This window comes from Camelus dromedarius, chromosome X (genome assembly GCF_036321535.1).
Source record: "Camelus dromedarius isolate mCamDro1 chromosome X, mCamDro1.pat, whole genome shotgun sequence".
In the NCBI taxonomy this organism is placed as follows: Eukaryota; Metazoa; Chordata; class Mammalia; order Artiodactyla; family Camelidae; genus Camelus; species Camelus dromedarius.
In genome coordinates this window covers 95069326-95646041 of record NC_087472.1, presented here as the reverse complement: position 1 = coordinate 95646041, position 576716 = coordinate 95069326, and the positions used below count along the sequence as shown (strand labels likewise).

At 37.5% G+C, this 576716-nt stretch overlaps 1 long non-coding RNA gene, 3 other non-coding genes and 1 pseudogene across 4 annotated transcripts; 1 reads left to right on the top strand and 4 right to left on the bottom strand.

Annotated features, from left to right (window-relative positions):
• Positions 1-3216: 3216 nt before the first annotated feature.
• Positions 3217-3289, bottom strand: TRNAA-GGC (transfer RNA alanine (anticodon GGC)). Its single transcript has one exon. It is a non-coding gene; the product is annotated as a tRNA-Ala (tRNA).
• Positions 3290-189355: 186066 nt separating this feature from the next.
• LOC116151025 (large ribosomal subunit protein eL31-like) lies at positions 189356-192212 on the bottom strand (annotated as a pseudogene).
• Positions 192213-215143: 22931 nt separating this feature from the next.
• Positions 215144-477202, top strand: LOC135320284 (uncharacterized). The gene is made up of 4 exons (XR_010379536.1): positions 215144-215594; positions 225105-225187; positions 425783-425893; positions 472314-477202. It is a non-coding gene; the product is annotated as an uncharacterized LOC135320284 (long non-coding RNA).
• Positions 289030-289108, bottom strand: TRNAT-GGU (transfer RNA threonine (anticodon GGU)). Its single transcript has one exon. It is a non-coding gene; the product is annotated as a tRNA-Thr (tRNA).
• Positions 367352-367427, bottom strand: TRNAD-AUC (transfer RNA aspartic acid (anticodon AUC)). Its single transcript has one exon. It is a non-coding gene; the product is annotated as a tRNA-Asp (tRNA).
• Positions 477203-576716: the final 99514 nt, after the last annotated feature.

The following is a 576716-nucleotide window of genomic DNA, read 5'->3' as shown; positions in this document are numbered from 1 at the left end:
CAAGGAGAGAAAAAATATAGATAGGAATTTTCCATACTCTACCATTTGCAAGCACCCCCTTTTCTTGTCCTCTGGTCAGGAACATGGGGTTTCTCCCAGAGCTTCTGCTGCCTGGATACACCACACAGTTTTGTAATTTGTGTCAAAGATGGAGGAGGTAAGGGGACAATATGTAGAAACTCAACTACCATATTAATTGCTTTTTAAAATTTTGACTTCTTTCCCCAACTTCCTTGCCATTGTTTACTTTACAGAGTCCTCAGGGAGTTGCCTCTTGCATCCAGAGTATTTCGTTGTAATCACTGTATTATAAGTATTTAGTTATAATCTTTGGGAGAGAGACTACAGAGAGCTTACTTCAGCTTGGCCTGCACTGGAAGTCTTGATTTGTGTTTTGAAAAGATCAGTCTGTAGAGCAAGGTACAAGGAGATGCCATCAGGTTAATGGGTAGATGACTGAAGTAGTCTAGCTAACAGGTGGTGATGGCATGGATTAGGAAGGTAGTAGCTGTAAGTAAAACAAAATGACAGCCTACGGAATGGGAGAAAATTTTTGCAAATGAAACCAACAAAGGCTTGATCTCCAGAATATATAAGCAGCTCATACGACTCAATAAGAAAAAAATAAACAACCCAATCCAAAAATGGGCAGAAGACCTAAACAAGCAATTCTCCAAGGAAGACATACAAATGATCAAAAGGCACATGAAAAAATGCTCAGTATCACTAATTATCAGAGAAATGCAAATCAAAACTACAATGAGGTATCCCCTCACACCAGTCAGAATGGCTGTCATTCAAAAATCCACAAATGACAAATGCCGGAGAGGCTGTGGAGAAAGGGGAACCCTCCTACACTGCTGGTGGGAATGCAGTTTGGTGCAGCCACTATGGAAAACAGTGTGGAGATTCCTCAAAAGACTAGGAATAGACTTACCATATGACCCAGGAATCCCACTCCTGGGCTTATATCCAGAAGGAACCCTACTTCAGGATGACACCTGCACCCCAATGTTCATAGCAGCACTATTTACAATAGCCAAAACATGGAAACAGCCTAAATGTCCATCAACAGGTGACTGGATAAAGAAGAGGTGGTATATTTATACAATGGAATACTACTCAGCCATAAAAACCGACAACATAATGCCATTTGTAGCAACATGGATGCTCCTGGAAAATGTCATTCTAAGTGAAGTAAGCCAGAGAGAGAAAGAAAAACACCATATGAGATCACTCATATGTGGAATCTAAAAAACAAAAACAAAAACAACAACAACAGCAAAATACAAAGCGTAAATACAAAACAGAAATAGACTCATAGACATAGAATACAAACTTGTGGTTGCCAAGGGGGCGGAGGGTGGGAAGGGATAGACGGGATTTCAAAATTGTAGAATAAATAAACAAGATGATACTGTATAGCACAGGGAAATATACACAAAATCTTATGGTAGCTCACAGAGAAAAAAATGTGACAATGAATATATATATGTTCATGTATAACTGAAAAATTGTGCTGAACACTGGAATTTGACACGACATTGTAAAATGATTATAAATCAATAAAAAGTGTTTAAAAAAAACCTCTCAAAAAAAAAAAGGAAGGTAGTAGCTGAAATGAGGAGAAAGAAAGGGTTTCAAGAGACATGGAGGCAAAATTAATTGCATTCAGGAATAATTTGGAAGCAGAGAATGAAGGGGAAATGTGAAGGATGATTCCTGTAATTCTGGTTTGAGAAAATCAGTGGATGGTGGTCCCATTTGCTGAGGTAGGAAGTGCTTGAATAGGAACATGCTTCAGTGTGTGTTTGTGTGCCAAGGGAAGGGCACAGGAGGTTGTGAGTTCGATTTTGGACAGGTAGAGTTTGGGGTACGTTTGAGGCAACTAAGTGGAATGCCAAGTAAGCAGATGGGCATATGTATAGCTTTGGAACCTGCTGGAGATAGAAATTTATGAATTATCTGCATAAAGATGGTGATCAAAGTCATGGTTAGGATTTTACATAGAAAGAACTGGGAAGAAAAGAGGGCCTCAAACTATTTAGTGGCTTAGGAGAGGATAGTCTGAAAATAAGGCTAAGAAGGAATGAACAGAAATGTGAGAGGAAAACGGGAGAAGGGAATGTGTTGTGGAAGCCGAGGACAGAGAGTATTTGAAAGGGTGATTGGTTCATAGTGACAGATGTTCTTGAGATGTCAAAGAAGGCAAAGACTGAAAAGTGTTCCCTTTGAGTTTAGAAGCATGGATGTCATTGGTGGCTTTAAGATGAGCCACATAGTAGAGTGGAGATGTGGTAACCAGGTTAGAGTTAACTGGAGAATAACTAGGAGGTGAAGAGAGGTGGATCATAAGTATAGACACCTCTTGGGAGAAGTTTTGCTAAGAGGCAGAAGATGGAGATAGGTCACTCTTGTAGAATGTGGGATGGAAGAGGATGGTCTATTTGAGGAAGGAGGTTGAATATATAAGAGAAAAGAAGTAATGAAAAAGTAAGTTTCTAGAGAGGGCCAGAGGAAAATGGGATCCAAAGCATCAAGGAATTGGCCTTGGCTGAGAAGCAGGCCTCAGCTCTACCATAAAGGGTCAGGTTGGGGAAAGCGCTCAGGGTGAACACAGATGTGTGTAGGTTTCTGTGTTTGGAAGCAGAAAGATGAGGGAGTTCCTGTCTAGTGGCCTCTCTTTTGTCTATAAAATAGTAGGTGGTATCTAGAAATTGACACAACATTGTAAACTGACTATACTTCAGTAGAAAAAAATAGTAGGTGGTATCATGTTCTGAGAGTTAAGGGAAGGTGATGAATGTTGGATTAGAGGACACTCTGAAGTTGGAGGAAACAGATCCTCTACAGAGTAGGAGAGTGAGCTGTCCAGGGAAGCAGAGTGGGCCATGACTTCTTGAACTCCATGCCAGATATATTAAACTTTTTTTTTTATCAGCACCTATAGGAGTCATTTATTATTTTTTCCCCTTCATTGTATTTATTTATTTATTTATTTTATTGAAGTATAGTTGATTTACAATGTTTTGTTAGTTTCTGGTGTACAGCATAGTGATTCAGTTTTATATATATATAAATATATATGCTACACAGTAAGACTGTTGTTTATCTATTCTGTATATAATAATTTGTATCTGCTAACCCCAAACTCTCACTGAACTTCTTTTGTTTTTTTGTGTTTTTTTGAGGGGAGTGATTAGGTTTATTTTTTAATGGAGGTGCTGGGGTTTGAACCCAGGACCTCATGCATGCCAAGCATGCGCTCTACCACTGAGCTATACCCTCCCCTTGAACTTCTTTTAATGACTGCAACCTACTTGTGCTCCTTCCCCTTTGAACTTTCACCTGTGTTTTTACCCGTGCCTGGAACACTCCTCCTGCCACCTTCATCTGATGATTCCTACTCATCCTTCAGGTCTCAATTTAGATGCACTTTTTCTAAGAAGCGTCTTCTACAGTTAGAAGTGAGGTAGAAAAGTTAGCTGCCCCGGGGGTGTGCTTCCATGGCCACCCTGATTTTGTTTACCATCCAGTCCACTTTATTGTAGTTGCTTATCTGACTGGCCATCTCTCCTTCTCAAAGGTCAGCTCTCTGAGGATGGGGACCTTATGGTTAGGGATGATGAAAACATGCTTAGCCCTAACCTGTAGCACAGGGCCTGCCACATAACTAGCACTTAAGAGACAGCTGCTAAATGCTGGTAGTGAACTCACCGTGACAAGAGAACTGGTCACATGGCTAGAAGGAGTGTGGGACTCTGAACAGTGATCTGTCTAGATGAAAAGTGCAGTCTGTCAGAAGTGCTGTTTCATTAACTCAGACACTGGCCATTTTGCCGCTGAGACATGAAGGAAACATCAGAGAGATGTTAAGACAGACTAATTTTTGTGTCCTGGTGGTAGTGCTAGGGGAACGCTGACCCATGGTTTGCCCAGTTGCCCTAATAACCTGATAGTGCTTAAAGGGGGTACTGTAGGTGCTAAGGGTGGGGGTACTGGCGGAAAGGAACATCACCATTCCCACTGAGGCTCTAAATTTGCATGGGACCAAACGTGGTCGTGAGTCTTGGTGGCTGATTTCAACTCTGTTTTTTGATGTTGCTCATTATTTCAGCAACCTGAGAATAACAGCTGGACTGTGTGGGATGAAAGCAGCTTTTCAGTGCAGGCAGATGGATCATGGCAGTTCTCTTGGAGAAATATCACTTGTTAGTTGGCAAAAATAAATACCCTTTTTTGTCCTTGTTCTTAAAAAATGCCAGATTGCAAGATGTGCATGCATGTGTCTAAGATGAGGCAAGGACAGATTTAAACCAGAGGAAATGCTTTACAGCTCGGCTGCCTCCTTCTCCTCCAATGACTGATAAAATCCAAATGCCATTCAGGCACTGGATTTACAGTTACTTTCATGTATGCCCTGAAAACTCACTTATCTTTGGGGGATACTAGTTCACGGGGAAAACAAGTTAGTACTGAGAAGTTCAATTACTCTCCTAAAACATCAATAGTTGAGTGGTAAGGAAGCCAAAACAACAGGCCTTTTTCTATATTGGATGTATTCTCAAGACATCTATAGATGCTTGCTCCATACAGCAAGAATGTAATAGCTATGAATGTTACTCAGTGGGAAGGGCTGGGAAGGGCGGTCCCTCCTCCCAGTCTCCAGTTTGAAACTGTGACTGGTGCTCCATCGCTTCACAGCGTGAGTTTCTCCGCCAGTATTTTCCTTTCTCTTTGTTTTATTATTATTTTTAATTTTTAAAAATTAAAAAAATGAAATATAGTCAGTTTACAGTGTTGTATCAATTTCTGGTGTACAGCATAATGTTTCGGTCATATGTATAATCATTTTCATATTCTTTTTCATTTTAAGTTACTACAAGATATTGAATATAGTTCCCTGTGCTATACAGTATAAACTTGCTGTATTTTTTAAAAACATTTATTTATTTTGGGGAGAAGGTAATTAGGTTTATTTATTTATTTAAATGGAGGTTCTGGGGATTGAACCCAGGACCTTGTGCATGCTAAGCAGGTACACTACCCCTGAGCTATACTCTCCCTTTCATTTCCCTTTAATTATGACTTATTTTTCATGGTGGCAGGACCATTTTCCAGGCCTTTGGTATAGAATTTCTGTTTTGTCTGGTTTTGAGAGTGGCTGTCTTCATTTTGAAGACCCGGCGTTGTGTTTCCTGAAGGGCATTTGCTAAGCTAGGGATTTTAGTGTATTCCTGGTCTGCTTGAGCCCTCCTTAGTAGCACAGTAATGCAATGAACTGAAGAATCCCCTAGGTGAGCAGCGTTTTTAGGGTTTTTATTTCAGTCTAAGCTGTTTAATAAATGTGTTTTGGGTGGCATGGAGTTGATTATTGAAATCTGTACTTTGAAGGTATCTACCTTCATCCGTAGCTCCTCGGTGAGTTTAGAGTGTGGCAAGGACTTGTGTCTGGGATCAGTTTGTCATAGGAGGGCAAAGTGTCTGAAAAAGAGCTTGGCTTTGGAGAAGCCCTGACTTTGACTTTGAGAGTGCATGGGTCCTTGGGTCGTTCTCCATGGCTAAAAGAAATTGATTTGTAATATAAGAAAGGGTACTGAGTATTTCCATTAATCCCTTCTGAAGGCATTTGAAAACAGGAAACAGGGAGAGCTATATATATATCTGATATGCAGTACAGTCATACATACATCTGATACGCAGTTACACAGTACTCTTAGGTTTGAAAGAAACTCTTGATCCTAAAGAGTGTTCTGCATAACAAGTTCTCACTTATAACCTGTACATAAAGAGGAAGTGGTATGTCAGAGTGGTTGAGAGGGAAGACTTTGGGGTTAGAGGGTCTAGGTTCTAGGTATTTGGACTTGGGTCAGCCATCTGACCCTCTTAAGCCTCTATTTTCTCATCTGTAAAATGGAGAAAATAATAGTCCTCAATGCATAGGGTCGTTATAAGGATTAAATGAGATCATGAGGCTGAAGTTTGGCATACTGCCTGACAATAAGTGCTCAATAATTGTTGATGCCATTTAACAGAACTTTCTGCTATTCCCCCCCCCCCCCCGCCATTACCTTCCAAGAAAAGTAGATCCAGTTATATAAAGAGCTCTTTGTTCTGCTGCACCTTAATAGTTTTTGGATAAGCAGGTTTGGGATTAGAGATGGGGAGAAGTGAATTCTTTTGCCCACTCCTTCCTCTCACTGTCCTCCTTCTTTATTTGATTGGTTTTTAGAGCACTTATCACTACCTATTGTGGGTTGAATTGTGTCCCCCAAAAGGATATGTTGAAATCTGTGTTAGTCTGCTGGGGCTGCCATAACCAATACCACAGACTTGGTGGCTTAAACAGTAGAAATTTATTCTTCACACTTCCGGAGGCTGGAAGTCAAAGATCAAGGTGTAGGCAGGGTTGGTTTCTTCTGAGTACTCTCCCCTTGGCATATAGACGACTGTCTTCTTCCTGTGTCCTCACATGGTCGTCTCTTTGCATGTGGGTGTGTCCTAACCTCCTCTTCTTATAAGGACACCAGTCAGATTGAATCAGGGTCCACTCCAGTGACCTCATTTAACCTTAATTACCTCTTTAAAGGCCCTATCTCCAAATACAGTTACATACTGAGGTAATAGCAGTTAGGACTTCAACATATGAATGGGGGGGCACAGTTCATCCCATAATAAAATCCTAACCTCTGGGACCTATGATTGTGACCTTATTTGGAAATGGGACCTTTGCAGACATAATCAAATTAAGGTGAGGTTAGCGTAGGCCCTAAATCCAATGACTGGTGTCCTCATTAAAAGAGAGTGTTACAGTGGATGGGTATAACTCAGTGGTAGAGCACGTGCTTAGCATGCACAAGGTCCTGGGTTCAATCCCCAGTACCTCCACTAAAAAAAAAAGAGTGATACAGATTCACAGAGGAGACATTCAGGGAAAGAGGGCCATGTGAAGATGGAGAGACACTGTAGTTGTGCTGTCACAGACAAGGAATGCCAAGGATTACTGGCCACTACCAAAAGACAGGAGAAGCAGGGAAGGACTCTTCTGTAGAGCCTTTAGAGGGAACATGGCCTTGCTGACTGACGTCTTGATTTCAGACTTCTAGCCTCCAGAACCATGAGAGAATACATTTCTGTTGCTTAAAGCTACCCAGTTTGTGGCGATTTGTTATGGCAGCCCTGGACAACTAACACATCTTCTAGCTTTATCTACTTGTTGATTGTCACCTGTATCCTTCCACTAGGATGTAAGTTCCATGAGGGCAGAGACTTGCTGTTTTTTTGTTTTTGTTTTTGTTTTTGTTTTTGTTTTTGTTTTTGTTTGGTGGAGGGAACGTAATTAGGTATTTATTTGTAATGAAGTTACTGGGGATTAAACCCACGACCTCATGCATGCTAAGCACGCACTCTACCACTGAGCTATGTCCTTCCCCCACCCCAGACTTGCCAGTCTTGGTCACTGTTATTTTGCCAGCATAATGGATATTTACTGAATGAATGAAGGGATAAGGGCAATTTGGAAGGGTAGGGGTGAGGAACAGAGATGGGAGAAGGAAAAAGAGGAGGAAGGCATTGAAAAGGGAAATGATAATGAGTCTCAAATATATTCATATACTACTGCATGGACTTCCGGTGGAGCTGTTAAAGGGGTTGAATCCTGTCCAGTTTGATGGAAATTTGGCCAGAAGAGCACTGGGAACTTAAACTTCTAGTGAGCAGGAGGTGAGGGGATTACATTGGCCTTTCACGGGTCATGGAAATAGCAGGATCCAAGCTAATTATACCTAGTCCCTCAAGGAGCAAGGGGGCCAAATGACATCTCGTTTACAGTTCAGATAGGTAGTTTCCTAGATTCATCCTCCATGTCCTCTACATTTTCCCATGGCGTTTATCTTTTTATCAGTTTTTTCTGATATTGGGAAATATTTCTCAAACTCATTTTAATTCTCTAGTTTAGTTTTCTGCAGCAGGACCCCTATCTCCAGTATATTTTTTCATCCAGAAGCAATCATTCCTGTCCTTAGGATGCTTCTGTTTTTAGAAATAAAATGTCATTTCAAATTTTATTATAATTCCAAATGACAGATTTTGACATTGTCCGCCTTTACTTTTTATATTATTTATTTATTTAAAAAAATTGGGGGTGGATAATTAGGTTTATTTATTTATTATTAATTTTTTAAAAAATGGAGGTACTGGGGACTGAACCCAGGACCTCGTTCATGCTAACTACATACTCTGCCACTACACTATACCCTCTTCTCCTCCTTTAGTTTTTAAAAGAAGTCTCTTAAAACTTTTTTGTCCTGAATCCTTACAGGGTCTTTATAAATTGAGCTTTCACTCTCCCTCTCTCTCTCCATTCTGTAAGTTTTTTCTGTTTGTCTTTCTTGATATTTACGCTTAACCATTACTGGGACTGACAAGTCAGAGACTATATGGGTCCCAGTTTAAATATTTTAATCCGAGGCACAAGGAAAAGTTTATATTTTGTATTGTTTTACTTTGATAAATAGGGATTTCACTTGACTGGAAGGAACAGAAAAAGTGTTTTAGAAAGAAGGTAGACATGGGGCAGGGAAGTGAACTGCTTGGCTGAGTATTTTCTCTTTCATGTTTGTTGTAGCAAATGATGAGTCCTGCCCCACTTCTTCCCAAATCATGATGGTCCTTGTTAACAGTCTTCTAGGGCAATGCTGTTGCTTTTCTTAGCCCCTTTGTCTCACCAAGCTGAGCCTAGCAGTAATGTCCACTAGTCTCTCTCTGCCCCATGTGCAAGTACTTGTATGCCTCTACAGATGTTTGAGTTTTTTCTTTCCCATGTGGCCCACAGCTTACCTGTTCCTATTTAGAACTGCTCTAACCTCGGGAGTATCTATGAAATTTTATCCGTTATTCCCCATGTGTTAACCCACTGGTATATCCTTTCCTTAATCCAGTTCCATCTGCACAACATGCCACCCTTCCATGTTTCCTAGGGTTGCTATAGGTTTTCACATGTAATCTGTTTCTTTGCTTATGATCATGAGAATTTGGGAGAGAAAGAAGTTAATTGCATGGGATCGAGTTGCCATCTTGAAACAAACAAAATTGGAAAAATGATATGTCAGCTGGAGATTTTACAGAGAAGATGGGTCTTAGAGGGCAGAAGGGGCACACATCATCTTGGGTTAGAAAGTTCTGGGCTTTAACCCAATTTGGCCTCTTTCTGGCTATCTAACCCTGGCTATTTGACCTCTCAGTGTCACTTTCTTACATTTCCATGGTCTTTGGGAATGGAAAGCATTTGCATGGTGAAAGGGAGGAAGGAGGACACAAGATGTTGAAAGCAAGAATGAAGGCACAAACATTGAGGTGAGGGTGTCTGTAGGGACAAAAACAAGCTGAGATATTGTAAATGTTGTGGTTGCCTATCCTACAGTCATTCCCTCTTCTTCCTGGCTGGAAGAGTCTAATTTTTTTCCGACCCTCCCTTATACAGTCATGGTGGTCCCTCTCCTCTTGCCAAGTTTTTGCATGGGCACATTATACAGAGCCAAGGAGTCATGAGGGGACATTGTGGGGACTTCCAGGAAAGCCTTCTAATTGTTGAAAAGAGAACAAGAGGTAGAAATGCTTTCTCTTCTTGCACTGGACATTGTTGCGTGTGGAGACTTGAGCACAGGAATGTGATCCTGAGGATAGGTTCCCTGCTGAGGATGGGCTGATGGGCTTGGGACATTAGGGAGGAGAAAAAGAGACCAGAGTCCTTGATGATGTTGTTAAGATGTTGAATTAATCAATATTGTAATTTCTGTCACTTCATTAATTAATAAAGCCAATGGAGCTGTGTGAATTTTCTTTCTTTGTTTTTTTAATTTGCAACCCAAAGCATACAAAATGATACAAGAAAGACAAGTGTATATTTGACTGGTTAGGTTAGAAGGAGGAATGCCATTAAAAGCTTTGAAAACCAAATAAAAGAACTGAAGTTTGGTGTGGTAGATCACAGGGAGCTACGGAAAACTTTTGGACAAACAGATCTTGATGAATGTAGCATTTTAGTTAAGATTCATTTGAAAATACGAGGGCTAAAAGAATGAATGGAAGAGTCTGAATTTAAGAAGACCAACTAAAGAATTTGGCAGTGGTCCAAGTATGAAACACTAGGCACTGGACCAGAGTCTTGTATTGGGGGAAATCACTGTGTATTTTTGGTTTAATTTTTCCTTGTTTTCTCTAGTCTCCTGTAAGGCTTGGTGGAGAAGAACTTCTTGTTAGTGGGACAGGATGTCTATCATTTGGGTTAAGTCTTCCATAGAAAAGATGTTACCAAGGAGCAAGTTGCTGGCTTATTAAGAAGAGAGACGAGGTGAGAGGGGATAGCTCAGAGGTAGAGCGCATGCTTAGCCTGCACAAGGTCCTGGATTCAATCCCCAGTACCTCCATTAACAGCAATACCAACAACAACAGCAAAAAGAAAAAAAAAAAGGAGAGAAATGAATGCTTAGAAAGTGGGAGATGGAGGATCAAAGAATGACACCCACAGCACCATTCCTATCTGCAGTCTCCCTACCTCTTCTGTGGGCTGCACTCACTGTGATGGCAAAACCAAAGGGAAGGAGAAATTGTTGCTCCCCAAAGACAATTGGGGGCATCTAGCAGCATATGACACCTGCTTTTTAGCTTGAGAAGCCCCTCAGGTGGGAAAATCTATCCTGCTCTAGACTTTGGACACCTCCACATACACTTACTGGTCTGATATTCTTTTATGAAGAAAACATATTTCTATTAAATTCTTAGCTCAGTATGAAAACCTATAAAGTAGAGCCATCTATTCAGGTCCCATGTAAAGCTAATCTGATATTTGAACATTTGGATTTAAGATAAATTTAAATAGCGTTTATATTATGAGACTATTCACCCACAGTTTATTTTAAATAAAAAATTTTTCTGCTGTACATTAAAATATAATTAAATTTTCAGTTGACTTTACTAGTAATGTGTCTATTTTGTAAAGTAAACTCCAACTGCAAAGAAAGTTATTTTCATGCTTGGTAAAGATGCATTGTTCTAAATAATGATTACAGGGGGGAAATTAGAAGACACACACGGCTTTTACCCAGCAGGGGATGTATTTTGAGACTCAATAAATTTAAGCTAATCTGATTTTTAAAAAATAGCAGTTTCTTCTTTACACCTAATTGTGTCAGTGAGGGATTGCATTCGGCAGAAAATCCCAGAAAAACTGACAGTGTTTTTAAAAAATTAATGGGATTATTTGTCTAAGGCTTCAGAAGTCTGGGAGAAAGCAGCTCGAGGATACCATCAAGGAATAAAATTCTTCTTCTCTTCCTGCTGTACTATCATAATCCATGGCTATTTCACTTTGAGCACAGTGGAAGATCCAGACCAGAGGAAGAGGGAAGAGGGGAAGGTGCGCCAGTTGACTTTTACTTGTATTTGTTTGGACAGAACTGAGTCACATGGTCACCTCGAGATGTGAGGGAGTTGGAGAAGGTGAGCTTTCAGCGGTCCTGACTTTATAGTAAAAGAAGACAAGAAAGGATCAGAATAATATGGAGCTGGACAGTTTATAGTATATGCTTGAATAATGCTAGTTACTTTGAGAGAAGAAGGAATGTCATATAAAGGCAACTCACATCTCAGATGGAAGACTATTTGGCTAGGTTTTGACACAGCGTACTTCAAATACACTTATATGATGTGTTAATCTGGAGTTGGTCAATAAAACAGAGCCATTCTAGATAATTTGGGAATAAAGTGGTTTAATATAGGAATAAGAGCTTTAGATGAATATTGAGAAATTGAGAACAACTTGAAGACCTTAACTGGAAGCACCAAAATGAATTATTCCACAAACCTTTTTGGGTAGTGGATGTGAGGAGCTCCCACCTGTGGTGCCCAGCACAATGGCAGGCACGCACATAGCTGGGGCCCAAAAACAGCTTGTTGCTTCCTCTCGAATTAGTAAGAGTAGTTTGGCTGTTGAAACCCACATACCAGTGTTGAAATCCACATCTGGGTCTAGATGTGACCAGTATGTGGATGAGGGTTCAATGAGAAAAACAGAAACCACTTCAGGGATTTCAAATAGAGGAAAACCAATACAGGGAATTGGTTACACAGGTGGTGGAAAAATGGAGAGGCCAAACAGGGGATTGTGAGGCAACACAGAAATGAACCCCATTAGGAAGCTGCTCCTACGCCTTGGCTGAAAGGCGGCAGGAATCGGGAGTGTTATCAGAGCACAGAAGTGGAGGATCCCCTGGCAGGAGCTAGGATGGTAGGGGTTGTCCAGTGGAGCTGGAGCCATAGAGATATAGTTGCTACCTTGCCGCAAAGAGACAGTTGAGTAGAGGATCCCTGGTTTCTCCCATTCTCCTACCCTCCAGTCTTCTGACTGTGCCTCCCATTGACTGAAACAAGCCAGAAACCCGTTGACTGCAGAGATCGGTCGGTAGGAGTCAGCCTCTCTGTGATATGGAGAGCAGTGGGGCAAGAACAGGAAATGGATCTGAGGGTAAATTAATAAATGTCCGGCACTGTGTGTGTGTGTGTGATGCTTGAGGATGCAGAAAGATCTCAAAGGGATCCGTGTGAACTGGCATTCTCCCTGGTGCTTCAGCATCCCTTTGTATTTTGCAGAGTCCTGGGGACCTAAACTTTGACATGCCAGAGCCGTGTCCTGACAGCTTTGTGCTCCAGCCCTGCTGAGTCCACTCTATTTTCATTTTGCCCTTGTGGCAACTTGAAACAGGCTCTGATATGATTAATGCTTGGCAGGATTACAATTGTGCCAGGTTCTGTGGTCCAGTTTGAGTTCCTTATAAACTAGAGGAAAAGTGGGATAAATGTATTTATTATTTAGAGATGATCACTGTTTCAGTTTTTCTTTAAAAATGGCAAGGTTGATTTAGAAGTTTTAATATTGGTTAGGGAACAGATCCTTAGTTTGTTATTTGATTTATTGAAGGATTTATTATCAACCTTTATAATACTATCCTAAATTTATGCACTTTGGAGGCTAGAACACTGTACCTGAGAAAGTCGATATCTGTGGCCATGCAAAAGCTTTATACAGTTTTTCATCATTTATTTTAACATCTGTAACTGGTGCAGTGGTTTTACTGATTGTCTTCATGCTAGATTATCTAAGGGCAGAAATACCTAATTTTCGTAGTGAGCCTTCTTAATGTTTACCTTGTCTTTGGGACATGTGTAGTATGTGAAATTGGAATGCTGAGCCTTGTTGGTAAGTTAATTTCATTTACAACATGTTGCAAGCCTGTACACTCAAATTCTGCTTTAAACATGTATCTGTACATTTGACGAAGTCAGAAATGGCCAAGAGTCCATTGTGATAAGTGAGATAAGTCAGACAGAGAAAGACAAATACTGTATGATCTCACTTGAATGTAGAGTCTAAAAAAGCCAAGATTGTAAACACGGAGAATAGAATGGTGGTTACCAGGGGCTGAGGGGGCAAGGGGTAGAGGAATTGGGCACAGGATGTTGAAGGGTAAAAACTTGCGACTAGTAGATAAATAATTCCTGGAGATCTGATGCACAGTGTAGTGATTATAGACAACAATACTGTATTACAAACTTCAGAGTTGCTAAGACACTAGATTTTAGTCATTCTCACCACAGAAAAGAAGTGCTGATTATGTGATGTGAGAGGTGTGAGCTAATGCTTTGGTGGTAATCATTGTGATGTATAAATGTGTCAGATTAACATGATGTACACCTTAAACTTACACGTGTTATATGTCAACTGTATTTCAAAAAATAGCGTATAGTGGATTATGTCAGTGCTGTATCCAGATCCAAAAAAAGCTTTTAAAAATTTAACAACCAAAACAACACCTATGGCTCATTCTCTGTGGACTGCCCGCATGTTTGCCCCTCACATGCAGAGTGATAGAGGTGCCTGGGAATTCATGTTTCCCAGGATGGCTCTTACCTGATGGGAGTTAGAGTTTGAAAGCTCCAGTTCCCTTATGTCTCCAATCAGGGCAACTATGAGGAGGAACTTGAACTCCAGAGCACCCCTGAGGTGCCAGAGACCACCTCACTGGTTGGCTTTGGACTTCTGATTACTGTGTGACAAGATACCACAGAGCTTGGCATCTCAAAACACACACAAAAAATGTTTTAATACACAGTTTCTGAGGGGCAGGAATATGGGAGTGGCTCAGCTGGGTGGTTCTGGCTCAGGGTCTCTTGTGAAGTTGGAGTTGAGCTGTTAACTGGGGTGCAGTCATCTGAAGCTGGAGAATCTCCTTCCAAGATCACTCATGTGGCTGTTGGCTGGAGACCTCAATTTCTGGCCATGTGGGCCTTTACACAGGGCTGCGTGAATGTCTTCAAGACCTGGCAGCTGCATTTTTCCAGAGCTGGTGAGAGAGCAAGAGTGAGATAGAGAGAGAGGCCAAGACAAAATAGCAGTCTTTCATAACTTAATTTTGGAAGGGACATACCATCATCTCTGTCATGTTCTATTGCAGAGAGCAACCCTGGTGCATTGTGGGAGAGGACTACACAAGGATGTGAATATCAGGAGGTGGGAACCATTGGGGACCATCTTGATTGCTGACTCTCACATTGTCTCTTCTTTTCCTGTTCTCTGCTTCCTCCTCTCCTTGATGAGTTTCCCATGGCAGAACTTCCTTAATAACTTACTTGTACACTGATTCTTGTCTTCTAATCTGGCTCTGGGGGGCCTGGACTAAATTCATGCTATTTCTTCATCTAAAACAGGAGTTGATCTGTGGGCCATATCCATCTCATGGCTTGCTTTTGTACAGCTTGCAAGCTAAGAATAGTTTTTATATTTTCAAAGTATTGAAAAAAATCAAAAGAATATTTGTTCATAATATTTGAAAAATTTCATACTATTTGGAAATTATATGAAATTCAAAATTCAACATCCATAAATAAGTCTTATTTTAATATCTAATGAATATAGATTTTACCTTTAGTAAGGTGGGTAAAATTTCACATTATTTTATCTTTTAAAATTTTTAAAAATTGAAATATGGTTGATTTACAGTGTTGTGCTAGTTTCTGGTGCATAGCATAATGACTCAGTTATACATTTTTTTTCATACTTTTTTCATTATAGCTTATTATAAGATATTGAATATAGTTCCTTGTGCTATACAGTGGGGCCTTGTTGTTTATCTACTTTAAATATAGTAGTTAATATCTACAAATACCAAACTCCCAATTTATCCCTCCTCCCACTCTTCCCTCTTCATTAGCCATAAGTTTGTTTTCTATGTTTGTGAGTCTGTTTCTGTTTTGTAAATAAGTTCATTTGTGTCATTCTTTTTAGATTCCACATATAAGTGATATCATATGATATTTGTCTTTATCTGCTTGACTTATTTCACTTAGTATGATAATTGCTAGGTCCATCCATGTTGCTGCAAATGGCATTATTTCATTCTTTTTAATGACTGAATAGTATTCCATTGTATCTGTATACCATATCTTCTTTATCCAATCATCTGTCAGTGGACGTTTAGGTTGCTTCCATGTCTTGGCTATTGTAAATAGTGCTGCTATGAACATTGAGGTGCATGTATCTTTTCAACTTAGAGTTTTCTCTGAGTATATGCCCAGGAGTGGGATTGCTGGATCATATGGTAACTCTATTTTTAGTTTTTAGAAGAATCTCCATATTGTCTTCCATAGTGGCCACAAATTTACATTCCCACCAACAATGTAGTAGGGTTCCCTTTTCTCCACACCCTCTCCAGGAGACAGGATACCATAAATCTTCTAGAAGAGAACACAGGGAAAACATTCTCTGACATAAATCATAGCAGTGTTTTCCTAGGTCAGTCTCCCAAGCCAATAGAAATAAAAGCAAAAATAAATAAATGGGACCTAATTAAACTTATAAGTTTTTATACAACAAAGGAAACCATAAAAGAAATATGAAAAGACAACCCATGGACTGGGAGAAAATATTTGCAAATGATGAGACTGACAAGGGCTTAATTTCCAAAATATACAAATAGCTCATACAACTCAATAACAACAAAACAAAAAACAAACAACCCAACCAAAAAACAGGCAGAAGACCTAAACAGACATTTCTCCAGTGAAGACATACAGATGGCCAATAAGTACATGAAAAGATGCTCAGTATTGCTAATTGTCAGAGAAATGCAAATCAAAGCTACCACGAGGTATCACTTCACACCTGTCAGAATGGCTATCATTAAAAAGTCTATAAATAATAAATGCTGGAGAGGGTGTGGAGAAAAGGGAACCCTCCTACACTGTTGGTGGAAATGTATTTTAAATTTTTATAATTAATTCTTTGTATTGAAGTATGGTTTACTTACAGTGTTATAGGTATACAGCATAAATAAGTTTTATTGGAACATATTTTTATGTATTGCCTATGACTGCTTTCACATGGCCAAAGCAGGGTAAAGTGGTTGTGACAGTTGCTGCCTGGCCTGCAAGGCCTTCAGTATTTTCTCTCTGGCCCTTTAGAAAAAGTTTGCTGATTGCTGGTGTAAAGTGAACCAACTTTGTGTGGTTTGTTATGTTCTGATCATTTTCAAAGCTTTGACACCATTGGCCTACTTGACCATCAGCGTGTAGGTCATTTCAGTGTCCTTGTGTTTTCCTCTTAACTTTTCCCAGTGTCCTTTTGTCACTCCAGGTTGAAATAGAAATGAATTATTTTGGATTTTCCAGCACCCCTCTTCTGTAAGATGACGGAGCAGCTGTAACTTTCTGCAGTGAGGGTCTGGCAGGAGAAACAAAGTTCTTGCTTAGTCCCATGAGGTGTGCCAGTTGTCAAAATCCTAAATGACTGTGGCTTGAGTCTCAGAAGAGGGAATTTTCAAAATTATATTGAGAATTTCAAATAACTTGGAGAGTAGCCCTTCAGATATCTTTGATGCTTTGACATCCAACCATTTCATGTCCCAAAATGTACTTAGAGAAGCAGGTAGAATTTGATTATTGTTGATCTTGGGGATTTTAGTGATGATAAGATACAATTGTATAATACAGTTTTTCTTTGCATATCAAGATTATATAAAGGAGTAAATTAGTCAACTGGAAAATGCTTTATAATTTAAATAAAATGTTCATTCTCATTCATTCTGTCATCTTCACCCAGGCCTCTGCAGCAGGCAAGGTAGATTCAGTTCCTGTTTTACTGATGAGGAAATGGATGAAACGATAGATTCAAAGTTAGCTAATTACATAGTGGTGACACTGGAGGGAGAATCCAGGCCTCTTGACTTCTGTTCCACTGTTCTTTCCACTAAACCACTCGACTATTTACTGTGTGCTGAGCATTGTATGAAGCACAGTGGGAACTTACAGTGAAATAGTACTTACAATAGTACTTACATTTAAATGCCACTTTAAACTCTCCCCTCCCACAAACATTTATTTTCTCCGCTGAAATTAGTATATATTAGATTACTCTTGCTCATGCTGTCTTGTTTAGTAGCTGTCAAGTGAATTTCTATACACTTGAATTTTACATTATAATCGATGTAACACAATTGGTATCTAGAGGAAAAATCTTTTATCTATTAACTCCTCCTTTATTGGGTCCATGTTCCCTAAGACATAGAGCTAAAGCAAGAAACCCTTTGTAATTTGAGGCTTTGACTAATAACTCTATATGCAAAGGATGGTTTAGACATTTTTTTAAAGTTAAAATATGAAACAACTTCTTGGTTTGACAGGTTATGGATTTAAAAGGATGAGAAACAGCTGTTTTAGTGATACTGGGAAATGTTTCATGTGAGAGCCTCATGGTAGAATCTGGCCCAATTTCCCTAACTGGCAAATTGGGAAAACAGTTTAAAGAATTTATTTATCTTCATAATTCATCTTAACATTTTGAAAGCATGCAGTGTTTTCTTCTGAGTGTAAAGTTAGTATATGCTCATTGTAAACAATATGGAAACTGCAGAAAATTGTTGAAGATGAATCCATGACCTTCTGGAGGGTTTTCACTGTAAAGTAACATTTTTGTATATTTCCTTCTAAGTAATTTTTCCTCTTGGACTGCACTATACATACGTGGGTGAGTCTTTCAGCTTTTTTGGCCTAGATTCTGGCACACAGAGTCAACATGGATACTGGGAAGAAAGGTTGTAATGCTTTTCCCATTCTACACGTAGCTCAATTCTGGTCTAACTAGAAGTACGTTTTCACTGAAGACAGGCTCACATCATGCGTCAGTATTTTATGCTTATGAATCATCATGTTTCTTCTCATTAGGGTTATGAGTTCTGTGGGATGACTTAGGTTTTTACCCCAGTACCATAAGAATCCTTTTGACTGACAGCCCTGAAGAGAGAATAAGTCCAGTCTTTTTAATTTGCCTTTAATCCTGCTCACATATTCTGTTGATGCATTTTGAACATCTTTCATTTTCCTCCTTTATTGGGTCCATGAAATAAAGTGAGTCATTGAAAAGAGAGATGAACATTGACTTTTCCAGAGTGAATGGCAAGTCCTTTCCTTTGTAGTGGCTTCCTTTTTTAACTGCTAATTTTCTTTTATGGTCTCCTATAAATATTTAGTGTGTTGAAATTTTTATTTTTTGAGTAGAAAATCTAAGTGGATCTTGTGAAACACACATATACACACACATATTTCAGTATTGTCTTTGTATGATTTGGTGACCAACACTAATATTCCTAAATAATAAACTGTTTGAGGGCTGTGTTTTTTAATAAGATTATCTTACATTTTACATATGAGATTGCAAGAGATTTTTCTCTTTTCAATCCCCACCCCTCTGTGAACTCATAGAGGGCGAAAGTCTGTTTTTGCTGCTTGGGAGAATGTATAACTTTGAAGATCAGCTCACCAATAGCATGGCAAGAATTCTACTGCAATGCACGGAGAGTGTGGTGGCAAAGTTTGAAAAACTTGGGGCAATAATTATGGATAATTACACATGAGAGAAGAACTCAAATATGTCCTTAGGCCTTTGAGGTATAGATGGAAGGTCTCCAATAGATTCTATTATACCCCCATAAGGCTTAGTGTCAGCATGACTTACAAGTGCCATTTTCTTTGGCTAGCATTTCCTCCTCTCTTGCTAGTGGTCCTTCCTCACACAATTCCCATCACCGGGAAAGAAATATCAAAAGACAAATGTTTGAATTCACATACTAATTTAGTGAAGCTAGATGAAGGCTCAAATGAATGTTTGATATTAGTCTTTTAGGGTTGCCAAGCCATCTGCCTCATTCAGCAATGGTCTCATTATTTTTCAAGCTTATTCTGCATTTTGTTGATAGATTTATTTAATGGATTTTTCAGTTGCTGTTTGCCAGTCTTGCTTCTTCTTTCAAAAAGCACCCAACACAACAAGAATGATCTACGATGGTCTTCTTGCATTTTAGTCTGTCAGTAGGAGTGGGGTGGAGTCAGTTGGGAAGCCGAGATATCATTTTAGATAGAGACATCTTTCAAGGAAGAGAGTTGACAGTTTGTTCTGAGAAAGAAGCTTTCCAAAGGTCATTTTTTAAATGTGTATGAGTTGTATTAGCTGGTGAGTCCAATTCTACATAGTAAGTTGCTAGTATCTAAGTGATACATTAGCTTTTTCAGCCCTGGGTCCTCTTACAGCTTAGAGGTTAATATCTCACTCCCATATGAACATTTAACTCAGTACTGGTTGCAAGAATCAGAACAACTGTATTTGTTATCTATGGAGGTCTTTTAAATATATTTTTTGACATTTACTTACAGCACATTTATTTCCAAAAAAGTATTAAGATAGATAACATGGAGTAAAACTGAAAGCTAGGATTCATTACAAGAAAAAGATAAGATCCCCAAAGTTAGAAGTTAATTAAAAAAGAGTAATTTCAAATTATGCGATTAGTGGCATACATTTGGAGGTTAGGAGTCTTTGACAAAAATTTCATAAACTTATTTCCAAAAAGGATATTTTAATAGAAATTGTTAAAATAGATTTAATGACCTCGTTAAAACCTTGCTTTATAAGGTAGATAGGATATCATAAAGTGAATGATGGCTTCGAGAAGGAGGAGGAAGAGGTGTTCCTTCATTCCCTCCTACTGGAGGGGGTCAGACTGGAAGTTATTTCTGTCTTTGTGAAAGGAAGTTTGAAATGATAAGAGAGTTCCCTGCCCTTCCCGCTGTCTTTACTCTGGACAGTTGAGGGAGGCAAAGTTCCTTGAAAATGGAAAAGCACTTTCCCTAGTTATTTTTTTGAGTGCTCTATTATTTTGGTTTAACAATTTTCACCTCAAAATTAAGATACGTCTAGAGGATATTAAGCTTCTCCATTATCCACCTCTTATGAGGTGTTAGGGAGGGAGAAATGATTTTGGATTGAGGGACTCTTTGGGGGAAAGATAGCCACTGATGGGTGTCGTGCAGATTGGGGCTTTCATGAGTCATAGGTCATTTTGACGACAGAAGGGGAAGCAGAGGAAAAAGGATGGCTTTTTATGAGGACATGTTGGGGACCAGAGGTAGAAGGAAAGGTGATTCAGAAGGAAGGAAAGGCTTCTGAGAAGAATCTACTTTGCACTTTGCCTCAGGCCTTGGAGATGTGTCAGAGCTGCAGGTACTCTTGTGTGATACTGAGAATCTGCTCAGTGCAGCGTTTTGAATGCTACCTGAGGGCCTGTACCTTCACCCTGTGAGGCCGATTAGCCATGTGGTTGGTACATGGAACAGCTCAGAAAATCAGTGCGGCTCAAACCCAGCCATTTGTTGTCCAACTGTACTTCCTGGGAGTAGATCCTGGCAGGCTTTACATTGGAAGAAGACCCTAACTTGTAAGAGCATTAGCAATCCACATGCTGCTTAGCCCCTTCCTTTCAGTTTGGGAGCCCCAGATGACCTGCTTAATGCATTGATACACTTAAGCATCATTCTAACAATTCAATGCCTGATAGATGAAGAACATTGGGGCTTTGACAGAGAAAGAATAGCCTCAATACTACTTACATCCTCTCATGAAGCACCCTGGACACGACCACCACTGAGAGTTCAGTGGCGGTGGGCCGGAGAGGGGCGGCAGGACTTATGTTTTGTTGGGTGGCAACACCAGTGCCATGCTGAATATAGTTTGTGGACTTAAAAGCACAACAGAGTTACACTGCTTAAGGCCGTGCTTAGCTTGCTCCCCTTTGTAGTTCTTTTTCTCATGTTACAGAGTTGGTTTTATTCCCATTGCAGCTGGAAACATACACAGAGATTAAAAAGTTTTCTGAGTTTAAGGGAAGAATAAAGAGTGTCACTTGGGGGATTGTGAAAAAAAAAATCAAAGTAAAGCAGGTGTCATAACTCCTAAGTCCTAAGCAGTGCTCTAAGGACTGAAAATAGACTGTGTTTATCTTCAAGTGACCCAGTTTTCCATGCAGTTTGTGTTTCAGTTCTGGAACTTTATATAAATACAAATACATACAAACATACATACTTATAACCCTTTATATAGTTATGGAATCAGAACAGAAGTACGTTATATACAGAGTAAGAAATAAATTTAAAAAATTGGATGATTTCAGACTATTTCTGCTTCATATCTATATTGTATGCAGATATATATTCATAATTCTATATCCTGAGATGGTAGAGTGAGGCAGGAAGCCCTACCAGAAGGCAATACTCTTTACCAGAACAAATCTCTGTGATCTTTAACTGAAGAAGTCAGGATTTGGTCATACAGTTATCCTTTGAAGCATCTTGGTCAAAGTTGATAGGCAACTGAGAATTTTTCTAAAGAAGCTGTGCATGACTAAGGATATTGACCATCTACCACTGGGTAAAATTCAATGTAGCTGGATGAAAAATATGTTTTTGTTCAATGACGGAAGGTAATTACATTCTTGAGGAAATCAGAATTATTCTATGTGAAAGTGTGGTTCCTAGGGAACGTGGCGGGAGGCTTCAAAAGTTGACTGTCAGATTCATAGACTTTACGTATCAAGGACTGTAGAAGTTGTCAGTCTTCATGCCTTTAGTAAATAATGTGGTCTTCGTTATTCTTAATTTGCTCTTTTCATTCTGCTAGGATCCATTATCTGACCTAGGATCCATTATCTGACCCTCTCTGCCCTGACCTGAGTCCTGGAGGTGGACCACAACCATTTAAGCTCCCTTTCCAGCTTGTCTGTTGGGTTTAGCCAATGGGAAACACCAATAGGAAATTGGGATGGTGAGGAGAGAAATGGTGTTTTCAAGTTTTGGGAGGTAATTTTGGCTTTGGGTCATTCTTTCATAACCATAACTCCTGCCAGGAAAGTCCCTCTTTCACAGCTTCATATCTCACTGGGTCCCTGTAACACCATCACCTCCTCCTTTTGCATCTTCAGGACTGAGGGTGGAAACAGCTTCTCATTATTGCTAACGTCTGGGTGTTTCAGCACTCCTATTGATTCTCTTCACCCTACCAATGCTTTGGAAGTCTCTTGAGCTACTTGACTTGGTTTTTTTTCCTGCTGAGACCTTGACAGATTATAAATGTGAAGTAACTTGTTTAAGGTCACGTTGTGAATTAGTGGCAGATTTGGTTATTCTCTACTGAGGACTCCTGATTTTTTTTTGTCTAGTGCTCTATGTGACATCCCTGCCTGTTGGATCGAACTCTTTCAGGAAGCTTTCGGAGGAAACGTTTTGAGACTTGAGCAGACGTGAATGCATTTTTATCTGGACTGGCCAGGCCAGTGCTTCTGTCCATGGTAGTAGAGCCTTGCAAGGAAGGGTATACGCTCAGGAGTCCTGTCTGCTTCAGCTCCAAATTGCATTTTAACTCTAGCCCAAATGTAGCAGGAGAGAATGTGACGTAAGCAAGGATGGTGAAACAGGAAAATGTATCAGGATGAGAGACAAAGTGGTTTACCACTGGAAAGGAATTCCTTGAATTCTATTTTCTACCTGGATTTTGTTCAGTATTAAAAATTTAGGATATGATTTATATCCAATAAAATTCACTCCTGTTGTGTGAGTTTTGACTCAGCCCTGTGAGTTCTGACAAGCACAGGCAGTCATATAATGTCCATCACAATCAAGATACAAAACAGCTCCATCACTCCAAATAATTCCACCCAGCTGCCCATTTGTAGTCAGCCCCTCCCCACACCTGCAACTCCTGTCAACCACTGATCTGTTTTTCCATCCTTATAGTTTGACCATATCTAAAATGTAATTAAAATGGAATAATACCATATATAGCTTTTGAGTCTTGCTTCTTTCATTTAGCAAAATGCTTATGAAATTCACATGTTCTTGCATATCTTGGTAGTTTGTTCCATTTTATTATTGACCAGTATTCCATTCTGTTTATGTACCACAGTGTGTTTACCCACCCCATATCTCCCAGCAGAGGGAAATTTTGATTGTTTCTAGTTTTTGGATATTGTGACTACAGCTGCTATAAAATAGTCATGCACAGGTTTTTATGAGAACATAAATTTTCATCTCATCTAGGAGGGAAATTGCTAGATCCTATGGTTAGTGTATACCTAACTTTATAAGAAACTGTTAAACTCTCTCCCCAAATGTCTGTACTATCTTGCATTTCCACAATTCTGTTAACTTTATTTACAAAAAGCTGCAGACATTAGAACCGCACAAGTCTTTTCTCAAAATGCAGTTTAAACATAAATGATTTACTAAAACAAGCTCTATATTTTCTTAATTTATAGATTGGCAAGGGCTGAAATGAGTTTTCTGAACTTCTTACCCTGACTTACTAAGTTCTGCCCTTTGGAAGGACAATTCCATGTACTGAAAGAGGACTTTTTGGGCCACTAGGACATAAAGCAAGTGGTGAGTAGGCTGGAAAAGAGCTGAGGAGCCTTTGAAAATGAACACTTACTTTCCCACTTTTAACAGAAGTGACCTAATCATTAGGAATACACAAAACTTTGGGCTCTCCTTATTACTGTGAGAAGTAGGAAAGACCGAGAATATGAAAAGTGATGACGTAGGACGAGGAATCTTCCCCCTTGTCGTTTGTCTGTGGCTGAGTTTGAGGATGCTTCTGGGGGCTGGGAATGGAGTTGGTGCCCAACTTCTCCGTTTCTTAGTTTCGAGCAGCCTATTGATTTTGTTACTCTTGAGCTGCAAGGCCAGATAAATGGATCGTGCACATTAACAACAAACTACAACAGTGTCCCCTTCCCGCGACCTGCCGCTGCTGGCTGTGTGGGGGCAGTAGCTCAGTAGATGTGAAGAACTGATTTTTCAGCTGGCACCCCAGCGTCAGTCATTTTCATCAGTCAGCAGGTGAGGACGTTCTGCAGCTCCTGACTGTCCCTGGCTCTGAGCATGACACCTTTGCTTAAGAAATCCCACGATTCAGCGACTGGTAATTGCGTGTGCTTCTGAAATGAGTTTTTCTCGGCTCTCACCCTCCCTTCTCAAACCCATATGAAAGTATCTGTTATTGAGTTGATTTTTTACTTTTATTGGGTTGGCTGATAAGCTTTGGGGAACTGTGATTTGTCATCTCTATCATTATTTTCAGCTCTCAGATGAGTGCTGATTCAGAAGCTGGACAAGTAGGTGATATGGTGTTGGAGGCCATGAGGCATAACCCTCGGGCAGTTCTGAGTATCGAAGAGTCCTTATTGTGTTACATATATGTTCTCCTTATATTTCTAGCAAAATCAGTCACATACATGTTCTCTGAGATGGGGAACAGTAAAGTCTTCTTGTTGGTAGGTTTTTCAGAAGGGAATCATTTTAGGGCCTGGAAAGTGTTTCAGAGCTCTAAACTTCTAGAAACAAGGTGATTGGCTTTTTTATGATTATAAAAGTAATGTATGAAATACATGAAGAGTTATATGAAACTAAAGCTAACATTATAGAGATATTAAAAAACCTCCATGACCCAGGGAGAATCTGTAATCTATCTATACACAGATTTTTAAAAAATGAGATTATACTTGAAACAGTTTTGTAAACCTACTGTTTTCATTAACAGTATCTCATAACCCTCTTTCTCATATCAGGAGATGGAAATATGCATCATTGTTTTTATTTAATTACATTAAAGTAGAAGTAGAGTTGATTTACAATGTTGTGTTAGTTTCTGGTGTACAGTGTAGTGATTCAGTTATATATTCTTTTTCATAATAAGTTATTACAAGTTAGTTCCCTGTGCTATACAGTAGGACCTTGTTGTTTATCTATTCTGTATATAGTAGTTTGTATCTGCTAATCCCGAATTCCCAGTTTATCCCTCCCCCCTTCCCCTTTGGTAACCATACATTTGTTTTCTATATGTGTGATGATTGTCTTTCTGTTTTGTAAATAATTTCATTTTTTTCATTTTTTACAAAGATTCCACATAAGTGATACCATATGGTATTTGTCTTTCTCTGTCTATTTAACTTAGTATGGTAATCTCTACATCCATCCATGTTGCTGCAAATGGCATTATTTCATTCTTTTTTGTGGCTGAGTAGTGTTCCATTACATATATACACACCTTCTTTGTCCAGTTATCTGTCAATGGACATTTAGATTGCTTCCATATTTTGGCTGTTACAAATAGTGCTGCTGTGAATATTGGGGTGCATTATCTTTTCAAATTGGAGTTTTCTTAGTATATATGTCCAGAAGTAGGATTGTTGGATCATATAGTAATTCTATGTTTAGTTTTTTAAGGAATCTCCACACTGTTTTCCATAATGGCTGCACCAAACTATATTCCCACCAACAGTGTAGGAGGGTTCCCTTTTCTCCACACCCTCTCCAGCATTTATTGTTTGTGGGCTTTTTAATGATGGCCGTTCTCACTGGTGTGAGATGATATCTCATTGTAGTTTTGATTTGCATTTCTTTGATAATTAGTGATATTGAGCATCTTTTCATGCACCTGTTGGCTATTGGTATGTCTTCATTGGAGGAATGTCTGTTTAGGTCTTCTGCCCAGTTTTTCATTGGAGGTTTTGTTGTTGTTGTTGTTGTTGTTGAGTTGAGTTGTATGAACTGTTTGTATATTCTGAAAGTTAAACCCTTGTCAGTTGTATCATTTGCAAATATTTTCTCACAGCCCGTGGGTTGTCTTTTTGTTTTGTTTATGGTTTCCTTTGTTGTGCAAAAGCTTGTAAGTTTAATTAGGTCCCATTCATTTATTTTTGCTTTTCTTTCTAGTGCCTTTGTAGATTGACCTAGGAAGATATTGCTACAATTTATGTCAGAGAATGTTTTTGCCTATGTTCTCTTTTAGGAGATTTATGGTGTCCTGTCTTATGTTTAAATCTTTAAGCTGTTTTGAGTTTATTTTTGTGTATGGTGTGAATCATTGTTTTTAAAAGCTAAACAGTATTCCATTTGTGGAGGGATCATAGCATATTTAATCAATCTTCTGTTTTTCCTGTATTTAAGTGTTATAAACAGTGCTACAGTAACTTTCCTTAACCTACATCTTCATGTGCTTCTTTGTTTTACAAAAGTTAGTAGAAGTAAAATTGCTGGATCAAACCATATGTATGTTTGAATAGTTAAATGGTGTATATATATCCAAATTATCCTCCAGGAATGTTTTATCACTTTACCTTCCTGCCAGCAAGGAGATAATATCCATGGGCATTATCATTCTTTTTGTTTTTGCTAAACTGGTCAGGAGAGAAATGGTATCTGGTTAGAGTTCTTATGATTCCAAGTAAGGATGAACATTTTTCATATTTTATGGGCCATTTACATTTCCCTTTTGTTAACTATTTGTTCATAGCCCTTGTCCATAGAAAATGGTGTATTTTTCTGTTTCTTTTTTATTTGCTAGAGCTTTAAACATATCAGTGATAATGAGCCTTTATCATTTATTTTGCTCATGTTTCCCAGATTTTCTGTAGAGCAGATTGATTCAGAACCTTGGAGTCAACACTTGGTTTCAAATCCTGGCTCTGCTACATACTACCTGATCTTGGTTATCTTATGTAACCATTCTGGGACTTAGTTTGCCTACCTAAAAATGGGGGACATAATAGGATTGACCTCATAGGACTGTTGTAAGGATCAAATGAATTAAAATACACAAAGTGCTTTGAATAGTACTTGGTTCTTAGTAAACACTGTAAGTACTTGTTATTTTTACATGTTTAATGTCATGTATGTATTTGTCACACAAGGGCCCTAAATTTGTATATATTCAAAAGTATCAGTCTTTTCTTGTATGATTTCTACCTATGGGTCATGCTTAAAAGATCTTTACCTGAAGATTATTTTTAAAAGTTTCCCCCTATTTCTTTTTTTTTTAATGAAGTATAGTCAGTTTACGATGTTGTGTAAGTTTCTGGTGTACAGCATAATGCTTCAGTCATACATGAACATACATATATTCCGTTTCATATTTTTTTCATTATAAGTTACTACAAGATATCGAATATAGTTTCCTGTACAGAAGAATTTTTTAAAAATCTATTTTATATATAGTTGTTAGTATTTGCAAATCTTGAACTCCCAATTTATCCCTTCCCACCCCCTTCCCCCTGGTAACCATTGTAAGTTTGTTTACTATGTCTGTGAATCTGTTTCTGTTTTGTAGATAAGTTCATTAATGAATTTTTTTTTAGATTCCATATATGAGTGATATCATATAGTATTTTTCTTTCTCTTTCTGGTTTACTTCTTATTTCTTATTTGCACACGTCTTAGCATTTAAATCTTAAATAAAAAAAAACTCTAGCACTCCCTTTTGTGGCATTGTATGTTGGCAATGTTGAGTTTATAACCATCTTGGAAATGACTGATGGTGATAACTATTCTGTATAATTCCTAATGCAGCATCTCATTCTGGAAGGCTATTCATGGATTTGACAATTATCAAAAGGCAAATACTGCAGTGTCTCTCTGTGGAAAAATTTCATTTTGGTGCAGCTTAGATATTTAGGAATGCAATTTGTGGGGATTTCCAATCCAGTAATGTCATTTTTAATTTGGTGTACAATGGCAAAAAAGTAGATTTCCTAGCCTGGATCAGAATGTTTGTGGTAGGTTGAAAAGCATAGCTACAACCTTCTGTAGTTCATCTTATCAAAAAGTGGAGTCTGCACAGACATAGAAACAAACTGTGGTAACCAAAGGGGAAAGGACAGGGGAGGGATAAATTGGGAATTTGGGGTTAACAGATAGACACTACTATATATAAAATAGATAAACAACAAGGACCTACCATATAGCACAGGGAAATACATTCAATTTCTTATAATGACATATAATGGAAAAGAATCTGAAAAAAAAATGTGTATGTATATGTATAAGTGAATCACTTTGCTGTACACCTGAAACTAACGTTTAAAATAAACTAAACTTTAGTAAATTTTTTTTAAAAAAAATAAGTGGAGTCTGTTGCCCTACCCCTTGGGTCTGAGTTGGCCATGTGACTTGCTTTGCTGGATAGAATGTGGTGTATGAGTTCCAGAGTCCTTGTCCTCTTTGAGCACTTCCCCAGGATCACCATTCCATGAAGTCCTGGATGAAGGGCCACGTGGAGAGAGAGGCTGGGCTATGCCATCTGTCCCAGATGAGCCCAGCCCCCAGTTAATCTGCCAGCCAAATACAGCTGCATGAATAAGTCCAGGAGAGAGCAGAAGAACCACCTGGTCAACCTGCAAAATTGTGAGAAATAATAAATTGTTTTAAGCCTCTGAGTTTCCAGGAGGTTGGCTTGCAGCAGTAAACTGAGTGTGTAGTACTAGAGGATTTTCATTTCAGCTGTGCATATTTGTCTTGGTTCACACTGCCATAATAAGAATACCATAGGCTAGGTGACTTAAACAACACACATTTATTTCTCACAGTTCTAGAGGCTGGGGAGTCCAAGATCAAGGCACCAGCAGAGTCATTGTCTAGTAAGAGCCTGCTTCTCAGTTCATAGATGGCCGTCTTGCTGTGTCCTCACACGGTAGAAGGGGCAAGGGAGCTCTCTGAGGCCTCATTTATAAAGGCACTAATCTCATTCAGGCACCAGCAGAGTCATTGTCTAGTAAGAGCCTGCTTCTCAGTTCATAGATGGCCATCTTGCTGTGTCCTCACGCGGTAGAAGGGGCAAGGGAGCTCTCTGAGGCCTCGTTTATAAGGGCACTAATCTCATTCATGAGGGCTCCACCCTCATGACCTAATCACCTCTCAAAGGCTCTACCTTTAAATACCATCATGTTGGGGATTAAATTTCAATGTAGGAACTTTAGGGGGACAAACACGTTGTCTCTAGCAAAGTTTTCATCAAGAGTATGTAGCAGAAAAGAAATACAAGGCTTTAACAAAGTTGTTTTGGTGTCTAATTGCCAATAAGAATATATCTGTCCTCTACTTTCAAAATTTAGTCTACTTTACATTTTGAGGAGCTATATTTTGGAGGATAAGCACAGGAGGGCTATTATGGAACAGAGCCAATGTTTATGGAGAGCTCCTTGGACTAGCTGTGACTTTGTTACATCCGTGAACTGCTTGTTGTGGTTTTCATATGTTGAGCTCTTCAAAAAGGTGTCAGGCACTGTTCTGATTCAGAATTCCTAAAACTCATTTTCTCTAAGGTTCTGAGATTGCCCTATGATTTGAGATTAGGATAAAGAGGCCTTCACAGTGCAGTGAAGCATTTTTTGGGGGTTGGTATAAGTTGTGTAAAACAGAGGAAACCAGTTCACCTTTTTAAGTCTCAGTTTCCTCAGCTGTTAAGTGCATGACTCTTATGAACTATAAATTCATTCCAGTTCAAACCATCAACAATTTTCTTGCCCATTATCTTTCTACTGAGAATTTTGTGAGTGAAAAATATTACATAATGCTACTTGAACCTTGTAACTTTATAAAAATACCATATTCATTATTTCTTTTATATATTGCTTTTACTTTCTAATTTCCTGCTTTAGTCATTTCTGTCTTGTGCTTTAGACCAAATAAACTCAAATAATGATATGTATTCACTAGTAAATTCATCATTTTTATCAGTAAAATCTGTACAACATATACTTTACCCTTCAAAATGATTAAACTAGAGAACATCCTGTGTTTAACAGGGTAGATAGGAATCAACCACAAAACTTGTGACTTTAAACAAATGTGATTATTTCTCACAGTTCTGTAGATCAACTGGGTGGCTCTTCTTGTCTGGGCCAGCACGGCTAAGGCTATATGGTCCAGTATGTCCTCATTGACATGTCTGGTGGTTGGCTTGATGTCAACTGGGATGACAGGGATAACTTGGGCACCTATTAGCATGCTAGCCTAGGCTTGTTTACATATGGTCGTTTCAGGGTTCCTAAGAGTAGCAAGAAAGTTCCAGGTCCAATGTGCAAGTACTTTCACGTCTAGGTTTCTGCCATATTTGTTAATGCCTTGTTGATCAAAGCAAGTCACATGGCCAAACTCAGATTTCAAGGGATAGAGGAGTATATTCCATTTCTCGATGGAAGGAGCTGCAAAGTGACATTGCAAAGGGGCATAGAAATAGAAATGGAAGGAATTCATGGCTATTTTTGTAACCTACCACAGTATCTGAGATGATTTATTTGGCTTTTGACCATTGCTACATACATCATCTCATCATCTCTCAATGTATATTAATATTATGAACAGAATTTCCTCAGAAAAGCCATTTCCTTACTTTTTATAAGATTGGTAATAACTTCTATTTTACTTGAAACATAAGTTAATTTTAGAAAATTTATAAAATGAAGACAAGCACGAAGGAGAGAGTAAAAATAATGTCTAATTCCACCACTCAGAGATAGCTATTGTTTTCCTTTTATTTGTGTAAGGATCTAATGCTATAAAGGTTAAGAAATATGCTCTCATTATATATCCTATATTATAGTTACATAAAATGCTACATTTATGTAATAAAATGTACTCACAAACCCTTATGGGTCCATTATTTTAAAATACTTTTTTTTTTTGCCATTTTTCTCTAGAACTTGGCCATGGTGAATCTTTTAATATATTAATTAGGGTATAGGTTAAACAGAAGACCCCAAAATATAGTGGCTTAATTAAGACATAAAATATAGATGGATAAGGTACTTATTTTTGTTTCAGGTAAAGGTCTAAAGGTTAGATGGGTAGTCTAGGTTGGGTGGACTTTTCTGCTCTACTGGGTCATCCAGTGACCTAAGCTAATGGATCAACTTTCCCATCTTTAATATGTGACTTCTAGATCTTGGTCCAAGTCAGCAGCTGTAGTTCTGATTATTTCTCAGAGAGCAAGAAGGGAGACAGAACAAGTTCCTAGAAACATTTTCATCTCTGAGATGACCTGAAAGTTGCACATGACTTTCTCTCACATCCATCAGCCTAAACTAAGTCAAATGGCTACACCTAGCTGTAAGGGTGGTGTTGTACCAGGTACCATCCTGGGGAATCTATTACCAAAGGAAAGGAAGAGAAAATGGATATTGGAGAACAATTAGAAATTTCTGTTATATTATCCCGATTGTGCATATCTAGATTACGTTTTGTCCTTAAACATGTAATGCTAATGTGGTGAATATCTTTTGCTTTGTTCTGCCCTGTGTCCCTTCCTCTTTGTTTGGGTAACAGCACTTCGGTTTTCCTTTGGAAAACTCTCAGTCCATGAAGTTCGGATGGGGCCAATATGCCTCTCCTCACTACACTTCTCTGCACTACAGGAATGGGTATGTGATTTTGTCCTGATCAGTGGAACTCAAACCTGGGTGTTTTTACTGGAAATACTGAGAAGGCGAAACTTTCTTTTTCTTCTGCTGGGATAATTAAGCTGTTGGAATAAGAGACAGGAAAGAACCTTCTGAGAGAAATAGAGCTGAAGAATGGAGTGGGAGAGAAAACATTGCTCGACCCTCTGGTTCAAACCATTCCTGAACCTAGAATCTCCCTCGACTCTTTAATTATATAATTCAGAAATACCATTTTTTTAATCATTTTATGTTAGATTTCTGTCCATCAGAATGGAAAGACTTATGATTAATCCACTCACCAAAATCCTTGCTAAACTCCATTTCCTTTGGCTCTCATTGCTTTTCCACCTAGGAGTATTTGAATTCAAAGTCTGTCTTCTGAGGTTAAGACTGTTCCCCATTGTAGCCTCACTGACAAATTTATTTTGAGTCTTTTCCAATCTTCATGTCTTTGGGGGAATGATATCACAGGTTCTGGTACTGGGCTTTAGGGGCAATGAATTGTTACTGGATTTCTTTCCTCCCAATTCTGACATTTCTCTTGAACCTTTCTTCCACCTAATACACAAATATAGAAAAGAGGTTAGAAATAAAGTTGGGGTGGGGAGCAGTCATGGTGGTAGAGGAAGATGAAGAACTTAAATATAAATTTAAACTATTTTGAGCCAGTAACTTACCTTTGTTCCAACTCTTCAGTTGCAGTGGTTGGGTGGTAGATTGGTCCAAAGAGTCACAGCACATTGAAAATTGTTAGTAAAAGTGATGCTACTGGTATTGTGAGTGCCATCAATAGGATGTTTAGAGGCAGCAGTGGCATCCTGCAGAGACCAAGCTATTTGAGTGTCATTAAATTCATTATATGCCTTTTTGTGTTGCTTTCACTTTTATTCCATTTCCTAACAATTTGGGGGTTAAGGCCAGCCATTTCCCTATGCCTAGATTTCTTTTTGTAATGTACTTACCAGCACCATGGCATGGAGAAATGCTGTTGATTCATTATTAAGATAGAGAAATAAACTATCATAGTATCTACTGTGCCTTCCATTATGGTAACTGATTTTGAGAATCTAATGTAAAATTATTTCCAGAAATACAGAAAATTACAACTAATTAAGGGAATCCCAGATGAAGTTATTCCCTTCCCTTTTCCTCAAGTTTATGGATTGTAATCTCTGATAAATGCTTATACAAAATTAATGTTCCCAGGATGGGAAGGGCAGTTAGATGCATGATATTGATTTTAGTCTTCTGATGGGGAATTTCATAAATTGATCAGAAATTGTTATTGTTTTCGTAAAAATAGGAGGCATAGTGGTGGAGCTCAAGGTCATAAAATTACTCTATTCATGTTATGCTCTCCACATCCGTTATGGACTGTGCCCATTTCTGGCCACATGACTTACTATTGGCTGCCTCCAACAATACCCTGTAGTTGGGTGGTGGGTAAGAAGGGTCGGAAGAAGGGGTGGCCTAGGTAATGAGCCTCTTCTTTAGGCTGGCTGGTGCCCTTGGACTCTATTATTTGACATGCACCAGTAAAGCTCCCTGTGGCAGTATTTTGAATAGACTTGAAACTTCAACTTCATGAATTATTTTGACCAGGGTGGGTGAATTTCAACACTATATGAGCATATTATAGTCTTATTTTAAAAAGATGGTCCTCTCCATCCCCATAACAGATCTTTTAGGTGACTTTTTGTTATTTTCCCTTGTTATTGTGTCTCAGCAGGAACCATATTGGAGAAAATCAGCAAATGGAGAGAATGCTGCTGGTGTGCTGGAGCTTTTGTTTATGCCCGTGCGCCAGTGTAAACATGAGCAGCATTTCACTCTCCCCACCAGGGCTCATTATTTGAAGCCATTTCCACAGCATGGTATCCCACCATACTAAGGAAAAGTTGAGTCCACTATTACTTGAATGAAACTGAGAATAAAAGAACCCATTCTTAGTGGAGAGAAAATGTGTTCATGCTCAAACTGAAGGAAATCATCACAAATAGGTTACGTGTGTGTATGTGTGTGTATTATTGTTGTGAAACCCAAGCAGACTGATTCATTGGGCTAAAATATGTACTCAGTCTTTGATTTTTTTCCTGCATTTATCTTGATTTTTTGTGGATTTCCTTTTAATATATATTTTTTTATTTCCATGAGGTCTTCTTTAAAGTCAAAAAAATTTCATTAGCATTCTTCCAGCCCTTAAATGTACCATGGGGATCCCTTTTTCATTTTACTTGTAAATCTTATATCTAGTGGCCCTAAAGCTGAAAATGAATAATGGGATTTAAAAAAACAACTCTCTCCTCCTATTTGGAGATGGTGTTTTTCTCTTTCTTTCTTTCGGAGATGATATTCTTTTTCTTAAATGCCCATTTGGTTGTTGTTGGAAAATGAGTTTTGTAGGTCAGCCCAGATGTAGCCATTTTATTGTTTCTACTCAGCCAATCGGAATCACAGCAGGTGGGAAATTCTTTGAGTTATCCAATCAAAGCCTTCAATGTTTGATACCATTATAACCCTTTTTAAAGAGAAGACTGATGTGGATTAAACCTGCTTGTGGTTGGGCGTGAGTGCTAAGAACAAAGTGAGATCTGTATTTGAAAGCTGTTAGCACTAAGAACAGTCCCACTAGGCGTTAACTACATCCTAATAATAGCTATTATCTTTGCAATGATGATGTTCTCTTTTGGAGATAATGTCTGAGATTGACATTCTTAATATATATGCAGCTCAACAAACTTTTATTGTGAGTATACTATGCTCCAGCACAGTAATGGGCCATATAAATATTTATGAAATTTCCTGTTCTCCTAACAGTCTTGCATATTATTGTCCCCATTTTATAGAAGGGAAGAAACCCTGAGGCTTGGAGAGATTAAATAATTTAGCACTATGAGCTGGTAAGTGACACAACTAGAATTTGGACCCATGTCTACTAGATATTAAAACTCATGTATTTTTCAGCCTCAAATTGCCTCTCTAACCATACAAAATACGTATCATTCCCAAAGAGACGCTCTTCATTTTGGCAGTGGCTCAAACATCCATTTTAGTGGAAAACATTCTGTGGGAGTCAAAAGAAGGTAAGAGAAACATAAGCCACTCTGCCATTGGTATTCTGAAGAGTTTCTCTGTTGATTTCACTCCCATTTTAGAATATTGCATTTAATTACCTGTCAAACATATATCTTAACTTTCTGGAGGCAGGAGGGTCAGCCCAATTAGTGTTGTTATTTTTCCATTTAGTTTTCTGAATATACCTAATGCATTTTAAATCTGTCCTCAACAATAACAATTTCAAGTAGAGAGCTTCTTAACGGTATAACTTTTAACCCTGAAAGTCTTGAAGTAAATTAATTTAATTTTGCAACCAAATTGGAGAGTCAATAAGAACATTCAAAATCCCTGAGACCATGTTTTGTGCTTCCTTAGTAGAATCTGGAGATATCTTTTTTTTCTCTGTAGGAATTGAACAAGCCCAAGAGTTTTGCAGTTTTCTCTTTCAAGGTTGAAATTGTGATTCTGTAGGCTGTTTCCTTCTGTATCCTTGCATCCCTATGTCATGCTTTCAAAAAAGAAGAGCCTCTTGCTTGTATTCTTGAAGGTCATTGAAGAAGGAGGGAGTTTAGTTGGCTAGAACATAATGTTGATGAGGCCAAGGCAATACAATTATGTTAGGAACCAGTTAAGATTTTTGGCTCAGTTAGCAGAAATTGTTTCCAACTGGAACATTCAGACTTCTAATGAACATGACCTTTACCATGGTGTCTAGATTCTACCAAGGAGAGAGATGTCGTTAGACATAGCTGTTTATACTAGGGACACTATGCAGTTTATAAGCTTGTCTACAACTTATTTGATGACTTCATTATTTCACACTTTTTTTTAAATGGGCTTTTTTTTTAACTTCATCTCTAGAAAATTATGTACCTCTTATCTGCTGAATACATCAAATGCTCTCTTCAAATACTCCCAAACAAAATGTTGGTTACTTCAGGGAATTTTTTGAATAGGCCCTGGGAATTGGTCCAGACACGTGGTCCCACTTACCATCCTATTAATTATTACCCTGGAATCTAACATCTTTTCTGAAATATGAGTTCAATTTTCTAAGGATTAAACATCATGTTGGACTTTTTAATGCAAAAGTTTTGCTGACAGTTCAGCTCCTTGTCTGTGGTTGGGATAAGTTCAGTTTTACTCCTGAAATTCACAATGTCAACATGATACCATATAGTACTTTATAGGTTTCAAAGGTGTGTTCAGGGTTACTGTATCATCTAACTCCCAGAACAACCTTGTGAGGTCTGTGTAGCAGATATTTTTATATCCTTTTTATGCACGTGGAAACTGAGAAGTAAGGAGGTAGAGACTCGCTTAGTGCTTAAACAAAATTACCCGGTGTTTCTCCACTTGTCAATACAGTTAGATAAACCCTTCTTTTATATTCACAGTGGTTGTATTAGGGGATACTGTTACCAGATTTAAGATGAAATATAATAAACTTATTTCATTGATGTATCATTATAGCCTTCATCTGGTGTCAGGTTCACAGAAGAGTGAGGAATTATTACTTGAATATTTAAAAGATCAATGTTTTCAAGGATGTTGTAGGTATTATTTTCCAGGTTCAAAGTTTTTGTTAAGTTCTTTTGGTAGACATCCTTCTTTCGAGTATTTGAGATATAAATTCTTTATTGCTCTGCAAACTAACTGCTGTGATAGCAACAAGCAGGTTAAAAGGGGCTTGGGATTTTGTGTATGATAAGGACTTCATGAAACTAGTTTAATATAAGGTCTTGAAACCTGTTCAGATAGTAAAACCTGATCAGGAATAGCCATTCAGAAGTCATAGTGAGTCACTGGTAAAAATGTTCAATATCTAGAAAGCTCCTAACATAAGCTAATTTGTATTGACTAAAAAGAAATATATGGCCAAAGGTGCTAACTATTTGAATAAATAATTTTCAACATCTACTATGTGTATTACACTGAAGAGGATACAAAGAAGCATGACCTTGTAACAAAAAAGGAGCTTATGATCTGGTCATACATGCCTACATGCTAATCATTAAAAAACAATGCAGTAGCCCTGAATTGATGTTTATCCCTACTGACAAATGGCTGAATGGCTTTGGAAAAATCATTGCAGCTAGTGGAAGGGTTCCTTGGGGAATCTCTTTACATTTTTTTTTTTAATTGTAAAACATACTTTGTCTGGCTTGTTTCATTTAGCAAAATGTTTTCAAGTTTCATCCATGTTGTCAGAATTTCATTCCCTTTTAAGGCTGAGTAAAATTCCATTGTATGTATATACTACATTTTGTTTATCCATTCCTCAGTTGATGAGACATGTATGTTTTGGGACATCCCTTCTCTTCTGCCCCTCTTTCTTGATTAGTGACTGCCTGAGACCACCCTCTCACTATTTCTTATGGTGGGTTCAGTCCTGGGCAGGAGTGAAGGGGAGAGATTTTTGTCCACATTTAACAAATAAAAATACAGGATGCTGAATTAAATTTGAATTTCAGATAAGCAACGAAGACTATTTTAGTAGAAGAATGTTGCATATAGCATTTGAGATGTACTGACATTTAAGTAGTTTATCTGAAATTTAAATTTAACTGAATGTCCTATATTTTACCTGGTAAAACTGAAAGGGAGGTCAAGTCCTTCAAACATTCCTCTCAGACAGAGAGCCCTCCCATTTTCTTCTTTCCCACCCCTTTTCTCCCTGGTAAGCATAAGTTTGTTTACTATGTCTGTGAGTCTGTTTCTGTTTTGTAGTAAAGTTCATTAGTGTCTTCTTTTTTTCTTTTTTCTTTTTTTACTTTTTTTTTGAAGTATAGTCAGTTTACAATGTGTCAATTTCTGGTGTACAGCACAATGCTTCAGTCATAAATGAATATACATATATTCATTTTCATATTCTTTTTCACCATAAGATACTACAAGATATTGAATATAGTTCCCTTTGCTATACAGTATACACTTGTTTATCTATTTTATATATACCAGTCAGTATCTGCAAATATCAAACTCTTAATTTATCCCTTCCCACCCCCTTCCTCCCTGGTAACCTTAAGTTTGTTTTCTATGTCTGTGAGTCTGTTTCTATTTTATAAATAAATTCATTTGTCTTTTTTTTTTAGATTCCACATATGAGTGATATATGGTATTTTTCTTTCTCTTTCTGGCTTACTTCACTTAGAATGATATTCTCCAGGTCCATCCATGTTGCTGCAAATGGCATTATTTTATTCTTTTTTATGGCTGAGTAGTATTCCATTGTATAAATATACCACAGCTTTCTTTTTTTTTTTTAACATTTTTTATTGATTTATAATCATTTTACAATGTTGTGTCAAGTTCCAGTGTAGAGCACAACTTTTCAATTATACATGAGCGTATATATATTCATTGTCACAGTCCTTTCTCTGTGAGCTACCATAAGATCTTGTATATATTTCCCTGTGCTATACAGTATAATCTTGTTTATCTATTCTACAATTTTGAAATCCCAGTCTATCTCTTCCCACCCCCCACCCCCTTGGCAACCACAAGTCTGTATTCTATGTCTATGAGTCTATTTCTGTTCTGTATTTTTTTTTTCTTTTTAGTTTCCACATATGAGTGATCTCATATGGTATTTTTCTTTCTCTTTCTGGCTTACTTCACTTAGAATGACATTCTCCTGGAGCATCCATGTTGCTGCAAATGGCGTTATGTTGTTGGTTTTTATGGCTGAGTAGTATTCCATTGTATAAATATACCACATCTTCTTTATCCAGTCACCTGTTGATGGACATTTAGGCTGTTTCCATGTCTTGGCTATTGTAAATAGTGCTGCTATGAACATTGGGGTGCATGTATCTTTTCGAATTAGAGTTCCCTTTGGATATATGCCCAGGAGTGGGACTGCTGGATCATATGGTAAGTCTATTTTTAGTTTTTTGAGGAATCTCAAAACTGTTTTCTATATTGTGGGAATCTTTCTGAATGAGTACATAGAGAGCTTCCTGATGCAACATTTATTGTGTGAATGTATTATAGTTTATTTAATCAGTATCCTCTTACTGGACACTTGGGTTGTTTCCAATCTTTTGGTATTACAAATAGTACTATGAGAAGATAACCTTGTACAGACGTTACTTCTTCTATATGCAGGTATACTTAGAGAATGAATTCTTGGAAGTGGGATTTCTAGACTAGACGGCAAATCTATTTGTAATTTGATAGATATTACCAAATTGTTCTTTAGAGGAATTTTACTGCTTTGCCCTCTAACCGATCATGTATAGTTTACCTCTACAACAGCTTTGCCAACAGACTGTGTCTCTTGTCAAATTTTGGTATCTTATGAGTAAGATTGGGTTTATTATCATATGTTTAAGGGTCATGTGTTTTCATATGTAACTAGATAGATCCTTTGTCCATTTTTCTATTGGGATATTAATCTCCTTTATCTCAATTTCTAGAAGTTTTTAAAAATGTAAAATGGAGATTAGCAGTTAGTGGCATGTTTCAAATAAATGCCCTAATATAATTTGTCTTTTGTTTTTGTTTATATACTTTTTTCCATGAAAAAAATTTGTTAATTTTTATTTTGCTGTTTTCTTTTAGGCTTTTGAGCTTTAAGTCAGAGTTAGAAAGGCCTTTATCATGCCAAGTTATAAAGCAATTCTCTTACATGTTCTTCTAGCACATTCAGGGTTTCCAAGCTTATGATTAAATATTTGATACACTTGGAGTTGATTGTGCTGTGCAGTGTGAAATGTAAATCTAATAGTTTTTCAGATAGTTACCACGATCTCTTATAGTGCCAGTGCCTCTTCATTTTTTTTTTTTTTTAGAATTTTTCTGGTTATTCTGGCTTCATTTTTCCATGTAGACTTTAGAATCACCTTGTCTATTTCAAAAAAAAAGATCTATTGGTATTTTTATGAGGATTATAATAAATTTATGGATTAATTTAGGGTAAGTAATGTATTTAAAATGCCATTTTCCTTTCCTTACTATATGATATCAGTTATATGTGGAATCTAAAAAAAGACAAATGAATTTATTTACAAAACAGAAAAAGACTCACAGACATAGAAAACAAACTTATGGTCACCAGTTGGGGAAAGAGGGAGGAAGGAATAAATCAGGAGTTTGAGATTTGCAGATGGTAACTACTATATATAAAATAAACAACAGATTTCTTCTTATAGCACAGGGAACTATATTCAGTATCTTGTAGTAATCTATAATGAAAAAGAATATGAAAAGGAATATATGTATGTATATGTATGACTGAACTGTTATGCTGTAGACCAGAAATTGACACAACACTGGAAACTGACTATACTTCAATTATAAAAAATGATAAAATACTGTTTTCCTTTCCAAGAAAATGGCATATCTTTCCATTTTTCAAGTCTACTTTTGTTTCCTTTGAGATTATTTCAAAGTCTTTCTCATATATAGGTTTTGTACATTTTCTGGTAAGTTTATTCCCAAGCATTTTGTTCTGTCTGCTGTTCTTATCTACAGGGACTTCTCTTTTGTTATGTTGGCTTCTGACTGTTTTTTGTGTGTAGGACAATTGTTGGTTTCTCTGTATAAATTTTATACTCTACTTTCTTTCTGTTTGTTTTCTAGTTGATTCTCTTAGGTTATCCAGGTGTATAATCATATCAGCTACAAATAGGGATAATTTTGCTTTCCCTTTTCAATAGTTATGTATCAAATTTCTTTCTACTATCTAATTTCATTGTTAAAAATCTCAAGTGAAATCAGTTGGATTTTAATCTTTATAAATATGATCATGCTTAGAATTAAATTTTGATTTAAAAGCTACCAACTTCATATTTTTTCTTATTCATGTTGTAGTGAAGTTTCAAGAAATTTTAAGTGCCATGCTGCTATGCCTTTAAACTCAGATGTTAGACTTGAATGTCAACTATTTAGATAAGTGGGGGCACCGGGCAGATAGGTGGAGGAGATGGAAGATGATCCAGAAGATGGCATTATGCCTACCTTCAGCTTAAAGGGGCTTTACTTCCCTTAAATGAGTGCCAGCAAGAAACTGGTTAGCACCTGATGGCCACAACTGCACAGTAGGGACAAGGACCTAACCAGACATGACCCGATGCTCATTGTAATATAATGAGCATTATGGTTTAGGCCCCTCTGCGGGTTTTTCAGTGTGCATCATGGGTAAGGACATGTGCAGAAGAGGACAAGCATGACTAAGCACTCCAGGGGCAAGAGCCATCAATCAAGAGACCACCTCTAAGCGAGGGTATAAGAGAAGGGACAAAGACCACTGCTATCCTTCCTTGGATCAGCCTGCCTTCCATTTTTGGAGGTGTACTTTTGCTCTGCTAATAAAATCTTTCACTACACAGTGCTTTCATCTTCCTTCTGAATTCTTCTCTTTCAGGCAAGATGAGAACCAAAGTTTTTCCTTTCCCCTTTTGGAGTAACAGGAGGATAGAGGGACCCTCAAGGCAGGGTAGCTGTCGGAGGCACTGACCTGATGCAGAGGTGACTTTGGAACTATTCCTGGGCTAGCAAGGCACAGGCAGAGCTACAGTGCTGTTACAGTCACACTTCACTCTTTGACTTACTCCTGAGGTTTGCATTTCTCTGTTAAGTATAATTTCTTCCTCTTCTTCATGCTTCTTTTTGCCCTCCTGCTTGCCCTCTTCCTCCTCATCCTTCTTCTCATCTTCCTTATTTTGTAATTAACAAAGTGTAAGAAGATTTTTCTGACATTTGGAATGAATTTCAATCTTCTGCCATCTTGAAGACCATTTAAAGTAGTAGCCCCTGGGGGCGAACAAGAAGGGAAACCCAGAAGGTAGTGAGGGAAAATGTTTAAAAACCACAGATCTGGCAGCTATGTTACATAGGAAGTGTCGTGGCCTGTGAAATCTGACCCAGTGAGGAATGGGCTTTCATGTTGGACCTCTGTCAGGAAGGTTACTCTCCCCTTGAGAAAACCAGAACCATAGACACCCCTCCCACGGCTGGATGCCAACAGAATGCTAAAGAAGACATGGAGGTTAGAGGACTCAGAGGGAAACCAGCGTGGGTGAGGTGGTAGGGATTAACTAATTAGTGGCAGGCATTTTTTTGCAGAGCACCGTGAAGATGTGTCCTTGATCAAGATTCAGTACTTCAAGTGATCTTTGTGGGACTCCAGACAGAGATGGAGCACATCTGCAGTTATTACTGTAGGTCCACATAAAATAAACTCTCACCCCTGTGAAAACTGGGCTGGGACCAGAAATGTGGAAGGAGATTCCCAGAACCTGGGTAACATGGGAAGAGAATGATGGACAGGATCAAAGCAGAGACAAGTTTCTCATCTACATTTGCTAATGTTTTGAGAGGACTGGAAATTAAAATAAGAACTATAATGTTCCATTTGTGGTCTGTTACATAATTTTGCTTGATCAACTGGAGTGTTGCTCAACTGTTTCATTCCAGGGTGGAGATCCAGTCTTTGTTGTTGTTTTCAACAAAATCCTGCTTTATCAAGTCCTCTGGAATTTGTTATAAATAGTCATTTAGATTGGGAGGAACTGACAGACTATACAAACTGAGATTCCTGGGCACAGGATGGATAAACATAGGCAGCCAAGAAAACCCCCTTTACAGAATGTTGCTTTTTAAAGTATTCCTATTTGGATGTTTCCCTGCCAGGTTAGCCTTCAAAGGTGTGAGCCAGAAAAACAGAACCTGAGAGGTAGAATTGTGTGTCGTAGGTAGATGTGCAGTCTTTGGTTACTTAATTATTGTGATTCTGTGCTTTTTCATTTGTAAAACAGAAATAATATCTGCCTCCTAGGAATTTTATGGGGAAATAAATAAAGGGTGTATGGAAGGGGTTTAGCTCCCTACCTGGAGCAAACCAAGTGCTGTGTAAATGGTAATTAGTACTAGTATTATTACATCTGCATTTATAATAAAAGCTGGCCTGACCCCTTACACAACTTCTGCTTTGCTTTTCTCACCTGTTTAAGTCATGGAGCAAAGTTCACAACAACCCAAGGTTTCTAAAATTCCTAGAGGACGACAGAATAAAATTGCCAAATCAAACTTCTGGTATGAATTGAATAACTTGAGTTATGTTGCATCCCCTTGGCCTGCTCCTGTTTGAGTGTCTAACATTGCAGGACAGTTGTTCTGTCTGGGCCTCAAGTGAAGGAAGGAAGAATAATTGCTTTTCTTTTTTCTTGTAGCTCTGAAACCCCTTGATTATAGTCCAGCCTTTGAGGGGCATTTTAGAGTACAGCAATTTTGGGAACAAAGAAGTCACTTATAAACTCCCATTATGACAAAAAACCAACCCATCCTCTGAAATGTTCTCTTTCTCTGTGTGTTACGTTTTACTGATTTTGTACTCCTTCACCCTCCCACCCCAAGCAGTATGCAGCTCCCAATCTAAACTCTTCCCTGAACTGGCAAGGATGGTTTCTCCTTCAGAGAGCTGAGAGTTGAGACTTTTAACCCTAAGGCAGAGTTATCTAATCTATAAATTATTTTTCTTCTCACTTATTTTATGTGTCCTTCTGTTTTCTTGATTGGTTCCCTTATCAGAAGTCTGTGACTCCTAGTCTCCTTCTTGTCACAGTAACATTAGAAACCACAAAGAACACTGTCTAGGGGTGATTAATTTAGCGAGATCCCACAGATTTATTTAATCATCCCTGGCCAGGAAGAAGCAAAACTTTCCTAATTTTTCTACTTGTATTACATAAATTAAATTGGAAATAGACAACCATGTAAATGCATTCTCTTATCTTACTGGCTTTTAGCAGAATTTACAACATACAACATTGTTCTCTTTGCCTGAGTAAATCAAATTTACCCTCTTTTATCTTCAAGTTTATCAATAGAAGGTGGAGGGAAAGTAACAAGCAATTAAGATACTTCAAGCTCCTTGCCTCAAGGCTAATGAAACATACTCTATACTTTGGTAATAATATCTTATAATTTGGTGAATACAAAGCTTTTATTATATGCCTTTAGTCATTTGTGATATGACTACATTGAGTTTCATTTATCAAAAAGGTTAAAGAGCTAATTGGTTTCATGTAATTTCAGAACCAAAAAAAGAACTTCCCCTGCTTTTGAATGTTTTCATTATCTGCTCACACAGTTTAGACATGGTTTCATGAATTTTAGACCACCTTGATGATAATGGAACCAACAGTGATGGTGGAATCTATCTCAGTAAATTATGATTTTTGACAGAAGTAATGGATTTTTAAAAATAACAATAGCAAACATTTTGTTTCTGCTGTGTGTCAGATGTTGTTCTAAGTGCTTTATATACCTTAACACTTAACTGTGTCCTCATAACAATACATTTATGTTCCCAGTTTTTACAGAAAAAGAAATGGAGTCTCAGATTTAATGACTTGTCTGGGTCTCAGGGGCATTAAGTGCCTGAGCTAGGATGTGAATTCATGCTTAGCTTTCCACTCTGCCCTCTTTCAGGTACTCAGGTTCCTCCCCTCCTTCCCTCCTTCAAGTACCCAAATCACTCTGCAAAATATAGCAAGTTAAAGTGATTTTGATATTGAAACAAACATGTTGCTATTCTTACAGGTAACTCTGCATGGCCTCCTCATAAATCGAGCCCAGAGAAGGCCTTTTGTGAAGTTGCCGTTAAACATTGTTGTCTGTGGAGACTGAGGACTGAGGTCCAAATGGTTTCAGGTGAGTGGATCTGAATGAAGTAAAGACTTTCAAGGCATTGAGCTGCGTGAGGGCAGAGGTTGTGTTTATTTTGTTGGCTGATCTATTTCCAGGGTCTAACGTTAGACTTGGCATAGAAAGCGCTCATAAAAATGTTCATGGAATTACGTTGAAAACCACTTTGGTCTTTGTGCAACTTGGCTTATATATTTTAAAATGTTACTTCTTTTGTCTTGGTAAAACTAATACTTGCTGATTATAAAGAATTTAAGCAATAAAGAGAGGAAAAGAAATCACTCTAAATCCCACTACTTAAAAATAATCAGTATTAACATTAGTGACCATCATTCCAAATATTCTTCTGTGTACCTATATAGAAAGAAGGATGAGTAAATACAATACTTGAAAATAGGATTATACTACACAAGCCATTTGTTTTAAATGTAATTAATTCTCATTTCACTTTAGTTAACAAAAATAAAATAAAATAAACCTAAAGGAATTGTTACCATTTAAACCAATGGTTTTTTTTTTTTTTACCACAGAAGTTACTATTTCCTAAATGATTCCATGATCCCTCTTAGGTTATAAAAAATTAAGAGTTATTTTGCTGAGTGTGTGTATGTGTGTGTGTGTGGGTGTATGTATACGTATACATATATATTCTTTAGTTTTATATGGTATTAATTTGAATTCCTGTTATGAAGTATGAAGATATTATTATCATTTTTATTCTTCCATTTACCCACCTCCTCTTTATCTTATTATATTATTACTTTTGAACTACTAAGATTTATATTTGTTATATTCTATTTTCTTAAAAATTTATATTTAAATGAGAGCTTTACCACCAATTCTTTACCATGTATTCTTCATTCCCAAGTTCTTAATTCTGATACATCTCTTAATTGGATAGCTTGCATACTCATGTATTCTTTTTTTCTAAGAATGGCTTACACATGTTCTATTCACTGAATTTTCCATGGTTGAAAATGTATGCTTATTGCCTTTTTATTTGAATATCATCAGGACTGGGTATACTATTCTCGGGTATATGTTTCTTTACAATGTTGTGGACACACTTCCACTGTCCTGTCTTTGAATGTTATTGTGAGGACTGGTCACAGCCTGACTCTCCCTACTCCCTCTACTATCCCATGCACCAATTTGCTTTTTTCCCCATGGAATTCCTGAAGAATTGTTTCCTTTTTGAAGTAAATAGCTTACCCAGAATATGAGGAGTATTCTGCATCAATTTTTCTTGGACTTGTATGCTTTTTCATTCTGCATATTCACATCTTTCTTAACTTGAGGGAATTTTTCTTTTATTACATCTTTGGATACTTTTCTGTTCTCTTTGATGAGTTCTCTGCTATTGGGGCACATTTTGTCTTTGTTTTGGGTTGTTTTTTTACTCTTTCCTTCACTATTGTTAGCTTATCTCTGAAAGGTTGACTTTTAAAATTTGTGATCATTGTGATATCTCAAATTTTTTTCTTTTCCAGTTGAGTTAATCTCAGCCTTATCAGTTCTGTGCCTTTTCTATCCCTTTTACTTCTTACTTCTGTATTGCATGGTTTTGACCCTCAATTTGTTTCTTATATCTGCAGTCTTCCTTTTCATCTCCATTTATCATCTTGCTTTTGAGCTTTGTTCTTTTTTGTTAACCAGAATTTATTTCTTGTTTATCTAAAAAAATAGATAATATATTTACATAGTTCAAAAATCAAAGAAAATCTCTATGTGAAAATACCCACTCTTATCTCCCACTCATCCAATTAACTTCCCCCATGTATAACCAATGTTATTAGTGACTTCTCTGCCCTTTTGGAAGTTATGAATGTTCAAGCAAAGATAAAAATATAGTCTTTTAAAAAAGCTCTTGTTCTATGGAGCCCATAATATGTTCTATAGTTTAATTATTTGTAAAGTAATTTCTTTCTGTTTCTTGGATAACATACTTGTTTGGACTAATTTCTTTGTCTTTCTTTCTTTCTGCTTTTTTTTGCTGTGGTGTGCTTGCATTTTTACCCTGCTATTTTTAATTTTTTCATACTTCATCTGGACAGCTCTATCTATAATTTTTGACTCCTTTTATACAGTATAGATAACTTCCTTGTTATTTCCCACTTCATCTGAGATCAGTGTTATTTGTGCTGTAAGCCACAGTTGCAAATTGGACATTTAGTGCCTAATCTCTTTTTAGAATCTGGAGACATGGCAGAGGATGAGGGGCTCAGTAAGGGAGTGTATGTTTTAGTTTATATCCCCGGGCTTTTGATACTTTGTTAAATGCCCTGATCCAGGTTACTCCACTGACATAAAAGGTAGATCTCATTCACATGGTGGGAGGGAGGTGGATGCTATAGACTTTGGATTTGTTCCCTAAATCAACCTGCATCTCTGGAGCCCTCACTTCATTCAATGGTGAGCCTCTTTTTTTTTTTAAAGCCTCCTTTCACCTGTTTCTCTCCAGCAGCCATTTCCATTGTGCCCATGTTAAAAGAGGGAAAAAATAGCAATACTAGCTTAGTTAGAGTTCCTCCAAATCTGGGGATATGAATGAGAATTTCCATGATTTTGATGATATATAATTTAGTGTCAGAGGTGGGGAAACATTAAGTGGAAAGCCTTCATACAACATGTTTGGTTTAGAATTCTGTTTCTTTCCTTTGCTATCAGTTTATAAAGTTTATGGCATTGGAATGTTTCTTTGTTTGTTTTAGACTGATCATTTTTTTTTTTTTTTTGCTGTTTCTTCCCTTCTTTTTGTTAGGTTTTAGAGAAGCAATTTCACAGAAATCTTTGTTTTTCCAAAAGGTATTTGGCTGATATTTTTCTCCTATTCCCTACCTATAACCAAACTTCAACATTGTATGAGAACTATTATTACAGTATATACAAACATATAATTCTTTTATGAGACCAGGAAATATGGGGAAGAAGTATTACTTTGTTTAAAGCTAATATGCTTATTTTTATTGAATTTAGGATTTTTGGCAGGTTGGGATGATATTTTGAAATTTCCTTCAGTCTGTGGCTGTCTTAGAACAGTGAAGTCTTTCAAATTGTTTTATACATCAATAGAGCTTGTTTTTCACTGTGTTGTTTGTGAACCATCACTCCAAATGGCCAGAGTCTAGAAGAAACTAGAGTCTGCTAAAGATCCTAGTTGGAAGATTGAGGGAGGCCTTTAAAAATGAGATCACACAGTGTCATGTCATTTCAAAGAGCCCTGTGCAGCCTCACTGCAGAAAGAAGACTGACTGAATTCACAGCTTTCATCTCGCCCCATCACAGCCACAGCTGCCTTATACCCAGCATTGATAAAGGAACAGGCTGCTGCTGCTGCTGGGTGGGAGCCAAGGTGGTTGATAGAGGAAGATGGTTGCAAAACCAACAGCCAGAGGAGTGAGAATTGGAAGCGCTCGAGAAAGGGAGTGGAAGGATGCCGGACTGCTCTTGGAGGCCCACCAAGCCCTCTGGCGCTGCACACCCTCTGCAGGCTGCTGTTCCATGCCAAGTGTGACCAACCGTGAAGTTCATATTTCTACATCCTAATATGACTTTTTTTCCCCAACAGAGGATTCAGACCACAAATATGAGCAGAAAAAACCTCTCCAAACAAATCCATCTAAGCTGGGAACTGAATCCTGTGATTCAGAAACAAATTGTGGCTCTGGGGGCAGGATTGCAACCTTTTTGGTTTCTTGCTCCGGGTGCACAATGTTAAAGGAGCCATAGACTGGGATTCCCTCTTCCTTTTTTCTCAGTTTTTGAATTTTGCTGGCAGAAGTTTGAATGTTATTTTTCAACATATGAGGCTCTTCACCCCAAAACCAAATGTCCTTTCTTGTCTGATGAACTGGAAACTGCTGCCACCTTCCTAGTCACAGATACAGTGTAGATGAGCAGATGTAGGTATTGCTCCCCTGTGACTGAGTCAGCAGGATGTGTAGCTAACAGGGTTTCGGTAGGTAGAACTTGGGGGTAGCAGTATCCACTTCTGGCCACTTCTTTTTCCCTAGGAAATTAGCATGATCTGAAGGGTTAAATTGTAAAAGAAAAAGAAACCTAATAGATCCTAGCACAGTTATGCAGAAACACCGTAAAGTCTCTTGCCTTTTCATTGAGGCTAGACATTGGGCCATCTAATGCATTATCGGATCATTGGGCCTAGGCTAGAGAGTGGAGAGGGCTAATCGGGTATACAACAGAGAAAACAGAGTGAGAGAGGGACGTGCTGACTCTAGCATGCTAGTCTCTCTAGCATGATCCTGAGGAGAGGATGCCCTGGCTCAGTTACTGCTCTGATAAGTGTATGCCATGCCATCCTTCATCATCCAAACCGGGACATTATGATATAATGAGAAAGGGGATGCTATTAATAATTAATTCAGGGCATCTGTGCCAATAGGTCTGTCCTGGGCAAATACTAATTCAATTCCCCTAACTCTGATGCTGTTTACTAAGCAAGCTTTTGATTCCATTTGGCCCTCCTATAAAGCTTTGTCTACAGAGAGAATGTAATGACCATTCGTTCGTTCAACGAATATTTATTGAGCATAACACTGAAGTTTTGCCTTCATGGAGCTTATAGTCTAGTAGAGAGATGGTGTGATCAGTGCTGTGCTGGGGGAAGTATGAGGTAGCATAGGTGGGTCACTACTAAGACTTAGAAAGTTTTCCTGGAGGAAACTGCTAGTGTCTGAGCTGAGACCTCATGTGTGATGAAAACTTACTGGGCAAAGGAGGTGGGGGAGAGTTTTTCAAGCCCAGGGAAGCATCATTTATTCTAGGTAATGAAAGATGTGTGTGAGGCTGAAACTTAGAGTGAGTGAAGGGGAGGGGCAAGGCTTGCAGATGGAGGTGGGAGAGGGCCGCTCTCAGAGAGCACACTCTGCTTAGCTGATTCCACTGCAAGGGGTGCCTGCCCATCACCAGAGTGAACACGCACCCCTCTCCATTTCCAAGCCAGATTCAGGCTTGAGCTGGGGGAAAGGAGAAGCTTTTTCTTTTTTAAAATTGTAGTATAGTCGGTTTATGATGTTGTGTTAATTTCTGGGGTATAGCATAGTGATTCAGTTATATATATCCTTTTCATATTCTTTTCCATTATGGGCTATTACAAGGTATTGAATATATTCCCTGTGCTACACAGTAAGACCTTGCTATTTATTTATTTTATATAGATTAGTCAGTATCTGCAAATCCTGAACTCCTAGTTTATCCCTCCAGACCCTTCTTTCCCCTCTGGTAACCATAAGTTTGTTTTCTATGCATGTGAGTCTGTTTCTGTTTTGTAAATAAGTTCATTTGTGTTTGTGTGTGTTTTAGGTTTCACATATGAGTGATATCATATGGTATTTTTCTTTCTCTTTCTGGCTTACTTCACTTAGAATGATGAACTCCAGGTTCATCCATGTGGCTGCAAATGGCATTTTATTCTTTTTTATGGCTGAGTAGTAGTCCATCATATAAATACACCACAACTTCTTTATACAGTCATCTGTTGATGGACATTTAGGTTGTTTCCATGTCTTGACTATTGTAAATAGTGCTACTATGAACAGTTGGATGCATGTATCTTTTCAGATTAGAGTGAGAAGCTTTAAACTAAGTGGGAGTTGGACTTTTTTGATTTAGATAGATTGGACTTTTAAAAATCATTTATTTTTATGAAAGTAATGTACTTTAATGACAATGAATTAAACAGTGCTGTCATACTTATAAGCAAAACATACGTCCCCAGCCCCACTCTGTTCTGCCCTTTGATTTCTACTCTCTAGAGGCAGTCATTTTCACCTAGTGATTTTAACTGCTGCTTCTGATATTTACTTCCAAATCCCTTTATATCCTGAGTTTTCAATTTGACCATTCTCTGTTAACTTTGTTCTACACTAAATGAGGATTTAGCTATCTTTCCTTTTTACCCTTGCCTGCCCTCTTCCCCTCATTGTACACATGTACTCATCTCTCTTCCATCTTCTCAATATAATTATATTTTAATTTATTTTTATTAAATCAGTATGCCATGTTTACATCATTGTGTCTAGGTAACAGGCACATTTACAGCTGAGCAAGTTATATTCCCTTGTATTACTTCTTACTCTTCCTGGTGTTAATAATTGTTTAGTATTCTATGTACCTTTCGCTATTTCTGCCCCAAACTTTTAGACACAATGGTTGGTTTAATCAATGAGAAAATCTATCCATTGCTTTTTTGTCTTTTGTCCTATTCTTTCTGAAAGCTCATCTTCCAGTTCCAGGCTGGATGGGCGGCTCTCCAGGTCTACTGTATAATCTACATCTTCGAACTGCTCTTTACAGACATCCTGGGAATTCCTTTTGCCTCTGTCCCTTGTCAAGATACCTAATCCATGCTTCTTTCTTGATTTAGACTGGGATTTTTCTGCTCTCCACAAAAGCTGAGATATCATCTAGGGATGAAACAGGCGATTAATGCAACAAAGCTGTTTTGAAAATAATGGTGGGAGAAAAAGTCACTTCCTGTTTCACCCTACCAAGTCCAGTTTATTCAATAAACTCATTACATAAGTGAGGTGATATGTGATCAGATTGTGTTTTAGGAGTATTAATTCAACTTCCTATGTTTATTGATATATGTTAGGCAATGGGGATGCAATGGAGACAAGACAGACATGGAGCCTTCCTTCCTCTGTCTCAGCTCTGTCAAGGTATACAGACAAGTGGGTGATTAGAATGCAGCATGAAAGGCAAGTACACCATTCAAGTGGTGCTTGAGAGGTGCGCTTAACTCTGGAGTAGAGTGAAGGATGGTGGACTAAAGGAGCAAACATAAAAGGTCACGTATTGTGTGGTCCCATGTAGATGACATATCTGAATAGGCAGATCCATAGAGACAGAGAGCAGAATTGGGAGTGACAGCTAATGCGTACAGGGTTTCCCTTTAGGGTGATGAAAATGTTCTGGAACTAGATAGTCCTGATGGTTGCAGAGCATTGTGAAAGGACTAAGAGCCATTGAATTGTACACTTTAAAATGGTTAATTTTATGTTATATAAATTCTATCTCAATAGAAAAAAGAGAGTGGGAGAGAGAGCAGTTAGGAGACTGCTACCACAGTGGTCCTGATGTTAAGTATTTTCTTTATTTTAAAAGCATTACATTTACATAGTTTGTGAATAGGCATGTACATGGCCAAGCTTCAAAGAAGGACAAAGGGGTAAAGTAAAATGTAAGTCTCCTTCCTTCCCCGTCTACCAGTCACCCAGTTCCCTTCCCTTGGAGGAAAACATTGTTATCAGATCCTTATGTATTTGGAGTCTATGCATAAGTGTGTGTATTTGTGTATACAGATGGTCGCCAGTTCACCATGGTTCATCTTACAATTTTTTCAACTTTATGATGGTGCAAAAGTGATACACATTCTGTGGAAACTGTATGCTGATTCGAATTTGGGATTTTGCCCTTTTCCCAGGCAGCCACAGCTCCCATTCAGCCACTTGATCACGAGAGAAAACAACCGATGCTCTCACAACCCATTCAGCCATTCTGGTTTTCACTTTCAGTACTGTGTTCAATCAATTACATTCAACTCAAGTGGCATAGTTAACAGTTTGTTTCAAAAGTAGGCTTTGTGTTCGATGATTTTACCCAGTTGTAGGCTGAGGTAAGTGTTCTGAGCACATTTAAGGTTGGCTAGGTAAGTTGTGATGTTTGGTAAATTAGGTGTATTCAATGCATTTTCAACTTACGGTATTTTCAACTGACAATGGGGTTATATCCCAATAAACCCCATTGTAAGTGGAAGATCTATGTGTATGTATATGTTAATATATGTAGTATGTGTGTATATACATACATGTTTATGTGTGTGTTCTAAAATACATTATATACATTGTCAAAAATCCAGAAATGATAACAGTTAAAACCAGATCAGTAAAATAGTAAAATAGTAAAATAGTATTTAGTAAGAATTTTTAGTGCACAAAAGAACAGTTTGTGAACTGGGAGTCTTCAAATCCAAAACAGAGATGAAGCTCAGAGGCCTGTCATTACAGGATGGCTTGCTTATTAGTGAAAATGATGAAATTACATAACCTTAACAGTAATTGGTTGTTACAATGGGGCATTTCTAGATAGCAGGGTATTTGTTAAAAGTGATTATCTTATGCCATTTTAGGAAGATATCTTAAGTTTCTTTTATGACTGTCGGAGGCATTTACAAGGAATAACCTAAGTTAAGTTTTGCTTCTGTTTGTGAAATAAGCTCGTTTTAGTTTTGCTTATGTGGCTTTCAATGGTTTTGTCTGCTTGGGGGATTTTCAATCCTGGGTCTACCTTTTATTTTAGCAATATTATCTTAAAATGAAATTGCAGCATACTATAAACAAGTTTTGCATCTCGCTTTCTTCACTTAATATATCTTAGAAATCATTTCATATCAATACATAGAATGTTGACTCATTGTTTTAAATTGCTTCATAGAATTTGATTATTGGACTTTAATTTATCTAACCAGTTCTTTGTTGATGGATATGTAGATATTTAGGCTTTTTCAGTTTTTTGCTACTACCGACAATACTATAGTGAATTTACGTATATATAGCCCAGATGGGAGTGTGTCATAAGGTTTTGAAGTAGCAGCCTGAAAGGACAGGAGGAGATGAGAGAATGTGAGAGAGAACAGAAGTTGTGCAATGTGATGACTGACTGCATACACTAGGTGAAGGAGAGGAAGTTGGTACTGCTGTGTCCTTCCAATCCCTAGCAGAGGGCAGGCGCTTAACAAATAGTTTCTGAAAGCCACCACTGGAATAGCTTAAAACTGTCTAGTATAAATTATGGGTTCTAGGAAACAAACCATTCTCACACCCACACTTGTTTTGATTTTCATGACCTCTCCCCTTCTGTTTTCCTGGAGGGCTTTGGTTTGACAGTTTACTGACAACCAGTCACCGACTTTTATTGAACAGTGCATTTGTGAAGGTTAGGGGTTTTTTTTGTTTTTGTTTTTGTTTTTTTTTTTGGTATTGTAGATTATGAGCAGGGCAGTGGTTAATTAATAATTGCAAATCTGATTGTCACATGCTAGTGTTCTTAAGTAGAGTGAGTGTTTTATGACTCACAACAAACATAATAATTCAGCTTCCAGTTAATATCAAGGTTAATGATATTTAACAAAATTGAAATTTATAGTAGGTAGTGCTTTTAATCAGTGTTCAGAAATAGATTTACTGTTTTCTCCTTCTCTTCATACCAAGGAGTTCTGTCTCTTGTCTCCCTTTAGAAACTTAAATTTGTTTCTTCTCTGAGTTCCCTTAAAATCTTTCCTCCCTAATTAAAGTGTGATTTAAAGGCACAGTAAGATTATAATTAAGCTAGTTTCTGACCCTACATAATATATTCCTAATTTATGATGTGATTTCTCAACATTAGTGATTGATGTAGTCACATTACCATAATAACTATGAGGTTTGTGTTTAGGGAAATTTTTAGCTGCCAACCTAAAAATTGTTGAGAGCCTTATTTTATTGTGGCATATGATTCTTTACTTTCAGAAAAAACCTGACTGGTGGTTTAGTGTAAACTTCTTGCCTGTATATACCTAAGTCTCTCTCTGTCTGTTTCTTGCTCTCTCTTTTTATACACACACTTTCTTTCTTTCTTTCTTTCTTTCTTTCTTTCTTTCTTTCTTTCTTTCTTTCTTTCTTTCTTTCTCTTTCTTTTCCTTTCTTTCTTTTCTTTTCCTTTCTTTCTTTTCTCTCTTTCTCTCTCTCTTTCTTTCTTTCATCTGCTTTTGGCAACAAAGTGTAAAATTTCTACTTGTGTGGTTTTTCTTAAGCTCACCTAGTTCTTTTGAGATGATTTGATTTAAATGTGGTGGGCCAGACTAATGTAATTAAAAGTTGTCCTCCAGCAACCTAACAACTCTTTGGCTGCTGTGTAAGTAGAAGTGTAAGTGTGAGGGCTTTTATAGGCAAACTTTGTGGTTAAGGACATTTAGTGTTACAAGAAAACGGAAGTAAAGCTTGGAAAGAGAATGAATAAAGAAATAAGATTGCCTTGCCTCTGGCCATATTGGTTAACAAGCTAAGCATTTGGTGTGTTCAGAAGTCTTTATTAACAGCTCAAACAGCTCCTCGGGAGGCATTAACAAAAACCCTAGTAAACTGACTTGGGCCTCTTCCCTTATTTTTCCCAGTCCTCCTTTCCTTCCTTCTTTCCTTTAATAGACATTGTCAGGTTGTTTTCATGTAGGTTACACAAATTCCAGCAGTGTATGGGAAGCTCTTTTCCCACAGTGCCCCTCAACACAGTGCACAATTTCAGTTGCTTTTTGTGAACCTTCCTTAGCTTGATTATATCTTTCCTAAAGTTTGGTGACCAGAACTTCATTATTATTCTGCTCGTAGACCATTAGCTATGGAACCAGCTTTAATGAAATTAATGAGGTTAGAAAAGGAAAATAAGAAAGCTTTTAAACATGATATTATATATAACACATAAAAAGATTTTATTTAAAAATATTTCAAGCATGCAAAAGAGTATAAAGAATATTAGAATGAACATTCTTGTACACCATCACCTCACTGTGCCATACTTTATTCTTTTTTCAACATTTGCTTTAAATCCTTTTTTAGACGTGAAACATTACAAATAGATTTGAAACTGCCCATACATCCCTCCCTGATATCATTGACCTCCCTGTTTCCCCAGAAATATCATTCTCAAGTGCATTTTTACTTGTACAATACATATTTTTGTTTTGCATATTTCAGTGATGCTGTGTATATTCTTCTATGACTTATTTTTTCATCAACATCATGTGTTTGAGATTTGTTCATATTGTTTTGTCACTTATTTAATTGCCTTATAGTTTTATCTGAATTTATCATCGCTCATTATCCATTCTCCTGTGGATGAGCATTTGGGTTGTTGCCAACTTTCTACTACTGCACACAATGCTGCAATGAATGTCTCATAATAATATGTCTCTGCCTCTCTTTCAGCATGGGTAAGGATGTATGTAGTTCCAAGAGCTACTACATCCATCTAGGAGGAAGGAAGACATTGCTGCATCATAGGGAAAGCAGCTCTGGGAAGGTAGTGTGTTGTAAGGGAACAGTTCAGTGTTCCTGAAACAGAAACATCCTTGGTATTTCTGTATGTGAATTATGCAGTCTTGAAGACCATGAAATGAGTTTGGAGAGGTAAATGGGGTAAAGGACCCAGTATGCTGGGCTAAGGCCTTAGGCTTTAGGGAAGCTTTCAGTGATTTTAAGTGGGGGATTATTTGATCAAGTTTTCATTTTAAAGACATCGTTCTGGTAGGTTATGCAGAGGATAAACAGGTTGGAATGAAGAGCGTTTCCATTAGTACCCTTTGTATTGTAAGTAATAGACAGTCAAACACAAATTGGGTTGTATAACAAAGAAAATTATTGACACACATAAGTGGAATGTCTAGAGGTAGGAAGGTAGGTTTGACTCTTCAGATGAATGGTGTCACCAAACATTCAGTTTTTTTCCAACTCTGCCTTCCTTGGTGCTCTGCCACTTCCAGGCTTCAAGATGGCTGCTAACAGGTCCTGGAACTATAAATGTCACTGTCTGTGTCCAAAGTGAGAAAATAGAGACCTACAGAGCATCTCAATCAAACCAAAATTCATGCCCAATGGATCAATCACTGGGCCATGGGGATAAAACTGTTCTGATTGGCTAATTCCACCTAAGACCCTTTCCTGAGGCCAAGGGATGATATTACTCCAACCTGGATAGCATAGCTACTACATCACTAGGGAGAAGTGATTCCCCAGAAGACAGCCTCCCCTTGGGCTGTTAGAAAGGTGGAATGGAGAAATGTAGGCTTGTTAGAAACCCAAAAGCTATCTTCTGCAGCAGAGAAGTGGGCAAGCCTGGAGTGAGAGACGTATGTAAAGAGGTGGTGAAACAGTGAAGAGATAAGGGGCTTTGGTCACAGAAGTAGGGAGAGACAGGAGGAGGTAGATTTGAGAAATATGCAGGAAGCAGGACTTGGTGATTTATGATTATGGGGAGGTAAGAGTCATGTATTAATTAGACTAGGCTAAACTACCATAACAAAGAGACCCCAAGATGTAATAGCTTGAACGGTCAAAGTTTATTTCTCTTTTAGGTTTGAAGTTTGTTCTAGGTTGCTGATGGTGGTGGTGAATGGATCTGATTCATCTCTCAGGGATCTCAGTTCATCACACCTGGACCACCTTCAATATGTATCTTCTAAGACTGCTTTGATTATTGTCATTCTAATCCTCAGGAAGGGGGAAAGTGCATGAAGGTATGAAGACAGGGGTTTTATGGGCCAGACCCAAAAGTGGCCTCCATCACTTCTGTTCTCATTTCATTGGCGAGAAACTTGTCATAAGACCACTTATAAAGTACGAGGGGTATGTGGTGTAGGAGAGCATGGATTGTGGTGGCCAGCAGGCTGTCTCTGCTACAGGTGGAAAATGGTGACTTCCATGTTTCTGTCTTGAGCAATCAATGATTGATAGTACTAGCAAATGAGTAGGAGACTACAGGAGGGGGACTTGAAGTGGGGACGAAGGGGAGATGAAGGGTTCGCATTGTGATATCTTGAGTTTGATGTGGTTGTGGGACATACAGGTGGAAATATATAATTGACAAATGGCTATATAAGCCTGGTTTTCATGAAGGGTGGTCAGGATTAGAGATACAGATTGGAGAGTTGTCTATTAAGTGGCTGATTCTTTTTTGAATTTATTTTTATTGAAGTATAGTTTATTTACAATATGTTAGTTTCAGGTGTACAGCAAAGTGATTCAGTTATACACACACGTATATATTCTTTTTCATATTCTTTTCCATTATATGTTATTACAAGATATTGAATGTAGTTCCCTGTGCTATACAGTAGGACCTTGTTGTCTATTTATTCTATATATAGTAGTGTGTATCTGTTAATCCCAGACTCCCTCTCTCCTTTCCCCTTTGGTACTAACCATAAGGTTGTTTTCTGTCTGTGGGTTAAGTGGCTGATTCTCGGGTAATTTTATTTAAAAGCTTTACTTGGTACTCACCTCAAAGCTCATCTGCCTCTTTTCTGCTGCCCACTCCTTCAATCATGTGATATTTTAAGGCAGTTTATTCCTAACCAGTTTGACAGCTTAGTTCTTGAAAAAGCTAAATGTATTCTTTAAATCTGGAGATGTCTCCCTGTAACAGATTGTTTATAAAAATGTCAAAATAATATCAGTGCTAGCGTGATGACTAGGGGATCCCATTGTTAGCATGACTCCAACTAGATAAGTGCTTTATAATCACTGCCTTTGATTGCCTGTCTTTAATTCAGCTCTCTATGCTTGACAGAACAATTAAGATTTTAAACAAATTATCTACGGGTTGCCCCTTATTCAAATGCTTGTTTATGTAGTTGTGTATGATTTTTCTTTAGAGAAACTATGTTCTCATTCTTCTAATAAATTATGAGTGATAGTAATTCCCATGTTCCTAGATTTGTCATTGAGTTGAAGAATTTTCCATGTTGGGGCTGGGACTCACAGTTGTCAAGGTTATCTCTACTGCACCCCTTAGGGTATGGACTGTGTTACTAGAAAACTCTTTCAAAAAGAGGAAATATTGTTGCAGTTTATTTTCTTGGCTTTGGCAAATATTTGTTTTGGAATTAAAGAACTGTAGTGTGTTTTCCAGGCATTTTCACACCTATTCTGTTGCATGAATTTTCAGTCTTAAAAGGGGTCTTGCCCTTTCTCACTGTGGTGACCCCTACTATAACCATTCAAATAATCCTGTAGGTTCTGCTTGGACACTTTCAGTATCAGACAGCTCAATACTTTTCTAAGAAGATTGTTTCTGTGATGGAGAAACCTTAAGGGTTTTTTTTGTTTTTTTTTTTTCGGTTGAGCTCAAATCTGCCTGCTTCTAATTCTGCTCATTAGCTCTAGAGTAGCAGATGTCAGCTCTTTTGTACTATGGTATTTGAGCCTTAGGGAAGTTACTGTCTGATTTACTGGAGACTTACGAGGTATGGGAACATGGATAATGTAAGTGAGTATACATATAACTACACTTCTGGACCATTTGAGAAAACACTGAAGTGTAAATGAGGGAGAATGAGTATCTTGGTGCTATTGGCCCCTTACTAGTTAACATAAAAATAAATCACTTTCAAAATCCACACTTTCAGCATTATAAATAATAAACCATTTGCTACCCATCTCCAGAGTAAAATAGTAGAGTCCATCAAACATTTGAAGACAACTCTAATATCCATCCTTAGTCTTCCTGCTGTGGATCATCCATGCCTTTTTATCCCTTCCATTTCTCGTAACTTCTTTTTTCTAGGCTTTCACTGTCCTATTCACTCCCTTCGGACAAATGCTATCAGTGTCTTTCTTCAAGTGCAACATCTCCGGAATTCAACATGATATTCCAAATATGGTTTGGTGGTAGTGCAGTGTCTAGCGGCGTGTCTAGAGGCCTTTGTGGCTCAGGAGGTCTGCTGACAGGTGGGGCTGTGCTCCCACCCTCTATGTTGTTTGGCCTGAGGCTTCCCTACAGGCTGTTGGGTGGGGCTGGGTCTTAGTGCTAGTGATCCAATCAAGATGTCAACCTCCAGGAAAGCTCATTTGGAGGAACACTCCAGGAATGTCTTCCACCAGCTTTTATGTCCCCTGGGTGAGCTGCATCCATCCCCTGTGTCCCCAGGAAACCTTCCAAAACCAGCAGGTAGGTCTGACCCAGGTTCCTATGCAATCACTGCCTCTGCCCTTGGAGCTGGCGCACACGAGATTCTGTGTGTGCTTCCCAAGAGAGTGAAGTCTCTGTTTCCCCCAGTCCTGTGGGGTCCTGGAGTTAAGCCCCACTGACCTTCAAAACCAGATGTCCTGGGGTCTCCTCCTCCTCCCAGTGCTGGAACCCCGACGTGGGGCTCAGAACTCTCAGTCCTCTGTGAGAGCCTCTGTGGCTTAATTATTTTTCAGCTTATGGGTCACCCATGGTGGGGCTGGGGAGTGGGAAGGGAATGGGGGCTGATTATATCACAAGCATGCCTCTCCTACTGTCCTGCTGTGGTTCCCTTTTTATGTTTTCAGTTGAAAAATATCTTTTTTGTTAGGTTCCAGTCTTTTTTCCAATGGTTGTTTAGCAGTCAGTTGTGGTTTTGTTGTAGTCACGAGGAGAGGTGAGCTTGTGGTCCTACTGCTCCACCATCTTGACCCGAAAGCCCCAAATATGGTCTGTATAACGCATGGCTCATTGCTTGGTGGGAAGAGTATGTTCTAGAGCACTGGAAGATTGGGGAATAAGATTGTGGAAATAAGAATATTTTTCTCAGCTATTAAATGTTAGATGCAAAGAAATCAAGGGGTGTGTGTGTGTGTGTACTCTGATCCAAAAAGTGTTATTAACTAGGACATGTTATTAATCTTTGTGATTTGGATATTGACTAATTACTGTTAATGGCTTTGAATGATCAAATCCATAATAGGGAATAATAGAATTCATAATTATTGTTCTGTTTACATTCTATTGAAAAAAATAATTTGTTAGTTTCCATTAGATCCTATATATAGGCCACAGGTATTGACAATTCAATATATTCAAATTTGAACAGTTGAATATATTATCTGAAATTGTGTCCTAGTTGTGAAATGCCCTCTCATCTTTCAATATCTCTCTGAGAATGGAAGGCCACTTCAAATGCTATTGCTCCTTTTTCCTGCTCTTTCTCCTAGAATTGATTTCTTCCTTATTTGAATTCTCTCAGTTCTTCCTCAACACTTGTCCCACCCTATGTTATATTATGGATATTTGTGTATGTGTTTAATCTACTGTAAGAGAATATAGATTTTTAAGAAGATCTAATATGTTTTATTCATCTTTGAATGCCTCAGACAGCCTAACCCCAGTGCCTTGAATCTAGTTGTTCTCAGTAGTCATGGAATGAATGCGTTAATGCAAAAAGGTGAAATATTTAAAGATAAATTAAATGTATTTCTGGCCAGGAGTAGGTTTAATTAGAAATAAAAATATGTAATATAAAACAGATAAGAATATATTTGATAATAAGGTGCAAAAACACTCAGGAATTAACTAATTATAATTTTCTGGTGTGGACTGATTTGTTGGGATTGTTAGTATTTATGGATTAGACTCAATGTATGTTTTGTGATAGAAGAAAAGCAAAATTACGCAGGAAGAATATATTACCAGCATCATCTAGTATAATGTGTATGGAATCCAGCTATTTCAGATTTGCTGATGCCTATTTGGACATTTTAAATAGTGAATTTAAAAACTGACTTTTGCAAACCCATTTGTGCCTGTGGAGTGAGGTATTACTCTGGTGACAGTCACTCTTATTTTATAAATTAATAGCATCTTCTCATCTTGAAGGAGCTAGTACAATTGTTAGGCAAGAAGAAATATCTTTCTTGATCCCACTGATGATAATTTTAAAATATGTTTCATTTTTCGATGTTTACTATGTGCTAAGTCACTGTGAAATAATAGAGAATATACATGTATTGCTCTCTGCCTCCAATCCTTGGAGCAGAACTCCCTGGAACAGAGCTCCTAAGACCCTTGTAATTTCCTAAGTGATAAGAACACTTGGAGCATATTTTGTCCTAATGTTTGGTCCTTGACCCCAGTTCCTGACACAGAGCTCCTAAATCTTTTGGAGTTTCTTGGGTGATAGAAAGTCTTTTGTTCTAATGAGGCAACTGTTGGTGGGCTCCTAGGTAGCTTTAGAATGGGGGCTGGTGGGTTGGTGAACACATCTATGGGCTGGGAAGGTGGTGCACCCCAACGCCACAGGGACAAAAGCTCCTGAGCTCAGGACCCTTTCAGATCTCACCCTATGTATCTCTTCATCTGACTGTTCATCTACATCCTTTATCATATCCTTTATTACATAGTTAACCAGCAAGTGTAAGTGAGCATTTCCCTGATTTCTGTGTGCTGTTCTAGCAAATTTTCAGGAACCCTGAGTTACAGCAGGTCAGTCAAAGGTACAGATAACAACCTGGAACTTGCATTTGGCATCTAAAGCGGGGGCAGTCTTATGGGACTGAGCCCTTAGCTTGTGGGATCTGATGCTAATTACTGGTAGGTGGTGTAAGAACTGAACTGAACTGTAGGATCCCCAGCTGATATTGCAGAATTGCTTTGATGTTTGTGGAAAACCCACATATCTGGTCTCAGAAGTATTGTGAGTGTGAGAGTAAAGGAGAAACACAGGGAGTTTTCCTTATAGCTACCTTGCATTCTCCTGTTTAATCTTTACAAATCTTTATTAATAGTCCAATGAGGTTGTTTTGATAATTATCCTTATTTTGTTTGTGAATGAGAAAATGGAATCAGAGAAGTTAAGTAAATTGTCCATAGTAAGCAGTACGACTAGTATTTGACCCAGAACCCAAACTCTTTTTTTTTTTTTAACACTTTTTATTAAAGTGTAGTTGATTTACAATGTTAGTTTCAGGTGTACAGCAAAGTGATTCAGTTATAAATATACATACATATATATTTTTTCAGATTCTTTTCCATTATATGATATTACAAGAAATTGAATATAGTTCCCTGTGCTGTACAGTAGGTCCCAGAACCCAAACTCTTGAACATGATGTTGTCCTCTGCGTTCTCATTAGCAAAGTGATCTACAAATACTCATCCAGCTCTTCATAAGTGCACAGTGATTTTTTAGGCATTGTCATCAAAATAAAGATATATAAAGCAAGAGATATTGAACAAGATTTCTATTATAGAACTTAAAATTTTTCTGGAAGGACTATGGTTCCACATAATGGAATTCTAGTATTATCCACACCAAGTGCCAACTGAGTAACACTGGCAGAGTGTTTTAGGAATGGGTTTATAGGAAGGCTTTGGGACAGGCCAGGAAGACTTTAATGGAAGAAGCCATATTTAAGCTAACTCTTGAAGGAAAAGTAGAATTTATATAAGCAGAGATATGGAGGAGGATATTTCAACAGGAGCAGAAGGCGAAAGAGGGACACGACATGAGCCAAACACAGGCTGGGAGATGAAGACATAGCCCAGGAATCTCATTGCACATTGTCAAAATGATTTTTTTCTGACTTTCATCTTACAAAATAATAATTTAATCATGAATATAAGTTATGTGCATTGGAAAAATTATACAAAAAACAACTTTTGTAATTGCAGATGTCAGAAGCAAGGTTTCTTATAGAAACAGTTTATTTGAGGAAAAGAACACTCACTTGAGTTTTCAAGATGAAAAATGCTACAAATTAGCAAAGAAGATTTGTCATTATCACCCATACTATCTATTGTTGTTTTGTAGCAGCTGTATACATTTTTAATCAGCTTTGAGTATAAGAGATGAGAAAAAACTTGAAAGCCCTTTTCTAAAAGGCATGTGAAAACAATACATCTTTCCCAACAGGAATAAATGTAATCCTGTTCTCTGAACATAGATCAAATATCACTGAAGGTATACGCAAGGTTGGATAATTGAAAGGACTCACAAGATGCTACTTGCCTAAGGCTTTAAGAAGTGTAAAGGATGCAGCAGGAGAAAGGAAGTGCAAACAATCATAGAGTGCCGAGCCTTTCAGGTGCAGCTCCCAAGGGCCCTTTCTCAGTTGCACAGGATGCGCTTCATCTTTTGATTATAAACCACTAAGATATGCATGAGGTACCTTGGCCTCAGAGATGCTGAAGCATAAATTTACTCAAGGATCTTTTATACCCTGCTGGTCATATAGTTAAAACCAGGCTATGTAACTGGTTAATGAAAGGTATAATAAAGGGTATTGGGATGATAATTTGGGAAAGGGCTGACTTTTGGAGGGATGGGAATGTGATAGATGGATAGCACCAAAATTGTATGTATAAGATTTTATTCCACTGCTCTGGTGGCTAGGACCTGCTTGTTACATGATTCTCTTTCCTGTTTTGTAAGTCTGAAACATTTTCTAATAAAAAGGTTTGGGTGTGAAGCTTTTCTTCACGTTGTATAAAAATAAGCTTACAAGTTAAGAATTCCCTTCACTTTGTCAATTGCAGGAACCTAAGTAACCTCTTCCTGGGTACAGACTTCATGTGACTCAATGTATTTATCTCAATGAGTCAACAGATCCACCTTTCAGAAGGTCTAGAACGTTGAGTAATCAGACAGTTGTGAAAAAGGGAAAACAAGTAATTATGTTGCATGTACCACTGCACTCTGAAAATGACAATATTTATTCTCATAAACACTTTTTATTACTGTATGGTTTGGACAAAATAGAGCTTTTCGTGGTGGCCTAAATATTAGAAAGACAAGGACAATACTCTGTCTTTTCTCCCCTCACAAACGTGTGCGGGAGGTCAGATCTTTCTTCTAAGTCAGTGATTCTCAACTGGGGACAACTGTGTTCCCCAGGTGACATTTGGCAATATCTAGAGATACTTTTGGTTGTTGGTTGTCACAGGTGGGGAGGTGCTACTAGTATCTCGTGGGCCAGGGATGCCGCTTAACCTCCGGCAGCGCACAGGGCAGCCCCACAACAAAGAATTACCTGATTACAAGTGTCATGGGTCTCGAGGTTGAGAAACTCTGATCTAAGCTAGAAATTTGTTTTACTTATTTTAACATTTTCCTGATTAGTAATGCCTATGTATTGTGGGAAGTCTGGAAAATACAAAAAGCCCAAAAAGAAATAAATTGCCCATAATCTCATCCCTCCGAAATAACCACTACGTAACATTTTCTTGCAGTGACTCTCACACTTGGCCGTGTCTATGGAGCTTTGAAAAAGCTTGGGGTCCAATCACAGATTTTCTGATTCTAGTCTTTTCTCTGTGTTTATATCCTTTTATGTAATCTACTTTAATCCCTTAACAATATTTTCTGAGCATTTTCTGATGCCAGGGGTTGATAAACTACAGCTTCAGGCCAAATCCAACCTGCCACCTGTTTCTGTGCAGCCTGCCAGGTAGGAATGGGTTTTAAATGTTGAAATGGTTGGGGAAAAAATCAAAAGAAGAAGAATGTTTTCTGACACATGGAAATTATATGGAATTCAAATTCTGGTGTCCTACGGAAGCTTTGATTGTGATACAGCCATGCCCTTTCATTTATGTAATGTCGGTGGTAGCTTTCATGTTACCATGGCAGAGTTAAGTGGTTGTGACAGCGACCTTAGAGTCCTGAAAAGCCTGTAATATGGACTCTAGAACTATACAGAAAAAGTCTGCCGCCCTCTGTCCTGTGCCACTAGGGGCTTCCATTGTTCTTTCCTGGACTTACAGCATTCTATCCCCTCTTGCTGACCACTTAAGCTATTTAATTTTGGGTTATTATAAATGATTCTTTGAAAAATATCCTAGTTGGCTCGCCCATGCATAAGAATGTGATTATTTCTTTAAGAACATTTCCTAGAGGAAATCACTTTGTAAAAGTGTTCATATAGCCAAATTTGTATCCTAATATTTAATCCCAACTTCCTCTCCAGATCAGGAATGTCTGAATGTCTGTTTCCCACCCCCTTGCTATCTATGGGTGCTTTACATTTTTGTCTCTGCCAACCTGACCAGTAGTTTTAAGTTGCATCCCTTTGTTTCCTAAAGATGTTGAACATTTTTTCTCCACATGCTTATTGGCCATTTGTGTTTCTTTTGTGCATTGTCCATTTTTAGCTTTTGCCCATTCTCTGTTCTGGCTTTTATTATTTTCTTGTTGCCTCATAAGATTGTTTTCCTTTTTAAATTAAGGATAATAACAATTTTTCTGACATGTAAGCTGTTTTCCCCTGGTATTATGTTTAAAGACGTTTTTAATATACAGACATTTTAAAATGTAACTCTTTAAAAAATATTTCCTACCTTTGGTGTCCTTCTTACTTTATTCGTTGTATGTTCATTGTGGGTGGATATAAACTGACAGAATGTGTGATGAGAGGTGAAAGGGCATTGAAGGCTGAGAGGATGGCATATGGATGGAAAGATGTGCATCCTGTTTGGAAAAGGGAAGGATTAAGGGAGATTGTGACAGATGTAGGAACCCAGTTACAGCCAGCCGTGTGCTCTGTTGACAAGGAGGTTGAACTTTATCCTCTAAATGTGATTCTTGGGTTATGTGCCTCTGGGATTGTGATGGTGTGAATGCTAAAATGCAGATTTCTAGGCTCTAGCTCAGCTCTACCACTGGAGGGTCAGATGAAGACTTCTCAGGACCATTAGCTTCACAAAGGCAATTATCCAAACATGTAAACAAGTTCTGCAAATACCAGCTGTGTTTTACTTATAAGGAAGAAGAATGCAGAGCAGTGGTCCTCAATTTGGTCTGCACATTGAGATTGGCCCATTTGGGGAGATTTACAAACAGTAATGCTTTGGTTGGCCTGGGATGTCACTTGGAAATTGGGATTTTAAAAATCTCATGTTCAGCAATGTTGGAAATTACCGATAAAGGCCAGTAGTGGTTCTCTAAGTGTGGTCCCTTGACCAGTAGTGTCAGCATCACCTGGGAACTTGTTAGGGATGCAAATTCTAACACCACAGACCTGCTGAGTCAGAAGCCCTGAGGCTGGACTCAGCAATCTGTGTTTAACAAGCCGTCCAGGGAGTTCTGATGTATGGTAAAGATTGAGATGTATGCTTAAGAGTGATTGAGGAAGTCACTTCGTGATCCCTTACTTTTTTAGAACCTACCTGCTATTGATAACTGGACCCTTTGGCAATATGGCTCCGTTAGTTGGAGGGCACTTGGGAACTAGAGGAAATGAAGACTCTTCATTAAGTTCCTTGGTTTGATCTATTGATGTTTGCTTAAGTCTGGTCACTGATGGAGTGCTGACTTGTATATGGTATAGTTATATGTAATTAAGTCATGTAAAGGTTTCAGTTTTAAAATTGTGGTTTGGCCTTTTACTCGGAGGTTTAAAAGTTTTTAGAGTGACATTAAATTAAATTTAAAGAAAAGCACTTTCCATTGGTACCAGAAGGGTTGCTGGAGACAAGGACGCCCTTCCCCATTCCTTCTCCACCAGATCATTCCTTTCAGCCTGTAAACGTGCCATATAATACCTTCTTCAAGTCTTTCCCGTCTTTCTCCTTCCTTTCTTAGTTACACTTATTCACAGCATAGTCTACACTCACCTGCTCTGATGTAGAGGCACACTCAGAAACTCATGATAGAGGCTGGCTTGGGCAGAGCTGCCATTGCTTATATCAAGGGCTTTGGTAAAATGAAGCCAAGTTGGTGTGGGGGGAGTTTGTCAGGTGGCATTTAGGGGTGAATTGTTAAGAGAATAGCCAAGTAGAACACATTAAATTCTGAATAGGCAGAAAAATGTGAGAGCAGTCTGAATTATTGTCTGTAAATAAACCAAGGAGCAGAAAAAGGAGTAATCCATAACAATATCCTGGCACGGCTACTCCTTTTGAAGTGTTCAGGCTTCCCTGTCAGAGATGTTCACTGAACTTTAAAGCATGGTGCGCCGCCTTCAGTTTTGAACAATCTGACTTGCCCCCACCATACTACTGAACGTTAAGATCTGCTTTCTAACCACCAGATCCATGAGACGTTTTTCAGTCCTTATGTTATCTTGGACTCTCCAATTACATTGAACAATCTTGGCCACTCGTTTATTCTGAAATTAACACATTTATCTCCTCTGCCTCTTTCACTGTAGGCTTAACTTCTACTTATCTTTTAAAACGTCATACGACCTTTCTTACTTTTCATAGACTTTGGAGTTGGAAGGGACCTTTGAAATCATCCAGATTTAGTTCAACTTCATTCAAGAGTCCTCTCTGTAGCTGTTGTGATAAGTGATCTTCCAGACTTGATTGAACTTCATTCTTTCCAAGGCAGCCTGCTCAATGTTTGAGCAATTCTAAATGTGAGGTTTGATTCACTGTAACTTCCATGGAATCTTGCCTTTGTCCTCTAAAGAAATATAGAATAAATTTATTCTTTTCTCTAGGTGACAACTTATCCAGTATTTGAAGATAGCTGTTATATTCTTCAAATTTACTTTTTTCCAAGTTAAACATCTCAGTTCCCTCAAATTCCATAACAGGCCAGAGTTTTCAGACTTGCAGCTATTCTGGATTCTTTCCAGTAGGCCATGTCCTGATAAACTGGCCCTAATGCTCCTTCAGTCATTGTCTGATCATACCAGACTGCACTGTGGCTGTTCCTTTCCTTGGTTTCAAATTCTATTAGCTTTATGAGCAATTACACCACCCTGTTGGCCTCTGCCGGTTATCAGTTTATTGCCTCTCAGCTCCAAATCCATCCTTCCTTGCCCTGTTTTTAAGAAATAAATAATATACTTTATCTTGTAGAGCAGTTTTAGGTTTACAGAATAACTGAACAGAAAGTACAGAGTTCCCATATATCCACTGTCCCCCTCCGCCCAGTTTCCCCTGTTACTGTGATCTCACATTAGTGTGATTTGTTACAGTTGATGAACCAAGACACTAGTAACCATGGTCCATAGTTTACATTAGGGTTCACTTTTTCTATTGCACATTTCTGTGGGTTTTGACAAATGTGTAATGTCCCATAATCACCATTAAAATATCATACAAAATATTTCACTGCCCTCAAAATCCCCTGTGTGCCACTCATTCATCCCCTACCCTCTTCCTGCTTGGACCCTGAGAATTCACTGATCTTTTTATTGTCTCTATAGTTTTGCCTTTTCCAGAAAGTCATATAGTTGAAATTCTATAGTACCTAGCCTTTTCAGACTGGCTTGTTTCACTTAGTGGCGTGCATTCAAGTTCCTCCATGTCTTTCTGTGGCTTGATACCTCATTTCTTTTTATTGCTAAGTAACATTCCATTGTATAGATGTACCACAGTTTATCCATTTACTTACTGAAGGACACCTTGGTTGCTTCCAAACTTTGGCAATTATGAATAAAGCTTCTATAAACATCTCTGTGAGGCTTTTTGTGTGGACACAACTTTTCAACTCATTTGGGTAAATATCAGTGAATACATTCACCAGATCATATAAAAATATTATGTTTGGTATTAATGTAAATGATGTTGTGTTTTACATTTCAATTTTTAATTATTTATTGCTGATGTATAGGAAAGCAATGGACTTTTCAATATTAACCTTGTATCCTCTATTTTGTTGTAATTGCTTATTAGTTCCAGGAAGTTTTTTTTTCCCCAGTTCTTTGGAGTTTTCTACATAGACAATCCTAGTATCTGAGTTCAAAGACAGTTTGCTGTCTTCCTTACCAATATATATACCTTTTCTTTCCTTTTCTTTCCTTATTGCATTAGCTAGGACTTCCTATAATGATGTTGAATAGTGGTGAGAGGATGGCTGCTTTTTGATACTGGAGCTTGATCCTGTTGCAGGGGAACAGAATTTGCCACCCTCAAATGTCTTTTTGGCATGTGGATTGTTTTTAGCTTAAACAATCAAGACTCAGGAAGAAACTTTCACCTTCCCCTAACTGCCTGAAGGATGTAGATGAAGACCTGTTCCAGGAAGGGAACTATCACCATAGGTAACTATAGTCTAATATTAACTAGCTGTGGTAGACAGGGAGGAACCTAGCAAAGTCTGTAAAAATTCCTCTGTGTCCCATTGTCTCTGTATGGCCCAGCAAACATGTGTTTACCAAACATTTGCTTTTCCATCTCCGTATCAATTGCCCTCCTCCCTTGGAGGTCCCAAACCACTACCCCCAACATCCTCTTTTGTCTTTAGCTGAAGGTGGTATTTAAGGTGAGGGCTTCAGCAATTTTGGCGAGTTACTCAGTTCTCCTGGGTCTCTCCCATGCATCCATGTTAATAAACTTTTGTTTCATTTTCTCCTGTTAATCTGTCTCATGTCAATTTAATTCTTAGACCAGCCAGAAGAACCTGGAAGGGTAGAGGGAAATTTTTTCCTCCTCAACACTAACTGTTTTGTCAATGATAAACCTTGCCAGTAGAGGGTACTGGAGGAATAGTACAAGGCATAGAAGAGGAAGTGCTTCTCTTGCTGTTTGCAAGGTGCTTTATCTTTTGCTCTCATGATATGGCTGCTAGTGGTGTATGAGGAACCCAGTGGTGCTCACCATCCATGGAGTTTCCCCAGTAGCAAGGCAGATGGCTTCTTGCTCATCGTAGTGGACTACTTACTGGCTGTGAACCAGCTCTGCCTATGGCATCCCAGTGATCTTCCCTACCATCCAGTGGGCCACAGTCAGACCCTCTCCAATGGGATCAAAATCTCAGTCTTAGATGAGAATGGGGGCTCTTTCAAGTTTGTTCCTTTCTTGGATAATCTCCCTCAGTCTTAGGGGCAGTAGCTGCTCCCGGCATTTGCTATCCCTGTTTTCTTTAGTGTTCTCTTTTACCCCATTAGTAGTTCACCAAATTTTACTAGTTAACAGTTCTTTATAATGAATTTTCCCTGTTCAAATTCCTGACTTGGTTTCTGTCTCCTGAGTAGAATGATGGATTCTTTTACATTTATGGCTAACTTAGACCCTCAAGTAGTCTCCCAAGTGAACGGCTGTGATTGGCTTTGTTGGGGTGAGGGGGTGGATAGAGTGGGGGGAAGGACACCTGGCCAGCGGCAGGCACAGAGGTTTCTGACTCTGTGAGGGGCTCAGGTGTTTTGGCTGGCTACATGGGTGTGATATGAGCAAGACTAACTGGCATGGGGAGCAAATGGGACCCAGCATTCTTGAGAACTCTTCCCTCAGGATTCTATTCTGGAGATGTGGCTGGAAGAGGAGATTACTTGCACTACTTGAGATGTCGTGGACTTAAAATAATAAGGAGGAAGAGCCTTCTTGATTACTCTCTAAAAGAAAATGGACCGTATTAGCGAGTCCAGATGGGGTCAAGGCCTCTGGTTAAATCCTGAGAAGCACCCAGAGCAGCTACGGTATTCCATCTGCTCTTGCTCATAAGCAACTGGTTGCCTTGTTGATGGCCACAAAAAGAGATGCTCAACGGCCCTGAAGGATTTTATCCTTCTAATGAGCAGACAAGCAACAGATACTTATATAATACTATTTAAACATTATAAGATGCAACATTTTAGGAAATGGTTTGTAGAAACGGTACATATTGATTGTGAATATAAGTAATTTGTATTATGGGTTTGTTTTCCTTGGTGTAGGCACTCTCGTCCCTGGGGATGTGGATGAGCAAAGTATTATGTTACACTGCCTTGCCCCTGCTGGCAATGACACAGGTGCAGAACTGTGGGCATGATGAATCAAACGCCAATTGCATCACTGCCACCTGTGCTCAGCTCCAATTGCCGTCAGTGGAGGAAATAGAATTCATTAGTCTTCTTTCAGGGCACATGCAAACACACATGTTTGAAAGAATGTATAATGGTAGTGAGGAGAAATGGGCGAAGCCCAACCTTTTAATTTCCCTGAGCAGCTCTGGCAATAGATGAACTGATAAGCCTTTGGATGCACTGTTTTTGTCAGTAGATGTTTGAGAAGATGGCATACCTGTGGCAAAATGCTCGGTGGATAACTGATCACAATTTTTTACTCACTTTCAGAGCTACTGAGAAAATAATACTGATTTGTTAGAGACTCCAAAATGCTATAAGTGCTCACAGAAAATAGAATCAGATACTCAAATGACTATTTTAAGGATTCAGATAAAAATGAAATACGTGAAAGTGACTTTTCCTGACTTACGTGATGAGTTATCTAGTATGATGAGTTCAGAGCCTTTATTTCATATCTATTTTCATTTTGGCATTGGCTGAGCTAATGCCATTTGACAGTAAGTGTGGGGCTCTGGTGTGATGACAGAGCACTGCATCTGGAGGAAAATGAAATCTCTCTTGAAAAAATTAATCCTCTCAGGGTTTCTGAGATGGATGGGGACTGGGAGCAAGCTTAACCCAAGTTCGAACTTCATGTTTCCCAAACTAGATTGATCGTGGGGATTTTGACTGGAATTCTGTGATGGGACCCAGGAATTTGTGTTTGCAACAAGCACCCAAGTTGTAAATCTGATTCTGCCAGTTTGAAAAACATCATTCTTGTGTGTATATTCAAAAGTGAAGTTTATTTTTAATGCACTTTAATGCACTTGTCCAGCCAGATTTAGGTTGGCATGATTCACCTACGTAAATATATTTTTTAAGGTTTGGGAACACTGGTCTCAGAACTTGGGAGAAAACATTAAAAACAGCAACAACAAAAACCAACTCCCTGTATTGAATTGAGCAGCTGAAAGGCAAACACCTGGTCTTTTCTTCCCAATTATGCTGCTTGGGCTGGTAGATTGTTTCAGATGAAATGTATTCACATAAAAAAAAATCATCCTTCTTGCTCCTTCATGATCTATATACTTCTTATTTTCCCTTTAAAACACAACATTTATTGCCTATCTCTAATTACAAAAATAATTCATGCTCAATGTCAAAAGTCCCAAAGAAAACACAAAACAAAAATCTCTTGATTTCACCATCCAGACATAACCTTGCTATATGTTTTCTAAAGACGCAGTGATATGTGCTTCTTGAGGCTTATAATTACGTTACATCATGACCACTTTGTGAGAAAAAGTAATTGTAATTTAAAACAGGAATGTTAAAGGTAACCTATAGAAAGTAGAATTTCACTCCTACTGTATTTACATATCTTAAGAAATGCTGATATATCCAACTGCCAACTGTCCTTAGAATTCTAAGAGAATCCATATTTTTAGAATTTATAATTACTCTCTTCTGTTCTAAAGTTGTCATACCTTAGATAGGTTTTTTATTCTCTAAAGAGTTTTTTAACCTTTATGTATCTGCCATTCATTCATTTATCCATTTATTGTATAATTGTTGAGTGTTTATTATGGGGATGCAGCGTTTAACAAGACTGATAAGGTCCCTGCCTTCAGTGAGCTTATTTTCTGGAGTAAGGGAAAGAAATAATAAATAAGTAAACAAATTAAGACATTTTCAGAGTCTTTGGATTGAGGATCAAGGAAAGTAACTCTGAAGAGTTGACATCAGTGGTGACACCTAAATGATTAAAAGAGTCCCAGCTTTGAGAAAATGAGAGGTTCTCTTTCTCCACAACTTCAGCAGAATGTGTTATGGAGTGGTTTTTGTTAATTTGGTTTGGTTAATTTGCTAGATGATAGTGTATATTTAATTTACTTTTTTCTTGGTTTGAGTAAAGTTAAATATCTTGAGATAGATTCAAGGTCTATTTTTATATATTTTTCAGTGAACTGTCTCTTACCTTTTGCTCATTTTTTTTCCCCATTGAGTTTTTGGTCTCTTTTTACCTCTTTTTAAAAAACTTTAAATAATAAGGGCTTATTTCTCATTCACACTATTTGTCTCTCAAGGGTTGGAGTTCTACTGCACATTGTCCTCACTTCTGAAGTATACAATCTGGTATTGTTAATATGGGCACCGTGTTGCATAGCAGATCTCTAGAGCTTATTCATCTTGTAGAACTGAAACTTTATACCCATCGAACAGAAACTCTCCAAATATTTCCCCTTCTCCACAGCCCCTGGAAAACACCATTCTACTCTCTATTTTTATGAGTTTGACTTTTTTAGATTTCACATGTAAGTGAGATCATATAGTATGTGTCTTTCTGTGTCTGGCTGTTTCACTTATCATGATGTCCCCTAGGGTCATCCATGTTGCTGCAGATGGTGGAATTTCCTTCCTTTTTTTCTCTCTGTTTTCTTTCTTTTTTTTTCTTAAGTTGAAGTATAGTCAGTTTACAATGTTGCATCAATTTCTAGTGTACAGCATAATGTTTCAGTCATACATATGCATATGTGTATTCCTTTTCATATTCTTTTTCATTATAGGTTACTACAAGATATTGAATATAGTTCCCTGTGCTATACAGTAGAAACTTGTTGTTTTTCTATTGTATATATAGTAGTTAGTATCTGCAAATCCTGAACTCCCAATATATCCCTTTCCACCCTCATTCCCCGCTGGTAACCATAAGTTTCTTTTTGCTGTGAATCTGTTTGTGTTTTGTAAATAAGTTCATTTGTGTCTTTTTTTTTTTAAGATTCCACATGTAAGTGATATCTATGGTATTTTTCTTTCTCTTTTTTGCTTATTTCACTTAGAATGATGATCTCCAGGTCCATCCATGATGCTGCAAATGGCATTATTTTATTCTTTTTAATGGCTGAATAGTATTCCATTGTATGGATATACTACAGCTTTTTTTATCCAGTCATCTGTCGATGGACATTTAGGTTGTTTCCATGTCTTGGCTATTGTATATAGTGCTGCTGTGAACATTGGGGTCCATGTATCTTTTCGACAGAATTTCCTTCTTTTTAAAGGCTGAATAATCTTCCATTATATTATTATTTTTTTAACATTTTTTATTGATTTATAATCATTTTACAATGTTGGGTCAAATTCCAGTGTTCAGCACAATTTTTCAGTTATTCATGGACATATACACACTCATTGTCACATTTTTTTCTCTGTGAGTTATCATAACATTTTGTGTATATTTCCCTGTGCTATACAGTGTAGTCTATTCTACAATTTTGAAATCCCAGTCTATCCCTTCCCACCCTCCACCCCACTGGTAACCACAAGTCTGTATTCTCTGTCTGTGAATCTATTTCTGTCCTTTATTTACGCTTTGTTTTTGTTTGTTTGTTTGTTTGTTTTTGTTTTTGTTTTTTAGATTCCACATATGAGTGATCTCATATGGTATTTTTCTTTCTCTTTCTGGCTTACTTCACTTAGAATGACATTCTCCAGGAGCATCCATGTTGCTGCAAATGGCATTATGTTGTTGGTTTTTATGGCTGAGTAGTATTCCATTGTATAAATATACCACCTCTTCTTTATCCAGTCACCTGTTGATGGACATTTAGGCTGTTTCCATGTTTTGGCTATTGTAAATAGTGCTGCTATGAACATTGGGGTGCAGGTGTCATCCTGAAGTAGATTTCCTTCTGGATACAAGCCCAGGAGTGGGATTCCTGGGTCATATGGTAAGTCTATTCCTAGTCTTTTGAGGAATCTCCACACTGTTTTCCGTAGTGGCTGCACCAAACTGCATTCCCACCAGCAGTGTAGGAGGGTTCCCCTTTCTCCACAGCCTCTCCAGCATTTGTCATTTGTGGATTTTTGAATGACGGCCATTCTGACTGGTGTGAGGTGATACCTCATTCATTATATTATTGATATATATATCACATTTGCTTTATCTATTCATCTGTTGACACTCAAGTTGTTTCCATATCTTGGCTACAATGAATAATGCTGCAATGAACATAAGAGTACAGACATCTCTTCAATATATTGATTTAATTTCCTTTGGATATATACCCAGAAGTGGGATTGCTAGATAATATGGTAGTTATAATTTTAATTTTTTGAAGAGCCCCCATACTGTTTTACATAGTGGCTGTATCAATTTAGATTCTGACCAACAGTGCACAAGGGTTCTTTCTTCCCCAAATCCTTGCCAACACTTGTTATCTTTTGTCTTTTTTGATAATTGCCATTTTAACTGGTGTGAGGTGACATACCATTGTGGTTGCATTTTCCCAATGATTAGTGATGGTAAGCATCTTTTCACACACATCTTGGACATTTGTATGTCTTCTTTGGAGAAATATCTATTCAAGTATTTTGCCCATTTAAAAAATTAGATTATTTGATTTTTTGCTATTGACTTGTAGGAGCTCCTTATGTATTTGGATATCCCCCTCTTATCAGATATGTAGTTTGTAAATATTTTCTCCAGTTCCTTAGGTTGCCTTTTCACTCTGGTATTTGTGCTTTAAAGAAACCACCACCTCTCCCAGTCTTCATGGAATTGCCTTGTACAGGAGGAGACCATCACCAGTCATTCCAACCAGAGATTCTGGGGGCCTCTCAAACCTTTATGCTGGTCCATACTGCCATCTTTGTTCTTAGTGACCCCCATGTGTTTAGAATATGTTGGGTCCCATCAGCGTTCTAAGACAGGGAGACAGAAGCCAGTCTATTGGGTAGCCCCTGAAAAGTTATAACTTTGAATGTGCCGTCCAGCTTTTTCCTTTTTAGGGACAAGCTGAGGTGTGTTGTTTTGTTTTGTTTTTGTTTGTCCGTGTCCTCTGTGCTGAGCTCAGAGGAGGGGCTATGGTGACTGGTAGTGTACTAGTTCAAACCACAGTCTTTGGTCTCACTGGACTCCAGGCATCTAGCATATGCCGGGTACTGTCAGTGCTCTGAGACTGGTCAGACAGAAACCAGTCTCTTAGGGAGCCATGGAAAAGCTGACTTGTTGGATGTGTGGTCCAACTCTTTCTTTCAGCAGAGAGCGAAACTAGGAGCTGGAAGTTTCCTTCAATCATATGGACCTGGCCAAGGGTAGGGATCATGGTGAAAGAGTCTCTCCTATTTTCCTGCTGGTTTCAGTATGGCTGGTTTTGCACTTGTCTGGAGTGCAGGAGCCTTTTAACTAGTTTCTGTATTTTTCACAAAGGGTTTTTATTCAGGTACTATTGTTGAATCAGTCTGTTTGTTGGTAGAGGGATGGCCCAGGGCTTCCTAGTCCACCATCTTGCTAATGTTACTCCTGAACATTCTCCCTTGACTTTTAAGAGCTCTTTATATATTAGTGATACCAGTTCCATTCTATGATTTGCATTACAAGTCTGTTCTCCCAGTTTATCGCTTGTTTTACTTGGCTTATGTTTTATGCCAGGAAAATTTTAGAAGAATTTTACATAATATTTATCAACTTTACTTCTTTTATTGCATCTAGATTTTGAGTAATAGTTTGAAAACCTTTCTTGACCCTCAGGTTTTAGAGGAATTCATGCATATTTTTCCTAATATTTGGTTTTTGTCTAATATTTTATTTTTAACTTTCAAATATCTGATTAATTTGGGGTTTATTTTTGTGTAAGGTATGAGGTATGGATCTTTTATCTTTTTCCAAATGACTACCCAGTTATTCCAGCATCATTTATTAATAAGTTTGTCTTTGACCCAGTGAAATGAGATACCATCTTCATCATAATTTATGTTTTCATATATACTCAGATCTATTTCTGTACTTTCCATTCTACAAACTGGTCTGTCTGTTTAAGCACTAGTATCAAAATTACAGAGGCTTTACAATCTGTTTTAATATCTGGTAAGCCTCGTCCTCCCTTACAGCTTTACCATTTCAGGGTAAACACTACTCTAATCCACATGGAGTCTCTTTCAGTGTTTTTTTTTTAATTTATTATTTTTTAAATTGAAGTATAATTGATTTATAATGTGTTAGTTTCTGATGTACAGCAAAGTGATTCAGTTTTATATATATACACACACATACACACACACACTTTTTCAGATTCTTTTCCATTATATGTTACTACGAGATATTGAATATAGTTCCCCCTGTGCTATACAGTAGGTCCATGTTTTTTTATCTATTTCATATATAGTAGTGTCTATCTGTTAATCCCAAACTCATAATTTAACCTCCCCACCTTTCCCCTTTAGTAACCATAGTTTGTTTTCGATGTCTGTGAGTCTGTTTCTGGTTTGTAGATAAGTTCATTTGTATCATTTTTTTAAAAAAATATTCCATATATAAGTGATATCATACGATATTTGTCTTTCTTTTTCTGACTTACTTTGCTTAATATGATAATCTCTAGGTTCATCCATGTTGCCGCAAATGACATTATTTTATTCTTTTTTGTGACTGGGTAATATTCCATGGTATATCTATATCTGTATACATATAGACATACACACACACACACACCACATCTTCTTTATGCATTGATCTTTTGATGGACACTTAGGTTGCTTCCATGTCTTGTCTGTTGTAAATAGTGCTACTTTGAGCATTGAGGTGCATGTATCTTTTTGATTTAGAATTTTCTCCAGGTATATGCCCAGGAGTGAGTTTGCTGGATCATATGGTAACTAAGTTTTTAGTTTTTTTAAGGAACCTCCATACTATTCTTCATAGTGGCTGCACAAATGTACATTCCTATGAACAGTATAGGAAGGTTCCTTTTTCTCCACATCCTCTCCAGTATTTATTCTTTGTAGACTTTTTAATGATGGCCATTCTGACTGGTGTGAGGTGAATTCCCCATTGTAGTTTTGATTTCCATTTCTCTAATAATTAGCAATATTGAGCATCTTTTCATGTGTCTGTTGGCCACCTGTATGTCTTCTTCGGAGGAATGTCTATTTACATCTTCTGCCCATTTTTTGACTGGGTTGTTTGTTTTTTGATATTAAGCTGTATGAGCTATTTGGATATTTTGGAAATTAATCTTGTCAGTTGCATTGTTTGCAAATGTTTTCTCCCATTCTGTAGGTTGTCTTTTCCTTTTGTTTATGGTTTCCTTTGCTGTGCAGTAGCCATTAAGTTTAATTAGGTCCAATTTGTTTATTTTTGCTTTTATTTCCATTACTCTAGGAGCTGGTTCAAAAAAATATTGCTACAGTTTATGTCAATGAGTGTTCTGCCTATATTTTCCTCTAGGAGTTTTAGAGTATCCAGTCTTACATTTAGGTCTTTAATCCATTTTGATTTTATTTTTGTATATGGTGTTAGAGAATATTCTGAGAAAATTAGACGGCTATATCTCCCAGGTTTTTTTTTTTTATATAGTTAGTGTGCACTTGGTCATTTTGAGAATGATTTCAACTCAGTATTAGGTCCTTTGTTGTCTTCTCCTGCACAGGTTTTCTGGGTCACTCTAGGTTCTGCTAATGCTTGAAGAGAGAGCTTGGAAGATAGCTCTACTGGAAATTGCAATTTATTTTTCTATTTACAGATAATTTGATTAAAAATTTTTTTGTCTTCTAGTTATGATAAGAGTATGGAACTTTTGTGATTTTTAATTTTTTTCTTGTTGATCTGTGCAGTGTTTTGGAGAATATGCAAAAAAAAAATCTTGTTTAGGTAGTTGCCATTCCTTCACTGTATTGCCGTTCTTTTGAAACAGAAAGTTCAGCTTACATTAGAAAGACTATTGTTCTCATAGAAAAGGCTCCTTTCAATATTCTAAAATGCTTTAACTTTTTCCTACCCTGGTCAGAACAGTACCTGGTAGGAAGACAGAGTAGAAAATTGGGATCTAAGACCAATACAAAAGTTATAGTTTCCCAGAAATGCATTAATTTGTCAAAAATTGAGTAATAGTAGTAAGTTTTTCCTATGATAGGATTAGCATTTTCTAGCAGGCCTTTTAATAATACCAATTTTTATATACTTTCAAAGAGCTTTAGTATCAATTGAATTATTTATTTGTGATTTAGGTATTAGTCTTACAGGCCTCCTGGCTATTACTTAGTATGAAAACAACGTGTGTAACTCAGGCACTGTCACTCTGTTCTTAGAGGCTTGTTTGCAGCCCCTGTAAACATTAGCTAGAAATTATTTACCCTGCTTTATTACCACTGTGCCTTTAACATGTATTTTTAGATGAGAAAAATAATTGCTTGAACTATACATTGTCTGGGGGAAAGTGACTTAATATCTAGTTGTCTTTGGGAGTTTGAAAATAATGGAAGCTATTGGCATCCTAGTCCTTTAAAATTGTACTTTACTGTCATTAAAAACAGTATTTTTTGTGACATTACTCTGATATTTTTTCTTATTAGAATATCATTAGAAAGACTAATTGCTTTCCTAAAGGATTAGTTTGATGAGATTATATCCTTGATGTGATGAACTTGCAGCTTTTTAAAAAATCAAATTAACCTTTTTTTTCCCAGTAAAAGGTAAAATATTTATTCAGTCCATATATAACATATATTCAAAATATATAAAGCAAAATTGACAGAATAACAGAACTAGATAAATCCACAATAACAGTGGGAGAATTTGTTTTAATTTTTTAATCAAGACTTTACTTTTTTAGAGCAGTTTTAGGTTCATAGCAAAATTGAGGGGAAGGTACAGAGATTTCTCTTATTCCCCTTGTCCCCACACATGTATAATCTCCCGTTATCAACATCTGTTGCTTCACAACCTTCTCAGGAACTTCCCAGGAATAATCTGAAACTGCCCTCATGCATGGAGGGCAAGGAGAGACTGAAGAAAGAGGCAAACCACTTTGGGTTGGTAGGTGACAGCTTTAATAAACAAAGGAAATTTATGAGGCTTCTCCTGGGCAACCACAAGATAAATAGATTTCCTCACCCACCCGCCGGAATCTTAAAACTATAGAGGCCTTACCTGGGTTCAGTCCTGTATCCAGATAGCCTCAACACCACGTTTCTGTTTTAAGGCTGTATCCTTGGAGCAGCTTCTGCGAGTGGGAATGGCAAGCAGAATGCACATTCCAAGGAAAAGGGAGAGGATGGGGAGCCTCCAATTGCCTGGATCTAGCTCTTGGGTCAACTGGTGGTCACATCTTCTTGATTATGTCCTCCAACAATATCCTCCATCCGAACGGTGCATTTGTTACAGTTGATGAACCCACGTTGACACATTATAATCACCCAAAGTTCATAGTTTACATGACTGTTCACTCTCGGTATTGTACATTCAGTGGATTTGGGGAAATGTATAATGACATGTATCCATCATTATGGTATTACATAGAGTATTTTCATTGCCTTAAAAATCCTCTGTGCTCTGTCTATTCATTACTCTCCTCCACTCCTCCCCACCAACCCCTGGCAACCACTGGTCTTTTTGCTATCTTCATAGTTCTACCTTTTTGAGGATATCATACGACATGTAGTCTTTTCAGAGTGGCTTGTTTCACTTAGTAATATGCATTCAAGTTTCCTCCATGTTTTTTATGGCCTGATATCTATTTAACACTGAATAAGATATTCCATTGTTTGGTTGTACTATGGTTTATTTATCCATTCACCTACTGAAGGACATCTTGGCTGCTTCTAAGTTTTGGCAATTATGAATAAAGCTGCTATAAATATCCATGTACAGGTTTTGTATAGACATAATTTTTCAACTCCTTTGGGTGAATACCAAGGAGTGTAATTGCTGAATTATATGATAAGTGTGTGTTTAGTTTTGTAAGAAACCGTCAAACTGCTTTCCAAAGTGGCTGTACCATCTTACATTCCCATCAACAGTGAATAAGAGCTCCTGTTGCTCCACATCCTCAATATTATTTGGTGTTTTCAGTGTTGAGATTTTGGACATTCTAATAGGCATGTGGTGGTGTCTTATTGTTTTAATTTGAATTTCCCTGATGACATGATATGGACCATCTTTACATATGCTTAGTTGCCATCTATATATCTTCTTTGGTGAGAATTCTGTTAAGGTTTTTGGCCCATATTTTAGTTTTTTTTTTAATTGTTGAGTCTTAAGAGTTCTTTGTATATTTTAGATAACAGTCCTTTATCAGATGTGTCTTTTACAAATATTTTCTCCCAGTCTGTGGCTTGTCTTCTCAGTATCTTGACATTATCTTTTGCAGAGCAAAAGTTTTAAATTTAAATGAAGTCTTCCTTATCAATTATTTCTTTCATGGATTGTCTTTAGTGTTGTATTTAAAAGACATCACCAAACCCAAGGTCATCTAAATTTTTTCCTATGTTATCTTCTAGGAGTTCTACAGTTTAGCGTTTGACATTTAGGTTAATGATCCATATTGAGTGAATTTTTGTGAAGGGTAAAAGGGCTGTGCTTAGATTCCTTTTTTTTTTTTAACAAGTGAATGTCCAGTTACTCCAGCACCATTTGTTGAAGAGACTGTCTTTTCTTTAATTGTATTGCCTTGGCTCTTTTGTCAAAGATCAGCTGACTGTATTTATGGCGATCCTTTTCTGTGCTCTCTATTCTGTTCCATTGATCTATGTCTCTTCTTTTACCAGCACCACATTGTCTTGACTACTGTAGCTGTATTATAAGTCTTGAAGTTGGGTAATGTTTGTCCTTCACGTTTGTTCTTCTTTTTAAATACTGTGTTGGCTATTCTGAGTCTTTTTCCTCTCCATGTAAACTTTAGAATCAGTTTGTCAATATCCATAAAATCACTTGCTTGAACTTTGATTGGCATTGCATCGAATTTATTAATCAAGTTAGAAAGGAAGAAATGACATCTTGACAGTATTGATTTTTCCTATTTGTGAACATGAAATAACTCTCCATTTATTTAGTTCTTTGATTTCACTTATCAGAATTTTGTAGTTTTACTCATATAGATCTTGTATATAGTTTGTTAGATTTATACCTAAGTGTTTATTTTTTTTGAAGGGTCCTAATGTAAATAGTGTTGTGTTTTTTAATTTCAAATTTCACTGGTTCATTGTTGGTATATAGGAAAGCAATTGACTTTTTTTTTTTATTAAAGTATAGTCAGTTTACGGTGTTGTGTCAATTTCTGGTGTACAGCACAGTTTCAGTCATACGTTTACATACATATATTTCTCTTCGTATCCTTTTTCATTATAGGTTATCCTACAACCTTGCTATGATTACTTGTTAGTTCCAGGAGTTTTTTGTTGTTGTTGTTCTTTCAAATTTTCTGCATAGGCAATCATCATTTGTGAAGAATGACAATTTTATGTCCTCTTTCTAATAGCTTTTCTTTTCTTTTCTTCCCTTATTTCATTAGCAAGGACTTCCAGTACAATGTTGAAAAGGAATGGTAAGAGGGGACATCCTTGCTTTATCCCTGATTTTAGTGGGAAAGCTTGAAGTTTCTCACCATTAAGTATGATGTTAGCTGTAGTTTTGTAGATAGTTTTTATTAAATTGAAAAAGTTTCCCTCTATTCTTAGTTTACGGAAAGTTCTTTTTTTTAAGTGATGAGTTGGTATTGGATTTTGTTAAATGCTTTTTGGCATCTATTGATATGATCATATGATTTTTCTTTTTTTTGTCTGTTGATGTGGTAAATTACTTTAATTGATTTTCAAAAAATAATTTCTCAAATCAAACAAATATATATCTTAGTATGCCATAGGTTGGCTTAAAGAGGAAAAATGAACTTCTCCCTTTCCATTATTTCTCAGGAGAAACCCAAAACAATGAAATATATCCTAAAACTCCTGGGAGACTTAAGCTCCTTTCCCCTGGGCATATTCCACTTACACCCGTTAAAGAACTGATTGGTATTACACGGTTAGGACAATTGTAGCACTTTATCAAATTGCCAGATGCTCAGTAATCATTTTTGTCCCCATTAGGCAACAATGGATACAAAATAAAAGGATGTCTGTTGGTATCCTTATAGCTGTGTCTGAATTGGAAGGCACCAGCACTCATCATTTCAGGCACTGGGTGAACCAGAGGATCTCTGACATTTGTCATGATGCTAGCTGGATATAAGTACTTGGATCATCCTGGAGACTCTGCTGCCCAGCCCAGAGTTTCTGTTTAGGCAGTTTCTTCTCCTGTTATATTTGTAAGCTCCAGATTATTTATAAAGCTGTGATATAAGAATTAAAACCCAAGAATCAAAAGGTCCTCCAGTATTATTTCTGAAGTTGTAAGACAAGGTACAAGAAGGAAGTGTTTGTAAACTTAGCAGTATATTATTTCAGCTTTAGTACATGTAAATGCACAATATGCTAGGTGGCTTTTTCAGGCCAATAATTAATTATCCAGTGACCCAGTTATAAAAAAATCATTCATGACAAAACGGTAAGGCCCCTTACCATTGTGAAGTTTGGTTTGTTTTTCAAATTCAAATAGAGTTGTAGACCCACATCCTGGAGGTGATAAAAAAGGAATTATTCCATTCCATTTTTATTAGATTTTACTGTATGGAATGTAACTGTAAAGAAATAAGATGTTTAAAAATATTCTAGGTCTCAGACATCCAAATAACTTTATTGTTATTTGGGAAATAACTGGGAAAAGATACTTATTACATGGATGTTACCATTGCTCAAATGTTTTTGAAAATCCTTTTCTGGAATTTCCTTGAAGTTGGTTTATGTGTCATGCAAGAAACTAGTGAAAGGATATACTGATACATCAGACTAAAGCACAATTTTCCCATCTTTAGAAGCAAAAACATAGTCACCTGAAAGAATTTTTTATTTTAAGCATAAGTTGAAAGTAGTAAAATCAGATTAGCTAGAAGTCTCTGTTTTGAACTAATTTCTAGAGGTGTCAGTATAAATTAATGAAAGGTATAACTTGTTGCCATTTAAAAAAACATGAAAATTGAGGATACTGATGTATTCTGGACATAGGACAAAATCAGCAATCTATGTTTTAATTTAAAGAAGAATCAGTTTTTGTCTTGGCTCATACATAATTGCCTTGTGTGTTAGTGTATACTCAAAGGTTTCTCGAATCAATTAATCTTAAGAAGTTAAGAATTCACTTGTAGTCTTGTTGATATTATAAATTTGCTTAGTAAGACTCTCTTTTTGTAATCAGTACTAAGTGATACTTCAGCTCAGCTCCTGCCCAAATGATTAAAAATATAGAATGTGGGCTAGATGATACAAATTTTTCTGGTTATATATTCTTATTTCGGTTTGAAGATTCTTCCATATATTTACTTTCTACTGTGTATCTACCTATATATCTCTATCTATGTATAAATAACCATATAACTATATAGCATATGTAATGAAACCTATATAATATATATAATGTAATATACAGGTATATGTAATATACAATCTATTATCTCTCTCTCTCTCTTTCTCTAGTTCTGGGAATGTGCAGAAGTCACCAAATGGTGGTTGTTAGTCCAGATTTGCTTTCGTTTGTTCTGTAGAATGTTGGCTTACATTGTATTTTAAGTTTGAATTATTTACAAATCAGATTTTAAAATTCAGCTTTCTGGCTTCCCTTGACCAGTCAGAAAGTCTGGCAGTACTGTCCTCCTAACAACAACAAATCAAGTAGGACTGAGGGCAGCTGCGCCTGTGGTGTGGGCCTTGTGCCTTGTCATTCACCGCAGTCCCCACCGCTTCCTGTACCTTCCTGACACACAGGCCTAGGGGCGGTTGTCATTTCTCATCTAATACTGGGCCTGAGTTTGAAATCCTTGATCTAAGTCCTACTGAGGATTTCGATTTTAACCTTCAGGTCAGTGGGGAGGGTTTTAAGCAGGAGGGTGACAAGGGCATGAGATCGTGGAGATTTGACTGGCTTATTTTGGGGACATTATTCGGCTCCTGTAAGGATACGTGTTTGTTTGCACACAGTTGCTCTTTTCACGCTAGAGGTAATGGGTATTTGCTGTCTGGCAGGTTGGTGATTTTCCCCCTTCATTTTTTGCTCAGAGAGGAGTCACAGTGTCTCTGATTGCTCTTAACAAACCTGTTTTGGGTATTTGTCTACTGAGTGCGCTTTTCTGGTCTCCTGGGGCTGTGCCACCTTGTGCAAAACTGTGGTGTTGGACCCCTATGGCCGTATAAACACCAGAGCTGGGTTCAGGGAACCCCTCAGATTGCCAACAAGTATGAATTGAATGACGATACAGTTCATAATGCCTTCCTTGCTGTTCTCCTGCATGGCTAAGCATCCCAGCTTTTTAGACCCAGCCATTAAACAGTAAAGTGACAAAAATAAAATTAATATGACAGAATGCCAGTCTTGCTTTTGCTAGAACTAAATGATGCAAATGTCCTTAATTAGATTCAATTCCATATGCTTAGAGAGTAAATTCTTCTTCTAAAAAGACAAAATACTAATGTCTTGCACTGATGAAGGACCTTTCATCCGGGCGTTTCCCACATGGTTTACAAGCCAATATGGCAGAGTATAAGCAAAGCAAAGACAACTTCAAGCACAATGGAATGTAACAGCTGCTTAATGGTCTATGACAAAACAGTAGGGCAGGAACTATAAAAAGCTACTGAAAACATCATTAATGTTTATCCTGAATAGAAAGTATTATTTAAAGCGTAAAGTTACATTTTAAGAAAAGTAAGTGGAGAGTGAGAGTTACCTGTTTGAAGTTCCGGGGACAGAACAAGAAGTCGTCTTCCAATGTGCGAAGATGTTGTTACACTTGATTTCTGAAGGTGTTAGAGACTTTATCTTGATGTCTTTAAAGAATGGTGTGCAGCAGGGGTGGAAGAGTGAGAGAAGGGGAGGACTAAGACATCTCATGCCTCGACATGCCAGTCCTTACGATGACAATGCTAGATACATGCTGTAGAGATGAGAAAACTGAAGCTCAGAGAAAGTGAGGAATTTACCCAAGTTGCTCAAGTGTTTGGGAATGTGGCTCTTTGTCTTAGGAGTGTGACTTACTGTTCCAAAGTTGTTCTTGTCATTCTTGCAGAGGCTCCAGGGTCCCAGTGCAGATAGTTTCTGGCCTCCATTTGCAGAGGGATGGAGGTTCTAGACTACTACCTGTGCGTTCTCGCCCACGAGCAGTATTAGCTTAGCTAGTACCCTCTTCTTGCCTCCTCACCCTGTCCCAGAATGTCTGTTATAAAAGCATCTCCTTTTACCCTTATAAGGCAACCAGCAAGTTTATTCTGCTTTCCTTACAGTCTCTCCTTCTTCTTCCAGTTTTGATAGCTGTGTTATATCTGCATTGCCAGAGCATATAGCAATTACACGTCACCCTTATCCTCATGACAAGAAGAAAATTTAATAGACTCATGGACATAGAAAACAAACTGTGGTTACCAAAGGGGAAAGGTGGGGAGGGATAAATTAGGAGTTTGGGATTAACAGATACACACTACTGTATATACAATAGAAAAACAAGGACCTACTGTATAGCACAGGGAACTATATTCAGTTTCTTGTAATGAGCTGTAATGGAAAAGAAACTGAAAAAAAATGTATGTGTATAACTGAATCACTTTGTCGTACACCTGAAACTAACGTTGTAAATCAACTGACTACACTTCAGTAAAAAAAAAGAATTAAAAAAAAAATCTTAATATTGCTGTGCCCCCATTCTTCCTGCCTGAGGCTGCCTTATTTCCTTTTTTCTTAAGAACTGGATGTCTGTACATAGAAGGCTATTTATCATAATAATGTGATGAATCATGATCCTCAGACACATAAATACTTTAATGGATCAACCTGAAGATTCATTTAAAGATGTGGATTTTGTAAAATGTTTTTGATAGTTTCTTCTGTTTTTCATTTCCTGCTTTATCATCCTGAAGTACCATGTCATGATGCATCAGTGAATTGATTCTGCATTGTATTTGTGTGTTGTTTCATAAAGTGAAGTTTATCTTGTGTGATTATGTTTGCTTGTCATTATTTTTTATTGAGGAGAGATGTCATCTCTCACATATGTTTATCTTGGGTTTGCCTAGTTCTCTGCCACGTGGTGTGAAGGGATATAATACATCGTCTTGGGAGGATTACAGTCTAGTTGTGGAGAAAGAATCGATGCTTGGAGCTGCAGATTTAGTACCATAGGGCTTAGACGTTAATTACACACTGTCGTATCATCTCTAATCATCTTGTGGGTGTTGGAGGTAGTTTATGAACTGGAGAATCACTGAAGTATTTGTGGAAGTCTTGTTGTGGAACTGTGATTTAGATAACTTAGGAAAAGAGATGAAAATTCTAGGATAAAAGAATGAAAAAGAAAACACACAGCGATAAATATGTGTTTGTGGAGGGAGCAAGTGAGGAAGTCATGGCAGAGGGGTAGAGACAGGATTTGAGAACCTGGATTTCATAAAGAGTTTAAATGCAAGTTCAATGGAAAAGAGGTGAGGAGAGGAGAGAGGAGGTTGGATTGGAAGGAAGCATTTTGTCGTTTAGGATTGTAGGGAAACAGTGATTTGTATTGAAGTAGTCCAATTACAAGCTCACATATCCTTTGTGGCTAACTCACAGATTTACCTCCTTTACAATATAAGAGATTAAGCTCTGCATTTTCCCTCTTTCTGAATGGTGTTTATGTTTGAGTGTACATTGATATATGTTCATTTTACCTCCCCAGATAAATTTAAGGATTGTATTTTCCATATTAACTGTAATAGGCTATTGTTGAAATTTGATTCAGAAAACTGATTGAGAGGTCACCTGGCCCAATACCTGTTGTAATGGCCCCCGACCTCCACCCAGAATGCCATCCCTCCCACAGCTTCTGCGTTCTTTTGATTATTAAGGCCTCCACCTGTGACTTTCTTCAAAGGAATAGCCTTGGGCTCCTGGAACTACTTTGCCCAGACACAGAGAGCTGGAAGTGCCTGGGAGTTCAGCGTTACCATGCCTCGCCCTAGCCCTATCCCTTGATCAAGGAACCTTGGCCACTGACTGACAGGTGTGAAGATGAAAGTCCCCCTCCTTTGACTCAAGTAGGGGCAGTGTTGAGGCTTTATTGGTGTGGTCCAGAGCTCTCCTGACCTAGAGCTTGATAATTTGTTTTTTTTTTTTTTCATTTTCTGCTTTATCATCCTGAAGTAACACATCAAAATGTATCGGTAAACTGATTCTGCGTTATATTTATGTGTTTGGGTTTTTAAAGTGAAGTTTACCTTGTGTGATTATGTTTGGTCGTCATTGTTTTTATCAAGGAGAGATGTCATCTCTCACATAGGTTTGTCTTGGGTTTGCCAAGATCTCTGTCAAGTGGTGTGAAGGGATACAATACATTGTCCTGGGAGGATTACAGTCTAGTTGAGAAGAAAGAATAGATGCCTGTAGCAGCCAGAACCCAGACCACATGGTAGGCTCCACATCATTATTACCTAGAAATTCTTATCAGATTTTTCTCCTTTATCTTTTTTCTGTCTAATCACAATATTCAAATTTTGCTTTTTCTCTGCCTTACTAAACCCAGGAGCACGTTGGTTTCTGGGGGAAAAGAAGGCTGAGAATCTCAACATCAGCACGGTTGACTGTAACTCCCCTGCTTTCACTCCAGTGCCTGTCTTCAGTTGGCCTGCTGTCACTTGGTCCCAAGGCCTGCAGGTTTACCCTCACTAGAGAACAAGTCTCTGAGCTTTTGAAGAAATAAGGAGAGGACCAGTGGCCTGACTGTGCTGAGTAGGGGAGGGTATCTGGGAGTGTAACTGACTACTTCTTTTTTTAAACATGGTTTTATTGAGATATAATTCACCTACTTAAAGTATTACATTCAGGTTTTTTTTTTTTTTTTCTGAATTCACAGAGTTGTGCAACCACCAGCACAACACATTTCAAACACTTTTAGGAAATAAAATCCCCATTAGCAGCCACTCCTTATTCTCCCTCACCTTCCCAGCCTCAGGTAACCACTAATTCATTTTCTGTCTCCATGGATTTGCCTATTCTGAACATTTCTTATAAATGGAGTCATACAATATGTGATCTTTTGTGACCAATTTCATTCACTTGGGATAGTGTTTTCAAGGTTCATCCATGTTGGAGCATGTATCGGGACTTCATTCCTTTTTATGACCAAATAACACTCCACTGTATGGATGTATCACATCTTGTTTTTTCTTTCATCAGTTGATGGACATTTGGGTTGTTCCCACTTTGGGGGCTATTATGCATAATGATGCTGTCAGTATTCATGTACATTTTGTGTGGACGTGTTTTCATTTCTCTTTAGAGTACAACTGCCGAGTCATATGATAACCCTGTGTTTAGCCATTTGAGGGTCTATCAACATTGTCTTCCAAAGCGTCTGTATTATTTTCCATTGGCAGTGGATGAGGTTTTCAATTTTTAACTACTTTTTAAAAAATATTTTTTTATTGATTTATAATCATTTTACAATGTTGTGTCAAATTCCAGTGTTCAGCACAATTTTTCAGTTATACGTGAACATATATATATTCATTGTCACATTTTTTTCTCTGTGAGCTACCATAAGATTTTGTGTATATTTTCCTGTGCTATACAGTATCATCTTGTTTATCTATTCTACAATTTTGAAATCCCATCTATCCCTTCCTACCCTCCGCCCCCTTGGCAACCACAAGTTTGTATTCTATGTCTATGAGTCTATTTCTGTTTTGTATTTACGCTTTGTATTTTGTTGTTGTTGTTTTTATTTTTGTTTTTTAGATTCCACATATGAGCGATCTCATATGGTATTTTTCTTTCTCTTTCTGGCTTACTTCACTTAGAATGACATTCTCCAGGAGCATCCATGTTGCTGCAAATGGCATTATGTTGTCGGTTTTTGTGGCTGAGTAGTATTCCATTGTATAAATATACCACCTCTTCTTTATCCAGTCACCTGTTGATGGACATTTAGGCTGTTTCCATGTTTTGGCTATTGTAAATAGTGCTGCTATGAACATTGGGGTGCAGGTGTCATCCTGAAGTAGGGTTCCTTCTGGTTATAAGCCCAGGAGTGGGATTCCTGGGTCATATGGTAAGTCTATTCCTAGTCTTTTGAGGAATCTCCACACTGTTTTCCGTAGTGGCTGCACCAAACTGCATTCCCACCAGCAGTGTAGGAGGGTTCCCCTTTCTCCACAGCCTCTCCAGCATTTGTCATTTGTGGATTTTTGAATGACAGCCATTCTGACTGGTGTGAGTTGATACCTCATTGTAGTTTTGATTTGCATTTCTCTGATAATTAGTGATACTGAGCATTTTTTCATGTGCCTATTGATCATTTGTATGTCTTCCTTGGAGAATTGCTTGTTTAGGTCTTCTGCCCATTTTTGGATTGGGTTGTTTATTTTTTTCTTATTGAGTCGTATGAGCTGCTTATATATTCTGGAGATCAAGCCTTTGTTGGTTTCATTTGCAAAAATTTTCTCCCATTCCGTAGGTTGTCTTTTTGTTTTACTTCTGGTTTCCTTTGCTGTGCAGAAGCTTGTAAGTTTCATTAGGTCCCATTTGTTTATTCTTGCTTTTATTTCTTCTAGGAGAAAATTTTTGAGATGTATGTCAGATAATGTTTTGCCTGTGTTTTCCTCTAGGAGGTTTATTGTATCTTGTCTTATGTTTAAGTCTTTGATCCATTTTGAGTTGATTTTTGTATATGGTGTAAGGGAGTGTTCTAGCTTCATTGTTTTACATGCTGCTGTCCAGTTTTCCCAACACCATTTGCTGAAGAGACTGTCTTTATTCCATCGTATATTCTTCTTAATAGACTTTCAAGCCATGTTTTAAGCCCTCCCCTCCCCGCCACCTTTCCTGTCACTGCCTGAGGCATCTGGGGATCTGTGGTGTATCAGCGTTTCTCACTGCAGGCTTGGCATGCGGATATATCAGTTTCTGCTCATCTGTTGGCTTTCCCTTCCCCCAAATTTTGTGCTCTTGTCTTTTTCCCATTCTCTTTTTTCCTTGTATATGTGCGTGTTTTTCTTCTTTATCTATTTGCTCTCATTTCAGTGAGGTTTCAGGATATATTAGAGGTAAGTGCATATGTTCAACCTATCAGTTTAAACTGGACATCCCTTCAGTTTCTTCTCTTTCTTTTAAATTCATATAAATTTTAATAGATCTGATTAAAAGCAACATTTAGAATATAATCCCATTTTAAGGCAGTGTCTATCAGTCTCTCTTTTCCTGTGTGTTGCCCTATCCCTTTCTCTAAACTATGTATATATCTACCCATCTCTTCATCCCATTTCTACAGGTATAGAGAGAAGTTTGACATATTGTTCACCTAATATTAGCACTGTTTATTTCTATTTGATGTGATTTGGGGTAATTCTTTACTTCCTAATACTTTTCTGTATTGCTTTTTTAGAAAAAATAAGCATGGATACATTTTATTAAAATGATAAAATGATTTTGCACAAAAACCTCCAGAATTTGATGTCATGGAAATTAAAGGAGTACGATGCCTCAAAGAGGGCATAAATAACAACATCAAATAGAGTAGAGGAGTTGGAGAGGATAAACACTGAAAAAGGATCGTAATTCCTTCAATTGCAAGCTCTGCATCTATGTTTTCAATTGGCAACTTTAATTTTGATCTCAGAGGGAATCAGATATATACTACACATATACCATTGATGCTTAAAAATAATAAATAACAAGATACTTATTGGTGTCTTTAGAGACTCATGTGCAATTGTCTCTGAGGTTAATGAAAACTGTATTTATAAAAATGAAGCCATAATTTGGCCTTTTTTTATCAGAATAGCATAAAAAATAACAGAAGAGAAAATTATTTTACATAAAAATTGTTTATTAATTATTGAACCGTCTGTATGACAGATGCCAATATGAACATGTGCATCTTGGACATACCATGTCAATAGGTGTTTCTTGGGAGGAAAAATCCAACATCACCTACTCAGGAAACTTTCTGTCTTGAGGGCAGGGTGAAATGAAGCACAATAGAAGAAGGAAACAAGGAGGAGGGTGTAGCTCAGTGGTAGAGTGCATGCTTAGAAGGCACAAGGTCCTGGTTCAATCTCCAATGTCTCCATTTTTTTAAAAAAGGGAAACAAATGAGAACAGATTGGGCTTGTGTAGGATCACACCTCCCAGTTCTTAATCCTGGGCTTAGGCAAGCAAAATAACTGTTACCTCCAAGATGAAAGTCAAAGGTAGGAATTCATTTCCATGTACATAGGTTTGAAATCCAAATCCCAATATTGCTTAGCCTGAGTGTGAGCAGACCTACTCCTCTCCTCTCTATTGCCTTCTACTTTTCTTTATTTGCTTCTAATTGTGGGCTTTGTTACCACCTTTTCCTCCAATTCTAATTCTAATTCTAATTATTTTCTACGTATCAGTGAAGTAAGTTGTCATCTATAATAGTACAGAAAGGGTGGTCCAGGAACCACCAGCATCAACTTCACTTGGGATCTTTCAGAAAAGCTTATCGTTGGGCCCCACCCCAGACCTACTGAATCAGAATCTCTGGGGTGAGGTCCAGGAATATGAATGTTCATTAGTTCTCAGGTGAGAACCAACAGTCTACAAGGTATCATTGAGATAGCTGGTGAAAATCTCTTTCTGAATAGTGTTGGGAGACAATTCTCCATGGATCTGTTATTTTTGCACATCTTGTGAGCAGAGGCATGACTGGCCTTTGTTCTGGACTCTTTTTGTCTAGGAAGTTTGTATGGCAGATAGAGATCACAACACCCTGGAGTAGAAGGCAGATTTACTTACTGTCTAGTATGAGAAAAAGAGTTTCTCCCAATGGGGCAAAGGACAGGCATGCTGACTGCCCATTATAAAAGATTCAGGTTCCCTAAGCTTGGAGTTCCTCAGCTGTAATACATATCCACTGCAGGTGAACATCCACCAGGCCTCCTCTGTGTCACCCTATGGGATGTGTGGAGAAAGAAGAATTGACACAAACATGCTACTCATGCTGCTGGCTGTGATATAAGTAGTAAAGTCTTTTGTCTCTGATCCAGAAATCTCTTGTCCTCTGCCAGCATCTATGAAACTGTGGCAGGTTACTTTGTCAACTTGCAAGTAGGGTAAAAATCTCACATCTTTTCCAGTTCTTGATAAATAGTTTTGTTTGTTTGTTTGTTTGTTTGTTTGTTTTACTAATATAATGTGGTACAAGGCATATTTTTTTTTTTGGTTTGTTTTAGGAAGCCTTTACTTTAGGCTATGATGTTGAATCTCTAGACATTCCCTATTGAAATATAAGATTATCTGGGAAGTATAACATTAACTATCAGTGTCAATCCATTTTATCAGATGAACTAGCAGGTCTTGAGAAAATCAAATGTGGTTTTGAAGAGTCGAGAAATAGACATATCTTGAAAAGAGGTACATTGGAGATAGTCAGCCTCAAAGCAATGCCCTATAGTGGAAAAGGCCCAGAAGATAGACTTCTGTGCTCTGAAATTTTGCCTGGAGTCTGTTCTGCCAGCATCCATCTCAGCTGGACACAATGCACACTGATTTCCTATAATTCCCTTCCTCATTCACAGTGAACCAAGGGCATCTGCTGGCAATGCTGTGGATTCTGGTGTTTGCAAACAGCAAGTAAACATCATCCATTGTCTGGGCTTTTTGGAATGGAAGTTGTTATAACATGGGCAGTAAGAAGGTTTACCATGCAATGAGAGAAGTAGAAGGGAAAAGAGTTAATAAAACAGAGAAAAGGACAACAGGGGAATTTCTGGGGTTACCAGTTTGTGCTGAAGCGAATTTGACCCACACTTAATCTTGGGAATTCCCTCACTTTGTTTGATAAATCCACATATGAAGAAACACACAGGTGATACACAAAGACTTCTTTTAAAGCATAAATCAGATACTTATATTTGGAAGCACAATCCCAGTGACTTAGAGTGGAATTTCTGGGTCAATACACATTCCAGTTAACCGAAGACTTACAATTAAATATGGAGATGAGAATTTTTGCATCCCAAATTGGGATATATGGTCTGACCATGTGAAATACGTGTTTAAATATAAAAAAAATGCATGTTTACTTATACAGCAATAGAAAATGTGAAGCTGAGATAGTCCCAGAAAATCCAGAATAATCACCATATGGTTAAATCATACACATTCCAACAATGGTAAAATTATTAGATGATAAAATACATTTAGTCCTAAAATATAGAACACATTTTATCTGTTGATTCAGTGACCTCAGGGTCACATAAACACCAATTAAAAATTTTGACTATTAAAGCTATTTTAGTTTATATCTATTTGGGGTAAATGGTGCTTCAGTGGATATAGTTTTTGTTTTGTTTTGTTGGTTCTTTGGTTCTAACTATAGTTGTACTTCTGTCTGAATGTTTCTCTGAGAAATGGTGAAGATTTTCTTTTTTTTTAGGATTCTCTTTATTTTTATTTTGTATTTTTTTTATTGAAGTGTATTCAGTTTACAATGTTGTATCAATTTCTGGATGAAGATTTTCATTGGAAAGTTTTGTACCTTGTCAAAATGCTTGAATGTAAATGAATTTATGAGTTGGAATCTGTTTCAAATGGGTTTTCAAAATAACTTATTAATAATAATAATAGTAAAAATAATGCAGGACTATCAGTGAAAACAGAGGTGGAACTCTCCCATCAACACACTCTCCATTTTGTCCACCTGCTGTCCTGCCCGACAGTAGTTACTCTCACCGAACTTGGGCTTTTGGGAGATGGTGTTCTCAAGTAACAAAGTCCCTTATTTAATTGCCCTGATGGTAGTAAATATGGAAAACTTTAATGGAATCCTTCTGACTGAATTCATTGGGTCCACAAAGGACACTGATGAAACCAAGCCCAGGAAAAAACTCCAGAAATTTCTAAAGTTTAAAACCAACACCGTATGTTATATTTAAAGTTCACAGATTTCTAAGATTGGTATTCTCAACTTCAGAGGACTCTGGTATTTCAGAATAATTCTTGGATTGTTTATGTCTTTATATAGCATGTCAGTATATTTAGTCATTCATTTGTTTAGTCAGCAAATATTCATTGGATTCCTACTATGTTTGGCACTTGACCAACATTAGGGACAAAAAGATTAATAAGTTAAAAATTCCTGCTCTTGAGTAGCTCAAATATTTGACAGGAAAACCATGCTATAAACAGATTATTACTGTACACTGTGCTAAATGCTACAGTACAAATAGGGACAAAGATGTGTGAAACCAAAGAGAGGGTGAATAATTCAGTCTGGGAAGTGACATTTGATATCTGAAAAGGGAGCAGTGTTCAGGATCATCCTAGGAAGTATAAATTATTCCTTTTTGTAGCAGCAGGAGTAGAAGTAGGTAAGAGTATTAAGAGTAGCTCTTAGTTACAGGGTATTTACTAAGTACCAGGCAAAGCACTAAACATTTGGCATGAGCTGTCTTCATATAATATACCACCAACCAGAATGATGGATACTGTGATTACCATTTTACAGAGGAACAGAGTGAAACTAGGAAGTGAAGTAAGATCACACAGGTAGGAAAGAGTAAGTTTTTGATGAATGAATGAACAAAATCGGTTATACAACATTCACAAGTCTGGAATTGAAGTATGTCACTATTGAATTATAATATCCTAAGAGAGATCATGTGAGTGGTATAACATGGGCTAAACAATTTTCGTGGCATACGCAATTTCAACTTTTCTTCAGAAGGAATCGCAAACTCTTCATCCTCCCTCAGGACAGTTAGCACTTACCATTACAAAGCATTCACTGCCAACATGTCTTCACAGAGCCCTAATCTCCCGAGTGATGTGGAGATACCTTCATTCACCTACATCAGTTCAAATCAAAAATGGGGTTTTTTTGGTTCTTATGTGCCAGAATACCATTTTTCTAAATTTTTATAAACAGTCTTGAATGTAAATAACTCCTCTTGCTTGTACCTAGGTTAGTCATATGTACATTATAAAATGGTCACTTCCTGTTTCCTTACTTCATACGTTTCTTTCCTGGTGGCCTTACATTTTTCCAACCAATATTTCACCAAATGTTTGGTTCCCTCCCATCTACCTCATTCAATAAACATCTGTTGGACTCTTAGACTCAGTCACATCTATTACATCTTCTAATTGTCAAAATTCAGTTTCTGAGCTAGGTATTATCAATCTCATTTACAGCTGGAAAGACCTGGGCTTGGACAATTCGCTGTGTGGCTCAAGGTCACACTTATTCAAGGTCAAAGAGTTAACAGAACCAAGTTAAGAATTCAAATATTTTGACACCATGTCCTCTGTTTCTTCCACAAGACCAGAGGGTCTCCTTATAAATAGAATTGGATGATCCACCATGACTTGGCCAGAATAAAACAGGAATGCGTTAAAACAATTTAAGGTAGTCAGTATCTGATGGTATCAAAAAGATTGGCCTAGCAAGTTAAGTGTTACTTACAGGGGCGAACCAATGTAGGCTATGGTACTCAGAGACCAGGTTTGGCTGGGTGAGTGGAACCAGAGCAAAGGGAGGCTTGCTTGACTGGAGGAAGAGCATCAGCAAGTATGTTGAGTAGTGGCTAAGTGTGTGATCTGCGGACAAATAAAAAGTATTCCTGGTGTCAGTAATTTGAATTATTTAATGGATACGTTTTTCAGTGCTTGTACCATTGCCTTCAATACTTCATGGACTAAGATGATATGAAAATAAACCAACAACCAAAGTCTAGAAGGAGAACCTGGAGATATGTTTTAAGCCATGTTAACGTGCAGAAAACCAGAATGATGGTACTTAACTTGATAGACAGTTGACCATGTATATATAAACACACAGGGTTATAGACTTAAGGCAGGTTAAACAAGGTGTATTTGATGGCAGGTATGCACCATAAAAAGATGATCTTACTTCATTTTTAATTTTATCTCAGTGAATACAAGCATATTACATATTCCACTTGCAGTCATTTTTCTCAGCAGTGTATCTATTGACATGCACACACACGCATGTGAGCAGATGTTTTCTAGTACCTTTGGCAGAAGAATTTAGTGCCTTGTACACATCACACCTGCCATGTCATGCTTATTGATTGAACGATTCAGCTTGCTGAAAGGTACTGGGTGAGATATTAATTTTAAAATGAAAGCCTTCACATCTGCTAATGCCTGTCAGTCTCTGGAGTGAATGTGCCATTCGAGCCAACGGAAGTGGGCAGAAGCAGCCTTCGTGGGTAGGGCTGACAAGTTATTTTGAGTCTGCTGAATTACCTTTATTGTTGCCCGGTACTTACAGGCAGACCTCTCCTTCCATTAAACTCCAGCGCTCATAGTACTTCTGAAAATAGCTCTCGTGGTTTGGAATTTGTCTTCCTGGGTTTTCACATAAATGGAATATTTGTGGTAGTTGAACGATAAATGGTGAGATAATGGTGTTTTACAGGCAGGGAAATGACAAGGTCAGTTTTAATTAAGCTGAGCTCAACCTCAGTCTGTATTGCACACTTCTGATTAGGTTATTTCAAATTAACATAAGTTTTTGGAGACTTCGCTGAAGTCAGTGGTGTTAAACACCAGCTGTGCTGGCAGAGAAGCGTGGGATATGAGAAGGAGATAGCATTCACATTGAAATTAGCACTTGGCACAATATAATTCTCTGATTGCAAACTATGTGGAGTTGCCTGTGCTAATTGGTTGATTTTATTTGAAGCAGATGTTGTTAGCTTTCCCACTAATGATCTGGAGAGAAATTCTTTTGAAAGACATGCCATGTTAGGATCTCTGCAGTATAATAAGCTAATTACAACTTTAAGTACTTGCAGTAATTAGCACAATGTGTATAAAGTGTTCCTGATCTTTTCACCCTGCTGCATTATTGTCAGGGCAGCTTGAAAAACAAAAAGGAACGCTAGCTGGATTGAGTCTCCCTGGTCTAGCCTCTTCGTTTCCCAGACTTCTGCACTAAAGAGATAATGAACTCGACTTAAATCCTTCTCTTTCAGGCATGTCAAAAAGGTTTCATGCCAACCCCCACTCCATAACACCCAAAAAAATGGAGAGTGAAATTTGCCAAACTGAAACGTTACCTCACACACGTATGCCTTTAGGGCTGATGAAGTCGTCATCAAGTTAGCAGACCAAGGTATTTGAGGACACCGTTAGCATATTTATCTCATGTTCATTTATTTTATTGTTTACCAATTCGGTCCAGGGATCAAACTTATGTTTTTTTTGAGTACGCTGTCCCATCGCACTTCCAAGCCAAAACTCTAATTTTCCTGTATCGAACACTTTACGTGCTTGATATTTCTGTAAGCCTAAAATCTAGTCTTTCTGAATTTTGAACAACCAAGTTATTACAGGTATATGTTTTGCTTATCATTAATGTAAGAGGGAAGACACATAGGACTAGATGTGGAGAGTGTGACAAAAATGGGAAAAAAAGAACTGGGGAAAAAAATGGATAGAGACAAATTCTCAATAACATAGCAAGCAAAGTCCAGAATTAGCTGCTATTCATGTGAGTGAACCTGACATTTGAGACTGGCAACTAAAATTCTGGTATCTTTAAGAAGATGCTAAGTTGATCAGTAGAAAATAATTCATAGTAAAATGTCACTATTTCAGTAGTTCTTTGTGGCCTTTTAAAGAAAGTTGTGGAGTTTGGATTTTTTAGATCTTTTATTTGCGATAGATGGTTGAGAGTAAAGGTGCAGACATTCACAATGGAGCCATCTGCCAGAACAGGTGAACCTATCTTAGCTTTTATATTTTCTTATGGCTCCTTCTTTGGTTTTAAGATGCTTCTGAAGGGAGGCAGAGACTGAATGCACTCTCCTTTTATAGTACTTTTGAAGAAGTTGGTTGGCTCTCTTGGTTCTAATTTCTGGAAAGTAGGCAACCTGATCTCATATTCTGAACTTGGCTGCAGAAATAAGATAGAAAATTCCCTTATTCTTACCTTTACTGCTGTTGTCTCCTCGGTTGGTTCTGAAATTGAAAGCTGGGATTTCTGTGGTTGCTGGATTTGTATCTACCTCCAGCGATATAAAATTTCACAAGGTAAATAGCCAGGCTCCTGATAACTTCAACAGATTAAAAGAGAGGAGGAGCCCAACAAAAACACCACAGCTCTTTGAGGAAAGCAAAGATCAGGGGCCTGATAGAGATTTACCCTCTCACATTACTAAAAGAAATGAAGATGGTAGGTTTAAAGGGATTCCAGTACTTTAAACATTCTTTCTAAATATAAATAAACATTTATGGTTATGAAAATTTATTGATAGAAGTAATGAAAACCAGACAAGACTTTGTACTTTGGCTTTTCCTAAGTTTATAGAGCCTCAAGTCCTCAGTGGAACCCAGTAAGAGAAGTAATCATTCATGCTCAAGCAAAACATACAAGGAAAGAATTTAGACCTAGTGCTTACGTTAACAACTCATTCTCTGTCACTGCCATGAGGTGTGGTGAGTTTCCACACTCCTGGAAAATTGTCATGGATTGGGACTACTTGAAATATATAAGTATTTGTCTAGTTGGACTTGATCCACTTAACGAGTGCTTTAGTGCAAAAAGCTAAAGGCACATACTGGGTGTTGGGGGTTTTGACATGTAGCATCCTTATTGATAAAATTTCAGAGTCTCATTTGGCTCTGGAAGGGATCAGCCAGCTTAAAAATGGAGCATCTGCTAGAGGAACAAAAACTAGTTTGACAAGAAACCAATGTATTTCCATTGTTTTGTCAGTAAGGATATTTTGTTCGTATCTTGTTTTTATTTACTTAGACCCAAAGCTTCTATTACTTAATATAATATCATTGTCATGGCAATATAAACTAGATTCCTAACAATATATATGTATTTTTGCTCTCCTTATAAATAATCTTCACTTTCATAAGTTTGAGAAAACTGAAAATTTTTGAACTATTGCTAGATACTTGGAATATAATAATATATGTACATATGAATGTTATACATTTATTTATTGTATATTATTAGATATAGATGTCTGTATAACATATTTCATATATAGTATTACATATTATACCATAAATGATCTACTATGTTGGTTTTGAAATTTATCAATCGATGGAGCAATCAATCAGTCAACTTTCAAGAGAGGCCACCACTGGAAAGACCATAACCAGGCCAAATGATTAACTTTATAATTTTATTATATTCTGATAACATTTATTTGGAAAGAGTTAATTGCAAAGCCGTAACTTTTTAAATATACTTTTTTTTTCTGGAAAAAAAAGTCTGACATACAGAAGGACAAACTGACTTTTTTAAACCTTTCAGCTTTCTAGGACTGAGGAGTTTTCCTCAAAAGAAGGTCCCCAACTTTCAGGGAATTAGCAGATGGAGGCATGACCTTTTCTAATGCATCTGCTCTTTGCCAGCCCTCTGTGTTTCACCATGGCTCTCCACTGTCCTGTCAGGGGCTAATGAAGCATGTGACTCTGTAAAACTTATTCCTGAGATGCCAGCAGAAATGGTCATTTCTTTTACCTCCAAATGTGCAAAGTGGGGACAAGAAACTCTTACTTGTGGTTGGGAAAGAATGAAAAACTAACTCCAGATTTTAACATCAAAGAATTGAGGTTGTTTGTTCTTTAGAGGATGCAGCAATTACATATGAAATCTCTTTCATGTCAGATTTTTTTTAAAAATGTCAATTACATGCCTTCATCTTCATGTGTCGTAGATTGCAGTAGTAGGACTAAATAATATCATTTTGAATAAAGATTTTTTTTCCCCATTTCCCAATACATTTTTCTTTTTTTTTTTTCCATAAAAAGCTTGAAAAACAAATTCCCTGAGGCACCAGAAGCAGGAGTAAGCGGGGTGATTTGGCTGCAGACCAGAGCAGCACAATGGGTTTCTGCTTCCTTTCTTTCCTCACTCCCCCCTTCCCTCCAAAACACACACAAAGCTCTGCATGACTTTCTGGTTTCAAGCTCCAGTTTTGCAATTTTTTCTACTGTGTGTTGGTAAGAAATTGAAATGTAAAATTATATCCCCTGAAACAATCATATTGTTTGGGGGCCATAGGAAGAAGGAGAGGTACAGAGATGAGTTTTTTTTCCCTTAAAAAAAAAAAAAAAGCTGCCATGAGCCACAATACCCGTCTCTTGCTGCTCTATGAAACTCTCAGGTTTTTTTTTTTTTTTATAACTCTTATTTAATTTTGCAAAAAGTAGCTTAACCACTGAGAAAATTGTGCAGAGGAAAGAAAATTTCTTCCTGATGAGGGATTATGCTCAGCAGAGATGCAATAATATACTGTGTCACTTGTTTCTATCTGCGATTTTCTTTCCTCTGGGCATGCCCCATTTCACACATAGATCCTGTAAGTCACTGGGCTGAGAGTTTGCCAGGCCCAGAAGCGGAGAACGGTGATTTCAGCTCTAGTCATAGCAGGTAATGGAGTTGGCAAAGAAGGTTTCAATATTGCTTCAAGGAAGTTGAAAATGACTAATGCGATGACTAACAGTAACATCTAAAACAAAAGGATAATTCTGTACCACAGTAAGAATGAGTGACCTTCTTGGCTTGGAAGAGGGAGGCAAGAGGGCGGAGGAATCTTTGCGAGGAAGATTTCAGAACAAACAGACCTATAATGTTGGTATTTAAATGCAATTTACTCATTCGCTTCAGCAGATAAAGTCTTAATATGCATGTCATCTGTGGGCAGAGCCTGAAGAATTATAAGCATTAATTTGTTTTAAATAATTTGAAAAAGAACAATTTTATTAAACACTACAGTCATCTAAGTAAAAATTTAAAATGAATCTCTTTATCTTTTGGAAAATAATCTCTGCCTACAGGTCTTTTTTTAATGGTTGGGTTTTAAAATTATAAATAATGTGTGCTTAAAAAAATAATGCTGCAACGGTTGCCTTAGCATCAACTATACTTCCTCAAATGCTGAAGCCAAGAAAACTGGGGTCTTTAAGTCTAGATATGCTTGCTACTTGCCCAGCTCCACCCAAGTGCCTGCCCACAACATGGGTTTGCAAATCAGACATTGGAGGAGATGGGTCAGTATGTGACATAGACCCCTGATGACCACATCTTTCTGTGGTTCTCTGTATTGTCAGGCCTTCAGTGAGATAAAATAGGCTTCTTATGTTTTGAATTAATCCCTGTTTTGCTTTGTTTCCCTGGAAACTTACAGTGAAATAGTGTCATCTCTAGTATGATCGGACTTTACATTTAAGGATGACTAGTTTAGTGCAGGGATTCTTGTTGGAGATTCAGGAGTGAGAATCCCTAAAAATGGATGGAATTTTGTGTATATAACGTATATTTTATGGGAAGAAGGTCTGTAGCTTTTATCTCAAGATATATGAATTAAGAAGCATAGTACTTGAGTCTGATAATAACCAAGACAAACGTCCGTTACCTGCTTTAGACCTGACTTCACTGAGGCCCATGGAAGTTTAGTCATGAGTTTGCAGTCCAGATACTTAATCCAGTCATCTTTCCCTGCAGCCTTTCAAGGATGTTACTTTCATTGGCCTTAAAACAAGTTGGTTATAATATGTGCACATACTCCCCCCTCCAGGAAGTGGAGCTTAATTTCCTACTCCACCCAAGTTTGGGCTAGACTTAGTGACTTAATCTTAAAGAATAGACTAGAGAAAGGGAAAAACAGTAACTTTACAGTGCAGAAACCTGGCTAATACTACCTTAACCAAGTGAGGAAAGCTAACATCAGCAGTGATGTCAAGGCCCTTCCTAATATCGTGCAACTTGAGAAGTGCACTTCACTTCTGCAATGCTCTTCCCCCAAACCTCTAAACCCAGTCCAATCATGAGAGAAACATCAGAAAAATCCAGATGAGGGGACTCGTTACAGGATACCAGGTCAGTACTCAGTAAGACTGTCAAGGTCATAAAAAAAATAAAGACTGACAAACTATCACAGACCACAAGAAACTGGGGAGACATGACAACTAAAGGCAGTGTGGTGGCCTGGATTGGGTCCTGGAACAGAGAGAGAGCATTCATAGAAAACTGGTAAAATTAAAGTGTAGCATTCAGTTAATAGCCATGTACCAGTGCAACATTGGTTTCTTGGTTTTGACAAATATAGAGATGTAAGATGTTAGTAGTGAGTTAAATTGGGTGAGGGATGTAAGAGAACTCTAGTTATTATCTGTATTATCTAAAATTATTCCAAAATAAAAACTCAATTAAAGTTAGGTTGAATCTAAAAAGATGACCACAAACTCAACTCATATTTTCTTCTTGGGTTAATCAGAATAGTCACCTTTCCTGGAAACCCTTCCAAATGACCTTATACACTAATTCACTGACAAAATTAATGATACCCTCCTGGGGGTTATGAGAGGCGTTATTGCCTAGTGGTTATGAGTTTGGACTCCTAGGGCCAGACTGCCGTGGTCTGAAGCCAGGCTCTACCATGTACCAGTTGTGTGACTTTCAGCACATGACTTGATCTTTCCATGGATTAACCCACCTCATAGGGCTGTTGTGAGCATGTAATTCAAAGTTACACATTTAAAGTCCTTAGAGTAGAGCCTGGTACATAGCAAGGACTCAGTAAGGGGTAGTGGTGATGGTGATGATGGTGCTGATAGTGATGAGAATGATAACTCCAAAGCATTGCTTTTATACCACTGCCTTATAGTATCTAACTGCTTAGCCCCACTTTTTCTTCTAGATCGTGAGATCTTGAGGACAGAAACTGCGTTTTATTCTTCTTTGCATCTTTATACCTGATAAGTAGTCAGTACTCAATAATTGTTGATTGAATGTATGCTTGGTTTCTTGGATCCTGACTTGCCTTATCTGGGATTTGGATGTATTCTTGTGAGACTTCTGCCAAATTCCAGGCTTATGTGGGAGATAACTATCAATTAACCAGCACTCTTTAGTGCTCTCTTAGGTTCAGTGAGGGATGCAAAGATATATATCTGAGGTTTCTACACCCCAAAAACTCACCAGCATTTATACTCATATATATATATATATTTTAATTTATCTGAAAATGATAAAATTCTAGATTAAACAGTACTGAGGACAAGTGCTTAAATTCTAAGAATGCAGTGATTATAGCAAAATGTGACAATGTAAGAGAATACGGGATAATCTACTTTTTGGAGCATTCAATACACCTAGGTCCCCTGTAGAGCAGGAGAGAAAATGAGTTAAAATTTTAAAGGCACAAACCAAAGTTTGTTAGACATTCTGGAAGTATGGAGTTCTTTTCGGTTTATTATGGTGTTATTCTGTCATTGAGAGGAATTTAAATAATTTAAAACATTTACTAACATGTGCACAGACTTATTTTTTTTAAGATAAACTGTTGAGAAGTGAGTTTTAGTGGTATTGATGTTAATGAGTGACCTGAGCTTGGTTCTAAAATGAATTTGTTACTGTGAAATGTACTAGAAAAGTAACAACCAAAAATTGGGGGGAGGACGAATTTCTTTGGGACTTTAGCTCTCTTTTACTAATGCCAAGTTGCATCCTTTGAGTTGCCCTTTAACTGGTATCCATAGGGAAACTTTTAAATGAGTCTATATTCATCAACTTTACAAATATTTTCCCAAATTCTTCTTTCAGTAGCCGGAGGGTGTATTGGGAGTAGGGAGGATATTCAAAATGAGTGAAGCTACTTGGCCAGAGGACCCTGCCATATGTTTGATAACTTAACCTTGCCCTGTTTTTTGATTCCAGGACAGCCAAAAGCCAAGCTCACATTCTGGCCAGATATTTGGAAGTCTGGATCCTACCTGCATAATTTAGGAACCTGAATTGTAGTGTTCCATCTTCCTGTCTTTGGATAAAAGGGATGTCAAGGTAACTCTTGTAAGCACTTCCAATCCATCCAAGGCTGTGAATTACCACATGGTCTAAAAGAGATCATCTTAATTTGTGGGACCAAGCTACTTGGCAGTAGTTGATATGGTTAATTCTTGAACCCTGCTTTTCAAATTGAATTGCCCAGGGTTGGAACTGACTAGATTTGGCTCATGGAATTCCAGATGCTCTGGTAATTATAGTGCAGGACTACATTTTCTGTTCTCATTTGTCTTTTTTAAGTACTTTCGTTCCTCATTTGGTCTCTTTCACCCAGTATTTAGGGGTTATAACTTCTATGAGTAAAATTTAATTTTAAATGGAAGAAAATTTAGCTCTTGCTACTATAGTACTAGTTAATCATAAGTTCATAAAAAAGCTAACATACTGGGTCAGAGAGGCAGCATTAAAATTTGATGCATTTGGGGAAAATAAATTTAAAAGGTCTGGTGGAAAGCTTGCACTCTAGAGCTTTTTCTCTGCCATCTGTCATCTGAGGCATAAACCTGTGCCCTTGTGTGTTTCCAATTGCAATGTATCTCTTCTATCTAAAGCCAGATAATTACAAGGTTCCGTAGTCCCTTGGCAGATTGAATAAAGGGTTACTTTAATTTCTTTTCTTAGGCTCTAGATGTATATTGTGTTCTGTAGAGAGACTGTACACAGTTCCATAGTAAGGCTGATTATAAGCATTATATAAATTAATATCCCTGTTAGCTAAATGGCAACTCAAGATTGACTCACAAGTACATAGCATATGGTTATCTTTAAGATGTGGGATGACTATGTTAATTCTGTTTATCACCATCTTCATTAAGAAGTATCATGTACAAACTGAGTAGTGGAAAATCGTCAGATGCTCCTGGCCCAACATAAGGGACATATATTCATCTAAACAACTAGTCACTAAGAAGACCAATAACTCATTGCTGTGATTTATGAGCAAAAGAGAAATATGTTGTAGAGCAGTAATAAATGGAGTGGCAAATAGAGAAAATTGCTTCTTTAGCTAAGGGACATTTTGTATCACTGTTCTGATTAATCAGGGAGTACCTTAGGAAAAATGTTGAGTTTCCAAAGCGAAGAAGAAGGCTTTATGAGCAAGGTTTTAGTTAGAGATAGGAAGGAAGGTATTGTTTAGCAAGTTTCTGTGATGGAGGTTTGGCAGATGAGAGCCAGGTTATTTCAGAATAACTGTGAGGTTGAACTTGGAGGTAAAACAATACATTTTTAAGATATGGCAAAGAACAATATCTCTGCTGCCTTTTGGCTTTTTTATATGTAATTCAAGATGAAGTTTTTAAAGTGAAGAAATTGTGATAATTTCTTCATTTAATTATTTAAAATAATATTCTGGTGAGCACTTCATAGACTCAAATGACAGGAGAAAAAGAGGAGGTGCAAGACACGCTCGGGGTGTTCAGTAAATACTAATTTATTATGGTAAATGCAATCAAAATAATTTAAGGGCTAGTAAATGCAAAGGATGACAGAGATTAATGTAATTCCCATTGTTTTTCTTTTTAGAAGAGAAGGATGTGGGTTGATAGGGTTCCTGGCTTCAAGTCTGGACATCAGTCAGGTGAGCATTGGTGAAGGGTACATTTTTAGCTCTGCTCAAGAAGGAGCAGGATGAAATATGCTTACTATGTAGACTAGAAAAATATTAGTTTTATATTGGGTGTATTTTAAAATACACCTATTTTAAGTGTTTGTTTTTGATGAGTTTTCACAAATATATACACCCATATTTCCACCACCTCAATCAAGATATAAAACATTTCCATGACCCCAAAATGTTTCCTTGTGCTTTTTTTCTAGTTATTTCCCTATCTATGCTTGCTAGCAACCACTTAACTGCTTTCTGTCACCATAGATTAGATTTGCCTTTAAAAAAAGAGTTTCAGGTAAATGAAACCAAATAGTATCTACTCCTTAGTATCTAGATTCCTTTGCACAGCATAAATTTTTTGAGATTGATCTGTGTTGTTGCATATATCAGTAGTTTATTCCTTTTAATTGCTGAGTAGTATTCCTCTGTATAGATATTCCACAATTTATTTACCCATTCACCAGCTGAAGAACACTTGGGTTCTGTATTAGTATAATTAAATGTCCGTCATTTTGTAGGCCTGTGTTTCTGGGCTGTGACCATCATAAGTTTTTCTCCAGTGGAATGCTATGTAAATGGCTGGAGTGGAAGAAATGCCCTTCCTCAGTTGTGATAAAGCTCTGGAAAAGTCTTTTCCTCTGGATAGTAGGCCTTCATGAAGGAGAAGGCATGTTTCCTAATGATTACTCTTCCCTTTCCCAGAGCCATGAGTGTATCTGTCTTGGATTTCACTGTGAGAACCTGGTCAGTTTCCTGGAGGTAAAGCCCATGAGAGGGTGGAGTGCCCCAAGATGTGGCCCTCAGAAGTATGCCACTCTCACACGATCCTATGCTCAGTCTTCAGCAATTTGTCAACCCTACCATCAAGTGTTCCTCCCAGTTTATGGCTCTCATGGCTTCTGCTCCAGGTAAGTGGATCTTGGCTTTGCCTCTTTGAATGCATCTGTTGCTCCAGATTTCAAGGTGGTGGTTTGTCCTGTGACCTCATTTCTCAGATGGGTCCAAGGAAAGTTTTGATTTTCCATTTGTCCAGCTTATTCTTGTTGCAAGGACAGGTGTGACATGTAAGTTTTTTACATGTTGGAACTGAAACCAAAAGTCACCTTCACCTTCATTTTTGAAAGAGAAAGATACTCTGAAAGTTCTAAGTTGATTTTTTTTCAGTGATTTAAAGATGTCATTCCATTGTCTTTAGGCTTTATGGTGTGCATTGATTTGTATTCTGGTTCCTCTATATGTAATGCACCTTTTCCCCACTCGCCTCTGGCTGCATTTATTATTCTCCCTTTTTAACAATTTGATTATGATATACCTTCCTGTGGTTTTCTTTTTGTTTATCCTCTGTGGGATTTGTTGATATTCTTGCTTCTGTGCATTTGTAGTTTACATAATTTGGAAAGTTTTCAGCCATTATTTCTTCAAATAACTTTTCTATTCTTTCCTCTAGTTCTTCTCTTTCTGTGACTCAAATTAGCATATTAGACCACAAAATACTGTTCCATAGGTCATTGAGTTTCTGTTCATTTTTTCCAGATTTTTTTCTGTTTGTGTGGCAGTTTGGTTAATTTTTATTGCTGTGTCTTCAAGTTTACTAATCTTTTCTTCTGCAATATCTAACCTGCTGTTAATCTAATTCAGTGAATTTCATATTTCACATATTGTGTTTTTCATTTCTAAAAATTTTGTTTAACTTTATATTTTCTGTTCTCTCATTTTATTCATGTTTTTCTTTAAAAATGTGACAATATTGATCATATTTTCCATTGTGATTTTAATATAATTGTTAATTCCACCATCTCTGTCATTACTTTGTCTCTTTCTATTAACTGATATTTTTTCATTGTTATCTGTCAAATTTTCCTGCTTCTTCACAGATCTAGTCATTTTTTTATTGGATGCTGGACAGTGTAAAGTTTACATTGTTGAGTGTTGGATTTAGTTATATTTCTTTACAGAATATTGGGCTTTGTTCCACAGTTAGCTCACTGGATCAGTTTTATCATTCCAAAGCTTGTTTTTTAAGCTTTTTAAAGGGCAGCTCTAGATGCTGATTTAGACTTACTTTTAAGAAATAACCCTTCTAATGTCTCCACTGAATGATCCTTCTAGTTAATGAACTCTGTTTACTTTGGCTGGTGGAAACACTAATGATTCCTAGCTCCATGCGAGTTCTAGAAATTTCTGTTTCACCACTGTCTGATAATTTTTTCTAACCAGAAAGGTGAATTCAGTGAAGAGGAAAGAGAGAGAGAGAGGGAGGGAGGGAGGGAGGGAGACTGACTACTAAATAGAGTAGGAACTAGGATATGAAGGTAATTTGTATTTACCTGACTTGGCAACTCTTTTGTCTTCCTTTTGATTCTTTTAAAAAAAAAATATATATATATATATTATAATCCCCATTTTATTTTATTTATTTATTTTTTTAACATTTTTTAATTGAGTTATAGTCATTTTACAATGTTGTGCCAGTTTTCAGTGTAGAGCACAATTTTTCAGTTATACATGAACATACATATATTCATTGTCACATTCTTTTTCACTGTGAGCTACCACAAGATCTTGTATATATTTCCCTGTGCTATACAGTATAATCTTGTTTATCTATTCTGCATATGCCTGTCAGTATCTACAAATTTCGAACTCCCAGCCTGTCCCTTCCCACCCCCCTCCCCCTTGGCAACCACAAGTTTGTATTCTATGTCTATGAGTCTATTTCTGTTTTGTATTTATGTTCTTTTTTTTTTTTTCTTAGATTCCGCATATGAGCGATTTCATACAGTATTTTTCTTTCTCTTTCTGGCTTACTTCACTTAGAATGACGTTCTCCAGGGACATCCATGTTGCTGCAAATTGCGTTATGTTGTCAATTTTTATGGCTGAATAGTATTCCATTTTATAAATATACCACTTCTTCTTTATCCAGTCATCTGTCGATGGACATTTAGGCTGTTTCCATGTCTCGGCTATTGTAAATAGTGCTGCTATGGACATTGGGGTGCAGGTGTCATCCTGAAGTAGGGTTCCTTCTGGATATATGCACAGGAGCGGGATGGCTGGGTCATATGGTAAGTCTATTCCTAGTCTTTTGAGGAATCTCCATACTGTTTTCCACAGTGGTTGCACCAAACTGCATTCCCACCAGCAGTGTAGGAGGGTTCCCCTTTCTCCACAGCCTCTCCAGCATTTGTCATTTGTGGACTTTTGAATGATGGCCATTCTGACTGGTGTGAGGTGATACCTCATTGTAGTTTCGATCTGAATTTCTCTGATAATTTGTGATATTGAGCATTTTTTCATATGTCTATTGGCCATTTGTATGTCTTCATTGGAGAAATGATTGTTTAGGTCTTCTGCCCATTTGTGGATTGGGTTGTTTGTTTTTTTGTTATTAAGCTGTAGGATCTGTTTATATATTCGGGAAATGAAGCCCTTGTGAATCTCATCTTTTGCAAATTGGCTTCTTCGTGCTATAAACTGTAGTGTAGTCTCCCATGGGTGCCATATATGCATCCTGAATTGCTCCTTGGGGTTTATCCATTAATTCTAATTTATATTTCACCTATTACTGTGATTCTCTCTTTCTCAATTTTTTTGTCTTATTTTGTTGTATGGATTATTATATATTACATCAAAATCTTTGTAGAGTATGGTGCTGGTGGTGAGAAATTTTAAAATCCTTAAATGAAGAAAGAAATAAATAATGAAAGCAGGTGCAGAAATATCACAATGAATACCTAAGACTTATTCAGATATTTATGCATTTAATATGCAATTTTTAACAAGTTTCTTTATGTGTTTTTCTCTGAAGATAGCAAATGAAAAGTCTAAATTAGAAGGTGAATGGAAGGCCGATAGAGACAGGAAAAAATGGCAGCAGTCAGAGGCAACCGTTTATTTTTCATATCAGAGGAGAAAAGAGATCCCAAAGAGGATAGAAAACTGCCTTGTGTTTTATAGCACCTCACATAAGTTGATACTCAGAGTGAAGACATCTCATCATCAAGACTAGATTAAATTGTTTTAACTAATATTTTACTTGCCAAGACAGGGGAAAATCTCCTTTTTTGTTTGAGATTGAAATAGCCCAAAAGCTTTCATTTCTTTTACTATGGTGTGAGTTCACTTCTCACCAAAAACGTGGAAAATATGTTCTCTCCATTTGTTTGGTTGATGCATTTCTAATGCAAACAGAATGTTATGGTAACAGAAGAGCCTTCAATGATCCACTGCCTTCAGGGTTCCACAAAGAATGTATTCTGATGTCAGGTCGTGGAGGAAGGATTTTTCACAGCAACCTTCCTGATGTTGGAGGTCTGATCTTTTTATCTGTCCTCTTGATGTGGCATGCATGGGGTTTCTGCCCTTCAGCACAACTCAGATATTTGATTGTGGCTCTTCTGTCTTCTTGGATTTGACAGACTTTTATCAGGCTGAGGCTAAGTTACCTTCCTGTGTGATGATTCTGCTCTCCCCAGTTTCCTTAGTTCTGTGCTGTCATGGGCCAGAGTAGAGACCCTCGTTGTTGAGCACAGATTATCATCATCTACATACCTACTGACTCCATCAAGTGCTGGTCTTTGGGTCACCTCTCAAAAGTGACACCTCTACTCTGAAAGCTTACTTGAGATGAGAGAGTCCTTTTGTTCCGAGAACGTCCTTGTTTTGTTCTTGATTCAAAGACATTGGCCAACACTTTACACAACTAAGATGATCTATGCCTTATTTCAGCCATAAAATTCTCTCAGCCTTGCTTCAGAGAAGGAGGAATACTCTCAGGATGGGAACTCCATCCTGCCCAAATCTTTATGAACATTCAACTCGTTTTATTTTTAAAATTTAACTCTTAAACTTTATTTGCATTATTCTAATCTGAGTGCCTCATCTCTGGGCCCTTGGCTGAGACAAAACTCAATAACAGTGGATTAGAGTTTTCTTTGGATTTAACTTAATGAGTGTTTAAATTCTGAAATTTGTTTTAGGTTCATTCTTCTGTATCTCAAACCTGAGTCCTTGTATGAGTTTTCCTCTTTGAATTTATTAATCCTTAATACCTGCCAGGAATAGTGAAATTATATTTGTTTTGTTACAAGAAAAGAATTGATAAGACAATAAGTATTATGTTATATGTTCTCCCTAGGTAATGGTATCTTTGGGCTAATCAAATTCTGATTTATATATAATATTTAGCCTATAGGTAATCATTTTATTTGAAAATTCAGAATATATATTTCATAGCATAATATAAATATTTCAAAATAAAGCTAAATCAATTTAATGTTTCCCCTATAACTTAGAAGTTACTTTAGGCTTTTTTTCCATTAGCTAAGGATATTTTAAACATTATTTATCATGGTATTCTTGAAGTGGTTATATGTTCTGGTTAAGAGATTTGGAGGAACACTGTAATGTTTTTTAAAAAATGAAATGTGTTCTGACGTTGTTTTGGTTGGAATACCTTCCTGGGTAGATACATGAGAAATAGGGAGAAAAGAATGCGCTCAGCTGGTGTTTGGGGAAGAAATCGTTTTCCTTTTCCTTTCTCTGTGGGCAAGAGACATGAGATAAAAATAATCAGAATAAGGTCCTTAGGTATCGAGAATTTATTAGAATCAGAGCACTTACTAATTCAGAGAAAATGAGATCTATAGATCGTTAATTGCAGCTTGGTGTCTTTTATAAGAATGCCTCATGTAGTGAGCACATTGTCCCTTCACTAAATGAGTAGTGATTATCCGGGAGATTACTGTGATTTATAAGCTCATTTTCTTCATTTTACTTTACATGTGCCAGACAGTGACTCATACAATAGAAAAACAAAACAAGGCTGATTTTTAGAAATTAAATGCTTTATTTGATTATTTTTGTTCACACCAGAAAGTTATAATGTATGGGACTGTTGAGTATATAATATATAAATTTTTAAAAAAAGACGTTACTGCAGGCTTGCGATGATAAACTCGGATTTTGGTGTACTCCATCTCTGCCAGACTCTAAAGAGTGCTACCCACATGGAGTAAAATAGTATTATTTATTGTTATGGAAGGAGAAATTATTTTCTTGGAGAAAGATTCTACTTTATCCTGGAATGTGCCCTTTTCAGTTAAGTGTGACTTCTACAGTCACATGCAGAATTTTCTCTCTTCAATCTTTATGGAGAAAAAGAGGCAGATATCAAAGTGTGATGAGTAATCAGGGAGTATGGTCCACAAGCAACACGCTGCTCCTTGTTTTTCAATAAATGGTTTTTGGTAGCTTCAGATATCAAAGGAATTGATTAGATCCCTAAGTTATTTATACATGCAAAGTTAAGTAGAGGATTTACACAATTATTCTGATTGTTGAGAGGCAGTAAAACATGATGATTAGAGCTTGGGCTCTGCAGCTAGACTGCCTGTATTCTGATCATGGCTCTGCCAGTATGGTCTTGGGCAATTGACTTAACCTCCTTGTTCTTGGTTTCTTCAACTATAAAGGAGGGAGGTTAATATTACTTACCTCACAGGATTAAATGAGTTAATACATATAAATTGAGCAGTGCCAAACACACAATTATCAGTGAATAAGTGCTAGCTATTACTATCATTCAGACAAAAGAAATATGTGTACAGTTTCATGGGCTGATTTTCGTTGATCAAGAAGTAAATTACTCTGGGAATTTCAAAATGTTAAAAAATGTTTTGAAGCAGTCCATTAATTTATGTGAAATGGTGTAGTGAGGGGAAATGTGATATAGTGAAAAAGGAATCCACTATTTTTGAAGAAACCTTATAGACTTCTAAGTAAAACAAACAGAGGTTCACATTTCAGCTCTGTTTCTTGCTGGCTTATGAACTTGGGAACATTATTTAACCTTATAGAGCCTCAGTTTCTCCATTTGTTAAATGGCGGCAGTGCTACCTTGCAGTGTTGTATTTGCAATAATGAATATAGAGTTCTTTGCATAATGCTGGTACGTAATAAGAATCAGACAGTAATTTAGCAGCTCTCTTCTGCCAGCTTGATAGTGGAATCCCATCTCTTCCAGATCGCTCTCTCAAGGTCAAAGTCAGGGAAGGGAACTAGGGGAAAGTCAATCCACTGGTTTTTAGATTTTCTTTTTGTTCTACTTTGAAAGTGAGGAACACTTGTGATATATGAGTTTCAGAAGGCTTTCCATGGGTAGACTCAGCGAAACCTCAGCAAGATTTTAGAGGCATTTTCCAGCATTTCTCTCTCCAATGAGTTGGGGCAGGCACTGTACAAATCCAAGTTCACATAATATAGAGCTGTTGAGCCAGGAGGGAGCATAGCGTTCTGTGAGAACATCAGGAGAGCAGAAAATTTCAGTCATGTGTCTCTCAAGAAGCAAGAGTCCAGAGAGATCAATGTTGGGCAAAGTCAGAAATTTGAGTAGGCAGGAGGTGTTGCTGACTTTATCAGTAGGAGCAGAAGCTTAGCCTCAGGGCTGGCATATAGACTCAGAAGAGCAACAAGACAAGTTTCCGGTTTCAGAGGTTCTGATAAACTGTTCAGTTTTCAAAGAAAAATCAGCAATAAAGATGCAAGTGGTGGGGATTAACATTTACCCAGCCTCTACCATGTGCCATGCACTGTGGTATTGTATGTACTGTTACTCTGCAGTCTTAAGATGATAAAACTGGGGTTTGGAGAAACTAAGAAACTTGCCCAAAGTAAGAGAGCTAGCAAGTAATGGGGCTCAGATCCTCTAGATTCTCAGGGATTCTGGACCTAGAGAATAAGTCATGGACCTAGTTACTAGATTAAGGATACTGGAAGAAACTTTATCTTGTGAAAATGGAAGAAACCCCCCAGATTAGAATTAGGCACACTGTCAGACAAAGCCAGAGGTGTAGAGTGACTTGGTCCTGAGTCATGGTGGTAGACTAAAGCACCTTAAATTTCTGAAGACTAAGGTCAGGATTTACCTCAAAGCTTGGGGCTGGATGAGCCTTAAGGAGAGGACAGGTGATCTCAGTGACAGGAGATGGGCTGCAGGAATTTAACCTCACAATTCATTCTCTCCTGCCCCACCTTCCCTCAGTACTTTAAATGGTCCCCTGGAGTCTGCAAAGTGCGAAGCATTACTGTAAAGCTCTAAGTGCTTTTGCTTTCTAATTTGTCATCATGGAGTAGCTAAGTAATATTTATGGTGAGCAACAGGGATCCTTAAGTTAGTGATGTAGAGGTGTGTTGACAATGTTTTATGTGGAAATTCTGTTCTCTGAATTTCATTAAAATAAATTATGACCTATACATCCTGCTTCTAAGAGAACTAGGAAAATGAAGGGAAATAATATCACTAAGTTGAAAATAGGGTGAAATCAGAGATGTCTCTATTCCTAAATTATGCCAAAAGGTTTCATATTTAACCACATGTTTTAGGACCACAGGACAGAAGTGATATCTTAGGTACTTAAATTATTATATGTAGGTTGGATTTTTGAAGCAAATAAAGTCAGGATTTGATTCCATCAAACTGATTACTCTTCAAGGCTGCCTCAAAGGCAACACATTTTACCTCACACTCGATTATTTGATTTCTAAGTTTTTTGTGTGTGTCAGAGGATTTGTTTACCACCAGGAGAAATGGGAAACAATTTGCGAGTAGTTGCATATTCTTTTTAATCATGCAGTAAATTGCTTGTTTGGTTAACAAAAAGAATCCCTCTTACCTACTCCGGGAAGGCTTGCTTGGACCCAGAAATATTCTTATATCAGGCAAGTGTCCATTGGATTGTCAAAATTTGTGAGTGAGGATGTAGTCAAATTGAAATTTTAAATACTCCAAGGACATATTTGTCTTTTTCCTAGATTGGGACACAGTGACACATTTTGGAATGAAAGATTTGCTTGTTTGTCACCCTCTTCAAATTTTTGTTTCCAAAATCTTTTTGCGATGTTTGGTAATATTTAAAGTATGTCATTGGGTTGGAGCAGCTGTACAAACCCAGCTCCATATAAACCTTAGAATATTTTTCGAAATGCTGAGGATCACACCACCTTAAATCAAACAAAAACAAACATACACTTGTTTCTATTTAAAAATTTTTCTTCCTTCTTTTCAGAATCTGTCCACATGCATATGTGATCTTTACATTTTAATTGTTTAATTTTAATTACATGAATGCATTTTCATTGCAGAAATTCAAACATAGAAATAGAGTAAAAAATGAAAGTCGCCTTCCACTTATTCCTCTCCCCTCAAACCTCATGATCCTTATTAGTTCATCCTTAACCATTATTAAAGGCTTAATATACATCCATTTAACCTTTCAATGTAATTTAATATACATATGTACACATACAAACACAAGTATATATTTAATCTGTACCAATTGGGCAACAAATTTTCTTCACTTAGTATGTTTTTGACATATCTTTCTATTGAAATCCATCTCATTTTTAAAACTGCTACATAGTATTTCAAAATATAGATGGATCATAATATTGTTAGCCTGTCTGCTATTAGTGGACATTTAGATTGTTTCTCATTTTTTACTCTTTTAAATAATGTCGAAATGAGTATCCTTGAACATACATATTTGTGCTTTTCTAGGATAGATATATAGAAGTGTATTTGCTGGGATGAAAGATATCTTCAGTTTAGTTAAATTTAGATTGAAATTGTCAATTTCTCACCACTGTCAACATCGAATGTAACAAATTTTTTTAATGTTTTTCTAATTTTATAAGTCAAAAGGATAAAATTATTTCATTTTAATTACTTGATCATAATATATAATATTAATCACAGACTCAAGTTTGCTAATATTTTCTTGGAATGTTTCATCTATATTTATAAGGCATAGTGTCATGTGGTTTTAGTTTTTTTTTTTTTTTTGGTCTGCTTCAGTAATGGGGTTAAATCAAGCTCATAGTATAATGTGTGAAGATTTTCTTATTTTTCCTATGATCTGGGACCATTTATACACAATACTGGACTATTTTCTCTGTAAAACCTCTGCCTGGTGACTTTTGTCATGGTAGATTTTAAAATTTCTTTCATGATTATCCATCTCCATTTTTTTTTTTTGCATCTTAGGTCTATTTTGGTGACTAACTTACATAGTTTAGAAAATCATTCAGGTCATCTGGCTTTCAAATTCATTAAGTATAAAGTGATACTTTTTTTTATAATTATATTTAGTATTGTCTCTATCTCTAGTTGTATCTCAGTTCAGAATCCAAGTGTGTGTATGATCTATTTTTCTTAGCTATGTTTTTGTTACTTAATTAGCTTTGTATAAAACTGGATTTGGGTTTTTCTTTTTGTGCTTATTTTCTACATTATTACTTTAGCTTTTATTTATTTTTAAAAATGGGTTTTCATTTTTGTGAAAGTCACCCATGCACATAGTTTAAAGAGTCATGCAGTTCTACAAAGCCTGTTACAGGAAACATGGAGTCCCCTCTCTCCTATTTCGCACTCTCAAGTGTTTTAGATGATTCATTTGATATTTATCTCCATCTCTCTATATAACATGCATCTATGGCTGCTTCCTGATGCTTCCATTTCAAGCATTATCAACTGACTTCCTATCATATAAGATGGAGAATTAACTTTCTGTCCATCTGCTCCCCATCCTTATCATATCCCCCCTTTTCTAACCATGTTCTCCAAGCTCACAATTTGTTTTAGTTTTGCTTACATCAATATTCAGGATTTAAATTATTATGAATAAGTCAGTGGTTTTCATATTGGCTGCCATTTAAATCACTTGAGGAGCTTAAAAAAATATGGATGCCTATTTCTGATGTAATGATCCAAGTGTGGTTTGGGTAGCTGAAGTTTTAAAAGCTCCCTAGATGATTCTAATGTTCAGCCAAGGTTGAGAACTAAGGAAATGATATTCACAGCTGATTATTCTGTTTAATTTTCCTTTCTACAAAGCCTCTCAGTTTTTGTTGGAGCTAACAATTATCTTGTTTTTATATTTGCTTCAATTTCTATGTTCTTATTTCTGATTCAACCCCAAATCCCTCTCAGTATATTCATGCTCGTCAAGTGCTCATTCAGTCAGTGTCATCTCCTGGAAGAAATCATTCATGGAGCCTTCAGAACAGTTCTTGCCTAACCTGGTTGCTCTGTAAGCTGTTCCAAGTAGTCATCTCAGAATCTTTACTCCACTATCCTCCTGGAACTTCCTTTCTCTTTTCTTGTGTTGACTTCTGGTTTCCTGGGTTCTATGTCTTCCTCTCTCTTGGTTTACTACCTCATTATGGTAGAGCACCTCTCTTAAGTTCATAGAAGGTGACTTTTTAGAAATTATCTTCACAGTAATAGTTTAGCTGGCTATAGAAATGTTGGTTGGAGGTCATTTTTCTTCAGAATCTTCTATATTCTAGTGATGCCATGGAGAAGTCTGATGTCATTCTGATGTTTTGTGAGACCTATTTCTCTCTTTCTGAAAGCTTTGAGAATCTCCCCTTTATTCAGTGTTCTGAGATTTCCTGGTGATGTGATGTGGACAGCATCTATTTTTATCTATTGGTGGATCCTTTCAGTCTGGAAACTTATGTCTTTCAGTTGTGGGAAATATTTTTGCATAATGTTTTTGATGCTTTCTTCCTCTGCAGTTTTTCTTCTCTCTTTCTGGGATTTTTTTTATTAGGATGTTGGATCTAATGAAGAGTCCTAGGATTTTATCTTATCTCTTCTTTGCCCTTTTGCTGTTAATTCTGGGAAATAGCCTCAACAATATTTTCCCTTCTATTAAGATTTTAAAAACAGCTATCATTTGATTTTTATTTTAAAGAGCTCTTTTTAATTCTCAGAATATTCCTTTGTTTTATTACATCCTTCTCTTCTTTCCTAGAAGCAACATCTCATTGCTTTACAAGGAAAATAGTGATAGTTTTTCTTAAAGTTTTCTTTCCCTTTTATAATCTGTTTCTTCCAATGTTTGCTTTTGCTTTTTTATTTATGTGTGTGTGTGTGTGTGTGTGTGTGTGTGTGTGTGTGTGTGTGTGTGTCTGTGAGAGAGAGAGAGAGAGAGAGAGAGAGAGAGAGAGAGAGAGAGATTAGAAGTCTTCTAATGTCTAGGGATTTTTGAGTGTTCACTTGTGTATAACAATTGAGCACTAAAATGCTCATCCAGGGCTTCTTTGCAGATAGCTGAGACTTGTTGACTCTAGCTTCTGGCTAGACCTTTTTGTAAAGAAACTCCACAGTGTCAATGTTTTTAGTATATTTCTTCCTGATGGGTCAGAGCTCCTAGAAAAATATTCTTCTAATTCCCTGCCCGGGTGGAGAGGCTGTATTTTGAGGGCCAAGTAGAGGAAGAAAGAAGTCTTAACATTCAGCATGCAAACTTTCACTTACTACTATGCTTTCAGCATGGCATCCTTCTCTCACCTGTGCCTGGTATCCCATAGTCTACAGAAGCTGTATTTTCTCCCCTTCAGGGAATAAACTCCAGTCTTCTGGGTGGGAAAGGAAGCTTACCTGGCTGCATGGAGTGCGAGGCAAGATCTTTTCCCTTTACCAGATGTTGATTTTATCTTCTTGTTTTAGCTCCTTCATCATTCCACTTCAGAGGGCACTGGGACAACAAATTCAGAAGCATTTTGGGGAATCTGTGCTATAAATCAAGTTGTTCCTTGGCTTTCTCCATTGCTGGCATAGGATTCAGCTTTCTCAATGCTGGTACACAAGCAATCATTTGGTTGCTTTTCAGGTTCCAAAATTGTGTTTCTGTTTGTTCTTCTGTTTTCTGTGGCCTTGGAAATCTGTGACTATTTAAAAAAATAATTCCTTTACTGTCATTTAATGGTTTTTTTTTTTTGAAGAAATGAGTAGGAGACATATGTGCTCTATCTTCTATAAATGATTTAATTCTATTATCTTCAGAGAATATATTTTATAGTATTTCAGTCCTTTGAAATTTGTTAAGATTTGTTTTAGACCCAGGAAGATAGCCTATCTTGGTGAATATTTCATGTACATTTGAAAAAAGTGTGTTCTGCTGTTGTTGGGTGGAGTATTCTACAGATGTCAGCAAGATCAAGTTCATTGACAGTGTTGTTCAGGTCATCTACATCTTTATGATTTTCTTTTGATTTTCTGTAAATGGAAGTTTAACTTTTGTTGTTATAAGGATCTCATTTAGTTTTTTGGTGTTATTTTTAGCATTTTGAGGGTAATGTTATTTTCAAAATTTTTGGTTTTATAATAAATGCTTTTAAGGCAGTAATTCTTCCTTTGGGTGTCGCTTGGCCTGTAATGCAATATTTTGATATCTAGTACTCTGATTATCAGTCATTTCTAGAGGATTTTAAAATATAGTGTTTCGTTTCACCTTCACACAAGAAGAGTATTTTTAAATTTTACCTTTTAATAAAGTAGCATGAAGTAAAATTGCCTTTTTTGTTGTAAAGAAACTATACGTGTGCTGGAATTCATGCAAGGATATTTTTGAATTTTTAAGAATTAAAAATGTTTTTCCACTGTTGTCAGAGAATTTGGTCCAAATATTCTTTTTAAAATGTTTTGAAAATTTTCATATTGCTTAACCATAGTCATTTGTAAATATTTCGTATGGACATTTAAAGTGATGGTGTATTTTCTGCTTGTTAGGCACAACAGTATTCTAAGATTATCTAGTATATGCAGTTTCATTGTTAATTATCTCACTCTTCTGACTTAGTTTATAAACTGAATTTCTGCAGAAAGTGGTTAGAGTGTTCCACTGCAATTCAGGACTTTCTTGTTTTTTGTTTGTTCACTTTATAAGTAGTTATCATTTAAATATTTTGAAGGTATTTTATTACATGCACAAAAAGTTTGTGATTATTAGATCTTCTCATTTTATTGTATTATTCATCAATATCAAATGAAATAGAAATTTTTATCCATTTTAATGTTCACCTTGAACTCTATTGCACTTTTCATTTAGTTAATAACAGCTTGGGTATCATTTTACATCCCTGTATTTTAAAGCATTATTTTTCATTTTAAGACTGTCTTTTGTAAACAACACATCTAGGATTTATGTTATTTGTGTTTTTGCCCTATCTGAGACTCTCTGTCTTTGAACATGGTTATTTAACCACTTTTATATTTATTGTTATTCCTCATAGGTTAGATACATTCTTGTCATCTGATTTATTTCATGTTTTCTCTTAACTACAATTACTTTTTTCTTTTCCAGCCTTTTATTTAACTTATTGAATTTTCTGTGTTTTAATTTTTGTATCTAGTAGTTTGATAATTGCATATGCTATTTATGCTCTTCTGTTAGTTAACTTTAAAATTTACCACATGTTTAAGAATATTTTCTACCACTTCTAGAATCAATTAGTATCACTATTCTCTTCTTATAATATTTTCATAGCTATAATAAAATCAGAGAAACATTTTCATGATAGATTTTTATTAATATTGCATATACCTGCTCATTGTTAAATCACCATTATAATTATTATTTTAATAGCTACTTAATATTCTATTGAATTGTTATAAAATTATATATATGTATCTCATATTGGATTAAGGACGCATCCTACTCTAGTATGACATCATCTTAGCTAATTATATCTGCAGTGACTATATATATAATATATAACCAAATTTACCCAAAATAGGGGAAGAGATATCTATTCCTCTATTTTGGATGATTTTGGTTACTTAAATGATTGATTAAAAATTATTGATGATTATAACCAATGCTGTGGTTAATATATTTGTGCCTGTAGGGTTTCTATTTCAGTACATAATTTTAAGACTAATTCTTTGGATTGAGTTTATGTGGCTGCACAGTCTTCTCCTTATGAATGTTGAAAGTGTTATCTCCACTGGATAGCCTTCTTTTCAGTACATGGTATGAAGGGATTGTAGAGACAATGTAGTGAGTTGGGGAAGGTGCCAAAAGAGAGTAGGAGAGATGAATGATACCTATACAGCAGAGAAGAGGGCCTCGGAGTGAAATTCTGGCAGATAAATAGTGGAAAGTTCAGTTAGAATGTGCTTGGAAACATCAAGGGATTAAATAGAAAGAGAAGTGAATAGGAAAGGTTAGAGGTAGAATGAGGTAGTCTTTTCTCCATTTATTTGCTGAGGTCAGGTAATAACAGTCACAGGGGAGTAAAACTCATGAATTCAGAAAAGGGGTTGCAACAACTGCTAGGTAGCAAATGAGTGTCTGGAGCCTGGACAAACTCAAAGACTGGGTTGAATTCCTCACTGTGTAAGTTACAGGAGGACATTGTAACTGATTGTATGTCTAAGGCTCTGGACTGAAATAAGTTAGTAATAGTTCAGAAGGCTACTGAATAATGCCTGCATGTTTGCTTACTTTAAATGCTTACTTCAAATTATGTAATTTTTAAAGTTCACTTATTTGCAGGTAAGTTGTATAAAAGTAGACTTTTCTTCATTTCAGATAAAGTACAGCTTTCAAGAATGAAAGTGTTATAGACACCCCCTCCCAAAAAAAGATATGTTGAATCCTTAACTCTCAGTACCTCAGAATGTGATCTTATTTGGAAATGGGGTCACTGCCGATATAATTAGTTAAGATGAGGTCATACAAAGTAGGATGGGTCCTTAATCTGATATGACTGGTGTCTTTGGAAGAAGAGGAGAGACACAGGCACAGACACGTGCATGGAGGTGCCATGCGACAGTGGGGGCCGAGACTGCAGTGCGCATCTGAAAGTCAAGGATTGCAGGCATTGACAGCCACTACCGGATGCTATGAAGAGGCAAGAAAGAATTCTATTTAGAGTCTGAGAAGAAGCATGGCTCTGCTGACACCTTGATTTTGGATTTTTAGCCTCTAGAACGGTGGGGAAATAAATTTCTATTGTATATAGCAGCCCTAGGAAATCAACACAGAACCTATTAATTTTACCGGAGACTGGAGCATCGTAGCTTCACGGTCCAGCCTATCCTAAGTGAAGCAAGAAATAGTCTTTTCAGAGTGGAAATACTAATGTGACTACTGAGTCAAGATTATGATGAGTCCTGAAGGAATATGAAGCTGGAGAGAAACGGCTACCGCTCCACTAATAAATTATTATCTGCCTACTTTCCCCAGCTTACCAATGAGGGTGGGAAAGAAAATTGAATCAAATAGAGTTGAATATCCGTTATGTTCAGCATATTTTAGGAACTCGAGAGCATAAAGACATAACACTTACTCTAGTGAACCATATGAAATTGTTGTGTTTTTCTGGCAAAAGATTAAATAGTGACAATTTCACATGGTTCAACCTAATAGGCTACCCTGGAACTTAGAAGATAATATTACACAGATTTCCAACAATAAAAGGGAGCACATTATAAACTTCAAATGAGAATGATTGCATCTTAAAGGATGGGGAAGTTTCAGGAAGACCCTGGAAAGTTATGGGTATTTGGGGCTGGATTGTGATGGGATCAATTTCGGTGGAGATGTCAGTCCATGTGCAGGAGTCAGGAGGGGAAATTCTGTAAACTCTTGGGTAAATGTTAAGAAATCTTCAATGCTAGACTAAGGAGTTCCAGTTTATTTTTATGAAATTAGCAAATGAGTTGTCTAAGATTGTCTGAAGATGTGACGTGATGATTTAGGAAAATTAATTAGGCACATATTTATTTAGCAAATAATTGTTGAGGCCAATTTTGCATGTTGGCAGTTTGGAGAGTTACAGGACTGAAAACCAATTTACAGATTATTCATTGGTAATTGTGTTGTTACGATAGTGTAACTATGATGGAGGTTATAATTGAGCTCATGAAAATGGACCAGATCTCTGAGAGAGATATTATATTTGAGAAAAGCAGAAGATTGGATCTTGTAAGATGACCATGATTAAACTTAAATTATGCATATTATTCTCAATTTTACAGTTTTTAATTATAACCCCTCTCTGACATTGTCCTTTCAGACTGAAATATCTTACTCATTTCCATTCCTGATAAAATAGTACCTCTACTTCACACCATTCTTGAAGATCAGGAACTGGTGTCATCATCACTTATTTTTCTGTTACTACCAGATGATTTTGTGAAAAGGCAGACTGTCTTACTTCACTCTGTATCTCCAGCACCTAGCACAGAATTCACTACAGAGTAGGTAGCTAATCCATGTTTCTCACACAAATTAATTTTGGAGACATTGTTAAAAAAAAGATGTAAAATGAATTAGAATGGTTAATAGAACAGTACAGTTGGTAGCTCATTCAAACTCCTGAAATACTTGTTTTACATCTTGTCAAACTGGCTTTTATCAAGTGAACTTCAGAGGGTTAAAAGCCCAAGTCTGGTTTAAAAAAAGCATCTCTATTTTTAGAAACTAGCCATTGTGCAATATCAGCCTTCATATCTATTAGACTATAACTGCTAAAATCACTTATCACAATTTCACCTCCATCTCCAAAATCCAGTTTATTAGGTTTGCTATGAAGTTTTCCTTCAGCTTATGTATTTTTTCATTCTTTGAACAGAGTTAAAGAGATCATTTTCCCTCCGGCACTTAAACTATGAGAGTGACAAGAACAAATTGGGTCCTCTTACAACCTTGCAGACTGCCCTGCTCTGGGCAGCAGCAAGAGACATCAGGTAGCCTGATTGAATTCATTTCTTCCATGCACCAGCTGGTGTCACATTCCAGATCTTGAAATTCTCAGGGTTCATTTATCTTCACAGTTTCTTACTTGACAATGAAAAGAGGGCTACCAAGCTGATTGTGCATTTAACATATCATAATGCCAATCTTGGTGCACTGTTTTATGAATTATAGCTAAAAGAGCTTATACAGTATTTGACAGAAAGACAATTCCCCACTTGTTTGTGAAGCTATAACTGCAAGAGTTAGGAAGGCAATACTATTTTCTTTTCCAATTTTTTTTTTAAGTGGAGATAGTGGAGATTGAAACCAGAACCTCGTGCATGCTGAGCACCACACTCTATCACTGAGCTATTCCTCACCCCCTCTTTTCTAATTTAAATATGATTTTTTGATCATGTCCCATAGAAATGTATTCAGAACTCAGGACTAAGTATTAGCTGTTAATTAAAAATTGATGGGAGAAAGTGAAATCAATTTGCCTTTTTTTCACGATCACATGTAAGGAATGGTGGCAAAATGGCATTATTAAATAAGCTTACTTTGAGTATGTTCTTTATTATAAATCCATATTTTAGATTCAAATTATTTTTGGTGTGTGTAATTAAATTTGGGGGGTATAATTAATTATGGCAGTGTTTTTCTTCTCTGAATCGAATACATACTGTTACAAAAAGCAAATCATGGCTGATGGAGCTGAACTATTTTGATGAATCGTTATCTTAATTATGTCTTATTTTAACTTACTGTCATTTGCCCTTTTCTGTATTTCTGTGTGCTGACCACCCTTAGCTGGGAATGGAGAGATGAGCATTTGGGCTGTCATTGCATCAGCAACTAGCTGACTGATGTTAGGAAGGACATTGGAGGGCTCTGGCCAAGGTGCTGTCTAAGGTCTCTTTCTGCTCTACGGTCTTATACCTGGTGGTGGAAGTGTCTGTATTGGCCCCTTATGGAGAATGAAGAGAGAAAAGAAGAGAAGCAAAGGGACAAAGAGAGAGAGAGGTCCCTTTCTGGGGTTGCCTTGTCATCCCATTCACTTTTATTCAGGTTGTGATGAATTAATGTTGGGTGAGTTCCATAGACTTTAAAACTGTCATGATTTTCATATTTCTTACATTTTGTCTTGTGTGAGTTCAGGAAAGCAGTTGTATCCATATATACGAGGGAAGCCCTTGAAGACTGCAGGAACAATCATTCAGAAGTTAGTCTTGCCGATCCTAGGCTGTTGAAATTAAGTTTTTACGTTCAAATTTACATTTGCTCTTCATTCTTGGGTAGGACAGTTGATGTTAAGATGAATAAGGAAGAATGTTTTTTCTCTCTCCCTTCTTCACATCACTGTACCTAAGGTATGTGCTCCTGGGGTGCCACGCCCACAGCAAATATTAAGGATGCACCCTGATGATAATGTTTAACTCATCAGTATGGATCCCAAAGTGCATACTGTTTTTGGCAGCTAAAAGAGAAATTAGTCCTTGGGTGGTAAGGTTTCCGAGAGCAGTAGCCATGATGGAGGTCAGCAGTCTGGGGGTGATTGGTATGATGGGGTGGTAATGAATGTGAAGTGAGCAGAGGTCAATTAGTGCGGCACATCGTGGGTCGATTGCACTTTAATTCATTTCAGTAAGTAACTCTGGGAACTGACATTTCATACTTATTCACCTTGAACCCCAAAATACAGAACTCGGTAGGTGCAACCTGTATGGTGAGCCCTCCATTTTAGTGGCTGAGTCCTGCAAGTGCTAAGACCTAGGAAATGTTCAGGCTTCTCTCTAATGGTAGCTCCCCAAGTTTCTCTTTATAGCCCCAACATAGGTGGTGAGCCCTTCATTTCAGTGGGCCCCTTCCTTCTCCTCATCTATAACCCTGATATTCATTAATAACTCCTCTATCACATAGTTCTCCTCAATAGACTCTGAATATGGCAACAAGTGAAAAAATGACAAACCCAAGTCCGGGGAGAATACTGGGCAGTAGACCAGGTGCTCACTCACTAAGTGACTCACTTCTGCATACCAGCCTCACGGTACGTGAAGTCCAAATCTGTGCTTCAGGGCAATTGTGAATTATTACATGTCATAGGTCTTCGGTGTCTCTTAGGAAGAGTTGAAGCTGTGGATTTGAAATCTGAGCATGTCAGTGGTTTACTAGAGTTTGTACATCTTAGAGTATATGAAAGAGAAGAAAGGACATCTTTTCACACTCATATTGTCACTGCAGATGCCAGGGTGTCATTTAACTCAAACAGAAAACTAAAGATTTCTCATCTTCTGTTTGGGCAGTTTATTTTTTTTTTCTATTTCACTGTATACGCCCTTGAGACTCATACATGTTTATATCCTTTAATCTCCTGGAGTGTCAGTGGATCTGATTTCAGAACAAGATGAATCTTAGTTTGGTCTGTTGGCCCTGCCACTTCTTAGCTCTTTGTCTTAGAGCAAAGTACTAGACCTTTCTAAGTTTTCTCATCTCACAATGCCTTCTTGACAAGGATTGTATAAAGATTTAATGAAATAAAGGAAGAAACGTGTACCATTAGAGCATGGTACCTATTGGGTGCTCCATAAATACTGGTTTCTTTCCCCTATTCTTCAATTTCTTAAGTAGGATGATAACTCACAAATATCATAGATGTCTTGGGAGGAATTCTAAAGATTGCTAAATATGAACCCTCTTTCCCAAAGTTCTACTAAACAGGGGACTGTGTGTTCGTGTGAGTCCACAGTGAAGGTATGAGTTTGTATGCTTGTGATAGTGTGTGTATGTGTGTGAACTGGAAATTCAGATGAAATGGTAAATTGGTGCCGGTCCTAGTGATGCATGAGTTGCCTCTAACTCCATAACTCCTGTTATCCTAATCCTCAAACTTTACTCAAGTGAAGAATTTGGACCAGTATTTGATATTTGGATGATCCAGGCAAGAAACAATCCAGGCAAGAAATAATTGTATTTTCCTTTGAAGCCAGACTGTCAGGTAGCATCATATTTATAAAGCATTCCTTCACACCAGCTATAAAGTGTAACGCAGAAGCAAAGAAGGTCTATTTCGTTTAAACTTACTGTAAATAGAAAGCAGTTATTGCAGCTCCACTGTTCCATCTATTGTGAAAATGGAGCCCAGAGAAGAAAACACATTTATGTCAATCATCAGGAAGTGCGTTTTGAGGCGGAATTATCCAGATAATTGCCCTAATTTTTCATCCTGGCCTATGATTGTTTCCTTTTCTACTGCCTTACACAGTTTTGCCTTTTTCTTTGTCCTCATCATTTTGCACTTCCTGACATCCTCCGTGTCAGCTGGCCACATTATTGACTTTTATTTTTGTGGAGGTCACTTCTGTAGGAGCATCTCTTCAGCTTCTGATTGCCCTTAGTGGAGAGGAATTAAAGTAAAACTCTCTGACAGATGCTATTGAGATGGGGGAAGGGCTCGCTGGTGGAGAGGTGAATCATAATGTGAAAGCTGTGTAACTCAGTCCCCCAAACACCCACTCCAATTTTGGCTCTTTGACAGTGCTGTCTCTTTGAGAAAGAAGAACAGTTTGATCTGAATTCTTATTAGGTTCTGAGCCACCAAATTAGAATCTAATAAGCTCATTTGGAATGGTTTTGAATTAGCTTAAAACAGACCCACGCTGAGCTCGTAGAGGAGACCCTCCTACTCTTTCCAGGCAACCTGTAGTTTGTAGACTTAATTTTCAAAGTCTCTTTTTTGTCTCTTTCTCATCTTGTGCTCTTTTCTCCTTTAGAATTGACTACTTCTAGCTCTATCTTCTGCTTCTAGGGAGAACTGGATCATATCTTATTGGTAAGATTCTTTAAGAAAATAATAAATTCAGAGAGGAAAAAAAGCTACCTTTCTTCAATCTGAGAAAAACTTAGCTTCCTTTATCTTCCCATTTGGCATATTCCAGTAGCGCTAATTACCTTTAAGTGAGGCATATTTGGCATCCATAAAAATACTTCCCCAATACTGAAATATATCAGTATGTCGCTTGTAGATGTACATAAATGTAAAAATGTTTAGGAAAATAAGAGTCTGGGAGTCTTAGATGAGTAGGAGAGGGAAGAAATAGTGTAGTTAGTCTGTTGGATTGCTGAGGAAATAAAGGATGTTCAAGAGGGTTTGCTGAGGTTTACGTGGCCTACTCTGGTTAGCCCCAGTCAGTGTGCTTCTATGTAGACCATTCTATACGTGTGCAAATTTACCTGTAGGATAAATTCCTAGGAATGCAGCTGCATGGTCAAAGAGTCTGTGCGTTGTTAATTTTCATAGTTACTGCCAAGTTGCTCCTTGTAAACATTGGATCATTTTACATTTCCATGAGCAATGTATTCATAACATTTAAGGACTTATTTTTTTTTTTCATTGCCTTTCAGCATCCCTGGTTACGGATGAGAACTGTGATGCCAGGCCAATTCTCACAGCTTGGTAAATGACTTGGTTTACCTCTCAGAAAGCTGTTACCATCCTTCAGAAATCCTCCCAGTACTCCAATTATTACCGCAGGATGCTTGATGGATTTGACAAACTCAAGAGTCATCTTTCCTCAGCTCTGTGAACATTTTCTCTTATTTATTAGATTATTCTTGCAAGTCCATTCTCTCTGTTTGCTCCTTCTGAACCCCCTGGGAACAGTATATTGGAGCCACTGAATTGACCCTCTAAGGCTTTTAGTTTTTCTAATACTCTTTAGCTTTATGTTTCTGCCTTGTACTCCAGGAGAGTCCTTGCATTTGATTTTCCTGCTTTTTAGTCTGACCTCAGCCCATCCAGTGAGTTTTTTCAAAGTGATCATGATATTTAAAATTTTCCAGTTCTCTGTTGCTTCTTGTTGGAGGAGGTTGTGGAGAGGATGTGATCACTGGTTGACCCAGGCTCTCCAAAGTTCCTCCTCTCTTCCCTGTCCTTGGAATATACCTTCTACTCTCTGCTCCTATAGCCCGAGCCATTTCAGGGACACAGCCTTGTGGGAGAGTCAGATGTGTTGAGACCATCTGGACTGACTATGTGACTGATCCCCATTAAGCCCTCCCTGTCAACTTTCAAGATTCTGGCAGGCAGATGTGGAGATCCACTCATCTTGAGGTGCCCAGACAAGCCTTGTGGGTAAGTTCCTTGTTGCTGAAAGCTGCCACCTACCAATCTGAAGGGACTACCTCTTTCTTCCAGCTCTCCTCAACCTCGCTGTACTGGGGCTGGTTTCAGGTTTCACCCAGGGAACTCCATTTTTTAGAGAAGCCTGTCATTTCTGAATGGATATAAATCTGGCTGAAAAACTTAAATTTTTTTTTTCTTCTATTTTCTGTACTGAGTGACACTGTTTCTTGTGAAGTTAATTTTTCTGGTTGTTGAGTCTGGTGGTTTTCTTTCGTTCTGTTGATTTCCCTCCAATATGTGAGGGTTCTTGGTTTTCTGTCCATATCTGTCAGTGTTAGTCTTGATTGATCAGTATTAGTTGAAGCATATTTCCATTCTCCTGGGTGAGAAGCCCTGTATCCTTGGCAATGATGAAATGTTTTGATGATAAGGATTCTGAATCCAGCACTTAGTTGGGGGTGTTGAGGGGAGAAGCTGTGTGGCTGTGCGCCCTTTCATTTAGGGGGTGTGGATAGCTTGTGTCTTGGGTGTGGAGGCTTCCCTTCCCTCATAGTGGCCACGTACGACTGAAGGCACTGTCCTGCTTCTCCCAGCAGGAGGGACATTCTGAGAGTACTTGTCGAAACTCCATTGTTACGTGCAGAGTTGTTCTGAACGCTTTAGAGTCTGCAGCAAATACCGCAGCCATGGTTCAGTGGTGAGAGGAGCAGTCCAGTTGATTCCAGTTTGCATTCCTTTAATCACTTGACTCTTTACTTACTGTCTATTCCTTTTCTCAGCCTCCATGACTCTTGTTTTGGGATTATTTCAGGCTTCTGGGAAAATTCACATTTTCCTGCATTTTGCCCCCTTTTGTCTTGACAGGTTGACAGATTCAACAGTGTTGAAATTTTCTGTCAATTTGACTTGCTTTATGTCTTTCAGGATTTCCTCACTGCTCTGGTTCTCTGATGAGTCCCTTTCTCAGCTTTCTAGCACAACTATAGATTTATTTGTATTGTTTTATTTCTCCTGTGTTTTTAATAGGATTCGAAAACAAAGGTGGTTGTGTGTATGTGTGTGCATGTATCTTCTCTAGGACTAGTGAAATAATTTTGGTTTTTCAAATTTGTGGTTATTATAAGAGAAATCTAATATTTTCTCTAGCTTTAATGAGGTCTAGTTAACAAATAAAATTGTATATATTTAAGGTGATGTTTAAAGTTATGTTTTGATATATGTATATGTTGTGAAATGATCATCACAGTCAAGCTGATTAACATATTGATCAACTCATATAGTTACCAGTTTTCTTGTATGTGATAAGAACACTTAAGATCTATTCTCTTTGGCAAATTTCACATATACATTACAATACTATTAACTCTAGTCACTACACTGCACATCAGATCTCTGGGGTTTATTCATCCTGCATAATCGAAACTTTGTACCCTTTGACCAGCATCTCCCCATTTCATCCATCCCACCCCTAGCCCCTGGCAACCACCATTCTACATTCTGCTTTCATGAGTTCAACTTTTTAGATTCCACATGTAAGTAAGATCATGTAGTATTTGTCTTCCTCTGTCTGGCTTACTTCACTTGGCATAATGTCCTCCAGGTTCCTCTGTGTTGCTGCAAATGGCTGAATTTCCTTCTTTTTAAAGAATGCATAATATTCCATGGTATATATACACCAAATTTTCTCTATCCATTCATCTGTTGATAGACATTTAGACTGTTTCCATAACTGGACTGTTGTGAATGATGCTGCAGTGAATATGAGAGATATCTCTTCCAGATACTGAGATAAATCTAGTATTTTAAAGGCCAGCCTCTCTCTCATTGTAATTTCTGAGGTAATATTTAAAATTCTTTTTTAGATTACCCCTAAACATAAACTGAAATCACTAAAGGTAAAACTGATAATTATACAGAGACGTGGCAGTGTCAGAATTTTACCAAGATCTCTTGCTTTCACTTTTCATAAACTAATTTTCATCACTTAGGTTCTCATTTCACAGTTGAAATGCCAAAATCGGGGCACTATTGTCTACTGTAGTTTTTAATCATGATTTACGGAAAAAACACATGCTTATTTGCTCTTCATTACTTTAACCTTCTGTAAGAACTTGCTATTTATTACCTACCACATTTTAGACTAAGGAACAAAACAAACTCATGGATGTTGTGACTCATGCTATTTTGTGATAATATATTGGTCCAAGATTAGATTACAGCTTTATTAAGAATCTCTATGCTCCTTTGAAGAATTGCCCCACTTTTTTTTTAAAGCAGGCAAAGCCTTTTAAATCTATAAAAGATGCTAAAATTATGATTGATTCTTATGCTTTTAAAATCCCCAATCTATTTTCTCATTTTGAACTAGAAAAACATACTGACTTTTTTTTTGCTAGAGATGTGGGAACATTCATATTTATTTAGCTGGAGAGGGCAGATTATGAATTTGAAATTTCAAAGCCATTTTTTAGTCAAAGGGTAATGGAATTTTAAAGCCGAAAGGCATCTCCAGATAGCTTTTTGGTGATGTGTGAACAGCAGAGAACTGAAGTCAGAAAACCTGAGGTTGAGTTCCTGTGTTCCAGTTCCTCACTGTGAGACCCAACTCAACTGCCATAAATTCTTTTTTAAATTTTGTTTTTTATTGAAGTGTAGTTGATTTACAGTGTTAGTTTCAGGTCTACAGCAAAGTGATTCAGTTATACATATACATACATATATATTTTTTCAGATTCTTTTCCATTATATGTTATTACAAGAAATTGAATATAGCTCCCTGTGCTGTATTGTAGGTCCTTGTTTATTTTTATATATAGTAATATGTATAAGTTAACCCCAAACTCCTAATTTATCCCTCCCCCACCCATAAATTCTTTAACCTGTATTTCCTCATCTGTGAAAGCAAGATAATTCCTGCCCTGTTAATTGTTTTGCTTTATTGTCAGGATCAAATGATACTGTATACAAAAAGTATGTTAGGAACTGTGAGCTCCTGTTCAAGTGTCCCATGATTTTTTTTTTTTAATGAAGGAGAAAGCAAACTCTTTTTCATTAGGGATTTGCCTACATTCACAAGTAGATTAGAGGTAGAGCCGCATCTCCTAAATCAGTCTGATAGCCTTTCCACTGGAGTAAAACTTTTAAAACTTCCTCAGCTGCTTGGCTAGATACTCAGAGAACTAACCAGAAGTCTAAAGTTATGCCGCTCTCCATAAAGAAATGAACTTCTGAATCTTACTAATGTCTTTTCCTGGATGAGAGGAAGCAGTTGGTTTATTTTGACATTATCTCGTTCTGTCTCTAGTGGTGGAATAAACACCTAAAGCTGGTTCTATTTTATTACTAGGTGTGCTGTGATAAAAATCTCTGGTTTTTACTTAGAGTAGAATTTCCCCGCCTTGAGTCAGCCTGTCATTCCTTTTTGCTTCTTCTTTGCACCATTTTTTGGTTGTTGTTAATTTGGAGCCAAGCACTGCAGAAATGGCTTTTATTTTTGTTTCTTATTTAATAAACTGTGTCCAATTCCCCACTCACATTTGACTTTGCCAAATGACTGTGAAATTCTTGATTGTTTTGTTTCCTTTTATAGCTGCTTCTACAAAATATCAAAAACAGCTGGAGGATGACTTGCCACCTCAGTCTAAGGTCAGCTGAAACAAAGTGGTCCCAGTTCTCTTCTAGAGTTCTCAAGATAATTAAAGGAAAGCTGAATGCTTCATGTTTCATAGAATCATTTCAGTTCATTAAATAAAAGGATCCAGGATAAGGAAATTGACTATGGAGATTTAAGATGCAGTTAACTGACGCTTACAGCATTGTTCACTTAAGCAGATGTGGAAAAACAGGCAGCAAGTCATTCACATAGAAAAAGGTGAAGATTCATGTCCAGCTAAAGAGAAAAAAGGGAGAAACAGTATGAAAACCTTGCAGTCTTGTTATATAATATTTTTAGGGACAAGAAGGATGCAAATTAGGAAGTATGGAAGCTGTTAAAACAGTAAGAATGCTTCTGAGTTTGTAGAAAGAGCAACCAGTGTTTTTGGTTGAAATATGGATTTTTCCATGGATCTATTTTTATGATTAAGGAGAAGACTTGGCATGCAAATGGTTTGGATATCTGCTCGTTATGAGGAGGAAAGACTGAATTTTTAAAAGAAACTTTGGATTTCTTTTTACAGAAATGTTGTAATGATGGTACAAAGATATCCTCCACACCAGTTTCCCCTTTCTGTCACATCTTACATTGTTGTGGTGCACTGTGCACAATGGATAAACAAGTATTCGTATGTTAGTATTAACTACAGTCCACTTTTTATTCAGATTTCCTTAGTTTTTTTTTTTTTTTCATTTTCTCCCCCCTAATATCCTTTTTATGTTCCAAGATCCCATCCAGGACACTACACTCCATTTGGTTGTCATGTCTCCTCTACACTGTGATAGTTTCTCAGAATTTTCTTGGTTTTGCTGACCTTGAAGTTTTGAGAAATACTGGTCAGATATTTTGTAGAATGTCCCTCACTTGGGTTGTGTCTGATGTTTTTCTCTTGGACAGACTAAGCTTATGGAATCTTGGGAAGAAGACCACAGAGGTAAAGGGCTATTTTCATTTCTTCACTGTAAAGTTACTCATTCTACTCTCTTCTGTACTGTGTTCTCTGGAAGGAAGTCACTATGTGTAGTCCACAGTTACAGAGTAGGGAGGAAAGATTTAATTTTAACTATAATAAAAAATCATTATGGTCGGCAAACATTCTAATCTTAAAGTGATCAATATCTTAAGTGCATTTGACAGATTCCTTTAACCAGTAAACTTAGAGATGAGTGTTTTGCAGGTAACATCCTGGTAGGCGAAATGAGTAGCTATATTTCTTAGAGCAGGACCCTCCTTTAGGGCAGTGTTCTTGGTCTTTGGGAGCTGGCTAGAACTATAGGCTCTGAAAATTTCATCTACCACTGCTATCACTTCTCTGAGGTGTTTCAGGTCCTACCGGCTCTTGACTCAGGTTAGAAAAATGATTCTGACACCTGAGCCAGCATCCAGATCACCTGGAGGGCTTGTGAAAGCACAGATTCCAGGGCTCTTTCCTGAAAATTTCGACTCAGTAAGTTTGGGGTGGGGCCCGGGAATTTACATTTTAATAAGTCCTCAGGTGATATTAATGCTGGGGATAGCCCTTTGAGAACCACTGGGGTAGAGCCCGTAGAGAGTCTAAACACCGGAGTCACACCATCTTAACCCTGTGCTGAGCCTCCACCCCAGAATTCCAGTTCACTAATAGGACTTTATCTTTCACTGAGGACTGCCACAAGGAACAACTCTTTTTTTTTTTTTTAACAATGTTGTATCAATTTCTGGTGTACAGCATAATGTTTTAGTTATATATATATATATATATATTCCTTTTCATATTCTTTCCCATTATACGTTACTACAAGATAATGAATATAGTCCCCTGTGCTATATAGTAGAAAGTTGTTGTTTATCTATTATATATATAGTATTTAGTATCTGCAACTCTCCAACTCCCATTTTATCCTTTCCCACCTTCTTTAGCCCCTAGTAGCCATGAGTTTGTTTTCTATGTCTGTGAGTCTGTTTCTGTTTCATAAATAAGTTCATTTGGGTCTTTTTTTTCTCTCTAAGATTCCACATATAAGTGATAACATATGATTTTTTTCTTTCTCTTTCTGGCTTACATCACTTAGAATGATGATCTCTAGGTCCATCCATGTTGCTGCAAATGGCATTATTTTATTCTTTTTATGGCTGAGTAGTATTCCATTATATAAATGTAGCACAGCATCTTTATCCAATCATCTGTTTATGGATATTTAAGCTATTTCCATGTCTTGGCTGTTGTAAATAGTGCTGCTGTGAACGTTGGGGTGCGTGTATCTTTTCAAATTAGAGTTCCCTCCTGGGATATATGCCCAGGAGTAGGATTGCTGGATCATAAGGTAAGTCTCTTTTTAGTCTTTTGAGGAATCTCCATACTGTTTTTCATAATGGCTGCACCAAACTGCATTCCCACCAGCAGTGTAGGAGGGTTCCCTTTTCTCCACAGCATCTCCAGCATTCGTCATTTGTGGACTTTTGAATGATGGCCATTCTGACTGGTGTGAGGTGATACCTCACTGTAGTTTTGATTTGCATTTCTCTGATAATTAGCAATATTGAACACTTTTCATGGGCCTATTGGCCATTTGTATGTCTTCATTGGAGAATTGCTTGTTTAGGTCTTCTGCCCATTTTTGTATTTTGTTATTGTTGTTGTTGTTGTTGTTATTAAATTGTAAGAGCTGTTTATATATTTTGGAAATGAAGCCCTTGTCGCATCATTTGCAAAACTTTTCTCCCATTCCGTAGGTTGTCTTTTTGTTTTGCTTACGGTTTCCTTTGCTGTGCAAAAGCTTATAAGTTGAATTTGGTCCCATTTGTTTAGTTTTGCTTTTATTTCTAGTACCTGGGTAGAGTGCACAGGAACAACTCTTGTTATCTGCCCGCTTCAGGCTTTTCTGTGAAGCTGGTTTTATAGAGCCTGTGATTTGACACCATTTCCTCTATATAGTGCCCTGTTTGACTTCCTCCATCCTGAAAACCCTTTGTGTTCACTAAGAAACTGATGTAGCATCTGTTCTTGGAGAAAGAGAGTCGTAGGATATGTTGCTTTAGCCACTGGAAGGCTTATAATCTCAATTAACACAACTGTATTGACTCCTCTTGTTCCCGTGTTTCTTTATTTCTCCATATGATGGTTCCTGCTTCATTTTACTGAATTTTTTTTTGTATTTAATTGGTGACATATACTTTTTGTATTTAATAAGTGACAATTCTTTTTCAAAATTAATAATATAACATTAACTGGCATATCCTAAGCACTTACTCATTTAACTTATGCATCCACCCTAAGATTTAGATTCATTATTTTTCCCATTTTACAGATAAGAAAATGAAGTCAGGTGAATTGTCTTCCTAAAGGTCAGCGCACTATGAAGTGATGGACTAGGGGCTGAAACCCACGTCTCTCACTCTCTACTGATGCTTCTCAGTTCTCCTGAACTTATGGAGAAGAGGCTGTGTGGTTCAGAAAGAGCCCAGGTGGTCATTTGCTGGTTCTATCACTGGAACATGGTACTTCTTCCAGACTCGGCTTCCCCATCCCTACAGTGGCAGATATCCATGCTGTCCTCACAGAGCTGTGTTCAGTACTGAAGCAAATCATGGATATAAAGTCCTTTTAGACTGCCACGTTCATGGTAAGTCCTCAACAAATATGTTCTTTCTTTCAAAGCCGTTTGCTCACTAGAAATTACTATTTAATTGTGTCAGTAATAGCAGCTGAGTTGATAAACGCATTCTATTTATAAAGGAATAAATTAGGCATGAATGAAGAAAATATGGCTGACTTGACCCATATTGGCACTGAAGTTTGTATCTATACTTAAAGTTCTCTTTGTTTTAGTTTTCTATTATTATATACAGATTTAAAAGCAAAAAGTTTAAGAGGCTGAGATGGCAGCCTAGAAAAACCAGGCAATTTAAATATAGGATTGTTCTTTTATCTTTGGTTAAAATAATTCCAGTGCCTGAGGAACATAAATTGCATCTGTGTTCCTAAGAAGCATGGATCAGAGAACTGAGTCTAGGACACCAGACTCTGAAATCTTTGACTTGCTACCAGTTTTTGTAGTTGTATAGTCAAACCCTCAATTATCTGCTTTGTGGTTTTGTGGAAAATTTTCCCTTTGGAATTCTTTGTCTTCACCTTTAATATTTTGGTGTTTTATTATTTTTTAAACACAAACCGAATAGGGAATATATTAAATTTTATTACCAAGTAAGTAGTTCTTGTTCAGTATCTCCTCTGAGCCCCGCAACAGCCCCTCCATTTCCTTGTATTGATTCCCATTTTGTCCTTTCTTTATCTGGTTGTTACTTTGCTTATGTTCTTGCTTGATTGTTCTTTGGAGCAGTATTCTCTTTCTGAAATCTGATGAGTTTTGAGATGTGAGGATTTTGCTGTCACTGGTTTTTGACGTCAGCCTGAGCATATGAACTCATTTTCAGGAGAAACCCAGCAGAGGCTGGAGTGGGAAATGCAGAGCCAGTGCCTCTGAGTCAGGTCTGCCCAGTGCGGGATAAATTCCCCTTTAACAAATATTTTGGAAGCTTAAGTCTAGGAATAAGATCTGATAATAATAAGGCAGTGATAATTTACTATTTATAAAAATTCAAATGAGAAAAAAATGCAGTCCAAAGTCAAATATAATTTATCAAAGGTCTGTGTTCCCAGATTGTCTCCACGTCCACTCTCTTCCGTTAGTGTAAGCAATCTGGCATCGACGAATGATGCTCAGTGTGCCTCTGCCTGTTTGGAAATCGGACATTTGCATTCATCATTCCTTATCATTCATGCTTGATTGGGAGAGCTGGCTCATTTCAATGCTAAAAATTCCCAGAGATTAACACGCGGTCTCTTTTTTGCTTAGGCTCTTATCTGAAAACAAAGTTTTGACAGCTGCAGACAAAGTGCAGTACAGTAGGAAGAACAGAAACTTTAGAGGCAGAGAATGAGCTTTGAATCCCTGAGTGAGGTACTCAAATTCTGTGTCCACTTCCATATATGTTATGTGTATATATATATAGATATATATGTATTGTATGTACATGATAGTACATGTACATACAATACATATATGCAGTAGTACTATACACACACACACACACACACACACACACACACAAATACGATAGTACATATTCGGCAGGGCTATGGTAAGAATTCAATGAAATAACACAAATACAGAGCCTGGCGTGGTGCCAGGGACATATGAGGTGCTCAAAAATGTCATTTCCATCCCTTGCTTGTAGTATGTGTGAAATCCCATTGGTTCTATATGAAATGCCTCAGAGAAGACTGCCTGGCAGCATTTTCTACCTGAAGGAAATAGGAGAACACAAATAAGTGCTCTTATAGGAGTCAAAACATCTCACCCCTTCCCATCATTCAGAAATGACAAATGTCACTAAATGATAAACTGGTAGGTACCTTTCCCTTCACAGAAATTATACTATCTAGAGGATTTCTAATAGCCTGAAGTCCAGTTGACATGCTATGACTAACATTTAAAATAAATAATAGACAACAAAATTAATAGCTGGCATTTTAAGTGCTGCAACTTGTCACCAAATACCGTAGCTCCCTAAACCATTAGCTGCCACCTCGTGTAATTGGTAGAGCAGTACTGTACTGTGCCCAGTATTGCTGAAATGTTCTGTAATACCCACAGACAATTCTCTGGCCTATTTTTGGTGCTCCATTTAACTTTTTGCCAATTCTGAATTACTGGGGTTTGAACTATTCAAATGCTACCTCATGCTAGCTTTCAGATTGATCCTAATTGCATTAATTGATAGTAATTTCCCCATCTAAAAATTTGGGGGAGTAATTTTGTCTTGGTAAGACTTCTGAAGCCACTAAGGTGCCACCACCTGAAGACTTAGTGCACTACCATGACATAAAAAAAAATGCATGCTCGAACTCTGAGATTTTAAAAGAGTTTTATTTATAAACTGTATCTTTTGTGAGAACATTTCTCTGAAACTCTTGGCAAATAATACTCCTATGGATAGATACGAGATGTGAGGAGACAATAAGAAAGCTGGTGTTGAGTATGGAATTTTCCTAGATAGCTGATAGAATCCACTCTCCTCTCTCATTTCCCCAGTGTTACCACGCATTAAATCAGCACATTCTGGAAGGCTCCTATGGGTTAAACTGTCTCTCAGGCATTGTGTGTGTCTAAGGGAAAAGAATAGACAAGACAGGAAAGATAGTGTCCTCGCTCTTGTGTGACTTTGCATTTTAATTTGAGACATAGCTTGTGTCTCCCAAATAATAGAAGAATAAGAAAGTGTTAGCAATGTGAACATGTAGTTATTCTCATAAGTGGTTGGAGAGTACAAAGGGCCTGTTTGTAGGCCCATTGGGCAATATATAGAAAACATTTAAAAAGTACATGACTTTTGACCTAGCATTGCCATTGCTAGGAATTTGTTCTGTGGATGTATTTGCACACGTACACAAAGATTGATTTGAAGGGTTGTTCTTTGCAGTATTATTTGTGATACAAACAGAAACAACCTGAAGGTTCATTAATGAGGGACTGGTTAAACAAATCATGGCCCAGATTGGGAATGGAATACCGTATTAGGACTAAGACAGCACCATAAGTACTGACATGAAAAATGCCAGAGAAAAGTTTTTAAGTGAAAGGAAAAGGTGAAGATAAGATACACACACACACACACACACACGTGCCATATGCACTAATACAGACAGAGAATTTATGGAAAAGCAGGGTGTAAAATTTTACTGCTATAGCACTATTTACAATAACCAAAACATGGAAACAACCTAAATGCCCATTGACAGATGACTGGATAAAGAAATTGTGGTATATCTATACAATGGAATACTACTCAGCTATAAAAAAGAATGAAATAATGCCACTTTCGGCAACATGGATGAACCCGAAGATCATCATTTTAAGTAAAACGTGAAATCTTAAAAGAAAGACACAAATGAACCTATTTAAAAAACAGAAACAGACTCACAGACATAGAAAACAAACTCATGGTTACCAGAGGGGAAAAGAGGCAGAAGGGATAAATTGGGAGTTCGGGATTTGCCGATACTGACTATATATAAAAAAGGTAAAAAACAAGGTTCTGCTATATAGCACAGGGAACTATATTCAATATCTTGTAGTAAACTATAATGAAAAAGAACATGAAAACGAATATATGTATATATATGTATGACTGAAACATTATGCTATACAACAGAAATTGACACAACATTGTAAAACAACTATATTTCAATTAAAAAAAATTTTACTGCTGTATTTTAGCAACAATATCTCAATAAAGTAGGACTATAGGGACAGAGAGGGGTAGGACCTTTTATTCTTATTTTAGACCCTTTATTGTTAAGTTGTTGACATAATTGTATATTGTTTTGTTCCCCTTGGAGGTACTGGGGATTGAACCCAGGATCTTGTGCATGCTAAGCATGAACTCTACCATTGAGCTATATACCCTCCCACCTGTATGACCTGTGATTCTAAAAATATCTAACCAAATCAGTATGTTTGAAGAATTAGAAAGTGATAAGGAGAAGCAGATGACATTAACAAAGAAATATTGTTATTAATGGTGATTTAACTGAAATGTCAGAGTATTTCCTGTGCCAAAAGCTGAACACTTAACCTACATTATCTCCTTGAACTTCGCATGCCTGTGTGCTGATTTCAAACCATGGAACCAGGGCAGTGCAAGGATGGGTAACTTAGACAAGATTGCACATCTAACACACAGTTCAGTGTCAGAACCAGTCAGACTCCAAAATCCCTGCTGTTAACCACTAAGCTGTGCTCCCGTTCTTTTTCCTACAGTTTTCTCCATTCTTGTGGTGTCTGTCCAGCAGCTAGGGCTCCTGGAGCATGAGGACCACAGTCATGTTACAGGGCTGGGAGGGTAGAAGGAAGGGCTATCTTATTTTCAGCATTAGTTTGGAACAGAAATGAAGGTTTAATTTCTGTAGTGTTTTCCCTCTGAAACCATCCATTTTTAAATAAGGAATGTGCATGCCAGGGCAGAGTTGATATTTTCAGCAATTTGTGGTAATTTCTCAGCGTTCACAGGCTTGATCGCCTTGCTTCCCGTACATGCTTATAAGGGATCAAGAGGGCAGCTTGGGTTGTTGGGTAACGGCGGGGTGGAGGCTAAGCATCAGACTAGCCATGAATAAGCTTGTATTGACCCCCATCTGACGGCTATAGCACGGCCCTTAGACCTTGACACAGATAGGACGAGCTAAGGTGGGAAAGCAGTTCTTTTGTTTCTATCTGACATTGTAACTGTAATCTTGTATACTACAGTGGAAAGATTGCTTTCCTGGGCTTCCAGCCACTTTTCATTGCAGAGCGCCCTCTGCTGAAGAAGCCGGCAGGCTTACTGAGAATTTTGCACTTGGATAGTTCTGTACGTTTTCTCTCATTGTTTCTGTTGTAGGGGAGGAAAAATAATTTTCCTTCTACCCTTCTATGTTCTTGGCTGGAATAAAAAGACAGATTAAGAGGAGAAAAACAAATAGATGTTTAATAACATGGATGTTTCCTGTACACACAAGAGAGACCCAGGAAAACTGAGTCACTCCCCAAAATGGCCCAAGTCATCACCTTCAACACCATCTCCAGCTGAAGACAAAAGATGATGTTAGGGGAGGAGGAGCCAGTTATGGGAGGTTCCTGGGCAAAGCACAGTAAACAAGGATAAGATTGTAATGCAGATTTAAATCTTTCCCTTCTCCTTTGAGTTTCTAGAGACTGATTTAGCCTTCTCTTCCTGGCACAGAGAGGGAGACACCCTTACAAATGGAGATTTCCCATGTAAACATCTCTTACAAAAGGGTAACTTCTACTAGGTTTTCAGAGCTTTTCCTGTGTCTGCTCTTTCTTAAAAATTATCAGCTCAAGATAATCCTTATGCCAGAGAGGCAGATTTGGGGATGGCAAATTCTGCTCTCCTTCACTATGTTCTCTTATGTATATATAAACATATATATCTACATATATATAGAAATATAAAGGAGTAATTAAACTCATTTACCTGTTATTAGCACAAACTTATATTTGACTTTAAAGCACATCATACATGGCAATCTCCAAACACAAAACCCAAACCAAGCCAAACACAACAGCTATTCATGAAATCACCTTGCTTCTTACATAGTTTTATCCTTGAAACAGCGTTTACAATTTTGTTTGTCAAGAATTAAAAGCCCATCAAAATTTTCACTTCCTGTGATGTTCCATGAGGTGCATGGATGCTTCTAGTTTCTTTTTTACACACTTTCCCAAATTCTTTGCAAACCCTTTGATCTTCCTTTTTTTCTCACCCTGGCTCTGAGACCTATTTCACTTTCCCTGACAAGTTTTACAAGTAAACCTACTTTACTTTGCAGATTTACAAAATCCTTTATGGATGGAATGCTGTGTTGCGGTTTAGTTTATTCCTTGTCCAGGTTTCAGCCAAAACTACTGCATGTTTCCTATAGTCTTTTGCATAACCTTTGTGAATTATGCATGTAGATGATGGATCTAAACCTGTCTTAAAACCAAGCTATATTTTTAGCAAAATTTACCCAAATGCTTACAAACTTTACTATTAGCAATTTTTAATTTTTTTATTAGCAAACTTTACTAAATAGCAGTTAAACAGACATGGTACATTCTCCTTAGCTCTTGAACCTGGCTTAATGGGATGAAAAGGAAGCATCTGAAGTAGATTTTTATTAACATAATTGCATTTCTTTGGGCAAGCATCTTCTATAAAGCCGGTTAACGCTATACACTGCACCAAATTAAAAAAAAAATTGATTTCAGAAAAAAGAACTATAAGACCATGAATCAGAAGTTTTTCATATTTTATTTTGTACTTTCTTTGTATTTTCATTAGTGTAACACCTCATATTGTTAAAATGCTACAAAACACTCTCTGTAAATCTCGTAGCAAGTCATGTATTCTAAGTAAAAGTTAGACCCCATTATCTGTTAACTTGTTTGATCATAGGGAATTTTAATTTCGGAATATCCTGGAGCATTTGGAAAGTGGGGTTGCATAACTACAGGTATACTTATCTCAAGGTTTCTTTTCCTGGGACATAGGTTAATTGCATTAATTATCTTTAACTTCCATTACATTCCCAGTGAGTTAGAGGCTTAAAACATCATTTATGGCTGTTTTTCTTCCTTGTAAGGGCCTTTTTGAGTTATTGAATATTTATAGCTGTTATAATAAGGGCAAACCCCATTATGTTCATGTTGCTTTTTATTTCATTTTGTTTTGTTTTTAATTATATTTAGGTATTGGTGCTGATTTTGGAAATAGCCTGCTTGGTATGATTTTAAAACAATTGATTTATTCTCAAAAATGTTTCTGTTGTTTTCTCTCCTCATCTCACAAATATATTTGCTCTAGTTTACAAATTTACTAAAAGTCTATTGTTTGGGAGAACATGTCAAAATATCTTCAAATGTCTTCCATTATATTCTTTGTTGCTTAGTCGTCTTTGTTTCCGTTTTGTTATTAAGAGATTTTCTTTTACTTTAAGAATTTGAAGTCTGTCAAAACAGTGCATTAAATGATTCTGAATCATCATGATCCAATGTTTAGTTTTCTTCTCCCAGAGATGGGCAGCCTGAAATGCATGATTGTTGTACAACTGGGACTTGCCTCTCACCTCCTCCTTCCATCCTAAGAAAGATCTCAAGCCTCTCTTGATTTGGAGTTAGGAAGTGAAGAAGTTGGTTGGCTAGTAAAGATGAGTAAGAGTTTCCTGGAAAGCTTGGTACTTTGAATGTTTATTTGGAAGTGTTGGGAAGGAAAAATTTCCCCCTCCCCTTCTAGATTCTTCTGGCTGGCCTAAGAATTAATTTGACATGAGACAGAATAACAGGAGAAAATGAAACAAAAGTTTAATAACTCGTAGACATGGGAGAGACCCAGGAGGACTGAGTCACTCCTTCAAGTGACCAAAGCCCTCACTTAAACACCATTTTCAGCCAAAGGCAAAAGAGGATGTTGGGAGAAGTGGGACTTCAAAGGGGAGGAAGGCCGTTCATATGGACATGGAAAAGCAAATGTTTGGTAAACAAATGTTTGCTGGGCCAGGCAGAGACAATGGGACACAGAATGGACTCTGATTTTTACGTGCTGCCCAGTTCCCCCACCACACCTTGCCCATGTTCTTTGTAGATATCTCTAGAGATAGTTCTATTCCAGGAACAGGACCTTTATCTAAATTCAGTTAAGGGTGAGATAACAAGAAAAACTGCCTGAGTCTACTGTTCTGAATCAGCCTTAATGAATCCTCATGCCAAAGAGACACATTGTGGGTGGCATATTTGCTCTCTAACAGTAGTATGACATTTGATTTTCCTGTATCTTTTTAGCTATCCATATACAGAATATTAAATTCTTCTTTCCATACTGAGTACTTTGAACATCCCCTGTTCTTGTTAGTTTACAACTTTAGTGACAGAAAAAGAGCAAATGAAAAATGTATTCATAGAACCTGTATTGCTTTTTAATTCAAGTTGAAAATGTATTTTAAAGATCCAGAAATCATAACAGGGTTACTTCACATGAGGGTCTGTGCATTGTACCACTTTGTTTTGGGGAAAATATTTTGGAAGAAGTGTCAGTTGGGTTTTGGCAAGTATGACTGGGTCAGCTACTGGGCCACCCAAGCTCTTTCCCTCTTCCCATTGGAAGAGTGTTAATCCTCGAATCAGCTTTTACTAATAGCCCATGGTGGCAAGCTCCTTTCCTTTGAAATGTACTTATGCAGCAGATGGTGTTGAATATATGCATATATTTTTGTGTTCAATGTCAAGTTGAAGTCTGAATTAGTACAGTGGAGAAGTGTGTAATGGCAACATAGCTGTAAAGTGTTAGAGTTGGGTGTTAGATTAATTCATAACCATCTGTCTTTATTTTGCAAATCTACTACTGTGGACACCACACAAGCACTGCAAGTACCTTTTCTACACTGTGTGTGTATGTGTCTGTGTGTCTGTGTTCTAGCACACAAAATTCCAGCAACAGCTGCAATACCCTTCCCTGTCCTGAAGGTGAAAAAAACAAACAAAATGGTTCTTCACATACTTCTGTTGGCATTTCTAATCTTTTCCTAGGTTTGATTTTGTCCACAGTTTTCTCTAGATAGATAGTGAGAGGGTAAATCACTCTTCTGGAAAAGTTATGGGGATTTCACTCTAGAACCCTAAAAACCAAATCTGATGATTTTTATATTGCTGTTTTTCTTATTTGAGGTCTCGGTATTCAACTCCAAAATTTTAATAATATAAGTGGGAAGTTTTTGTAAATAATGTTAGCTCTTGGAAAGAAAAATGTTTCTGAAGAAATTTGATTAATACCTGAAATAGTGGCCCTCAAAACACATTCTTATATGAGATCCGATGATCAAATCTCTATCATTAGCCAAAGTGGTGGAATCTGCATATTATTCTCTAAAGGTAAAGAGCCATTTGCTTTTAAACAATATAAGAGAATTATTTCTAAAAGAGTTTATGTATTTACTCTAATTCATGATGAATTGAGGTTTTACTGGTTTTGAAAAAGGAGAATTATGAGTGGGAATTTACTCATTTAGATGTGAAGGGGAGCAGAATTGGCCATCCCAAAATGTGTCCTTGGCATAAGGATTATTTTAGGCTGATTATTTTTCAAGAAATTTCAGACACAGGAAAAGTGCTGAAAACCCAACAGAAGTTACTCTTTTATAAGAGACATTTACATGTATAAGGAAAATCTCCATTTGTAAGGGTATCTCCCTCTCTGTAACCAGGAAGAGAAGGATGACTCTAAATCTCTAGAAACTCTTATAATTGGTGAAGGCAATGACTTGAATCTGCATAACAATCTTATCCTTGTTTACTGTGCTTTTCCGAGTGACCTCCCATAACTGGCTCCCCCTCCTTTTGTCTTTAGCTGGAGATGGTATTTAAGAGGTAACTTGGGTCTCTTCAGAGAATTACTCTGTTTTCTTGGGTATCTCTCATGTATACAGGAATTATCCATGTAGTTAAACTTTTATTTGTTTTTCTCCTGTTAATCTGTTATTGTAATGGCGTCTCAGCCAAGAACCTAGAAAGGTAGAAGGGAAGGTATTTTTCCACTCCCAAAGTTGTTAAAATATATTTTAAAGTTAGAATAGTAAAACTAGAATGGGAAATAGCATAATTAGATGCATTTAAGCCTTTTGAAAAATCAATTATCAGGAGTTCATTATCATTTATCATAGAGCTTACCGAAGAACTCTAAATACTACAATAATTAAAGCTAGTATTTTTATAGTAGGCAATAAGGTTATTTCATTACTTTTGCGAGGACACTTGCTTGTGTATTTTTATTTCTACATTTTTGCCTTGATGTTTAATTTTTTTCTAGACCTTATAATCTTGAATGTTTAAATATTTTATTCTAAAAGTGACACTGAGGTGACTGTGTGTGTGTGTCGTGTGTGCATGTGTGTGTGTTGGGAGCTTTCTAACAGAAATAGTACCAAAAATGAAGTCCTCTTTTACCTTGGCTTTCAATAGCTACAAATATCAAACCAACACCATTGGGAAAATATTATGTTATATGTGATTTCTTCATGAATTCAAACCATAGCTGTTGGGAAATCAGCCCATTGCTAGTTGATGTGATCTCACCCATTTTTGTTTGCCATACTCTGACATCGTAGAACCACTTGAATTTATCAGTTTAACATAATTCTTGTATAGATGGTTAGATGTAGTTCTACAGACCCTAGTTGACAATATTTCTATTTGACAAGATAACCCAGCTTTCTTGTTTTCTCCTTTGCAAGTCTGACCCCCCAAGACTTGCTTCTTGACACATGTAAATGTTGTTACAAGTGGGTCCTTCATGCCTGGAAAGTCCCTTGAATTCTTAGAATCAAAGATGCCCTCTAAATACCAAGTTTTACATTATCGATGGCTTGCTAGAGTGTGCTTTGTGTGTATCCTGTCCAACCTAATTTTCTCACTGAAAAACTTTGCCATCTTGCCTGCTGAGACTTCCTTTTCACTACTTTGTGTTGGCTTCTCTCCTCTCTCTGCCCATGCTGTGATAAAATCACTATGGTTAAAGCTAAAGTCAAGCCTTTTAAAAACCTAATTAACTATTGTTTTTTCCCCCTATCTCTGATAAAATATTGCTGACCAGAAATCTAAAGAGCATCAGGGAAAAGAACAACAAAAGTAACTCCCTTGTAAAATGTAAGGATACACATCAGTAAGGAGAAAAACAACTCCTTGAATCACACCGCCATGCTGAGGCGCTTTCATGAGGCTTATGTATAAAGTAGTACTTTTATAGCCACTGGTCAGAACTGTAATTGGAGTAGCCATTGCTGCTAGTATGGCTGCTACTGCTGGCATCTCAAAAATGAGAATCACTTTTTGTCTCTTTACCATAAATAGATACCATAGCAAAAATGGATTTATTCATAAATTCCACAGATTGAGAAAGGCCTCAAGCTGAAAGCAGGTCACCTTTAGCTTCACAGGCTATCAGTCCTGAGCATTTCACAAAAAAGAGCTTTTCTAGAAGTTTAGACAATTTTGGTGAATTATGAAGTCCTTGAACTATTGTTGGGTCTATAGTTTTTCAGGAGGCTGGAAAATCACCAAGAAAATGACTAAGAAGACTTTTAATGCATTGCCATATAGTTGCTAAAGTTCAAGTGGTAAACAAATAAAGGATGGAAATGTCATTCTGGTTTCTAAATATACCATAATTTCTTTACGAGATTCCTCTTATCAGGAAACTTCCGCCCTTAGGATTCTTTGACATCTAATTTGTTGAATGTTTATAAAACATAGAAATGTGAAGATGCATTAGATGTTGTTTACAAAATATTCACAGAGCAAATGAGAAAAAACTCCACTTTGAACTCCTAACTGTTGAATATAGTCTGATTTTGCTACATTATTAGGGGGCTGGCTTTGATGTTTCTTTTCCTAGGAAAAATTGAACATGAGACTACTCTTGACTTTGTGTAGTAGGTTAGATTATTATTCAGCAAATAATCATCCTCTCCATCTCCATCTTCGTGGAAAGATTGCATACCACTGAATCCCATTGATAATGGGCTTGGCCCATGTGACTTGCTTTGGCCATTGGGATGTTGGTGAATGTAATGTGAGTAGAAGCTTGAAGCGTACCAGTGCAGTTGGGCTTGCCCTATTGTGTCTATGCTTCTGCTGTAAGATATACATGCTCCAGCTAGCTCTCTGATCCAGGGAAGATCCTACTCACGTGAAACAGACTTGCACCCAACCTACAGCTTAGAAGTAAGCCTGAGTCTATTCTAGATCATCTGAATTCACAGCTGACCACACAGATGTATGAGCAAGAGATGAATGCCAATTATTATATTTCATGAGTTGGGAGTGATTTGTTATACAGGAAAAGCTAACAGAGACACTTGGCATTAGCGATTTTAACACTGACAATTTCAACTCACCTCACTCGTGTCCATGAAATTGAGAAACTTAAATTTTGCTACAGCATGAAATTGAGTTTTGAGCACTCATCTAGAAAGTGGGGCCAGCACTTCCTTTTCAGTGTAATCTTGTTTCCTATTCATTGCATGCATATTTTATGGGGGGAAATAGTGTTTCAAGGTGGTATTTGAGAATTAAGCATTTGGACTTAACTTTTATGACTATTTAAGGCTTACCATACATTTAATTTTAGGGTAGAGAATCTGCAATTTACATTACTTAGGTGTATACATTCCTTTTGGCATGGCAGATTAGGAGGGCTCACTGACAAGTTTGTCTTCATTCATATGAATGATGAAGTGTGCATGTATAGAACAAGGGGTCATGTGGAAAGATTCAGAGATTGGGTCATGCGATAGAGGAACCTGAAGTCGCTGAAGTAGCTGGATCTGAAGGTTATGAGACTAGAGCATCTTGGAGATTTTTTTTTTTTTTTTTTAGTTAATTTCTCCTCAAAAGCTAAACAGCTTTTCTTGCTTCTCTTTGAGAAGGTGTGGAGGTAACAGAGCAGACGTTATTGCTGCAGCTACCCATAGCAGAAAGCACTCAGTACCACACCGTTTTTTAGCTTTCCTCCTTTTGCTGTCTTTTTTCTACTCTCTCACCATGATTTCTGGGATCACTTCCTAAACTACTTGCATTCAAATCCTTGTCCTAGGTCTGTTTTTGGGGAACCCAAAATTCTAAATTGTATCCTAATCTGACTTTTTTTTTTTTCTGATTGATGTAGGAATCCTATTGGATAGAGAAGAAAGTAGTCTTTGTTTTTTTTGTTGTTGTTGTTGTTGGGATTTACTGTTAAAAAAAAGACTGAATAGAAGAATCTCTTAGTAAATTGTAAGAAAGTCATATTTTAATATAAAATATTACAGACATATCAGAAATAAGCAAGCATCCATCAACTATTTAACCAATGTTTGTTGTTTACTACTTTGTTGAGTTTATATTCCCAGTAGTCATTATATAATTAGGAAAAGGTTCTAGAATTAGTGAATGAAGTGTTGAGGAGTAAATTTTTTTTTCCTCTACCCTATTGCTTCTCTGGCTGGTCTCATAATCAAATTGACATTACACAGATTAGTAGGAGAAAAAACAAATTTAATTACATGAGATCCAAGGGCAGGTTAGGTAGTTGAAGCCTATATACCATTCTGAGCTAAGGAATGGGATGGGGACCTGGGGCTTCAAAGGAGAGGAGGGTCATTCATAGGACAATAAGAAGAGCAGATGTTTGGGAATTAGATGTTTGCCCTGCCACACAGATGGATCATTTAGATAAAAATTATCTCTGATCATAGCTCTCTCTTTCTGAGCCAGGGCCCTTACCTAAATTTTTTTAGGCAGTTGAGGGAGGGGTAAAAAGCTCTTCCTAGGTCTTTTGGGTCTTGATTGTCTTCAGCTCAAAAAAATCCACTTGCCAAAGTGACACATTTTAGCAAGGCTTGTTCTGAACCCCTTCAGAAATAATGACTAGAACACAGTCCATTCCTTTTAGGAGCTTATGGTGTAGTTAGAAAGGTGTATCACGGAAATGTGAAAGATGCAGTAATAGAGAAATTGATTAGGTGCTGTAGGAGCCCAGGGAGAGTGTAACTAACTCAGTCTTCCCAAAGAGGATGATGGGTAAACTGAGTCTGAGAGGAGTTAGCTTAACAGACTAGTGGATGGCGAAAGAAGTTGCAGACAGGGAGAAGGGAATGGTCAAAGGCACAGAGTTGTAATACAAGTGGCATATTTGGAAATAGCAAAACTTTTGGTATGGTTGAAGTATAGGGTTTATATGGTGCAGTTTAAAGAAGTAAGGAGAACCCAGGAAACTGGAAACCTTGCCTTGGGCCCTGTGCTTAGAGTGCCCTTTTCTGGTCTTCTTAGGGCTGTACCCTTGTTGGAGAAGGAAAAAATTTTCTTCTCCCCTTCCAGGTTCTTCTGGTTAGTCTAAGCATTAAATTGACATGAGACAGGTTAACAGGAGAAAATAAAATTTAATTATATACATGTAGGGGCCCCTTAAGAAAAATGAGACTCAAGGATAGGTTGGCTATTGAGGCTTATATGCTATCTGAGAGAAGGCTGGGGATTTGGGACTTCAAAGGGGGAAGAAAACAATTTATAGGGAGATGGGAAAAACAAATGTTTGCTAAACAAATGTTTTCAATGGTATGCATAGACAATGGGACCCAGAGAGGACTTTGTTCAAACAGGCCTTGCTGAGTTGGTCCCAGGCCACCACACTTACCTCATAGTCTTTGTAGTTAGTTCTGGTGATAGTTCTCTTTCTGGGATAGGTCCACCATCTAAATTCTTTTAGACAGTTAAAGGAAAGGAGGTAAAAGCTCTTCCTGAGCCTTTTGTTTCTTAAAAACAACCAGCCTGAAATATTCCTCATGCCAGAGAGCCACATTTAGGGGTGGCAAATTTTGCTCCCCTACACCCTTTTTACAAGGTGAGAAGGCCAGGGAGCTAATGGGATATGCCCACCCAGAGTTTGAGATTACCTTTGTAAACTGTGCTCTAGGTGCCCAACACTTGGGAATTTTCTTCCCAAATACCTCATCCCGCTTTCAGGGCCTGCACAGTTTTCTTCCCAAAGTCTATCTTCCTGAGGGAGGACTGTGACACTGGTATTTGTACCTTTGGGTCTGAGGGGTGGCCAACAGGCACCTGTTTGGGGGGTGTGAATGGGGTGTAGCTATACAGGTTGGGGTGTCCATAGGTTTGTTGTTCCTTGTGGCATAAGAAGGAGTCAGGTAGGGGAAAAAAAGGTGGGGGGAGGTATCAGCTGTACCTGAGGGGCCTCCACTTGTACTCTCGCTCTGGGCTCTATAAATGTTAGAGGTGGGCTTACATAAGAACCTTACTTTTTGCTATGATTCAGGAGAAAAGCTGAAAATGGATAGGAATAGGGTAGGGGTTTCTAGGAAAGTGGTAAATGTTCAGAAAAACTGTTGTAAAAATCAAAGCAAGACACAAATAGTTGAAATGATAAATATTATATATACTTTACCACAATAAAAAATTTTAACAACACAAGAGCAGATTAAGTAATTATAGAAGGATTGCTGAGAGCCACTTGGAGGCTGCCTGCAGTTGGAGACCATGACTCTGTTATGAAACCTATCCGTGCAGTTGTCTTTTTTCTCTTTCTCTTGGAAGGCTCAGCAGATTGGTAGAGGAGGAGAGAAGGTGGCTGCTAGTCCTCATGGGAGGTTGAGTGAAGTTAGGGTCAATACCAATGAGGGATAACAGATGAAAATGACTTGAAAGTGCTGGCAAGAAAGTGATTGAAATGGTTCTTTGTGGAATTTAAGTTTTATAGGGAAATTTGTTGAACTGGAAGGGTTTGATAACTTGAGAGAAAAAGGAAGAATAGAGGAAACCTTATAGGTAGTCTGGCTAAGTTAAACATAAGTGTAGTAGAAGAATAGATGTTGTTTCAGCCAGTGTGAACTTGGAATTTGACATTGAAAGGGAGCAGGACTTGCCACTGCAAAATAGGTCTCATTGATGTAAAGATTATTTTGAGCTGATTATTTTTAAGAAACTGCAGACACAGGAAAAGCTCTGAAAACCAAGCAGAAGTTACCTTTTGCAAGAGACATTACATGTTTAAGGGAAATCTCCATTTGTAAGGGTGTCTCCCTCTTTGTACCCAGAGAGAAGGGTGACTAAGTCTCTAGACAGTCTTATCGATGGAGAAGGCAACGACTTAAATCTGCATAACAATCATACCCTTGTTTACTGTGCTTTTCCTGATAGCCTCCCATAACTGCCTCCCCCAACATCCAGCATCTTCTTTTGTCTTTAGCTGGAGTTGGTACTTAGGTGATGGCTTGGGCCATTTCAGGGAGTTACTGTTTTTCCTGGGTCTCTCCCATGTATACAGGAGGTATACATGATATTAAACTTCTGTTTTTCTCTTGTTAATCTGTCTTTTATTCCAGAGGGATCTCAGCCAAGAACCTGAAATAGTAGAGGGGAAATTATTCTTGCTCTCCCATAGTATGTTTTAAGTGGAAAATTTGCTGGAGAAATGAAGGTCCAGGACATGGTCTTAGGAGATATTAGCTGAAGTAGAATGGGGTTGAAAAGCTAGTGCATCTTTGTGGCTGTACGTTACAGGAGATATCCTCAAAGATGCTGAAGTTGCCTAGCATGAAAGCAGGGCTTAGGTTTAAAAGGAGGACTGTAAGTTCTCATTGAATGTGAGGGAGCTGCTCAAGATGTACATGTGACTACAAGGAGGAGATGCGGAGGAAAGTAGAATCAGGTGATACAATCTTCAAAACTGAAATGTTTCTGTAGGAGGTTGAACAGAGTAATGGTTTTTTAACAGCAATAGGAAGCAAGAAGAATCTCCTGGGTGTACAAAGGTTAGTATTACATGGCTCCTGCCCTCAGGAAGCTTTCAGGAAAGTGAGGAAGCAGATGTATAGCAAAATTTAATGTGATGAGGCAAATAATTATAGAATTACACATTGGATGCTATAATGGCATAAAGAAAAAGTATTCCTTCAATATAATGCTTTAAATGGCTTCCCCAAAGAAATCTGTAACAAGAATATGGCAAATGACCTACTTCAGCTTGAGAGGGTTTCAAGGTGAATGATGGTATCTTGGGAGAACTGGATTTTAGCTGACTGATTTAAAAAATATTAATGAAAAGAAAGAACTAATTTTGTGAGAGAGTGGGAGAATTTATTACTTTCTGAAAATATAGCAGTAATGTGTTGTTAAGTGTTTAAAAATTATCTCTTCATTAGAAAAAGCCTTGATTTGTAGTGTTTGCTGATTTTCATAGTATAAATACTGCCATTATGGCTGATTTCAGGCTACCAACATAACATTACTGAATGTAGAGTTGGGAGGGGATGCGCCCAGCTTGCCCGGCAGGCCCATGTGAACCAGCTCTAGTACACTATTGAATCAAAACTCCAGAAATAAAAGTTTTGGAAGAAGCTTTTCAGGTGGAGAGAGTTGGTTGGGGGTTAGGAGACGGTGAGGGGTGAAACTAAATAACATTAGGTGATGTAGAGGGTCTCCTTTTGTGGCAGCCATCAAGGATGTCAGGGATAAGAGGTTTGGTTGGATCAACTGTTCTTGAGGTACCAGGCACGTGCAGCCTAAAACCTGTTTTTTCTCAGGATTGTTAATATGCTATTGGTAAAGTTTCATTTGGGGGTCTCTCAAGAAGGTTTTGCCTAGGGTAGTTGAGAGATTACTTTTCAAAAGCATCAAAAGCAGTATAGAAGCTCCCAAGGAAATAAGTGCTGGGTTTATTGACTATCAGCAGGTAACCTAGTATTATTATACATGAATGCTACAGGCTGGCAGGACTGTTGAGGGCTAAAATTGAACCCAGAGCCACAGCCTTGCTTCAGTGCAGCAGCATTTGACCAATAGGGAGCCTTTTTCTAATTCATAAAAGGTATCCTGTATGGATGTTGCAACCCTGAGTACACTCCCCTCCCCAAGAATATTTGCTTTTTTAAGGAGACATCTGGAGATAGTGATAAGAAATGATTGAATGTTGATGGAAATTCAGGCATTAAGGCAAGATGGCAAATAAGATGTTTTTAGTCTGAGTGTATTTCCATATCCTCTTAAATGATATATGATATTTATTCAGGTGGTTGACTCTGCTGATTGTCTTCCTTACGCCCAGTGAAGCTAACCAACTCCAAACCCAAAGGGAGTCATCCTTTTTGTTTACTCGTACAAGTGAGTAGTTATTAATATTTCCAAATATAAAGTAAAATATAAAAGGTTTTCCCCAAATTTTTGTAAGGTAGAAATCTAAAAATCTGGATGATGCCATCAGTATATCCAAGATCCAACCATTGCAAAGCGGAAACCCAGATCTCACAGAATTCTGTTTGTTGACAGTTTAGAATTGGATGGTTCTCTCTTGTGATGACTCTGCTGACATCTCTTCGATTGATCTTTGCTGAAAGAGTTTAATCAATGTTGCCCGGCTGGATGCTTGACCCTTCAGGTGTGCCAAATTAAATTTGATGTTGTCTTGGATGGATTACTGAATGTTGTTTTCCTGTTTGCTTTGAGATGTTTTGTTTCTGTAGCAATAAAGTGAAACTCAGTTATCAACCTTGTGGCATCAGTGTTCCAAGACTTTAAAGTATAGTTCAGTCTTTGAATAAAAGGTGTGTCTTGTTCACTAAATGAGGTTTTAGGTTAAGTTCCAAGTAAGCCCTCTATCTCCACACCAAACACACAGAAATGTTTGATTTTTCTAAACAGCAGCTGTTGACCAGTGGTCTACTCAGTGAGGGAAACCTGGAATGTGTGTGGTCCAGGCGAACTGAAAAATAAGATACTCTTAAGGTGGAACAATTAAGCTGACAGTTCACTTTGAAGAGAACAAATTGCTTATTTATTTAATAAAGTTAATAGCTTGGGCTCTAAGAGCCAGGAAACACATTTTCTGCTCATGCAAATAGAAGAAATATTAGTATTAAATTTTTAATATCTAAAATTCGACATTATGGAACAGTGCCTGTGTAAACCAGAGGCTTCAAAGATGAATTTGGCAGGATTTATTTATAATGTTGATTAGAAATAGTCTGCATTTGCAATGTGGATGGACCTAGAGATTATCATATTAAGTAAAGTCAGTCAGACAGAGAAAGACAAATACCATATGATGTCACTTATATATGGGATCTAAAAATAAAATACAAATTTTATTTACAAACCAGAAACAGACTCATGGAAATAGAAAATGAACTGTGGTTACCAGAGAAGAAGGGGAGGTGGGAGGGATAGATTAGGAGTTTGGGATTAACAGATATATATATTGCTATATATAAAATAGATGAACAACAAAGACCTACTGTCTAGCACAGGGAACTATATTCAGTTTCTTGTAGTGAGCTGTAATGGAAAAGAAACTGAATATATATATACATGTATATATATATGTGTATGTGTATATGTATAACTGAATCGCTTTACTATACACCTGAAACTAACATTGTAAATTGACTACACTTCAATAAAAAATAAGAATTAAAAATAAATAAATAAAGAAAGAAATAGTCTTCATTTACAATGACAAATTCCATTATTATGCAAATGTCTGAAGTAGGTGGTCACTTACATATATACGTAGTCCTGCCTATGGTGGTTGTAGTTTTAAAAGTAGTGTGAATAGCATGTTATATAATTATAAAAATAATTAACTCAAAGTAGTTGCAGGTATAAATCACTGTAATTCACTTAATTAACAGTGCCAAGAAAATGATGATAAATTTCCTGGTGATGGGTTTTGAAAGGTGAAATATTGGTGGATTGCAAGGTGGGTTGGAAGGCACAGTGAAAATGTCTGTCCCTGAAGCTTGGTTACTTGTGTATTTTGAGTGAAGAATGTGTCTCTCCTCTCAAGGACAGTTATACATTTTGGTCAATTACAGAGCTTCTAGGGAAACACACATAGGAGAAGAATGAAATACCTGCAAAGCAGCAGATTCACCAGATCAACCCTCATGATCTATGCAATGGCTTCTGTAGCAGCAAAATTACTCTGAAATCCAGCTGGATGCCTTAGGGACCCAGTCATGTTGGTTATGTGGACAAGAACTGACATGATTTTGTGCTATAAATGCTTTGTGGCTAAATGAAAGACATATCCAACTACTCTGCCCTCTCCTCAACTGCTTCTTTCTTTGGGTTTTGCAGAATTTCCAATGTAATATGCATTCTCTTTCCTTAAAAGTCTGCTTTTCTAGTGAGCCTCTTTTTGTGTATCTCTTACTTGGTGGTAGCAGCCTTGTTTATGAAACAACATTATTTAAATCTAGAGAAAACACTTTCCTTGATGTTCACCCCAAATCCAATCCTCACCGTAAGGAAAATCTGGTCAACTCTAAGATGCTCTGAGAAAAAAAAAAGTTGTTTATTCTTAAAGAAATTGGAAAACCAAGCCAAATGGGTTGGTTCCATAGGTAACTCTGATTTGTTACATAGCTGTGACTTGAACATAAGTGCATGAAGCTTTTTATTATGCAAATACTTTAACAGAACTTTGTTTTGTTTTGCTTTGTTTTAGATTGTTGCTTTTATAATTTTTTAAAATTGAAGTATAGTCAATTTACAATGTGTCAGTTTCTGGTGTACAGCACAGTGCTTCAGTCATACATGAATATACATATATTCATTTTCATATTCTTTTTCACCGTGATCTACTACAAGATATTGAATATATTTCCCTGTGATATATAGTATAAACTTATCTATCTACTTTATATATACCATTCAGTGTCTGCAAATCTCGAACTCTCAGTTTATCCCTTCCCACCCCTCTCCCCACTGGCAACCACAAGTCTGTATTCTATGTCTGTGAGTCCAGAACTTTCTTAATTCTAGAACTCCACTACTGTTTAGACAGGGTGATGTGACCCCATGAAACATTGGCTGGGGGTAAAATAGGGATTTTTATGTATATAATAAAACGTGTAGATTGATGGATGTTGTTTTTCATTTCTAAGCAAGGCAATTTCCTATTGGATGAGGAAAAGGGACCTTCAAGGAGCAGCAAATAATTGATTGGAATAAAACCCCATCAGTTTACGATAGTTCATCTGATCGTTGATCACTTTTTAACCTGACAAGGAGGATATCTTCAACTCAAGCCTTGTTTTCCTGCTTAACTGAAAAGGGATAAATATAGTAGCTTCTCAGAAAACATGGCAAAGTAGGCATTTTTATTTCTATTTTAGTTTTCTGGATATATGCACTGTAGTCTTTTTATTTCTTTCTTTTCCTAACCACATCTGTCCTAACAGCATTACATTTTAAAGTATAATGTCCCCTTTCAATCACTGTGACTGCTAACTTTATCATTTGAAGACTTTCCCAGAGGTTGATCTCTTCAGAAGCAGAGATTTTTCTTAACTGGTCTATCAAGATTATTTCTTTTTTTTTGAATCAGGGGATTTGTCTAAAAAGAGAGGTTTTGTTTTTTTACATTTTTTTTCCTGAGACACTGTCTAAACAGTGTGGATTTTGCCTTGGCACATTTCTCACTTACCCCTGGGTATTATTAAAGTTTAGCCAGTAGAAGTATGGCAGCCCCAGGAGGATTCCATGGTCTCAGAGTCAGTATAAGCCACTTCTGCTATTTACATTATAAAATGATGTGATTAAAAGCCAGCTCGAGAAAAAAATGCTTCCCTGATTGTGTTGCAGTTCTGCCATTACCTTGCAGAAAAAGAGCACAGCTAGGGTGAGCGTTGATGCCCTAAGGCCCTGATTTTTTGATAGATTAGAAGGAATCTGTCTAGGAGGTTTTATTGATAAATTTACTTTCCTCCATGTCTAAGTAGCACAATGGAGGTCTGGTTTTGTCAAGGAGAGCAGCACATGACTCAAAGAGCATGTTGTAGAGAGAGTGGGGTAATCATAAGTCAAAGTCAAGTCTATTGATGTTACCATGGTACCCCTCTGGAAATACTTAATGCCTGCAATGTTCAACGGTGGACAATAGAAGAGTAAGATTTAAGAGCTATCATTTCCAGGCTTCTAGGCTTGGGAGCACTCTCTACAGCTACTATAGAGCAATAAAATGAAATTGTAAAGTATGCCACATGCATTATGTATGTAACTTTCGTATTTTAATGTGTAACCTTGAAGTTGGTTACTTCTTAGACCTACCCCATCCTCATTCTTCCCCAAGTTGTCATTCAGTCTCACAACTCTGTTCACTTTCCTTGCCCTTCCCCAATAAGTTAGAAACTCTTTGTAGCACAGGAATCAAGTCCTTTCCTGTTTTTCTCTACCATCTGACACATGCTTTGTACCTGTTAGGCATTCAATAGAGATTTTTAATAGTATGTATAAAGTGAGAATGTATTTACAATGTTAGGAAATGATATAAGCTTTTCTATTTAGCAATACCTGTGTTTGGTGAATGACTGAAAGTCTCACCTTTGCTCATTAAATGTAGATCTTTGTTGTCCTCACAGTCCTGCCCATTGGCTCTTCTCTTTCCTCTTTTTCTTTTTTTCTCTTTTTATTGAAGTATGGTCAGTTTACAATGCTGTATCAATTTCTGGTGTACAGCATAATGTTTCAGGCATACATATACATATATATATTTGTTTTCATATTCTTTTTCATTATAGGTTACTACAAGATACTGACTATAGTTTCCTGTGCTATACAGTAGGACTTTATTGTTTATCTATTTTGTATGTAGTAGTTAGTATCTACAAATCTCAAACTTCCAGTTTATCCCTTCCTACCTCCTCCCCACCCCACATAACTGTAAGTTTGTTTTCTATGTCTGTGACTCTGTTTCTATTTTGTAAATAAGTTAATTTGGGTCTTTCTTTTAGATTCCACATACAAGTGATATCATATGGTATTTTTCTTTCTCCTTTTGGCTTACTTCACTTACTATGACAATCTCCAGGTACATCTATGCTGCTGCAAATGGCATTATTTTTTCTTTTTTATGGCTGAGTAGTATTTCATTGTGTGTATATACCACATCTTCTTTATCCAGTCATCTCCTGATGGACATTTGGGTTGTTTCCATGTTTTGGCTGTTGTAAATAGTGCTGCTATGAATGTTGGGGTCCATGTGTCTTTTTGAATTATATTTTTCTTTGGGTATATGGCCAGGAGTGGGATTGCTGGATCATATGGTAAGTCTATTTTTAGTTTTTTAAGGACTCTCCATACTGTTTTCCATGCTGGCTGCACCAAACTACATTCCCACCAACATGTAGGAGGGTTCCCTTTTCTCCACACCCTCTCCAGCATTTGGGTCTTCTCTTTATATTGTTTCTCCTGCACAGCTCATCATCCCCCCCAGCTTTCAGCCATGATGTCCACATTGATGGCTAGGGACCTAGAGTTTAAAGCTTCCCACTCGTCTGATTTCTACTTGCATTTCTTATTACCACCTCAAACTCAGTCATATCCAGAGCTCTTAACAGAATGATCTTTCTCTTCCTAAATTCCCTGTTGGCCAATAATTTTCCCATTCATCTGTTTGGAAATGGCTTTATTTTTGTGCCTCGTGACTGCCTCCCTGGCTTAATTTAACTACATTTTGTGCCCTTGTTATCTCTTGGATTAATTTCTTCTTTATTCTTGTTGTCAACTACCCACTCTAGACATGACCTCAAACCCTGCTTACTTTGTGGCATCCTGATTAGTCTTTTTGACTGAATTCACTTTCCTCTCTAGATTAGGGGTTGACAAATCTTTTCTGCCAAGGGCTAGATACCGCAGACAGATTAAATATGTTGCAAATATGTCCTTCTGTTCTCCTTCTTGCCTGAGGGAGGGAAGCAGGAATTGGGCCATTTCCTCCTGACTATACTGCACTGGGGAGGGAGGGGATGAAGGCAAGTAAAAACATCACAAAATTTCAACCATGTTCAGTGTGCCTTTTTCGTGATTAGGTGTTTGTTTGATTGCTGTAGATCTTTGACTAGTTTCCAGAACTCTTATAAAGTTATTTTAGTCAGTATATAGTTACTGTTAAAAATGTTTCCATGGAAGGATGAGGGCATGGAGCATCCTTGTCTGCCTGCTCACTGATGTTTTAAAACAGGGGAAAACAAATACAAGTAAAGAAACAGTTTCATTTGGAATGTTTACCCCACTTTGGCTCAAAGGCCCAATGAGCTTGTTTTGTGAGATGTACTAGTAATGGTTGTAGATGCCTTGGCCTGGAATAGCCGCTAGGCCCAGAGACCCACTTGAATATATCTGGCAGCTAGATGGGATGCATCTGAAGCAGACCATTTACAAGAGGGGATGAGATGATCTTTGGGAAATAATTCATCCAGGGCTCCAGATCATAAAAGCCACAAGGTATTGGAAGTGGTATATATCCCATGGGAAGAGGTGTGACCACGATGACAGAGGAGGAGGCCAGGTACCTTCACATAGCTTTATCACAGGTGGGGGCCTTGGCAGTCACCACTGAAGGGGGCAGGTTTAAGAGGTTCAAGAAATAGTGTCATGTGTGAACTGATGGAACTTGTTCATGAGTCCACATGAGACACTCCTTGGTGATGGCTAGAAATAAATGGTTAAGTGGCATGTGAGTGAGATACCTGGGTGGGGCTAGAAATCTCAGAGGAATGGTGAGATCCAGAGAAATTGGATTTTCCAGTATTAATGGGATTTTCCATACTGAGATGAAGCTTGATGATACTGTGTGATAATAAAATTAATTTAAAAATAAAGATCCTATGAAAATATTTTTTTCAAACCATTTTCCATTGCAGGGTATGGGTATAATCCCGGAGTCAATATATACATTCTGTGACACGTTGGATCATTTAGAGTTTCCTCAATAACGTGGAGTTTCTGTGAGGCTTGTGCTTTGTTACCGTCTGCCATGAGCCGTTATTGGGCAGTACTAACGCTTAGCAGTAGGAGCACTGATGTTATTTTTAATGCTTGGTGCGGAAGCGTCTGTAGCTGGCATTCCATTCATTTACAGAGTGGAGATGACTGGGTCATCTGAGTAGATGTTTATGGAGATTATTGATCTCAGTTCAGTGCTGCCAGGGGAATCAAGTAGGGGCAGACTTGAAATGGCTAAAGCCAATCACTTGTAGGTGATCATATTGTAAGCTAATTACATCCTGAAAGATGGCTCTGAAAAAATGGCGGGTCGTGGAATACTGCTTTGTAGAAAATGAATGTTTTGCATCTTGAATGGCAAACTTAGAGTGTATAAAATCTCCCATTTCTTCTAATATAGGCAGAGATCTGAAATTAAATTAAATTCTATCACCAGGTGATAGAATCTTGACAAGTTTGCCAAGGAATACTCTATAAAGTTTAAAAGAGGAAGGAAAATATTTCTTCGTTTGCAAATACACGTTTACTTTCTTGAACAGAGAAAAGATCAGGAAGATAGCAGTGAGTGCTGGAGAAATGCAATGTCTAATGTTTATTCCCTTAAAAACAAACTTATTTTTTGTCCATTGGAAGAAATGTGCTTATTCCTTGGAGCTTGGAAGGATACATTAGGAGTTTGGGACTAGCAGATACAAACTACTGTATATAAAATAGATAAACAACAGGGTCCTACTGTATAGCACAGGGAACCACATTCAATATCTTGTAATAACCTATAGTGAAAAAGAATATGAAGAGAAATATATATATATATATATAAAACTGAATCACTAGACTGTACACCAGAAACTAATTCAACATTGTCAATCAACTATACTTCAGTGAGAAATAAAATAAAATAAAATAAAATTGTACTTGTGATTCATTCCCTTTGTGCCCCTCACCGTCCTACTTTCTTTTTCTGAAGTCTTCTTTTTCATATAATGGAAATTTGTATTCTCATTTTTTCATATAACTTAGACATGTACCTAGATGCCTGGAAGTGACTTTGATCTCCTCTCTTTCCCTCTTTTGTCCCTGTATCCAAGAGGCCACCAAGTCCTGTCATTTATGTCTTAAATTTTCTTGATTCTGTTCTCCCCTTGGCAGCCTTATAGAGGCTATCAGGATCTCAAACCCTTATAGTTTCTCACGTGGACTTGTTTCTTCTCCTTTTTTAAATTGAAGTATAGTCAGTTACAATGCATCAATTTCTGGTGTACAGCATAATGTGGACTCATTTCTTCTTAATTGAGCATCTACATTCCCTTCTCCACCTCCACTATCTAGTCCATCTTTACTCTACCATCAGAGTCATTGTTCTCAAATATACCTCTGTTTTATCCATCTCCTGTTTAAAAGTATGTGTTGGCTTTTCATTTAATGCCTTCAGTTCAAACTGTTGTCCTGTGTGGCAGATTAAAAATGGCCACATATTCTTTGATGCTCTTCCCCTTGCAAAATGGAGTCTTTGTTAACTGTCATTGAGTATAGATGGGCTCTGAGACTTTTGACTAAAAAAAAATGTGACTGAAGTAATGCTATTGCAGTTTTTGGGTCCAGGAGTTGAGGCTGCCATCCCATGACAAGTCCAAGTCATGTGGAGAGGCCAAGTGTGGTGCTCTAGTTGACAATTCTAGCTATGTTCTCAGCAGTCATTGCCATCCATGAGAGTGAGCTATCTCGAACCTCTAGCCCAACTGATTGAGCTTTCAGATAGACTGCACGCCCAGCCAACATCTGACAACAAAAGCATAGACCTCAAAAAAAGAACCACCGAGTAAGTGCAGTCAAGCTAAAGCAACCATTGTTTTGAATCACTGAGTTCTGAAGTGGCTTATATTAGGCAGCAATAGATGCCTGGGAAAGCTTGACTTAAGATGTGCTCTTTTGATGCTGTTTTGACCTGCTCTTCTGAACTCATATCCCACAATTGTCCTACAAGCATACAATTTTTCAGCAAGTCTCTAAATACTTGGCGAGCTTTTGTGACTTGATTGCTTGTATGTGCTGTGCCTTTCCCTGGAATTCATATCTATTCCATGTCCACCTAGAAAATTCTTACTCCCTCATGTGCCTTAGTTTGTGTCACCTTTTCTTTGGTGGCATCTTCACCTTCCTCTGGGTAGAATCAGTTTCTCCTTCCACTGAGCTCCCACCATCACCTGGATCACAAATCTTATGACACTCCACCATCATTTTTTGTGTGATCTTCCCCCTTCTTCCTCTTGGAGGGTAGTGATCCTGTTTTATTTAGCTCTCTATTCTTGGTGCTTAGCAGAGCTCTAGCATACAATGGACTGTGCCTCTGTTTCTTTGACCCTGTGTGCCTGTGTGTGATGTGTTTGTGAAGAGGTAAGGTATATTTGTGGGCCTGGGGCAGGAAAAATATAATATATTAGATTGTCTTTGGTTTTTCTTTTTTTTTTTCATTTTTAGGTAAAATAGGATTCAACAATTCAATGATTTATGTCTGATGCCAAAAATTAGGGTAACTCTAACTAGTAGATCCTCAAATTAAATTTCAGACAAGGTAAATATTACATAGATTTGATCATAAATTTAGAAAGTTTTTTTGGACTAGGGATATAAAAATACAGTTTTATATATCTGTGTGTTAATATTAGATGTGCTATCACATCAACTCAGTGATCTCTTGGTCTGATGGTTACATTTATGAAATCACCATTAATATTAATATATTAAATATCTTCACTTTGAGAATCTGCCTTCCTAGTTATGGTAGGATAGGTGATGCTATGGTAACCACCCCCACCAATAGCTTATTTCTTCCTCACGTAAAGTCTGTTGGCATTCTAGAGATTCTCCAGGGAAGCTTCCTTCCAAGCAGTAAGTGACTCAGAAATCCAGGCAGGTACCATCTTGTGATTCCACCTTCACGACACATGGCTCCACATTTGCTGAAGACAGGCAGGAGCCAAGAAGGATGATGTAGGCCTCCCTCACTGCCTCTGTGCCAGAGGGAAACATGTCTCGTCTACTCTCTTCCACTTAGTTCATTTGCCAGAATTCATCACACAGTCATGCCTAACTGCAAGAGGGCCAGGTAGACAGGGAGAAAAAAGGAACCAGATTTGTGGACAACTAGTCATCTTTCTTCCTTGCCCCTGCAGTGTACTGGGAGGTTTACAGTGTAATTGGTCTTTGATCTGTTAGTTTTGTAAGACCTTTGATGAGCTGCGATAAAATCTGATTGCAATTCTAGATGGACCAGAGTTCTTTTAAGATTTCCCAACCAAAATTCTATGGTAGGTAGGAAATTAATTGAGAGTGATGAAAGTGATAGATTAAATTCCTAAACTGTGAAAGAGATGACTGACCAGTAAAATTAGCCTAAAAACGGATGAGATATGTATATAGTGTGTACTTTGCAGAGCCCTCAGTATGGAATATTTTCTATGACTGATTTTGTGATACATGAACTTGATATACAGCAGAATATATCTTTTTCATCAAAATTTGGCTTTGATATAAAACAATTACACATGTTCAATGTGTTTTCAACTTTTCTCTATTCCCACTTTCAGGTATACAGCATGCCTTTTTTTTTCCTTCCCCTTTTAGAATCTCTGTTATGGTATTATGTAACTTAGGAAATCTGAATATAGGCAAAGTGTTATTTGGAGTTTAGACCCAGACCATCTCAGTAGTCTGGGCTTGTGTCAGGTTTCATAAATGCCATATTTGCGTTTTTTTCTCTAATAATTGCAGGAAAGAGGGTCAAGGAGAGGAAGCAATAAGTATGGGAACATCTGGGTCCTATTGTGTAGCTACAATCAGTGCCATCATTAATCTTTGAGATCCTTACCCCCATTTAGTAATAAACGGCGAGTTCATCCAGAGTAACACAGCAATCAAAGTTAAGTGGCGAAGTTAATTGGAATCCAGCAGCCTCCCATATCCCCAGTCTGCAGCCATTCCTCTGCGCTAAGCACAGAAGGGCTCAATGAGCCTGGCTGTCTCTGTGACTAAGAAGGGGAGATAGGAAGGGGTGATTGAAAAGAAGATGATGGATTTATATTTTGGAGTTTGTTGTATTTCCCTTTCAGGTTGGAGACTTCAGCCACTGCAGCTTGAGGGGAAGGAGGAACAGGGATCCCATGGTGCTGCTGTTCCTTCTGTTTGGTTTTGTAAGTTGTAGGCACCATATTCAGCATCCTCCTACCTGGGAGAGGAAAGGAGAGGGGAGAGAGAAGGGTAGCATGAAGGGGTGAAGCCTGCTGGTGTCCCCAGTTTTTCCTTCATCCTGCGCATATGTGGTAACCTTTTGGACTTCACCAGCTCTAGTCATTTCTTCAGGTGGCTGGTCTGTGTCTCATCCGGGCTTTCTGGGAATGTGTGCTCCATGCAGCGAGAGAGTAAACCTGAGGTCTTTACTCATCAGGTTGCCTTTACTTCCCACCCCTGGCTTGTCAGTTAGGAAGAGGGGCTGTGCACACATCTTCTGAAGCCCTTAGGGTTAGGGGCATGAGTGATGTAGCAGTGCCAGCCTCGGGGAGACTGGATTCCGGGAAGTGACCTATTGGAGACTTCAGGGAATTCCAGGTCTTCCGTATCCCAGGTTGGGGGATGGAATGGGTTCCAAATGGACCTGTCCCCTTGGACCTTCAGATTCCTCATAGTGCACAAAGGGTCATGGCCAGAGGCAGGCCCAAGCTGGTCCCTTGAAAGTGAGAACCCAGGGCAGGGGTTCTGGTTGGCTGCTCTAAGGGCAGTCCTGATGACCATAGGATGTTTTCAAACACTTCAGCAGGAAACAGCAGGTGTTAATTAAATTAGGCAAAAACAAAGGTGGTAGGGAAAAATAGTTGGACTTGCTTCTGTTGATTTTATATCAACTGCATTCCCAAGATAACTTGGAAATTATCTACCTTTTGGGCCACTCCTTTACCTCAAGTAATGGAATTTGTTGATAGTCTGCAACTTCAAACTGCAAAAATTAACCTGTATTTACTCACAATTTGGAGAAACTCCAGAATAATGGGTTTTACTCTGTTTTACGCACGGGGATTACAAACCAATTACCTAGAAGGAAGATAGGTTTCTCTAGGTGGGAGTCAGTATTGATACTGTCCTCTAAGTAACTCTTCCAAAAGGTGACATGTTGCGGCCCTAGATTCTTCTTTTTTTGCTCTTATTAAGACAAAAGCTGAATCTAGAGCAGAGGAATGTGCAAAGAGACGGGTCCTTACCTTCCCTCTTTGCCTACTGCCAAGGGTGGATCCTCCTGACCCAAAGGCAGTTGATGCAGGAAGAAAATCGGTATTTTTCTTTCTTTCTTCTTCTTCTTCTTTTTTTTTTTTTTTTTGATTTTATCTGAGAATTCAGAGGAGGGGGTAGGGTGGTGATGCATACTCACACATTCTAAAGAGAGGGGTACATCTGTGCAGGACTTGCTAAGAGAGGGTCGATCCAGTCTTTCAACTCTCTAGTCCCATTACCCACCTCTAGGAGGATGCAGAACAGAGTAGGGGAGGGGGGAGGGTGGCACAGATAGAGAACTCCAGAGAATCTGCAGAGGGCTCCCTTTGAGTCTCCAGTTGACTATTGATCAGTGAGTGTGTGCTTGCGTGGGAATTACTGGAAGCCAGGGAAAGAGTCACTGGAAAAGATTAAAGAGAATAATCCTCAGTGCTCACAGGGATGGTTACTATTCCCACAACCCAGAGTGGGAAACCTCATAATTCATGAGAATTGGGTAGAGTACTCATAAGTGGAGAAAAATTAACCCTAGACTAACAGGATGCTCTAATATCCAGGAATAAAGCTTAAAAGCAGAACAATAGAAAAAGAAGAGCAAATGACTCCAGCAATAAGCAAAAGAAACAAATAAGGATCAGAGTAGAAATCAATGACAGAAAACCAAATAAAAGGAGAAAAAAATCAATGAAACCAAAAGGTAATTTTTTGTGAAGATCAATAAAATTGATAAACCTCTAGCCAGACTCATGAGGAAACCAGGAGAAAACACCAATCACAGGATCAGAAGTGAGAGTGGGTACCACCACAGATATCAAAAGGATAAAGGCATTTTATGAAAAATTATACCAATAAATTAGATGATGTAAGATTCTACAGATATTCAAAGACTCTGTTGTCCCCATATCCAGTCACTAGGTCTTAAAGATCCTGGCCCCTAAATGCTTCTAAAATTTGTTGACGTCTTTCCATCCTCCAGCGTTTTATTCTGGCTTAGGTCACCATCTTATCTCCTTGTACCAATTGCTTAGCTGAACCCACTGACTCTAGCTGCCCCTCTCTATTTTTTTCCCTCTATGTAACAGCCAAGATGATTTCTGAAATATGGAAACCTGATCATATCAGCCTTCCCACTCCTGTGTAAATGGTTTTCCGTTACCCTCAGGGGAAATCCAAACTCCTTAACCCGATTCAGCTCTTCCAGCTGATTTCCGCTTTGCTCTCCCTTCACTTTCTATGCTCAGCAACCATATGTGCTTTCTGTGACCTCTGAGCCCATACATTTCCCCTCTGCCTTTAACTTTTTCTTTTCCATATAAATTTGGTCAACTTTTACGCTCTTTCAGGTGTCAGCTTAAAAGTATATTCTTTCAGAAAGTTGTTTTCTGATTTCTCATATTTGAGATAAATGATCCTTGTATACGGTCCAAGCTCTCTACATGCCTCCATCCCAAGCCTTATGACACCATGTTGTCATTGCCAGTTTACTTCCCTGTGACCTTAAATGGCCTGAAAGCTCTTCGAGATGGGGAAATAATTAGTTTCTTGCACTGACTCCTCCATATGACAAAGGTGCAAGTTAATCTATTTATAATTAATTGTTAGAGTGATTGATTAAATGTTACTCTATTCAAACTTCAAATCCAATGGCACTTAGTTTTTGACACAGATTATTTTAAGCAGGGTACAGACAATAAGTTCTTGATTCCAGCTTCTGATTGTCTGCTGATACATGCTCCAAGTTGAAAATAGGATTTTCTCCTTTAAAATTACCCTGATTTTATATGTATTAACATTATCGATCTATTATCCAAAAATGAATACTGACACAGTAATTCAATTGTAGACTTTTGTGACTATACATAAACCATGAGATGGAAGGAGAGAGCTTTCAATTGGATTGTAGCATTTTATTCAGTCTAAGAGTACATAATTGAGCAGTATATTATACTTTATGAAATTGCTTTTGCTTTTAATATTTTCCAAAGTTCTTTTCCTTTGGCTTTGTCCTTTTGACCAGAGCCCCTTCCAGAATCAGACACTAAGTAACCCACATTCCAGGAGAGAGCCCTTTGCTGTCACTTACACATTAATTCTTGGATCACTTGTCTTCTATTTTAAAAATCTATGGTGAATTTTTAACCCCAAACAACCTTTCTCTGCTAATCAGAACCTTATTGGCAATTTCTTTCTCTCACTTCTATTTTCCTTCTCCTTTCTTCTAATCACTTTTTAACTTTTTTTTATCGAAGTATAGTCAGTTAATGATGTGTCAATTTCTGGTGTACAGCATAATGTTTGTCATACATATGCATACATGTATTTGTTTTCATATCCTTTTTCATTATAGGTTACTACAAGATATTGATATAGTTTCCTGTGCTATACAGAAGTTTGTTGTTTATCTATATATATAGTAGTTAGTATCTGCAAGTCCTAGACTCCTAATTTATCCACCCCTCCTTCCCCTTTGGTAACCATTAATTTGTTTTCTGTATGAGTCTCTTTCTGTTTTGTAAATAAGTTCATTTGCGTCTTTCTTTTAGACTCCACAAATAAGTGATATCATACGGTATTTTTCTTTCTCTTTCTGGCTTACTTCACTTAGAATAATGATCTCTGGGTCCATCCATGTTGCTGCAAATGGCATTGTTTTATCCTTTTTTATGGCTGAATAGTATCCCATTATATAAATATACCACAACTTCTTTATCCAGTCATCTGTCAATGGACATTTAGGTTGCTTCCATGTCTTGGCTATTGTATATAGTAATCACTTTTTTCTAATGATGAAAGTCATTTTGTTTACTGATGAGATTTTTAGATAGACATAAAGTTAGAGGAGGGAAAGAAAAACATCCAGAGATGAAGCCCTGTTAACATTTGGGTGTGTTTCCTACCACCATTCTGCCTATTGTTTGAGCCCCCCTAGAGTAAGACTAGTAGTCCCTTGCCATAGTTGATTCAAAGATGTTTCACTGATTTGCTTTTCTTTTTGCCTTTAAATTTTGCTTCTAATATTTTAAATATAGAGACTTTTCTTTTATGTGCAATCAAATCTATTCTACTTATTCGATTGCTTTCAGGCTTAGAAATGACTTTTTCGCACAAAGTACATATATTTACTCTATTTTCACCTTTTTTTAAGGTTTCAGTTTTTAGAGTTAACTATATAGTTCATCTGTAATTTAATTTTATAAGTATATTGATTATTTCCTAGGAGTCAATATTTTAAAAAATATATTCAATTATGTCCATCTTTTCCATTGACTTACAATCTTTCTAAATATTGAAGTCTTTTATAGACTAATATCTGTTCATAAGCTAGTCTATGTTTATGTGATTTATTCTTATGCCAATACAATACTGTATTAATTATTGTAATCTGTATGTCTAATACTTAATCTAGGTATTTCCCCTATAACTTTTTCTTTCCCCCAAATTTTGTTAGCTATTTTAAGCTCTTCTATGCTTGCTAAAATTTGGACTAATTTTGATCAAGATTTAAATAATCATATTGGGATTCTGATACTGTTCCATTACTGTAAGTTAATTTGGAAATACTTGGCATATATGTCAAATATATATTTATAATATTTATATATATTCAGTTTTCCTGTAAAAATATGCTGGTTTTCAGAGTTTTTTGTTATTCATTTATTCTATAGATCCCATTTATTTTGATAAATGAAGATATTTCTAGATAATGAGGTATTTTTCATTGTTCCTGTAGCAAAAATCAACTTTATTTTTCTGTTTTGTGTCTTAATTAACCATGGCTAGTGGACCCCAAAAATATTTGAAGACATACTTGGTTTATTTCAATACGGACATATTTAGTGCAAAACAAGTAATGTAAGCAGTAGGTTTGATTCAGAGGAAGAAGTTAGTGTAGGCTGTCAGAGATGACTAAAGTTATAAGGAAGAAGAAGGATTTTTAAAATAGACCAAAAAAAGATGAGAATGTGCTTGACACTTCTGGGCAGAGTTGTGGGGATGAGCCAGGTGTATTCAGGCAGCGGGAGCCAAGCACCTAACTTTTGTTAGTGTTTGGAAATAGTTAAAGTTAGAAATACTGAGATTATGGAAAACCTTGGATGCTGACTATTGACTGTAATTTGGACAGCATTGTATTCACACAGGAGTAGACAATCACATCAGCCAAATGTATGTTCTTGAGGAGAAAAATGACATGCCTAAAGCACCACTTTTGAAAGGTAATCTCTAGGTTATGTTTAGTGTTGGTGTGGTGTTAGTCTGCTCAGGCTACCGTAATAAAATTTCACAGACTATGTTGCTAAAACAGCAGAGTCTATTTTTGTCAGTATTCTGGAGGCTGGAAGTCTAAGGTGCTGGCTGACTTGCTTCCTGGGGGCTCTCTTCCTGGCCTGCAGATGGTGGCCTGCGTGCTGTGTTCTCATATAACAGACTCTGTGAACTTGTATGAACTTCTGTATGTTACTTAAACCTCTAGGGGTTTCACTTTCTTCAACTATCAAATGGAGATAATAATAGCTCCCATGTCATAGGGTTTTTTATGAGGATGACAAGAACTAATACACACAAGTAAAGTGTTTAGAACAGTGATTGATATATAGTAACTGCTTAATCAATTATTATCATTAGAGTCTCTCTGTTAGGTTGTAAGCTTTTTGGGGTTATGCACAACACTATATTTTGCTCTTCCTTGACTATCAAGCAATTTTCTTGGAGCATCTAATAGTCAACCTATGGTAGCTAATGTTGTTACATCATATGGACTAAGCCATCCTCAATGTTTTGTTAAATTGCATTGTTTCCATTCCTGTTTAGCCTTTGGAAAAGGTGTCAGCATACAGGAAAGTCCACAGGGTAAAGAGAAACAAGGTAAATAAAGGAGTGTTGAAAGGGATCTTAGAAATTAGCTAAATAAGCTGTGAGCATTTGCCAAGAATGATTCATGCATCTGTGAGGAAGCAGCAGTGTCAACCTGAACCATCTCAATGTCTTAATGAGTTAATATATTTTTTGACGTTGCTGCTTTTCACTCCTCTCAGTCTAGTGTAGTGGGCAGGGTAAGAGGTATTTATGCTATTATTGTTTATGCTAGCTTGAGTCAAATTTTATGAGAACAGATATTAAGTAGTCTCAATATCAACCAGCCCGCTTTCCCACCCCATAGTGCTGGTGTCCCTGCTCCTGGCCTGTCCTCATTACTGTCCCTGATACTTGTTAACGTTAGTTCTGGGCCGGTCTTCCACGAAAGGCACCATGGTAATTTCTTCTGAAATCACTGAAGTTCTTTCATTGTCCTTTTTCTCATTCTCATGTTCAGACTAATTTAGTATATTCCTGATTTGTGTTCAATTTTACTCTTTATCTTTGCCTTGGTTCCTCAAACTTCACCCAATATGGACATCTTTGTCTGTCAAGGCAATTTTTTCTTTGTCCTTGGGCCACTTCTTTACTAGACAGACTTTCTCAGGTTATTCTTAAAAATTAACAGCCAGACCAATTAGGAAAATCTGGAGCTTCTAAATAGCTGATTGGTCGAGAATCCTAGGAATTCTGTAATAGACTTAACCTTAGTACTGATTTTTCTTAAAATATGCACATAATCCCTTGGGTTTATCATTCACTGGTTTTTTAAAAATAAATCGTCCTACTTTGAGCACTAAACTTAGAAATGAGCTTTGAATAAACAGTGAGGTTCTGGGGCTCAGTTTATTTTCTTGTCAAGATCTTTAATAGCTCTTCTTTTTTTGTGTGAGTGCAGTTCACTATTATGATAAAATCCATCTAATTAGCTATCAATATTTGAAAGTGTACTTTTTAGCAGTGCCATTCATTCAACTCAACAGAGCAGTCATTTCAATCAAGGAAACCACACCAGCCATTCAAATGAGAGAATACTGCCAGAGCTGGATTTCATCTTAATGGGCTCGAGAAAGAAAATACAACTTCAGGGTTTCTATTAGCCAATATATCTCATTAATATTGTGACTGAGACTGTCAGTATCCATTCTGAAAGCCATCAGTGTTTAGAACTCGTCCTGAATAGATAAGACAAAAGGGAAAACAGGCTTTATATATGTTATTTTTCATGTAGCAACATGTAGATTTCTCTTTTATTGGCATCAAACACATATCCGACACAGCTTCATAAATGTCCTTGACCTTTATTTTGCTTTTACTTTTCAGATAGGCAGTTACAGCTCTGTAATTGGAAAACTGAGCACATGACTTCTGAGTCTTCTTTTCTCATTTTTTGCAAAGTAGGAATAATGACGTTGGGTTTTCAGTCAGCTTTTGTTGTGTAACAAGCAACCACAGTATTTCTAAGGTTTACGGCAATACACATTTTTCCAGCTTTACGTGTCCACAGGTTGGTGGGGCAAAGCTGATCTGTGCTGGGCTCAGCTGGGCTTGCCTCCAGGCTCCATGTTGCTTTCATTCCATGAAAATGGTCTGCTCCATATGTCTTTCATTCTTCTGAGACCAGCTTCCTACCACGCGTTCTTCTCACGGCAATGGGAATACCCTAATGGTGCAAGCACATTTCAAGCCTTTGGTTGTGTCATATCCCTTTGGTTTTGTTAATATCCCATGGACTAAAGCAAGTCACAAGCTCAGTATCGATGGCATGAGGAATTCCTCTTTCTCTGATGTGGGATGGGGCAGGGAGTGAATACTTTATGAACAATAATCTAATCTAGCATACTACCTCACATGACGATTGGTCAGAGCCTGTGAAATTATGTAGATGACAACTGTTTGTTAATTATAAGGCACTGTGTAACTCTGACACTTACCAGTTCTCTGTCATAAATTTGAGCAAGGTTTCTTTTGATATTGACCTATTCCATAACCTTCTACCAAGAAAAGCTGTATGCAACACTTGTTAGCAGCTGTTGACTTAGAGGACTGAGGTATCGCTGCATGTTATTAGAGTGGGAGGCCAAAAATCAGGAATCTCTATTACAGTCTAAGATGTTTAAACTACTTCTCAGCTTACCAGAAGACTTTAAATTCAACGAGAAAGCACGCCAAGGAAAGAGGATTACGCTTGAACAGTCTTCATGATAAAATAGTAGTAATTAGTTTGAGCAAAATCCCATAATAGTTTTTTTTCGCACTTTGCAGGAAACCAAATGGCAGACAGATAAAACAAATTACTTTACTCAGGGTAATTAGCAAGCGATTATAAAGTTCTGCCTATGTTCTCCCAGGAGTACAGAGATATGCCCTGTTTTTCGAAGAACTTTGTGTTGCTTAATACCTAGTCTATCTAAACTCAACTGCAAAATCAGAGCAACCTCATCACAAAGACTAAACTACCCAGAGTACCTGGGAGACAACAGCACTGCCAATTTAATGATGAGACTGAGAAGGGAAGAAACACAATGTTTTTCCTTTATTTTCTCATTAACTTGTTTGCCACCTTTGTTAACCCCCAATTCACATTTCTCTTTATGTATGTACCACCCAGTCCCTAAGAATTCAATTTTACATGTTTACATACCAAGGTCTAGGCTTGTGAACTAAAATATTCTTGTGTCTTTAAGTCCAGAGCATTTCATTTGAGAACAATAACATCACTGAAAGAGAGAATTATCCTCTTGATAGAGGTCACAGAAAATTCAAATTAATTCCTAATCAGAGATGACTCAGGAAAATAGAGAGTTCATGTAACATTTTGATTGAAGGACACTGAGACCTTCAAGATAAGGTTGCTGCCAACTGACAAAAATCAGGGCATCTCTCTACACCAAAAGTGGGAGAAGGTAACAGAGCAATGTCTGTTTGGACATAGCGGCTATATAACCTAACTATGTCAAACAGGGCAAACCTCTGTAAGACAATTATATTTATTTATTGATGTACAGCAGTAAACAAATCTTCTCTAATTCACATATGCACTGCAAAGGAAAATATACACATAGGCGTCTGTAATTTGATGGGATTAAATGTTCTCTGTTAAACAAAGTTTTGTTTTGTTTTGTTTTTTTGTCAGGGAGGTAATTAGGTTTATTTATTTATTTTAATGGAGGTACTGGGGATTGAACCCAGGACCTCATGCATGCTAACCATGCACTCTACCACTGAGCTATATCTCCCTCTAAATGTTCTCTCTTTTTAATGTATAAGATTCAGAGAATAGTTTGTATCTTAACTAAATTTTATAATTTTTTTGTTATTGAACTTCTTTTTTCAGTAGAGTGATTTTTTTTAAAGTCAGTCAAGTCTTCCTAATTTTTTTTTATCATGTTTTCATTTTTACAGACAGTTATATTTTAGAAATATCTTGTAACTTATTTTGGATATTTGCAGATACAGAGTTTGTTTCCATTCCGTCCTGATTCTGAAATGCTCTCTATTATACACATGCTGATTTGTTCTTTCATGTAATAAGAATCAGAAGGGTTGGAGTTCCAACAGTGGGAACCATTTGAGAAGGAAGACATGCCTGATGGGATTGTCAAGCACTGAATATGCTTGACCTGACATTTCATGAGTGGGTCAGAAACAGAGCATTCTTCATGCCAGATAGACACAGTTTTGTGTAAGGGTTAAGACCTGAGTTCAAGTTCAAGCTCTGCCAGTTTGTTTGTTTGGGTTTTGTATACTTGGGCAGCTTATTTGTTATTACAAAGACAAGATTTTTTCATCTGAAAAGTGGAGCCAATGATACTACCTCATGAGGTTGTTGTGAGCATCAAATGGCTATTGTACAGAAAACAGCATGGAGTTAGTGTGCAGTGAATTGTATTATTAGTAAGTAGATGCACATAAGAATTACCCTAGGACATGAGACTGATAGGGTACTAGAAACAGAAACAATATTATCCTTGCCAAATAAAGAGGTAGATGTTGATCTTCCTTGTCTGAAAGTTAGAGTTGAGATTGAATTCTTCTGTAATTGAAGTGAGTTGGTTATGTTCCTAAGTTAAATCTGTGAGTCACAGGGTAAAACATTACAATTCAATTTTGTTCTTTTTTATTTATTTGGAGACTTTGGTAGATTGATTAGATTTCAGGCCCTAATTTCCATGCCTCTCAGTATCTATGCCCTACTATAGTGCCCCCTGCACTGACTGTGGTCTTGATATTGGGGGTGGCTAGTCTAGGATGGCCGTGGCTGATGTAATTAGGCTTTCGTCCGTGCTTCTCTCCAGTTCCTCCAACAGCCTAACCCAGGCATGTTGTCATAGAGGAGGCATTGGTCTAAAGTGCTTTTTCAAGTCTCTGTTTACATCAAACTATTTTTTTCCTATTGTCAGCTCTTTTATTTTTGCCCCTTAGTACTTTTTTGGAAATAATTTTATATAATAAATCTTTAGAAAACAAGTGTATTTGCTCATGGGAGCAGTGCTACATTTAGCAGGGATGATTCTGACTTTTCATCTTCTACTTGATATTCAGCCCATTGACTGTATAAACCCTCATCTAAAAACCATTTCCAGTGGACCCCCCATTGAACCTGATTAAACAGGCCCTTCACAATCTGACCCTGTCCTCTTTCACCACCTGCATCTGTCACTGCTCATTTCACAGCCTACATTCTAGCTATGTATTTTGACAAAAATTTTCTGATTATGCAGTGCTCTTTCTTACCTCTCTGCCTATTTATGTACTGTTTCATTTACCTAAAAAACTCCTACTTCTACTCCAAACTCCAACTTAAATGTTCTCTCTCACCTTTCTCCCAGTTTCTCCGGAAGAACTGGTTTGTAACAATTGTTTCAGGTATTTGTGGTGTTTATTATAATTGTATGAATACAAATAATTCTAATTATTTACTTAGGTCTGTCTCCAAGATTAGTGTGAACATGTGAAGCCCCAATGAGTTTCTTAAGCACCATTTTATTTTCTTTCATCCCGAATGGTAAGCACAGTGCCTCATGTTGAAAATGTATTTATTAAAATGTGATTCAGCATCAAATGAGTAATTGAATAATGATGACACTGTATTTTTAAAACTAAGATACAAGAATTGTAAGCTTCTTCTTTGAAAAATTGTAGGCTTCTTTTTTGTTTGCTTTTTGGGGGGTAATTAGGTTTTTTTAAATTTTTAATGGAGGTACTGGAGATTAAACCCAGGACCTCATGCATGCTAAGCACGCACTCTACAATGAACTATACCTTTCCCCTTGTAGGCTTCTAAATAATGAAAGATTTAGAACTAGGCGAAACATTAAAGGTCATTTTGGCAACCATTACTGTATAGGTGAGGAATTAGTTGTTTAATGTTAGGTCTATATTTAAATTGATTCAGTGCTCACCATTAGAACTTTCATGCTGTGGCTTGTTTGATCCCCCTCTTGATTACTGGGATTTTAGCTTTGAGGCTATATTTCCAAAATCCAAAAAGTTCGGTAAATATTTTCCTGCTATGTTTTTAAATAGGTGTAATATTATTGGATTACATTTTTCCCATCCAAACTCTCTAGATGATATTCCACTGTCTCCCGGAAGTGGAAAGAGATAGGAATCTGGCTTCTCCCATTTATAGAAGACTTGTTTTTATTCCTGGATGCCTAGAGAGTTCTTTTCTTATCCTTGCACTTCGCTGATTTCACCAGACTGTCTTTATGTTGATTATTTTCATAATTTTTTTCTGGAATACATTTTGTCATTCTGATTTATAGATTTGAGACTTTGTTTACTTTAGGATGGTTTTCTATTGTTTTATTTTCTTTATTCTGCTCTCTTTCTGGTAAATTGTTATCATCATCATCATCATCATCACCATCTGGCTGTTGGATTTCCCTTGCCTCTCTTCCTTCTGCTCATCATTTGTTTGCCTTTATGTCCTGGACTTTATTATTTTATAATGTCTCTTTTGCACATTGTTGGCACTTTCTTAGCAGAACATATTTTCCTTCTTATTGTTTTTCTTGTGAAGTAGCTTTATTATCATCTTGAATTCCTTTCCTCCATTTGTCAAATTGCTTTTCATCTCCTGCTGCTTTATTTATTATTTGAGATATTTTTTCCAGTAGTCCATATTCCTTTACTTTCTTCGAGATTATAAAGAGGCTTATCTGAACTTTTCTTCGATTTCTTGGGGATAATGCATCTGAAGTACATCTTTCATTCCTTTTGCTTGTTATGTTAATTTCCCCAGGTATTTATAGTGTCTATGTATACAAGCCCTGTTGAACTCTTTCTACTTCTTTCTTATCTGGGGGTGAGGTAGGATTTCCAAATTTAGCAAATAAAAATACAAGATACCCAGTTAAAGTTTAATTTGAAATCGACAATGAATATATTTTTAATATTACAAGCATGTGCCATGTAGTCTTCGGGATATACTTAAACTAGAATATTTTCATATAATTCTAAAGTGTACTTTTCCACTATATCTGCTTGTGTCTCCTGCTTTGGAAACACATCTCCTCTCAGAGAGCTCAGAAACAATGTAAGAGTTCAACATGGACCAGGAGAGCTTCTGAGCACACAAGTCTTTTACTACTTAGTATTTATTCATCATTGTTTACAAGAGTTCACTGCAAAATGGATTGGTGTCTTTCCCTTTCTTCTGCTTCTTTCAGTTTGCACTTTGGGGCAGAAAATAATAAATACAGTGGAGTTGAACAATCCTTTCATCACCCTGCGTCTCATGACATTTTTTCTTTCTTTCTTTCTCTCGTCCTTCCTTCCTTCCTTTCTTCACCTTTATTGTGGTATGATTCCTATATGGTAAACTACACATATATCAGATGTACAATTTGATGAATTTTGATAGATGTATATGCCAATGAAACCACCACCACAATCAAGATAGCTAACATTTCCATCACTCCCCAAGAGGTGCAAATCTCTAACTCCCAATTTATCCCTCTCCACCCCCTTTCCCCCAGCAACCATAAGTTTGTTTACTATGTCTGTGAGTTTGTTTCTGTTTTGTAGATAAAGTCATTACTGTCTTCTTCTTTCTTTTTTTAGATTCCACGTATGAGTGATATCATATGGTATTTTTCTTTCTTTTTCTGGCTTACTTCACTTAGAATGACAATCTCCAAGTCCATCCATGTTGCTGCAGGTGGCATTACTTTATTCTTTTTTATAGCTGAGTAGTATTCCATTGCATGTGTGTGTATGTGTATGTGTGTATGTATATATATATATCACAACTTTTTAATCCAGTCATCTGTTGATGAACATTTAGGTTGCTTCCATGTCTTGGCTATTGTAAACAGTGCTACTGTGAACATTGGGGTGCGTGTATCTTTTCGAATTAGAGTTCCCTCTGGATATATGCCCAGGATTAGGATTGCTGGATCTTATGGTAAGTCTACTTTTAGTTTTTTGAGGACTCTATACTGTTTTCCATAGTGGCTGCACCAAGCTACATTCCCACCAACAGTGTAGGAGGGTTCCCTTTTCTCCACAGCCTCTCCAGCATTTATCATTTGTGGACTTTTTAATGACAGCCATTCTGACTGATGTGAGGTGATACCTCGTTGTAGTTTTGATTTGCATTTTTCTGATGATTAGCGACGTTGAGCATTTTTTAGTGTGCCTAATGATCACTTGTATGTCTTCATTGGAGAATTACTTGTTTAGGTCTTCTGCCCATGTCTGTATTGGGTTGTTTGGGGTTTTTTTGTTATTAAGTTGTATGAGCTGTTTATATATTCTTGAAATTAAACCTTTGTCAGTTGCATCATTTACAAATATTTTCTCCCATTCTGTAGGTGGTTGTTATGTTTTGCTTATGGTTTGCTGTGCAAAAGCTTATAAATTTAATTAGGTCCCATTTGTTTATTTTTGCTTTTATTCATGGGCATCCTTCTTAATTTAAGCTCACAATTCACTGACTTATGATAGATGTTGTTTGCAAACTGTGAGTTGGGGTTTTTGCTATTTCCTAGGTTCATGTAGATGGATATTTTTCTATTTATTCTGTTTTGGGGTTTGCAGAAGGAAGTGTAAAGTCAACGTGCATTGACTATAGCATCTTTTGGCAGAAGTTTTGGGAATGGCTTCTTAAGTTGAGTTTTGCTATCTCCAGTCATCATCACCATCTTCATCAAATATTTATTGGGTATTTATCACATGACAGTCTCTAAATTAAGCAGTTTATGTGGGTTGATACAAACCACCCTTTTATTTTACACATCAGTATACAGATAAGGAAACAAAAGCTTGGTGAGTTTAGCTGACTTCTTCAAAATTGTATAGCTATTATGTGATTACAGACAGGATTTGAATCTGGTGCCAGACTCCACTCATACCTACTGCATGACTCTATCTCCAACATCAGATCAGGGCTTTTACTAAAGAGGAAAACTTCGTAGGTTCCAGAACAATCAATGTCTGGCGTTCGGTTAGAGATAAGGTGACTATAGTCAGATAAGCTGGTTTTTGGATTTGGCCAAGTGGTTGGTGGAAACATGGTTTGGACAAGGCAGTGGGGAGCCAGGAGAAGCACTGTGTTTGACTGCCTTGTAGGTGTGTCCTGGTCTTCACTAAAAGGCACAGTTCTTCTGAGGTCGCTAAAAACATCTCTCTGCATACATTTGCTGCATTCTCCTTGATCAAAAGCATTATCACGAGCTGTGGAGTGCCGGAAGCTCCCGCCTGGTGGGGATCCAGCTGAGGAGGCCTGAAGAGACTTGGAAGTTGATTCTGCACATTCAGTATTTATGTTGCAGCCTTGTGGAATTGACTCAAATCTTGTATGAACCGTGTCTTTGGACTCTGAAATGGTAACTAATATTAGAGATCGCTGCATAACGTGTATGGACATGCTCGAATCAAGACAAGTGAGGAAAAAAATCAGATTGTCCGTGACCTACTTTGACTTTACTTCACTGGGGAAAGGTTGCAAACTCTGTCCTGTGCCAATTTTGTACTCGTCCTTTCTGCAAACTCTTTTGAAAGAGATTAGATTCTTAGAACTTTATTGCTGCAATGAAATGTACGGCCAGAATTCTGGGATGAAAGAGCTCCTGCTACAGGAGCTGTAAGAGAAGAAGCCATAACTTAAGTGTAGGCTTGAAAAATTGCCATAAAGACATTCTTTTATAGAGAAAACACCTTCTAATTTCTCACAGCTGAATATGCACCACCAGATAGGAAACACTGACTTCTTTCAAGAGGGACCCAGATAATATTTTGTATAAAAGCCATTCTGTGAATAATTTTTGTAACATAAAGAAGGGCATCATTAATTGTGGTTAATGGTTCTCTGATGATACAACTAGTAGCTAACCAGGCAGTACTAGGTAAATACAGTGCTTCTGCAATCAGTGTTATTTCTGAGTGTTGCTTTTGGACATCAAAATCATTCATCCCTGTCCTTGTCTTTGGCTTCTCTTCTGTGTCCTGGACTCATTCACTTCAGAGCAGACTCTCCCATTTTTTTTTTTAAGGTAACAAATGCATTTTTAATTGATAAAAAACTACTCAGCGAGGGTCGGTAACCATTTCAGCCCCTAATCTGTTAGAGCCATATCCTGGATGAGTGTGATGGAAGAGGCACACCCACTTGGGGGGCCATTTTTTTCACAGATTATAAACTGTATTTTTCTAATTATAATGATTCCATGCACAGATGCCAGCACTGGATTTACTGCAGGGAAAGAAGGGTGGAGTCAGAGTCAACCTTCTGAATTTTCATAGTAGATAAGGGGAGTTTTCATGATGTGATCCACTGACATCTTCCAGTAAACGTTGCTTTTGCAAGTGAGAGAAACTTGACTCAGATTTTTATATGCCTGAGTTGTCTTCAAAAGCTTCCATGAAGTAAATGATAGAAGAGGTTTTACACAAGTATAGGAGACATTGTTTTAGTTGATATGAAAGGAACTATGAAACAGTTCACAAAAGCCAATATTGCATTTTAATATAATATTTAACATAATAGTATTTGTACTCATGCAAATTGGAGGAACCCATAGAGTTGAGACATTTAAATCCTTTAGTATACTGTTAAATCATTTTATGGGATGAATACCAAAATTATACTTTATGTTGCAAAGAATTTACAAGGGGGATATTTTTACCATACCATTCCCACCAACTCCATCCTCCTAAGTAGTATCTCTCACTTAAATGACCTTTTATTCCACTTATCTCGTGCTTTTATGGACCTACTTTACCTGTTTTGTTCCTCATGGCAGTTTTAGCACATGGCAAGGGCAGGTATGGCTGTGGAATCTCAGAGAAGTTGGGTAATAGACAAAGTAAATGTCAGAAACTGGAAACTCAGAGCTGCTGGATTGTACACCAGAATAGACAAAAAGCCCAGGGTAGGTTGGCTCAGAGACTCTCAGCACAAAATGATGCCCTTGTTGTGGTGATCACCATGGGCAAAGTAGCACATGGATCTTTAGCTCATGCCGCTACTTCTGTTTCTAAAGCGGGTGTAACTGGGGCTTCTATATTATATAAAAGACATAAACTGTCCATTCAAACTGCAGAAATGTCTGATGTGATGAGAATTCAGAAAAACATTTGATTAGAGGCTATCTTTTTTTTTTTTTTAACCATTGTAAGCCCAGGACAAATTATTGTACATCTCAGTTTGTTCCTTTGGATAATCTGGTAGCTGACAACTGTACCCCAGTGTCCTTGTCAATGTCAGGAGCTGCAGGTGGTCTCTTCATCCTCACTGGAATGCCTTGATCCCTGTGGGTCAATTGCACCCATGTGTTGCCTGGCCCAGATTGAATGGTTTATGCCAGGATTTTAATCATAAATTTACTTCTCCACTGGAGTTTCTGTAAACCATATGAACCAGTTAACTATCCAGTTAACTGTCCTCTCACATTATATTACATAAGTAATATATACATGTGTAAAAATATATAATTTATATGTAATATTTGTACTTCTGTGCTTTTGCTGGAGTCACTCTCTACCAAAGATTCTTTATCCCTCCTCCCAGCTTTACTGAGATGTAATTGACGTATGATATTAAGTAAGTTTTAGGTTACAACGTGATGATTTGATACATGTATATACCATGAAATCATTACCACAATGAAGTTAGTTAACACATCCATCACCTTACATAACTACCATTTTTTAAATGATGAGAATATTTAAGATCTACTCTCTTTCTGCTATCCAAATGTTCTATCTCATCACTACATTTGAAGTTCCATCTTGGGTTGGAAATCTTTTTGGTCCAGCTTTGTCTCCCAAAGAGTCTTTCATTTATCTTAATCCTGGTCACATGTTATGGAGACTTCATAGTTTAATATTTGATTTTGTCATTTCTTGAGTCAATTGATTGTATCATTCTCTTAATGCATTATGCCTTTTCTTTCCTACCAAATGGGACACTCCCCAAAGACAGGCATTTGAACTCTGAAGGTCTCATGAGGACAAGTGAACCCATCGATGTGATTCACGCATATCCCCTTTTCAGGGCACAGAGAAGAATGCTAAATGGTGGAGAGTGTGTCCAGAGGGGTGATAACCAGTGATCGTGAGTCATGACCAGTGCAAGCATCATTCCCTTAAGTACATTTATTTGCATCTCTCAAGTTCCTAACACGTTGTAGAGCCAACTGACAATCTGTAGAACCAAAATGGCGGGGCCATAAACACCAAATATTGTACATAGTTGCTATAGTCACTCACCAAAGAGAATCTTCATGGATTTTTCCACACATACCCTGCTGAATAGTACTTTGATTCTTCATCAGAATTTTTGGTTACAGCTAACCAAATATAGAACCATCATTAGAAACATCATCATTCAAGAATGCAGGGAACAAAAACTTTTGAGTATATAGCAGTGGCTTGATGGCTGGCACGTGGCAAAATCTGACTAGGATGATTCACTGTTTCATCTCAAACCAGTTTTATAGCTTCTTGCATTTTAATTATTCATTTGGAAAGGCATCCTATGGGTTGGAAATTTTGCTTGCCTCTAGAAAAAATGTTTTATTTTTATTTTCATATTCCCTGCCATTTAAATTTCAATTAGTGCTACTAACCCCCCACAAAAAGATTCCTTCCAGCACTCTTGTGCTTTGCCTACAAAATGTATATTGGGACAGATCTCAGGCATCTAAGGTAGAAAAACCAAAAAAACACCTTTTCAGTGAAGGTTCAAGTGGAATTCATTTGAATTAAAGTCTGTTGACATTTATAATGGTATAGAAAACAATTTTCTGTTGAGAAAAAAAATGCGGGGTTGAAAGATGTTACAGGACTGTGGATCAATGTCAGAAAGATACCTGAACAAATGCTGCTAAACATCAGAGTCACTTGAAGTGCCAACTGCTTTGAGAGAACCTGATGAATTTTACCTTGGGGTTAAGTTAAAATAAATAAATAAATAAATAAAGCTCTGCTAGAGGTAAGGAAGAAAGAAAAGAAGTTGCCTGGTCCTAAGATGTGTACCCCCTTTGACCCCAGGATGCTAAAGCTTATTAAAAAACCCCAAGGTTACTAAAGCTAAAGGTGGTATTAAATTCAAGGTTGAGTAATGCACTGTAAAAGTTATTTATTTGCTCAGAGACATATAACTTATTTATACTCTGGATCATTTTAATTTAATGGATGAACTTGATATTTCTTGGCAGGGAGTTGTCAAGCATGGGAGAATTATATCAAGATAGTGGAAGGAGAACTGAGAGAAAGGTTCATCGACAGGGTGGACTGATTTAAATATTTGTTGATTTCATTTTAACAGATAATGATTATTTTGATGTTGTCATTTGGTGCATGCATAAGACGGAGGGCGACCCAGTTCTTCTTAACAGCTGCTTTGCCACTTCTTGCTTTAGCAGGCAAGTTCTGTCCTCCATCCACTCCACATAATTTCTTTTTAGATTTCTTTCTTCTAAGAACTTAGGGGTCCCACAGGAAGTAGACATATATGTAAGAATCGATTTTAAGTTTCCAATGTTTACCTTGTTTCTGAGTCAGTGAGTGCTCACTTGCCCTTAACCTTCAGTCTATTCAAAATCCTTATCTGCAGCAAATATATATCAAATGTTTACTCTGGACCACTTTGTGAGCCCTGGGAAGAGAGAGGAGAATGTTCCAGAATGCATGCCCACATAGTATGCATTCAAATGTCAGAAACTTGGTAATAAACAGAGTAGTATAGTATGAGTTAAATAGTATGAGTTATTTTCATCGTAATGAAAGAGTGTGGACTTACATTTATAAGTGCAATGAAGAAAACAGAGTAAGATAATGTGCCAGAGGGTAACTGTGTGTGTGTGAGCTGTTTTAAACTGAGTGGTGTTGGAGGCCCTTTCTGAAGGGGAATGTTGAAGCTGAGACCCGAATGAAAAGTCAGAGGCAGATATGAATAGATGAGAGGATAGAATGTTCTAGCCACATTGAGAAGCAAGTTCAAAAGACTTGTGGTGGGAGCAGAGTTTATGTTCAAGGTAAGCAGGGAGTGGTGAATGCCTTTAGAGAAGAGCCTGAAATGGTTTTTAGTTTGACATTTAAGAAATTATACTGGTCTAAACTTATGCTACTAAATGGTCTCAGAGTGCTTGGAAATTTAAAGTTCATTAATAAAAATTCTAATCTGATGAGGACTTTGGAAATGGATTGTTGCTTAAATGTATTTCAAATGATTTAGGGAGAAATTTTTCACAAACTAGATGAGAATTTTAGTAAGTCATCAGGCAACTTCTGTTTATTGAACACCTACTAGGTGCTATGTGTATGTATTGTGAACAGGCTCTATGAGAAAAATATAAAATAACATAAGATGTCACTTTTATCTGCAATATGAGCAGAGTTTAGATACTGGGAAGAGGCCGAAGCCAATGAAAAGATAACTAATGACACAATGTCATACCAAGTCCAGATGAATCATGAAGTGGTAACGAGGAAAGCAAGGTTGCTTACAGATCACAGCGCTCAGGGTGGTTTCTTGAAGGAAATGGGATTTGAACTGGGAGGAGGAATTAAGTGAGCAGAAGCTGATGGGCTTTGCGGTAATGAGCAGGAGTGGGCGGAGCAGTGACCTATCGAATCCTTCTTCCGGCCTTTCTTCCTTCTTCTTCATACCATGAAGTGGAATAAAGCTTTCAAAACTTGATTTTGCTTTTGGCATGATCAAAAGACATACCTGAAGCTTTAGGAAATAGTGTGAGGCGTTTTCCTTGCAGGAATGGTCTCTTTCTGTGTTATTTACCACCAGACTTCCTGTCCTACTAGATAGCAGCTCTATGAAGAAAACTCTAGTCCCTAAGGTGTTAATTTTTATTTAAATTTTGATAATGCTTCACTATTGCACACAGATGCAACAAATGTAACTTTATTCAATATGGGATAAGAGGGATGTGATCTAATAATTCCCATGGTTGATATCCCCCCATTTCCTCTGTGATGAACTAGATGACTTAGGGTTGCTGGGCCCCCTGGATCACAGCTACATGTGACAGTGTCTTCTAAACAGGGTTCCTTGAAGGTGAATCAAGGTTGTTGGGATATCCAAAGTTGCTAGACACCTCTCTGTGGGACCTGCCCGATACTGAAAAAGGACTGAAAGCAAATAAAGAAATACAGCTCAGTAAGCTGGCAAATTAGTGGTGTAAATGGACTCTTGGCACCTCATTGACTTTCACTGGTCACTGAGTCAGGTCCACACTGTTTGTTGAGGGTCAGTTCAGTAACTTGTTCTTCTTTTTATCAGCTGCTTGGTATTTCTGTCTATTGGAGCCAGGCTCCTACAGACTGGCCGAGATGTTACTCTGTGTGTGTGTGTGTGTGTACACGTCTATTTTCTTGAGGTCTTGGAATGGTTTTTAAACCTAGCTAGTCATTTCAATTACTTGGAGTCTTTTACAAAATACGGATGCTTGGGATTCACCCTAAATCATTTAGATAAAAATCACCATGCTGGGGCCCAGACACCAGTATATTTTTTAAAAGTTCCATCGGGGCCTCTAAAGTTCACTGAGTTTTGAGATCCACCGACCTCTCGTGAGAGGATGAATGCCTTGATTTGTATGCGTGCATCTCTGTCAGATGCTTTAAATGAAGTCATTAACCAAAATACATTTCCAGAGTTCGGGTCATTGAGTTTAAAATCAAATGAAATGCATTTCTGGGTGATAGAACAGTCAGGACATGAGAACTAGGGTGATGAACACAGATGTAGCTACTGTCTCTGATGGAGGACAGAGAGGGGCCAAAGAAAGCTGGTGCCTAGCTCACAGCTGCAGAGATGCATTTAAGAACAATCAGTGCCATTATACCAGTTGTGAGGTGGTTCCTGGCCTTCAACTTCCTGTTCCTTGATCAAGAGGAGGACTTTAACTGGCCAAGAAGGCTAGTCAGACTGTGCTAGCCTGCTACATGTGGGTGCCGAGAGATTCTGATGAGGCACAAGTCCTGACTTCTTTGTGGAATAAAGTAAGAATAAGAAAGAAAGAATTCATATGTGAAAATCCTTTGTAAAGGTCCATCTTCCTCCTCAGGGCAGTGCAGTCACTCTGTAGGTTGAGCTCTTTTTCAGGCCATTGTAAGTGGTTAAACAGTGGCAGAGACTACAGAATTTGGACTCAGATATCAGATTTAACTGTGGCTTCACCTTGTACTAGCTGAGTGAGCTTGGGCAAGTTCTTTGACTTGTCTAAACCTCTTTTTCTCTGAAATGTAGGCAGTTACAAGACTGGTGTGAGAACTACAGATCATTTGCTCATAAATTCATTTAATCAGTATTTATTAACTACTGTGGATCTGGTACTGTTTCAGGAACTAGGGAGAAAGCAAGGGATAAACAGTATCCAGCTTGCATGAAACTTACAGGGGTATACCGGAACAAGGACAGTGAACAAATCAGCTGGTGGAGACCGTGTGCCAGCTGGTTGAGAAGGACTTTGGAGAAGCAGGAAGCAGGGCAGAGAGGGTAGGAATTCCTGGGGGAATGCAGATTTTATGGGGAATGTTGAGATTTTCTATCAAGAGATCCTCATTGATGAGATAATTGAGAAGAGTCCTGAAGGACTTAGGACAGCTGAGCCAAGTAGGTGTGTACAGGCAGCAGTCATAGCATGTGTAAAGGCACTGAGGTGGTATTTATTGTATGTGGAATTTTTGAGAACTACAAGGAGGCCAGTGGGGCTGGAGCAGAGTGTGAGAGGGAGACTGGTGTGAGATGAAGTCAGAGTTAGTAATGAGGCCAAGTTATGGAGGCAGCCCTGATCAAATTTTACTCTACGTAGGAGTCCCCTCAGGATGTTGTTGAGGTGTGGATTCACATTCACTAGAGCTGGAGTGGGGTCTGGGGTTCTGCATTTTGAACCTCTTCTAGGTCCACAGACTACTCTCTGAGTGGAAGTGGTGTGGGGCCATGTAAGCTGTTGTAAATAAAGATGTTACTCTGGCCCTGAGTGATGGGATGGGAGCCACAGGAAGGTTTTGAGCAGATGGGTGTTTTGAAGTGATGGCTCTGGCTGCTGGGACAATGAAGTGTGGTCAAAAGCCCTGGTAGACTGGGCACTTCTGTCCCAGAGTTGCCACTCACTCACTGCCTGTCTTTGGCAAGTTGTTTAAATTCCCTTTTTTCCCCAACTTTTTGTTTTGAAAAAGACTAAACCTAGAGAAAAAGTGAGAGAAAAGTATTATCAGCACCCTTATATCCTTCACCTAGACTGACCGACTGATAATATTTTGCTCTATTTGCTTTATCTCATACTCGAAGTATGTATTTGCCCCATTGTTCTTACTAACCATTTAAAAGTAAGTTTTTGACATGACCCTTCATCCCCAACTATTTCATTATGTACCTTCTAAGAATAAGCAAAATCTCCTATATAAATGCAGTCAACTATCAAATTCAGAACATTTGATATTGGTACGGTCATCTAATATAAAATCTCAATTTAAATATATTAGAATCTGAAGGATATATGTAGAAATATCATGGAATCACTTTGCTTTACACCTGAAACTAACACAATGTTGGAAAGTAACTGTACTTCAATTTAAAAAATGGTTAAAAAATTCAGTTGTGTTATCAACCATTCCTGTCTTTATTTTGATGTCTAGATTGGCCCAGTTTTGCCAGTAGGAGCCCATTTAATCTGGTTCCCATGTTCTTTTCAGGTTTTGAGCGCTTCCTTCCTTTCTTGCCCCACAAAATATTCCAGGTTCACTTTGTACTTTACTGTCTCCAAACTTGGATCAGCTGTTTCTTCCAAGAACCTTGGTTCCTTTTAGCAGGGACTTAAACCTGTTTAAGTACCAACTTTTTAAAAATTTATGAAATGAGGTGGCAATATAACATAACTTGCAGAGTTATTTTGAGGATTCAATGAGTAAATCTCTATAAAACACTTTCCATCATCCCTGGTACATAGTAAGTGCTCAAGAAATTAATTTTATTTCAACTGTTTCCAAGGCAGTGTAAATAATGGAAGTGTGGCTGAGAATGACAGTGGATGAATTTAGCAAATGTGAATGAGAATGTCCTCTGAGGGAAAGCAAAAGGTTAACAGATTTCCATAATAGGTCCATAAATAATCTACTTTGCCTCCTGATGCATAGATGAGGGACAGTTTGCCATCACACATGGCATTTTAGCATAAATAGTTTCCAATCTTATTCTTAAGTCCTTATGCAAATAACATAGAAAATAAGTCTTACTCTCAAGTAAGTAAATTCTTCATTTTTGATGATGTGGGAAGAGATTTTACATAAGGCTTTAAATCCTAAAGCATTTCATTTAAAATTATTGGCCAAAATGTCTTTAAGAAGGGAGCTTCACGTGGAGAGATTGATCCCGTTTAGACTCAGACGTAGAAGTGGCATGAGAACGTAATACTGGAGTCTTACAGTGTTGAGGAGTTGGTGTTGCTTCATCATTTCTGATTTTCCTGACCATGAGCAATCACACTTTGCATGGAGGATTGCTCTTCATGTGTGTTTTTTCTTAAAATTACTTTTAGTTTTTCTTTATTATATAATCATTAGATGTTCCTTGTGGGCACCTTAGAAAATATAAATAAGCAAAAAGAAAAAAATTCTCATCATCCCATTACCAAAAGGCAACCATAATGAACAGTTTAGTGAACATGTTATATTTTTGTATTATATGCATTTATATGTATTATATTATTTACATAAAAGAGGTATGTGCTAATACTGCAGTATTGTATGTAAGTGCCTTTTCTTTTAATAATGTATCAAAAACATCTTTTCATGTCAATAAATATTCTGTAACTTCATTTTAATGAATGTGAAATAGTTCTTACAGTTGTATAAAATTTATTTAGGGATTGCATTGAATCTGTGCATTGCTTTAGGTAATATGGATGTTTTAACAATGTTAATTCTTCAAATTCATGAACATGGAATATTTTTCCATTTCTTTGTGTCTTCTTCAGTTTCTTTGGACAGTGTCTCTTAGTTTTCAGTGTACAGATCTTTCACCTCTGTGGTGAAATATATTCCTAGGTATTTTATTCTTTTTGTCACATTGTAAAACAGATTGGTTCCTTAATTTCTCTTTTTGCTAATTCGTTGTTAGTGTATAGAAACACAACAGATTTTTGTATTTGCTAACATTCTATTGGTCAGAACAAGTTGCAAGTTCATTGTCAAAGTCAAGATGCAAGAGAATATACTCAGTCTCTGATGGAAGAAGTGCAAAGTCACATGTCAAAGCCTGTGGAAATAGACAGGTTGGTGTGAAGAATGGAGCCAGTAAGTGAGTTGATCACTCCAAAGATTAGATTACATTAACCTTCATTCTGAGCTTTTCATTATCTATTTCCATTCTTTTTTTTAATTGAAGTATAGTCAGTTACAATGTGTCAGTTTCTGGCATACAGTATATTGTTTCAGTCATACATGTACATACATATATTCATTTTCATATTCTTTTTCGTTATGGATTACTACAAGATATTGAATATAGTTCCCCGTGCTGTTTCCATTCTGACTGAAGTTTCTCTCTTCAGAACTTATCCTTGGGATTTAGTTGAATTTAGTCTTGGGTTGTTTATGTTTCTTAGTCTTTTCTTCAGCTAAATTGTGAGCAATTTAACATGGAAACCATAGCTTAGGTTTTTGTTTTTCATTTTTTTTTTTTTAGGTTTTACAACTTTATTTGACAATCATAGGTTAGTCCTTATCCACATTAACTGTCTGGAGATTTTTGAAAGTGGTGACAGGTACCTAGGTAACCAACGTATAGAGCTTATTTGGTGAATCTACATCCTCATTACGTTTTCTGGATGACCGCTCATGGATATGGTATGGGACATTCCTTATTCCTTTAGCCCAGACAGCTTTACTGAGCCTGGTGTCATGGTGCACATCTGGAGTTCCCATCTGCTTCACAGGAAATTTCCGGATCCTTTCAAATGCCCAAGAGTGCACACTCCTTGAAGCCCACTCCATGTATGCACTCGTGAATATTGATGGTGTGTTCTCTGGTCACTACCTCGTTGATGGCCGGATGGCCTTTCTCCTCGCCCCGCTTCTTTGCAGGAGCCTTTCTGCTGGGCCCAGGTTGGAGAAGCTTAGGTGTTTTTCATATTTCCTACATGTCCTACAACAGTGGTGAGCACATATGCATATATCAGTTACCAATAAAAACTGAAGTAATGTATTTGTAGAAGTCACATAAGAAACATTTCCTGGTGAAAAATAAATCTTATAATTGCTAAGATCTTAATCTAAGATTCTAATGAAAGGTAGGCTCTAAGCATACAACACCTTCTTAAAGAATTTGGCATAAACAACAATGCCTAGACCTTTCTCAAATAAATACAAATTGGAAAGCAGAAGGAGTTGTATGTTTCTGGGCTGCCTCCTGCTGTAATATTAACTATTTCTGGTATAATGGCAGGCTGTCTCCTCTATAATCAAAGGAAAATGTACAGATTGACAATTCTCCCAACTATTCAAATGTATCTTAAAAATAAAATTTGTGGTAAGTGACAGGCATTTTGCATGTGCTGGTTATTTTGACCTGATGGATTTGCAAATTTCTTACCAGCATAGAAAATAAAAACTGCTGCTTATTTTTAAGTACAAATCATATGTGCAGCAAATGAAGTCACATTTTTTATTTACTCATTTATTTGTTTGTGCTGTTAGAAAACCACTTTGCAGCGAGTGTGAGGGAGAATACTTATTAGGCTAATAACAGCAGAATCATAGAAATGAGGCCCGTAGACAAATCTGCCTCGAGAAAATAAAGTGCAGTTACAGAAAGTTAAGAATCTGGAAAGATCAATGGATGCCAAGAACTAAAAATAGTAAGCAGCATGGAGAAAAAAAGTGAAGAGAAAAAGAAAACATCAGGAAACCACTAACAGTGTTTGGGATGGCTAGTTTGTCTTTGTTCCCTGTTGAAAATTCCTAAAATTTCCTTAATAGATATTTTAAAATTCCTCCAAATAGATAACTTTTATTTTACACAATGTCTAAATGCCTGTGAGTGTCTTTTTCACTTCAACAGGCGCAGTCACACATACACACATATACAAATGCACTGGCATTTGACTTCTGTAATGAAACGCTTTGTCGGATAAAAAATATAGCTAATTCAGTAAAATATGTTAATATGCAAAGTAAAAATGAAGGTGATTGTAATGAGTAAAGCTGATTCCAAAGTATAACAAGATTCCTGTATCCAAATGGAAAATTTCTAGCTATTAATATTGAAACATCCTCATCTAATTTGGGAGGTAGTGCATTGTGCTTTTCTTTGACAGAAATGCAGATGTTGTGATGAGAATTTTGTTCTTAATTTCCTTTCAATTTTCAGTAGAATATTGGACACCATATTGCTCTTTATGAAGGTATCTATTCAGTGTGAAATGGGAAGACCATGGCATTAAGACCAGTTTTTAATTTTATTTTTTATCTAAGTATAGTTGATTTACAATGTCAGTCTCAGATGTACAGCAGAGCGATTTAGTTATGTGTACATTCCTATTTAAAAAAATTTTTTTTGTTTGTTTTTGGGGGGAGGTAATTAGGTTTATTCATTTATTTTTAGAGGAGGTACTGGGGATTGAACCCAGGACCTCATGCATGCTAAGCATATGCTCTACCAGTTGAGCTATACCCTCCCCCTGTGTACATTCCTATATGTACACACACATATGTTTTCAGATTCTTTTCCAGTATAGCTTATTAGAAGATATTGAATATTGTTCCCTATGCTATATGTAGGTCCTTGTTGTTTATCTGTTTTGTATATAGAAGTGTGTATCTTTTACTCCCAAACTCCTAAGTTATCCCTCCCTCCACCTTTCCTCTTTGGTAACCATAGTTTGTTTTCTATGTCCGTGAGTCTATTTCTGATTTGTAAATAAAATTTGTATCATTTTTTAGATTTCATATATAAGTGTTATCACATGATATTTTTCAGTCTGTGTCTAACTTACTTCACTTAATATGGTAATCTCTCGGTCTATCCATGTTGCTACAAATGGCATTATTTCATTATTTTTTATGACTAAGTAACCTTCCATTTGAATATGTATACACCACATCTTCTTTATCTAGTCATCTGTCAATGGACATTTAGGTTGCTTCCATGTCTTGGCTGTTGTGAATAGAGCTCCTATGAACATTGGGGTGCATGTGTCTTTTCAAATTAGAGTTTTCATCTTTTCTGGATAAATGCCCAGGAGTGGGATTGCTGGGTCATATGGTAAGTCTATTTTTAGCTTTTTGAGGAACCTCCATACTGTCCTCCATTGTGATTGCAGCCATTTACATTCCCACCAGCAGTGTAGGAGGATTCCTTTTTCTCCACACTCTCTCCAGCGTTTATCATTTGTGGAGTTTTTAATGATGGCCGTTCTGACTGGTGTGAGGTGTGTAGTTTTGATTTGCATTTCTCTGATAATTAACGATATTGAGCATCTTTTCATGTACCTGTTGGCCATCTGGATGTCTTCTTTGGAGAGATGTCTGTTTAGAAGACTGGGCAGTCTTACTTGCTTACAGACATCTCCATGGTTTATCTTTCCTTCCTGTCACCTGAATCCCAAAGGAATCCCAGAATTCATGTTCTGTGTTCTAGAAAAATCCATGAAAATTACGAAAAGCCTATCCTTTTTGTCTTTCTAGGTCTCTCATGTTCATAACAGTTTTGGCCCCAACCTATAACTCACAGCCCTTTTTGAAAGTTGATAAGAAATAGTAAACCATGATATTTTTGCATCAATTTACCCTTTCCTCCTATTCATCTATTACAGTTTTGGAGTTTCTTTCAGATCCTTACCATATCCATGGTTAAACGACTCCAGTCTCTGACTTTTGATCTGGGGGAACCTGGATGAGGATTGGGATTGGTGTGGCACCCTGGGCTAGTCGGTTCGGGCCGCCATATCCAAGTATCCCCGTCTGGGAGGCTCATGCAGCGGAAGTGTGTTTTCTCATGGTTCCGAAGGCTAGAATTAGGAGATGAAGGAAGGTATCAGTAGGATTCATTTCTACTGAATTCTCTCTTCTTAGTTTGTAAATGGCTGTCTTCTCACTGTGTCTTCACTTGGTGTTCCACTATGCTTGTTTGTTTGTGTCTTAATCTCTTTCTACAGGGACACCAGTCACATGAGAGAGATCATTTTACCTTAATCACCTCTTTAAAGGCTCTGTTTCCAAATACAGTCACATTCAGAGGTACTGGAGTTTAGGACTTCAACACTGGAATTTCGGAAGGACATAGTTCAGTCCATAACACACGCCTTTCACCAACATCGTGCAAGAATCTTTAAGCTACTGCATCTGTAGAGAAAAGTCTGTTTCAAGTCATTTTTTTTCTGAATTACATGGATGTAAATGTTTGTGGTTCAGCATATGATTGGCAAGCTGGAAGTACCTCAGGGATTTGAAAAAGCATTTTAGATATTCTGACACATTCAGTAGGTAATCTGATCCTATTGGACAGACAGCTTGAGTTTCCAAACTACACTCACATTGAATAAAGGTGAGATTTTTTTTTCACTCTCCACTCCCCACCCCGTACCAACCAATTAAGATGGAATTATTTGGGGGAAAAAATTATGAGTAGAAGAATCAAGAAGAACCTCTAGACTCTTTTCCTAAAGTTCTTTCAGGCTATCATCTAAAGCATCATGTATGTATTTTTAATTTTCCAAAAATTTATTATCACAGTGACAATGACATAACATAACACCTTTATCATATGACATCTCTTCTCAGTTCATTGCTACAAATACCTAAGATATCTCATTCCCTCCCCGTCTCTTCCTCCTTCCTCCCTCCTGTCTTTCTCCCCTTCCATTATCTTGACTCTGTAATTCCCTAATTTACACATAGGAGGAGTCAGGGTAAGCCTCAGGCAAATTGATTGCTAATGCAATTCATTTACCAATCATTGCTCTGTGATCACTCTGAGTCATCTGATGAGGACAATAAAGTTAATGAGGACACGAAAATGAAGAGAAGCAGGGACGGACGATGATCAGGAAAAAAGCAGAGGACTGAGAAGCATGGAGAAAGAGGGCAGGCCGTGACCTCAGTCAGGGGCACCCTGGAACCCAGGAGCGAGGGGAAAAGTGAAAGCTTCTCCCCGTGACCCTGGGTGCGTTGGGATGCAGCTGACACACAATACCCAGTTGGATTTTCTGACAAAATCTCAGCTGAAGCACAAATGTTATTCTGAAGATAATATGTGTATAGGAATGATTATATGGCTTTGGTATGTTATTTCCTTGCCGTAAAGAAGAATATATTATTTATTTTTAGAAGTAGCCTGAGCCTCACACAGTTTCCACAGGTATGAGGGCTAGTTTACAAAGTATTAGAATCTTCCAGTGGAGAAAGCATCATCAAAGTTGTAATGAGAAAGACCCTTTTTAAATTTTTATTTTCATTAATCTATTTTTTTTTAGGCAGAATGAAAAGTGCCGGTGTGCTGTCCCTGGGGATAACTGTAGTTGTTAGCAGGTCACGGTCCTTGGTAAACAGGTCCAGTGCTATTAAGAAAGAATTACAGGAAGCACATTTGCTTTTCTGCTTGATGGCCTGAAGTAATTTTAATAGACCCCTGAATTTTGTGTCTAAGCAAGCCAGGGACATATGGAAATCATTTTAAGTTGTTAATAATTTTGTGGCTGATGGGAATTGTAAAGAGGATTTATTTTAATCATTTTAGGACTTATTAAAGGGACATCGTTGGGAGCTGAGGGGATTAATTACTTGGGGTGAGTTCTCCAGCAAGCCCCTGTGAATCTGGGATTTTATCTGTCAGGAGAAAACACACCCACTGCGCCTGTCCCCACGGCATAGGTGTTAAAGGAACCTGGGACCTCTGCAGGGTCGGAAATCAAAGCCTGGTGACAGATCAATACTCGAAAACACCTCTCATTGTTTGGAATGTTTTCTCAGCAAAGTAAAACATACTAAAGCGGTAAAGGTCTTGGGTTTGGCTCTGGTAATTATTAATCCCAGGGTCCTAGATGAATGAATTTACTTTCCTCTGCCTCTGTGTCTTTATCTACAAGAATGGCGATACCAGTAGCAAGTACCTGCCTATAATAGCACTGTGAAGGTCAGATAAGGTGATCGCAGTCCATCTTATAACACCAAGCCTGACGCAGAGTGAATGCTCAATAAATTGTAACTATTCTTATTGATATTGTCACTGTCATATTTAAAACCTGTATCTGCTTCATTTTACACTTTAGAAAGAGATACTGAAACTTAAAGAGTATTGAGAAAAGAATAGGCCTAGACTTTGAATTTTGATGGTATGCGTTGCAAAATAATGGGTCTGCAATTGGGAAAATAGAATTTACATTTTCTGCATAGAAAAATTTGTGCTGTTCTAATTCTCTCCAGTTCCTTGAACTGTCTAGATACCAACTCGAGATAGATTGTCATTCTTTGTTTTATTTTGCTTGTACTCAAAAATATTGTCCCTGTCTAAATAAAGGTTGGTGGTATTTTCCTTGGTTGTTTTTGAAATGGAAAGTTTACTTGATCAGATTGAGCCTTTTAAAACATTTATCCAGCCTGTTTCCTAAAATTAAAAATCTGTAACCTTTCCATTGAATAAGCAGGGTTCATGGGGGTGTAACTATAAAGGAACTTTATTTTTGTCTCTCAATATCTCTTTAAATTTATTCTGTGGGGCTGGTTCTTTTGTTAGCCTTTGATGAAATTTAAGGGAAGTCCCATAATTTTAATGGTCACCTTAGGTAATAAAACAACCTTGAGTCAGTAATTAATTTGTCCTGTCAAAATACTATCTTTCACTTGAAGGTAAAGCTTCTCTCTTCTAGTTTGCTTGCTGCCGGCCGGTTGCCAGTAGATGGATGGGTGGGTGGGGTTTCTGATTAGTTTATTCCTTCTTCTTCTCTTGCATGTTAATTCCTCTTCCCCCAAAGCAGTCAGAGCCCTCTAGGTTTAGAGCTGGAAGCAGCAGAGGGTAAAGAGGATGAGAATATTCTGGCTTGCCTGCCATTGTTTGGTGATCCAGCATCAACCCTCTCTAGATCTGGCAAGTGTTTAAAGCTGAGTCTTTTCAGGGCAGGCACCTTTATGGGATCATCAGAGACCCTGTGGCCCTTTGCCTCTGCATCTCATTGCTGGGAATCTCTCACTGTCACTTACAGTTCTTTTGATAGGGGAAGCACATCTCTGATTGCTCTTGGCTGGTTGGCTGGCTGGCTGGTTACTAGAGCCTTCCTTGGCACCTAGACATCTGGTGGCACTTACAGCTTCTGTTTGTCCCTTTCCTGGAGTCGCTTGGACAAGAAATGAGATGAAGCTACACTAACTCGCTCATGTGCAGACTACATGTTTCTCCCAAATTATTCTCAGAATGCACGTGACCTCCAATGCAGTAACCTTTCTTTCACTCCTGTTTTAAAGCAGCACACAATTCTAGACCCTAATATTACTTAGGGAGGAGTCTGACTCTAACCAGTGTCTTTCTCCACCCATGTGAGAAATAGGTGAAACTTTTCAGATGGTCTCAATATATCTCTTTCCCTAGGTTTGCAAAAGCCATCACAGCAAATCAATTTATTCTTCCAAAATTCTTCTAACTACTTTTAATCTTTTTATATCCTCAATTGGGGTGTGAGATGAAGAGCAGAATAGCAGGTTATTTTTCTTTGACTCTTAACTATGGGTAACATTCTATTATTCTGGAAAATACCATCATTATGTGGGTATTTCACACGACAAGATGCTTTACTTGAAACTCTTATATCTGTGCACCATGTTCCATTTTCTCTATATTATCTCATATATATGTGTGTGTGTATGTGTGTGTGTGTGTATATATATATATATATATATATATATATATATATATATATATATATATAAAATTGTGGTAAAAAGCATATAACATAAATTTACCTTCTTAATCATTTAAAAATTTACAATTCCGTAGTTAAGTATATTCCTATTGTTGTGCACCTTGGATCACATTGTAAACATCTCATTGTATGTTGAAAACAATCCCAGGTTTTTCTGGGATTTCTTTTAAAGCATCTTTTAAAAACACACCTTAATTATGGTATGATTCCTGTACAGTAAACTACACATATTTGAGATGAACAATTTGATGGATTCTGATAGACGTATACACTCATGAAACCACCACCACAATCAAGATAGCTAACATTTCTATCACTCTCTAAGAGATGCAAATTTCGAATTCCCAATTTATCTCTTCTCACCCCTTTCTCCCCGGTAACCATAAGTTTGTTCTCTACGTCTGTGAGTCTGTTCTGTTTTGTAGGTAAGTTCATTTGTGTCAGTGTTGGTTGTTAGATGCTTACTCAAGCTTCTTCATATAAGGGGAACTGGTATCAGGACAAACATGGCCAATAAGGAGATAGCATCTCATGAAAATTCAGTTCACGAGCTGTAAGAGTGCTGAGCCTTGTGGAGGTTGTCATTGGAAGGAGAGGTAGGAACAGAAACAGCTCTTGAAACAACTTCATGAGTCTCTTCCGTTCCACAGCTATCCTACTGATAAAACTTGAGTGTTCCTAGTCTGCCTACTTCTTTTGAACTGATACTCTCTGCTTATTGTTTTCTTCTTCATGTATCCTATCTTCATACATCATAATTTTGGTTTTATCATAGTTTCTGGTTCATAATAATTTCTGTTGACTGCTTTACTGCTCTGACCAACTGTTCATAACTCCAGCTCATCTTCACACAGTGAAATTCCTCATTTTCTTGGTATTGTTATTTCCTAGTTTAAATTTTCAAGAGAAGAAATCGGATTGTCTTTGCTTATCTTTTCATACCATGTGGGCGCTGTCAGCCAAAGGATTGGCTCTACTTGGGTCCAAATGTGGCTACAAATGGCTGCCCTTTGAGCAGAGGCTGGGGGGAGGCAGTTCCTGAGAATGTACCCGGGGGACAGCAGGCAACATGATTAATTTTATATACTTAAAAATACTTTGTGTGCATGCCTAAACAAGAAGTAGTATTCATTTTTGCGGTGTTTGGCAGAAAGCAGGAATTCTTAGAGGAGAAGTGTGCTAATAAAAGCTCTCTAAGAAGAAGCAATTGAAAAACGGGCTTCTGAATTTCTAATTGTAGTGGATTGTTTTGAGGGAGGAGCTGTTTTCCTGGCTTAAGGTTCCCCAGCAGCAGACCCTAAGACAAGAATGCTATTACAGATAGTTTATTTGGAAGATGCTTACAGGAAACACTGGCGAGGGAAGGGGAGAAATGACAGAGGGCAAGGACGGTGGCCAATAAAAAGTACAGTATTAAGTGGTTACTCCCGTGGCTTAGTCCACTGGTTAATTCTGGGAAATGTACAATGCATCTCAAAGTTATCTCAGATGAGTACCTGGGAAGCTGGCTGTTTAGCCACTAATTCCTCGTGGATCATTGGTTGAGGGCTGCTTCTGGGCCATTAATTCTCTGGCACTTCTGACCTGCCTGGTGCATGGTTTATAGCTCCATGTCCAGTAAAGAGTCTTCAAGTCGGGAGTCACAGGGTTGCAGTAAGCAGCCCTTACTGTGCAGGGGCGAGAGCAGAGAGGCCGTGGGCAGGGCACTGACCGCATTTACCCCCAAATCCCTTCTCCCTTTCTCCTTTCTTGAACTGCAACATGATTTCATTCAGGTATTCATCCCTTAGGGAAGGTTACTAAAGCTCGGGGTTCAATATGGATTAATCTTAACCATTTGTGGAGATTCCATTCCTTGTGCCTGCGATTTGGTGTAGGTGTGGGCACGCGGTGCCACGCAGTACGAGATGTGAGATGAGGTCTGCTAGGGGCTCTTATAAAGAGACTCAGAGGAAAAGGCAGCAGCGCATTTTACCCCACACATGTCACATATTCATGTGTCACTCAGAAATGTGAGCCCCATGTTTGTACCATGAGCCCTGAATTTGCCAACCCTGAAGATGCCCTACCTTGAGATTTCTGAGTTTGAGAGATGACAACTTTTCCTGATTATCTTAATCATTTTGAGTCAGGTTTATTTTTTTACCAGCAAAGGCCTCCTAATTGGTACAAGGATAAAGTGTAAGTACAAGATGACAAAGCTCATTTTGGAAGCTTCCAGAAAGGTTTATTAAGAGATTGTAGGATCATGTCAATATGTTGTTAACAATTCTAGCTCCCTTTGTACAACACTAACACCCCTTGTATAGTACAGACAACATTCAGGGTTTTGCTAGTGATTGATCGTGAGTTCTAGAATAGCAGTTTATTCAATCTCAACCTTTGATTGAATATCTGTTCAATATACTGTGATTAAATGGGAAATATGCATAAAACTCTTTTTCTATATACTGAGGTAGGTTAGCTTGGAGAAGAGCACAGGTGCAGTTGTTTGAGTTGCCAGCTGAATTAACAACTTTTTTTTCCCCTCAAGACTAGTTCTTACTCGAAAGAAAGACTGACAGAAAAAATGATGCCTACCCAGACTTGGGTATTTGGCAGTTCCTCATAAATGAATGAATTGAATATGTTACTTCAAGGAAAATGCTGACAATATTTGTTGCCAATGATAAAATTTGAGCTTTCAAGTAGGATTTTGATTTTTGGAAGACTTCCATGCACCCAGGTGATAGTTGCCCAACACTTTAAGACTATTTTGATGAGATCAGTGATAATATTGACAAATGTAATTTTTCAATATTGTATAATAAAATGTGTCAACGTTTGGAACATCTGTATAACTCAGTGAAGCGGTGTTTTCCAAATGCATGATACATGATATTACAAAATCATGCATGGGAAAAATACACATTCACAGTGAAAGATAGACTAAAGGACTTTAATGTAACAGAGTAAAAATAAGTTTAGAAATACAGTTTTAGGTTCCCCATTGCAACTAACTTCTAAGAAATTACCATTTGCTGAGTTTTGATATAGTGTCAAAGAATAATATCCACAATTATCTGAAAAGATTCTCAAAATAATCCTCCCTTTTCTAACCACATGTCTGGGTGAGGCTGGATTTTCTTCATATACTTCCACTAAAATAGCATATCACAACAGATTGAATGCAGAGGCACAGATATAAGAATCCAGCTGTCTTCTATTAGACCAGGCATTAAAGAGATTTGCAAAAATGTAAAGTAACGTCACTCTTCTCACTCATTTTTTTCCTCATTAAAAATCTGTAACTTTTGTTAACATGCAATGGGCATATTATTTTTAAATGAACTCCTATTTGAAAATTTCCTTTTAATTTTGAATACAGCTATATATATATATATATATACACACACACATACATACACACACATCACATAAACCAAAGCTCTTTGGAAGTCCTCATTTATTTTAAGAGTTTATAGGGTCCTGTGACAAAAAAAAAGTTTGAAACTATTTTTACAGGGCACAGTGGAAAGGGTTCAGAGCATTAAGGATAAACCAAGAGACCTGGGTTGATAACTGACACAAACAGAAGTAGAGGGTGTGATGTGATTATAGTTAATGGTCTTGAAATAAACAATGATGGAGAGGTTAGAAAGAAGGAGGAGATGGGGGAAATTTCTAGAAGCATGAGAGTTCTGGCCTCCCTCTTGACCCGTGTAGATGGAGGTATGGAGGTCAGTGGAAGGAAAGAAGAGATCTGGGATGATGTATTAATGTATCCTACATGGTCATGGTTCTTGATGTTTATTAAACTGACAATAAACCAACAAAAATAAAACATTTAACTTTACAAGGGATTTCTTCATAAATGATAACATTTAATGTTTTTAAATTTGGAGGATGCAGGCTCGATGAGATTTTTGCTCTTCAGGAGATACATGAGCTTTCTGGGGAGACCAGGGAACATATTGTCATGTCTGAATGAATGAATCTCAGATGGTTGGGGAGAACCCTGCCCAGTGTGCTAAATATTAGTGAATGTTCCAGACAGGCTTCAGTCGTCCAGACTGCACATAAAAACTGAGTGATGGGGACCCTTAGAATGAATAACAGCATTTACTGAAACTAAAAATCCCAAGACTTCCAGATTCAGAATCCACAATGTCCAGCCTGAGCCTTGATATTGCACCGGTTTTATTGTAGAATACATCATCCTTGCTCCTTAGATGACAAGTCTTGCCTTGTTGCCATTTACACTTCAAAATGTAGGCTACTTCTTGGAGGAAATGTTGTTAATTATTTGCCAGTAGGAAAAGAAAAAGTGTTAAAGTAAATATATGCTGTCAAGCTGTCAATAATTATTTAATGCCACTGTGTACAAGGAATGAGCCCTGTCAAATTGCTCTGAATGAATTAGGCAAAGACAGAACCTACATTTGCAGAGTTTCTGGAGTAGTCACATTAATACATAATTACAACATACAATATAATAATATAAATTCGAGATAGGGAGGTGGGCAAAACTCCTACCGAAACCAAATCCAAAACAAAAACAGAAGATAGGTTTGAATCAACTGTGAGCAATAATTTTTATTCTAAAACCAGTGGGAAATAGAGGAAAGGCTATTACCTTCCTGGGAAGGGAGGGAGGGACATTGCCAGAGAATCGGATATTTATGGGTGTCTCCTCTGTTCCAGACCCTTTATATCCTTCAAGAACTTTTGAAGTTATTTTTTGCCTCACATTTCATAGATGAAGACACCAAGACTCAAGAAAATTGAGGCAAAATTCCCTCAAGGGTAAAGTCCTGGAAGTTTCCACAACTGAGCCCCAGATAGTTTTGTCTTTGAAGGCCATTCTTTTTGAGATTCCTTAGAAACCCCACCCAGAGCCGACAGAAATGTACCCATTAGCTGTAGGGCAATGTGAGAGACGACTGCATCGCTGCAACTATTGTTTCTATTTTATATCATCTAGTTTATAAAAAACAAGTTCTGCTCTCCGTTTCTATTATTCCTTGAAATAGCTGTGGAATAAGTAAGGAAGGATTCTTTAAGAAAACGAAGAAACACAGCTTTGGAGGATTTTAGGGCAAGACCCTCTAAATCAGCAACATGGCTGCTATTTGTTCCTTTGGCCATTGAGCCAAATCTTCTACCGAGATCTACTGTCGGGTGTGAAGACCTACTTTTTGCTGCCTCAAAATAGAGGGAATCAGGCCTGACTCAATAAATGCCAGCTATTATTATTATTGTTGTTATTAATACTCAGTCGTGTTATAAAACAAGCCCAGTTTTAAGCTATTGAAAGTTTTGTTTTGCTAAAGTATTTATTCTTCAAAAGTTTTTTTTGGGAGGAGGAGGTAATTAGGCTTGTTTGTTTGTTTAATGGAGGCACTGGAGATTGAAACCAGAAGAGTTGGAATCAGTTTTTTATCAGAAGGATGCTGGGAATGATTGGAGAACTTGACGACGCTCTGGAAAGATTCCCTTTTGTCCTGCTCCATCCTTTCCTCTGTTTTGATTTCTGCATGGCTGTCTTCTTCCTTGGCTCTCATCACTCCTGTTCAATCTAAACCTTTCCACGTGGCCTTCCGAACACCATTTCATGGTGTCCTCAGTCTCCTCACAGAATAATTGCACGTGTTGGGAAAGGCAGTCTCCTACATGTAGTCTTTTGACCCCCACTTGGCTGCCTGAGAACAGCCCTTGGGGCTGGAACACTTCCTTACCGAAAGATAGAGAGTCCTCACAGTTGGTGATGAGCTTATTACCTTGTATGGGAAGATCGCTCTCTGTTTCAGACTCAGCATGTGCTCCTTTGTTCTGCTTTAGTGGGCATGTCATGTGGTGCCTGGCTGACCCAACTCCTATATCTTGGTTCTTCTGCACAAGAAAGGTGCTTGCCAGTCAGGAGGGGTCTGCTGGCCTTTCGTGGCTGTCACTGGGAGACTGACATTCACTCCGAAAGCTGCTCTTGCTGTCTCTTCTCTATGTGACTAAGGCGTTGTGTCCAGTGCTGGACTATATTGTTTTCCTTAACAATTCTGATATCAAGATGCAGTGGGCAGAAGTATTGGGACTTAGATTCCCCATAGCAGGCAACAGATGGCACTTGCTCGACCCTTGTAGCTGGCCCTCCAAAGCTATTGCTCTTCCTGCAGCTCTCCCCAGGGGCTGCACCTTCTCTACCTACCTACTCATTCAGGGTTGGGTGTTGGGATTGGCTTCCTAAGTGAAGATTCTGATCTCCATTGCTGGACGTTTGCATTCTTTTGTCCCCGTTCCTCTGAAGCTTAGGTTGTCTAGCTGCCTGGCCCGGAGTTTTCTTGTTGCTCTCCTTGGATTCACTGTCCATGCCATTGTCCACTGAATATTTGATAGCTGGCTCACAGCATTAGTTTCTACCCTGCTGTCATTGTGTGAAAAAGGAAGACCTACACAACAAATAGATCTCTTCCTGTCTTGACCTCAGTGAATTTCATTTACATCCCATTTAGCCACTTACTCTCATGAAAATAACCTATCACCACTTAGAATAGCTTCTCCTATGAAATCTTAAAAATTTGTACATCTGAACTTTTCACTAATGCCCTATATAGCTCTTGTAGTTCTCTGCTTTCATTTTCCCACCTCCCTTTTTCTTTGATCTCATGGAGACCTTGGGTTCCATGACGGCTCTAGTTTATTCTCAATGCTCTTATGATTGACCACATATCTATCAGTAATTTCCTTAAATGTCAATGGACTATATAGTCCAATCAAAAGACAGAGAGCTCCTTATCCATAGACTGTCACTTCCTCCACTCTTTTGCCAATATCCTTGGTCATCTTACACCATTGTTCCATTGTATCCACCAAGAAAAACCAAAGTAAATAAGTGAAAGCTTGACAACCCTTTCTGCATGTCATCGGAGCTTTAAATCTGGGTCTCTGTAGCCCTAGAGATACTCTCATTCCCTTAGCTGGGTCCCACTACAGATTCACGATTTCCATCGTTAGCTGGCTGTCCACATTGATTCTTGCTGTTCACTTCAGCATCTGTGTACATCTCCACTCTGCTCAAACTTATTACTCCACCATCTCTTCGTTCACTTTGTATCCAACTCTGCCTACTACTGCGCCTCTCACAAGAGAAAATAGAAACCAACTTCTTCAGCTTCTGCAACCACACCTGTATGAGAACTTTTGGCCTGTCTGAATAGAAGGTATACCTTCTTGTAGCTAAAACTAAGCTTTTCACCCATACTCCAGATGCCAGTGATTCCTGACTTCTTAGGAATTACATTTTCTAATATTTGTCTGCTCTCCTGTGCCCCATCTGATCAACTCAACAAAACCCCCAAACCCTTTCTTGACAGTTTGTTCCCTTTTTTAGTCACTGTACTCTTTCTGTTACCGGGAAAAGGAAAATAAGAATTACCTCAGTTCTTTGTCACCCCCCCCAAAAAAAAGAATTTTTGACGAGAGACGAAAAACATGATATAAGCAAGATTTTTATTAGTGAAGTTAAAAAAATAGTGAAAGATAGCACACTTAGAGAACTAGGAGCGGGCCAATCCAAGAGAGGAAACATGGCCCTGTTCCTTTGTTTTGCCTGTTTTTATATCCTGGTTTTGTGATTGATTGATTGATTGATTGATTGATTGATTGATTGACTGATTGACAACTCAGGTTCCCTGTGCTCTGGCACGCCCATCTTTTGGGCAGGTTCATTGGGTCAAGTTATACCAGGGCTCCCTCCCATGTGCAGCTGCAGTGCTTTGATTTTAACTGGCTTCTTTTACTGGCCCTCATTTAGAGAAAGTAAAAATTTCTGGATTGTTCCTTTCTCCTTCCCCTCCCCCTGCCCATTGCTCATTTCTATCTAAACTACCTAACATTTCCTTCCTTTCTTAGCCGAACTTCATGTTGACGTTACTTGTATCTAATTGCTGCACTGCCTTATATCCCATTAACCCCTCAACCCACGGAGACATTTAAAGTTGTTCCTAGAGTTGGTTCTGACCTTCTCAGCATTGAAGACAAGACAGTAGAAACAGGGACCCTGTTTTCAATGACTGTTAAAAGGAAATTTATGTTCAACAAGACAGAAAAAAGGTACTGCACCTGAATTTCAAAAAAGGAAGTGATTGGAAACATTATAATAGGGACGTTGATCAGTAGTATAGGTATTATTTTATAGAGCATAAAGAAATATTCTGCATTTATATTCATTGTTTCAACTGGACAATACTGAGTGTCAGACTGAGCACTCTGCTGAGAGCCCTCAAAACCACCTGTTTGTACTTTTGAGAGGAAAACTATACATAGGTACCATAATCAGATCTGCAGGCGGGAAGTTTTAATTTTGAAAACTGAAAAATCTAGTAAGTATGTAAAATCTCTCCCCACCTTGGTTGAAGAATCAGACTACCAGAAGAAAGGAAATAAACTTCCTCAACAAACAAGAAGTTTTGAATTTGTAAAAGTTCATAAAAACATGGAAAAGATATTGGAGAAAAATTAAGGGCAGGGATTATCAGTTGCCTGCAGCTTAATTCATAATATTTATTCATTTGTGTTTGTGTGAATAAAAGTGAAATAAGAATTTATTTAGTAAAAATATTTAATATTTATATTTTTAAAAAATAACGAGTAGTACATGATTCATTATTTAAAAGCTTGAAGTTATAAATGTTGAAATTTGTAGGTGGAAGTGGCAAAATGTTCAGGAGGGAAGGTTGACGGGGGCTAGCCATGACTTTGCTTAGGAATATTTTGGGGGTAAATGCACACACAAAAAAATGGAGACAGACATCCGAATGCCAATTGATTAAGGTCCCATGAGAAATAACAGTCGGAGCACTGGAATACGCAGTGTCTGCATCCTCACCGGTGGTCATAAGTATGGAAGCCAAATTTTTCTTTGCAGCGTAAGAAACAAAGCTAAAGATGAGGTCACAGAAAGTCCCTCAACTAAACTAGATGAACAAATCTTCAACCTTGCGGAATTGCTTTACTCCTGGGATCAGGATATTTGAAGTCTAATGGCAAACATTTGCTTTGACAGGGCTGTGTAGCTATTGTTGATATTTCATATCTGTCCATCATCTTTATTTATCCTTCATTGTAATGTTCCATCAATAGCCACTTGCTCTTTGTATCTCTGGGTAGCGGTATTATAGTCTGTGTTGCAGTTTAGGCAACTGACGTACGCCCGGATTGTCTGGGGCAGTGATTCTCGATGCTGGCTACACGTTAGGATCACCTGGAGAACTCTTAAATATATCAATTTAATCAATTAAATCAAAAGCCCAGGGATTGGGGCTCAGGCTTTGGCAAGTTTCAGAAACTCCCCAGGTGATTCTAATATGTAGCCAGGGTTGGAAACCCTGGGCTAGAGCATTGGAGAGGGCTGCTTATTTAACCTTTTTGTTTTTCCCCCCCAGGGTTGACTAAGTTAAATCTCTTTCTAGCACATTTCTGTGTTTATTTTCAGAAGGCAGTCTATTTCTGTATTTCCAAGTTCTTGGGGATATCTCTTTGTAGCCTCAAAGAACAGTCAATAGACAAGTGCTCTACTTTAAGATGATTTAATTTTGCCAAGTTAGGGCTTTTTATTGCTCTTTTTCAATATTTGAATGTGCAGTGTTTCTCAACCTTGACTGCATTTGTCTGCCCCTGACTGCAGCTAGGAAACTTTAAAAAAATATCAATGCCCTGGTAGAGTCACATCCCTAGAAATTCTAATCAAATTGGTCTAGGGTGCAGCCTGGACATTGGGATTTTTAGAGAGACTCCCCAGGTCATATGGTAATAGACTCTTAGCAGAAAAGTCTTGTAAATATATTCAAGATCAGTAAACGACCTGATAGGTAAATGATATGCCTAATCTCTGGTCAAACTGAGGCTGAAAACCCAGCAGTTCCACTGGCAGCCAGCCAACCTGGGCTGCATGTGGGAACTGCCTGGGATCAGGGAGCTTTTAAAACTACTGATGCCCATGCCCTAGCCCTAGCAATTATGATGTAATTAGTCTGCCAAATAGCTTGGATTTCAGAACTCTTGAAGGCTTTCCAGGGGATTCTGGTACACAGCGAAGGTTGAGAACCACAATTTAGCCTTGCCTACCAAACACGTGGCCTATTTAGTCAGTTTCAGTAGTTTAAGTCATATGAAAGTTTTTAAGGGTAACTGCACATGCATTTCATCTACCAGAGCCCTCAATGACTTAATAAGTTGATGGTATATTCTTGCTTCCTCTCCCCAACCACAATATGTGTTATTTCAGAATTAAAGGACTGAACTGTGAAAACTGAATGTGGGATGGAACCCTATTATTTTGAGTTACTTATTCTTCATACCTCTGTTACAGAATTTTGGCTTCCTTTGGTCTGATTTCTGTCGTTGTGTTGAACGCAAGTTTCTAAAGGGCAAGCCCAATCTTTTTGACTTGTTTAATTGACCATTTAACACCCATATATATCTTTTCATATTTCAATTCACTTATTATCTTTCTAGATTTCAGTTAGACTTAAATAGCTGCTGATTCAATTCCCACTAAGGCTGAATCTCAGAACCCACTGGCCACACAGTGGTATAGGTTGTAGGGGAGGAAAAGCTTTTTCCTCTCTCCTTCTTGGTTCTTTGGCTGGTCTAGTAATTAAATTAGCATAAGACAGATTAACAAGAATAGAACAAATTTAATTACGTACATCTTTGGGAGCCCCAAAGAGATGAGACCCAAGAGTAAGTGAGGCAGTTGAGGCTTACATACCATCCTGAGCTAAGGACTGGGATAGGGCCCTGGGGCTTCGGAGGGGAAGAGGTAATTCACAGGATGATGAGAAGAGTGGGTGTTTGGTAGTTAGATGTTTGCCTCGCTGTACACTTGGGTTGTTCAGATAAAAATTTCTCTCTGACAGTAGCTCTTTCTCTGAGCCAGGTCCTCTATATTCATTCTTTTAGGCAGTTTGTGGGGAGTGCTAAAAAGCCCATCCTGAGTCTTTGGGGGCTTAATTGTCTTCAGCTGAAAATAATCCACATGCCAAAGTGGCACATTTGGGGGAGGCTCCTCGTGAACTCCTTCGAGGTGAAGCCATGTTTGAGCTAGGCCTCATTTTTACCTCTCCGAGAAAAGTGTCATTAAGACCATTGCTGAGCAGGCTTTGCAGAGACTGTGCTTCTTCCTTGAAAAAGAGTCTCTCTTGAAAGGAAAACTCATGCGTTTAACTAGTGACAATAAAGTAGAGGAGATGATATTGATTTTTTGGAACCAACACACAGTTTTTATTACAGTTCAACAAAATTGCCAATATCCTTCTTAAAGAAAGCATTTTAATAAAATTGACTTCCTTGGTGGAGAAATGGTGCCAGTTTTTCATTTGCAAACAGTTGCCACTGGGGGTCACCATTACAATAGCTAAGCTTTGCCAGCAGCTCTGAAGCTGTGACTGCGACTTGCCTAAAACGAGGGGGAAGATGAGGGAAGGATTAATATCTTTCCAGCAGCTTCTTTTCCTCAGTATCTCAGGGAGGCATTGTTCAGATACAAAGATAAATATTTGTGTTTTGTGGGTAGGATACTCGCCTGGGCTAAGAAGGGATTCAATAAATTGTCTTGTCTGTCTAATAGAGAAGACGATTCTTCATGGTTATAGCTCGTCTCTGAGGTCTGTGCCATCCCTCAGAGAAGGTGATCAATATGCACTTTTCTGCCCTTATTTTTCAAAAATTTAACTAGGATTTGTCTGCAGCATGTTTTAAATCACTCAGCTTTGTTTTCTTTATTTTATGAGGACCACCCCTTACCGTCTTACTGTATTAGTCAATACGTTGTTTCTGCCTAGAAAATCTCTTCAGCTGTTTGCTTCTTATATATTAAATCGCTGCCACTGTCGTTACATAAGGGACATCTAATAAATAACCCAACCAAAGCCAGAGGCCCCTAGGGTGGAAATCCACATAGGACACACCAGGCTTTTGGGCCATGAGAGGAAATGTGTGAGCAAATCCTGTGGTGTAGACGTGTGAGGTAGCAGCCCAGGCAGGAGAGGGAGGGTGACAGCAGGTGGCACTCTGATGTGTCTTAAACAGGCCATCTTAACTGCTGGGTGGACTCCACTCATGTTCAACTTCCCGTGAGTAAACCCCTTTTTATAAACCCTCCTGACATTCATTGTTTACTCAGTATGTTTAACATTCATCAAACATTCCCATGGTGGGAGCCATAGTTAAAACAGTGCATAAGGCAGAATTACTGCCGTTAAGACTTTTTTGGGTTGTGACCTGGGCACACAGGGCCTACAACTCAGAAGTACCTTCTCATATGTGGAATCTTAAAAAAAAAAAAAAAGAAAGAAAGAAAAAAGAAGACACTAATGGACTTATGTACAAAACAGAAACAGACTCACAGACATAGTAAACAAACTTATGGTTATGGGGGTGGGGAAGAGGGTGGGAAAGGATAAATTGGGAGTTTAAGATTTGCAGATACTAACTACTATATATAAAATAGATAAACAACAGATTTCTCCTTATAGCACAGGGAACTATATTCAATATCTTGTAGTACCCTAAAATGAGAAAGAATATGAAAAGGAATTTATGTGTGTATATGTATAACTGAACCATTATGCTGTACAACAGAAATTGACACATTGTAACTGACTATACTTCAGTTAAAAAAAAAAAAGAAGTATCTCCTCACTCGCATTCACTGTCTTAAAATTTCTAATACTATTTTTGGGGGGCTGGGTAGTTAGGTTTGTTTTAGTTCGTATAAACTTTTTTTTTTTTTTCAAATAGAAGTATTGCAGATTGAACCTAGGACCTCGTGCATGCTAAGCACACACTCTACCACTGAGCTAGACCCTCCCCACCCCCATTACTTTTGAAACAAGGGTCCCTGCATTTTCATTTTGCTTTGGCCTGGCAAATTATATAGCTGGTCCTGAATACCTTGAAGAGGGTTCCTACTGTAGCGGGGAGACAAAGGAATAAAGTATAATGAGTAATAGAATGCTAATATTAAAGAAGTGGTCTATTAGCGATATGAACAAAATATTAAGGAAAGAATGTTATTCTGTCTTCAGGGAAGAGGAGCGAATTGAGGAAGGTTTCATTCGTGATTCAAATACTAATAAGTACTTACTATGTTCAGGGCAGTGCTAAATGGTTCAGAGGATTCAAAAATGAATTGGCCATGAATCCTGCCATCCATCACAAGGTAACTCAGTGTATAAAAAACATATATAGGGCAGAATGAATTTGATATGATTAGACAGGATATGTGACTGGGATGGAATATTTATGTGAATGATTCATCTTTCCTACCTTCCTGTTTTCTTTTTCTAATCTAGTCCATGCAGGTCAGCTAAACTAATCTAACACACTCTTTTGATAACTCCCTTTTCCCGAAATACTCATAGGATCCTCATTGCCTCTCCAGATAGTCTAGACCCCCCTAGCCTGGCATTCAAGATACCCTGAGATATGGCTTCAGCCCTCATACTTCATAGTTAACTAAATGCTTTATTACTCTCTTAAGTGATTACTTCCCCTCAGACCAGATTGGGCCATCTGAAGTCCTAATGTGTTAGTTACATTTTGCTATATAATAAATTACCCCGATATTTAGTAGCTTAAAACAAAACAAAAAAACCCCCACATTTGTTATCTCAGTTTCTGTGGATTAGGAATCTGGAAGGAGCTTAGCTGCATGGTTCTGTTCTTGATTTGGCAGGAGAGAGAAGCTGACAGTGTAAAAGGAAGCTGAAACAGAGTCCCAGACATAAATGGGGTTGCACCTCTAGAGAAAGGAGCAAAGATACTACTGAATTCTTAGACATTCTTGGTTGAGTTGAAGCATCCTACTTAGTAAAACACTCCCTCGCTCCCCTGGCAACGCTGGGTGAAGGCACAGGGATCAGTGAATGAGCTATGGAGAAACAAGGGCTTCCCATTTACATTGAGATATTTGGATTTTAGTAGTTACTGCTAGCTTAATACTGTTCTGGATTTTACTTACTCTTCTATAAAGGGTTAACTATATCATTTAGTTTGTGGATGTAGAATTATAAGAACTACTACCTGAATAGGATAGCGACAGAACTCAGGGAGAAACGGATATCCCCTGAGAATCATGGACTCTGAAACTGATAAACAGCTTTTACATTGGTTCCCAAAGCCCCTCTCTTGGATGAGTGACTGTTATCTTATGGGGGAAAACAGAATATGTTTGCACTTGTTCAGAGGACAGTTTGAATAAGTTGGTTAGGGCTCATATTTGAGCTCATATTTCTAGGAAGAACACTGGTTCCTGGCAGCTAGTGAAGGTTGAAATGTACTAGATATATATTTCTGCCATTGTTAAAGATCTGATCAGATCCAGGAACCATAGGCACATCATTGGGACTTCATGTTGACAGGCTCCACTAATCAACTACCCATTAATTCAACTTTGAACCCACCTAATATACCAGTAAGCCTGAATTCTTCCATCTGAGCCATGAAGATATTATGATACTTGTCAAGAAAACCTACAGGTAGAGTTAGAAGAAAACTACAAAGGGGAGAGGCAGAGAGATGATGTCCCCTCACACAAAGGGGCCTATGGGATTATGGGCTCTCTGTCCTTGATCTTGGATATCTGTCTCTTTATCTTTAATTGTCCTGGGAGAAGCTTGTTACCATGGGACTAGAAGTGAAGGTACATTTTCTAAGGAGGAGTTGGCTTTCAAATAATGACCTGAAACTGTTGCACAGTGTTCTGTGACAAACCTCCTGTGGCCCTGCTCTAATTAGAACTCTGGAAATGAAGTTAGTTAGGTGTGGATTAGGATGATGCAGTTGCAAGGTTGGAAGGACTCTGAAAGGGCATCTTGTATAACCCATGTCTGAATTCCCTTTAAAAAGCAGCCTCTGTCACAGAGATTAAATCCACACTTGTACAAGATGCTTAGCGCCAGGGCAGTTTTACTTTACAGAAGTCCTGCCATATATTGAACTGAACTCTTTCTTCCTGTAGCTTCTTCTGTTGGGTCTTTGGGGTTGTAACAAGACAGTTGAGTCTCTTGTAAAACAGTTCTTTAAATTTTTTATATGGCTTGATTCCTAAACACAAGTCACCTAGTACATTTCTGCTTTCTTGATGAAACAGTGAAAAGATCTGACACTTTTTAACTTTCAAACCTAACCCTGCAAAGTAAGATGTGAGTCTAACTTCTATCACTCTGCTTCTATTCTTGCCCCTGTGTTATTTTTAACCCTGAAACTGGAGTTTATTTTTTAAATTATTTAATTCATTGAATTTATTTTTAATTAGTTTAATTTAAAAACAAATGTTGATGGGTAATTGACATATCACATATAAGGGGGTCGAGAAGTACAAGTTTCCAAGGGAGTGTATGGCTCGGTGGTAGAGCACATGCTTAACAGGCAAAACGTCCTCGGTTCAATTCCTAGAACCTGCATTAACAATGAAAAAAGGTACAAATTTCCAGTTATTAGAGTTAAATTTAATCAGTTGAAGTCAGATAATTTCATTCCTCTAAAAATCTGTCCAAGGCTTCGCATTTCACACAGAATGCAAAGTCCTCATAATGGCCCAGAAATCCTATATGATCTGTCCCCTGTTACCCCACTGACCTTTTCTCTTATTGTGTCCCCTTTGCCAGCCCCCTGCTCCATCCACACTGACCACCTTGCTGTCTCTGGAACACGCCTCCCCATGAGGGTCCTTACTCTACCTGTCTCTCTCCCAGAACCTTCTTTTCCCTGATATCTCCCTGGTTTACCCTCCTACCCCCCCATCTCACCCTTTCAATTACGCCCACCCTTTCCGCCCTGTTCCATGTTGCAAACTGCACCACTGCCCTGCTTCCTGTACTTCAGTTCCCTTTGCCCCTACTCGCCTTAGATTTATCCCTTTAAAATTTTTATTTTTATTTTTAATTTTTTAATTGAAATTGTCAGCCGTGGGAGGCTGGAGAGGGATCCGAGGAGGTGAGCTGCCCAACTGGAAGAAGGCGCGAGGAGCCCACATGGAGCAAAACAGCACTTTATTGCAGTACAAGCAGGTGGCGCGCGCTCAGGTGTACGCACTTGTCCATTTATTATGCTAGTGGCGCATGCGTATTGTTTATAATGCTGACTCATGGCACTAGCGCATGCGTATACTTCTTACCTCGCATGTGCAGATTATTGTGAACTTTGACCTGGGTCCCACGGCCTACTCACTTAAGACTGCCGACAGAAATATAGTCAGTTGACAATGGGGTAATTTCTGGTGTACAGCATAGTGATTCATTTATACATGTATAGATTCCTTTTCATATTCTTTTTCATTATAGGCTATTACAAGGTATTGAATGTACAAGGACCTTGTTGTTTAGACTTACCCTTTTTAACTCTTTATTATTTAATTTGCTTATTATGTCTATTGTTTGTTGTCTCCCCTCCCCCCACCCTCGAATGTGAGCTCAATAAGGGAAGGGACCTTCACCTGTTTGGTTCACTAATCTAGCCCGAATACCTAGATTTGTGCCTGGCCAGCACATTATCAGTAAACTTTGAATTTTATTTCATTCTTCTCAGCTCTTTCTTAATGGATCTGGAACTTTTCATTTTGTAGGGTTTTTTTAGGAGTTAATCCTTGCTTCCTTCTTGAAAATCGTAAGTGCATCTTCAGGGGCATTTTGACTTTTCTTCATGTTTCCCAGGAGTAATTATTACCTGGGTGTGGGGGTGTTAGATGTTCATATCTATAAATTATTTATGGTAGAAAACATTATGTTCTGAAGTCCTGATTGTAGCATGAACTTTGAAAATGCCAGACCCCACAAGGGTTGGAATCCTAGTCTCATTATTTACTAACTCTGACACTAAGCAAGTGACTTACTTTATTTGAGCTTGAGTTTCTTCATTTATACTAAGAGGAATTAAAATCTGCCTCATAGGGTTTTTGTAAAGTTTAAATGAAATCATATACATAAATCTCCCAACATGGTTCCTAGACCAGTATTTTTAAATTGAATGTGTTTGCAAAATCACCTGAGAGTCTTCTTAAATTGCAGATTCTGACACAGCAGATCTGAGGTGAGGCCCAAAATTGTTTCTAAAAAGCTTCCAGGTGATACTGATGCTACTAGTCCATGGACCACACTCAATTGTTTACTGTTGAGATCCAAGTGCATTTAAAGTGGCTCACACTACTTTACATATTTGGTCTTCAGTTCCTTTTGTTTTATTTTACTTTTTTAATAGAGTTACTGGACTTCATGCATGCTAAGCATGTGCTCTACCATTGAGCTATTACCCCCTTACCCTATTCCCTTTAAATGAAGTTTGTTCTACTCTTTCCAATTTGATGATCATTTTTGCTGATGGAAAGCTGGAAGTAACAGAGGAGAGGTTTTCCTTTCTCATTTGAAGTCTGTTCTTAGGACTTAGCTTTTCTTTTTCGTGTCATTTTTCTCATTCCTTTGTCATTTGCAGACTTGATTTTTTGGTCCTTATGTTCATGAGTCCATTCTTTTCCTGGCAATTATCAATGCCTACATGCTTCTTTTTCAGTTTTAAGTGTATGGACTTTTAAGATCTGAATTAATCAGGGAATCCCCTTTGCACAGTCAAGTAACATATCTCCTATAAACCCCAATATCAGAGAGTAACATTTTAAGACAAATTGCTAATGGGCATAGAATTCTGATTTAAAGGGTTTATTAATCACAAAGTTTATCCCTTTTCTCATACACAGACCCCCCCCCCCATTCATTCATTCATATTCTCTCTCTCTGAGAAACTTGTTCTAGTGAGAAGAAAAGTGGGAGGGGATGTAGTCTGTGTAGAACATCCCAGAAACTTCTCTTCCCTTGGGTAGTTTATATAACGCCAGAGATACTGCTTAAATGCCCTTTGCCCGTGGAGCTGCTCTGAGCTGCATTAGCATATCTATTAGTTTGTAGTTTTGAAGATCTGGAATTTTTATTCACTGTTATAATCAATTCAACTCAATTTCACAGACACTTATAGAATTCCTACCTGTGCCAGTCACGGTGTAGCTAACGTTACAAAGATGTGCACGAACCTCCCTCGGGGGTGGGGCAGGACAGACACTTAAAAGAAACAAGTACATTGAAGTATATATAATATGTGCATACGGTACAGAGACAGCAGGCGGGGTGTAGGCTTAAGTGGGGAGAGGGGATGCTCAGGGAAGTCTTCACAAGGGAGGCTTCATTTTTTTATTTGTAAAGAATAAGGGTGAGGCCTTATTTCCATTAGATGGCATTGTAGCCAAGGAGACTAGAAAAACTAGAATTCTGGCTTCACTTGTAATTAGATCATTCCCTCTTCCGTGAGGTTCCTAAGGAAACTATGCTCAAGAGAACAAAAAAGAAGACTATCAAAAGATCATCTTTTTGTTCATTGGATAAATGTTGCTCCCCCAAAGCTGGCTTCCATAAGTAGTGCAGGAACACCTGTCTCTCATTTTCCCCTGGAATCTCAGGCCTCCAGGCCCTCTAAATGACGGGAGCTCTTGATTGGGCAGGGACTACTGTGGGAGGAGGAGAACGCCTCCACTAGGCCCAACAGCTGCGTCGTAGGAGGGTGTGATGGGGAAAACAAAGCAGCCTGCACCATTTCCTGCAGGAGAGTTCTGGAGGGAGGTGGGAGAGAGGAAGGAGCCTGGAATCAGATCATCTTGCTTCGCCCCTTTGACGGAGGAAGTCGAAGAGAAGTGACCTCTCACCCTGCAGTAGATCGTTTGCCAAGTTGCTCATAATAGTCCCTTCCTGTTGGACATGACTTGGCTGCTCCCTGCAGCACGAAGTGGACTGGATTTCGCCCGCTCTTCTGTCTGGGCCGGCCTGACTTGCTCTGACCAACCCAGGGCGGCCGGCGCGCGTTGTATGCGCTCTGGAGCTGAGGCGGTAGGAGGCTTTGTAGTTTCTTCCGCTCCCTTGGAGCCCTGAGATGGTCGTGTGAAGAAGTCAGGCCAGCCTCCTTGTGGATGATAGGACACGCCGAGGAGAGAGAAGCCAAGCTTGCAAACAACAGGAGCCGCCAGACAGGTGAGTGAAGCCGTAATGGACCATCCCGTCCCTCTGAGGAGCAAGGGCCGCAGAAGCAATGCCCAAATGAGTCCAGACCGAATCACTGAGCTGGAGCATCGGGAGTGGCATTTAGGCCACCCTGATTTGAGGCAGTTTGTTTTGCAGCACTAGATAACTGATAGAAACATCTGACAATAGTGGGCTAATTATTGGGCTGGAATCTGACTAATCAGATTTGAAACGCCTTTTCTGGAAGGCCTCTAGGACAAGGCCTGGGCTAAGGGGCTGAGGAAGGAGATAAACCCTCCTCTGCATGGTTACCGGGAGGCTTCACATCCAAGCAACTTTCTAAAAGAGTACCTTTCAATACATAGCTCTTTTGAAATTCTTTGGTAGGTTGGTTTCTTTGATTGTAAGCAATAGCTCAGAACCTTTAACAGCCCCCTCCTCGCCTCACACTTGGCAGTATTAAAGACCAAAGAACTCTGCAAAGTGTTGCTTGAGGGGGTCTTCTTTGCCTGTTCTCTGTTTAAGCCCCCGTTTTCTGTTGCTTTTGACAGCTTTCAGGAACTTGATGTTTCAGGTGTTCTCTGATTTCCACCCTCCCACTTTCAGCAATATAATCACCCTTTGCCATTAGCCTCTCACTCCCCACCTGGGGCTTAGGCTTGCGCGCCCTTAATCCCACAGCGGGTCCTGTCCCCCCTCAACTCTGGGTTCCAGGACGAACCACAGTCTGCTTCCACCTCCCCTTACCAGGTAAGGGGATCTGACCAGACCGTTCTCGACACTCAGAACCGAGACTCACCATTATCTTGTCTCAGGCGTCTCTTCCGTTCCTATTAAAATGATACCGTCGTTTTAGATTGTGGAGACAGCATGCAATCTTGGTTATGTCCTCTTTGATGTAGAAAGAAAGTTTTAAACTACTAAATAAAGCTCTTAAAATATTGTTTATTTTGAGGTAGAGTATGTTGAAACCTGGGGCAAGTCTCATTCCTGTTTCAGGGTCTGAACTTTTCTTAGTTTTCAGTTCTTTCCATGGTTTTTGCACTTCAGTCATCTCTCTGTTCACATGTCACCTCCAGGAAGAATCCTTCCTTAATCACCTACCTTCCCAGCCAGTCTCTAGTCTTTTTTTTTTTTTTTTTTCCAATCTCTAGTCTCTTAAGCAGATGAATTTTTTTCCTAGATCTTCTCACTTCCTGACTACATATATATGTATCCATACATATGAATATATGTGTATGTATGTATATATATATTTATTTTTTATTGGCTTATAACATTATATAAGTTTCATGTGCACAATATTATATTTTGACTTCTGTGTACACTACAGCGTGTTCACTACCAAAAGTTTAGTTTTTCTATCCATTACTGTACAATCGAACCCCTTTACCTGTGATAACCACTCCTCTGTTCTCTGTATCTGTGTGTTGTTATTTGGTTTGATTTGTTCATTTATTTGGGGCATTTTGTTTGTTTTTTTATATTCCACACATGAGTGAAATCGTATGGTATTTATCTTTCTCCATCTGATTTATTTCGCTTAGCATAATACCCTCAAGGTCCATCCATGTTGTCACAAATGGCAAGATTTCATCATTTTTATGGCTGGGTAGTATTCCATTGTATTAAAATACACCACATCTTCTTTATCCATTCATCTGTCTATGGACACTTAAGATTGTTTCCATATCTCAGCTATTGTAAATAGTGCTGGGATGAACATTGGGGTGCATGTATCTTTTCAAGTTAATGTTTTCATGTTCTTTGGATCAGTACCCGGAAGTAGAATAGCTGGATCATATGGCAGTTCTGTTCTTAATTTTTTGAGGAACCTCCATACTGTTTCCTGTAGTGGCTGCACCCATTTACATTCCCACCAAAAGTGTATTAGGGTTCCCTTTTCTCCACACCCTCTCCAACACTTACTTCTTACTTTTTTGATAATAGCCATTCTGATAGGTGTGAGGTGATATCTCATTATGGTTTTGATTTGCATTTCCCTAATACTTAGTAATATTGAACATCTCTTCATGTGCCTGTTGGTCATCTGTATGTCTTCTTTGGAAAAATGTCTATTTAGCTCCTCTACTTAGTTTTAAAATTGGGTTTGGTTTATTAAGTTTTATTAGTTCTTTATGTATTTTAGATACTAACCCCTTATTGCAATATGATATGCATATATTTTCCCATTTGGTAGGTTGTCTTTTCATTTTGATGATAGTTTCCTTTGCTGCGGTAGAATCTTACTAGTTTGATGTGCCCGTTAATTTTCTTTTGTTTCCCTTGTCTGAGGAGACATATCCAGAAAGATACTACTAAGCCCAATGTCAAATAGCAAACCGCCAATGTTTTCTTCTAGAAGTTTTATGGCTTCAGGTCTTACATAGGATTTCTTCTCCTTCCCCATTGCCTCCTTCTTTGCCTCTGCCTCCTCCTCCTTTTGGTCCTTGATTCTTTCTCCTCTTCTACATGTATCGTTTCTAGATTTCTTTCTTCATGCTCACTAATTCTCTTCCATATAGTCTGCTCTATTTCCAGCGCTTTTAATGCATTCTTCATCTTACTTATGGAGCTCTTCAGCTTCAGAATTCTTGTTTGATTCTTTTTTAGAGTTTCAATCTCTTTGACAAAGTATTCCTTCTGTTCATTCATTTTCTTCCTCTTGTTGAATGCCTTTCTGAGTTTTCTTAAAGTGCCTTGAGTTTCTTCGTGACAACTACTTTGAATTCTTTTCTCATGACAACGATTTTGAATTCTCTACCAGTTAGATTGCAGTATTCCATGACTTTAAGTCTGGTTTCTGGAGAATTGTCTTTTTCTTTTAGTGATACCGTGTTACCATGGTTCTTCATGGTACTTGATGAGTTTTTTCTCTGCTGGTACATTTGAGGTAGTGAACACCTTTCTTAGGTAAAGCTGTTTTTTTTTTTCTTTTTTTAAACTTGATTTTATTGATTCAACAGGTTAGTAATTAGAGGCTTTTTTCTTTGTTTGTTTTCAAGTAGGTGGCACCCTGGCACAAGTTTTGGTTTGTCTTACCTGAGTTGATTCTGGTTATATTTGAGAGTCATCACTTCCTACCCTCCACCACCCATGTCAGTGGTGTTACCTGGTGCCCTCCTTGACACTGCTTGTGCCTCTGGGGTCCTTGGTGCCTTGCTGCTCCTAATGTTGCTGGTGTTGCCCCCTGGGGCACTGGGATGGTGGACTCCTCTGTGTCTGGGGTCTCGTGGGCTGTAGGCTCTGCTGCAGTGAGGGTAGGTAGGAGGGAGGGAGAGGGCCGGATCACGGGTATCTCTGCCATGATCAGGATTGTTGGGTTTGCAGGCACCGCTGCTGAGTGGAGGCAGTGGGTAGAGTCTCAGGCAGCCCTGTAGATGGATAGGGAGGGTCACAGACCTTGCTGCTGCTGCTGTCTGCCTGTGGCTGTGACTGCTGGGAGGCTGGTGTCCTGTACGCTCCTTTCCCTGTTGCTACTAGGTTCTCTGGGGCTATGAGCTCAGCTGCCATGGCTGGGGATCCAGGGTGGTGGCACCTCCTCCACTGTGCCCCCAGTCCTGCCTGCTCGTCATACTGTAGTCCACCTTCCTTTAGGTGTACAGATGTGCGGAATTCTCTGGCGTCCTGGTGTTCTGGGAGAGGCACCTTTGTTGAATTATAGATGTTTTACTGGTTATAGATTGAAGGGGAGAGACGAAGGGAATATGCCAAATCACCATGATGCTGACATCACTCTCCTATTATATTTTTATTTGTCTACCACAAGGGTAGGATCTTTGCCTTGTTCTCTGCTGTATCTAAAACCTAAAAAAGTGCTCAGAGCATAATAGATGCTTAGTAAACATTTGCTATATATGTAGATGAATACAGAATCCCCTATGTTTGTGTCTATTATTTTGATAAAAATTCCTACTGTGACTTCATTCATGTCATAGATAATGCTGTTCAGCAGCATATAGTGAAGGAAAGAGCTCTGTGGCATACCACTAGAGATAACTTCCCCACTGAATGAGAACAAATAATCAATACTTAGAAGTTTTAATTATTTAAGTATTGGTTTTGCCCTCATAAGAGAATCCTCTAGGCCATAGTTGAGTACTTTATCCACAAGAGCATTGTCGTAGGGTGACCAACTTGTCTTGGTTTGCCTGGAACTTTCTTGATTTTAAAACAGGAATTCCTATGTCTTTTCAGACCCCCTCAGTCCTGAGCAAACCAAGACAATTGGTATCACCCTAACATGAGATAATGTTCTGAACGCTCCGTACATGATGTCTGTGTCAATCCTCTGAGTTATTACTTTGGTTTCCTACCAGAAACCAAATGAGATTTGCTTGCTATGCTTTGTTAATGAAGTCATGTTGCTAATTCATGATCTAAATGTTCATAATTCATCTTTAGTGATCGCTTCTAGTACCTTTTCATGGATTAATCTCAAACTAGCTAGCCTGTACCTCCCAGTAGAGATGACACTCATTTTTGAATACTGGGATATTTGAATTCAAGTTCTCTGGCATATCCCTTTTTTCCTCCCAGAATTTTCAAGTATAAAAGACAGCGGTGCCAAGGTTTTATGCCTGCTTTGTCCTTAAGATGTCTAAAGGCAGTGTATGCCGGGAGGTGTTTGTTGTCCTAGAAGCCCAAGGTACTAGGAAGATCTGAGGGCTCATCTTTTGGGATTTGTGGGTCTGTGCCTTAGCAGGATGCCTGTTGATGGTAAGACCAGGGAAGTACACATTCTATTACTTAGCCTCTTAATTTGAATCTTTAATCAATTGGCTGTGAATTAGCCTGCCTAAAGAACCTTCTGGAACTTTTGTTTAACTCATAATACATTATATATTTTTCATTTACAGGTTGATTTATGCTGGCCCAAATCTATATATTATAAAATCTAAGAAAGTAGGTTGTGTGCTTTGTTTTAATATGGATATAGAACTTAGAACTGTAAATGTTTCCTAAATGTTGATATTTCTAGACTCCATCATGTCCAAATGACCTCATACTTTCTGCACTGCCCCTTAAATATTGGTGTTCCCTAAATCTCTGTCTCTTGTGCATCTATCATCTCATAGGATAGCTGCTTTTTCACCCTTGGATTCAACTACTTCCCATAAGGAATATCTCCCACATCCAAGTCATACCTCTAGTCCCTTTTTTCCCCTCTGAGCTTCTTAATTACGTAGCCAACTGTCTTCACTAAGAATTGCATCCAATAACTCTCCACCCTACCTGTGCCCTGCCTTGTTCCTCCTGTATTTCTTATCTAATATTATGTTAGGATTATAATCAAGATGCCTGGCCCTAGTTCCAGGTCATAAAATTGTGGGTACCAGGGAAGTATCCTAAAGTAAGTCCTGTGTCAGAACTTGGAAGGCCAGGTGGAGATCAGGCGCAACCAGAAACCTAAGCAAGCAAAAGCATTTGGATATCAAGTGCAAAGAAGTAGGAAAGGATTTCAGAGGAATGAAGAAAAAAATTTGGCGTACGCCAGGAAGATGGATGTCTAGGCAAGTCAAAGGATGGTTGAGGAAGGCTCTTATCAAGACTTAGTTCTGTCTCTAGCCTTCATCTCTTGTGTAGTGTACTTGGTATTGAGGTCTGGTTACTCAGTAGACAAACTGTCACTATGCTGGGAAAAATGGGGCATGGACCAATCTGACTTCTGTACTATATATCATTCCCCATTTTACCAATCACATATGAACTAACTCATGCTACAGAAACACATGTAATGGAATAGTTGGTCATTGACCTATTATCTCATTAATCTTTATCCAGCCCCGTGAGGCTTAGTCCATTTGGGCTGCTCTAACTGAAAACCATAGTCTGGGTGACTTATATACAACAGAAATTTATTTCTCACAGTTCTGGAGGCCCAAGATAAAAGTGCCAGTAGATTTGGAGTCTGGTGAGGACCCACTTCCTGCTTCACAGACGGCCTTCTTTTCACCATGTCCTCACATGGCAGAAGGGGTGAGGGCCTTCTCTGGGGCCTTTTCATAGGGGCACTGATCCTTATATTCCCCCCCCCCCCCCCCCCCCCCCCCCCCCTCCCCCCCCCCCCCCCCCCCCCCCAAAGGCCCCACCTACAAATACCTTCACAATGGGGATTAGGTTTCAACATAAGAATTTGAGGTGGATATATTCATCCCATAGCAAGGTATCATCCCTATTTTTCTGATGAGAAAACTGAACACTAAAGAAGTTACATAGCTTGTCCAAAACCATGTAATTAATGGATTTATTAAGGTAGGATTGTGTGGGAAGAATTAACTCTGAAATCAAAACAGTTAAACACAACAAAGTTCTACTGTGCTTATTGTGTTTATTTATTCTCACTCATGTTACATATCTGATGTGGGTTAGTTGGGGGCTCTACTTAATATAGCTATTAAGAGACTCAAGATGACGTAGGCTCTGCACCTTGTACCTACATCATCTGAAACAGGTTTCCAAGAAAGTAAAGGTGGAAGTAATAGACAAGGCACACTTAACTGCTTCTCACTGGTCAGAACTAGTCATGTGACATCAACCTAATTGGAAGGGAGGCTAGAAATAAGGGATTGCAAATAGAGTATTTGGTGAACACTGTCTTTATCAAACTAGTAAGTGTTGGGCCTGAGATGTAAACTCAGGTCTGTGTAGTCTCAAATCCTCTATCAAATTCATACCTAACCCTGTGCCACAAGTTTCCTGAAGGGCAGGGTCTCTGGAATCAAGGTTGAGCCTAGGATTCTGAGTTTCACTCATCAGGGCTGCTTGTTGAGGTCGACTACCAAGAGAGTCTAACAGGACCAAGTTGAATAGATCAAATGGGAGCAGTCATGCCTAGAACAAGCACAGAACTACGGAGTAGGAGGCAAGCCACGGGAGGGAAGAACTGGGAAGGTTTTGAGGCAGAGAAAATGTAATCAATAGAGATGTCAAAGTATAAAGGCCAGAGTAAACAGGATTTGCAGCCATCAAGCAGCAATCAATATAGAGCAAGCAAAAATGGATCAAGGAGTGGGTAGATGAAAGGCAGTTTAAGAACCAACCAGGGACATATCCCACTTATGCTGACAGCAGGCCATAGAATCCTCTCAGTGTGCCAATTGTCAAAACCCATGCTAGGCAGGAAATGTCCTTAAAATATCAAGATATTGTTTAAAAATCCATCACTGACTCCAAATTCTTTGACCAGCTGAACCAGGCCCGTATCTTTGCTGCCAATCTTGTTTCTGCCATAAACTATTCACAGATCAAGTATACTATACTTTTTCACACCTCCATGCCCTTTACCTTTGGGATCCCTTTCCTAGAATGCTTTTTTTTGTTTTTTGTTTTTTTTTTTGGCCCCTTCTCCTCTGGCTAAAATCTTCCCACTATTGTTGAAGCAATAGGGAGCAGAGAAAGTGGTCAGAACATACGAAAGATGCCTTTTGTTCCCATGGCAACCCAAGCCTATTTCTATCACTGCATTTAACATGTGGTCTTTTAACTGTTAGTTTTCTTGTGGGTAAGAGCTTTGTATCCCATTATTTAGCACAGAGCTTGGCACATAGAAGGTGCTCTGTAAATACTTACTGAATCAGAACTGCAGATAAATGTGTTTAGGTGCTATTTCATGGAGTTCCAGATCAGGTCTATGCATTAATTTAAGAGTGAATGTAAATACTAAAATCAACCTATGGAAGATCAACATTTATTTATTTGATACTATTTATCTGGCATAAAGCAAGACTATGTAAGTATCAGAGTTTTAATTAATTTTCTCCAGGAAATAAAGGCATTTAGCTAAGTATTTATTTCTTTCAATTATTTTTCACGTATCAGCCTACTCTTAGAGTTGATATGTTTTTTTAAATTTGAAAGACAGTATGATACAATAGTGAAGAAAGGTTTATCCATCAAGGTCCAGTCAAAAGGACCACCAGTTTTTTGAACTGATGCAGGTTAATATAAAGAATTGTTAATCAAGTATTAGAGAACCAAAAAGGCAAAGTGAGGATGTAGAGGTATACTAGTGGTAGTAACAGCAGGTAAATGTGTATACTCTTAGGACGGTGGGATCAAAGGAAGGAGACAGGGATTATTAAAATATAGACCTTAGAGGAGTTTCAGGAACTGGGTGCAGACCTATGAAGGTGGGGTGTGGGCCATCTGATGGTGGCATCTGTGAGAGGGTGCAATGAGGCTGGTTCTGAGCACGTGCGGAAACTACAGACTAGAACTAAAAGCTGTTGCTGGGGTTCAGAACCATCGTTCAGATGACTCAAAAGAACAAGAAACAAGCCTAGTCCTTTGTCATCTTCCAGTCTTATGGTCTTCCTCTACCACCTCCTAGTGGTAAAGTCTAATAGGAAGCAGCTGGCTGAGTGCAAATGGGATTCCCAGAGTCTCAGTCCCAGCATACCAGAGCAGTCTAGAGGAGAGTTGCTACTCAGAGATAACATCTTTATCACTGGTGTACAAAATAAAAAGAAAGCCCACCAACCACCATAAAACATCTGTTTTAATTTTTGCAGCTTAACTTCCATATATGAATTCATCTTTACATAGTTTCAGTGTTATTCTCTACTTGATATTAAATCAGAATTATTTTTCACGTTTCTACATTATATTTGTAATCTTTATGTTAATGGTTGTATAATAGTATATTGTTTTCCAGTACTGTAATTTATGAAATTGTTCCCCTAAATTTGGGCATTCATATAGTTTCTAATTTATGGCTGCTACAGATAAAACTTTAACATCTTTGTGTACATACTTTTTCCCTTCTATTTAATATTCCTAAGAGTGGAATTATTCTTTTAAAACATCTGAGCATCTTTATGTGTTGCTTTATTGCTCTTCAAAAGCTATTTATGCTACTATCAGCAATAAATCAGCAATAAATGAGTATAGCTGTTTAACCAGTAAATACTGATTTTTAAGCATCCCAGTGAAATTGTGGGGAAAACAAAGACATATATTTTGGAGGCAGGGGCAAAATAAATTGTGGGACAGAGGGCATTTAAAACTTACCTTTTTTAATCTGTGCTTTTGCTCTTTTAACAAGAAATAGAGCCACAATGTAAATCAGACAGATTTCTTAGCTTGGTCTTCCTTAGGCTAAATTTTTCCTTTGAATTAAAATTATGTAAGACAGTCTGAAAATGTGGTCCCTGGCCCAGCAGCATTGGCATCTTTTGAGAACTTGTTAGAAAAGTAAATTCTTGGTCTCCTCCACAGTTAGATCTACGCTAGATCTACTGAGTCAGAAAATCTGATGGTGGAGCCCAGCAATGTGTTTTACTAAGCCTTCCAGGTGATTATGAGCCATGTGAAAACTGAAGAACCACTAACCTAAGATGAATTCTGTGGAGAGAGGTTGTTACTTTAACTCTATTGTACACTTTAAACATACTTAAAGAACTTTTTCCCTTTATATTGAGGAATAATTTTCAAAAAGTAAATTTTTTAACATACAGAAATTTTAACATGAATTTTTTATTTTTCTTTCTTTCTTTTTTTTTTTTTTTTTTGCTGCAGCTTGAACTTTATGTGTCCACAAGATATTTTAAAAAGTGAAAATAAGGAGGTCACAATACCAACGCAGCTTTTACCCCGTATCTGTGAGTACACTCATTTTTAATTCTTATCGTTATTTGCAATGGTTTCCTGTGACACTGAGGCAAAGAAATTAAAGTGTTCTTAGAAGACAAATGTAAAATGATTTGGCTACTAATGGCTAAAATGCAAAATAGGATGAATTTTGACAGGGTCCAACGAAGAAACTTAGAAGTTCAGAGGAGGAACAGATTACTTCTGATGTAGATGATCAATGGAAGTGTCATTTCATAGAGGTGGTGACATATAATCTATGGGTGGAATGAAGGATATAATTTTAAACAGGCAGAAAAGAGTGGACCATTTCAGACAAAGGGAACCAATAGATTAAGTGCAACAAGAGACATGGATGACTGGAGCATAGTGTGCATTAAAAGGGTAATGGACGATAAGACTGCAATGGAAGTTTGGGGTTAAAAAATTTTTAAAGTAATTACATCTTGATTTGCATGGAACTTTAACCTTTCCAAGCTTTCCGCATTCATTCTGTTAGGACTTCTGATCACTAGTAACAAAAATCTGACTCAAACCAGGTCAACAAAAAGGAGAATTTTTCTGATCATATAACCTAAGCATGGGCAGTTGAGGGGTCAGGCTGGGCTTCAGGGATGATGAAATCATGGGCTTTCTCCATTTCCTGTCTGCTTTTGTACTGGCTTCCTCCATACAGCCAGAAGCCTGGCTGCCCCAAGCTCTTTGGCTCAAATGGTGATGGTGGTGAGGAGGAGGAGGAGGAAATAACAATTACAGCTGACTTTTAATAAATACTTGCTGTGTTCTAGTACTCTGCTGTATGCTTTCCATGTAGTGAGATAGATTAGCTCTTATTCACTGTGTATACTTTAAATGTAAGACTGAGACTTAACAGGGGTTAAGTAAATTAACCAAGGTCACGCGGTTAGAAAGTGGCAAGACCAGGACTCAAACTCACAAAGTCCAAACTGGTGTCCGTGTTCTAGATCCGTGGGTGATAACATCAGGAGTGGCTTAAGGGCCCTTCTTAAAGAGTTGGGAAAATCTATTTGAACCACACCATTAAGAGTACAGAAAGGAGCATTTGTTTTTTTTTTGTTTGTTCGTTTTCAGAAGACATAGGATACTGTTTGGAGCAGAGAATAATTCAGGTGTTAAAAGATAAACTGAGGCATATGAAAGTTTTCAAGAGTTTATTTGAGTAAAAATTGATAAGGGTCAGGCAGCATCCAAACCTAGCAGCTAGAAAGGCACTCTGCGGAGTTAGTTGTACAAAATGAAAGACTTTTATAGGCAGAAGGGGGCAGGAACAAGAAAACTAGACCAGGCGAAAAAGCAGGTTGGTTATGGCAAAGTTACTTTCCTTTAGGGGCTGGTAGGGGCCTATCAGGCAGATGGCCTAAGTAGTGCTGATTAGGTGATTCCTGATTGACTGGTTGAAGGTTCTGTTTTGGGGAGAACTGAAGCCATAATGAACTCTTGGTTTGGTGATGTGGGACTTAGTGTGACCAAGCAAAAGGGCTCGTGTACCACTGGTGCAGCCAGCCAAACCCTGACAGTCCGGGGTTCTTAAAGGGGAGGAACAAAGAAGGTGAGATTAAGCATCGCATCTCGTGGCATTTCTTAGTCGTACTCTCAGGAGTGAGGATGTCTATGGTTTTTGGTGGTCTGTGGTTCAAGGAGGTGTCTGAGCTCCTTTGGTCCTGGAGGAACAGGCTGAGTTTAGAAATGATGTTATCGACAATAGCAGTTTTGTCATCTGACAGTTAACACAGGATTGAAATCAGAGGGGACAAGGAAGGAAATGAAATTTTGGATAGAGAGGTTAATCACAAACTTGGCAGGGGAACTCAGTTTTAAGGAGACTCCATTTCACAAGCATAAGCGACTATTTTTGACCTGTTGTCTTGTTTTTTGTTTTTTCAACACAGGACACTAAATCCTAACTTGGACAATGACTCCTCACTGCGAGGCGTATTTACCAGCCATACTATACAGTTTTAGAAGTTTTAAGAAATTTTCCCCAGATAAACTAGTAATTCAGTAGCAGAGTTGGAACTAGAATTAGGTCTTTAGACTCAGAGATGAGTGGTCTTTTCATGATAAAATTCTGTACCTTCTGATCCATCCTGTTCTCTTACTCTTGGAATTGTCCTTCTGGGTTCATTCCTGCTGTGATGGTCTGAGCTTCTCTGTCTTGGCTGTGTAGACCCTATGTCAGCTCTTTTCCTCTTCAATCTGATCAGCTCACCCTCACTCTCCAGCAAACTAAGGGGCAGCATCTTCCGGTCTCCTCTTGGGCTTGGTGAACACCTCCATTGTACAAGGATCTTCTTTACTTCTGCCTGTTTATCGGCATGTATGTCTCCCCACCAGAATAGTAGTATGGTAAGGGCAGAACCGAGCTGGCCCTACTCGTATACACAGGCAAGACCAATGCAAATCACACAATCAGATTGTAATACATGCTGAAATGGTTAAATAGTTTGGGACTCTATTTAGTCATTTCACAAATATCTATTGACCAACTCTCTTGAAAAGTACTGTGAGAGGGTAATTGAAAATACCTCAAAGGATTCACTGTCTTAAGAGAAGAGGTAAGTCGTGGGTCATAAATAACTAAGGTAGAAATTTAGATTTAGAGTACAAATGACCCTCTCTAGACTGAGAAAACCTCCTCTGTGTTCAATGTTAGCAAATGACTATAGCAAGTGCAACTCAGGCCTGCCCTTCTCATACAGATTTCTGTTAAAGTGAATCAGACAGAATGGAAACTTGATTGAGTTTGCAATGCCACTGCTTAAATGGGCCTCCTGTCTGCAGGTTTTTGTTTTCTGTTGCTGATGTTAGTTGGTTACCTTTGTAAGGAGACATCTGTGCTAACCTAACAAGTCTACTTTAGGAAAATACTGTGTATCTTGATGGGTTAATAGCACCTTATTGGGTTGTGGTAAGAATTAAATGAACTATGTCTTGACACATTTTGTATGGTAAGTATCCAAAATGTTTTTCTTGGCTCCAGAGGTGTTAAAATAAGCTTTGAGAACTCCACATCCAAAAAAAAAAAAAAAAAAAAGTATCAGTAAAAACATATATTTGGCAAATTGAATTGTTATTCTTTGTTAAAGTGTTAAAGAACATCTTTGATAGACTTCAAGCATGCACAGAATGGTCCAGGCCCCACTGAATTTTACGTCTCCAGCCCAGACACATTTGAAACTAGACTCCCTTGCATCAGTGATGTGAAATTTGAAAGTAACAATTCAAGCAGTCTATCACAATACACCTTGTAGGACAACCAGAGGACTCAATCCAGAATATTGCCTTATTTGGAGTACATTCTCCTGAAGGGGAGCAGAATTTGCCACCCCAAAATATACCTATTTGGCATAAGGATGATTTTAAGCTGATTATTTTTAAGAAACAGCAGACAGAGGAGAAGCCCTGGAAAACCAAGTAGAAGCTACCCTTTTGTAAGAGACATTTAAGTTTATAAAGGAAATCTCCACTTGTAAGGGTGTCTCCCTCCTGTACCAGGAGGACAAGCATGACTAAGTCTCTAGAAACTTAACAGTGTAGATGTGGATGTAAATCTGCTTTACAATCCTACCCTTGTTTGCTCTACTTTGCCTGGTAACCTCCCATAACTGGTTTTCCCAACCCCAACGTCTTCTTTTGTCTTAGCTGGAGATGATATTGAAGGTGGTGGCTTGGGCCATTTCAAGGAGTTACTCAGTTTTCTTGGGTCTCTCCCATGTGTACAGGAGGTATCCATGTTATTAAACTTCTGTTTGTAATAAGACAGATTAGTAAGAGGAAAACAGTGGGGTTTCAGCTGAGAACCTAGAAGGATAAAGGGGAAATTATTTTTCCTCCCCTACAGCCCCTCTTTCCTAAATATTTAACTCTTTCAATTCTCGGAGACCTGCTGAATGCATCCCTGAGGGACCTGGCTCTCTTGCGAGGCAAGCAAATAAATTCATCTTTGTGTCTTCCATTTAACACCTGTCTTCTAGCTTCTAACTCTGGAAGAAGTATGGGTCTGTCTTAGCTTAAAATAAATTAACATATTGGGGAAATCCATCATAAAATATAAAAACACTCCCAACCTAATAAAGTGCTCAAAAGGATGATATTAAATCTTTATGGACTATAAAATCACAGTATTTGCTCTTAAAATGATAGAACAGCCTTCAAATATTTTAGAAATGAGAAGAGAGGTGCCATTTGTAAGCGAGAAAATTACCCCAAGAATTTCTTTTTATTTTTTGAGTTATAGTCTTCTGTATGTTGTTAAGGTTTTGCTGGCTTGCTTGCTTGTCTTCGCTTTACGTCATCAGTTTTTTTACACACACTGGAACACCCTTAACGAAAGTTTAGCTAAATGATACTGTGGACTTCTGTTTCTTCTTTTCTTATATCTAACCTTTTCTGGGTAACATGTTGAGAAGAACATTGAGGGGTTTTGAAATAAGAAAGTCATAAAGTATGTGACTGGCAGGATAAGGGTAGCAATACATATGGATGAAAGGAGAGATGTTCTCTCCATTCATTTTGGTCTCTCTTATTCTGATTAGGTGGAAAGGGTTTTTGTTGAAGAACTGATTGTAGGCCTAGAAGGCTTCCTTCAGAGCTGCATAATTGGCAGTCTTCTCTCCAAAGGCCAAAAGACATTAAAGATGTGATTGTAGGAAAGTAATAGAAATTTCATCCTTCCTGCCTGCCTGCCATCTGTCAAATTAATCACTCTCAATGTCTTTCTCCTTTTTCCCCCTCAACTTTTCCCTCTCTCCCTTTCTGCTCTGTCTGCCTGTCCCTCTCTCCTCTGCATCATCCTGTGCCACCCTTGAGCCTATGTCTCCCTTCCCAGCGGTCTCTCTTTAAAATTGCTTTCGGTAATACTGACTCAGAGCACGACTTTCAACATACGGCTAGTGCTCTGTAAGTCCAGAGAGAATTGGATTAGCTGTTTTTTCAATTTGTCAAGAGGCAAATGTGACCAAACGCTTAGCTGTTAGAGTATGAAAAACAGAGTGCAATCGCACATTTGCTTTTAGTAAAGGCGATGACTGCACTGTGCTGGGTCTTGACGACTCTTTCCCCTGCAGATATTGGCAGATATTTCATCATGGGGGTGACGTACACAGATGTGAGACATGTGTAACTAACGGAGATGGGCTCCATGCTGTACTGTTGTCTTTAAAAACTGCAGAGGAAATTCCCCTTTTGTGCTGGCTTCTCTTAACGAAGTTTTGTGAACCTCAGCACTTTTGCTGCCAAAAGGTTAAAGGTTCCTTGGAAGACTGAGGGAAAAGATTCTCAAACCTCTGCCTTGCTTTCTGTCCTTTGAGGTGTTAAGTAACTTGCTGATGAAGTAAAGAAAGAACCCGCAAAATTCTGCATAGCAGAATAATGACAAATAGTGCCTGGCTTTTGTGATTACAACCAAAGCCATTCAGGTGTACCAAAAACTTTCAGAGAGTTGATAGTTGCAAAAATCTACTGATTGTTACCAAGACCCTTAGAGAATGGCCCAGAATTTTACAGGTGATCAAAAGTGACATTCGAAGAACAAGGAACTTTTCCAGACAGAAAATAATCACCAGAGATGTTAAAATTATGTTAAAAAAAATTAATGCATTTATTTGGAAAGAAATGGAAGAGTAATTGAACGTAACATATGTGCTAATGACAACCACAAAATGACTCTCCCACCCCTTAAGTTTATTTAGTTACTACTAAAATTGATGTAATGCAAGTAATATAAGAGAAAGGCAGATTTGCAATTCTGAAATGAAATTTCATCTGTTAATAAACACTTCTGAGATAAACAACAAGGTCCTACTACTGTGTAGCATAGGAAACTATATTCAATATCTTGTAATAACCTATAATGAAAAAGAATATGAAAAGGAATATATATGTGTGTAACTGAATCACTGCTGTACATCAGAAACTAACACAACATTGTAAACTGACTATACTTCAATAAAAAAGATTCAATCATACACTAAAAAACCAAAAACCAGAAAACCCCCAAAAACCAAGGTACTTCGTGATTATGAGCACATTATAATGAAAAGAAAAAAAAAAAAAACCTGCAGAGTTTTGAGTTCAAAACTCCTTGGGCCAGTAATTAGTAATATGCTCTTGGGAAATGTAACTTCTTTAAACCTCCATTTTCTTCTCTTTGAAATGGAAGCAAAAAGCTGCCCTGATATTTAGTGGGTGCTGAATAAAAGTTCTGTTGTAGTCCTTTACTTTTCCTGAGCATTTGATGACGGTATGTTGGAAGAATTAGCAGCCTTATTTGTGTGTTGTGCACAGCAAACCCTACAGGCGTCTCACTTTTGAGAAAACATCTGCTGTTCTTAGTTTGTCTGGAATGTTCTGATTAGGTTCTGAATGGGACGCAAGAGGAAAGACTGGATGCCTTCTCAGGGCTTCATGGGACTAGAGTGACACGGTCACTGTAAGCAACTTAAACATCTGTTTCTTCCTAACGCCTGTGCAGAGCAACGCCCTGCCTCTCCTTCCCACTCAGCGTTCTTGCTTTGGCCCCGTCTCATGCTGTATCTTTGCTTTAACTGAGCTCCCCCCTGGTTAATGTGTTTGGTGTGTTTGTTGCTGTGCACTCCCAGGAGTTCATTGATGTGACACTGTGGATTACAGTAAGCTTTAGTGATATATAAAGTAACTCAGTATATATGATATATAAAGTTCTCAGTAGACAAATTCCACATGTAATAGGAACTTTCGCTTTAATAACTGTTGCTCGCCAGTATTTCTGCACAGTAATATCCCCAAGCAACTGAATTTCAGAAGAGCTCAAGGAGTTACTTAGTCATATTAAAGAGTATCTGAGTTCTGGATTTTATCTGTGACATCATGACAATTCTGATAGATGAACTCATTTAGCTCCCCTGGGTTGTAGGTTCTGCACACATAAGATGGAAGTATTTGCCCTCTCGTAGATTTGAATAATAATGAGGATTAACCAAATATACTACAAATGAAAATCACCATTTATAAGGTAAAACTAGGGCTTTAAACTCCAATTTGAGGCTTTATTAATCAGTTTATATATCTTCACGTGGGCACCAGAAGATCACAAAACTGTGACCTACACTATTATGTATTTTGGAACTCGAAAATTTGTACTATATCTTTATGACTTTTTACAACTTACTAATTTTGCCAAAAGTTAAACTTGAATGGCAGAAAAAGGCTTTGGCCATATGCAGGTTGTTGAGGTTAACACTCTTTGAGAGTGGAGCCCCGTGCTTAATGAAATCATTTCATTAAGTAAGGAGGGAAACTCTCACCAGGCAGTTGGGCAACTGCAGGTTTGATTTCGGATCTGTTTATATTTCCGGCAATTCTCATTAGAACGTCCGTCCATGTTCCCCTTCTTTCTAAGGGGCAAAGGTTACATTAAAGATGTGAAACCTTACTGAGTTCTGTGCTGTTCAAGGCTCTGAACATCCTTATTTACGTGTGTCATGTTGTGTAATTATTTCAATGACCATCAAAGTCTGTCCCTATAAAGCAAGCTACACAGGAAGCCAAATCACCATCGCAGGGTTCTTTGGTGAGCGTGGAATCAGAACAAAAAGTTTATTGTGTAAGAGGAATGTTTAATGTTTGTGACAACTTCTTGTTAAATATATGCCTTCATATGCAGATCAGAGAGGTTCTGTGCATGGGTGTGGTTCACACGCTTCGGGGTTGTTATTGGAGAGGTCCGTTTGCCTCGCGGGCTTTCTCGTTTCTGTGTCTGTGGCTGACCGCCCCTATTCTGATAGACCTTGGCCTGGGAGAGATGTGTTCTTTAAGATGACTGTGAGTTTTTACTGTGAAACAGACAACTTGAAAATCTCAGTGATGATGACATCAAACATTCATTTTCAAGCTCTTAGGTCTGTAGGTCAGCCGTGATTCAGCTGATGAGGCTGAACTTGGCTAGGCCAGGATGGACGCCAGGCTTCTGTTCAGGCTCAGGTCCTCTGGGGCCATGGCTGCCTAGAGTATGCTCTTCTAATGACAGGTCATAGGAGCGCAAGAGGACAAGCAAAACATGTGATGTTTAAGACCTCAGCTTGGAACTGTCACTTCCCCCTCACTCTGTCGACTAAGGTCACAGGGTAAGCCCAGCATCAGCGGAGTGGGGATGTATAACTGTTCAAAGGGAGAGGTGAACTACAAAGAGCATGGATGTAAACTCCCTAAGAAAAGTGAGGGAAGAGTGTAGAATTGGGAAAAACGATCTCATCTGCCATGATAACTCTGAAGATATGTACTTTAATCCGTTATGTGTTGATTGCATAGTTTAGTTCTCAGTAGACAAATTCCTTTCAATTCTTCGGGGTGGCAAAGGAGCACAGAGTCTCATTTTTGCCTTCGGTTCTCACCTGCAGGGAGGGGGCAAGATTGAAACTTCTGGCTTTGCCTTGGAGCATTTGCTCTGTAAGCCAAACTGACTCTTATCCCTCCCACCAGATATATTAATGATGTAAAGAATTGTACAGGAGATCAGAAACCTGGGGGATGCCTTCCTTGCCCTGATGTCAAGGTAGATGACAAATTCTATTAAATCAGAACCTTTTCCCTTCCTGTTAAATCAGCCTCATCTATCTTTGCTAAAGTTAATTTATGAGCCATCCCAAGGCATTCGTGACATTAGGCATCTGTGTGTCTGCTATATTGGTTGCTCCTGAAAATTAAATTGCTCACCTATTTCACCAAATAAAAGACATGACAATTTTCATTCTAAGCAAATTATGAAATATTTCATACATACAGGAGAGTGTCTAAAATATATGTACAGATCAAGACTAATTCTGAAGCTGTATTCTAAATTACGAATATAGCACAATTGAGTGATCTTTTCTACTTATGAACTTTTTCCTGTTTGGGACTATTATCAACAATGCTTCTATGAAAGCTTTTGTATATATCTCCTGGGGACATTTGTGTTTCTCCTGGGAGTTTCTCTAGACTTTAAAACTACAAGTGGAATTTCTGAGTCAAAAGATAAGAATCGGTGAATCAGGTATTTGTTTCTGTGTAACAAGCCACCATAAACATAGCGACTTAGGACAACCACCACTTTATTTGCTCATGAATTCAGCAGTTTAGGCTGGGTTCAGCTAGGCAGTTCTTTCACTGGTCTGTTTTGGGCTTAGTCGTCTGGCAGCTCGACTGGAGTGAGATGGTTCAAGATTGCTTCATTCATATGTCTGGCAATCAGTGCTAGCTGTCGTCCAGATCTTTCTGCATGTAGGCTCTACTCTTCAAGGGCTACCCTGGTTTCTTCACTTAGTGGTGTCATGGCAGCAAGGTGACTAGAAGTGGAAATTGCCAGGCTTCTTTAGGGCTATACTCAGTATTCCCACATCACCACATCTACCTCATCCTACTAGTTAAAACATGTCATGAGGCCATCCTGGAAAAAAGAGTGTGGGGAGATAGACTCTACCCGTTGATGGCAAGAGCAGCAAAGGCACATTACCAAAGGGGCAGACTTTGTGGTCACGTTTTGTAGAAGACACGTCTCTAAGTTTACTAGGTAACAACAGACCACTTTCCAGTGTGGTTGTACTTTAAAATATATGCATCCCAAGGTGTCTGACACATAGGAAGATTTTAATTAATATTTCTTTCATTTCTTCTCTATCTTCTTTCTTCCAATAAATACTAACAAAGTGCTTCATGGGATATGATGGATAAATAGGACAAGAACCCTGTCCTCATGTATCTTTTAATTAAGAAAAAAAATGAGTACCTATGTGACAATTAAGAAACATAAGATCATTAAACAAATACTAAATTACTTGATATAGCCTGTATGTGTTCCCCAAAATGCATGTGTTGAAACCTTACCCCTAAGGTGATGGATGGTGTTAGGAGGTGGGGCCTATGGAAGGCTCTGCCCTTGTGAATGGGATTAATGCCCTTATAAAAGAGGCCCCAGAGAGCTTCCTTGCCCCCTTCCACCATGTGAGGGCACACCAGTCTGAGACCAGGAAGAGAGCCCTTTCTCAATCAGGGTACCAACATGGTCTCCAGAACTTGGAGAAATGTTTCTGTTGCTTAGAAGCTATCCAGTCTGTGGAATTTTGTCATAGCAGCCTAAATGGACTAAGAGATAACTTGTTGTATTTACTTTTTGGCACTTGAGGGTTCCAGAAGAAGAAGAGATCACTGAGGGCTGTTACTTGTCAGGGAAGGACCCACTGAATAGTTGAGATTTAATTTGTTATCAAGCAAGAAGTTCTGTATTACTGGCAGGCTGATAACAGCTTATGTAGAAGCCCGAAAACCAGGTAGAGGGATTTTGGCTGGAAGCGGTTAACATTTGGGTGGGAAAACATTTTAGACTTTTGGGAAGAAAAGCCCAAAAGAAGCGTGCAGGCAGTCAGGGTGTGAAAAAATGTGATCTCATGGCCTCTTGTAAAGAGGCTGTCACAGTAGTGGACACATCAGCCTGGCTGGCACCAGGAGCAGTTGCAGCGAAGACTAGACAAGCCTTATGGAAAACGGTGTTTCATGTCTCTTTCTTACATTACATGGTCGTTGGCATCTGTCCCCACCCCAAGGATGGGGCCTATTCCTTTGGAATCCCCAGTAACTCCTACTGTGCTTTTCACAGACGGGTGTGCAGAAAATGTGGGCTGAATTAAAGGAGATTTGGAAAGTCTTGGTGATGACTGGTTACTGGGGAGAAAGGAGAAGTTGTATTCAAAGGTGTCTCTGTGACAAGGAGAATGGTAGGTCTGAGAAGCAGGGTTTCAAGGTTAGTGTTAACGTTAAGTATAAACAGGGACTAGGTGGGGCAGGAAAGCCAAGGGGAGATGGGAGAGGGGGAGCAGGAAAACCCCAAAAGGGCAACCTCTAGGAAACCAAGAGAGGAAGATTCAACAGAGGAGAGGAGAAAGTACTCTAGCAGTCGATCAGGATGAGAACGAAGCAAAAAGTCCACTCTCATAAGGTGATTTCAATAAAAAGGTGGGAAGAGAAAGCAGATCACAGTGTAAATGAGGAAATCTGTGGTAAGAAGAAGAAAATATTAGGCACAACCTAAACTGGAGTGCCCTTAAACACTGGGGCCTGTAAAACCCCATGACTGACTGTAATCCTCGCACTAGTGATGAAATGCTCCTATGGAATTCTGCCCTGACACTTTGTCTGATGCCGATCCTTGAGGGGCAGTTTTCCCCCCGGTGAGCCACAGCATAGAGCCTTCCTCCCTCTTTGGGTGGTTGCAGGGGATGTTTCAAATGTCTTGCTCATTTTGCTGCCATTCTCCTAGCACCGAATGTCTTTGTTGTCAGGCAGTTTCCGACTGGAAGCTGATCCCACAGCAAGGACCCTTGGAAGAGAGTTATTGTAAAGGTTTTGGAGGGTTTTGTAACTAACTGTCCTATCATTTCTAAATAACATTGTAAATATTGGCTTCTGTCAACCTTTAACTGCACACTCCTACATCATGTGTCAGAGTTAAGTATTATTTTCCCCATAGCTTTTCAGGACACGACACAAAAATCTCGCCCTGGTTCTGTTCATTGGTGAAAAACTCTCACATTGAAACAGGAACTAGTGAATCACACGGGGGAAAATACGCATGGCAGGGAACGCTTGGAGCCTAATGCTTTTTGCTCTCCTTGACTCTGAACTAATCCAGAGTCCCTTGAATTAGATGCAGGTGAAGGACCTGGAAACCTCAAGTGGGATTTTCTACAGGGGTCCTTTGACCCGACCTTGAGAGAAATCTCTTCGGATGCTTCTGGATAGAAATCCTCTGTGCCCATACTTCAGTTCTCCCTGTGTGCTGAGAGATGGATTTGGGGCCTCTAATAGGAAGAAGGATGGAGCATTTCATATATTATGAATGAGTGTTTCAAATTCAATGTTCAGTGTCAGAGAAATAGATATCTGCTCATCAGCATCCTCTCCTGGAGGCATCACGGCCAGGCCCGCAGAAACATTTGGACAGCCTGTGGCCCAGCAAATACCCTCATCTGAGCCACATCACTCTCGCTAGGATGGTTAGCACAGCGGGTGGTTCAGAGCGATGGGCCCTGTTTGATGTCCCTGAAGTTGATCTCCAGTGTGCTTGCTATGTTAGCAAGCTGGTATGTCCCAAGATGGCAGAACACAACAACAATAAGCAGACATTAAAGAAATTTGCCTGTTTGACAGTGACAAATTAAGGTATTGCCACCTCTGGCAGAATGATGGGCCTTGAAGCAATATTAGCTTGAAAGCTTTGCTTGCAGAAGTTTGTAAAGTGGAGCTCTGCTGTCTGTCAGGAGTGGGATTGTCACACAGGGAGGAGACATTTTGGTTAATTAGACCCCAGATTTTCTTCTGTATTTCCATCCCCCCGCCCAGATTGTCCAGCCCACATTGCTGGCCTTTCCCGCCTTTCCCCACCCCAGCAGCCACAAGACGATGTTGGGAAATGTGCTTTGTGGCCTATTGCTTATTTATATCACAACCATAGCCTTTCTGTAATTAATAATATGCTTAAAATGCAGAAATGCTCAGGGGAGGGGGGCCTTAATATTGATGATTTAGATGTTTTATATATGAAACTGTTAGCAGATGGTGAGACCCCCAAGTTAGGAAGCCCGCCAAAGTGTGGGTCCTTGCCGCTGGCTGTGAAAGAATTCACAGCAGAGGCAGAGGGACAAAGTGAAAAGCTGCTTGATTTCTCAAAAGAGGAAAAGGAAAGAAAGTGCTTGAACAGAGAGCTGTCAGCCGAGATGGCCAGTAGAGACAGCTCCAGCTCCGGGTCTGGCCATGTGGATGTTTATTAGAGGCTTTGGCCATCATATCCTTGTTCAGGGTATGCTGGAGCAAATTGCCTTTTTTTTTTTCCATCCTTGTTCAGACTTTTCCTGTTATTGTCATGGCAGTCAGCTATAATGGCGCTGGTGGGTGTGTCATTTAGCACATTACAAGGAGCATATAATGAGGCTCAAGATCCACTGGATGGTAAATCCTCTGCCATCTTGGGCCTAGTTGGTTCTAACCAGTTCTTGTTTCTTCTCTTTGGGGCTGCCTCCTGAGACTTAGATAAGAGTAATTGGTTTATATTCAAGGGAGGGACAAGGGTGTGATTCTAGGGGCAGCAGCCATGGTAACAAAAAGGAAAGTTGCTTTTAATCAGAATGCCTGCAATCTGGTGGATTCAGTGTCCTTAAAAACCATCTCCAAAGATTCTTCTCAGCCATGAAAATTTTAAAAGGAAACGGAAGCAATCGCAGTTAGTCATTGAGATAGGTGGTCAGAGTTGTCACCATCCCCTACTGTGTGCAGACTTGTCCTAATCATCAACTGCTTGGGCCTGCTCTTCTATGACTCAGGGAGGCCTGGGAGACTTCAGCATTTCTGTAAACAAGAGGCAGTGGTTGGAGGAGGGGTGCCCTGCAGGGTCTTACTCGATATTAATAAGAAAGTAAGAAAAGAAAAGCTACTGGTTCACAGCTCTAATTATAAAAGTTTAGATTTTGCTTTATTCTTGTTTTCAAATGTAGAAAGGGAATTTCAGGTTATTTGGTGCCTAATGAAGTCTAATGTTGGTATTGGGGGTCAACATCTTTGCATATTCTATTCATGGTTCTTGCTAGTTGGTATTCTCTGTTCATCTGTATGATTCTGCTTCTTAAAGGCAAGAAATATGTGCAGTCCTGCTTTTCTGGAACCAGAGGTATGGCAGAGATAGGTACTAGGAGAATAGGGATAGGGAGGACAGAAGTTAGGTGACCATAGGGGACTGTTGAATGCAAGTTTGTGTGCCCGATGCACAGTGAGGCCAAGCAAACTGAAAAGTCGGAGTTTGGAGCAGAGAAAGGTTTATCGCAGGGCCTAGCAAGGAGAACAAGCAGCTCATGCTCAAAAGACCCAAACTCTCCAATGGTTTTTGGGGAGGAGTTTTTATAGGCAGAATTTGAGGTGAGGGCAGCAGAATGTGTGACTTTCTTCTGATTGGTTGCTGGTGAGGTAACAGGGCAGTGTTCCAGGAATCTTGTGCTCAGCCTGAAGTTTCCATCCTCCACCTGGGTGGGGCCTTAGTTCCTGCAGAAGAGCTCAGAGATACCTGGATGTTTATCCCTTGAGGAGGAACTAGGACTCTGCTTTAGTGCTGCACTATTGTTTCTTGACTGTCCCTCCCTTGTTTCTGCACCCCTCCCCTTCTCTGATTATCAACTGTTTGAATCTGCCCTTTGAAACTCAGGGAAGATCTGGGAGGCCGAATGAAGCCCATTTCCTACAAACAAGAAATGGGGCTCGTGGAAAGAATTTGTACCCAGGAGGGCCCCATAAGGGTCCTGCTCGGTTTCATTAGCCATGTAGTTCTTGTTTTGTCATTTGTCTATCTTCCTTAAAATAGTCTTACTCCTCACTTCTGATTCATGGGACAGTAAGTATTCCATAATAGGAGGAAGTCCTTGGGGTTCTAAAATAAGAAACTAAATCATGCAAAGGGCATTTATTTTCAGATGCATGATTGGATTGAAGTTAATATTTGTTCATAGTCTAAAGGTATCATTCTAATGGTATAAGAATTTTCATTAGTCTTCATTTAATGACATTTATTTTTGTTTCTGTTGTTGTTGGTTTTTGAATCACTGTCTTCCTCTGGCTGGCCTGGCAGTGCGTCAGTCTGTAGCCCAATATATGTACCATTTCCCCCATGAGCTTTTCCTAATGACTCTAGAAATTACCTTTTCTTCTTTTCGATTGCTACATGACTTAGAATCAAACCCACCTCCTTCCTGGTCCTGCTCCACCCATTCTACTCCTTGAATACTCATCTGCTTGAATGATGCAACCTGAATGATGGCATGCTTTTTGGTGAAAGCAGTCAACCCTCTCTTTTGTAGTTCTCGTTTCTGATACAGGTGCATCTGACCTGTTTTGATCTGATGCTAGATACCTACCTGGATTCTTCTAATTCCATGGTGTTAACAGAAGTAGTAAGATAAAGGTTTTGTCCAGAACAAATAGTTTCATTGGTAAACAAAGTACCTCTGAATGTCTGTACTGACCTAAAAAATGTTGAATTAATTTCTGAGACTGTTGGTGTCCTGAATAATAAACCAATTTTGCCTCAGAGTGGAGTTCTTTTATTAGATTTTGTTTCTTCCACCTTATGAAAATGTTTACCAACTAATACATATTAAGTGCCATTAGCTTGATGGAATTGTGTTATGAATTTTATGGAAATTGTGGAGATATGGAAATATGGGCATATTTGGTCTTTTTCCACTCCCTTTAGTTTATAAATCATCTTAATCCTATTAGCATGATTACACACCTTTATGGAAGGTAAAGAAATATTATTTTATAACATAAAGTGAAGAGCCTTGTTAACTTAAAAAGATTTAGTAAGAACAAAATGAAGAATGCTCTCTTGGGCATATTACTAATATAAAGGTACATATGACTATAGAAAAGTTCTTGAGCTTTGTCTAAGGACACTTGTTTCACTCCCCCTAATTAGCAATACTTATGTATTTCCAGTATTTCAGATGTTCTAATTGTTTTTGTGATACCTTTCTTTATATGCACTGAAGTCATTGCTAAAGAATTCCCCTTTAGCCCTTCAATGTCATCTCTTACACTTTTCTTTTTAGTATACTCAAAGTGAAAACACTTCCTCAAGATAGTTTTGAACATTGTCCCCCTGAGTTATTGCTTTCACTCCAGAATTTAGTGCTTAAAATAAAAATCACTTATTTCTTTTGAGTCTGTGGTTCAGATTGGAAGTTGGCTGATCTGAGGTAGGATCAGGTGAGTGGTTCTGCTGGTCTCTGGCCAATCCAGACTAAGCTTGGCTGGGGGGCTCTGATCCACATGTCTCCAGCCTTCTTCCTAGGACCAGTGTACTAGCTGGCCATGTCCTCGAGGGGGTCCAGGGCAGGCTGCACCAGAATGTGCCACTTTGGCATGTGGATTATTTCAAGCTGAAGATAATTGGTGCCCAGCAGACTCAGAAAGAGCTTTTTACTTCTGCCTTAAATACCTAAAAGAATTGAGATAGCAGACTTGTACCAGGAAGAGAGCTATTACCAGAGATAACTTTTTACATCATAAAGATTTGTCTGCATGGCCTGGCAAACATGTGTTTACCAAACATTTGCTCTTCTCATCTTCCTGTGAATTATTTTCCTCTTCTGAAGCCCCAGATCCCTACCCCCTTCTTAGCTCAGGATGGTATATAACTGCCATCAGCTTGGTGGAATTGTGCCATGAATTTTATGGAAATTGTGAATTGCCTGACTCAATTGCCTGAGTGCTAAGGAGTCTCATGTCTTTATGGGGCAACCATATGTACAAAATTAAATTTGTTTTTCTCCTGTTCAGCTGCCTTATTTCAATTTAATTATTAGATCAGGTATGAGAGCAAACCTACTTCCCAAGCACTTTTACAAGTGTCAGTTTGCATCATATGCAAACATCCTAATGTCAAAACAATCAAATGGCTGAACCAAGCAGCAGGTGGCAGAGAAATATTCTCCACTTCTTAAAGTGAGGAACTGCAAAGTCACGCAACAAAGGGTGTGGATATAGGGAAGGCTGAAGAACTAGCATTGCTGATTAAATCTGCTAGAGTTGCTTTCTGTTTTGACTCTGCCCAAATATACTGTTCATTTGTTTTGCTTGAGATAAATTCCAAATCTTATTTCTAGATTGGTTTTTACATAAATAACCTTCCTTCAGGTAAGAGTTAATTTATCCAACACTTAAGCCCTGCAAGTTGGCCTCCCAGAAGGAGATGATCTGCAAACTTCTTTGGAAATTAGTTATGACCAAATGCAGACGACAGTCAATCCAGGTCAACTGCAAGGCTGACTTAGATTCCTACCGTCCCTTATCCCCACTTATGTCAGGAGAGTGGTAATTGCTTCCACAGCTATGATCGTTGATGTGGTGAATCCTGTTGAGTTTGCTGTCATTTAACTGCAATCAGAGGCTTACATCCCAAACACTCTAACCCAACTAGTGAAGATCCTGTTGCTTCTTCCAGTCATTAATGCTGAGCTGACAGGACAGAGTTGGAGGCAAGGTTTTGATAAGTCATGTTACTATTATATTCTGGCCTCTGATTACGCTTAGGGGCTGGTGCTTCTGTAATCAGACTCAGAATCTGAAATCCAGCCATGTAGATTTATTTGGGCTGTCCTAGGGTAAGTGGATGATGGGGCACCTGTACATCTGCTAATGGTCCTTTGAGTTGTTACCAAAGAACATTGCTCTAATTTATCTGGTGTAGGTGCTGCTTGGCCATTTGCCCATCACTTAGTCTCCATTTTACTTTGTGATAAGGCAAAAAACTTGTCACTTTCTCTCTGGACTCTCTTCATGATGAATCCATTGGTCCCTGTGATAACTGCGATTTATAAGAAAGAACACATATTTGATCTTCATCTCTGTTCCTGGCTCATGGCTCCTAAATCTCTTTGTTTTCCTAAATAATAAGAGCAATGGGAGTCTTTTGTTTTAACATTTGGTCTTTTGTCCTCAGAGAGCCTCAATTCCTGAATCAGCCCCAGAACAATAAAGGGGAAAAAGGTATTTTGTTATTTATAAAAAGCCCCTTTCACCCACACTTGAATTTATGTTAATGAGGTGACTTTGGGCAAGGATGGGGGGCTGATTGTGGGGGAGAGGGTGTGAGGGTGACCAACTACGTGATTAGATGGTTGGAACTTTCATCCTTACCTTCTGACCTCCGGGGACAGGAGAAAGGCTGGAAGTTGAATCAAGTAGCCATGACCGATGATTTAATCAATCAGGCTTCTATAATGAAGCCTTGGTAAAAACCCAGAAGGGTGGGATTTGGAGAGCTTCTAGGTTGGTGAACAAGACTGCATCCATATGCTGGGAAGGTGGTGCACCCCACACTCCATGGGGACAAAAAGCAGCTCCTATTCTCAGGACCTTTCTGGACTTCACCCTATGCATCTCTTCATCTGGATATTCAAATCCTTTGTAATAAACCAGTAAGCTAGTACATAAACTATTTTCCTGAATTTTGAGAGCTGCTCTAGCAAATTAATCTAACCTAAGGAGGGGTCATGGTTACTTCTGACTTAAAGCCAGTTGGTCAGAAGTACAGGTCACAATTTGGGCTTGAAATTGGCATCTGAAAGGGTGATGGTGGTGGAAGTGGTGGTGCATGGCAGTCTGCCAGGACTGAACACTTAACCTGTGCTGTTTGATGCTGTCTCCAGGTAGACAGTGTCAGAATTGAGTTAGATTATTGGACCTGCAGCTGGTGTGGAAGAATTGCTTGATATGTGGAAAACTCCATGTGTCAGAAATGAAGTCATGTTGTACTAGAAGACTGAGAGTAGAGGCTACACTTGGGGGGTGGGGGTGGGGGGGTTCTCCTAATAGTCCCTAGTCTGAACCATAAAGTTTTTAGTTTTACCAACCAGAGTGCCAACATCCTTCCATGAGAATTGTAGTCTGGAGTCACTTCCATCAAAACTTTTTTTCCTACTCTCATTCACAAAGACCTTTAAAGTTTCATGTTTAATACAGAGCCCTATAGTAGTGAGTTTCTAGGTGAGTCCCACAACCAAAGAAAAGACCTTTTGTGTTCTGCAGTAACACTTAACTTGTATCTAACATCAACAATTTTTACCTTGTATCGCCTCTATTGTGATTGTTAAATATTCAACGATAACATATTAAGTACATGTCAATATTAATATTCCTCATTTTAAGAATGTAACCCTCTAGAGGAGATGGATGGTGTATGTGGTTCTTATGTCTCTTGATGTGTATCTGAATTATCATTTGAGGACATTGAGCACAGTTGGGGGTAGACCCTAAGTTTCTGACATTCAGTTCTATCTTTGCCTAGTTACATTGTCTGTCTGATTTATTTTTATTTTAATAGAAATGACTTGGAGTAGAACTAGAAAGTGAACACTGAGGAATTGCTCTTGAGAAATGAAGGTTTTTTTCCCCCCAGAAACCATAAAATCTTATTAATTCTGACAAGACTACCCTGGAATTGAAGTAGCCTTTTCCTGGCCACTCCACACTGGCGCTCTCTACCTTTACTGAACTCGTGCGTTCCGAGTTTTAGTGCTTGAGCACAAACCACCTCACTCTGTTCTATTGCTTTTGCATTTAAGTGTCTGGTTTTCTCAAGCAGGTTTCAATATTGCTGAAGATGGAAACTCTTATATTGACATTCTCTTTGTCCCCTTCTTGTCACTGTCTAAGGGCATCCAGGTCTGTTAAGACTTGATTATGAGTGAAATGAATTAATGAGGAGAGGAGGTATAATAAAAAGAAGTACATGATAGGAAAGAGGAGCCCACAGCCCCCTCCCCGTTCTGTTTCTTTCTTTAGGTTTGAGAGCTTTCTTTTGTCCCATCGTCCCCTTGGAAATTTCACACAATCCGTCTCGCTCTCTTCAGGCACTCCTCTTACACATCTTTTATCACCTGCTCTAACTTTTCTACCCTGCACCAGCTAGAACTATCACCCTGAATGAAGCTCTGACAAAGATGATTTTGTATATGTAGTTCTTTCTTGATAGCCAGTTTCCTTAAAAGAAGTAAGTTTCATTACTCAGCACTGGCTTTAGGCTTGCTAAGTGGGGTGCCTAAACTGGGCCCTACAATCTAGAGGGCTCTACTTGGGCCCTCCTCCATGGGTTTGCCCCGTCTCTGAGGAGAAGAGTCTGGGGGCCAATGGGGACATGCCTATTCAGAACCTGCACTCCCTCTTGTGTATCACTACGCCAGAATGCCCGTTTAAAGATCCCCATGCTTACTCTTGCCCTGAGGGCCTGCATGGTCATCTTCCCCAAGTCTATACTCTCAAAGGCAGATGGTGACATCAGCATGAGCACATAGACCCAAAGAGTAGCCAAAGGGTGACTGTGGGGGCTTGGGGCAGACCTGAGGTGCAGATGAGGGTATCCACACACAAGTGTGCAAATTTGCCACATGGAGTGGGGAAAGGTCAAGGGAAAGAAGAGAAGGGAGCGGGCCCCAGGCTTCTCCATGGTGCTGTGTTTTTGCTCAAAACCTCCTAGAATTGTATACTCATACCTGGGTTTCCAGGTTGTTATGAAGACAGTGTGAGACGTGAGCCTCCATGGATACTCTTGCCCCAATCCTGCAAATGTTGGGGAAGAATCTATCAGTAATCCTAAAATTCTGTTTTTCTTTTTCCCCTTTTATCTGCCTGTGCTTTTCTTCTTGTTAAATGGCTGTCACAAACACTGCTCCTGGAAAGTAATGAGACGACACTGTCAGCTAGGCTTTTCTTCAGTGAGATGTGTCAGTACCTCAGGTGTCTGTAAAGTCTGTACTTAGACAAACTATCTTTATACTTCGCTCCAGGATCACTTAGGAAAATAATGAACACTTGTATGGCTTATATTGGTAATCTGATCATTTATGAACTGTGATCAAGGGGGAAGAAATGATTTCTTCAGTGAAACTATTTTAGAATTCTAGGGGGTTTGAGTTAATTGACACTTAAATTTTTTTCATTGAAGTATAGTTAATTTACAGTATTGTGAACTGGCATTTTGTATGTGTGTTAAAGAGTGAGTTTTTAGCATTGTGTAAAAGGAATTTTACCCATGATACTTAAAAAGATGTAAGAAATGATAGCTTAAGCAGGGAGAAAGTAAAAGACAAAGCAGGAAGTGCCATCTAATAAAAATGGCTTAGAGATAAAGCTTTCCACTCACCTTGAGTGGAAAGCAGTGTCACAGATTTATGAAAAATCTCACAGGTCTGATGTTAGGTCCAGCAATACGTAAGCAATTATGTGTGTTCCTGTTCGGTAGTTCTTACAAAGTTAGTCTCACTCAATTGAATTTTTATTATTATTTTGTCCCCGTCTTCAACTTGTAGAAGAGAGGAAGTTTTTCCTCTTCTTTCCAGTGCATCAGTTTTTCCCCCTAGGACGTTTTGTTCTCGGAAAATGTTTTATGGCATTATTGGGTTCTTTGACTCTCAAGTGGAAAGCATTGTCATTGGTTCATCATCTTTGTCTTGTCAGATGATTCATTCATCTTGACATTTTGCAGAAGACGTCAAAGGTGTGTCTTCTATTTGTAATAGTAAATTGCAGTTGTTCTCATAATTTTCAATGGAGTTTGAATAGGATGCAGAAAATTACTAGAAGATGTGTTTTGGGCACTTGTGAGCTGAATAATGCAGTGTCAACAAGTTGGGCTTTTTGTTGTGTTCAATGAGGAAAAGCACTCTGAAAATAATAGTACTTTATTTGCTTAGAACATGAATAGATAGTCTTCATGGGGTTGGTTTTAATTTCTATCTGTCTTTGAGCTTTCCATGATAGGCCCGCCCACCAAGTGGTTCCGGCTTTGCTTCACCCCTGCCTACAACTCAGCATGGACCTCCTCATAAAACAGCATTTAAATTAGAACAGCGATCTAGAGAAAGCTGTGTTACACATATAAAATATTTATAGCAGTATTGTTTGTTTCAACAAAAAATTGGGACTAGCCTAAAAAATCATCAGTAGGAAAAAAATACATTATGGTCAAGTCATACAGTGGAATACTAGACAACACTGAGATGGGAATAACTAAACCTACATGCGCTAATGTGGTTGGATCTCAAAAGCACATGGGAAAAAGGCAATTTGCAAAGGGAGGCTCACAGTACATGTGGCTGGCGTTGCTCCTGTTCCCCAACATCTTAAGTCCTCACTCCTACGGGGAACATGGCAGAATTTTATTTCCCTGTTGTCTTGAAGTTAGGTATGGCCACGTGACCTGCTTTGGCTAATTAAATCTGAGCAGCAGTGACGTCCATCACTTTGTGGGAGCATTTAACAAGGACCCCGGGTAGTAGCCTGGACCTGCAGCTGACGGGGAGGAAGTGAGAAAAGAACCTTTGTTGTTTGAAGACAGTGAGATTGCTCTACTGTGCGTTGGGGAAGCTGGCATGTTTACCTACCAACTTCTATTCCTCATTGGTTGAAGATGTTAAATCCCTGTCACGTCCAGGCTGCCTAAGCTCCAGCACTGGATAAGCCCTGAGGCATAGAAATGGAGGACCTTGGGTGGTTTAAGTGAGAAGCTGCCACTTAATACGAATTGTCTGTTTCTCTGGCTAAAGTCAGAGGCGGACCCAGGGACCACGGAGTGGCCTCTGCTATGGATCAGACTGTCAGATATGCACACATGCTAGTTATTGGTGCCAAAGATCCTTTTTTTTTTTTTCCCTGCGTTGTTAACACTTTGGGGGGAAGTAGTTACCGTATTTTGGAAATGTCAGGAAAAGAATGGCAGGTGACCATGCAGGAACAAAATTGTGTAGGTGAAAGAGGAGAAAGAAAATCACAGAAAGAAGGAGAGCGAGGGCTGTAGACAGTGGTGGTGGGAAGAGAGTGGAGAGGGGAGGGTGTGGGTTCTCATTTCCCGGGTATAGTTTTTTCCAACTACCAATTAGGAGATGAGTTGTTTCTTCTTGAGCACTTTGCCTGCATTTTTGTGTTGATGTCTCCAGGTGAATTTTAAGTTGTATACAGCCCCTAGCATCAGAAGAGTTCTCATAAACTCTGCAGTGAAGCCAAGTGGGTCAGCGTTCCTTTCTCTTAAGTTAAACTTGATCCCAAACCATTGGAGCCAGATATCTTTTGGACTTCCTAGTTTTTTAGAGTTTAGAAGAGTAGTATGGTTCAGGTATTTTATATTAGCTAACACTCCAGGAGAGTCTGGGATCGCACCACCTAATCAAAAGCATTTATGCCTGAAATGTAGAAATGTTCACACCAAATGGGATAAATAGAGACTATAATTATCCTCTTATCAGTTTAGACCAGGTTCTGCTGGCAGGTGAGTTGAGGGTGGGTAACATTTAGCCGGCAGTAAAGTTATAAGGAATACATTTGTTTTCAAGGCCTAATGGATTTTGCATTTGTGGATAAGGATACAGACCTACATTAAATTACTCTAAGGTTACTATAAGGAATAAATGAACTAAGAACTATCGTGTGGTGGCTAGCCTCCAAGATGGCCCTTAATGGATCCTCATCTCCACACCAAATAAGGTTGATCTGTGTGTATCCAAGAGAATATTGTGGAAATGACTAAGTGTGACTCCTAAGGCCAGGTCATAGAAGAAATGTTAACTTCTGCCTTGCCCTTCCTCCTGGATCACTAGCTCTGGGGAAGCCAGCCATCAGATCATGAGGATTGATTCTTGAACAATCAGGCATGTGAATGAGGAACTTGGGAAGCAGATCATCCAGCCCTAGTTAAGTCTTCTGATGACTGCAGCCCTGACCCACATCCTAATGAAAGACCTTGAACCAGAACCACTGAGCTAAGCTGCACCCAGATTTCTGACCCACAGAAACTGTGTAACATACTCAAGTTTATTGTTTGACTCTCCTAAGTTTTTTATACAGCAGTAGATAAGTAATAGAGATTTTGATATCTGGAAGTAGAGTGCTCCAGTAACAAAAAACGCAGCGCTCGACTGTCTTTGGAGCTAGGCAATGGGTGGAAACTGGCAGGTCTCGGAGGGAGTGTTAGTGAAATCCAGGCATGTGAGTGAAGTACAGGCAGACCTTGGAGATACAGCAGGTTTGGTTCCAGATCACCACATAAAGCGAATGTGGCAATAAAGTGAGGTGAGTCATGTGAATTTTTTTGGTCCTAGAGCATATGAAAGTTATTTTCACACTCTACTGTCGTCTATTAAGTGTGCAGTAGCCTTATGTCTAAAAAAATGTACATACCTTAATTAAAAAATACTTTACTGCTAAAAAATGCTATCATCTGAGCCTTCAATGAGTCGTAATCTTTTTGCTGGTAGAGGGGGTTGCCTCAGTGTTGGTGGCTGATAACTGACCAAAGTGGTGGTTGCTGAAGGTTGGAGTGGCAATTTCTTAAAACAAGACAGCAATGAAGTTTGCCACATCGATAAACTCTTCCCTTCACTTGAACCCTTAGAGGGCTTTGTAGGGTTATTAATTGCCCTAATTTCCATATTGCTGTGAATCAGGGAATAGGGAGGCTCAAGGAGAGGGAGAGACTGGGGAATGGCTGGCTGGTGGAGCAGTCAGAACACACACAACATTTATTAAGTTCGCCATCTTATATGGGCATGGTTTGTGGTGCCCCCAAACAATGACAATAGTAACATCAAAGATCACTGATTACAGATCATCATAACAAACATCGTAATAGTGAAAAAGTTTGAAATATTGTGAGAATTACCAAAAAGTGACAGACGTGAAGTGAGAACATGCTGTTGGAAAAATGGCACCGATAGATTTGCTCAGTGCAGGCTTGCTACAAACCTTCAGTTTGCTTAAAAAACAAACAAACAAACAAAACATAGTATCTGCGAAGTGGAGTAAAGCAAAGTACAAAAAAATGAGGTATGCCTGTACTTTAGAAGCAGGTCCTCCAGCCCCAGCTGACATCCTGACCACAAATCGATGAGAGACTTGAAGTACAAACCACGCAACTAAGACATCGGAATTCCTGACCCACAGAAACCGTGTGTAATCATAGACAATAATGCCTGTTTTCGGTGGCAAAATTTGGGAGTAATTTGTTATGCAACAATAGATGATCGATATATGCAGTGAGAAGTTAGATCAAAGATGTATAAACTGATACTTAGGAATCATAGATCTCGTGGTAATTCTCCAATAGCTATAAATGGCAGTAACTGAATTTTTACTTTCTGTTGTCAAGGAAATCTTTGCCACATGTTTGCTTACAATATGGATAGTTTTGTAAAACTCAGACTTATTATTTATAGTACTTAGATTAAAAATTATTGAAGTTTATTCTCCTATTAGTGACATGAGAGTCAGCCTACAAAAGCTGGTCTCTCTACTTAAGAGAGAGCTATTCTATTTTCAAAATGACTGTCACCCTCTGCAGAGACTTTAGTCTCCTTTCTCTTAAAGATCAGAAACAGAAAACTCAAGCAAACAAACAATAACTCTGTATTCTCAAGATAAATCAAATGAAAAAAGCTTTTTTTGCAATCAAGTATTAATTCACTCAATTAACTCCTCCATTCCTGATAGAAAGTCCATGCTATGAAAGAGCTTTCGTTACTAAGGCTTTACAGGGTTGGGGTTTTAGTAGGTATGCTAAGACCCTGGAATACACGGGGCAAGCAGACTTGTTCAAAAGAGCCACAAAATAAATATTTCGGGTTTTGTGGGTGGTACACTTTCTGTTGCAACTATTCAACTTGGCTGTTGTAGTGCAACAGCAGCCCTAGACAATATGTAAATGAATGAGCATGCCTATGTTCCAGTAAAACTTAATTTAAGAAAGCAGATGGCAGGCTAGATTTTTACCCATGGGCCTTAGTTTGACAACCCTGTCATATATGTTAATTTTTTTAATACAGAGCAGTTAATAGTTCTTCCTACTTGATTTATTAATTTCAAAAGATGTCTTATACACATCCCATGATATATTTAGGGGTACTCTAATTATGTCATAATGATGATACCCTTGCAAAGTGTGTTTGAACAAATCACTAGAGGGATGGTTTCATACTTAGACCAGAAACAGTGATGCTGGGCACTTAACGAACAAGAAGGTCCCTTCACGTTCCGTTATTTATCATTGAACTGAAAGGACAATTCTCAATGGCCCAGACTTTTGAAGCGTTGAAATAAATTCATGAACCATCTTTTACCTTTCTCCAAACCCAATAAGCCTAGACTTAACAATTGTTTTTGTTTCTCTAAAGAACATTATTTGTCAAACTATCAGTTGGTTGAAGATAATTACTCATATTCATGTAGCATTTTTCATGTTTACAAAGTGATTTTATGTAAATGCACTGAGACACTACATTTTTACATCCTTTTCCCCTATCAAGGGGTTATAGATTTGGATAAACTAATATAAATAGAGAAGAGGAATAAAAACTGCCCACTCAATGTTGTTTTTATCTGCTTAGGAGTATTTATAGTAATGCTGGTGCTTTCTGGCTCGAAAGCAAAAGAACAGGTCTGCTTAGGGCAAAGCCACCGAGTCTCTGACCTGTCACTCTCTCAAGTCACTCCGCCCTAAGTAGGATTCAACTTCTGACCTGTGAAAAAGAGGCCTTGAAGTTTCTAATGAAAGTTATTTTCAGTGGCATCCAATTTAGTTGCTGCCAAACTAAGCCCAAGCAGAGAATTGGATAAAATGTGTTAAGGACACCCACCAATAAAAGGGTAAACAAAATACAGGGACGGAGGGGTTTTTAAGCTGGTTAGTCATGGAAGACCAAAGCCAAGAGCTAAATTCAGATATACAATAGATATAAAACCACAGATTTTTAAGGACAAACTTTGTATGTACTACTTTTCCTTCCAGTCATCTTAAAATACACACACATTTGTAATGAAATACACACCCATATACATATATACATACATAAATGAATAGTTGGAAATATGACCGAGTAGTTAGAGAATAAAATCCAGCATGTAATGGTTTGCTCCTGTGGAGAAGAGTATAAAAATTCATTTATTGAAACACTTGGATGAATCAGGAAGGTTATGACCGATTTTGATGTCTTTTTCTGCCTGCATCACTGGCTAGATTAGGGAGTGATGCTGCCAGCCCAGAACTTGGGTAGCCAGCTCCATGAGCCAGGGAATGGAAATCTAGAGAGAAAATCTCATAGCAGGGAATCACCTTAAGAAGTTGAAGGGCTCTCATAGTCCCTTTGCTTTATCAAATGTCAGAAAAATGATGATATAAAGTTATTTCCTTCCCAACATAGAAATTGGATGGTTTCTAGTTATTGGCTTCTGCTAGTAAGAAAGGAAAACATGTCCTTTGATGGCCAGCATGCATAAGAGGTAAAAATAGTGCAAAGCTAGCTGTAAGGAAAGGAAGTGGGCTGAAAACTTACTGCTGATGTTCTGATACAGACCCAGGAAAAGCTGGGAAAGAAGACCCCAGGAACAGACTGGGTACTAATACGATGGGAAACCTGTAGTGAGTGGGAATAGGAGGCCAATAGGAGAGGCCAACTAGTGCCAAAGTAACAGTCAGAAATTACTTTCTGTGTTAGTAGAAGAATACTGAGACTGGGTATGTGGCCAGCAAGTGGGAACAAACGAAAAAAGAAAAAAAAATGAAGAGCACATAAATAGGAGGATTGAGAAGAGCAATTGCCAATATATTGGTTATATTTCAGTGGATTGTTTTTTATATGAAACAAATATTTTTGCAAAAGCTTACTGCAAAAATGTTCCATTTTCCTCCTGGCTATTATGAGAACATTCACAGAGATTTAGTGAGAGCGCTAATAATAACTCAGATTTATTGAGCACTTAACATGTGGCAAGTAAGCTGATTTATATGTATTAACTCGTATTCTAATCACAGCATGTCTAGGGCAGGTTTGTTATTTTCTTTATCTTACAAATAAACTGAGGGGCAGAGAGATGAAATAACTCCTCCAGAGCTATTTTTGAAACCAGGTATCCTGGCTTCAGAGACGTCATACTTAACTGTGAACTTAGACTTTACTTTGGCTCTTTGGAACTTTGTTTAGAGTGCAGAATTGCTATATTTCAACTTTTGTTTCAAATGGCAGGGTGAACATGCATTTTTTTTTGTTGTTCCCCTGAAATCCCTATAAAATGAGAGTGAAGACATAAAAATAAGATAAAACCACAAGGACAAAGAGATTAGCATAGACGATGAATACAGCAACATGGTGGCATCTGGAAAGCGGGATGACTGGTTAACTGACTTAGTAGGTCTGAGAGCCGAATGGAACCCTTACCTGACGGGGGTGGGGGTGGGGGGAAGTTGAAAATCAGCTTCACACCTGTGGATTCCCAAAGGTCTCATGGAATGGTGACACCTCTGAAAGTGAAGGGTGAAGGAGAGGTTGAAAATTAGAGCTTTGGATGCAATTCTGTTCGAGAAGCAGTTAGACCCCCCAAATCCCCTCTTCCACCCTGGTAGGAATTTGAAGTTTTGTTATTCAGGAGAGGTAACACAGAGGGCCTGAGCCAGGGGTTGCGGGTTGCTACATTGTCTAGTGCACCATTACCAAGAAGGGAAATTTAAGAGTTTATTCTCAATAGAACAACCAGACTCATCCTGAGAAAGTGACTTCTCATATAACTGGGAATAAGAATTGAAGTTCTTAGGAAGATTGACACGGTCCTAGGTGATCTACCCATCTCTCCTGCTGGAGAATTGCCTCTCTAAACTTTTCTGCCCCTCACCCATTCCGCTCCATTCACACTGGACTTCGTGCTGTTCCTCAAACATGGGGACCATTTCTTCTTTATGATTTTGACTCTCTTTTCTGTGCCTGGAATGCCCTTCCCCCAGAGATCTGTAAGCCCCACTCCCTTACTTTCCTAAGATATTTAATCAGATTTTACTTTTTCAAGGAGACCATTCCAGACCAACAGATCTAAAATTACAACCTTTCCCCAGTCCTTACTCTCCTTTCTTCTTGCTTTAGTCTTTATTTTGTAAAAAAATTTACTTGATTTACAATATTGTGTTAGTTTCAGGTGTAGAGCTTCAGATTATTTTCCATCATAGATTATGACAAGATATTGAATCTACTTCTATGTGCTAGTTCTAGTAAATCCTTGTTGTTTAACTGTTTTATATATAGTGGTATGTATGTATTACTCTCATCCTCTCAATTTATCCCTCTTCCTCCCCTTTCCCCTTTGGTAACCATAAGCTTGTTTTCTATGTCAGTGAGTCTGTTTCTGTTTTATAAGTTGATTTGTATTCTTTTTTCTGATTCCACATGTAAGTAACATCATACAGTAGCTGCCTTTCTATGCTGACTTCACTTACTGTGATAATCTCTAGGTCCGTCCATATTGCTACAAATGATAGCGTTTAATTCTTTTTTATGGCTGAGTAGTATTTCATTGCATATGTATTTCACATCTTCTTTATCCATTCATCTGTCGATGGACATTTAGGTTGCTTCCATGTCTTGGCTATTATAAATAGTGTCACTATGAACATTGAGGTGCATGTAGCTTTTCAAATTAGAATTTTCTCTTTTGGGAATACATGCTTGGGAGTCAGCTTGCTGGATCATATGGTAACTCTATTTTTAGTTTTTTAGGGAACCTCTGGACTATTTTCCATAGCAGCTGCACCAATTTACATTTCTACCAACAGTGTAGGAGGGTTCTGTTTTCCCCACACCCTCTCCAGCATTTATTGTTTGTGAACTTTTTAATGATGGCCACTCAGATCGGTGTGAGGTGATACCCCATGGTAGTTTCGATTTGCATTTCTTTAATAATTAGCGATGTGGAGCATCTTTTCATGTGCCTGTTGGCCATCTATATGTCGTCTTTGGAGAAGTGTCTATTTAGGTCTTCTGCCCATTTTTAGACTGGGTTGTTTGGTTTTTTTGATATTGAGTTGCATGAGTTGTCTGTATGTTTTAGAAATTAAGCCCTTGTTGGTTGCATCGTTTGTGGATATTTTCTCCCAGTCCATAGGTTGTGTTTTCATTTTGTTCATGGTTTCCTTTGTTGGGCAAAAGCTTATAAGTTTCATTAGGTCCTGTTTGTTTATTTTTTATTTTATTTCTTTTGCCTTGGGAGACTGAACTAAGAAAATATTACTGTGCTTTATGACCAAGAATGTTTTGCCTATGTTCTCTTCTAGGAGTTTTATGGTATCATGTCTTATATTTTAAGTCTTTAAGCCATTTTGAGTTTATTTTTGTTTATGGTGTGAGGGGGTGTTTTAATTTCATTGATTTATATGAAGGTATCCAGCTTTCCCAACACCACTTGCTGAAGAGACCATCTTTTCTCCATTGTATATTCTTGCTTCCTTTGTCAAAGATTAATTGACTGTAGTTGTGTGAGTTTATTTCTGGGCTCTCTGTTCTGTTCCATTGATCTATATGTCGATGTTCTTGTGCCATCTTCTTGCTTTATTCTTCAATTTAGCATCCTATTCAATCTCCCTGTGCCTTAATTTCCTTACATGTAAAAGAAGGAAAATAACATAAGCTACTTTCTTTATCTTGTTCACTGTTTGTCTAGTATCCTGTACATCTTACTCATTCTGTTTATTTGTCTAGGGTAATAAGATCTAGAAAGAATAGATTGTCAGCTCCACAAGGCAGGGATTTTTGCATCTTGTTTGTTTAACTACCATGTCCCCAGCAATTAGAATAGTGCCTGACACATAGTAATGAAACAATAACTGTTGACATGTAAATAAAAGGATGCCAAGGTTAAAGTTGAGGAAATCTTTAGGAAAGCAGGCCAAAAAGATTAAGTGAAGGAAATTGGGAGGTAAAGCAATAAGAAAATTTCATATCCAATCTGCAAGGTCCATTATCCAAATAAGAGTTCTGAAGGAGCGAATGGATACTAGAGAGGGTATACATTAGCTAAGGAACTTGAAAAAAAAGTCTCAGGGCATAAGTTTCCAGTAAGTGGCTTACCTAAGTCAGTGGTTGAAGTTAGATTGACATCAAAGAACATTTTAGAACACAGAGACAAAGAGAGATTTCTAAAAGTATGTTGAGAGGAAAAAAAATTACTTACAAAGGATCGGTAACCGTAATGTCCTCAGCTTTCAACAGCAATACTGGAAGCTAGAAGTCATGCCTTCAAACTTTAGAGGTGTAAAACAATTAGTAAATAGAAACCTCAATTCAGTAGAGGTGGGGGACCAGAAAGGGGAACTCTCATGCCCTGCGACCATAGCAGAACTCAGTGGAAAGAAGGAAGACGCCTCTTCTTTCCTGGCAGGGACTCAGTCAGTGAAAAGCCACGGACTCTTTGTTCACTAGAGCCACCCCAACAACTTCCTTTTCCTCTATGAAAGCATCCTCCTTGCTTTGCCATGTGGGGACTTGCACGTGGCTCACCCTGTTGGCAGACCCTGAATTGCTATTCTCTGCTGACCCTGAATAAATCCATCTTTGCTGTAGAAGTATCTGGCAATACCTATTTGTTGTAAGTCTACAGAGGGAAAGGCAGTGTAAACCTGAAATTCACCAAACTGTCAATTAAATGTGAGTCCATTAAAAAGATACTTTCAGACAGCCTGGGCCTCGTAATGTTTACTTCTCATGCAGCCTTTCTCAGAAAGCTGGGAGACAAGACTTCACAGTGTAAGGGATGAGACATAGAAAGTGGAATATATCTGAGATCTAACCCGAGACAGCTGAAGAGAAGCCAACGGGCACAGCCATACAGTATGCCTGGAGAGCATCCAGTCCAGACTGGGAGAGTCGGAAGCTTCTAGAACCATGTGTCCAAGTAAAGGAAACTGATAAATAGCTGAAGTGATTGACCATCTTGAGAGGAGTTTTACACAGCTAAGGGAGAGTCTGGGGGATAAACTGATAATTAGGATATAGGAAACTAAGAAAAGGAGCAAAACAATGAACTCCAAGGAGAAACAAGTTGTGCAAGAGAGGAAACGTAACCGTAATGCAGTCTGTGATTCAGCTGTGAAAATCATTTACAAGTCAAAGTCATGCAAATACTGCTTATTGGTACAACCAAAATTATGCTCTAGAAGTGTTGCTGTGATTGCATCTGGGAGGAGGCAGGGTGCGAATCACCCAAATCCTTAGCTGTCGTAGTGGTATCTCAGTAAATAACATCTCAAATGAAGAAAATATCTAGAAATAGCCAAATAAGCATATTATTTAGGCTTATAGAGTTAATTTCTTATAAAACCCAGCTCCAGTTATCAAGTGATTGTCTCTATGTCCTGTGAAATGGAGGAGGACGAGAGGACTACTGTTCATTTGTAATATGACTTTGAGCACCGTACGCTCCAAGGAACTATATGATGGACGATCTCAATAAGCAGCAAGACAATGTAAGCAACTTCAATAAATATAAAGAAAAATCTATTATGTGTCTCATTTAATTTTGAAATAAAGGATACTTAATAATCTGACATGTCACAAGACCCCTTTGGACTCCAAACAAGCCTGTTCATGCCCATGACACTGTCACCTCAGAGAGGTGCACTTTGAAAGGCTTCCCACCCTTTCTGCATTGTTCTCTAGAAGGAACTCAGATAAAGCCAGCAGCTCTAAACTCTGGGATCTTGGTTCTGGTCCTCTTTTCACATGACTTAAGGGCAATATTAGGCAGATTGCTATTAGCTTCTAGTCTGCTTTTTCTCCTTTTTAAAGATCACCTACTTGAAAACACTGAAATGTCTAGAAATCAAAACTGAAGAAGAAATTGGGAGTCCTAGTGGGTGGTAAATATTTTGAAAGGTTGAGAAGGAATGCAGACACCGTCCTCCCATTATGAATTATATTTTACATGAAGCAGTGTGTGAGTTCTGTCTTTCAGGTAGCTTATAAGTGTACTCACTATGGAAATAGCTAGGTTCTAATGACCATGACAATTTTTAGGCTTTGGATTGAAAGCATAATACAAATATCACCAATGCTATTGACTGCAGAAAAGTGTCATGGTTAGTACTGAATTGAGGCTCGATTATTTTTTCTTTAAATTTTCCAAGATTTATATGAATTTATTTTCCATTTCTTTTGTCTAGCTGAATTTAAAATGAAGCTAACACAAACTCTTTGTTTTAAAATATGCTACTGAAGTATCTTATCTCATGCTGGTCTGAGTTATTTTTCAAGGACCCCAGGAGTTGACGGAAGGCACTATGATTGAGACATACATGAAATTTTATGGAAACATTTTAAGTACATTTCTGACTACATTTATTCTGAATTATTCACCATTAATTTCCCCCAAGCCAATTTCACTGTGACATGACACACAGACATTCTTTGTGGCCTACACGTTCTTTCATAATAGGTAGTTTGGGTTGATGTTGCCGTCCCATATTTAACTTTACCTTGGTCTCTTAATCTAGCTGCAGTGATGAATCTGTAATTAAAATAACCTTTCAGTTTAATTTGAGCAGTTAAAGTGGTACCCTGAATTTCATATTTACACTCCATCTACTTGATGTAGTTCACAAATTAGAACACCGTGAAAGGTAGGACACAGAAGGTTAAAACAATATTACTGAAGAAAGCAGAAGAGGTAAATAATGTCAAGCACCAGAAATGAGCAGATTATAATACATGGGAGAAAGCTTATTTCTCAAGTTTCTCAAAGTGAAGGCTCTAGAGGAAACCATTTATTTGGTAATGCTTTTGTTGGTTTTTTGACAGCCCAGTGCCCACACATAAATTGAATGGAGATGAAACATTTCCTTAAGCTAAACTGGTGCTCCTGGCGGTCAGGACAAAAAGGAGCGTGCAGAAGTTTATTGTGTATAAATGACGTTAAGTTCACCCAGAGCCAATATTTTGAATTATGTTTATAGGACTAAGGTAGAAATTCTGTTTAACAAGATGATTCCCATTTCTCCTCCCAATAAAAGGCAGAAGGGGAGAGTCATACAGTAGAAGCATTTTGAGGTAGGGTGATGGAAGGAGGGGAATTTAAGTGAATGTGATACAAGTATGATCACCATGAGCGAAATTATCCAGTTGTGGTTAATAACAGGTTACTAACCATGAAGGCAAGTCTAGGTATTGGTGTTTTGTTTTGGACAGAGCTATAGAATGATAGAAGCTTAAGTCTAGGTCAGAACATGAGGTCTGAAAATTGTGTGTGTGTGTGTGTGTGTGTGTACACATCTGATAATGGCAGATGATGAAGGCGGAGGAGAACAGACCCATGAGTATTAATGTTTAATTAGTCAAAATATCAAGTTCAAGAACTGCTGAGATTTTGATCTTCAGGGCCAGGACTTGCAGGCACTGAGATGGATTATTAAACTTGCTTTCCACACCTTGGGCCTGGTTTTCTTCTATTAAGCAGAATTCCTTTGAGCATTTTAATGTCTGAGACCCAGATGAGACAAAGAAGAGCTGGGAGAGCAGAGACAGCAGACAGGAACAAGTTTTCTGGGAAGTGGGAAAAAGAGTCGGAGTGGGGCCAACAGGGAAAAATCTTGATTTTGAGTCACTGGGATCCTCAGGTCAGCACTCTTATGTCCGCACCCCTCCTCCCCTGCATAGTGGGATTGGTCCCAGGGTCAGGCATGGGTGAATGGACACAGGTGGCCTTTGAGAGGCTCAGTGATGGAGGTTAGATGTGAGGGTCAAGGTGAGGAAACAGCCTTTGCTGTCATAGTCCTCAACAGATATTACCCTCTGGATCTTATCTTTTTTAAAATTGAAGTCTAGTCAGTTTACAGTGTTATGTCAATTTCTGGTGTACAGCATTGGACTTTATCTTTAAGGCACTAACAATTGGACTTTTCCCATATGCTTTAACTCTTTATATGTTTATATATCTGTCTGCATTTTGGCTGGGTTACCCAAGAATTTGCTCTTCAGGGAGATAAGCTATAGTACCTCTCATACCCTAGTTATTCTTTGTATTTCCTAGGCTTTCCTAACCATTGTGGGGGTCTGTGATGGTTAGTTTTATGTGTGAACTTGACTTATGTGCCCAGACATTATTTCTCAGTGTGTCTGTGAGGGTGTTTCCAGAAATTATTAGCATTTAAATTGATAGAATGAGCAAAGAAGATTCCCTCACCAGGGCAAGTGTGGGCATCATCTCATCCATTGAGGATCTAAAGACAACAAAAAGGTGGAGGAAGGGCCAATTTGCCCTCTCTGCTTGAGCTGGGACATCCAACTTCTCCTGCCCTTGAACATCAGTGCTCCTGCTTCTCAGGCCTTCGAATTTGGCCTGTGACTATCCATCCAGCTTTCCTGGGCCTCCAGCTTGGAGACAGGAAGCTTGTCTCAGCATCTGCTCTGTAATCACTTGAGCCAGTTCGTCATAGTAAATCTCCTTCTGTGTATCTCTATGTATCCTATTTCTCTGAAGAACCCTAATACAAGGTCTTTTAAAATATTTCCTTTTTTTTTTTTGTGGGGAAGAATTACATGTGCATTTGTGGAAACTGTCACAACATAAAGTGTGAAATTAACTAAATGAAAATTTGCAGGAACACAGTATTAATTTATTCCCCAGATAATACTCTGTATTTATTATCTGCTGGAGATAAAGTAGTGACCAAGACAGGCAGGGTTTCTGCCCTCATGGTGGTTACAATCTTAGGAAATCTTTGGGTAGAATAAGGGCCAAGGCTTTAGGTGGAGATGAGACGAAGTCTGTCTATGAAGAGAGCAGTATTAAGAGGTTTAGTACACACTACGCGCCAGCTGATAGAGCTGGAATAATTGCAGGGGGAGGAAAAGATGACTTCAGGTAGGAGAGCTGTGTTGACAGAAGCACAAACACAGGCTGTGATGAGGAGTGGACTGATTTGTCTGGTGTCTAGGGCTTATATATAGGAATAGTGGGAGACAACATTTGAGAGGTAGAGATGGAGCCACTGACAAGTTGTGAACAGGGAGTAAAATTGGCATTAGCCCAGCTGAGATGGAAATTAAGTCAGGAAGTAGGGATGCTGAAAAAGACCAGGGACAGACTGAAGGCGATGCCAGTGGGAATGCAAAGCTAGTGAGACATGTAAGACGTTTGAAAGGAAGACTCAGTAGGCTTTGGACTAGTGACTGTGAGGCCAGAAGGAGAGAGAGAGGAATCAAGCAAGGATTACACCAGCATGTCCAACCTCAGTTGTAATGAAGTGATGTTGGTACAAATGGAGAAGTTCAGATGGGAGGTAGTTTGGGAGGGTCATTGATGAGATATAATTTAGATATACACAGCCAGGGAATTTGGGAATAGAAGAATTTAAATGTATTCCAGCTTCATTTTCCCCTCCAATTTTCCTTATCAGCATTTTCACATATACAGAGAAGTTGAAAGACTACTACAGTTAACATCTATATATCCCATACATCTAGACTGTAGATCCAACAATCTCCATTTTGCCTTATTAGTTTTTTTTTTATTGAAGTATAGTCAGTTGCAATGTGTCAATTTCTGGTGTACAGCATAATGTTTCAGTTATATACATACATAAACATATTTGTTTTCATATTCTTTTTCATTATAGGTGACTACAAGTTTTGAATATAGTTCCCTGTGCTATACAGAAGAAATTTGTTTTTTATCTGTTTTATATATAGTAGATAATATTTGTAAATCTCAAACTCCCAATTTATCCCTTCTCACCCCTTTTCCCCCTAGTAACCATAAGATTGTTTACTATGTCTGTGAGTCTGTTACTGTTTTGTAAATGAGTTCATTTCGTGTCTCTCTTTCTTTCTTTTTTAGATGCCACACATGAGTGATATCATATGATGTTTTTCTTTCTCTTTCTGGCTTACTTCACTTAGAATGATGATCTCCAGGTCCATCTATGTTGCTACAAATGGCATTATTTTATTCTTTTTATGGCTGAGTAGTATTCCATTGTATAAATATACCATAGCTTCTTTATCTAGTCATCTGTTGACAGACATTTAGGTTGTTTCCATGTCTTGGCTACTATATATAGTGCTGCTATGAACATTGGGGCAAACGTATCTTTTTGAATTAGAGTTCCCTCCAGATAGATGCCAAGGAGTGGGATTGCTGTTCCTGTTTTACATCCATATATCTGTCTGTCTGTCTGTCTGTCTGTCTGTCTATCTGTTTTTGAATGAACTATTTGAAAATAACTTGAAGGTGCAATAAAACTTCATTCCTAAATACTTTAGCATGCATCTCCTAAGGATATAAACTTAAGTTTTGGAGAAGATTAATACCGAGGGTGTTTCACTTAGTGGTAAAAGCTGTATGAATGCATCAAGTCACCTGACAGTCAAATCTACTACTCTTGTCTCCTACCACGTATCTTCTGTGTTTTAATAAAGTGTTTATTGCTTGGCATGTTCAGACATATAAACTAGATTTGGGCAAGTAAGGAACAATATAAGAGAGTATAAAAGAGGGCCAGTAAGGTTTTATGGACAGCTGAAGACTTGAGAGCTCAAAAAGGAAATGATGAATGAGAAGAACAGTGGAGCAGAGATTTTATTTTCAGGGGAGAAATTTAATGGTTATATCCAGTGGCCCTTGGTGACATCTGACTAGTGCAACCATCCTTTGTTTTTTATAACCACACGTCCCACTGAAGAAAGCAGTATTTTGGATTGATATGTAGGTGTACCTAGTGATGATAGTATTTTACTACTGGCCTAGGAAAAGCAGACAGACAATTATTGTGGTAGGTATGGAGGTCAGGGGAATATTTGAGGTTTGTGTCAAGGTGGGGAGAATATCAAGAGTGATCTTGTAACCTCTTAATGGGTTACAGTTGTGTTGTTAAAGTCCCTTTCAACTTGAGAGAGCCATTGGGAAGATACATATTCTTATGAGGAATGATTGAAGCACGTGGTTATTCTATTAATATCGTGACCCAGGAGAACATGACTTTGGGGGAATGGGCTTCCAGAGATTGACGTATGACTTACATGCTTAAAATGATGAAAAAGAGCCCTGAAGTATTCAAAGTTGCATGATAAGCTTTTTTAGCGTATTTACCTTTGTAATTTGTTTCACATCTTTTACTCAGTGTTGATTTGATACAGACTAGGTGTTGAGAGAGTAAAACATTTGAATCATAGACAGAGTGCCATCCAGAAGCTTACAGTCTAAGATTTGAGTGCTCTCCTTCCAGTTCATGTCTACTCAGAACCTCAGAATATGACCTCATTTGGAAACTGGGTCTTTATAGATGTAATTAGATAAAGATTAAGTTTTACTGGATTAGGATGAGCCCTAATTCAGTGTGACTGATGTCCTTACAAGAAAAGAAGAGGACATAGAGCTCCACTGAGATAGAGAGAGGCCAACGCCGTGTGAAGACAGAAGCAGAGACTGGAGTGATGTGTCTCTGAGCCAGGGGACATCAAGGACTGCTGGTGCCCACCAGAAGCTAGGAGAGAGGCGTGAAATGGTTTCTCTCTAGCAGCCTCCAGAAGAAACCAGCCCTGCCCACACCTTGATTTTGGACTTCGAGCCTCCAGAACTGGGAGAATAAATTTCTGTTGTTTTAAAACCACCCAGTTTGTGGTACTTTTTTATGGCAGCCACAGGAAAGCAGTACAGGTTCTAAATCAAACGATTCATAACATTCAGGCCTTTTGTTGTTGTTATTGTTAATTTTTTATTAGTCTGCAATAGAATCTGAAAGAGTGCACTAAAAAAAGTGCATGTGGTCTAAAGCCAAATGAAGTACCGTTCCTGAGCAGGTATTGACTCTGAAAATTACGCAGATAGAAATCAATGTTCCATTTGATTTGGTTAGCAGGAAGGGTTCTGAAACAAAAATCTTTTCTTTGAGATGAAGAAGTGCTGCTCATTGAAAAAAGAAGCAGAGTCTACTTAAACAGGCACAGAATTTTTTTTTCCCAAGAATCATTTTCATTTATTATTTTAACTTTTTTTGGTACAGTATATTGGATGCTTTTTAGTGGGAGGTTTTGACCATCTTCTTTTTTTAGTTTTTTATCCAAGACCAGAGCCAGAGGTTATACAGTCTTAGGAAGACAATATAAACACAATATTTAGAGTATTGTAAAGTGGCATGCTAGAATAGGCTTGTGGAAATGATCATGTGGGAGTATAATTGAGAATTTAGGGTGAAAAACCTGTCTAATATTTCAAAGTAAATAGTAGTCTCCTGATCTATTTATTAAGCTCAGTTTTCCTCATCTAAATAATGAGAACCACGTCAATGTGACATCATGAGCTTCTTGGTCACGGTAAAATCAAAGCAGCAGATTGAGTTGTTAATGATATAGTCCTTAATTTTTCACTTCATATCTGCCTTCGATTTTATATTTTCTCACCACTTGTTCAGAGAGTTCAAGCTTTTATGAGTCCTTTTTGGATTCTGACTTTGAAATGATATTCCCAGCAGCATCACTTCTCACCTTTGATAAACCGCTCCTCTCTGGCACTCCATTTCTGCTGAACACTGCGGCAGTCTTGGGTAGGATACGCTTTTGGCTCAAGTCTGTAAACTCTAGGTTGATGATTTAATCAAAGATGCAGCTGGGTGCTGGCCTTAGTTCAGAAATCCTGACTGAGCCGTCAAATATATGCTGCCTGTACATTTTGTCCCTTTGTTCAAGAGGACTGACGTTGCTTGGTTTGATGCCAACCCTGATGTCGAACTGTGTCCCTTCACTGGCTTCCACAGTAAAGCCAATCACACCGAGCATAGCGTGAAGATTTGCGGCTCATGAAGTTGGGTCAGGTTGCAGAGCACAAGCATTTGCTTTGAAAAGCAAGCATCACTACCCTTGTGCCTGATCTCAGAATTTTCCAACCCCTACTGCTGACTGAGGTGTCTTTCTTCCTGTTCTTTGCATGTCCAGTGCCCAGTCTGTCTGGCTCCTTTATGATTCTACTGAGATTTACCCCTTGCCCTTATCCTCTCCTCTTTCCCCTTGAATCTTAATATGCCTTCTCTTCTTTATCATGGAGAGCAGTTCAATCCAAGCTTTCACTTCTCGACATGCTCATGGCCAAGCAGCAAGCAAGGAATCTTCCAGGTAAAAGGCCTACTGCTCTTAAAAATGATGTATGACAAATATATTTTTTCAAGTTATAATCCATACACTCTGATCGCCTTCCAAAACAACTCCACCCACAACAAGCTCAATGAAAGAAATCATAGTGTATTAGGTTCTCTGCAAAGTGTTTTCCTTTGGCAGTATGCAGTGCGGGTTTTAAAATCTGGAGTGCTCTGGCACATGAATTTGAACTAACCATCATTTCATACTGCCAGTCCACTAGAGAAGGAGAGTAAATTTAGTAAGATGTGGCCCGAGGTTATTCAAAATCTGTTCATCTTTCTGAATTATCATGCTAATTACTCTGTAATTGGTCTTTGATAATCTAATAGAGAAACAATTCTGGATCACGGACTTCTCTTTCAACAGTATAGTATTCCAGCTTTTGTAAGCATTTGGCTTCTGAATAACAAGTAGTACTATGGTCCTTCATGCTACAAGGCAGTATTTTTCATTAAGATGGTCATTGATGGTCACCATCTGCAGATATATGTGCCTTAAAAGCATAGATTAATGTTAGTTGTTGCCTTTTCCTGGTGTAGTGATTCTACTTAAATGTTAGCTTTGTGGATTGGGATGATGGTTATTGGTCTTACAGGCTAACCTGTAAGACCAATAACCACGCTTTACCAATATAAAGTGTCTGCTATTTCTGTACACTCTGCTAATTTCTCTACTTTCTGTAATCATGTGGCTTCACTCCAGAGTTTGCTACATTATGCTCCAGAAATGTCTCCTTTGCCTGGTATGGATGATACTAACTCAGCCAGATAACTGTAAAGGGGCTATAAGGGAGTTGTAAGGGATCACAATAATTATTCACTTTTCTTATGGGCTTGCTGAGCTGAATGGACTTCAGATGGCTGGAGTTTTAATAACAAGGTCTGATTATGATCAAAGATTTAAAGCAGGAATCTTGTGCCATTTTATGCTGCTGGACTGTGGTATTATCTCTGTAATTGAGTGTTTTTTGCCAACAGTGGCCATTCCAGATATTCAGTCCTTGAAGACAATTGGGCAAAAGTGCAGTCTGGCCAATTTTGATTTTTTGTGGTCAAGCCAGTTTGCTGTGATGTCCTTCCAGGCATCCCAAAGGCTCTAAACTCTGCATTTTCCTAATCAGAGGTTTAACCTCCATATCCAAATGCTAGTTTATGGAGAATATTCGTCCAAGTGACCATGTAACCATTGTGAGTTGCCTGTAAAGTTTATTTTGTACTGATGAAAAAAATTAACCTGTTTTGAGCCCACACTGCCCCTTACCCTGTTCTATATACTGGAGGATTATGGGGTGCTATTGTGTTGCTTTCACTTAATAATTAGAAACAGTATTCAGGAAAACATTCTAACCATGGGGGTGAAAAATGAATGCAAGGGAAATAGCCTCATATGAACAGGCAGATGATCTAATCAGCATATAAAACCAATGAGGTGGAACTGCCCCAACTGTGACAATGCATCAAATGGACAACACACACTTTGCTGCATACACACTCCCATTCTGATATATTAACAAGCATAGACACACCTGCTCTGGTCTCCGCGGTACTATCTAAGCCATGATTCCTGGCTGCCTCCAAAGACGGCCATGCCATTCAGATATTCTTCGTGTTGGCTGTCCCAGCTTACCGTGAAGGGAAGAGCACAGGCTTCAGAAGAGAAAAATTTGGGTTTGAATCCCGGTTCTACGCCTACTAGCTGTGTTCCTTTTGTTACAAGATGTCTCTGGACCTCAGATTCCTCACCTGTAAAATACAAAGAATCATGCCGATTTTGTAGGGTTGCTGATGAAGGATAACATGAGGTAATGTCCCTGAAATCAATAACACGATGCCTAGCACACAGTGGCTACACAAAATTTTTAGTTCCTTCCTCAGTCTTTTCTTTCCTTTTCCATAAAATCTAAATTTTCACCTTAGGACCCTGAGATAAGATCTTATGTGTTTCATCTGGTTGGGTCCACCCTTGGGCTCCCGTCGTCGAGGTGTATGCACTCTGCCCATGTCTCATGCCCTCAGGATGTCTTGGGTGGACTGAAACATCCTTGTTACCCCTGTTCCCAGTGTGCTATGCCCTCCACGTTATTAGTTGCTCCTTTAGATGTGCTCCTTGTCATAGTCCCTTTGTCCTATTGTACGTTCTTGTGAACTCAGAACATGCTTCGGGCACCCTTAATAAGAATGTTAACAAACTTCATAAGTTAAGCACTTTGTCATTTCTCAGATGACTGGGTAAAAGGAAAAGATAGCAGAGTCTACTTCTAAGGTACACGGTGTGCTCTGTGGCAGCAAGGGCTGGATTGCAGAGGGAGGCAAGGCCTATTTACATAATGAAAGACTTGGAACCGATGGAGGAGAAAGTTAAGAAGGGTTGATGTTTGCATATTTCCATAATGGAAGATTAGAGGGAGCATCTGACATTGAAAATACCAGAGGAGCTACGATTGCTGTGTGGGGGTATAGTTATGTGGGACAATACAGCATAATAAAGCCAAGTTCAAATAATGGCCTCCGTTATCACTTGCTGTGTAAATCTGAGGAATTGATAACCTTCAATTTCCACGTTTTAAAAAATGGGTTGAGAAGAGAACGTAACGATAATTCTGGTTTGGGAGATGGTAGAAGAATTAATGGTTATAGAATGACTACCATAGTGCCTGGAACTTAGTTAACTGTTCAGTGAAGGTGAGGTGTATTTAAGAACATTCAGCAGAATCATGGAGAAATGTGGGGTGGACCATTGGATTCATGTGTTAGTGCTCCTCATTGGACTCAGGTGACCGGGCCATTTTTCTTGGTTTTCAATATTGACTGAAATGTGTTAGCTTCATGTATTGACTGTAAGCGCTGGTTTAAGACGATTAAATAATTTGCAACCAGATAATTTTTCATGGTTTGGTGGTGTTACATTACACAGGAGGAATATGCCACATTCAGCTAACATTCTCAACACTGAAACAGTTTATAAATGTTATATTTAAAAACATTAAAATTAGAAAGAGAAAAAACTAAAAGCATATTTTTTTTACATTTGCTAAGGAGATGAGTTTTGAAGAAAGAATTAGCTAACTGTGGCCAACTACATCTTTTTGGTTTGTGACTCAGAACCTTTTAAAATTAAGTAATTGACACATTCTAGCTGATTGCTTCAAAGATTTATAGGGTAATAACATTCTGCTTAGGCGTGTAAACATGCTGCTTGCTTTTAGATTGCTAAATATCGTTGTTTCGTGTTACAGTTTCCTTGTGTAAGTGTCACAGTTACCTGGTTTCATTGCAGACCAGACTAGTGCTTTATAGAAAGGGAAAGGTGCTGTTTATAAGCTTGCTAATGACTGTTTACTTATGACCTTAGGATTGGCTTGAATACAATGATGCTAAACTGTCTTAACTCTATTCAGAAAAATCACTGTAGTTAACATGTCAAAGCTTGTCATTTCCTTGATATTGTGAGATATGTCTGTAGATCTTATGGGAACACAGAAAGGTCAGCAAGAGGGACTGTCCAGGACCCTGGGGACTCTGGTCACTTCCTGAGAATGGTGGGAATTAAGATATTGCAAAGATGGATCCTTATTATGAGAGGCAGGAATGCATTGTACTCGTGTATGTGGATATTGAAGCGCACTTAGCATCAAACTTACCCAGTCCTAAAGAAAATCCTCATATTTTTTCAGACAGCCTGAGAAATTCAGGCAATTTTTAATTTTCTTTCTCTTTCCTCTCCCTCCCTCCCTCCCTCCCTCCCTTCCTTCCTTCAGACCTTCCCATTTGAAATAGAGGTTTTCTGTAAAAACTCAGGCAAGAATCATTGTTCTGTTCTGACTTTTATTTTATGAAGTATAATTACTTTTCATTAAGATCATTTAGAAAACTAGTCATTCAATCAGTTGTGACCTTTTTGCACTTTTATTTGTGTCTGGTTTGATTTCCTAGTATCTACAGAATCCTGGATGAAACTTTTGGCAGCTGAGTGTATTTTTAAGCATTCTACTTTGGTCTAGTGATTGCCCAAATTCTCTTTCATTCTCTTATTCCAAGAATCCTTTTTTTTTTTTTTTTTTTTTTGAGTGGGGAAAAAAGGGAGCTTTCAAAGTATTTTCAGAGTGAGAACTTACGAGTGATGTCTCATAGAAGAAACAGGAAAACTACTTTTGTTCTCTTGAAAGCCTCTGTTCACTCATCAGGCAGGAAGATGGGGAGGCATCTTCAAATATAAGATAATCTCCCCAGATGGCTTCACCAATGTCTGTTGGTAAACTTCTGCAATAGAAAAGTAAGCCTTGACCACAGGAAGCAGGTGGATTATTTGTGGTACCAGAAAAGATGAGCAAAGTTTATGGCAAGATTTTGGGCACTGAACGTAATAAGGAGAGATGCTGCATCTAGGTCAAGTAGCTACTCATTCCATTGCCAGCAGAGTTTGCCTTCTGTAGTTAAATGTGTGAACACTTGCTCTGAATCTTGGCGATCCCGAGGTGGTTCCAGCAGCAAAGTCGTCTATAATTAATTGCATGTATATTGCCATTCACTTGGGAGGCAGGTGATTACTTGCCTGAGCCCTACTCTAAGACATTACAATATCAATAGCACTACTGATTTTAATTAAAACTTCAAAATGTATGTCTGTTGAAATATTCATTTTTGCACCGTTGATTGTGAGTGAGAATTCAAAGTCTTCTATGCTTATTTTTTTCATATAATAATAAGGCCAATTAACAGGAGACAGACTGCAGAATATTTTTCTTTCTTCATCGGACAATGAAATGGTTCCATGTATGTGTGTGCAGGTGTGTGTGTGTGTGCAGTATATTTGATATTATTCTGATTAGACTTTTCCTTTGAACTCTAAAAAATGTTTGTTCATTGTTGAAGCTAGTAGACAAAATAAAATGAGACAAATGGGAGAAAAGAGGTAAACAGGCAGAATGAATAATCCTTTCATTGCCAGTTAATTGTATTCTAATCTTGGTTTATTCCAATAGTTCTGTAGTCTGTAAAACATACTGATCTCTAGTATAAAGCCGCACCTGGATTTGCTTAATTAAGATATTTAAAGGGAATAGGGTACTAGCACTGCAAAAGAAGAGAGGAAAAGCTGCATGGAACAGGAAAGGTGTTGATGGGGCTGTCTTGAGTGTGGAGACATTTTAAGGCTGTCTGGTTTATGGACCAAATGCATCAAATACAAACTACAAGGGAGAGTAGGGATGATCCAGGCTAGTCCCTTCATTTTACAGATTGTGTTTCTAATCATCCTCTCTGGTAAGTATTGTTTGAGACCCTGCATGTGAAGAAACCTTCAATAAGGTAAACAATCTCATTAAATTTAGCATTATTTTTAAAATTCAAGTTTTTCAGGTTTTCCAGACAAAATAAAGAGAAAGGTCTCTGTGTGTGTATGTGGCGTATCTACAGTCTTTGTGGCCCTGTGTTGCATTCTGACATGGGAAATAAGGTTCTAAAACTTGGTGAGAAGTTGGTCATTAAATTATTGCTACTGTTTTTTGAACAATGTCGATTGTGCTGTGGTTTTCTTCCCCCAAAACCTTTAATATAGGGTTATATTTTTTATGGTTTTGAAGTTTTTAGTGACTCCGTTAGGAACATTTGTAGTGAGACTGAATCATATTCACGATATCACTTCCTTGCTGGGGAAAGAGCAGTGAAATTATTGCAATAAAAACAAGATGCTTCTGAAAAACAAAAATAGGTGGTTTTTATTCAAATGGATATGCAGTGCTTAAGCAGCACGAGCGGAACAGGTAGGCTGCAGTGTCGCTGCGGATTTCTTTACAGGAGAGAAAAATCTGGTGTTGATTACTTCAACTCTATGCCGACTCTGGAAGGCGGTTTCAATTAAAACTTTCCCCCTAGCTTTAGAGGCAAATCTTTTTCTTCTTTATTAAAGTTGGTTTGGGGATGAAACTTTTGAAACCAGAAAGAGCCATATCATTAAGAGTTTAGATTCAGTGTGTGGAAAGCAAGATAAAAAAATCCAGATTTCCTTTGTAGGTTTCAGGTGAAAACAATACTTTAATTATAGCAGTATTTTTAGATAAGATAAGCAAATACCCAGAGCATTGGGACCTAGTTATAACATCAGTTCGGAGCTCTGACCCCATCTGTAATTTGTTTAATGACTTGGGGTGAATATCATTCATCTTTTGACTTCAGTACCTTGTGTAAATTGGTGACTTTCTTCCTTCTTTTTATGCTGTTTTCTTTCATTTCCTGTGTCAAAATTTCTTTTCCCAAAAGGACTTGTTTTCAGTGTGCCCTAGACATTGAGAAATCCCATGATCCTCTGTTTTGCCCTTACCTTGAACCAAAGTTAATTTCCAGTGTTGAAAAGTTGGTATTCCTCCAATTGTTTCTCAGTAGATGTTCTTGACATTGTCTTTAGACAGATGAGAATTTTCACTTCTTTTTGGAAGACTTCAAAGGAGGTGATCCTTGGCGCTTCCTTTTAAACTCATCCTAATATTCAACAGACCTTCGGGTTTTGTTCTTTTTGTTTTTGAAGTTAATATTTATTTACATTTTAAGGTAAGATTTCTATACAAAGAGATGTGTGGATCTTAAGTGTATAATTTGATGAGTTTTGACAAATACATGCGACTGTGTGATTCATACTGCTAGTCAGGATGGAGAACATTTCCGTCACCTGGGAAATGTTGTTCATGGGTCTTTTCACTTAATCTTCGCTCCACAGAGCAGCGACCTTCCCAGTTTTTTTCATCATAGGTTAATTATTCCTGTTTAGAATTTCATATAAAAGGAATTACACAGTATGATCTTTTGAGACCAGTTTCTTTTGCTGAGAATAATATCTGTGAGATTCATCCATGTCATTGCTTAAATCAAGTTTGTTTCTTTTAAAAAAAATTTTGCTGTTGTTGTTGTCTGTTATTTTTAGCAGGGAGGAGGTAATTAGGTTTATTGATTTCCTTATTTATTTAATGGAGGTAGTGGGGATTGAACCCAGGACCTTGTGCATGCTAAGCACGAGCTATACCCTCCCCCACATTGACTCACTTCTAATGAGTTGAATACAGCAGAGGTGATGGGGTGCTGCTTCTGGGATTGGGTGCTCTCTATCTCTCTCTCGACTTGCTAACTCTGGGGAGAGCCAGCTTTCATGTTATGAGATGACCCTACAGAGAGGCCCATGTGGGTAAATTTGGAAGATGAACCACTGAGGCCTTGCCAACAGCCACGTGAATGAGCTCAGAAGCTAATTCTTTGCCATTTGAGCCTTGAAATGACTGTAGCACTGGCTGACACCTTGACTGCAACATCATAAGACACTCTGAACTTGAACCACCCCATTACGCTGCTCCTAAGTTCCTGACACTAAGAAAATGTAGGATAATAAATGTTTGTTGTTTCCAGCCATTAAGTTTTCACGTGATTTCTTACACAGCAATAGATAGCTAGTACAGTGCACTTAGGTGACCATGGTATTGTTTTATTTATTTTTTCAGTTTTATTGAGATATAATTGACATACAGCTCTGTAGAAATTTAAGGTGTACCACATGATGACTTGCCATACATATATTCTGAAGTGATTACCATAATAGGTTTAGTTAGCATTCATCTTATACCCCCCAAAATGTTTTTCCTTGTGATGCGAACTTTTAGGATTTACTCTTAACACTACTGCGTGATATATTTGAAAGATACTGTCTATAGTCATCATGTTGTACCGTACCCAATACTTACTTATCTTATAAGCAAAAGTCTGTACCTTTTGACAGTCTTCTTCTGATTCTCCCTCTCCTCCCCCCACTCCCCCCCCCCCCACCTCTGGTAATCACAGATCTGTTCTCTTTCTATGAGTTTGTTTTTGATTCCATGGTGTGGTTTTATATAGATTCCTCGGTGGAGGATAGTTTACTAGGAGCTTTGTGTTTCTCAGATCCACAGCAGTTAGCAGAAGTTAGGGTAATCTTCTACAGAGAAAACTTTACATAGTTTCTTCAGGCATTTTTGGAAAGTGGCTAAAGAACTTTGTTGTTTTTCTCAAAATCGAGTTTTAGTTAATCATTATTGTGAAATAGCACAAACTCATTAAACTATTCAATTAATAAGGAAGAAATAAAGAAAAAGTGAAAATCTTCCCCTAAATCACTAGCTCAACACAATAATTGTTAAAATTACACTATTCATTATCCTAGATTTTTTTTCTCCATAAAAATACACATATGTACAAGTATGCACACATTTTCACAAATGTAATCGGGCTAGATATGTTTTTTTATCTCCTTTTCCACCTTCACAGTGTAATCTGGTATTATTTCAGTGCCAACAAAAACAGACTTAAATGATCATTTTAATGATTTCATGGTGTTATGTGTCGTCATTTATCCTATTCCATGCCATTGATCAGTTACATTCTTTCTACCTTTTTTTAAGTTACAAAAAGCCACTGATAATCATCTTTGATCATTCTTTCTGCACCTATGCACTAGTTCCTTAGCATAAAATTTATCAAGCATATATTTCCAGAAGGGTATGTGCATTTAAGGGCCTTGGATACATAATCTCTCTCTCTCTATATATATATTAAAAAAACAAAAACAAAAACAAAAACAAACAAAAACCCCCCCGCATAACGGAATACTACTCAGCCATGAAAAAGAATGAAATAATGCCATTTGTAGCAACATGGATGGACCTAGAAATTATCATACTCAGTGAAGTAGGTCAGAGAGAGACAAATACCATACGGTATCACTTATATATGGAATCTAAAATATGACACAAATTAACTTATTTATGAAACAGAAATAGACTCACAGACACAGAAGACAAACTTAGAGTTACCAAAGGGGAAAAGGGATGGGTGATGGATAAATTAGGAGTTTGGGCTTTGCAGATACAAACTACTATATATAAAATAGACAATCAGGTACTACTGTATAGCACAAGGGACTATATTCAATATCTTGTAATAACCTATAATGAAAAAGAATATGAAAATATATATATACATAACTGAATTATTTTGCTGTACTCCAGAAACTAACACAATATTGTAAATCAACTATATGTCAATTAAAAAAAAAAAACAGGTTGTTAAATCCAATCGGAAAAAAAATCCAATTGACATGTTCCAGTTCTCATTTTACGTGATCTTGTAGCTTTAACCACTTCTTGAAACCATCTCTTCTTGTGGCTTCTATTATTCACGGCTCCTTGGTCACTTCTCTTTCTCTTTGCTGTTCATCATCTTCTTCCCCGCTTTTAAATGGAGTTATTTACTGCTTGAATCTAGGTCATTTCCAACTCTCTGTGCTCTCCCTTGGTGATCTAGTCTAAGCTTGTGGCTTCAAGTTTATTCTCAATACAGATAACTTATAAATCTAAACTGTAGCCCAGGAGCCCCCCTGAAATACAAACCTGTGTCTAATTGACTCCTGAACATTTTCTTGTTGATGGCCCAAAGTCACTGCAAATACCTAATGTCCAACTAAACCTGAGTTCCAATCTTCCTTCCAAATCTGTTTTTATTTAGTGCACCTTAGTTGAGTTGTGCAAGCTAGAAATCCACAGTCATACTTTATACCTCCCTCTCTCTCACTCCATCTCCAATTCTTCACCAAGTCTTACTGATTTTCCTTTCCCAGTGTCTTTTGAGTCTCTCCACTTTTCTTCCTTCCGGACAGCAATTTGTTTCTCTCCTATTAGTTCTTCACATGGAAGCTATGTATTTTTTCCCACATAGCACATGTGATATATCATCTCTCTGTCTCTCTGCCCAAAACTCTTCAATGATTTCTTAATTCTTTTAGGGTAAAGGCAAGGGTTTTGGGTGTTGGTTTGTTGGTTTCACTTTGCCTATGAGCCCTGTGTGGCATGGTTTCTACATACCTCCCTAGTCTCTTTTTTCACCTTCTTCTCCCATGATCTCAGTGATCTAGCCATGTGGTTCTTTTTTTTTCTGTCAAAGGACCTTGCATATGATGTTCTCTCTGGCTGGAACATTCTTTTCCTTCTTTCCAGTTAACTCCTTCCCATCTTCCCATTGCAGCTTTTGTCATTCTCTCAGGGAAACTATCTCCAGGGAAGTCTTTGCTTTGTTTGTCTCTTTTCATAGACCTCTGTCTCCTTAGCCTTGCATCCATTGTTCCTCAGGATGGCTAGATCTTGTCTCTTGTCAGATATCACCATTCTTTTCTGCATATATGGAGAATTTTAGGTCAGCTCTACCTAATATCTCTAAGCTTGCACACCTTTAGCCATTTTTAATACAGTTGTCAGATATGACGGTGGCTGAAATGCTAGGGATGAAGTCTCTTTTGTTCTTAGCAAATTAAAGATCCTAGAGCTCCACAGTACACCCTTCTTAAGAAATGAGGTGTCATTGGAGAGATGGGTTTATCATGAACAGTTATAAGCACGTGAAACCCTTATTTGAAAAAGGTGGGTGAGATGTGTGCATGTTTAAATCCTAATGGTAAGGATCTTGTTAAGAGGAAGAGATGCACATCCAGAGGAGGATATTCTATGGGGATGAGGTTCCTGACAATGAGGGCGGGAGAGATGTATCAGATGCTGGTGGCGAGGCTGGCCTTTTTTTTGAAACAAGAGGGAAGGAAGGAGACAGCGTGCAGTTGTGGTAGATGGCTGCCTTCAGTTTGGTTGAAAACCTCAGCATTTTGTGTGAATGATCAGGCTTGGCCATCTTTTAAAACTGAAAGAGAGATGGCGATCAGAGGTTTGCGGAGGATGGAGAGGTTTGAAAACCCTTTGCTGAGAGTGGGAGTTGAGCAGAAGAATGTGAGAGGGTTTCTGGTAATTGTGGAGGCTGCAATTCAAGTTGCCACTGTGAACTGATTGTGGTACTGCTTGCTCCATTGTGTGACCGTCTTCAGGAGCATCCAGTTGACCCTGGTGCAGGCTTACAGAGAGCAAATGTTTGGTTTCATCCGCATCAGGGGTTTACTTAGATGGGTCTGATGAAAGACAGATGGGTAATTAATTGACTTTAGAGTATTTGCTGATTTTTTTTTTGAAATGCTAATTGTGGATTCTCCTGTGGCCAAAGAGGAAGATGAAAAAAAGTAGAAAGACTAATGTTTGGGAGAAAGCAGAGAGGTCAGTGACTCTGTGTTCCAAATGAGGACAAAGTATAATGAATAAAAATTATTTCATTTCCCGCCAACATTTGGAACTGTTTCCTACTGTTTATCTGAAACTTAGAAAACTGTTTGTGAATCTCTTGTCAACATACTATAATTAAGTTTCCCGTCTGTGGTGAATGTTACAGGAAGTACTAAGCTAATTTAATAATGTTTCATCCAATTCTAGATGTAAAATTTGACCAACCTCTAAAGAGTCTTCATGAAAATATTTCTTCATTGATTGGTTTCACCTCGTGTTTTCTTGTATTAATTAGCAAGAATAAAGGAAAGTAAATCAGTCAAGGGCCCAACAGCCAACAAATGGCACACTCAGAAGATCATTTGAATTGAGGGTTTATTTAGAAAGGAGTTATTTTAAAAAGTGTGTCTTGGTGTAGTGGAACCACAAGGGAAATAACAGTGACCTACAGCTAGTAATGGCTGAGCTTTACCATCCTAAGTATAGAAGGATGGTTGGGGGGCGGGGATTGGGCTCTGTCTGCAAGGATAGACAGCCCTATAGAACCTGGCAACCTTGGGAAATACAATGACTTTTAGTCAAGGAATATGACCAGGCCACTCAGACCTTGGGGTATAGAATATAAATACTCTGACCTCACCATTCCCTTTCCCTCCCATCTTCTCAGGGTTTCCAATTGGCTGAACTCAACTGGAAGGGAATCCCGTTGATGTGGTACAAAAAGATTAGCTCTTTGAGGCTCAGAGCAGGATGGAGAAGGATGAACATGGCTCTTGAGGGCCTAATAGAAGATACCTGGCACAGGGACAGAGGAAACTAGTATTTTTATTCCTTTTCTAATTCAGATCCTATTTTAGTCTCTTGTTACGCTTAAAGTGAGGACCTAACTATGTGATCTTCTGTAATCCAGTCTCTTTAATCATGCATTTAAAACTTGCTGTCTATGTGGTGGATACTGTTTTAGGGATTGTGTGTGTGTGTGTGTGCATGTGCATAAGACATGGTTCCGGTCTTTGAGATGCAATATGTAGTGATAGAGATAGACAGAGGGACTGTATGAATATTACCATTATATTGTGTTTATTATTATTTATGTCTCCTATTGTTTGATATCTAAAGTCCTATGGTAGTCTGAAGAATGGAGGATGTAAATTTTCACCTATATATGTTTAATATGTGTATATGTATGTGTGGAAGTTGCTTGAGGGGAAGGAATGTGATTTCAGTCTTATTCAATGCTTATTACCATCTGACTAATTTAATTGAAATGTCACACTTATTACATCATTCTCTTTTCTTGAGAACTTGTAATGACTTCCTTTTAGAGGGACTCCCAAAAGCTTCTTCCTGCTTTTCAGAGGCCTCCATCCTTTGGTCCTACCCAGCCTCTCCAGATGCATTTTCCAGCACCCTCAAATTTGAGATCAGCAGGTCTTTTCTACCCCTTCTAGTGTTTTGCAGTAATTTCTGTGATGATGTGAGTACTGCTAACATTCCCTCACCCTCAACTTAAGTCCATTTTAAACTATCGCTGCTAACCATTCAAAGTTGTGTGCAACTCCTACCTTCTCCTATTAAGTCTTTCCCAAAATTTTAGTTGATAATCAACTCTTCCTTTGCTCAATTTTGCTGGTTCTCATAGATGGTTGGACAGTCAACTTAATCTTTAGATGTTGGACATGTGATGGTTTTGCCTCCACAGGTATACTGTGAACATATCTCTTACTTCCTCTGTGTCTCCTTCAGCACTTAGGAAAGTGCTGAGTTTAATAAACACTTGGTTGGGAGTGTCATGTGACGGTACTGAGGCAAATATGCCATTGCTCTTGGAAAAATCACTCAAAGGAGATGCTTTACCAACTGAGGACACTCATTGTGTAGGAAAGATCAAGCATCATATTTGCTTGCATAAGTTGTTCATGCTGTTTTATTGCTGTTGATCTGTTGTGGAGGTTAGATCTGAGTAGATAATAAATTAGGACTTTTAGCCATAGTCCATGTAAACAAAACTGGCCTTCAATTTTAGATATAATGTATTACCCACGTGGAGCGTCATCAACTCAAATTATAACAGCTCACACTTCCTTTTGCTAGTGTTGTTGGGCTCTATATGAAGTCCTTTCAGGTTCCCTCTGTGTTAACTTCCTAATTTGAATATGTGTGTGTGGAGTCTACCACCTACGGCTCCATTAAAAGCATTGATGTGATTAATGCCTCTTCTTAGGTCTGGTTTGCTCCCTCCTGATCACCTTTTGGACACTTAAGCCCCATGTTCAAGTTACTCCTCTCCTACATATATTTTCTTTTAGGTCTTCTAATTCACTATTCCTCTAGTATTTTTTTCAACCACATTAGAAAGAGCTAAAATTCCAAGATAGAGGACCTTTTGAATAAAAAATGAGGCATTTATTGAATTTAATCATGTGTATTTGAATAGTTAATCAGTATTTATGATGTGCTAAGAGAAAAATCAGATGATAAAATGTGTACAATATTGTCTCCAATTTTATAAAAATATGACAAATAATGTGTTTTCATAAAAACATAAGAATATTTACCAAACATAATTAGCAAGTAATAAGTGTTTTTAGCAGACATTAATGTTTTTTAGCAAATATTTCTGGCTCTTTGGGTAGTGGTAGAATTGCACTTTGCCATTTCCTTTTTCATTTTTTAATTGAAGTATAGTCAGTTACAATGTGTTGATCTCTAGTGTATAGCATAAAGTCCCAGTCATATTCTTTTTCATTAAAGGTTATTACAAAATACTGAGTATAGTTCCCTGTGCTATGCAGAAGAAATTCATCTGTTTTTATATATATAGTAGTTAATATTTGCAAATATCAAACTCCAAAATTATCCCTTCTCACCTCCTTTCCCCTGGTAACCATAAGATTACTAGGTCTGTGAGTCTGTTTTGTAGGTGAGTTCGTTAGTGTCTTTTTTTTCTTTTTTGTAGATTCCACATATGAGTGATATATGATGGTATTTTTCTTTCTCTTTCTGGCTTACTTCACTTAGAATGACAATCTCCAGGTCCATCCATGTTGCTGCAAATGGCATTATTTTATTCTTTTTTAATGACTGAGTAGTATTCCATTGTCCTTTGACAATAAGCATGGCCATGTGACTTGCTTTGGCCTGTGAAGTGTGAGTGGAATATGTGTCATTTCTGAGTGGTACTTTATGAGCCACTGCGAAGTTTGTGTTTTCCCCCAGCTGCTGCTTATAATAAAGGCTATAGTAAAAGCACTCGTTCAAATGATGCCTCCATTTGCCAAGTTCCTGAGTGACCAGTGAGTGAAATGTGACCTTTTGTTATGCTAAACCACAGGGATTTGGGAAGTTATTTGTTGTTGCAGCATGAGCTATCCCATACTGAGTGGTTTGATATCCTTTTAGAATTTTCAGAAGATACAAGTAAGCAAGAAGGAGGAAAGGAAAACCGCCTGTGACCCCACACTGTAGGTATGCAGTACGTTTTTTGGGCAGTTGGGCTTTTGCATAAGCTACGCCAATTTTCCTGATTTTTTTAATACTGATTATAATTTCCATAAGTGGTAATAAAAAAGAACTGAGTCTTGTGGAGAGCCCTATTCCTAGTGTTCTGCCACCCAAGTCCCTTATCGATGTTGCTGCATCATCAGGCACACTGCTACTTAGCACTGACCCTAAGCAGATGAAGGAGTGAGTAGTTTAAGGCATCCTGAGCCTCTCTTTTCTGTTACTTTTATTGAGCCCTTCCTTCCCTTCCATTTTACCTACCTACTTAAAGATATTCCTAAAAAAGCTATCATATCCTCTTTAGCAGGAGATGAGTGCATTTAATGCTCTGCTGACTTAAGAACCCTTCAGACCTGTCTTTAATTATGTTCTTAATTATTCTTCTTGTCCTTGGAATAATGTTCACCACCTAAAGTATTTCATAATAAGATGGAATCCAGGTTAAAGAAAATACTTATTTGGTTCTCTTCTTGTGTGCATGTCCAATATATGAATAGGGGGAACAATCGAATTTACGAGGCTTTGAAACAATCACTTGTGAATAGTCACTTAGCTCAGTTGAACAGTGAATTCTAGAAGATCAGTAGGAATTTCTTTTGAGACATATAGAGGCAGACAGTGTACAGAAACCATCTTATGTTATAAACGATTACTGTGAAAGAACAGCGAAAAGATTTTCTTGTTTATTGCATCAATATTTTCTTTTATTTGCTTTCCTCTAACGCTCTCACCAACCTATTTCTCGACATACATTACAATACATCAGCTTCTGCGCCCAGGACCCTGAGACTAATGTCAGTTATAAAAGTATGGCATGGCATTTAACAAAAATTGCAAAACACATATTATGCAAATTCTCCTTCGCATCTTGAACATTAAAAGAATGAAGAATAGTATCTTTCTTTATAAATTCATTTTCTACTGTCAGAGCCAAGACTCATATGACCTTGCAACTCACAATTAGGATTGCAAAAGAACCAGTTTTTGACAGTCAGCCAACTCCATAAAAGAAAGGGAAGAGCAATTCAAAGAGTCAAAAATGGGCCGTTAGATTGAGGCATATGGGACCAGGAGATGGCTCTCCGTTTGTAAGTGAAACGCCATCATTACAGAATGACACCTTTCAGGACTTAGGTTTTAAATCCTAGAAAAAATAAGAAGGTGAAGTTGCCAAACAGATATGAGGCTTTCATGCAAATGTCTTTGGTAATTAAGGGGCGGGTGCTAAATGTGCAATATTCCTTTGAAGCAGAATTGTTTCTAAATTCAGGGGTATGTTCACACTGCAGTCTACAGTGGCAACAGCTGTTCTTAAGAGGACGCTGTCAATGTTGATAAGTTACTTTTAAAACTAAATCTGTTTGCTGAGCTCATGTTGTTTGGGCAACCATAAAGGATGAAATCTTCAAAATGCATTTTTTTTTCCCTTGGAAAAAAGGGAAACATCCTATCAATTGCAAGCAAAAGCAATTTTCGAAAAGCCCACAACCTAGAGAGATCCGAGGGTAAGCTCATTTATATGAGCGAGGGAGGGAATCACAAAGCAGATTGGAATTCTGAGTCCCTAATCTCTGGGTAACAACTTAAACTCTGAAAATGCACTGATTGCATTCTTTTAGTTCTTTGTTGGAGTGACTGAGTGTTGAACTGAGAGCTAGTTTGAATAGCTGCCCTTTGGTTTATTTTCCAGGACACACTATTTATTGTGAGTCTATTTGTTGAGAATGATATTCCAGCCAAGACACTCCTGGGCATCATTCTTCTCTTTATGTCATGTGGAACTTTGGCCATTGTTTACCTACGAGGGTGGAACAAAGCATGTAGTCTGGTGTCTGATGAGACTATACGACTCTGGCCTTCAGGAAAACGTGTGAGAAATTATTTTCTCTCTCTAGTGTGGTTCCCTTCTTCCTCCTACTCAATTCCATAACTGTTTAATCTTATTCAAGCGCCCAGACCAAGCCCAAGAGAGATGCAGTCAATCACATTGTTTATTCTTCTAATTTTTGTCTTTTTTACAAACTAACCATTTCCTTGTCTCATAAGTGTGAGGGCCTTTGACAGGTATAGAATCAGAGTGCTGGAGAGGATATTTTTAAGGTTTCTTAGTCCTTGCAGGAAATACAAAATTCCATCCCCTGTATTTGACTGATGATCTAGTTTTTGCCCAAACATGACATTTGGGGGCAGTTTTAAATGTTAGAAAAATTTCTCTTCTATTAAAGATAGTTTTACTAGTAAATTTTTACCTACTAGTTATAGTTTTGCCCTCTGCACTACAGAATAATCTCACTTGGTTGCATAATTAAGGACTGTGAACCCAAACCTTAACGGTGGGCATATTAAGACCTCAGCTCAAATTTGGCATTGAAGAGTTAGAGCTTTTTTAAGAAGAGATGATCGAGGGTGTTCAGCTTGAAGATGGTAAGGACTGAGGGAGACATGATCAGTCTCAGGTGTATGTGTGTCACATATCTGAATGGCTATTGGGTAGATGAGTAATTAAGCTTTCTGAATATGGCTCCAAAAGGCAGAATGGAGGTAGGGTGTATAGCTCTGTGGTAGAGCACGTGTTTAGCATGCATGAGGTCCTGGGTTCAATCTCCAGTACCTCCATTAAAAAAAAAAAAAAAAGGGAGAATTGGAACCAGTGGCTGGAAACCAGTGGTAGGCAGATTCTAGGTTAACCAGATGGTGAACATGGTCTGTTCTTCATTAGGAGCGCATTTAAGATTGAATAGTTGGATTTGATGACCTTCAAGGAGCTATGGCACTGTTAGAAGTCTGATGTCTAACAGGAATATAAAAGAAATACTAATATATTTAGAAGATGTATAATACTGTGTAGTTATTGACATATGAGGGATATCAGCATAATGGAGAACTATTAGATGAGACTGCTAGAAAGGAGAGAAGAATTCAAGTAATTTGGCGACTTTAAGATTGATGATCTGTCTCATGAAAGGTTATAGAACAATAGTTTTAAAAAATCAATTTTCTTATGATCTAGTTTACATAAAATAGTCCAATTTTGTTTACATTTTGATGAGTTTTGACAGATTTAGTCACTTATGTAACCATCACCACCAAGATTTCCACACCTGCCCTCCAAAAGTTCCTTTGTGCTCCTTCCTGTTCAAATCCCACTTTATGCCCTGTCTGGCTTCTTGTAGCCAGCATTATGTTTTTGAGATTTGTACATATTGCTGTGTGTATCTATGTTGTCTTCCTTTTTATTGCTGAGTAGTATTCCATTGTGTGCATATACTGCAACTATATAATGTCACCATTTGATGGACAGTTATGTTTACAATGTTTACAGTTTTTGGCTTTGTGAATAAAGCTGCTATAAACATTCACGTCCAAGTCTTCTTGTAGATGTATATTTTTATTTCTCTTGGATAAATACCTGGAAGTTCAACTTCTAAGTCATAGAGAAAGGCCTGTTTAGCTTTATAAGAAAACATCAAAGTATTTTCCAAAGTACTTGTGCCATTTTATATACCCAGCAGTAGTGTATGAGAGTTTCAGGTCTCCCGTGTCCTTGCCAACACTCGGTGTGGTCAGTCTTCTTCCTTTCAACTATTCTACTGGTTGTGAAATAGTATATTATTGTGGCTTTAGTTTGCATTTCTCCACTGAATAATGACATGCATCTTTTCTTACTGGCCTTTTGTATATATCTTCTTTCATGAAGTTGGACCAGTCTTTTCTGAGGTGGTTGGCACAGAGCAGATATAGCATTGATAGGTACTATTATTATTTAGAGAATGGTTAGTAAACTTTTTTCTGTAAAGGGCCAGATAGTAACTATTTCCAGCTTTGAGGTCTATAGACTGTTGCAACTACTCAACTCTGCCATTGTAGCCTGGAAACTGCCATAGACCATACACCCTGGTGTTCCAATAAAACTTTATTTACATAAAAATAGGTGATGGGTTAGATTTGGCTGGACGCTGATCTAGAGAAATAGTCTAAGTCCATTTTGTGGTAAATAATGCCTCTGGTTATAACATCTTTTCTCAGAAGTTAAAGACAGCCTTGAGCGGAAATGCTGCTGTACACTCAACTCTACTCATCAAATGAGAATTGGTAATGGTGAGAACTAAGGAAAAGAGGGCTGGACATCCTCAGGATGGCCGTTATATATCTTGAGTAGCTTTAAAAAGTAGATATTTAGAAATGCAACATTTCTGAGAAGCACTAAGAATTAGTGTCATCACCAGTAGGCCTTCTGAGTCTGTCTGAGGAGAACAGTCCAGAGGGATATGGGTAGTTTTGCCTTTTGTCACTCTGGTACCCATTTGTACTACAGTCAAGGAGGGTTGTGCCCCAGTGTTCGGGTTGTATACATTAGAACTTCGTCTCTGGTGTAATAAGTTGTTATTACCCTCTTGATGATTCATTTACAGCATCTCTTACAAACTGCGACTCTTGCTAATGATGAGTTTGGGTCTGAACTATTTATCCCAAGAAGAATCTAGTCAAGTGTAAATCAAGGAGGAGGAGACATTTTTCTCTAGATAGAAGATCTACTTGATTTCTCATATCCTTCAGGTGATAGATCATATTTTTCCTAGTTGACTTCTAATAGCTTTTCTCTTATCCATATATTAGTTTTACCCTTTTCTGGAGCAAATACAAAGTTAAGGTAGAAAAGCCAGTAATGTAAAGGAGACGTGTAATCATATAAACAGATTTTATGTTAAGCTTAAAAGACCACCAGCAAAATGGAAACCAACCAGTTTTATCTACTCAGACATTTTTAACATCCTGAAATTTTTCCACTGGCCACATGCCTGCCTATTTGGCCATCCTTTCCTCCCGCCTGCTGTGCTCACCATTTTCCTTCTGTAAGGTTTAGACAGTGTAGTTATTTGTTGGAAGAAAAGGCTTCAGATATTCCTCTTTCTCTGTGCTTGAAACTACAATTCTTTGATCATTCTTCTCAATTGAGAATTTTTGATCAAGTACTTAGAATATGATCAGCTCTGTATCAAATTCTGTGGGGTATATAAAGATAATAAAACACTTGATTGCTTAAAATCTAACCAGATGTGAAACAGAGGGAAGTTTTATCTGTTAATGTTATTGTATACATTGATTCATTTCCTTTAGGCTTGTAATTTTCCTGGCCTGAAAAGATATTGAAAGGTTTTTGTTTGTTTGTTTGTTTGGGGGGGGGGAACGTAATTAGGTTTATTTACTTATTTAACGGAGGTACTGGGGATTGAACCTAGGACCTCATGCATGCTAAGCATGCGCTCTACCACTGAGCTATACCCTCCCCCTGATGTTGAAAATTTTGTAGAACTTTGTGTCCAACTCATCTATTGTGATTAATTTTCTTTTTCCAATCATCAAAGAAGGCTAGAGGCCATGGTCATCTTCAAGATGAGAGCATATCTTTCATAGCTTTATTCACCAAAGGCATGGTGGCATGGCCCATAGTGTGGGTCAAGATACATTTCTTCACTTAAGCTGAATTAGCAGAGGTGTCGGTGAAAAACATAGGCTTGTTTTGGATGAGATACTAGTTTAGTATTATTCAATAACTGAATCAACCAATGTAAGTGATTCACTAGGTAAAAGAGGGAAAGGATATTTAAATTTTTTTTTCATTTGCAGGAAATGTAGTGGTAAAAGCACTTTAGGAATTGTTACTTACCAAATATTTTGAATGCTATAGGGAGTTAGGAGAGAGTACCCAAAGTACTAAATACAGAGATAGTGAATGCAGATATTGATAAAACATGTAGAGACTATTATAATTTAGTTAGAAAAAAAATGAGTCATTCAGGTGTAGGAAAGAGAATGAGATGAAATGAAATACCTCCTCACCTGTACTGCCCTGTGAGGAACAGAGCCAGTTGCCAGTTTTAGGTGCTGGACCCAGAAGTAGCCTCTGCTTGGCATGAACCCTGTGGGCAGATTAGAACATCTCAGGGAATGTTCTGAGGAAGACTTCTTTAAATGTACTGCATCTGACCTTCAGAACGCTGACGTTTTCCTTTTATTCTTACCATGTGGACTCTGAACATTTCAATTTGTAAAGTAGTTTCTCTGCATGTTGTCTGTGACGTCTAGGTTAAAAAATAAATCAGGGGTCACTTCAGGCTTACAGGCATGTATATTTCCTCCTTGAAGGCATTAATAACTCAGAAAATGGAAGCATCCCTTGTCCACTCCCAGCTCCTCCCACGCCCGCACCCCCTCACTGTCTGACTTCACTGATGCTAGGCGGGCAGGGAAGAAGCTGTGTCTTCCCTCATTACTCATCCGCACCTTACTTATCTCTGTAATCCTGAGTCAGAGGAGAAAGTATATATTTTGCTCTACAAACTTATTAATTTTTCCTGTTAAGTCGTTGGTTTGACATCGGCATTTCAATATCGTCCATTTTGCATTGGGGGAGCAGAACATAGAAAACCTTTTTTTGTTGTGTACGCCTCTTCCATTGGCCTTGAGGTGGTCCCAGCACCATGAGCCCAGACAGGTCCTCGGAGGAGAGCACCTAGGGAGATGCTGGGGAAAGAGAGTGGAAGCCCACAGTGAGAGGTGGAGGAGGCCAAGCTGGGCTCCGAGCCGGGTCTACAGGAAGGATAGGGAGAGGGGCCTGGGAGATCAGTGTGGTTATAATGCAGATACATACACACGGATAGAGAAACGCGATGGATAATCTTAACAATTCCAGAGCTCGAGATTTCCATGCCTCTGTGGCAGAATGTCCTTGAAATTGTCATTGAGCTTTGGGTAACCTTTCAGAATAAGACTTTGCTGCCAGTGAAATGTAATGGGCTTTGTCTTTATTTATATTCATTTTAATAAAGGAGAATAAATAATCTCTTCAAATGCATTCTTCTTCTCCAATGAACACACTTGACAGGAGTCGAAAGGGAGGGAAAAATACCCTTATTTGCTCCCTGTTGAATATATGCAAAAATAAATCTATTATGAAGCTCCCTTGAATAAGCATGGCTTAGCTATTACAACATTATATCTAACCTTCCAGTTCAACTACATGAGTATATACTTAAGCACTGAAAATTATTATGAGATGCATTGTCAAAAAACACATTTCAAAAGTAGAAATGCATTTAGGTTTAATAGATATTTAAGTGATTAGGGTTGTGGAAGATTGTTTTGGGGAGCTATAACAAAGTATTTATTCCTATATTAACAATGCAGGTATTAACAAAGGATGACTGGATAGATTATAAAATCTGAAAGTACATTAAAGGCATTTTTCAGGGTAAAATATGAGATTTTTCTCTTAACAGTGTATTAGTTTTAGGGCTCTGTGTGTGTTGTTTAAAGGAAGCAATGGAATTGTTCTCAAACTTTACTTAACACACTGAAGTGCTCAAAGAGTTAGTGGGGAACACAAACTTGATTTATGTATAAGAAACGTCATCCTGTTGTAGGGGTATAATTGGCAAGACACTGTTCTTAATGTGGCAAGTAAAAGGCACCTGGAGAAGTAACTGGCCAGGCAGAAGTGAGGGACCCAGGGAACGTGTGAGCACACACTGTCATGGACTGGTAACACCTGCAGAAAAGCACGAGAATCACAGAGCTATGGCTGGCCAGGGGCATGGCCTTAAAGTGGTAAGTCAAGTATGGGTCATGTGAGGCTCGTTGCAGGTTGGGGAGAAACCACCAGGGACGAAATGGAGTTCGACGGCTCACCCCACCCTATGACTGCCTCCACTGTCACCTTAGTGGTGGCAGTACAGTCTATGGACTATCCTTCCTCATGAGACTTAACAGTTTTTAATGATATACCTTCCTTAATGCCATCCTAGAACCCAGGGTAATCACAGGAGTCTCAGCACTCTTAAGGACCTTTCAAAGGATCTATTACAGATTCAAGGTCATATTAATTAAAACAATTATAAAATTTTGGGCACAAATGAAGTATAAGTTGAATAGAGGTATACATTCCCATCACGGCTCTGTAGAATCAGACAGCAGAGTTCTGTTTTTATGAATTCTTGGGGGTTACTGTTGAAGACTTAGGTTGTTTCCAAATTTGAGTTTTTGATTTTTAGCATATGTCTATTTAAAAAATCGGTTGTATTTCTGTAGAGCCACACATTGTGTTACTCTATCACCAGGTATTTTACACTGCTTTATCAGGTGGGTTAGGTATTGGCAAGCATAACTAGGGCTGGACCTGAGCGTTCCAACAAAGCACAAAATAACCCGTGTATATTAAACTCAGTAATGGGTGAAAAGAAGCTATAACTGTTACTCTGAACTCATAAGTGAATCCAGGGATCAGGAATTCCTCTTGTATGTGTGCATTATTTATTTGCACAAAATTAGGCTGATAAAGAGAAGTCTTTTTTTTTTTTTTTTGACTCTGTGTATGTCTGTGTAAGTTTTACTTTGCTCTAAATGTAGCTCACAAGATATAACCCCAACAGGGAATTGATTTTATATGCAAAATTTCAGAACCAGCCAGAGCTGTTTTAACCTTGATAAGTGATAGGAACCTAAGGACTAAAAGGCTGGCTGTGTGTGTGTGTGCGTGTGCGTGTGCGTGCACACGCATGCACAGAATTTCAGAGCCCAGCACTTTTCTGTAAAAATAACCTGTGATTTTACTAGAACCTGCCCTGCCCTTAAATACTCGGGTCCTCTTTCTGCCATGCTTGATACTAGAAGACTCCCAATGCCAGGGTGCTTCTCTGGGCAGTGAGACTGGTGTGTACCTGCGCTTCTGCCTCTTCTGGGTCTAGGGAGTCACCTGGGAATAGCATTTAGCCAGTGTTGGTTGCTGAGTCTTGCAGCATCATCATGGGTCTGTTGCAGAGTGGTTCTGCAACTTGCTGGAAGCTTTTCATCAGGCTTCTTCTCTGGGGGAAATGGCTGTAGAAATGCGTGCACCACAGGGATTAGGTTGGGTCCAGCAGGCCTAATGATAACCAGACTGGTTGGGACAGCCTGGTTCTTGCTGGAGCCTAACCAGTTCAACTGGAATGGAACCAGTTTGGGGAATGAGGCAAGTCTAGCAGCTGTTTAACTTCCTGTGTTCAGCTAACTGGGAAGCTTCCAATTTACCTGGCAGTCTGTTTTGAATAAATAGGAAAAAATTGTCCAAAATTTTTATCTCTGAGTTAAAATTCCCAGAGAAATAGTTCTCTTTCCAGGAGTCCTCTCCAAGTTGTAATAAACCACCTGCCTTCCGTAGGCAGAGTCCACAGAAGTAGAATATTGACCAACACAACTGCTCACATTTCATTTCATTTCATTGCTGACTGTAGCCTCCTCTCAGAACCCTGTATCCAGGTTACATGGTCATCTTCTTACTTAGTTGTAAAGGTGTTAGCGTTGGGTCTCTTGTTTTATTAATTTTTCTGGAAAAGAATTGGTTATAATAAACTTATTTGTGTATGACTGGAAAGATATCAAAGCTCTACTTAGAATCTGTTTGATACAAGAAATAATTTGGGGCACTTTATGCTTGAGTGTCCAGATTGATAACTGGTTTTAAGAAAACACAAATTATATTTAGGATAACAGGGGTTTAATATGCAAACAGAGATGGAAGGAGATTAGGCAAAGTAGAAGGAAAATTTGAGGCATTGGACATCATCTTCAAGGAGAATATCATGATTGCCAGGAGTCTGTATAATACATATCTTTTCTAGTATTTCTTCTGTTTTTCCTGTTATTGGTTTTATTTTATTTAAAAAGCTCTTTTTAGTTTTTATTTACTTATTTATTTTTCCCCTAATGGAGGCGCTGGGGATTGAACCCAAGGCCTCGTGCACACCAAGCACGTGCTCTACCACTGAGCTCTACCCACTGCCTCCCTCTTGCTATTGGTTTTAGAATGCTGCGGCTAACTTCTCACGTTTACTTTATAAGTGTAGGTAACCTGGGTGTGATACTGTGATTGATAATCAGAAATATATGTTGGTTTCTGCCCCATCTCCTGACACAGGGCTCCTGAAACCCCTGTAATTTCCTCGGTTAGAGGAGTATCTTTTGTGCTGATGAGACAACTTTGGGTGGACTCGCAGAAGGGAGCTGGTCACTGGAAAGCCCAAGCCATGATTAGAAGCTTGGAATTTTTAGCTCATTCACACATTATCTTGAGAAGGGAATGAAGCTGAAAATGGAGTTAATGATCAATCATGCTTCCCTCCAAAAAAAATCCCCAAAGTGTCGAGGTTCAGAGAGCTTTGGGGTTGGTGAAGCTGGCAGGTGCCAGGAGAGGGGCGTGCCAGCAGAGGGCATGGAAGCTCCGCGCTCCTTCCTCGCAGACCCTGCCCTATGCAGCTCTTCCATTTGGATGTTCATCTGTATCCTTTATCATGTCCTTTTATAATAAACAGTAAACATAAGTAAACTTTTCCTGAGTCCTGGGAGCCGCTCTAGCAAATTGGTAGAACCTGAGGAGTGAGTCATGGGAACCTCTGATTTACAGCTGGCTGGTCAGATGTACAGTTGAGCTCACGACTGGCCTCTGAAGTGGGAAAGAGGGAGCAGTCTTGTAGGACTGAACCCTTAATTTGTGGGATCTGATGGTACGTCCAGGTTGTGCCAGAATTGAGTTGAATTGTAGGACACCCAGCTGACGTCACAGAGAATTGGTTGTTGTGGGTAAACACCTATACATATTTGGTGACCAAAGTTGTGGGATGTGTGAGTGTTCGAGGAAGCTCATAGTAAGGAAAGATGTAGTGGGGAAGAACTCAGTTTTCCTTAATGCAGGTGGAAAGCAGGGTTTTTCCTTTTCCCGGGGTGAACAAATTCGAAATGCCAGGGTGCAAAATTGTACTAGATGATATTGTATACACAGTGATATCACAGAGATGGTCACCCCGTCCCACTCTTTCCTCTAGGCTCTAAAAGGCACACAACACAGTAATTTCTCCTGCTGTTCCTGGTGGGAGAAATGTCTGTGGTTTTTCCTAAATCTGGACCAAAATACATTCCTTTCGGGCAACTTTGCGACATCAGATGGTTGTCCCTTATGTTGACTGAGATTTGTCCTTGTAGTTTTTGGTGCAGTGGATATGATATTTCCAAGTGATGTTTTTTCCAAGGGTACAAAATTGTGACTGTTTTTCTCTAATTCACCTTATTTTGAGTTGAAGCCCCTGATCTTTCCAGCGGCTTAACACTTAAAAGCAGTGAATTCTGGACAAGCAGATATTTAAGGTTTCAATACACTTCATTAAGAACTTTCCTTCTTTCTTCTCAAGATGGCAGCTAAGTTGCCACGTTTATGTAGCATTACAGCTCTGGGTGCTGGCTGGGCATGAGTTGAGGGTGGTGGTGGGGGAGGTGGCATCAGGCTTCTAAGCTGTGGTCATGTGACTTGCACTGGTATCTACTGAGGTCAGCTGTGCTGTCTGTCCTCAGCTGTGGTCACTCCTCCTCATTGGCATCAGGCTATCCGCTCATGGGCACTCTGGGTGCCAGCAGTGCCATGTGGGAAGATACTTGGTTTTTCCCCAGGATGTGCATTGTGGCAGGGGCAGCTGCAAGGATGCAAGTTTGATTCAGGCCTATTGCACTTAAGGCAGTGGTGACTCAGGCCTGATAGACTAAATCCCTTCTCTCCTCAGCTCTTGATTTTATTATACTCTCTACACCTCACGGGAACTGGTTCTACCATGATAATCGCTCTTGCAGAGTAATGGTGGCTTCATATCTTAGAGCCTCAAATCACAGTGGTCTGGGGTTGTATGGTTAAAAGGAAGTCCAGGATGGGGTGAGATTGCATGGTGGAGTGCATAGGTCTATCAGTTAATGCTGAAAAAGTTCATCCTACCATAAGAGGTTACCAGGTGAGCTCAAAAAGGTCTCAGCTGCTGTGGGGAAGGTTCCGGTTACTAGAAACAAAGATAAATAGAATGGAATAAATGTGTTGCTATAGGAGAAGTTACGTAGAGGTGGGTATTGACCTGGGACACTGGGTAGGGCAGGTTCAGGTTGATGTGGGCAGAGAAGAGGGGCTCTGCACAGGGATGAAAAACAGAGTAGACAGAAGATGGCAAAGCAAAACTAGGAGTGTGTATTATGTCTAGGCATCACACACACATATGCACATACACATATTCATTTTTTGCTAGTGTAAATGGAATTTTTGCCCATTATATATTCTAGGTAGTGACTGCTGGTATGCAGGGAAACTGCTAGTTTTTAAAATATGTATATAATATAGATAACAGCTTACTCAACTTTCTCTTTATTTTTAATAGTTTTTTTTTGGAGTGTTCTGTGTAAACAATTCTGTAAATAATTCTAAATTTTTATCTTTTCCCTAATTTACCTAAAATTATTCTGGTTTTTATTTTATCAAAAATAGGTGTTAACACTTGACATTGATCTTTTGGGATTTATGTGGATACACATGTTTCTTGTGGTAGAGGGTCTTCATAGTAAATAATTCCTGAATTTCTGTAATAAAACATGTTTTTGGAGGATTTTTCTTTTCTTTTTCTTTTTTTTTTTTTTTTAACCTTTTTTAAAGCCAGTTTATTTTATTTAATTTTTGGTTGGGGGAGGTAATTAGGTTTATTTATTCTTAGAGGAGGTACCGGGGATTGAACCCAGCACCTCATGCATACACTCTACCACTTGAGCTATACCTTCCCCCCTGGGGTTTTTCTTTTAAAATGTCTGTTCTCAATAAGAGTATATTTTAATTTGATTTGCTAATGACTACTAGGAATTTTTATTGGATATATTAATATTGGAGTGCTGGGTTGTGTGTGTGTCACAGGCTACTTTTGCAAAGCTTTGGAATCACAGCTGCATTAGATTCATAAAATGAATTGAGAAGCTTTGCTTCCTTTAATCTGATCAGATATGTTTGACAAAATATAGGAATTAGATGTAATACTGAATGAACATAACTATAAAATCATGTGGTACCTGGCTAGGTTTTTCAAATAATATTTAATATTTCAATTGACTTACACTTTTTGCTTTATAAGATTAAGATTTTTCTCCCTTACTGTTCTTTTTCAAAAACATATTTTTTGTTGTACTATTTTTTCAGTTACCATTATCAACTCCTTACTAATTTCGTTGGGCCTTTTTTGTGTATGTGGATTTCTTGTTTCTTGAACGAAGTGTTTGGCCCTGTGTTTTTATTCTTTTGTGTGCTAGTGTGTGTATTTTCCTCTGAAGTTGACTTCGGTTGCCTTCATAGTATAGTGTGTGCTTTGACCTCATTACCTTTCCTGGCTAAAGAAACAGTAATTTCAGTTTTGATCTTTTCTTTAACCCAAGAGTTCTTTGGAAGAGTGTTAGATTTCTGAACAGATAGACCTTTTTATCCTTTGTTTTATAAATTTCTTGTTTACAGCTTGCTGTAAGAGAATGAGGCCTGCATAGTTTCTACTTGTATAAGGCTTTAGTGGGTTGTTAGTGATACAGGAAAATTTTAACATTCCATGTTAATTTGATAATTCAGTTTCTATTTTAGAGATTCAACATTTTGTGTATATATTAAATCACTCACCTATTCAAAAACATGAATGCTTATCATTAACATGAGGGGGGACCAAAAGGGAGCTATTTTGATCACACTGAGTCTCCATTTTGTACTCTGCTAATGATTCAGCTGCCTGTGATATTTTCCCATAGGCCGTGCCCCATGAATTCATAAATTCCTGTTTTGTTTACCATAAGCAACTGAGACAGACCAGATATATCCGATGAGAAGCATTCCAGATTCTCTTAGCAAGTTCTATCGATGTACAAGGAGATTTTTTGGCCAGATTCTTTATTTTTCTCCCCAGGAAATAGGAGATGGGATATAGGCAAGCTATGAATATTTTCCTTCCCAATTGTTAAAGAAATAATTCCAAATAAACAAAGGGGAAATGTTTAAAATCTGAAAATAAAATTCCAGATGCTCTCAAAATAAATTGAAAGTGAGAATTAAGGTAATAAAGGGGAAATAAAAACTAGAGATACCAGTTAATTCTCAACAATGATAGAAGAATATAGATTAAAATATCTGTTACTTCTCATCTCATTCTTCCCCTTACTCCCTACCCTCCAGCCACCCTGGCCTACTTGTCATCTCTCAAGTGTGCCAAGTTTCTTCTCTACCTTAGCCTTTGCCTGGACCGACCCCCCCCCCCCCCAAACTGAAACATCTTTCTCCCAAGTGTTCAGATATCTAATTCCTTTTTGTAAATGATGGTGTGGTTTAATGATTGAGACTATACACCCTGAAATCAGACTCTGTGGATTCAAAAACCATGTCCACCACTAAACAGCAGGGTTATGTAGCCTCTCTATGCCTCAATTTTGCCATCTGTAAAATGGAGGTAATATACTTGCCTCCTGGAAGTGTGAGAATGAAGAGTCAATCCATAGTAGGTGACACATAACAACTTAGCCATCATTGTCCTTCATGAGTGAGTTATTTGTTCACTCTTCATCTTATTCACTGTAATTTAAATAGTCAAAGAATATTTATATCTCTGAATTATCCTTTACTTTTTTTTTTTTTTTTTTGCAGTGTGGAAGTTAACTGAACTCACTGTTGGCAGTGCCCACTAAATTGATTAGGGTGTTGGTGTCAAAGTTTCATTCTTTTGAAAGTGACAAAACATTCTAAAATGAGTTAATGATATTATCACTAAGCGCTACATCAGCATGTCACTGATGGTACTGAACATGTGTTCCACTGTTTTCTTTGAGATTAGATGTCAACATTAATATGATGTTACCTTAAACTTTATTTTTATTCTCAGAGGCAACGTTCCCTAACGAAAGACATATTATACAGGTTATTGTAAGCTTCGTTACACTTGACCCTGGCTGCTTTTTATAGTTTAGATCAACATTTATTGACCAACATGATCCAGTTGACTCATTTGGATTCAGTCAATATGATTGACCTGCTATTAATGTCAGTGGAAGTCAATAAATTTATATTCAGACATTAAAAACTTATTAGATTGAAAGCTTTATGAAGCAATTCAAGGCAGTATCTTGTTAGCTACATTAGTTCTGTCATTCATTTGACTTGGAGGTTCTGGCCTAGGGTGAATAGAAGGTTGAAGCAGAGTTTAAGCGAAGTTTGAGAATTAAATTAAATTCAGAGATGTTCTGGCAAAGCTTTTGCCATCAAGCATTGCAAGTCATGGAATGGATAGGATTCAGAGGCCAGCATTTTAAAATGGTGAGGCTTTAGAAGGGGTTCAGAACGAGCTTCCCCGAGATGTGTCACCTAAGCATGTGGATTATTTTGGACTAAGGCAGTTGAGACTCTGAGGGCTCAAGAGAAACCACTGTCCCTCCCGTAACCACCTAGAAGAATTCAAATTGGGGGTGTTTCCTAGAATGAGAATTATTACCAGAAATAAATTTTATCTGAATGACTCATCTGTACAACGGGGCCAACATTTACTTACCAAACATCCACTCTTCTCATTGTCCTGTGAACTGCCCTCCTCCCCTTTGAAGCCCCAGATCGCTGTCCCAGTCCTTAGCTCAGGAAAGCATCTATTTTACCCTTCTGTATTGGAACCTCTCATGTTGGGGGGATTCCTGCACATACAACACTGATTGATTTGTTCTTCTCCTGTTGATCTGTCTCATGTCAATTTGATGATCAGACCAGCCAGAGGACCTTTGAAGGGTAGAGGAAAATTCTTTCTCCCAAACACATTCAATACATACATTTTAGGAGACTTGACAGAGTAAAGGCATTTGTGTACAATTACCTTTTTGTGCCTTTTTGTTTGTTCCCAATACTGTTTAATCAGAATATTTAATTTCATTCCTCCTGAATCCACCTCCTTTATGCATTGTTTATGATTGTGAATATATATTCTTCTCAGCAGGGCTTTGGATTTGAATAGTTTCGTGCATTCAATATTAATAAAGGGCCTGTCTTTATTAGGTTTCTCCACCTTTGCATCCTAGAACACGGCTTTGTGTATAGTATTTGTCAAGATATGAAAAGAAAAAATATTGCAAGAGAATTTAGATGCCTCTCTAATTTTTTTGTTTTGTTTTGTTTTATATGATCTGAAATAAAATACAGGCTTATTTCACTGTTTTTGGTTGGGGGGTGGAGCCTTGGGGGAAGGATGTGACAGTTAACAAACAGTGTTACTTTCAAAGTGTTTTTGGATTTGGGAAAGAAAGCTAATTATACCAGAATCAAATTAGAAATGTGAATAAACCTACCACGTGAGCCTTACAGTATTTCATAATGTTCTGCCTTCCACTGGACCAGTGGTTCTCTACCAGGGGTGACTTTACTTACCCAAGGGACATTTGGCAATGTCTGGGGACCTTTTTGGTTGATACAGCTGGTTGTAGGGGTGGAGTGCTACTGATACTTGTTCGGTAGTGCTCAGAGATGCTGTTAAACATCCTCCGATGAGCAGGACGATGCCCACAACAGAGCTCCCAGCTCCAAATGTCAACAGCGTCAAGTTGAGAAACCCTGTTCTGGAGGAAGCACCACCCTTTGCTTTAGCTCTGGTCATTCAGAAGGAGCATCCAAGATTCATTTTCCCAGCTAACTCACATTATGCAACCCGGTTTTTAAATTCCTATCTGTCTGTGTCGGATGCACAGCAGTTAGTCTGCTTCTCTGTATGAGGGAAATTGTTTTCTACTAACTGATGACCTCAGCTTAGCAGTTTCTTTCCCAGCACATCAAAGCTCACAGTCAGACTTGCAGCAGCAAGTGCACTTCTGAGCGGCTTTATGACATGTAAAGACCCTCTTTGGCATTCATACTGTGCTGCTCTATTGTTTACAAGCTAGCAGTAAATTATTTATGGATATTGCTGGAGATAGGACTCCTTTGCTCTCTTTTTTAACCCTAAAGCTGTTTTTTATCTGGTGGCAAGATTTTATATGAAAGCTATTTTGGGGGGTTACGTCCTCTTTGCATTTATGTGACAGGTTTTACAGTACCCACCCCATCCACTTTTTATTACTTTAAACTTGTTCTGGAAATTAGTATTAACTACCTCATGAGCTCAACAGATAGGATTTTTTTCCCTTAGAATTACTGGTTTAACATGATTTCAGGAAGGCTTTTCCTGAGTCAGTCTAGAGGGAAACTGAGAAAAATCTCATTTTGGATCAAATGCAAAGCAGAAGATCTTCAGGTTGCTTTGGAACATTGATCTGTTAAAAGATTTAGTTTGAGAATGGGTTTTTGTTTTATATTCAGTTGATCACCAAAGGAATCACTGTATGGTTGGCAGTTATTTCTGTTGGCATTAGTGTCCTTCAGTTTTTTGTTTTTTGTTTTTTGTTTTTTTTTAATACACAGACCATTCTTAATGTGTTTCCACTGACATATTTTCAACCACTGCCTCTGAGTTGGGGACATTTTCTTTTGGTCTTCATCACCCCTCCCATCAAGTGGTAACATCTTGTTCTTAAATTTGCCAGACATTTAGGAGATTGACTATTTTCTAAACTACAATAAATCTGAAAGTATATGTAGAATGCAGTGCTAATCAGAATGTTTAACTTAACCCACGTCGACTGAAATAAATGCACAGCGTAAAAGTTAAGAGTTACGTTTTATTTGTGGGGAGGACTTGAGCCGGGGTGACAGCCTCTCAGGTCGCTCTGAGGGACTGCTCCGAAGAGGTAGGGGAGGAGCTAGGATATACAGGAGCTTTACAACAAAGACCAGGTAGTTGGAACATTAAAAGATGACCTGTTAACTAAAGAAAACCAGACATCTCAAGTTAAAAAATTTAGTGCTTTTCTGTGTATGGGAGGAAGCAAACATTTGGGCTCACTGAATTCATTCCTTTGACAAGCACCTAGCTATCGAGGGCCAGTATCCTGTCTGTTCTTATTCTGAGTCCCCTCAGGCTGCAGAGGCTGGGCTGCAGGCTTGTCTGCACCCAGAGCTCACTGCGGGGTGGTGGCAGCGGCTGATGACTTGATGGCTTCAGCATTCTTTGTCTACTGATATGGTTTGCAGTATTTTTTTGTTCACACCCAGAACCCCATAGCTTTTTCTAGTGGATCTTTACTTTTCATTGTGGCTGATAAAAGATCAATTGAAAATTAAAAGAATGACTGGTTAATGAATTAACAGGGGACAAACTATTGGATGTCAACAAGAATGTTCTTCTTAGTGGATTTCGTTGATAGACTGAAAGTTCATGCCAGTAGTTTAGGCTCTAAGGAAACTCAAAAACCAGATTTGAAATAAAGGACAAAAGGTGATGTTTACTTGGAATCAAGTCATTAGTCCCTGAGTATTGTAGGGGAGGATGAAATTTTCCTTTGCCTTTCTGGTTCTTCTGGCTGGTCTAAGAATTAAATTGACATGAGATGGAGTAATAGAAGAAAATCAAACAAAAGTTTAATAACATGTAGACATGGGAGAGACCCAGGAAAACTGAGTAACTTGCCAAAATAGCTGAAACTCTAACCTTAAATACCATCCTCAGTGACAAAAGAGGATGTTGAGTGTGGGGAATATCCATTATGGGAGGTTCCCAGGAAAAGCACAGTAAACAAGGCTGATTTTGATGCAAATTTAAGTCATTACCTTCTTCATTTCTAGATACGTGGTCATCCTCCACTTCCTGATGCTGGGAGAAAAACACCCTTACAAATAGAGATTTCCCTTACAGATGTAAACATCTCTTACAAAAGTTTAACTCTTACTTAATTTTCAGAGTTTCTCACGTATCTGCTGTTTCTTACAAAATAACCAGCTTAAAATAATAATTATGCCAAAGAGACATATTTTAGGTTGGCACATTCTGTTCTACACTACAATAAAGCTTATTGGTAACAAGGAATAAAAGGGTTAAAGAAAAGATAAACATAGTATTATTTTTAAATGACTTCTTTGTTTTATAGAGGCATCATATTGCAGTCTTGAGATTTCCTATTTTAGAGGTTTAGTTAAAAACACAATATAGGGGGAGGGTATAGCTCAAGTGGTATTGTCAGAGCAGGCAGATAGCTAGATATGAGCAGAGAAAGGGGGACACAGACCAAATGGCAGGAATTAGGCAGAAAGGAGGGGCACAGGCCAAATGCAGGAAACCACACATCATGTGAGCAGCAGGGGGTCCCTGGGCAGAGAAAGAAAAGCAGGAACCTTGGGGCTGATAAGGGATCATGCCTTTGGGGATGACAAGTGGCCTGGAGAAGAACAAAGAAAGGTGAGAAAAGGCAGGAATTTCTAGTGTCCGAATGTAGCCTTTTGCTCATTATGCCTTCATTTCAATAAAATTAGCCTTGCAGATCAGAAGTACCCATCATGCACCAACGCCATGACACTTCTGATCCAGACTAAATAAGGACAAAAATCCCTCCTCCCTTCAGGAAGGTGGAGTTGGGATGATAATCAGGGAATACAACCCCAAACCCTTCCCTCCCCAGTGAATATTCCGCCCATTCATTCTTACACCCTATGAAGCTAACTTGCCAAAGAAATGCAGGGCAGCCGCTCACCTGAGCCTGCCCGCTCTCCCCTGAGAGTGTACTATCCATCTTTTATAAATCCTCACTTTACCTTTTTTTAACCTCTAAGTCTTGTCTCTGAATTCTTTCGGGATGGGACAATAACCTGGAACACCGGTTGCATCTATCGGCAACAGTATTTGGGTTTCTGCTATACGAAGTTTTAGAGGCTCTTCTGTCCTATTGGGTCCCCCAAGAATCTTGGTCCTTGCATACAACTAGATTTTATAGGAGGAACTTGTTCCTTGGTGAGAAAGTAAAATTTGTAGGTAAAGACTTGAAAAAAAAGAAAAAGTCTCATGAAAATTGCATTTCTAAAGTTGGGTAAATCAGCCAGTATATAAGGTTGGTTTATATATGATTTTAGGGCTATCAGTTTGGGTCCTTCAATAAAAAAAAACAAAGCAAAGCAAATAAAATGGGGGAAAACCTGCCAACAAAACAATAACAATAATAAAACCTCAAGTTTAATATTTTTAATATATTGGACAACATTGGGATGACCATACATCCTGGTTTATGGCTGTTCATTATTTTTAGGGCTCCTTTTCACTATCAAAAGTGTTCCTATTTGGGTGAGAAAGTAGTTTGTATTTTCCTAATGACTTAATGGTCTTGAGCATCTTTTGATGTGCTTATTTGCATTCCATTTATCTTTGGTGAAAATATATGGTAGACAGATAACTAGCAAAGCTTTAGCCCATTTTTAAAAATTGGGTTGTTTGTTTTCTTATTGTTAAAAGTTTTGAGAATTCTTCACGTATTATACCTACAGGCCCTTTGTTGGATAAGTGATATGCAAATATGTTCTCCCAGTCTATAGCTTGTCTTTTTATTCTTCTAATAATGTATTTTTAAGAGCAAAATTTTTAAATTTTGATAAAGTCACATTTCTCTTTTTTACCTTTTATAGATCAGAACTCTTTGTTTAACCCAGTATCATGAAGATTTTCTCCTAGAAGTTTTATACTTGAAAATTTTACATTTCTGCCTATGATCCATTTTGAGTTAATTTTATGCAAGTTTGGGGAATACAGGTTGATTTCTCTTTTTCTAACCACCACCCCCCCTTTTTTTTTTTTTTTGCTTATGGCTGTCCATTTGTGCAGCAACATTTCTTTAAAAGACTATCCCTTTTCCACTGAATTGATTTTGAAACTTATCAGTTGGCTATCTATGTGTGGCCATATTTCTGTGTTCTCTAATTTGCTCAGTTGATCTATGTTCAATCTCTTGATTATGGTAGCTTTATTGTTAAGTCTTAAAATCAAGTGGTGTGCATCTTCCAACTTGTTCTTTCAATAGTCATTTCTTAATATTATTTATTATCTACTCTATTTTAAATTTGTTCCAATTCCCTCAAACTTACTTTTCTCCAGTTGTTTTGTTTGAATCAGGATCTAAATCCACTTTCACACATTGAGTTTAGCTGTATGTCTCTTAAGTCCCTTCTTAAGAAACTTCATGCTAGAAAACTATTACACCTTTCATGCCGTAAGAAACCAGGTCATTTGTTCAGTAGCGTGTCCCACATACTGGTTTTGGCTGATTTTTTTTTTCCTTATGATGTCATTCAAGTTGTTCTATTATTCCTCATACATCTTGTGAGCAAGTGATGAGATTTTCATTGGGTTTGGGTTTAAATTTTGGGTAAGTGACTTCACAGTCTACTTTCTAAGCTTTACGTCAAGAACCTAATAGTTGGTGTCCTATTTGAAGTGCTGCAATTTTATGTTTAATCAGTGGGTTCAGGTGTTATCGCCTTTATCCAAGCATTATAAAGTTGCCCATCAGCTTCTTATCTAATGGCTTTAGCAGACATTCCTGCTGTTTCTCTAGATTCATTATTTTATTAAGAGTTGTGCAATGGTGATATTCTGATTTTAGAATTTATTTTGCATGTATTAGGCGGAAGGTTTATAGACAAAAAGCCTTTACTCATCAACTCTTGGGTTATCCTAAAATATACTTAGCATCAGAGAGGCAGGACAGATGTTTCTTAATTTATCAATTTTTAGAGTAATGAGTTAGTGCCCTGGCAACTTCTAATTGTGCTAAATTATTATTTCTAGTATCATTGTGAACTTAAGGATTTGTATACACTTGACATATTTAAATCCATTGAAGGCTTTTTTTTTTTTTTTCTTTTTAATGCTCAAATTATCACATCTTAGTCCCCTGGAAACTCCTTCATCTTACATTAACCCATTCACTTTTAACAGCTTTCTTGCTTTCTCATACAGTAATGTCCTAAACTAATCTTGTGCATTTCCTGTTCCATTCCTGAATTCAGTCATTTCTCCAAGAAATCCTTGGAACCTTTTAATGGAAGATAGAATTTAGAGACTACATTTTGGGAATTATGGTAAAATAGATACATTTTCAGTGTTGGCTGTCTGGTAGTTTTTAGAGTTTTGATTCTAAAGCGCCATAAAAATCCTCAAAGAAAGTTTATAATCATAATATTCCCATTATCTATTGTTAAAGACTCAATTAAAAGGACTTTCTCAGGGTGGGAATTTACCAACCTCAAGTCCTAAAATGGCTGCCCTCAATTCCTATAACCATGTATTAGTCACTTGTGGTTGGAAAGGGTTGGAGCATTCTGGGAGGACAAATTCAGTGAGAGATTGCTTTTAGGCAATGACTGACTATGTTGTCAATACAAATGCCCCTGCCAGTAGGGCTGAAAATGTCCTTACATTATAAGACAGGACCATTCATCACCATACATCAAAGTTTGGTTAATATTGGGTAACCACCTTCCCTTTCACCAGTGCCACACTTACTTTCCTGTCATATTTGCTCACTGAAGATGAGGAGAAAAAGACATGCTCCAAGATTAAACCTGCTGTGCTGCGAGTATACAGATTTTTATTAAGCTCGACAACAGTGTCAATGCTTAGGCTTTAAAGTGACAATTTTTGTATGGAACTGGCTACACATTTTGATTTCATTACCTTGAATAAAGTTATCCTGTACTTTGCATAAATGTGTTTTTTCTCCTGTTTGCTTTGGGAAATGACCTTTCACTCAGTACTATTGCCAGCTGCAATGCAGAAAGCACTATATAACTTAGCAGGCCTGTGACAGTATTCAGGCAGGTGCGGTGTATTGCCTCAGTCTGTCTACTATCGCATTTTCAAGAAATGAGAAAGGTCAAAGATTGCTGCATCCTGTGATTTAAAATTCAAATGGGGAACTTTCTCTTATTCTATGAACCAAATCATTATCTATGTTCGGTATATCCTTTGCCTACTTGATTTTTTCCTGGTTTTTTATCACTTGTGCAGAATACTAGAAACAAAAGTTGTCTATGAGAAGATTCCCCAGTATTAGATTCCCTTTATCTGTCTCTATTATATCTACATCTGTATCTCTGTCTATATCTGGATCTGTCTAGCTAGCTAGATGAGTAAGAATTTGGTGAGCTTTTCATTATGTTTCTGTTTTCATTGTTTGCTAGCACTTAACACAACATCCCAGAATACTAATATTTTCTTCTAAACCATTTATGGAAACCATTCATAGAAAGTAACTATTTACAAGTATCTGAATGCTGACACATATACGTACTTGATGTCACACCAAAGCTGTAGTGTAAAAAATATTTGCCTAAATAAAGACTTGGAGATAGTCCACTCTCCATCCAATGCTCCATCATGAACCATGGTCCCTGGCCTGTGCTCCCCGTGATTTAGCCGGGTGCTTATATTGATGGCGACATTAACCCAGTAGTTTTCTAGGAAGAACTGAGCATATCCGTTTATTATACAGCATGGTGTCAGAGGCCTTTATAAATATTTTGGCTCTACATATATTCCAACTGAAATAAAATAAACTGCAGTCAAGGCTTTAAAAACAGCTCCATTGACTCAGCGCTCGTACCACATGACAATCCATTGTGTAACCCTGGGGCCTACCATCCCCCCTGGTCTTTGCATTTTATTTATGAATTTTATATGAAATCATTACCATTTCTGTATTCAGTTTTTCTGCAGTGGCGGAAGCAGGAATCTAAACAGGCTGCTACATCTCAAAGACACATTCATTAGGCCTGAATTATGAGTTCAGCACATCCTGAAAATAGGAACTGCTCTGAGCCTCCGCACAGCTGGCGTTTTGCTTCTCTCCTACAACTGCCATCGCCCTGTGCAAAATGACGACTCCATTCCACACCCACCAGATGTTTTTGCCCCCGTTTTATGGTGTCAGCCTTGAATACAGAAATCTTGGGTCTTATGAAAACCCAAATAGGCTGCTTTGAAGGAAGATGAGGAGAGAAAACACAACGTTGTTGACATTAATATAAAGGTGCTACAAAAATCTGTCTGTCGACTTAAGTCACTCTTCAGAAGGTAGAAAAATATATGTATTTTATATTGTGAAAAGATTAATTTGAGAGATCTAACATTTTTTAAAGATAGTGGCTCATACCATAAAATACCACATGTTTTGGTCCTAAATGTAAGGTAATAAAAATCGCCAGCAATCTTCTTTGGAACCAATCAATTAAAATAATCTTTATTAATTTTTATTAATAGTAATAGATTTATTGGAGAGTCATCATACAAAATATAAGATTCTCATGATTTGAATAGAGAGACCTCTTCAAAGAAACCAGTTACCTATCTAGTTACACCATCTACTGTACAAGCTTAATTAAATCTTTTACATGAAGAGTATTTGGCTGAATGCAAAAAGAAAAGAGGAATAAAGGAATTCAAGGTTTCATAAAAAGAAGCAAAGAAGTAAAAAATAGTAAGGAAGTTAGAATTAATATCTAGTCCTCATGTCTCTTTGTTCATTCATGTTAATATAATTAACACATATTTAATGTTTATTATTTGTCAGATGCTCTGGTAGTTGGAGATAATTATATCACAATGTGATGAGAGCTGGAACAGAGGAATGACAGTGAGCCTTTATCATGTGTCTGATGTGTTCTAACTTCTTTTTATGTATCCTATTTTATTTAACCCTGACAAAATTTCTATAAAGGAGAAATTTATGTCATTTTGTTACAAATGAAAATATTAGCTTGAAGATGATTAATTGCCCTTTTCATGTTGCTGAGCAAAAATGGGGCAGACCACATTCTCTTCAGGTCTGTCTGTTCTGAGAGGATGCTACTTCACGTGAGCAATGTCAGAAAGAATACATAAGAGTTTGCCAGTAAGTACACAAAGAAGGAAGGCTATTCCATGTCGAGACTCGTGGAAAAGAAAAAACTTTGCTCTTTCTGGTAATTGCCCGGAGTTCAGGGAGATTGGTGTGCAGGCTGAATGAAGGGTCATAAGGAGATGGAGTCTGATTTAGTGGCCCACAGCTTAGGAAGTGTTTCAATAAAAATCAGTTTTACTCATGAAAAAATCATAAGCAATATAATTTTCTAGGTACAGTTGCATGAATTTTGACAAATGCATACACCTGTGTCACCATCACAATCACAACAGAGAACATTTCTGCTACCCAAGAAAGTTCCCTGGCACCTCTTTGTAGTCAATACCTCCACCCTCTCCATCGCCCCAGGCGACGGGTGATCTGCCTTCTAGCACTATATATATTAGTTTTGCCTTTTCTAGAATGTCATATAAATGCAGTCATGTGGCATGTGTGCTTTTATGTCCGACTTACTTTGCTCAGCATAACAAACTTTAATCATGTTGCTGTGTCAGTAGTTAATTGCTTTTTTTAGTGAGTAGAGGTCTACTGTATGGATGTAGGACAAACTGTTTGTCTTCAGTTGTTGAGATATTTGGGTTCTTTCAACTTTTTGACCATGATAAATAAAGCGTCTGTTAACATTTACATCCCAGTCTTTGGGTCGACATATATTTACATTTCTCTTGGGTGAATTCCTAGTTATGTTTGCACGGTACCTTGTTTACCATCCTTTTACTTTTAGTCAGTCTTTGTCTTTTAATCTGGTTTCTTAAGGAGAGCACAGAGTTGGTTCTTGCATTTCTTATCCAGTCTGACCATCTGTGCCTTTTAACTGGAACATTCAGGTCATTTTTAGTTAATTTAATTACATATTCAGCTAAGTTTAAATCTGCCATCTTGTTATTCATGTTTGTTTGTCCCATCTGCAGTTTTCCCCCTACTTTCTCCATTTTCTTTTAGATAAATTGAGTATGTTTTGTTTTTCCATTTGATTTCTACTGTTCGTTTCTTTCTTTTTTTTTTCTCAGCTTTTTTTTTTTTTTTTTTTTTTTTTTTTGGTAATGGGGAGGTAATTAGGTTTATTTATTTTTAGAGGAGGTACTGGGGATTGAACCCGGGACCTTGTGCATGCAAAGCATGCGCTCTACCACTGAGCTATACCCACCCCCCTCTACTATTTGTTTCTTAGCTATAATTCCTTGGTTTATTTTCTCAGAGGTTGCTCTAGGACATACGGTGTGCATCTTAATTTATTAATTTATCACAGTTTACTTTCGTATATAAGTATACCATTTCACAAATAATGTAAAACCATTACAATAGTACACTTTGATTCACCCTACCATCCTTTGTGCTGTTCCTGTCATACTTGTTATCCTATATATGTTTAAAACTCCACAATAAATACATTATTTCACTGTTTCTCTGGTCTTTTTCTCATTTTAAAAATTGAGGAAAAAATTCTTTCACACTAACCCATATATTTACTATTTCCAGTAGTCTTCATTCCTTTGTGTGGGTCCAAGTTTGTATTAGTCAGGTTTCTTCAGAGACACAGAATCACAAAGATACATAAATATAATACGAGATTTATTATAGGAAATGGTTTATGCACTTATGGAAGCTGAAAATTCCCATGATCTGTCATCCATTAGCAAGAGGCCCAGGAAAGCCTCTAAGTGGTGTAATTCAATCTGAATCCAAAGGCCTGAGAACTAGGATCGCCAGTGTCCCAGGGCAGAAGATGGATGTCTCGGCTCCCTCATAGGGAATGCACCCTTCCTCTGCCTTCTGGTTTCCTTTAGGCCCTCAATGGATTGTATGATGTCCATGTGCACCAGTGAAGGTGATCATCTTTACTTAGTAGTGATTCAGAAGCTCATCTCTTCTTCTGGAAACACCTTCACAGACGCACCCAGAAATGTGTTATCAGCTATCTGAGCATCCTGTAAGCCTAGTCAAATTGACACACAAAATTAACCATCAAATTAATCAATTAGCACTCTCCTTCTGTCTGGAAAATTTACATAACATTTTCCCATAGTACATTGGCAATAATCTCTCTTAGGTTTTGTTGGTCTGACAACAATTATTTATTTCAACTTAATTTTTGAAAGGTATTTTCATAATAAGTAGAACTCAAGATTGACATTTTTTCTCTCTGCATTGAAAAAATGTTTAATTTTCTTCTGCTTTGCATACTTTCAGATGAGAAGTCAATGGTGTGTTTATCTCTGTTCCTTTGTATATAACATGTCCTTCTCCAGTTGCTTTTGTGCCTTTCTCTTTATTATGGTTTTCCATCAATTTATGAAATGCCTTGGTGTGATTTTCTTTGTGTTTTTCATTGGGCTTGTTAAGCTTCTTGGACCTGTGGGTTTAGTTTTTATCAACTGAAAAATTGTTGGCCATTATTACTCCAGATACTATTTTCAACTCACTAGCCCCCCATTCTTCCTGTGGCGATGTATTACATATATGTTGGACACTGCTTAATACTGTTTGACAGAATAATGCTACTAATCCTCTCCAGTTAAATTTTCATTTTAGATACTGCATTTTTTAATCTTCTGAAGTTCCACCTTGCTCATTATTGCATATTCTGTTTCTCTCTTCATTATGTTTGTATTTTCTTTAAAATTCTTGAGCATGTTTATAATACCTGTTTTAAAGTCCTTGTTTATTAACTTTATCATCTCTGTTATTTCTAGGTCTGCTTATTTTGATTTATTTTTCTTGTGGTTATGTGTCATATTTTTCTGCTTCTTCACATATGTATTAATTTTTTTGAGTTCCAGACACTGAAAACTTTATGCTGAGTGTTGAATTTGTTCTGGCAGGCAGTTTAGGTATTTGCATATCAGCCTGATCCTTTAAAGACTTGTTTTTAAGCTTTTCTTTGGGCAGATCTTTAAAATAACCTTTAATCTAGAGCTAGAGTTAGTCTAGTCTAATTCTAGACTCACAATCCTTTAGGGTTTATACCAAATACTTTCATGTATTTAACAAGGTCTCTCCTCCTAGGCTGGTGGGTAATTGAACAATTCTCAGCCCTTAGTGTGTCAGCTCCCATAATTGTTCTTTCGTAGCAATTATTTGCCTGGCCTCAGGGAGTTTCATCTGGTGTATATTCAGATTGATATTCAGATAGAGTCAAGAGGACAAACACAAAGATTTCCAGAGGATGTTATCTGTGTAGCACTCTCTGGTTCGGTACTTTCTCCCCCAAATTCTAGCCACCTCGGCCTCCTCAAATTTTATTTTTGTCTCCTCAACTCATACTTCCAAATATTGTTTGGTTCCCCCTCCCTTTGTCATGGTTCAGAAACTTCCTCCTGGCAGACAGCTGAGTCAGAGAGCACTTATTTCCCTTCTCACAGGGATCATATTCTTGTGCTGTCTGTTGTTTAATATCACAAAGCAGTTATTTCTTACATTTTTTCCCAATTTTATTATTCTTGATGGTGAGAGAGTAATTCTTATAGCAGATGTTTCTTTGTAGGCAGAAGCAGAAATCCATGTAGTGAGTTTTTTACATGGAATGATCATTGTACACATTGATCCCAGACAAAATCCTGTATTATCATAAATCAGAGTAACTGAATTATAAAAATTGGGAGGAGGGTATAGCTCAGTGGCAGAATGCTGCACAAGGTCCTGGATTCAATGGCTAGTATCTCTATTAAAAAAAAAAAAATAAACCTAATTACCCACCCTCACCCCCCAAAAAAAGTTTGGTGATTTTTATTTATTTATTTTTTAGCTATATAGTAATGTTGCATTGAACTTTGATCAGTATTCCAAATGGATCATTTTTCTACCAGTACCTGATTAACTCAGTGGTTGTGTATCAATATTGGCAGAATAAGGCTGTAAGAAGTTTTGGAGGAGGAAGCAAGAGTCACTTGACTCAAAATCTTGATGCAGTATCTTCAACAGCATCCACATCATTTTTGTTCTGGTTTCTTTGGAAAGTCCAATAATTAGCTGCACATATTTGAAGTAGTTCTAAAATAATAGGAGAACTCTTCTTCGTACTTAAACATTATGCTATTGACAAGATGTGATGTGGAGAGAAGAAAAATAGTTATTGTAAGGAGCATCAATGGACCATGAAACTCTAGTACTACGTAGGAGCTCTTTATTTTATTTCCCCTGTGCTTTTTTTAATCTCTGCAAATATAGATCAGAAATTTTTTTTTTTAACAATTTTATTGATATAATAAACATACCATAAAATTGATCCTTTAAAAGTAAACAGTTCAGTAGTTTTTTGTATATTCGTTGAATTGTGGAGTCATCACTACTATATAATTTTAGAACATTTTCATCAGCCCCCATAATAAACCCTGTTCTCAGAAGCAGTCACCTTCCATCTCCCCCAACTCCCAGGCCTTGGCAACCATTAGTCTACTTTCTGTCTGTATGGATTTTCCCATTCTGGACAAGAAGTTCCTTATAGCAATACTTGGCTGCAAGCAAGATATAATGTTGCCTAAATCATCAATGTACAACTCAATGAATTATCTTCAAAAAGTAAATGCACTTATATATCTACCAGCCAGATCTAGAAAAAGAATATTATCAGTACTCTAGAGCCTTCTTCTGCCCCCTCCCTGGCCCTAATCCTCAGAGCTAACCAACTATTTTGAATTCTGTCACTCTGAGCAATTTTTATCTGTCTTTGAACACTAAGAAAATATTCAAATGCTTAGTTTCATTTGTTCAGGATTATTTTTGAGATTCATTCATGTTTTATTTATTCTATTTAATTGTTAATTCCTTTCACGCTAGTTTGTCTTTTTTCTTTGGCTGTTCTTTTGGATTTTCTCTTCATTCTTGATTTTTCTTCAGTTTCATTATAATATGTCTTGGTTTAGATTAACTTTTATTGATCCTCCTTAGAGTACTTTGGAGTTTTTGATTCTGTGGATTGATTCTTTCCATCAGTTTTAGAGAATTATCCATCATGATACCGTCAGATATTTTTTCTCCCATTTCTGCCCTCTTCCTGGCTCTTCAAGTAAATATTATATTCTAATTTTTCTCCACTCAGTTAAAAATTGTATTAATGTATATTTTATATGCATCAAAATGCTCATTTTTAAAGTAGAGAGTTGAATACACTTTGACGAGCTTGTACACCACATGGCCACCACCCTGATGAATATACAGCACATTTCCATCACACCAGTAAGCGTTCTCATCCTACTATTAAAAAATAAAATTCACCCTATTAAATGTGAAGATCTAATTGGATTTATTTAACCATTCATGAATCAGGCAGCATCCCATCTAGCAAGTGGAAAGACAACTCTGAGAAACTGTACAAAATGGGAGGCCTTTATAGGCAGAAATGGGGCAGGACGAGGAGGTTATTAGCAAAAGAAAAAGGATTGTTTTAGGCAAATTCACCTTCCTTTTGGGACTGAGAATGTCAGGCATCTTAACAGGCACATTACCTCACTAGTGTCTGTTAGGAAATTCTAGACTGGTTTAAAATTCCACTCAAGTGAGGCTGAAACTGCAGTTAGGTTAACCATTACGTGTTGGTTTTGGTGATATGGCTTAGCACAAGTGACTGCATTTTGGGCCTGTTGCCTCTTTTTTTAACACTGGTTTCAGTCATTTTGCTTCCCCCATAACGACCATTGCTCTGATTTGTATCCCCAAATATTAATTTTTGCCTGTTCTTGAGTTTCCTATAAATGAAATTAAACAATATATTGTCATTGGTTTACAGCTCTTTTGCTCAAAACAGTGTTTTGGGGTCACATGTTTCATATAGGGAAGATTCATTCCTTTTCATCAGTGAGGAGGAATTCATTGTATGTATATCTGTTTATCCATCCACCTCTGATTACATTTGCATTGTTTCTCGTTTGAGGCTATTACAAACAGTGCTTTCTGAACATTCTCATGCACATCTTTTTCTGGGCTGTAGAGGAGGAAAAATAATTTTCCTTCTACCCTTTTAAGTGCTTGGCTGAGGCCTCCCTGTAATAAAAGATTAACTTAAAAACAGATTAATAGGAGAAAAACAGAAGTTTAATAGCATGGATACCTCTTATATACATTGAGACTCAGGAAAACCGAGTAACTTGTGAAATGGCCCAATTCATCAGCTTCAACAACATCTACTGCTAAAATCAGAAGGGGATGTTGGAGGAGTGAGGAGCCAGTTATGAGAGGTTTTCAGGAAAAGCACAGTAAACAAGGGTACAGTTGTTATGTAGGTTAAAGTTATTGCCTTCGTCATTGATAAAGAGTTTCTAGAAACTTAGTCATCCTTCTCTTCTTGCAACATAGAAGGAGGCACCCTTACAAATGGAGATTTCTCTTATACATGTAAATGTCTCTTGCAAAAGGGTGACTTCTGCTCAGGTTTTCAGAGCTTTTCCTGTGTCTGCTAGTTCTTAAAAATAATCAGCCTAAAATATTCTTTATGCCAAAGAGGCAGATTGTGGGTGGCCAATTCTGCTCCCCTCTCAGTCTTCTGAGAATAGTGACTGCTCCTTCTCTTTCATCTTCCAAATATTACCTTGTTCAAATTTAACCTGAGTCCAAACAAAGAAGAGATTCTGGGAAATGTATATAACTATCTGAGATAAAGAGTAGGGAGATGAATTTGTATTTTTCCAGTTTAGATTTTCTTAAACATTTTTTTTTTCAAATCGACTCTGTCATTTTTTTGTATTGCTATGTTTTCAGATGTCTGTTAAAATTTATCATTCTGTTTGATCTTTGCTAATCTGGTTGGACAAAAGTTTCTCATTACTTCCCTGTTTGCAGATTTGTTTGAAACTTTTTTTTCTTCCTATTTTTGTGCCTATTTATAATTATTTTATGACTTGCTTGTTTTTTCTGTTTTTTTGGTCCATTCTTCTGTTGAAGTGTATGTTTTTGAAATTAATTTATAGGATTTATCTATATAAAGAAGTTTTTTGTTTTTCCTGTTCTGTCATATATAGTGCAAATATCTCTCCCAGGCTATCATTTGCTCTTTATATTTGTTTATGGTATTATTTTTCTAAAAACCTTTAAAATTTTTACATCACTAAATCTGAATATTTTTTCCCTTATAACTTGCACCTTGAAGCTCATTCTTACAAAGGCCCTTCCTAACCCAGAAGGTTATGTTAAAATGCATATATTGCTCCTTTGAAACACTTTTTAAATGTTTATGATCATATTTTAGAAGTATTTGTACTAAAGTTTGAACACAAAGAGGAGTTACCTGTTATTTGAGTCCAACATAAATGCCCACTGGATACTAGGTGTTTTGATGAGAATATAAAAATGAATAAAGTTCCTGTGCTTGAAAAATTCACTTCTAGTGGGGGATCCAGATATGTAAAAAATCATCATAATGCAATGTGATGGATATGTGTTTAGAACTGTTACAGGAACATAAAATTTGGATAAAATTTTGCTGAAAAATGTCTAAAAGGGGTGTTGGGTCAATAATATAATTAACTAATGCCATATGAAGAAATAGGTCACAAAGGTAAAAATGTGCTCATGTTAGTATGTAGTATTGAATCATAAAATAATGAATCTTACCCTGTAACAAACTAAATAATTCACAGGATACAGGTATAGAGGAACAAAATTTGCCATCTCAGAATATCTCCTTAGCATGAGGATTATTTTGAGCTGAATACAAGGCCTGAAAGATCGAGGAAGAAACTTTGACCTTGTCCCTAACTGCCTAAAAGAATGTAGACAGAGGACCTGCTCCAGGAGGGGAGCCATCCCCATAGACAGCAGTAGTATAGTAGGTGTATGTAGTATAATATAATATGGCATAAGTAGGCATGGAAACAGGGAGGAGCCTAGCAGAGTCTGTCTGTTAAAACTCCTCTCTGGGTCCCATTGTCTCTGCATAGCCCAGCAAACATTTATTTACCAAACATTTGCTTTTCCATCTCCCATGTGAATTGCCTTCCTCCCCTTTGAAATTTCTAACCACTACCCACAGCATCCTCTTTTGTCTTTAGCTGAAAACAGTATTCAGTGTGAGGGCTTTGGCCATTTTGGTGAGTTACTCAGTTCTAGTCTCTCTCATGTCTACATGCTATTAAACTTTTGTGTGATTTTTCTCCTGTTAATCTGACTCATGTCAATTTAATTCTTAGACCAGTCAGAAGAACCTAGAAGGGTAGAGGAAAATTTCTTCCTCCCCAACACAGGTGAGCATTGGGCACAGGTGAAACATTCTACCACTGAGAATACTGAAACAGTCAGAATCAGTCTCCAAACATGTCCTTTCCCCTCATATTGTGGTTGAACACAAGTTTAAGTGCTCGATGCACAGTGAGGCCAAACAAACCAAAATGTTGGAGTTTGGAGAAGAGAAAGGTTTATTCCAAGGGCCGAGCAAGGAGAACAGGCAGCTTATGCTCCAAAAAGTCTGGACCCCCTATTGGCTTTTGAGGAAGAGATTTTATAGGCAGACTTGGAGGGGGAGGCCTGCAGGGTGTGTGACCATCCTCTGATTAGTTGGTGGTGCAGTAATAGGGTGGAGTTCCAGGAATCTCAATCATCAGTCCTCTGGTTCCAACCAGTCTGGGGCCCAGGTGCTTGTGCTCAGCCTGAAGTTACCATCCTCTACCTGGGGGAGGGCGCTTAGTTCCTGTTGAAACGGAGCAGGACCCGGTGGGGTCCTCCCTGGCACAAATCCTTTCCATGTACCTCCTTTCTTGTTTGTAGGAAATAGGCTTCATTCAGCCACCTAGACCTTCCCTGAGTTCCAAAGGGCAGATTCAAAACTTGCTAATTAGGGAAGAGAGGAGATGCAGAAACAAGGGAGGGGCAGTCAAGAATCAATAGTGCCGCCTTGGGGGCAGGGTCCTGGTGCCTCCTCAAGGAATATACATAACAGTATCTTTGAGTTCTTCGGTGGGAGCCACCCTAGTAGAGGATGGTAACTTCAGCTGAGCACAAGACTCCTGGAACGCTGCCCTGTTACCTCACCACCAATCAATCAGAAGAAAGTCACACACTCTGCAGCCCTCACCCCAAGTTTTGCCTGTAAAAACTCCTCCCCAAAAACCATCAGGAGTTTGGGGTTTTTGAGCATGAGCCGCCTGTTCTCCTTGCTTGGCCCTGTGATAAACCTTTCTCTGCTCCAAACTCTGATGATTTGGTTTGTTTGGCCTCACTGTGCCTCAGGCATATGAACTTGTGTTTGGTAACACTGCAGAAGGACTCAGAGATGTGTATCAGATAAGGTATCCCCCTTGAGGAGGAGCCAGGACCCTACCCCAGTCCTGCGCTATTGTCTCTTTCCTGCCTTTCCCTCACTCCTTTGCTTAGAATGGTTTGAATCTGCCCTTTGGAACTCTAGGAGGCTGAAAGCCTTTTTCGTACAGACAAGAAACAGGGGACACGGGAAGGCTTTTGTACCCGGGAGGGCCCCATAGGGTCCTGCTTGGTTTCAGTATGAGGTGCTTTTTGAATCTCAGCATAACAGATGAGTATCGGGAAATGTATGCAAACTCCTCAGGACAGGAAGCCAGTTTGGTTTGTTTTTTAAACACTATTAATTAGATAGCTTATTGGACCACCTGTTATCCCCAGGTGACTATATCTCACAAACCCACAAATTCTAGGTTTATTTACATTTAGAAAAATCTGCTGGCAACATCATTAGCCTGTTTATAAGGATGTCCAGTCAAAATCATTCATCTGGTGGGTGGAGAGTCAGTTAAAGGCTTGCTGTTAAACCTTTCCCACACAGGGCTTTTTCTCTTAGACCTTTTAAATCCTGTCTTCAGTGGCTCTCTCACCGACTGCGCAGGAAGGAGAGCTGGACGGATTGCATTATGGTTTCGATCATATGAAATCATGCGTTTGAAAGCCTTTCTCTAGATGTGGCATTGATTGTTAATCTTTGAGTTGCCTAAGTATTTATTTTATTGTCCTTGTTCAGTGTTTTCCTTTTCTAAACAAGTGTTGTCTGAGAACCTAATATTTTCCAGGCCCTGTGCTAAATATTTTTCAGAAATTATTTCAGTGTCAAATCATAGACTCAACACTTGAAATTGCAGGGGTGGAAAATTTTTCCCTTCTTCCCTTCTAGGTTTTTGGGCTGCTCTAATAATGACATTGATATAAAACAGATTGAGAGGAGAAAAACACATTTTGTAATTATGGGAGCCCCATAAATATGTGAGACCCAAAGAGCAGCCAGGTCACTGAGGCTCAAATACCACATCCCAAGCTAAGGAAATAAGTAGGGGTCTGAGGATGCGAAGGGAAGAAAGGCCTTTAGAAGAGGAGATGTTTGGGAAACAAACATGCCCTGTTATGCATGTAAGTTTCTTAGGTAAAATGGTGTTTCTGGTGAGCACGCTCTTCCTGGTACTGAGCCCCTTTCTAATGTAAATTTAGGTAGTGGAGGGGGAGGAAAAGAGCTTTTCCTTAATCTTCTGGATTTTGATCACCTTTAGGTCAGATCAAATCAAAATAATCCTCATGCCAAACTAGCATATTTTGGGGGTAACCCACTCTGCTCCCCTTCACAGCCTTTAAGATAATGATATTAAAATGAACTCTTCAGAAGAATGAAAATAGATGGCTGTAACTTTTACTTGCTGTAATGAATAGAAGTGATTTTTCTTTGTAGCATCTCTCTTACAGGGAATCATCCTGAAATTGGAAACATAATAAGGATATTACCATTTTGCATTTTTCTAATGCTGGTAAGAAACCAAACTCAAATGAGCTTGTATGAGTTATAGCTGTGTAACAAGGCACCCCAAAACTTAGTGGTTTTGTTACGGAAATGACAGGCCAGTCAAGAAACAAGCACCACTCGGAGGGTTGGAGTACTCAGATGTATTACGCCGGCGGGCTCAGAGGGGCTTCTGCTCCGAAGCTCTGAGCACCTTCAAGATGTGCACATGAGGTTTTATAGGGTAAAGTACAAGCTTGGGGTATTCGGCCAATAGGAATGGAACAACTTTAGCAGCACTATCATCACAAAAGTGGAGGCGGGGAGGCAGCAAACCAACATTCCAAAGCCAGATATGTATCTTTGAAAATCCAGCTGGCTAGCAAAAAACATAAACAGCAAACCAACACTAATTAACTTAGATTTACAAGTTAGTCCAGCAGAACTCAGATCAGTATTCCAATACTTAGACTTGTTAGCCCAGCCCAGCCTCTCCTTCACATTCCTAGACCTGTTGAGTTATCTTGTTAGACGAGCCCAGCTTTTCCTTCACAGTTTAAGACAAAAGCCATTAATTTGAGTCACGATTCTGTAGGTTGACAAGCTAGGCAGTGCTGAGCTGGGTAAATAATTTTTCCTACTGCCCTCTTTCTTTTATTAAAAAATAATTTATTTACTTATTTTTGTGATAAGAACTCAATGTAAGATGTACCCTCAGCAGATTTTCAAGTATACAATACAGGATTGTTAGCTGTAGGCTGTACGCTGTACAGTTGATCTCCATGACTCACTCATCTTACACTGTTGCCGAAAAACTAGCCTCTGCACCCCTATAGCTGCATTGAGAGTGGGAGCAGAGTTTTGGGAGGATAGAAAAAAAGAGCTTTATCGCTTTGCGTGGCAGAGGGAGTCACAGCTGGCTCGTGCCTTAAAGCCTGTGGGCCCCTCTTGGGGTTGAGGTCTTGCGGTTTTGTAGAAAAACTGGATGGAACAGAAAAGGTGATAACACAGGGCATTTCACAGGGGGTTGCGTTCTCTTCATCTTGATGAGAACTTGCTGCTGTTGTGGAGGAACTGAGGAGGGTCTGCCCATTTTCCTAAGGTTCAGTGCGTGACCTTCTTTCAAGACCTCTAGGGTAAAAGGAGAAGTTATTCTAAGAAAAGAGTGTACAGGGAGGGGACCCTGTTAGTCGTACGATCAGTTTAGCCAGAAGTACAGGCCTGAACAACTCAAGAGCCATCTTGTTAGTTTTCTACTCTTTCAGTACCACTGAAACTTTGTACCCTCTGATTAATACCTCCCCATGTTCCCCTGTCCCCAGCCTGTGGCAACCACAGTCTACTGTCTGCTTCTATAAATTTGACTATTTTAGATTTATGATGTAATTGGGATCATATAATATTTGCTCTAACCCTAATTTTTTTTTTCTTTTGGTCTTAGTGGGGTTTCTTCAGGCATCTACATTTAGATGCAGGTCAGCCATGTGGTCCTGCTTTCAGGGCTGGCTGCTTGTCAGCCAGGGTGACAGGACAACTGGTCTATGTGTCCCTAATCTCCTAGCAGATTAGCATGGGCTTGTTCACTGGGCCAGCAGTTTCCAGCAAAAGGAAGCGTCTCTACTCACAGGCATTTTTCAAATCTCCCAAGGACCAAGGGAAGTCATATGGCCCAGCCCAGAGACTGTGCAAGAGGGGAAATCTGAAAGGCACAGATATAGGGAGATGTCAACACACTGTGGACCATTATTGCAATAATCTACCATTAAAACTGTGCTTCGGTTTTAAGAATATTTTCTGCCTGAAATTTTTTTCCAGGTCCTCAAATTAGCATCTCGTCTCTCTCTCTGTCACTCTTGTTCTTGCTCTTACACACACACACACACACACACACACACACACACACACACACACACACACACACACTTTCTGTCATCTAATAGAAATCCGGTATCCTCGATGGAGTACATATGAACCAGTACATCTTGGGGACTGTACAACCAGATTGCTCTTAGGAATAAAATCCTTAAATTAGCTTTTTAGAGGGAACAAAAACTGCCTGTGGACTAGACGTCAGCAAAGAAGCGCTGACCACAGCAGCCAGGGCCGCGGGGCTTCGCGGGGAAGCGGCAGCGTCCCGAGCGGCCCACCCCCAGCCCGCTGCTTCCGTAGCTATTCAGCAGGGGCCCGGGCAGCGTTCAAGTTTCAGTTTCTATTTGTGCTTTGCTTCCGTCTTAACTTCCAATTTAGGCTTTTTAAATGGAAACTCAATCTCAAAATCAGTTTGGATGCCAGAAAAGCAGTTTTTGAAGAGGCAAGGAAACGAAGACATTATATAAAAAAAAAAAAAAAAAAAAAAATAGGGCAGATGAGGAACTGTAAGAAGAATTTCAAGAGTGACTCTTATTCTAGAGTGCCTTTTTTCTTCTTTCCTACCACAGACTCTTCTTTATTACTAGATAACTCAGAAACTTTGGTTTAAAAGTTTTAGAGATTACTCCAAAAATGTATACTTAGAAGAACAAAAACTAGATGATCAGTTCATTGGTCTGAATATGAAGTATCTGCTTGACCTCTGGCTGAGCAGTTTTCAAATACGTATTTAGATTTAATCCTTGATTTAGCAGCCTCTGAGGCTGAGTACCACCTTCTTATTCAGGCTAATATTCACCAAGGCATTAATCCAGAAATTAAAATGGGAAGGTTACCAAAAACGAGTTCCTGTGCTTGAGGCACAGTGAGGCCAAACAAAAGGAAACATCGGAGCTTGGAGCAGACAAAGGTTTATCGCAGGGCCAAGCAAGGAGAACAGGCGGCTCATGCTCGAAAAACCCAAACTCCCTGATGGTTTTCAGAGAGGAGTTTTTATGGGCAAATTTGGGGTGAGGGCTGCAGGGTGTGTGACTTTCTTCTGATTGGTTGGTGGTGAGGTAACAGGAATCTTGAGCTCAGCCCGAAGTTACCATCCTCCACCTGGGTGGGGCCTTAGTTCCTGCAGAAGATCTCAGAGATACCGACCATTATGTACATCCGGTGAGCAGGAACCAAGACCCTGCTGTAATAGCTGCACTGTCATTTCTTGCCTGTTCCTCTTCTTCCCTCCCTTCCCTGGTTGTAACTGTTCCCAGCATTCCCTCCCTTCCCTGGTTGTAACTGTTGCCAGCATTCCCTCCCTTCTCTGGTTGTAACTGTTCCCAGCATTCCCTCCCTTCCCTGGTTGTAACTGTTCCCAGCATTCCCTCCCTTCCCTGGTTGTAACTGTTCCCAGAATTCCCTCCCTTCCCGGGTTGTAACTGTTCCCAGCATTCCCTCCCTTCCCTGGTTATAACTGTTCGCAGCATTCCCTCCCTTCCCTGGTTGTAACTGTTCCCAGCATTCCCTCCCTTCCCGGGTTATAACTGTTTCCAGCATTCCCTCCCTTCCCTGGTTATAACTGTTCCCAGCATTCCCTCCCTTCCCAGGTTGTAACTGTTCCCAGCATTCCCTCCCTTCCCTGGTTATAACTGTTTGAATCTGCCCTTTGATATTTAGTAAGGTCTAGGAGGCTGAAGCCTTCATCCTGCAAATGAGAAATGGGGACACACACAGAAAGGCTTTTGTGCCCTGGAAGGTCCCAAAGGGTCCTGCTTGGTTTCAGGAGCTTAAAGATGGCATATGTTAGTAGAGGTGGGATATAATTCAGTGGAAACTAGTAGGCCAGTCTAAACAGGATATTCCTTCTAAAGACACTCAATAATGAAAACAATCTGTGCCAAACAAATCATATCTACAGATATTAATTCCTAGTTTAAGCTCTTTTTATCCTTACAACAATTACGTGAATTTGATAATTTCCTCCTATTTTATAGAAAAAGGAACTAATCAAAGAAGGTAAGCATTTATTCTTAGCTGGTAGAGGGGTGAGGCTGGGATTTGAACTTGAGACTACACCTCTAACTCTAAATCTCATATTACCATTGCTTATTCCTAGTTTCCCTTAAAAATCAACAGAGATATCCTCTCTTATATGTAGAAGTTGGTAAGCAGCTGTTTGTTAAATTGAATTAAATTAAATGTTCGCATTTTCAATATCTATCACCTTGGCCGAGTTAATATAATCCTTTACTTTCTACTAAAATTACTTCTTTAAGAATTTGTCATTTTAAACTTGTTCTTTTTTTCTAACACACAGAGAGTTCCTCTTAAACAGTAGGAGAAGAAAAGGTGTCTTTTAAATTCAAAACTAATTGTGGACAGATACTTTTATAAAATACAATAAAAATTAATCACTAGAAAAATGAAGTAACAGAGATAGAAAATACAATCCAAGTTTTAGAAAAGATTATAAGATTCAACAGACATAAAATTACTTGGCCAAATTATTAAGGCAAGTTTGCAAGAGTACTTACTTTCAATCTGTATCTCTATGTCCTTGAGGACTGATAATACATAGTTAGTGAACCATGTCTGTCCACGAGTCCACGGAGCCACTTTTAACCAGCACTATCCTATACAATTACTGACCTCACATAAAACACCTTGTTTAGTGCTCACCTTGGCAGCGCTTACTCTAAAATTGGAATGATACGGGAAAAATAAAGCATTTCACATATTTGCAAACTGAAAAGAAGTAGTTTCCAGTATCTATTGTTAAGTAAAAAACAAAGTGCAAAAGAAATATTGATAGTATGCTACTTTGCATAACAAAAGAAGGTAAATAAGAAAATGTATTAGTATCTGTTCCTTTTTCTAAAAATTTACCCAAGAAGGATAAACTGGAGATTAATGATTAGTTACGTATAGCTGGTGGGTGGGAGTGGGGTTATTAGGACATATGGCAAAAATTGGAAGACAGATTCTATACTATGTATTAATGTTATGGGGATGTTAAATTTCCTGAGTTTTCTGATTGTATTGCAGTTATGTATTAGTAGGTTCTTGTCCTTGGGAAATACACACTGAAGCATTCATGTGTACAGGGCCCTAATGTCTACAATCTACACTCAAATGCTTCAGGGAAATAATGTTAGCAATTGATGTATCTGGCTGAGGGCTGTGAAGGTGTTTTTTGGTTTCATTCTTGCAACTCTTCTCTAAGTTTGAAATTCTTTCCAAATAGACAAAGGATACTTTGTTAAGTCAAAAGATACATATTTACAACTTGGGGGTGGGGTGGGGAGAAAAATCAGCTTTTTCATCAAGTTCACCAACTTCCTACACTTACTACTGCATTGATATACTTTTAAACTTGAGACCTTGGGAGATAGACAGTAAATTTTAGCCTGTATTTACCCTGGCAGAATTGTGTGCAATATTTAAAAATCATGCAGTAGATGTTGCATCTAATTAATCTCCTGCCAGACGCTTAATCTCCTGTGAAATTCAGCTGCCATGGAAATAATTTGACAAAGTGGCTTCAACTGTTAATAGTAAGGCTATTTGAGTATGTGGACCACATTCCAGACTCCTCCATCATCTGTAGCTTGGAAGCAGCCTCAAAAAGCAAAACCAGTGTCCAAGTGTGGCCAATTTTGGATTTCTTCAGATTTCTTTGGATTTTGTTTTTATTTGTGGAGGTGTGAGACAGGGCTTTCTGCCTCTCAATATTATCCCTCGCCTCCGGTTTCTAAGAGTGGGTTTCAGATATTTGAATTCTTTACTGTCCTCTGTTTGAATAAAATAAAACCACGGAAGGTATTAGATACTCTGAGCCCAACACATTGGTTGACAGTCAGCTAAAAATGACACATTTTGAGAATGGAAAAATCGAAGATGTTTCTAAAAGTGGGAAGTGGCCCTGAGGACCAGCTGCTATTTTCATGAGGTTCTCAGGGCCTGGATGAGGCTCTGGGACAGGGTGACAATCAGCACTGGGAACGTGAGCAGGATTAGGGTGAGGTGCCTGCTGAGTACTTGACATAATAATAAAATGAGCTCAAAATTAAAAACCAACAAAAACGCACAAATGAAACCCAGCTCTGTGAAAAGAGCCAGGTCAAAATATTTGCTGGGTGGAGTAGGGGAAAGGATTAAGGCCCAGAAGGGAGGAGGGTGTGTGTGTTTAATATGTTGGGAGAAACAGAATGTGTGAAAATTGTGAAGCTACTCTTCTCCTAAAGGCTGTGAGACCAGAAGGATCGGCTGTAGGGGGTCCTCCTGGGGGATTCAGAAAGGGTTGGTTCAATGGCTCTTTGCCTCTCATGAGCAGCCAGGTGACCTGGTATGGGGTCAGGGGTACTCCCATGATGTACAGGGTGACTTCACCTGGTTCCGATGGCAGTGCTGTTCCGTTTTTTGTATCTGGTTTTATACATTTGCTAGTGCTTGTCTCTCTCTCTCTCTCTCTTTTTTAATGAAATATAGTCACCTTACAGTGTTGTGTGTCAACTTCTGTTGTACAGTGTCATAGTTCAGTCATGCATATAAATATATATATTCGTTTTGACATTTTTTCATTATAAGTTACTACAAGGTATTGAATATAGTTCCCTGTGCTATACAGAAGAAACTTGTTTATTTTATATATAGTACTTAGTCTCTTAACTCTGAAGACGTTTCCTGCCCAGATTCGAATCACGGAGGGTGTCTCCCTTGAACGAATTGGTTAATGCCATGAACATTTTAAATAATCTCAGCTCTGCCCATTCAGTACAAATCGAACAAGGGAAGCCTCAAGTTTTAATTAAGTAGCATGTATTTTTTCCCCTCATAAAATATTCCCGGGAACTCTCCTGATACTTTCTATTAATAGCTTGAGGTAGGATACAGTTTTGGAAATACTGAACCAGTCTGTTTTCCATCTTTGTAATCCTTAACTCCAAATCATCCTGGAAGGACCTCAAGTCGTGAAGTTTTCCCTGCCACATAGAGATGATTCCCTACAGGTTTAGGATGTAGGCTGTGAGGTTTGCTGCTTTGGGCAGTGGGGTTTGGGGTGTGTATACTGTGGGCTATCTCTTCTGGTGCCCACGGTTTATACAGAGATGTTATGGAAAAGCAGTGCAGCTGACTCAGGTCCTGGACGTTTCTTTCTACTTCATACTATCCCCTCTACGCCATCAAGGGAGTGGCATCCAGGCCGTAACTGAGGTTCTCCTAAGGGTTTTCAGCTTCACACATTCTCCATCCCACGTGCACAGCAGACAGCCACGACTCCTGATGTTTCTAAAGCCTCTCTTTCTCTTCCTTCCCTTTTTGAGCTTGAGTTGGAGGAGAGGCCGAGGTGGGTGTACATGAGACTTCCTTGTTGCCCACCTTTTTCTTCTGCTTCACAGTCCATCAAAACCTGAGAGGTGGTTTATTAGTGTTCTGGGGCCACCATAACCAAATACCACAGACTAAGTGGCCTAAATAACAGAAATTTATTTTCTCATAGTTTTGGAGGCTGGAAGTCCAAGATCAAGGTGCTGGCTGGGTTAATTTTTTTTCCTGAGGCTGCCCTCTCTCTGTGTCCTCACTTGATTTTTCCTCTGGGTGCCTCATGTCTCTGTGTATCCAAATTTCCTCTTCTTATAAGGACACCTGTCAGATTGGATTTGGGCCCACTCTCAAGGCCTCCTTTACCTTATTCATCTCTTTCAAGGCCCTATTTCCAAATACAGTCACATTCAGTGGTACTGGGGGTTAAGGCTTCAACACAGGAATTTCAGTGGGGACACAATTCAGCCACTAACAGGTGGGTTTTGGATTTGTGGAACTCTAGCGTAGCCCTTGAGCTCAGAACTTCAGGACTTGGATTACCTGAGATGAAAATACATTAGTTTCATGTCTATTGATATTATCTCTATTATACTTAGCATCACCTACCAGGGATTGCTGCTGGCACCAGATCTCAGAGAGCTCCAGCATAGGAGAGGGAACCAAAGACAGGCATTTCCAAAGGGAAACTAGATGATTTATTACAAATCACAGCTACAGAGAAGAAACTGTAGTTTTCATGCAGTGGGGCGCTGTGCTCTTTCTGCTCTGTATCTTGGTCCCACCTATAAAAGGAAGCTTCAGCCCAGGTCTTTCTCAATCTGAATAGGAAATTGAGATTCAGTCTATTTATAGTCAGTTGAGCAGAAAAAGAAAAGAAATGATCATATCCTTAACATTCAGAGAAACCAAGATCATTGGACTGAATAAAACTGAGCAGTCTAATATAGTAACCACTAATACATATGGTTATTTAAATTTAAACTTTAATAAATTAAAATTAAGTAAATGTCAAAAAGTCAGTTTTTCAGTTGCATGAGCACATTTCATATTCTCAGACCCTATGTGACCAGTGGCCACCATATTGGGCAGCACAGATAAAGAATATTTCTATGATTGTAGCAAGTTCTATTAGCACTAATAAAGAATCTGTTCATGCCTGGTGAGATTAATGCCTCCATTTATTGGAGCTCTGATTATATGTGTGCAATTTGAGTCTTAAACCCCCTTTACCGATGATCAGATATCCCACCAAAGAATCTGTAGCAACCATGTAGCAATCCTTCACTCCCATGGGGACCAAAAATCTTAGGGGATTCAAAATACTTGCAGAACCATCTTTGCCCATAAAGAAGACTAGAGATCAAATAATGTACTATTTACAGTGTAAAGTAGTGTTTCAGGCATAAAATTCTTGTTATTTTTTTAATTGAAAAATAGTTGATTTACAATGATGTGTTAGTTTCACGTGTACAGCAAAGTGCTTGTTATACCTATACATATATATGTACCCATAGAGTAGGTCCTTGTTGTTTATTTTATATAGAGTAATGTGTGTATGTTAATCCCAAACTCCTAATTTTCTCCCTCCCCTTGACTCCTTTCCCCTTTGGTAACCATAGTTTGTTTTCTATGTCTGTGAATCTATTTATGGTTCATAAATTCATTCATATCTTTTTTTTTTTTTTTAAGATTCCACATATAAGTGACATATGATATTTGTCTTTGCCTGACTTACTTAACTTAAGTGATAATCCACATTATTGTTTCTGAAGAAGAGAAAACTGTTATTAATTTGGTTAAGGCCCCATTTGTGTCTCCTTGACACTGGCGAGGGAGTTAACAGCACAAATTATTCTTCTTCACTTAAATAGTTTCATATTCAGAGTTTCTTCACAGCTAACAGACAACCGAGTTTGATTCCCAGTCGTCCTCTGGCTTTTGAGTCTTGTACTATATATTCTTTCAGCTCAGCCATCTCATAATCAGTTCCATCCAGAGAAGGCTCATCCCTGCCAATTGGGGCTCCTCCAGGAAGAACAAACCAAGTGGAACTCAACACTCTAGTGTCTTAGAACGTCATAAAAGGCAGTGCTTGCATAGCTCTTGTTCACAGAGGATATACAGTCCTGTCATCAGCTGCAGGCTTTCTGGATTGGATTAGCCAGCCCACCTCCCTGCCTGCCTTCTCCCCTACCCTCCTGAAATATTGGTTACAACTTACCACAGAGATGATACGTTATTAATTTTATTGTATCTTAGCATGAATGTTATCAGCCATTATCTTTTCCAGGTATGTTAGTAGTTTAACCATGGTCTCTCATTGATGAATAAAAGTGCTGTAGTTCAGGCATACAGGCTTTCAAGACAAAGAAAATATGGTGCTTCATTTTTCTCCTATTTTTTTTCTAGAAGTTTTATAGTATTAGTTGTTACATTTAGCTCCTGGATTTCTTAACAGTAAAGAGATTCCTTCTAACATTTCATTATTTAATATGATATCTTTTGTGCATCAAAAGATAGCTTTCATTAATATGAAGGAATTCCCCTCATATTCTGTTTGCCTAATGGACTTTGGTATCCTCATCTTCCCTGAGGTCTCAATCGCTTTAATAATTTCCTTCCAGCTCCCTGGGTTCTCATTCTCTTTCATCTGTTTCTCCTCTTTTTCTTGTACCTAATTTTCTGAGGTCTGCTTCTTGTCTTTCTTGATGCTACAGTTTATTCTGTTCTCATGGTATTGAGAGAAATGTGGCTGCCTTAGGGGAGTAAGTAGTCATGGATAACATGGTTTGTTATGTACTAAAATAAGGCTCCTGCTGCTTGAACACTGAGGGGTGTGGCAGAGAATACGTTTGCAGGCCGGGAACACACTAACCCAGCCAGCGTCAAGCACTTGCTCACAAATTCAGAAGAAGAGCCACCATGTTGTATTCTAATTTCATTAAGCAAAAAACCCATCTTACTTCCCTTGGAAAGAAGTGAGGGAGGGAACTTGGGGATGAGTCTATGTTATTTTCCTAATATTGTTCTCTCTTGGGGAATGGAGCAGAAGTTAAAATATGGAAATAGGAGGAGAGGGAACTAGGCCTCCTGTTACAACCATTGCTCTGTTCATTACTTCCAAGTACGTATCTGTAGCAGAGACCTGTCCTCAGTTTTCCTGTGTGCAGCTGTTTCTGTGACTTTCCCACTGAGATGTAGCACTGGCAACTCAGGGTTAGCACATCCTACTTGTTAGCACTCAGTACTAGTAGTGTACTTCTACTCATCAGACTTTGCACAGTAAATGTCATCTCCACCTACCCACCTGTGCCAGCCGGGAGTCTAGGAGTCTTCTTTTATTTCTCTCTTTCCATTCTTTTGGTTCCATGTCCAAAATAAGTATTCGTTCCATCCGTTCATCTCTGTCCCTACTGCCACCAGCCTGTGCAAGGCAATTATCACACATCATCTGGACGATTACTGTATTGTTCTAATTCCTTCCTTGCCTCTATCCTTATCTTCCTCTAGTCTGTGACAGCCACACAGTAGCCACAGAGAACTTCTAATAATGCAAATCAGATTTGAATGAGCCTCTGCTTTAAAAGTTTCCATGGCTTCTGATTTTCCTTAGATTAAAATGCACAGTCCCCCCCCCTCCATATCCCCCCATCTCAGGAACTTCTTTGTTTCCTTTTTAACCCTCCATGCAGTCATTGTTTTCTTTCAAGAAATGTCTTTAATAGATGTTTCCCCGCTCCTCTACTGTAACGTCAGCTCTGTGAAGGCAGAAGCTGTCTTCCACTGGGTTCATCACTGTGTCCCCAGAGCTGGAAACCTTAATATGAATGAATGCCAGGCTGTGGGAAATTCTTTGTATACCTTATTTCATTTGATGCTCATAGCATCCTGATGATGTTGTTAATGTCTCCAGCTTAGATACGAGGAAAGAATTACCCTGAGATTTATCATGGCTAACTTGGCCAAGATCACACAGCTCTTAAGTGATAAATATGTAAATGTGGTATATGAACCCACTTTTGTTGGCCTCAGGACCCGAGTACCCCCACCACTTGCTATTCTGTTATCTGTACATGGAAACTGGGAAGAAAGCTAAATACCTGCCCAACTCTTTCTTTCCAAAGGAATTTACCCAGCAAAGAGGTCGGCTCAAAGCAAAACAGAACCAAAAACAGAAAAGAAAAATAAGCATTTTCCTTTCTACAGGGAATATTTTAGCAGATCAAATAACTAAATTTTAGGAGACCATCCTTGCCTGTGAGAGTAGACCATTTGCTGTTGAAGTGAAACAGCCCCCGAGGCACAGTTAACTACAAGGGGAAATTACCGCAATGTGCAGAAATGAGCTTATCCTCAGACATTTAGACTTTAAGCCATTCCTTGGTTTATAATTAAACAAAAAATGATTTGGGGTGGGGGACACTTACTGTGTGTCAGTCAATATAACTTTGTGTTGTAAAAGTTACACAGACACCATCTCTGCTCTCAAGGAGTTTAAAATTGAATGGGAAAGATACCTGGGAAAAATAACTAAATGAAATACAAGTCAGAATAAAATCAGAACTAAAGCAGAGGAAGAAGCCAGGCATCTTGTTGCCATTCAATTTGTATTTTCAGTACTGAGTACACCCGTGCATCAAATACCTGATAAGCTTGACCATTCTTGTTCAGTTGTTTTCTTTTCCTAAATCAAATGCTAAACACCTGATATTTGTATTTGCCATGTGTCTGTGTGTACATGAGACTCAGGGTGTGTGCCATGGTGTTGAAGAGAGAGGCTCATGATGGCATTGACCAATGTTCCAGCGTTCGCTGTGTCTACCAGCTCTGTCTCCTGGGGCAAGTTCATTAACCCTGTGAGCCTTTCCTTCCTCATCGGTGAAAGAAGATAATAAAAGCATTGAACTCCCAGGGTTTAGGGGAAGATTAAACGAGACAGTGCCTATAAAATTCTCAGGGTTTCTGGCATCTAGTAAGTTCTCAGTGGCACTGGCTATCATTGTCATGATGGTAATGCAGGTTGAAGTGCTGTTGGATTCTTTATAAAATACAGAAGTGTGAATGGTGTGGGTATGTGTGTGTGTGTTTTTTTAAAGCACCTGAGAAAAAAGTCACATGCCGTTAAGCTCTCATTCTTGCGCTGTGGCTTTCTACTCAAGTGACTTGAGTGATGTTCCTGATGTTCACTCTTGATCTGTTCCAGAGATATCTTGGTGACAAATGTCGTTCCCCTTCACATATAGGCAGTTGTGGCAAGGCAGCGAAGGGAGACTGTTCCTTCACTGACACACAGGAACACACAGAAATTTGATACATTCCGTTTTCACAGATAAACCAAAAACTGATTAAGTATGTATATTTAAGTTTGTTTGTCAAAGGATATAGATCTTGAGAAGTAAAAAAAAAAAAAAAAAGTCTATTTCTAGTGTATATGATTGCTTTATTCTCATAAAACTTCTGATGGCCTTCCTAAATTTCATGATTGAAATATGTCAGAGGACTAGTCATGCATTCCCAAGGGAATCCAAATTTCTCAAGGGGTTTAGCGACGATGTGCTCATGTCTCCCAAATGGAGATCTACAGCTAAGATTCCCTTGGGTCCCCCTCATTTGTACAAACAATTCCTCTCTCATAAAAACTTCCAATGCCATTTATCCAAAGCAGGTACCCACTGTTGTGCTGCACAAGTCAGTTCTTAGCCTTCCGCTCTCACATGAGACAGTGGTTCTTAATCAGGAGTGATTTGGCCTGCCGGGGGATGTTTCACAATGTCTGGGGATATTTTCGCTTCTTGTACTCAGGGAGAGGGGTTGGGAGGATGCTACTGGCATCTAGTGGGTTGAGGTATGGGATGCTGCTCAACATCCTATACTGCCCGGGACAGCGCCCATCTGTCCCTACAATGGGACTTTCTGGCCCCGGACGTCAACAGTCCTGTGATCGAGAAACCCTGATATTTAGGTGATTTCCACCTGGTAGCCCAAACCAGAAACCTGGGAGTCATCCTTGATTCCTCCTTCAACTGCATGATAAATAAATTATATATAGATTGCATATAAGATATATATGTATTATATTATATAGGATTATATATGGAGATTATATATAGGTTATACATATAGGACGGTCCAGCAAGAGAAATTTTTCTGTCTGCTCATCCTTTCAACCTTCTGTTACCATTTCAAGCCAAAATAACTTTGCCTCCAACTTCTACAGTTTCCTCTGAGTGAGTCTTCGGAACTTGCTCCTTCTAATCCACTTTCTTTTTTGTTTTCAGAATTTCTTTCCTGAAATGAAAGGTTGTGCATGTATCTATTCTACTTGTAGTATTTCAAGATTAAACTAGAACTCCTAAGGACAGACTAGAGAAGGCCCTTCAACATTAGAAACCACTGGTCCATCTCTGCAGGACTCTCTTAAGGCTCTCTTAATGAAATACCCTTCCAGCAACTACATTCATCTTTCTAAGGTCTCACTCAGACATGGCTGGCTTGGGAAGCTTTCTCTGACCCTTGTGTTTAGATTAAACACCCTCTCTTTGTAAATTCTTCTATAATACTATTTATCAAAATATACTGGTGCCCTAGACTGTGAGCTTCTTGAAAGTAGGGCTGTAGTTTAGATCTTAGTGTCCCCAGAACCTAGCAGTATCTGGAATGTAGTAATGGTATTTAACATTGTTGAAAGAGGAAAATCAAACTATGTATAGAATTTTACTTAATAAATTGAAAAAAACCATGGCTGTATCAGAGGGTAAGCAGGAAACAGATGGAACACTCATTAAGTAATTTGAAGATAACCTAATAAGGGAACTCTCTACAAAGGGGTTGGACCCACGAAAGAAAGTGCAGTGAACTGGGGCTTGTTATATCGGGGAGATGACAGCACTGGGGCCTAAATGAGCAAGAGGTGGGAGCTGTTTCTGGAAACTAGGGGCTGGGATGGGGAGAGAGAGAGAAGGAAGGAAGGAGGGAGGGAGGGAGACAATGAAAAGAATGAATGAAAAAATGAGGGGGGGGCAGCTTCTTAGACAGCAGCTGTCAGAGCTCCTGCAGGGGCTCCCTTTGGCTGAACCCAGACAAAAGCCAGAAGGAAGTTAAGAATGTTGACGTAGTCCACATAGATCCAGCTCCAAGGACCAAAATCGGGATGGAGAAGGGTGGAAAGCTGGACAGGGTACCTGGAAACTATCCAGCACCCTGACATAGTCAAAAGAAACATAGGTTTTGAGGCCTGACAAACCTTAGTTTCAGATCCAAGTGTTTGTATTGTCTAGTGTGATCACGAGTAAGACGCCGGACGGATCCGGACTTTAGTTAGCAGTAATTGTAACAACGCCTCTTTAAGGTTATCATTGGGATTAAATGACATAGTGTATATATGTGCCTTATAGATTGCCTAGCACAGAGTAGGGTTAATAAAATCAAGATGTCATGGTTTTATATTTTTAAAATGTTATTTTCTCTAAACTAAGTTTAAAAAAAAAAAAGCTCTCGTGCCTAATCCTTGCCAGTCCTCTCACAGACGGTGGAACCACAGCACAAACTAGTCCTGCTACTGGAAAAATTTCCCAAATCATCCTGAGTCAGTATTACGCTCTCACAAGCTTTTGTGTATATGTGCATACAAAATGAAGCTGGGAAGCTCGAAACTGCCTGCATCTGTACCTTTAGTAGCCGTTCGTTATTTTACAGTGATGCAAAATTTGCTTGAGAAGTATTTACATTTTCCTCCTATAGACTGTATCTGCTTTCAGAAGCTGTCCAGTTTAAATAGCAAGAATTAATCCATTGAAGATACACAATTTGGTTGAAACATCTGTTTGATATTCTGTGGAACCAACTTCAGCTATTCTTCATACAAAAAGAACACAGTCTTACTTATAATAAACATTTTTTTTTGGTCACGGCAATCACGCAGCTGCAGAAAACATGGTTTATCATTAGATAATCACATCCTTGGGGATTGGATGCACCCAACTGTGTCTTATGCTTTCTGTGTTGGAAATTTAATTTTCTCATAAATGTCAGAACTGTTGCCTTGCCACATATTGCTTAATTAATAATTAAACCATAATTCCATCCTCATAAACTATATTTAAATTGATACGCTATATGTATATATACATAACATGAGCAGGACTAAACATAGATAACAGAATCTTTTGTATCTCAGATAGCTGCATTTACATTTCATACCCTAGTATTAATACCCTAGTATTAACTTGTACTCATTGGTACGTTTATTCCATCAGTGAAAACATCAGCTCATGAAAATGATTTAATTCAAGAAACAGCCCAATTCTTAATGTCCTCCCTCTGCTTTCTAACATATCATCAGCCCAGCTTTTTAAGAAATCAAGCTAAGGGAAAGAATGAATGTAAGTAGTCAGTAAAAGTTCACTGATCATTTTTGACGTTGGACCTGAATCCTAGTCATGATTGCCAACAGACTAGAAATATTTTGCTCATTCAGAAAAGACTGGCTGCGTGTGTTGTTATAGCAGCAAGTGGCACATCTTTTCCCAGCATTGAAAGTGGTAAATACCTTTCACTGCTGCGGTCAGATTTCTGATAGCAGGACGATTTGTGATTACCTACCTATTATATCATGTGCTGTTTCTGAGCAAGATGGCCCTGGAGCATGTGCCTCCAGGGTGAATCCTTGTCACTGGGAGGCAAGAGAGTGTGGGGAGTTCTGTGCTGATGAGTAAGATTTAGAGGTGGACTGCTCAGGCAGCTTCATACTGGGATTAGTTTTAGTTGGCAAGAAAGCAAGTGGTAAAGTACAATGAAGTTACTTTTCTTAACTATTCAGTATTCCTCTCTTTCACATCTCTTCTCTCTGTGGGACAAATATACTAGTCCTGGGAGGAAAATGAGAGCCACAAAGAGCAGGGCCATTCCCCACTGACACCAGCCTAATTCAGTGGAATTTCCAGCTGGCAGTGGACACATGGGTGGGCCCAGCCTGCATCAGCTGACAGTGAAATGTTTCTTAGGGTATGCCATTGAGATGCTATGGTTGCTGGTTTTGTAGCATGATTACGACCATAATTACCTGCCCCTTGCCTTTTTGAACTTAGTCTCCACTATTGACATGAACGTAGATTTGTTGGACAGCAGTGGTGGTGACCATTTCCTCTGTTACCTGCTATGTGCCAGGTTCTTTACGTATGCTGTCTTGGGTTCTCACATAATTATTACCCAGTTTTATAGATAAGGAGAACAAGTTCAGAGATGTGAAGTTCATCTGATTGCTCTCCTGACATCTCCACTTTATGTTCTTATAGCCATTGCAAACATTTGTTCAAAGTGGAGTGCCTTATCTTCCTCCCCACAACCTGTTAAACCCCTAGTCTCCCCACCTCGGTTAATAGCAGTTCCATCTTTCCAGTTACTCTGGTACAAAACTTTGGGGCTGTATTGGACTTTTCTCTCAGACCTCAAATCAAATTTATCAGTAAACCCTATTGACTGGATATTCATAATATTTACAGGATCACTTCTCAACACATCCGTTGCCACTACCCTTGTCAAACCATCGCCTCTTGCCTGGATTATTGCATTAGTCGTCTATCTGATCTGGCCACTTTCACTCATGTCCTTCTGCAGTTGATTCTTCGCACAGAATCTAGAGTAAGCTTCTAAAAATATGTGTCAAATCATATCACTCGTCTATTAAAAAAATTCTCAGAATAAAATCCAAAGTTGCTGCAATGGCATATAAGACACTACGCAATTTTTCTTCCATGAAATATAAGCTTTGTGAGGACAGGGATTATTGTGTTTTGCTCACTGGTATTTCCATGGAGGCCTGTACAGTGCCCAGTATGGTTGTAGGTGCCTAATAAATCTTTGTTGATTGCATGGAGGAAGGTAACCCTGAGTACAGGTCATTCATTTAGTAAATGGCTGAGATGGATTGTAAATTCTGTTTGATCTAACTTCAATGACATTCCGTTTTTTCACCACTTGCCCAATGTTCAACTTTTATGTATTGAAGACGAGTAATTTAGTCCCTTCTCTAATGACTTGTTTGTCTCCTTCTTTTTGTGTGTGCTTTAGTAAATGTTACCAGATGAAAAATGGATTGATGGGGGGTGGTGATGATGGGGGTAATTTGCTAAGACGTTTTATTTGCATGATACTAGGATCAGAGAGTGAAAGGTATGATTGTTATCTCCTCTCTTAGTGGCAAAACATGAACCTACAAGGTAAAGTGGGGTTGGAAAGGGGGGTAGGTAGGGGAGCTTGCCTCTCTTCTTTGATAGTGATTTTTATTTCTATGTAACTAAAAAGATTTCAATTATATAACCTGAAAATAGTGTTTTCTAAGCTTGTGACAGAATGTATCACAGCACTTCACCACAAAATAGGTGGTCTGTTAATCTTTCAATATTTCCTTTTATTCTCTCGATACGAGAGATGGAGACTGACTCCTTTTGTAATAAGCCTTCATGTTTTAGAGATCATTATTAAAACCACCTGCTGGTTTTCTTTTCTTTAGGTTTAAATAATGTCAAATCATTTAACCTTTATTCCTCAATCCTATTTCCGAACTTTAATCATTTTCATTATTTTGCTGTAAGTCCTCTTCAATTCTTCACATATTGAAAGTTGAAGGGCCTCTGTTGGTATTCTTCTATAAAGGATTTTTCTGTTTTAGTGTTGAATATATATAGGCACAGACATGATTAATTACACACTCTTCTGAATCAAATGCTTAACCAGAACACAGATAGATTTAGTATAAATACTATTATAATACTGCTTTGTTATAGTGATATTTTCAACTTTTAGTTTTTATATTGTTCTTTCAACTTTAGATCACTTAAAAAACTATGTATATACCATACTCTAAAACTTTAAAAAATAGCTTTAATTAGCTTTCCAGGGCCTTATGATCTGTGTACCATTGAATTTTTAGATTCAGAGCACTAAACTTTTAATTTAAGAATGAAATGATTATTGCAGTGATATTTCAAAAAACAAAGACAAAAAAACTTTGAGTCCTATCAAAAAAATGTAATTCTATGATATTGATATCGCTTTTATGTATGTTACCAAACCACTTCCTTTCCACTAGGCTAAGAAACACTAATCTGGAAACAGAATTCTCAGATTCTTTGTGAATATACCCCCACCCCTAGCCATGCTGGAAACAAAGACAATGAGTCAACAATTTGTTCATGCTTACTTTCTGATCTTATGTTTTTAAGAATTAAAGAGATAATGTGCATCACTGGTTTATAGGCCAGTTGTAACATAATCTCTTTCACATAAATTTAACCAATCACAAAATTCTTGGATTATCCTTAAAATTCAGGATACAAAGATGTACTTGGTGTGCCTTGATTAATTCTTAAGACTTGCAGATTTACTTAGTGGGGAAAATATAACTTGACTGTCTATTTTTACATCCATGTTCTCTTGAATAAAAAAGAAAGAATTACATTTTTTGGGAAAGGCAAGAGAGACTTTTTTTCTAAGTCCCTCTTTGGCTTTGAAGAGATGATTTCTGAGAAAGATGCTTTCCCTTTGCTTCTAGAAGAATTATTTTACAACCTGATTTTCTGTAAGTGAAGTCCTCATAAGTCAAGTCAGTTTACTTAGAGGGCGCTTGATCCTATGTTGAAATTCCTTCTTCCTTCAACATCAATAAATTGCCATCAGGTACATCCAGGAAAACTTTTGATAAGCCAATGTATAGCTGATCATACCCATTTTTTTTTTTTTTTTTGGGAATCAATGTATATCATGTAAATTGGTTTTACAGAACAAGGCAAAGACAGTGCATTTTGCTGGTTTTGGAAGACAGAATTTTTTGTTACTGTTTCACATGAGAAAATTCCAAGACATAGGCTAGATCCAATACAATCCTCAATCTACGCTAACCTTGAAATTTTAGTTTATTTTTAAAATAAAAATTATTCAATAAGCCAGGATCCTTGATCATCAAAGAGTAGATGAAAAGTATATTTAAGTAAAAGAAGAGAATTTTTCTGGTTAATACTAGATATTTAGAGCTGTGCTATTCAATAGAAACTTCTGTGAAGACAGAAATGTTCTCTGTGGTAATATGGCGGCCTCTAGCCACAGGGGGCTGTCAAGAACTTGAAATTTGACTAGTGTGACTGATGAATTGAATTTTTAATTTTACTTCATTTGTAATTTTATTTCACTTTAAATATAAATTGCCACACGTGGGTAGTGGCTACTGTAATGGATGGCAGAGAATTACAACAGTGACTGAGACCAGTCCCCTAAACATACCAGTGAACAATCTTGACCAGACTTTTTTTTTTTTAATTCTTGTGCTTTATATATTTATTTAAATTCCAAGCAGTACATCTAGAACATGCATAATGAGCTGGGGTTACAGAGTTGCCTTTTCTAAAAAAAATTTTTCTCGTATGCAGCATAGTGATTCACTTACACACACACACACACACACACACCACACACACACACACACACACACACACACAATCTCTCTCTCTCTCTTTCTTTTCATTATAGGTATTGACCAGACTTTCTTATTCAGAACCCATGTGTGCTTTATTGGCAGAAGATCCGATCAGTGTTAAGAGTTTCTTTGTTGACATGATCAGTCTTACGGGATGTGTGATCAGTGAAGAAGAGAGTCTCAGACAATCCAGGATGGTAAAGAAACAGAGAAAGACGGGTTAACTGCACTCTAAACCCACCCTCTAGTTGTAGGAGATATAAATTTAGCTCTAAGCAATGTTTTAATCTTAGAGGCTACCATGCTGTGTAGGGCTCCACAAAGGCATATTTTACTACCCAGGGTTCTTAAGATAGTGGGTTTTTAACCTAAGGGATAGTGAGATACCAAGGGCTGCTCCTGGCATTTCATTTTCCTGAGATTCTCAGTGCCCAGTGGGAAAAGAAAGGAAATGAAGCCTGCTTTGGTTCTTTGTTTTCCAAGTTTACAGCTTGCTAGAAGAGGCGGTTGCACTCTCTGTGGCATCTCGAGGGTTTTCTTCAGTTCCTACTCTAGGTCACGCAGTGACTGAGGGTGAGGAACTCTGTAGCCTTGTTGATGGGTTTGCAGGCTGCATGATCTCTGCTGTGTTCCCATTAATTTCCCATTTTCCTTGCAGAAGCTGTCCACTGCATACAGAAAGAATACCTGCAATTTTTAAAATTAAATAATGTGCTATGGAAACAACAGTAACAGATTTCTTGAAATAATTACATTTTGATTCAGAAACTTTGAGGTCTACCAGGTGCTCTGGTCCCTGAAGGGCATGGCTGACTCATGACATTGATTTCTCTGGAGCGGCTGCCTCACTAGTATAACTGAAATGATTTTAGCAGAAGGGTAACCAGTTTATAATGTATAATTGCATCTCAGGTGTACATGTGACTTTCTTTCTTTGTACCAAGCTTTAGTTCACAAACCCCCATTTCTACCAATTTTCCAATCAAAAGTAACTTAATTACTTCCAAATGTAAATGTGGTTAACTCCGGATTTAAACTCAATTAATTTAATGGTTTCCATTTTCCTATTCTTCTCACTTCTACCCAGGGTTATTTAAGGCCTTAGAGAATTTACACAGAATTCATACATTTTCCTGGTTATGCCAGTTAGCTATTACTGTGAAATAAACCACCCCAGAACTCAGTGGCTTATATAGTAAACATGGTTTATTGCTCACAAGCCATCAGCTAGAGGTTTCTTATGCTCTCAGGGGATTCATTTAGGTATCTGCAGCTCTTTTGAGCTAGGGCTCACCCCCATGTCTGGGGTTCATCTGTCAATAGTCGGGTCCAGAATGACTTTTGCTGGGATGACTGGGCTCTCCTGCCAGTGATCTTGCATCTCCAGCAGGGTGGCCCCAACTTGTTCAGGTGGTAGTGGCAGGGTTTCAAAAGAATATGTAGAAGAATGAATAGTCCCTTAAGGTTCAGACTCAGAGCCACACTCTCCACTGCGCTTGGTTCTCTTCGCCAAAGTAAGTCACAAGGCCAGACCACTTTCAAGAGCTGGGGAAAAAATTCCACTTCTGGATGGGAATTGCTACCAACTCACATTTCGAAGAGTTTAAGTACAGGGAGAGGTGAAGTACTGTAACCATTTTTGCATTCAGTTGACTCCACTGGCATTGGGGGAGGAGCCTCAGGTTTGTTTGAGAACTCCTGCCCTTGCCTACCTCTCTCTAATGTACTTTAACCACCACCCTCCGACCCAGGTTTTTGAACATCAAGCCCCTTGCTTAGATCCACCATTGAGGGCCTAAATTCTTACGAAGGCCTTTGATCATGAAGGCGATACACTTTGTGTTCTTCTTATCCTGCTAGCAGATTCCTTTGGGGCATCTACTCTAGTTCTTGGCCAAGTGTTTGAGCTACTCCTGTACTACACTGAACTTCACAGTTATAGCCACACAACTTACTAAACATTTGACTGAGTTATCTCATTTTTGGGGTCTGTCTCTACCACTTAGAATGTAATCCCCCTCTTTGAGAGAGGCATTTTTGGCCTGTTTTAATTATTGCTGTATCTCCAGCACTCAGATTGGTGCCTGGAACGTGATAAGCCCCCATAAAAGTTAGTTGAATGAGTACATGATCGAATTGGAGGACTCAGAGTTCTCTCCCACACATTTCCCTCATTTTTTTATTCTCTGCTACTTAAGTCTCAGTCCTCTAAACACTTGCTTGGATAAGTCTTTATAATAAAAAAGGAAATCGAACAATTTCTCTCTCTCTCAAGTTTGTGGCTCTTGAGATTGAAAACCAAGGCTTTCAGAAATATTGTCTCACTGTTTGTCTGTTTTCATTTTTATTTCTTTCAAAAGATCAATTAACTTCTTGACTGTATTCATTCTCACCCTGAGGATGCTGAATGGTGGAGAGAAAAGTAATGGGCTTGAGGAAACTTATACAGAAAAAAAAAAAGCCCCTTAATTAATACTTCAAAATATGATCTTGCTTTACAAGTTAAAACTTTGCTGTTTCCAGCCAATTCCAATTATGATGATTACTCAGAAGATTGAAAGTTTAGCTGAGCCAAGCAATTTCATTGAATTAATTTCATTTTTCAGAATTTAAGGCAAAAAATATCATGTCTCAACTAATTTGTAATGGATGAGATAGCACTGAGTTGAGTGTCAAAAATCACATACTTGTGTTGTCCCTGTTCTAATGGAAGGAAAGACCAGTCTGAATTACTGTGTAAATATGAATAACTGTATTAAAACAAGCTACAGGTACACCTGAAGAATAGATTAAGTTACCTGCAATGGTTCCCAAAACCTAGTCCCAGAATTACTGTCATTGTCTCGGTTGCTCTGCCTACGTTAGTTTTCTTTTCTGATCTATTGTGAAGGATGTCAGATTAACTTTCCCCAGCCTTACATAATATCAGTCCACTGGCTAAAAACTAGAAGTATCTCAACTATTTCCCATTAGATCTGACCCAGATTTCTTCAATCTTTGTTCAAGATTTGCTCCAGAATGATGCAAATACTTTTTCTTTATATTCTGTTTGGACCACCTCTGTGTGACAAGTTTACTGAAAGCTATCATGAAACTGAGTCTATGATGTGGATGTGAAGTGGGCCAGAGTTAGATAATACTGTATTGAACCTAGTAAAGGATGTCACAGCAGCACACAGCAGACCCCAGAACACACTTTACATTAAAACTGGTCCTAAATGATACAAAAGGGGAGGTATGCATATTATAGTGGACATAGCATAATCGAGACAAATGCATTTGGATGGGTTTTCTTCAGTGCCTCAGGCTCACAACTGCTCACCTCTTCCCAGGGCAGCAGCAGTCATGTGATTCATGCTAGATCATGCACATGAGCCTGGTGAGCCAGTCAGAGTCTTCTCGTTGTTTTCAGAAGCAGTCTTACTTATTCTAACAAGGAAGGAAACTGAAATTTATTGAGAAATTACTGTGTGATACTTGCAACTCCCCAGATTTGACAGAAACTATGCCCATGGTGCCTCATGTTAGTGGTAGGTATCAGGTCCTCCTTTTCTCTTATTTTTCCTCTTTTGGATGCTATCACTGCAGATAAGCTATTGATTTTTTATAAATGTTACTGAAGATTTAGATTGTGACATACCAATTTACATTCTGAATTATGATAAGCTTCCAAATCTTAGAAGATTTATGTAAATAATTGTTCATGGGAGTGTTTACATCTGTATGCCTAAACCTGGTCAAGTAAAACTTTGGCTTTTCATTTTTTGAAAGTGAGGAAGAAAGGTTTTACTAGCTATATCACTCTACATTTGTTCTTTTTGCCAGTCTTTATGCATGTTTTATATTTATGGATGAATAGGAAATAGTTAACTTCTGGATTTTTCCTGGAGGTTAGCATCTTCTTTGTAGAAGATTTTGGTTGCTGTCTTTGTTTTTGGCAAGATGCAGTGGAAATGACAGAAGAATGTAAGAATGATAGGGGTAAATAATTCTAGTTGTTAGGCATATACAAACAATAGGAAGAACAATACTTATAAAATTGAAATCACTACGCTCACAGATGATAGAGAGCAGTAACAGCTAAGAGAAGACAGTATTTAAGAAAATTATGGACAAAGACATATCTCCCTGTATATCATTTGAAGTAAGGGAGACTCACACGGAGGACAGAAGGTTGTTACAGCTATTGTGTGTACTCTATTTCAGAAAAAGAACTGGTATTATAGCTCCTAAAAGTAAAGTTTCATTTTTAAAGAATTTCATTTTTTAGAAACTATAAGAATATTTGCTACTTAGGAACAGAAATTTCATCTTTCCCCAAATTAATCATCAGACAGCTACGGAGTACTTCGTACACATAGGGGTCTGTGGCAGACGCTGGCGCTCCCTAAGGGCGGAGGAAAGCACGCCTCCTCCGGAGGAGAGTATAGTTGTCTTCCCTTGGTTTCCAGAATAATATTAATTTTTAGGGTGTTTTTTTCTGGCTCTCTAGATCCTTTTTGCTTTTCTTCTCCTTCGGGGGCCCTCTTCCTCCATCTTTCTCTTGGTCTTAGTTATTTCTCCGGTTCGATTAAAATCTCCATTAGGGTGATGCCGTCCTATAACTCTTCTTTACCTACTACCTATGTACTGATGACACCAAAAGACTTATCTCTAAATTGGACACAAATGGCCCAAAATCCTGTGCCATATGACTAAGAGGACCATATAATTTATTGACGAAACTAGAACATTTGGTGGGATTGAAAGTCAGTGCTATTAATGATTTTTTTTTCTGGAACAATAACCATAAACAAAAGCTATCCTGGGCAAATCTGTAGATATGGCCAGCCCCACATGTATCCAGGAACCCATGGGATAGCTCTACTTGGGTGTCTTCTAGGGATCTGGAATATGATGAGCTGAGAGAACTCAACTTCCTCCCCTTCCATGTCCCTCCTCCTGCATTTCTCTACCTCAGCACAGTCATCCCTCCAGTTGTCCACGCCAGAATATGGTCAGTATCCACAACTCATCCTGACCTTCTCCTTTATGGGTCACCAGTTTGCATTGTATGCTTTCCTTAATAATGACTTCTAAATCTGTCCCCTGATTCCATGTCTCCATGCTTGTTGCTGTTGATTTAGTTGAGTCTCTCAATTTCTCACTGGGACTAGGAAATAGCCAATTAAAGGGTTTACTATAGCCCTTCTGACCTTCATTTTTTTAATCCAGTCATGTTGATGAAGAAAACGTTCAGAGTGTGCTTGCTAGACCCATCAGAAAGTATGGTCATCATATAGGCTTTTACATTTTCATAGATGGCTTTCAAAGCCGATGTTTTTGGAATTCAGTAGTATCTTCTTTTTCTCTAGTCAAAATGAGGAAGAGAATGGGTGTCTGCCTCATTCAGCAAGGTTCTGCTTAATAAGGCATACTTGTAATGTTAGAAAATATGCCAGCTATGAGCCAGAATACATGTAACTTGAACGAGACTCCTAATGAGCTCTGTAGGGGCAATTGTGCATTAGAATTCCAAATAAGGAGGAGCTAATTGTCAGCCACATTTATACTCAAAGGAGAAGGATCAGTGACTATATTAATGTCGAGATTGGGAACTATATTGTGTATTAGGATGAAAACCTAGTGTGTTCTCACACATTACTTCTTGATTGAGGCTACTTTTATAACAGGATCTTCTACCCGGAAGTGGGGCAGGGAGGTTCTTTGTCACATTGCAAAGCAAATGGATTCAAATGAGGGCAAGAACTTTATCTAGTTCACTAAAATTAATTGTTCAACAACACTGAGAACAGCATCTGCCATAGAAGTGACGCTTAATGGTTAATAAATAAATGAACAAATCATTTTGGTTATTCCTAATGCATGGGAGTAGCTATTGAATTTTTGAGTATGCTATCATAGTTAATAATCTTCTGTGGAAAAGAAGTACTTTCATTTCTTAAAATATGTGTTCAGCTCTTCAGTGAAATACTGTGTTTACAAAGTGGACTAGTTGAGACTTTGGGAAGGTCCAGTGAGCCTTGCTGGTATTGTTGGAGAAGTTTTGATAGTTTTAAATGACATGTAGTTGGAGCCAGACTCCTTCCACATGACATATAGGTTCAAACTGCTGGCGATTTTTCAACTTTGGGCCAAAGCCCTGAATTTCCACCCAACCGAAGTTCCATCCCCAGTCGGCAGCCATCTCCACCACATAGTGCCTTTCAATTGCTAGCCTCTGAAGGGCTATACTTTTGGAAAAAAATAATAATTTTCATTTTCCTCAATGCAACCTATAAACCATATGAATACCCCATATTTTTTATGAAATTGCTATAGAACTGAGAAAATAGGTATTGACTGAGGCCAAGGACCAATTCTCACACTTGCTTTTAAGAATGGGGTAGTCGTTTGTCAGACTGTACGGAGCTGTAGCTTAGCTGGTGAATGTTGCAGATTGCAAAGTCACTTTGCCTCTAAGGACCTTTTAAAAAGTGAATTGTACATTCAGAGAAGTCATTGCACAGCTGTTTCTCCCAAAGAGAATGTGCTGTCTATGCAGGGGAGCAGGTATTTTGTGTATGCTTCACTGGGGAGTCTAAAGCCCATTACTGTTTACACACATTCATTAAATATATTCAATATGTCATTTGGGAGTTTGATCTGGGATCTTGGATAGTGGAATTAAGAAAATAAGATTAATCAGTTGAATGGACCACAGAAGAAAATTTAAGAGGTGTGGCTTACTGAGTTACCTTGATAAAGTCTTTTGAGTTCCTTGGATTTCAAGTCTCTTGTTTGTAAAATGAGAAGGTTATGTTCTTGAGTCTTTGAAATCCCTGTATCTCTAACTAGCTGAGATGTTGTAAGAAGTTTATTCTTGCAATGAGAATAAGAAAGATGGAAGATGGCTTTTTATAAAGAATTATGAATCCACTTAAAATACTAGAGAGACCAAACACCAGTGAACAGGACCACCTCCTCCAAAAAACTTTCTCTTCTTGGAAAAAATTTGAAAGCCTGTAAAATAATCAAGGAAGTTAATTCTTTGGTTCCTGTTAAGCTGTACAGTAAGATGTTCTGTGTGGGGTCTTAACAATGATTAAATTACCCTAACATTTCTTTGAAATGAGTATTGGTTAATTAAATATGGGACTGTTACATTTCTCCAGCAGGAAAGTCATCAGAAGGGGAAAGAGGGTGGGAGCATGAATAGAAACTGGGTGATTAAAGCTAAACAAGTTGACATCAAAATTGAAAGGGCTTAGTTCCTGAAAAGTAAACTACACATATTTCAGATATACAATTTGATGAATTTTGATAGATGTATATACACCAATGAAACCACTGCCACAATCAAGATAGCTAACATTTCCATCACTCCCCAAGAGGTGCAATGTTTGAACTCCCAGTTTATCCCTTCCCACCCTTTACCCCCTGGTAACTGTAAGTTTAGTTTACTGTATAGGAACCATACCACAATAAAGGGGTTAAAAAATAAATAAACTCTAGCTACTTAACTCCATTTTCCTACGAATTTAGTCATTGTTCAGCTGTCATGTTTGTGTCTCTTTATAACCTGAAGTAAAGGATAAAAACTGAATGATAAAATAAAATGCTTCACTCTAAAATAAAAAAAAAAAACACTGAAAGGGCTTGTTTTTCGGGCATACAAGTTCTTAAAGCACTTTCAGTACAACAAGGCAACTGGTTCCTTTATAATTAGAAATTTGTTTTGGCCAGGGAAATGAAGTGTTCTTCTAGAGATCTTTTCTGCTCAGCAAGTAGAGTTGAAATGTAAGAAAACAGAGCCATGAAAGCAGCTCATGCTGTGTGTGGGGCTGAAGGACTGCCATTACTGACACCAGGGGCCCCATGGGCTGGGGTTGATGACGCTTAAGCAGTAGTTCATATTTTTCCAATTAAGTATAAGTTGTGTTCTTTTCTGTATTAACTAAATGACTAAAAGAGTTAGTCATTTAGTCCCCATAAGGAGTATTTTATCAAAAGCAATGATTATAGCCAGAAACAAAGGTGCCTGTAACTGGATTATAGGCCTCCCCCCATTCTAACAGGTTCACCTCCATACATAGCTAATTGTGATGTAATGGTGATAGCTTTGAGAATGAAAATAGCTGTCAATAAAAAAGGAAGCTGGCAAGATATGAGGAATGCAGTGATGATGGGGGACTGAAAATCTAATACGTTAAAACTTTTACAAAAAATGTTTGGATATAGTTTAATATGACTGGCGAGGAGGCATTTTAGGGTCTTGTAGATATGTTGCGATCATGACCCTGGCAAAGAGTAGAAGGGCTGGTTAATGGGGGTGTCCAGTTGATAGAATGCTACATAAACCAGCTTTCAGGATACTTTTGGTGATGATATCCAGATGAACTTGGAGAGATGACACAGCAGAAATACATGGACCAGTATCCCATTATCGGTCTTGGAACCATCCAGTGAGATTCAGTTTATCTGTTCTGTGTCATAAAAGCCAAATGAACAAGTACAAGCTATTGATTCAATCGGTAATGGAAAAGCTGTGTGGCCTAGAGATTTACTGGGTATCTGCTACAGTATCAATCATATTAAAAATAAATGCTCAACTACACACTCTTAAAAGGTATACTGGAAAAGAAATTGAACTGTGGGGGTGTTTGCATATGTTAAGGCCTTCAGATATGCAGGAAAATATGTCTGAGTGTGAGAGAACCGAACTACAGTTAATTGGCCTTTAATAAAGTTATTTAGCTCCAATCCTTAGGTGGATATAAGAAAATCAGAGGTGCTTGATTCAGAGAGACACCAGGTAAAATGAAAAGGATAAAAAAAAGAAGAAAAAAAGCCTAGAATTCAACGAAAGCAATGCCGTACAAGCTTTATCAGATCCTCCCTACCAACACTGTAATTCTCAATAAAGCTCAGCATGACAGTTCAAAATAAAACAGAGATGTGAAAAGACAATAACTCTTGGAGCATTAGAGTAAGGATCAATAAGTTTCCCTTCTCCTCTTGGTGCTTTCTCTGGGATTCTCCAAGGCACCTGAGAGACCCGTAGGGGTAATATAGTTTTTTCTCATGTGTCCAGGGACTGATTTTCTTTCTTTCCTTTTGTGGCCTCTTAAGCCAGCCAGCATTGCGGTTATTGAACTTCTCTTTTGACACCCTAACCATGAAATGGGAAGGGAGGTATCGGTTACCTAGGATGATAGCAGTGTCCTATAAAAAGCAACCGTACCATCTTCCCAACAATATGCATTTATTTGGCTCATGAGTCTGGTGATTGGCTGCAAGTAAACTGGTCTAGACCAGGCTCAGCGGGGGAAGCTGCATCCTCCATCTGGGAGTCAAGGGATGCAGAAGTGCAAGAGGACAGGAGAAGCACCCTCAAGGGTTCTCAAAGCTCAAGCTGGGAAATGGCATGCTGTCATGTCCGCCCTACTCTGTTGGTCACAGCAAGTAACATGGCTGAAGTCAAAGTCAAGGGCTGGGGACATAGGATGCAGGATGACCTGCGAAGTTAGAGTGCCCAGGTCCAGGGATGGTGAAGATTTGGGTTATTACTGTAAGATACCTTGGAAGAGAGAAGGACCTGAAAGTTAGATCTATTTTAAGTAAAAAATGACCTGTGTAGGGAGGAAGAGAAGACAAAGATGAATAGAGTTGCCCAACAGAATACAGGCTGCTCAGTTCAGTGTGAGTTTGAGCTAAACAATAACTGTTCTTGTGTAAGTATGTCTCATGTGCTATTTACTGATTGGCTGGGAGTAAACTGGTCTATCATGTCCATGGGGTCTATGTCATATTTTGGACATACTTATCCTACATAATTCTCCGTTGTTCATCTGAATGCTGAACTTGGTGCCATGTTATTCTGCTCACCTAAATCTAGCCACCCTCAGGATAAAGTTACCGAGAGTGACAACAGTGCCTCCAAGAAGCCAAGGAGGGTTGACTCTTCGATAAAACCAGCTTTGCCAAACTGTCTTCTTTCCCTGCCTCCCAAGATGTTCTGCCACATTCCTACCTTTCTTCTTGCCTGTTTCCCTCCAGGATGGTAACCAGCGCGCAGCCCTTCTGGTAGATCAGGCAGCTGAGTGACCAGGCTCCTGTCATACCAGCCGTTCAATATTTTGATTTTTCACTCCTGGTTATTGGCAGACACAAGGGCACCTGGGTGTGGGTTAATGATGCAGGTCTGCTGAGAAAGCTGATAATTTGGTGCCTGCCAAGGAGGTTCATCTTTTAATGTGTTCTAAAATATTTATTTGAAAGCAAGACTAAGCATGGTAGGAGGAAAGGGCAGATTGTATAACCCCCTCAGCAAATACAAAAGCTGGATGCAAATGCTTCTAGAAAGCAACTTGAAACGTATCTGTTCTTATCTATTAATTTTCTATTGCTAAATAATAAATTGCCATGGACTTAGTGGTTTAAAATACGCTCATTTATTGTCTCCCAGTGGTATGGCTCCAGCATGGCGTGGCCGGATTCTCAGTTTTGGAGATCACAGGCTGAATGAAGTCTATGTGCCTGCCAGGCAGTTATCGACTGGGGAAAAAAATGCACAACCTAAAAGTTGAGAATTAGATTTTATTTGGTAGACAAAACTGAGAGCCCAGAAGGCAGCCTCTCAGATACCTTTGAGGGACTGTTTCAAAGAGGTAATGGAGGAGCCAGGATATAAAGGAGTTTTGCAACAAAAACCATGTAGTCGAGACACATCAAAAGATTGCTGTTATTTAAAGAAAACCAGGCATCTCAGGTTAATGAATTTAGCACATTTCTGTGTATGGGAGGATGCAAGAATCTGGGCTTACTGAAATCATTCCTTTGACGTGCACCTTAACCATCTAGGGCCAGTAGCTTGTGTCTTGCTTTTCTCCATCCTGAATCCCCTTAGGGTGCACAGTTGTGGGGCAGCTGCAGTGGCTGCTGGCTTGATGGACTCAACATCCTTTGTTTACTGATACGGCAAGAGACTTTTTTCTTTTTTTTTTTTTTTGGCTGGGGGGAGGGGGTAATTAGATTTCTTTTCCTATTTATTTATACATACATACATAGATACTGGAGATTGAACCCAGGACATCCTGCATGCTAAAGCATGCACTCTACTGCTAAGCTATGTCTACGCCAACCACGTGACTTTTTTCATTCACTTTGTTTATTTGGAGACCGAGGAAAGATCTACTTCCAAGCACATTCTTGTTCCTGGCAGATGATTCATTTCCATGCAGTTGTACAACTGAGGTCCCCATCCTGGGCTGGCTGTCAGCAGAGACCACTCTTTGCTCTCGAGGCCACCTTCATTCCTTGACATGGGGCCCCCTTCATCCACAAGCCAGCAATGTCACCTCAGATCTCTGACTTCCTCCTCTGCAAACAGCCAAAGAAAACCCTCTGCTTTTAAAGGGTGATTAAAGTCAGATCCACCTTGATGCTCTGTATCTTAAAATCAGCTCATTACAGCGTTCCTTTCAGCTGTGCCTAGATGAGTGTTTGCTGGAGTAACAGGTTGAAGGTGAATGGACATAAGGGGCCGGGAATCTTGGACTAGCATCTTAGAATTCTGCCTTCCTACAGTGACTGTGCCGTATAGGGGGCTTCCCAACCTTTGTTCCACTCCAGGAGGTTCCTCTCCCATCTCCAAATCCAAGTATTCCATAGAACTCTGCCCTACCATTTAGTGACTCTCTGTATGGTCTGCTGCCGGAATCCTGTCAGCCCCTTTACTCCATTTTATATTATATGTACCTGGCAGGCAGCAAGAATATTTAAGATTTTTTTATCCATCTCTCCCACTTTCCCATAGCAAAGTGATCTGAATCTAGTGGGATCTCATGATTCACTTTTTTTCAGTTAATTCATGGAGCATATTTTCCCCTCTAATGCTGTCTCATTTTTGTGTGTGTTTTATACATTAAAAAAATTTTACAGTGGCATGCACTACCCACACAAATCTTGCTTTTGCAAGAGCGGTTTGCTGCCCTTATGCAGTTGCTTGTTCATGTCAGAAATTGATTCTGTGTTAATTTCTTCCTTGATGATTAACAACTCAGATTGATTTGCAGGCTTCTCAATTTGCTGCTTGCACGTCGATAATCTGCTTTTCCTCAGTACTCTTTTACAAACACCATAATTATGTCCTATTCCATTTATTCCAGAAGATGGCGCTGCTGCCGCTTCTCCAGCAAAAGAGCATTTTACTTTTGTAGTAAAATGGGAAGCAGAAAGCCTCAGTGGATATTTTCGCATTTCATAATAATACACCATGCGTCCATATTGACAAAAATATATTTAAAAGATGACATTTGAAAATACCTACCTACATTACTTTTTCCTCCTTCTGTTGAGTTTAGTTTTATAAGAAGAACTCACAACTCACTCATTAAATGAAGCGTGTTGAGGCAGAAAGAGTAGAGACCTTCTGTGCTGCTTTATTGTCACAATCAGGATTCAGTTATTCTTTTTAAGGGGATGGCAGCAGTGTTGGACGTTAGACACACAGATGCCCCACAGAGCCTTCTTAACTGATTCTCCTTTGAATAATGATGTCACCACTGGTTTTACTTAATGCATGAACCATGAACATTGCCAACCATAGAAACTTGAGCTTTCGCCCTTAAATTATTTATCTTTTAGAGTTTTTTTTTTAACTGCCTTTGTACTGTGAAGTATTCAGTAGGTGTCAAAGATTGAACATTCTTTTATCTCTGGAATCACATATTGAAATGTAAAATTTGATTTTCAGCTGTTTAGGTGCTGGATCAAATCCTATTAAACTAGCACAGTAATATTCTTCACCTGTTCTCCTTTCATTTGAGTCCATGTAGAAGTAGAATGGAGGGAAATAGGGGCTAAACGTTTACTAGTGACATGAAGTCAAGACAAAAAGTGATTTCTACCTAAAATAAGAGGCTTGGAAACGAATGAGTGACACTGAATGCTTCGGGAAGGTAATATATTTCCTTTTAAAATATATTAATTCCATGAATTACTCAATATGCTGGATATTTTTATGGATATGGTGTTTATATCATAGCATATCTTTTTTTCTAAAAAATTGCCAATTTTTTAATCTATATCCAGTTAATTTGATGGTATTTCACTAGATGTCCTGATTTCATTAGTGCCTAGTCATTCACTTGTTCTTTCAAAAAACATCTATTTCATGTCTATTTCATGGCCTGCACTGCTCTAGGTTTTACATAGTCAAGCATCCCTGCTCTGATGGACCTGATAGTCTAGTGGAGGGAGACAGAAATTGTGGGTTGAATTGTGTCCTCCCAAAGTTACGATGTAGTTCTAACCTCCAGTATCTGTGAATGTGACCTTACTTGGAAATACATTCTTCATAGATGTAATCAAGTTAAAATGAGGTAGTACTGGGTTAAGGTGGTCCCCCATTCGATGACTGGCATTCATTTTTTTTTTTTTAAGTACAGTCATTTTACAGTGATGTGTCACGTTCTGGTGTACAGCACAATACTTCAGTCACATAGGAACATACATACATTCGTTCTCATATTCTTCACCATAGGTTACTACAAGATACTGAATATGGTTCCCTGTGCTATACAGTATAAACTTGCTGTTTATCTATTTTATATATATTAGTTAGTATCTGTAAATCTCGAACTCCCAATTTATCCCTTCCCACCCCTCTCCCTCTCTGGTAACAGTAAGTTTGTTTTCTATGTCTATGAGTCTGTTTCTGTTTTGTAAATAAGTTTTGTTTGGCTTTTTTTTTTTTTAAGATTCCACATATAAGTGATATCATGTGGTATTTTTCTTTCTCTTTCTGGCTTCACTTAGAATGACATTTTCCAAGTTCATCCATGTTGCTGCAAATGGCATTATTTTGTTATTTTTTATGGCTGAGTATGACTGGCATTCTTATAAGAAGGGGGAAATTTGGACACAGACACCAGCACAGGGGAAAAATGCCAGGTGAGGACAGAGGCGGAGATTGGAGTGATGTGTCTAGAAGCCAAGTCACGCCAGGAACTGCTAGCAACCACCAGAAGCTAGGAAGGGGCGAGGAAGGATCCTCCCTCAGAGCCTCCAGTCGGAGTACCTGAGCACCTTGATTTTGAACATGGAGGCTCCAGAAGTTTGAGAAAATACATTTCTTTTGTTATAAGCTGCCCAGTTTGTGGTAATTTTTTCGGGCAGCCCTGGGAAGCCAATACAACAGGTCATAAAAATTCAAGTAGCAAATTGTATAATATATTAAGAGAGAATTTTGAAAAAAGAATGCTAGGAAGAGGGGTGGGGAGTATCAGGCAAGTTGCAACTTTAGATAGAGTAGTCAGAGAAGATCTTGTTGAGAAGGTGACATTTGAACAAAGAGTTAAAGGAGCTGATGGAGACAGTCATGCAAATATCTGAAGAGACTGGTCCAGGCAGAGGAAACAGCACGTGCAAACACCCTGAGACAGGAGAGCTTCTGTGTTGTATTAGTTTCCTAGGGTTGCTGTCACAAATTACCACAAACAGGGTGGCTTAAAACAATAGAAATGTATTCTCTCACAGTTCTGGAGGCTAGAAGTCTGAAATCAAGACATCAGCAAGGCCACATGCTTTCTGAAGTCTCTGTCAGAGAATCCTTCCTGTTCTCTTCCAGCTTCTGATGGCTTGAAGTCTTCCTTGCTTGTGGTTACATCAATCTAGTCTTTGCCTTCATCTTCACATGATTTCTCCTCTGTGTCTCTGGCTTGGCCTTCCCCTCTGTATATTTGTATTGCCTCCTCTTCTGTTACTTAGAAGAATATATCATTGGATTTGGGGCCCACCCTTATTACCCAGAATGATCTCACCTCAAGATTCTTACCTTCATTATATCTGCAAAGAACCTTTTTTTCCCCTCCAAATAAAGCTATGTTTACAGGTTATGGGGGGCACATCTTTTTAAGGCCCACCATTCAACCCTCTACATGTGTGTTTGGGCAACAGGAAGGAGGCTAGTGGGGCTGGGGCAGAGAGATGGAAAGGAAGAGAAGTGGGAGATGCTGTTGGTAAAGAACCCAGGTAGAAAGTGAAAGGATCATGCAGGGTCTCGGAGAGCACTGTGTAAACTCAGGCTGTCACTCTGTTAGAAGGGAGCACCTGGGTTGTTTCGTAGGAACTCATTGCTTGACAAGTTTGAGTTTTAAAAAGTAGGGAAAATGCAGCTAGAGTGTTTAGGCATGTGCCTTTGTTATTTATTCATCGAGACTGAAGAACTGTAATGCTGTTCATTTGTAGCTTAAGAAAAATGGAGAAGGGAAACAATTTTCTGAAGTCACAGACTAAACTTGATGACCACAGTGCACCAGTGTGTCTTTGAACCTGTCCTGTCTCAGGAGGGGAAAATAAGCCCCCTGGAAGGTGCAGACCAGTTCCCACTGCCTGTTCTCTGCCTTTGAAGGTAGAAGTCTCCTAGCTCCAAACTTTCAGGTCAGAATGCCGGGTCAGTGCTTTAACCCAGCCTGTGTTATTTATTGTGTATAATTTCCACTTCTGCCCCAATGAGAAGCACTCAGAATCTACCCCCAGTGCAAAGAGTGTCATCTACAGCACTGGCCAGTTTTCCTGCTCACATTGACTCTGCATTTACTGCTCGTGATCGTCTGTGTGAGCTGGAATTTTCCACCTGGTATTGGGCAGTCATGCCCCTTCTACAATAATGCTAAGACATAATGATAGTAGAGTAAAATATAGTATCAAGTACAGCTATTGTTTGTTTGTTTTTTCCTGCCTCTACCAATGGCTTCTAAGATCTCTTCTCAACCCAGCAGCCAGAATAATTTTTTTGTTAACATGTGTCAGTTTGTTATTCCCCTGCTCAAAACCCTCCTATAGCTCTGCATCTCACTCAGCATCAAAATAAGAGTCCTTACAATGGACTTCGAGACCCTTCTTTGACTTCCTCTTCTACCTCTCTCCCCCTGACTCACTGCCGCTGTCACATGGCCCCCTTCCTGTTCCTGGATCTTGCCACACCCGCTCCAGCCTCAGGCCCTTTGCACAGCTGCTAGGAATAGGTATGTTTCATTCCCTGTCTTTATTCAGGACTCTGCATGAATATCACCTTACAGAGAGAGGCCTGCCTGCATTTATCAACCCACGCGAGGCAGCCACCCTCTCCTGCCGCCAACTGCACGTTCCACGTGCCCTTACCTTGCATTTCTTTTCTACGTGGCACTTACCAGTGTCAGCTTTATTTCTATATTGCTTTATTCCTATGTTACATTCTGTGACATAATGGAGGTCACTGCTTTATGCTCAGCACCGGAATAGGGCCTGGCGCATATTGGGTACTGAATAAATATTTGTTTAATTAATGAATACAGTGTACCTGCCACACTCTGATGGGCTTTTAATACGTTATCTCATTTTATCCTTGTGAAGAAAATACCGTGTTATTATCCATATTTTACACATTAGAAAACTGAGGGTTAGCGAAGCTAAGTAAAGTTCACAAAGTTATAAAAGGTAAGTGGCAGAGATGGAACTGAAATCCAGGCCATCTGTCTGACAAGCCTGGGCTGTTACCTGTTTCCATTTTACAGATCATATCATAGCACGGAATGTCTGTGTAATGCCTTCAAGGTGACCATACTACAATGCAGTAGAACCAGGGTTCAGGTTCAGTTTTGATCATAAAGTCCTTATTTTTAATCATGGCAGTAATTGTGGTGAATCAAATCCATGGTTGATCTTTTTTTAAATTTTGGTAAAAAAAAAAAAAAAAATCAAAACCACCCCCCTCCCCCCGCCCCTGGTAACCACCTTTCTACTTTTTGTTTCTATGAGTTTGATGACTTCAGATGCCTCATACGAGCGCAGTCACACCCTTACTGTCTTGCTGTGACTGACTGGCTTCACTTAGCAAGATGGCCTAAAGGTTCATCTGTGTTGCCATAGCCTGTGATGGGATTTCCTTCTTTTTAGAGGTGGAGTACCATTCCCTTGATGTATATACCACATTTTCTTTATCCATTCATCTGATGATGGTCATTGGGTCGCTTCCCCCTCTTGGCTATTGTGAATAATGCTGTATTGGACACAAGTGTGTAAAAATCTCTTTGAGATCCTGCTTTGAATTCTTTGGGACATATGCCCACACATGGCTGATCATTTTGAAAGTCCTCTAACTGTTCCAAAAAACATTAGTGGGATTTCCTAACTCCTTTTTTGGCCTTAGTTTCAGAATTTATTTTATTTAAATTTCCTTTCATCTCTTCAGTGCTGTTTCTGTACTCTTTAAGTATTAGCAGCCACATAATCTAGCATCCAGTGCTTCTTAAATGTCTGAGAAGTCTAAGTCTTCACCATTTATTTTCAAGGAAAAAGGACTCACCCCAAATTTATTTTGCATTTTATTGATTTTTCTGCTCAGCTATTTAGTGATAAATTCAATGCGAAACTCCAGTGATAACTCCTACTTTTTCTCATCCTAAACTCTGGATTTGCTATTCCTGATTCTCTTAGAGTAGCCTTAGAAATCTGAACTTTCATTGTCTTTTTTTACTGTTTCCCCCTCTCTTTCCTGCCTTTGGAAATTAAAAAAAAATTTTTTTTAATTTTTATTTTTGATTTCATACATTTATATGTTATAGTACAATTGCCATTGTAATGATAGTTAAAGTCTCTATTATGTCACATAACTATCATTTCTTTTTTGTGGTGGGAATAATTAGGCTCTAGTCTCTTAGCAGTTGATGATTAGAATACAATATTGTTGTCTGTATTCACCCTACTATGCATTAGATCTCCGAGACTTACTTGTCTGCTAGTTACAAGTTTGTACCCTTAAATAACATCCATCCCATTCTCCCACCCGCAAGCACCTGGTAACTGCTATCCTACTCTCTGTATTTATGAGTTCAGCTTTTTTAGATCCTACGTATAAGTGAGATCACATAGTATTTATCTTTCTCTGAGTGACATCTCATTTAGCATAATGTCCTCAGAGTCCATCTGTGTTGTTGCAAGTGGCAGGATTTTCTTCTTTTTCATGGCTGAATAATAGTGCACAGTAGGCATTAACCACATCTTCTTAATCCACTCATCTGTTGTCAGGCATTTAGGTTGTTGCCATATCTTGGCTGTTGTGAATAATGTTTGATAAATGTGGAAGTGCATATATCTTTCTTATATCCTGTTTTCATTTCCATTGGATATCTACCCAGGAGTGGGACGACTGGATTATACTGTACTTCTGTTAATGATTTTTTGAGAAATTTTCATACTGTTTGCCATCGTAGCTGTACCAATTTACATTCCCTGTGACAGTGTACAGGGGTTCTCTTTTCTCCACTTGCTTGTAATCCCTAAGTCTACTTCTTACTGTTTGTCTTTTTAATAATAGCCTTTCTACCAGGTTTGGGATGATAGCTCATTGTGGTTTTGATTTGCCTGATGGTTTGTGATATTGAGCATCTTTTCATGTACCTGTTGGCCATTTGAGAAATGTCTATTCAGGTCCTTTTTCCATTTTTTCAATTGAGTTACTTGTTTTTTTCACTATTGAGTTGTATGAGTTCTTTATATAGTTTGGATATGAACCCCTTATCAGATACATGGTTTGCAAATATTTTCTCCCATTCTATAGGCTGTCTTTATACTCTGTTGTTGGTTTCCTTTGCTGTGTAGAAGTTTAATACCTCAAAGTGTAAATAGTAGAGGGAATGTGGACATCTTTGCCTTATTCCTTATTGCATTCGTTCTCATGGTGTTCCTTTATTAAATAAAATGCTAGCTTTGGGACCTTTGTGTAATCATATTTAGAAAAATAACCATTGAGTTTTTCTTTTAATCATAAATGGATGCTGAATAGTGTATTGGGGAGTACCTTTTTTGCATCTGTGAAGTTTACCATGTGATCTTTCTTCTGAGCTCTTAATACAGTGAGCTGTTTTAATAAGTTATTTAACATTGAACTATTATACTTTTTGAGAAAGTCTTACTTGTCTATGATGTACTATTTTTTAATGTCTTAATGAAATCTGCTTGCTAATATTTTATTTAGGATTCTTGCTTTGATAGTCATGTGAGACTTATCTATGTTTCTTTGTTGTCCACTTTCTGTTAAGTTTTGGTATCAATGTTATATTCTCTTCAAAAAAATACTTTGTAAACATCCGTTCTTTTTTCTGTGATCTGAAACTGTTAATTGGCATTGAGTCTCTGGCCTTTGCTGAGTTGACTGTGTTCCCCTGTACCTGGGCTTGGCCTTTTAGGTGGGGGTAGTAATGATAACTTTCTCTATTTTTTCTGCATTTACTGGTTTATTTAAACTTCCTCATTCTATTAGGATCAATTTTAGTAAATTCGATGTCTTAGAAAATGATAAATTTAACCTAGGTTTTTCAGATATATTTGCAAAGAATGTCTTAGAATTTTTCTATCAGTTTGAATGCTGGCAAGAAACAGTGTATTTAACCTGGGCCTTCTGAGGAAAGTTAAGTTAAAGGACAATGTACAAATATGTGGGCAATGTTTAAGGACATTGGGGAGGAACAGTACAGAATTCTGGGCTTGTGTCGGTGAGGAGCTCTCACCAATCCAAGGGAGGGATAAAGAGAAAGCATGATTACTGGAACCCAGAGAGGGTGGTTTTATAGTGAGGGCCACCTGGCTAGAGCTGTAGGTTTTGGAGGGGAATGCAGCCAGTCCAAAGTAGCCTAGTCGGAGGGTTCTTGGGGGAATAAATACCCCAGTCTCATCTCCTTACTGTTCTCTGATTTTCCATTTGCTCAAACCCAGTGGAAATCAGGGCAAGAAAGCTTGCAGCGTTTGAGTCAGCCCTCGCTTTGTACAGGGCAGGGAAAAGAAAGGGGCCGGGGGTGCAAATGGGAGAAATCCAGAATTTTAAAATGAAGTTGTTTAGTGGTTATTTTACCCATGCCATTTCTTATTTTGTGCATTTTTGCTTTATTTTCCTGATTAGGTTAGCTACAGGTTGATCTGTAGATTTTTTTTCAATTAATTTTTGTTTTTTTATTATTTTTAGGTGGGGAGAGGTAATTAGGTTTATTTCATGGAAATGCTGGGGAGTGAACCCAGGACCTCATGCATGCTAAGCAGGCACTCTAGCACTGAGCTGTACCCTCCCACCTTGTGCATTTTTTTTTAATTGAAATTTTTTTTGTTGAAGTATAGTTGATAATGTTGTGTTAGTTTCAGGTACACATCATAGTGATTCAGTTATACATGTATACATATATATACACATCCTTTTTCTTTTTTTTATTATAGGTTATTGCTAGTTACTTAATATAGTTCCCTGTGCTATGCATTTGGACCTCGTTGTTTATTCTGCATACAGTACTTCAGGATTAGCAGATACAAACTACTATATGTAGTTTTTTTTTTTAAAGTTTATGTCTTCCACTGTCTTTCTTTTTTCAACCTTGTTAAACTGTACTTTTATCTTTATTATTTTCTTTCTACTTTCTTTTCATTTACTTTTTGTTCCTTGTTCTCACCTTTCCAATTGGATGATTAATTACTTTATATTAAATTCTTTCACTTCTATTTTTGTCAGTATATAAGGCCAAGAAGTTCTCTGTGCATCAAGTGTATCCCAAGAATAGCACTTCTGTTAACTGTGTCTATTTGAGGCCTCTTCCTTTGGACTTCCTGGGTTCATAATTTTATAACTGCAGATGTTGGAAATTGTAAATAAGCCTTTTAAGGAATGCTGAAAATCAGCAGTACTTTGCTGTATATCAACAAATGCCCATTTACAGGATGAATACAAAGAAAATAGCGGCCCTGTGGTTATAAGAATTGGTGCTTCTGGCCTGCGATAGGATTACCAGTGGCAGCGTTATAGATGGGTGAAAATGGGTTACGGCTCAATCTTGGTGCAAGTAACAACAAAGTTTTCCAGAAGCTGTATTCGATGCCTGAAACCTGGCTCCAGGGAAGAGATGATGCTTATACCAAAATCTGGCCATAGGAATTGCTTTCCAAAATGTGAAATAGAAAAAGAAGTACTATAGTTTTGAATTAATAGGTTATTTTATAAAATAGGGGGTTTTACATATACTTATGTATTATCATATTAATTAAAACAGGGTATTTTAATATATCAACTCCATTCCCAAGACATTTTTTTTTTATATATTCAAGTTGGCAGAATTACATCATTTTTTTTGGTATGTGTATGGGGTGGGAAGGTGGGTATCTTCAAATTGGGGAAAGAAAGATAATCACTTTAATTTGGGATTCCCTTAAGAGCATGAATTTGAATATGAGTTCTGTCTCTTACAAACTGTTTTCTTTGAAAAAGTTATTTATTTTCCTAAACCATGGTTACCTTTCTGGGGATATTGATCAATTCTGACCTCTAGGGTTGTTGTTAGAATTAATAGTTTTACGTGTAAGTACTTATCACAGTGTTTGACACATAGATATTAATTCATGTATTAATTAGAGGTTAGTTAGGATATGATTATTATTGTGTGTGTGTTTCTCTTACCCTTTCCCCTCGTGGGGTTCCATGAATCACGTCTTACTCTACGCTAATCCCCCAACACAGTGTTGAGGACAGAGTAGTTACTCCGTGAATATTTGCTGGAAGGATCATTTTTTACCCCATGAAGGCATACTGTGAGGCAGGAGTTTAGCAAGGGGGAAGGGAGGAAGCAAGTACAATAGAGGATAGCGCAAAAATTAAAATGGAAATAGAAACTAAGCAATTTGAGGGTAATCCATTAGACCGCAACTGATTGGGGAGCTTACGGAAAGAACAAATGCATTTATATTCAGTTTTCTTCACTTCCGAGCTGTGTATCTTTGGGGAGGTTATTTGACAACTCTGAACTTCAATTGTCACATCTACTTTAAGATGTAAAAATAAAATAAAAGGATACTAAAATGGCTGGAGATGAAAATGGCTGGTAATACACTTTTCTGAGGATTAAGTGAGCTATTACGTGCACGTATGTGTCTGTGTAGAACTAACAGTGATATGTGGCATAGAGTAAGCATCCAATAAGTGTTTCTTTAAGAAATTTCCTTTTGAACTTGAATAAAATTTAGATCCCAGTTTTAGTTAAACTAAGGTGACAAAGAAGTGCTTCTATAACAATGAGCTAAAATAAGTCCTGTAGTCATTTTTCATGAAGTTCATTGTGTGATTTTTATTCAGTTTTCTATTCTTTTCCTGTGATCTACAAGGTGACATACAATTTTGATAAAGGAAGAGTTTAATTTTTCATAATTCAAGTGCTCTCAAGAAGAGAGAATATAAAATATAATGGACTTTTTATGAGTTGCTTTGGAAAGAGAAGAAAGCTAATACTCTTGCTGTTAAGTCTAATAAAGGGAACACTGTGATCTTAAGACCAAAAAAGAATGCTGCAGCTCCGCTGTAGTGTGTGATCTATGCACTTGAAGTAGCTTAGTTCTCATTTTGTGCATTTGCTCAGCTCTCTTTGTAACCAGACCTATTTTTCTTGTTCATTCCATTTAAAACATTTGGTTTATATTTTTGACCTATATTCGATGTATCAATAGTGCCAGTATCGGCTTGCCAAATAAACATTTCCCCCAAAGCTGGGGAAACAGCTTTATGACTCTTTTAATGTGGTAGAAGCCCTCCCAGCAAAAGATGATAATAAGCCATGATGTTAATTGAGCAATCCTTTGTCCTCTGTGACGCAATTACGCTGAGAAGCAACTGACAGAATGAACCACTTTCTTGTAATGGCATCAGTGTTTTGTTATACAGCAAGCAAAGCCTCCACAACTAAGCCTAATGGGTATGTGTCTAGCAAAAAAAAAAAAAAAAAGTATGGTTCAGGAGCAGAATTTCAGGTGCTTTCGATATTGTTTTCTTCCTTTAGATGTTTTTTATGTTGATGAATGAGCCATTGTGCTCCAGAATTAATTGTCTGAAAACTTACTTACTGACAGTTGAATGTACTTTCTAATATTGATTCTCTTGACGGGGTACAGTGAGTTCATAAAATGCTTTTCTACTTTATTAAGCTTTAGAAATTTAAGAAATGGTGAAGCAAATTTCAGACTTCATCAAGGAAAAGACATAGAGATGGGTAAGATGTCTGATGTATAAAGGTTCTCAGAAATTTCCATAATGATTAAGCAATCAGTATATGCTTATTGAATGAAACAAAATGAATATTCATAGTGTGACGTACTGATGGAGAAAAAGAATAAAAGAATGAACAAGTGCAAAGTGAAAAATTAAGGGATAACTCATGCTGAATTTCAGTGTGTAATATCCAGAAAACAAATACAATCTATTTGTGAAGTTCATGGGAATAGAATTTAGGGTTGTAATATAAAAAGTTGCATAAGTTAATAAGAAAAACTTAGTAATATTACTCATTTGTGAACAACTCAGGGAAATGAGGGCTATAAAATATTTCTAGTCATAGGTCTATATATTATTTAAAAAATTTTGTTTCTCAAGTCGAATGGGAAATATATATTGGAAAGCCTAGTTAAAATAAGGTGCTTTTATATATATACATAAATTATACACACACACACACATATGGGATCAAACTATGACCTTTAAAATTAAGTATGGACATTTCATGGAATTAGATATTACGTGGCCTCTAAGATCATGGTTGTCAAACCTCTAGTGCCTGTCTGGGGGTACAGAGTAGTTTGTTCTATTTTTTAATAGATTTTCTCGTTATGGACTTGGTATTGCTAGATTTCATCAATAAATGTTATCACTAGAAATTGCTGTCAAGCTGAGTTTTTGCACCACTGGTGTAATTTTGAACCTAGTCATTAACTTTTTTCTAACCCTAAAAATGGAGTTTTTCATGTCACTGGTCTACCCATAGCTGTCTATTCAAAGTGAACACAAAGCATTAGATATAGGATTCATTTTGGTTTACCTCCTTCTTAACAAGCAATCTGTAACACCACCATGGAAACTCCTAAGATATGACACATACTTTATAGTGTCAGAGGGAGTGATGTATGGATAAAAGGGGTTGGTACAGATAACCTGGTGACTTAAGAGAGAGAGCCCCCTTCAAACCCCAAGACAATTGAATTTTAAATCAGGTCTGAATCATCTAAGACACTTGGGAAAAAATGTTACATTATTAGCTCTTCTGAAAATTTGTTCAGACTATTATGATGGATACCCCCGGCCCCCTCTGCCACCCTGGGGGACTGAGAGCAGCTAGGCCAGGATAGCAGGACAGGAGCATGAGGTGGTGGTTCCTGGAAAGACTTGGCCCATATCTTGGCTGGGAATATCTGAGCTCTCGTCATACCTTCTCCAGGTATGAAAGCTTTGGTGCAGCGATCATGGTAAGAAATAATTTGGCGTGATCACAAGAGGAGCGCATTAAAGTGGCTCACCCTGTGAAACCACAGGGCCAAGGGCTGTGTTTAGCATCCAGCGTTCTTTTTTAGCTTTTTTACACATTGGAGCCCAGGCAGACTTAAATCGCAGAGAAAATCTACCATTGAAGATTAATATCTGCAGAACTTTGGTCTAAATCAGCGGAATTCATTCTTGTCAGAAATGTCAAAAACCAGCCTCTGGGTCATGAAATTAAAAGTTCACACACCCATTTACTAGAAAATTCCAACTCTATTCAAACCTTATTAGCTGATTGCTCTTCTTGGATCCTTCTTATATACCACATTCTCTCCATTCTCTGGGAAGACTATTACTCATTCTAAGCCCCAATTCATCAATGCTGTTCTTCAATGCTGTTCTTACCACTGCTACATCTACTGCTAATTCTGGCTAACATCGATAAAGTGCTCACTATATGCCAGGCCCTATTCTAACTTACTCACATATGTTAGCTAATTTAAACCTTGCAAAAATTCCAAGACAGGTGTCATTATAATCCCCATAAAGGTGAAGACACTGACCTTTAAAGAGGTTAAGTATCATGTTCAAGGTCATAGTGCGAATAATTTTTCTTTCATTGAAGAAGAGTTGATTTACAATGTTGTGTTAGTTTCTTGTGTACAGCATAGTGATTCAGTTATTCATATATATGTATTCTTTTTTGTGTTCTTTTTCATCATAGGTTATTACAACTTATTGAATATGGTTCCCTGTGCTATACAGTAGGACCTTGTCTCTTCTATGTATAGTAATTTATATCTGCTAATCTCAAACTCCCAATTTATCCCTTCCCCCTCCTTTTCCCTTTGGTAACCATAAGTTTTAGTAATTATTTAATTAAAAAAATCCCTTAAGCATTGAGGTATTCCACTTGATTAAATTCATGAGCAGTGAAATTATATGGTGGACTTGGTGATCTGCATCTGGCTTCACCTCCCTGCCCCCTCACTCACAGACTCTCTCTCTCTGTCTCTCTCTCTCTCTGTCTGTCTGTCTCTCTCTCTCTCACACACCCCCACCCACTCACCCAGAGTCAATGATGTATGCTTAAAATGTGACTGAGGATGTTTAATGAAGACTCTTCTGATAGGACCTGTGCAGCAGATTTATCTGGCGAACCGGATTGTGTGATTTGCACAATGGTTCTAACAATACTCTTTCCAACCCTGCATTACTGTTTCTCTTCTCACCTGTCTCTCCTCCTCCTTTTCATTCTCCTCTTTCCTCCCTCTGGTACTCTGCCTTTTCCATTTTTCTCCCTCTCTTTTGCCATTTCTTCTCCTCTCCTTCTTCCCAAATGTTTCTATTAGAGTTCTCATGACCCTCCCTCCTAAATATTCCGTTTATAATCATCTGGGTCATTTGTTCCTTTTCCAGAAGAGTTAATCTCTTAGTTTTTTTTTTTTTCCACCCTCTTACTGGAGACATAACAACTAAAATGCTGAATCAGTCTCTCAAATGACTTGCTGCTTTTTTGCTTTTGGATGTTGACATTAATTACAGTAGTCAGTGCCCTGTCTTTACTTCTAACAAATGCAACCCAAACCCTTTAATCCTTATCTGCTCAAAAGTGTGCCTTCTGAAGATCAGTGAATTTGTTCACAATGCTGAAAAGCAGATGTGATTTTCCTCTGCTATTTTTTGGCTCACTCTGTTTGAGCATTTGAGAGTGCTGTAGCTTTCAGACATAACTGTGCTTTTAAGGAAAGCAAAACATGCACCATGAAAAGGAGAGAAATGAAAAACTCTTAAAATAATGCTTCTAAAGGAATGATGGCGAGAAAAAATCATTCAGAGGAAGAGAGCGCTTATTATATTAATAATCACTTATAAATATTTTGATAGATTTGAAATTTGGCTGGGGGAGATATAACTCAAGGCTGTTCTAGTAAGGATACAAAACAGAAAATGAGAATGGTTTTGAATTAATTATCATGTGCTAGAATTTCTCTAAGAAAAATAATGCATAAATGTTTGTAAAGAGGTAACAGAAGTGGGAAATTAATCAGCTTGTGTCCTCGTTCACATCTGCTTCCCTAAAACTGAAGTATTGAGAAATATCCAAAAGAGGAGATGAGATTGCTCTTGAAATGAATACGATCAATCACTTTATAAGATACAAAAATTGGATGAAAAGTACTCAAAGGATTATGATAAAGAGAGCAGAGGAAGGGATGATTTGTCTTGAAATGATGCTGACAAGGAGAGAGAACGTGGCAATTAGTGGAAGCTGAAATGGGCTGACCTTTCGGAATAGGGGTGACTAATGTTGGACACCCAGAGTCCTTTGCAGGGAAATCAGTCAGTAGGTGTTTCTGGCGTCTTTTGGCAAATGTAAAGCTCACATTGTTACTTCAAGCTGAGGTGGGCAGCATGATAACAAAACAGAAGCATTAGAAGTAGCTATTGGCCGCCCTCATCTGGAATAAATTTGCATAGGCTTCTGCAAGTATTTGTGGATTAACGTTAAGCCATTACTAGTGTTGACAAACAGATGCTGAAGGGAAGTAGCAATTGCTGGGTCGCTGGTGGTGAGAGGAGAAGAAAAGGAAGGTTCAAGTGTTTCCTGTTGGTCCAGGACAGTGAATGTACTAATAGCATAATATTTAAAACTCTTTTTTTTAAACCTTTTTTTTGTTTTTTTTTAGGGGAGTGGTAATTAGGTTTATTTATTTTTTAATGGAGGTACTAGGGATTGAACCTGGGACCTCATGCATGCTAATTAGGCACATACTCTACCACTGAGCTGTACCCTCGCCCCTTAAAACTCTGTTTTTAAAGTTTATCCCATGGCTGAGGGATGGCTTGTTAGTTAAATTAGAGTTTGAAAAGCTTCTTTGAGAGATGTAGAGACTTTTATAATAAAGAAAACGATGAGTGACACAATGTACAAAAATGAATTTATATATTTTTGCTGGGATTGGTTTTAGGGGGAAAGAAGAATTGTAAAACATCTTTGCTAATTGTTCAGAATGTCTAAATCTATACATTGGAAATAATGAGATTTTATACTGGTAAATGTCTCGTGCTACTTTACCATAAGTATCAGTCAGGAAATCTGAAACGTTTTCAAGCTATGGAGCTGGCAGTGATAGTATTCATTTTACCCAGGAAGAAAGTCGTTGCTTAAAAATCACCCTTTAAATCAATGCAACGATTGAGGTTATTTTAGCCCAGAGCTCTGTGTCAGCTCTCATATTCCTTTCCAGTGCTGTTTCTCAGGCATATGTCATCTCTGTCCAGTTTTAGAGACCTTTGCCAAATTCATGAGTTCTAGAAGGCATGACACAACTGCATTGAATCTTTTAGTATTGTTTAAAATCAAGCGTTTTCACTGTTTCTGTAGAGGGATCATAAGAAGAAAAATGTGAAATTATCAAAAAATGAGATAAGTTGATTGAACCAAATAATAAACCTATCAGATGATGTCTTCTAAGACTTGGGAATCATGCTTCAGAGATGACAGAGTATGTTGATAGGAGAAATCGATATATGATTACCATGACACTGAAAATCACTGGAGGATTGATGGATTGATGGATTGGGTGGTGGATGGTATTAAAACTAGCTTATTTTATGGAATTTTATTTCATATAAAACATTATAAATATATGTAGTCAAGATGGATTAATAACTAAATATGAGAGGTAAAACTATAAAATTAATCTAGAAAAAAATGAAAGAGTATTTTGGGGACCGACGGGTGGGAAGAGCTTCTTAAAATTCCTAATGCTGATATGCTTTAGAAACCATGTTGGTAGCAGGCATTCTGAAGAAAAATCTGAAACATTGCGTGAGATTAAGTGTTTACATACCCTGTGTCCTTGTATCACTGCCCAGGATAAGTAGCTCAGAGAATTCTCACACAGGTCCGTAAAGAAAATATTCAACTGGAAATTTGTCACAGGGTTGTTTTTGGTAACAAGAAGTTGGAGATAAGTACTTATCATGGTAATCATTTTGTGATACATATGTGTATCAAATCATCACAGTGTACACCTTGAATGTACACAGTGTTATATGTCACTTATATCTCAAAGCTGGAAAAAAAGATTGGAGACAACTAGATGCAGCCCTGATGGAAATGATGAGAACAATGTGGTCGATGCATTCTGTAGAAGGGTATACACAGCAGTTAGATCCAACTAGATATGCCTACAAAATTATAAATAGCTCTTAAAAACAATAGTACTAAGGTAAAACAAAAAGAAAAATTAACATGCATGCATATAATACAACACACAAAAAAGAATGAATATCTAACAGATTAGGAAATGAGTCAGTGGCAGGAGATGGAAATAGTATATTGGGGATAAAAGAGGATAAAAGACACAAAACAAGAGATCAGACTTCCGGGGATGAATGATGATGGTGATCTATGAATTATGGAGTATGATTAATTCAAACCCTTGCATATAATAAGCAAACAGCCTAATAATTAATGACTTATAAATGCCGATGAAGTAGGTATTATTTGGACAAGAAGTTTGTTTATTCTAAGGACCTCATATAAAGCAGATAGCATGATGGAGAGGAGCATTCTGGTAGAAAGGAAAAAATTTGAAAGATGCAGCATAAAAAACTGGAAGTAGAGTCTTAAGTTCTGGCAATACCATGTCAGCTTTGCAAATTACTTAAACTCTGAGTCTCAGGTTCCTGATTTGTATGTAACAGTGATAATAGTGTACCACGCACACATTCCACTAGTGCTTTATGCATTTTTAAGGGTCAGAAAATATTATAAATATTTATAGTTCATAAATGGGTTTCTTAAATGATGGCTTCAATTATGTCGTGTATGCTGCTAGTTCCGCATCTGTCCTGTCCCAACTTTCATTTGTATCCAGAATCTGTACTTAACTTCTGGCTTGATAGCTCTACTTGGATATTCAACAGATATCTGAAACTCAGAAGGCCCCAAACTGAATCATTATTCTCATTTCTTGGTGCCTGTTTTTCCTAATTTTTCCCTCTCTCTGTGAATGGTATTACTACCAACATACTTCCTAAGACAGACTCCTCAGAATTGAACCAGTGTCTTTCCTCTCTCATTTATCCCCTCTTCCAGATGATAACGATGTTATGTTAATTATAACTTATTTTTTTTTAAGTTAAAGAAATTTTTATTGAAGTATAGTGAGTTTACAATGTTGCGTTAATTGCTGGTATACAGCACGTGATTCAGTTATACATATACATATTTATTTTCATATTCTTTTTCATTATAGGCTATTACAAGGTATTAAGTATAGTTCCCTGTGCTGTAGAGTAGGACCTTGCTGTTTATCTATTTTATATATAGTAGCTAGTATCTGCAAATCCCAAACTCCCAATTTATCCCTCCACCACGCCCCTTTCCCCCCTGGTAACACAATTCAGTTTTCTATGTCTATGAGTCTGTTTTGTAAATAAGTTCATTTGTCTCATTTTTGAAGATTCCACATGTAAGTGATGTCATATGGTATTTTTCTTTCTCGCTTACTTCACTTGGTATGACAATCTCCAGGTCCATCCTTGTTGCTTCCATTTATTATTATTTTTTATTGAAGTATAGCTGGTTTACAGTGTGTTAATTTCTGGTGTACAGCACAGTGATTCAGTATACATATATATATTTCTTTTCATAATAGGCTATTACAAGGTATTGAATATAAATTGTAACTTCTTAATTGCTTTCCTTCATCCTCAAAACAACTGTCTTGATTCTGTTACCATTAATAATTGCTTAAATTACCTCTAGAAACTTCTAACATTGACCTTCTTTCTCAGAGCCTTTCAAATCCTTTTTGAAACAATTTAGAATGATCTTTCTATATTACTTCATTCCCCTGCTCATAACCCTTCCATGACTCCCCATTCCCCAATCCATAATGTCTAAACTAGATAGTTTATTATGATCTGACCTTTGCTTAACACCTCACAACCTTCACACGAGTGTCTTTCAAACAGTAAATCATGATACTGTAGTGTCTCATGACCTTTATGTTAGTGGGTGTTGACTGATACTTTAAAATGAAAAACAATAGGAATAGAAAACGGAGTGCATTACTTGTAGTCTGGCTCAGTATTGGATCGTGACATTTTGGTCCACACATCCACACTGATACATACGTAGAGAGTCTAGGTGGAAAATTTCTTTCTTATTCTGACACCTAGAATCCTCTATCTTACTGTCATTTCTGTGTGCTGACAACCGAAGTAGACTGCTTCTATCTTCCTCAACAGATTGTGGTTTTTCTTCCTTTGGGGATTTCTAGCCCCTCTTCCTGAAATGCCCTGCTCCTCTTGACCTGCACAACTCTTAGTCTTTCTTTATTGATTTAGCTTCAGAGTCACCTCTTCGGGAAAGTTATTTTGATCCTCCCATAGTCCCCAAAGCAAGACATAATGTCACTTCTAAGTAATCCTTTAATAGTCCATGCTTATACATATTTGCTTTCTATTACACTATGTTGTCATTTCCTATTTAGGGATTCTTTTCTCATGAGGCTAATAGCTCCCTGAGAACGGGGAATGTGTGTTACTATCATCATTTTGATTTCATCGTCCACAAAATTTACGGATCAGACGAGATAATCTCCAAAATCCTTCCCAGCTCTTAATTTCTAGATAAATCCAACTCTTGGACCTGACATTTTAGGGGATATTTATGATAAATTGCATAGGTATTGACTGATATAAATTGGCCATCAATGTGGCTGAGCTACTATTTATGATTTGGTAGTTTAGACATGTTTGTGTCTGTTACTGATTGAATCTCATACAGTTGTGACATGAGACATTTTCTCCAATCATCTCTAGCTGTTACTGATATGTAAGATGGAAGGAAAAATTTTAAACTTCTAGGATTGGATGGGAGCACAGAGGCTGTTTCTATAGGTCAGCAAACTTGCTGATAAAAATATGAAAAACTTACTCAGCCATGTGTCCCCAAATATCTCGTTGTCTGGTATAATGAAGATATCATATCTCATTGTCATTTCTGTTTTAATCCAGATGTTATATGTTTTATATGCATACACTTAACAGTGCCCTTGCACCACAGATACTTTAAATGATAAATGATATGTTTCTCAACATCCAGTCATCCGGATACCTAATAAACTATCCTTCCCGTAGGGTTTTCAATAAACTAAAGTTATTATGTTTCCCCAAGGGAATTTTGCAACTATAGAATTAATGACAGTGCCAGAACTACCAATTTTGTTAAGGCCAAGAGCAAAAGGGGGGAAAAAAGCTTTAGAAAACTAACTACTTACCTAATGAAAACAAATCAATGGTTAGAGAAAGGACATTGTTATAAATGCCCTAGCTCTGCTGACTCACCAGCCATTTTTCTCTTTAGAAGGAAAAAAAATTCCAAGGGAATCCTTCAGGGCAGGCATTTTCTTCTCTGAATTTTCCTAATACATATTTTTATTTATAAACTTAGATTGCCAGGGACTGTTTGAAATTCACTGACTTTTATAATTCTAAGTTTGAGATGCCTTTGTAGTTCAGTTATGACTTGAGGTCCTAGATTTATTCAAAGAACTGTAGGAGCTTTGAATTAGATCATGTCCCTTTTTTTTTTTTTAAGTTTTTTTTTTTTTTTTTGGTGGGGGGGTTGGGGAATTAGGTTTATTTATTTATTTTGTAATGGCGGTACTGGGGATTGAACGCAGGACCTCATACATGCAAAGCATACACTTTACCACTTGAGCTATACCCTCCCCCCAAGAGGGTTTCTGATTTCATTAGGTCAAGACCATTCTCTTCTTTCAAGGAAGCCAGGAGAGAATTTAGAAATATTTGTTTCATTTTACCTCAACCTTCATCCGTTCATTCAGTCAGTAAATCTTTATTTAGCACCAGTCGTTTAGTAGGCTGTGTTCTAGGCACTTGAGATCAGGGAACAGGCAAAAATGCCTGCCCTTGTGAATCTTACATGCAGTAGATTCCTGGGTCTGCCTTTGCATAATCTAAGTGATCTATTACTGGACTTTCTTAAATGTAAGTGCCTTCTACTTGTGAGATAAATGCAGAAGATATTTCACCCAGATCGGATTTAATGAAATCTCAGAAAGCTGTATTAATTAAGGTTGAGTTATATAATTTTAAGATACAGGGAGGTATATTAATGATTCCTCTTTGTATTCCTATGACCATGATGTTAAACATTTTTAATATTTTATTACTAATACACACACAGAGTTTGGTTCAGTGAAAAAAACCACATAGATAAGTGACATATATTTGCAGTTAAAAGATCTGGATTCCAGTTTCATAGTTCCTGTTCATAATTGGACACTTTCCTGGAAGCTGACTTTCTTTCTTTCTCTCTCTCTCTCTCTCTTTCTCTGTCTCTCTTCCTCCCTCCCTCCCTTCCTTATTGAAGCAGTCAGTTACAATGTGTCAGTTTCTAATGTACAGCAAAATATCCCAGCCATGCATATATATACATATATTTGGTTTCATATTCTTTCTCATTAAAGGTTACTACAAGATATTGAATATACTTTCCTGTGCTATACAGAAGAAATTTGTTTTTATCTATTTTTATATATAGTGGCTAACATTTGCCAACCTCAGACTCTTTATTAAGCTTTTAAAAACTGGAGTTCTCTTTCCTTATTAATAGAGTGGTAAAATTCCTAGACTTACAAAATAGTTAGGGGGCCATGTAGGAAGACTTTCTGTTCACTTGTGGCATCCTTCATGCTACATTTCTGAGAGCTTGGCAGTTCATTCAACTTCCTTTTAAACCCACCTAATGATGGGAATTTCATTTTTTTTTCTTTTAATGGAGGTCCTGGGGATTGAACCCAGGACCTTGTGCATGATAAGCACACACTCTGCCACTGAGCTATTCCCACCTCTCGGGAATTTCATTCCTTTAGATGAAACTTCATTCTAATATTAGCCTTAATAGTGTTTTCTCTACTAATCTGTTTTCTGAAAAATCTGTTTTCTGAAACATTCACTAATGGATTTTAATTCTTATGTAAAGTATCCCATGTACCAGCTCGCCATGGCTTTCCTTTGACTCTTCTTACTTGGGGGTCATTCCATATCCCTTATCTTCCCTTTCCTGGCATGATTTCTAGTTCTTCCTCATTTTGGCCATCTTCCAGAATGAGGCGAATCGCCTTTCTGTAGTTCAGTGTTCCTGGAAAACTGTAGATTGCAGAACTGGATGTATCATCCTAGATGTGACCTGTCTAGTCTAACTCATCACCAAATTCTCGACAGTCTGTGTGTGCATGTATGTCCTATATGTGTGCTGTATGTTCATAACTTCTTTCCCATCAAGCCCCAGCATGATGAGCTTGTGGGGAGCTACACCTGCAATGCATATAAATTTTAGGGTCATATTTGATTGAAGTGTCACAATGGAAAGCCAACGATAGGGTTAAATCCACACGGTCTATAATGACTTTAGTTATTACCCCAGGGATTCCATGTGCCAATTACCTTGTTAAATATTCACCAACCATGGCAAGTGCTGACAAGGAAATTTGCACCTCCGAGTCTAGTAAAACGTGAATTATGAAAAAAAAAAGTGTTCTGGTTTTACTTAAGGGGTAAGGAATTTTTTTTAAAAGAATGTATTCTCTAAGGACACTGAAATTCAAGACAATGAAGAGAGCAGACTTACTCTTGAATATATCAGATGTTTCTGTGTTAGTCTCATGATCGACCACTTGGCCCACGAGGATGATCTGACTGTTAATCAAGTATTTATGTTGTATGTAAAAAAAAAAAAAAGGTAAAGCCAGGTTTGAAGGCTAAAACAGAAGAATCCAGACAGAACAATAAATAGTGGAGGAGTTAATTATGAAAAGAAATTATTCTCCTTAGAGAAGATGTGCAGAGTGTCTTAGTCATTTCAGGCTGTAAGAATAAAGTACCGTAGAGTGAACAACTTATAAACAACAGAATTTATTTCTCGCAGTTCTAGAGGCTGGCAAGTCCAAGATCAAGGCACTAGCAGATTTGGTGTCTGATGAAGGCCCCCTCCCTGGTTCATAGATGGCCGCCTTCTTGCTGTGTTCTTACATGGTGGAGAGGTGAAAGAACTCTCCGGGGTCTCTTATAAGAGCACTAATCCCATTCATGAAGACTCTACCTCATGACCTGATCACCTCCCAAATACTCCACCTCTTAGTACAGTTACCTCGGGAGTTAGGTTTTAGCATATGAATTTTGGGGAGGGACACAGACATTCAGTCCATAACACATAGTGTAGTAAACACCACTAATGTGTGTTTCTGATGGTCCTCAAAATGCCAAGGCCAAGAAGAAAAATGAAGCTTAAATGTAAACCATCATCATTTAGAAGCGTCCAGGTTACTGGTTGTAGGCAACAGAATAAAAACTATGTAACTTTGGGGAATAATTAGCTATTCATTTGTGATATACTATATTAATCTGCAATTGAACAAACCATCGTACTCGGAATTATGTCACAGAGTTGATACAATCAGGTGTGGGTAAGTGGCAAATGTCAGTTTTTAGTCTTTAATCCTTGCATTATACAAAATATCAGTCATGTTCTCTCAGGACAGATCTATACACATCTTTCCTGTGGCCATAAAGTTCGTGTAATGTCATGGCAAGTCCTGAACTGATCTCTGTGTGTATATATTAGATGGCATTTGTATGGAGGGGAGGTTTTGGGTTTTTTTTTTTTTTTTTTTTTTTGAGTAAAGGTAGATTTATTTAGAGATGCACACTGCATAGAGTGTAAGGCAAGAGAAAGGCAAGGAAAGAGGTGTGGGAATTGGGTGCTCAGGTCAAAGTAAAAGTAGGCACACACTCCATAGACAGAGTGCAGGCTGTCTCCAAAGGGGAGGGAGCGCAAAAGGGCTGCTAGGCATGGTGTTCTCAGTTTTTATGGTCTGAGTAGCTTCACACGCACCTACAGGTGGGACCATTCCAACTGCCCAGAGGAAGGGGCTGGGATTCCCAGAAATTGGGCCACCGCCCATTCTTCGGCCTTTTTTGGTTAGCCTTGGGACTGTCACGGAGCCTGCGAGCATGTTATTTATCACATTGTTACAATGAGCATATAATGAAGCTCAAGGTCTACCAGAAGTCAAACCTCTTAATCCTCAAGGCCAACTAGGAGTTGAATGTTCCACATTTTGGTGTCAAATTGCTGTCATTCCTTGACTGGCTGTGCTTTGCCCTCTTGCATCCTGCCTCATTCCGCCCTCAGAGATTTTACTCCTATAAAAGTTTTTTTATTTATTTTATTTTAGTTTTTTTTTTTTTTTAAAGGTGAGGAGAGGCTTTCCTTTTTGACAACCAAGAGTAGCAACTGGTATGGAAGTGGAGGGTGAAGGCACTGTAAAGTACAGGATGGTGGTGTTTCTCTCATTGGCTCCGAGAGATTTGATTTTTTTTTTGAAATCTGACTTTGTTATAAAATGAAATATGTACACTAAAAATTCAAGCAATATAGGAAATAATCTAAAAATGAATAAACTCAAACTGTTACCAGAATTCATCAGTGCTAATATTTTGGGAATCATTACAGACATCTCTTATAATAAGGTGAACCCTCTGTACCTATGACTTCTGTATCTGCAGATTCAACCAACTGCAGATGGAAAAAATTTTTTTTTTTTAAATCCAGAAAGTTTCAAAAAGCAAAGCTTGAATTTGCCATGCACCAGCAACTACTTACGTAGCATTTACGTTGTATCGGGTATTAAAAGTAATCTAAAGATGATTTAAAGTATATGGGAGGATATGCGTAGGTTATAGGCAAAGTCTACGACATTTCATATGAGGGACTTGAGCGGCCCCAGATTTTGGTATTTGTTGAGGGGTCCTGGAACTCATCCCCTGTGGATACTGAGGGATGACTGTATACATACAGATAGAAAAATGGATAGAGAGAAATAATTTTATAAAAACTGGATCATATTATACATGCTAATTTAAATAAAACTATTAAATTGATTTATTTAATTGAAGACAAGGAAAATGAAGTGAAACTGAAGCTATTGTTTATATTCTTCAAATGTACCAGTTCCTAAAGTATATCCATTTAAGACAAAAGATTATATAAAGAAAATAATTTGCTCCCATTGTGCCCTTTTTAAAAGCTAGGTCTCACTTTTAGGTGGTATTAGTTTTACTCTTTTATTAAAGATAAGGTGGTTAGCATTCTTAAAATTTATTCTACATTTGATTTTTCTTGTACATTTATTTTTTTACTTTGAGAAGATTTATAGTAGACTTTAAGTTACATACTGATTTTATAAGCTACCCTTTAACTTTACAATCACAAGCAAATTTATTAACATTTATTATGTTTTTAGATGCTGGATATTTAAACAAGTTGGGGTAAATTCTGTAAGCAAGGAGGAACTCTTTAGAATTCTTCATCCCTTTTCCATTCACCACTGGAATTATTTTTTTTTTTAATTCCCAGAGAGCTGCGTAGTGAATCCATGCACGATTTGAAGACAGAATGGAATCAATACTGCAGGAAGACAGAAATAGTTTTGAATTCTCTACCAATCCCCCAATCACAGTCCGTATTTGATAACTAGTTTACTGGCAGAATTGTTCGAATACCCTGTTATCTGCATATAGACTTCCTTTTGTTCCTTCCATGTGTCTAGGGAGTAGTTTCCAAGTAAGGGTTAGTATTGATAATATTTAACATACTAGGTTGTACGCACAAAACCATGTATGTTGAACTTTATTTGAGGTTTAAAGGATTTTTAAGGGTAACTTTGACCTTAATATGAATCTTACCTTTCACATGTATTAACCTCCAAGTTAAGAAGTCACAGTCCTATATAACATTTAATAGTGCAATTGCATATGAACATGTATGTAGGTGTATACGTATATACATATGTGTATGTGTATATATGTGTGTATATATTTGTATTTGTGTGTATATGTGTGTGTGAGAGAAGCTGACAGAGTGTTTGTAGTAATTGATCATTTAATAGATTCAGTCTAAATCTGTATTTAATTTCAATATTCCCCATCAGTCCTTTTTATCTCTTGGGTTCCTGAACTTTTTTGTAGAGTAGTCTTTCAAAAAAAGTATTGAGGAATTGACTTTTTTCATGTTTAAAAACATTATTCTCTTGCTGATCTTTTTTTTAATTGATGTATAGTCAGTTACAATGTGTCAGTTTCTGGTGTACAGCATCATGTTTCAGTCATACATATACATATGTATATTCCAGTATAAGGGCACTTTTCTTCCTTTGCCACTCCCTCCCTGAGGGACAGGTCCTGCACTGATTTCATTTTTCTTCTTTTTTCTCCTACTGGTTTTGTGAGGAATCTTCTTGTATTTCGAAGTGAGAGATACCCTGCCAAAGTTCAGTAGGTGTTCTGTGCGAATTGATGGGCCTGTAGATGTAAGTTTCACTGTATTCGTGGGAGGCTGTGTGTCCTTCTACTCCACTGTCTTGGCATCGCCTGTTGCTGATCTTCTTAAACAACATGTCCAGATATCCTAGGCTCAATCCTCAGAACTAGTAGACAGTGTTCCATTGCCCTCTGGCATTACCTCCTCCTGTGGAGAATCTCAGGAAAGTCTGTTTCCCCCTTGATAGGTGACTTGATATTTCTGCCTAGATGCCTGAAGAATTCTTGATTTACATCTGAAGGCTTAATGAATCTTTGTATTAGAACCTCTTCAAGTTTTTGCTGGCGTGACCTTCTGACTTTAAGATTCTGTTCTTCATTCTTTTACATAATACTTTCATTAGTTATTAGGGAATTCAGCTGCATGCTTGAATTACTGTATTCCTTGTTGGTGGAACATCAGTTATACCTACGATTTTCTTTTCAGATAGGGAATCTGCAGCAGTTACTCTCTGTAACTTTGAATATCAAATAATGAAATTGTCTTTCTTCTGTGTTAACATGGGAATGGCAACTGGGTAAGATTTAAAATTTTAAAGCTCTGCTCCAAACTCTCTTTGTATTGTTTTTGTTTTTGATATATGGAAATAATCAAAGATATACCATAGTAGAGATAATAGTGTAATGGACCCGATTTGTCTGTTTCTCAGCTTAAAAAGTTGGCCTACGTAACTGATAACGTAGGCCACGGTAGAGTCAGGAGGACTAGAACTGTTCTTCTGTGTAAAGAATTAGAAGACTGGAAAAGTAGATGTAACAATAGTTTTCAGACATTGAGCAACAGGAAATTCAGGACTGTGATCTCTGGGAAAAGGTAAAAAACTGAGGGAAGCCTTGTGCTGGCCCTGGCCTATTGCCCGGAGGCATTTTCAGTCCTGCCTGGTAGTGACGGGGACCTGCATCCGAGTTCCCCGGAGTCTCTTCCTGAGAACTAAACTGTGTGTGTGCGCGCCTAGTGAAATTCCACGTAGCTGAGTAAAACTCAACCAGAAAGCTGTAAGCCGAACAGCTCCCAGAGGTGACACGTGGCTGATAGTTAGCAGCACACTGCCGTCCCAAGCCCAGCTGTCTGTGGATTCCTGGCATCACCTGCCAGACGTGAGAGAGAGCGTGCCTTCAGATGGTTCCAGCTCCCAGCCTCGGAGCCGTCCCGGCTGACACTGTAGGGAGCAGAGACAGGCTCTCTCAACTGAGCCCTGTCCACATTTAAAATTCATGAGCAGAATAAATGTTTTAAACCAAAAACAATCTCCTGCCACCTCTTCCTTGGCACTAGATACCCAGGACACATCCTCTGTGCGTTTCTCAGTTACTGTGTTGTTTCCAAATGCCAAGGGAAGAGTGGTTCTCTGGAGAGTGAGTCTCTCCTGTAGCTCACACTTACCTCCAGTACTTGCCCTTCTAGGTCACGGGAACCTCCTCATTCCAGAAAGTGCTTCTCTGCCTTGGGGTGATGCTAAATCCCTGGTCAGGAGATGGATCTCTGGGCAAGCACTGCCAGAAAGTTTTCTCTTTGGTGAGTCTCTCCCTCTGGAATACTCTCTGGATGAAATTGTCCTCAGAGCAAAAAAGTGCCCTGACAGAGTCATCCCATTCCCCCTGCATGTGTTCCAAGTTCACAGGCGGGTCTCACTTTCCTCATTTCCTATCAGACAGCACTCGTTCTCTTAGCCCGAGTGGCGCTGTCCCTTAGGGACTTTGCTTCAGTCTGAGCTTCACGTTATACATTTGAAACTATTTCCTAGTTCACCTTCCGAGCAAAGATGTCCTTACTGTTTTTCCCTTTGGTCATACATGTCGCTTTTTTCCCCTGTATTTTCCAAGTAATGTATTATGACCAGATACTGTTCCTTCAGTGGGAATGAGCGTGCGCGCGCGCACACACACACGGAGTATGGGAAAAGTTTCATGTACTTCAAAAAACCCACTACAAAGAGAATTTAAGCACCAAAGATAAACTGGGAAAATACTATCTACAGATAGGGTAAAATTAGGGCATGTCGTAGCCTAAGCGCTTCCAACATTTGGAGTGGGACCACTTCCGGTTGTGGGGCCTGTCCTCTACATTGTAGGGTGCTTAGTAGCATCGCTGGTCTCTACCAGCCAGATGCCAGGAGTAGACCCCTTGTTGTCACAAATCAAAATGTCTCCAGCCAATACTAGTATCCCACGTGCTATGCAAACCCCCCTAGTTTGGAACCATTGATGCAGGGCTAATCTCCTTTATTAGTTAGGCTGGGCTGTGTTACATTAGTTATGTAAGGTCTCAACATAAAATGTTTATTTTTACTTACATCACAGTCCTTTGCAGGTCAGCTGTCTCTTTTCTGTGGCTTTTCCCCAAGGAAGGCTATCTGGGATGGCTTCCATATTGATTATTTAGACCTCTGCCTTGAAATTTCAGGCTTCCTTTTTTCAATTTTTACCATCTCAAGAGTTCTTCCCTTCTTGCTCTATGGATAAGAGAGAGAATTCACAACACTTTTAGCTGCTTTAGACTAGAAGTGATACAGACCTTATAATGTGCATACTTTAGAAAATTGAGCTAAAGTTAACCTAGAACATTATGTTAGTTTTGGTGTACAACATAATGATTTGATATTTGTATATATAGTAAAATGATCACTACATTAAGTCTAGTTTACATTCATCTCCACACATAGTTTAGATTTTTTGTATGTGTGATGAGAACTTTTTAAAGGTGAACTCTCTTAGCAACTTTCAAATATACAGCACAGTGTTATGAACTATGGTTGCCATGCTGGACATCACATCCCCAGGACTGACTTATTTTGTAAGTGCAAACTTGTACCTTTTAATGCTCATACTTTTTGATTTAGTAATACCACTTATAGAAACCTATACTGTATTAAAGAGAAAATCAGATATCTAAGATAAATGGGAAATGATTTTTATTATAGTAATTTTAAAGGAATAAATACTAGAAGCAACAAATAGATGCAAAGTCAGGGAATGAGTCAGTACAAAATTTCAGACATCCTCCTGATCCATCTTCAGTTCTAATCACTTGAAAATAGTTAAAAGGAATCAAAAACCGTTCACATTTTCAGCTTTATGGTAAGAAAAGCTGGAATGGAGAACAGGCCAGGACCTCTGGCCTCCATTTCATAACCTAGATCTTGGGATGTTCTTGACTGTAAATAATTTTATCAGTAGGTCAGAGAGGATGGAGTGAAGACATTCACACCTGGGATGGGCCAGAGAGAGAGATCTTGTTCTTAGGTACCACTGGTAATGTAGCCCACTGGGCATCAGGCTCCAAGCAGGCTCCATTCAGAGATAATTCATTCCTCTTCCTACAGAGGATTGGTGGACAACTGGATAGGTCAGACGTTCCATGGTGATACTGCCCCCTCCTGGACAATGATGCAGAAATGTTCTCAGCGTCTGACAGAATTTAAGGGCTGTGCATGTGTGGCTGGCATAGGGAGACATACACTTAATTCTACATGCACAGATTAGCCACAGATGAGTATCATGCCAGGTTAAAGGTGGCATCAGATTAAAGGGTTCAAACAAGGAGCAAGGGCTGGGGAAATGGTGATATCGAATATAAAGGCCTCTTCAGTTGTGGGTCAGCTAGACAAGCAACATTAAAAAAGAAAAAGGAGGGGGGAGAGACCGTTCCTATGTGTCTGGGGGCTGGAGAGGGCGGCAAGTGTGAGTAGAAATGAGTTTCAAGGTCCGGGCAGTCAGCACTCGGCAAATCTACAATGGAAACTAGACTACTAACGTTTATTGAGCCGCTCCTATGCTAGGATTTCAGCAAATACTTGTGATCATTTATGCAAGTAGAAGCACAGATGTGAATTACTAGCAGAAGGGGAGACTGTGTGTGCCACACATGCCCTTGAACCTCAATGAGAGTCGTTTCCAACTAAACCCGATGTAGATACTACAGGTTGCTGATAGCGGGTCGCAGCTGACTACTGTCGGCTATTGTTGGCCTGGCTACGGTGAGTGAGGCCAAAGGATTGATTTTTTTCTTGGCAGAGACAGTTCGCTGACACCTGATGTGCTTTATAACTTCCATGTCTGCTTCTTAATGTTTCTGCTCCTCCCTCACTGCTGATTTGACAACTGTAATACGGTCTGTTTCCAGCAGGGTATTAACTTTGCTTCAAATTGAACTCTTCATATTCTATGTGTATGGGAAATCAGATAACTCAGCCTTTTCAGAATATATGCTGAATGAGTTAACACATTTCAGAGGGTTCCTACTTGAGTATCTATATATTGTGAGAGCTATTTTTTATGTCTTCATGACTTTTATCTTTGAGCATGGTAGGGTGTAGATCTGGCCTAGAGCAGTGGTTCTCAAAGTGTGCTCCCAGACCAGCCTCATCAGCACCACCTGGGAATGCAAATTCTTAGGCCCCACCCCAGATCTAATGAACCAGGAACTGTGGGGTGGGATGCAGCACTCTGTTTTAACAAGCCCCCTGGGGAACCGCTGGGCTAGACCCTTGCTTCTCAAAGCATGGGTGGTGGAACTCTAGGCATTACGGTTATGCCGATTAGAAATCTGGAATCTTGGGCTACACTCCAGAATTACTGAGTCATACTGTACACTTAAGATCCCCAGGGATTTCGTGTCCACATTATAGTTAGACAAACACTGAGACCCACCCCAGTGATCTAGTTACTAGGTTTTCTTAAGTCTTGGTTTCAAATGGAACCCATGCCTTGGTTGTTTTCTTAATGCTCTGTCGAAGCGTAATATACATGTACTATACTTTCTGAACACCATCTTGTAGACATGGTATTTTGAAAAAGGCCCTCAGGTGATTCTAATGTGTAGGCAAAGTTGAGTACCCATATTGAGAGGGAAAAAGCAAAAACCTTCTGTTCTTAATAGCCTTCTTCCTTTATCCATTGAATTCACATTTTAATTTCTCTTTTCTTTCTAAGAGTTGATCTGCAATTGATGGTCAGGTAATTATGCTTGTCTTTCCTTGACAATGTGGACACTAAACACATACACAATTAGGATACTCTAAAATGTGTTACCTTGTCGTAGTATTCTTTGAGGAGTCCTCTCTTGAAGATGCCAAGGATCTGAAAAATTTTGCTCGCTCAACTTCATTAATATTTAGTGAAGAGCCTGAATTAAATTGGGCTGATCACCGAACAGGTGCAAAGGGACCTGCTTAATAAACAGAGTATTTCCATGCCATCAACATAGTTATATTCTTTGTAGACAATTGAATGGGATTTAGTTGGTATGCATGAAACACAATTTCTCTGTTGGCCCAGATGTTGATTAGCAACACTAGAAGTGAGCAGGCCAATCTGAAAATCTGGATGGAAATCTAAAGTTTTTGTTCACAGTCAAAAATATTGGTGGCTCCACTGGCTCAAAGGATAAAAAAAATACTATGCTGTTTAACCTCTTCCACAGCTAATAAGCACCAGAAAAACAGTCTACAGTCAGCAGCCTGGGAAGAATGAACAAAGAGCAGCAGTAATCCAATTGATGTGCTTCAAACTCTGCCACTGATACCTTTGCTTACACCGGCTGTTGGGCTAAAAGGAAACAGGAATGGAAAACTAGAAATGAATATCAGCCTTTGAGCGTACCCACCTTCAGGATTAAAAAGGAAACAAAGGAGACCAAGCAAGCGGCAGTTAGAGCTTTGAGTGGCGCTATTTTTACAGTAATAAGAGACAAGCTGCTTTAAACAACAGGAGCAATTGTTAGTGAGATCTGGGTTCTGAGACCTCATGTTAAATGTGAACAGAAGCATCCATAAACAAGACATACTGACAGACTATCATTTAAACTATGGCTCCCTGTTCATAGTCCCAGTGATTTAAAATTCATCACTAACTGAAACATTCAATGTTTCCATCTCATAATTTATGCAGGTTCTAAAAGCCTGACATTGCTAAGACTCATGAGCCTCTTAGTTCTTGATTACTTGAAGAGAGCAATTGTAATGAGATGGAAAAAGTAGGGTTGAAAGCTTGCTGGGGCTGAGGACAGATCGTTGGAGTGAGAAACACCAAAAAGTCTGGATGGGCACATTAAGCTTTAAGCATTAAAATCTGGGATCTATTTGCATGCTATAAAAACCTGAAAAGGGTGTGGAGGAAATCAAAATCCAAGACAAAGTAAAAACTAAGCCATATTTTGATTTTTAATGTAATCAACATTTATCCATGAGAAAATAACTAGTTTTAATATGGTAATTAAAGATGAACCAAGTATTGGAACATGCATACATTGCTGGTGGGAATGTAAAATGGTGCAGCCCCTTTGGAGAATTTGGTAGTTCCTCCAAATGTTAAACAGAGTCACCATATGACTCAGCAGTTCCACTACTAGGTATATACTCAAGAGAAATGAAAATCTATGCTCACAGGAGAATAGGTTCATGCATGTTCATAGCGGTATTATTCATAATAGCCGAAAAAGAATGCAACCAAAATGTCCATCAGCTGATGGCTACCTAAACAAAATGTGTTACATCCATACTATAGAATATTGTTAGGCCCAAAAAGGAGTGAAGTACAGATAAATGCTATATGAACAGACCTTGAAAACATTTTGCTAAGTGAAAGAAGCCAGTCACAAAAGACCACGTATTATGATTTATTTTATGTGAAATGTCCAGAGTAGGTAAATCTATAGAGACAGGAAGTAGATTAGTGGTTACTTAGGGCTGGGGGTGCTTGAGGGGCAAAGCCAGTGAATTGTATATTTGAAAAGGGTGAAGTTTATGGTAAGTGAATTATAATATCAATAAAGCTATTAAGCCAAAAAAAAAAAAGATAAAACTAAGAAGTGACACCACATGCTGATTTCTTCAAAGAAGCTGTGACATGGGGAACAGCAGAAGTGGTATAGAATTTATCTTCCAAAACAAAGGCAATAATGAAGATGAATGAAGACTAGGTAATCATGTCAGCTGGCAAAAATATAAACTTTTTCAGTCAAAGTTTAAACAATGTAGAAAAAGAAAAATTCAGATCATGTCTATAAGGTTCAGATTAGACTGAAGTGAGGAACAAAAAAACCTCAACCAACCAAATTTAACAGCTCACTGAAGTAAACAAAATATCTGTTCTTTGAGGCTATTGTACACAATTGCTGATTTGATCATGCAGTTAATATTTCTGTACATTGCCTGATTTTTTGAGGCAATTCTCATTTTCTTTTATTTTCTTGGTGTACCTAGTTAATATCTCAGGTAGGACAGAATGCATGAGATATTATTCCATGAGTCAAGATTCAGTAATGAATTATTGAATATTACCAAAAAAAAAACCCTTTATCTTACCCAGGGAATCCTGGGTATATTTTTTCCAAGGATTTTGGACCTGAGGGGTTTTGAATTTTAGAGGTTAGATTTCTGATGTCTGTCACAGTAGTTACGGAGCTGAAAGTTGAGTCTGTGAAGAGTATTTCTTTTCTCTCCTACCTTCATATGTATAGCCTGGCCCTCAGACAGACTGGTTCATAGAGCAGGGTGGGCTGTCAATGGGGCCACATCATATGGGGATGGAATGATAATATAAACAAACGTATACAAATGAAGTAAAGGTTAATAGAAAGCAGGGACACACATATTCTAGCTAATTCCACTCAGATGGGTAAGTCTCCAGAGACATTTGGAAGGGGTTTGTGTGACCAAAAAAAAAATTGATGAGGAATATGATCAGGAATATAATTTGGATCACATATTAAATGAGTCATGTGAAATGGTGTACATATGACAGTTTTGGACACTGCAGATCTGCTAATTCTCCAGCTTACTTTGGCTAGTTGCTGTAAGTAATAGATCATGTAGTAGATTTGCTACACTTTCTCACAGGTTCTCATACTCATTCTCATCTCTGATTGAAGGAAACCTAGGAACCCAGAGCTGAGTCATCAGTTACCTTTCGTTTAGAGGTAGCTTTTTCAGTGCTCAGCATTTGTTTAATGGAGACTAAAACAATCCGGAAATGGGCCAGTGGAACTGGAAGGTGTCATGGAATTCTAAATGAAATGTGTTATAATCATTTGTGCTTTTGTATTTTATAAGCTAAATCTTGTGGGATATAATAGGCTCATTATCAAAGTATTTTGGAGGGCTAATATGTCAACTTCCTAATTACGATAATAGGCATTCACAAATTATATTTAGCCTATTTGATAATTCTCAGTATTAATTTGGATTTTTTTCATAGCCCTTTTCTCTGGGTTGAGAGGACTTGGAGTAATAAGTATACAACTAAGTTTTTCTACAAAAATCAGAGTCCACTAGAATTCTTGTGCCCTGAATGAATATGTAATGGCAAAGGAAATTAGAAAGTAGATTAATATAGTGGATCTCAATTATGGGGTTTCAAGCTTATATTTTGGTTCCTGGGAATGAAAACTGGAAGATTCGATGCAGAAACCTTGAAACTCAGTTATTTACTGTTCTTTTTCACCGAGTACATGGGTTTAATTTGTTGATGGAAGTGCTGTATGCCTTTAATATTTTGGTGTTGCTCTGGGACTAGTTTGGATTTCTTTTTCTTTCTGGACAGGCTGGGCTCAGGTGAGGTTGGCACAATAGTTCATGTAGACCTGTACAGTTTCAAGCCAACCTCAGGATAGCTGGGCCACAGGTCCAAATGAACAAAAAGAAAGACTTATGAAAGGAGATTTAAAGTCTTTCTGGGGGGAGAGTACCACTGTAACTTAATCACGTACACAATATATAGCATGGCAGTTTGTAAAGTGGATAATTCTAAAGGGAACTCAAAAGAGAAACAAAAAGTGACATAATAAGCTCTCATAGTATAAAGATAAGGAAAAGTAGAACTGAGTTGGAAAAAGAAATACGAATTTGTGACCTTCTGACTTTCCTCTCTTTTTAATGGATCTCTTTCTTTTGCAATAAAGTGACCTAAGTCTTCTCTGGCTCCATTTTGAACCGAGCGTTATATTCCACTAAAAGGAAAAATTTCCCATTTGGGGGAGAAAAGGTACAGATGAGCTTGGAATACCTTATTATCATGAGAAAGCTAGGATTCATTTAGAGAAATATTTGTAAACGTTTAGAAGGACAAAGTGGTTGACATAGAGGACTGTGATTTGCCGAGTAGTGAAAATTCGACACTAAAAAGAGATAAAATGATTAAACTAAAATAATGAGTTTAGGAGAAGTCCTCGTTTCATGTTGATACTGTAAAGAATGAGAGAATTCAGAACTTGTTAAATGTAATTATAATGCACCAACTATAGTTTATGAATTTCTAATAGTGTCTATAAAATATGGTATATATCAATTAACATAAGTTAGATAATTCCTACACTGGACTACTGATAAACCATAAAGCTGTAAAATGTAGACTTTTTAAAATAGAATAAAAACGTTAATATGAGAATGCTGAGTGGGAAGTAGAATGGAAAGTAATCAGAGGAGCTTTAAAAGGGTAATTTATTGTATAGAATGGAATAGCATGAATGTTATCTTATAGAAGAAAAAGGAGTGACTTTATAAATTTAAAATAAATTTTAGAGATTAGGCTGACCTTTGGGAAGAGGGAGAGAGGGAGAGAAAAAAAACAAGCAAAACTATGGAATAGTTTGCAATTTTTTTGGCCACAGAAATGAAGGCAGTGAAAAACATAGTAAAGGTCAAACTAAATGGAATTATTATCCAGATTGAGGGTGTATTGTGTATGTTCCAGTTTTGTTACAGTGACAGTGGGTTCCAATCCCCATGCTAATGGAAACATGATTAAAGGAAAAATCACATTTAAGTGGCATTTGTTGAGAAGTGAGGATAAATGCTGCTTAATTTTTTTTTTTGATCTAGATGTAAAGTCTAGGACCAAGTTGGGCAAAGATTTGTATGGGAGACAGAGCAGTAATGTCATTTGAGGAATCAGAGCTATGTATGAAAAGGTGAACATAAACCAGCATACCTAATGAGGTTTCTAGGTACTGCAGACCTGCTTCTGTTCCCATTCTCTCTGCTCAGATTCGTCGGGTTTTCAAATAGCATGGTTTATCTATGCAGTCTTAGACATTGTACTTGCTGGTTTCACTGCTTGGAAGAATCCCTTAGGAACTCAGCCTGGAGAAAGACTGGCTCACTTGGTTTGAGTTGAGAGTGATATAAGCAAGCAGGAGGGTTTGGTCCTGTCACTCAAGACAGAAAGGAGTAGAACAGGGGACGAAGAATCACAATGCCTTTTAGTAAATCCTCGCTATCAAATATCAAAAGGCTAAGCCAGAATTAGATGTGTAGGCTCCTTAAATATTGGCAGATAAAAGTTTCATCTCCTCATATCACATGTGCAATCATGAGGCCTGATGTGCTGAAGTGATTCACACAAGATCACCCAGGTGCTTAAGGGCAGAGCATGCCCTTTGGCTTTTCAGTTCAGCATTCTACCTCCTGTAATACTAACAAAGAACAAAGAACTTCAAGAGTGATCTGAAGATGACATTTTAAATGTTAACAGTTCCCCACATATAAATGATTTACACACAAAGATAACTGAGGATTTAGAAAAGAGAGTAAATCGGGAGAAAAATATTAATATGACTTATGTCAGAAATGCACAGACCGAGTAGTTTGTCTGAATTTTACCAAAGTTGGTTCCATTCACGGTGTTAATGATGTGTAGAAATACCCAAATGCATCAAAATTTAATCCTGGCAAATGAGAGAGGCTGGCTTGATTTAATGGAAAATGTGATTTCTAAAATATAATTAAAATTAATGGAGCTTTATTACTTTCAGAGAAACATAGTAACTAGTCATCATATAAAGTGTTTTTATTTTTTGTTGTGCCAAATTACTCACATCAGAATAGTTACTAATTAGTATTTTATTCCATATAGGGACTACAAAATTAAAAAAAATAGTTCTCTTTGATATGTGAAATACTTCTCTTGCTTTTTTAATATTCCTGATTTACTGTGAAAATTGCTTTTACAAATAATTGCATAAGTAAATGCCTCAAAACTCTGTATTTTAACTTTTATGAATTATATTTTAATAAGCTTTTATTGAGCTCTCATGTGCAAAAAGAAAGTAGGTGTTGAGCTCAATGAATTATCACAAATTGGGCACACATGTCTAAACACTACCCAAGTCAATAAATAATAATTTACTAGCACCTCTGAAACCCACCTTTGGCCCCTTATTCACTAGTTCCTCCATCCCCAGCAGTATATGAGCACTGTCCTTATACCATAGATTAATTTTGCCTATTTTTGAACTTTCATAAGGGATCATATGGTAGATATATGTATTTTTCCATTTGGCTTTATTTGCTCAACTTTGTGAGATTCATCCATGATATTGCTTGTGGAAGTAATTCATTCCTTTTCTTTGCTATACAGTTTTCCACTAAATGATTCCACCATGATTCACTGTCAGTTTTACTGTTGAAGGACTTTTGGATTGTCTCCTATTTCTGGCTGTTATGAATACTGATGTTTCAAATGCTCTTGAGCATGTTTTTTTGGTGCACTTAGATACCAGTTTTTGTTGGATACATCAATAAGAGTGTGATTGCTAGATCAAAGTGTATATGGTCAGCTTTAGTAGATACCCAAAGTAGTTGTACCAATTTATACTCCCACCTGCAGTGTATTAGAGTCCAGTTAGCACATATGTATGTCTTAGAATTGTCAAATTTTGTAATTTTAGTACTTTGACAGGGTGTGTAATATGCCACTGTGGTCTGAATTTGCACTTCTGTGATTACTAAGGAAGTTGAGAAACATTTATATGTTTATTTACTACTCATGGTCATTTTGAAAGGATCTCTTCATGTGTCTCTTCCATTTTAACATCAGCTTCTGGTTCTATATCTTTTTGATATGTAGGAATTATTTTTATATTATAAAGATTCTTTATATATTATATATTCTTTATATATTATGGTATGAGCTCTTTATCAGTTACGTGGTTGCAAATATTTTCCCCTAGTCTCAGTCTTAACTTTTTGCTTTCCTAATATCTTTTCATTAATAAAACATCTTAATATTAATCTAGTACAATTTATTAATCTGTTACTGTATTGTTAGTGCTTTATGTATCCACTTAAGACATCTTGGCTAGGTAATGAAGATGCATTCTAAAATTTATTTTATCTTTCCATTTAGATTTATAGTCCATGTATTTAATGAATGGACATAGGGTCATTTATTATTATAAGATGATTCCTTCCCCACTGCTCTTCACTACTCAGGAGTCCAGACGTGTATGTCTTTTATGTAGTTTCTATTATGTTCTATTGTTTTATAAGCTATCCTTGAAAGAATAACGCACTCTCTTAATTAGTGAAACTTCATAACAAGTCTTGATAGCGAGTGGAGTAATTCCTTCAACTTGTTTGATTCCCCGAGGATTTTCTTGGTTTTTCTTGACCCTTGACATTTTGATATGAAGTGTAGAATAAGTTTATTAATTTCCACAGATAAATTTCCATAGATGCTAGGCTTATAACAGAAATTCTGTTGAATACAGATCATTCTGAAGGAGAATTGCTATCTTTCAGTATTTAGTGCTCCAACTGATGAACATAGTCCTTCATTTATTTAGATCTTCTTTATCTGCTCTTAGTAATACAGTATTTTGTGTAGAGGTCTTGCATATAGTTTGATTTATTTCTATTTTATCATCCTATTATAAGCAGTATTGTTTTAAAATAATTTTGAAAACTGTTCACTCAAATAAAACATACATACATAAAAGTGAATATATCTTATATATCCAGCTTGGGGAACTTTCACAAACTGAGCACACTTGTGTAGCCGGCTCTCATGCCAAGAAAGAGAACTTTACCAAAAGACCTCAGTGTTCTCCCTTACAGCACCTACAGCCCTAAGTATATCCCCTGCCCTGATTTTTACCAGCAGAAATTAGTTTTGCCATAAAAGTAGAATCATATAATCTGTCCTCTTCTTGGTGGTTATTCTTTTGCTCAATATAGTATTAATAACTCATTCATATCAATACATGTAATTGTAGATCATTTATGCTAATGGTTATATAATGTTCTGTTACGAAATATACTGCAATTTAATTATCCATTTTACTGTTGATAGGCAGCTGGTAGTTGACAGTTTGGGTGTACATGCTGGTATTGTCATCCTTTTTTTTTAGCCAACCTAGCTGATGTGGAGTAGTATTTCATTGTGGGTTTAACTTCCATTCTTTCAGTATTGATATTCAGCATTTTCATGTGCTTATTTGCTATATATCTTTATAAATTCTTTAAGTCTTCTCTCAATTTTTTTTCATTGATTTTTAGGACTGTAGAATGCTTTGTGTATTCTGGATACAAATCCTATTTGATATGTGCTTTTTGAATATTTTCTCCCAGTGTGTGGCTTGTATATTTTTTTATGTCTTCTGATGAAGAGAAATCTTTAAAAAATGATGTCGAACTTATTAGTTTCATCTGTTATAGTTAATGCTTTTGTTGTCCTAAGAAAGCACTGACTCCTTCAAGTTTATGAAGATTGTTTTTAATAGTTTCTTCTATAAGTTATATATGTTAGCCTATATATTTAGATCTGTGGCCAATAGTGAATTAGTTGTGTATTGTATGAGGTAGAACAAAGCTTCATGATATTTTTTCAATATATATATTAAGTTATTCTAGGGTAATTGGTCAAAATGCTGTCTCTTTCCTGTTGAATTGTTTTGAAGCCCTTGTCCAAAATCATTACACTGTATAGAACATCTTCAAAATCTACAAAATAGCAAACAGAACTAATAAATGAATTCAGCAGTGTTTCAGAGTAATAAGGCAATATATAAAAATTAAGTTTATTTATATAGACTGAACAATTGAAAAATACAATTTATAAAAATATATAAAATGGCATTGAGAAATATAAAATACTTAGGATCAATTTTAACACAAGATATGAAATACCTCTACATAAATATTAATGCCATTCTAAAAGGATATTTTATATAAGAATAATAATACATTACTTAAAAAAATTAAGAATAACTAAATCAATGTAAATATGTACTATGTTCATGATTAGAAAACTCATTGTTAGCATATAAAATGTCTTCAAATTGATCTATAGATTCAATATAATACCAGTCAAAATCTCAGCAGGTGTTTTTTTTTTTTTTAATTGATTTATAGTTGATCCAGTGGATGTTTTTTATGGAAATTGACAAGGTTATTCTTTAATTTTATGTGGAAATTCAAACAGTATTGGTTTGAAATTTTATTTTCTACCTATTTGTGGTGGTATATAGAAATATAGATGACGAATATTAATCTTATATTTGGGAACTTACTAAATTATAGTTATACTAATATATACTTAATACTGATAATTTAAATATATATTCTTCTGAAGTTTCTAAACAATCACATTATTTTTGACTAGAAAGTATTTTATCTCATTTCTCATTTATTCATTTCTATCCAATTTTTGTGATTTTTGTTTCTTTTTCTTTCCTTTATAGCACTAAGATCTCGAATATAATACTGACTAGATGCAGTGCTAACAGGCATTCTTATTTTATCCGTATATCAGAGGAAGATGACTATTACCAAATATAATAACTGTTCCAAAAATAACTTTTTATCCAATTAGGCACGTGTCCTTCAATTTCTGGCTTATAAGATTTTTTCCCCCTTCCCTGCATTTGTTGAGAAACTGTAATTATTCTTTTAATATTGATTTTCAAAGTTAAACCAACTTGACATTCTTCTAATAAATTCATTGTGTTCTTAATAGTTTATTCTTTTTATATATTGCTGGATTTGATTTATTAATGCATTATCTAGAATTTGTATGTTGATATTTATGAGAAGAATCAGCCTTTAATTTTCCTTTCTTGTAAAACCTTCATTATGTTTAGGTATCTGGATTATGATAGTCGTAACATTAGTTAAAGAATTTCCCCCTTGCTCCCTATTCTTTGAAAATACTTTGCTTGAAATACATGTTATTTTTTTCTTAAATGTAGGCTGTAATTATTGGTTAAAGTTATCTGAGCCAGATATTTTCCTTGTGGTGGGAAATATTCATATTTTCTATTTCTTGTGGCAGATTCAGAAAGTTTTCCTTTACAAGGAAATTGTGTCCATGCCATATAGTTTTTAAATGTACTGACATAAAGTTTTTGATAATTATCTCTTAGTTTTTGAATGTCTTCTTTCCTTCTTGGATCTTTGAGCCTTCCATTGGCATTATTTTCATTGTGCTGGAAAAAATACCCTTGGTACATGTTTCCTTAGGAAAGAGGATCTGCTTATGAAGAATTGTGTTCTTTGTCTGAAAATGTCTTTATCTTTTATTTTTGAAGAATATTTTACTGGAAATAGAAATATAAATTGGCAGTCATTTCTTTCAGCCCTTTGATCATATTATCCCAATGTTCTCTGGTTTCCCTCATTTCTATCGGGAAGTCAGCTTTTAAGTCTTATTTTGACTCTTTTAAAGATGATGTATTATTTTACATCTGGACACTTCTTAGATTTTCTTTTTTGTCTTTGGTTTTCATCAGTTTTATTACAATATTTCTAGACATGGTTTTCTTTGAGTTTGTCTTGCTAGAAATTCAGATTCTTTAATCTGTAGCTTGATGACTTTCATCAAATTAGGGAAATTAACAGGAATTATCTCTTCAAATATTGCTTCAGTCCCCTTCACCTCTCTGTGAGGCACCAAATTCTAGGCTGACCTTTCTGGATCTTAGTTATACAAATGCTCACTGCCTTGGTAGTTTTATAATGCCTTTAAATAAATACGGATTTTTTGGTTAAATGTTTTGTCCATATTTTCTGGTTGTTCATAATGGATGAATTGGTCTGAATCAACCTATTCTGTCATTGCTAGAACTCAAGATCTATGAAATACAACTTAATAGAATCCACATTAATAGGGTTATTCAAGTAAAACCCTAAAAGGAACACACAATAATTTGTTAGCATTTTATCTGTTAAAAATTCTAACTTTTTGTTCTTGTAATGTTTTATGATATATTAATTTCCTTATACTGTATATTACATATTTTACTAAAAATGTGTAGGTTTAATGTAAACTTTTATTATTTCTATTAGAAGAGTACACTTGTGTTCCTCTAATTTCTCCCTAGAGCTTTCTCAGATAAATGTTGCAATCCAGGCATTGGAACTTATGGGGAAAAATTCTTCTTTACTTTTCTCCCTAGTAAAGTTATTTTGCTTTGTTTCTAAGGTAACCAGAGTACCATCAAAGTACATATGAAACCACAGTTTATCATATAGTGTCAAAATGTGATATCATATGGAAGTGATTTTCCCCCCACATCTCTTGACCACTATTTAAATGATAACTAAAATTGACATGGATTCTTATCATGTTTTTATTTCAAAAGTATTTTGCATTTCTCCTCCTTAGACTCACATCCACCTGCCACTTACATGCTCAAGCATATCTGGCCTTGTATAACGATGAAAGTAAACCAGTAAGAATTGGTCAGCTAAAAGGTTAGACAGATGGAGTCAGAATTTGTACAGGGAGGGTATAGAGTTAAGAACCAAAATTTAGTAGCTGTTTATTGATTCTTAGGCCCAGACTTTGAACTTATGATTGAGTCATAGAAAGAGAGTGCTGAACTCAAATTAGAAGTAGTGGGCATCAGAGGCTATGGTCTTCCCTGCAGTGTGGCAGGAAACAAAGGGCATTTCAACATACCTCATTAATAAGCATTGGAACAGGAGAGGAAGATCATGGCAGGTTCCACTGTGATAGTCAGGCAAGTTTCTTCTGTGTGCACCTGTGGGTGATTCCTTTGTGAGTTGTGTCTTCAAAATGTAATGTATTTGCTTTATGTAAAACATACTGATGGGAGACAGTAATCAGTATATCAGATAAGAAATTGGGACTCAAACTGTCATTGTCTCTTTATTGTTGACACTCTTTAGGTAAGTTTTCTGTGGCACTCCCCCCCCGCCCCCCCCCCATAAAAGTTGATGATGCTGTTAATGGGTTAACTCACTAGCTGCTTCTATTCGGTAAGTTGAGAACCCTTATGGAGATTTATTTAGCACAAAAAGAATAAATATTAACACTACTTTCCTAACCTGGGTTATAGTAATAGTTGGAAACTGAATTCCTTCCTTCATTTATTATTCATTCACTGACTCATTTGATGCTCATATCCTGAGCACTTTCGGTGGTCCAGCGGCTCTGTAGTTCCCTAGAACTTCCTTTAACCTGGATCTCTATTCCTATGTCAAAAAAATGCATCACTGCCTTGATGGTTCTCTAATGCCTTCAACCAGATAAGGTAAAAATTTATCCATTTGTTTTAGTCCAAAATGCTCAGTTCTTAGCAGGAGATTGATTTTTTGACTCCTAATAAACCACAGGAAGTACTCTGTACTTGCTTTGAACCCCTGCAGCATAGTGCAGGACCCTAAAAATGTACAGTTTGAAATCATGCAAAATGATCTTAATAATCAATGGGGAAAATTATGATTAGTTGCTGACCTTTGAAAATTCTTATCAAAAGATTAAGTCTCGTATTTTCAGTTATAAATGTATAGGGAAATAAAAATAAAACTAGTGTTTGTGTAGTATTCTGTAATTTAAAACAAGAGACGCTGAGAATTAAAGTGTTTCATTTCTTTTTCAACAACTTTTCAAGAGTGGTTTGAATAGTGCTTGCTTTCTTCTCATCATGTAACTTATGACACAGAGCAAGAATCTTTTCTGTGCTTTGGTCAATTATCATACTTTTTCCCCCTAAGATTGTATCAATTTCCAATATTTTATCCTTTGTTCATTCAGTGTCATGAAATATCTCCAAGTGTTCCTTGGAACTCTTGTGAAGATTTTGTTGCTCACATCACTTCTGGAAGAGTATCATCCTTGTTGTCAAAACCACTGCCCTCAACTATATCACTAAGTTCACCTTCCCCAAGTTCCTCTGGCTGCTTCCATGATGGTGGTACCATTCCCACAGTCAGCTGTTGTTTCCATAAATCTGTTTATATTCAATTTGAATTTCACTTCTAGAAGTTATCACTTCCTATTTCTTTGTGGCACTTACATTTTGTTGCCCAATTCCCTATTTGGGTTATCCACTTTTAAAATGTCACATGGGTTTATTATGGGGAAACAAGGAGGCAACACAAATATACACTTTGCTGTCTGTGTGTGAACTGAATAACAGATGCTCAGTGACTAATCACTGACAGATTTTGAAAGAAGGGACTTGATTTGTCATTGATCATGATCTAAAAGTGTTATTTAAACAATGGTCTATGAACTGAAGATCTGGCATCTTGGTTTGTACTTTAAGTGATTCCTTAGGGTTAATATACTGTGGTAATTGAAATTTGGATCATGTTGTTTCCAGGGCTGGTATTGTTTAACTAAATTGGGGTAACGGAAATTTGTGCATCTCAGGACCATGCAAAAGGAAAATTGTTTGTAGAAGCATTCTCTGCTTAGTGAAAACTTCTTACCATGAGTGAAACTTAGGCTGGTGAAGTCACCTTTTCTTAGGACCTTAATCAGGTATTTCAATAAATGACAAATTCCGTTGCTTAACTAACTTTGTGGGTTGCTGGCATCTCAGTATTTGTGGTTCCTCTTTGCATAATGAGGAATTCCTTTACTCAAATAACATTTAATCAGGCACTAAGTTTAGAGTGTAGTATAGGCCAAATAGAATATGAAACAGACACTTCACAGTCCACAAGTGCAAAATGACTTGTGAGTGTTAATGGAACCAAGAGATTTCACTTGACCGACTGTGGGCCAAATGGAAAAGGGAAGCGAGCCAGATGGAAGAGTGTGATTAAAATGAGATGGGGCTATTGCAGGTGGCTGTAACTGCAATGAAAGAGAGAATGGTGCTGCTGGACACCAGCTGTGGTGCCACCATGAAGATGAGCCAGACTGAACTGCCAATGTTTTATCGTTTTCATCTGTTTCATTCATTACTTATAATCACCAAATTATTTTTAATATTTTCACTTAGATAGAATAGTCTTGGAGGGATCTCATTTATTATATGAAAGCTAAACAAAATATGTCCCCTGATGTGACACTGTGAAGTTGACTATACGGCACAGAATAAATAATGTCCTGTAACTCAAGCTGTTACTATCACTGCTGACACATTGAATGACCACAGAAAGCCACTTAAGCTTTTTTATGTTGTAGCTTCTAAACTGTTTAAGAATAATCATAAGAGCTTACCCATGTCACAGAGACCTGGGATTTATAAAGTGTTGGTTTTAAAATATTTTGAAATTTTGGGATAAAATGTGTTAGGTTTATTTTAAACATCATTACTAAGTGACTGCTTGCATCAAACCATTGTAGTACTAGATACTTTCTAAATTTCAAATAGTTTTTAGTATTATGTACATGTCCAAATGAATCATTTAGATATCAATCCAAATTAAGAATTTTTACAGGAGGCGGTAACATGGGTAATATGACTTCTAATATTGAGGCAATAAAATTGTGCTTTTAAGTGCTTTGTAGAAGGATGTATTAGATTGAATCATATGAGTGTAGCATTTTTGTAGGTCAAAATGTTAAAGTACTGGGAATTTCATGTAGTTTAGCCTAAATTAAGGCCAAGGATTAATTCTACTTCCATTCTTTACCCTAGCTAATGCTTTTAATCTCTAAGTTCTAATTTCTCAATTACAAGTTGGGTATGATATAGTCTGCCATTATGAATGAGAAGGAATATTTTTTTTCTATCATCTTATCCCTCTGCGTGTGTCTCCTTCTTGCCTATCTATATGTTAAGACTGATAAATCCTTTATCTATTGGCTATGTGAAGTTGACTAAGTTTTTCAACACCTCTAAACCTAAATTTTCAACTATAAAATAATAATAGTAAATACTAAATCAGCCTGCCATTCAGAGGGAGGCAGTATGTGTTAAGTATTTAAAACAGTACCTGGCACTTAGTACATGTTTAACAAATATCAAGTATTAATTTTATAACCTTAAAGCAGAAATGAAGCAATATTCCTCATGTTTAGTCCTATCTTTACATTTCTTCTAGTCAGAAAACTTTCTATTATCTGTTATGATAGTGGTGCGATTAATAAAATATTCTGATTAAGAAAAGTACCATATCTATCATCCAATTGTATGTAATAAGTAGGGAGTTAAAATTTAATTGACTTAATTTCTCATCTGAGAAAAAACAGATTACTGTTGACTTCCACACTGTTCAAAATATAATGTGTTCATCAACTACTAAGAAAGTACTTCAGAATGCTGTAAAGCCTGACAGTCTTTCTTATAACCATCTGTTAGGATTGCATTATGGACGTGTAGGTGAGTCGATTAATGTTAGTTGATAGAGTCTTGGATAAAGTAGATTGTATTGTGTGGTCTAATGGATCTGTCTTTAATTCTTTTAAAAATTTTCTTACTTCCATTATTGGAATACGCAGTTTTCTTTTTCTGTTAGTAACCTATTCTCCATAAGTGATGATCTAAATAGTGTCTCATATTGGAAGGTACTGCTGTAATGCCTTTTCTACAAATTCCAGTGGCACCTATTGGAAGAGCACTGGTACCTATGTCACTCTTGCCCTCTTTTGAAGGCAATTGTGCCAAAGCAATCTTGTTTGCCTCCATTCGACCACACTCAAATTCAGTGTCCATCTGGCTTCTGACTCTTGGTTCCATCTCTGCCATCAGTGACCCTGCTTCTCTCGCTGGACTTGATGCTTCCTTCTGGTCTACCTGGCTTTGACTCTTGGCTTTCCCTCAAAGTCTCTGGCCTGACTTTGGACAGGAAGCTCTTCAGAGCACCCTGAATATGCTGATTTCTTCAGAATCTAGTTCCTTGGCTCTAATAAGCTGGACTGACAATAGGTGGACTTGACTGGCCAGTGGATTTAGTAATACAAAAGAGCATTGAGAAATGGGGCAGTTCATCAGGGCTCTAGCAGAAGCTTTGAACTCATGCAGAATCATTTCCCTTCACAGCTTTTAATTACTTTGGGGGGAAAACAGACTTCGTAAGTCAAAATAAATGCTTGACATCATTCAAAGCGTAGAGTGTTATTTAAAACTCTAGGGTTACATGGCTGTCATCTGTTTCTCCCTTCTGCAGTGCCACTGAATACCACTTTTTTATAGGCATATAGAAAATGCAGGTACATACTTCTCCCTCGGCTGTACAAAAGCCTGGCACTAATGACATCTTCTATCAACGTTGACAGTTATTAGAAAAGACTTGGTATTTCTGCCACACAGAAGAACATCCAAGCAACACAAACCTCAAAGAGTCAGATTAGAGAGCTTTTGTGAAATTTGAGGTCAGTTTTCCAACAAGCGTTCTTGCAGGCATGATTAAATTCTGTGTGATTTTCAGGCATCACACTAGAAATGAAAATTTTCTCATTGTTTATTTATAAATCTGACATAAAATATTAACAGTTTCAAATAATAAAATCCAATGGAAAGCAGTGACATTTTTTGCTTTCAGTTAGCAGTATTGTTTCAAGCACTTACCTCGAAGTAAAAATTTGCACAGTTATGACATTTATAAATGAAAGCATTCTGTTGACTGATTTTAATGGTTGACTCATGAGAGATGCATCTTTCAGGAAAATGAAAAACCTATTTTTTCCTCTATTATCTGGTTAGTGTTCCTGTGTAGCCATTTGTTTTAAACTGGTCAGCTTTCTTTAATTATTCATTTTAAGCAATGACTGATTGCTGTATGTTATTTAAGTGATTGGGGAACATCTGTTGGCTACGGCTAAGGTCAGTGTTTTGAATACAGGAACAAGATTGGGACATTTTTCCTAAAGTCAAAGGCTGACATCAAACCTGATCGGTACTGGTGCTTGGCAGATGCTAAAGCACTTCAGAGATGGCAGAAGCTCAAGCAATGACTTTCATCAGGGAGCTCTAGTGGTACGTTCTGGGGACACAGACACTAGAAAACTAGGCTGTAGGCAAAGCCAATGAAGTTAGAAGAGTGGCTGCAGGAACAATGGTAGACTGTAATCAAATGTGACTAGGGAACAGTGAAGGGAATCCCGTTATTGAGGACTCAGAAAGAACAAATGGTCAAGTTGGATGCTTTTTTACTGGGCTGAGTACTCACGTGGTCCCTGGACAAAAATTGGTCACAGAGACTGGGGTAGAGATAAACCTGTATGTGGGGAGTAAAAATGATTACTTTTCTGTGTTAGAGTGTTATAATTAAAGAAGCCAAACAGACCGTTGTAATATGAGCCCTGTCTAAGATGCCAGTAGTGAAAGAAAAAAATTCAAAGGTAGATTTGAAATGCATCATGAGGGAAGAAATGATTGGATTTGTGGAGTAATTGGAGGTTGAGAAGATGTCTGGGCACTTGTAAATTTAGTGTGCCCGTGACCAGTTGATAGAAAAAGGACTGGCCGGTAGGAGTCACTCTTCGGGGAGAGGAGGAGGTTGAGTTGTGTTAGGCTCTACTGAGTTTAATGTGATTGTGGAAACAGTCACAGGCAAAAGTGCCCCATGTGAAGAAAAATATTGCACGTCCCACTACCGTGACTGTTCTCTTTTTCTTTACATAACCATTTTGTTGGTATCAATAATGTTTCTATAGCTTGCAGTCCTGAGTGAACTATTGAGATGATAACGAAGAAGGCAAAACATTTAAACTTACAAAGAATATTCGCCTTTCTTCTTAAATAGCACATCAAAATTTTACCTTACACAATCTGAGCAGCTATCCTCAATGACACCGGAAAAAGTATCCATAAATAAATTAAAAAATAACATTTATGATTTGAAAGTTAACAAAGATTACAAATTAGAAGTGAAATGAAACAAAACATTCTATTCCCGTCAAATAAATATTAAAACCAAAGAACAAATTTAACCCCAAATGTACAAGACTTATATGAAGAAAATTATAAAACTTAAAAGAGAGCCTTAGAAGGATTGGTTAAATGGAGACACATGCTATTTTCCTGGATGGATGCCTTCATATTATAAAGATGATAATTATATCTCAGATCAGTTTATACATTTAACACAATTCCCATAAAAATCCCAATGGCATATTATTTTTTTCTGATCTTGACAATAGGGATTCTATAGTTTATCTGAATAAACACATGAGAATTGCTGTGTCCAGCACAGCTTGGGACCGTGTCTTAGGTTGGGCGACGCAAGACTTAAGAAACAAAGAGACAAAGTAAAGAGCAAAGATGGGACCAGGGGACTCAAGATCTCGTGGATCTAGAGTGCCAAAAGCCTGGTCAACATCATATTTATAAGGAGTATACAGCTCAGAAAAAAATGCGATCAAAGAGGTGGGGCTTTAGATATTTCATGCAATAAGCACTAAGTTCTGCTTGCTGGTTAACTGATTAATTTCAGGCCCATCCCTTCCAGGAACAATCACCCTCCTTGGGGTATGCAAAATTTCTGAGTCTATCCTGTCATTGCCTCCGGACATCTCAAGGAAGCAAGTACTTCCCCTGGGTTCAACAGCATGCTTTCATGCCAGAACAAAGTTCTGTTAATGGATGATCTGGCTTTCCAAGACCGTCCATTGTTTTACCCTAAGGAGATATCTGCCCTCCTTCGTTCCCTTATGGTCAATGTCAGGATTGCTCACCACAAATTTTCTTTAGCATAATATGTGCTCTAGATCATCTATTGCGCAAAACATTAAAACAAGCAAGCATGTGCATTTTAAGCAAGCAAGTGTGAATATAATATTTTAAGCTCATGGAAATTTAGGAGTGGCTTGTTTTCCAGCAGCTTGTTTCCTAGCAGAGAATAGTATAGCAAAATTTTAGAAGAAATGTATTGAGAAGTATATAACATTGCCATAGTATTTAATCTTATGCATATTGTAATATATTAGAAAACTACAGTAAGTAAAGTGAGTATTGGTTTACATATTGATAGACAATTGAGTTGAGAAGAATTGAAAGTACAGAAGGAATTGTAATTTGAGATACAAATTTATCATACTATGAAGTCAGCATTTCAAAGCAGAGTTAAAATGTTGGACTATAACCACTAAATGATATAGAAGCAACAGGTTAAGTATGTAAAACAAATGATAAATTCAGATGGGTATATGTTACCCTAGAGAAACTGCAGATATGTTAAAGATACAGGTATAGAAATTAAGCAATAAAATGTATAGTGAAAGTACTGTTGAAAATGTTATAATTTTGACATGAGGGAGGGGTTTCATGAGGGAGGAACATAACAATAAACAATGAAAGCCATGAGGAGAATTATAAACTTGAATAGCTATGTCTTAATAATATCTAATTATCTACAAACATATAAAACCCACTGGAAAAAATATAGCAATGCAATAGACAGACTTATAATAAAAATTCTTACTAGTTAATAAGAAAAAGATATATCCTCAAAGCAAAAGATGGGAAAGACATTAAGTGGTAATCCACAAACTCCAAAGACAAAATACAGACATGTAAAAATCCTGAATCATTGTGGTAATCAGAGAAATTGAAATTTGCAAATATAAATCCATATAACCTTAATATTAAACATGACAAAGACAAGGAGGAAATATTACAATCAAATCTCTCTCATGAAAATAGATGTACAAATTCAAAACAAAAAATGTTTACATACCTATTATGGGTTAATTTATGGCCATTCCACCTCCTCGTCTCCCCTACCCCCACTCAAATTCCTATGTTGACCTCCTAACTCCCAGTGACCTCCCATTCCTAACTCGGAATGTGACCTTATTTGAAGATACGGTCTTTACAGAGGTAATCAAGTTAAAAGGAAGACATTAGGCCAGGTCCTAATCTAATATGACTGATACCCTTTTAAAAGGGGAAACGGGGAGACAAGCACACAGGGGGAGCACCATGTGACTACAAGGATGGCCACCTGCAAGCCAAGGAGATAAGCCTGGAACAGATCCTTCCTCACAGCCCTCAGAAAGAAGCAACCCTGCCAAACACCATGATTTCAGACTTCTGGCCTCCAGAACTGTGAGATCATGAATTTCTTTTGTTTAGGCCACCCAGTTTGGGGTACTCTGCCATGGCAGCCCTAGCAAGTGAATACAATTGCTAATCGAGCTACAGAGAAAAAGGATAATAAATTAAAACAAAGAGGATTTATTCTTGGGATGAAAAAGTAATTTGACATTTAAAAACAATCAATGTAATTTAGTACATTAACAGAAAAAGGGAGAGAAATCATATGATTATAAAATATCTTAGTAAATCAGGAATAGTAGGGAATTCCATAATTTGATAAAGAATATCTATAAAAATTCTATAGCAATCCATACAGTTGATGGAAAAATACTGACACATTTCTCCCAGAGATTGGGAATGAGACAGGATGCCTGCTCTCAATACTTCTATTCAACATAATAAAGGAAATTTTACCCACTGTAATAAGTAAAGAAAAAGAAACTGCAGGCATATGGATTCAAATAGAGGGAATAAAAAGGAATAAGGGTTGTAACTAAACAAATAAAACTGGAGTAAAGGTGAGAAAATCTCAACAGCATCTACAGATAAACTAATATAATTACTTAGCAACATACAACATACACAAAAATCAGTTACATATATAGCAGAGACGTACAGAAAATGAAATGTTAAAATATACTACCGACAATAGCATAAAATATGTAAGAGTAAACTTAACAAAATATGTGCAACTATGTACAATGTACATTACAAAACATTCTCAAAATAAAGACCCAAATCAATGGAGGGACAGACTACGTTTATGGATTGGAAAATGCAGTGTCCAGGAGGGGCGGGTATCCTGGGTTCAATCCCCAGTACCTCCATTAAAACAAATAAATAAGTAAATAAACCTAACAAATCCCCCCCCCCCCATTAAAAAGAAAAAAAAGAAAATGCTATGTCCACAGATGGCAGTTTGTCCGGGTTTTCTCTGGACTCAATATCATCACAGTCAAAATCCTAGAAGAGTATTTCTTTACTTTTGGAGAACCTAACAAACTGATCCTAAAATGCATATGGACATCAAAGGGCCAAAAAATAGCCGAGGCAGCCTTCAGGGAGAACTAAGCCAGAAGATGTTCACCCCAGTTCTCGAGTCCTGTTATAAAGCTGTGATGATTGCAACAATCTGGTGGTGGTACAGGGTAGGCAGACTGATCAACGAAACAGAATAGCTCAGAAACAATCCCACACACATGTGGTTGTATGATTTATGACGTTCTGGTGCATTGGGAAAGGAACAGTTGACTAAATGGTGTTGGGTGTATTTGTTACATACATACTGAAAAAGGCCTATGTGTACTCTACCTCACAGTATATAAAATCAATTCCAGGTTGATTTCAGCACGAGTTACAAAATTGAAAGCCCCTATTATTTTATGGGGAAACAGAAGAAAATGTCTTCATAATTCTGGAGTAGGCAGAGATTTCTGGAACAGGATACGAAAAATATTACCCAAAAATTAAAGAAAAATGGCAAATTATAGAGTGTACTAGAATTTGGAACTTTTGTTCCTTGAAGGATACTCGTGAGACAGTGAAAACATAACCCAGAGACTATAATAAAATATTTTCAAGATCTGTATCCAACAGAGACTTGTTTCTGCAATAGAGACAGATGCCTGCAAATCAATTAAAAGCTGTATGGTAAGAGACAAATGGAGAAAAGAGTTGAACAGGCATATCACAAAAGAGGACATGTAAAAGCCTGAGGAATATATGAGAAGGCACTAAACTATCACCAGGCATTAGAAGAGAAAAGGGGACAGGGAACAAACAACAGATTTTGCTTTTCTAGAAGCCTTTGTGCAGAACTACTGTTTATATATCATTGGCCGGAACTGTATCACTTGATCTACCCTAGTTGCAAGAGAGGATGATAAAGGAGTACCTGGCTTCTCTAACTTCTCTTGTGTTATCAGCTAAAGAGAAGGAGGTTGAGTATTAGTGGTGAATAGCATGTGTCATAGTTTGTGATCGAGTCAAATGAAACATACAAGAGATGTATTGAATAGATGGATCTGGAGCTCAGCAGAGAGGTCAGTCTCAAAATAATGACTGAGGTTCATAATTACGAAGAGGGTATTTCAGAGCTATGGTTATAGACAATGACTAAAGAAGAGATGGCGGAGTGGGTAGAGAGGTTAAGAGAGAATGCTAGTGTAGACAGAAATTTAAGAATCTGGCAGAGTGAGAGAGGGAATCACAAGAATTTGAAGGACAGCAGGAGAAAAACCAAATGAGAGTGGTGTTTGGGAAGCAAGGGGAAAAAGTTGCAAGGAAAAAGTAGGCAAAACTTCAGATTCTCATGCTGGATCTGAACAGGCAGAGTCTGAAAGAGTTCACTTAAAACTCAAGAACAGGCAAAAGTGCTAACTGAGGCTAATCAGAGAGTACTTGGTGAGCTGAGGGCATTTTCCACTCCAGTTCTCTAAGTATTTTATGTCAAATGTATGGAATTTTTTGGCCCAGCGTGATTCAAAGGTATTTATTCCGGTGACAGTAGTTGGAACAAATTTTAGAATTTAACACTGCCCACGACAGTTACACTGCTTGGTCATGGGTAGCACTGAGTGCCACATCTTAAGCTCATAATGGTCATCTATGCAATTCATTGATACACACTGGACACTTTCTAAATGTGCGGTCTCAGCGCTGCCTTATTAGTCTGATGGGAACTGGGATTGATACTAACATGGTTCTCATTGTTTTCACTGAACGTGATAATAGTTTCTTTCTCCCAAGTTTCCTAATAGCCATAAAAGGACTCAGGGTGTGGACTAATGGCCTTGCTGCTGCAGTGCTGACTATATTTAAAAAAAAAAAAAAATCAGTCATTTGTCTTGTAGCACACTTATCAATCCTTCCCGTATCCCTGCGAAGAGAACTGATTTTCACATGTCCTGTAAACTACCTAAATAGAAATGGAAAAAAAAATCTGTTGGTTGAACAAAACTGTTACTTTTAATGAGATTTTGTGCTACAGATGTCATATTAAAAAAAAAAAAAAAACTTCCTGCGGCTTTGGATTAAATTAACACATTTACAAATACTGTAAAGCTAATTCCCAGAAGAGAGGGAAATCAATAGGGTGGAAGTTGAGTATTCTTTTCCAAATATATTGAGGAAATAGGGGTCTATAAGCTAATTTCTCTAAACGAACATTTTCCACTTCACTGTGTTATATTCTAAGTTGTGTTTTGTGTTTCGTTTTAGGTTGAATTATTCCAGTTATATCAAAGTTGTCACCTTTCTCTTCCAAGTTATCAAATGGTATATGCTTGGCAAATATAAAATGATTATAAAGAAACTAAGGCATTAAAGTGGAGAATGGCATTTCTAAGAGCATAACAAAAGTTGCTTTTAGAGTGGTTTGCAGACAACTGGTCTGCAATCTCTGTGCCCACAAATTTAGTCCCTGGTTCCTGTTTCTCTTAGTAAAATGCTGTGGTTTTTATCTCCTTCCTTGTATTTTCTGCCTGCCCCTTGGAACATTTACATTTTTAAAATACTCCTAATATTTGTGATTTTTGACAAAAATTTCTCACAAATATGATGTCTCCTTCTCCATACAGATTCCTTAGACATTGGGACAGCCTGGAAACGGGAAGTCAAGATTGAGTCTATACAGTTATTTACAAATTGCATTATGGCATGGGGCATTTGGATGACTGGATGAATTTATTTTTATTTTGGACTCAATATTGCTTCTCAATATGGAGACCTAGTCAAACATACATTCCAGGGTCTTCATTGCCAGTATTGTGGTTTCCTACTAGGATGACACAACTTGGAGAAGCAACATGCCCCAGAAATTCTACACTTTTGATTTCTCTGGTGACAGTATCAGTTCCCCACTTCATACAGCCATTCAAATGATGTATTTCATCCTCCTTCCTCTCACTTTTTCAGTTTGTATTCAGATGTATGTAAATGACACATCATTTTTGAGCAGTTCCCAGAGGGGACTGAACATCACCTCGCTCTTCAGATTCCTTCATGTCCTTCTTTCCTTTCCTTTCTTCTTTTCCCCTGTCCTCCATCTCTCCCTCCCTACTTTCCATCTTTACTTTCTTATTTTGTCCATCCTTTGACAAAGATGTATTAAGTGTCTCCTATGGGCACTGGACTCAAAATACAGAGAAAAAGCACAGGCTTGGCCTGAACGCACTTGGGGTCTGAGTGCTTTCTTCAGTGGGTACGCAAGGCTTGCATAGTAAGAGTCTCGTGAAATCAAACTGGATTTGTTTAGCAGATTCTTTACTGTGGTTGAGGTTTTGAAAATTTTGAGGACCATGTTCAAAGTCCTTCATAGCTTTCCAAAGAATTTTTGGAAGGATACATTTACGTGCAATTGGTATGCTTCTCATAAATAATTCCTACCTGAAGACCAGCTCGATTGCAAAGTGAGTGAACTCTATTAGCTTGGTTTGCATTCTTTCATTGTACTCATGTGAAAATGAACACAGTTTTCAGAATATTCTTCAATTCATATTTTCACAGCCAGAATCATCTTTGCCCTAGTCCTACTTAGTGTGTTCTTCTGCATTTTTGTCTCGCCATTACACTGTGCCTCCTTTTCTTGTCCTTGTGTGTCTTGGGCAAGGGATAAGTGGAAAATGGGAAGACGAAACATTCAATCCGGAAGAGTTGTGATTTTTCTATGCATAGTCTAAGATTTTTTTTCTTACTGATTTGTAAGTACATGAGAAAATCTGATGATGTTAACTCTGTGCTTATATTCAGATCCTCTAACATCAAAATAAATTTTTGTAGCTGCATCTCAGCTTTAGTGAGCTGCAGTTGAGTGATGCTGTCAAGGAGCTGATTGATTCATTTTATAAAGTCCAGTGGTTTTGTCTTTGCAAAATTTAGGTTTACTGCCAGTTGTGCTTATTTTTCCCTCAGAAATTTGAAATGGCAGCTGAATGCTTTACTAGGTTTCCTAAGGGCTTTTTATTTCTGGGATAGCTGCTGGGCCATTAAACTAGAACAAGAACTACCATTTGGCAAGATGGTCACTTCATGAGGTTAGGGAGTTGGAAAGTTCCATTCTTACTTTGCTCCAGGCAATTTTGCAGTCGTAATAGACTTTTATCCTTTTAGGATGCTGTTCATCTTCAAAAAACATGCTGCTTATGTCTTAATAGCTTCATTTGACCCAGGAAGGGATATTTTGCTGTCTGAGGATAGAGTCAGAGGGCCAGTGGTCTTTGCTGGACCACAAGAGTAGACAAGCAGTAGGCTTGCCCACTGTCCTGTCCATCTATGGTTTAGAAACCAGACATCTTCTCCTGCCATGCTGTTTAGACTTGGAATCATTTGTTAGCCTCAAGCTCACAGAGCTACTCTGAAGTCAGTAGAAGGGGAATTTCCTTCTACTTTTTTTTTTAATCTGCATACTCTCTGGTCTTTCTCACATAACAGGATGGATGACAGTGAAAAGAACATCTGTTTTATTTCATTGCTCTCACACTGATCACTTTCAGATGTTAAATTCTGTTTCATCTTGTTTTAACTTCAGGATTTTCCATTTTCTTATTTTATTTTTATTTTTAAATAATAAATCTATAACTTATCAGTGTTCTAAGGAATATTAAGATATTTCCTTCAAAATCATAAAGATCCCAGTAGATTAAAATATTCACTGTGACCAATAACCTAGATTATTTTTGCAAAGAAATCAGTAGGTATTAGAAAATTATTACATGATAAACTGGAGGCTATATTTAGAAATTATGTTTAGGCACCATTAACTTCCTCATCAATTTCAAGAATTAAAATACTTTCTGTACTATACATAACATTTTACATCTCCCTTTCTGACAATAATAGCTTTTTTTTAAATTAATAATGTACAACAAAAAGTAAGTGTAGAAAAGTAACAACAAAATAACTCACCTAAAACATATAGAAGAGCAAAAAAGAAAGTAAAAACCTCAGTCACATCAGTTTTCAAGCATGAAAATAATTGTTTAAAACAAAATGTTGACTATGCCTTTTTATGTTAATGATGTTACTTTTTAAATAAATTATACATGCTCAAAATTAGAGCAAAGGTACAAAAAAAGAACTCTCATCCAAATTACAAAGAAGAAAAAAAAAATTTTAGTAAGTGGAATGAAACTACAACTTTTTTCATTCCAAATACCTTCTTATTAATAGATATAAAGAGAAGGATATCTGGAATGGAGACAATTTTACAAAAATAGGATTATACTATGTAAGTGAATTTTAAATAAATTCATTAAATTTTATTTAAATGCAACAGGAGGAATAAAAGAGGTAAAGCTATTTGCTAAACTTCATTCCTCAGAGGTAGTGACACTCCCAACAACTTTGTTAAGCTATAACTGACATATAACATTGTGTAAGTTTAAGATGTACAACATGTAGATTTGATGCATTTACATGATCACGAAATGATTACCACCGTAGGTTTTCTAACACCTAGATGATGTTACATCATTACCTTTTTTTACAGTGAGAACATTTAAGATTTATGAGATTTGCAACTTTCAAGTACGTATTACAGTATTATTAACTAGAATCACCCTGCTGTACATAAGATCCTCAGACCTTAACTCATCTTATAACTGGAAGTTTGTACCCCTTTGACCAACATATCTTCATTTCCCCTAGGCTAGCCCCTGTAATCACCAATCTACTCTCTGTTTCCATGAGTTTGGCTTTTCTAGATTGCCCAGATAAGTGATAGCATACAGTGTTTGTCTTTCTCTGACTTATTTCACTTAGCATAATGCCCTAAAGGTCCATCCATGTTGTCCCAAACCAGAGGTCATGACTTTTGACTGATTTTAGCCCTTGAGGAAATTGCCTGCTAACTCTGAAGGATGCATTTGCTTATCTCTTTGCTTTGTGATTTATCATCATTAGGCAAGATCCATTGACTCCAAGTTATGAAAGAGGATTAGCTTCCTTATGCCATATATCACCCTCATCTCCTGTATTTGGGTTTGTTAAAAATCAATTTTTTGATTACTCATATAATACTTTTAATAATCTCCAGAAGCACAAGTCTGTTTCTTTATCAACTTAAGAAAATATCTCGACTCCCCGCCACGTAAAACAAGGAACTTAGACCCTGTATTTCCCTCCAGCTCTATGTCCCTCTTTGACCTCTCCCTTTCTGTCCGTCATAATATCACTTTTATATTGTCAAGGTATATAAAATCCATAAAAGACATTCACAGAATCAAGGAATGTGGCTTCCAAAGTGGCTCTGGTCATGGCCCTGCCAGTGAGGAGGGAGGGTAAATGGGTAGAGCAAACTTACAGGTGCTTTGCTCCAGGCACCCATGACTTCTGCCTATATTTCGCTGGGAAATGTTTAGTGGTGTGGTCTTACCTAACTGCAGGAGGGGCTGGGATGAGTGATGATCTGAAGCATCTGGTTTGTCTCTCATTTTGCCTACATGTGCACACACACGTGTAGGATCTGTGCTTAGAGGTGGAAATGCTGGTAAAGCAGTGTCTGTTATTTCTGTTAGGTAGGTATTGCCGAATTGCCCTGCATTTGGGGTTCTCTCATTTGAAATTCTCGCTCACATTGTGTGAGCCTGCCTGTTTCACTGTATCTTCAAAACAGAGAGGCTTACGAAATGTTGGGGTTTTGCCAATTTGAGAGATGAAAATGGTTTTTCAGTGTCATTGAAATTGGGATTTCTTTTATTTGGAGTGAAGTTCAGCATATTTTATATGTTTAATGTCCATTTGAATTTCTTTGTCTATGAACTGCCTGTTCATATCCTGTGCCTACCATTCTTAATAGGCTACTGGTATTTTTCTTAGTTGTAGGATCACTTTATGTGTGGGAAAGACAGAAGTCAATGACTACTGTGGAGCATTTGTCAATAGTGCACAAGAAACTAACATACTTATTGCCTTAAATGAAGGTTACCCATTTCAAACACAGCCATTTTTTATTTAAGATATAATTTTCCCTGGTGTATTTGGACTTTAAAATTTTACCTTCAGTGAGGCACAAATGTGGGGAACAGGGAGTCCACATTTCTATACATAACCTTCCCAATGTAGGAGGAACTAGCTTTGCCTTTAATTCTATTTCACCTTAAATTTTGTTTGCAAAGAAGCACCTTTGATGCTCCCCCTCTATGTCTGGAATGAAGACAAGAGAAACTAAAATATGTTGAAAAAGTTTCCCACTTTCTATTAAGGAGAATCTAGATCTGGTGTGGGAACGAAAGGAAATAACTTTAAATACTGGCAGACTGATACTTTCCCCAAATTTAGAAAATAATCTCCATTAGGGTCCAACAGAAGTCAGAACTAAGGCACAATCATTAGTGGAAAAGAAATGGTAAATTGCAATGTATTGAAGACTCCAAAATTTGTACTTTAAGGCATGACAATTTTGAAATTATTTATTATACAATTATAAATTAAATGTTATATTAAAAAACCCTAAAATTCATGAAGATTATTTTAATGACATAAAAAGAATTGAGGGAAAAGAAGTGATATTAAAGAGTAAAGTTATTTTAAAATTGACATGTTTACAAAATTAATTCCTGTGTCTTCAATCTGTTTCATTATCTTAAGTCAGTGTAGTATAATATTGTTTTATTAGGTAAATTATTTCTTTATGCTGTTATATTTTACCAATAAAGAGGCAATTTCATTTAATTGGCATCTGTTACATCCTGCATCAATTATGTAAGGCTTTTGAGGACTTTATGCACTAATAAAAGTGTGAGGAAAACTGGAGTGGACTTCTAAACAAAATGCATTGCTACTATTGACAGAATGGAGACACTATTACCATTAAGTGCTTCCAGTTAATATAAAATAGTAATAAGATCATAGAAATAAGGAAATACTATTGATACAAATAGTATAATTAATATTGTAGAAATAAAACAATCTATTTCATGATCAAATGACTGCATGAAATGGTTAAGTCAGAAATTAACAGATGTGGAAGAATGCAGACATTGAACTTAATCTAAAAATAATGGTCATGGGCTTATAAGCATTGTTATAAATTTTTGCCTGAGAATAGCTAGGTTACTGAAGTAAGATTTTTATACTTGACTATAGAATTTCCTCCTTAGGTTTAAAAATTTTTTTCTGATATATTAAAATTCAACATGAAAATTCAAGAAAGATATTTGATAATTGTGAAATTAGTGAGAAAGATGACTATATTATTGGAATCTCAATACATCATCATGCAATGTATTTATATCCTATTTACCTGGACAAAACTCTTTCCCATTGTTTAAGAACCAGGACAATTGGAGTGAATTTTATGTGCTCTTACATCATTAAGGGAAATGAATTAGCCATTCATTTCTGGTTCTAGTTCTTTAAGTGATAAGATAAGCAATAAAAAGAATATAGAGTATAAAAATATCAAATGTAATTTCTCAGGCTGCAGATAATATCATTCTTTTACATGTTTTTGAGAGCCAAAACTGACATGGAAGAAAAACAAGTAGAGCATCGTAGCATGTGCAGTAACAGCATCATCTGGGTAAAATACGGTTTCTTTAAAAATATGTTCTTAAGTCACTGTTACATTTTATTAAAACCACTTTCATATAGATGCTTCAAAAAGTCACAAAAATTTGATGAAGAGATGAATTTCAAACATGGACTAATGGCCATGAACCTCTTCTGGTTTCTGATCTTGTGATTACATTCCATTCTGTGGTGTATATTTCCAAGAAGATGATCAAATTCCCAAGACCTGAATTACTCCCCTACTCTTTGGTTTGTTACTTTGTCTATTCTTGATTTAGAAATGATGCCACCACTGTTTAAGAAAGCACACTGCTGACTTGGGAGAGGAGTTTTATGGCTTCTGACGGTGCTGTGTTTGAACATCTCTCTTAGCTTGTTTCACATTCTGCCATAAGGTTTAGTTATTTGTAATCTTCTCATCCTCATTACTAAATTGTAAATTCATTTAAGAAAGGTACTGTGCTTTAAGTCATTTTTTTAATCACTTGCCCAAAATGGCACACTGGTTTGCCTATAATAAATGCTTGAGTAGGTTTTCTTGACTTGCATTGCTTGAGATACATTCAGCTGGCTGATGGTATTGTGGAGATATTTCATTGCTGGCTCATAATTTTTGCTAGAATTCTAATCGGCAACACACATGCCATAGTGTGGGGCACAACCCTCAGGCAATTGGTATTATTTGTGAAAGAGACTGTAGTACAATTTTATTTGTGCATTACGAACTTTTTCTCTTCCTTCCCTGCCTTATTCTGAGATGTTAAGGAGTGAAATATGCAAAAACTGAGAACAATGCAGAGTTTGCATATATTTGTAATAAGAATAGAAAGGAGTTTTCATAGCCACAAATTGGATAATTAATGTCAAAGTTAAAGCCTACTGACTTCTTTCTTTCTTTCTTTCGTTCTTTTGTTCTTTCATTCTTTCTTTCTTTCTTTCGTTTGTTCTTCTTTTTCTTCTTTCATTCATTCAATGGAGACCTTAGAACAGAATCTAATGGGAAAGGCAGATAAACTAATAAGCAAATAAACTAATACAAATCATTTATTTGAAAATTGAGAAGTTTTCGATGAAGGTCATCATCAGTAGGAAGATGTGAGATGGACTAAGTTGGGAGGAAACTGTTTCTGAACAGGATGACAGAAGGCCTGACTTAGAAGATGTTCCAACTATGGCTGGAAGGGTGAAAAGAGCCAGTCATGGGAAGGACAGTGCGGGAAGGGTCGTCTAGGTGAAGGTCAAGAGCAGAGCTTGTGTAGAATATATAGGAAATAATCAGTTTTGAAACTGAAAGGAGACCAGATATTTCTATTTTACTTCCACATATTCAGTAGCTTAATGACAATTCTTGGTTCATAAGGAAGGTAAACAACAATATACTGACCATCTGCTGTATGCTAGGCTCTTTTCCTGATGCTTTACATTTCTAAATGGACATCTTATGAATACCTCATATTCTGGAAGCTTACCAACAAACTCACCATCTCCCCATTTCTACATGCTTCTTTTGACGTTTCTTGTATTGATGAGGAACAACTACCATCTGTTCTGTTGTCCAAGTCCTGATCCTAAAACTCCCTCTAGATCGCCTCATGTCCCATACCTCATCTGTCCACATATTTATTCATTCTGCTCCAGAAGTACATTCCTGTCTTGTCTCCATCCCTTCTGCTGCTCCTCTCACCAGATCCTACCCACAGTGTTGAATGTCCTCTTCACTGTTCTCTCTTCCTTAATTGTACCCTCCTCCAATCCATCCATCTCTTGAGAATAATCTTTTCAGAACACGTATGACATCAGTTCTTTGCTCAGAATGTGTCATTGGCTTCTCATCACCTTTAGGGAAAAAAAATCCCCAAATTCCTTGGCACGACATACCAGTCTCCTCATTCTCTGGCCCTCGCCTACCTGATCAGCTTACTTTTCTATAACTGCTCTTTAATTCCTCTTACAAACCTCTTGCATCTTTGTGTCATTGACGTTGTTACTCTTTCTTTCTAGGATGTCAGCCTTAAGTTAGTATCTCTCATAAATGCCTATTTGAATCCTTTAAGTCTCAGCCCAAGGTTATCCTCCTTGTGAGGAGTTCCTTGACTCTTCTAGGTATTTCTGGACTTCCATCCCCTCTCTTCCCACTGCACGTTACATTGACACTGATGACCATATTCTATTATAATGATTTATGAGTCTGTAACCCTACAACCTGCACGTCCCCTTGAGTGCAAAGTCGGCCTTTTTTTCTGTCTTCTCAGCTCTTGTGTCATCCCTGAAATACAGTAAATGCCCTATAAAGTTGGTTGAACAGTCTAACTTGACTAAACACTTCTCCATCTTCTCAGCAGCTCCTCTCTACTATGACGACGATAATCCCAGGCTTAGATATATTAAATTATTAGTAAGTAGTAGAGTTAGCATTTGGTATCAGGATTGTTTGATGGCAGAGTCATTAGTTCCTCCTTACAGGAGACTGTTCCTTTATGGCTGACTATACTTTTACTTAACTAATAGATCCCTGAGGACATTGTTTAGCTTAGCTTCAGGAGTTCCTGAACTTCACTTGACCATATCTGTCAGGCAAATCAGGATGGAAGCAGATGGAATCAATAGGCAAGTTCCGTCTCATGCCTTTACTCCTTTCCACATAGTCTTATTAGTTCTGCCAGATTCTGAGAATATGTCACTCTTCCTGAACCCTAAGAGGACTGTAGGTGGAGGAAAACATCTTTTGTTGTTGTTGTTGTTGTTGTTGTTGTTGTTTTTGGTGAGGAGGAGGTAATGAGGCTTATTTATTTCCTTATTTATTTTTATAGTGGTACTGGGGATTGAACCCAGGACCTCATGCAGGCTAAGCATGCACTTTACCACTTGAGCTATACCCTCCCCCCCAAAAATATCTTTTTAACTGGTCATCTCCCCTGCCCTTGTCTTATTTATGAACAAGCAGAGCTGTGGTGAGGTGGATACAGACAACAGAGACTTTAAATAAATAATTCTTTAAAATGGTATTGGTGATATTTGCATCAAGCATTTTACAACATAGTTCTTTCCCACAACTATATTTAAGTTTTTCTGAGGTTACTGCCTCAGTGGAAACAACCACTTCGGGAGATGCAACTTGAGGAGTTTCTTAACACAAGTACTAATACATCTCTCTCAACTGAAGTAAACACTGAGGTCTTTGGTCTTTACCAGTGTCATTAAAGAAAGTGCTCAGTCTTGTCAAATATCAACCAGCTAAGAAAATACTTTGCTCACTGAGAGATGAGAATTAACTGATGAAGGAATAAAGCAACTGTTCCTTCTAATTAAAAAACAAGATTCAAAAATAGTCTATTTTTTTGAGAACTGAGAGCCTATCAATGAGATGACTCTAATATCACAAGCAGAAGGACCACTGAAAGAACTTACATGCATATTGGCTATGAAAAAGGACAGCTAGCCTAAATCTGTCTAGTAAAGTGGCTACATGGGAAATATTAACATTCACTGATTCCCTGTTTGCTAAACTCCTGAAAGGAATTTGTGTGTGTGTGTGTGTGTGTGTGTGTGTGTGTTCACAGCTTTCCTGTTGACATGCTGCAGCTGTCCTTCACCCATTACCATAGAGCATCCCTCAGAGTAAAGCTTTAAAGTTGTTTGAAATATAAGAAGCAGATCAAATTGACTGGTATTAAGTACAAAAGAGCCAAACAGAATTTAAGTAAAACAATCTGGTTGTGCCAAAATGTGGAAGATGACAGTAAAACACACATGTGCACATGTCCTTATATGCACACGTGTGCAGGTGCTTGCACGCACGTGCACACACACACTTGAGGGTGGAAGGTAAGTTGTAGGAGGCTTGAAGGGAAATGGACTTAATTTAATTCATTTTACTAGAACCACTAAAACAGTAAGGATTTCTAACAATCTCAAATTCTTCCCCAAATCCCAACCTGAAACTTATTTTGTCATCCCTATCAGAAAAATATCCCTTACTTCTAAGTATCACGATACTTACAGATTTAATAGGCAGGATTGAGTTTGGAAATGGAACTTCCAGATAACATTTACTTCAAAAATAGTACTTTTAGACTTTAAAAGTTTCATATACATGAGCAGATTATAAGCAATCTAGACATTAATAAACTTACACTATGTATGATTCAGGAAATAACAGCAGAATTAGTGATGGTCTTAGAATCCCTATGGGAAAAAGACTCCATAAAGACAGCTAACTTTATTCCTAGCTGAGGACTGCTTAAATATCTATTTTCAATAGTTTAAAACTAATTTCCACATTAATATTTCACTAGACTTAATGAATTGAAGCACCGTGTTATAAATTTAATTCAACAAATATTCATTGAACACTTACAGTCTTTAATTAGTTGGAAAGTGCGACCCTTCAACATTCTCTAAATCATTACTCTGAGGTAAAATAGTGGTTCCCAACATTAGGATCTCTTAGGTAGCTTTTTCAAAAATCCTATTTCCCAGGCCAGACCCCAGCTGAATATAATAAGAATTCCTGGGGCTAGAACTCAGGCATTAGCATTTTCTTGAGCGCCTCTGGTGAGTCCAATGTGCGTCCAAGCATTGAAAACCATTTCTCTTTCTTTTATAATTTCTGCATGAGGTATCTAACACCTCACTTTGGAATTTCACATTTTGGGGTATTGGCGCCTTGGCTTAAACTTCAGTTTTAACATGCTATTATAGAAGGGATGTAAATTAGCTTTTATTGTTCTTCTCTAATCTTGTCTCTGAGATAAGGAGAATAAAACCTAGGGGGAGGAAACTTATTCCCAAAGTTTATAGGCTGGATCTAAAATATGTATTAGTTTCAGTATAACTGTTACTCATTTGAAGTCTGAACTTTCTGCCCCAGATTCTGAAAAAAAAAAAAAATATATATATATATATATAAAATGAAAATAGTGTTAGAGGCAGATTTGGAAAGAGAACCCATAGTTTATACAGTTTGACATTATATTGCACAAAAATAAACTAATATAGTTATTTACTTTCTCCGTTTATCAATGTGTGAGAAAAGGATGAATCAGGGAAAAAAAAACTTTGAAAAAAGGACGTGGAGATATAGCTAGACTTAATGGGATTGAAATGGGAAGCTTAAAAACCTCAGAAAGAAATGTTTATACTCCAGGTGCACTGCTTGCCTCATCAATTTATGATCGCATGTTCCTAGCTTGCACTTAATGTAAAGAATGGGTGTAAATTCATGTCATAACGCTTGTTTTCAGAACTTAGAAAACAGAATGACCTAGTTACCTGCTACTCTGCTGGAGCCCTGGGATGTTTCCTGTGCCCGTCCGAGCTTTGCTAGTGTCCTTTCTAAAAGCTTAAAGCTTGGAAGATCTAAGTCAGTTTGAGAGTGAATCTTACAAATAGTTTGTTTATAGAAAGGGTATGTATCTTCATGGTAAAATGTCTGAGGAGGATAATTTATTTCCCTTGTGTCTATGAATAATTTATTATTATTCAAGATGACTCACCGAGGAGATAAGATTGAATTACTTACTGTGTTCAGCTGGCCTGATTAAGCCTCTGCGTGAGGAAAAAGAAAATATGTGAGTCAGAATCTGGACTAGGAAACTTAGATTTTTTTTTTCTTTGATGTTTAGCATGTGAACTAGGTATATGCCATGTTTGGAACTGCCCTAGCACGCTGAACTCATATTCTTATAATCCATGTCATTTCCCTAACAGTATCGTAACTAATCATAACATTAAAAAAGAATGTTTTTCCAACAAAATAGTATTTGATTTTCAATAGAGGTCTGTGTGCTTTGAGAAAGGGCTTATACAGTCCTGAAATGATCAGTAATAGAATTCTCATTCATACACAGACACACACAAGTGAGATAATACTGTATATACAGTTTGGGTCAAGTTGACATCAATATTTCAATCGTTTTGATACCTATAGTTTTACATATTATTTTTCTTCACTTTATATGTGAGATACAAAAGAGATACATGTGAAAAATATTTTGACTCAGTACTTTCAAGTAGTTGAATTATATTTACAATGTATTTGTTACTTTAAAATCAAAGAACTGAAAATTGGCCACCAGGCCCTTGCCGACCTGGTCTCTGCCCGCTCCCGCAGCGCACTGACATGCCCGCCGCTCCACCTCTCATTTACTCCACGCCCAGCTTACTTTAATTTCTGCCCAAGTGCTACAAACCATTCTGCCTCAGGCTCTTGCAAATGCTCCCCCTGCGAAAACATTATTGTCCACCCCCACTCTCTTTGCTCACTTTTAAGAAACACGTTTTCCTCTTTCATCTCCAAGGGGGAAATCATTTCTTTGGAACAGCATCTTTTGATCTCCAGAGTGGGTTTATTTCCACTGTGTTATGGTCTCCCTGCCACCTGCACTTTGTAACACGTGGCATGAGTCAGAGTAGTCATGTGATTGAACATTTTCCAGCCAGACTGAAGGTTCCATGAGGAAAGGGCTGTGCTTCACAGGACACTGATAAATGACAATATTAATCTTCTCTAACCGATTGCAGTTTTATGTGGGCTTTATGAAGAGGAGGCCCTTGTCTTTCTTATTCTCTACTCCATTCTTAGCCCCTTGGTATCGAATATGGCTTATGGTATTCCTTCAATAAATGATGGCTCAATGAATGAATGAATATAGGACTGAAACTTTTTAAATTTTAATATGGTGAAGAGTTGTCTCTTTTATCTCTTCTGTCAAGTTTTTAAACTTTCATATAGCAGGTTTATTTTTTTTTAATTTCTAGTTCTTTTGATATTTGCATATTAGGTGTACTGAAGAGAGACTTGCAATTCATGTCAAGTTTTACTCCTGGAATCTCTTGTAAAATTGAGACTGCGTAACTTGATTTGTAAGCAGGAAGGCTTCACTCATTTTGAATTGTGATTGTACCTTAGCAGCTCAATAGGAAGATATGGTTGTAAACGTATCTGTTTAATAATTAGTAAAAACAGAAAGTCAGAATTTGAGAGCTGGAACATCCATAGGTTTAATTTAGCACAACCAAGACTTGAAAAAGAAATACTTAGAAATGATGAACAATTTACTCAAGGTCATAAAGATAAATTTGCTATAGAAGAAATTTTTAATTCCAATTTCTTGACTTCTTTTTATATTGGACAATACTCTGCTGTTTTCCTACATTTGAAGTATCAGATTTTGAATGAGGCCAGGCCAGATTTGTTCATTTCCCTTAAAGTGCAGTTAGAAGACTAGAATAGAGGCATCCAGCAAGCAAACACAGCACCTTGAAATGTGACCACGGAGCCTTGTGTCACTTTGACTGTGGTGCGGCGTCCATACCTGACAAACTTCCTTTTTCTGGATCTCAAAATGGATAACTTGCCTGTCTGATTGCTAACCTGCCGCGCACATCTCTGTGGGTACTTTGCCTGGCAGCCCTGCAAACGGCCATCTCTCTGCTTGGATCCTCCTTCCCTAGCAGGCCCAGAAGTCTGTCTTTCCAATCCTGCCCCACAGAATCTGGCGGGACCATGCGAGGTTTTTACCCTCCTCTATACTGGGACTCTGGCGCCAGAGTCGGCAGTGGTCCACTTGAACTGTGAGCTGTTGTCCTCACCGCTTGAGATTCAGGGTGGCCTCCAGTACGTGGCAGTAGGTGTTCAAAAGGAATCAGAAGCCACACAGGTCAGGTTGTCTACAACTCAGGTTTACATTTTAATACACCCATGGCATTTTGCCTATCAAGGGAATCATCCTAGCCATGAATACTCATGCTTAATAGTGGCTAGAATCCTAACATTTGAGGAGGCTTGAGGAAATACTGAGAAGACTGAAAAATTAGTAGAAAGTGTTTTGGAACCAAATACCCCAAAATCTCCTGGATGTGGATTATAACATAATACATTCTAACACATTTGTCCCTGATTTTCTTCCCATGAGGGAAAGGGAAATTCTGCAGAAACTGTAGTGTTGAGGAGGACAAAAAACAGAAGCTTGAAAAGGATTTGGGTTGAGCACTGGCTCAGAAGATGCCCAATATGACTGTCATTAAAGGAAATCTAAATGATTGGGAGGATGCCGTAATTGGAAGGAAAACGCAAACACGGTTCTGAGAGGACTATTGATTCTCTGCTTTCAGGCTGTTCATCTGTTTAAGACGAAATGTGCCAGCTACGCCACAGAACACCAAATCACCTTGGAGTTGCTGCCTCGGCAGTGGCATGACAGCTAATAGAGACAGGCTTGCATTTTCTCCTGAAGTCTTCTATCTTCCTTTAGTGTCATTGAACAAGGGCTGCTGGAGTGTCAGGAAAAAATATTTATTGCTCTTCCATATGTCACTGCCCTCCTGCCAGTGACATGTGTACTCATCAGTCAAACGGAAACTACCCACCATGTTTGATTTACTGCCGCTGAAGGAGATCTGTTGGTGGGTTCCTCTAACATAAACCATTTTGCTAGGAGATGAATGCTCTGATTTGCATGCAGCTCATGGCAGTTACATCATTAGTTTTCATGATAGATCAGGACTAAACGTAAGAAATGCAACTCGCCTTTTTCTCTGTGGGGTCCTGCTCTTTTCCTTTCCCCTCCTCCACCTTTTCATTAACTTTCTCCTTGTTGTTCAGTAAAGCATTATTTACTCTGTGCCTTCTCGGGAGCCTGTAGATGATTAAGTGATGAAGTTTTAGCAGTACGGAAAGAGGGGCTTCAAAACATGGAAAATGACTTGAATAGAAACAAACTTCTCGGCTTCCCAGTGGATTTTAAACAAACATACGATGGTGAACCTGCAGAAAAATAAAATTGACTTTTTTCACTGACATCTCTGTTCCACTTCTGTTCTGTGAGAGATGCAGAGTAAGAAGGTTTTCACAGCTCTCAGAGTTGCTCAATGTTAAGTAAGTTTTGTAATATCCTATAATTCGACTATATAGAATTCAAAATAGATCTGTGTTAAGTGACATTTTTGTGCTATGACTAAAAACGTTCTATAGGCATATAATTGAATCTGCCTGGACTTGCCACACCTGATTGCCACACTGGTACCTGTGATGATGGCAAGATTAATGACTGAGAACAGCCTCTTTTATTGAGGTGCAGCTTCAGAAGTGGGAAACGTGTTATTCAGATATTTTTTCCACATCCCAACATCTTCAAGACGGCTCCTGAAGCATGTCAAATTCTGTTTTACTAGTGCCTCTGCAAAGAAAATATTTTTCCATGTAAAAGAAGAAAGGATCTTACCGGTAATATACAAAAATGAAACCTTTGGCATTTTCCAAAACTTAGCCAATATATTATAAATATTTCACAAAGTTTAAAGTTAGGCAAGTGACTGATGTGGGTCTTGAACTTGTATCAATAACAGATATTCTAAAGACAGACAGAAGAGGGGCTATCAGTGATCTCAATGTCTAGAGTGGTCTGAATATTTCGCCGTCAGATTGGACGCAGACATACTATGCTCAGTTACGACGGGAGCTAAGCGCCTTCATTGCATGCCCGCTGGGTCACGTGCTAGACGAGCTGTCTGTCAAGGCTCCTTAAGTGTTCCTCTTGTTGGCACAGGTCTTTACCTGAATTTTTAACTTCTTACATGTGCCACCTCATGGAAGCTTAGTTGAAGACCACTTGCTTGAAGTCTCTAGTGACCAATTAGGGCCTAGGGTACTTTGATTCTAGAATTTTCTGAGTCCTCCTCAGGGTACCGTTTCACCTCAGGTCATCAGGAATTGGCTTACAACCAACCAGTATGTCTGAAGTGGCATTTGGACAATAAGCAAGTGAATGATTACTTGTTATCGTGAGTAGGACATATAAGGAAGTTCAAATTCCAGTTCCACCTTTTTTATCTGTGTGATGTTGAATAAAGTATTCAATCTTTCTTATCCTCTTGTTTCTTCTTAATATGGTTGATAAAATGTGTGAAACACCTAGCAAAGTGTTGGGCAGATAGAAATCAGTAACCAACACCAGCTGTTACTGTTATAAACAACATTTGGCCCTCTAGAAATTTTCCAATGGTAGACCTTAACTGCTGTTCAAGCCACCTCTGAGCTATTGAATGCACAGGTGGAGTGAGAGAATTAAGAGCAGGATGCAGGGAATATTTACTTGGTGAATCAAAGTAGGTATTTGTTCACATGTGTTGGGAGAAATCCATGTAGGCAACAAAGGAAGCTTAGGGAGCATCTAGTCTGAAGACTGAGGCATAGAATAGAATTCTGGGCATGTGAAACTATACTACTGTGTGCTAGAAATGGAGTTATGTTAATCAAAATGACCTGAGCCAGCCACCATCTTGCTGGGAGACCTACCACTGCTGTTGCTAGGAATATTGGTAGAAGGTGTGTAGCTCTGTGTGTCTTAATGGTAGACTCTGTATTGTTCTGCTTTTTAAAAAAATTTCCATCATACGTTATTACAAGATATTGAATATAGTTCCCTTTGCTATACAGTAAATCCTTGTTTATTTTATATATAATAGTGTGTATCTGTTAATCTCAAACTCCTCTAATTTATTTCTCCCCCCCCTTCCCCTTTGGTAACCATAAGTTTGTTTTCTATGACTGAGTCTGTTTCAGTTTTGTAGATACGCTCATGTGTATCTTATTTTTCCACATATAAGTAATATCATATGATATTTGTCTTTCTCTGAGTTACTTCACTTAGTATGATCATTTCTAGGTCCATCCATGTTGCTGCAAATGGCATTATTTCATTCTTTTATATGGCTGAGTAGTATTCCATTGTATATATACACCACATCTTCTTGATCCAGTCATCTGTCAGTGGACATTTAGGTTGCTTCCATGTCTTGGCTGTTACTAATAGTGCTGCTGTGAACATTGGGGTACATGTATCTTTTCAAGTTAGAGTTCCCTCCATATATGCCCAGGAGGGGAATTGCTGGATCATATGGTAAGTCTGTTTTTAGTTTCTTAAGGAACCTTGATACTGTCCTCCATAGTGGCTGCACCAGTTGACATTCCCACCAACAGTGTAGGAGGGTTTCTTTTTCTCCTCACCCTCTCCAGGGATTATTATTTATAGGCTTTTTATGCTGGCTCTTCTGACTGGTGTGAGGTGATACCTCATTGTAGTTTTGATTTGCATCTGTCTGATAATTAGCGATGTCGAGCATCTTTTCATGTGCCTGTTGGCCATCTGTATGTCTTCTTTGGAGAAATGTCTGTTTAGGGCTTTTGCCCAACTTTTTATTGGGTTGTTTGCTTTTTTTTGTTACTGAGTTGTATGAGCTGTTTGTATATTTTGGAAATTAAGCCGTTGTCAGTCACATCATTTCCAAATATTTTTCTCCTAGTCCATAGGTTGTCTTTTCATTTTGTTTAAGATCTCCTTTGCTGTGCAAAAGCTTTTAAGTTTTCATTCTGCTTTTATAATTATTGGTATTTTGGGGCTTCTCTGATATTGATTCTACCAATAGTTCATTAAAAATGAGGTAGCTGATGCCGCTTTAACAGTACTCCTTCTAAGTTGGAAATGTACTCTTTCAAATTTTTCAATTTATGACAGCATATATGTATAACAACAAAGAAGAAAGATGATACCGATAAGAAAATTTTCCTGCAATTTTCTACTGAAATAATAATAATTTTGTATTAGTTAAGTTACTTATTCTGGAGAGTAATGCAATAGATTTTTAAAGCTTTCTATGTATATTGCCTTTTCAATCATGGTAATTATGGAATCACTGAATACATATTTCATCTATGGTGGCAACACATTTCAGAGTTCCAGGTGCGATCTTATTTATTCTGTTTGTTTTACTTTCCTTCTCTCTCATTATACTTCACAGCTTTGAAACAAATATTTGTATGATGGTGATAGTTTGTCACCCTCTTATAGACATTTTACCAAGAAACAAACAAAAAATGCCCCTGGAAATACCGTAGAGAAGCATAACAAGCATTTTAATATAAGCAGCAGAAATTCCTTTTGACTACACAATCCTTCTTATAAGAACTTCCATTGAATAATTTAAATATACATGGAAACTAACCTTGAGCCTAAAACTTATGTGATCAAGATCACAATCTTAAAGTAAGCTTTGTGTCTCATGTCCAGTTTTTAAGCTACACATACACAAGGTCACACAAGCATACGCATGGCTGGGGAGTATATTCTGTTTCACCATCTTTTCTGGGCTGTTTTTGAGAGATTATCCTCTTCTCATCTTGGAGAGATTAAACTATTAGGGTTAAATAGGCATCTTAGAAATAGACCATCTCATTGATCATGATTAAAATCTTTAGCCACTCCAAATCTAAAGGCTTTAATTCGATCTCTTTCTCTGTTTCACTAGCTTTCATGTTGAGTTTCTCATGATCCCAAGGGTATGTCTAATGCCCTTGTGAACCAATTAATCCAGCTCTCTCATAGCTTCTGACTGCATTCAGGTATCCCCTTTTCAATGTGGTGTGCTGTGGTCATTAGGGGGATTATGTACCACAGAGTAGAGATGGACTGGGTCATGCCCTTCCTTACCATTTGAACAACACCTCAGAAAGAAACCTAGCACTACTATTGCTAGGGGTTTTGGTAGAATGTACTGTGGTGTGTAGGTGTATGTGTCTTGAGATTTGTGTGCTGTGTGTCTTACCAATGTTAGCAGTGCCATCTCTGGAGGGGAAGGGCTATAGAATTACCTCATTTTACATGGCCTAAACCTAAACCCATATGACATACAACTGCTTATCTAGAGCTGCATTTATTAAGGCAAGGAAGTTCCTTCCTTCATGGGCCACCTCCCTCTTACAGTCTCTTCTAAACAAGTTTGCTCTCTTAAAACCAGTAGGAAGTACTTGGTGAAAAAAATTAAAATAAAATAAAATGCATTGTCCACCTCTGACTTGTGACTTAGGCCTGTAAGATTTACAATATTTTAACAAACTTCCAGTTGTAAGCTAAATAAGTTGAGGAGATGTGATGTACAGCATGGTGACTACAGTTAATAATACTGTTGCACATTGGACGTTGCTGAGAGAGTAGATCTTAAAAGGTCTCATCACAAGAAAAAAAATGTAACTGTGTGGTGGCGGATGTTAAGTAGACTTAGCGGGGTGATCATTTCCCAGTACATACAAATACAGAATCATTATGCTGTACACCTGAGACCAACATAATATTGTAGGTCAGTATACCTCAATAGAGAAAGGCAAGATAAGCACATAGAAATATGGTAAATGTTTTCTAGTTAATCTTTCTTGGCTCTGGGTTGAATTGCTTTCAGATTAGTTCAGGTAAGTGGGTATCCCTGATTTAAATACTACCTTCAGGAAAGGATTAGTTCTCTTTCCTAGGGTCTCACTGTGATTCTCTGGGGAAGTGAATTCTCCACATTTCCCTCAAGTCTCCTTATCATTCCTCTACTACAGAAATCCAACATGTGATTTTAGGTTCTTTTTTGATTCCTCAGTTCCCTCATTTCAAACTGATTTTGACACCTAGCCTGGTCTCAAAGAATTCTTTCTTTGTTTCCAGAATCCATGCTTTTTTTTAATCTATCATTGTTAATAGATTCACTGTCAGGCCTGGTCCTTGGCCACTGATCTCCCTTATTGTGGCTTCACAAGTGTGAGAATTTACCACTTCAGTCAATAGGAAAGACTGTGGTAAAAACTAAATTTGCTGCCTATCTGGCTTGATGTAAACCTATACAAACTTTTCTTTGTACTGCCTTTTGTACTAAGGAAATTTGTGGTCTCTTCCAGTGTCATCTACCCATTGATCCATCTATCCACATAAAAGAAAGGATCTTCTTATAGTCATTTTATTTCCCCTGTAAGTAATATCCAAAGTACACACATATATAGACACACACATTGTCTAAAAGCTTATATAACATGAACCTGGGATGAATAACTCTTCCTGGTTGATGTGCAGAATGTGACATTAAGTGTGCTTTAGATTGATATTTATTGATAATACTCTTAAAAACCCAAAAGTGAAAAAGATTTTCTCATGAAAGATGGTGCGTTTCTTCCTAAACTGAAAGCATTGACTTCTCAGTTGGAAGTCAGTGACACTTGGACAAGTTTTTTAATGGATTGGAGGATTAAATCTTACAAGTAGATTTATTCCTCCATGCCAAAAACAAGTAAGAATGTGTGCTATTCAGTCTCTTGCTTATCAGTTTTATGGGCCTACTAGGCAATTATTAATGGATTAGGGAAAAGGCAAGCTAAATAAAATAAACTCTTCAATTGTTACCAGTACTTTTCTATAAAGATACCAAGCACATTCAGAGACACTCCAGAGCTGGGAAAATAAGCTGAAGGGCTAAAGGGGACAGGATGATCAAGTGCAGTAAAGCTTTTGCAAATGCAAAAGGAGGTTAAAGCGCTCAAAGATAAAAAGGAATCAGAACTGAGAAGGAAGGAACAAAAAGAAGCAGATAACATTTCTAATTATATTATTAAAGGTTAATTATCTGTTTCACATGGCAAACGTTAAATGCATCCTGTTAGTTTTAGTATATTGGGACCATAAATAGCCTTTTCTTTAACAGAGTTAAAATCTCCCTTTCTTGTGGGAAAATCTCCTTTTACATTATTCATCAAGAAAATATCTCACAGGTGGAAAATTAAAAGAACTAAGGGTATTTCAAATCGATAAATTAATTCTGTACTTTAAGCATAGGGAGGAATCCAGGTGAAGAAGGTGGGAGGGGCAAGATGTTGAATATGAAAATGCTGTCTATAGACCAATCCTTTGATCCTGATGCTGGAATTCTAGGAGGCTAGGAAAGTCTTGAGCACAGAGAGTGGGAGAAAGCTTCCCCACGTTTGAAGGAAAGTTGCCTGGGGTCTTTCGGGGGGTAAGAATCCTGGCGTTTTGTGTGATGCTTAGTGGTACCATGTGATTCTCCCTCAGTACATCCCCGAGATGCTTGTTCCAAACTATAAGCTAGCTTCAGGTTCTACTTTTGGGAACAGCATAAAAGAACTCTCAGGTTCACAGAAAAGGACACAAAAGCTGGTCCCTGAGCAGGAGGTGATCGTAGCAGCCACGGCAGAATCATCAGCAGCTGATTTAAGCAGCTTTAGTGGGTGCACTGGAAAACCTCTAACAGGTCTAAAGTCTAACAGGCTGATGAGATGAAAACAACTCCCCCACCCGCCGTGGGATTCAGATTTAAAATACACACCACACACACAGATGTGTGTGTAGATAGGTACAGACAGAGAGATAGAAGGATAGATATTCTTCTTTTTCTTCTTTTTTAAACTCTAATACAGAGGACTTCTAATTTTAGCTAAGAAGGAGTGACGGGTGTGGGGAGTAGCTCAGTGGTAGAGCGTGTGCGTAGTTTGCAAGAGGTCCTTGGTTCCATCCCCAGTACCTCCATTAAGTAAATTAAATTAAAAAAAAAGAATAACAGGGACCTGATTTATCCCCATGCCTGAAACAATAAAAAGGTAAAAAATAAGTGAAACTCTGGACATCAGGAAACAAAAGACAGAGAATTCTAAGAAATAAGAAACAAATGATGAGAGCCATGTGACTGACCCAGCTTACTGTCCTCGGAGGGTGTCCAGGCCACGGTGCCATTGTGGCGGTTGGTAATTTGAGGAGAAACTTGAGAGTCCTGGGAGACTAGAGTTTGTAGGACAGAGCACCGGGGAGGAGAGTGCTTCACAGAGAGAAAACTCCAAAGATCCGCAGAGGGCCTGCTCAAGTGTGCAGCTGAATACTGATGGGCACATGCATGTGAGTGAACTGCCCCAGGCAGAGGAAAGAAAACCTAAAAGAATCAGAAGTAGAAGTGCCTGAGATACACACATGGCTGGGGATAATTTCTTTTCCCACCAGTCAGACTGGAAAACCTTACGATTCATGGGGAATTAGGCAGACTACACCGGAAAGCCTTGTCCTAGCAGGGGGTAACAATAAGCCCTAGACTGAGCGCCGCTCTGCTCCTGCCAAACAAGTCTTAAAGGGAAGTTCTGACAGAATCAAACTGTTCCAGAACTTTGTTCTAGCATCCCAGAACAAAGCTGAAGGATATTTTAGGAATACAGGAATATCCAGCACTGCAAAAATCACAGTATCTATATACAATCAAAATTTTATCAGGCATGCAAAGAGTTAGGAAAGTAAGACCCATGATGAGGAGATAAATCAAAACTGATCCCACACTGACACAGATACTTACCCTATTAGTATCCACATACGTGACTGGTAGATGTCCTTTTAGATGCTTCTCTGGGCCTTTACCAACATACAATGTGCCAACAGTAACCAAGTGTCCTGGGTCTTGTTATCTGAGTGTTGATCAGCAAAGTCCTCTCTTCAGTGATTTTATAGGAAAATAAAAATCATTGCAACAGTAAAATGTCTGCTAATGAACAGAGTTATGTATATAAGGCCTTTATTATGTTGAAGTACATTCCTTCTATACCCAACTTGTTGAGAGATTGTATTATGAATCGATTTTGAATTTTGTCACATGCCTTTTCTGCATCTCTTAGATGATCATATGATTTTTAACTTTCATTCTATTCATGTGGTGATCACATTTATTGGTTTGCATATATTGAACCATCCTTGCATCCCAGGGATGACTCCCACTTGATCACGGTGTACGATCTTTTAAATATACTGTTGAATTAGATTTGCTAGTATTTGGCATCTATATTCATCAGGGATATTGGCTTGTAGTTTTTTGTTTGTTCTGTTTTTTCCCTGTGGTGTCCTTATCTGGCCTTGATATCGGGGTAATGCTGGCCTTGTGAAATGAATTGGGGAGTGTTGTTTCCTCCTCAGTTTTTGGGAAGAGTTTGAGAAGGATTTGCGGTGCTAATCATTTAGCACTATATATATATATATATATTTGTAAAATAAATAAACATATTTTAATAATTTTAGTTAATACTAATAAATATTAACTATAATATTCATTAATAATATGAATGAAACCCAAATTAAAGGCTTTTCTTCTGGTCTGTCACTATTTATCGTTTAATTCTGGCCTCGTTTCAGTTAGCAGTTGAGAAACGGTTAGTACTTGTGTAAGTACTTGGGGGAGAAATGCTAGCATGTTGTGAATTCACCCCTAAGAGAAGAGATGAGGGGCTCCTGCCTTTCATCAACCAGAGGGGAAGCTGGGTGAAGCCGACAGCACTGCCAGCAGTACTGATCTTTGTAGTAACACCTAGAGTTAAAGGTGGGCCTAGATGTCGTGAGAAGTGGCTTATAAAGTTCCCAATACACTTGCCAATTTTCTCTTTCCAATTATTCAGATTGAGATGTTTATGAGTCTTTTAAAAATCCTACTCTGTTAATTTCTGCTTTTCACTTCATTAATTTGTTCAATTTTAAGTTTGTCACTATTTTTCTCATCTCTAGTGTTAGTAGCTAAAAATTTTTCTAATTTACATATTTCAGGATAGAAATTTCCCTCTGTCACTTACTACATCCAACAGTTTAGGATGTATAGAATTTTGGCTGTCATTTAGTTCTAAATCATTTTTAACTTCCATTTTTGATCCTCCTGAATAATTTAGAAGTATGTTATCATGTATCTTGATATATTATTTTTGGTCACTGTTTTGGTTGTTGAGTTCTCCTGTGTGATAGTCATTCTTCTGGACTGCTGAGATTTTTTGTCATTGATATTTAGTCTACTTTTATAAATATTGATACATATTTGAGGATATATGGGATTTTATTGCAGTTTTGTAACTGTGTATAGTCAAGCTTATTAATGCTGTAATTCAAGTTTGAGAACTTTGTTGTTTTTTTGTACCCCTGACTTAATGATTTCTGATAAGAGTTGTGTTAATGTCTCCCACAGTTATTGTTAATTTACTAAATTGTCCGTGAATTACATGAGTTTATGCTTTACACATTTAAAAATGATTTTGTTTAATGAATAAAGTCCATGACTGTCTTATCATCTAGATAAAACACTCCATTTGTCAGTATGAGATGATACTCCATCATACTTTTTTTTTTTTTTTTGCTTAATAATACATCTACAACATTATTTTTTTTTTTTCATTTTAACTGTTTTGGTATATATTTTCTGATTCCTTTATATTCAGCCTACCAAAGTTGTTTTCCTCCATTCGTTTTAAATTTATTACGAGGATTTAAGGGGAGATTTTGAACTTTTCATATATGCTATGATTTTAATTTAATCTTCCCAACTTCTGTTATTTCTTTTCTGCGTAGTAGTACGCTTTCTATATTTTCTCCTTCCTCCCTTTTTGGTGTTTTGTTGGATTTACTGAATCTGTTTCTTTCTTTTCATGTCCTATTTTCAAATATAAATTTTCCATTCTAGTTTTCTATTTTAATTTTTATCCTACAAATTGCTGTTAAATTTTTAAGTATTTATCTTCTTGTAATTTTCTAGTAAATCTATAGTTATAACGCTCCAGCATATAAGACAAAAAACTCAGCATGGTTACATTATTGTCTGCCCTTTCCTCTTGTGATTTCAAATTCTAATGCTTCTACTATTTAGAATTTTGGTTCCAGATTTTTACTAGCGTGATATTTTACTTATTTACTTAGATTTAATGAGTTGCAGATGTTTTGATTTGCTTTGTTTACCATTGCTTCTTGTACCCTATTCCTTTTTCTAGTTTCACTTCCGTTTTTGTTGAAATGCATGTTTCATTTTCTCTTTCAGAATCTGTTCTTTAATGGTAACATTTTTGAGTTTTTGTATGTATGAAAATGGTGGTCTTTCTGTCACTCTTCAGTGATATATACAATTGTTATGTTTGAAATTTTTCTTTTTATCTCTTAATTTTAAGCTCTCTTCACAGACTTTCTTTGTCATATGTTTCTGACTAGAAGCTCAATTACAGTTTTATTTTTCTATTATAAGTAATCTGACTTTTCCTAGTATCTTTGGTTTGAAACTACACTCTGATGTGCCTAGAAATGGGTTTTAAGTTCCTGCTTTGCATTATAGTTTTGGTTGTTTCAATCTAGACAGTAGCAAATATTATCAGCTTGGAGAAGTTCCTAAGCATTGTATTTTCTCTCTCAAGTCTTTCTTTGTTGTCATTTTGGAAGCCCCAGTATATGGACACTGAAGCTTTTGGATTCATTCTGCATTCCACTTAGCAGTTTTCCACACTTTTTAGTACACTGTCAGTTGCTCTGTATTTTTTGAGAACTCTCAGTCTCATTTTCTGGAGTTTAAATTTGATATTTAATAATGTAAGATCCTTAACTCTGCATATATACATTCATTGCTTATTATTGCATATTCTTATTTCAACATATTTGCATATGGGTGGAGACTTTCGATTAGCTTTAGACAATATATTGGGCTACATTTCTAGGCCAGTGCTCTTAATTTTCCCTTACCATTCTGCATGTTCTTTTCTCTTTATCAGCCAGCCAGATGCACAGCCATTAGGTGGTTAGAGACTGGATCCTTCGGTCACTACTTGGAAGAGAACCTCCTGGCCAGGACACTGCATGAGAGAGCAATAAACATTGACTGGGTAAGCTACTGGGGTCTGGGGGTTATTTCCTGAAGCAGGTGGTGGTCTTTAACTAATGCAGATATTATGCAAGAGTATCTGATACAATACTGACATCTGATAGTATTAGAGTAAAAAATCTCACATCGTCTTATTGGCATCTCATTTCTTCTCATTCCATGGTTTCAGACTTCAGTGTCTTGTCAAGAATGATACCAAGTTTGTTTCCTTATCTGTGCCTTTACTATAATTATCGTATCATTCAGCACCCAACACAAGCCCTTACTCACTGTAAGTTTTCAGTAGCTACTTTAAAAATGTTTATTCTGTATCTTAAGAATATATTCCCAGGCTTATGTAAAATTAATATTTCAAAACATTTTCTTCCATTTGAGAATCTGAGTTTTTGACACAGTGTTCATTTACATACTTTTAAAAAGTATTTAAAAAATTTTTAACTTTCATCTCTTGAATTGTCCATTGTATGGGATTTCAATGTGCCAATAAGTTATGAGTTAAAGGTGACAAAACGTTTAAAAATACTTATTGGTAACCAAAACTATACTTACTTTAATTTACATTAAATATGTTGCAAAATACAAATTGAGCAACATTCATAACATAAAATATAATAAGTACAGAAATAACTATAATGCAAGGAGGAGGTAAATTATGCCTTAAGAGAGGCATAAAGATTTGTATGTGTGTTCAGAGAAAGAAGAGCTGAGTCAGCTGACATCTTTGAGTGCTTAACATATACCAGATACTGTTAAATTCCTTATTTCCATTCCTCATAACCCTGTGAAAAAAGCACTGTAACTTCTATTTTTCCAAATAAGGAAACTGAGGCACACAACTATGAAGTCATTTGCCCTAGAACATTGCATAGCTTGGACACAGTGATCAGCTGGTCTGAATAGACCCCTTTTGTTCAGTGGACACATCTAATCTCCATACTCTAGTCCTCTTCCATTCTGCCATTCGGTGAAAGCTATTCTAGACTTGCCCAGCAGGAGGTCAGCCTTTCCACCTTTCCACCTCTTTTCTTACTTTCCTTTATTGATTTCTGATTGGGAAAGGAGAGGGAAAAAAGCAGTGGAGCGGGTGGTAAGCAAGTTATTTAGAGATTTGCATCCCTAAACTTTATGAAATCCCAGTAATACTGTGACTCCATTAATACTCAGTATTCCTCAGTGTAAAACCGGTAAGAAGGGGAAGTTTACCTGGAGTGGCTCTGACACTTGGTTTTGCCCCTTTTCCCCACTGAAAGTGTATTACAGTGTTTGATTTGTCCCCATCTTTCTTCCAGGGCGCCCATGCTAGCATGTATTAGGAAAACCTTGTAAAAGGGGTTGGCCTCTTGCCCATGCAGACTATGAGTATGTGATTACACTAGGCTTAATTAGGCAGGCTTACTTGGCATTGACTCTGGGGTAATGAGTAGGAAAGATATGTGTCTTGTAGGTTCGCGTACATCCTTTCTGAGCTTTAGGTACTTAGGTACTGCTGATCTGTTCTTGACCTTATTTGCTTCCCCTGAATCTTGGACACATTTTGTTCTTCCTCTTTAACTACTAATACATATCCAAGTTGCTGATCTTTTCCTTGGACTTTGGATGCCTAAATGGATCCCTCTTCCTTTGGAATATGCACGTAGGGGCCATTGGTATTAAGATGTTCAGTTGGTATCGATGAACCATCTTAGTTTTTTTTGACAAACCAATCCCTAGGGAAATTGGTGCTGCCTAAAAGTAATTGTTCTAGGTTGTGGGTGTTGAAGATATTTCTTAGTGTTCTGGAGAGTCCTTTGTGGGAGCAGTGAATAAATTAGAAGTATTTTGAATATACAGACATATGTACAAATCTGGGAAGCAACAGGGCATGGTGGTTAAGTAGGTGAACTTCGTTGTCACTCTGCATGGCATCACATCTTGGCCCCAATATGTGATAGTGCATGGTCTTAGGAAAGTTAATTAACTTCACTGTACCTTATTTTATTTATTAAATGAGAATATCAACTACAATAATAATGATTTATTTTATAGCTTTCCTTCCTTTTTTGAGATGAGGAGTAATTGAGATTATACCTACAAGGACTTGGGTTAGATATGGTATATGTAAGCACTCAATAAATTTCAGGTATAAAAGAAAATGTACTTTTCTTACAAAAAGTATTCAGTTAGGTTTCAGTGGGAATTGTTTTTAAAACTCTGAAATGTCAGTTTTTCTTTAAAGTAAGATTTGCATCTGCAGGTAACTTCGGGAGAAAGAGACAGAGGATCTTATCTTAGACACTAGGACACTTCTAAGGCTACTTTGGAGGAATTAACCATTTGCACAATACAGTTAACCCTTGAACAACATATGATCCATGAATAATTTAAAGTTGGCCTTCCATATCCAGGCTTCCTCATCATCCTCATGTTCAATCCACCATGGAACGTGTAGCACTGTAGTATTTACTACTGAAAAATATCCACGTATCAGTGGATCGAGGAAGTTCAAACCCACATTGTTCAAGGGTCAACTGTACAGTAATTTATCTGAAAGCACAAAGAGGCTTCAAAATATTTGCAGCTGGGTCTAAAATTAAAAAGTAAGATATTATCTTCTATTTTCTTCTGATAGTTCAAAATGGTTAGAAAATTCCAAAATAAAGGAAAAGAATAGAGAATAAGAGAACCAAGTGAGCTTCCACCAAGAGCTGTCATTTACTCAAGATTTAAGTAGTGTAACTTAAAAAAACAAGGTTTAAGTAATGGGAGAAAACAGAACTGCTTTTTATGTAAGCAAGAAACCAAGGTGAGAACGATTAGGTCATTTGCAAATTTAAAGTGGTAGGAATACTTTAAAATATTTGTCTATCAGAAAAGAAGTGGGTTTTTTTGGGGGGGAGGGTGTTTTTTAAGGATCTCATTGTTGATATATCTCCTTATATAAAGAGATAGTGCCAAATATTTAGATTTAAATTTTTTTTAAAAACTTTTAAAATGGGTTGCAAACTGAGGAAATTGAAGATGATGAATTTAAGTTTATTTTTCTGGTGATGTCTGTCTACTAGAATTTAAATTGGAAGTTCTTGCACTCTGATGCTTGTATGATAAATACCCATAAATCTGTAAAACTTTGCTATAGCTGTCAGAGATCAGAGTTGAGTGCAATTCAAATTATAAGATCACTGAAAGCACTTTAAAATGTCAGTAAACTCATTTCTAGAGCTGTTTGCTCTACCAGTGAAGACAGCAATAGCCTCCCAGTCTCACGGTGTGTACTTCTTAGTTCAATTACAATGATGTGGTCAGAAATCCTGCCTGTACTTTGGTGACTAGGTATTTTTGAAATGCGAATTAATATTCTCACTCAACACATGGTAGAATTTCACTCCTGACTGTCACTTTTAATAATTGTTCTGCCTTTATTAATACCACACAGCACAGAAAAAGTCTGGACGAGTCATGTCAGGTTGCTAAATGTGGTATCTGACACATGGTAAGAAATAGGTTAGAGTTAGGTCCCTTTAAGTTCTTACTTTGTATATTTCTGTAAGTGGTGAGCTTTTAAGTGATTTGGGTTTTTTCTAGATTGTTTTTTTTCCCATTTTTCAATTTTGAAAATATATTTACAAAGTAATAAGGATATATGATCTAGCAATTCCATTCCTAGTTGTATACTTACGTACTCACCAAAAGGTACGCATTAGAATGTTCCTAGCATCACTACTTGTAATAGCTCCAAACCAAAACCACTCACCTTTCCAAAAAAAGAGGAATATATAACACACACACACACTCTCCGTCTCTCTCTCTCTCTCACACACACACACACACACACACACACACACACACTTGTGGTAGAATACTATACAGCAATGAAAATGAACAATCTAAATACATGCAGCCATGCAGCTGAATGCCGCTTACAGTACTACGGGAAGAAGCTGGTGACAAAAGAGCCCATAGTGAATGCTTCTGTTACATAAAGTACAACATCAGGGTAAAGCTTATCCCGTTAGAGGAAGGCTAGTGGTTACCTGTGGAGGTGGGATGACTGGCAGGGGGTATAAAGAGCTGCTGGGATGTATGTAATGTTCTGTTTCTTAATCTGGCGTTGGTTATAGAGTTGTATACTTGGTGAAGATTCAGTGAGATGTAAACTTAAGAAATATGTCCTTTTATATATTATTATATATTTCAGTAACAAAGTAACAAATTTTGAAAAGGACAAAGTCTCTTGATTACCAACTTAAGAGTTTCTGATGTCCTAAAACATGAAGAACTTTCTGTTTGGAGGAAAACAAAACAAATTTTAGACTTGAGCTCTAGAACAGACTTTGACGGCCCCTTACACATTATAGATAGTTGTTGAATAAATGTGTTGATAGACCAATGTGCTTTATTCTATTGTTATGATTATTTTAAAGCATGATGTTAATACCCCCTGATAAATACTCACATTAAAACTAGGTCATACTTTGTGAAACGCCTTAAAGGCTCTCCCTTGAGTATTCAGTGGTGCCTAATGCATCATTCTTAAAAACATGGAAGGCTGATAATGCCTGTTAAAATGCGTATGTTCAACTTCAAAGGACCTTGCTAACTCCCTGCTTTATCTCTATTAGTAATTCCTATTTGGCTTCAGTCCTCCTTTTAAATAGTATTCATTGAATTTACCAAGGACAGTAATTTGTTTATCATTATGATGATGCATTGCCCTAACAGATTGGTAGCTTGATATGGCTGTGTTTTTGTTTTTGTTTTTTGTCACAAGGAAGATAATCTTTTATAGTGATTGAATAATTTATTTCATTTAGGAAAATATTTATTTTAGCAAATGGATAGTCTTTGCTGCATAAGGATGGAGAGAGATTTAATTTAAATGCTGCAGAGGATTTTTTTAGACAAATGGCTAGGTTTTTGAATGAGGTCTGGGAGTAAAAATAACATGTTACACATACTGAAATTTTTTTTTAATTTAAAGCTTATATATAAATAAAGCACTCAATCACTAGAATACTCTACATATAGAACAGATAAACAACAAGGTCCTACTGTATACCAAAGGGAACTATATTCAATATCTTGTAATAGCCCATAATGGAAAAGAATGAAAAGGAATATATCTATATCTATATCTATATCTATATCTGAATCACTATGCTGTACATCAGAAACTAACACAACATTGTAAATTGACTATACTTCTATTTAAAAAAATCACTAGAATACAATTTGTCAGTTTTCAATTTAAGGATTAGTTTAAGAATTTTTTGAAGTTTAGCAGACTCTTTGTAGGCTCATCCTTGGATTAGATTATATCAAAGTCTCAATTGTGAAATAGTTTTGTTTTGGTACTCTGTGGCTAAAAGCACTAATCTATTTTATATTAAGACTAGAACTCTTATAGAAATATTTTATGCCTCATTAAACCTTAACTATATATAAAGGTTAATTGATGTGTGTGTGTATGTGTGTGTGTATATATATGTATGTGTATATATATAGTTTTTCTTATATGGGCCAAGTAAATGTTTTTACTGAATGTTGTTTTCAATCCTTATTTCAGTATTGCATAGAAATTAAAATTTTTTTCCTGCCATCTTTCATGTTCAGATACAATTTCTGTATTTTGTTTGAAGCTAATCTACATGTGTTACCTTTTTGAATATTTCATTTCCTTGACTTGGGGAGCTCAATTTTTTCCCTTTTCTCACAGAACTCTAACTCGATTTTCCCCACAGTGATCTCTTCAATAAGGGTTTACAGGCCCTCTTCAGATGCAGCCCCAGTGAAAAGTCTTGAACTTGTTCTGTTTTATTAGAATGTTTTCTGTACTGATCCCAGGAGGCTGTATAACTCTTTGTTGAGGGAAGCTCTGGAGGGATGAACTGGGTTTAAAAATCTAGTTGCACTTTAAAGACAAGAAGCACCAGCATCTGAAAAATACACCAGGGAAAGCAGAATAAATGAAGGATGCAAAGAAATAAGAGTTACAGAGGTGGAGGCTTGGGCTACTGAGGTTTTCAAATGCAAACCTAGTATTGGATCTCAGAGGACTTTGGAAATGTTGCAGAAAGGAATGAAGAAAAAGGAATTTGAAACAACTCATGACTGATTACTGTTTCTTGAAAGCATATTCTAAGTTTACAAGGATATAAAAAGGGGGATTTTGAATTACGTACAAATTAGATTTTTAAAAATATATTTTTATTGAAGTATAGTCAGTTTACAGTGTTCTGTCAATTTCTGGTGTACAGCACAATACTTCCGTCATACAGGAACATACATCCCTTCTATTTTTACTAATACAAATTAAGTTAATTAGGTTTGAAGAGAAGCTGGAGTGTTTTTCAGTACATCATGGATCAGAAAAAAATTTAGAAATATGTTGGATAGCCTTACATAGTCTTCATCACTGTTATCTAACATAGCATCCAAACATTGTGCAATTTTCAAGTATTAGAGAATATCTAAATTAGATATAGACTAGCTCCTCAGGTTACATTTTATTCTGATGATTAGTTAAAATGCCCAGGTAATTTGAAACATCACTTTAGAACTTAACTTGCTCTAACCAATCTTCCATCTTGTCCGCCAAGTCATTCATTAGAAGACTCACTCAATTCTTAGTGTTCTCTTTCCACAACCATGTAGGGGTTTTGGTTATAATTTATGATCAGTTCTTACAATGATCTGCATCTTAATATCTGTCCTCTATGAATGTATAGGAAATCAAGGTAATTGCTTTCTCCAGACCCAACAGGAAAAACAGCACATTTTCAAGATCTCCTCTCAGTAACAGTGATTTTAGGGCTGTAGTCACATGGAAATTATGGTCGTGATGCTTGGTTAAAAAAAAAAAAATCAAGCAACAATAATGATAATACCTATAATGAAATTTAAATACTTTATATTTGATTGAAAAATTTACTTATGTTTTTCCTAGGCCTTTATTGAAAAATTATACTTTGGCATTTGCAAGGATTCTGATCAAATAGTAACTCATCGTTCTGTTAAACAGCCAACCTTCCTCCAAGCATTACAAAGAGCAGACATTCAAAACCAGAAAGGCTAGCATTCACTTTGACTTTTTGGCATTTTTATTCTTCTGTAATATTACATTTTCAAGTTAATTGTTTTAATCTAACAGATTTCGACATGCAATAAAATATTTAAGCAATTCCTTTTATTAAAGTTGGAAAGTACAATACACTGTTTAAGCATAATCTTCATGAAATTTTACAAATGAAAAATTCTTATATCAACTGAATACCAAATTTTTAAATTATCTTTGTTGCTAGATGAATTTATTAGTAGAGGAGGAACTCTTTCATATCACACTGATTATAGCCAAAAGTTTTGGGGTAACTGAAAAAGTTGTTAAAATGAGGAGTAATAAAATATGTACGAGCTATAACCTTTAAAAGTTTATTTACTCAAATGATAAGAGATAAGCATCTATTTGCTAACCTTTGAGTTTAATCCCACCATGGGGAATTTGCCTTTGCTTTTTTTTTTTTTTTTAATAAACTACAGCCATGATAGGTTATGTGTGATTTCCTGTTTTGTTTATGTGAAAATAAAGCAAAACTGTAAAGACAGTTGTGAAACAAGCCAAATACAGAATCCTCCTAACAGGTTGCTTTACCGTGTTTTGACTTCCCTTCCACAGTCTTTTTCCTTTTCTTTACTTTCCAGAGCCCTCAGATGGTTGCTTTTTTTCAGTGGAAGTATAGTTGACATACAATATTATGTTAGTTTCAGGTGTACAAGAAGTGATTGGGCATTTAATACATTACAAAATGATGACATTAGGTCTAATAACCATCTGTCAACATAAAAAAAATCTCATTAAAAATGGGCAGAGGGCCTAAACAGACATTTTTCAAAGATGACAAATTGTCAACAGGTAGTTGTTTTTTATATTTTGTCCAGAGAGCTTGTTACCAGTGGCTGGATGGGCTGCAGTAGGTTTTCACTTCTATTGTGGAAACAGAACCTTGCTGGCACTTTATCTTTTAATTTTTAATGTGAATTCAAAAATGAAAGATACAGGTTTAGTGTAGATCTCTCCATAAATTCTTTATCAAAGTCGCCAATTCTTTCCATATTATATTGCCCCCTTTCCTTTATCATTCCCTCTCTCTATAAGTGTGTGTATATGTGCGTATGTATGCATATATTTTGAACTTAAAGTGCTGTCTGCTAGAATTCATGACTGTTAAGATTTTTTTTCTTTGTAATTCATGAGTAATCTGTGGAGTGAGGCATTGAAGCTATGGAAATATCCTCTCTCACCATTTTCATCCATTAATTTGATCTCTCATCGATGACATTCTAACACCATCATTCCTTTACATGTACTAGTAGGCATTCTACTATGAGGAAGAGCTTTTCCTTCTCCGTTTATTTGCTCATTTACTTATTTATATTAATTTGGAACATGGATTCTTATTTTGTTCACTGGGTTATAATCTTTATTCTATTATCTATTTTGATGCTCAAATTTTCCTAGATTTGGCCTGTGTGAGTCCCTCCTAGCTGGCTCTGGTGTGCTTTGGTGTGTTCTCATGATTCTTTGAGCACTTAATTATTTTCTGGCACAGTCTCAATGCTGGTGTCAGCCATTTTTTCTAAAGAGTTATATTTCCTTTTAGTAGAGAACAGTATTCAGAAACTGAGATCTAGGTGCTAGATATGTCATGTTGCTGGAGAGCTATTGTCTCTTTTAGTGGCCTGAACTAGGAGAGATGCACACACACATCTATTTACCTGACAACTCCAATTCCCACACTAGAGTTTATTCTAGTCTTCTCTTTCCATCTCTGTATGTCTCTTCTCCAACAATGAAAAAGCTTTCGCCTATTATCTTTAATATCCTTATTTGTTCACACCTAGGATACACAATTAGTTTCAGAGTTGCTAATGCATGCCACTACAAAAACAAAACCTACTAACTAGACTTCAGTATTTGTTTACAGTTCTTCATTGAGGCAGCATTTCCATAGAGTGAAATACTCAGTTATGAAGGGTACAGTTTGATAAATTTGGATAAATGTCTACAATTCTGTAGTGATTACCCTATTCAATAAATGGGATATCTCCTTGATCCCAGAAAGTTTCTTCATGCCCACTTACAGTCAACCCACACCCCTCCTTGGCAACCTCTTTGAATTTTGTCACCATACATTACCTTTGCTTGTTCTTTGACCATCATAGAAATGGAGTCATTTAGAATATAGTCTTGTTTTTGACTTCTTTCAATCAATATACTCTTTATGAGAGTCATTATTGTTAACGTATATCATTAGTTCACTGTTTTGTAAGTATATATTTCCATTTCATGATTATACCATAATGTATTTTTCTTGTTGATGGACATTTGGGCTGTATCTGAATTTTAGCTACCATGGATAAGGTGGTATAAACATCCTTGTACAAATATTTTGGTCAGTATATGTTTTCTTTTCACTTGGATAACTACCTAGTGGACATCCTGAATCCTAGAGTAGGAATATGCTTAACTTCATAAGAAAACGCTAATATTTTGCAATATGGTGGTACCATTTTATGTTGTCATCAGCAACGTATGAGAGTCCTACTTGCACTGCATACTTCCCAACATTTGGTGCTGTCAGGGTTTTGTTTTTGTTTAAGCCATTCTAGTGTTTGTGAAATGGTAACACATTATGGTTTGTTATTTTTTTAATTGAAGTATAGTTGGTTACACTGCATCAATTTCTGGTGCACAGCATAATGTCCCAGTTATGCATATATATACATCTACTCATTTTCATATTCTTTTTCATTAAAGGTTTTTATAAGATATTGACTATAGTTCCCTGTGCTATACAGAAGAAATTTGTTTTTTATCTATTTTTATATATAGTGGTTAACATTTGCAAATCTCAAACTCCCAAATTTATCCCTTCCCACCCCTTTTCCCCTGGTAAAACCATAAGATTGTTTACTATGTCTGAGAGTCTGTTTCTGTTTTGTAGATGAGTTATTTAGTGTCCCCTTTTTCCTTTTCTTTATAAATTCCACATGAGTGATATCATAGGGTATTTTTCTTTCTCTTTCTAGCTTACTTCACTTAGAATGATGATCTCCAGGTCCATCCATGTTGCTGGAAATGGCATTATTTTATTCTTTTTCTTATGGCTGAGTAGTATTCCATTGTATAAATATACCACAACTTCTTTATCGAGTCATCTGTTGATGGACATTTAGGTTGCTTCCATGTCTTGGCTATTGTATATAGTGCTGCTATGAACACTGGGGTGCACGTATCTTTTGAAATTAGAGTTCCCTCCGGATATATGCCCAGGAGTGGGATTGCTGGAACATTATGTTTTTTATTTGAATTTCCCTGAAGAAAAATTATATTCAGTTCTTTGACACATAGATATATAGAAGTAAGTTGATAATCTCCAAATATTTGACTTAACTAGATACATTATTTTTTTATTGATTTCTAGTTTCATTCCATTGCAGTCAGAGCACATACTTGCTAAGATTTCTGTCTTTTGAAAGTGGAAGTGTGATCTGTCTTGATCAATGTTCCATTCCATGTCCTCTTAAATGACCATGTAGTCTACAGTTTGTGGGTATAATGTTCCATATATTCTGCCTAAGTCAAGTTGGTTGATTTTGTTATATAAATATTCCAAGTATTTTTCAGTTCTCTTTAAGTCTATCTTGTCTTACAGTAATAGAGCCATACCAGGTTTCTTAAGACCAGTGTATTCATAATATATCATTTTTCCATGCTTGTATTTATTTTCCCCTTTCTTTACTTCATAGGGTAGATAGCCTTGATTTCATTTTGCTTCCAGGATTGACATGTTAGCTATGTCCAACATTTAGATATTGAGTTATACTGTATTTCATTTGCTGTTTTACTGGTTGATCTTGAGATGACAATATACATCTTTAAGTTATCACAGGCAAAATTCAAATAAATTTTTATTACTACACAAGACATATAAGGACCTTACGCTTCTGTAACTCCATTTGTACCTACTGCTGATTTTGTTTTTCTTGACACATTTTTCTATGGCATTCCAATGAAACTCACAATTAATTTTTAAATTTTGATTTAATATCAGTAAGCAGCCATAGGTCTATTAAATAAACTTAAGGAAATAAATGTATGGTAGTAAAAAGTTGCCCTTTACATTTACCCAGATATTAACCTTCTCTGATGCTCTTCATTTCATCCTTAATATCTGGTTTTTATGGTAAAATTTCCCTTTAGGTTGAAGTTTAAGCATTTTTTTCCCCTAATTCAGGTCATTTTTTAAAAGAATGCCTATATTTCAGCATCATTTTAAAGGGTATTGTCACTGAATATAAAATTTGGGGGTAAAAGATCTCTTTTGCTTTCAGCAATTTAAATATGACATCTAGCATCCTTTGATGAGAACTTAGTTATCATTCATATTTCACCCCAGAAAGGGAAAAAAGCCTCTGTTGGGTTCTTGTCTTGCCCGAAAGAGAATTCAGACAGGAGATGAAAGTGTTGTGTAGTGAAAGATTTTAAAGATTTTATTATCAAAGCAGAAGTACACCTCCAAGAGTGGAAGGTGGGCTGATCTAAGGGAGGATAGCAGTGGTCTTTGTCTCTTCTCTTACACCCTCGCTTAGAGGTGGCTCTTGCCCCGGAGTGCTTAGTCATGCTCCTCCCCTTTTGTGCATGCACAAGGAAAAACCCATGGTGGGGGGGCTAAATTGCAATGCTAATTATATTACAATAAGCATTGGGTCGTGTCTGGTTAGGTCCTTGTTACTACCGTGCAGACGTGGCCATCGGGTTCCAACCAGTTTCTTGCTGGCACTCATTTAGAGGAAGTAAAGCCCCTTTATGCTGAAGGCAGGCATAACGCCATCTTCCAGACCATCCTCCCTCTCCTCCACCTTATCTGCCTGGTGCCCCCACTTTACCTACGTAACAATATTAATTATTTCTCTGTATGTTTTGGCTTTTTTTCCCGTCTGCTTTAAAATTTTCTAAGACACCAATTACACATAACTTAGACCACTTAATATTCTCCCACAAATCACTGAGGCTCTATTTTGGTTTTTCAATATATTTTCTTCCTGTTTGCCTTATTCAGTAATTGCTATTGATCTAGTTTGCTAAAACCTTTATGTTCTTTCCCAGTCTTCTATTAAGCCCATCCACTGAATGCTTCATTTTAGATCATTCTGTTCACTTCCAGACTTTATATGTGGCCCTTTAAAAAAAAACTTCAAATTTTCTCCTGATACTACTCATTATGACCATTGTGACTCATTATGATCACTGGTGTTTTTTTTTTCAAGTATGTGAACATATTTCTGTTTTCTTTCCCTGAACAGTGTTGTTTTATTTTCTTGTAGCAGGCAGTTAGCTTTGTTAAGGACTCAAACTCTGTCTTCCCTGAAATGGGCAGCAGCTGAAATCTCTGTTCAATTATGTTAGCCTTCCATATGTTGCTCCTGGAGTCTCCTGTGCACATGCATAGTCTGAAGGTCAGCCAAGTATTTGAATGGAGTTTCTATGCAGATTTTGGAACTCCTTTCTCTTTGCTTTTTTTCTGGAAATCCCATCTTTCACTTCCAGCCACTCAGGTAGCCTAAAACTTTATCTTCTGACTCCTCAAGCCAGTAAAACTATTTTGCATTGTGCAGACTGAAAAGTGCCCTAAAGTGAAAAGGTGTTTAATTGTTTATAAAGTGAGATTCCCTTCTTTCCAGATTCAGATTAGTATCCGTTTCTGCCTGCTGCATACTTCTTTCCCCATGGGTCTTGAAAGAGGAATATTCACAACTACAACGGGGCGAAAAAAAATCTAAACAGAGGCGGTAATAATGGAATCTATTAACATATGTGCTAACCAAATGAAGTTTGTGATAAAGTTTCCATGACATTGAAAATGATATTTGAACTTAGAAAATTAAAGTGTGAATTACCTGTGGCAGTAAATCAGAGGCTATCATTACAGGTGAAATTTTAGGTTAGAAAAAAATAAACTTAATTTCTATTATTCTGTTTATTTCTAAGGATAGAAATTATTCTGTCCATGAAATTACTACCTGCGAATGGATTTACATTTTAACACATTTCAGTTCCGTACCGACTGAACTATTAAATTAACAAAACAGAGATAGGTAATCTTTATCATTCTTGGGAACTACCGAATATAAATTGTACACAGTATCTAAAAGTTATCTGTGTTACTTGCTATGTCTACTAAACAAAGATACAACAAATTACACTTCTCCAATTATGGTGTTTACATCTAATTCAAACTGATTTGTAAAGTAGCACGAAGCATACATCAGGAATAGGGGAAGCTCAGATTGATGGCTCTCACTATGGGGTCTTAAGAAATATATTTTATTCCTTTAATTGACATGGATAAAAGGAGACACATTCAGATGTATTCATTATTTACTGCATATCTGAGAGACATTTGAAAACTTACCATCATATGTAACCTCAGAGCATCTGCCTTTTATTATTCTTTTTTCTAATTAGAGGAAATGCCAAATCAGGGCTAATAAAGTTTTAAAAAATTGCCAAGATCCAATTTGTGGTTCAAATGCAGTTGTATTCAGTCAGATAATCATTCACCAAACACAGTTATTGGAAGAATTTACCCTTGTAAATACTCTGTATTAGTCAGCAGATGGCATGCATTGTACATTAACTGTTCCACCCCGTTATCGCACGTACTTTAGAACAGAAAGCATCTGGTTTTCTCAGAAAGACACATTATTCCCTCATTTGCAGTTTAGTGTTAATTTGTGAACTATTTAGTGATAATCAAAGAAGGTGATATTTCATCTTCACTTAGTTTGTATAGTCGATTTAATCAAGTATAAGATGGGGTAAAAATACATTGAGCAAGTCCTTAGCAAGCTTCAGCATCTAAAAAAAACAATCCTGAACAATTATTTTCCTGCTTTGGCTGGAGGCTTGCAAGGAAGGACAGAAGCCTTTTGGATGCAGTTTCTGAGTGCCTTCCATGAATTTCAGGAATATAAAAATCATTTCGTGTTGCATATGGGTAACCGCATAAAGTCAGAATACAAGAAACAAGTAAATCAACAAACAGGGGCAACTCAATTTACGTCTAAGTCATCTGTTTAAGATAACACTGCAGTAGTCTAATTGGAAAATCTCTTTCTTTACGTATAAAAGCACGCACGTATTCAGAGACTTCCCTTTGAGTGGTTTCAAAGAAGAATTTGGCTGGTAATGCTTTAACCTAACACAGCTTAGCATATTTCTTGTCAAACTGATATCCATCTGTCAGCCTGGCCTGATGCCGATTCCCAAGGTACTGGGTCACTCTTTGCAGGGCCTGAGTTGTGTCACAGTTATCTCCAGGGAGCTAAGCTCCACAATATATAAGAGAGTGAACACATAAAGAAGCAGAAACATGAACTGCACACCCCTCACCAGTTCCACTGGAGAGAAAAGACACTTGCCTGCCTTCATACCAGAGTTTTTCCATGTGTTAAACATAGAATGACTCTCTTAGGCTGGGACTGACACCCTTTCAATTATGAACTTGCTTTAAGGCCTATTGTATTGGGGGGAAGCAGAATAAGTATATAATGTTGAACTTTCTTATTCCTAAACAGAGATTAATAACCACTGAAAAGAAAAACAAAACCCAAACCAACATGAAACTTAACATTTTTCTTTAGACTGGAGAAAAAAATTCAAATGTATTCCCCTGAGGAAATAGCAAATCTCTCTCCTCTCTCTCTCAGGTATGATATCCCTTACCAGTTTAGATCTCTGTGTCTTTGGAAGGAATATTTCCATTTTCAAAGAAGAGTAAAATATTTCAAGTAACACTACTTTAGCGCTAAAGGACTTCAGGGTTTGATTTATTCAGTGTCTGTGTTTAGAGTTGTAGGAGATCAAGGACATTAATGAAAATGTTACTTATTTAACTTTTTGATATTCTTCAAAAGACTTTAGAAATGTTAAAATGATCAGCCAGGAATAAAAATCTTCTCGATTTTACTGTGTAGGTTGGAGCCTGGGTCTGCATGTGGGAGTTGTGAGTGGGACTAGCTGCTGGCTTCCAAAGATGCTAAAAGTAGCACAGTGGTGGTTGTTACTGAGAGATGACTGTATTTTGCTGTCCATGTCTTCCATACTGAGGGCATTTTGGTGGGATGGGCATTCCCCCTTTTATCGATTTCTTAAGGAAAACTGGGGGCATATACAGGGGATGAGGAGATACTTATGAACCAGTCAAAACTGCAGCTGTGCTGTGGACCTCTGTGTTGTAAAATGAGCTTGCTACAGCTGAGGGTTCTGCCCTGGTCTGTCTTTGTCACTTGGCTTGCATTCCAAGTTTCCTCTGGCCTAAGGCTGCACTCATTCAACAGCTTGAGAAGAAATTATGTATGTCTTTTGAAAGAATCTGTCCATACAGGTGCCTTGAGGTTACTGGTGGCTTTACGAAAACCTGTTTTTATTGGCAAAGAAACTGACATGGTTAAAAAAAAAAAAAAAGTCACCAGTTCTTTCACTGGAAGTGATAGGAAATGGATGCCATGAGTGCTGTGAGTCTGCTTCATGTAATGACAAGAGATATAAAAATCAGATTGTCACTCCTGCCTGGTGGATGTAGGTGACCTGTGGCCACAGGCAGGTCATTATACTTGTAGGTGCCAGATACTCAAGGGTTTGGCATTAGGCCTGTGTTAGGCTCCAAAGCCAGCTGGCTGAGCGTTAGGGAAAACCAAGGAGACTTCAGTTAATTGGGGGTTAAAATATGGCTGTGTAAAAGATGCATACAAAAGCAATGTGTCTTTTCTAACTAAGTACAATCAGTTTGATTAGGAGAATAAACAAACAGCACACGCGTGAACTCATACCTCGTTTCTCGCATACTCCCCAAGCTCCACCTGCCTTGGCACCCCCCCGCCCAGCTCAGCAAGGCACTAGGCAGCATATAATCATGTCACTCTGTCACCAGGTCTCCTTCTCAATGAAATTCAGGTGTCTAAATAGAAAGGAGTGATGGCAGATTTTTCCCCTCTTTCAGCAGAAAGCCAAGGAAATGCTTTCAGAAAGATGAAAACTACACTTTTGTGTCATCACAAATGATCTGTATAACACTTGATGCACAAATATTGAACCTCTTTGTGTCAGCTGTTTATTGCTTGGGTTAGGACAGGAATACATTTTCTATGTCAATACTTGATGAGGTGAAAAATTTCCTGCAAGCAGAGGCTGAGTTACTTGTGGAGAAATGGGCTGTATTGAAGACAGAACAGAAGCCCTTGGGAGATAATCAATGGTATTTGCTGGAGAAAAATCAGTATTTCATAACAAAATGGTATTAACAGACTTGAAGCTTATATTGAATATGTTTTCTAAAAACTTCAAATATTTTAAATGATCACTTAGACAATAGGCCTGTGACAAAAGTGGATCAAGAAATATCCTTATTAACAGAAGAAAATACAAATGTTACATAAAATTCGAGTTTTGGTGGGAGGGTATAGCTCAAGTGATAGAGTACATGCTTAGCATGCCTGAGGTCCTGGGTTCAATCCCCAGTACCTCCTCTAAAAATAAAACCTAATTAACTCCCCCCCCACCAGAAAAAAAAAGAGTTTTTTCTTAATGCTCACCTTCTATGTGCTAGGCATTTCTACATTCTATGAAAATTCTGTCTGATACTATCCCAATCATGGAAGTTACTCCTGTTTTACAGATGATTAACCTGAAGGTAGAATCTGATTCAAACTTAGGGATCCCAAGTTCAACCCCAGACACAGTCTTTTGTATCTAAATCAGATATCGTTCATCCATGTTTATGTCAGTCTTTAACATGCATCCTTTGCTAGTATCCCAAATCCAACTTATGTATATGTATGCTTTAAAATTGGAGGTCAGTGTGCAGCTTGGCTGCGTTTTCCATCTCTACTACCGCTGTCATTGCTGAATTTATTGCTGGCACAGGTGAAATATCTACTAGGACATCAGCTAGAATATTGTCATTGGAATGTACTAGTATTTTTAACAGCTACCCAGAAAAATACATTGCTTTGCTATGAAACCTTAAGGCAATGGAGTGAGTTGATTTACACAAATAAAATGGCCACCCTGCCTTCTGCATTTGGTCTTCAAAAGGCTGGCAAGTGACAGCACCTTGACAATAAGGAAATTAGCATTGATGGGTGACCATCTTTGAAATACTGAGACTTTTAGTGAATTTTTTATTTATAGCAAACACATGGACACCATTAAAAATTGAGAATTAGGTCACGTGAACTCCAAACACCATAGATCCCTGTCACATTATCCACATCTCTGCCTGCCAGGCTGACATCTTCTAAGAGAGAACAAAACCCTTATCAGAACATCTACACTATGGAGGGGTATATCACAGAAGACCCACAGCATATTAAGAAATGAGTACAGAAAACCTTTAAAGAGCTTGAAAAGTTTTGATCACCAACTTGGAGGGTCAGATAAAGTGAAGAGGTATGAAGCTTCCTTGAAATAAAAGGATCCATAAAAATGTTAGAATTTGCACACACTCACACACAGTCTTAATCATGGCATAGCTTCTTCCCTCTTGGATTGGTTGTGACTTTAAAGTAGAAGCAACAGACTTTTAAAAAAAAATTACCAATGCTGTCTTTATATAAAAAACAAAAGTCAATATGAAATACGAAAAGTCACCACATGTGGGCGGCTTACCTTAGCATTCAAGTTCACCTACCATTTGCTAATACTGTTGTTAGCAGGAAAAGCATAATAGACACACTATTTTTTAGCTCCAGATTTACTTTCTCTTCTACCGTATTTATACCATTTATTTTTTCCAAACATAACAAGTGCTTCTTTCTCTGCAACGCTACTCTCGTTTGTGTGACGTGCCCTACCGGCTGTCCCACTCCCTCCTCCTTTCCATCTGTTAAAGTGTCCCCAATCTTCAAAAGCCATCTCTTCTAAAGAACCTTTGTGGATGTCTCCACAAGCCGTGTATGCCCGCTTTCCCCTGTTTTGATCTCTCATACATACAAATTAGCTAGATATCTATATAATGACATATCCTAGTATTTTTGCCTTTGGCCTTATGGTTCCTAGATTCTATGATCTCTCTTTTTCCCAGAAATTTGGTGCTTTTCTTTTTCTTATGTTTCATGGCACCTTTCCTATTTTTCTATTAAAAAACAGAGTCTCAAAAATTGCAGCTGCTGGGTTTGCTAGTTCTTTCTGTGCTCTGGGACTTGTTTATGTATCCTTTGCAACTTGAACTTTTTCTCTCTTATCTTGTCACCTCTCCTGGACTTCAAATATCTCTGGACCGTGTTTGTTTTATTCTTTTTAGTTTGAAGATCTTGGGCCTTGATGGCAAAGAGTCAGTCAAAATACATGTTAAGAGGTTCTGCATTCTCAGATAAAACCACCTGCTTGCAGACACCAAGATCTGTTCCGGATTCAGAGTCCTCTTTCTTGCCCCTAGTGTTGAACAGATTTTGAGCTTTTACTTTCTCAGATACCTTTTATCCCTTAGTATGTACCTTATGTTTGTAATTCCAGCCAACGTGTCGCAGTGGCTTTTACCCTGAATTTTCCAGAAACTGTTTTCTTGGAGTTATAGAGCCCATTTCGGGTTCAATACGTTCCCTTAATTTCAGTTGGAAATTCTCATCTGATCCAATCCCTTTCTCCCAGAGTGCTAGCTCTTCTGCTTTACCCTCAGTTTTCTAGTGGATGGAATTCAGCACATTTGCATGCTGTCTCTTCAACAGGCAGAGTAATAGAATTATGAGCACTGCAAGTCATGAATTCATTGTCTGATCTCTCCTTAGCAGACTGTGACATCTAGCAGATGACCAGAGGCTGCTATGTTGTGTCTCTCTGACAGTTTAAAAAATCTGCATTAATGAGGGATCATCTTTGTTCCCACTTGGGGGTCAAGGGAAACAACAGTAAGTATTAGATTTCAATCCATTCCTTCTCCTAAGGAACCATCTCCATTCCCTTCTCAGATCTGCTGTCCTCTCCCTTGTCTAGTTTCTTTCTTTATACTAAATGTTTCTTCTGCTTAAAACATACTCAGAAACTATTAAATCTAGAGCCCATGTCCCATAATAACCAGTGCCTACCTTCTCTCTCTCCTTCTCAACCAGGCTTCCTATGAAATAGGTTGTATTGGTTGTCTTGGCAATTTCTCAGTTACTAATTTGTCCCTCTGTGAAAGGAAGGTGGCTTTTGTTCTCACCTTTCTTAGAAAAATGTCTCACAACACTTAACCCAGTGACCACGCTTTTCTTATTTCCTCTTAAAAATGTTTCTGTCTCAGGTTTCGGTGAGACTATCTATTCATATTTGTTTCCTTTATATCTATCTGCCAATGATTTTATTTCCCAATGTTTCTCTTCCTCTGACTGTGCTTAATTTTAAGAGTCCCTAAGGTAGAGTTCTATCTCGTAGAGACTGCCTAAGTCCTCTATATTCATTCTCTGTATTCTTCCAGGGTAATCTCCCCCACACACATGGCTTTAACTCGTTCCTGAGTGCTGTTGAATTCCTAATGAATCATCAAATCCAGAATGCATTCCTGAGCCCCAGCTACCAATATCTACTGTCTCCTAACTTTGCCTCTTCCAGAGGCTCTGCAAATTGCCAGAGACAGAACCCTACAATCATTGGTTAGTCCTAATGTTCTTTGTTCCCAGTCTTATCTCGACTTTCATGCTACCCAGTTTTAGATCTTTGCCTCGAAATCTGTCTTCCCCCCATCCAAACCTTAATTTCAGCAATCTTTTAAAGATAATGGTGTTGCCTTTAAATGGGAGTGGCATTTCGTCCTATGGTGTGGAGGCCATGGTGTTATGTGCAAGACTTGAGGATGGAGAGCATAGAATATTGATTCTGTGCCTGTGAAAATAATTATTTTCCCAGATACTGGATATTACCTAATATTAAATATTTCCCTTCCCTTGTCTCTTGTAACCATGTGAGAGATTTAAATAATTTTGGTGGGGTTAGAGCCCAAACTGGTGGTTAATTAGCTTCAGTCACTAGGTTCAGTCACTAAGTATTACATATGTAACAAGCAATTATTTAATTTTTTCAGCAACTATAAAATAGAAGATCACTGATGTCAAGATCACAAAAAGAAGAGAAAAGAGAATCAGAGAGATGAGTTAGCTTTCCCAAAGACAAACAGGATTCAAACCCAGGTGTCTGGATTCCAGTGTCAATCCTCTTTCCATTAGAGCACATAGCTTATTTATAGGTTTTGGCAACAAAAATCCTAGAGGTAACTCTTGCTTGTTAGTAGATTTGACTCTTAGCACAATTATGAGAGAGACACAGTCACTAACCCAAGAAATTTTAAATAGCCTATATCCTCAGACAAATGTCAACATCTGTGATTATGCTCAGAATCACCTAGTGATGGTATAAACCATGAAGTAACTTTACTTTGAGCTCTGTGATGCTATAATCTTTAAGGAGATGGTGCCCCAGTAGAGCTTTTATTTGGAGATCTGTTGGATTCACTCTGGGAAAGTTAATGATTTTTTTCCCTGTGACTGTACAAGAGTGAATATTACCTAAGATTGGCTACAATTAAATACCGGCAGAAATGGAACCCTGAAATCCCTTTCAGATTATCAGGTATCTCAAAGATGTTTTGAAATCAGCAGGTTTCCTAAAGAGGGACAAGACAACCACTTGCAGAAAAACAAATTAAAACAGCATTTTAAGATAGTGTTTTTTTTTAATTCAGTCAAAAAAAAGCATGTTGTGCAGACAGACACATTGACTTGTATGAAATGTTTCACTGAAACAAAATAGTTAAGCAAACATTACAATTTGAAAACAAAAGAAGGAGATTTTCTTTATTTTTGCGGCAGATGATTAGTATGTGTGTATCCTCTTAACACTTACAGCCAGTTAGTGCTTTACAGCATCCATTGTTGCAGTGGATTGTTCAGTTTATGTCTCAAATCAAGTAATTACTGTGGAATAAATTTGCAACTTGGTGAAGAGAGACTATCTCCTAGTGCTCTGGGGAAGCTGGTATGGTTGTTTCTCCAACAAAGATTTAGCATTTCACAAACTAAATTAGAGTCGCATTTGACCTGCTATGAAGGAAAGATGCTCTTGATGGCAGTAGAATTCTTGTCATAGACTTTCCAAGTGCCTGGCATGATCTCAGTTTCAGCTTTTTATAGTCTAGACCTACTCTGCCGTGTGGGCAGCCAAACAACACCTATAAGATGAGTCCCTGTTAGGAGAGCATCTAGATTATCAAGCTGTAGTTTAGAACAGTAACAATCGATAAACTTCAGTGGTGCAAAGCCGTGTCAGCATATCTTTAATAATGTTGAAAGGGTGGCATTCACGTTTCTTTTCTGGGTGTACTCACTCCAAGCCCACCCTCACACATGGAATTCCTCTAAATAAACTCAATGCTGGTAATCATCTGACTCATTAGCAAGTGTTTCTTCCTGCCTGAAACTAAGTGGGTGCAATGGAGGGTAGACTAATCTTTAAATCCCGTGGAATACACATCTGCTCTCTTTGCTTTCTGATTTTTTTTTTTATGTCAGTGGCATAATTAAAAATAAAAATGTATGGCTCTGTTAGTAGAGACAAGCTGGTTAATACACTTGAAGAGAAATATAATCATCCAAGAGTTCATAATCGTACTAATCAAATATTTCGATATTTATGTAGAATTGATGCTTTAGATAGAAGAATTATCTACAGTTCCTTAAGTTCGTATCTTTCTCCCTGCTGGGTATTCGTTCTCCTCCTTCTCACTGCTTATTCCTATTTTCAAGACACCACTTCAGGCGACCCAGACCACAGTTCCTCTGAACATGAGGCTTTGAAATATACCACCCGTGTGGTACTTGTTTAAATATAGCCGTAGAAACATCTTATTATTTTTCATGTTTATAAAATAATGGATTGTAGAAATTCTCATATATTTGGCTTAAATATTCAACTAAATTATGATTTCATCGAAGGTGAGGGTCTGTGTTTTGTTATTCTTACCCTAAGCATTCGACTTCTTCATATGGTTCCTCAAGTGTTCTTTGGGAATTTATATTCCAAAATCCATGATACTGTATTTCAGTTGAGTGACATGTATCAATTACCAAAATATTAGATTATTAGGAATTTCTATATAATGCCCTTTATTTTCTATCGGTGACTCAAGAAGCAAGGCTATCCCTCATCACCCTGACTCTCATCCACACATGACACTGTACGTTCCCTGAACTACCCCCATATCCCAAAGCCCACCTCCCCTAATCCCTTCCACTGCTCTCTGGAGCTCATGTTACTTCTGCATCAGAAAAACCCTGTAAGTCTCAACTCTGTATGTCCTGATTCTCTTTTAAAAAATTTCCTTTCATCTTCTTACCCTATTGCAAACCTGACCTTCCCCTGAGAACACACTTCCTCTGCAGCTTCCTTGTTTTTTGTTTTTTTTACTTTTATTTATTTACTTTTTTAATTGAAGTATGGTCAGTTAGTTTGTCAACTTCTGGTGTACAGCATAACGTTTCAGTCATACATATATTCTTTCTCATATTCTTTTTCATTATAAGTTACTACAAGATATTAAATATAGTTCCCTGTGCTATACAGAAGAAATTTTTTATCTATTTTATATATAGTAGTTAATATTTGCAAACCCCGAACTCCCAATTTATCCCTTCCCACCCACTTTCTTCCCAGTAACCGTAAGTTTGTTTACTATGTGAGTCTGTTTCTGTTTTGTAGATAAATTCATTAGTGTCTTTTTTCTTTTTTTAAGATTCCAAAAGAATAAAATAATGCTTTTTGCAGCTTCCTTCCTTACCACTGTTATTTCACAACTGCTTGTATGATGGTCCCAGAGACACACACACTCCTTATTGCTCACTAATGCTTCCAAACCACTCTTCCATCATCCTCTGACAACTCCCCCCTCTGCCAAAACGTGCTCTTCCCAGTGTCAAGTTGAGTTGCTTTGGCCCCAAACTTTAGAGCTCTTTTTGATTTTCCCCCTTTCTCTCCTAACTCCACAGCTAACACTGTTGGTTCTATTTTTAAAATATGTCCAGAATTCAACCTTTTCCCACCACTTAGGCTGCTGCCACCCTAGTCCAGTCATCACCGGCTCTCACAGCGCTTATTACATGTTCAGAAACGGTCTCCCTGCTAAGCGCCCCCATCCACATGTGACTTGTGTATGACTCTAGAGGCCAGAGTAATATTTTTTAAAACATGTCAGTCCTTTTCAGTTATGTCACACATTCTATCCTCCAGTGGCTTTTCCATCTCATTCAGAGCTAAATACAAATCTCTTACAGCGACCTAAAGCTTGCTCTTGATCTAGTCTTCTGCTGTCTGTTACTGTCCTATTACTGCCAACCTTGCTGCCTCCACTTCTCCCCTCATTGGTCTCATCTGAACACATCATGCAGGGGTTTTATACCTGGTTTCCCTATGCCTGAAACACCCAGCTATCCACTTGGCTTTCTGCTCATTCCTGCAGGTCACTGCTCACCTCACCTCATCCATGACAGGTTTGCCCATCACTTTCTATGATGTAACAGTCTTCTTCACTAGCATTCTCTAGGCAACGCATCCTCATTTCTATTCTCCCTAGCGTTTATCACATTTGACACACTGCATATTTATTTTTCTGTCATTCCCACTAGAACGTAAACTCTAGGAGGACAGGGACTAAATCATTCCGATTCACTCTTCTATATGGAGTCCAGTGAGTCCCTGACATATAATAAGCATTCAGCAAATACTGCTGAATAAATGAAAAATAAGTTCAACTATGTTGTTTGACTAAGCACTGTTGCATCCTACATCCATTTAATGAGCCAGTTATATTTGTACAGAATTTCCTTAAGTGATCTTGGAACTTCAGAAACTTTGTCAAAATAAGTGTGATTTTTAAAGAGAGAAATTACATTTGGAAACTCACTTGATATATCTACTTCTAAATAAAAACAAAGCGTATGTAGAGCATACATTTCCCAACTGTCTTATTAGACCCTAATGCTAGTAAAAGAGTTTAGAGCATCTCAATATATGTATAGCTATTTAATTGTATTTTATATACACATGTAATAATATATGCATTTTTGAAAAACAGCAAAAGAGAAATGGAAAAGGGAATTATCAACATTATTTTAAATAATTTTATCATTAATGTACAAAAAGCTGCTGCTTTCCAATTGTAGAGGTTTGTTTTCACGTTCTAGATGCTTAGTTTTTTAATGTCTTATAAGTTTTTTAATTGATTAAAATTCAATTAAATATTCCTCTGTACTGGGGATTGAACCCAAGCACACGCTCTACCACTGAGTTATATTCCCTGCCCCCCTACAATATATTATGATTTTTTTATGGCTTCAAACATTTATTAGTTTATATCTCAAGGCAAATCATACATTCAAGTCAAAGGTAACTGTAAACAGTACTGAATGTAAATTCATTCTTCTAATAGTATTCTCCATGATTTATATTTTTGAAAACTTTGATCAGCAATAATTAGGTTGACACCGTTTTTACTTCCTGTCTTAGCTGAGAAACCCGTGCTAGAGGTGACAGCTCTGCCACTTGCTTGCTCTTCTCTTGTGCTTGAAATTTTTGAAATAACTCCACTCATGTTTCTTTTCAGAAATCTTACTACGTCACATCTATTTTCAAAGGGTTAGATTGGTTAAAACTAGACAAAATAATCAATGGATTTTAACTAGGCGTACAAAATCTTCAGATTGTCTCATTATGGAACTCTGCCATTGCCCTCAAAACAGTTCACATACCAACATGTGACCAGTATGTGATGACAAAATTACTCAGTGATCTAAAAATTAGTATCAGTAAAGCTTAATTTCTTTCTTATTTTTAGAATTAAAATAAATAGCAACATAAACTGCATGTTCCTCCTTCACACAAAATATCTTACAAACCTCTTGGATTACACACAGCCCACCTTGGAGGATCGAAAGTATAATTTACTGTGGTTGTATTAAGGTGTTATGTGAAGATCCAAGTGGAGTACAGCTATTTGAACATTTAACATAAGTAACACTATAAGAAATCAACATATATCAGTGTGTGTCCAATTGTATGTCATTAAAATGCCAGAAAGAGTAAGATGTCTGCATAGAATTGTAGAAATCTAGCCAACATTTTTGAGGTGAGTATGAGGAGCATTCTAGGCATGGGGAAGGGAGCAGGAAATATCTTGTCATTGAAAAACTGAACTAATTCTTATCTTCTGTTCTTTGGAAATGGTATTAACTGATGTCCACTAACACTTTAGTTCTATTAGGGGCTCTGCACTGATCCTTTATAAGGTTTTGAAATCTTTCCTATGTGTGGAATGGAGTTGGGGTCTTTACAAAGATAAGCAAGTTAAAATGAGGATACTAGGGTGGGCCCTAGTCAAAGATGACTGGTGTCCTCAGAGTAAGAGGAAATTTGGACACAGACACGTATAGAGGGAAGATGATGTGAAGAGACACAGGGAGAAGACTGCCATCTAGAAACCAAGGAGAGGGACCTGGAACAGATCCTTCCCTCGCAGAGGGAACCAGCCCTGCTGCTTTCTTGATTTCAACTTCTGGCCTTTAGAACTGGGAGCTAATACATGTCAGTTGTTGAAGCCACCCAGTCTGTGGTACTGGCTCACTGCAGCCCAAGCAAACTCATATACAATCTTAGAGTAGTTTCAGGACCTCATGTCTACTTTATGTTCTCATCATCCACTCCCCAACCAGCCATGCAAATCTTCATTCACTTAACTGGTTTGCTTTCTGCTTGGAGTCTCAGAACTGTCTCTTTAATACTTTCTGACACTGTGGCATTCAGTCTCTCTCACCATAGTTGCTCCTTGCATCCAAACTTAGTTCTACCATAACCCAGTCCACATTCAACCAATCACTGTACTTAATGTAATTATTGATATATTTGGGTTTGAATCAACTGTCAAACTGTATACTTTCTAAATTCCCCACCTTTTCTCCATTCCTTTCTTCTTTTGGCGTACTGTTTTGTTTTTGTTTTTAATATAGCCTGTTTCCCCTGTATCAGCTTATACATTATTTTAAATCTCCTTGGGTAATAATTTAAGTGATTACAATATTGATCACTGATTCATTAGTCTATTATAAATGAGTACTTTAATCACTTCCAGAATGACACAGACCTTAGTATACTTTAACTCCTTTCACTAACCTCTCATATTTTGTGTTACCATTTTTATGTAATTGTATAGTTTATATATATTTTAGAACATACACCACATTTTAATTTTTATTTTTTAAATGGCAAGTATTCATCTATATGTTTCTCTGAAAATGTCTCAATCTTACCTTCCTATTTGAAAGGCATTTTTTTTCTGGGTAGGAAGTTTTCTGCTTGCAGTTTTTTCCATCATATTTGGAGGACTCAACCATGTCTTCTGGCTTTGACTGTGAACGTTGAGATGTTAGCTGTTAGTCCTAGCTTTGCCCCTGTAAAGCAATGTGTCTTTGTCCCTCCTGTTGCTTTTATGATTTTATTATTTTTTGGCATTTTCACTACAATAAAACTAAGAGCAATTTTATTTTTTCTTCTTAGTGTTTGGGGTATTTCTTGAATCTGTGGCTTAATGACTTCCATGAATTTGGGGAAATTCTTGGTCATATATTTAAATATTGTTTTTGTCCCTTTCTGTCTTTCTTCTTTCTGAGATTTCAGTTACGTGTGTGACCCTTCCCCCGTGTCCTGTGTGTTTCTTGTGATTTCATCTGTGTTTTCTACCCCTTGTCTCCCTCCATACTTCAGCATGCATTTTTTTCCCATTGATCTATCTTGCTGTTTGCCCAACCTTTTTTATCAGCTGTAGCTAATGTGATATTAAACACATTCATGGAGTTAATTTCAGCTATTGCCTTTTCTAGTTCTAGAGATTTTTATTTTTTTCATAGTTTGCTGTTCTCTGCTGAAATTCTCTGTGCTGGCAACTGTTTTCTTGAACATATTAATTATAGTCATTTAAAAGTCAACCTGTGACAACCTCCATATTTGGATTTCCTGGGTTCTGTGTCATTTGTCCTCTTGCTTTTTGTTCATTTGGTCTAATTTTCACTTGCCTGCTTACTGGTCACTGGATGATATCCTCCTGAGAGAACTTGCTTTAGGTTCCAGCATGTGTGATGTCTGGGGCAAGTAAACTTAACTCAATCTTGAACTGAGCTGATTCGTAACAGGGCTTCCATATTTGTACAGGCTACTCTATTTCTATTTCACTCTTAGTTCTTTGGCCACCACATCTGTATGTCTGGAGTGATTGCCAGCGATCCTCATCCTTGGTGAGCCACATCATCAGTTTTTGCCCTGTTAGCTATATAGGACCACTGGAATCTCTGCTCATCTTCTCTGCTTTCTGCTTGGCTTCTCACTTTGGAAATGCAGAATGGGATCTGAGGCTCCCTACGCTGGATTTCCTTCTCTCCAGTATCTTAACCCTTGAGGTCTTTACTGCCTTGGTATTTCTCCAGTGTATTCAAGCAGAGACCTAGAGATGTGTTTCATTTCCTACGTTTATTACGGTTGTGCTAAAATAATACCGAGAATTACCCTCAAGGGTAAGCACAATTCCTATTTTGCGAGTAAGATGAGACATCTCACCCAGAGATAAAGGAAATGGTATTTGTCTCATATTTACTTTCATTCAAAGTTCTAAACAATAATATGGCAAATTGGGGACTCAGATCTTGAGTGACTTCTCAAAATATTTATCCTTCTTACATCTGAGGGAATTAAAAATACTATTGTAAAAAAATACCATTTAAAACTAGCTTACACAAATGTTAAATTAGAGCCATTTTAGTATGGTAATCAAAATTGCATAGAATGGATGAATTTAGAGGGCTTAATTTTTTATTTTGTTATCAGCCTTTTTAATGTTAGTATTTTTCTCAGTATTCTTTACAACTACATGGATATTTTGTATTGTCTTAAAAGGTGCTTTTTAGTTAATACATGTTTTACATAGCCTTATATGTGCTTAATTTGTAAAATACTGACGTCATGATTTTGTAGAGGGAAAGACAAATGACACAAAACACATTGAGAAAGAAATGGTTTCATAATAAAAGGCTTGATAAATACAATGTTCATGAGAAAAATTCAAAGCCATTGAAGAAAACAGTAATTTTGACAGGTATATTTTAAGTTACTTAGCCGGTCTTCTTAACATTAAATCCTCTTATTTAAGCTAATCTTCTAATTTCCTACCAGATTAATTAACTAAAAAATTCTAATCTTATCTTCAAATGGCTTTCAGTTTCCTGGTGAGTAAACATACACTCCTCAGTTCCACATGGGAACAAATTTCTTCACAGTGTAATTCTCTCCTATCTGTACCTGTGACCCTCTCTCCTACCATTTTCCTCTAAAAATCCTATGTTCTAACTTGCCCCCAGGTTTCTAAATTTCATAATGCTATTGCTGCTTCTGAATCCCCTCTACCCCACTCTTGACCTGGGAACCTCCTACTCATTTGTATGCCCCAACACATAGATTATCTTACCTAATTTTCCAAGAAAAGTTTAGCTATCCACCCCTCTTTCATATCCATGGCACTTGGTATAAATTAGAGTGATATAATTAGAATTGCTAATATTTTTAGTGTTTCCTATATGGTAAAGTCAGTGGCAAATGATTTACATAGCAATCACAGGACTTGCAATAGATTTGTATCTGTCCACATTCCTACATTTGCATGAGTTTTTGTGTTATTTCCTGTGCCTGCTCAGTGAGGAGAAAGACAAATTCAGAGATAGACATATTAATGTCAGAAGTATTAATACCAAGATTTTAAATTTCAAATCTTATAGGATTAGAAATCATGTTGTTTTTTTCCCTAAACTCTCTTCTAGGGACCTCATTTAAAAAAAAAAAAATCTAAGCAGGAATTAAAAAATAAACTGCTCATAAGAAAGACTGATATCAGTTACTTGGATCTTAGTGTGAATTTATATCAACTTGTAACAATCTTCAGGAGCAGAGAGCTTTAACTCTTAAGATGTAATTAAAGGCTTTGATCCTTTTAGAGGAATTTTGGGTGTCAGTAAACAAGTGGGGTTTTGTTGTCTCTGTTAATAGACTCCTTGAAACTATCTGAGTCTATTTTTACTCTTGTATAGATCAAACTCCTTGTAAACCTATGTGGAGTCTTACCTCATTTTGATTTTTCCTCTAACAACTAGAACCCATCCTAAGAACCATGCTGACCAACCTATCAATTTATAACCTATTTTGTATCTGCATGCTTTATGATTTGAAATTGTTCCCTAAGGAGCTTCTTTTTTTCTTGCACTTTTAACTCTCAGGAGAATTATGCATAACTTTTAAGGTCTGTAAGACCCTTCTAATTCTAAAGTTGACTCCTGCATAATATTCTTTTCTATGTTAAGCCATTTACCAGAGATAATTGGTGAATGCCATTTGAAGTCATTCAATTCAGTAGTCATAAATAGGACACCCTCAAAATTTAAAGGGGGCAGATTCTGAAACACATAATCAATCCAGTTAGGATGTATTTATGTGGGTAACACAACAGTATATAGGAAATCCAAACCTTCCTGGCCAGTTTGCTGTGTACGCTTTGTCTAATTTAAAAGGAATGAATTGGTAGGTTGAGCAATTACAAGTAACTTGTATATACAATTTATTGACATATGTTCATATTCTTATTTTGAGAAAAATGATGCAACCAAACGTGGAGATAGGAATTGGAAGTGTGAAACCTTTTTTCATTATGGTTGAAGAGCTGCATAGCATAGGTATGACTGGAAATGTTTAAAGGTGGAGCAAATTTGCTTGTTTATATATGCCGTAAGTATCAGGAATACAACCTCAAAGACATAGACCTTGCTTTCTGTTCCTCAGTGGAGTGTAGAATCCAGAGGAAGAGACCAACAGAAAAAGAAAAAAGAAAAAAAAAACACTATAAATGATCCAAGAAGTAGCATGACAGATGCATACCAGGAAGACAAAGGGAACAGAGGATGGCCTCCCTAAACCATAACGGGTGAGGGAGCGAGGCTTGCAGGCCGAGGCCAGACTCAAGGCTCAAACTCTTTTATGGTAAATTTGATTTTGATTTTGTTTGATTCCAAAATTATGAAAACATACTGTATAATAGAATCTGAAAGATGCTGAAAACATAAATAAGAAAATACAAATAACCCATACCACCCAAAGCCACATATTAATATTAGTTTAAAATATTTCTTTGCATATTTTTGCATATATTTTAAATGGTTTTGTGCTTATTGTGTATATATGATTTTGCATAATTTTTTAAAATTTAACTTTAAAATACAAAATAAACAAGTGCTTAATAAGAAAATATCAGACAGTACTACTTATGCAGAGAATTAGATTGTGGTGATATGATTGAAAGTCACTGAATGGACTTTATTTTTTCTTGAGGATCTACTAACTTATTTTTATTTTTATACAGTTTTTAGAGGTTACTTTCCATTTACAGTTCCTACAAAATTATTGGCTATATTTCACATGTTGTACATCTTTGAGCCTATCCGACACCCCATAGTTTGTACCTCCCATTCCCCCACCCTTACATAGTGCCCTCCTCCGACTGGTAACCACTAGTTTATCTCTGTTATCTTTGAGTCAGCTTCTTTTTTGTTATATTCACTAGTTTTGTTATATTTTTTAGATTCCACATATAAGTGATCTCATACAGTATTTATCTTTCTCTGTCTGACTTATGTGAATGGAATTTTAGATGGGGTGATCAAGGAAGGTTCTTTGTGGAGGTGATACGTAACCTTAGAATCTATGGCAAGTACTATAAGCAGCTTCATAAAGAGCAGGGGAAAGTCACTGCAAGCAATGGAAACAGTAGCGGACAGAACTCCTGGCAGGGCTAAGCTTGGCATGCTTAAGGAAAAGGAGCAAAAGCTAGTGTGGCTGAACCATAGTGGCAGGTTCAAGAGAAGCAAGAGATGAGATTGGAAAAGTAGGTAGAAACAAGATTACACATGGCCTTTATTCAGAGCTAGGGAGTTTTGTAAATGGGCAGTGCTGGAAAGGGAACACTTCAGTAGCCATTGGAGTACCCAGCGTGAGGGGTGATGCTGGCTTGGCCTCTTATGGCTACAGGTGAGAGCTAGGAAGTGGTGAGTCCAGGAGATGTTTTCATGGTAGAGGCTTTGAGATGTACTGATAATTTAGATCTGGAGAATTGAGGGTACGAAACAATCAAGGTTGACTCCTAGGTGGTAATTTCACCAGTTGCATAAATGATGGCTTAAGGTGGCCTACTTGTACTGGGATGCCTGGGACTTCCGCGGGTTTAGCACTGAAAGTTCTGTGTCCTGGGCAAATCAGGAGAGTTGGGCCAACTAAGTATGATTTGATGTGTGTGGTAGGTTTTATTCCTGTGGGTGGGAGCAGCAAGAATCAAAAATTCTAGTGTGCTCTTTTGAAGGCTGTGATGCCTTTACACACCAAACTGAAGGGGAAACATTAATGGGTCCAGAATAATAATAATGAAGTATCATTTAAATGATATTGGAAAACAATAATGAAGGGAAGAATCCAGGTCAAACATCTTGTATTTTGCACTGTTCTGGATTGCTGAACCATTACATCATCATAATCTGCTTAAGAAATTCAGATGTGTATTGTTAACTTATAGATGTTGGTGTATTACACTAACTCCTCTGCTTTCTACATAATATATATAGTTAAGTAGCTGAATTGTTATTGAATAACTCAAAATACTTCTGTTTAAATCAACAGCTAATGGTATCAGATTCAGAATACCAGAGTTACTGTACTGATTCAATGAAAAAAACTGTTCATTTGCATAAACATTACATATTCATCAAGTGTCAAAATGTGCAAGTATCTCTCTCAGTTATAGCTACTTCCCTCTAAATCCCATATGGTTTGTCTTCGATGTTTCCTCATCTTTTCTTCACAAAGTCTTCAAGCACTTTGGATGTCAATTTAGTTTCAGCCATTAATTAAGTACTCTAAATGTGAAAGAGGTGCTAGAAAAGGATAGGGGGAACATAAACTAGCGATTTTTGTGATAGCAGAATTCTTCAAAGAGCAAATCTGGCCCTGTGGCATCTTGCTACACTGGCATTTGTTTTGTTTATTGAAGGACAGAAAAGTTCTTCAATAAACAAAGTAGGTGAAAGCTTTTAGAGTCATGGCATACAGATGAACATCTTATCTCAATTGATAGGTACACACAATTCATATTGAAGACATTCTACATACATAATCATTCAGTCTTCTGTATCTACATCCTTAGTGGACACTTAATTGTTCACTTTGTTGGAAGAAAACACTTGAGGTTAATCTTGCTCATAAGCATGCTCCTCATTGATGTGAATAGAGAGATTCTGAAAATTTCCTTAAGACCCAAATACTTCTGCTCCGAGTCCTTCAACTGCATCTGATTTTCACATGGTTGTGTACTTGGATTCTTTTAGTGTAGCCATTGAAGACTGTTTAGAATTAAATACTAGTATGGACAGCACAGTAATGAGTAATTATTTGCGTATTATCTAAAAACATTAGTCATCATATCTAGAGGGACCTGAGTAGTCAAGGCAGAGGACAGACCTGCTTTTGATTAGGGCTGGAGATCAGGAAGAAGCAATTTTATAAAGTGCTTATCCCCCAGTAAATAAATATTTGAATATCCTACTACAGTGGGGTTTGCTGGTCACCGAGAACAGCAAGGAAAAACTGAAACAGGTTTCTCCAGGACATGCCTGGTAGCAATGCGTACGGATTTGAATGGAACAACAAATAATGTGGAGACTGCCTCAGGATCACATGTGGTAGGGCATGTTCTGTGCCTCCTCACCTCTCTCCTAAAATTGGATATTAACATATGTTGCTCTAGCCCTTCTTAGGTCCTGATCAAAACGAAGGACAATAGTAAGTTAGTAAGATGGGAAAAAGAGACAGATATTATTAGAATAACAACATATTGGTGTTATAGTATTAAATTATCAGTTTCACCAAGAAAAATACATGTGATACTTTTCATTATACCATTTCAGTTCATCCCTGCCTCCTCACTCACAGTCGGAAGCCCCTTACCCCAGTTGGACAATCAGACTGAACCAAGAGATTAACAAGAAAAGGAAGTTGGGCTTGTGAGGATGGAAGGGATCTGAGAAGACCCAAGGAAGTCTGATGGAGTAAACTAGAGGGGATGAGACCATTAGATGGGCCAATGTGATGGGGATTCATAAGGATGAAAGACTTATGGAATGAAGTAAATCATGGTCTGGGTTATGTATGACCTTAATCATCAAAGAAAAAAACATTTGCTTTCTAATATTGGCAACTCTTTACATGATAGTCCCATTACACACACACACATATATACACATCTATATATTTACACACATATAAACATATATTTAGGTATATATAAAAATATGTTGTTCAACCATTGCATTTTAGAGATGAGTAATTAAATCTGCACTCCTCAAAACTGATATTTTTTTCCATCTATGCTATAGTGTTTTAGTGACTATCATTCAGAAAGATAACTGCAAGGGAAGAGAACAGCTTTCTGAGACTGGTACAAATCTGAAAACACTAATCAAATCTTACATAAACCTCTATGCTGTAATATGCTTGGACATATAATTGGGGACTCGACGGCTCCCAAATCCACTTTATCATCATTATCATCTAAGAATGAAAGTTTAGGAAAATTGTTTAGGGTATTTCATATGATAGCTTGTGTCAGACAAGGATTCTTAATGAAGTTCTTCTATAAAGAAAAGCATACCAAAGTATAGAAAATGACTTTCTGTAGCAGGAGATGAGAGAATGAGACTCACTCTTCTGTCTGTCTGAGTGCCTATTCCAATTACTAGGTTTATATAAACCTAGGATATGGGTAGGTACCTTGTACCACTGCTTGGATGGATATCTCATTTTAAGAGGAGAACTAATTTGTATTCCTAGTGTGAATAGAAGCCAACTCAGGGACAGCGCCTTAGAAGTGAGAACATAACAGATAAGGTTCATGCCCATTTAATGGTATTTTTCTCTGAGCAATACGGTCTTTTATTAGGGAGGGTTGCCTGCACTTTGTCTACTAGAATCAAAATGGGTCAAGAATATAATAAAGTTAAATATGGTAATCATGAAAAGGGGAAAGCTAGGCAACAGTTGGAAAATAAATAATAAGATATGTAATTGACCAAGACTGGAACTGAAGAGTGAGCATAGAGGGATTATGAGATGGGAAATGAAAACAAGGCATTCATAGCAAGTAGTGTTTAAAGACTATCTGAATGACCATAGAGAAAAAAGAAACACATGCATACACTTAGCACCTTTACTCTTGAAGAGGAAAGTGAATAATACAGACAAACAAACAAAAAAGGAAAACATTTTTAAAAACAGAAAAAATTCACTTGAATTCCCTAGGAGCAAATTCCTGTAAATTTTTACTTCTTGTTATAGCCTTTTTCCCCAGTTAGAAAAGACCCTTTAACATTTCTTTTACAGTCGGTTTAGTATTGATAAATTCTTTTAGTTTTTGCTTATCAAAGAAGTCCTCTCTCTCAATTCTAAATGGTAATCTTGCTGGGTAGAATATCCTAGTTCCAGGTTTTTCCCTTTTCGAGGAGGAGGAAGAGGAGGATTACCCATGCCCAGAACGGAAATCTATTTTCAGACTATGATCTCCTATTTTCAGACTCTTTTCATGATGTTCTATTCATATATATACATATATGAGTGTGTTGTGTGCATTTTTCAGACGCTCTTTTATTATAGGTTATTACAAGGTATTGAATACAGTAGGACCTTGTTGTTTATTTTAATTATAGTACTGTGTCTAAGAATCCCAAGCTCCTAATTTATCCCTTTCCCCCTTTGTAACTGTAAGTTTGTTTTCTATGCCTGTGAAATATAGTTGATTTACAATGTTGCGTTAGTTTCAGGTGTACAGCAAAGTGATTCAGCATATTAAATTATATATGTGTAATTATATAATAATATATATGACTTTTCAGATTATATTCAATATCTTATAATAACCTGCAATGGAAAATAGTTTCCTGTGCTATACAGAAGGAACTTGTTTATTTTATATATGGTAATGTGTATCTTCTAATCCCAAATTCCTAATTTATCCCTCCTCCCACTTCGGTAACCATAAGTTTGTTCTCTCTGTCTGTGAGTCTGTTTCTGTTTTGTAAATAAGTGCATTTGTATCATTTTTTAGATTCCACGTATAAGTGATATCATAGTTGTCCTCTCTCTGACTTACTTCACTTAGTATAATCTCTAGGTCCATCCATGTTGCTGCAAATGGCATTATTCAGCCATACAAAAGAATGAAATAATATTTCATTTTTTATATATATATATATGTATGTATGTATGTATACACATACACACACACACACCCCCCACATCTTCTTTATCCATTCATCTGTTGATGGACATTTAGGTTGTTTACACATCTTGGCTATTGTAAATAGTGCTGCTATGAACATTGGGGTGCATATATCTTTTTGAATTAGAATTTTCTCCAGATATATGCCCAGGAGTGGGATTGTGGGGTCATATGATAACTCTATTTTTAGTTTTTTAAGGAACTTCCATACTGTTCTCTAATTTAAATTCCTACCAACAGCACAGGAGGGTTCCCTTTTCTCCATACCTTCTGCAGCATTTATAGACTTTTTGATGACGGCCATTCTGCCTGGTGTGAAGTGACACCTCATTGTAGTTTTGTTTTGCATTTCTCTAATTATTAGTGATATTGAGCATCTTTTCATGTGTCTCTTGGCCACCTGGATGTTGGAATGATACAAAATTAACATACAGAAATCTGTTGGACTTTTTTTTTACACTAACAATGAAATATCAGAAAGTTAAAAAAAAAAAAAAAGAAAAAGAAAAATCCCTTTTAAAATGGCCATAGTACCCAAAGCAATGCACAGATTTAATGCAATTCCTATCAAATTACCCAACACATTTTTCACAGGACTGGAACAAATCATCTTAAAATTCATATGGGAACCACAAAAGACTCAGAATTGCCAAAGCAATCCTGAGGAAAAAGAACAAAGCTGGAGACATAACTCTCTGACTTCAGAAAACACTACAAAGCTACAATAACCAAACAGCATAGTATTGGCCCCAAAACAGACATATGGATCAATGGAACAGAATAGACAGCTGAAAAATAAACCACACATCTATGATCAATTAGTCTTTGACAAAGGAGGAAAGAGTATACAATGGCGAAAAGACTGTCTCTTTGGCAAGTGGTGTTGGGAAAGCTGGACAGCCACATGTAAATCAATGAAATGAGAACATCCCCTCACACCATACACAAAAATAAATTCACAATGTCTCAGAGACTTAACTGTAAGACAGGACACCATAAATCTAGAAGAGAACAAAGGCAAAAGATTCTCTGACATAAATCACAGCAATGGTTTCTTAGTTCAGTCTCCCAAGGCAAAAGAAATAAAAGTATGTATAAGCAAATGGGACCTACTTATACTTTTAAGCTTTTGCACAGCCATAACCATAAACAAAATGGAAAGACAACCGACGGAACGGGGAAAATATTTACAAACAATGTGGCCAACAGGGGCTTAATTTCTAAAATATATGAACAACTCAGATAGCTCAATATCAAAAAACAAACAACCCGATAAAAAAAATAGGCAGAAGACCTAAATAGACATTTCTCCAAGGAGACATCCAGATAGCCAACAGGCACATGCTTTCTTCAGTTCTGCCTAGTTCTTTTTTATATTGTCTAGTTCTTTGTTAAAAGTCTCACGGTGTTCATCTATTCTCTTCCCTAATTCAGTTAGCATTCTTGTTACTAATGCTTTGAATTCTTTGTCTGGTAAAGTGGTTTGTTTCATTAGTTGTTTTTTCAGGGGTTTTCTCTTGCTCTTTCAGTTGAGACAAACTCTTCTCATTTTGCTTAACTTTCTGTCTCTCTGAACTTAGGAGAAATAGTAACCTATTGCAGTCTTGAAGGGGTGTCCTCATGTGGGAGTATCCCTGTCTAGTCTGCATGTGCCCAGTGGCTTTGGTGGGAGAGCTGTGTCTGATGTGAACACAAGTCACATCTTTCCTCAGGGTGTGCTGCCACCTGTCACCTTGGTAGAAGGTGGGCCTGGAGAAGGAGGGGCTAGGGCCAGAGGCAGGTTTGAGGCCAGGCTTCCCCTCTGCTCATTGGCCATCACTGCCCGATCAGAGGTAGGGTTGGGTCCGAGCTGGGTCTGTTCCCTTTGAGTGTAAGCTCTACTGCTTCCCAGCACCGGTGCCCCTGCCCCACAGAGGAGCAGTGCTTGAGCACAAGGGGCCCCGGGCAGGCTCTCGACAGCCACCCCCATGGTTTCAATCCACCCTGCTTCAGGAACAAGCAGGCACACAGGTGCTTATTCCCCCGCAGAGTCCAGGCTTCCCATAGCCCTCCCGTTAGTCCCACTGGCTCTCCAAGCAGCCGTGGTGACTCGTCTTCCCTGTGCTGTATCCCAGAGCTGGGGTGCCCAATATGTGGGTTGAACCACTCACACCCCAGGGAGGTTCTCCACCCCTGTAAACTCCCCTTTTTCCTCTGAGTCCCCTTCCTGGGGCACAGGTCCTGACCTGATCACTTCTCTTCCCTTCCGACTCCATATGGAGCATTCTTTCAGCCTTGTGGAGGTGAGTTCCACGTCCTCCTGTGCCACTATCTTTATCTCCTCTCCATACTGTGTCTTTTTGACGAATGAGAACAGAGTCAGTCTGAGTTATTTGACAGTTGAAGCTTAGCGATTATCAGATTTTTTCCCCTTCTTTTTCTGCTCTACTTTTGACCAGAGAGGCAGGGAAGAGAATGGCTAGTGAAAATATAACTGTGAAACAACTACCCGTCTCAGTCATCTCCCAGCCCCCCGCAAAATGCTATCAATTGTTATAAAACACAGTGCATTTTCTATCTAAATGTCTCTTTCACATGGTGGAAACTACTTGAGGGCAAGGACTTTGTGTCAGGTATTTTGTAACCTTCCCACATTCACTGCACAGCCGGACCACCAGCTGCTCCTTTGTTGACTCATATTTGGTGACACAGAGCTAATAATATCTCCCTTATTCACACATCATGACCTGGAAAAATTTCTCTTGTGCTATGTAGTATTAGGTACACTAGTAACAATCCAGAAATATTGCATATTTTGTGAATTTTAAAAAACATAAATCATTTGATGCTAACAGCCCTAATCTAGAGGCAGAAAACTAAATCTTGAATTGTTTGGATTGGTACCTACAGAAAACTTTGCTAAATTCCCTCCAGACACCAAATAATCTTTAGTTCACAAGAGGTCATTTAAGAAGTGGTAGCCCAGAGGTGGTTCAAAGGGGCTTCCAGATGATGCACGGCTCACTTTTTTTGTGGTGAAAAGTGAAGACAAGCCTTCAGTTCCACTCTTGACCACAGGCATGGGAGTAAACAATTAAATGTGTCAGAAAAAAGAGCTGCTGTATGTTAAGGTACAGTTTCATGTACTGTCTTACCGTCTAGAGGGCTGCGTATAGGAGTTTGTTTTTTTTTTTTTTTTTAAGGCCAGTAAATATGTATCCTTGGAGCCAACTCAAAATGCAAACTCAGCTTCTAATTTCCTCAGTGAGCTTGCGGTTTCTTTCGCTTGAGTGACAGTGGAATCCCCAGCCAGCCAATTAGAGTGTGGTTGGACTGGAGGAAGGCTGAAAGATGCAAGAAACAGTCATGCTAGAATGTTATGGGAGGGAGAGGAGTGTTGGTGAGCACACTGCGGCTGGCAGAAGTCATTACGTTTGATTTAAATTGAGTTTTCTAACACTGCTACTGGAGCAGGGAGCAGCCAGATATACATGGAGTGGATGGACTTTTTCTGAACTGAAGCTGCCATAAAGGCAGAGTCAGAAATGAGTATGATACAAACCATTGTGATGGGCTCATTAGCTCCATTTCACTTTCATGACACGTAAATGGCATCTCATATAGCTTTTGCCTGGGTTTCCTGCAACCTGAAATCACAGTTTCTGTGAGTTGTAAATGTACCTTTTTATAATTGGTCTGAAAGAAGAGTATTTTTAAGGCAGTTAATATTTCTGAGAATTTGTACAGTCTGTATTAAGTAAATTTCACTGCTAAAACTTAAAATGTCATTTTTTTCCTTTTTACCAATTTTCATGTTGTTTCTCTAGTAGTTTATAAAATCAGAGATTGCTAATGTGAGGGAATTCTGTCCTTGGATAAAGAAAGAAGTATGTAGGTTTTTTTTTTTTTTTTTTTTGTATTCCAAGTACTGAGTCTCTAAATATGTGGACAGAGATGTGATTTTTGTTCTGTAAGTACTTCATATTCTTACCTTCCTGTTTCACAAAGCCACATCCCCTCTCTGCTGTTTTATAAGCAGCCCTTTTCAGGTATGTTTCTTCTCTGAAATGTTCATACGACAGGTCTCTGTAGTAAATCCAACTGCTTGGGATTTATCTAATAAAGATGCTGTTTTCCCTGGAATCTATTATTAGTGATTTCAGTGGCAGTCTTCTATCTCACCAAGAGTTATGATAGCTAAGCTGGAAAGTGCTGTGCCCAACTAACATACTTTCTGTTTAAATAGAGATTATAATGCAGTTACTGTATTTTAGAATATAAAATATTATTTTTATAAGCCCCTTGAAGGTGCCTTATTTGAAAACTTGCTAATAATTTCCTTAAAAAACAGGTGATTCATGTCATCACAAAGTTGATGTTACCTATTACTTTTTCTCTGAAAAACAAACTTTTTAATACAGTAACACATTATAGATTCCCCATTCATTCCTTGGTGCCAAGAGGTGAAGATGTTACAGCTGTTCAGATATCATTCTGTACAACCCATGGAACATATTGAACAGAAGCTCAAACTTCAACTGCAAAAAGTACAAGAAAATCCAACAATATGGTGTGTATCTTTTTTTTTTTTAATTTAATCAATTATGTGCTGCTAGTGTTTGCTACAGATATTCTAAGTAGTGCCAAAATAACACATGGATGCAATATTTGGTGTGTATATATTTAGACAGAGTTATGGGATAAGTAGTCTTACTAAATTTGGGAACTATCAGATTCCAACATGATATTCAAAATTAATTAGTTTTAAAATACATCTTGACCAAAGTCAGATATTGGCAATCTACTTCATTTAAATGGATGCTGCTGTTTATGCTGAAAGCACGTGTATCTTTTTTCTTCCTTGTTTCAACTATCAAGTATATATTTACAGTTTTATTCCATAATTGAGGTGTAGATTTTAAAAATACAGAGTTGGGAAACCAACTTACTTGGTTCCAATCCTGGCTCTGCAACTTCGTACTTTTGTGTTTTTGGGTAAGTTAATTAACATAATTAGGCCTCAGTTATGAGAATAACAGGCAGACTCTTTTAGGTTGGCACTTAATAAATGTTAACTACCGTGAATTTAGGCCTGGGTTTTAGATGCAGTGTCTCCCCACAACCCTATCTATGAAGTTACAGTAAAAATTTTAAAAATTGCCTAATACTGAAACATAGGGGTAAGTGCCAATGTATTAACAGAATATAAGAGTGGTTACAACTATGTAAACATTCTTAAGAACCGCTTTTTTAAAACTTCAATAACATTTCCATATGACTTAGAAATTCCACATCTAGTTATTTACATGAGCAAAAGGAAAATATATATCTATATGAAGACCTACATACAACTGTTCATAGAATCTTTGTCTAATAATAGTCAAAATCTGGAAACAACCCAAATGTCCATTAACAGGTGAATGCATAAACTGTGGTATGTATATACAATGGAATACTACTTACCAATAAGAAAGAACTACTGATAACATGTAAAATACGGATGAATCTGAAAACATTCTACTTGAATGAACAAGGGCAGGCAGAAAAGATAATGCATTATATGATTCTATTGCTATGAAATTCTAGAAATGACAAATCTAAATTATATAGAGTTGGAAGGCATTAGTGGTTTTCTGAGGATGGGATGTAAACAATACTTTGTGTTAAATTCCATCTGTTTTAAATATTCAATGTGATTGCTATTCTCCTGACTGGATCCTGCCTGAGGAAACAAGACATTAGAAAAAAGAACAGCATATTTACTATGCACAAATAAAGTAAAATAAAAAGGAAATGATAAAGATAATAGATGTTAGTAAAATAGAAAATTATAGAGAATATGAAGCCAAAAGATGGTCCTTTGAAAAAAGTAAAATATATTTATATTTCAGGAATGAAGAGAGAATTCATTACAGATTATACACTTAAAACAGCAAAGATGATATTATGAGTAAAGACTTCGCTAAAAGAAAACTCCAGGCATAGATTAACTTCACAGATGAATTCTTCTAAACATTTAAGGAAAAATGACAGAGTCTATATAAATTCTACCAGAAAACAAGAGAAATGACTACCTAACTTGTTTTCTGACCTAACGTAAGCTTGAACTTGAAAACTTGAGGATCCTATGAAAAAGGAAAATTACAGGCATATCTCATACATACATGTACAGATATCCTAAATGAAAATTAGCATATTAAATCCAGCAGTAGAGCAGTATATGTAATAAAATGTATCATGGTCAAATAGCTTTGTAAGGATACAAGATTGGATTCACCTTTGAAAATTGATTAGTGTCATTTTGGACACTAACAGAATGAAATATAAAATCACATGATCATCTCAGTAGATGTAGGAAAAACATTTGATGAAATACAAGGTTCAAATGTGACTTACCAAAAAAACTAGGAATTGGAGACAACTTTCTTAATCTGATAGTTTTGTTTTTGTAGAAAATTTTTATCAGAAACAATGTACTTAAAAGCAAAATGTTGAAAGTTTTCCTTCTGTAAGGAATAAAAATATGTATTCTATAATCACTTGTATTCGTCATTGAATGTGAGGTGCCAATAGTGCAAACATGCACAAAAAATGAATAAAAGTGTATAGATTTTTAAGGAAGAAATAAAACTTATCTGCCTATGATATCACCATCTATTTAGAAAATATAAAATAATCAATAGAAAGACTAATCAAATTAAGAAGGGTATTGGCAAAATCACTGTAAGGTCAAAATGTAAAAAGCAATTATATTTCTATGTACCAGCAAAACTGGAATATGAAATGTTAAAAATTACCACTTACAACAATAGCATAGATCCCACATATCTTCTCAAACTAAAGGTGCATCAGAAAACATATATGAGAATATTTGTAGCAGGTTTATTCAAAATAGCCAAAATAAGATACAATCCAATATCCATCAGTAAATGGGTAAATAAATTGTAGTATTAATGAAGTATTATATAGCAGTGGTTCTTATACTTTTTGATCTCAAGAAATCTATGCACTCTAACAAAAGATTGAGGATCTTAAAAAGCCTTGATTTGGGTGTGTTATGTCTATCAATCAATATGTACAGTATTGAAACTGAGATGTGGTTTAATAAGCTCTTTAGAATTGTGACATGACTGAGATTTTACAAGTTAGCCTGCCACAGTTTTGTGGACGTTGACCAAAGAAACAAGATGCCTAGGTCAGAGACAAAGGACATTGTAACTCACATTAATAGCAGCCAGAGTATGGGAATTTTCTTTTACAAATTCTGAGCCACAGTTCTCACAGGACTGCCAGGTGACATGTGCAGTGAGTCATGTTATAGGAGAGAAACCTTGAGTTTAGGAGCCTGATTATTTTATAATGGGCCAGGAGGCATACCTGATCTTTGCACTGAAGGGAAACACTTGACCTCTATCTCCTAGGCTATTCACTTAACATCCACAAAGGGAGTGAGTGCCTCCAATCACAAGAGAGCGCAGAAACGGAAGAGACCTACAGGTAATTGTCTTCCAACCCATTCATGTTAACACAGTTTATGAAAAATAACTTTTCTGAAATAAAATCAGTGAGAAGAGTGTTTTACAATTTAATTTACAGTTTTGCAGATCTGTTTAATGCCTGGCTTAATAAAAGACCAACCTAGATGTCTAGTAATAACAGGTTGCAAGTTAAATAAAGATACAGTGTTGCAAGGAAATAACAAATTCTTTTAAGACTGAGGTAGATCTATATATGTGGATATGAAAAAACACTCAAAATATATCAAGTATATGTGTGTGTGCGTGTGTGTATAGGTATAATGCTTGGTTACTTTTGTGTAAAGGAAACTAATGCTTATGTGTCTATTTGTAAGGAAACAAAAGAAATACCAACAGTAGTATTTCTGTGGTTCAAGACCAGAAAAGGGGTAGATCTTTTCTCTTTAAGCTTAACCTTCTTATCCAAGGCCCACCATGTTGTCACTACCTCAATCTCTGCATCCTTGGCTGTATCACTTCCTGTCCCTGCTTTCTATTCTTCTGGCAGAACTTGTTTTTTAACTCCTTCCACTAGAATGCAAGCTCCACACAGGCAGGAACTACATCTATCATCAATTGTTGTATCTCCCCCCACCAAAAAAAATTAGGCCTAGAACATAGAAGATACTCAAATGTGTGTTTCATGAACAAATAAATTAACTGTTCCAGTTCTCCATCAGCTGGTCACTAGGTCAGAGCCTTCTCTTTAAATATAACTCTACTTTTCTCCATCTAACTGTCTCTTTCCCCTCTTATAGGCCTCAACTTAAATATCATTTTTGTTAGGAAGACTTCTTAACATGGCAAACTTGGCTGGGTCTGTCAGGCTTTATGCTCCTGTAACACCCTCTACTTCTGTGGCGACCTTACAATTACAGCTCTGACTGCCACCACCAATCCTCCCAGCTCACTCTGTACCTTCACCATCCCTTCTTAAATACCCCTAAGCCTCGACTCTATATTATATATTTCTGTACCCACCAGCACACCCCTCAAGTAAGTGCACCTCCCTTCTGGTCCAGCTTAGATTCGAGTCCTTGACTGTAACTAATTCCTGCCCGTCACGAACTCACTTGCCCCTCAGTCCTTCCACTGCACTTGTTTGACAAAATGCTGTGCCCTACACCTGATCTCTTGGTCCCATTCCCACTTGGCTTTCTAAGCAACTTCCTTCTTGCAGTAAGTCCTTCTTTCTCTTAAATCATCAGTATTCCTTCCCTAATATATAAGCATGGAACATTTCATCAAAACAGTTATCTATAGTCACTGTCTCGAGCTCCTCACCTTCTGTTCTTCCATCAAGGCCTTACTGTCTCTTCTCCTTCACGGAAACCGTTGTTTTCAAGGTCAACAACAATCTCCAATGTTGCTAGTCCTCACTAAGCAACATTTCACTGAAACATTCTCTCTTCCATTTCTGAAATACTTTCTCCTTTTGGCGTCTAAAAACCTTACGTCCCTCCCAACAGGCAGCGTCTTTGCTGCTTCTGCCCAACCTTTAAATGTTGGTTCAGTTGCTCCATGGCTTCACCTTGACCTCCCTTCTCATCCTTACCTACACTCTTTTCTTAGACTATTTAACTCGTCGAAGACTTTAAATACCATTTTTCCCAAGTACATGTCTAAAACCCTGACTCATCCATGGACAAAACATTTGTATATAATTGTCTATTTAATATTTACTACTTTTAAGGTTTTCTTTTTAATTTTCAAAAACTCTTAACGGTAACATATTACTGGAGAATACCCCAAGGTCAACCTGCTGTCTACACAATCCACCCACTTATTATTCAGCCAGAGGCACAACCATCCACCCAGTTGCTCAAATGACAAATTATTTGTGCTTCTCGTTTTCTCACATTGGAAGGTGATATTCATTCTACCTCCAAACTATATCCCAGATTTGTTTAGTTTTCTCTATCTTCTTTTCTTTTCAAATATACTATCATGTTTAACCTAGAATAATCTAATAGTCTCTTGATTGTTTCACTCTTGCCTCTCGTAATTTCCATTAACTGAGTAGCACCCAAATCATTCCTTTTGCAAATACAAATAAGAATGTTACATCACAGAATCAAATTCTCTATTCCCAAAATAACTAGAATATATTCCCAAACCTTTACTGCTACTATGTCATAAGACCCTATATGATCCAGTCCTTGTCTGTCTATCCAAAATTATCTCTTTATACTCCCACATCTTTCCATGAATCATGACTTTGAATACATTTATAATTTTATTTCTAACAAACATAGTTCCAGAAAATAATCTCTATTCTACCTAAAAAGCTTTTCCTCTCTACTGCTCTCTCCACTTGCTGATCTCCTGATCCTTCCCTCGGCACTTGTGAGAGTATACTGTAAATGATTTTGTGCCTGGGTCCTTCATTAGAATGAGTTCCTATAGAGCAAGGACAATTTTACATGGCTTTAAAAAAGTCCTCTCCAGGATATATTTTATCAATGTAGATCTTAAGGTACTTTACTAGTAAACTTCTACTATGTATAGATTATTAATCAAAAAGACTTAATTTGTATTTCAAAATAAAAAACGTGTTTTTACTTATTAAATTATGACATTGCCACAAAGATCCAATCTTTATGTCTTCCACAATTAGCATGAAGTTAGTCAACATTTTTTGACTTTTTCATGTTTTTTTCAATCCTGACTTCAGTAGGTACCCTCTTCTATCCTGCAAAATGTATCACTCCTCATTTGAAGAACTCATTTACTAGTCTAAAGCCCTAGTTCAAAGACTAGAATCAAGATGGCAGAATAGGAGAATGCAGAACTCACCTCCCCATGATACATCAAAAGTATCTCCATATGGAACAGTTCTCACTGAAAACTACCTGGAGACTAGCTGAAAAGACTCCTATCAAACCAAGGCTGAAGAAAGATACACACAGAATTGGGTAGGAAAGGAAGAGAAATGATCAGCTTGGGACTTGTCTCCTGGGAGGGGACACTGGGGAAAGGGGAGATTACATGGGCAGAGACCCTCCCTAGAGAGTGAGTGGTTCGAGCCACATATTAGACACCCGAAACCTGGAGTCTAACAAAGGGAGGGCTGTGGGAAGCCAGGACTCCACTTGTGAGGAGGAAACAAATGCGTGCATGCTCTCAAAGCAGGGCCTACAGGGCGGACTGAAGCCATTCAGGTGGCGGACTGGTTTCCCACAGCCTTGCTGGCATAAGCCCCAGCCTGAATGGACCAAATGCTTCAGCAGTTCCTGCCTCATGTCACTTCTCCACGCTGGTGCAAGGGCTGCCACGACTGAGGAAAAACCTCAGCTGTGAGATGCTGAGGTGGCTCAAACCCTAAGCAGTGTCTGAGCAGGAAGGCGGCAGCCATAACTGGCAGCTGCACAGGTGGCCTATCCGAGGCCAACCAGATCCCTGGCGGCAGCTAGACTGCCGCAGCCCAGGTTCCATCAAACACTAACGCCCGTTCCTCTCGTTCCAGCACCACTCCCCTCGGGGGCGAGGCTGCCAGTGGAGGAAGGAAAAGCACACGCTTAAAGGGAGCTGAGCCAGCTTGGACCTGAACCTCAGGACTTCTGTTCCAGCAACTTGGGACCTGACCTAGCTCCTGACAGGGCAGTGACAGCCACCGAGCAGACGGAAAGCCCAGCTTCACACCTAGCTCCGGAACTGGCCCCTCATCTCCTGCTTCACCTCCCGCCAAGGTGACAGCTGCCAGCACACCCTGAGGGAATATGGGACTTGTGTTCATTTCAATTATAGCTCTCCCAAAACCAACCCTAAAATGTTACAATGTCTTCTCTAAGAGGAAAAGAAAAAGCTGTAACAAGAAGTAGGTATCACTAGGAAAGGAAAAATCCCACTAGTAAAGGCAAATATAAAGGCAGAGGATCCACCACTTAAGTAAGCTAACAAAAAGATTAAAATAAAAAAATTGTAATATCAAGTACAACTGCAATAATCAGTAAAGAGATGAACATGAAGATGTAAAATATGACATCAAAAGCACAACATGTGGGGGAGGGGAGTTAAAACAGATCCTTTAGAATGTATTTGACCCTAAAAGAATACCTGTTTAAAACAGATCTACTTCATAGGCCAACATATATGAATCCCATGGTAACCAGAAATCAAAAAGCTACCATAGATACACAAAGACAATAGAGAAAGGAACACAAAGATACCACTAAAAAAATCATTAAACCACTAGGGAAGAAAGTAAAAGAAGAAAATAACAAGGGACAACTACAGAAACAACCAGAAAACAGCAGGAAGTACATACCTATCAATAATTACGTTAAATGTCACTGAACTAAATGCTTCGATCAAAAGACATAGAGTTTTTCATTGGATTTTAAAAAAAAAAAACAACCCACCTAGATGCTGGTTACAAGAGACTCACCTTCAGCGCTAAAGACACACAGAATGAAAGGGTGGAAAAACATATTTCATGTATATGGAAACAATAATAAAGCTGAGGTAGGAATATTCATATGACAAAAGAGACTTTAAAAATATGACAAAATAGACTTTAAAACAAACTCTGCAACAAAAGACAGAGAAGGGCATTATGTAATGATAAAGGAATCAATACAAGAAGAGGACATTACACTTATTAACATATATGCACCTAATACAGGAGCACCTAAATACATAAAGTAAATATTAACAGACAAAGTAAGTACTTGACAGCAATCCAGTAACAGTAGGGGACTTTAACACCCCGCTTACCTCAATGGACACATCATCCAGACAGAAAATCAATAAGGAAACGGTAGTCATAAGTGACACAACAGACCAACTGGCCATAATAGATAGCTATGGGGCATTCCGTCCCACAGCAGCAGAATACACATTCTTTTAAAGTGCACATGGAACATTCTCCAGGATAGATGACAGGCTAGGCCACAAATCAAGTCTCAGCAAATTTAAGAGCATAGAAATTATATGAAGCATTTTTTTTCTGCCCACAATGGTATGAATTAGAAATAAGTTACAGGGGAAAAAATAAGAAAAGCACAAACACGTGGAGACTAATCAACATGCTACTAAAAAAAATCAACGAGTCAATGAAGAAATCAAAGAGGAAATCAGAAAATACCTTGAGACAAATTCAAATGGAAACAAAACTTTCCAAACTCTATGGGGGGGGGGGCAACAAAAGCAGTTTTAAGAAGAAAGTTTATAGCGACACAGGCCTACCTCAAGAGACAACAAAAATCTGAAATAAATAACTTAATCTACCACCTAAAAGAAAAAGAACAAAGCCAGCAGAAGGGAGGCAATAATAAAGATCAGAGAGGAAATAAAACAGAGATCAAAAAAGTAAAAGAAAAAAGATCAATACAACCAGGAGCTGGTTCTTTGAGAAGATAAACAAAATGGATAAACCTTTAGCCAGGCTCATCAGGAAGAAAAAAGAGAAGACTCAAAGTAAGAAATGAAAGAGGAGAAATAACAACCAATGCTACAGAGATACAAAAAAATCGTAAGACAATACTATGAACAGTTATATGCCAACTTCCTAGAAGAAATGGACAAATTTCTAGAAACATACAACTTGCCAGGACTGAAACAGGAAAAATAGACAATCTGAATAGTAAAACTGAATTTGTATTTTAGAAACTGCCAGCAAACAGAAGTTCATAATCAGACGGCTTCACAGGGGAATTCTACCAAACATATAAAGAACCGATACCTATCCTTATCAAACTATTCTAAAAAATTGAAAAGGATGGAACACTCCCAAATTCATTCTGTGAAGTCACCATTACCCTGATAGCCACACCAAAGATACTACAAAAAAAATGAAACTTGTAGGCCAATATCTCTGATGAATACAGGTGTAAAAATCCTCGACAAAATATTAAACTGAAATCAGTAATATATAAAAAGCATCACACACCATGATCAAGTGGGATTTATTCCAGAGACGCAAGGATCATTTAATGTTGCAAATCAGTCAATGTGAAACATTAGGTTAATAAAAGGAAGTATAAAATCACATGATCATCTTGATACATGCTGAAAAAGCATTTGACAAAATTCAGCATCCATTCATGATAACTCATCAAAGTTGGCACAGACGGAACATATCTGAACATAATAAAAGCCATTTATGACAAACCCACAGCTAACATTGTATTCAACAGTGAAAAAGCTGATGATAGCTTTTCTTCTAAAATCAGGAATAATACAAAGCTGCCCACTCACACCACTTCTATTTAGCATAGTGGTGGAAAACGCAGCCACAGCAGTCAGATAAGAAAAAGAAATAAAAGGCATCCAAAATGGAAGGAAAGAAGTAAAAAACTGTCACTATTTTCACATGACATGATACTATATATAGAAAACCCAAAAGTCTCCACTAAAAATATTAGAACTAATAAATGAATTCAGTTAAATTACAGGATATAAAATTTATACAGAAACCTGTTGCTTTTCCTCTACACCCCCAAAATGAATTACCAGAAAGAGAAAGCAGAGAACAATCTCATACAAAATTACATCAAAAAGAATAAAATACCTACAAATAAACTTAAGAAGGTGAAAGACCTAAACTCTGAGAGCTATAAAACACTGATGAAGGAATTTGAAAATGATACAAATGGAAAGCTATCTCATGCTATTGGATTGGAAGAATTAATATTAAGAATTAATACAATGATCATACTAGCCAAAGCATTCTACACTGTTAATGCAATCCCTATCAAAATACCCATGGCATTTTTCACAGTTATAGAAGAAATAATCCTAACATTTATATGAAACCACAAAAGACCCCAAATTGCCAAAGCAATGCTGAGAAAAAAAGAACAATGCTGGAGGAATCAGGCTCCCTAACTTCACACTATACTACAAAGCCATAGTAATCATAACAGCATGGTACTGGCACAAAAAGAGACATATCAATCAATGGAACAGAATAGAGAGCTGAGAAATAAATCCATACACTTATGGTCATTTCATCTACAAGAAAGGGGATAAGAATATACAATGGAGAAAAGACAGTCTTTAATAAGTAGTGCAGGGAAAACTAGACAGCTACATGTAAAAGAATCAGAACATTTCCTCACACCATATACAAAAATAAATTCAAAATGGATTAAAGACCTTAATTTAAGACCTGAAACTATAAAACTCCTAGAAGGGAACACAGGCAGAATGCTCTTTGAGATAAATCATAGAAATATTTTTTTGGATCTGTCTCCTAAGGCAAAAGAAATAAAAGTAAATATAAGCAAGTGGGACCTACTTAAACTTAAAAAGCTTTTGCATAGAAAAGGAAACCATCAATAAAACAAAAAGACAACCTACTGAATGGGAGAAAATATTTGCAAATGGTATGACCAATAAGGGGTTAATATCCAAAATATATTAACAGCTCATACAACTCAATATCAAGAAATCAAACAACCCAATTAAAAAATGGGCAGAAGACCTAAATAGACATTTTTCCAAAGAAGATAAACAGATGGCCAACAGGCACATAAAAAAATGTTCAATATTGCCAATCATCAGAGAAATGCAAATCAAAACCACAGTGAGATACCATCTCACACCTGTCAAAATGGCTATCATCAAACAGTTGGCAAATCACAAATGCTGAGGAGGATGTGGAGAAAAGGGAATCCTACCACGCTGTTGGTGGGATTGTAAATTGGTACATCCACTATGGAAAACAGTATGGAGTATCCTCAGAAAACTAAAAATAGAATCACCATATGATTTAACAATCTCACTGCTGAGTATATATCTGAAGAAAAGAAAAATATTAATTTGAAAAGATACATGTACCCCAATGTTCACAGCAAATTATTTACAATAGCCAAATTATGCAAGCAACCTAAGTCCCCATCAACAGATGAATGGATGAAGATGGTGTGGTATGTGTATGTATGTATACATAAACACACACACACACACACGAATATTACTCAGGCATAAAAAAGGAATGAAATTCTGCCATTTGCAACAACAAGAGGGACCTAGAGAGTATTATGCTTAGTGAAATAAGTCATAAAGAGAAAAACAAATACTATATGCTATTACTAATATGTGAAATCTAAAAAGTAAAACAAATGAGGTATATAACAAAATGGAAACTGATGGAGAACAAACTAGTGGTTAACACTGGGGTGAGGGAAGGGGGAGGGGTGAAATAGGGATATGGGATTAAGAGACAAACTACTATGTATAAAATAAATAAGCAATAAGGGATATGTTGTAAAGCACAGTGAAATATAGCTACTATTTTGTCACAAGTTTAAATACAGTATAATCTATAATATTGAATCACTATGTTGTACACCTAAAAACTAATATTATTAATCAACTATACTTCAATAAAAAATAAAAATAAAAAATATAAAGATCTAGTTCAGTCCCTCTTTCTGGGTTTGGCATAATCAGAAATGGACCCTCATTCATTCTGGACTAGTAGTCAGAACTTCTTCCAGTGTTACTGTTCATTTTATAGAGAGGGAAAATCACATACACCATCTTTGGTTTTTGGCATACCCACAGATCTATCCTGTATTTTAAGTTTGTCTCTGCTGTTCCTTTGTCATGGATGTATCTAATCTTGCCACAGCTTTAGTGTACAATCCATTAACATTGTTTGTGTTTGATTATTAAATTATATGCATGTACTCAATGAAAAGATACTCCAGGAAAATTTCAAAAATTTCCAAGATGACAAAAGGCATACAGCCCACTTATTTTTAATATTCACACAATGTGTCTAAGATTTAGTGTCTGAGCTCTGATATTTTTATACTGCATTTGTTGAGTTCAAATAGTAGGGAACTATCCATTATAGCAATTACCAAAACAATTTTTCAAAATCCTATAACAGGATATTGGAGGGTGTGATCAACTGATATGAAATATACAGAGAAACTTTTTCTTTGTTATTCTAGTAACCTCACAACCTACTCAATGAATCCATTTATGATCATGTAGGTATTGGCCTTGAGGCAATAATAAAAAACAGAAGGGAAAAGGAAACTAAGATTTTAGTCTTAACTACATGGCAGAAAATAATCAGCCATGTCTACATGGAGGGTTCATATTATGTGATAAAAGTTTGCTCATAAAACCAAGTTTTGAAAGTATGGTTCACAGAATACCACTCATGTAAACTAGATTGTGGGCAATATTGTAGTTAGTTCTCAATAAATGAATAATATTTCAACTTAGTTGGTAAAATAAAGAATACAAGCAAATAAATAATGTTAAGCCTTGATCAAATGCTAAAATAAAGGGTTCAGACAGTAGATTTCTAGGAAATTTGAGAAGACATCACTAAACTTCAGAAGAAAAGCAGTAGAGTGAATTACTCCTTCAGTCCGTGACTAGGCAAGTGTCTCTTGAGGTGGTACTACCTGCAAAGCGTTGCCCTAAGCACAGGATTTAAAGCTGCGGGGTGGAGTGAGGCGGACAATCCCTCTGATCAGTGTACTCTCCCATGCTTTTACATTCTACAAGTCTCAATCAGACAACATTTTCTCCTGGCCAGTTAAACACTTACCCTTGTGTTATTAAAGTAACCTTTATTAACTGGTCTCCTCACCATCAATCTATCTCCAGAGGAAACACTTTTTAGTAGGCAAAATAATGGCCTTTTCCCCAGAGACGTTCACATCCTTATCCTGCAATCTAAGGGGGAATTAAGGTTACTAATCGGCTGTCTTTAAAAGGAACAGATCACCAGTCAAGATGGCAGAGCACTAGGACCACGAGTTCACCTCTCCTCGCAACTACGATGAAACCACAACTAATTGCTAAACAAATATCGAAAAAAAAAAGACTGGAACCAAGCAAAAAAGATCTTCTTCAACTGGAAACATAAAGAGGCAACCACAGCAGGATGGTAGGAGGGGCGTGCTCACGATATAATCGGGCCCCATACTCCCTGGGAAGGTGACCCACAGCAGAAGAATAATTAAGTTGCAGAGGCCCTCCCACAGGACTGAGAGTTCTCAGCCCCAGTCAGGCTCCCCAGCCCAGGGTTCAGCATTGGAAGGAGGAGGGTCCCCAGGACATCTGGTTTTGAAGGTCAGCAGGGCTTAGCTCCAGGAGCCCCCCAGGACTGGGGCAAACAGAGACTTCACCCTCTTGGGAAGCACACACAGAACCTCGTGTGCGCCAGGTCCAAGGGCAGAGGCAGTGATTTCATAGGAACCTTGGCTAGACCTGCCTGCTGGTTTTAGAGGGTCTCCTGGGGACACAGGGGATGGATGCAGCTCACTCAGGGGACATAAAAGTGGTGGCAGACATTCTGGGAGTGTTCCTCTACGTGAGCTTTCCTGGAGGCTGACATCTTGATTGGATCATTAGCACTAAGACTGAGCCCAGCCCAACAGCCTGTAGGGAAGCCTCAGGCCAAACAACATAGAGGCTGGGAACACAGCCCCACCCATCAGCAGACCTCCTGAGCCACAAAGGCCTCTAGATAAGGCCCTACCCACCAGAGGTCCAGGACCAAGCCTCTTGATAATCTAATTGTTGTTCAGTATTCATTGCAATTATAATTAACAATTTAATCAATCAATTCCCTCCCATTATTGTATATTATACCAATTTCATGTTATAAGAATTTCTGCAGTTTTCATCTTTATGGTGACATCTTTGTGAATATTTCTGATAATTTCCATAGGATAACTTCCAAAGTTAAACAGCTGAGTTAGGTGCTGAGCATGTTTGATAGGTTCTGGAAAAAAGTTTGATGGAAAGATCATAACTTTACTTTCTCAGTAGTATATAAAAGTGCCAGCACACTCTGTCATTACAGTAAAAAGAAATGAACAAAAAATTTTGGTCAATGGATCTCATTGTTGCATTAATTTATTTTTCTTGGACACTTCGTGAATTTGCATGTTTATTAATGTTTCTTATTTACTTTTCATTCTTAAGTTCCCAGTTCATGTCCTTTTACCAGTTTTAAGAGTGTTTTTATGTAACAATATTAAACCTACTTAGCGTACAATTTGAAAGTATTTTCCCAATGTATCTATTTTTGCTTATGGTTATTTTTGACTAAAGATACCTTAAATCTTTACATGGTCACATACACCATTTAAAAGCTTATAAGGGTCTTCACTGACTAGGGATCAAACTACTGTTCACACACACAAGATAATTAGAATAGTGTGTGGGTAATTTTCAACTACATTCCTGTATTTAATCTACTTGGGATTGAGTATAATTGAATCTATATACTAATTTTATATTTCCCAAAGGAATAATTTGTCCAAGACTTATTTATTAAATGACTGTTCTGAATCAATTAATAAGTGCTTAGATAAAGCTTGGTCTGTTTTTGGATTGTCTAAATTTAAGGATTTCTGTATTCCTGCATATATACACAGTATTGTAGTAATTGTCATTTTCAAATGCATTCCAATATCAGACACTGGAAATTACCTTATTATTCTTTCCTTTTAATTTTTTTATTTATTCAAAAATAACTTTAGAGTCATTTTATCAAGTTAAAAAAATTCTTAATGGAACCAAAGTAATTTAATTTGCTTATAATTTAAGCAAAGGAGAATTTACGGCTTTATGTGATTCTTTTTCATCTAGGAATAGGTTGTCTTTCCACTCATGTATCTCTTCTATCATATCTTTTAGTAATTATTTTTATTTTTAGATATAAAAGTCCCATATCATATCCCCATGCCCACATCCCTACCTCCCGAGGTAGATAGACAGAAAACTCCCTATCTCCCCAAGTTTATTCTTAACAGGAATTTTATATTTTTTGGTTACTAGTAGTATCTCTTTTCTATTATTTTTCCTAACTATTTATAATAGCAAAGATTCCTACTGCTAGTCAGGGAAACTTACTCTGGTTAGTTCCTACCTACAAAAGCGGGAGGTGGTATTTAACGGCAGGATTCAGAGGTATCTCAATGAACTTAAAGGCAAGGGTTTTTTTTTTTCAGGACTCAGAAAAAACAGATTCCCCTGGGATTTCTGATTCCTTCTGCACATCTTGTTTGTCACTCTATGCTTGTCTGCTTTCTTTGCTTTTTTTTTCCCCCTCTGAGATAGGCTTTACCTGTTTTTCCCTAGAGGAAACAACAACAACAACAATAAAAAACAACCGTGATGGATGATTTGCTATAAACAACTCACTGCTCCTGACTTTTTGATTTAGCAAGTTAAGCCATTCCTTTTGTCAGCCTGACTCCCATATTTCCAAGGAAGAGACCCTGATTGAGCCAAGCTGAGTCAGCGGTTGACCCAGCACTGATCATCTTCCCCTCACAGGGTACACTAGAAACAAAATTTGGGGGAAATTTTACTTTTTTCATTTCCTATACTTGCCTCCATACAGCAGTGACCTGGAATGAGGAGAAGAGGTGAAAGTGTTAGTCTGGAGATTTGAGATGATAGTTGACTCTCTGGTTATAGACTTGCTTCTTCCTTGTACATATTTTTAATGTTTCCAAGGACAAAATATTTCACTGTGAGGTTAATATTTTCTAGACAAGTATCATTTCTTATGGAGGCTGTCTCTTCAGCTTTGGAAAAGCGTAAGTGAAGAAAAATGATGTCTGTCCTGGTAATTTAAAGAGATAACTGAATAAGGTGCTGACACAAGGCAGCTGACTTTCAACTTAATCACCAAACACTACGGATTCCTTGGTGTGAGTACAGAACTGCAGCTTTAGATATTTACACCTGCTCTGACATCATCTTTCTCAGAATCTGCTACATATAGAACCTACTGCTTACAGTAAAGAAAACAAAAAGGCCATGCATTCAAGAGCACGACTAGTCCAGTGTAGATTCCAACAGGAGGCATCTCTCTCAGTGAACAGTGAGCCAATTAGCACTTCTGAGCTCTCCCTCCAAGCCACCCCAGTGTCAGGGATGTAAGGTGTCCTCTCTAGCCCCAGATCCATGGTGGGTGCTCCTGCTGATCAAAGCTGTTTCAGAACTGGCGGTCTTTTTCCACCGTGATAACGATCTTGGGTATCTCACACACATAATCCAAAGTGACCTAACCTTTGAAACTTTGAAGCAATATAACAGATTTTGCCTTCTTATCCTAGCGTGGTGGAAGGATCTGAATCCCAAGCACCTAATTACCAGCTGCATCTTTGCTTTTGACCATTTGACTCTTAAGTCCCTATAGGCTTGTTTCTTAGCTCAAGCCACTTCAGAATAAAAGCCTGTAAAGGGTGCAAGCTCTACTGTCTTGAGCCAAAGAAGATTTAAGATGATAATTCCCAAACAAAGTTATATTCCTTCAACTTCAATTACCTGGCACTAGGCTTTGACGCGTCCTTCTCTCAGTAATATCTTTCAATCAGGGAGAGCAAAATGACCAGAGGGAAATAAAATCTTCACTTCAGATTCTGCCTCCAAAACTAAACTGTTTACTGCACATGAACAAATTAAGCCTCGTGTTTACCCTCACTTTTAGAGAAACGATGGCCGCCTTCCTGCGGTTGTCTGTAATGGGTTTTCTGGAAGGCGATGGAGGAATTGCTGCCGCTGAAATTCTCTCATCTAAAATAATATACCTGAGGGGCGAGAAGCCAATCAGTTAACAATTTTTGAATGATAGAAAAGTGCCAAAATTACTTTCTTTAGACGTTTCAGAGATTTCTCATAGTAGGAAATTCTTCTGAATACTAGACTTACATGTCTAATGGTCCATAGGTTATAAATCAAGTCTTCTGTGTGTCAAGGTAACCTATACTTGGTGCAGAAGGAAAAAGGCTCCCCCTTCCTGAGATCACAGTGGCTCCTATAATGTTCGAATATAATGCAGAGCTCTTTTGATGCAGACTTTATAATCCTAAGAAGTAGGTGGACCTGAAAAGAGGAGATGCTCTTATGCTTCTTAAGGGTTAACTTTCCTCACAGTGCTTCGCCGGAGGCCTGTTTGGATTGGACCCGTAGCCCCATCCCCTTGCCGCTTTCACCCCCCACCACCTGCTGGCCCACCCCCTTCCAGGTTCGGCCAGATTCTGATTCCTCGGACTACAGCTCTTCACCTGGTAGTTCATACAAATTGCCTGGGCAGTTTGAAAATGCAAAGATGTCCAGGCCAAAACACAGGGGATTCAGATTAGATAGTTCTTGGATCTATATATAAGCAACCAAATAACAACAAGGATGCTCCAAGGGTAAGTCTGACAGGCAGGCTCAGTGAGGCCCAGCTTAACAAAAGCAGGAGGGATTTAGGAGGCTCCAGCCCATCCAGTCATCTTTCCTTCCAGTAGGTTCTAAGATACGTTCCCACATCATCCGCCAAAGTGAGGTTCCCTGTTTGTGAGTTCCTGATTTGGTAACTTTCTTAAAAGATAAAATTAAAAGAAAAAAATATTATTCCAACTTGGTGAAATTATGCCCTTAAACTAAAGACCAATACTTGGAGCTGTTATTGACTTAAAAGACTTCATGATACCCAAATCTGTCAATCCTGATTTCTCCATATTGACTGTTCTCTCCTCCACTGCATCACCATTGATTAGGAAATCAGCACAGTTTGATTCTGGATCCCTCAATAAAGAATTCTCCCCTGGAGTACCATCCCTGCATTTGCATTTTGGTTCCCTGTTTTCCCCTGAGTTTAGATTTGCTAGCTAAACTAATACTTGAGATTACAATATCCCTGTACAAGTGGGTGTGTCTAGTTTGAGATGGTGGCTCTTCTTAATCTTCTCCATTTTATTACTGTCACACCATAATCAGCAATGCCTAAAAATATTTCATCATTTTCCTACCCCAGACCACCAAGAAAGAATTTATAGAAGTTCACAGTGCGCGAGCAGAGGCCACAGGAATCACTGAGATTTAAGATCAGGATTAAGCAGAGGGACTGCTGATGGCCAAAGCACATGGGAATCTCAGGTGGTGACCCTGATACTGGGCAGGGACGACCAAAAGTGGTCAGCAGGACAGGGGGAGTTTGTGTCCAGTGAGGGAGGACATGATACCTACAACCATGCAGACAGACTTGAGGACACTGGTACCCAAATGCTGGTATCCAGCCTCTTACCAGGCTGGCAGTTTACAGCTCTTGCTCAGCACTCAACTTCATGATTTTAGGAAGCACCAGGTTTGAAAGTCACCAGAGGAGAAGTTTTCAAACTTTGGTGTTTGGATGGCCTCTACAAATGCAGATTTATAGGATCACACCTTGAGGAACTCTGACCACATAAAATACATCCTAAAATGTGAAGCAGCAGATAGGCAGCAAACTGTCCCATATGTTGGGTGAGGTGAATATAAGCGTTGGATACCAGGCGGAGCCTGTCAGCAACTGCCAAGTTTGTTACAAGTGTTAAAAGATAAACTAAGGTACATTAAACTTTGAAGTGTTTGAGCACACATCGATTTGAATCGGGCAGAACCAAACGAGAAGTGGTTAAGGGCACTCCCCACACAGGAGCTAGGGCAAGGATTTTCTAGAAAAGACCAGGGATCAAAGCAAAGCAATTATTTGACTGGGAATAACTTCAGTGGTTGCCTTATTTGAGAAAGACTAGGGGGCTATTTGTGACTGGTTGTTCTGAAGTTTCAACACATTTTTGAGTGCAATGGCTCTGGCTTAAGTTTTGGTTTGCTTATGTAGGGCCACTGCAGACTAATGGCTTCGCAAAGCAAGGCTTCTCAGTTTCATTACATTTACTGACTAGAAATACCTAAACTGAATGACCTCAACTGATCATCCTGTAACTTAATGCTTCCTAAATAGAACCTATCCTTATTTGGTAACAAGCACCATCGCACATCCAGTGGTCTAGCAGCATGCGTCCCTGAAATGGCAGTTGCCAGGTATGGTCAGTAGGCTTCGGGCTGACTGCTGCCCCAACATCAGAGTAAGAATTAGAGGAAGAAAGGATGTTACTGAAGAGCTGCTGCAATAATGTCCTATTATACTGATTGGATTCTTGAGTGCTGATATACATGAAAGTCAAAATAAAATAACTGAAAAAGCAGTGAGCTCATGGTTGCTAACTATTCTCACACAACGAATTCTTCACTCCACGCTGGCTCTGATGATCTTCCAACTTCAGTAAATTGCTCCCTTGAGGAACAACTCAGGCATCATAGCATCAGGTTCACCCACAAGCATCCTTTGTGCTGTGTGCTTGCAAATTAAGGGGCAAACTGAACCAAAGACAACTTAAACTACCTCTAAATCATCCTTCTTATCAATCTTTAACCATGGACAAACACTTGTGGTCTGGCCTGGCTTTACAGACAATGTGAACTCTGACTAGCAAATATTAGATAATTTAATGATCCTACATGCAATTTCTTTATTGAGATTATAATTACTTCATCGTTGTAGCTAAAAATGCCTGTTAGGGAGAAACAAGAAAACAATGCTCCCTGGAGCTAGTTCTTTTACAAATACATTGGATTGACCATGTTGCTTTGCTATTAGTTTTGTTTTCATTTTCAAGCACAGTTTTCATCGTGCCACTGCTATTTGCAGATACCTATGGTGGCTCTCAATTGGCTCTCAAGTTGAATTCAATTTCCTGATCCTGGGTGGTCAGGTTCTCCACTTTTTCATTCCCCTTTACCTAAAGTCCCTCTTTCTCACTCTGCCATGTTCACAGCCCTCTGTCCAAACCTAATTATTTTTGAGAGCTGATGTCTTAGACTTGCCTCTGAGTTTTCATATTTACTATTATTTCTCCTGGAAAAACTTTCCCAGTTTCTTCTGCCATACTGATTAACTTTCTTCACATTTCTCCCAAGAAGAGAAATGGCCTTTAAAACACTTTTGTAGGCATTTTCACAAATCAATAGAATAGCTCCCTGATCACAGCGGTGTTCAACCTCTACTGCACATTACAATCACCTGGACAGGAGTACCAAGCCCACGCTCCAGACCAATGACATCAGAATCTCCCGGGCTGGGATCCAGGCGACATTCCCTGCCGGTTAATATACAGCAAAAAACTGCCTCGAATTGTTTCTCAAATCTTAATGTGAATAAATGTTAAGGATGCAGATTCTTGGGCAAGCACTCCTCTGTGGAGTTTTGTCCTTGTCAGCTTTCCTACACTAAAAAGCATAAGCATTTAAAAATATCACTTAAGGTTTTAAATTTCTTGAGAAACAACCTCTTCTTTTTCTTTTCGCTTTTACCTTGATATTCAATCACAATGGTAGTTGAGGTGCTTCTGCAATACGGTGACTTTCAGGGTGGCCGGGGCAGAGCAAATGACATCCTGCTTCTGTCTTGTCTTAACTCTTAAGGTGAAAATAGTGCTGTGTTTGGTTCCTTGCAGACATAAAACATCTCTGACATACATTTCTGAAAACACCCTGGCTAGAATGTTGGGTCAAATACAGGGAATCTGAGCCCCTAACACTGGCAGCCCCAAAACTTCGCACCGCACTGATGACTCACTAAATCATTGATGATACGTGGCTGTCGGTTACTTTTGTGCAAGTTGGTGTGGATATGCAAACTTTCATCACAGCAGGGAAGGCAATGGTTTAGCAGATGGGTCAGCCTTTTGGATGATACCAGTAACAATAAAATACCCAAGCATAAGCCAAAGGAGGCAGAGGAGAAAGCCAAAGATTCTGATTTAAAAGTTCAGAAGTCATCCCCAAACCTGAGATAGTAATAAGCTCCTCAGGTCATTCTGAAACAGGTGGTGTGTAACATACTATGAGCAACTCTACTTTAGCCTTTTTGGCTTCTCCCAAGTTGTATTTTCTCTTGATGTGCCTGCATAATTATAGCTAGGAATGCTCTTTTGAAATGTGAAAACATATTATGATTAGGAAAACAGAGTATGGTCAAATAAACATAGTCCTTGGAGCAATGAGATCCAATTTTGAATCCTGACTTTGCCACAAGCTAAGGGAGGAATTTAAACCATGTCCTCCCCACTTCCGAGGTCCCAGCTTCTCTGGGCATACTCTGTGATCAGATTGGCCCTGCAGGTATCTGTTGAAAGCAGGGGCTCTAGTGGACGACTGCTACTGTCCAGCTTCTCTTCTTTGTGATAAACTATCCTCCCCCTAACTGATGGGGATGTTAATTACATGGCTTGCCCTGCTTAGTAACAAGGGTTGGCAACCAGACTACTCCATCTTCCCGGCCACAGTCTCTGGCTGAGCCATGGGCCCAGTCACTCAGGTTGGAGCAATCAAATTCATCCCAGTGACTTTTTCTGGAACCCAGAAGAAGGAAGTGCTATCTTGCTCTCCTTTTTACTTTTGGTTTGCCTGAGACTGAGGACAACACAAATAACAAAGAGATGGAGAAAAAGAGAGAGAGCCTTGAAGATATCATTGAAGTCCTTGGATAAAGCTATGTCTAAAGACAAAACCACCCCTGGAATTCCAATTTGTTGAACTGATAACATTTCCCCTCTACTCATAACCAGCTAAACACTGAATTCGAGTTGTTAGTTAAAAAACCAAGTAAGTTCTGACTTGGGGGGGGGTCAGAGGGGTTTCAGAAGAGCTAATCTGAGGGAAGTAGGAGCTAAGTAAGGTCAACTTGACACAGTAAGAAAGCCTCTGCTATTTGAAAGAAGAGTCAATCCTAAATTAAACATGCCATCCCTTTTTGAGATCTGTCACGTGATATAACTTCCCCACCCTGCCTTCCTCTCCCTGTAGAAGTCCTTTGGAATACTGTGATAAAAATATCGGGGTGAGGGGATTAAAGTTAAAAACTCAAACCAGAAAGAGCACTTCCATGAGAAATGCTGTAAAGCTCGGTGACACACTATGATGTTTGGGGATATGAGGTGAGGAAAGCACTTGGCACGCCTCTGCAGTGCGCCAGGACACTCCAGAACAGCTTTGCCTCCTGAAGTGCGCCAGCGCTTCATCTGCAGCCCTGGACAACGACTCTAGGTGTCTGATCTAACACAGGGACACGGTGGCACTCAGAGTATGACTAGCAGAGACTGAGAGGTCTCCAGATGACTGGAGGAGGAACAGGATGTCCAGCAGTGACTGGAAATAAATAGCTTTTTCCACTGTATAGCCATCGTCTGTGGATATGATGGTACTCACCAAATATAGGCATGTATGTGAGCACACACGTATATTAACACCTGTGGACTCTCAGACATAACTGAGATTTTTGCAGGCAAGTAGGGGTCCTTTATCAGGAGCTGGGCGGGGCAAGAGCCTCTGAAAACCTAGGTTTTTACTTTTAATATGATGCCATTGGAACTCAAGATGTACTGGGGTCTTAGGAAATTCTGATAATATGTAAGAAAGCATATGTGAAACTACTCAACACATTTGGAGTAAGCACTCATTAAATATTATCTGCTTATTGTTAACAACATGTAGTAAATTGTAAAGAAATAACAGACTGCTAAAGAACATGGCTTAATGTGGAAATATTCAAATGATTAAATACTAAATTTTTTGCAGTTCTTAAGGATGATGTTCTATACATTGACACTTGAATATATACTGTTCATCTCACCTATTTTATAGAAGAGGTCTGCCCAGAAGATAGCAGAAAATCCTGTAATGTTTGCTTGTATTAGTTCAACTTTGATTTCTACTCTCTGGTGTATTTATATCTCATTAGCAGCTTTTGTTAACCAGTAAAATGAGAAATATTTGATTACGGTATATGAGGTGGCTTTTTTGAATTGTTTTTTCCATGTGAATATTGTAGTGCCATGTCACACTCACTAAGATTTTCGCCTAATAAGAGAAACTGTCCCTTTTTTTTTTTTTTTTACCATTTTAAAAAAGTGTTTGTCATTTGAATGACAAGCATTATGAAAAATTTCTTTTAGTTGTACTGACCTATTTTTCTTAGCAGTTTGGGGAAAGCAAACAACTTTTTCCATGTTTTCCTAATAGAGTTAAATGGCAAAACCTGCCCCATACTCGTCCCATCCCAGATACTGATCGTGATCCTCCTCCATCTCCAGGCTGCTCAGACTCGATCCTACTGAGAATTTCTCAGCACCATCAGGAAGCCATTTTCTTAAATACCACTTTCATCTTCCACACGGTCTCTGGCTGATCTGCTTCTGCCTATGTCTCTTGGATAACCTAGGGCTTCTCCATCCCCACTGGGTCTCTAGTGCCTTAGAGAAGCCAAGCCCATGCCTCAGTCAGCAGACTGGAACATATTCTGAGCTCAGAAGTTCTGCCAACCTTTTCCAGGACTGCAGCCTGCTGCAGTTCACCTTTGTTTCACAATAGATGGTCCAGATGTACCAGGGGACATCAATAAGTGCCCAAATCTCAAGAAGGGGTTAACCTGCGCCCCTCCCCAGCCTTAGTTCTAGTCCCTCCGACCAGCTCTCTCAGCCACTAATGCATGGATGAAATCAGCTGACATTGGCACGTGCTTCCTAGGACTATTTGTTGTGGATTTTGCTCTTTTCAGTTAAACAGTCTGTCTTTTCATTTGTGTCTCCTCTCTTGATTCAGTCCCTATACTGGTCAGGAATCTTACAGATTCCACTTCACAGACAACCAGAGACTTCAGTTTTCACCCTCTTTTCATCCTTTGTCATTGCTCTTCTCTGTGTATCCTTTGTTCCCTGGCAGGCTTTATCCATCTGGTACCTGGCCATTGACACTCACAAGTGCTATTGTGATAAACTGGCTGCTGAGCAAATATTTCTCTTTTGTAATAATGCTGGTAAAAATCCGAAGTAACCCTCCTTGGCCTAACTTGAGTCACATGTTAGTCTCGCATTAATCACAGGGGTGCAAGCCTGCCATGTCAGACCTGCCCTTAGATAGAACGCTGGGTCATCCCCATTGGAACTACATGAGATTGAGGTAAGAATGGACCTCTCAAAGGAAAACGGGAATTTTACTAGAATAAAGGGGAAAGAGATCACTTAACAAGCAAAAATACCATTCTCAGTGCTCTGAACATACATTGACTGTCTCAAGTACTCAATGGATAATTTAAATTCTTCTAGTAGTCTTCATTTTCATGGATTATCAACAGCGCCTCCCTTGGCCGTGGGCATACACACTCACTCACATAGGACATTATCCTGTTTGCTAATTGGAATAACAGGTAACATTGTTAGAGCCCTCTCTGCATGACAGACCGTGAGCAAAGGGTTACCATCAGGCCCGCACTGAGGATGACCTTGGACTCCACAGTACTGTTTCCTTGGAAACAGTAAACATACAAGGGAACTGCTGTGTCTGCCTCCTTTGTTGTGTGAACCTGCACCCCTGCTGAGGGAGCTTCACTTCGGCATGCAGGGCTCTGGCCTATGTGACCAGGACAGCATAAAACACGAACAAGGGGATGGGCCTGTGGTTTCTGTATGTTCATGTGACCCACAGGCACCTTGCTCATGCTCTGGCTAGGTGATGGGGCAAAAGAACCTGTGTACTTGGGCAGATGCTGGCACAGCCGATGACACGCTGATGATGTCCCTATTGTAACTCCGAATGATTCTATAAAGCTAAGTAAGTGTGGCATCGGCTTGAAGCCTATTTTTGACTTCTGAGCCTCGATGCCATCTCAAACCTGTAACTCCGGCTGTCCCACAGCATAGACATTGTCCCAAGAGCTCTACATACAACTTCCTGCTCCTTCCTTTTGGAGAATTCTGTTAATTTGGTATACTTCAGAGGTGAGCAGCCTGAGACCTGAAAGGCTGCACACTTTACTCCTGGGTATGAAGGCAAAATGTAGAAAACCCAGGATCACATCCACACAATCCAACCCAAGAGTCTCTACCCTCAGCCAATATGCTTTGTTGGCATATTTGTCCCAGATCACCTTTAATCTCTTTTATGGTAATGACCTCATGTTAGTGCATAGTGCTTCTCACATTTGAAAAAAACATAATGTCATCTGGTCTTGAGGTTTGAATTTTTACTAAGTTACGTCACATCAATGGGAGGTGTTAATAAAGATGTTTTCTTACTGACTTTTTGACAGGGGCATACAGCCTGTTTACCCTGTAATCTTGTGACGCACACTTGTTTATGTCAAATTTTGGAAACCTCCTGTATTTCTACTTCCTGCAGCATTAATAAAGTTTATTTTTTTCTCTTTAATATCTTTCTTACAAGATTTTTTTTCTCTTGACTGAAATTTCTACCCACATAGGCTTAGCTAAACTCTTGTGTCTTGTGTTAGGCACTTTTCTTACTACCTATAAATGCATTGTGTACTCCCTCTTCCTAATTGGAAACCATCCACCTGCAAGTTTTGAAGACTGAATATTTTAATGGTGGAAGCTCTTTTTTAGAGTGTGTGCCTCTGCTGATATAGGTGACTGGTTATTTCCAGCACTGATGATTTGAAAAACAGTGGAAGTAAGACTCATCCTTTTAAAATGGTACCTTTACCTACTATTGAAATTGTATTTAATGAAGTCTAGCTATATATCATAATAAAGGTGACACAGACATTTTATTGTAATTTTTAAGTTAAAAAAATTTTTTTGAAGTTTAAAGTGTATAAAGATGAAGACCCAAATATCAGGGGTCTAAAATGAAGGGTTAGGAGCAGAAAAGAAAAAGAAAAAAAAAGCATTCTTTATTCAACCTAAGTTTGTGGGGAATAAACCACAACCTATCGGTTTACCTCAGAACTTTATTCCCTGAGTCAATCTGAATCAGATTCTAGCTACATCTGACAGTCTTAAAATCCAGAAGTAGCAGTAAAGGACCTGTGTAGTCCACTGAATGTTCTGGGTTGCATTAAAACTGCCTCAAATAAAATCAGAAGATAAACTGGATTGAAATTGTCCTTCTGGATGTAAATTTGATCCATCAGGAAGGCAGTCATGGATAGTGTATGAAAGCTAGAAAATCAGCATGTAAAGTGGTTTGGGATTTGGGGGTTTTGGTTTGTGATATTACTCGTGATTCAACAAATATTTATTGAGTACCTACAGGTGCTCACACAGTAAAGGGGTGACCCCAGAGCAAAGTTAAAAAACATCTGAGGGAGGGAGAAAATGGGGAATAGTTAGCCCTGTTTCTGCACTGGAATGAGCCCAGGGAACTGTGCATTTAATAAAACACACAAAAAAAACGTAGAGCCACATCAATCTTCGGATGTGAGGAAAACACAATGATTGGGCCTCTTCTAAGTAACTGGCAAGATACAGCCTGTATTCATTCTTTTCAGGGGTGCCTGTCTTTGCTAGTCCAAAGGATACGAAACCATAATGGACAATGATGTCGCCAGATAAACTGTAGTTAGAACATGGATTCAAGAAGCAATTGCATGCTTGAAATATTCATGATTAAAAATCTAAAAGTATTGATAGTCTTTCTATCTGGACTTCAATAAAACAGTTACAATACCATAAAGGGTGCTTTTGCTTTTTACTCATAAAACCTTTACTGAGGTACTGTTAGTAACAAGGAATTACCCGTTTTCTTCGTAAGCTACTTCTATAGCCTAGAATCAATCCAAGGGACATATTTTGCTGATTGGTGCATTTATTTTCTCATGTAGTGTCTGATTAAAAAACGCTTTTAATGGCTTTCCTTTTTTTCCATTATTATTTCATGTTCAATTATACTGCTTTGGGAATGTGTTTCACTGAAGGATACTTGATATTCCAAATCTCATTTGTGCATATAAGAATTCTCATTCCCAGCAGGGCAAACAGGATAATCCTTTGTGTAGCTTCAGGCTGTTAGTGTCATATACCTGGTCCTAGTTGCTGTGACAGATTATATACGCAGGCTCTAGAGTTGCCCTTTGTGGGCTGAAAACTCTAGCACTGGCTAGCTGTGTGATGTGGGAAAAGTTACTTGTCTTCTCAGGACATTTTTCCCATCTGCCAAATAAGCATAAGAATGATACTTGCCTCAGACTTGTTTTAAGTAGGCAATAAAAGTTAGTATTATACAGTATTGGGATATTTTCTTGTGGTTCTGTATTTTGCCAAGTCAGTCCTTAAAATCCAATGGATTCTTTTAAGAAAAGATATATTTCTCATCAGATTAGATGGCCTATGTGTCGTGGCTGTTATACTATACCAGTTTTCCTGTTTTGTTTTTAAGGTAGGATAGTTGGTCTGACTCTATTTTTATTTTGAATAATAGAAAAGTATTCATATTGACAAATGTTAGGTATCTGTTTACATGTAATACCCTTTTGGATATCAATATGATCCAACAGGAAAGTAGTCATAGATGGTGTTTTAATGAAGACATTCATTCATTCACAAGATTGTGCAAAGAAATATGCTAATACTCAGAGGGATGCAAAGAGAGAAAAATGTCCAGAATCTTACTGTCTATAGCAGAGATAAGAACATTAGGCACATTACTACTGAAATTATCTTATAGATGGTAAATAGTAAAGCTATGAGTCATGTGTTAGCAGTAGCACTTGATAAATATTAATTTATTCTAAAATTTAGAAAATCTTATTTCCTCGTGACAGATTAGAGATTTCATAATTCATTTGGGAGACAGAGGTTTTCTTCTCATCTCAGGGGACTAAACTCAATTTAACATGAGGGTTAGAGCTTCAAGTCTGTGCCCTTGACATCATTTGAAGTCAAAATTATCTGGGGTCAGTCTTAAGAATATAAGGGTTGGTCTTGTCTAAATACCCCATCTCATCAACAATTTTTTACCCAGCTTTTGAAGACCTCTCTTTCTTCAGTTCAGCAACAGACTAAGCAGTTAGCTTATATTTAAAAGTCATACTGTATGAAAAATATGTATTTTTAAACACTGGAATCACTTGCATAAGAGCCAGAAACTTATAAAAGGAATTGAGAGAAGGGGTGAGGTGGGTTAAAAGAAAGGCAGAATTAGAACTCCTACTGCACCTTTATTCTCTCACACATTTGAAGGAACAGAATTACTAACAGAATCACTGGCACTATTTTTTTCTCTCTCTCATCCCTCAATTCCTCTCAGCTGTCCTGAGTGGACATTACTCGACTTCGTATGAGTTAAACGTACGTTTGTTGTGCTCCAGCGCTATAAAATAAGGACACGCACACAGAGCATGGAAGAGAGGCACCAAGTGCGGAGGGATTCGTCCAGCCCAGCTGTACTGCCTCAACTTTATAATCCATTTACTTTGCTTTATACACATGCAAGTCTTTATTTCTTGCTAAACATGTCTGTTGGATGAAGTGGTAATTAAGCTCTGAAATGTAAATCGGTTCTTCCCCTTCATCATAACCCCCATGAATTCTAGTACAGGTCAGGAAGAGACCCTAAGTCTAATGGGAGGCCCAGAAATGGCTGGACTAGCCTAGTTCCACTCCGCTGAAGAGAAGCCACTCTTCTTTGGATGAAAATGATTACTTCAGGCATTTCTTAGAACTATGGCAGGGAAAGAGTGAATGACAGAACTATCCTTACCAAATAGTATACTTATTTGTAACATGGGTATGAGATTTCAGTGTGTAGTTTGTCTTAGTCATTTCAATTAATCTTTCTAAAATACCAAGAGAGAGTACGTGGAGCAGCCATCCGTCAGCACTCTCGCCTTGATTTGTTTCTTTTCTGAACTACTTAGGAAACACAAGAAAGAAATGCTGAGATCACTACTGATTTCTAGTCAATACGGTGGAGTAGTAGGACCTCGAGCTTGACTTTCCTCCCAACACAACAAAACCACAACTGACTGCTAAACAACCATAGGAAAAAAAGACTGGAACCTGGCAAAAAAGATCTTCAACTGAAAACATAAAGAGGGAAACACAGCAGGACGGTAGGAGGGGTGTGCTCACGATATAACTGGTCCCCATGCTCCCTACCCCGGTGGGAGACCACAAGCTGTATAATAATTGGGTTACAGAGCCCCTCCCACAGGAGTGAGAGTTCTGAGCCCCACATCAGGCTCCCCAGCCCGGGGTTCTGGCATTGGGAGGAGACCCCAGGACAGCTAGTTTTGAAGGCAAGTGGGGCTTAACTCCAGGAGCCCCATGAGACTGGGGGAAACAGAGACTTCATTCTCTTGGGAAGTGTACACAGAATCTCACGTGTGCCAGGTCCAAGGGCAGAGGCAGTGATTTCATATGAACCTGGGCCAGGCCTGCCTCCTGGTTTTGGAATGACTCCTGGGGACATAGGGGACATAAAAGACGTCAGTAGACATTCTGGGAGAGTTCATCTACATGAGCTTTCCTGGAGGCTGACATCTTGATTGGATCACTAGCACCAAGACCTAGCCCCACCCAGCAGCCTGTAGGGAAGCCTCAGGGGCCAAACAACATACTGGATGGGAACATAGCCCCACCCATCAGCAGACTTCCTGAGCCACAAAGGCCTCTAGACACAGCCCTACCCACCAGAGGTCCAGGACCAAGCTTCACCCAGCAGTGGGTAGGCACCGACTCCTCCTGCCAGGAAACCTGCATAAGGCTCTAGTCCAGCCTTATCCACCAGGAGGAAGATTACAGAAATAAGAAAACCACAATCCCAAAGCCTGTGGAAGGAAGCCACAAACACAGGCCAGACTCTACACTGGGATCATCAGGACCCTGGCCCTTGGGTGAAAAGAGAGTGTAATGCTGGGACACATCGGATGTCTCCCACAGAGGCCACTTCTCCAAGGTCGAGAAATGTAACTAATCTACCTAAAAATACAAGTAGAAAGATAGACAATATGAGGCAGCAGAGAAATATCTTCCAGACCAAGGCACAAGATAAAATCCCAGAAAAAGAAATAAGTAATGAGGAGATAGGCAATTTATCTGAGGAAGAGTTTAGAGTAATTATGGCGAAGATGTTTAGAGAACTGAAGAGGAGTATAGATGCACAGACTGAAGTTTTTAGCAAAAAGATGGAAAATATAAAGAATACCCAGAGTTGAAGAATAGAATCACTGAAATGAATAACACACTAGAAGGAACCAATAGACTAAATGAGACAGAAGAATGGATTAGTGAGCTAAAAGACAGATTAGTGGAAATCACTACTGCAGAACAGAAAAAAAGAAGAAAGAATGAAAAGAAATGAGGATAGTTTAAGAGAAATCTAGACTACATAAAAAAAAAAAATTATATTCACATTATAGAGGTCCCAGAAAGAGAAGAGAGAGAGAAAGGACATGAGAAAAGTTTTGAAGAAATTATAATCATAAACTTGGGAAACAATCACCCAAGTCCAGGAGATGCAGAGAGTTCTACACAGGATCAACCCAAAAAGGAACACACCAAGGCACACAGTAATCAAATTGACAAAAATTAAGGATAAGGAGAAAATATTAAAATCAATAAGAGAAAAGCAACCAACAACATACAAGGGAACTCCCATAAGGTTATCAGATGAGTTTTCAGCAGAAACTCTACAGGCCAGAAGGGAGTGGCACAATATATTTAAAGTGATGAAAGGGAAAAACTTACAACCAAGAATACTCTATCCAGCAAGGCTCTTGTTCAGATTTGATGGAGAAATCAAAAACTTCACAGATAAACAAAACCTAAAAGAATTCAGCACTACTAAACCAGCTTTACAACAAATTCTAAAGGAACTTCTCTAGTCATCAAACCACAAGAAAAGAGGAAAAAAAGACCTACAAATAACAAACCCCAAACAATTAACAAAATAGCAATAAGAACATACATATCGATAATTACCTTAAATAGATTAAACGCTCAAACCAAAATATGTAGACTGGCTGAATGGATACAAAACCAAGATATATATATTATATATATAATATATATATATGTGTGTGTGTGTGTATATATATATACAAACACACTGTCTACAAGAGACTCACTTGAGAGCTAGAGACACATGCAGGGGATGGAAAAAGATATTCTATGCAAACAGAAACCAAAAGAAAGCTGGTGTAGCAATGCTTATACCAGACAAAATAGATTTTAAAATTAAAGACAAAGAGACAAAGAAAGACAATACATAATGCTTAAGGGATCAATCCAAGAATAGGACAACAATTGTAAATATATATGCACCCCACACAGGAGCATCTCAATATATAAGGCAATTGTTAACAGACCTAAAAGGAGAAATTGACAATAACACAATATTAATGGGGGACTTTAACACTACTTACATCAGTGGACAGATCATCCAGACAGAAAATCAATAAGGAAATACAGGCCCTAAATGACACATTAGACCACATGGACTTAATTGATATTTATAGAGCATTCTATCTGAAAGCAATAGAATACACATTCTTCTCAATTGCATATGGAACATTCTCCAGAATCGATCACATGCTGTCCCACAAAGCTAGCCTCAGTAAATTTAGGAAAACTGAAATCATACCAAGCATCTTTTACTACCATAATGCTACAAGAAAAAAACCCACAAAAACTGCAAACACGTAGAGGCTGAACAATATGCTACTAAACAACCAATGGATCACTGAAGAAATGAAAGAAGAAATCAAAAATACTCTGAGACAAATGCAAAAGAAAACACAACAATCTGCAATGTCTGCGTTGCAGCAAAAGCAGTTCTAAGAGGGATGTTTATAGCGATACAAGTCTACCTCAGGAAATAAGAAAAATCTCAAATAAACAACCTAACTTGTATGGCAAAGGGGACTATATTCAGTATCTTGTAGTAACTTATGGCAGAAAAGAATATGAAAATGAATATATGTATGTTCATGTATGACTGAAGCATTTTGCTGTACACCAGAAATTGACATAACAATGTAAAATGACTATACTTCAATGAAAAAATATATATTAATGGTAAAAGAAAAACCAGCCTAACCTTATGTCTAAGGCAGCTAGAGAAAGAACAAACAAAATCGAAAATTAGTAGAAGAAATCATAAAGATCAGAGCAGAAATAGACTAAAAAATAATAGAAAAGATCAATGAAACTAAGAGCTGGTTCTATCAAAAGATGAACAAAATTGAAAAACCTTTAGTCAGACTCATCAAGAAAAAAAAGGAGAGGGCCCAAATTAATAAAATCAGAAATGAAAAACTAAGTTACAACTGACACCACAGAAATACAAGGGATTGTAAGAGGCTACTATGAGCAACTATATGCCAACAAAAAAGACAACATAGAAGAAATGGACAATATCTTAGAAAGGTACAATTTGCCAAGACTGAACCAGAAAGAGACAATATGAACAGACCAAATACCAGTACTGAAATGGAATCAGCAATTTAAAAACTCCCAGCCAAAGTCCAGGACCAGATGGCTTTACATGTGAATTCTACCAGACATTTAGAGAAGAGTTAACACCTATCCTTCTGAAACTATTCCAAAAAACTGCAGAGAAAGGAACACTTTCAAACTCATTCTATGAGGCCATCATCACCCTGATACCAAAACCAGACAAAGATACCATAATAAAAGGAAATTACAGGTCAATATCACTTATGAATATAGATGCAAAAATCCTCAAAAAATACTAGCAAATTGACTCCAACAATGCATTAAAAGGATCATACACCATGATCAAGTGGGATTCATCCCAGGAATGAAGGGATTTTTCAATATCCACAAATCAATCAGTGTGATACACCACATTAGCAAATTGAAGAATAAAAACTATATGATCATTTCAATAGATTCAGAGAAAGCTTTTAATAAAATTCAACATCCATTTATGATAAAAACTCTCCAGAAACTAGGCATAGACAGAACATACCTCACCATAATAAAGTCCACATATAACAAACCCAAGGCTAGCATTATACTTAACGGGAAATAGCTGAAAGCATTTCCTCTAAGATCAGAAACAAGACAAGGATGCCCACTCTCGTCACTTTTATTCAGCATAGTTTTGGAAGACCTAGCCATAGCAATCAGACAAGGAAAGGAAATAAAAGGAATTCAAACTGGAAATGAAGAAGTAAAACTGTCACTATTTGTAGATGACATGATACTATACATAGAAACCTCTAAAGAAGTGACCAGAAAACTACTAGAACTCATCAATAAATTTAGTAAAGTTGCAGGATATGAAGTTAATATACCGAAATCAGTTGCATTTCTATAGCAGAAACAGCAAAAAAAAAAAAAAGAAAAAAAAAAAAGAAAGAAATTTAGGAAACAATATCATTTACCATAACACCAAAATGATTAAAATACCTAGGAATAAACCTACCCAAGGAGGCAAAAGACCTGTACTCCAAAAACTTTAAGACACTTATGAAAGAAAATGAAGGTTACATAAACAAATGGAAAGATAAACCATGTTCTTGGATGGAAGAACCAATATTGTTAAAATGGCCATATGACCCAAGGCAATGTACAGATTCAGTGCAATCTCTATCAAATTACCAACAATATTTTTCACAGAGCTGAAACAAAAAATGTTAAAATCTGTATGAAAACACAAAAGACCCTGAATAGCCAAAACAATTCTGAAAAAGAAGAATGGAGCAGAGAGAATCATGCTCCCTGACTTCAGACTATACTACAAAGCTGCAGTAATAAAAACAGTATGGTACTGGCACAAAAACAGACACACAGATCAATGAAATAGGAAAGTCCAGAAATAAACCCACACACTTACAGTCAATTAAGCTACAACAAAGGAGGCAAGAATATACAATGGAGAAAAGACAGTCTTTTCAATAAGTGGTGCTGGGAAAACCAGACAGCTACATGTAAAAGACTGAAGTTAGAACATTCTCTAAGACCATATACAAAAATAAACTCAAAATGGATTAAAGACTTAAATGTAAGACCAGATACTATAAAACTCCTAGAGGAAAACATAAGCAGAACACTCTTGGACATAAATCACAGCAATTTTTTTTTTGAACCAGCTAGTAACAGAGTAATGGAAATAAAAGCAAAAATAGACAAATGGGACCTAATTAAACTTAAAAGCTTTTGCACAGCGAAGGATACGATCAACAAACGAAAAGACAACCTACAGAATGGGAGAAAATATTTGCAAATGATGTCACTGACAAGGGACTAATTGCCAAAATATACAAATAGCTCGTACAGCTTAATAGCAAAAACACAAGCAACCCAATCAAAAAATGGGCAGAAGACCAAAATAAACATCTCTTCAAAGAAGACATCCAGATGGCCAATGAGCACATGAAGAGATGCTCAACATCACTAATTGTTAGAGAAATGCAAATCAAGACTACAGTGAGGTATCACCTCATACCAGTCAGAAAGGCCATCATTAAAAAGTCTACAAATGATAAATACTGGAGAGGGTGTGGAGAAAAAGGAACCCTCCTACACTGCTGGTGGGAATGTAAACTGATGCAGCCACTATGGAGGACAGTATGGAGGTTCCTTAAAAAACTAAAAATAGACTTAACATATGATCCAGCAATCCCACTCCTGGCCATATACCCAAAAAAAAATATAGTTCAAAAAGACACATGCACCCCTATGTTCATAGCAGCACTATTTACAATAGTCAAGACATGGAAACAACCCAAATGTCCATCAATAGATGACTGGATAAAGAAGAAGTGGTATGTATGTATATATGTGTATGTGTGTGTGTATTATATATAATGGAATACTACTCAGCCATAAAAAAGAATGAAATAATGCCATTTACAGTAACATGGGTGGACCTGGAGATTGACATTCTAAGTGAAGTAAGCCAGAAAGAAGAAGAAAAATACCGTATGATATTGCTTATTTGTGGACTCTAAAATAAAAAAGGACACAAATGAACTACTTATTTGTAGCTTAGATGACTGATTTCTTGAATATGCTGTAAGCACATTTGACTGTCCTTTATGATTGGATTATTGCATTTTGTTGATTCTTATTTTGTGGTTGGATGTATTCCTTTGTTAACTATGTAAGTTTAAAAAAATAAGGCTCTAAACTGTTCTTAGAAACAATGAATAGGACACACATGTAAATTTTTAAAATAATAAAAAAAGAAAGAAATGATGATATGTAATAACCATAATTTATGTTCCACTACATTCTTTAACTAGTTTCATTCAGTTATTATAAATGGCATCTGGAAAGTTCATGTTCAGTTTGCAAATTCAGGTGATGAGTAAATGGATGTTTCCCATACAATTCTTTCAACTTTTGTGTTTAAATTTTCATTATAAAATACTGAGCAGAAAAGTCTTTAGAGCTTAGGCTTTTGAAAATAGGTCTTTTCATATATTTCATTCTGTAGTCATTTATAGTTTACTTACTAAATTCACTTGGATACATGCTATGGCCAAACCTGAATTAAACATGATATCTATGTTTAAGGATTATATCAGTTATCTATTGCCACAAGAATGCAGAATAACCAACTTGTTGGCATGCAACCAGAGGCATTTATTTTCACACTCATGGATATGCAAGTTGACTGCAAATTGGGTGATCTTGCCTTCAAATGGAAAGTTCTGCTGGGTATGGTTCCTTGCTCCATTTTACTCAATGTAAGTTCACTCTGAGATCCAGTCTCTTCTCATTATAACGGCAGAATTGCAAGAAGGTAAACCCTACCAAAGAAGTAGATTTCATGCCTTTGTTAACATCACTTCTGCTAAAACATTTTGGCCAACACAAGTCACATGGTTGAGCCCAAAGTCAAAGGGAGGGAGAGTAAACTCTGTCTCTGGTGGGAGGAATTACAAAGTCACATGAGAAAAGATACGATACAAGGAGGAAAGCATTGGGATCAAACTTCAGTCTACCCCAAGAGGATTGGAGTTTTCTTGACAAAGCAGACAAAATATTGCACGGCTGGCAATAAGATAGTCATCTTAAACACAGTGATGATAAATTGCTCCAATTGCTCAAAGGATAAACAAATATTATTGAGTTATTATCTGTGGGTCCATAGTCCACATTCAGTGATTCTAGCCTTAGATCATTTGAGGGCTCACAGGTTAGTCCACCTTATAATCAGACTATGTTATAACAAAGAATAAAAGCAATTCAAGAAGCCCTTGCTATTATTTCTAAGATTCTTTTCTGGACCTATGCAAACAGTGATAATCAGTGTCTACCTCGTTTCTCTCAATGAAGTCTCAAAGTAGTGAAATATCAGGACATTTTGATTTTTATATCAAGTACTTCTTTAGCAGTATATCTATGAGTGTTAAATTACAGACTTGATTTAATTTGTGAAAATTTTTAGGAATAAACCAAATTTTCCTTGTGCTTTAATGAAAAGTTTACATCTATTTAAAATTAAACCCTTGTTGTACAGATCAACATTGAAGGAAATCAACCATAGCATTTTATAATTAAAGATAATGTAGGGGTTTAAGACCCTTATTTCTTGCAGAACTTAAAAAATCTATTAATTTCCCATTAGTTGCAGCATAATGGCCCAACTCCTTAAATGAAAAAGAAAATAAACTTCTTGAACCAAACTTTGATAGAGACCCAGCATGTGTTATTAATTTAAACTGTTTTTCTCAATAATTTGATTGTATTTTATGATATACCCAATTCACTGGATTGGAAATGTAGAAAATGTTTCATTTGGTTCCTGAGGGATAATGAAGGTCATAAAATGTCCACTAAGATGAATAAAATGCTACTAAGATAAAGTATATAAATAAGTCACCAACTAAAGTCAATCTCTTCATATACTTCTAGAGAAAAAAGTATGTATATATAGATCTCTCTATATATATATTAGAATGCTTGAAATTTGCAATGATTGATTGTATTTACTTATATAACTGTCCCTAAGTCATATATTGATCAACGTATTGAATGTAAATTCATATATATTTTTCTATATAAACATACATAATATATATTTTCTATCTTTAAAGCAAATTTAAAAGCAAAAGGAGTTATAACTATATGCCAATAAGAATGCATAAAGCTAAAATGCTTGACAATTTCAAGGACTGTTGAGGCTGTAGAGTAACTGGAACTTTCATATCCTGTTGGACAGAGTTTATACTGGTACAGTTTCTTTGGAAGCCTCCTTGACATTATATTATAAATCTGAACATGTGTATACTCTATGACGAAGGAATTCAACTCCTAAGTATGTAACACAAAGTAATGAATTTATGTACATGCATCAGAAGATACACACAAAGGTGTTCAGAGCAGTATTATTCATATGATCTCTAAACTGGAAGCAATCTAAGTGCACATCAACTCTAGAAAGAATAAACAAATTGAGGAAAACCCACAATTGAACATTATACGGCAACAAGAAGGATTAAAATAACTGCCATACACCCGAATGTCAATGAGCATCAACATAATTTTTAGCAGAAGACGACAGGCCAAAGGGTACACACCATATAATTGCATTTCCATAACGTTCAAGACAAAGCAATACGAATATAAGGTGTTAGAAATCAGGATGGTTGCTTTCATGGTGCCACTTAGTGGAAATGAGCTGGAGTGGGACCTCAAAGGTGTTGGTAACGTACTTTTTGATCAGGGTGGTGGTTATATGAAGGTGTTTATTCAGTGAAAATGTATCACACTGTACAATCTAGATTTGGGTACTTTTCTGCATGTTATATTTTTAAAAGCTTATTGAAGTATAATTGATGTACAAATTGCACATACTTAATTTGTACAATTTGATGAGTCTGGATATAGGCAAGCAAACTATCACCACAATCAAGGTCATAGACATATCCAACACCTCCCAGAGTGTCCTTGTGTCCTTTTGTTTTTTGAATGTTGTATTTTTGTAAAACGTTTACTTAAAAAAAAAGCACATCTGATTTCTCAGTATGATGACTTCCTGCCACCCTTATTTTTCAGTTTCTGAAACAGCTGCTTAATGACACTGATACATTCTTAGAACTTCCCATTATTTTTCATACTTCAAATAATGGAGGAATTATTGTAATTTTTTCAGGTCCCTCATCCTGTTCACTATTAATTCCTTTTGTGGGGATCAGACAGGAGACCTTCGAAAATTTATAGAACCTCTCTTCATTCCTGTATCCGCTAAAAGAAACTTTGCATTACAAACCTTGATTATTGATTCTCTTCATGACATTTAAAATGATGTATTTCATAGGACCTTTGTCTGCTGCCACCTTTCTGCCCAAAGTAATTTATAGCAGCCATGGAAATTCTGAAATTAGATTGGAGACCTTCTGTCCCAAACCACATGCTTCTGGAAACAGAGGGAATTCTGAATAATGTGAGGTTATTCCTAATCCCGGCAATAACACCTAAGAATAACAAAAGGCTTAACAGGTTGATCTATTAAGTCCATTTTTCAAATCAAAGGTGAAGTTTTTTTTTTTTTCTTTTCCTTGAGAAATCAAGGTTAGGTCTGTCTCCAGGTATGCATTAAGCAATGAATATCAGTTCCTAGGAAAGGAAGGCCTCCTAAGGTAAGCACAGGGCATACTCATTCAATTGGAAAGCCCTTTAACAAAGGAACTGCTTTCTCATGAGCAGTATTAAAGCAACCTTCCATTACTAAGGCATGTTAAACTACCTCTTGGGTATTTTGCCAAATTTTTAAGCTGCATTATAGGCTTTTTGTATAAAACGTGTTTTTCTCTGAAATAGCTCAAACACTCTTCTCTCCCTCACTTTTTTTCCCGATTCCTTACAGACATCATCAAAGTTACCCAACTTCAAACACTACTTTCTTCCATAGCACTCATGAAGTTTCACACAGGGAGCTATTGACAAGCAAGACATCTGATGATGGGGCAGAGTTCTTTTGTGACTAGAAGCGGTAAAACCCCTGTAAAATACAGAAGACTTGTCAAAATTGTTCTTTTTTGTCTTATACTAAAATATAGCTTGTAGAATAAAGACTTTTCACAACTAGAAAAAGATAAGCAGCATGACTGAGGCGCACAGCAAACTTAAACATGAATTCCAGGAAATTCCCTCAAGTGTTACTGTTGGATTCAGTGGCTGGAAGTGGCCAGATGTGCTGTGTAAGGTGATGCATTCAATTGCTACTCATGCCCTATAAATCTGCTGTAGCTTTCTCCCTGGTCATAGAGGGTAACCCAACTGGAGACCACACCGCCCAGCCTCCTTTGCAGCTACGTATGGTTGCTCAACTACGTTCTTGCTAATAAGACATTAGCACAAGCAATTTTTGCTTGATCTGGATTTCCTCTACTTCCTCTTCACACAAGCTGGAAGCCAAATGAGGCAGGGGACAGCTACAACCATGCAGAGGATGGCTGTATAGAGGGGATGGCAAAGCACCAACAGTACCTTTACTACTGAATATCTAGATGGCGTTAAGCTACACATCCAGTCTGGTTGTCACACTTCCATGAGAAAGAAATACACTTCCATCCACTTTTAGTCATTGTATGTTTTTATCTCTGATATAGAAGCTAGTATTCACCAGATTGGAGTGTGGGGTTGTTCCTGATTAGCAATTTTTAGTATGCTTTCAGCTTATTAAAAGAATATGGAACAAATATTTGATGATTTTCCTGATAAAAAAATTTTATATTTCCACAGGATATTTCTTTTATCAGGACCTTTCTCCACATATGATAGTCGCAACAATCCTGTGGTGGCAGTTAAGATGATTCATTATCCCTCTTCTACAAATAAGGAAAGAAGTTCATTGGCAATTGGACCTTGATATTTTCAGATTATCTCAGGAAACTGCACAAGTTCAGAGGCAGTATAGATTGACGACTATATATTAAAGTCAATCCACAATAGTATATTGAATGAAAACCCACAATTTTAATAAGGTGCCTCACTCTTTTGGAGAACTTAATAAACATGGCTTTTCTAGTGCATTCATTTAACAACTACTTTATCTCAGTAATACAATACAAGTGCATTCTCATATTAAATGTTTGAAATATCAAGAAATCTCATATTAACTGTCTGTCTTTTTCTATTTATAAATGTAGCAAATTTGGAAAACATAGAGATGTTAAAAATTACTCACAGGCCCAAATACTCCAAATTAAACACTACTGATCTTCATGGAAATTATTCTAGGTTTATAAAAAATGTGTTTTCATTAATTTTTAAATATTATACTTGCTTACTGTAAAATTAACATAGGAAAGAAAAATCTGAAAATTATGTATAACTCCAAGACTCAGGGTTAACTACTGTTAATATATGTGTATACTTTTTGCATACATAAAAAATACTGTTTTAAACATTTTCATTTAATGATAATGGCTGACATTCATGATCCCTATAAATCCTTTACCATATATAACATTCAGAAGCCTGTGAGATAAGTGTTATAATTATCACCATCTTTACATAACAAGCAACTGAGACTTGGGTACGTTAAACAACGTATGCCTTGTAAGGAAGGTATCAAAGGAGTAAGTGGTGTCACAGGTTGCATGTATTCAAAACCTGCACTCCAAACATTTTGCTATGCTATTTGAATATCAAGAAACACGAGGCGGCAAATGTATTCCATCCTATGCATGCACCACAGCTGTCCCAATCAATTTTTCACTCTTGGGTATGTAAGTTGTTTCCTAATATCAACAGCATGTATTTGCTGTTAAATCTTTATACATGAACATATCTATAATGATTTTTTGGAGTAATTTTATAAAAGTAGAGTTGCTGTTCAGGGCATGTTTTAAGGATTTTGAATATATTGACACTTGGAAATCTAGGTAGGAACAATGTATGGGGACAACCAAATATTCTTTGTGGAGACAACACTCGGTATTGACATTTTTTAAACATATTTGGCAATTTAAGAAATGGTTTATTATTTTTAAATATGAATTTTTACAACTACTGAGGTATGGTGTTTAAAATATACTTACTGATGATTTCTGCTTTATTCCTACTGATTTGCACATCTATGCCTTTTAATTAATTTTCTACTTCATGTTCATACTTCAAACCCTTGTCATACATTAAAGACATTAACACATCGTATGACAGAAATACTGCAAATATTTCTGATCACACTGCCAATAACCTTCAGCTCCTTTGCTGGTGTATTTTCAAATGTACACATTTTTATGTATCTGTCATCAAATGTATGAAGTAAATTCATTTGTTGTTTTGGCCTTTGAAATCATCTATCTCACCAGTAGCTTTGATGACTAAATATGCAGTTTTAATACCTTTGGTGTGTTATACTTAACACACAATAAAAATTACATATTTAAATTATAAAGTTTGAATGAGTTTTGATGTAAGTATATATACCTTTGAAGCCATCACCATAAATAAGGTAATCAGCATCACCTCCAAAAATTACTTAATGTTCCTTTATTCTTCCTTTTAACCCTCACTTCCCAGGCAAGTACTGAAAAGGCAGATTAGTCTGCCTTTTCTAGAACTTTTATATAAATGGAATCAGAGTACATACTCTTTTTTGGTCTGTCTTTTCTAACTCGTCATAATTATTTTGAGAGCCATCAATGTGTCTGCATGCTCACTGCTTTTCATTGCAAAGTAGTATTCCATTGACTGGTATGCCACATTCTGTTTATTCATTCACCTGTTAGTGGAGATTTGCATTGTCTCCAGTCTGAAGATGGTACAAATAAAGCTGTCATGAACATTCATGTCTAAGTCTTTGCACATATATTCACTTTCTCTTCTAGAAGTGGAATGGCTGGATTATATGGTATGTGTATTTTTAACTTTCTAAAAAATTTCAAATCTGTTTTCCAAAGTGGTTGTAGTATGTTACATTCCTATCAGCAGTGAACTCAAGTCCCACTAGTTCCATATTCTTGCCAATACTTGGTATGGTCAGACTTTTAAATTTTAGAAATTCTAATACATGTTTAGTGATACCTCATAGTAGTTTTTATGTTCATTTCCCTAATGATTAATGATTAACACAACTATATATCTTTACCATCATTTACCTTCTTTGGATGAGTGGCTGTTTACTCTTTTGTCCATTTTGTTTTCATTGGGTTGTTGTTTTCCTTTAGGTTTCGAGTATGCATATTTGTGTGTATGTGTACATATAAGTATACATTCTTTTATATATACCATGGATAAAACTCATTTTTCAGAATTATGGCTTCTATTTTCATCCTCTAAACAATGTCTTTCAAAGAGCAGAAGTTCTTAATTTTGATGAAGTACAATTTTTTTTTTCATTATGTTTTGGTGTTATAAGAAATCTTTGATAACACCTGGCAATTAAGATTTTCTTCTATGTTTTCTTCTGTAAGTTTCATAATTTGGAGTTTACATTTATATTGAAGGTCCATCTTGAATGAATTTTCATATGTGGTCCTAGGTATAGGTGGGTGTTCGCTCTCTTTTTTTGCATATGGAATTGTTCAAGTATAATAGAAAATCAACTGACCATATATGTTGTCAATGCAACAGTTTTTCTAAATGATTCTAAAATTCAGTTGCATTTTGTCCAAAACGGGAGTAGGAAAGTTTTAATCAAAGTAGTCACAAAATGTAACAAAGAACTTCAGTTATAAACTGCAATTATTAAAAACAAAGTTTATAAAAAGGAAATTATTAAAATGACACCTAAATCTCAGGCAACAAAAGCAGAAATAAGTGGTACCACATCAAAGTAAAAAGTTTTTACACAGCAAAGGAAACAATCAATAAAATGAAAAGGCAATCTATAAATTAAGAGAAAATATTTATAAACCATATATATGATAAGGGGTTAATATCCAAAATATATTAGAAACTCCTGTTAGTCAATAACAATACACAAAGAACCTGGCTTAAAAAATAGGCAGTATACCTAAACACTCATTTTTCCAAAGAAGACATAAAACTGACCAACAGGCACATGAAAAGATGCTTGACATCACTAATCATCAGAGAAATGCAAATCAAAACCACAACGAGATCTCATCTCAGACTTAATAGGATGGATGTTACCAAAAAGACAAGGGATAACAAATATTGGTGAGGATGTGGGGAAAAGAGAACCCTTATACACTATTGGTAGGAATGTAAATTGGTACAGCTATTGTGGAAAACAGGATGGAGATTCCTCCAAAAAACTAAAAATAGAACTACCATATAACCCAGTAATCTTACTCCTGGTATATCCCCAAAGGAATGAAATCAGTACCTTGAAGAGATACCTGCACTCCCATGTTCACTGCAGCATTATTCACAATAGCCAAGATATAAAAACAACCTGAGTATCCATCAGTGGAAGAATGCATAAAGATGTTGTGTCTGCGAGCATGTGTGACTGTGTGTGTGTGTGTGTGTGTGTGTTTACACACAACAGAATATTATTCAGCCTTAAAAAAAGGAGATCCTGCCTTCGGCAACAAGATGGACGAACATGGAAGACATTATATTAAGTAAAATAAGCCCAACACAGAAAGAAAACAAACTGTATGATCTCACTGATATGTGGAATCTAAAAAGTACAACACATAGAAGCAGAGAGTAGAACGATGGTTACCAGGAGTAGGGAGGTGGGAGAAATGGGGAGATGTTGGTCAAGGGTACAAAGTTGCAGTTACACAGGATAAAAAGTCTAGAGATACAATGTACAGCATGATGACTATACCTACTAATATTGTATTGAAGACCGGAAACTTTTTAAATCGTAGATTTCAGGTACTCTTATCACACACACTAATGTAACGAAGTGAGGAGATGCTATGTTTACTAGCATGAGTGTAGTAATCATTTCACTATGTATATCAAATTATCATGTTGTACACCTTAAATATATACAGTTTTTCTTAAGTAGACGAAAACAGAAGAAATTAAACTATGATAATTTTAAAGGAGTTTATTATCTCATTTTGAAATTTTTAAATTATGCCTAGAAATTTGGTTGTGAGGGAAAAGTATTTTGATGGCGCTCATATTTTTAATTGGAAAATTTTCTACTTTGTCCTGAAAAGGAGAGAAGCTGAAAGAACATGATTGTGCAGCATTTCAATCCACTGAAATATTTTAAAACCATCATACACAGAAGCAACTTACTTGTTAAGTTTTGCCTAGGTAAAATATTTGTCCAGTAAAGTTATCTGTGAAAAAATAAAATGTTTGAAACAGTCACACCTTTCAATATGAAAAAATAAGCCTGAGAATGTCCTCTATTTAGCAAGATTGGCTGGAATTGACCAGGCACCTTGGCACTTGTGCAGAGATACTTTCCTCAACTAAAATTATTCAAGTCTATAGAGAGGAGGCACTGGACGTTGTCAACACCCTAAAATGTATTAGTCACAGAATGCAACTTGGCAGAAGTTGCAAATAATTTTTTGAAAAAAATGAAAAGCAAGACAACATTGGAAACATATTCTTTAGAGAAATACTAATGATACGTCATTAGAAACATATATAGTAAAAAACCTGATAAAAGTACGAAGATATGAACCAGAATAATCATTTCAACTATGTTAAGTCTTATGTTCAGAATATGTAAAATAGAGACACAAGATTATACTGTAGAGCATAGGGAAATATATACAAGATCTTGTGGTAGCTCACAGCAAAAAAGAATGCAACAATGAATATATGTATGTTCATGTATAACTGAAAAATTGTGCTCTACACTGGAATTTGACACAACACTGTAAACTAACTATAACTCAATTAAAAAAGACTATTAAAAAAAAGAATATGAATAAAGGGATGGTTTGCTTTAAAGTGTGCAGGTATATGATTTTTTTAGAAATTATTTTGGAAAATAACTTTTGAAAAGAACTGTTTTTAGGTTCATGAACACAAATCAAATATTTTTAAATTTATATCTTTTGTTATTTTAGCATCCCCTTTGAATTTATCATCTTCCCAGTTAAGACAATAAATTATACTGCCACCCTGCCCATAAACATCTCTCTCTCTCTAAGTGATGTATGCTCCTCTACTAGCTCAGTCACTATCCTTTTATGATATCTTTTTGTTTCTTTAACTGTAAGGCAGACTTTATTCAGGATTATTGCAATAGGTGTAGGTGTTAACTCTCACAATAGGGTAGAGAGACTGGGCTCAACTCCAGACACATAAGGAATTGCGGGGATTTATCACCAAGGAGCAGGCTAGGAGGGTATGATATCTTTTAACATTTCAATTAATAAGGCAAATCACCAAAGACACACTTTCTATATAAAATAATAAAAGGAGAAAAGGATAAAATAGTTCATATTAATAAATAAAATGTATAACAACCATAGTTTTCCTTTCTACAACTAGTCATGCACTTGTATACAATATTTATCAGTTCCTTCTCCCGTTGCACATTTGATGTTCCCTTTACCTCCAGGTAAAACTTCAAATGGTCACAGTGCTTTCCCTGGTAGGATGACTCAAAACTTCATTTCTGAAGTTTCTGAGCCTAGTGATCCCGCCCCTAAGCTTACTTTGATGTATTCTGCTATTAATTTTTACCATTAGAATTATTGAAGGTACCTTTCTGTCTTTGATTTCATCAGGTAGATTACTGTCCCAGTATCAGTGAAGGACTCAGTTCCTAGTTCTAAAACTAACCCTCACCTCACTCCTGGAAGTGCAGTTCCAGTCCTATTCAACCTCCGGTCCTTTCCTCCATTGTAGATGGTCCCTTAACCTTGGCTCCACCAATTTCTAGCTCCCTCAGCTTAACCATATTTCTCTGCCAGTATTTTTTCCAGCCTGGGTCATGGTTAAGCCCTTTTAGATTATTAAAATTAAGAGCAGTTTTAGTTCTTCAGAATACACTGACATGCCAAACACATTTCTCTTCCTCCTTTATGAATGATGAAAAAAGTATGTTCAATTTTCAGTTAGAAGTGGATGTATTACTAAATTTACTAATATTTAGTTTGTGGAAGGAACTTACATTCCATAATATAATTTACTACTTGCTATTTGTCTTATATGAATTCCCAGGGAAAATCATTTTTATTCTCTATTCATTTATACCTACCCCATCAAAAGGTTGTATTTTTATATCTGTAACCAAGAGAAATGCATCTTAAAATAAACAAAGTTCAATCTTGTAAGATACGAGTTTTTTAATGAAAATTCATTACATTGAAATGGCTTTTTAACAACAAAAAACTATTGCTCCAAATTTAAATTGCAGTTGTGAAGAATTTTACAGTATCAATTAAGAATAATTGAGCCTATGAAAAGGAAAAAATTTATCATTGGCTAGCTTCCTCTTTTTCTATACCTGAGAAGCATCATTTCAAGAAAAAACTAAAACATTTTTTGGGGGGGCGGAATCATTAGTTTTCTCTTTGCCTTATAGTACACTCCAGGTTTAATTTTTGTTTCCATTTGTAAAGCGACAACAAAACAAAACCTATAATAGCGACAGAAGCAAACAACAAAAGACTGAAGTTGAAAGAACAATCTGTTCTTCCATTATAGGTTTACTAGCTGTATCTTGTCACAATAATAATCTTTTAAATTTATGTACCGCTTTATGGTTTACGAAGTACTTTTACATGCTGTAATCTCACATTTGATGCTCAAATAACTCCAAGATGTCTACTGTGGGTAATTCTTCCTAGAAGAGAGATATGCTGACTTACATATATTTTTTCTATCTCTCTTCAAGACCAACAATATACACAAGTAAGATTATTGACAATGCCCCAAGATTGACCCTGGAAAGTGTTAAACCCATAAGGCTCAATCTCATTAACATCATGACTGACCACCAACTATTGTTACCCAATTCGTTCAATGTTGTTCTTCCAAAAATGTTATAAAAACACTATTGAGCTGAATGAATGTGTAACTTAACAATCAAAATCACACAGAATTCAACTACCCCAATTAAAATGCTTTCAAGTAAATCTAAGACTTTTGCAATACTTATGCTAGCTACAATTCTCAACAGAAATATAAAGGGATGTCAAGAAAGAACTTGTAGGGCATGAACTCTCTAAAGAGCTACACTAAAATCAAAGATTTATTACTCTGTGTCACTGGGCAAAAAAATTTGAAGATAGTATTTAGCTTTGTAGCTTAGAATGAAGATCTTTTCTATAGGCTATGTTTTAGTGGCTTAGATAGCCTTTGACAGCTGTCTTTTTCAGTTTTTTGTGTGCCCTGGTGTAGAATCTTTAGAAAATTCAGAATTATCTAAATGCTTCATATAGAGCTTTGGCTTTAGCATTTTTAGACATTTGGAGTTGGATCTACAGGGCTTGCTTGAATATACTATACAATCAAAATAATTTTGGCTGAAAGCAAGGTCAAATGTCAATACATTTAGCCAAAATCATGCTAAAAAAATATTACATAGCCCTGGGTATTTTGTCCATTGGTAATTTTGGTGTAGCCTAGGTCCATTTTATCACCCTTAATATTTTATAGATATATTTTACTTCGTAGACTTTTTCAGGTTTATTATACTACCTGTTTCCTTTCTTTATAATTCATTGTCAGTTATTCCAGCTTTGTTCTTTATGTGCAACCTAAGAGAATCAGTTGAAATTATGGAAGTGTTTAACAACTGCATAGACAAAGGTGCTTTGCATATTTCTATTTTTGTAGTGTTACTATCTCTATAGTAGGCTGAAACATGAAATTATTGTTTTTATAGGTCTGCGTGATTGAATAACAGTAGTGTCACATGGTTTAAATATATATGTAATATATATATACCTATATACAATTTGGAAATTTATACATTAGACGTTGATAATGGTTACCTTTGGAAAAATTAGATGTTAGTCATTTGGGGTTTTCTTTTATATATTTGTATATTTTATTTTAAAGAATGAGCAGCCTTGATTTGTAATAGGGGCAAAAGTATCAGACAACACTATATAACAACAAAATGAGTGATTCTAAAAAAAAAAAAATGTGATGTGAGGTATATATTTTTAAATCTCTCACTGAATTGATGGCTCCAACAATTTATTACCTATTTTATGTTGATTTCTAATAGATATCTCAAACAACATATCTAAACCTAAACTTACTTTCTCCAACCTCAGGCCCTCTCACCAAATGGTCTTCCCTTTCTCAGTAAGAGGCAATTCCATCTTTAATTTCCTTGGGCCTAAAATCTTTCTGTTTATCTTGGACTCCTTCTTTTCTCACTGCCCACATTCAGTCCAACAGGAAATATCATTACTTCCACTCCTACCACCCTGGTTCATGACAACATCACATCTCATCAGGTTTATTGCAAATTGTCTCCGAAATGGTCTCTTTGCTTCAATTCCTGGTATTCAGAGCGATCCTTTTAAAATATCAGTCACATTATGTCACCTCTCTTCTCAAAACCTCTAAGAACTTCTCATCTCATCTGAAATAAAATCTATACCCCTCACTACAATTGACATGGTCCCTGGCGATCTCGTCCCTGGCCCTGCCCCTTCTCTACCCCTCCCATTATACCACCTTCCTTTCTTTACCCCAGGTTACTATAATTGCTGTAATGGAAGACTTTTTCCTCAGATAGCAGTATCAATCACTTCATTCATGTCTCTGTTTAAACATCACTACATCAGAGGACTTCCTTGACCATCGTAATTAAAATAGCTAGATAGACAGACAGTTAGATATACATATAGATAGATATAGATATGGCTATAGATGCAGATATGGATATAATGGTATGTCTTAATCCACACACTACCATCATTAGATTATGAATTCTACAAGCAAAAGTCTTTGGTTTTTGTCTTTGTTGACTACTGTTACCTATATGCTTAAAACAGCTCTTGGGATATAAGAGCATCAAAAAAAAGTTGACTGAATGAATTAGTACAACCATTATACTGTACATGGGAAGGGCAGGGGAGGTTTTTAAAAGAACAGAACAGAACCAGCACAATCCACCACTACTTGGTTTTCCCATTCAGGGAATCCAGGAGGAATAAATTAAATGCCTGAACTTACTTTAGAAGCTAGAATGACAAGTAGCCACTGTGAATCCTTTCTGTGTCTCCGAATTTGAGTCATCCAGTTGAGAGATGACTAGCAACCAAGTCGCAGCACAGGCAAAGGAACTGAAATGAGGACGATGGGTAGAGGAGACTGAGAAATAATTTAAAGAACCAGATAACAGATCAGCTGTGGAGGGTGAGGGAAAGAATGGAAGAGGACTAAACTTTCTAGTCTTGGAAACTGCGGCAAAAGGGATAAAATTCTGTTCCTACCTTCATCCGGGAACTCCTACTTCTTCTTCACCAAAATATTGCCTTGGCATCAAAATTAGTGATTCTCCAAACAAAACAGCATTATCTGGAAGAAATAACAGTAACAATGTAAAAACACAATGGCAAGTGTGGTGACTGAGATGACTATAACATAAGACAGTGACAAGGAAAAAAAAAAACTAAACCACACTCTTAAAGATAAGGCAATAGCTCAAGAATGAATATGATGGCATTTAAAATTCTAACCACTGAGCACTTTTTAGCTGGGAGACTTTGTTCAAAAAAGTGTTGCTACTTTTCAGCTGGCATTTCCTCCTTTTTGGATCTACTAAGATAATTAGTTGTTTATGTGCCAATAGACCTACATGCTGTGAAATGAAATAAAACACTGATGGAGCCCTGTGGACTTGAACTAGTCTGCTTAACATTCAAAGGCAATGATTTAAGATTTAAATTACTAATTAATAATTTAACCTAAGTCTTCTTGTATCACTAAATAATATATTCACATGCAACACAGTGAGGGAATTGCATAGACCAATGGTTCTCAAACTTTAGCATTTATCAGAATCACCTGGACAGGGGGATGGGGCTTGTTAAAGCACAGATTATGGGGACGCTGCTCCAAGATTCTGATTCAGTAGATTTGGAATGGGGCTCGATAATTTGCATTTCTAACAAGATCTTGAATAATGGCGATGCTGCTTATCTGAGGACCAGACTTTGAGAATCACTACCACAGAGTAATATTTCTCTGCTCCCAGAAAAACTGTTCTTTAAAATATTAAAATTTAAATCCAGATGTAGAGTAATAGCTATGAGAGTGGTATATTCCTTTATCCTTGTCATTGCCAGGAGGGCAATTTCACACTCTCCTGAACCTCTAAGAGATGTAATTCTTGGATGAAGTGTTAATTAACCAAATCACTATTGAGACAGAGAAAATAGGAAAAGGAGAAACAAAGAAATGCAGTTTCTAGGTCTGTATCCTGGAAATGTAGTGCTGGCTTTTATGAAAGGAGTATTTTTAGACACCCAACTAAACTTACTCTCCACATCTCTTGTCAGCTGCTAAAATGGTCGGGTCAGGCTTGATGGTTTAGCCTTAGGGAGTGAGGCTAAGAGGATAGAAAAACTATCTGCAGGCAATTTCTCCAACTCTTTATGTTAATCATGAGCTTCTTTCCCTCGTACTTAAATATAATTTCAAATTCAACAGGAATTTTTCTATATTGAGGATTTAAAGTATACATATTTAAAAAGAAGTAAATCTCAGAATCTATGACATCTTTGTGTAATTCGCCACTCCATTTCATAATGTGAAAGATTTTTGCTGTCCGAGATATTTGGTTCATGCTAATTGCTTTAGAATGTGATATTTTTACATCAACCTATTAAAGATTATTTTCCACTAAAATATTTCCTGTAATATATCTGTGAACACCATCTCTGCAAATGAAATAAAAACACAAACCAAAAAGTCCTCTACTCCAAATAAACTTTTTGATGATGAAACTTTCAGGGGTCCTGCATCAATACCAGTAATACCGCCTGACACATAGTAAGCATTTTATAACCTTGCTCAGTGACCGACATCATGGTTCAAATGAGTTGATCATATATTAACAACTATTGATGCTATTCTTACACATTTTGGCTTTCCAGAAGAACTGAGTGAATTAAAACAAGGTTTGTATTTGGAAAATGGCTGCATGAAATGGTCAAGTAATTGGTGAGCATAACAGCAGAGCATGAATTTCAGTGGCACAGGTGATCTTTACATACGTGGAAACAGAATATGAGATTAGTCTATTCATAAAATTATACTGGTCAACATCCTTGCTAATGTTTTTTCTGAGATATATTTCTATACTTTTAATTTAGCAGGTTAGAATTTGCTAGAATGCAACATTATAATGATCAGTGAGTATTTTCCTCTCCTGCCTTTGGACTTGGCCTGTCCCTTACAGAATTTTTCCCTTATTAATTGTAGGGGGAGAAAAAGCTTTCCTCAACTCTTAGGGTCCTTGGCTGGGCCTGAAAATTAAACTAACAAAGACAAATTAACAGGACAAAGGCATACAAATTTTACTGAATGAAGACTAGAAGAAATGACCAGGGCAGGAAGCTTTTATGCCTTTCAGACAAAGAATAAATTTGTGAAGAATTGACAAGACACAGGCATTTGGAATAGGGATAGTAAATGGTGAGGAAGTAATGAGGAAGGTAAGAGTTCATCTACCAACATTTCTTTATACAGATTTCTGGGCCCCCCAGTTCCCTGACTCTGGTGATAAGAATGTCTTCCTTCCTCCTGGTAGAAGGACAGGACCTTTCTGAAAGGAGTTTTATGACCCATTTCAGGGAAGAAGGGTGAGAGATGTGAAGTCACAGTGATGTTCCCCTTTCTGCCATTTTTAAAATCCTGCTCAGCTTAAGATTTTCAGCATGCCAAGGTGTCAAATTTGGGAGTAGAATGTCCTCAACTCCATCACAATACTTCACTGGCATTTCCCGTTTGTGGGGTTGGCCAGGGGACTGCATACTGAAGTCAAACTTCATAAATTTTCTTAGAACTGTGACTAGGTGAAGGAGAAGAGAAAAAGATGGAGAGTACTCTAAGCAGTTCTGTGCTTCTACTAAGTGACCATTAGAGCTGCTTTAAAATTACTATTATTTTGAGTGGGGGAGGGTATAGTTCAGTGGTAGGGTGTGTGCCTAGCATGCACAAAGCCCTGAGTTCAATCACCAGTACCTCCACCAAAAAATAAATAAATAAAAACCTTATTACCTCCCCCCCCACAAAAATAAATAATAAATGAATAAATAATTTTTAAAATAAAATTACTATTATTTTAAGACTCCAAAGGCAGGTTCCCACTGTAAGTCTATGACACGAAAAAAGGTGTAAGTTGAAGACCACAGGGAAAACCTATCTTTAAAAATATAATCAAAGTGCATATTGTACTTTTTGTGGTGAAAGTATAAATTGGGCTAAATGAGTGCAAATATTAAAAAACTGGAAATCTATGACAAACTGGGGTAAGATACGTCAATAAAATTACTTTGAAAGTCTAAGGAAAAGCATGAAATGTTTGCGATGCAGATAGCAAGATTTAAAAGCATGTGAATGACCAAGACATGGCATGAAAGTACTGTATAATTTAGGTTGTTTGGGAAACCTATTAATATTAACTCATAACTAAACTGATTTGTTTAGTCACAGTGAAAATTTCACGTTATATTTAATCTGGATAATTAGTGTGGTATCAGCCTTGATATTGGAGTTCACCTAAATTGTGTATGTAAAGTTACAGAATGTAATTATATTTGTCAAAAAGGTTGTTTAATTTTCAGCGGGATTGGCTTTGAATTTTATTTTTTTCCCATTTACCATAGGACTATCATAAAGTCTACTCTATAGACTTCAAGCTGTTCGCTCCTTCCTGATTGGAAAACCACGAATAGGGATGCTTATTCACATTCACTGCCTTGCATTTCAGAAGTTTAGTACTCTGTGGACTTTGTCCAAAGATAGCTGTATGAATAAAAGTGGAAAAAAAAACTCTTATCAACCGATCAAACCAGAAATTATTTCTTGTTAAACTATGTTTTCAGGAGGACAGAGAGAATCAAGGGTCCAATGTAAGCAAAATTCATTGTTATACCAACATGGTGCCAGTGAATCAAAATGACAAATATATAGAAACCTCCATAATTATTTGTTACTGAATTGAATCAATGGTCTGACTTAGGGGGACACTGTCCAGTAAGTGTCCTGCTTGCTGAAGTCATATTAAAATGGGATCTGCATAGTCCTCAGTACCTGAAAGTAACAATGCGACTACCTTTTCACTATTTAACCACTGTTTCACTCTATTAAACCTTATTTAAAGAAAATTTTTCTTTCTCTAATTCCTTTTCCCAATACTGAACATCCTTACTTGTGCTCCTTGCCTTGTCACATTGGTTTATTTATTGTTTTTTATGTGAATTCCTCTACCTCTAAATTGTGAACTTACCCAAAGGTAGTAACTGTGCCTCAGTACCTGGCATATATATCGTAAGCATTAAATGAATGCTTATTGAACAAGGATATCTTGGGCAATCTAAGCATAAACATAATTATTCTAATAATCCAAGAAGCCTTTATTGAATGCAAGCTATGCACAAGATATTTTGCTAGACATTAAGATACAAACAAAAAGGAGATAGCTGCCACTCCTTATGTATCCCACAATCTGGTTTGGGAGGCAGATAAAGAGGCACCTTTTGTACAGCATAGTTAGAGAGGGTAAGTTATGCATAAGGTGGTATGGGAACTTGGACTGAAATATTTATAGCTTTGTTTAGGAATACCTTTTGGGAGGAGGTACATGATGGATTCAGGGAAGAAGGAGGAGGATACATGAGTGCTAGTCATGATATTCGCTAGAACTTTCTGTCCTCCTTTAAGGAAAGACTAGTTCAATTCAGTATTGTCCAAGAGTTCTCTATGTTAATTATAACACTGAATGCCAGATAATTGCTTCACATCTGTCAAACTTAACACCATGTCATGGTTTTACAACTGCTCCCTCTTTCTGGTCCCTACACCCCCTTTCCCAATTTTCTTTTCAAGGTTATAGATTCAGAGTATCCGCTTTGTGTTCCCAAAAAAACATATTTGACTCATAAGTCTGTCACTTATAACGTGTGAGCCACTGGAAAAGCTACAAAATAATCTCCTTGAAGACCAAATGTACTGATTCATGTGAAAGGTTTAATACACTGCCCAGCAAACTGAATGATCGAGAAATGTTAGTTATTAGAGTGGATCGATGGTGGAGTAGGATGCAGAACTCACTCTCCCCCATGAACACATCAAAAATACAACTACTTGTGCAGCAATTCTCCTTGAAACTAACTGGGGACTGGCAGGAAGACTCCCGTACAATCAAAGCTGTATGAAAGATACACATGGAATCAGGCATGAGGAGAAGAGAAGCCATTAGGTTGGGACCTGTTCTCCTGGAAGGAGACTCAGAGGAAAAGGGAGATTACACAACTGGAGGTCCTCCCTGGGGAATGAGTCATTAGAGCCACATATTGGGCACCCCAGCTCTGCGGTCGGACAAAGGGAAGACAGCTGCCTTGGCGGGTTGGAGGGCCAGTGGGACTAACAGGAGGGCTGTGGGGAGCCTGGACTTCATTCTTGAGGAGCATGTGAATGCTAGCTTGCTTCCAAAGCAGGGTAGGGAGGGGAGAATGAGAATATATGAGTGGCTGACTGGTTTCTTGCAACTGCCCTGGTGTGCACCCCAGCCTCAGCCAGGCAAATGTTCCAGCCCCACCTACCTTACACTGCAGCTCCGCACTGGAGTGAGAGCTGCCACGACTGAGGAAAGACCTTGGCTGTGAGGCACTGAGGCAGCTCAAACCCAAAGTGGCACTTGAGCAGGAAGAGGGCAGCCACTGCTAGCACTATAGGGGCGGCACATCAGAGGGAGATCTGACAGCAGCCAGAGTGCCACAGCCTATCCCTCAGCCTTCATTGAGTCCCCTCGTACTCCAGCACTCCTCTCCTCTGGGATGAGAGTGCTGGGAGGGAGGAGAGCTCACAGTTGAAGGGAACTGAGTCATATCAGAGCTGGCCCTACAGGCTCCGGCTCCTGCAACTTGGGACCTGACCCTGCCCCTGATAAGGTGCTGATGGCCAATGAGCATAATAGAAGCCTCAGCTCACACCTGGCTCCAGCACCAGCCCCTCCATCTGAAGCCCCAATTCCTACTAAGCTAAGAGCTGCCATCACACCCTGAGGAAAGACATTACTCGTGTTCACGTCAAATCCAGTATTCCCAAGAAAGCCACTGGGTACACACAGACCATGTAGGGAGCTCCCACATAAGGATACCTCTTTAAAACCACCACAGGTAACTGTTTCACTGAATTTCATAGTGACAGAAAAAGTTAAGCAAAATAATGAGGCATAAGAATTTGTCTCAAGTGAAAGAGAAATGTCCTAAAAAAAAAAAAAACACTAATGAAACAGGAATAAACAATTTACCAGACAAAGATCTCAAAGCATTTAGTAATAAGAATGCTAACTGGGTTAGGAAAAATAATAGATGACCACAGTGAAAATTTTAGCAAGGAACTAAAAAGTATAAAAAAAAGAACCAGTCAAAACTGAAGAATACAATAACTGAAATGAAAAACACACTAGAAGGAATGAACAGCAGACTAGGTAATAAAGAAGAATATGTAAGTAATTTGGAAGACAGAATAATGGAAATCACTCAATCAAAATAGCAAAGAGAAAAAAATTATTTTTTTAAAAAAGGCAATTTTTAAGAGACTTCTGGAATAACATCAAGTGTACCAACATTTGCATTATAAGGGTCACAGAAAAGAGAGAATATGGGGTCAAAAATGTATTTCATGAAATTATGGCTGAAAATTTCCCAGACCTGAAGAAGGAAACATATCTAGACAGAAAACACAGAGGGTCCCATAGAAGATGAACCCAAACCCATACCAAGACATATCATAATTAAACCGGCAAAAGTTAAAGAGAGAATCCTAAAGGCAGCAAGAGAAAAAAAAAAAGGCATATACAGGAAACCCCCTTATGGCTATCAGCTGATTTTTCTATAGAAACTGCAGGTCAGAAGGAAATGACATAATATATTTAAAGTGCTGCAAGGGAAAAACCTTCAAACTAGGATAATTTACCCAGCAAGACTATCATTTAGAATTGAGGGAGAGATTAAAAAAAAAAAAAAAAGACTACTCAAACAAGCAAAAACTAAGAATTCAAGAATATTAAATAAGCCCTAAAAGAGATGTTAAAGAGTTTTCTCTAAGTGGAAAAGAAAAGGCTATAACAAGAAGAAAATACCTATAGGAAAGGAAGAAATCCTACTAGTAAAGGCAAACATATGTAGTAAAGGCTGAGGATCTGCCACTTAAGCTGGAATGAAGATTAAAAGAAAAAATTGTAAATCAAGTACAACTACAATAATCAGTAAAGAGGTAAACATGAAGATGTAAAATATGACATCAAAAATACAACATGTGAGGGAAGGGAGTAAAAAAGCATAGATCTTTTAGTTATAGGTCAATGTATATTAACCTCATGGTAACCACAAATCAAAAACCTACAAAATAGACACACAGAAACTAGACAGAAAGCAACATAAGCAAACCACTAAAGAAAACCATCACACCACAAGTGAAGAAACTAAAAGAAGAAAAGAACAGGGGAGAACTATAAAAACAATTGGAAAAGAAGTAATAAAATGGCAATAGTACATACCTATCAATAATTACATTAAATATCAATGGATTACTGCTTCAATCAAAAGATACAGAGTGGCTGACTGGATTAAAAACCAAGACCCATCTATGTTAGTCACAAGAGACTCACTTCTGAACTAAAGACACACAAAGATTGAACGTAATGGGATGAAAAAAGATATTCCATGCAACTGGAAACAACAAGAAAATGAGGGTAGCAATGTTCGTATCAGATGAAATAGACTTTAAAACAAAGTCTACAACAAAAGACAAAGAAGGGCATTATATAATGTTAAAGGGATCAATACACAAAGAGGATATTACACTTGTTAACATATATGCATTCACTAAGGAGCACCTAAATATATAAAGCAAATATAAACATACATAAAGGGAGAAACCGACAATAATACAATAATAGTAGGGGACTTTAACACCCCACTTACATCAACAGATCATCCAGACAGAAAATCAACAAGGAAACAGTGGTCTTAAATGACACACAAAAAGTTAGACTTAATAGATAATGACAGGAAATTCCATTAAACAACAGAATACACATGTTTTTCAAGTACACATAGACTGTCCTCTAGGATAGCACATGCTAAGCCACAAAACCAGTCTCAACAAATTTAAGAGGATAGAAATTATACCAAGCATTTTTTTCTGACCACAATGGTATGAAACTAGAAACCAATTACTGAAAATTGGCAAAATCACAAACACATAGAGACTAAACCACATGCTACTAAAAAATCAATGGGTCAGTGAAGAAATCAAAGAGAAAATCAGAAAATATCTCTAGACAAATTAAAACATAAACACAAATTTCCAAAATTCATGGGATGCCGCAAAAGCAAGCCTAAGAGGGAAGCTTATATCGATACAGGCCTACCTCAAAAAAGCAAGAAAAATCTCAAACAACCTAATCTTCCATCTAAAGAAATTAGGGGAAAAAAAGCTCAAAGTCAGCATAAGGAAGGCAATAGTTAAGATCAGAGAGGAAATAAAGAAAATAGAGGCCAAAAAAATAACAGAAAAGATCAATTAAACCAAGAGCTGGTTCTTTGAAAAGATAAACAAAATGGATAAACCTTTATCCAGGCTCATTCAGAAGAAAAAAGACCCAAATAAACCAAATAAGAAAGAGGAGAAATACCAACCAATACCACAGAGATAGAAAAAATCGTAATATAATATACTATGAGCATTATATGCCAACAAATTGGATAACCTAGGAGAGAAATGCACAAATTTCTAGAAACACAACCTTCCAAGATGTAATCACGAACAAATAGACAATCTGAACAGACTGATTAGTAGAGTGAAACTGAATTTGTAAAAAAAAAACAGAACTTCAGCAAATAAATGTCCAGGACCAGGTGGCTTCATAGGGAAATTCAACCAAATATATAAAGAATAGCTAATACCTACCCTTCTCAAATGATTCCAAAAATTGTAGAGGACAGAACACTTCCAAATTCACTTCAGGAGACCACCATTATTACCTTGATACCAAAACCAGATAAGGGGATACAACACAAATAGAAAATTACAGGCCAATATCTCTGATGAATATAGATGCAAAAATTCTCAACAAAATACTAGCAAACCAAATCCAAAAACATAAAAAGGATCATACACCATGATCAACTGAGATTTATTCCAAGGATGCAAGGATGGTTCAACATTTGCAAATCAATGTGATACACCACATTAACAAAAGGAAGGATAAAAAAAAATCATATGACATCTCAATAGACATAGAAAAATTATTTGACAAAATTCAACATCCATTCATGGTAAAAACTCTCATCAGGGTTGGTAAATAAAGGCGATTTATGACAGCCCACAGCTAATATCACACTCAATGGTGAAAAGCCTAAAGCCTTTCTTCTAAAATCAGGAAGATAGGCCCACTCTTGCCACTTGGACAAGAAAAAGAAATAAAAGGCATCCAAACTGGAAATAATAAACAAATTCGGTAAAGTTTCAGAATACAGGATTAAAAAAAAAAAAAACCTACTGCTTTTCTACATACTAATAATGATACAAAGAGAAATTAAGGAAAGAATCCCATTACAACTGCATCAAAAAGAATGAAATACCTGAAAATAAACATATTTGTGGTGAAAGACTTATATTCTGAAAAGTATATAACACTGATGAAGGAATTTCAAAATGATACAAACAGAAAGCTCTTTGGGCTCCTGGATCAGAAGAGTATTTTCAAATGGTCATACTGTGCAAAGCATTTTACATAGTTAATGCAATCCCTATCAAAATACCCATGACATTTTTCACAGTTATAGAATAAATTATCCTAAAATTTACATGCAACCACAAAAGACCTCAAATTGCCAAAGAAGTAATGAGAAGAAAGAACAATGCTAGAGGTATCTAGGTCCCTGACTTCAGACTATACTACAAAGCCACAGTAATCATAACAGCATGGTACTAGCACAAAAACAAATACATAGGTCAATGGAACAGAATAGAGAGCCCAGGAATAAACCCATGGGCTTACGGTCATTTCGTCTACAAGAAAGGGGTCAAGAATATACAATGGAGAAAAGACAGTCTCTTTAATAAGTGGTGCTGGGAAAACTGGACAGCTACATGTAAAAGAATGTGATTAGAGGGGGGTGGGTATAGCTCAGTGGTAGAGCACACGCTTAGCATGCATGAGGTCCTGGGTTAAAACCCCAGTACCTCCATTAAAATATAAAAAGAATGAGATTAGAACATTTCCTCAAACCATATTCAAAAATAAGTTAAAAATTAATTAAAGACCAAAAGGTGACTGGAAACCATAAAACTCCTAGAAGAGAACATAGGACACTCTTAGACATAAATCACAGCAATATTTCTTTGGATCTGCCTCCTAAGGCAAATGAAATAAAAGCAAATATAAACAACTGGGACCTAATTAAACTTAAAGGCTTTTTAAAGCGCAGCAAAGGAAACCATCAACAAAACGAAAAGACAACCTACTGAATGGGAGAAAATATTTGCAAATGATATGAACAATATGGGGTTAATATCTAAAATATATAAATAGCTTTTACAACTCAATATCAAAAAAACAAAGTACCTGATTAAAAAATGAGAAGACCTGAATAGACATTTTTCCAAAGAAGATACACAGATGTTCAACAGGCACAAAAAAATGCTCAACATAGCTAATCATCAGAGAAATGCAAATCAAAACCGCAATGAGATATTACCTCCCACCTGTCAGAATGGCTATCATCTGAAAGTCTACAAATAACAAATATTGGTGAGGATGTTGATAAAAGGGAGCCCTCCTACACTGTTGGTACAATTGTAAATTGGTGCAGCCACTATGGAAAACAGTATGGAGGTTCATCTAAAAATTACCACATGATCCAGCTATTCCACTGCTAGGTATATATCCAAAGAACACGAAAATACTAATTTGAAAAGATACACGCACCCCAATGTAAACAGTAGCATTATTTACAATAATCAAGACACGGAAGCAACCCAAGTGTCCATCTACAAATAGATAAAGAAGATGCTGTATATACATATACAATAGAGTATTACTCAGCCATTAAAATGAATGAAATTTTGCCATTTGCAGCAATGTGGATGGACTTGGAGGGCATTATGCTAAGTAAAAGTCGTCAGACTGAGAAATATAAATACTGTATGTATCACTTACATGTGGAAGCTAAAAAAAAAAGCCAACAAATGTATGTAACAATAGAAACAGACTCAGGTATAGAGAACAAACCAGTTCTTACTGAAGGAGAGGGAAGGAGAAAGGGTGATATGGGGATATGATATTAAGAGACATAAACTACTACATATAAAATAAATAAGCAACAAAGGTATATTGTACAGCACAGGGAAACATAGCCATTATTTTGTAATAACTTTCAATGGCATTTATCTATAAAAATACTGAATTACTATGTTGTCCAGCTGAAACTAATATATTATGTATCAACTATATTTCAGTAAGAAAAAAAGAATTTCCTTGGCTAAGCAGTAAAAATTATTAATTTTATAAAATCTTGATTTAAAAAAAGCAATATAGTTATTTTTATGAATGATCCCATGTGGATGATAAACATGACTTCCATTCAGTATCAGGAAACAAAGGACAACTCTGGCCATCAGCTCTTTAATAGGAAACACAATTTTGCATAAAGAAATAAAATGAGGATTTATAGCCTTATTAGCTTTGTTTAGCTTTTCTGAAAATTATGTATTTCATTCATTCTTATAAAAATCACCTTATAATTTCGCCAGTCATACATCTGTGTTTTCAAATCAAATAGTATACAGAAAGGTGTACAATATCATCAGTAGTCTCCTGCCCTTAATCATCCCATCTTTGCATTATCACCCCTCCACCCTCCAATTTGAGAGAAAAAAATTTTTGAATATTTTCTGCTTTCAGTACTTTTTAAGACTACTGTCCTATTTTAAAATACTATATATAATTTTAAACTATTAATTCTACAATCTATCCATGGTTTTCTCTATTGATGATGAGCAATTGGCTTATTAACAACATCCCATAACCTCTTTCTACTCCTGCCAAGTCAGTTTTATATCAGTAATCTCAATTCTTTCCACTCACCTCTTGCTCCCTTTCAAACATTTTAAACCTTGGTTTTTTTGTTCCATTACTCTAAGTGAATTTTTGGATCACTTCTTGTATTAATCAGGGTTCTCCAGAAAAAGAGAACCAATAGTGTGTATTGTGTGTACAATAAATACATAAAATATACTATAGTTCCATGGTTCTAGTTCCATGTTGTTGTGGCCTTATATGTTTCTAGTCCATGTCTCATAATTTTAATGAGGTATCACGAGAGCTAAGAAAGAGATGTCCGTGTTTAAAGTGCCAGAAGCCCAGTTTATTCTATTCTGAAATATCCATTTTATACTGTCTCAGAAACTAGCTGATTGAAAAATATTTCTAGATTTAAACCACAAAGCCTACTTTGATTTGGGCAGTCATAACAAATTTGAAAGCAAATAATGTGGTTCACTATGAAGCAAAGTCATTCTGAAAAGTAGTGAATCACAGAACTTTAATATAAGAGATGCATGTGAGAATACTGAGAATACAATTTTTTCTTTCATTCACTCTTTTGGCTGATTCACTCTGTGACTTTAATAGGTAATGTTCTTTTGTTAAAGGTTGAGGAGATTAAAAAAAAAAAATCAAGGTATGGTTCCTGGCCCTGAAGGAACTGATGAAATAAAAACTGATCATGTGAACAAATAATTTCAATTAAATACAGAATGTGACAACTCTATTAGTTGATTAAATGAAACAATTACAGAAGAGTGAGAGTGACACTGTCTAGGCAGGAACATGTTCTTAATCACCTAAAATTCCCTAAGACTTAATCCAAAGCTTGGCATAGTGATGATGCCTAAGCATCTGTTTATTGTATGGATGGATATATGATTAGGGGAAAGTCGAAAGGATCTAGAAAGCTGTGTGATAGCAGAATTTGGTTTGGGTCTTCAATAATTGGCAAAATTTTGGTGGGTAAGCTTTAAAGGTAAACAATGTTCCTAGAATATTTCTATTCATTTTCAAAGAGCTGGGAAAGCATGAAGTGCACTTTACAAACTCACTCGAATCCTTTCATTGACTCTTGAAAAGTAGCCTGGCATTGGAATGCAGATCCAATTGAATGCACAGGTTAGAAATATGAGCTCTATTAGGTAAAGATTTGGCAGAGACTGCCAGTTCTCCTCCATATCCATTACAACCTCTTTCCTTTCAGTAATAGAATCCTCTGAGTTTAAGCTGGCATGGGGCCATGTGGTCAAGTTCAAGTTAATGGGATGTGAGGGGAAGTGTAGAAGTTGGAGTTAGTTTTGGACATGCTAAATTTAGAATGCCCATGGTAATCTAAGTACAAAGTTCACTTTGTCATTTGCATTTAAATTCCTAGAACTCCAGAGCGACATTTTGGCAGAAAACTGTTGTAAACAATGCTACCAAATACATCTCCTGCAAACTTGGTAATGTTCAGCTTTTAACAGAGTTTCTTACAAAGTTTGGTTTTCTAGGGAAAAAATGCGGAATTGAGCTGTATTTTTCATGGCATTGCTTAAAATAACTTTACTCTTTCTCTGTGTTAATTAAGGCACATATTAGACTACCGCAACAAAGAGATATCCTAAAAACCTTGGCTTTAGTAAGATAGGCGTGTTTCTTCTCTTTACACAAAGTCTAGAACAAGTAGATGAGTGTGGCTTCATGAGGATAGCTAGGGACCCAGGGCTGTGAGGGACCCTGGACTGTGAGGTACCTCAGGCATTCTGAATCCACATATTTCAAGGTCCCTGGTATCACTGTCATTTCCATCCAGTGGGGAAAGTAAAATCCACAGCAAGTGGCTGAATCACAGTTGAGAGAACCGTTTGCTAAACACAGCATTTCCACTCCACAGAGGGCATATGAAATAAACAGTATTTAATGAAGTAATGCTTTCTGGGGAATAATGAAAGTGAGATTTCCAGATAATCAGACAAGTATAACTGTCCATGAGAAAATTATCAGAGCCTGATTTGGACCAGTAACAGTACATGTAAGAGAAAAGGGATTAAGGAAATACTGCATTAGAAGTTGTTTTGTTTTGTTGCAAAAGAAAGTCACAGGTCTCTCTGGAATTCTGAAATTGAATGACTGAGATAATGTTACTAAAAACAGAGCCAAAAGTCAGAAATAAGAGTTGATTTACAGAGGATATTAATTAGTATAATATGATGTTGAATTGAGTGTTTATAAGATATCTAAGTTTATCTCAAGAAGATCTGATTTCTCAGACTCACAGAGATAGAAAACAAACTTACAGTTACCAGAGGGGGAAGGGGGTAGGAAGGGATAAATTGGGAGTTCGAGATTTGTAGATACTATATATAAAATAGATAAACAACAAGTTCATACTATAGCACAGAGAATCATATTCAGTATCTTGTAGTAACTTATGGTGAAAAATATGAAAACGAATACATGTATGCTCATGTATGACTGAAGTATTGTGCTGTACACCAGAAATTGACACAACATTGTAAACTGTACTTCAATAAAAATATATTTTAAAAAAATAAGATCTCATTTCTATAAAGTTTCAGGGTGATTTTCTTTTGTCAATAAAAATGCTCCAAGGGAGGCTTCTCCCTCCTCCTTTATCCTAGCTTCTCTATGAATTAGTTCAGAAAGCAAACATCTATTTTATGTCTTATCTGTATAACAATAGAACTAAACCATGAACTGCATTTTTGTAAAAATGTTTTTATTGAAGAGTTTCCTTTTCCTTCTTCCTTTCAAATAAGCAAATAGAATTTTACTATCTGATTCTGTATGGAAATCCTTGTGTCTCAGTCTCCTAATCTTTATAGCTGAGAAAGACAGGAATCAGATCCAGGCCCCTGTTTGTTTTTTTAAGGTATAATGGGCGCTGCAGGCCCCAGGCTGTCCCCTGGCACAGGTGGTGTGAAAAAGAACAGGGAGAAAACTCAGAGCTAGAGCAGAGCGGGTTGATATGATTCCCCTTCCTGACTTTGTGGACAATTGATTCTGGACCCTCCTGACCTATTCATAACTGTTAATTATTCTGTATTTATCTGCCTGAGTGGCAATCTCTGGAACCACCCTGTTTCTGTCTGGTCCTCTAGTATCTGACAGAATTGTTCCCTGCCTACTGGACTGCCCATTTAGCTATTTTTTTAAAAGATATTATTGTTGAAATTTTCAAATATACACAAACTTACAAAAACACAACTAGCCTCATGCATCCATCAACCAACTTCAACATTTATCAATATCAGACCAATCTTTCATTGTTTCATTTACCCCCTTTTTACTTATTGATTTTTCTGGACTCCTTTAAGGTAAATCTCAGAAAACTTTTCATTTTACCCATAAATAATTTAGTATGCATCTCTGATTAATACACAAATTCATATGTGTGTGTGATATATATCTCCACCATCTAATATACTTAGTAATAAGTCCTTAATAGTAATTTCATACTAAGCTTTTTTTAGATTTCTGTATCAAAGATGTCTTTTTATAGTTGGTTTGTTTGAATCAGAATTGAAACAAAGGCCACATATTAACTGAATGTTGAATCTCTATCTAGTTTCTTTTCTTCTGGAACAGTTCCCTGTCTTCCACTATTACTTTATGCTTTTGTATCTTTGAGAAAGGAGGTAGTACTCATAAGTATGGTACTGCTAAGCATTTATTTGTCTTTTTGGAACTTTGTGGAATCAACCTTTTTCTCCCCAGCCATCTAATAGCTGAAAACTATTTTACTTGGTTAGATTCCACATTCTGCCTTTTTGTGATAAGACCTGTTCAGCTGTCAACCCAGTATTGTGGGACAATCACTCTTCACTCTAGAAGTATTCATTTGCCTCCAGGTATTTTTTTAACAAATGATTTTGCATAGATACTCTCTTAGACAGGGATAAATGTTACCTGAATACCCTGTTCATCACCGTAATTATTTTAAGAACTTAGATTAAATATATTGGATATGAAAAAATACAACCATTATTTCACTGGAAAAATACTGGTCTTAAAAACAAAAAGAGGTTTTTATCAACAGAGACAGGAGGTAAAAGAAATATAATATAAAAATGTCACACATATTTATCAGATTTGGAAACAGATCATGAGGTCTAATTCATTGTGTGAATGTTTGTGTCTCCTACCAAAATGCTTTATGATAGACTCAAGCAGGTAACATATTAGTATTCTAAATTATGTCACTGCATATAAAGCTGAGCTTTCAAGATTCACATCTATCCAACACGGCCCTCAACTTTTAAGTACGGATCTTTACTTGGTACCAAGGCATTGCTTTACTTTTCCTTACTTCCATGAAAGAAATGTCTACCTTCATTTGTTCATTTGTTTCTTGTCACCCTTACAAACCTTGGTGATGATATAACAGGATGTTAGCAAAGTGTTCTAAATGCTTTCAAAGATACGATCTACGCAATTCTAACAACAACAACAACAAACTCACGTGGGAAAAAAGATCTATCTAACTGCATATACAATTAATGCAATAACTAAGCAAAATGACATGTCTAGATTCTACAAAATGTAAGAATCTCCAGTCAGTGATGTTACAGTCAATTTTCAAGAGCACCCAGAGGGCAGTGTCTTAAGTTCTGTGTGTCCAGAAGAACACTGATACTTCTAAGTGAAATAGCAACTACTAAATCCATTCATACCATGAGCAGTGAAGAGTGTGTGTAAAAGAGGACTTCTATTTTCAGATAGAAAGTTTTAAATTAGCATTTAGAGATTATTTATAACTTTGAAATATAACTAATTTTATGGGACAAACTTTCAGTGTCACTTGAATTCATTACCATGTGTAAAATATTAACAAAATGGCAACTTAAATCAGAGAGAAAGGCCTATAAATTCAAGGAGGCCTAATTGGATTAATGGATGGATGTGTCGTATTTCAGAAATACTAACTCAGGAAGAACTACAGTGACTTCAAATAGTAGAGAAAGATCAATTTGGAATTTACATTTTTGAATAAATGAATAATCTATCCCTTGAGATGAGGCATCTTTTCCACAGTACCTAGATGTGGAAATGAGCTCATTTTTCCTCAGAGATCTTAGGAAGAAAAAACAGTATTGAATACTAAGATGATTAAAATGTCCTGAACTTTGTTCCTGATTCAGTGGACTCAGAGGAAGGGTGACTCCACTACTGACTACTGGAATAGAGGTAGTAACAGTACCTACTTTGAGAAACAGAGATTTTTCTCAGTTTAACTTCAAAGGCAGAAAAGTGACAACATGAACAATGCCCCGACAGAAGCATTTCCTCCCCTCCCCAGACCCTCCCCTGCGGGAAACGTGCACCCCGGAAGCTGGATGGATTGGGGATCCACTCCATACTTCAACAATGCATTCAAAACAAACATTCAGCCAAGTTTCTTCTTGTTTTTTTTTCACCAGTGCAAAACCGTGCACTTTCTAAGATTCTTTCTAAAAATCTGATTTATCGACCTTTAATAGGAGTGAGCTAAATTTTCCCATTTTGCATGTAGGAGGGATACCTTGGTGAAGATACTCCACCAGAACTTCTCAGTGTCATTTTACTCTTCTCATTTTGCAGCAAGGAAATGAAAGCAAAATCATTAAATTAAAAAAAAAAACTTTTTTGAAGATGAATGTACATTTTCATTTTTTTCATGAAATATGTTATTGAAGTTCATAAACCTCAACTGCTTTTTTAAGAATTTATCTGTATTAAAAGGGATGAGAAGTATTTCTCTTTAGAAGACTCATTTTGATGTTGAGATATTTATTTTTCAGTCTTGAAAATCAAATCTAAAGTGTAATGCATTAATGTCCCTGCATGTGTTCACATTATGGTGAAATGTGCAGGTGAGTGGGATAAATTGATGTTAAGACACCATAATTTATGCAATTATTTTCTTCCGGGGAGCATGTGTATGATAACTTTCTACAGCCCTTATATGATTTTCTCAAATAGCTCCCAGATACGACATTTTCTAGCCCTAGTTCTAATTCCTAATAACAGCTTCCTACAGACACTAGCCTGAAAATATCTGGCAATCATGTGTACATAACTGAGTGAGAGAAGAATTTTTCCTTTGATAGATTATCCAAATACTATAGTACTGTCATATGTAGGTTTGATTCGACAGATACACTTAAAAATAACACCAATGAATAGACTGGGAGATGATTTATGTGTACGTATTGTGGGGGAAGGTATGTAGGTGTGGTGAGCACTTAAGGAAAGCAAAGCTGCTTTATTACACAACCAGTGGACCTTAATCAAAGACCTTCAAATCTACTGTCTCTTCCCATTTAATTTGTGACTATTTCCAAATTGTCCTGATGTTTAAGGTTATTAGACATGTCTTATCTGTACAATTCATGTAATTTAAGTATTAAAATATAAAGGGAAGAATAAATTCTAATTACTCAGTCGTTCAAGTTGTTAGCACTTCATGTCTCTCCAAGCAAATTTTGGTGCACTTTTCATTAATATTGTCAGCTTTCTTGTATATATGTTTGTTGAATTAGCAATACCTTTTGAACTGAGAAGTACATCAAAACGCTTCTCTATGTTATTATATCGGTTTCCTAACAATTGTTTCCAGTGGCTGGAGAGTATTCTATTGAGTTTCATTAAGTATATTTATGTTATTAGATATTTAAGTAGTTTCTATCTTTCCCATTCTGTAAATAATGCTATGAAATCTACATTAATGCATAAAGGGCTTATATACTTTACATTTTGCCTTAGGATAGAACACTAGCACATACTGGACAGTGAAAGAAAAAACACCCAAGTGTTCCTTCTGGATAGAGCCCTCTGGTCTACGTTTGCTCTTAGTCCACCCTCCATATCATTCCTCTCAGTCTCCAACATTCTAATTTTAGTGCCCTTACCTCAGAGAAGACAATTCCACAGTGAGCACTCTCTCGGGCATCATTTTCTCATGCTGCTTCTTCAGGATGTCTAGGAGTATGTTTCTCTCTTTGAGGCAGCATGTTATGGTGAAAAGAGCATCGATCAGCTTGCTGTTTACCCTCGTGTTGTACATAGCCTCAGTTTTCCCATCTCTAAAATGAGAACAATACCTACTTATCAGGACTGCTGTGACAGTTAACAAAGAATAACACACATGAATATGTAATGTTAGATTCATCTGAGGCTGTCATGAAATGTAACTTGAATCTTAACGAAGACCCAAGTTATTAACCAGACACTTTATAGACCTTTTAGAGCAGTGCTGTCTAAGACAATTTTCTTGTGATGGAAATGCTCTCCTTTGTCCAACACGGTAGCTACCAACCACATGTGGATATTGAACACCTGAAATGGGGATACTACAACTGAAGAACTGAATTTTATTTATGTTTAATTAATTAAAAAGTAACTATTTGTGGCTAGTGGCTATTATAATTAGCCAATACAGTTCCAGTGAATATGTCCTTGCTTTTGTTAGCTCAACAATGAATAGCTTAGTAATGATGGAATTTCTGGGTTGGTAAAACCAGGGCTACACCATGAAAATGGGTGAATGAAATACTCTGAGACTGAGAAGACTATGAGAATTTTCAATCATGGCTCTCTAGGCAGATATGTACTCTTTCTCCATGGGAGGCTGGAAATGGCCTTATAAGGATAGTTAACCAGGCCACCTTGATGTTGTTAAGAGCTATAATGCACTCCCTACAACCAAGGTGGCTGTCTGGAAGAATTGTAATACATGCCTAGTTTATTGCAGAGTCAAAACTAAATATAAATATATTCACGAACCAACTTTGGCCTACTGAATATAAAACCACATTTTCAAAAAATGAAAAATACTAGCAAATTTTAGCAATAATGAGCTATGACAAGCCATTCGAGTTGATACCTTGCTTGCTCAGTGAGGCAGTTTCCTGAAGTTAAATTGATGGGTGAGATTTAATTTACATTGTGAAGAATACAATAATAGGAGTAATTTTTGAAACTAATTGCTAATAAAGTGAATAAATAATGGCTTATAAATGCTAACATGTGATTCTGCAGTGTTTAATGTGTAAATACCTAAAAGAACTTATTTTCAGAAGTTCACATTTAGTAATATTACTAATAGTGTTCCATTTATAAATGTTGGAAATTATTCCTCTAAATTTCAGTGGTGTAGTAATTATAGTACTATCAATTTATATTTGTAATTGTCAGAAGTATAGGGAAAAGCAGGCACTACATTTTACATGATTAACAGAGAAAAATTATTTACTAGGGTTTGTGGAATTTACATTTATCACAGAGCTTTGTTAATACACATTAAACTTTGATGATGTGTTTTAAATGATTAATTCTAAATCTATTAATAGAAGATTAAAAATTATAATCGATTATCAATGAAAGGGAAAAATTTACAAACTAATAATACTTTTTGACAGTATTTCAAATGTAGTAATGCATTAAAAAAAAAACAAAAATAAGAACTCTACTTTCAGAACAATGACTTGGTCCTCATTTGAATGTCTTCCTTATTAGAGTCCTAATTTAGTAATTTTTTCCTATCTGATACTAACCACCCACTGGAGGAATTCCACACAGGGCATAAGTAGCTTGCACCTAATATATATCCACTGTGATCATCAGTTTTATGTGTCAAACTGGCTAAGTTATTAATAACTACTCAGTTATTCAAACATTAATCTAGGTGTTGCTGTGAAGGTATTTCATAGATGTCATTAACATCTATAATCAGATGACTTTCCGTAAAGGAGATAAGCCCTAAGAATCTGGGTCAGGTTAGGCTCATCCAATCAGGTGAAAAGCCTTAAATGCAGAATGTAGGTTTCCCTGAGGAAGAAGAAATTCTGCCAGGGTACTGTCGCTTCAGCTGGGCCCCAAAAGTTCCAGCCATCCTGCCAGCTTTGGAACTTGCCAAGGCATCCCTCCCAGCCGGGTAAACTGACCGTGCCGATTCTGGTTCTCCTTGACCGACAAGCCTGCTGTGCCCAGTCACTACTGGGAAGCAGCCCTGGGAAACTGTGGCCTTGGCATGAGCATTCTACAGAATCTCAAAGTGGTAACAACTAGAGGCTGTCAGCCAACTGTACGCTTTTCAGCAGCTCCTCGCTTGAAAGATCTGAGCAGCCAGTGTTCATGGCTGCCACGTACTTTTACAACGATCACCTAGCAAGCACAGAGTGCTAAATCCAGGGAATTCATTGCAGGGCCTATTTATGAAGTCCTTATAAAACTCCATCCTCCATCTTTAGAATCACTACTGTTCCTCTTTCTCTGCCTATTCTTTCCAAACCTCTTCATGACAGATCTTGCTTTAATCATCTTTATATTATATCTTAGTTTAGGATCCCCCAGAAGCAGACCTGGAGACAAGGATTTGAGTGCAAGTACTTTGGGAGGTGAGCACCAGCAGCAAAATGAGAAAGTGAGATTTAGATGGAAAGAAAGTAAAACTTGTAAAAGGAAGCTTTTCAAGCTAGTTATCACAGTGCATAAATAAAGTCTGATCTGGCTGGAGAACTCTGGGAGATTGTGTAAGACAACACCTCAGAGTTATCCCATCCAAAGAGGTTAGGGGAATGGAGTAGTTATCCGGCAGCTCCCAGCAGTCATGCTAAATGCTGCTTGCAGGGTGGCTGGCTGGTATTCAGCATTAACACCCTCATGCCTCCATCATGGTCTGCATGCTTGCAGAGTGGGCTCCAGGGGCCAGAGAGAGCCCTCACAGTCACAGGTACTGGCAGTTGGAAGCTTGCTGATAGGCACTGAAATGTCACATGCTAAAGGGATACAGGGGGGACACTATGAGCATCTGCTACATACTACCCACACATGGCCCAGAGGAGACGCTCAGGTTTGTCTATCGAACTACTGAGTGACTATTTAGACCTGGACAAGAACTTCCACGTTTGTTTCAAGGTTTGAGGTCCCATGCAGAATGTAAAGTAACTCTTTGCCAACCTGACTTTTAGGCTGAATGATGCCTGCAGACATGGGATTCTTAGCTATGCATCTCCTGGGGTATAGTAGTTCACAGTTACTCTCAAATTTGCTTTACTTTAAAATTTTAATCTAAAAAATCCACACCTTGCAGAAAAGTGGACCTGTCTGCCCCTAACTTTCTGGAATACTCCACAGAATATGAAATAAAACTTGCACCATTTTATGATATTAGTAAAAGAAAAAGTTACATTCTACCAGTGAGCATAGCGAGTACAACCTATTTTAGGACACAACTGTAAGAAAATGGCAGATGGAAGTATACAGTTTGGTAACTTCTTCCACAGATTTTTCAAAAGGGAGAATAAGTGATACCTGGACCAATTCTTGACTATTTTAAAACTGTGGAGTTCTTTCAGGGCGCATTCACACAACCTTGTCATTATGCTGACAAAATTTGCTAAACGAGTGCAGCTTGAGAGGATTTCACATTGTTGAGAGAAAAAGGCAACCCATAATATAAAGCATTAACCTGCAAGGAAGACAGCCTGTTGGTAATACTTACAAAATTGATTTGTGTTGCTTGAGATCCTAGAGACAACAGGGTAACTTTGTAGCACTCAGCTACAAGATAAACCTTTCATCTTGCTGCCCTGTGTATTTCCTTCTCTAGGGTTCAGAGATTTTCTGAATAGGTGAATTTGTCATATTTCTATAGCAAATAGAGATCTTAGAAGAGTGAATTAAGTGTTCAATAAACACTATCTATTATTATTATTCTTATTGCAAATTGATTAGATTCATTTTCAACCTTAAAATTAGTAAGAGTGGTCCCGGAATTGTGTTCATGGTGGAGTAGATAACATGGCAGTGAATATACACTTAGTTCCTCAAATCAGATTGCGGATATTAAGACAATTAACCATGCATGAAGCAACTCTAGGTACCTCCAATTTCTAAACAAATATGTCTTTTAGCAATGCCTTTCAACACATTCCAGAAAACAAAAAACACTTTGATCTTGAATCAACTGTTACACATGCGCTATGTCTTATTTCCATTTTAGTTGCCTATTTTTAGTTATATAACTGGCCGTATAATCTTTCCCGAAATGCGGAGAAGGATACAAGACTATCTCGCCCGTTACCAACACACCCACATTAGTTAAAAAGAATAAATAAGGAACTTCTGACCAAATAAGAACTCTCTTCATTGCCCTTTTTTCTAAAAGTCCCAGTGGCTGAATCTGACTCACAAAGGCTCTATCAAGTTTCTTTAAACAGCCTGATGGAGTCACATATGACCTGTGCTCTGATGGTAGAACAGAGGTTGTGGATGCAAGCAGGTCTGATTTCACACTCTACTTCTGCCAAGCTTATCACCTGAGTGACCACGAGCACATTAACTTAAGTTCTCTAAATCTTAGTTTCTTAATCTGCAAAATGGGAGTAATACCATCACAGAATCAATAATAGGGTTGCTGTGGGGATAAAGTGAGAGAATGTAATGTCGTCCTAGCTTAAATTTTAAAACTGTTAACTGATTAAAATTTTAAAACCTTATTTTTTTTTAATATTGTCTTCAATGACATGTATATATCATGCCTAGAAAAATAACCCTTGTATTTTTAACCATATAACTTAAAAACTTGGAAACCATGAAATTCTTCTCCAGAGAAGACAGAATTGGGATCACCTTTCAATACAAAAAGGATGCAAGTCATCTTCCTTTACCTTAATGGCCAATGGTCAAGTTAATTTCCTCCAAGAAAACTTAGATAAAAAATAATCCAACACATTCTATGACTTCACATACCCTGTTTGAATTTCATATTAAGTTATTAAATATTTCCTATTAATTTGGGAAATTTAAATTGACAATCTGCCAATACTCTCAACTACTCATTTAGTAAAAGCTTTGCTCTATCATTATAAACATGTAATTCCCTTTAATGTCAACTGTTGTGAGATACTTGATTTCTCATCTACCCAAAAGAAAAAATTATACTTCTAGTGGACAAAAAGCCTCATTAAACTCTGAAATTAAATCTCAGCTGCGAGCAAGGCAGCTTAATCCTATCTCCATTGGATTTTCATCTTCAAGTGTTTTATAAATAAGTTTCCATCTTAACACTGACATAAATATTGAGTGTATGATTATTTAGATGAGAATAGATATTAATAAAAAATAGTAAAAGAAAATGTCTACCAAATATGAAACAAAATCATGACTTCAAAACAGGGATTCTCAGATTCTAGCATCAGAAAAGATGCAGTTTACTTCCACCAGTAATTATGACTCACTACAGCACTTATTTTACTTGGCAAGGGCAGGGAGGAGGGGCTGCAAGGTTCCCTCGATGGGGTGTGACAGAATGCCTGTGGAGGTATAGATTAAAATACTTCACTAGGGTCTTCTGGCATGATCTCCTGAGTGGCTGGGTTTGGACATCATTGTCAAACTCTTCAAAATATTTTCAATAATTGTAATTGCATAACACTCTCATTTAGATGTTTGTGTGCCACATTTAGACTTTAAGTCATGGGATTTGCTCACATCTCTTATTTTGAATATTTTTGTTCTGTTTCTTCTGGTTATTATGATCTAAGAGAGAGTATATTTCTCTATAATGCTGCAGGAATTAAGCCATACAGAATTGGCCACTGAGAATCTTATGTGTGAGCAGAACAGATTAGTCTTTGTGGTGTGTGATTTTATAAACCTCTAATACACTCCCAATCTGCTTATAAAATGTAATAAACAAATAAAGTATAACTCCTCTAACACTATTAATAATGCTTAACATTTATATGGTTTACAGTGTGCAGGGTGTTCTGCTATGTGATTTACATGTATTAACCCATTTAAGCCTCTCACTGCCCAGAGAATAAATACTATTACTATCCTCATTTTACAGATTTGGAGATTGTAGCTACAGAGAATATGTAACTTGCCCACGGTTGTAATAATAACTAAAAGTAGAAATATATACTAAGTATAAAGCTAACAATATTAGTAAAACAACAATATCAACAGCTACCATTTACTGAATTCTTACAGAAAAATTCAGTATTCAAAATTACATTTAATTATCATAATATTGCTATAAAAAGACATTATTTGCTTTTCCCTTCCAGAAAGTAAACAAGTTCTAAGAAGAAAAATACATTTTCTCTAGGTCCCACAGCTAATTTGCTGGCATAATCAAAATTAAAATGCACATCCTTTCTGCTCTATGTGATATCTGAGAGTTGTTAAGAGAGTAAATCCTGAGAGTTCTCATTACAAGGAAAAAACATTTTTTTCTATTTCTTTAATTTTGTATCTATATGAGAGGCTGAATGTTCACTATACTTGTTGTGGGAATCATTTCTGATGTATGTAAGGCAAATCATGCTATACACCTTAAACTTATGCAGTGCTGTATGTCAATTATATCTCAATAAAACTGCAAGATAAAATAAACTTAAAAAGGAAATAAAATGCACATCTTTCTAACTCTAAGGCTGGTGTTCTTTCAATTATGAGACATTGTATCTCAACAAATTATATCAGGAAGAGAAGTAACACATTGACATACATCACTCTGCAGCCTGAAGAGCTAAAATCAAATCTTTTTCTGGAATCAGATTTCAAAACAGTAGTATGCAGAATGTGAGATTTGTGAGAGAAAAGTGGGCTATCTCACAAAATCCTGACTCCCTGCATTTTGTAACCATCAAAAAAAACAAATAAATCCACATTTTTGCCACTGATAGTTAATTCAACTCTATTGTCCACTTCATATTTATTTAAGTAGGAAGTGATTTTTAAAATGAAACACATCCTAAGTTTTTGATTTATTCTCCTGCTTGTCTTTTTAGATTCTCATTCGTTTTTCCTGACATGAAATGAACGTCTTTTACCTACTCCTTCACAATCATTTTTAGTATATATTTTTAATTTAACGCTACTAACTGCCATTCTTTGTAGCAATAAACCAGTACTCAAGAGGCGTAAGTTCTATCATCGATCACTTTGACTACATGATGCCAAATCCTCCAAATGACAAGTAACTAATTATCTTAAACCATTCCAATGTTATAGCCACACTTTAACATTTATCTAGTTATGTAGGAAATGCTAAACAATTGACAGAGATTCCTTTTTTTATCTAGTTGACAGCACGGAATCTGTCACTTGAGATAGTAAAAGATTAATTTCTATCTATTTAAAATCAGTATGAAATTCACACTCAGAATACTTTTAAGGGCTTTGGTGGTAAGATTCCTTATCAGTAGAAAAATAGTGAATGGTTACGTGCAGTCATTCTAAACATAGACCTAAACATTATCAAGTAAAAATGCATGCTTGGAGCAGGGTGTAAGATCTCGTACTAAAAATAATAAAACAAAAAAATAAAATTGCCTGGAGTTTTAACTTTTATTTTACATTAGCATGGATAGATTTCAACTGTTAGAACGTTCAATAATTATTAAATGATAGCATTTTGCTAGAAGATAGGGACAAAAAAATGAGAAATTTCTAACTTACCAATGAGATTTACTTAATAATTTCACCTCCAAATTAGTTATTTTTAAGCTGCCTAATCTCTCTCCTGTTAAATAACCTCTGCAGGCCCTAACACAAAATATTCTGTAAATTCTGATTTTATCTACTTCCCCCAGAAAATGTGACAAAATCTCTTTTTGAAGGAAGAGTGCCCTTGGTATTTAACGAGTATTCACTCATAATCAGTAATCCATTTCCTTTCTACCTCACCAGGTTAGACTAAAGCCAGATAAACTATATATGTACATATTATTGCTTGTATTAATAACATGTTGGCAAATTTATTTTAAAGCTAAAATAGAGATTTGTTATATTATCATTTGTGGTTTCAAATTTTTGTATAGAATTGTGTAGGGAAGAAATGCTTCTCAGAGTTCAAAATAAAAATGCTAAGGGGTCTTAAATAGCCGCTTTCAGGGGAGCATGTATCTTGTTAAAATAAGCAACAAAAACAAAAACTGAAAAAAGTTAAATAGTAAATGTATCCTAAGGCAAAGGAAACAAAAGCAAAAATAAACAAATGAGACCTAATTAAACTTAAAAGCTTTTGCACAGCAAAAAAAAAAAAAAAAAAAAAATCAACAAAACAAAAAGACAATCTACTGAATGGGAGAAAGTTATTTGCAAATAATATGACTGATAAGGGGTTAATATAACAGCTCATACAACTCAATATCAAAAAATCTAACACCCTGATTTAAAAATGGGCAGAAGACCTGAACATTTTTCCAAAGATGACACAGAGATTGCCAATAGCCACATGAAAAGATGCTCAACATTGCTAACATTCAGAGAAATGCAAATAAAAACCATGGTGACATATATCACCTCACACCGATCAGAATAGCTATCATCAGAAAGTCTACAAATAAAATGTGACAATGAATATATGTATGTTCATGTATAAATGAAAAACCGTGCTCTACAGTGGAATTTGACACAACATTGTAAAATGACTATAACTAAATAAAAAAAGTTAAAAAAAAAAGTCTACAAATAAGAAATGCTGGAGAGGATGTGGAGAAAAGGGAACCCTTCTACAATGTTGGTGGTAAAGTAAATTGGTGCAGCCACTATGGAAAACAATATGAAGGTTCCTCAAAAAATTAAAATTAGAACTACCACATGATCGGGGAGGTTAATAGCTCAGTGGTAGAGCACAAGCTTAGCATTCACAAGGTCCTGGGTTCAATCCCCAGTACCTCCATTAAAAAAAAAAAAAAAAAAAAACGACTACCAAATGATCCAAAAATTCCACTCCTGGGTATTTATCTGAAGAAAAAGAAAACACTAATTTGAAAAGATACACACACTCCACTCTTCATAGCAGCATTACTTACAATAGCCAAGATATGGACACAACCGAAGTGTCCATCAACAGATGAATGGCTAAAGGTGTGGCTTATGCACATACAATGAAATATTAGCCACAAAAAAGAATGAAGTTTTGCCATTTGCAACAACAGAGATGATTCTGGAGGGTATTATGCTTAATGAAATAGGTCAAAGAAAAACAAACACTGTATGTTATCACTTTTATGTGGAATCTAAAAAATGAAACTAATGAATTAATATAACCAAAAAGAAACAGACTTACAGACATAGGGAACAAACTAGTGGTTATCAGTGAGGATAGGGAAGAGGGGAGGGAGAAGACAGGAGAAGGGAATTAAGAGGTACAAACTACTATGTATAAAATAAATAAACTATAAAGATATATGGTACAGCACAGGGAATATAGCCAATATTTTGCAGTAAGCTTAAATGGAGAATAATAAAAATGCTGAATCACTATGTTGTATACCTGAAACTAATATAATATTGTAAATAAACTATATTCAATTATAAGAGATTTTTTAAAAAAGGAAATGTGCCTGCAGAGAAAGAGTAGGATGATCATTATTTAGCTAAGTGACAATGATTAGCTGCATTTCCTTATAAATATCTACAGATAAGCTTGGAACAGAATGTGTGACAAAAGAAGGCCAAAGAGGTGATTTTGCCAAGTTGACAAGAGAGTTCAAAAGAAGACTGAACAATAATTTGCCTATTTCAGAAGGGAAATTCTCTACCTCCCAATATAAAATATTCAGACTTGATTTCATCAAGTACTGCCAGATTACTCTCCAGAAAGCCTTTATCAGTTTAGATTCCTGACTGGGAGATGCCCATTTCTCCTCATTCTTGGAAAACTTGTATTTTCAACTTCTCATTTTATTCACCTGATGGTTCTGGAATAGTATCTCCATTTTAAATTTGCATTTTTGTTGATTGATAATAATGACACCCATCTTTTCATATATGACTTATCTATCCTTTCTCCATTTTCCTGTTGATATCCAGTTCATTGACTATTTACAGTATCATAAGTGCTGTAAATAGCTTCATACACATATGTATGTTCTCAGAAAATAAATATTGGAATGGGAGAAAATATTTGCAAAAGATGAGACTGACAAGCGCTTAAATTTCCAGAATATATAAATAGCTCATACAACTTAATAAGAAAAAAACAAACAACCCAATCCAAAAATGGGCAGAAGACCTAAATAAGAAATTCTCCAGTGAAGACATACAAATGGTCAATAGGCACGTGAAAAAATGCTCAATATCACTAATTATCAGAGAAATGCAAATCAAAACTACAATGAAGTATCACCTCAAACCAGTCAGAATGGCCATCATTCAAAAGTCCACAAATGATAAATGCTGGAGAGCCTGTGGAGAAAAGGGAACCCTCCTACACTGTTGGTGGGAATATAGTTTGGTGCAGCCATTATGGAAAACAGTATGGAGATTCCTCAAAAGACTGAAAATAGACTTACAATATGATCCAACAAACCCACTCCTGGGCATATATACAGAGGGAATCTCAATTCAAAAAGATACATGCACCCCAATGTTCCTAACAGCACTATTTACAATAGCCAAGACATGGAAACAACCTAAGTGTCCTACTACAGATGACTGGATAAAGAAGTTGTGCTATATTTATACAATGGACTACTACTCAGCCATAAAAAAGAATAAAATAATGCCATTTGTAGCAACATGGATGGACCTGGAGAATGTCATTCTACGTGAAGTAAGCCAAAAAAAGAAAGAATACCATATGATATCACTTATATGTGGAATCTTAAAAAAAAAAAAAGAAACATTTATAAAAAGGAAACAGACTCACAGACATAGAAAACAAATTTGTGGTTACGGGGTTGGGGGGAGGAGGTGGGAAGGGATAAATTGAGAGTTTGAGATTTGCAGATACTAACTACTATATATAAAATAAACAACAAGTTTATACTGTATAGGACAGGAAACTATATTTAATACCTTGTAGTAACTTACAGTTAAAAAGAATATGAAAACAAATATATGCATGTTCCTATATAACTGAAGTATTGTGCTGTACACTAGAAATTGACACAACATTGTAAACTGACTATACTTCAATAAAAATACATTTTGAAAAATAAATCTTTAGTTTTTAGATAATTAAACTGATGTTAACCTAATCATGAGTGCTTTATCTTATTTAAGAAGTCCTCTGCATTCTCTGAAAGAAAAAGATATTCTCTCATAATTTCTTCTGTTAGTTTCAGAAGTTTACCTTTCATATTTAGGTCATATATATTCATCTAGAGTTTTCTGTATATGGATTTTATATTCAACATTTGAGTACATACATATTGGTAGACATTTTTGAACCTTTAAAAAAAAATTCCAATCTTAGTGTTCTGTGTTTAGAAACTGTAAGAAAACAAGGATGCCCACTCTCACCACTTCTATTCAGTATAGTTTTGGAAGTCCTAGCCACAGCAATCAGGCAAAAATAAATAAATAAATAAAAGGGATCCAAATTGGGAGAGAAGAGATAAAACTGTCACTATATGTGGATGCCATGATACTATATATAGAAAACCTTACAGGCTCCACACAAAAACTACTAGAGCTGATAAAAGAATTTGGCAAGGTAGCAGGATACAAGATTAACATACAGAAATCAGTTGCATTTCTTTATATTAACAATAAAATAGCAGGAAAATAAAGTAAAGAAACAACCCCTTTTAAAATCACATCCAAAACAATAAAATACTTAGGAATAAATCTGACCAAGGAGGTGAAAGACCTGTACACAGAGAACTGCAAAACATTGATTAAGGAAATTAAAGATGACTTAAAGAAATGGAAAGATATCCCATGCTCTTGGATAAGAGGAATCAATATCATTAAAATGGCCATACTGCCAAGGCAATCTACAGACTTAATGTGATCTCTATCAAATGACCCAGGACATTTTTCACAGAACTAGGACAAATAATCCAAAAATTTATATGGAATCACAAAAGACCCAGAATTGCCAAAGTAATACTGAAGAAAAAGAATGAAGCTGAAGGAAAAACCCTCCCAGACTTCAGACAATATTACAGAGCTACAGTAATCAAAACAGCAAGGTATTGACACAAAAACAGACAATGGAACAGACTAGAGAGTCCAGAAATAAACCTACACACCTACAGTAAATTAATCTTTGACAAAGGAGGCAAGAATACACAATGGAGAAAAGACAGTCTCTTCAGCAAGTGGTGTTGGGAAAACTAGACAGCAGCATGTAAATCAATGCAGTGATAACACTCCCTCATATCAAACACAAAAATAAACTCAAAATGGCTTAAAGACTTAAATATAAGACAAGACAAAATAAACCTCCTAGAAGAAAACATAGGCAAAACATTGAATGTTCTCCTAGGGCAGTCCACCCAGGCAACAGAAATAAGAGCAAAAACAAACAAATGGGACCTAATTAAACTCAAAAGCTTTTGCACAGCAAAGGATATCATAAGTAAAACAAAAGGACAACCTACAGAATGGGAGAAAATATTTGCAAATGATGTGACTGACAACGGTTTAATTTCCAGAATATATAAACAGCTCATACAACTTAATAATAAAAAAACAAACAACCCAATCCAAAAATGGGCAGAAGACCTAACCAAGCAATTCTCCAATGAAAACATTATAACATCAGAATTTTTTATTATATATAAGCCTACTAGGTGAAAGGTAGAACTAGGATCAGCAAGTAGAGGTTGAGTTCTTTGCACAAAGAGGAGCAGATTGGAGTTTTCCCATGAGAAAGAACTTTCTAATTTCTAATATGTCTGCAGTTGGAATGAGCATGCTTTCTGCTTTCCTCCTTTTTTTCCCCCAAACTTTTTTTTTATTTAATTACAGTCATTTTACAACGTTGTGTCAAATTCCAGTGTAGAGCACAATTTTTCAGTTATACATGAACATACATATATTCATTGTCACATTTTTTTCACAGTGAGCTACCATAAAATCTTGTATATATTTCCCTGTGCTATACAGTATAATCTTGTTTATCTATTATGCATTTTGAAATCCCAGTCTGTCCCTTCCCACCCCCCTGCCCCTTGGCAACCACAAGTTTGTAATCTATGTCTATGAGTCTGTTTCTGTTTTGTATTTGTTCTCCTAGGGCAGTCTATGCAAGCAGTAGAAATAAAAGCAAGAATAAACAAATGGGACCTAATGAAACTTACAAGCTTCTGCACAGCAAAGGAAACCAGAAGTAAAACAAAAAGACAAACTACGGAATGGGAGAAAATTTTTGCAAATGAAACCGACAAAGCCTTGATCTCCAGAATATATAAGCAGCTCATATGACTTAATAAGAAACAACCAAACAACACAATCCAAAAATGGGCAGAAGACCTAAACAAGCAATTCTCCAAGGAAGACATACAAATGATCAATAGGCACAAGAAAAAAATCCTCAATATCACTAATTATTAGAGAAATGCAAATCAAAACTACAATGAGGTATCACCTCACACCAGTCAGAATGGCCGTCATTCAAAAGTCCACAAATGACAAACGCTGGAGAGGATGTGGAGAAAAGGGAACCCTCCTACACTGCTGGTGGCAATGCAGTTTGGTGCAGCCACTGTGGAAAACAGTATGGAGATTCCTCAAAAGACTAGGAATAGACTTATCATATGACCCAGGAATCCCACTCCTGGGCATATATCCAGAAGGAACGCTACTTCAAAATGACACCTGCATCCTAATGTTCATAGCAGCATTATTTACAATAGCCAAGACATGGAAACAGCCTAAATGTCCAACAACAGATAACTGGATAAAGAAGTGGTGGTATATTTATACAGTGGAATACTACTCAGCCATAAAAACCAACAACATAACACCATTTGCAGCAACATGGATGTTCCTGGAGAATGTCATTCTAAGTGAAGTAAGCCAGAAAGAGAAAGAAAAATACCATGTGAGATCGCTCATATGTGGAATGTAAAAAAAAACAAAAAACAAAAACAAAACATAAATCCCCCCCTTTTTTTTTTTAACCACTGCTGGATTTCAGGGCTCATGTTGAATCTCTTGACTCCAATCCACACCTGACACTTATTTACTGAATTTGCTGTTATTTAAATACACTTTTATGAACATTGGGTATATAGTGCTATTGTACATAATGGAATACTACCCAGCCATCAAAGAAAAGAATACAATGATGCAATTTGGAGCAACATGGATGGACCTGGAGATGATCATTCTAAGTGAAGTAAGCCAGAAAGAGAAAGAAAAATATCATATATCACTCATATGTGGAATCTAAAAAAGAAAAGAAAAAAGAGGACACTAATGAACTCATCTACAAAACAGAAACAGATTCACAGACATAGTAAACAATATTATGGTTACCGGGGGAAAGCAGGTAGAAAGGGACAAATCTGGGAGTTTGAGATTTGTAAAGGTTAACTACTACACATAAAAATGGATAAAGAAACAAATTTCTTCTGTTTAGCACAGGGAACTATATTCAATATCTTGTAATAAACTTTAATGCAAAAGAATATGTAAATGATTTTGTGTATATGTATGCATGAATGGGACATTATGCTGTACACCAGAAATTGACACACTGTAACTATACTTCAATTAAAAAAAAAACTCTAAGAAAACATATTTACCTCTATTCAAATACTGTCATATTTGGATTTTTTTGGTCATTTTGATTCTATTTGCATTACTTTTCTCCTTTGTCTTTAATTTCAGTTTTATATCATTACTAACATGCCCTTTCTTAGGTTAGTTTTTCTGTCCCATTGCCCTTGTTTCTGTGACATGTTCTAAGATGAATCTGAGTGATAAAGACCTAAGTCAGTTTGCTATGTTATCAGGAAAAAGATGTAGTTACACCCCCACAGATCCCTCTTTAGAACTGAAACTCATTCAGTGGCTGGGAGTGTTGGCTGTTGACACTTCACATCTAAGTTCTTCCAACCATGGCAATGGTAGAGGCCAAAGGGTGCTGCATCCCACCAAGGTCATGTCCTAAGACAGCCTAGTAGCACATCTTAAATATTAATTTATACAAACTTTATGTGTTAAGCTTATCAGAACTTAACTTTCTACATTTGTTGTGAACATTTACCAACTGGCTGTCTTTCACTTTTAAGATATTTTTGAACAGAGTAAAAATATTTGATATACTATGCTTTAAAATATTTGATATATTCAAAAGAATATATGTGTATTTGTAAGTTATAAATCATAATATAATGAATACTCATGAACTTAAAATCCAAACCCAAAATAAAAACATGATGGGGAAGTGCAATCTAAAAACGAAAAAAATCTGCCAATCCAGCGAGCCTCTGCAATAAAGACAGAAGAGAAAGAAAACAGTTTTATTATTGTATAAGCACGAAGGCAGAATCTGATATGCATCACAGGCAATCTGCTAAAGAGGTTGCAAAAACAGAAAGAAATCTCACCCTTTTCTATAGCCAAGTAGATACAATCCATTACATTTACATTCTCAAGAGAGAAAAACAACCAGTCTGCAGGTAAGAGAACTTGACAGCAACATTTGTCACACATGGTTCATCCTAAATTCACTTGGTAGTTCGGGTGACCATCTGTGTTAGCTAATTGGTTTTATCCAAAGGAAAAATAAATTTCTCATATCTTTATTACAGGAGGTAATTTTTGAGCAAAGCCCCTGCTGAAGTGAGGCTCCTAGGCTCCCACAGAGAATGGGAGACAGGGACGCTCTCTTCTTTGATGATTACATTTCCAACACATGGCTCCCAAGTCTTAGAGAAAGATATCCTGGATTGTAAAGCTTTAAAGAGGCTTATTTAGGTTTTAAAAAGATTTATCTACATCTCAAAGAAACAGAGAAAGAATTTACAAATCCAAGTTGTGTTAAAAAAAAAAAAGTTACTCTAAAAGATGGCAGGTTTCTTTCCTTTTTTGGACCAGGAAATATTATTTTTTCTTTTTTGATTAGTATCCATCCTTTTAAACATATGTAATGTGATACCTACCAGCAATGTATAACACCTTTGTTTTACATCCTTTCCAGCAACTGATGTAACCAGACTTAATTTCAGCAAATACAACAGGTATACAGTGGTACCCAGTGACTTTATCACATACTTCTTATGAACCATTTTAGATTCTCTCAACCTCACCATCTCTTGTTCCAGGTGCAGCAAAACCAGTGTAGCTTTCTAGCCTTTTCAAGCAGGCACAAAAATAATAGCACTTTGCCCCCATGCCCTTGCTAAGCCTAGGGATTCTAAGTTGATACCAAGATGTAGGATGCTATGAAACTCTGCTCTATGGCCATGCATATGCTCCATGGGATGAACTCTGACTAGGGAATACAGAAAATGGAGGGTACATTTTTCCACTCCCCAGTGCTCTCCTCCAAGTCGCACTGACATGAGATGTAATTAAACACCTTCTCAGAACACAATCTTATAGGAAAATCAGTCTCATTTAGCTGCACCCAGGACATAAGTACACCCTCATCTTGGCTCTCTTTCCTCCTTGTTTCACTGTGCTTATCCCCTAGTCCTGCTCCGTGGGACTGTGTGCTCTTTTAAAGTAGTAGCTTTTGGGGGAGCTCAGGTTAAGATATGGTCTTAATTTTAATTTTGCTGATTATGTAGGATGTATTGGCCATAATTGTGAAATGCCTGTACCTGTGTTTTATTTTTATTGAGGGGAAGGGGGGGTATTTGTTTATTTTCTCGTGGTTAGTAGGTTTTCTCCATCCATTCTAAAGACTAGCGGTTACCAAACTACGTGTTAAGGCTTTCTTTTTTCTGTTACTTCTATTTCCTTTTCACTTTCCTCACTTTTTCATTGAGAAAAATTCTTAATTTTGATTTGGTTGAATTGAGCACACTTATTTGTGCTTATCTTAGTAAATTATTTCCTTATGCCAAGGTCAGAAATACATAAGTCTGCCTTCTTTTCTAAAGATTTTCAGTATTGCTTTTTCATATTTACATCTTAGTACCCATTTTGTTATTTTTTCCTATAAATCTCATAGTTATCGTCATTATAAAGAATGAATTCTATTAAATTATGCTTTTATCTTTTTCAGGTTTATATTGATCTTACAGCAAGCCAACTTGCTAAATTTTTATTATTTATAATATTTGTATAAATTCTCACTGGCTGACAGTATAACTGGCCTTCTTGAATGCTAAAAAAAAAAAAAAAAAGCTTCCAACTGTTTTCATTACAAAGGATGTTTCCTCAAGTTTTTTGGTTGATTTCTGTTTGTCAAGTTCGGTTATATTTCCAGTTTACTGAGTACCTATCATCAAAGGGTGCTGAATTTTACCAGATTTTTCTGCATTATGAGGTAAAAATATTGATTTTTCTCCCTTCATCTGCTACTGTGGAGAATGGTCTTTATATACACTCTAATGTAAAGCTATCGTTGCAATCTTGCAATATACCCATTTTGGTTACACTGTATTATAATTAATTTGATCTCTATATGATATGGTTTCCTAATATTTTGCTTGGGATTTTTTGCATCTGCATTCATGCATGAGCTTCCCTAAATGAATTGTGATGGGGATTAAATTAAAGCAGGAAATTATTTTATCAAGAATCAACTACAGTTTATCTTGACACTAAGCAACAAATCTTTTTATTTTTATCAGCAAAATTTTATTCATGTTATTCAAAGACTTCTTTAGATCCCAATTCTTTTTACCGTTAGAAAATTCTTTGGCATAGCATTTGTTATTTTTGTGGTTGTTTACGCTGCTGTCATTGTTCTCATGCTGTTTGATTTAGTGTTTGCTACTCTGTAAGGAATCTTTTTTCCTTCTTATAACTTACAGATTATTGAAATTAAACTGGAAATCTCCTGATTTATTCAAATCCAGTATAAGCATTTTTTTTATTAGTTTGTATTTCTAGGTGCTAAACTGTCACCTGCAAACGATAATGATTTACTGTTTTTTCAAGTATCTTTTGGTATTTCAATTTTGTGTCTTATGTCCACCTGAACAGACTGCCTTTGTTTATTCTTATTTTCAACAGTGACCTTAAAATATTGCATTTGTTCATACTAGTTGTTACATTTATGATTGTTTAATAATATACTTGAGTATATTTCTCTAATTATCAAAGTCAAAGATGCATGGTTTCTTTGAGATCAGGCCTTTGTAAAACAAAAATTGTAATACCCTTTTACTTCCATTTCTTGTTCTATCCACTTTTTGCTATCTATTGATATAATGTGTGATTTGAAACTATATTGTTATTATCATTAGAATTAGTTCTGAAATTTGCATTCAGTCTGGCAGCCATATTTGCTTAACAGCTTGATGTGACAACACAGGATGAACAGAGCACTATGTAGGCAAAAGCAAACAGCAACAGGCTTAAGTGAACCCAGGAACCAAACTGGAAGAACAAGCAGGGCACCTTATAAGGTGACTTCTATTGAAATAGAGCAGCTGACAAGAGCTCTGCTGACATAAAATTTATAATCATGTTAAGAAAATTCAATTGTAGCATTCCAAAGAAAAACAGTTTTGGAACTAAAAAAAGATAACAGTGTGCCTCAATTTTAAAATTCAGTAAATAAACTGGAGAAGAGGAAATGGTCACTCTTGAGAGGCTACTATTGATCTGAAAGATGACAGGGGTCAAAAGACAGTACAAAATATAAATACACATGATTTTCAGAAAAATTAAAATAGAGGAACAATGTCAAGGAAAATTTCCTTACTATGAAAAAAAGATGTCTGTAGACTCAAAGGGCTCAGTAACTTTCATGGAGAACTGATGGAAAATGACATACATTTAGGTAAAATTCCTAAGTTCAACTTGAGAAAATTAAAATTTACAAGTTTCTAGAAATAAAGACAGGTTACTTAAAAGGAAAATGGACCAGATTATCAGTAAGACATCTCATACACAATCTGGAAACTTTTCAGACAGGGAAACAGTATTTGCAGAATGCTGAAGAAAAAAATATGATTGCATTTAAAAAAATTTACACTTAGCTTGATGTAATTCACTTCTCAGGATGAGCAATGGATATCTGTGGTTATATAGAAAATCATGGAACATATTACCTATTTACCTTATCTCAGGAAACTACTAGAGAGATTATTCTAACCAAACTACAAGTAAATCAGAACAGAGCCTTCAAAACAGGGAGTGAGATAGAGGCAAGGAAACAATAAAGAGTAAAAATGCATGACCTAGCCATTTTTGTATCTAAAATTGTATTGTGGTACTGGGAATGAAGATTTGAAATGCCAATACTAAGTAATGATTCTTGGAAGAGATAAATGTTGCAAAGAAGAGACTAATCTCATGTGTGGAATCTTAAAAAAAGAAAAAAAAAGAATACTAATGAACTTATACACAAAACAGAAACAGACCCGCAGACATAGTAAACAATCTTATGGTTACCAGGGGGAAAAGGGTGGGACAGGATCAACTTGGGAATTTGAGATTTTCAATTAACTACTATATATAAAAATGGATAAAAAACAAATTTCTTCTGTATAGCACAGGGAACTATAGTCAATATCTTGTAATAAACTTTAATGAAGAAGAATATGAAAACATATGTATATATATATGCATGGCTGGGACATTACGCTGTACACCAGAAACTGACACATTGTAACTGACTGTACTTCAATAAAAATAAATAAATAAATAAAATAAGAGACTAATCATAGTACTCTTGACACATGACTATCTGACTAAAACCTTGGAGTGAGTGGAACAAGAAACAAGTCAAATAAAGGCATTCTGAGCAGGTTGCGGGAGTACAGAGCAGAGAAGGAAGTAAAAATGTTCAAAATGTTTCATCTTACCGGAGTAGGGGGTAAGATCAAGAAACAAGGTCAGCATTTTCTTTTGGCTTAAGATAAATAGATACTTGACTGTGAGTGTAAGAGGCAGGAAGTTAATACTAATAGAACGATGATAAGAGCCAGTATAACACCCTATTGACAAAGGAAATAAATACAATCAACAGTAATGTAGTCAATCAAGCAAAAGTTAGGAAAAGAACAAAGAAAAATAAAATTATTTGTAAACATAAAGTGAGACCGAAGCAACAAAACCCAAAACATAAATTGTTAAACTACATGTATATGGGATGAATCCCCCTATTTAAATAGACACTTGGGAAAAAAAATAAAAAATAAATAGACACTTGGATCTTGGATAGAAAAGAAAGTCCTAGGTATATGGCATTCTGGGCTGTATTTCCTGTCCCACTGATCAGTCTGCCTCTAAGCTAACAAAATCATTTTTTGCCTTATTTATCTTATTCTTCATATGTATGCAGCATATTCTTGAATGATATCTTTTCCAGGAATGTTTTATATTAAGTTAAAATAATAAATCATGTGGTTGTCTTAATTTTAATATGCTTGTATTTTAAATAAGAATACACATATTTGCTATTTAGATTCTTACACACAGGAACTCAGTATTTTCAATTTACCTAAATATTTAAATATCTTTCAATAGAATTTTAGGTTTTTTGTACACGTCTTATATTTTTCTTGATAAGTTTATTTCTTGATGTATGATATTATAATTTGGTATTTTTTAAAATTTTTATTGTGATAAAATACATTAAAAAATAAAACTATCTTATCCACTTTTACATATATAGTTCAGTGGTATTAAATATATTGAACCATCACCACCAATAGATTGTAAGCATCACAACCAATGGACTACTATTTAAAATTAATCTTTTCATTTATATATTTTAATGGTCTTTTTGTTGAATGCATCAAAGTTGCTGATTTGATATTAATAGCCAGCAGCTATATTTCATTTTCTAATTTTTCAAGCATTTTACATTTTTTCTCATAAATATTCTAAGTACATAATGAAAATATACAATGACTCTTGTCCTGTCTTCTCTTTTTCAATATTTAGACTATTAGGAAAGACAGTCTCCTCCATGTATTCTTTCTACCTCCACTCAGCTGCAAGAGAATGGGCCTCGGGCCTGGAACACTTCCTTACCAAGAGATAAACTGGACACAAGCTGTGTGGACTCTATCACCTTGTGTGGGATTATCTTTTCTTGTTTCAGACTGGATGAGTACTCTTTTGTTTCTGCGGAAACTGTGTGCGACACGTGGCACCTGGCCAACCCCTCTGTTACATCTGTCCTCTGAAGGGAGGGGACAGGGTTCCTTCCACTGCAGCACCAGAGGGGTGCGCATAAGTGAAGGGCCCACCAGGAGAGACTTGCTCGCCATGGGGGACTGATGCCCACCGTTGAAACTGACCTGGCTGTCTCTTCTCTATGTAAGTAAAGTGTTGTTCCATCTAGTGCTTGACTGTTGTTTTCCTTGATAATTCTAATACCAAGATGCAACGGGCAGAAGTGTTTAGAGGTTTCCCCTAAAGTTGGTAACTGATGCATGATGGTCTACACTTTTGGGATTGATAACTGTTACACGATTCTCTGACCAACATAGACTTCTTTTTTTTTTTTTTCAACTGACTGTATTTGCAGTAGTGATAATAAGCATTGTTCCCTCCACCTGAGAATAATGGGAAAAAAATCAGGATTTCAAACAAGGTTTTTGCCTTTCTTCCATTTGTCTTCATTTCTTCTTTAGAAATTCCAATTATTTATAGATTAATGCTTTACACTACAATTTTCATATCAATCATTTCTCTTTTTTTTTTTTGCAACTTTCATTTTTTTCTGACTTGTTTTTTTTCAGAGAACATGGATACCTTATCCTCTACACCAATTTTTTGCATTGCCAATCCTACTTTCCACCTTCTAATGTTTTAATTTTACTCTTCCCTTTCTGGTTTCCTCCACAGCTTTCCTTATTTTGATTATTTCATTTTCTCTTAGTATTATTAATTTACTGTCTTTTCATCTTAGCCCGTTCTTAATACTCCTGGGTCCCCTTTGATGAAGACAATGTCAGGTGGTATAACTTGGGGATTTCTTAGAAATGCACAATCCGAGGCCCCCACAAAGACCTACTAAAATTAGAATCCATTTCTAAAGATCTCCAGTTCATTAATATGCACTTTAGAGTTTGAGAAGTACCACCCTATTTAATCCATAGCATATATCATTTTTGACATATAACTTCTTATGTTTGTTTATTTTAATTGAAGTATAGTTGATTAACAATGCTATATTAGTTTCAGGTATACAACACAGAGATTCAAGGGCACAATATTTTTATATATTATTCTCCATTTAAAGGTATTATAAAATATTGGCTATATTCCCTGTGCTGTATAATATATCCTTGTAGCTTATTTACTTAATACATAGTAGTTTATATCTCTTAATCTGCTACCCCTATCTTGCCCCTCCCACCTTCCCTCTCCCTACTGGTAACCAGTAGTTTGTTCCCTCTACCTGTAAGTCTGTTTCTCTTTTGTTGTATTTATTCATTTGTTTCATTTTTTAGATTCCATGTAAAAGTGGTAACATACAGTATTTTTCTTTCTCTGTCTGACTTATTTCATCAAGCATAACACCCTCCAGGTCCATCTATGTTGTTGCAAATGGCAAAATTTCATTCTTTTTTATAGCTAAGTAATATTTCATTGTATATGTATGTACTACATCTTCTTTAACTATTCATCTGTTAAGGGGTACTGAGGTAGCTTCCATACCTTGGCTGTTATAAATAATGCTGCTATGAACAGTGGGGTATATGTATCTTTTTAAAATTAGTGTACAGTCATAATTTAACAATTTCAGAAATGAAAGAAAGGTCATCATTACTGATCTCATGGTGCTTAAAAGGATAATAAAGAATACTACAAACAACTCCATGCTTACAAATTTGATAATTTAGCTGACATGGACCAATTCCTTGAACGACATAACCTACCAAATCTCACACAAGGAGAAATAGATAATCTGACAAGGTCTGTATCTATGAAAATTGAGTCAATAGTTAATAACCTTTCAAAAAAGAAAACAACATGCCCAGATAATTTCACTGATGAATTCTCCCAAACTTTAAAGAAATGATATTAATTCTCTACAACCTCTTCCACATAACAGAAGCTGAGGGAATGCTTCCTAACTCATTCCATGAGGCCCACATTACCCCATTACCAAAACTAGACAAAGATGTTAAAAATAAAGAAAACTATAGACCATTATTTCTCATGAATACAGAAGCAAATATCTTCAACAAAATACTAGAAAATCTAACAAAAATGCATAAAAATAATTATAAACTTCAGGCAAGTGGAATTTATTCTAGATATGCAACATTTGCTGCAATTGGAATCCTATAATGTAATAAAACAATCTAACTCTATTACAAGTGTATGAAATAAATACACTGAAGAGGATGGGGCAAAAGGGGGTGACTTCTGTAACTTTGGAAATGAGTCTAATCTGTAAGACTAAAGGCAAAAGAAACTGTACATAAATACAATACTCTAGTTGATAACACTGTTCCCCAGAGGGTAAAGGTTATCCATTCTGATACTGCTACACACATATACTGGAGTGAACAATTAAGTAAATGAGTCACAGGGAGAGCCACGTTTCAATGATTGATAGATAAAGCAGAGTGCAGTGGGAAATTACAGATAAGCAAGGGAAGAGGCTAGAATGGTTCATGTAGTAATGAGAGTTCAAGACATCAGTCTGAGCTCATGTTTAGCTTAGACAGGTGTATTTATATTCATTAATAGACATATATATATATTCCTTTGCTTTGTCAGCTGAGAGGGCCTAAGCAATTTAAGTTCAACAGGTACACCTAATGTTTGGATCTTAGTTTCTCATACCTTCTTGCAAGAAAAGCAATCAATGCTCCTTGGGGAAATGGCTGGTTCTAGGACTGAGGCAGGAAATATGCAAGATGTGCCTAGCGCATTTTGTAATGCTGAAACATAAGGAAGCAATAAAACTCCTTAGGCTAATGAAGGTTTGTCAAAGGGATAGAGGATCCAACTGAAAGAACTCCCAATAGCCAAAAATGGAAAATTTTCAGTAACAAAATAAAGAGACATCAGATTTTAAGCTAAAACAAAGAAACAACCACGAATCTATACATTTATAAATAACAGATTAAATAAATAATTAAATGGGGGGAAGTCGGCAAATTGCCCAAGAATTTCAAATAACTCATGTAGATACTCTGCCCTCAAGGAGACACAACGTAATTCCCCACTCCCTAGCTGTGGGCTGGGCATAGCATAATGAGTTCTTTCCAAAAATTAAGTACAGAATGGAAAGGAGAGGCAAAGAGTAATTATCCAGTGGAGAAAACCTAACAAATACTACCTCAATCATGCAATCAAGGGCAACAGCAACAGTGATAAGTCACATCGATATGAAGAAACATGGCATTTATCTTTATGGACTTCCTCCTCAAAACACCTAACTCCAGTCTAATCATGAGAAACACATCACACAAATCCTGACTGAGTGAAATTCACAAAAGACCTGACTGATAGTCCTCAAATTATTAAGGTAATAAAAACAAGGACTCTCTGATCAATTCTTACAGCCACAAAGAACCTAAAAAGACATGACGATGAAATATAATGTAGTACCCTGGGAATAAAAGCAACACCAAAAAAACACAAATAGACCAAAAAACAATGTTAGCTGAAAACTAAGGGAATCTGAAAGATTATGGACTTCAGTTAATAACCATGTATCAACGTTGGTTAATTACTTGTAACAAATACACCATACTAATGTGATCTAAAACATAAAGTAACAGGAGTCCTTTTGTGCACTTCCATCTTAGTTATTCCAAGTTTGCATCTTTTCCCTTACAGAATTTCTCTCCCCTCTCTGCCTCAGCACAACTTTATGTGTCCTCTCCCTCAAGCCTGAAACCCCATCTCCTTAAGACATTGTAGTCATACAGTTAGGAAGTTGGGTTGCATCTTGCTATCATCATCCAGGTTTTCTGACATCCTGAAGCATTTTTGTATGCCTCCTTTACTTCCTCCCAAACTTGGGGTACTAAGGTTTCCGTATCACTGAAATGCATGCTCTTCTTTTAACATCAATGTCACCGTGTTACCAAGAAACTTTAGCTGTACATCTGGTATTAGCTCTGCCCACTTCCCCTTCATTATAATGAAAGTCCCCTTTAACTTCAACATCAATCTTGTGTGTAACAATATTAGCATTCGATCATGTTTAAAGTCTCCAAGCATAATTCCAAGAGGCAATATTCATTCTTTTATACCTTGAGAGATCCTGGTCTCACTCAATTATTTAATTACAGGTAGATTTTTCTATAAACCAGAGCAAGCTAAACTAATGATTTCCCTTTGGAGTAGAATTTATGGTTGTTTTTATGCTTTCTAATGATCCCCTGCCCTCTTCCCCAAGGAGGGAGGGAAGCGTGTGTGTGTGTGTACACACTCGTGTGAGGATTATTCTTGATTTTTAATTTACAGTGACTGCTTCCAGCATGGGGTTTTAATTATTTTCTGCTGGTTTCTCTTTTTATTTCTGTTTTGAATTTTTCAGATATGCTTTGCCACTCTTAAATCTTAGTTGTACATTCTTGCTATCTCCTCATTTTCCAGGTATCTAATGTTTTTGCTGAGGCAAAAAGTTATTCCAGTTTATGCTCTGGTGGGTTTTTTAGGTTTTTCCAAATTAAAAAAAATGAAATTATGAGCAGTGTAAATATGTTATCACTTTTAAAGTTGCATTATTGATTCTGGAAGGGAGGGCTTGTAGAAATTTTACGGCAAATTAAAAAAAAATGTTCAAAAGCACACAAGATGGGAATAGCCTGTAATATGTGCTTTCCAATATGGTAGCCACTGTTCACCCACAGCTACTGAGCCCATGAAATGTGGCTAGTGCAACTAGGGAACTGAAGTTTTAATTTTATTTAGTTTTAATTCATTTAAATATGAGTGACTACCAGATTGATAATCATAGCTCTAAGGCTGGCAGATACTCTTCTGTGACTTCACTGGGTGCTTTATTACATTTTATTATGACATGATTTAGTCCCTTCATCTAGAAAATAAACTGAAAATATTTTTTAAAAAACTGTAGATTCTTAAAGGTTGCTGTTAATATATAGTTGATTGCATCCCACAGATAGGATCTATCAATATAGACAGAGGGACTTTTTTCAAAATAATTGAACTATACTGATGTCTGTCATAAATGATAATGTAGTTTACTAGTTTTTGGTATACTACTATTGCTGTAACAAATACCAAAAACTTAATGGCATGGAACAACAGATATATCCTATAGTTTTGGAAGTCAGAAGTCTGAAAATCAACTTCACTGGGCTAAAATCAAAATGTTGGTGGGCCGGCACTCCTCTAGCAACTCTAGGGGAAAACTCATTTCCTTGTCTTTCTTAGCTACTAGAAGCCGCCATATTTGTTGATTGTGCTCCCTTCCCCCATCTTCAAAACCAGCAGTGTAGCATCTGCTTTCTGACCTCTGCCTCCACCCTTATACTTTTTCCCCTTCTGTTAAACCTGCCTCCCTTTTACAAGGATGTCTGTGGCTAGATTGAGTTCCAGGATAATCTCAAGCTCCTTAATCACATCTTCAAAGTCTTTTTTGTCATTTAAGGTACCAAATTCACAGCTATGAGGCATTAGGCTATCTTTGGGGGACCATTGTTCTATCACACTAGTGTAATAAACAAATTGCCTAAGAACTGAATGATAATGGATTCTGAGGTGTAAATTTTGAAAAGTGGTTATTTCTAGGGTTGCCCATGGCTGAAATTTATCCTATGGTGGGCATGACCCAAGAGATACCCTGGTCTGTCGTCTTACCAACCACATCTAGAAATGGTCTCTAGGTTTCTGCACTGAAATTTAGGACTCCCCTCAGAGCAGGATAACCCAGGCCCTGAGAGTAACATCGGCATACACCTCACTGATGAGAAAACTTCCTATCTACTAATGTAGAATCATATTTCCAAGAATAAACTAAAGATGTTCTGGTATTTTATGATAGAAAGATTAGGCTGACAGATACTTCTTCCTATGATTTCTACTTGAAGTGTGCTTAAAGATTTTTGAGAGGCTTCTGCCCTGTATTTGTCAGTACCTGAGTGTTATTTTAATTTTCACCTGAAATGTGAACTAGTATTTATAATGTTAGTGGAGAAGGGAGAAGCAGAGAGGAGAAGGGATGGATGACTAAATTTTATTAAGCTCTGCATGTTTAATGCTATTTAGAGATTTTTGAGGTGGGGAGTACCCTTAAACTTTAAATAAGTTATGTCAGATTGTAACATGTTCAAAACAATGAGAGAAGCAGCTTTCAAAAGGTGAACCACTTAGCTGTAAAGGTAGTTCAGATATATGTAGTATATGGACAGATGTAATGGTGTCTCTTCATCATTCATTTCTAAGCTTAGATAGTTCTTCCTTAACTGATGATGGCCCAGGACTGAGTTAGATGCCAAATGTATCTGCAATGCCCCTGCATTTACTTTAACACATTTTACTTTACATTGTAACTGATTATTTACCTATACTTTGTAAATAAACCTATAAGCCCTCCCAAAGTAGTTTGTTTTTCCTCTGTCCCCTACGTATCAGTAAATCTAACTTTTACTGCCTGGTCACTTAAGTCAGAAACCTGGAAAGTTCTGCAGCCTCTCTCTCCTCACCACTACTTGTCACCGATCATTAGGTATAATCAATACTATCTTCTCTACGTCTCTCAAACTCATCTACTGCTCTCCGTTCCCAATGCCAGTTCCCTAGTCAAGTCAACAACTCCTAAAATTACTGCAACAACCTCTAACTAGTCTCCTCTTGCTTCCCTCGTGTGATCATCCAACAATGTTAATACGATTCTAATCTCAGCCCCATCACTGCCCCCCCCAAGTAAGTTCTTAAACTGTTCTCCTTTCAAGGCAAAAAAAAATTTTTTTAAGTGTACAAAGCCTTGTTTTTGCTAATCGCTTCATCCTAGACTCCTGCTTTTTCCCCACTATGACAACTGAAAATACAGCACAATGACTGAACAGTACAAGGCTCTGGAATTAGAATTCTGGTTCATCTTAGTACAAGTCTGTGTGATATGACAAGTTTCTTTCTTCCTGTGATTCAGTTATATCATCTGTTAAATTAGGATGATAATAATACCTTCTCAATTGGCTCATGAGAATGCATACAAAGGCCTCATTAGTTTCTCGTGTACTTTTAAATGCTCAATTAACTACGTTGTAATTATTAGTATTATTATTCTTAGTTACAGGTGTCTTAGTTTGCATTCCTCCAGAATTTGAGCTTGAAATAAGGATTCAAATGTAAATACTTTACTTATGAAGTGATCTCACCCAATAACCAACTGGAGAGTGGAGAAGTCAAGTAGGGAAGGAAAAGACACCATCAAAAACTATGTTAACAAGCAGGTCACTATCATAGGGAAATGAAACTCAATCTCACTGTGAACATGCCTCATGGTTCCACCCAAGGAATAAGGAATTCAGGTCTTAATCTTCAACTTACATTCCCCACTCCCCATTTTTTCAGGGTTGCTTTCACGGACATCAACAACCCAGCACTTCTGGCCTGTTCCACACACACAGGTCCAACATGCTCTTGTAGTCCAATCGAGTTACAGGTACTCGCAATGGGAAGCTGTAAGACACGCACATGAACTAGTAGTCAGGGCATATGCAGCAGACAGCATCTGCTACAATGGGTAAGAGAACTGAGGCTCAGTGAGGTAGAATGACTTGTTCAACATCATCGCTAGCAAGCGTCTGAGTCAGGACTGAAACTCAGGGACATTTGACTGCAAAGTTTTCACCAAACGATGGTGGAGATCAGGTTACAGGGAGAGACTGGAGAGGAGTGAGGCTAAATATAAGGGAACCAGTGAAAGAAGTTGGAGAGGAATGAAGACAGTGAACCAGGCTGGTTAATGTTACCCAACAGTCTCCTACTGGCAGAAGCAGAGGTTCAAGAAAATATCCTTATCTACCAACTTAAATATTTGCTAGAGGGAAGGATGATATTAGAGCATCCTTTGTTTTGAATTACAAACATCCTTTGTTTGTAATTAATATAATGTATTTAATATAAATACATTTTATATTAAGATCATGATTTGAATAAGGCAGTATGAGTTTAGAACCTACTCTCTTACACTAAACTGCTTTTCATACTCCAAGTATTTAAGATTTTTAGATAAGACTCAGACCTGATTCTGGGTAACTTTTTTTTTTCAATTGTGGTAAGACTATTTAACACAAGAGCTACCCTCTTTTTTTTTAATGGAGGTACTGGGGATTGAACTCAGGACCTCGTGCATGCACTCTACCACTGCACTGTTACCCTCCCCCCTAGAGCTCACTCTGAATCTTGATTTTGAGTCTAATCAAATACTTATCCTTTGGGAAAATTATTTGGTCTGTCAATTCCTTAATTTCATTTTCCATAAATGGTTCTCATATTAACTACCTACCTCATACAGTGGGCGTAATAACTAATATGAAGATTCACTGAAAGTAATTAGTATAAAGAACATGAAAAATAGGCTTAAGAATAATCACACAAAATGTAAATGGAAGATCTGAAAGTGAGAAAATATGACAAATATGAACAACAGGACAATGCAAACACACAACATTCCCAAAATACTGAAGAAAAGATCGTAAATAAATTCTTATACAGTAGAGAACAGATATGCTGAAATAAAGGGAGACTTAGGTCTGTAGCTTAAAACTATCGGCATATTTCACATTCTGGGAATAATTAACAGAAATCAAAACAAAAATATATTTACAACTGAAGGATAAGGAACAAATTCTAAAAGCATACTTTAAGGAAAGCAATGGGAAATACATCAGGCTCACCTTTGAATTCTGGCTGTATCATTCAAGACAAGTAAGACTGTATTAGTTTGAGTAATTTTTGCTTGCAACACAGGAATCACGCTTTAACAAGTTATAAACAATAAATAACATTCATAAAATGACAGAAAGTCCATAGATTAGCTGGCTTATTCATTGATTCACTCATCTCATTGAAGACCCACATAATTTCAAATCTTCTTTGCCATTGTCAATGTTTACTTGATTATTGGTTTAGATGCAAAATGGGTGTGTGTCAATGAATATATAGACATGATGATATTCAGACAAATATAAAAGACTATCTCTTATTGGCATTCTGTCTTGGGAGTGAGGAATCTTTCTCGGGAGTCTCCAGTAAATTCCATTTATGGATTCTTAGAAGTGATTCACATGCTGAATCCTGAACCAATCCCTGGTAATAGCAGTAAGATTACCATAGATGAATACGGAGCTCAGGATAGGCTCAACAGCCCCTCAGCCATTTGGCCATGGGGAAGGGAAAAGAAGAGTGAGGTAACTGATCAATATCAGGGTTGGGAAAGAAAGAGCGCTATGGATACTAGGAAGGCAACTCACACTGTGCACTGCATAGACAGTGGATTAAATGAAGCAAATTCTAAAAAATTAGAAGGGAAAATGCTGTGACCCCAAAACGCTATACCTATGCAACTTTCCATTCATAAGTATTATATTTAAAAGTTCTCAAATATGCAAGGACTCAAAAGATCAAACAACCAAAACAATTCTTAAACTTTGTGAATTCAAAACTCAGCCAACTGAATTACTGAAACATATAAGTACTGATGATGAATTTTGAATTCAGGAGAAAATAAAATCCAAATTACTATTTTACTTTTTATAAAAACATAATTTGATATTAAAATTCCTAAAGAGAAGTTAAAGTTAAAACATTTAAATTGAACTACAATAAACTGAAACAAAAAAATACAAATCCCAGAATGTATTACAGTTGACAGAGATGAAGTATGAAAATAACGATTTTATTTTTCCTTGAGATTTGTCAGTAAATATATTTTCTGAAATTAAAAGTATAATATAAAACAAAAATGACTTAACTTCCAAATTATTTGAGGATAAAAATAAAGCAAAATAGACCATTATGCTAAAAAAGAAAACAAACATATTAAAAGGAAAAACTAACAAAAAAATACAGAAATAGGAGCAACATAAAGAAATTCAGCTCAATATTATATCAGCAGAAGAACATATCAAGCAGGCATTTCAGGAGTGTAGGCGTTCTATTAATATTATCAATTGTGTCAGTAGTTTAAATGAAGTACTAAAAATAATCAGGAAATTCAAAATCTAATCATGACTCCTAAGAAGACAGGAAAGGAAAGGGAAGAAAAGGAAGAGGAAGATTCTTGATAATCTCACTGTAAAAGAAAGATACTTATTAATCATGATGGAGAGTGTCTTTTTCAAACTAAGAATTAAAAATCACACCAATGACAAAATCCAAGAAAAATATCCATTAAAATCAGTTCCTCCAGTAAAAGAATGCCCCCCAATTCTATTACTTAATATTGTTAAGAATTTGAGCCATTTTAATAATGTAAACTCAAAAAATAAGATGTGATCAGAGAAGTGATCCCAGAGAATTTCCTAAAAAACTATTTCCAGAGAATTTGGTAAGACAGTGTATTGAAAATACATCTAGATATAAGAAAATGACATAACAAATACATGTAATGAGATAAATCTAAGTAATTTATAAATGGGTTAGACAAAATAAATTCCATTTAAAAATCTACTTACAGCCAGCATTACCGATTCCAAAGTCAGATAAAGATATTACAAGATAATAAAACTACAGACCATTATCACTTATGAATATTGATGCAAAAATCATCCACAGGAAACTAGCAAGTCAAATTTCAGAGCACATTAAAAGAATTATACACTATGACCAAGGGGGATTTATTACTGGAATTTCAAGGATGGTTCAACACATGAAAGCAATCAATATAATCCACCACATTCACAGAATTAAGGAAAAACACATGATCATCTCCCATTTGTGCAAAAAAGGCATTTGACAAAATTTAATATCCTTTCACAATAACAGCACTCAACAACTAGGAATAAAAGAAAACCACTTCAACATAATAAAGGACACACATGGAAAACTGACAACTAACTTCATACTCAATGGTGAAAGATAGCATGCTTTTCCTCTAAGATCAGGAACTGGAAAAGAATGCCTGCTTTTACCAATTGTACTCAACATATTGAAAGTTACAGCCAGAGCAATTATGGAAAAGAAGAAATAAAAGTCATAGTGGGAAGAAGTAAGATTATCTGTTTGCAGATGACATGATCTTATGTGTAGAAAACTCTAAAGACTACACACACCCCCGTTAGAATAAATGAATTAAGCCAAGTTGCTGGATAAAAGGTTAGCATACAAAATTAAGTTTCATTTCTATACACTAACAATAAAAAATCCAAAAAGGAAATTAAGAAAACAATTCCATTTATAATAGCACCAAAAAATAAAAAATATTCAGGAATAAACTTAACCAAGGAGGTAAAAGAACACTGAAAACAAAAAACATTGCTGAAAGATAGTAAAGAAGACACAAATCGATGTAAAGACATCTTGTGTTCATGGATTGGAAGACTTAGTAATATGAAGATGTCAATATTACCCAAAGCTATCTATAGATTTAATGTAATCCTCATCAATATCCCAATGACCATTTTTCTGTATAAATAGGAGACTCCATCCTAAAATCGTATGGCATCTCAAGGGACCACAAATCACCAAAACAATCTTGATAAAGAACAAAGTTGGCAGTTTCACACTTCCCGATTTCAAAACTTACTAGAAAGCTAACAGTATGGCACTAGCATAAAGAAAGACATACAGATCAACACAACAGAATAGAGAGCCCCAAAATAAACTTTCACATATATAGTGAAATAATTTTTGATAAAAATGCCAAGATCATTCAACGGGGCAAGGTCAGTCTTTCCAACAGAGTATTGGGAAAACTGTATCTACCTGCAAAAAAAAATTGAGGTTGAACTCTTACTCCATACACACACACACAAAAAAAACTAAGTCAAAAAGGATCAAAGACCTAAATATAAGAACTAAAACAATAAGACTCTCAGAAAAGCATAGAGGAAAATGCTTCATTAACGCTGAAGTTAATCATTTCTTGGGTATGACACCAAAAGTACAGACAAGAAAATAGATAAACTGAACTTCATCAAAATTAAAAACAAATTTTTTTTTTGCATCAAAGGATACTGTCAACAGAATGATAAGGCAACATACAGAATGGGAAAAACACCTGCATATCATATATCTCAAAGGATTAATATCCAGAATATTTAAAGAACTCTCGTAATTCAACAAAAATCAAACAATTAAAAAGTGAGCAAAGGGCTTAAATAGACATTTCCCCCCCAAATATATACAGACACTAATAAGCACATGAAAAGACGCTCAACATCACTAATTAGGAAAACGCAAATCAAAACCACAGTAAGATACCACTTCACACACATTACGACGGTTATTACCAAAGGCAGAAAATAACAAATACTGGAGATGAGATAAAGAAATTGGAACCCTCAAGCAATGCTGCTAGGAATGCCGTGCAGCTGCTGTGGGAAACGGCATGGTGATTCCTCAAAAAACTAAGCATAGAATTACCATTATGATTCAGAATTCCGTTACCAAACCAGGTTCACTGTAGCCGACGGGCAGCAAACCAAAATGCTGAGACGTGGAGGTTTGCAGCAGAGAGGGTTTCACAAAGCAGCTAGGCGAAGAAAGCGGAAACCACGTCACAGACCCACGCCCTTAGAGGTCAGAGGCCGGGGTATTGATAGGATAACGAATAAAGAAGCAGAGCGGTCGGAGGCGTGGCGCGTGGGGCGCGTGGGGAGTGTGAGCGAGGGGAAAGGTGATTGGAGAAAGGTGCAGTAATGCTCATTCTGCGCAGGTGTAACTAAGCTATAGGCCTCTGCATGTTCCAAACTGGAGGCGCTTAACACAAACCGAGGGTGGAGTTTTCGGCCCTCTGACTTCCAAATGTCACAAAGGGGAAACTCGTGCACGCCCACTTGGAGAGGCAGGCGTCCTATCCACATACAAAAAAAAAAAAAACTAAGTCAAAAAGGATCAAAGACCTAAATATAGAACTAAAACAGTAAGACTCTCAGAAAAGCATAGGGGAAAATGCTTCATGACGCTGAAGTTGACAATCATTTTTTGGGTATGGCACCAAAAACACAGACAATAGATAAACTGAACTTCATCAAAATTTTTTTAAAAAGTGCATCAAAGGGTACTGTCAACAGAATGAAAAGGCAACATACGGAATAGGAAAATATCGACAAATTATGTATCTCATAAAGGATTAATATCCAGAATATCTAAAGAACTCTTATAATTCAACAAAAATCAAACAAACCAATTGAACAGTAAGCAAAGGACTTGAATAGACATTTCCCCCAAAAATACATACAGACACTAATAAGCACATGAAAAGACGCTCAACATCACTAATTAGGAAAATACAAATCAAAACCACAATGAGATACCACTTCATACACATTACGACGGTTATTACCAAAGGCAGAAAATAACAAACACTGGGGATGATATAAAGAAAACGGAACCCTCATGCAATGCTGCTGCAAATGCCGTGCAGCTGCTGTGGGAAACGGCATGGTGATTCCTCAAAAAATTAAGCATAGAATTACCATATGATTCAGAATTCTGTTACCAAACCAGGTTCACTGTGGCCGACGGGCAGCAAACCAAAATGCTGAGACGTGGAGGTTTGCAGCAGAGAGGGTTTCACAAAGCAGCTAGGCGAAGAAAGCGGAAACCACGTCACAGACCCACGCCCTTAGAGGTCAGAGGCCGGGGTATTGATAGGATAACGAATAAAGAAGCAGAGCGGTCGGAGGCGTGGCGCGTGGGGCGCGTGGGGAGTGTGAGCGAGGGGAAAGGTGATTGGAGAAAGGTGCAGTAATGCTCATTCTGCGCAGGTGTAACTAAGCTATAGGCCTCTGCATGTTCCAAACTGGAGGCGCTTAACAAAAACTGAGGGTGGAGTTTTCGGCCCTCTGATTTCAAAAGGTCACAGAGGGGAAACTCGTGCACGCCCACTTGGAGACGGGGGGCCTCCTATCTAGTCTTAACCAGCTCAGCTCAAACTAGACACAGCTAACTTCAAGTTTCTGGAAAACAATCCCAGCAAACATCTTACTGTTTAAGTTTAGTGCTCTGCCGCTCGGAGGACATGCAAATCTTAAAATGACCTTGATTAGTGAAGGCAGGTGAAATGGATTTGACTAATGATTACCCATGGTTTCAATTCTACTTTTGAGTATTTAGCTGAAAAGTACTGAAAGGAGTTTAGATTTTTTTTTTTAATGAAGTAGAGTCAGTTAATGTGTCAATTTCTGGTGTTCAGTATAATGTTTCATTCATACATACATATATATATATATGTATTTGTCAAACGTATTTCTACAGCAAGTTCACAGCAACATCATTCAAAATAGTCAAAATGTGGAAGTGTACCACCCAAGTGTCCCTGGATGGATGAATGGATGAACAAAATGTCATATATACATGCAATGGAATATTATTCAGCCTTAAAAAGGGATAAAATTCTGACATATGCTACAACTTAAGTGAATCTTGTAGAAATGCTAGTTGAAATAAGCTAGTCACAACAGGGAAAATACTGTATGATTCCAGTTATATGAGGTACCTAGAGTTTGAATAATGTAAGGATTAGAATTATTCCTAGATTATCATGTAGGCTTAATGCAATATCAATACAAATCTAATAATTCTATTTTAGTTATTGATAACATGATTCTAAAATTTATCCAAAAAATAAACACCAAAAAATATTTAAGTTTTTAAAAAAGAATAAAACATAGCAAATTTTTCAATATCAATTATTATAATTGCTTGTAGAGCTACAATACTTAAGAGTTTGGCACTAATTCCATAACAGAGTTTAGAAAACCCAAAGAGAGATACAGGCATACATAAAAAACCGAGTATATGGTTTAAAAAATAAGTTATAACCAGTTGTGAAAGAAAATACTATTGAATAAATATTTTTGAGATAAATGGTTAGTCTTGAAAAGTGTATATAGACCATTAGACAATTCATAAAAACTTTAAAAATTGATTAGAAAATTATGAGCATTTCAACAGATACCTGGAAAAAGGAGATGGATATTCCATTAAAAGAAAAAAAAACAAGAATATAAAAATCAGAGAGCATCATAAAAGTTGCCCAAGTTTCAGTAGTCATCAAAGAAATACTTAAGATTCTTAATTCCCCCATCAAATTGGCAAATAGTCACATAGATGATGTACATATAGTGTGTGTGTGTGTGTGTGTGTGCTTATGTATCCTGAAACTGACCAGAATGCAGGGGAAAATAATGTTATACGTTATTTTTGGAATTGTAAACCCTTACAAAACCTGTCTGGAATTCAATCTAATAGTATGATATCAAATCCCCAAATAAGAGATTCAGTGGAAAAAATTCAGAAGCTTAGAAAATCTTCAATGATGTACACAAAGTTTCATTCATTCACTCAACAAATATGCATTGAACATGATCTATCTAAATATCAGTGTTCTGGGCCCTATATTAATTTCATGTCTCATAGAGTTTACTTTTCAAAGGAAAGGACACACAATGAAGAATGCAATGAAAACAAATAATAATTACATAAAATTATAAGGGCTGCATTAGTGAAGAAAAGCAAAGAGCTCCCTAAGGTAGTGACATTCCAGCTGAGACCCAACTGCTATAAAGGAGCCACCATGGCTCTGGGGACAGAATACTTTCCAAGTAGAGAAAACAGCAAGGACAAGTAGAGAAACAAACTGAAATGTGTGAGCAATGGGAAAAAAGGAAGTGTGTAAGTAAGGACAGTCTGAACAGAGTGAGAGGAGGAAGAGAGGGAGAGATTGAAAAGACAGATAGGCAGGGAGATATTCAAACCTTACAAAGGAATTTGGATTTTGTTCTAAGCCCAGTACAGAGCATTGGAGGGTTTTAGGCATAGAAATAGTGATAACTGATTTAACCCATTAGAAAAATCCCCTGGTTAAGGAGAGAATGGACTGTGCTGTGGCAAAAAAAGTAGTAGAGAGACCAGCTAGGTGTCTAGTGATATGAGAGATGAGAGATGAAGGTGATTTTCACTACAGCTATTCTTCTCCAACTTTCTTATTCATATGATTCTTTCCTGAATCTTGTTGAAGTTTGGATTCTGATTCAGTATTTGACATAGGGCCTAAGATTCTCTATTTCTAACAGGCTCTCAGGTGATAAGGATACTGCTGGCCCACAGACCACACTTAAGAGTACCAAGGCTCTGGTCTAGATGGTATCTTTAAAATCTAAAGTCAGAAAAAGAACAAAGAATACAGTTTCTATTTACATTTGGAATTACAGCTGGTAGGTGCTATTGCAGGGCTGGATTTCAGGGCTAGATTTTAAAGAGAAAGAAATGAATGTTATGACTACTAGAATTCTTTATAATAGAAATAAAAACAGCTTAATTATCCAATGAAATGAAATGTTAATGAAAGCAGGTAGAGTATTATTAAAAATCTGCAAATCATATTTTAAAATAATCTTTTTTACGATCCCAACTGTAAAACAGGTATAACACACATAAAAATATATCAACATGAAAAAAAAATATCATTAGGAGTTTTACCCTGTGCATTTTTAATTTTTCTTACATTTTTAATAATCAACTTAAATTACTTTCATAACCAGAAATACTTCTTATTCCTTTTCTGTAAAGATCTAAAGCCTATATATATAACAAGATGGCATCATCTGTTTAATTTACAGTGGTGGGCACATAGATTTCTATCATATTTTCTCCTGTCTTATTAGTATGTTTGAAATATTTTATAATATAAAACCACATATATAAATTAAAATTTAAACCACTATTTAAAAAGATCTCACTCTTATTTTCATAAAAAGTATAATGTAACCTGCAGGTACACAGGCACATCTTTTTGAGTACATGGGCCATCTCAATTAGTCTTTCAATTTATTTTTACATCTCCATTGTGTGAACTGCCTGCCTGGAAAGTTTTATTTGTTGACTGAGTTTTAGCGTTTTCTACATAGAAAATTTACTCTTTAATCAGGACACCATCATTTAATGATATATTTTTAAAATGTAGCCATGACTTTCGACTTCAGGCTTCTACCTTTCTACCCAGTAATCCTACTGGAAGTGCCAATGGTCCAAGGTCTGATGATTGGGAAGTGGTGTCTAGCTGAGCAAGAGGGCTTCTGGGGGCACAGAGAATGCTGGCTATGACCCTGGCAGGTGGCTTGCAGTAGGGGTGAGAATGTGTGAGTGTTTGGCATGGCAGTATGGGGCTGGGGGGTTGGGGGACATCTTTGTGTCCCTGCAGAGCCAGCAGGGGCAAGAAAGCACAATTATGCTAATAAGTGAAAGCCTGATTCCACTGCTGTCAGGATGTGACAAGTAAAGAATGGATTCGGTCTAGACCAGTGCTTTTCAAACAACAAATCAATCCACAAGCATTAGGTGGCAGCAGCATATGTAGTCCTGTGGGAGGCAAAAGAAGATTTTAAGTCTTCTTCTTTGCCCTGGAGGGGTTCAAAACCTATAGAAAAAATAAGACCTACAGAGAAGTACCAATTTGAAAACATATTTTACAAGTTCTAAAGGAAAAGGGAATATCTTTGATGATGTCGACTGAAATAAATGCACAGCCTAAAAGTTGAGAGTTACGTTTTATTTGGCGGGAGGACTTGAGCCAGGATGACAGCCTCTCAGATGGCTCTGAGGGACTGCTCCGAAGAGGTAGGGGAGGAGCTAGGATATACAGGAGGTTTACAACAAAGACCAGGTAGTTGGAACAATAAAAGATGACTTGTTATCTAAAGAAAACCACGCATCTCAAGTTAAAGAATTTAGCGCTTTTCTGTGGATGGGAGGAAGCAAACATTTAGGCTAATTAAATTCATTTTTTTGACAAGCATCTAGCTATCTAGGGCCAGTATCCTGTCCTTTCTTATTCTAAGTCCGCTCAGAGGGCACCACTGTGAGTGGCTGCAGAGGGCCAGCTGCAGGCCTGTCCTCACTGGGGGGTGGCGGCAGCTGCTGATGACTTGGTTTCAGCATTCTTTGTTTACTGATATGGTTGCAGTATTTTTGTTCACAATGATAAACAATTGATGACTTCTTGTATCAGGTGGCCTCATTGATTTTGCTAATAAATGTATCATATCTAGGGTAAAATTTGTGTAAAATTTTTCTCTGTGATTTCAGGTAATAGCTGAAGTGAATTTTGTATGTGCTGCATATCTTTGCAATTGTTTATTCAGTTAGTTTCATCTTCAAGTAAAGTCATGAAATGTGAAGGAACCTAGTAATCCATTCCTATAATTAAGGGGGGGGGGGTGAATAATCTGGCCAAAGCTTAAAACACTAACCTGAGCTAGCCAGCACGTGAGCTTTTATTTTCCATTGTAAGATTCTGAGATGTTGGAATTAGTTCTCGTGTGTGTGTGTGTGTGTGTGTGTGTGTGTGTGTGTGTGTGAAGGTATACATGTGTCGACGTGTATGTATATATTACACATTTTTCATTATATCAAATATGTATTCCTGTGGTATGTATGGACCAGAGGATGAAAATCATAAATATTTATGATCTCTGAAGCAACAAATTATTTTAGAATGTGAAAAGATTAATTAAAATTTATGGGGGCTGGAAAATCAGAAAGTCATTTTGTACGATTTTGTCCATTTGAATACATTTTTAATGAACGCTTAAAAGGAGGTCAGCAACTTTTCTTTGTTGGCATTCTCAGCCTTCATTTATTCATTCAAAAGTGTAGAATAAGTGGACAATTAGATTTGCACAACAGCATGACAGGAGGGAAGATGAGGATCAGAACTGTGGTGAAGAGGAGACGGACAAAACATTGTACTCTGAAAGAAAAGAAGCAGAGAGCCGCCGTTTATAGTTACCCACCAGCTTCCTAAGCGGTCACTGTCTCAGGGACCCTGGGTGGGAGTGAAATGTTGGAAGGAAGGAGGAGATGGTGGGATGCTATGGAGGGCTCTTCCATACATTAACATGCGTGTCTCCATTTCCAAAAGTGATCTCCTGTTGCCTGTGACATCTGTACCCTAAACTGTCAAATGAACAGACTAAGCAAATTCCTTGAATTCTACAGAAATCCTTCCTCTGGTTCAAAATTTAACCAAGTGGGAGTCCTGGGGGTTCTTGTAAGAAAATTTGGCTTCTAAAGGTTTAAATAAAACTTCTTTCACTACTGTAAGAGCTTTACAGATAAGGTGAAACTTCATTCCTGAGGATGAAATTCTAGTGAAATAAAAGGAATGCACAGTCCTGATGCTTCCACACCGATGCCAGTATTAGTCGTTGTTCATGGTTTTATTTATAAATGCAGGATCGCCCACAAAATTCCCAGGATCATTGCAGACTACTGTTGGTATTTACTTTCTGGGCTTATTGTTGGGGGAGGTCAATAAATGATTAACTGCAGTTTATTGTGTTTTAGCCAGGGCATTGTACAGACTGCATTTCTCACTTGTCTTCTCAGCAGTTGTGTGGATTATGGAGATGAGCTGTGTCTCTAGCCGAAAATGCATCATTTATATATGTCAGTTGGATGGCATCACGTGCCTACTCTGGACTTTTTCTCGGAGGCTGTGAGATTTATGACCATCATAAAGCCTTTTTCCCCCCATAGATCATGTTAGTAGAATACTCATACCTTTTCTGGACTTCATCCTTTCAGAGACCAGCAGAATCAGACAAAACAAGCTGCTGTTTTGCTAATTTTTACCAAAATGAGAAAATGATTCCCTTCTCCCAAAGCCTCCCTTTCTTGACAAACTATTAATTATTCAGAGTACATAGAGAGATCTAGTGGATTATTTTTTCCTTTTCAACATATTTTGCTTGGGGAAAAAAAGCATATATTTATTTTTATAAAAATTTTTTTAGAGCAAAAGGTATAAATTGCTTAGCTTGGTAGAGATCTAGGGTAAAATCCACGCACAGGACTGTTTTCGCTAATGTTCTTCCCAATTCTCAGAAATATGTGTGACTTCATTTGTCCCATCTGTGTAAATGATTGTCTACCACTGATACCATGTAATTGGAAAATAATTTTCGTAATTAAAGACCACTTCTGAAGCAGTCATGTATGTGGTAGAAGGCAATGCAGACCTTAATGGTGTAAGATTACCAAGTCAAAGCTGATTCATGAAGTAACTGCTTAGAAGAGGGAGGACAATGCTTGATTTCTCCTTCTCTCAATTTAGCCTGCCGCACTCCCTCCCCCCACCAGCAACGCAGAGGAATAAAACCTGATTTCTACCTTTAAAAATGGTACCAATTAGCAAAAAGGAAAACATAAATAAAAATGATACAAAACATGATAGAAGACTGAGTGATTATAGCAGAATGATGTGATTATCTCAGAAAATGGACACAGGCTTCAAAGAGGAAGAGCTGGAGTTTACATATTTATATATATTTTTTATATTTATTTATATATATTTCCCTCCTGGCAGGGACCTCTTCTATCGGTAAGAAAAAGGAAAATCAGCAAACTAAAAGTATTAAAAATATAGGTAATGAAACTTATATAATGTCATATACCAATTTTATCTCAATGAAAAACAAAATATAGGTAATGGAGCATATTTGGAGTCAGATAGTTTTAAATGCTAATATATCTAAACACACTGAGCCTCTGTTATATTAACAGAGGTACTTATTGTATCTATGCATTTATACTATATTTATCTAAGTAGAGATACACACAAACACACACACAGCATATACAAGAGCAAAGACAAATGCTAGAAGGCCCAACTTGTTTTTGAACGAATGAACCATCCATGAGCTAGTACTCCCATATCTTTCATTTTCATTTGTTCTTTCTCGCAGCATCCTCATAGATTAAAAAGGGACTCTCTTTCTCTATTTTCTTCATTGATTTTCCCCTTTTTCTTTGCATCAAACCTTGAAATTTGTAAAAAATGGGATTTATTTACATTTCCATATTCACGTCATCAGCATGCATTAAAGGCTAACTGTGTGATATGGAAACAAAAGGTTTAGGCTGTGTACGTTGTGCCTCCAGGAAAAGCAAACGTGAATAACAACAAAGAAAAAGTCTTGATATGAGCTACTTTCTTAGTGATTTATCACTTTTGCCTAAGCATTGAATTCATCAAAGATTTGTGATATTGAGTCTTGTTCTCCCTTGGGAAGACCAAGGTTTGTATGGGTGTCACTGAATTATATTCAACAAAAGGTTATGTAATCATTGCGTTATATAATAGAGACCACTTATTACCCGGACAGCATTTGGAAAAGAACCTGAATTCACAGATTCAAGGAATATTCAAGACAGATCACAGAAATGTTTGAACACAGCTCAGTCATACAGATGAAGAAGCTGAAATACAGAGAAAAATGAGGTCATAGTACTACCTTATATGTTGCTGATTATACTGGTTTAGTAATATAGAGCTAGGTATTTTTAAATGAGTTTGATTTTTTTTGGCAGATTAAGCAATTTTTATTGAGTGTCTATATGCAGTAAGTGAACAGTCCATTTTTATTAAACATTTATATATATTTTGGTGCTGCTAATCCTGCTAATTTCAAAAGTTCTTTATGTAATACAGCTAATATAATTTTTCAAATATTTTATTTTAATTAAATTATTTATGATATTTTTGTGAGGAACTTGAGAAGCCTTCTGCACATCCTTTTGTGCCCTAAACTAAGCAAAAAGGCCCCAATTTGAGTTTTTCACGTTATAGCATAATGGAACTGATCTATTCTCAGGAAAATTAGCCTTCCACTTAAATGTCTGTCTACCTTTGACAGGAAAGGAAGCTTAAAGGTCTGTGAGAAAATACATACGCTTTTACAACTGTGATACTCTCCCATTGGAAAGGGCCAGAATATCTTTAAAGAAAACTCCTTTGTCAAAATCAATGTTATATGAAGCTTGATTTAATGAGTAGTTTTTATGGGGCATAGAAATCTCTGGCACCTTCTCTTTTTGTTGCCAACCAGTTTCATTAATCACGAAGCAGCTAGATTTCAGGACCAACAACCTGTCCATTAGGATTGATTTCCAGGACTTCGGCTGACCTTACCTCCAAACATTCTTTCAGCAACACAGAATCAATTTTTCCAAGAATGTAACGTATTGAACTGAAAATCCTGTAGGGTGAAATAGGCATTCTAATTAATAGGATTTGTTGATGGGACACATTTTGTATCATCTAACACTAACTAGAACAAAATGTCACCCTCCTGTCATTCTAGCAAGAAGTTTACACTAAATTCTTATTACCTGCTCAGTAGTTGAAGGGGATTAGCAATGAGGTGATCTTAATCACAAAAGACTGGGCAGATCTACAAAAGCCTCCTAAATTCAGAGCAAG